The 556,959-nt window shown below is 38.5% G+C and overlaps 19 protein-coding genes and 2 long non-coding RNA genes across 33 annotated transcripts in view; 7 read left to right on the top strand and 14 right to left on the bottom strand.

Moving 5' to 3' along the window:
- The window catches only part of plxna1a (plexin A1a), a 223,005-nt gene extending 84,511 nt beyond the window's left edge, over positions 1 to 138,494 (bottom strand). Inside the window, exons 1-9 of the mRNA XM_056257929.1 lie at positions 138,327 to 138,494; positions 113,867 to 115,254; positions 96,493 to 96,675; positions 35,641 to 35,772; positions 20,458 to 20,558; positions 20,016 to 20,139; positions 18,647 to 18,800; positions 18,466 to 18,565; positions 8,873 to 8,987 (exon numbers count right to left, since the gene is read on the bottom strand). Coding sequence (XP_056113904.1) covers positions 8,873 to 8,987; positions 18,466 to 18,565; positions 18,647 to 18,800; positions 20,016 to 20,139; positions 20,458 to 20,558; positions 35,641 to 35,772; positions 96,493 to 96,675; positions 113,867 to 115,054 — 2,097 coding nt within the window. The 5' untranslated portion in view covers positions 115,055 to 115,254; positions 138,327 to 138,494. The remainder of the gene's footprint in view (positions 1 to 8,872; positions 8,988 to 18,465; positions 18,566 to 18,646; positions 18,801 to 20,015; positions 20,140 to 20,457; positions 20,559 to 35,640; positions 35,773 to 96,492; positions 96,676 to 113,866; positions 115,255 to 138,326) is intronic.
- Positions 138,495 to 173,906: 35,412 nt separating this feature from the next.
- LOC130090522 (uncharacterized) lies at positions 173,907 to 187,762 on the bottom strand. 2 transcript variants are annotated; one of them, XR_008807705.1, is made up of 5 exons: positions 187,722 to 187,762; positions 185,228 to 185,400; positions 176,047 to 176,079; positions 175,786 to 175,933; positions 173,907 to 174,075 (listed from the first exon to the last, which is right to left on the bottom strand). It is a non-coding gene; the product is annotated as an uncharacterized LOC130090522 (long non-coding RNA). The 2 variants fall into 2 exon arrangements; XR_008807704.1 differs by lacking the exon at positions 176,047 to 176,079.
- Positions 187,763 to 201,619: 13,857 nt separating this feature from the next.
- LOC130090485 (uncharacterized) lies at positions 201,620 to 203,167 on the bottom strand. Its single transcript, XR_008807702.1, has 3 exons — positions 202,107 to 203,167; positions 201,762 to 201,967; positions 201,620 to 201,662 (listed from the first exon to the last, which is right to left on the bottom strand). It is a non-coding gene; the product is annotated as an uncharacterized LOC130090485 (long non-coding RNA).
- Positions 203,168 to 210,416: 7,249 nt separating this feature from the next.
- On the bottom strand, positions 210,417 to 279,588 carry chchd6a (coiled-coil-helix-coiled-coil-helix domain containing 6a). 2 transcript variants are annotated; one of them, XM_056257927.1, is made up of 10 exons: positions 279,489 to 279,588; positions 279,283 to 279,394; positions 278,363 to 278,441; positions 278,130 to 278,226; positions 273,985 to 274,129; positions 256,805 to 256,828; positions 254,463 to 254,546; positions 242,627 to 242,697; positions 227,486 to 227,621; positions 210,417 to 210,772 (listed from the first exon to the last, which is right to left on the bottom strand). In XM_056257927.1, exons 1-10 carry the CDS (start codon positions 279,545 to 279,547, stop codon positions 210,749 to 210,751), a joined length of 831 nt encoding a protein of 276 aa, XP_056113902.1. In that variant the 5' UTR covers positions 279,548 to 279,588; the 3' UTR covers positions 210,417 to 210,748. The 2 variants fall into 2 exon arrangements, with proteins under 2 accessions (XP_056113902.1, XP_056113903.1); XM_056257928.1 differs by lacking the exon at positions 256,805 to 256,828 and having other exon boundaries at positions 279,489 to 279,587.
- A 1,290-nt stretch (positions 279,589 to 280,878) lies between these two features.
- Positions 280,879 to 294,337, bottom strand: sars1 (seryl-tRNA synthetase 1). The gene is made up of 11 exons (XM_056257926.1): positions 294,139 to 294,337; positions 290,559 to 290,629; positions 290,387 to 290,467; positions 286,792 to 286,950; positions 284,711 to 284,854; positions 284,329 to 284,484; positions 282,788 to 283,009; positions 282,452 to 282,581; positions 282,154 to 282,311; positions 281,926 to 282,055; positions 280,879 to 281,262 (listed from the first exon to the last, which is right to left on the bottom strand). The coding sequence occupies exons 1-11, from the start codon at positions 294,272 to 294,274 to the stop codon at positions 281,105 to 281,107; spliced, it is 1,545 nt and encodes a 514-aa protein (XP_056113901.1). The 5' UTR covers positions 294,275 to 294,337; the 3' UTR covers positions 280,879 to 281,104.
- Positions 294,338 to 296,824: 2,487 nt separating this feature from the next.
- si:ch211-207e14.4 (interleukin-17 receptor D) lies at positions 296,825 to 310,243 on the bottom strand. The gene is made up of 12 exons (XM_056257925.1): positions 309,922 to 310,243; positions 305,555 to 305,639; positions 303,687 to 303,845; positions 301,934 to 302,052; positions 301,585 to 301,708; positions 301,401 to 301,439; positions 301,158 to 301,303; positions 300,874 to 300,948; positions 300,583 to 300,649; positions 298,974 to 299,123; positions 298,119 to 298,291; positions 296,825 to 297,352 (listed from the first exon to the last, which is right to left on the bottom strand). Exons 1-12 carry the CDS (start codon positions 310,036 to 310,038, stop codon positions 296,837 to 296,839), a joined length of 1,770 nt encoding a protein of 589 aa, XP_056113900.1. The 5' UTR covers positions 310,039 to 310,243; the 3' UTR covers positions 296,825 to 296,836.
- A 414-nt stretch (positions 310,244 to 310,657) lies between these two features.
- Positions 310,658 to 318,780, bottom strand: fam50a (family with sequence similarity 50 member A). The gene is made up of 13 exons (XM_056257923.1): positions 318,521 to 318,780; positions 317,513 to 317,597; positions 317,154 to 317,253; positions 316,792 to 316,937; positions 316,432 to 316,508; positions 313,233 to 313,299; positions 312,971 to 313,032; positions 312,757 to 312,833; positions 312,384 to 312,438; positions 312,050 to 312,098; positions 311,788 to 311,858; positions 311,335 to 311,445; positions 310,658 to 311,014 (listed from the first exon to the last, which is right to left on the bottom strand). Exons 1-13 carry the CDS (start codon positions 318,629 to 318,631, stop codon positions 311,006 to 311,008), a joined length of 1,020 nt encoding a protein of 339 aa, XP_056113898.1. The 5' UTR covers positions 318,632 to 318,780; the 3' UTR covers positions 310,658 to 311,005.
- Positions 318,781 to 319,222: 442 nt separating this feature from the next.
- Positions 319,223 to 324,447, top strand: tmed4 (transmembrane p24 trafficking protein 4). Its single transcript, XM_056257924.1, has 5 exons — positions 319,223 to 319,414; positions 319,914 to 320,014; positions 320,144 to 320,269; positions 321,256 to 321,402; positions 323,895 to 324,447. The coding sequence occupies exons 1-5, from the start codon at positions 319,270 to 319,272 to the stop codon at positions 324,042 to 324,044; spliced, it is 669 nt and encodes a 222-aa protein (XP_056113899.1). The 5' UTR covers positions 319,223 to 319,269; the 3' UTR covers positions 324,045 to 324,447.
- A 1,299-nt stretch (positions 324,448 to 325,746) lies between these two features.
- Positions 325,747 to 331,220, bottom strand: plpbp (pyridoxal phosphate binding protein). Its single transcript, XM_056257916.1, has 8 exons — positions 331,074 to 331,220; positions 329,957 to 330,064; positions 329,846 to 329,881; positions 329,694 to 329,769; positions 329,380 to 329,520; positions 328,682 to 328,824; positions 327,859 to 327,957; positions 325,747 to 326,910 (listed from the first exon to the last, which is right to left on the bottom strand). Exons 1-8 carry the CDS (start codon positions 331,185 to 331,187, stop codon positions 326,755 to 326,757), a joined length of 873 nt encoding a protein of 290 aa, XP_056113891.1. The 5' UTR covers positions 331,188 to 331,220; the 3' UTR covers positions 325,747 to 326,754.
- Positions 331,221 to 331,735: 515 nt separating this feature from the next.
- snrpg (small nuclear ribonucleoprotein polypeptide G) lies at positions 331,736 to 338,889 on the bottom strand. The gene is made up of 4 exons (XM_056257921.1): positions 338,734 to 338,889; positions 338,474 to 338,496; positions 338,182 to 338,306; positions 331,736 to 332,039 (listed from the first exon to the last, which is right to left on the bottom strand). The coding sequence occupies exons 1-4, from the start codon at positions 338,763 to 338,765 to the stop codon at positions 331,989 to 331,991; spliced, it is 231 nt and encodes a 76-aa protein (XP_056113896.1). The 5' UTR covers positions 338,766 to 338,889; the 3' UTR covers positions 331,736 to 331,988.
- Positions 338,890 to 340,842: 1,953 nt separating this feature from the next.
- On the bottom strand, positions 340,843 to 343,255 carry si:ch211-148l7.4 (uncharacterized protein LOC563603 homolog). Its single transcript, XM_056257922.1, has 3 exons — positions 343,073 to 343,255; positions 341,665 to 342,324; positions 340,843 to 341,604 (listed from the first exon to the last, which is right to left on the bottom strand). Exons 1-3 carry the CDS (start codon positions 343,150 to 343,152, stop codon positions 340,866 to 340,868), a joined length of 1,479 nt encoding a protein of 492 aa, XP_056113897.1. The 5' UTR covers positions 343,153 to 343,255; the 3' UTR covers positions 340,843 to 340,865.
- A 901-nt stretch (positions 343,256 to 344,156) lies between these two features.
- coq10a (coenzyme Q10A) lies at positions 344,157 to 351,726 on the top strand. The gene is made up of 5 exons (XM_056257918.1): positions 344,157 to 344,612; positions 347,455 to 347,601; positions 348,053 to 348,245; positions 348,326 to 348,427; positions 350,555 to 351,726. The coding sequence occupies exons 1-5, from the start codon at positions 344,473 to 344,475 to the stop codon at positions 350,720 to 350,722; spliced, it is 750 nt and encodes a 249-aa protein (XP_056113893.1). The 5' UTR covers positions 344,157 to 344,472; the 3' UTR covers positions 350,723 to 351,726.
- Positions 351,727 to 355,303: 3,577 nt separating this feature from the next.
- Positions 355,304 to 376,559, bottom strand: cs (citrate synthase). The gene is made up of 11 exons (XM_056257911.1): positions 376,400 to 376,559; positions 366,056 to 366,103; positions 365,693 to 365,800; positions 363,785 to 363,850; positions 363,089 to 363,220; positions 361,728 to 361,916; positions 361,374 to 361,573; positions 357,233 to 357,362; positions 357,043 to 357,144; positions 356,683 to 356,892; positions 355,304 to 355,973 (listed from the first exon to the last, which is right to left on the bottom strand). Exons 1-11 carry the CDS (start codon positions 376,448 to 376,450, stop codon positions 355,803 to 355,805), a joined length of 1,407 nt encoding a protein of 468 aa, XP_056113886.1. The 5' UTR covers positions 376,451 to 376,559; the 3' UTR covers positions 355,304 to 355,802.
- Positions 376,560 to 379,048: 2,489 nt separating this feature from the next.
- Positions 379,049 to 434,405, bottom strand: LOC130090503 (inactive dipeptidyl peptidase 10). 4 transcript variants are annotated; one of them, XM_056257899.1, is made up of 25 exons: positions 434,225 to 434,405; positions 413,819 to 413,933; positions 412,148 to 412,243; positions 411,119 to 411,213; positions 409,689 to 409,760; positions 402,757 to 402,809; positions 402,127 to 402,208; positions 397,882 to 398,002; positions 397,445 to 397,599; positions 397,185 to 397,282; positions 394,870 to 394,993; positions 393,252 to 393,296; positions 392,880 to 392,984; positions 390,632 to 390,723; positions 390,012 to 390,059; positions 388,161 to 388,279; positions 388,032 to 388,079; positions 384,134 to 384,232; positions 383,626 to 383,692; positions 381,722 to 381,916; positions 381,378 to 381,432; positions 380,787 to 380,886; positions 380,480 to 380,538; positions 379,776 to 379,848; positions 379,049 to 379,690 (listed from the first exon to the last, which is right to left on the bottom strand). In XM_056257899.1, exons 1-25 carry the CDS (start codon positions 434,261 to 434,263, stop codon positions 379,467 to 379,469), a joined length of 2,379 nt encoding a protein of 792 aa, XP_056113874.1. In that variant the 5' UTR covers positions 434,264 to 434,405; the 3' UTR covers positions 379,049 to 379,466. The 4 variants fall into 4 exon arrangements, with proteins under 4 accessions (XP_056113874.1, XP_056113873.1, XP_056113877.1 ...); XM_056257898.1 differs by having other exon boundaries at positions 413,819 to 413,936; positions 434,225 to 434,404; XM_056257902.1 differs by lacking the exons at positions 402,757 to 402,809; positions 411,119 to 411,213; positions 412,148 to 412,243; positions 413,819 to 413,933; positions 434,225 to 434,405 and having other exon boundaries at positions 409,689 to 409,756.
- A 6,262-nt stretch (positions 434,406 to 440,667) lies between these two features.
- racgap1 (Rac GTPase activating protein 1) lies at positions 440,668 to 455,089 on the top strand. 2 transcript variants are annotated; one of them, XM_056257904.1, is made up of 17 exons: positions 440,668 to 440,801; positions 441,335 to 441,425; positions 441,535 to 441,737; positions 441,820 to 441,962; positions 443,352 to 443,421; positions 443,568 to 443,621; positions 443,706 to 443,783; positions 445,332 to 445,449; positions 445,888 to 446,039; positions 448,626 to 448,790; positions 448,923 to 449,018; positions 449,103 to 449,301; positions 452,229 to 452,334; positions 453,158 to 453,290; positions 453,402 to 453,528; positions 453,625 to 453,736; positions 453,830 to 455,089. In XM_056257904.1, exons 2-17 carry the CDS (start codon positions 441,341 to 441,343, stop codon positions 453,903 to 453,905), a joined length of 1,917 nt encoding a protein of 638 aa, XP_056113879.1. In that variant the 5' UTR covers positions 440,668 to 440,801; positions 441,335 to 441,340; the 3' UTR covers positions 453,906 to 455,089. The 2 variants fall into 2 exon arrangements, with proteins under 2 accessions (XP_056113879.1, XP_056113878.1); XM_056257903.1 differs by having other exon boundaries at positions 440,674 to 440,805.
- Positions 455,090 to 455,337: 248 nt separating this feature from the next.
- On the bottom strand, positions 455,338 to 461,486 carry si:ch211-210c8.6 (uncharacterized). The gene is made up of 5 exons (XM_056257917.1): positions 461,262 to 461,486; positions 460,024 to 460,129; positions 459,769 to 459,875; positions 459,143 to 459,315; positions 455,338 to 455,700 (listed from the first exon to the last, which is right to left on the bottom strand). Exons 1-5 carry the CDS (start codon positions 461,419 to 461,421, stop codon positions 455,413 to 455,415), a joined length of 834 nt encoding a protein of 277 aa, XP_056113892.1. The 5' UTR covers positions 461,422 to 461,486; the 3' UTR covers positions 455,338 to 455,412.
- Positions 460,272 to 466,980, top strand: bin2a (bridging integrator 2a). Of its 3 annotated transcripts, none has more exons than XM_056257915.1 (14): positions 460,272 to 460,426; positions 462,323 to 462,478; positions 462,988 to 463,068; positions 463,158 to 463,212; positions 463,297 to 463,391; positions 463,786 to 463,881; positions 463,997 to 464,104; positions 464,288 to 464,373; positions 464,771 to 464,846; positions 464,942 to 465,024; positions 465,156 to 465,260; positions 465,842 to 466,268; positions 466,407 to 466,473; positions 466,591 to 466,980. In XM_056257915.1, the coding sequence occupies exons 2-13, from the start codon at positions 462,386 to 462,388 to the stop codon at positions 466,461 to 466,463; spliced, it is 1,362 nt and encodes a 453-aa protein (XP_056113890.1). In that variant the 5' UTR covers positions 460,272 to 460,426; positions 462,323 to 462,385; the 3' UTR covers positions 466,464 to 466,473; positions 466,591 to 466,980. The 3 variants fall into 3 exon arrangements, with proteins under 3 accessions (XP_056113890.1, XP_056113889.1, XP_056113887.1); XM_056257914.1 differs by having other exon boundaries at positions 460,273 to 460,426; positions 462,366 to 462,478; positions 466,395 to 466,473; XM_056257912.1 differs by having other exon boundaries at positions 460,274 to 460,426; positions 466,395 to 466,473.
- Positions 466,981 to 473,597: 6,617 nt separating this feature from the next.
- dazap2 (DAZ associated protein 2) lies at positions 473,598 to 479,437 on the bottom strand. The gene is made up of 4 exons (XM_056257919.1): positions 479,264 to 479,437; positions 477,924 to 478,042; positions 475,963 to 476,214; positions 473,598 to 475,347 (listed from the first exon to the last, which is right to left on the bottom strand). The coding sequence occupies exons 1-4, from the start codon at positions 479,274 to 479,276 to the stop codon at positions 475,219 to 475,221; spliced, it is 513 nt and encodes a 170-aa protein (XP_056113894.1). The 5' UTR covers positions 479,277 to 479,437; the 3' UTR covers positions 473,598 to 475,218.
- A 4,599-nt stretch (positions 479,438 to 484,036) lies between these two features.
- Positions 484,037 to 498,471, top strand: pou6f1 (POU class 6 homeobox 1). Of its 3 annotated transcripts, XM_056257905.1 has the most exons (12): positions 484,037 to 484,394; positions 485,958 to 486,088; positions 486,431 to 486,475; positions 490,150 to 490,333; positions 492,533 to 492,648; positions 492,985 to 493,210; positions 493,470 to 493,684; positions 495,516 to 495,644; positions 495,745 to 495,981; positions 496,807 to 496,942; positions 497,169 to 497,337; positions 497,758 to 498,471. In XM_056257905.1, the coding sequence occupies exons 2-12, from the start codon at positions 486,035 to 486,037 to the stop codon at positions 498,101 to 498,103; spliced, it is 1,857 nt and encodes a 618-aa protein (XP_056113880.1). In that variant the 5' UTR covers positions 484,037 to 484,394; positions 485,958 to 486,034; the 3' UTR covers positions 498,104 to 498,471. The 3 variants fall into 3 exon arrangements, with proteins under 3 accessions (XP_056113880.1, XP_056113881.1, XP_056113882.1); XM_056257906.1 differs by lacking the exon at positions 486,431 to 486,475; XM_056257907.1 differs by lacking the exon at positions 484,037 to 484,394 and having other exon boundaries at positions 485,959 to 486,088; positions 486,396 to 486,475.
- Positions 498,472 to 500,474: 2,003 nt separating this feature from the next.
- tfcp2 (transcription factor CP2) lies at positions 500,475 to 517,975 on the top strand. Of its 3 annotated transcripts, XM_056257908.1 has the most exons (17): positions 500,475 to 500,767; positions 501,142 to 501,357; positions 502,082 to 502,233; positions 502,767 to 502,843; positions 503,071 to 503,176; positions 503,364 to 503,470; positions 503,921 to 504,073; positions 504,206 to 504,316; positions 510,891 to 510,979; positions 511,249 to 511,297; positions 513,034 to 513,075; positions 513,352 to 513,445; positions 513,705 to 513,795; positions 514,808 to 514,914; positions 515,317 to 515,459; positions 516,529 to 516,580; positions 516,688 to 517,975. In XM_056257908.1, exons 2-17 carry the CDS (start codon positions 501,236 to 501,238, stop codon positions 516,723 to 516,725), a joined length of 1,533 nt encoding a protein of 510 aa, XP_056113883.1. In that variant the 5' UTR covers positions 500,475 to 500,767; positions 501,142 to 501,235; the 3' UTR covers positions 516,726 to 517,975. The 3 variants fall into 3 exon arrangements, with proteins under 3 accessions (XP_056113883.1, XP_056113884.1, XP_056113885.1); XM_056257909.1 differs by lacking the exon at positions 513,034 to 513,075; XM_056257910.1 differs by lacking the exons at positions 516,529 to 516,580; positions 516,688 to 517,975 and having other exon boundaries at positions 515,273 to 515,382.
- Positions 517,976 to 518,687: 712 nt separating this feature from the next.
- Positions 518,688 to 530,253, top strand: csrnp2 (cysteine-serine-rich nuclear protein 2). The gene is made up of 5 exons (XM_056257897.1): positions 518,688 to 519,334; positions 524,710 to 524,879; positions 526,803 to 527,065; positions 527,175 to 527,471; positions 527,799 to 530,253. The coding sequence occupies exons 2-5, from the start codon at positions 524,723 to 524,725 to the stop codon at positions 528,648 to 528,650; spliced, it is 1,569 nt and encodes a 522-aa protein (XP_056113872.1). The 5' UTR covers positions 518,688 to 519,334; positions 524,710 to 524,722; the 3' UTR covers positions 528,651 to 530,253.
- The last annotated feature ends 26,706 nt before the right edge of the window (positions 530,254 to 556,959 follow it).

Genomic DNA, 556,959 nt, shown 5'->3' with positions numbered 1-556,959 from the left:
TTACTCAGCACATCGTGTAATTTGTGTAACATTTCAAATGGACCCGCAGCTGAGGTATGAAATGGACATGGAAACGCAGAGAGATGCAGTAGAGTATTGTTGGGCAGCCGTGCTGAGGGAAAGAAGAGGGCTGTTTTTTGGCTCTGGGATCTGGCAGCACTGCTCTGCTAGTCTGCTGTTTGTTTTGCTCAACTGCTGCCTCTAGCAATGCTCCTGCAAGCAAAACATGATATCTGCTGCTCTTTTCTTCCTCGTTCTCGCACATTCTCTACTTCTCTCTCTCAGCCTGAAAGAACCTGTGGGGCGATGCAGAGACGCTGCTCGTGGAGCGCTAAGCAAAGCAAAGCCCACACTGCAAACACAGCCCACTTCTGTGGACCATCCACATTCCCTCGCTTCAGAGTTGAGAATGGATTTAAATTGCATAGGAACAAATTTTGTGGTTGAAATATTAAAGACCAATGTTCTACACATCCACAAAAACAAAAAAAACAAAAAAACATGATAATACTATGGTATTCTATGAAATATCTAGAGGTAACCTGGTAAATATAACATGGTATGTGAATATGAGAATCACTTCATACTTCTTTGTAAGTGCACAGTACAAACATACTAAAAAAGCACTTATTTTTAGACACGGTACCATAGTACCACCATAGTATTCTTGGAGTACCATCTCTTAATTAATTATGTTTTGAATAATTAATTAAAATTAATCAAACATATCTCAATATTTGATAAGAAAAGCCTCAAAATTAAGACATTTTAAAATGCTACATGAATTTCGTTCAGAGCCGACTAAAGTGGTGCTATTGTTCATGCCATCCTAAAAGTTTAGTTCTGAGGTTCATTACAGTTAGGATAGTAGAAACAACAGCACTGCTTTAGCCGGTAGTTTACGCAGTATCACTATTGACTGAGCTGCTAAACGACTTTGGCAAGCCTGTTATTATGTCTAACCAATTACTATCAACAATTTAAGGGCAGCATCACCAAAAAAAAAAATTTAAATCCTAGTAGCATTTTAATTACATATTTTGGCAAGTCTCTTCAGAGTAACAGATGAGGAACTAGGCTGTCATCTAATTGGGCAGTCTGGAGCTTGTTGACTAGTAAGGGCCAAACGGTGAGGGGGAAACAACTCATGGATCCATCCACTCTAAGAGGAGCCTGTTGTCGAATGAAAGGGACTTTGAAGTCTAAAAGGGCTTTAGAGTGTCCGCCCACATGGGGCTGGAAAATAGAGCGCCACTCAAAACTTAGCAAGATGTGGCATAATACAAACTAAAACTGGAGACCTGTTACTCATAGTGATATACTTTATAATAGAAATTTCCAAATGGCTACTAGGGAAGCGTCGATTTTAAAATTGACTAGTCAGTTAGTGGGTGTTTTGAAATACTAATCAGTCTAAAGGAATAGGCTAGATTTGCGTTCACCTGCTTTGGACTGAATGCTTTTCTTTGCAATTTTTAGGAAAATATTCAACTTGGCCTGCTGCCTTGAAATCATAATGCTTGTGGTTATGCTAAAAAACACAGAGCAAGAGATGACATGCACGTCCATCTCTTACATGATTTTGCAATGCGAGCATGCTAACAGCTAAAGCACAACACGCTTTCAGCAAACTACTGTAAATAAAACGGCACCACAAAAAAATTTTAAATAAAAAAAAATTATCAGCAAAAATCTATAAGGTTGGTTGTTGGATCACTAGTAAACAAGTTGAACCCTGTGACCCATTCTAGTAGCTAATTGCTATTAGTAATTGAAAAAAGGCAATTAATGTAAAGACGCAACTTATCTAAGATGATTTGGCTATGCAAACATGCTAACAGCTAAAGCACTCTTTTAAACACACGAGCAGCAGTTAAAGAAGTCATATGACGCTATTTTAAAAATTCATTATTTTGTTTATTGGTGTAATAGAATAGGTTAATATGTATAAAAAATAAAAACATCTTTCACATGCTCTACACTATTGCAGCACCTCTATACCCAGTCTGTCTGAAACGTGCTAAATTCTACAAAGCCCCTCCTTCCGAAAAGCTCAGAGTGCTCTGATTGGCCAGCAGACCCAGTGAATTGTGATTGGCCAAACACCTCAAGCACGTGTCGGAAATGTAACATCCCATAGCATAACCGCACGCTTCAGCTTCCAAGGCTTCTAAAGCATAACACACAGTTAATAATAATGTTGTCGGTTTTAGCGTGTCAGTTCGAGTCGGAGTTTCACAGTGGAAAGTAGTCTTTGTATAGAGCCGGCGTTGTCTCTCCCTGGCAGAGGTGGAAAGTAACTAATAATACTTTCGTTACAGTACTTGATTTTTAAAATTCAAGTACTGTATAATTAAATTGTGGCACTTTTACTTTTACTTGAGTAGAATAAAATTAAAGTATTTTTATTCTACCGACGGAGCAACAGGGCGAGCAGACACTTTTCAAACTACTGCGTGCGGTGGAGCCCTACGCTTCAGCCAATAACAGACAGGTCTGACTCGGGTGCAAAACCAATCAAAACTTCCAGTTCGGCTGGGGGGGCGGGGACTTCAAACCGCGCTTTGACATTCAATCACTGGCGCTCGTGTTTTGAACCAGTATCGCTAACGTTTCAATATTTTAGTGGTTTAATTCAAAATCAATGCACTTTTTGGACATTTTTTTAATATAACTCGTGATGATGATTGTATTCGTCTGAAAGAAGAATGTCATATACACCTAGGATGGCTTGAGGGTGAGTAAATCATGGGCTAATTGTCCTTTTTGGGTGAACTATCCCTTTAAAGACATACATCATTCTTATGAAAATACCTGAGCTAGCTTGATGAACACATATATTATCGCTATCATGTGTTTGTCTTGATGTTTCATCAGTCAAAACGTCTCTATTTGCATGTTATTATACCCATATAAGGCATTTCCTGAAACGTCATGAGATTAATACTTCTATGAATCTCACTTGTGGACTTTCTGCGCGAGGTGTGAATCAGTACTGGGCTTACAGTATGAATGAAACAGATATGACATGAGAGTGTTTAGCGCTCCATATCGCTATCATCTCCCCATTTTGGGTAAAAATTGAAAAATAATACTAAAGTACTTTGTAACGTAGCTGCTTGAGTAGTTTTTAAGCAAACTACTTATTTACTCTTACTTGAGTCATATTATTTTTCAGTGCTTCTACTTGTACTCAAGTAAATTATGACTTAAGTAGCAATACTTTTACTTAAGTACATTTTTTTTAGTACTCTTTCCACCACTGCTCCCCGGTCCAGGAAGCTGTCCTGTGTAAAATGCGCTGTGCACAAGCAAACTTTTTGGTTGCACTATTCAGGAATACCTTTATAAATAACTCTTAACCTCTGATTAACCTCTGAATGCAAAATCAGTTTTGCTTTCGCATCCAAACACACAGCGTCTCTGCGACATGACAACACAACAATTCACTGAAACCTCGTCTTCCATCCTTAAAAGGGTTTTATATTCTGAGGAAATACAGTAAAATAATACAGTAAAAAATCCTTTAAGAACCCAGTAGCACTGGACTGAGTTAAAACAGCATGAGAAACCTGGTCCTGGCCCCGTATCCTTGGGCACCACCCAAGACTTCGCGAGTGCTAGCGCCATCTCCTTGACTCCTGAATGTAAAATTCATCTTCGGTCTCCATTAGGCAGACAGACGCTGAGGCATCTGGAAATTAAGATTTAATACACTTTGAATAATTAAAGCCACAGATCAGTGGCAGCCTTAGATCCCTCCGAGAGGCCCAGTGCCAGAGAGAACGGGAACCGTGGGGCTTTGAGCTCTACTTGCAACACAGCGGGATGGACCGGCATCAAACAACAAAGGTGAGGGTGCATGGCAGGGTCCCCGTTTCTGCTAATTGCCTTTCTGATTAATTGATTAATTACAGTGAACCCTCATCGTTGTTATCCCGAGAGGATGAGGCGTTGGGTAGGATGAAGGTGGCATTTGATATGGAGTAGCTCAAGGAACTGAAATGACACGAGGTGAGGCATGCGCTCTTGGCACGGCCACTGGAATACTGATCCAGAGACTGGCTTCTCAAAGCTCCATCCTCGGCTGTTTGTAGTGCAGTGCTGTCAGCGCCAGTGCCCGGGATCAGAGGCACGGGAGACGGGAATTTGCAGAGTATTTGAGGGAGCTGGGCAGAGATTTGAGTGAGAGAGCGAGAGAGAGAGAGAGAGAGAAGGATGAAGAAACACCTGACAGCCAAACGGGACAGACGGTAAATCAGAGCTGGGTGGAATTTGGATGCTAGAAGTGGATGCTGCTCTCCACATGCAATAAGAAACAAAGGCCAGATCGAACAAGTGCAATTCAGTTTAGAGCCAAAGGTGGCTAAGGAATATATGGCTGGCACTGTAAGAAGGTCATTTATGAATACGATGTTTGTGTGTTTTATTTAAATTATTCAAGTTCTATAAAAGACAGGCATACAGACTGAAGGTTAAAATAAGATTTGGCACAAAAGCACCACGTCCTACATAATGGAATACTAACACGCTGCAAAATGGAACATGGCTCTATGTTTAGACATGTAGAAAATTTAGACTGTGAGATAAGACATCTCCAGGTCACATATACATATAGCCTATATACAGTATATATATAGCTTATTTAAGGACTGTTATTTTATTGTACGGATATTTTCATGACAATTAGTCGCATTTATCCTTAAATAATCTTCATTTTTTTATTATCATTATTCTTAATGGTGATTTTGATTAGATTCTCATTAATGTTAACCTGCATAAATCTGCATAAATATCATTATTTTGTGTTACAATAATGAGAATGGGGTTATTTGTTTTTGCATTACCGTAATATGAAATGTGCATAATTGTCATGGAAAAATGCCAAAATCTTGAAATACTTTTTCTGCATGAATATACAGTATATATATATATATATATATATATATATATATATATATATATATATATATATATATATATATTTATATTAGAAATATAGAAATGGGGTAAAAGATTTTTAGTCAACCACTTACTTTTACAAACTTTCACAAAGAAATAACTTTTCAGTGTACACTGTTCAGACACAGTTTATATTGTTTTAACAGTTTGAAATCCCTTTCAAGCTTTATGAACCAATCACAGACATTATGAATGATCTAAAAAAGTAATTATGGGCTCTCGTGACAAACTGAAGTGAAATCTAAATGTATTCTCATTTTTAATTAAGTCCCTCAAAGCGAAAAGGAAGAAAGTATAAACACGACGGAAGTCCTGATAAAAAATTCTCTGATCAGCTCAGCTGTGCAGTTTCCCTATTTGGCAGCAGTATATTAGTTATACTGATTAGAATTGAGGCTGTAAAAGCCTGAGAATATACCTTTCTTTCAAGAAGACAAAAGAACTCCTTTGTTTTTGGTGTCTGTGTAGGCTTTCTTTGAATTATCACCCTGCAGACAACTATATTACAAGTCTTATGTACTCACACCACCCAGAAAAGCTTTTGAAACACTAAGAATAAAATATTTGCAGAAAGCCGAGTTATTTTATTACCAAAAAGCAATGTAGGTACAATAGCTTTGAGCAGAAAGCTTTTAATGCTAACAGCTCTGTATGAATTATGAGAGCTATATACAAGTTTTAAAATCACATATACACCCGGGCTGATGACAAACACCCCCACAATCCTCTGCTTTTCCTGCTATTATCATGGGTGACATGTCTTTGTTTATAAGAGCAAACACAAGGCAGAGCATTACTGAATCACACAGTTCCCGCGGGAGCATCGAGGAGTTCCTTGGTGATATACCACCCCATGACTTATTTATCAAAACCCCCATTTGTCTCATCGGAGACGCACACTAATGAGTCTCAAATGAGGGAGAGAACGCAGCCGTAACACCAGTTTCATCATCCTTAAAACAAACTCCATTCATTACGCTTATGGACTGGGCGGCTCTGTCTCAATAGAGTTGGATAAAAAGAGACGGAGGAGAAAACCAAAAGATACTACGGCAATGTTGAGTTCCCAGGGTGGGTCAGCAGCTTTCATTCAGTCTCTCTGGTCCATTTACGGACAATCAATGTTGGTACACTATGAGCTTGTCAGCGTGACAACAAATGCTATATAGGCTGGAAACAGAGAACAGCGTGGTATACACCCACCCCACCATTATTCCAAAAACGATCCTGAAACGCACTCAACACAACCTTCTGTGCGGGTCTGTCAAATGCACTTTTGGCACTAGCAAAGGGCAAAACCGCTGTCCAAGTGTGACTAAATGAGCTACTGGTCGACAGCTGGGTTCACAAATAACGAATGCTGGAACAAGTGTGTTAGCAGTGCTATTTGTGTGTTTGTTTGTTTATATATATGTTTGTTTATTTCTCCTTGTGGATTCCTCAAGTGTGGCTTACTGAAGCAATTTTCCGCCTGGTCAGATTTAATGTGTTCCACTGTTTATCCGCTGTCAGGCAAATGTTGATTTATATACATTTGATTTGCAAATGTGACTCATTACGATTGGTGGCTGAACGGTTTATCTTTCATGTCTCGGAGAGCATGTTTGGCTACTTTTTAAGGTATGGTTGTTCACAGACTAAGCAGTAATAACGACAGAGATAAAGACATTTGGAAAGGGATTGTGGGAACTGTATTTGCAGTCTTATTTGTGGGAACTGTATTTGGATGGATGGATGGATGGATGGATGGATGGATGGATGGATGGATGGATGGATGGATGGATGGATGGATGGATGGATGGATGGATGGATGGATGGATGGATGGATTATTTGTGGGAACTGTATTTGCAGTCGTATTTGGATGGATGGATGGATGGATGGATGGATGGATTATTTGAGGGAACTGTATTAGCAGTCGTGGATGGATGGATGGATGGATGGATGGATGGATTATTTGTGGGAACTGTATTTGCAGTCGTATTTGGATGAATGGATGGATGGATGGATTATTTGTGGGAAGTTGGAACTGTATTTGCAGTCGTATTTGGATGGATAGATGGATGGATGGATGGATGGATGGATGGAATGATAGATAGATAGATTATTATTAAGGTTGGTGATTGATTGATTGGTTGATTGGACCAGTAAATAAGTTAAATTAGAACTAAGGAATGACTACAGGCTTATGTTAACCTTATGTTTATGTTTGTAGTCATCACAAGAATGCCCCCATGATTCCCAGAAATGCTGTCTAGGTAGGCACATCACTCGCTTTTGAGACCCCACTGCCGAGAATAATGAAAAGCAATCTCCGAAATCTCACTTCAACCACTAGTTATTAACCGGCGCTACCTGAAGATACCAGATGTGAAACACCAATCCTTCACTCCCTGCCTCAATTCCACACCTTCACCCACAAAACTCTGCCACTATCTCACCTTCATCCTCAACCCAATAAATACCAAATACCACCAACCTCCATGTCAAGAAGCATCTCTTCCAGTGTTTATAAGTCTTTACACACGACTGAAGCTGTTTAGGCTACTGAATCAACAGGAAATCTGAATTCAGGTTATGATGTAATGACATCTAGCTAATGTCCAAATCAATCATGCAGCAGCACATCTAGACAAAATATTAACTGTCAAAGAAAGAATTTTCTAGAAGAAGGATGATACTTAATGGATTTACATTTACATTTGTTCATTTAGCAGACGCTTTTAACCAGAGCGACTTAAACAATGAATTTGCTTAATAAAATCATTTTTTTATGGAAATATTGTGTCCATGACTTGTATTATGCAGTAACCATTTTACAAAATCAATAAAGCTATCGAGGCCATTACACATGATGAATACAGTCAAGGATAAAGGGGTTAAAGACATTTTGCAGCACATTGCGATGAGAAATCATCTTTAATGTAGAATCTATTCACAATCCACGCAAACATCAACATAAATATAAAGTAAACGATACATGAATCCTATAAAAGGAACATGAATGTAATGTAAAATTTCTCGCTCCTTCAGAAATTTTTTTTTTTATAAAAGATCCTACTGTCAATATAAAGGTAGACCTACAGTATCACACATTTGAAGAATTTTTATACATTTTTTAAAATAAATGACATCATAAGAATAAAATGATAATAATAATAGTAGGTGTACAAAATAAGACTTAAATTAAACAACTTGTGCACAATACAAATGAATGCATGGGCTCTGCATTGAGCTGTAATCCTCAAGATCAACTAATATTGAGGAAGTGGATACTGCAGCACACTAGTGAAGGTGTTTGGGAGTGAACACCGATAAGGCTGTGTGTAAAATTGTAAACATTTGTGTACATTACACCCAAATGCCCCTCTCAACGGCAAAAGCGCTGCTTAACAGCTGCAGAGTGCATGAACAGCCCCCTGGTCGACTCGAAACGGTTTGAGATACAAATACTCCCCTGAGACGACTTCGGCAGTCGAGAACGGGCATGTGGAGGATTGATGCGTGTGCGTGTCAGTAATCATAACCCACTGTACACGCGTAATGCTGCCTCTCGCACTTCCAGCGCTCATAAGAAAAGGAGGGAGAGATGTGATTGATATTGGTTTTTATGCAAATGTAGCATTTGTAAATGTACAACACGATACAATTTGCATAGTCATTCAGTCAGTGCCGTTTATAAGTGCATTAATCCAGCGCCGCTCTCCTTAGAACAGCTGCTTACACACAAAGCCAGCGCGAAAAGAACAACGCTTTGCAAATGGGACATGACTGCCCATGTGTGCATCTTCACCCCTGTATTTTTTGGTGATGGGTCGCAAACATGAAAAGCAATTTTCTATGAAATGAAAGGGAGCTGTGCACTGAAAGGGAGTTGCATGTAAATGTATGCATTGTATTAGGCAGACTGACCTCAGACATGTTGACGCGGCCCTCTTGGAAGGAGCAGTCGTTGGCATTGTGGGTGCACATGTGTCGGTATTTGCACCAGTGGCATGGAAAGGAGCCGTTCACACAGGAGAGACACCTATCAAGAGGAGACAGCAAGAGAAAAAGAGTATTATTTCATTATTATTTGCAAAATTACTCATTCTATTATAAGCATTCTATTTTAAAACATAACATTTCCACACAACATACTCATGTTTCTCTTTCATCAGCATTGGAATTTGGGACTTAGCACAATTATAATGCAGTTTTGTGGTTTAATTCATATTTGCATAATATAAAACAACGTGTTGTCCTAAATGGGAATAAATCAGATTTTCTGATTCAACAAAGAGGTGTGCCTCAAGGCTCAATACTGGGTCCACTTTAATCCAAAACTTGTTCTTGTGTTTTATCATGTAAAGTACTCCTTTGCATAAAGTTGATACTATTACATCTTGTATGGCTTGATTTTGAACTTCCTTTTAAATCACATATTAATCATGTTTTACACAGTCAACTTTGGAATTAGTATTTTACATCGATCTCAAAATTGTTTTTCATACAGTGTTTGTAAGAAACTTGTTTCCTAACTAATATTTCCGACCCTTGATTATTGTGATGATGTTTATCAAACGACATCAAAATTAGATCTTGCTTCGTTTAATACAGCGTATAATAGACTTTGCAGATTTGTTTTGGGATGTTCTTTTTTTTACTCATCACTGTACAATGTATGATGCACTCCTCCAATGGTCATCCCTGCATGCAAGAAGACATATTCATTGTCATCAATTTATTTAATTAATTCAACTTATTTTAATTATCCCAATACTTTGTAACTTTTTACCATTGACATTGGGAAAAGAGTGGTGCTTTGTGGTGTAATATTTTCTTTTTTTTTTTTTTTTTTTTTTTATTATGTTACATTGTATGTTAGGACCCCCTCGAAAACGAGATGGTGCATCTCCAGGGGTTAATCCTAATAAATAAACTTATTGTTCAATATCATTTCAGCATTAACAAAGATCCTACGCAGTGTGTATGAAACTGAACTGAACAACTAGTTGTTTGTTAATGACGTATTTAAATGCATATCCGAGGTGTTTCATGCCCTGGTAACCGTCCATTAAACCCTATTACCAAGATGGTTTTTCAAACAAATCTACCTCTTTTATGTCTTCTCTTTCCATCTTTCAAGCAGAGGTGACAAAGAGCGGGTGATGTGAGATGGACAGAGATTGAGACAGATCAAAGACATGTCGGAAAGATAGAGTGAACTAACGCTCTCATCAAACAGCAAAGAAAAAGAAACCAAAAGATAAGATGCAAACACACAAACACAATCCATTCATTCAGGTATCACACAAAGTAAATGACCAAAGCTTCACATTCAACAGTTTAAAGTGACATTTACATCAACAACACTGATGATTTGTTCGTTTAAGACGTTTAACAACTGAGCCCACATTTGACAGAGTTGGCACCTCAAGGTGAAGAAAATAAGAATGCCAGACACGTCACAAACAACACTGATCTGTCAACTTTCCACACATCGCACTGAGACAAAGGTGTAGGTTGGCTTTGTTGCTATGGATACAGAGGAAGATTGTGTTGCCGTTTGGCAGAGGAGGACAAGGACGCTGGTCTGTACTCTAGTCTCAGAGACCCGTCTCAAAAAGTCATAACAGAAGAGTTGCATGGGAGCAGTTTCTTATCACGCATTCGGCATGAACTTCAGAATGAACTGAGCTTGACATAAGAGGTGGAAACAGATTTGTGCAGTACTTCTAAACCATTACACAACTGTACAGGTGAAGTGAGTAAGTTCTGCGCCACTATATATATATATATATATATATATATATATATATATATATATATGGACACTTTTTCACTCAATGGCAAAAAATTTTTTATATACATACTGTAAATACTGCTTTTGGGGTCAGTAAATTTTTAAAAATGTTATTAAACAGTCTCTTATGCTTACCGAGGCTGCATTTATTTGATCCAAAATACAGTAAAAATTGTAATATTGTGAAATATTATTAAAATTTAAAATAACTGTTTGAATATTCTATTTGAATATATTTTAAACGTAATTTATTCCTGTGATGGCAAAGGTCAATTTTCAGCATCATTCTCCAGTCTTTAGTGTCACACGATCCTTCAGAAATCATTCTAATATGCTGATTTGCTGCTCAAGAAACATTTTTCATTATTGTCAATGCTGTCAAATGCTGTTCTTTTTATCTTTATAGTCATCAAAGAATCCTGAGAAAATGGTACACAACTGTTTTCAACATTGATAATAATCAGAAACGTTTCTTGAGCAGAAAATCAGCATATTAGCTTTGCCAACACATAAATAAATTACATTTAAAATATATTCAAACTATTACAGATTGCAATAATATTTCAAAATATTACAGTTTTTATAGCCTGGGAAAACCCAGACAACTTCCGGCAAATTTAGATTTGCTCTGAAAGTTAGTCTGGCAAAGAGCTCATTCAAGCTCATTTCCAATCCGCCGAAATCGAGGCACCAATCAGAAACGTTTGGGCAGGCTTTACACGATGACGACAGCGCTGGGATTTTGAAGCAGATTTTGTAGCCTACATTACAAAGATGGATGCCGCCGTCGAACATCACTCGTTCGAATCAGCTATCGCGTCTGTTTTAAGCGATTTGAACGTTTCCTTTTTGTTAAAAACCGAGCAAAGAACAACACTCGGAGATGTTTCTCCCCCGCTCTGCATACGTCATCTCCTTCATCGCTCTGATTGGTTTTAGGTCTATCCGCGACGTCCGTTGGTGACGCCCCTCTGGAAATGATTTGTCTATGACGCTTTGCCAGACCATGGCTGTGTCCGAAATCTCCACTCAAACCACTACTGCCTAACCCCTATGTAGGGGGTAGGGAGTAGAGCACTATATAGTGAGCTCACCAGCATAATAGAAACACCACTTTCGGACACTACTCGATCGTCTCTCGGCGCCGTTGATTAAACGTGCCATCATCTGTCAGCTGGTGCCGCCAGCTCTGGGCTAAATAGATTTTTTTATATATATATAAATACATTACATTATATTGAGCTTATTTCTCCAAAATTGTCAAATTAAAAGTCATTTCTGGCCGTTTCTGTTATAATGCGTTACTCTACACATGATTATAACTTAAACATAAATAAAATTAATACACATATTTCATATATTTTCATTTTCGCGCCACACCGTTTTCTCTTGCCTGACATTAGGAAAAAAAACAGATCTACGTTATCAAATATCTTGCTCATAATAAAACAGCTTTTAGACTCTGTGGAGATGCCACTCAATATTTATCTTTTTTGTTTGTTTGTTCTCGTGATTCAGAAGATTTTGCGGATTAGCAAAAGAAACAGGATTTCTAGACACAGAAAACGACGTGCTGTTCTTGCTACGCTAGCGAGACGTCGTCAAATTGTAAGTTAAAGATGAAGATGATGCTGATAGGTCTTTTACGATCAGCGCAATGCATGATGGTATGTAGGGCTTGGGTTAGTGACCATCGGTTGTACACTACTTTTCAAAATGCATTCTGGGATAGATTGAGTGGACTACATAGGGTATAATAATCATCACTATACATTCGGACAGCACTACAAAATGGCGAGCTCACTATATAGTCCACTATATAGTGAGTAGTGGGAGATTTCGGACACAGCCCATAACTCAGTTACAACTGAGAATGGTCTGGTTTTAACCAGGCTACAGTTTATTTGATTAAAATACTGTATTTTTGATTAAATAAATGCAGCCTGGGTGAGCGTAAGAGACTTCTTTTAAAAACATTTAAAAACATTACCGATCCCAAACTTTTGAATGGTATAATAGGAAATAAAATACACAGGGACTTGGACTACTTTTGAAGAGGGGGGGTATGGGCGTCCAACTCTACAACTCAATGGGCGTCCAAGCTCTACAACTCAAATGTGGAAGTACAGTCCACACAGAGTGCCACTTCCTCAGTATTTTAAGACACACTCCGCACTCCATGTAGCTCAGCGCTCCCGAATTCTCCCCAGACGGGCCGTGCTTTTCTCATATCATGAAAAGGCTTCTGCGGTCAGTGAAAGCATCACAAAGAGGCGAGAAGTGCGCTCTACGCCTCTTCCCCTGTCTGTGCCAAATGTTCAAAGGCTTATGATCACGTCCGCTGCTGGTGCATGATAAAGCTTTCTCCTCACTCTGCTCCGACTACATGAGACACAAGAGCCGCTGAATTAACGGACCAGCTGAACCTGACGCACACAAATACAGAGATTCTAAGGCAGTGGAAAGAAAGCGAGGGTGAGAAAAGGAGAAAAACGAGGATGAAACAACAAAAAGGAACAGAAAGAGAAAGAAAGGGAGGAGAGGAGAGCAGAGAGAGAGAGAGAGGGGGGAAAAGAGAGAGGCGTAGGGAAGCATCCACTAATGAATGTCACATTGGCACACTTTGATCTTGTATTATTCAGATCTTACTTCCTGAAGAGGCACCTAGATTACAACCATCACTGCTGACACACACCTCAACAGCCTCATGTCATCCTCCTTACTGCCAAACAATTCTTTCAAACTATTTCAATTGTCAACAAACCATTTTTTGACAAAATTGACTTTCTAAATTTCCCCTTGAAATCCATTTACAATGCTCATAAAGTTCTTGCAACATAATTAAAAATAAAATGATGTAATAAATAAATAGATGGATGTGAGATATATTATGGCACAATTAAATAATTAAAATGAAATTATTATTATGCAACAATTTAAAGGTGCGAAATGTAACTTTTCTTCTAAAATGAATCCTTTTTTTATTGCCTGTGTGTGAAGGGGTTGTAATCACACATTACAATGATCCCTTGTCGGGTTTTGCTATTACCTCTGAAGGCCAATATTCATATTTATATGTGAAGTCTCCGGGTCGGATTTTCTGCGAAATCCATCGGATGTGACGTGCATGCGCGCTCCCGAGCCTCTCTCCTTTTTATATACAGTCTATGCGACGACATGGGGTCTGATAACACCAAAAAACGACCTGCCTCCAGCACAACACACACTCCAAGACAAACTCCACATATATAAAAAACAAAACAAAAATGTATCTGCTGAAGCTCGTCAGGCCAAACGTGAATCGGATCGACTTAGGACGAAAACACACGGATCAACATCGGCAAAGCGTTTGAATTATGGAGAGACCTCCGCTATTTTTATTGTGATAAATTACAAGTTTTCAGATATGCTGAAATAAATAATGGTAAACTGTAATGAAATGGTAAGGTAAACTACAACATACATGAGACATGAAATGAATACAAAAGACTGTTCCAGGATAACAAAAAGTAGGTGCTTTAGGATCTAACTTTTATTTTATGTACTAGATCTACTGTCTAATGTCACTCATCCCACTCATAGACTGTAAAAAATATGGACAAAGCGTCTGTGACGTCACCCATAGACTCTCTGAAGAACGGTTTTGAAGCCGTTTATGGGGGGTATGGGCGGCGCCATCTTGGAAAATCTTGTGAAATCCTAACCCCGCCCACCTTCTGGCCAATCCATATATGGGTAAAAGGGCGGGCTTTGTGTGAGACAGAGCCGGCCGGTGGACCCGCCTCTTCAGCGCCTCTTCAGTCTTCAGCCGAGCCAAGCAGCCTCAGCTATCTGATCGACTGGCAGACTAAGCTACTTTTTATCATAGACTGTAAAAGCTTTTTATATTCACTGCGAAGCTGCTGAAGAGTACAATCAACTCATCTGAATTTGCTGGTAAGTTGTAACGTGAACAGTTAACAATAGCGAATACCAATAAGAAAACCGGTGAAAACAGACATTTTAACATGTGGGTCTATGGATATTTGCTCCCTTTTGGGACCTCCCCCTAGCGGATTTTCGATGTATTGCAGTTTTTCGCACTTCCGGGTAGGCTTCATTTTTCAGATTGGAATGTTGCCGCTTGATCCCACTTACTATCATATTGTTTATACACATTTCCAGACACGTTCAGTACAGTAATGTTACTTCCTACGATCTTACTGTTACACTGAAATTGTTCAGTCTAGTTCACTAACCGTTTTCGTTATCATATTATACATTCACCTATGTTGACATTGCTGATTGCGAAAGATACACGAATAGTTAGAAATGCCTTATTATGCTAACACCACATGTCGGCTAAATGTAGTCAGTGTAACGTTATCATGGTTAGGGATGGGAATTGATAAGATTTTATCAATATCAATGCCACTAACGATTCTGCTTATCGATCCGATTCTTTAACGATTCTATTATCGATTCCTGATAGCACTGTGTGGAAAAAAGTAGTCATATGCTTTTTCGGGCAAAAAAACCCAAGTGGTTTTATTTGTTTTAAAGCTTACACTTGAGTAAGCAAACTGTACAAAAAAAGTTTTTTATGTAATTTATGTAATAAATGGAACCTTATTGTAAAGTGTTCCCGATTAGTTATACACCGATTAAACGTCCCATGAGTTCAGTGTTAGAAAGATCAGTTGTTTTAACCATTCATTAAAACGAATCAGTTCAAATGAGTCATTAGTTCGCGAATTGGACGTGTCATTATCGGACGTGTGCGCGTTGTGTGATTATCCCGGCGGTTAGGACATCCCACAAGATGTGTCATCACAGAAAACATTTCATCACTGGATAGTTTTTTTCGTTTATTTAAAGTGTGGTTTATGTCAGCTGAATGTGCGGAATGCTTTTCAGAGAAGATAAGGCAACGTATTTTAGCACAATTCACAACCAGCGGTAATTCATGAAAAACAAATCTCCGAATGATCCACATGAAACTTTAGTCTCCCGACCTTACCATCGTGTCGTTTATTTTGATTAATATGTGCGAGGGAGAGAGAGCAAGACAGCGCTTAGTTTTGAGACGGTGTAGCCGCCTTGCTCCGAAGAGAGAGAGTGTGCGCGCGCGACTGGGTCTCTCTCTCTCTCTCTGATCGTTCAGTTAAACATGCGCCCTGTCACAAGCGCAGCACTTCATCTACATTACTCACCGATCAAATAAGACTTTGGCACATGGAAATCAGATGTCACAATAACGTGGTGCCAATCCAAAATAAATAAATAAATATGCGACATAACTTTGGTATAAAAATTATGGTGCAATAAATGAATGAGTGTGTGTGTTCAAATGTACCAAAAAAATAAACTGTTAGTGTTAACCTCCACATTACATATTCGAAATATGCAAGTCTAATGCTGAGCAAACAATGATAATGAATGATGAGGCTCACAGGACAGGAAATCAGAATTACATGGTGCAAACCCTGAGGCTCTAACACACGCCCGCGCACGCGCAAAAGACAGAGGGCAGTCTATTCACCAGTGTGTGTCTCCTGTGCCACATGCATGGGCTCTTTTCATATTAAAATGCACGAGCTACAGCTAACCTTTCAGCCTCGCGAGTGCTTTATCGCTTCAACAAAAGCCACCATCTCTCCGTCTTTTTCTGATTTTCCCTCCTTATTCACTCCGTGCTCCTCTTGTTAAAAATGCATCGGGTCCCTCACATGCTCGATTAAGCCGTTCCCTCCCCCTGTCTCATGCTAAACTCTAATATTGTTACGCTGCATGTAAATAGCTAGCAGGGTAATTTGCCGTGCCAAGCAAGAGCCCCTCTGCCACACACACACATAATACACACATCCAGTGATCACTAGGGCCAAATAGTGTGCCTTAGTCACACTTAGATACACACGCGCGTGCGTGGAGCACCAGGTGAGCACTTCATCGCGTCCAGTTTTAGATGAAGTGGCTGTGTTGCTAATGGGTCGGTGCCATGCTTATGCAAAGCACGCTGAGCTAGCGAAGGGCACACAGCCTGACTTAATGAACGAGAGCGAGAGAGGACGAGAGACACTGGAGCTCAAAACATCTGGAGTCGCTCCTGCCTGGAGCACAACCTGTTGTCTATCCGGAGAGGGATGGGAATGTGAGGAGGAGGAGGAGGAGGAAGAAGAGGAGGAGACAGTAAGAACCATGGGACTGAGAGAGAGGCTGAAAATAGGGTCAAGAGAACGAAGCAATGCTAGTGCCATGGTTTATGGAAAGGCTCAATCAAATTAATATGCAATTATTAATTGATTCAAAAATATATTAAAAAATGTTTTTTCAATTCAATTTCCGACTTAAAAATAATAATTTCACTATTGTTTGTAAATGTCAAAGTGGCTTTAAAATTAAATAAACATAGCCTACTGTCTGTAAAAAAAAGTTAAATATTATTTAAATACCTTTGTACACCAAATTAGTGTTATTTTAGTATCATTGAGATAGTTTTATAGTTTTTATTAATATTTTGAGGGGTTTTTTTGAGTTTCATTTTAATTTTAGTTAGTTTTAATAATTATGAGTTGTGGTTTTGTTTCTAAGTTTTTCTAAGTTTTTTTTACATTTTATTTTACTTCAGTTCAATTTATTTTTCATGCAATGGAAGTATGGTTTTAGTTTTAGTTAACTATAATACCATGTGCAAAATAAAAGCTAGTGTGGCACAACCAACGTGCACAAAGCCATGTTGTAGTCATTTGTCTACAAATCATAGACCAGGAAATAACAGTATGTCAAGGTCAGTAAGCCTCTTAAAAATATGATATAAAGGACCTTTTTATGACATGGCAAAGTTAGTTTGTGTTGTCAAATGTAACAATCCCCCCCAAAAAGTTATGATATTCATGATATTGTCACAAGATGAAGACGGAGGTAGACAGGATCTATTACGGAGTGATTTTTATATTACAACAAACACAGGAATAGACAGAAGGTTTAGCACGTAAATATGGGGTAAACACACACACAACGTGCAAACATCGACCGACAACCAAAGACTGAAAACAGAGGAACTAAATACACAGAGATAATGAAATAACAAACAGGTTTGATGATTAGATGAGTGTCCATGACAACTGTTTACTGGCGGGAAAATCAAACAACAGAACACATGTGACTGATGAAAACAAACTAAAAGTCCATGAAAACAAACTAACTGAACATAACTGTGACAGATATTTAATTTGTCATACTAATACCTTTAAAAATGTAAAGAGCTATTAAACAAAATAAGAATGTTTACATTTTATGAACGTTTGGAAAAGAAGGAAACCAAAACAAATGCATTTCAGACTGGCTTTTTTTTTTTGTTGCCTTTTCAACATTGCGGACATCTTTATTTGTCATTGATCTGAGAACAGAGAACGGTTGGATTTCAGCAAAGGAATGGGAGCAAGAGAGAGCGAGTGATGTAAGAACTGCGGGAATATAACTCATGAGCAGTAAAGCTGGACGGCTGAAGTCAGGGATGCTCATGAGTCGTTAATGAAATGACATTAAAAGTCTGATCTCATCCCTGATATCAGCGAAAAACTGCTAACACCACACAAAAATAACATCCCTCTATCACTCAGAAGCAGTAAACACACACACACAACCCATACAAATAAACGTGTCTTAGTTTTAACGAAAGAACGACAGGGAGAGTTAGACGACAGGAGGCTGCCTTCTCTCTTTCCCGTGTGAGACTTACGACTGATGGACACTGCAGTTGTAGAAGACAAAATCCACGCTGGCAAACTTCTTCCCCGTCTCCTTGGATTTCAGATAGAGCTTCACCACCCTCTTGTCACCTGCCAGCAGAAAAACAGTGAGCTTCAGCGCTTTCTAACAAGCGGATGGAGGCTTTTAAAAGAGTGTGCGCGTCACCTTACCCTGGTTGCGTGTGATGGGAGCGATCTCCCGTGCGGAGGGGGACAGGCAGTAGATGCGTCCCCCCATGATGTGTCCCTCCGTCTCAGTGTAGTCCTCAAACGAACAGTTGACGCCAGCAGCCAGACTGGGGACGTTCTGAGCCTGAAGAACCAGCTGTAGGACCGAACACAGATCAGGAGACAAGAACAGATTTTCAATTTGAATGTGCTTTATTGGCATGACACACACTGAACATTTGTACAAAAGACACCTGGACTTTCATTTCCAGTTACTATCTGGATATTTTTAGCCGTAATGCGTCTCAGTTGCAGTCAGATCACAATTTACTGCGCAAAATGCAAATCCATATTACATGAAAGCTTACATTGCTGAAACATTTCTTTCATTTATCGACATTTATTGAGAGATGATTCAAAATGTTACTTTTTGCATTTCGTTTCTTTCATTTCTTATCTTGTTAATAGGGATTAGAAGAGAAGAAAAGGGGAGAAAGAGAAATTCGAGATTCCAAGTGTAATCCAGTGAAAATGTGAAGATATCACTAAAATCAATCATATTGATAAATAATTTTAAAATAAATTAAAATATTTTATAATTATTTCTTTTATTTTTGGTTGAAAAGCTAAATCATCTAAATCAATAAAAAAAATGTTTTTATATTTTTTAAAAAGGTTGATTTATATAGAAGCTTGTTTCCGCCACAGAATAAAACATTTTAAAATATAATTGCGACTTTTTATCTCACAATTACGAGTTTAAATATCGCAATTCTGACTATTTCTCAGAATAGCGTGATATAAAGTCAGAATTGCGTGATATAAAGTCAGAATTGCGTGATATGAAGTCAGAATTGCGAGAAATAAACTAGAAAATGCGAGAGAAAAAAGTCCAATTCTAAGGAAAAAAGACTGACTTTTTTCCTCAGAATTGGGAGTTTATCTCTCACAATTCTGACTATAACACGCAATTGCGACTTTATATCACGCAATTCTTACTTTATAACACAATTGCGACTATATTATGCAATTCTGAAAAAAAAAGTCAGAATTGCGAGATTTCAATTGTGAGAAAAAAGTCAGAATTGTGAGATAAAAAAAGTCGCAATTACCTTTTTTATTTTTTATTCTGTGGCGGAAACAAGCTTCCTTAGATTCAATTAGGTGAGCAAAAACCAAGAGCAAATTGTCTGTTGTCTTTTTTTATGTTGTGAAAGGACAATAAAACAAACAAGGTAAGAAAAAAAGCCTTATTAATATTACGTACGTAGCTGAATGTGCATAATCTAAACCACCAACGGGTTTTCAATTATCCAAATAATAATCTGATCACATTAAAAGAGATTTCATTCACAAACAAACACACACTTGCCTGAACTTCAGACATGGTGACTGAAATATTGCTGGGCTGGACCGTGAGTCGGACGCACTGCTCCAGTCTGGAGGCGAAGCGCTGAGGCTCATCAGCTCTCTCACAGCGGTCCTTACGTGAACATCTAAACACAAATATTACTCAGCAGGAGGGACAATGCCATTACTATCAATTTCTGAGAATAATCAATCAGGGAGATCAAATGCATAGTTTATTAGTAAGCTGATTAGATTCGGAAAGTAACACTGTGTTGTGTGATGAGGAATGACACCCGCCATCTTGTGGCATCTATGTATTTATGACGTCACGCATAGTGTCAACAAAGCAATTAGCTTTATATTAAAACTAAACAGTCTACAGTATGTCCCCATTCATATAGCCATGTAAATGTGTGTGTATGTGTGTGCGAGCAGCTGTGGAGTCAGGAGGTGAAGATACTCACACACTGTGCAGGACACACCAGCCGCAGTGGGGATCACCAGAAGCCAGACACTCGCTACAGCTGCTGTACTGCTCACAGCTCTCCACCGGCACACGGCTCACCTACAGACACACAAGCCTCGGAATTATTCTCAAAATCCCACTAGTATTTAACACTATGTATTTTTATTTCCAGTTGCAGTTAGAAAATAGTTCCACCTAAAAAAATAATCACTTTCCCCACACAGTATCAGTTAGCTGTGTAATGAGCCGTTAGCTTAGCTATATGCTAACGCCAGATTCTGACTGGAATCAGCTCTAAGTGTCCTGTGATAAATGTTCAAGTTAAGCTCATTTGACAGCATTTGTTGTATTATGTTATATACCACAGAAATTCTTTGACAAATTTCATCCCCCATTTTTAAAAACAGTAAAAAAGGGAAAGAGCAATGGAAGCAAATAGCATTAGCGTCTAGAGCAATTAAAGTTTTTCGTCCGTATATTAGTGCACATTTATAGATGCAGTTTAGTTTTGGTTGTAGGAAACTACTTTTGTTTTTGGCAGACGCTTTTATCCAAAGTGGCTTACTTTGAATTCAAGGTAGGCTATACATTTTATCATGTTCATGCAGGATCGAACCCACAGTTACGGCATTGCTATGACAAGACAGACAGATGGAAAAATCTAATGATCAACCTGCTTGATGCTTTCAGAGTGCTTTGTGAAATCTGAGCACTGCGGCCCAAAACAGAGGTTGCCACATTCACCATCACTGTCAGCAGTTCAACAAACACACACTTACTCATTCACACAGGCATCTTGCATATTACAAACGTCCAACATGGATAACAGCTTGCTGAAACTCGCAGAGAAATATTGAGAGCCACCTACACGTCTACTTTCATATAGTTTCATTCAGCCATCATAATGTCTGACTGGCAATCGATCGGCTCTCAGGAGACTGGCTCTATTCCAAATCCAGACAGCTCCCTACCTAGACAGCATTTTTATTTATATAGGCATCATAGGATGCTTGCATCAAGCTCAAATAAAGTCCAAAGTGGTGGACAAAGTTGTGAGAATATTTTAAGTGCAAAATACTGGGTTTACGTTGTGATTTTTGAAGTTGTAGGCCTAATACAAAAGGACAAAAGGATTAAAAGGAGAAAAAAAGACAAAGAAAATGGCAGACGACAGAGTACTAATGCAACAGTTTGACATATTAAATACAAAGTGTTGTGGTTCTGGTTTTTTGGGCCTGCCATAAAAGAATGAGAGATTGCAGTTCTTTGTGGTAGGGAGTGTTCGGCGTCTGGAACATTTCAATTAAGCCGATTTTCCAATCGGAGAGTTGAGTATTGTGTCCTACCTATGCTCTTTGTTTAAACGTCAGGGCTGGAGACTATTATACAGCAGCCATTCATACGAAAGAGAGAGAGAGAGCTCTCATCCCTCTCTATTTAAACGGCTGAAAGAGAAACCATTCATCTCTCTACAAGAGGAGGAGGAGGAGAAGCAAGGGGTGTATTAAATATAAATAACATCTGCAAAACGAGGCACGAGGCATTTGGGTCACAATGGAAAATTATCTCAATCAGAGAGCGTAGCAACATTCAGTTGTGTTCCAACTCAGTGGGTCTGAGATTAGCCTGGACCCCCCATAAGTTGAATTATTGCCATGACATAATATGTTTGTTTTTCAATAAAATAAAGTACAAATATATAAACTATGATTAATATAATAAATATAAAACAAAGTGTTTCATAAATATTGAACTACTAGATCAAATAAAATACATAATATATAACAAAACATTTGACTAAATATAAAATAATGTAAAAAGAAGAAAATAAAACAAAATAAAAGTTTGATTGAATATAAAATAAATATCACAGTATAGAAATCAAAACATAAAAATGAAGAGTGCCACTACTGATCGCTGACACTTATGCAATTCCTCACGCCTCGTTCCTGATGCCTGTCAGAATTCGAACGCTGTGCACATATAATTGAGGATGGTGTGTTTTCTTTATTCTGTGTGAGGTTTGGACGAACCCACCGCATGTAATTGCGCCATCTGTGCAATTTGGGCCAAAAATTGGTCATGCTCTAAAGGTGGCTGTGATGATCGATGGCTTATTTTTTCATCCCCAAAACACACACACACCTGAGAGAGCAAGTGCACATTTTCCATGAACACGCAGTCCAAATGAATAGGTCAATCCTTTGCCCCTCCCCCCTTAAAATGACACTAATTTAGAAAGAGCAAACTTTCTAGACTTGGAGGCCTTTTCTTTCTTTTAACGCCCCCCTTCCAAGCCCTCCCTGTGCATCTATCTTCAATTTGGCCTTGCACAAAAGAAGAAATGGCAGATGAAACCATAGATCATGGCCAGGAAGCCAGACACAGCCCAGAGGGAGAGGATGAATGGGGGGAAAAAAGAAAGAGAATGAGAAAAGAGAGAGATTCCATGCGGCCAAAACCATTTGCAGGTTGTCTCTTGGTACACGGTGACAGTACTTGTTGCTCCAGATCCACATTAAGCCCAGCTGCAGAAGTGAAGTTCTGCTAATATAGGTTCCATTTCTTAAAGAATATCTCCCACACCAAACATAAATTATGTATCGCCATCAAACCGATGAAAGCCCTGTGGGGTAAATGTCCATGGTTAATCTGAGTCAGGGTGATAAGGTCCCAACACTGTTTCGATAATAAACAGCACCCTGGGATGCAACATCTGCGGTCATATAACTGACGGGACACACCTGTAACACCGACTTTGAAATTATAGTACATCTGTAAAGCCCAAACTTTCAAAATATTCACACCTGCGACTATAAATCAACTGAAACCTTAGTAATATGCCAAGTTGCTGCTTGGCAGCTGTAAACATTCTACAGTTTGACTGATAAATATACTTAATATTTAATTATATATTGAATATTGACGTCTTTAATCATATCGGTGTAAGACTGGAAAAACTGGAAGAACTGGAAGAGAGGAAAACTCTCTGAGAGAACAAAGGAAATGAACATTTGAACTCACTCACAATCTCATCTGAAATGTCTCAGTGCGACTGGTACAAAGGTCTCATTCCCAAAGAAGTAAAACAAAAGGTAATAAAGTTTTTAAGAGTTTAGAGGTAACTTGCACACGGGGGTGTGTGTCTTCCAGACAAATGGCCTCCTGCTCTCAAAAGGTGTAACCTCTGAATGCAGATTCGCATTGTTAGCAGATGTTTCCATGTGAAAGAGGTTTCTGTCTATATAATGAAATGCAGCGAGAGGCTCGGCACGATTCTGTAACCCGGACCAGCCCGTGATGTGGACCGTAAGCAAAACACTTCGCATCATGTATTTCATAATGTCAAGGCTTGCATCTTTTCCAGAGCATTTGATGTTTTGTATCTATTATCTTTGAACTGATTATGAAATTGGCATGATACATTTACCTGACATAATCAATTGTAAACATTTGATTTTATTCTTACTGACTTTTAGCCTGGTTAAAACCAGACCATTCTCAGTTGTAACTGAGTTATGGTCTGGCAAAGCGTCATAGACAAATCATTTCCAAAGGGGCGTCACCAACGGACGTCGCGGATAGACCTAAAACCAGTCAGAGTGATGAAGGAGATGACGTATGCAGAGCGGGGGAGAAACATCTCCGAGTGTTGTTTTTTGCTCGGTTTTTAACAAAAGGGAAACGTTCAAATGGCTTAAAACAGACGCGATAGCTGATTCGAACGAGTGATGTTCGACGGCGGCATCCATCTTTGTAATGTAGGCTACAAAATCTGCTTCACAATCCCAGCGCTGTCGTCTTCGTGTAAAGCCCGCCCCAACGTTTCTGATTGGTGCCTCGATTTCGGCGGATTGGAAATGAGCTTGAATGAGCTCTTTGCCAGACTAACTTTCAGAGCAAATCTAAATTTGCCGGAAGTTGTCTGGGTTTTCCCAGGCTAACTGACTTTGACATTATTTTCAATAAAGAGTTCAAAAGAATAGTCAAATATTCGCACATTTAATGATGCACAGATATCATTAAAACCTTTTCATTTATGGGGTCAGATGAAATAACGAGTTAATACATGAAAAAAATTATTTGATTTAATCAAATTATATTTCAAAATATAATAGAAGACAACTTGAGGCTGCACGTTACAGTGATTTTACCACAGTTGGGGGTTAATTTAACCATGGTAAAACATTTTGTAGCTTATTGCTTTTAAAGCAGGTAAAACCATAATGCATTTTATTCTTAGATCAACAGAATGCTCAAAACAACAGCATTTGTTTAAAATTAAAGTATTTATAAAAGTATTCATTTCTTTAAAAAATATGTTAAATGGTAGAGTACCTTTTCTAGTATCAGGCAAAATTATAAATTGAGTTATAAATTATAATAATATTAAATCAAAACTTTACAATTATAAATAACACCCTGTTGTTTCGCTTCGCTTCCTTTTCACTGATCAGGGTTAACGTCAAGTTTTCATTTGAAACATTATATTTTGAGGTGTGAAACAATATCTTGATGCTTTTTTAAGGGACACGAACTAGCGGTTACTAGAGAAATTGAGACGTGGGTGTTTAAATCTGTCCATTTCTCTCTCTCTGATGATTTCTTGTTCTCTTTTTACTCTCTTCATCAATAGAGTGGCAAAAGACCAACAAAAGAACTGTTTTATTATATCAGACATACTTTCCAAAGCACTAACTTGACAGTATAATCAACAGTTTGTCTAATTAGCGCAGTATGCTGACATTCAGACTCCGCCCCCTCTGGAGGAACCACACGTCACTGCCGCTGAAGACCTGTCATCATATTTGTCCCCGACTTAAACAGATATAATCTACAGCTCCTACTTTAAGCTCAATTTTGATTACATGCTTAAATGACTCTATATTTAGTTTTAAATGGTAGCTTTTGACTGGGTTATATAAAGCAACCTCCCTGTTAACATGATAAACAAGAAATAAAACACAATTAATGTTCAGTATTTGAGTCACTTCATTTTCCAATCTCTTTATTTTACCTCCTATAAATGTCTGTCAAATGCTAAAGCAAACTCGAAATTCCACCCATGTTTCTCACAGGGCAAATATGCGAGAAGAAACGGCCTTCACGGTGCAGAGTGTTATTGAACGCAAGCGCTCACTGCTACACGTCGGTAGAGTCTCCAGCTACGAGCTCAATAAACCTCCTGCTTTATCAATACCAGCACACATTCAAGGATTTGTGTGTGTGTGCAATGTGCATGGTTTATGGATATCACCATGGCAACATCTGGCATCTGGAATGGCTCACTTGGTCACTATGTCACGTCTGGACGATCTCCTCAGTAAGATCACGGTGAGAAGGGAAAAAAGAACAAATTAAGTGTCGCAAAATGACGGAATGGGCAAAAAAAGAGGCTAGCAGAGAAGAAAAGCTAGCAAAAGAATGAAAATTATGAGTGTGAATGCCATAAATAGCTTCATCCAGCTGTGAGGTGAACTGTGATTTGGTTTTAATTGCTGTAAGTGTCTTTCCCTGTGTGGTTGTGTTTACACTACCAGTCAAAATCTGGACACACTTCAAATTCAAAGGGCCCACCACTTCTCGCGGCACAATATGTATAATAATAAATAAGTGTATGTGTGTGTATGTACAGTACCGGTCAAAGGTTTGGACACATTACTATTTTTTATGTTTTTGAAAGAAGTCTCTTATGCTCATCAAGGCTTCATTTATTCGTAATATTGTAAAATATTATTACAATTTAAAATAATTGGTTTCTATTTTTATTTCTGTGATGAAAAGCTGAATTTTCAGCATCATTACTACAGTCTTCAGTGTCACATGATCATTCAGAAATCATTTATATGCTGATTTATTATCATTGTTGAAATGGTTGTGTTGCTGAACATTTTTTTTTGGAACCTGTGATACTTTTTCAGGATTCATTGATAAATAAAACGTTAAAAAGTAAGTCTATATACTATCACTTTTTAGCAGTTTATTACATCCTTGCTGAATAATAGTATTAATTTCATTAAAAAAAAGAAAAGAAAAGAAAAAAATGACAGACCCCAAACGTTTGAAAGGTAGTGTACAAAAGATATGCTGTTCTTTTTTCTTTTTTTTTTACTAATATCACAAGTTATAAAAAAATATTAAGCAACGCAACTGTTTCCAACATTGATAATAAATCAGCTTATTAGAATGAATTTCTGAAGGATCATGTGACACTGAAGACTGGAGTAATGGCTGATGAAAATTCAGCTTTGCCATCACAGAAATAAAATATATTTTAAAGTATTTTAAAATAGAAAATTATTTTAAATTGTAATAATATTTCACAATATTACTGTTTTTTCCCCCTCTATTTTTGATCAAATAAATGCAGGCTTGATGAGCATAAGAGACTAACAAATTACAAAAAGTAATGTGTCCAAACCTTTTTGGAAAGTTATAAGATTTAAAACGAAGTGTCTCTAAACTTGTGACTGATAGCATACTGTAACTGTACTTTTACTTGAACACACACACACACACACACACACACACACACACACACACACACATAGAGTGAACTGAAGAGCTGGCAGTTTCTCCTTCCATCTTGTCACATTGCCTATATTAAGACGTCCGCCACACAAATCAGATTACAGCCAGCTGATACTTCCTCTCGGCCCTCTGATAGAGGAGTACAGAAGAACACTGACCTTCAGAGAGAGAGAGTCGTGTCGAGTTTCCTCACTGTACTGTGTTACACAGAAGCCATGAGGTGCAGCTATGTGAGGAAACAATACAAGCACTGTCGTTCTGATCAAAAGCTTCTATCAGAGGGAGTGATACGCATGTACAAATATACACATGCTTTCAAGCCCACATATGCTCCCACAGCGGACACACACTGGGCATTATACTTGGTGATGGAGCCAAATGCCGATGTTGAAAGTCGGTCAGTCTCACAGAAACATCCAGGTCATATTTCACACCAAAATAAAGAAAGACATCAATAAATAAATATTTGAAATACAATTGTAGTTAAAAAATAAATATAGTACTGTTTCCACTGTGACATTTTCATGGCAATTGAGCACATTTAAGCATAAAATGAAAGGTAGTTTATTACTACAACTAGTGTTGTCAAATTTATCGATATGTGGATATGTATCGATAGCTCTTAAAGTGACAGCAGTCTAATAAACCTGCTGCTGTCTGTCATGTAAATCAAAGAGCAAAAAAACTAAATCACTCGCTGCTCTTGACTGAATAACTTTTGTAACTTTACTTGTAAGCATTAATCTTCATTTTTACAATAAAATAACACTGGATAGTCTTCACACATTTGATTACTTGTCTTTTCTTTTTTGTAATTTTAGTTCAACAATTCAAATAAAGCCTTCCTGTTCTGTGTGTAAGCTATTACACCCAAATTTCCAAAATTATAAAAAAAAAAAAAAAGATATCAAATTATCTGTATGGAGGTATACATGTCAGTTTTCCCTGTGGTATCGAAAATGTTACAGAATATTGATATTTTCCAAAGCATCGCATCGAAGTTGGACATTTCCTGTATTGAGACAACATTAACTACAACTATTATAATAATACAATTACTGTTTATATATATATATATATATATATAAAGAGAGAGTGAGAGAGGGAGAGAGAGAGAGATTATAGTAATTATTGTGTTATAGTAGCCTATATATTCTTATATATTACAGTGATTATAGTAAATATTCTTCCTCATTACAGTAATGAGAATGAGATTTTTTGCATTACAAAGGTGAGATTTTTGAGGTTGAATGCGCTTCAAAAATAAAAAAATAAAAATATTGTCAAAATGCAAAAAAGAAACTAAACCAAATCATTTTCTTGAAGTCCAAAAATAATTTCATATTTCTTTCTTTTCAATTTGATATGATATATGAGGTGGTCACGTTCTTGACAGGTTTCATGAGTCACCCAAAAAGCATAAACAATATCTCCCCAAACTACATGAGCAATATACCAAACTGACAAATCCATTGATGGGCTTTTTCTTTTTTTCAGTAATTCCTCCAAGCCTCAGATAAACATTGTAAAGTTTATCGTCCGAACGGCAGCGAGCGCTGTTTAAATCAAGCTAACGCTAATCGAAGTTTCTTCTCGCTTAGTATGGGACAGCTTTATGTCTTCCCGCGGACCCCAGAGCGGAGGAAAGAGATGCAGGGCTATCAGCAACTTTTAATTAAGTGGGTGTGAATATGGGAAATGGAAAATTGTTCTGTCAACCCGACGAAATGGAGTTTTTGATGTTTGAGGCACAACATGCGCCTCCGCCTGTCGTTTCTATTATCCAATGAAGAGATACAAATGGAGAAAGAGAAAAAAATGTAAGGAGCAAAGGGGGAGGCGGACGTGAACAACATACGGCACATCTCCAGATCAGCGAGAAAATGGGGAAAGAAACAGCAATATCAGTGAACATTGGTCCCTTTTCTAATGCTGTGTGATATCTCTGTAAGCCTGAGGTACGGAAGTCAACATATTAAAATGTGGGGCGGATCGGAACGCCGGATTACGGTGTGATTGCGTTGACGTAAAGTTTCTGTTCGCTAAATTCAAAGGGGAACAATAACATCTCTGGCTTTCACGAAAGAACACCGCTCGCCGTTCGTCCACCTCCTCAAACATAATAAAACCTGGAGGAAGAAATACGTGACTCAGGCTAGAGACGCGACGGAGGCTTGTTAGCCGCTGCTGTTTACAAGAGAGATGGCGAGATGCCTCAGATTACGATAAACAGGGAGAGAAGTGAATGTGGGGAGAGAAAAATTAATGAAAGATGGCTTCAAGGAAGCCGGAGTGATCCAATCACAATCTATCTCCCACGACCGCTGTCAGTTCTCAAAGAGGCGGCAATATCTCAGCGAGACGGAGCGAGGGAGAGAGAGAGAGAGAGGACCCGCTATTTGAAAGAAAATGACCCCTGGGGCATCTCTCCCATTGACTCCTTCCTCCATAGGAGGAGGGCCACTTAAAAGAGAGGGGAGAAAGAAAAGAAAAAAGATAGATGAAGGAAAGAAGACAGAACAAATTGCTTCAAACCAATTAATTTCCACTTCTCTCTTTTGCTCGGTCCTCTGGGTCTTGGTGTGCAGCGGCTACAGACTAAGAGAGAGAGAGAGAGAGAGAGAGAGAGAGAGAGAGAGAGAGAGAGAGAGAGAGAGAGAGAGAGAGAGAGAGAGAGAGAGAGAGCGGCCTGCGTGTGAAACTCATTCACCTCATCCTGTACGTCCAAACCCCACTCCTGCAGGTGGACACAATAAACCAGCAACACATTTGTGGCTAAACTTTACAGATGCACTTAAAGATAATAAATGCAAATGACAACTGTGACAAAATATAGTAAGTAAGAAACAATGCAGGATAGGGCTTGATTTTATCCATTAGGCTTTGATTGTGAAAAGTGGACCATGAAATTGTTTATTTAGGAATAAAACCCTTAAGCTAGGTGAAAAAAAAAAGTTGCATTTGTTTTGAAGTATAAAATTATAGTATTATACTTTAAAGCTATGTACATGTATATAGCTCTATATGATCCATATACATGAAGGATACTTCACAGCATGTACTTTGTTGAGGAGAGGTGTGCTACTACTTTCAAAGAAGTAAATACAAGAGATAAAAACAATCAGACTTACACTAGATATGGCTCGGTTCATATCAGATCTGAATATAAAATAAAACATCTTATTGGTGGGCTCTTCTGACATACAGTAGAAACCATTTTAGTATTATTTATTATATTTTATTTTATGGCAGCTTTATTTCAATTACATTATTTAAAAAACAAATTTTAATAGTGCTCTTTTTAGTTTTAGTTAAAGGAGAACTCCGGCGCAAAATGAACCTTTGGTCTAATAAAACATTGGTACCTAGTCAACCGTTCTCTGAGATTTGTTTTTATGATAATCGAATGTAAAGAGTTTTATCTCTAAAAACTGTTTAGCGTATAACGCTAGTAATGGGGGCATTTAATAAGTAAAAAGAAATCGCTAGTTAATACCACTAACAAGGCTCAAAATAGCCCCACACTAACACAGTAACATAATGAGGGCCCCTACATGCAAAACGAAGCATTGAGAACTTTGTAAGTGTACAGACCGTTTAATAAGAAGATAAAGATAAAGACAGTCCACCTCGTGTATACAGACAGGAGCCATCTTTGGAAAACAGTCTCGACTAATCAAACCACGAACGCCATTCATACAGTTCAGAAGTTCACTGAACTTCATATAGTTCAGCTCACTTAGCACGTCGTTCGTGGTTTGATTGTTTTGACAGTTTTTAGAGATAAAACTCTTTACATTCGATTGTCATGAAAACAAATCTCAGAGAACGGTTTACTAGGTACCAATGTTTTATTAGACCAAAGGTTCATTTTGCGCCGGAGTTCTCCTTTAAGAATAGCATCACTGCTATCTATATGTTAAATATATTCAAAACATTTTAGGGTTTCATTTTAATTTTATTTTTTGCCATTTTCATACAGAAATTGTTAGTAAATTTTAAATATATATATAATATATATATATATAAGAAACGCAAGTAACATACTGAATTAAACATTATATTTTGAAGTACAAAGACTAAAATAGTATTTTAGTAATAGTATAATAGTATAATATAGTAACTATAGTATAATAGTCAATCAAAGCCTGTCTGTATGCTTTCCTTCCATAGCAATGATCTGACCCTAAGGGTTTTACATTCTCACCCGCACGCTGACCACAGCAACACCGCTCTCATCTCCATTACAATGGCTCTCAACCTCCAGAGCGGCAGTTCATCACCCTGTGTGGCCACCGCTAGTGTTATGTGCACAACTTCCTGTAAGAGAAGCACTTCCTCCCCCTCGTTTGTATAATAGTTCAAATATTCTTTCTCCATAAAACCTTCTTTCACAACAAGGCCATTTACAGCTGCACTTAAATCAATATCAGTCCGAGCGCAGAGCGAATGCACACAGCTCCATTTAAAGAACGTTAGCCTAACGCTCCTCGCGCTAAGTTAATGTGTTGAAGGGTTATCAAGCCCGCCCTCTCAACATGCAATCTACACGCCGTCCGTATCAGAGGCACTCATACAGAAACCATCTATACCAATTACAGAACCTTTTCCATCTGAAGACATGGATACATTAAAAACAATTATCGCCAAGCGCTGAGGGATCGCAGTGTTGGAGCAGCTAACGTGTTTTTGTATGTCTAGGCTGTAGGTGTGTGTGTGTGTTGGGAACCATTACGGTAAATACATTCAAAACATTGTCAGTCTAGTTCTTTCTTTTAGAGTCTAAATCTCTCCTTCCCGAACTCTGCTGTCAGCGACTGTACTAGTAAAAGACTCTGGATCTTAAACCTATGGGTCTCGATGAGGTTAAAGGTCAGCAGTTGGGCTTGGTTTGTAAATTACAGAGCGATACAAGGTCAGATCCCATATGACCGGACATTTTCTCCCTGTCTGTTATTTCTGGTCTACATTTGAATGTGGCCCTCGGCCTAGCAAGATCTTGTTCACCAAAAATGAGTTATTGGGAAATGAATATTAACACTTTCTATAAAGTCTGTGTATATAATGCATTGTAAATGTATTCTTAATGCATCCATAATACCCTTAGAATCAGTTGCATGTTCTTGTAAATAATTAAAAGCAGTTATTATACATTATAACACTTACCTATTCATGGAGCCATCTAGAGCGTAATGTACGATCAACAATCATGTTTTATAATGCATTAGACTCTTTAAAGGTGTAGCCATGAATAGGTAAGTATTTTAAACTGTAGCTTCAATTATTTATGACAAAATATGATTACAAAATGTATTATAAAGTGAATCTCACAAGAGCACAGTGACCTATTTAACCCCACAAATAAACAAGAAAGCATTTTTTGCAAAAAAAAAAAAAAAGTCTATTTTAAGACCAATACTTCATTGATCTGTTTACATTTTTTTGACATGACATCAGTTTCAATGCAATTAATAGCAAGTATGCAAGAAATCTCATCCAGTCCGGACAGGATTTATTTTATAAACTGAAATCAGCATAAAGGAAGGACAAACAAATACTACCATGATGTATATTTTTAAGTAATAAAACAATTATCGTAATATTTGAATAATTTATCTAATAAACTAGTATGCTTTTTTTTCAAACTAGTAGTAATAACGACTTTTTTGCAATTTGATAATGTAAATACAGTATTTGTGGCACTACAGTACTGCAAATGTATTATTTTATTTGAGTTTTTATTTTTTTTTGCATTGCAGTAATGATTGACAATTAAATAATACAATTTTTTGCCATTTTGCCGAAATCTCATGTTATTAAAGACAATGTGCTATGCAAAGGGTATTTAAGACAGTATTGGCTATGACTCAACGACAAATGCTAGACTGACAAATGCGAAGACACTCTTCTCAGTGTTAAATAGTATAGTGTTTCTTGAGTAAAGAAAATGAAGTACTTATTCAAACAAGCAGTTCATTATTTACCCTTGAATTGCAAACAAGCAGAGATATACAAGGTCTTGACAAGCTTTGCGACATCAAATCAAATTGCTTTATAATGCATTCAAATATCTTTCTAACGCACAACACAGGTTTCATAGAAAGTGTTGTGAGGGTGCTTCCGGTTCTCTCTCATCTAGTTTACCATGAATACCTGCGGGTTTTTGGTGCAGAGAGGAACAACTTAGCAAGAGCCATCTTCATGCCATCAACATGAACTTCCGTGAAGGTTTCTTACCATCTGTTTCCATTCTAAAAGCTCTCTTACATTTTTCTCAGCATGAACATGTGAATAACGTGTTACATTATTGAAATGCTTGCAATGATTCTGTCACATGTATTTCCTCTTAATCTCTGACATTAAATGGTAGAATAAATGCTTTCATGCCTGGATTTGATCAGGTTTTAAGGACTTTTTGAGGCTGGGGCTGTGCTCTAATCAGAGGCGGTGTGGGCCAGCGGAGTGTGAATGGGGTTACGGTGATGAAGGAAATGCCCTTTAATGAGAGGAAGACAGGAAGCACTCCAATCAGCCCTTAGTGAGGAGAACATGAAAGCACAAAGAAAGAGGCGAGAGGAAAACAAAGGAAGGAGCGAGACGGAAGGAGAAAAAGAGGAGAGAGAGAGAATTCTCCAGCCTTCGGTCTGAGTGAAAAAGGGGGGACGGTGGGGGTGACGGAGGGTTTGGACGCTTTCTTTTCCATCAAAAAAGATCAGAGAAGCCCTTCCTCAATTTTCTCTGATAAGTGGTGAATTACCAGAGGCGCTGCCGCGTGTGTGTGTGTGTGTGGAAAAGTGGGAAGGGGGCCGACACAGTGTCGAATATCACGTGCAGACAATCAGGAGACGTTCCGGGTCTTTCTTTTTCACACATGCTCACACACATACACAGTCTAACGAATTCACCATGTGAATCTGTGCAGAATAAAAAAACAGCACATTGAATAATACACATACTGAACAGTTTTTGTTTGTTTTTTTTGTTTTTGTTTTAATACAGCATCTTCAAAATTCATACATTCATGAAATTGAAGTCCAACCCAGCTATTGTATACACTTATCAATCAAAGTTTGGACACATTTGAATTCTTTTGTGGTTCTTATTATTTGAAAAAAACCTTTCTGATGTAAAGGCTTAAAGTCAGGATGAAATCAAAATTGACCCCATTTACTTTGTTAGCGCACATTTCTAGTCTTGTGGAAAAATTAATCGGTGCAAATTAATTCACACACACAAAAAAAAATTTATATTCGTAATTTAATCAAAATCTGAAAATGTAATTCCCCTCTGGAATGGCCATCCTTCCCTGATGACGTCAGTTTGAAGGCTTAGGTAGACAGTGAGCTGAATGGAACGCCTCCTTTTCTAGATCCAATCAATAGGCTATATGCACGCATAACTTCCGCCTTTGACGCAAGGCTGCTCTTCAGTTTCCGGTTGGGGAGATTTAAAGCGGAGGAAAACGGGATTATGGCAGAGTCTTCAAAATTTCCTGTCCTCCCGTCTTTGAAACCAAACTTTCATACGTTTAGATGTCATTTTATATATATATATATATATATATAGTTATGTTTATTTAATATAATAAAGCAAATAAGCATAAACAAAATGAGGGGTGGCTGTTTTGTCTGTTTTTGTAACTAACGTTCCTTTAGTATAGCCAAAGAGTATAGAAGCCAATATAAATTCTCGGTATTCGGCGGAAGTAATACAGCATTCTTAGACCTTCACCAGAAATACGTCATGCACCGCCGTGCATAGAGCCTATTCCCAGAGGGAAAAACCAAGCCACGCCCTATATTTTTCTCATTCAATATTCCGTTTCACTCGTCACAATACTGAGGTAAAGTCTGCCGCAACGTCCGGTTCACACAGACTTTAAATGCTTGGAATTAGTTAGAAGATAAATAAATTGTGCCTGCATATACATTTCTTTACAAAAAAATTATTAAAATACATTTCTTTTAATGTATGTAGACAAATGTCTCAACATAATCATAATTATAAAAAAAAAAACAAATAATAATAACAAAGGTTGTAAAAATAGGCTATACGTTCTGTTAAAATTCATGTTGGACAAAATACATACTAAAGCTAATTTTAGTGTAAAAAAGCCTATATTGTTTCAAAATAAACTACTTTTACAAGCATTAGTTTTCCCCCCATAAAAACTAACTCGATTTAAAATTCAAATTAAAAAAAGGATAGGTTGAACCAGATGACAATGGAAAGGCCACCAACAAGTGCTCTTGTGCAGTAAACATTTCCAGGATCTCAAAAAGACAAAAGACATGGGTTTGATTCCCAGGAAATGCAGGAACTGATAGAATGTAAGCCTTAAAATGCAACATACAGTGAGTCACTTTGGATAAAAGCGTCAGTCAAATGCATAAATGTAAAAATCAAGGCGAACAATGGGCTACACTGAACTTAAGAATCTAAATCCTCATACGTCCATTCGTGTTATATCAACCAAGTGTTTGGAAAACGTGTCTCTTCATTTTCATTCTCTGTGTGTTTTCCTTTTCTCTTTGGGGACTCATGTGCGTGACCAAACCACACAGCTTGTCCGTTGGGCTCCTCAGAACATTCTAGCCAGCCAAATAAAACACGTCGACCATCACAAACAGCACACTCCCTGAAGTCTTACCTCTTTCTCTGTGAGCGTGTAGATGTATTGATGGTCAGGGCTGAACAGCATGTCCCTCAAAATTGGCTTCCCTTCGCTCACCACTACGTTCTCATACAGCAGTGCAGGCTGGGTAATGGAGTTCACCAAGATCTGAAAGAAACAAAGAAGATATACGTTGAATATTAAAGATCAAATATACTTTGGATTTGTGCAATTTGGCTGTGTTCTGATTTGCTGTTCACTTTGTGCAGCATTCTGGCTTTTAGAAGGTCGAAAAAAAATGGATTTATAATGAAAATTGAATGAATTTGGTGTCTCTCTAAGCTGCATAATATATCCATTAACTCCGCTGCCTTCACATCAATGCTTAAAAGGGAGTAACAGCGGCCTCGGCCGATGATAAACAAATGCATCTTGGTCAATAATAAACGCAGCATCTCTTTTTGTTTGGCCCACCATAGCATCAGCCAGAACTATACCCTGGCCTTATTGATGCAGGGTCAGGGGAGCGTGACCTCAGCATCCCGTGGTGTTTCAGGGCCTAATGATGTGCTCGTCTCCGGTGCCGTGTCCCGCTGATTAATGACCGTCCCCTTCGCCGAGCGCCATGGGAGCGCATTACCTGGGCCCTCTGACACCACCCCATTGCTAATGAAGAGAGCGCCTGCAGCACCGGAGTACACTAGAGCACCGTCCGACCCACTTACAAAAACACAAAAGCTGGTAAAGCAGTTCGGTTTTCCTCAGAAAGGTCCACAGCACAGAGGGAGTGTTCAGCCGCCCACACCTGGGAGTCAGTGTGGCCTATCTGGGTCGAACCCTGCAGCTGGTTCAAGAGAACTAAAATTACATCTACAAACATCTGAAAATAGAGTGAACTTAATCAGCAGTTCTGTTCTTTAACTAAAACCCAAAGCTGTGCAACGTGGCCTCATGTAAACTGCCACATTTATAGAACAACATTTTATATGGGCAAAACAAATCAATTTATATAAGTGTTGGGGGTAAGTTACGTACTCAGATTACTTTGTATAAGTAACTAGTAAAGTAATAGATTACTTTTAAATTTACAACAAAATATCTGAGTTACTTTTTCAAATAAGTAGTGCATGTTACTTTGTTTTCCCATTTATTGACTGACAGCTCTCTTTTCCCCATGCTGAGAGAAATTATGAGTGCGTTGTGTACGCTGCGAAAACATGACGGTTATTGTAGTTGTAGACTAAATGTGAACATGCATTTACTAATCTCACTTGCACAACAACAGATATAGTAGCCTATTCCTCAACATGAATAACAACAGTGTGATGCAAACTCAGAATATTATGCAAACCTGCAATAATTCAATGTTTAATATCACAAATGTATTTAATCTCACTTTATTAACCAATGTCTTTGCTGCTGACCTTCGATGACCCAATTCAATCATACTAAAAAGCAAAAAATGACTTTAGATCACATCACATTTGTGTTCTTCTCCAAAGCTGAAAGATTTGTTTAAGCTGCTCCCTCTCTATACAGGCGTGAATTTGCATTTCCTTCAGCCTGGGGCTTGTTCATTTTACTGAAAGGGCCTTTACATTTTACAGTCAATTTTTTGGGGGGTAATTAAAAAACAAGCAAGCAAGCCCAGCCAAAATGAGAAAGAGTAACATAACGCATTTAGTAACGCAATTAGTTCCTTTTTTAGGGAGTAACACAATATTGTAATGCATTACTTTTAAAAGTCATTCCTGAACAAAATATTTATTAAACCAAAACACAAATAGTGAAGAATGTTTAAGTAGTGAATAACAAATGACAACTAATATGATTTAAAATACGCAGATACATTAGATTTTAAAGCTGGTATGTACAAATGAAATATATATAAAAAAATAAAAGGAGGAAAAAATAAATAAATACATCGGATATTTCCATTAATACTTTTGGGATTCAATTTCAGTTTTTAATTTCCAGCTTTAACTTCAGGCCTGGAAATATTTACACAGATTTTAATGCAAGATTTTCCATGATTGTGGGAACCCTGTATATTGTTGCTCAGTGAGTGATGGAGGCTCAAATAACAGCAAAGCAGTCTGGGATATGGAGTCTGTTGCCCATATTCCCCCCTCCATCACTTCATTGAGCATTACTCCCGCGGGACGCAGTTCATTATGAAGCAGTGGCAGATAACAGCTCAAGGACATCTCATCCTCTCTCTCAGCCAATCCTTCTGGAACTCTTGCCAAGCAATGCTGAAGTTCCTGCAGTGGGACCGAGCTGGAAGAGAGAGAGTAAGGATCTTCCCCTGTGTCCGAGCAGGAGAATGCACGACATGGAGAATGCTTTAGCCGCATGGAACAGGAATACTAATCTAGAAATACTGGCCACTGCTATGCGATTTTTGGACATGCCTAAAACTTGCAGGACAATGCAACTAACAAACTCTCCTGCAAGTTTCCCTACCATATGAAACTGATTAAATGGGATAAACATATATAATTGTTCTTCAAGGGTGAGCAAGAATTGCCATCTGCATTTCCCCGCCCTTTTTTAGAGTCGTGCAGATTGACGTAATTGTGCAATGACTCTTCTAATTGCAGATTCTTGGCAGATGGCCCATCTTCTCCTTAACAGAAAGAAGCAGGAAGAGCTGGAGAACTCTCTGTCTCACACTGCCTTAATAAAGGTGTCAGGAGACATGAAGTTGGAAGGTGAAAAAAACAAAAACAAATCCAGTTCTCCCTACTGACTGCTGAATCCCAATGCACCTTATAGTCTGGAGTATTACTGCTACTATCTCTGCTTTAGATATTATTTTCAGTCACTTCCTGGGTAAGAGAACAAGACTTAACCTTTTGACATATAAAGTGACATTTCTGAAGGTTATAATGACTTGCAAAGACATATTACATACACTGTAAAAAAAATCCCGTTGTTTTTACGGAAAAAAAACTGGCAGCATGTGGTTACCAGAACTTTACTGTCAAAAATACGGTATCAACGTTTTTAGTTTTACAGACTTAACTTAAAATTTACAGTAATAAACCGTAATTCATTATCTGATATAATGATAATTTACCAACCTATTGAAGTATTAATATCTGTTTTGTACCATTGTAATACACTGACAACCAACAATCATCACACATATTATATAGAAGCTGCACAGTGTCATTCGCACAAACATTAAACACCATCATGGTAACACACATGAAATTTAAAAAATGCAATAAACATTCATTTAACAACATTAAATGTAACATAAAACCCTATTGTACATAACTGATTAGAAAAGAACTAAGACAACTAAGAAGAAACAGTTATTTCAACAAAAATAAATCAAATGTGAAGTGTCATGCAGGGAATTGTGGGAATGTCAATTTACGGTTTTTCACTGTAAATTATAAAATGAGTTGTTCTTTTCACTTTCAAAAACTGTAAATTTAACGGTATTTTACAGTAAAATTACATTAAATGTACCGTTAGATCTATCACAGTTATTTACCGTATACAGTAAGGAAACTTTCTTTTAACCAATTAACAGTTTTGCACTGTAGCATTTTTACAGTCTTTTACCGTTAAAATCACGATCATTTTTTACAGTGATAATATATATAATACATACAACTTAATCATTATTTAATTGATTGATGTATTTTTAATAAAAATAAAAAAATACTAAAATGTATGAATTTTAAATAAAACTATAGTTCTATTTAAAATATAGAATTAAAATGTTGTATTTCAATATTACATATCAAACAATCAGATTTATCTACGTAGAAAATCAATGCCAAAGTACAGCTGAACAAATAATAATAATAATAATAATAATAACTTAACAAGTAACTTGCAATTCTATGTTTCAACCAAAGAGGTCAATAGAGAACACATCATTTTGTAATGTACCTTTTAAATGACGCTTCACCTTTAAACTAAAAAACGCCGAATGTCCTTGGGGACGACTTCTCTATGTGCCGCACTCAAATCATTCATACCAAAACAAATATCGAATTCACACCATCTCATTAGATGAATATGTTCCATGATTGCTACTTGCATTATCTTCTCATGTTTATGGTCCCATTACGGTAAGTCATGGCAGAATCATTTCAGGACAGAAGCAAACCCTTCTAGCCTCTTGCTGCAGACTGCACATAATGAGCGCATTGGGTAATAACCTAAAACATGAAACCTATAAATTAAGAAACAGAGCCCTGCAGTCTTCCTTAATGCTGGTCTATGGATGAACAATAATTAAGGTGGACCAGGGTTCAATGAAGGGTCACTCTTGACGGCTTCAGAGCAAATTGAAACAGGTCTGGCCTTTTCAATCTTGTCAACGTCTCCGGTAAAGCACGTATGAATGTGTATGTGACCTTATGACATCAGCGAGGTCAACAGTCAATATAATGATAAACTGTCGTAGACATAAAAAAGCTTGTAGCTATGTCTTATGTAATCCTTCAAATGGGGAAAAAAAGAAAAGAAAAAAGAAGGTTGTCCCACCCTGACAGGCAGCTCTAAATTTCAGTACTGAAATACCGTCAGAGCTTTGTCGGAGAGAATGGTTGACAGGAGTTTTGTCACGAAACCCAGGCATTTCTCTGCCGGAGACTGTGGCGACCCATCAACTCTCCGTTGTTGAAAATCATTTTACTCCAGCCTGGATGGGGAACGGAGACATTTGGCTAATTAAATCAAACAGGAGGGCACTTTCCAGATGAGCCTGAATCCAATTTCATTAGTGCCCTCTCAGCCACGGATAATGTGCGGACCATGAGGTCGCTCTCGGACGTTTCGTGTCTTGACATCAACGCACTGGAGTATGATCAATAAAGGATGCTGACTTGAAATGTAGGATTGAAAGCATGCTGGGTTTTCCACAGGCTCTTTTTTCCCTTGACTTCAATGTTTCTTTTTTTCCACATCATTCTAAATTGGTTGTTCAGGTGAAATTATTACAAGTGCTGTGCAACTGGTATATACTGAATTGAAATACACAGTATTTTAAATTCCAATTCAATTCTGAAATTTTAATTTAGGTAAGACATGGGATACATAATTGCAGTTTGAATTATGCAAGTAGAATTAAAAATAATTTAAAAAAGTAATACAAAAAACAGTTATACTGTATGTCAGCGTCAATAGCCTCCTGGGCAGTGCGCCGATATATAGCACAGTTGCGCTTCGGGTGTCCCGAGTTCGAGTCCTGGCTCGTGGACCTTTAGTGGTATTTTTTACTGTTTTACTATATATATATATATAGACAAAAGGCCTATTGAAAATAATATAAATAAAACATTTTAAAAAGCCTTAAAGCTTTAGAAAGCTGCTAACTCATGAAAAGGGAGCCAATTATACAATATCGAATGTTGCAATATACAGTACAATATTGCTGTACCCTCCGAAGGCCTTGGAAACAGGAAGAGTCGCTTAGTGCGAGCGTCTCCAGCCTCTTTGACCCTTTTCTGGAGGGCATCCAAGACTTCCCATGGCACCTGCTGACTTCACAGTCTGCATCTTACCGGCAGGAACAGAACCTGGTACACACAAACTCATTGAGCTTGATCAGCGTGACAGATTACTCTGTGAAATTAATCATCTTTCTCTGCCATGCTGCTGCTCTCTCTATAGGACGCCGGCCAAAAAGCAGCCGTGGACAGACAGTCCCAGTGGGCACAATGATGGCACGCCACTGAGCGGCTCCCGGGGACCCAATGCCCACTCCCTGGTGAGTTTCATCATTAATAAGACAAGGAAACAGGAGCAGGTTTGTCTTTGAATGCTTGACTGGCTTGAATAAACCAGGGGTATAATCCAGCTGGAGACGCAGAAGATCAATGTCGCATCTGTTCAGTCTTTGTGTTGTCGTGTGCGGCATCATGGTGACTAAATGATAAGGGGGAAAGACGGCGCGAGCGAGCGAGCGAGAGAAGAGGGGGAAATAATAAAGGAAGAAGGGGAGTCGATGCTTGGTCCCCGGAGAGCGACAGGCATGTCTCAGCCTCCACCCTTTTTAATCTTTCAGGCACTCCATGGGTACAGCATCTCCTCCGCCACTCACCCCCACCGCTGCTACAAGCTCCACTCGCATGCTCTTGACATAACTAGGTCTCCCTGTGAATAATAAACCAGCCGCCAGATTCCTGCCTTTGATATGCAGCCCTTGAAGTAATGATCTGCATCTGATTGAGAGCAATCACTGGCTAATTAATGAGACGGAAGGCCCGTACTCGGCCCACGCTGGCCCAAACACGCTGCCACCACTGTCCGTCCCGGTTCGTTCCCCTGAGAAGAAGCCAGCCGAGCCTGGAGGAAAAGACCCGGGGAGCACCCCTGGGACAGGCACACGCGGCTTACGCAACGAAGAGGGCGAACAGGCTCAGCGCTGTAGATAACAAGAGGTAAAAATAGGATCTTTCAGCTATAGGTTAGATTCGAAATGGAGAGAGATGTATGTACCAACACTGTTGCTAACAACTTTGTAGGGTGAATTTGGGTTATTTGTCCCAGAGATACATGATATATCTGAATCGATAATACAATCAGTCGATATTGGATGTATTGAACTGTCCGACACAGTATATGTTATCATATCCGATATATTGTGCATCCCTAGGCCAAATAAACACGCCTTTTAGATTACTGTTGCCATCATGTGACACTCACTTCAAGTAATCTTTAATACACTCATTTAATAACAATCTAATCGTTATCGAATCTGAAATGTCAAAAATGAATATCCATTTTTTAAACTGAATTTTAATGTTGTGAGGCTTAAATTTATTTGTAGCATTTAAAACCGATTTTAGTTCTTAGCGTTTTATATTTTAAATTTATTTAGACAAAACAGTATGACATTTAATATAACAAAAATATTCAAGGGGCACATTTTTAAGAGGCAACCCTACATGTAAAATACATTTAGAGCATTATAGATATATTTATACACTGTTAAATGTAATCTTTATCAAATATCAAACTTTTTTTTTATTGTTTCAAGAGGAAAGAAACTAATATATATATATATATATATATATATATATATATATATATGTGTGTGTGTGTGTGTGTGCTGTGTATGTGTATATACACACATTTTGGACAATACACTGTAAATATATTTAAAATATTGGCCGTATGGGACGCGTCAGATTTGCTAATGCTAACCATTAGCCCAAGTCTATATCTTCTGTCCAATGACTTTTTTGTTTAGTATCCTCATACCTTGTGTACTTAACTAAACCATTTTTACCCACCAGATGCTTCTATAGAGCAGGACTTAGACATGCTAATTAAACACAGCTCAACTGTCCCGCTATTCTAATCTTCTTCCTGGAGATGCAAAAACAACTTGTGTATTGGAGGCAGCAGGTCAAAACCCAAAAGCCACAAAGAATCTTCACCGAGGGAGAACTTTGTTGTGCCGTACAGACAAAATATACTCATCGGCCCAGCTGGGTTTTACGGGGAAAACAAGTGCACCTCGTGGGCATTGGGAACTAGGCAGTCTGAGGAACCCGGGCAAAGGGAGAAGGGGCTAATCATAGAGGTCTCTAGATGGTTTTCTAACCCCAGCCGTAAACGTTTCATTATGACAGTCTGTGCAACAGATAGCAGCTCAAGCTCATTCGACCTCGTTCCACTTCCCTTGCAATATCTGATTTGGCCCCGGGTTCGAAGGCTCCTCGGAGCATTGAGAGGAATTTCATTTCTATTTTCCTACTTGTCGTCATTCCGCCATCCGCTTTCTCCCGCTCTCTATCTTCCTCTCTCAGACCTCCCCCCTTCAGGTCCTCTTGACACAACAGACGCACACCGGCAGTCAAGCAAGACAGACTGTGCGGTTAAAACTAGGTGGAAAAAATGGGAGTTTGCCCTGCAGTGAGTATGAAAGCAACTCCTAAGTCATCTCCATTTGTCACAAACTGCACGCTGGAACTGCCAGGCCACTTCTCATACACTCAAACCTCTGACAAGAGCGAGCTGCGGACGAAAATACAGAATAAATGGGATGCTATGGAGCTCAGCATAACACTGCAATACCAATAGTCATTAGGGAAGCCTCCGGCGAAGATTTCTTTAACTACAGATTGTGCCTGCCTATACATCATCTCCCAATGCTAAATGGAGATCCAAACAGCTCGTTTGTGCCTGCAAATGCCACAACTTCATCAACTTGTGACTGCATTACCACAAAATGATGGGGTTCTCTCAAGGTATTTTCCTCAATAGTTAAGTCTCCATCCAAATTTGAACCTATATGTCGCCCATATGAGCTCCAAGATTCTCAGCCACATCTTTACCGTACACATCTTCTATATGTGACACACTGAATCATTTTGAGTTGGAAGTCACAATGAGATTAAAAATCTTTGTTAGAAAAATCTCTGCTTTAAATTATAACAACCAACATGTCACCTGATGTAATATTTTTCTCAGGTAAATTTCGTTATTCAAGTAAAATTGTAAATTTACTATAAATGCAATATATTTTACTTCATAATTAATTGATGTCCTAATTATATAACTGTGAATCTGAATAAATCTCCTAATAGTATAAAAATGTGGGTGGGTGGGTGGGTGGAAGGATGGATGGATGGATAGATGGGCGGACGGACGGATGGAAATATATTTTTAATATATTATTAATAAGTTTACTTAAATTTAATATTTTGCCATTTTTATATATTTCCCATGTAAAAAAATCACAATATAAAGTATATCATAATATATATATGACAATATAACATATAACCATTTTAGCCAAAATGCATTGTAAGATTGGGAATCTCCAAGTTAATTTCCCATGTCTGATCCCCATGACATTTTGACATTTGATCCCCACTGATCAAATGACAATATTTGTCATTTGAAGGTGTAAAGGAAATCGTTTAAAATGTGAAAAATATGTTTTCTTAAGCCATGCTGTTTACAGCATATATTTTGCACATAATCTACATATGTTGTGGCCAGATGTTTTGCCATATTGGAAAAAATTAATTGTTAGGGTTAAAACAACTCGTAATAATTCAGGTCGCATGTATTTATTTGCCACGAACAGATGCTTGACTATAGATGAACACCCCCGCTATTGCAAGCTCAACAAAAACGCTTTAAAGACAAAATATGGGTCAGCGTCGCAAACAGAGCATAACAAGCTACATTTTTAGGGTACTAACGGTGCAATCAGGTGGTTCTAAAAATATTTGCCCAAACCTTGTGTCAAATTTGAGGGTCTACACAACAAGCTACGCTGTTTGACAAGGGTATGTAATCCTCAATGGCGGCTCTCAGCGAGTGTCACAGATATGACATCTGCAACAATGGAGTGAGGCAATAATACTGACAAAGCCAAACAAAAACTCTCTCATAAGGATGTGAACGTACTTGACACATCAAAGCGAAGAGAGAGAGTGTGGCATTTTCCCAATCTCACCTCTGCAAGACAATCTGACATACCTGAGCACACAGAAAACGCTGCGTTTGAGCTCTGAGGAAAAGGATCACTTGAGGACGGGCTCCACCGGGACAAACTACCTGCCGGTGCTTGAAAACCAAAGAGAGAGAGATGCAAGATACAATCTGCAGAGGGGTGAGCAGGTCAAAATAATCCCAGTGAAGCCTTCTCCATGGAAGAGCTCACTCTGTGAAGCAAAGCAGTGCCTTCAGCCAGTGCTGAAACTGATAGCACAATAAAACACTGATGGAAATGGTAAACATTATCATCACACAGGGTGCATGGACACATTGGCTACTTTTTTGGGTGTGGAAAATAATTATGAACCTGGAGAAAGGTGCGTTTCATTGGCTATTTACTTCTGGGCCGAAATCATATAAAGCTGTTTATGAAAAATCGTATAAAATCCGACACAAAACAGGATCGATTTGAGTCTTTAAGGTTTATGAAAGAGTAAAAGCACTTTATTTGAAAGCGAACTGGCTGTAAAAAGCACCATGACTTCCATTTGGAAATAAGGTCTTGAATTTTTCCTTCGAGTAAAAAAAAGTGTCACAGACGATGGATATGTCTGAAGATTAATTATGCTTATACATTAATATACATCTCTGCAAGTCATTCTTAGACACGAGTGTTCATCTACAGATCCGAAGTGGGTTATTCAATCATCTGTTTGGATCATAAATTTCACAGACGGATTGAAATTAAATTTGAGAATGTTTATGTGAGTGTGTGCGGAGGTGGCTAAGTGTGTGTTGCCAATTAAGTTGCACGTCTACAGTAAATGTCAATGCGCATCGAGACACTTAAACTTCCATACAGACCCTTGGAGGAAAGGAGCACATTTCAAAGATGCTTATCCGTTTACAGCATTCCACTCGGCAGCACATATTTCTCACAGAAACATCATCAACATCGACATTCTGCGGCGCTGACCAACGCCAAATGGAATCCTGCGGACCCGAGAGAACATTCTATGCAGTGTGAAACGCCAGAGGGGCGTAAACAAGCGTGTAGCACTACAAAGAGCCGTCTCTGAAGAAATGGCTAAACGATGTTAATGGTAGATGCTGTGGATGTGCCTCCATTTACAAGAGGGAACCGCAGGACAAATTGAACATGAATGGACATGTTTCCTTTCCAATTACGCCTATAGATTAGTTGTGCAGGTAACATGTGGTCATTCTTTCCTGTTAGCTGTTCATTACGTGTCCCTGTTTGGAAGCCTAAATCAGAAAGGGAGAGAGAGCTTGTTGTTCATTGAAAAAAACCTCTGCTAACTAACAATTTGCCCACGCAAAACTCCATCAATGGCCATGTCTGTGCTCTGGTGTAGATATATGGGATTGTCACTGTAGTACTCCTACATTTTGCTAAGAACCAATCGCATGTCAGAGACAACGTATGCTTGTTCCTATTGACTATAGGAACAGTCAGTATATTTGATGCAAATTAGCCCTAGAAGGTTTCATTGTGTACTTGTTGCTGAAGAGTTAGCACTCATGGGCATCTGAAAAGGTTTAATAAATCTTCATGCTAAAGTGAATTCTGTTCTTATGTTATGCTAATAGCATGCTAGCATTCCAGGCTTTGTTGTATTAACATTATTTAGACAAAGGCTAACTTTCTAGATGTAGTTATGCTAGCAGTAGTCAGAGGAAGGCTAGCTTAGATGTTTTTACGCTAACGCGCCGTTTTGTTCAGTATACATGTAATACACATGTAAACGAATATGAGAATCAGACTGCAAATCTGATTGGATTCATTCAGATTGACAAACATTAGTGCATGTAAGCAGACTTATTTTGTTTTAATTCTCAGATTTGTATGAGCACAATGAGGTAGCAATATCTTAAAGGTTTACAACTTTACAGTTCCAAGCACTGAAACATGACATGGTCAATGTCACACATAAGATGTATAAAAAAAAAGGACTGCATTAAGAAAAATGCACTGCAAACTGAAATGATTCACAAACTCGCTGCTTGTGTACACGCACACTTGAGTAGTATGCACTGTCAGCATCCTCAAAGCACACAGGCACACAGACACACATGAACGGATAGCCCTGATACACAGCAGAAACTCATGATCACAGGCATATATCACTGGCACTGACAAAAAAACACACACACAAGATAAAACATGCGACACACTGTCTCCTATGGGCATCAGCAAACTGTAGCTCGGCATATTGTTACACGACCTAGATTCAAGTTTGCTCATAGATTCACACACACACACATAGATGAGAGTATGCTAATGAGAGTGAAACTCCAGGTTCCCTTTCTGCAGGAAAGTGTTGGGTGACACGAGAATATCACCCAGTGTAGAAAAATTCCTTGCCACATAAATCATGAATTGTGTATGCATGTGTGTGTACTTTAAGAGAACAGTTGTATAGAGAGAGCCAGAACAGTGGGATGTTTTTAGCGGGTGATCTAGGAAGGTCTAAGAAGAGAACGCTATGTGTCTCAACACCACCTGCAGCAAATTAAGAAGAAAAAAAGCCTGTTAGATGAAACGAGACAAGTGAGAAGCAAATAAGACCAAAAAAATCATCAGTATAAAACAATTGTTCTCAAGCATGAATAAATCTTACAGAAATATCTGCTTCGGAACAAGCAGAAGCGTGAGGGAATGTGCTCCATAGATTTTTGAGCCTAGTGGATTTAATGCAACAACAAATAAAAAAGGTTGCATGCCTATTGAAGGGTTTTCTATATGTTAGGCTATATATTCAATTATGTAGATCAAAACATTTTTAAGGGTAGAAATACAGTATATGTACACTATATTCAAAAGTTTGATTATATTTATCAAAAGTGACAGTAAGGACTTTTATCATGTTACAAAATATTTCTATTTCAAATCAAACAACATTGATAATAATCAGAAATGTTTCTTGAGCAGCAAATCAGCATATTAGAATGATTTCTGAAGGATCATGTGACACTGAAGACTGGAGTAAAGGAACATTCAGCTTTGCCATCAGAAGAATAAATTACATTTCAAAATATGTTAAAATAGGGAAAAAAAAATATTTTAATTAGTATTAATTTGATAAAATTACCAGTTTTACTGTATTTGTGATCAAATATATGCAGCCTTGGTAAGCACAAAAGACTTACCGACCCTAAACTTATGAATGATAGTGGTAAAATTGATTATATAATAAAAAGCTGGTATTGCAGCTTGTGTGACATCATACTAATCTATATTTTTCATGGGGTCAGAAAAATATCGGCAAAAACAGGTGTCGGTTAAGCTAGTTAAGAAATGGGAAAATCAGCCAACCAGAATCGCAAGTTGGGGATTATTATTCACAACATTTTACATTTCTGTTTCAAATCCTAGAGAGAGTCACTTCTCTATCTACATAGGCAACTACCTTATGAGTGTAAACTAAAATGGAACCTGAAAACTGATTGAACTGAAAAGCTCCATATAGGCAACAACTACAGTATGTTATCTCCACACAAAAATCACACAAGTGACTGACAATTGGTTTAACCCTCTGCGGACTGAGGTGTTTTCTGGGCCCATGCCCTGACATTTGTGCTTATTTCAGTTACTTATAACATTGTCATGGTTACTTTCAAGTCTGATTACACTGTATTCAACACAAACTCTGCTACAACAATATGTGAGCAGCGTGTATGTAAAAGTTTGTAGTTTTGAGAAAATGACGTTTATGCGTTTTTAATGAAAAAACTATTTTTAAGTCACTGAAATAAGGCCATAAAACACATAGTGAACATTCGTTCACAAGACTTTTGAGAACTTGATTTTGGCATTGTGGCTAATGACACAAACTATGAGCCCACAGCAGGGATAATAGTAAGTAAGCTAGAAAAAGGAGCATTTTGCTCAACACAGCTCTATTTTTAAGGACTGTGGTGCTAGATGCCCATCTGAGCTGCTGTATTCCCCGTAACCCTCAGTGACACTCCGCGCCACACGGGACACAAAGGGTCACTAATGCAGCGTCACACTAAACACTTAGTGAGGAGGCGCAGCAGGTCAGGCAGGGTCAGTGATGATTACCTCAACATACTGTATTTGTGCCGTCCTCCTGACCACACTAACACACACACACACACACATACAGCTTTAATGACAAGAGATGCTGCTCTCAGCCTTTAGCACGTAGCTGCTGTCATGAGATTTAATATATATTTGCGGAGACAAATATTAAAGCTTAAAATAACCAAAGGGGTAGAGAAGTATGGCAGTGTGAATAAACTCAACAAACATTTACTCTGGTAACCACTGTTTCTGCCAAAATACCATTTTCACAGAGATTGGGTTATTTATGCTAGCATAACAAAACTAGTAGCATGTTTACTTTTGTAAGGATTGAGGAGCCTAACTTTTAGCTCTTGACACATTGGCTCATGAAGATACATTCATAAATACACTACAAGACACCAATACTCAATACTATTTTTGTGACCAACCATTTAAAGACAAAAAAAAAAACTGTCTAGGACTGCACCTTGGTCTATAAGCTATAAGTTGACCTTTCAAGCCGATAATAAAACCATCTCTAGGATCGTAAAACATCTTATTACATTAAGCAGCTTTCAATCTCATGCACAGGGCCAATTTCGGGGGTGTTTAACTGGGTTTAGTTGCAGTGACGCCTCCTGCCAGTAGAGGGAGTGAAAGTAAATGGAGTCTCTGAGCATCTGCGTCTCTCCCACTCTGGTCACAGGCCAGCAAATTAAAACAATCCATCAACATTATGGCTTTTAATCCACACATTCCCCGTAAACACCTATTTCTTTACCCTCTCTTTTTCTCCTATATCCTCTCTCTCTCTCTCTTCCTTTACTCCAGGCCTTCATTCTGTATTACAATAGACACTAAATCATTAACCTACTGCAGCATGTAAAGGGGCTCCTGCATGACTGAAGACACCACAAATGAGCAATCTCAGCAGGCAGGGAGAGAAGTGCTTCTAAGGGTACCAGTTCAAATAAAGGTAAAAAAGGTAGAACATAAAGGGGAGAAAACACTACATACCGATATACTACATCCTTTATGCTGACACTGAGGCTAGAACAAGGTCATAGGTCAAAGTTCAAAGGATCATAACCCCTGAGGTTAAAAGATACACTACTAAACTAAGGCCCTGTGTCCACCAAACCATTTTTACGCGGCTGGCGTATTTTTCCAATTGTTTTCAATGGGACCGCCACGTTTTTTAAAACGCCAGGAGCGTAACGAGGCGCTGAGAGTCTTTTGCACAAGACGAGAGTTGAAGAATGTTCAACTATAGGTAAAACGCAGCGCTCATCACTATCACTTTTTACACAGCCGTCCAATCACAGTGGAGGAGGGGCGGGATAAATACCACACCGACCAACCATCACATTCTGCTTGTACAACGTCAACAGATGACAACAACAAACATAATAATGGAACAAAATTATTTAAAACAAGAGCCAGAGCAAATACTTTACATTGTATAAACTTTTTTTTTAGAAACATCACAGAAACAAACGATCTGTGAAATGAGATACTAATAACACTTCCGTGGATATTCCATACCATAGCAAGCTAGGCGTCTCAACTGAAAAAAGGCTGCGCTGCCAAAACGCTCTCAAGCGCCCACAGCTAGGCGTTTTTAGCAGAGCGCCTAGCGTTTTCACCTGACTAAAAACGCTTTGGTGGACACACAGCCTAAGACATGGGAAATCAACCAAATGATGATTGCTTATAGTTGTCTTGGCATATCAATTTACGAAAAACATTCCACACTGCAGAATTTCCACCACAAACAACAGATAAAATGTGAAAAAAACTCACATTCCACCATTAAAGGATGCATTTCTTAACATTTCAACACATCTGGCCTCTAAAATGCATAAAACTGCTAAATTAATACCCCAGCAGTGCCATAAACTGACACTTTGAAGGGCAAAAGTCGTATCTCTAACCCGAGAGCACTGCCGTTAACGCTATCGCCCCCGCCGCAGACGATTCTAACCCCTGCCTTATTCCTCCCCCTCCTCTTCAATAACCTTTGTCATGGTCGCACAGTGCAGGGCAGCAATAAGCCTGGCTCCGCACGGCCAGTGCGTCGACATGCGATAAGAGAGGCCTGCCGCATGCATGCACACCGCTGTATTCAGATGTGTAATTACAAAGGAAACGATAAGCCCGCTCCAGAGGGACCGCACCACTAATTACAGAGCCACCAGAGCTTCAAATTGCCATTTAAAGCAGCCATACACAATTACACAATGCCACATTCCTGGTGTCGTCTGCACTTCGATGGCAAAGCGGGGCGAGAAAAAGGGCCCGGGCCAGCCGAACTCTGAGTTACGGCTGTTTACGATAGGCCTGACAGGCGTAGCGGAGCGGGGGGAAGGGTTTGGTGCAAGACGCCTCTGAGACTGAAACTGGAAGGATAAAACGCTCCCAAACTCAAACCTATCTCCAAATGAATGTTTATATATGACAAACAAAACATTCCCACACAGATGTTGCGACATCAGGCATGTAACTCCGCCCATGTCCCGCCTTCGCCATCTGAGTGGGGCCAGAATCACTGGGAGAACATGAGCCACACAAACAGAGAGTGGGAAAAAAGAGAGTGAAGCAGGAAAGTTAGTCATATTGTGGTTGCGAGAAGAATGTCCTAACAGACGTGAGCCTGCCAGAAAAAACCAAGCATTTCCCCCCAACCCCCTTTTCTCGCCTTCAAACACACACACAGGCAAATACACACTACCCACAAGTACTTTTTGAAACATCCAGCACGAGGATAAAAGGGTTTTGGCGCAACTTTTCACCAACCCTCTCATCCTCTCATGTATCAAGATGGCAAAAACACCCACCCAGACCTTCAAAGGCCTAAAACGTATTGTCCAAGTGTAAAGAAAGCAGCCTGGTAATCTGATAGACCACTAATGATGTGTCTCATTCATTCACAGGTCGTTTACAGATGGATTAAATCAAATGCATTATGGGCTTTCTGGTCTTTGGGGGCTTGTCCACAGGGAATGATGAGATCATAATGGTCCCATACAATGAAGTATAAGAGAAAGAGGGAACGCTTGTGTGTGTGTGAAACCACAGCGGCTTCTGCTGACTCTCATCTCATCCTCCAATTCATTTAGCGTATGCTACACAGTAACAAACGAGCCTGAATCAATCTATCCATCAATTACAGGAAGCGCGGGAATTAATCTAATCTGAGGCCGAACCTGATCCTGGTCTCCGGTAGCGAGGGGAAACCGCAGAACTCAACCTCCCTGCCAAGAGTCTCGCGTCCTCTTCATCTCTCTTGCTCTCCGACACGAGGGTTCACCCACAATGAATGTCTTCAGAAGTCCACCGCACCAATAAAACAGAGGGATTGATGGTCATTCGTAAAAGCGGAGTTGTTAAAAATATGACTACACCGCAGAGGAGACCTGTGTGATATAAAGGGATAGTTTGCAAAAAATGGAAATCCTCACACTCATGCTGTTCAAAACCTGTTTGCTCCAGCTTTGAGAAGCAAATGTTTAGCAGGATGTTCAAACTGCTCTTTATTTGTATAATTAAAGTTATACACAACGAAAGTGAATGGAGCATAAGCTGTCGATGTCCAAAAACTAACATTTCTAAATAATAACAAACTAAACTAAAATGCCTTTTCATGACTTTTTCTCTCTTTTCTCTGAAGTTTTTGATTCTTGGTATAAAACTAAAAACACAACTAACATTGATAGAGTGAAAAGCAAAAAACAAACTAAATTGAAAATACAAACTGAAATTCCAAGCTATAACAACCCTGTCTCATGACCAGTGAGAAAACATTTTGTTATCTTCAAATCACACAAATTAAATCTGAGAGTTATGGAGAAGGGGAGAATTTTAATTTCGTGTCTGTTTCTCACACAAAGCTATCGCATGGTTTGAGAAAACTTGAAATATAACGCATAAGTCATACAGTCAGGGGCGTAATTTGTGGGGGGGATGGGGGGGATATAACCCCCCCAATATTTAAATCTATGCATTACGACCCCCCCCCCATTATTTATACCATGATCACAATATCAGGAGGCATACCCAAACTTCAACCCCCCCAATGTTCAAACCAAATCTACGCCCTTGCATACAGTACATGATGTTTTTATAGTGTTTTGTCATTTTTGGAGCTTGACAACCACTGGAGCTTGAAGCTACAAACTTCCAATGTAGGGAAAGAAAAGAAAATGATATGAGTTTGGTACACATGAGAGTGATTCAATAAATGACTGTTTTTGAGTTTACTATCCCTTTAAAACTAGATGAAGAGAACAAAATATATAGACAAAGATTGTAATACAAAATGGTTTTGTGAGCACAAACAAATGTGTGAGAGCCTTTGGTTTGTTTTCTTTGTTCTCCTTGAACGGCTGCCATGTTTGGCATGTCGTCTCAGGATCTCAGTGTATGTGTGTTCCGCTACAATAACTTGCCAGTCGCACATGGCAGTGTATGTGTGTGTGTGTGTGTGCGTGCATGTGTCAATCCGGCTTCGCTCCCGTGCTGCCACACGCAGGTTGTAAATGAATATGAATGGCCATGAGAAGTCCTGAGAGGAGGCCGCCCGAGGCTACGCGCACTGGGCTTCTATTAATCTTCGAGAAACTGACACATGGGAATAACCAACTGCTCTCAAACAAGCCAGTCGGGCCAAAAACGCACCCCAACTCACAGCTAAACCACAGCTGCATAACGTTGAGGGCTAACTTTCTTAGAATATACAGCATGCTATATCATCTTAGAATGGATATTGTACAATGCACTTAAAGTGCCTCTATTACGCTTTTTCGAAAATGACATTTCATGCAGTGTGTAATATAGCTGTTTGTGAATCTAAAACGTTTTAAATGATCAAAGTGCTCAACAAATAAAGTTATTGTCTCCTAAAAAAAAGAATAAAGTCGTCAGCAAATCCAATCTCACTTCCATGTAACAATGTAATACATTAGCACAATGTCAGCCGATAGTCTTCATTGGGTGCCTGTGCGAATGATGTCGACATGTTTTCATTGCTGTGAATCCACTTTGCATGCACTTCAAAAAGACTTGCGCTGGATTTGATATGGAAAAACCAATGGCATCATTCATCACTGTGCATTGGTAGACCAATTACAACAAACTGGGCCATCTGACCAATCAGAGCAGAGAATGCTCGCAAAAATGAGGGGTTTAGAGAGACGGACTCTTTGAAAAATGACAAATAAAAAAAAATGTATTTCTAAAATATAAATAAAATAAACAAAATCCTTAAAAAAACAACAATCTGACTCATTTTAATATGAAATAAATAATAAACAGATTTTTTTTGTTTTTTTGTAGGAAATTCTTACCTGCAGCGTTAAAATATCTCAGAGCCAATGCAACGGCACAAGGATCGAGGTCACGAGACGACAAGCCGTGCCTTTGCTTCAGTCAATTGAGATACAGCACAGCCCATTAGCCACGCGGTACGGAAGGCTTTTTGTTTGTGGTCATGGTAGACAGACATTGTTCCTCATGTTTGGCATTCCACGTTTCCCTCTTCATCAGCTCCCTCGTTCTCAGGGGGACAAATGAAAGGAGGGGAACGAAAAGAGAGGCACTTGATCTTCCCAGTCACAGCACAGACTATCTCTCTTAACGCAATGATTTTGATGTAAGTCACATATCCTCATCAAAAGATCAATGACTGATGTCAAGAGAGGTATTTTATGACATTTCGATTTGAGGTGATGTTTATCCTCTGTCGAATGTGACAGATCCAATGATTTAACATTTAGGATACAAGACAAACGATGGAGAATTTTAACTTAAGCAGCATTATAACAAAAGGGTTATGACTTCCAGGTCTGTTTACTACTATTACTATAGCTCTTAAATGGATAGTTACCCTAAAATGAAAATTCTGTCATTATTTACTTACCCTCATATCGTTCAAAACACACATGACTTACTTTCATCTGCGGAACTGGGTTGGGATCCAAACAAATTGGAATCCACTGACTTCCATTGTGTGAAAAAAAACAGACATTTCTCGAAATATCTTCTTTCGTGTTCCACAGAAGAAGAATAAAAGTCACACAGAGTTGGAACGACATGAGAGACCCAACTCTTTTGACTTGAACCACATAGCTAAAGTAACTTACAAAACCGGTAACACTTTACAATAAGGTTATACAATGATTTTTTTAGTTGAATTTGGACCTTCTTTCAACTAATGACTAATTTGGAGCAAGTAGAAACCAGTTACCATAACTCAAAATACAGCTAAAGCTGAATCTTAAGCACTTTAGCAACACGGTAGAGGCTTTTGTAACGCTAAACACAATTGTTCTTCAAAATATATATAACAAACATACAAACTGAGTTCTACCTACAACTTAACCTCAAAGCCACCAGAAGTGCCACCTGAATACCAAAGCAGAGATATTAAAGTGATAGCATTTTAGAACATACCTCAGATTTGCGATGAATTTCTTCAATGTTTGGTATTCAGAAAGGATCTGAGCATCATTACCTATTGAGTTGGGCACACACACAAAGACGGGCACGTACGCATGCGACCCGCAGCTACAGGATAAACACAGCGGGGTGAGGTTACGCACTACAGCCTCAGAATATTGAAGGAGTCGATGCAATGCTGTGACCCAGCAGACGGGCTTCTTATGTATGAATCGATGATATTCCTCAAATATCATTTGGGGGGGGGGGGGTATGTATGTATGTATGCGTGTCTGCATTTGCATGTGTCAACTGAGCGAATTCTCCATCCTCAATTCTCCATCTCCAATACCCCGGATTCGCAGGCTTAAAGGGATACTCCACTTTTTTTGGAAATAGGCTCATTTTACAACTCCCCCCAGAGTTAAACTGTTGAGTTTTACCGTTTTTGAATCCATTCAGCCGATCTCCGGTTCTGGCGGTACCACTTTTAGCATTGCTTAGCATACATCATTGAAGTGGACAAGACCATTAACATTTCTAAAAAAAAAAAAATGACCAAAGAGTTTCGATATTTTTCCTATTTAAAACTTGACTCTTCTGTAGTTACATCGTGCACTAAGACCGACGGAAATGATATGACGTAATGATATGACGCAGCGCCTGAAAATAGGCCACCTTCCGTCAACACAACGGAACTATTTTCAGGCGCTGCGCCATATCATTACGCCTGCTGCACTCATGGTACGGCAGTAAAGTTTCTTGATTATTACGCAGGAATGAGAGTATAGTTCCTAGCTATATCAGCCTAGAAAATCGCAACTTTACATTTTCCGTCGGTCTTAGTGCACGATGTTACTACAGAAGAGTCAAGTTTTAAATAGGAAAAATATCGAAACTCTTTGGTTATTTTTTTTTTAGAAATGCTAATGGTCTTGTCCACTTCAATGATGTATGCTAAGCAATGCTAAAAGTGGTACCGCCAGAACCGGAGATCGGCTGAATGGATTCAAAAACGGTAAAACTCAACAGTTTACCTCTGGGGGAGTTGTAAAATGAGCCTATTTCCAAAAAAAGTGGAGTATCCCTTCAAGCAATAACCAACAGGCTTAATCGCACTAGAGGTAATAAATGTGAATGTTTACTTTCTGTCTGCTGTAGTATCCCTACAATCCCAGCACTCCTTTCTACTGTGGGAACACAACAGGTCTTCATTAAAAGAATGACTGTGGCGGACACTGACACACAAACATACATTTTGCCTTGAGCAGGACACAAACAGCGCTTTCCTCCACGTCGCTGCGCCATATGATGGCTTGACGGCTGCAATCGCGCTGCTTGAAGAGTCTGTGACACCAGTGCTGATTTTACCACCATCACTATTCAGGAAACAGAACCCGTGTGCTCGGCACAGTCTGACTGGGCCTAATGATGCCGCAGGATCTGTGTGACTGACACGAGCACTTCAGCGTCCTGTCATGTGTTTATTAAAGCATGATGAGGGTCGCTGGGGACGTCATCTTTAAAGGGGATACTATGGGGGAAAAAAGCTCTTTAAAAAAATTAAGAGTTTGTGAATATACACACTAAGGTTCAGAAATCTCTCTCCCTGCCATAAATGAATGCTGTTTTCAAGTCCTCCTGGGAAGGTCTTTTTTTACGAATTTGTAATTACGATGTGATGTGCATTCGAGTGAATTTGGTTGGAATAAAGTGGACTCGCAGGGCAATTAGATATTTGTCCTTCTCTTTCCCACTTCTTGACAGAGACAGGAAGCTTTTTAGCACCAGCAAAATAAAACAAAAAGCAAAGGATGTGCATTAGGTGTGTAATTGATGCTTTATGTTGTCTTTCATTCTCGTGCCGGGAATTATGGGTAATGAAGTTTTGTTGCGCATGCCTGTTGCCTCATAAAGCAGCTAAATTAGTAGTATTTGTCGTTCTTCACTGATTCCTCAGTATAATTATAATCAATTAGCTCCTGCCACATCCATTTAACTGACAAGCCTCCATCTCGAAATGTGAAGGCTCAAAGAAATTATCAGGGTTTTCCACCAAATCTGCATTTAGATGGTTTTACTTTCATAAATATTCAATAATCTTCAAGACTATGACATCAAAAACATTAGAATAGTCACATGACCACACAAGTTTACATGTTAATACCTATTCAGCATTTTGCCCCGCCTACTGTTTGTGAAATACAGAAGTTAGTCAAACATAACAGAGATCATTTACATACTTTATGGAAATTTTAAAGGTACAGTGGCAAAAAAAAAAAGAGAAAACTTTTATAATTGTAAGATTCAGAAAAATCTTATATTAATAGTAATTATTTAGTTATGGTGAAATATATATTAAGATCTTTTGTAACTATTATATTTGACTTTGAATGTTAATTACTTATCTCCATATTTTATCCACACAAACAAAAACATGTATGTATATATATTCTTAGCTTTCCAAACATAGTGTTACTTTTTCCTAAAAAAAGTTTTTTTTCTACTTGCAGTTGAATACAGACTCTCACTTTTGATAAAACCCCACTGGAACATTATGAAACAAGGAAGAGTAGAATGGAGATAGATGGATAGAGATATGAGTAGGAGTGTTTGAGAGAAAGAGGTAGTTAAATGAGTGACTGGGGTGCTGAAAGACGGTACACAGCCGCAGGGAGGAACATTAAATGTGTAGTTCACCCAGAGGTTGAACACCTCATAGCTGAATGAGACCAAACAGAGCCCAGCGAGAGTAAATGCTGCTGGCAGAGACAGTGAGAGGCCCATCGATGAACTAATTCTGAGAGACACTCATAAACAGACGCTTTCACGTTCTGCTAATATTAAAAGACACAAGAATTACTAATACTAGCATTGGTCTGAAGGTCGCCCCTGGCAGTTTAGGTCCTCCCTGACAGGTCCAGTGACAATCCCAGACAGTTTCAAGTGCTAAAACATAAAAAAAAATAAAAAAAAAAAAATTTCAAGCTGCTGTCCTAAGTTTGATGAATGATTCCTTTGAGAGTTCACCCCCCTAACTGGACTAACTTTGAACCTACACTCTCTCACCTGGGGCTTAAAACTAATCCAAACTTAAGCCCTCTGGATGTCTCGATGGCCCCCACAGAAGAGTGCTTTGAGGAGGATTGCATTCAAAGTGCGCTCAGTTCATTCCACACTTCACTCAAGACTCTCAACAGCACATAGACCTTCACAGTTGGACCGAGAGAGCAGGAAGAGGAGGAGGAGGACGAGGAGGTGGGAGTTGTTTGCTAGCACTCTCCTAGCAGCACAAGCCACAATCACTCCAAAAACTCTCAAAGCAGCCCTCGATGGGCAGCCCGAACACAATTCTCATGCCAGTGAGTGGCTGCCAAAATGCCTGAGCCTTGAGCCTGTGCCATTTCAGTAAATAGATGGCACAGTTCATGAAGCGCTCTCACAGGTAAAGGGCGCTGGGCAAGAAATACGTGGCATGGCACAGAAGGTCACTGTCCAGATGGGGAGTTATTTTCAAACATTTAATAAAGACGGATTTGTTGTAGAGGGAAATTAATGATTCAGCCTCCTCGTGTTAAGACCGACTCGGGTAAAGACCTGCGACTCTACCTGCGCGACTCCACCGAGCAAGGACACCTGCAAGGCACTTAAAGTATCTTCTTCACCCTTTCCTTTCCTACCTTTATCTTATTTCCCATTATCATTATGTGCTTTGAACACATTCCTGTTGTCTCTCGACAACGCTCTCTCACCACGCACAGAAGGCAGCGCAATACTGCTTATCTGCGCCCGTTTCTCTCATCCTCACACTCACCTCTCACTCTTTCTATGGGTCTATGGAATTGTCAATCAGCAGTCAATAAAGCTGACTTCATTCCAGCCTTTGCATCTCATTCTACTCTTAATATCTTGGGCTTGACTGAGACCTGGATCCGTCCAGAAGACTCAGCAACCCCTGCTGCTCTCTCTAACAACTTCTCTTTCTCTCACACACCTCGCCAGTCCGGGAGGGGTGGGGGCACTGGTCTTCTCATTTCTAACAATTGGAAATATTCACCTCTCTCTTCTCTATGCAATAACAAGTCATTTGAATATCATGCTATTACACTTACAACTCCCATGAAGATCCATATTGTAGTTATTTATCGCCCCCCAGGTCAACTGGGAAGCTTTGCAGAAGAGCTGGATGTGTTGCTGTCCTCTTTCCCTCAGGATGGCATCCCACTTGTAGTCTTTGGCGATTTCAACATTCACCTAGCGAAGCCGTATGCAACAGACTTCATCTCTCTCCTAGCCTCTTTCGATCTCAAACGGCTCATCACCACCGGTACTCACAAGTCAGGCAACCAACTGGACCTGGTTTACACACGCAACTGTATCACAGACAACATTTTGGTGAAACCTCTCCAAGTTTCAGATCATTTCCTCATTACTTTCAATCTACAACTCACTACCCATGCTCCACCAACCTCCCCACCATTTACTTTCAGACGAAACCTGCGCTCACTTTCTCCATCCCATCTTTCCTCTGCTGTGTCATCTTCTCTTCCCTCACCCTCACAATTCTCATCTCTAGATGTGAATACTGCAACGGATACTTTATGCTCCATCCTAACCTCTTCTTTAGACAATATCTGCCCTCTCTCCTCTAGGCCAGCACGCGCTACTCCCTCTAACCCCTGGTTATCTGAGGTTCTTCGTGAACACCGGACCAAGCTCAGGGCAGCGGAGAGGAAATGGCGCAAATCAAAAGACACATCTGACCTCAGTAGGTATCAATCTCTGCTCTCTGCCTTCTCTGTTGATGTTCACGCCGCAAAATCTTCATATTTCCACAACAAGATCAACAGCGCCTCTAACACACGTTCACTGTTCAAGACATTCAATTCTCTCCTCTTTCCACCTCCACCACCACCCACCTCCTCTTTAACTGCTGATGATTTTGCTAACTTCTTCACTAACAAAACTACCACTATCAGCAGTCAGTTCTCAGCACAGGAACCCAGACTAACCTCTCCCACAGCCAATAACCTTCTCTCCTCCTTCACTCCACTAACCGAGGAAGAAGTATCTAAACTTCTCCTCTCCAGTCATCCTACCACCTGCCCTCTAGACCCCATCCCCTCACACCTTCTACAAGCCATCTCTCCCACACTTCTACCAGCTCTCACACACATTATCAACTCATCCCTCCACACTGGCATTTTCCCTACAGCATTTAAGCAGGCTCGGGTAACCCCTCTGCTTAAAAAATCAACATTAAACACATCACTTCTAGAGAACTACAGACCTGTCTCTCTCCTACCATTCATTGCGAAAACACTTGAACGAGTTGCTTTTAACCAAGTATCATCCTTCCTGTCTCTTAACAACCAGCTGGATGTCAACCAATCTGGCTTCAAGAAAGGACATTCAACTGAGACTGCATTGCTGTCAGTCACGGAAGCCCTGCGGGTCGCAAAAGCTGCTTCCAAATCATCAGTTCTCATTCTGCTGGACCTGTCTGCTGCCTTCGACACTGTGAATCATCAGATCCTCTTGTCCGCCCTCTCATCACTGGGCATCACTGGAACCTCCCTCAACTGGTTTGAGTCCTATCTCACAGGTAGGTCTTTCAAGGTCACATGGAGAGGTGAGGTATCCAAAGCACATCATCTGACCACAGGCGTTCCTCAGGGTTCAGTTCTCGGACCGCTCCTCTTCTCCATTTACACCACATCACTGGGACCCATCATACAGGCACATGGTTTCTCTTACCATTGCTATGCTGATGACACCCAGCTCTACCTCTCATTTCAACCAGATGATCCCACAGTAGCTGTACGGATCTCAAGCTGTCTGGTGGACATCTCGGCATGGATGAAGGAACATCACCTGCAGCTCAACCTGGCAAAGACTGAGCTTCTCGTCCTCCCTGCCAATCCGTCTCTTCAGCACGACCTCACTATCCAGGTAGATTCATCCTCAATCACCCCATCAAGGTCGGTCAGAAATCTTGGAGTAATCTTTGATGATCAGCTGACCTTCACAGACCACATTACAAAGACAGCTCGATCATGCAGGTTTGCTATGCACAACATCAGGAAGATCAGGCCTTTCCTAACTGAGCATGCAACACAACTTCTCGTCCAGGCCCTGGTCATTTCTAGGCTTGATTACTGCAATGCTCTTCTGGCTGGACTTCCATCATGTGCAACTAAACCTCTACAAATGATCCAGAATGCTGCAGCTCGTCTGGTCTTCAACGAGCCCAAAAGGGCCCACGTCACTCCTCTGCTCATCTCTCTGCACTGGCTACCACTCGCTGCTCGCATCAAGTTCAAGGCTTTGACGCTTGCTTACAGATTGACCACAGGTTCAGCTCCCTCCTACTTCCACTCACTACTACAAGTCTACATCCCTACCAGAAGCCTACGATCGGTCAATGAGCGACGGCTCGTGGTACCATCACAGCGGGGCACAAAATCACTCTCCAGAACATTCTCATTCACGGTTCCATGCTGGTGGAATGATCTCCCCACCCTCATCCGGAATGCAGAATCCCTGACAACATTCAAAAGACAACTGAAAACTCATCTCTTCCGGGAGCACTTAACTTAAAAAAAAAAAAAAAAAAAAAAAAATTCTTTCCTCTAAATCCTCGCTTGCCTGCCTTATGCTACTCCGAGCTATGGCTGAACTTTGTATTTTGAGCACTTCTTGCGTTGCTTTTGCCTCTTCACGATGACTCGCTTGGTTTAGTCCTCAGTTGTAAGTCGCTTTGGATAAAAGCGTCTGCAAAATGACTAAATGTAAATGTAAATGTAAATGTAAATGTAATGAGCGAATGTGTTAAAGGCAGGTGAAACTCTCAGTTTATGTGTCGAGTATGACAACTAATATTGCTCATACTAAGAATTAAACTTTGGCACGTAACCCATCCATACTGTTTTGTACTTTGGACATGAATGCTATCCCCAAGACAAGCCATATCTTAAAAACAAAATAGCTTATCTTATAGATTTTGGGGATCTAGCAACTACCCGGAATATTCCACCAATTACCTACACTAACAAGTGAAAACAGCCAATAATATTAAACTTACGTGGACCACAATTTTGGACCAATGGGATTTTACTGTGGGCAGGGCTGCTCAACGAACTCTATTATAAAAGAGAAAACTTTTATCACTTGCCATTTTTATCATGTCATGCCTGGTTAGGACAGTGTTACATGGAATACTGTAGCACTAAACCCTCAATTTCCTCAGTTCTCATTAGAAATAAAAAAAATAACATCAATCCAACTTTATCTTTCAGTGTTTCCATTGAGAACCTCTTACACCATGGGTGTTGGAGTTTACAGTGCCTATTTGAGCAGCTACAATCACAAGACATTGCAGTTCAGCTTTGGAAACATTTGGGGATCCCTACATCGCCTGTGGAGTTAAAGAAATGCTGAACTCTCCCCTATATCCTAATGTTGTCCAAGGCCCTGCTTACACCTGGTATGAAGTTTCACAACTGGACGACGCTAAATACAGGTGTGCACACGGGGTCTAACCGCTTTGAGCTTGTTTCGACAACTTCCAGATGTAGTTAAAAACGCATTAGACTGGATTGCTTTCATAGTGTAAACGCTCATGTGTTCGAACAGCCACAAAAGACAGCCTAATCTCCACCTACTGGCCTAATGCATAAACATCATCTCTGGGCGCGTTCATGTGTAAATTGCACGAGCTTATTTGGTCCATTAGATTGAAAGATCTAAATTTTTAGAAAAAAAAAAACATACATTTACCAAACCATAGACCCTCCCCTCAAAGAAATCAGGACAGAAGTGGTTGAAAGTGGACAAAAGAGACGTATTAATACACCAGGTGTAAACGGGAATGTCTTGGTCGAATGTTCCAATCGACCAAAACGCATCTTAATACAAGGTGTAAAACAGGGCCCAAGTGAGAGAGAAGAGACAAACCAGAAGACACTAAATTACCAAAAGAAAAGAGAAGTCACAAGTGAGATCTCAATTGTCTCCCCTAAACACCAATGAGATGAAACGGAGAACAAATGCTTACGTATCCAGCTTTTCTCCTGAGAGAAAATCTCACATGTGGCTTCTCTAGAGCTTCAGAAGAGATCTAAAACTGTGCTCAGATGCCAAAAGTCTGCAATCAAAAGTCAGATTTCAATATGAACTCAAACATTTATCAATTCCCTGAGCTATGCTAGATAAATTAATGTCATAATATAACCATTTTTTATTCCTCCATTTCTCCTTAAATACCATTTTAAGAGAAACATCTCATACTTAATTGAAACATAAATGAGAACTTCAACTTGTTGAACACTCAAACATGACTTTAAAGTGTCCAGTCAACAAGTGCTGCTGGTTTACCTTCTTTACTAGTGGTATAACACTGCACCAGAAATCTGCAATCTGCATCAGAAAACTACATGAATATATGAGGAGATGAGATGAGAAGAATACATTAAGCCAAACCACGTCCTGGAGTCAACAGGCCTGTGCCGCGCTGGTATTTCCTGCTGTAGCTCAAAGACGCCAGACAACTGGGACCAGCATGATGGGGAACAGCAGGACTGGGATAAAGAGGATCGGGAATATCACAACATATTCAAACACACACAGTGCGCATGCGGATTGACCTTTAAGGCAACATCTGGGCCGTGCTGTTTATTGGCCTGACATTGTTTTTCCCACATGGATTGCAAGCTAATCTGCTTGGTAAACTCCACCGTGATCCGTCAATACTCTCAAAGATCAGAACCCGCTCCTGGTGCCTGACCCGGGATCAGTGCTCGTAATAGAAGAGACATCCTGTCTGTGCTCCTTTGTATTAATACAGACTGATCTCTGACCAGTGTTAGTTCCCTCCTTTTTATTGCTTGAACTAACGTGAACTAAACCCCAGAATATTGACAGCAAACTTTTTCTTTTGTTTTTAAGAACCGCAGACTCGGAAATGTCAAGACTTCGAATACTCTCACATTTATTGCAAACTAATCTGCAGGAGTTGATCCCATCGCATCTGATCATGTGCTTGTCTTGAAAGCACTTTCCATTTCCTGTTTAATCTTGCATGTGGCAAAACTCTATAAAATTAAAAAGAGCTGTGGGTTAGCATTTCGCAACATACTGAGCTGTGGAGTCCACATGGGAGATGTGGGTTCACGTCTGGCTCAAGTCATTTCTCAATACTGTTTCCCCCACTTTTAACTAACATTTCTTGTCCTTTTGTTACACTCCTGTTAATTATATATAAAGGCCGTGCTGCCACTTAAACAGGTCCACACGGAGTCTACATGCTTTTTTGAACTAATTTAGGGAGAAAATCTATGTAATTCTGTAGAATGGATTAAAACAAAGAGTTAAACTGAACTAAGAAAAAAAAAACGGTAGCACTTTATTTTACAGTCCTGTTCCCCATGTTCATACTAGTACTTACAATGGGTACTAACCCTGAACCTACACCTAAACATAACCTTAACCTCTGTAGTTATCTTATATTACCCAGTATTTTCCTAGGCAAGTACACTGTTAGTACATATACTGTAAAATAAAGTGCAACCAAAAAACCTATTGCTAACTGAAAATATTACCAATAAAAAACAACAAATAAACATGAAATGTGCAGAACTTTGTGAATGACAGCCAATTCTGCAGAAATGCACAGATTTATGAGGCTGCAGGTTCTCACCTATGAGTTTCTTTTCTCACTATTAAACATTAAAGAACCTCCACTACACACATGTGCATCCTTACACGTGTATAAATCCAGAGCCAGAGTGCAGCATACAGCCAGAGTCATCATAAAAGCGCCTATCAGGACCACTCAGCTGCCACAGTTCTCCAGGAGGGGACATTGTGTCCAGGCACATCAGCATTTTCTTAAATGCTGGAATGACGGGGGACCAATGAAACCAGAAAAACACTGTACATGAAAGCAAACAGAAGAAAGTCAGAGTTTATATATCTTAATGCAATTTTTAGCATGCTGCTTACCAGTGTTTGGGAAAGTTACTTACATTGCATTAAGTAGAAACTAATTACATTACTTTTGCATAATGTTTTTCATTCAATTTCTTTTAAAAACACATTCATAATCTGACCACAATATTTCCTGACCCCTAGAACCATGTATGCCATACAAACACTATGGGTTATATATTACCTACTATGCAACACTTTTTGTTGAAAGTTGAAAGTAACTTGTTTTATTACTTTTTGTTTGTTCACGCACACACATAAGTGCACGTCTAAGTGACTACTACAGAGATGAGAATTTCAATTCAGTCTTTAAAAAAAAAAATGTTTAAGCAAATTAAACTGAAAAGTAACGTGAATTACCTTTTTTTTAAATAACCTCTTGGTTACATTTGTACCCCTCGTTCCCTGAAGGAGGGAACAGAGACGTACTGTACGTCGAACGTGACCGACTGAAAGGCAACTCAAATATTAATGTGTAAATTTATAACGTAAAGCGTAACATCAAAAAAGTAATTGATTACATAATGCACGTTAAAGGAGCTGTATGTAAGATTGTGGCCAAAACCGGTACTGCAATCACTTTAAAATTACTGTAGAGCGGTGTATCCCCTCCCCCCTGACTCGAGGTTGCCAGATCGGCTGCATTTTTTTATCCGACAGTGTGTAGCTGCAGCTGTGGTAACTAGAGCAGAGCTGGCAACCCGGATGGCGCAACACTACTGACTTCGTGAATGGTCGATAGGTGGAGGGTGGAGCATCAGACCAAAACACAACATGACAACATCAACATCAGTTGAGGGCTGCAACTTCACTTTTTAAATGACAATATCCTGGCCGGACTACTGTTGTCAGTGATATAAGTATTTGAAATGAACATGATTTCTCAATGTCTAGTGACATATCAGGGCCATTTTATGATTAATTCAAATACATTTCTTACATACAGCTCCTTTAAATATAAAGCATTACCCCAACACCACTCCTTGATGTAGTGACCCATTTCATATTTCCGGGTTTGTAAAAAGCTGGGTAAACTTCTAGTAACTAAACTTCTATAGCAGTGAATTAGAGACTGCATTAAATATATTTTTGTGTGTTCCCATTTGCTCAAATAGCAAAAGAAAAACTCCACAACAGTGTCTTCACAACTTTCAAAAAGAGTTAAATTTTTTTTTTTTTTTTTTGCTATTTGATTTGTAAGATAATACTAAGTATAGTGTTATAAATGTACATAATTTTTTTTTAAAATGAAAATATAAAAAAAAAAACTTTGCAGGATTTACGATGCTGATGACTGTTAAAACACATCATTACAGTCTGTGAAAAGGGTCCATTATAAAAGTTTGAAGATTTCACAAATAAGCTGTTTGCTAGTTGCTTTAAGTGTGACAGCATCTTGTTATGCATAAAAGAGGAAGCAGTGCTTGGGATTTAAATCCAGGCACTAGTTTGATTTAGCTAACACTTTTCCTTTTGTCAGTATCACTTTTGTTTAGGTCAGGATGCCATGAATATTATTTAGGTTAGAAGAACAGATTCCCCTTGAGTTCAAAACACTGACAAACAGGAAGTGAAACGCATGACCTGAACTTACTCTCACCCCTTAATGACTAAACAAGAACCAGCTGGTCTTAATACAACTAATCTGGATGTAATACCATTATCTGAGGTAATAAAAAACAATAGAGGAAAAAAAAAAAACGTTCATAACCATGAATAATGCAATAAACCTCTCAGTGGTTCTCTGGGGTATAAGCACAGTTATAATAGCGGCGTTTGATGTGCCTGGCAGTACCAGTATGGGGGAGGCTGGTGGTTAATTAGTGCCAGGCGCAGTCCTCTTATCCAGGTTAGCGACTCAGACTAATCCGCGAACACTAGCACCACCATGCCCTACATTCCAGCGCTCGGCCTCCCCTCCGCACGGGCCGATACCACCCAGCGAGACGTCTAACCCCCCCTACTGACATTTCTACTGGAGCCACTGAAGTTTAAGAGCGGCCCACAGATGTCAGCCATTTCACTGAAGCGGGAGTGAAAAGAGGTCATGCACATGGATGATGTTAACCAAACCACAAAGCGCATTAAAACGGCACTTTGGTTTGAAGCGATGAGGTTGGTTTGCCATTGAAAACATGTTGATGAGTAAACCAACAGTTTAATCTACACTGTGTGAAATGCTTGATGTTGCTTATCAATCAAAATTGTCAGTCGATTTCAATTAAATTTGACTTGATTTAATTATGTGATATGTTGATTAATTAATCCAATGAATCACATACATCAATATTTGCTGTGGAAAGGCCCCAAATTAAGATAATTCAAAGACAATAAAAATATCAATAGTAAGATTCACTACTGTTTAAAAGTTCTGGGTAAGTAAGATATTTTATAAGAAAATAATCATCTTACTCAGCTAGGATGCATTCATTTGATCAAAAGTGACAGTAAAGCATTTATGTTACAAAAAAATATTATATTTCAAATAAAGGCTGTTCTTTTGAACTTTATTCATCAAAGAATAATTTTTAAAAAATATATAAAAATATAAAATATTGTAATTAATTATATTGCACAATATTACTGTGTTTATGGTTTATTTTATCAAATAAATGCAATTTTGGTGAGCATAAGAGACTTTTTCCATGGATGGATGGATGGATGAACAGACAGATTGAAAAGACAGACAGACTGTCTGTCTGTCTGTCTGTCTGGATGGATGGATGGATGGATGGATGGATGGATGGATGGATGGATGGATGGATGGATGGATGGATGGATGGATGGATGGATGGATGGATGGATGGATGGATGGATGGATGGATGGATGGATGGATGGATGGATGGATGGATGGATGGATGGATGGATGGATGGATGGATGGATGGATGGATAGATGGATGGATGGATGGATGGATAGATGGATAGATGGATAGATGATAGATAGATAGATAGATAGATAGATAGATAGATAGATAGATAGATAGATAGATAGATAGATGGATAGATGGACAGATAGATAGAGCCTATTAATTATAGTTAGTATAGAATTCGGAATAGTGGGCTTTAAAACATATAAATTTGTATTTAAACATTTAAAAATTCTAAATATATCATTGATATTTTAAACAATGAATTTAGTTTATGTATCATGTCCCAATGTCAAACCTCTTTTCCTCTCGTTATTCGACCTATTTTCAATAAAAGCGGCAAAAATTCCCCTCAAAATAAACACATGAAAACATACCACGTCTACACTGGGGGACTCTTCTGTCACTCTCAATTGGCCCCTCTCACCAAAGACAAGGCAGAGGAAGTTGTCGCTCAGGAAACAGGAAGTTGATTAGGTCAGAGGGTCAAAGGGTGATGTCTGATGGCTTTAGAGGAAGCAGTGTGGAAATGTCAGAGGAATGAATAACAGACGGCACATTCGTACAGGCGTTTATGAGCCCTGGACACTCTCGTCATCTTACAAACGCTGGCGCAACCCCAGTCATCTCGTCGCACCCTCAGAGAACAATACACGTCGTCTCCTGTCAGAGTGGCATCTCAGAAATGCTAATGAAACTCTGACAAACAGCAGACAAAAGAGAGAGAGGCGATCCCACTGACAAAGCAATCACATTCAATAAAACCTCCTTTTTAGTCTGTCATTTCTTGCCTGGTTTCTTTATGAATACTCAAACAGAATGAATTGATGTTATGCATACACGGAACGACAAGTGCTTGAAGGAAAGGAAGAAAAGCAGGAGAGAGATGACGGGGGAAAAAAACCTACATCATCTTTCTTCCCTCAACTCTTTGGAGCTTCTACAAGGGGCGGATGAAAAGAGACGCAAAACGATTTAGCCATAGTGTAAAAACAAGCTCCAATTAGCTAATTAAACCTGACAATTAGCCAGTGCGTGATTCAGCTGCCAACAAAACAATGCAGAACGCAAACACCTGAGGCTGGCACAAACAAAAGATGTTCGATTTCTCCCATTTTGTCATCTTTTTTTTCTATCCTCCTCCACCCATTTTACGATTTTGTTGTATCCGTCTCAGTCACCAGCACAAGCTCTCCTTTCATCACTATTTCAAGAGTCAAAACAATAGATAAAAAAAAGAAAAAGAAAAAAAAAAACGTGTTCTCCAACAGTAAAGTAATAAAATGCAAAACGTTTATTAAATTACTATGATTTTGTTTACATGATACCATAGTAATACCATTGTTTCGATTCTAATATGATGATGAATATGGATTTCTTTGGATTTAAAAAAAAAAAATCAAAATGGGGTCTGCAAAAAACTAATTAAATAAAATTAATTATATGTAAATACCATATATATATATATAAATAATTTTACTCATAATATTAATACAATTAATAATTATGAAATGAATTAGATTAATCACATTTATTTTATTCTATTGACAGACAGTTTTATTTTTTCATTTAAGTTTACATCTAAGATTATTCTAAATATATTTATTTGTCAGTTATAAATGGGTCCTTTACACACAAAAATTCATAGCCTTTAACCACATAAATGCCATAACATTTAAATACGGTACAGATATTATTACAAAGCAGCTGGTTAGCAGGTGTTTTGCGTCAGACGTTACTATACCACGTATTTGAGCATAACTGGAACACTACTAAACAATCCGAATCCAAGCCTGAAAATATTTGTTTTTAACAAAGTACAATGGCATTTCTGACCAGAGAATGCATGCAAGCGTCACTTTTGGCGTAAATCGCTGTCACTCACATACCATCCGATAGCATCACTATCATGAAACAAGTTTTTTGCTTTTTCTAAGAGAAAATTACAGCAGCTAACACACTGAAGATTGATATAAAACACCAGCGAGTCAGTAGACTCATCCAGATTTGATTTGACGGAGGTCACCACGGAAACACAGCATGCTCAGTCATTCGAGCTTCATTCCCAAACACCTAAAAGCCGCTAGGACAAAAATCCACCCTGGAAGTCTGAGAGTACCTCATATTCCCATAACTCAACTACAGTGGGGTCGGGCTCATTAAAAAGACCTAGGAGTCCATTTAAAGAGTGACAGGGTGAATGGAGCGAGTCTCATGACTTTTTCGACGGTGGCCTTAATTTCTTGCATCGGCGTTCTAGAGCTTTCCATTATTCCTGCCTGACGGGGGATAACGGCAGGCACTCCACTCCGTAACAAGACTCTTGACCTTTCCCTAGCAGGGATGGAATATTCCGTCCAACTAACGGCTCCGTACAACCGATCGCTTGCTGAGACCCGCTGTAATAATATTTGGCTTGATATGTGGGAAGGTGAGAAGAAAGCTAACATTGTCTTAGCAGCATTCAATTTAGTTCAGCTTATACCACAAGACTATGAGGCAACAAAGGAGCAGTTTACTCATTTTAAAATGATTTTCTCACCCTTTCAAAGCTTCCATGACTTTATTTCTTCTGTGAAACAAGAAGATATTTAGAGCAGATTGTCCAATCAGCTCTTTTCTCAACAATGAAAGAGAACGGTGACCACAGCCGTCAAGCTAGATTTATATAAAGTCTTTAGAAGACTTTAAACATAGAGCACAAGTCATTTGACTACTTTTATGAATCTTTTATGGTGTGTTTTTAGAGTTTAATAGCCCTTGGTCACCATCTTTATTTGGAATAGAACAGCGTAAACATTCATCAAAGCGTCTCCTTTTGCATTTCATGGAAGAAAGAAAGTCAAAAAGATTTGGAACGACAAAAGAATGAGTAAATTATTATTTTTTTCACTTTTCGACTAACTATCACTTTAAGTCAGCTGATACAAAAAAAAATTGTTAAAGTATTAATACGTATGAAGATAAAACGTTGAGATTCACACCATTAATTGTACTTCCAGAAACAACTCGTGGACCATCTACTTCTGCATTATCAGGGCCCAAAATTAACACTCGGCAAGTGCCAAATGAGAGTAAAAAAATGTGGCTTTGGCGGGGACTTTAAACTGAGCAACTCGCCAATTGGCTGGCAACTTAATTACAAGCTTCAAAATAACGCCAGATTTAAGTCAAACTGTAAGAATGATAGTCTGACCACTCACTGATGTAAATGTGTCCGATTCAAATCAAATACCAAAAATGTCTTCTACAAAACATATGGTGTGAATAGTCTTCTAATGACTTTTACCTTTTGGAAAAAAACAGCATCAGAAGTTTATCTAGGACGTCAAAACTTTTTTCTTTTTCTTTTTTCAGAACTCCATGTGATGCCACATATGTGGAATGTTCCTCGCATTACCAAAATTAAAATATGTGGAACAAAATCATAAGATGTCTTCATGTTTTGAGACAGGTGCAGCTTTATTGATAGATGAACACTGGCCTATTGTATATAATGTCACAAAAACTGTGCCGTTTGTCACTAATATGCAAGGAGGAAATAATAATGTTGTTGTTGTTAAATGTATTTTATATATTTTTTTATTATTATTATTAGTTTAGTTTTTGTTATTAAAGTATAGTGTTTTGTTGTTATTATTAAAATTACAGTCACTGCTGATAAGAATATTTATGGTCAATATTTTTTACTCACTCACCTTTGGATCTTCTGACCATGCAGCGTTACAGTACGACAAAAGTACATAATAAAGAAACAAAACAACAATACTAGCATTTGTTTCCCAGGTTTTCAATTGCCAACTCATAAAATTTACTATGTTTTACACACCTGTCTCAGTAAACATTTGCAAAACAGGTTGTGTTATCATGTAATGAAGAACAATTTGATTTTTGCCAGCGGCAGCCAAAAAAGTCACTCAGTGGCAGAAATCTCTAGATTTGCAACAGTGTAATTAACAGCGAAAGATGACAAATAATCCAATCAAAGTCTCCCATTGGTTTCCAATAAGCCACTCAGACCTCTTTGTATAAATTGCATGGGAGTGAATGAGTGTCTGGATCATGTCAGACAATCAATCATGTTACCTCTAGCAAAGCCAGATAAGGGAGTTACACAAAGAGAATCTATCTGACACCACACAAAACAAGACCTGATGCTATCAAATCTAATCTAACATTTGTTGTCACAAACACAAATATTTGATCATAAGTACTTCAAAATAACGTCCTGAAGAACCAAAAGAGACGCTATAAGAGTAGAACTTTGCTGTTTCCTGAAAAACAACATGGCGCCAAGACTAAATGATGTAGCAGCAAGCAAAGCATCACTTCTGATGCAGTGGTTGAAGATGACAAATCTCAAAAGCCCAAAGTCTCCAAGGAAAACAAAATATTATCTGAAGTGTATTTAAGACTGAGCCAACAGCCACAATCACTCCGCCTACCCACTTCACGACACAAACAAAACAGCTCGGCTGATCTGAAATGGATGCATAAATGCATTACGGACACACAACAGGACTGTGCAATGACAGCTAACAGAAATATAAGGTCAGAAGACACGGCAAGATTTAAATGAGTGTGTCTACAGGTTCTTTGTCCAATGTCCATAATTATATCAGTGTTGGGGAAGATACTTAAAAACTATAGCTTACTAAGCTACAAGCTAAAGTATTTTTCTACACTACAAGCTAATAAAAGTACGTAAACATCACTAAAGCTATTTAAGAGGATAATTATCTTATAATATATATAACCTATATATATGTATATTAAATATACAATTTGAATAAATCTTGAATTAGGCGACATCGTTAAACTTGAACAGATATATTTTTGCTAAATACATCTAAAAGCTAAAATATATCAGAGTTAAAACAGTTATGACCAGCAGTGTTATTTGATCTACTTATTTTTAGGTTCATATCCGAACAAACCGATTCATTGAAACAAATCAGATGTTTCAAAGCTACATGATACAATCTACATGGTACAATCTGGAGCCTGTTCTGTTAAAGATGCATTACTGCAGCACATGTAATTGTGACGCAACCACCAGTAAACTGTGACACTGCATGCACAGACGCAAAAGCATTCTTGAAAAAGAAAAAGCATCAATTAACACTGAGATTGATTATTACGTCTATTGATTGACTACCCGTTGGAGATTGATGAATTCATCAAGGCCACATTGATCATCAACTGCCTCTGACCTTACGGATACAGCAAACCACAGGAGGGCAAAACAAGCACCTCATAAGTTACTGTGCATAAAACCAGTTCAGTTAATATTACCCATAAACCCTTGCAGAACTGAAGAGCAGTGCAGAAGTCCAGAAGAATGAACCAAAAAGATTTCTAAAAAGAGCCCTTGCTAATTAATTAGGATAAATTATAATCTGGATAACACTTGCTATAAAGCAAACAGTCCACATCAAGGTCCCAATACTGGTGTCAAAAGTGTTGGGGGGGGGGAAAACAGAAAAGAACAGAACAAAAAAAGACCAAAACAAAGAAAACTGACCAGACCAGAACAAAACAAAAAAACTGAACAAAACAAAACAGAACAAAACAAAACAAAACACAGAACTAAACAACACAAAACAAAACAAAACACAGAACTAAACAAAACAAAACAAAACACAGAACTAAACAAAACAAAACAAAACAAAACACAGAACTAAACAAAACAAAACACAGAACAAAACAAAACAAAACACAGAACTAAACAAAACAAAACAAAACACAGAACAAAACAAAACAAAACAAAACACAGAACTAAACAAAACAGAACAAAACAAAACAAAACAAAACAAAACAAAAAACAGAACAAAACAAAACAAAACAAAAAACAGAACAAAACAGAACAGAACCGAACAGAACAAAACAAAAAACAGAACTAAACTAAACATAACAAAAACACTAAAAATCTGCATTAAAATGCAATTAAAATGAATAGAATTAAAACTAAATTTCACAATTTAAATGTAATTTTACTGATATTTTGTCATATTGGTAATTCAAAGCTTGACACACGTTTACAAACAAAAAGGTTTCCGTCTTTCTCCATTTAAGCATATAGGAGCTGTACTTTAATGACAAGAAAATAGCTGCCAGGGGTGTTGGCAAAATGGCCGCTGAGTCACTTGCCTTAAAATGGAATTTGTACGAAATTGAACCATCCCGTTCAATAGCTTGAGAATTGCAAAACAGTATTTACATGCTCAAATAATCTGAAGTTCTGTCGGCGGGCTGTGGACACAAGTGACATCGGGTCATATTGAGACTTCAGCTTGAATGTTTTATGTGCTTGTTGGGGCCAAAGTGACTGTCAGTCCATGTTACATTTGTGCTGAGGCAGCGATGTATCTCGAGGATATTTTTCTTTGCAGTGTGTGGGAATGTAAACGGACAGTAGTACGACCCTGTTTAAACAATTCTCCCGCAGGCCGTTATATGTCTAGATCTTTGGCAGCATGAGTGTACGTGTGCAACTGAGTAAAGAATATGAAAGAGAATACATATTAAATGCATTAATGAGTCCGTGTGTGTGCATGGCCATGTGTCTCTCTCTGCAGGCCATCTTAGCTATCCGGGGCTGCGAAAATGACCTCATTAAATATCATTGCATTAAGCCAATTTTATGAATTTAGCATAGTCCCTGGACCATTGTTTGCCTGCAAATTAGATTAAAGCAACATTCTCTTTTCTGTTTGGGGTCTTTCAATTATTTTTGGAGGGCATTGCAAGCAGGGAACCTAATGAGCTGAGACAGCTTTCCTCCTTTTCACTGTGTCTACAAAAGGTCTGAGCCAATTAACAAACAGCTCCTCCCCATCAAGACAACACGACTTCCAGGGACAGCGGCTGTTAACATAGCGGTTCTCTCAGGCTAGATTACCACCGGAGGACATTTGGATGGTCTAACACCATGATCAAAGGAGATCAGCGTAGGTTTTTCTGTAACAGCTGTGGTGTTAAGGAAGCTACTTTGAAGCTTCCCAAGTTACAAGCTTCTCATAATTCCAGTTAGTTAAACTACGGTAAAGTGGAAAATTTACACCACGAATAAAATTGTCATCATTTACTCACCCTTAGGTCCTGTTTACACCTGGTATTAAGATGCGTTTTGGTCGATCGGATCACAAGTAGACGAGGTAGACACATTCCCATTTACACCTGGTGTTTTAATCTGTATCTTTTGTCCACTTTCGACCACTTCTGTAATGATTTCTTAGAGAAGAGGGTCTATGGGCAGGGTAAATGTAGGGGCTTTTTCAGATCTTGGTTGAATGGATGAAATAAGCTGGTGCAATTTACATATGAATGCGAAAGAAGACGACGGGAAAACATACAGAGAGCAGCAGCTTTCGTTTCTGCTCTGACAGCCGCAAGACCAGCCGAATGTGGTGAGTGCGTGTTAGAAATCAGGAATGGTGAGAGAACATTGTGCTTGATACGTTTTTCATCTTCAAACCAAACTTGGGTCTCAAGCCGAAAAAGTTGAAGTCAGGTAAACAGCTAGGTTAGCCGATTACCTTAAAAGTCCATAGATATCAGTCAGTTCGTACTGCTGTTAACACTTTCTCAGAGAAGCGGATGCAACGAGACCCGTTTTCCTGTTTGTTCATGTGACGTTCGGCATAAAGCCTATTTGAACCATCCAAATATACAGATTCACACACACACACCAAAAAAAATTTATTTCAACCATCCAAACAAACAAATTTACTAAAATTAAACCTTTTAACCATCCAAGTGCAAATTCATTCAAATTAATGAGATTTCTAAATGCTACATAAGAGAAAGAGCAAAGTTGAGTAAAGCCTGTTTAATTACTATCTCGCCCAATTCAATAGAGCTGTGTAAGTAGAATGTTCCAACATACAATGTACTCATAGTTAGTTACTCCCAACAGTTGATTTTGAGAGAGTACATGCCTCTAAATCGAGCTAGTTTGCAAAGTGTATGTGTTATGTTTGTGTTTCCACAGTCCTTCAACAGTACATATGTGTATAACATGTGAATGAATGCATGCTTGAAACTACCTGTGTGTGCACATGCATGTACAAGTGACCGCAGGGACTGGGACCGGAATGTCATTTTAATGAATGCAAGGGTTGGGTAAGGTTGAGTTAGACGCACACTGAGGCCCTTGAGGCTTCAGGAGAACGCAGAGACACAGTCAAGACGACAGGAAATGCAAAACAGCCAAACTCAGGGGGATAATAAAGAGAAGCAGGCCTGTTACCGTATTTTCACCACATTTTTTTTCCCACAGACTTCCCTCCGGCCCTGCCCAGTAAGCACATATGTCGCCAATATGTATGCTGTTCTAATGTTCCAGCAGGACAAGTTGGAATATGGGCAAACACTCTAAATATGATATCATATGTTAATGTACACATCAAATAGCATGGCTGTGGTCATGCATTCAATCATATACAATTACATAGTGATTCCATTTCTAACAATTTTTAATCAAAACTTCAGATCCTTCAGTATGAAGATGAATATTTACTATTTAAATGTACTCATATTGTATAATTTTGTAGATAAAGAATCATATATTATTTTGCCCTTTTATTAAAATGAAACAGAACATTATACAACAATTAGAACAACCATGACCAATAATGTTATAGTCATGTGTCACATATTGAATTGTGATGTATTAACCACGTTTATCACATTTTGAGTCAGCGATATACCATCCTAGCGAATTGATATCTCAGTGATGTATGTCTGCTATCAGGGTGGGAAAGAAAACGGACCTTGTTTCACCATCCCAAAGGATTGAGCCACACAGTTTCATTTACTGGTGGTTATCAAAGGTCTAACTGGTTGACCGGAAGTGAATCCATAGAGCAAAAAGAGTTTTCCATATAGTTTTCAAATAATTCATTTCTAAACTGCTCACGTAACACTCTTCACATCGATGCTTGTATGTGTGTATCTGTGTGTTGGTTGCAGGTCTCAAGGTTTGTTGAATAAGCTTAAAAAAGGCGCTGGCTGAACAAAAGTCAAGCATCTTGTGTCATTTAAGGCTCTACTGGACTTCCCTTCACAGTACTATAATCATAAACGTTACCCAAAAAAAAAAAAAAAAGGAAAAAAATAACAGCACAATAGCCCACAAGCAAGCTGTAGGTCAGTCAGCATAAAACCAAAGTCCAGCCAAATGGCCCACGCTAAGTAAAAATCACACCAGGAGGGATTCATCCAAGAACAAAATCTCCACGTCTCCTCATGGTGCAAACACGGAGCTGGCCAGACAAGGCCAGAAAAGAAGAGAACAATAGAGAACAAAGATAGGAAGATAAGGAGAGGAGAGGAGAGGAGAGGAGAGGAGAGGAGAGGAGAGGAGAGGAGAAGAGAAGAGAAGAGAAGAGAAGAGAAGAGAAGAGAAGAGAAGAGAAGAGAAGAGAAGAGAAGAGAAGAGGAGAAAGAGAAGAGAAGAAGAGAGGAGAGGAGAGGAGAGGAGAGAAGAGAAGAGAAGAGAAGAGAAGAGAAGAGAAGAGAAGAGAAGAGAAGAGAAGAGAAGAGAAGAGAAGAGAAGAGAAGAGGAGAAAGAGAAGAGAAGAGAAGAGAAGAGAAGAGAAGAGAAGAGAAGAGAAGAGGAGAAAGAGAAGAGAAGAGACGAGAAGAGAAGAGAAGAGAAGAGGAGAAAGAGAAGAGGAGAAAGAGAAGAGAAGAGAAGAGAAGAGAAGAGAAGAGAAGACGAGACGAGAAGAGAAGAGAAGAGAAGAGAAGAGAAGAGAAGAGAAGAGAAGAGAAGAGAAGAGAAGAGACGAGAAGAGAAGAGAAGAGAAGAGAAGAGAAGAGAAGAGAAGAGGAGAAAGAGAAGAGAAGAGAAGAGAAGAGAAGAGAAGAGAAGAGAAGAGAAGAGAAGAGAAGAGAAGAGAAGAGAAGAAAGAGAATAGAAGAGGAGAAGAGATGAGGAGACGAGGAGAGGAGAGGAGAGGAGAGGAGAGGAGAGGAGAGGAGAGGAGAGGAGAGGAGAGGAGAGGAGAGGAGAGGAGAGGAGAGGAGAGGAGAGGAGAGGAGAGGAGAGAAGAGAAGAGAAGAGAAGAGAAGAGAAGAGAAGAGAAGAGAAGAGAAGAGAAGAGAAGAGAAGAGAAGAGAAGAGAAGAGAAGAGAAAAAGGGAATAAATAAAGAGAAAATAAAAAAGCACAGGTGAAGAGAAGAGACAGAATGTGAAGAAAAGGAAAAAAAGGTAGATGACAAATGAAGAGAAGAGATGAATGAAGAGGAGAGATGAGGCATGAGAATATAGGAAAAGACAGGACAATTAAATAAAAGTAGGAAAGTGGAGAACAGTAGAGAAAAGAAGAAAAGAGGACAGAAGAGAGCAGACGAGACATGGCGTCTAATGTTCGGAACTGTTATATCTCAGCGTTGACATCACTGATGGGTGTTGCACATGACATTCCAGCAATTAAAGCAGCAGTAAACTGACGTCATGGAGATCCGGTGCCACGTGACATCAGCAGTGGAGACCATCCAAGACACGCCAAGACATTCAGGGCTGGGCACAGAATGACATCAGCGCCAAGTTTGGGACCTGCACATTATGTCACAAACACGGGCCATACATCAGCTGCGAAGAGAGCCCGGGTGTGATCGATATTTTCCGGGGCGTCTGCAAAAGGAATGAAAACTAACCCACCCATCCATCCCCCACCAACCCTCCTCAGCACACTGTAGACATAAATATAATTTCCTTTCACTTCTGTCAAGGTCAATTCTCCCTACGTTTGAAATCAACACCATCCAGGGAGGGGAGGAAATACTCAGCGGCCTGTTTAAATCGAACGCCAGATCATGATAACAATATGGACCGAGAGGAGATGCAATATGGGTTTCTGCACCATCAGCAGAAAACAAAACACTTCCGCCTCAACCGGATCCTTCGCTTGCCCTCACGTGCTAGACCTTTTTGCAGAGATTCCTGCTTACAGTTAAGTACTCATTTTGATTGTGAAGTTATAGCTTTACCATTCCGTACCATTCTACTAAATGCTGACAGTCGGTAAATGACACTTCTTGTGCTGCTGAACTCAATATTTTGAACCAAATTCAAATTAATGGGTTCCTGTAACAATGTTTCCTTGATCACTTTTCACATCCAGTACTTGGTGAACAGTAGTTAGATTTAAAAACAAATGCCTCTTATGAACCAGTTATTTGTAATGAATCAAATGAATCAAAAACGTATAGTGACCATTGTAGATTCACAAACAACTGACTAGTATGAAGCGTTTCTTCTAAGTGAATGAACAATTCATGAACAAATGATTCTTATGAACCAGTTCTTTTTAGCGAATTCAACATATACACCAGGACCAATGTAGCCTGAATCACAAACAATTGATTCTTATGAAGCGATTCTTCTTAGTTAATAAAAACAGAGTAACCAGAGTACTCTGATTCATGAACACATGACTCTGAGAACCAGTTCTTTTCGGTCAATCAAAAACATAGAGTCGTCTGATTCTGATTCTCGAAACAAATGACTCCTATTAGCCAGTTCTTGTTAGTTTTGAAAAAAGTTAATGGTTTAAAACACTGTCCTGCATTATTTACAGCATTAGCAGAGAAGCATAGCCAGCTGCACAACATTCAGCTCTGTAAAATTAATGTAAACTTGGGCCAGATTTGAGAGAGAATGCAGATCCCCCAGCATTAGAACAGCACCATTTTAGTGAACAAGATGTATCTACAGAGCAATAGTACAACAGAAACCGATCGACTGCTAATGCGGCGAGGAGACAATCAAGAGGGAGCAAGCATCGTCCGAACTTCCTGAGGGGATCGCCAACATGGCCTCAGTGAAGATAACGTGCGATCTTTATCAGGTCTACGGAGAGATGGACAGAAAAAGAAGAAGGGGACAGACAGAGAGGACTCGTGTATGAGAGTTTGACTGGGTCATGCTAGAGGCCCTTAACAGATGTGAAGAGGACTGAGGTATCTGATTAAAGTAATCTGACAGGACAGGCCTCACTTGCCCCGTCGGCAGCTCATGGGAAAAAAAGACCTCCGGCCTTCTGTTGCACAAGCGTGTGTGTTTGTGTTTACATGAACGTGCGTGTTTCCCACCTTTGCATCAGCCATCGAGGCAACAGTAACGTGCTTATGAGTCATATGCCACTGGGATCCTGACCCTCAGAGGACCATCGGCCTTAGTGAGTGTAACAATCGAAGGAGGACAGGGAGTGTGTGTGTGTGTGTGTGGAAGGATGTGTGTTCAGGTGAAACGAAATCGAAAATAAAAACCAGAATACCTTATTTGGTATGCCAATCTTTTACTCTCAAGCTAATATGAACAATACAAATAAATTAGCTTATAAAATGTCTATGGAAACAAAATCTTGCAGAAAAATGTAGTAGATTTTAATCATAACGAGCACACACAAAGAAATTATTGATTCATCTCTATTATCGGTGAATCCTTGATCCTGAAATATTATTATTATTATTACAGTAAATTAAATGAATATTAAGTATTAATATACAATCAAATTAATTATGTACAGATTGCGATATTAAATATACAGTGTATACTGTAAATATGCATGTGCAGTAACACAAGCAATACAAATGTGGAAGTTTGTAATGCAGATGTACGAACACGCCCACATGCACACATACACACACACTAGATACATAAACTACAAGCAGATACTTTGTATTTTATGGAGCTTGGCTGAACAAACAAATCTCCACCTGCGCGACTGTTTTGTGAGATGTCCTATTTTCCTCCAGCCACTATTAAAATGCCTCGGGGTCCTGCGACTGAACCTGGCAAAGAAGAGAGATGCACTTTGAGGACAAAGAAAATCGTTATTGTGCAGGTCGATACATCGGTGGAACGGCTCGTGAAGAGAAACTACCTCAGAGAAACCACAGCACCGTTTCACAGCACCGCTGCTACATTCCCCTCAATAATGGAGGAGAAAGAAAAGGTGCCTAATCAAGCAGGTAAATAAGCTTTTAGTCTGTAAGACTCTCGGAGCTTAAACTCAACACCCGCTCTGAGCACAAAGCATCAGCGCTGGAGTATCTCTCTCTAAAGACTGCAATTAACAATAATATATCACACAGTAATTTCTGCTAAAGACATTATGAGATAGACTGATAGCATAGAAATACAGTTAGATGAAAGGACAGAATGATAGAAATACAGCGTCAGACACACGGAAAGAACGATAGATGGAACGAACAATACACAGACAGACAGATAGAACAATATACGGATGGATGGATGGATGGATGGATGGATGGATGGATGGATGGATGGATGGATGGATGGATGGATGGATGGATGGATGGATGGATGGATGGATGGATGGATGGATGGATGGATATACAGACAGACACAACGATAGAACGAAGGATGGATGGATGGATGAATGGATGGAGACAGAACGATAGAACGATGGATGGATGGATGGATGGATGGATATACAGACAGACACAACGATAGAACGAAGGATGGATGGATGGAGACAGAACGATAGAACGAAGGATGGATGGATGGAGACAGAACGATAGAACGATGGATGGATGGATGGATGGATGGATGGATGGATGGATGGATGGATGGATGGATATACAGACAGACACAACGATAGAACGAAGGATGGATGGATGGATGGATGGAGACAGAACGATAGAACGAAGGATGGATGGATGGATGGATGGATGGATGGATATACAGACAGAATGAACAATATACAGTCAGACAGACATATAACAAAAGATAGATGGAACAAACAATATACCGACAGACAACAACATAGGCAATGAAATTGACTGAATGAAAGAAACAAAGAACAGACTGTGGGCGTCAAAACAAGTATGCTCTGCATTCGCTCTGAGTGTGATCTGAATCAGGTCTAAGTTACTGTGGATAAAAACATCAGCTAAATGACTCCTTACTAAGATAACTCCCTCTTATAGAAGTACACTGATGTAAACACAATACTGTACACGCTCAAAGAAAGACAGGGATGTTTCAAGCAACAGATACACAAACAAAAAAGACAAAGCAAAAGATAGAAAGGACCAAACAAAACGAACTAAAGAAAGAATGTCTCCGCTGGTGACATTCAATCAACACGACATTATGCAAATATGCACAGTCGTAGTGTGCTGCGAATAATTTGGCAGCATTGTAAACAATAATCACATTTAAGAATGAGCGAAAAATAAAATAACAGTATTTATATCAGAGTGATGCCTAATCCGATAAGCCCTCTTCATTTACTCAGTCAGAGCACTAAACATGTTTTCCAAAGAACACAAAGGAGACGTTAACACGCCGCTTCTATTTCCGTGACGCTAAGATGGAGATAAAGAGACATTTATCACTTTTATTGTGCCTGTCTGCTCGCTACAATTAATAGCAGACGATAATTTGATCTTTTTTTGCCTTTTCATTTCTTCTCCTGACAGCTTTCGGCGCAGAGTAAAACTGAGATGAGGAATCTGTACCTTAGAGGCATACCGCAAGGTGTGTACGAAGTGAGTGTGTAAGAGCGCAAGTGTGTGTGTTAAACGCACAAGACAACAAGCACCTCAGTCCAAACTGAACTCCAAGGATTTATGCTGTCAACGCATCTGTCACAGAAATTAATAACAAAGAAAAATGCACTGTACATACAGAATTACAGAGAGCGAGAGAGGCAGAACAGACCAGGACGATCTTTAATGCTACCCGGGAAAAGTGATTAGCACTAGCATCAACAACCAAAAGCATCCCTTTAATATCCCATGTTAATTTCCTCTGCTGGTGCCTGTCAAATCAGTAGTAGTCTTTACATTAAACGGGGGGTAAAAACATTTTTACAAAAAAGCAGGAATGAATAATACTTTTGACAATGATTTAAAATGATATGCATTTACATAAGATAAAGACCTATGTAAGTTCAATGTTTTATCTGGGTGGTCTCCACTTCTAGTGGCCAACATGTTGAGATACAGTAGCAGTAGTAGATACCAATAAAATAAAATAGCTGTATCTGTCAAAAATACTATTCACTACTTTAAGTAGGAAAAAAGTATGACTAGGCAAATAATACTATCAAATATGCTAGCAATTTGCGTATTTCTACAATAGCACTATTAACCAAATACTTCTGGATTTGCATAAAGCTACATCCATATCCATAGGAGTCAATGTAAACTCCAAGCCCATTTTTAGTTATTTAGGAGGACAAATAAGAGCTAGCAAACCTTTCTTCCACATACCATCGAAAAAAGAACAAACCACAGTTCATTCAAAACATTCAATATGGCTTCTATACGAGGAAAGTGAAGGATGGTGAGATGAATCGGGGAGTGAGTAAGATGGAGATGGTGATCTGACTGGTTGTAGCATCGTAAGAGTTGATGCCAGGTCCAACAGACACAGAGAGGTTTAGTGTCAGATGTGACAATCTACACTGAGTGAGCCTTCTCAAACTGTCAGCTAGGACTTGATCCAATTAAGAGGTTAAACAGAGGCCACACACATGAAGCTTGTGGCTTTTTCAGACAAAGAGGGAAAGAGAAAGAAAAGGGTATCTGCCAAAATGACCAGCTAAAACTTCTGGTCTGGATCTGGTGAAAAATTTGTAAAGTCAGTCAACAAAGGTAGTTGAAGTTAGTTACCCCCAAGTTGGTAAATTTTGATGGTACCATTTCAAAAAAAAAATTAAGGTACCAATGAAGAAACAACCTTCCTTGCTGACCATGTTCCTCCTGAGTTCTACTCCACAGATCTCAAAACTCGGACAGAAACAAATATTAGTAGATCTATGTTATATGTTTTCATGCTCGGGTGCCCCTGCATTGCTAAGATGCACGACTCTTGGCATCTATTTTGGAGATTGTACAGGACTTGGCTGGAAAACTAATATAGCCATCAGTATGAACACTGTTAGACACATTTGGGATACATATCCGTCGTGCAGGGTGGAAGGGCTGGTGGAAGAGAGCGTGCCAAGAGACTGCTGGGGTCTCAATTAGGGAGGTGAGGGTTAGAAAGGTGGAAATGCCATGGGTCCTGGCAGGATCAGCCGCAGCGGGCCAAAAGGTGACGGGCACCTGCTGCTACGGCAGCCGCTGTCATCCTGTCAGGACGTTCCTGCCTACTCATCCAGAAGCACCTATTTGCCCCCGTCACTCTGTGTATAATGCCTTCCCGCTCGTTGGAGGAGATCTACAGAGGTGCTAGTTGGCGGGCAGACAAGGAAAGAATAGAGTCACGCAGTTAAGACCTACAAAGGTTAAGGTATGGCAGTTAGGTACCGGGATTTTGGTCCAAGCCAACTCCGAGAGTTGTGTTGCTGAGCCCAGCCAGATGGCCTTGGGGGGAAGGGAGGCCCAGGTTACCTTGCTCATCCTTCGCACTGCCTCACTCTCAATTATACAAGCCAAAAACAAGAGCTATTGACACAGCTCACATCAGTCTTTGTGGTGCATTCTTGGCATGGGTTCCCAACGTGAATTTTGTTGTGTGAATGCAAGGCAGACACACTGAGGAAAAGATTCGGTAATCTACAGTCGAGACCATTTTGTTCTTGTCATCTTTCTCCACCCTCTTCGTCTGAAAGGAGAGGGCACAGCGCAGAGGTCAATAGAGCCAAATAAATTAATGGCTTGTAATGAAGTGAGAGGAGAAAAAGAGGGAGAGGTGGAGGAGGAGAATGAGAAATGACAGGAGCGAGTGTGCAAGAGCAAACAATATACAGTAGGTATACCTGAACAAGTGTACAATAAAGTGTGGGGGAAAGTTATTTGGTGATAAAAATGTGACGTTCCGGCCTTGTTCCAAATGCTGCCCTCAGCCTTTGCAATCCTCTATCGAGTCCACTTTTTTTTTTACGTAATACCTCACAGACTGTTGGGTAGAAGTCCTCAAACTCCACAACTGGTATAGGTTTTTCAAAAGGGCACAGCATGGGACAGATCACGAGTCTGAATAAAAAAAATGATAAAATGGGACACCCTACAGTCTTGTTAATATTAAAGATATGTGAAAGCGAAGGCTATTAGACTGCAAGTACACATAAAGTGCACCATTTGGCATTTGGAACAGGGCCGAAATTTCACGTTAGGCTCTTTGGATGGGCAGATCTTTAACATATCCCAAAAGGTTTGTTTGACTGACTAAGTGGCTTGGATCAGTGAGTCAAATCCAATCCTGGCACAATAGACTGCTGGTCAATAACTCCAATCAAAAAAAAAAAAAAAAACAATGGAGAAAAAAAAATTAGCACACAGGACAGAGAGTAATTTAGTGATTCATCCCAATTGTGCTAACAAATGGAGGGATAAATATGTTATTGGGAAACAATTAACCTCCCGTTGTATCTCATAGACTTTAAACGAAGCATTTAATCCCTCTTTTCAAATGTATCAAAGCTCAAACTGTTATCTATTCATTTCCAGTGCAAGGCAATCTGCTTTAATCTGCTGGATTAACCCCTCTGAGCTATTTTCATCAAAGGAAAACTAATGCTAGATGGCTCCCTGAGTGCACTATGAACAATCGAGTCTTCAAAGAGGAAGTAGAGGAAGGATAAAAAAGGAAGTGTCAATGTCAGAGAAACCTCAGAGCTGCCTCCTGATTTTTGATAAAGCAAGATGCAAGATGCATAGCCTTATTGGGCAGCTGCAGATTTAACGCCTGTGAAATCAAACGAGCATAGGCAGAAATGCAAATATCAGAATAGATTTGTAAAAAAATAACCCACTCTTTTTAACTTTTATAGCTTAAGTATCGCAATAAGTCCTTATCAAGTGCATTACGTGACCACTAGTCCTGTGGATAAGCTCAATTATCATCAAGGAAAACACAGAGAGCCAGGGTCACGACCACCGGGGGTCAAAAAGTCAACACATTACAAGAGAATCACCCACCTCTTAAGACAACTGAGCACTAGCATTACACCGGATGAAACCGAGCGCAGGCCTAAGCTCGCTCAGGGGCTGGAAATAAACTAAAGTGATTAACTCAGTGGCATGAGGTTACGTAAAGATGACATTTAATGTAATGAAACTTCATCGCACTCAGTCACGCCCTGCCCTTGTGCACGTTTGTGTATGTGTGTGTGCGCGTGGTGGTCGCTGCATAACTCCTGTCATCTGAGATGTCCGGAGCTCAGCGCTCACAATATTCACTTTGTTGTGATGAATGTTCTGTAATCCGTATTGGAACTGAGTGAAGGAGTTTAAAGATCCAATGTTCTCCAAGAGCCAGCCAACCCCCCCTTCCCCCCAAACCAAACCCTGAGGGCTGATTAATGGAAATACTGCATGACTCTCTGTGATTGGAATGAAGATGGAGGGGATATTGTTTATGATCATGTTAGGAAAGAGACTAAACTGATCCCTGATCGTCTGCAGAGGGGCCTGTGGAAAAAGGAGAGAAGGGTCTTCACCGTTTACGGGGAGGGATGTGATCTAAGTGTAGCATATTATAATTTCACATGATCTCACACACACACACAGTCATCTTTGGCCTGCTTTTGACCTCGCTCATTTTAGAACACAAAGGGCCACTGTGTGATATCAAAGGCGAAACATCTCACGCTCTGCTCAGATGGTCACTAACACAGACTAGGGCCCCTTTATTTTAAAACAGCTCAACAGCCCACAGACAGACCTTAACCAACCCCTAACCTCAGTATAAACACATGCTCGCATATAAACAGAAATAAAGAGATAGTCACTGTAATGGCTGTCAATGAAAATCCAACATGCCTCTTCAACACAAATGGATATGCTTACTGTGGCAACACCATGGACTGCATCAGATGGTACTATGAAACCGATGTATATCACAATATTACTAAAAATATCAAATGTATAATATGAATGTACCGTATAACATTTATAGTTTAATTTATCAAAATAATTTATTAATATTAACTAATATTTTTTAATTGGAAATTTCAAAAAAAAATTCAAAATAGGAAAAATAAATGTGATTTTTTTTTATACATTCATTTGTATATTTGTTTCTATACATTTTCATATTTGTATTAATTTTTTTATAGATAGATAAATGTATGAAATATAAAATGTCAAACTTTTACAAATTATTACAAGAATATATCATATTAGAATATATAGAAGTACCGGTATGCCTGAGATTATTTAGTAACCATATCCCAAAAAAAAAAAAGAAGAAGAGAAAAAATGATCAGTTATTTTTCTACTTTTTTACTTTTCATGCAACAAAAGCACAAAAGGCCCCCAAAAATATGACTGTTCATGACCACCAGTTGGGTTGGTAAATTACAAGTTATCTACATGTGTGTGGTAGGGAGGGAAAACTTCATTGATTTCACATCATTACTGTCTGTAGTGGTTTAGTGGTTTAAAAAGTGAAATGGGAGGACATGTGTCTTTGTTCTAGCCAATGAGGATCTCTCAGAAAGTGTGCTCTTCCTTTTTTTTCTATCAATCCCTTTTGCTTCACACATATGCAAGGCCACAGAGGGCTAATGTGGGCCCCAGACACGCTTCCTCCAGGGCTTGGAGCCAGAGAGCTAGTCATACAAACACAGCAGCCTGCCACAGAAGATCAGGGTGGCCCACATAGGAGGGAGCCGAGTGGAGGACGGTGGAGGATAAAGTGGATGAGCCACACACACACACACACGCACACTGAAATACAAACACACAGCACTGAAGCCTGTCAGGACGCATGCCAAGTTGGTATACTTTAATTACGGGAACGTTTGACCATGAAAGAGCAGGGCATGTGCGGCGCACACATGGAGATTACACTCCAGTTGCATGGCTTTCCACAGCCGGGATCGTTCCTCAACAATGGGCTGAAAGGGTTGGAGAAAGACATGGGGCTTGTGCAGAGGGTGCAGGAGGCTGTCGTCCAACCCATTGAGATGCTGAGAGGAACATCCTGATATCATGCACGGTAATCTTGCACCAATGAAGACATAATGAATCTTGGCACGGGGAGGGTCTACAGATGGAGCGGTCCCTCTTTTCCCCCTCTCTTTGTCCTTCCCTCTCAAATCTCTCTGCTTTTTTGCACTCTATCGCACTCTCTCGTCGTTTTTAAATCACTCAGCGGAAGAAAAATTCAAATGAAAGACTGGTTCGCTTTACAGATGTGGCCTCAATATCCCCGGGCTTCCTTTTATGACAGACTTACAATTCTGTTGAAACCGAATGTAAGTGTGTGTGTGTGTCCACTGCCACTTCACCCCTCTGACTTTGAAACTTAAATGGAAAGGCTCACTCTTACACGCCAAGAGCTCCTAATTCAAGATTGTGAGTGGCTAGCGAGCATGCATATGAGTCCGGGCAGCAGGTGTGTTGTGCGTGTAAGCAAGCCTATGAGTGTCTATGGGTTCGTGTCAGAGGGCCTCTCCGTCCTGATTGCAAGGTCCTCTCAAGGGACTTGATGCCTACTTGATAATCACTATGCCTGGAAGTGCTGAGGCCCCCAATAGCCTGCTGAGGCCAGAATGGCCCCCTCTCCTTTACAGTGCAGTGATTAGCATCTCAAGGGCTTCAAGAGAAACCAAGCCATTGGAGGTCACAAGAGACTGAGGTCTTTGATATGATAAACTCAACTCAAAAGCATCATGCAATTCAAGAGGCTTAAACTTGAAACGCAGGAGCCCAACCCGATTTCATGAGGAAAAAGTAACTATTTTATGAGCTGGCGACTTCATGTAAATTTGTACAATATAATGTGTATGAAAACATTTGATTGAAGGTCCACCCTTAAGCCTAACGCTCATTGAGTCGTAAGTAGATCATACCGAAATGAACAAATGAGATACAAATTCTTATATATTCACCACAAATTCGGCAAAATGTAAAATAGTTGCGAGTTGCCATGAAAGCATGTTGCAGGAACCTCCATTTTAAGTGCAGAAATCTCATAACCGTGTCCGTTTAGTCGACAGGTTTGGTGCAAAACATCTCGAGTGAATGGTTTGAATATGTGCATTACATTTATTTTTGTTGATTTCAGAGCTTTTAGCGAGAATAACAATACATTTTCTTTGGATGAAAAAGAACTGCTTGAAGTTTTCAAAATTAGGGATGCATAAAATTCTGGTTGATACCAAAATTATTTTCATGTTTTTGTCGATAACCAATATAAGGTCATCTAAATAATCAATCAATCAATCAATAAATAAATCTAATATCGGCAAATATATTGTGCATCACCATTACAGCAAATAATTGACTGCATTTATTTCAAAAGGAACGGGTTGCTACAGGGTGGCTAACTAATGGCTGTCCTCCTCTCCAAATCTTTAACTTAATGAAGCTTCAAAGGCTCTAATCTCATACCAGAAGCTACAGATTAGCCACCATTGGCCTTGTGACACAACGGTGGCCACTTAAAAGAAGAATAAACCTGCCGAGACAGACTCCCATTCACAATATCGTGCCTGGCCAGCAGTCACGGGAAAGCCACTATCCGGTGTCTCCTGATTCTGTTGTTTTTCTTGGGTGGACAGATTTCCTCCCGTGGAAACGATGGGGGATAAAGACGCTGTGTTCTTTCTTGCCTTCAGGCATACATTCAGGGTCTATATGGTGTTATCTTCCACAAATACGCTAGTGCGGTAGGTTGAGGGATGAAAGGATTTCGGTTTGATTCTGCTTGAGAGAAAAAAAACAATGCAACCATCAACATGCATATATAATGTGACATTGTAATCTTTAGGCATTGAACGATGTAAGGATCTACAATGAGCTTCACAAAAGGCGGCAGACAAGATCACTGTTCTCTACCATGCTCACTTGCAGCAGGTCTGTAGAGAAAATAAGGGTCTGGCAGCATTAAGAAGCCATTATCTTTAAAGTTACAAGGAAGAACTTTCCTACCAAGTGTCATCTCCGAGACAGGGCTTGAAAGGAGGTCCCGGAGGGGCCAAACGTATCGCCTCTGATCATGAAACGTAACAAACAGGGGAGCGCATTAGAATTCAGAAGGGCTGGCAGGACACTTGCGTGAGGTGCTTCCATAAACGGAGAGAGAGAGAGACGATAGAGATGGCAGACACCCCACATATGCAGATGAGATGCATGACACACTCAGTTTCCACAACAACGGTGCCCAAGGGAGAGCTGCCCTGGTGACAGAGGCTTTGGCAGCCAGAACACCAAGACCTCCTCGCAGACAGCGCTTCATCCAGTCATTCTGTGATCTGGGCTTCAAGAACGTGCCGGGATAAGCACAGAGTCTGTACAGACTCACTGCTGATACACTAACGTAATGGCAAACACAATTTTCATATAACCCTTATTGGGAACACTTCACTTGAAGGTTATAAACAAGATGCAATGTAATGCATTATAATATACTGTACCTTACAATCAGTTGCATGTTCTTGTAAATAGTTATAATACATCTCAGTCTTACCTTACATGGTTAAGGCTTTAAGAGTATAATGCATTAAATCTCATTAAACCAAGCCATGCAGTAAAATGTCATGTATTGTGTTTGAATCCATTATGCTATTTAAAGATGTAACTATGAATAGGTATTATAATGCATTGTAATAATGGCTACAATTAATTATGCATGACAAAGTGCATTATTTATATTAATACCAATATTAACTTAATCATTAACAATATATAAACATAAATAATATTATGTTTGATATATTTTAATTAGTATTATTAATATTATTTAATAACATTATTACAGCTATTATTGCTTTGCAATATGGTTAAAATCATTAACATTTCAACATTCATAATATTTCAACAATTACATTTGCATTAATATTACTTGATATGTTTTAAATATATTAGTAGTATTATATTAATATTAATACAATAATTATTGCTTTGCAATAAGGTTCAATTAACTGACATTGCAATTAGATTTGCATTTATTTATACATTTATTAACTAATTAATACATGCAATTTATTTATTTTTTTAATTTGTAAATATATTACTAATTGTTAACGTTGGCTATCAATCAATATATATTAAAATGACAGTTTTTTTTAATATGAAGTTCATTAAAATAAAATAAAAATTTAAACGTGAACGGTGATTACCTGTACGAAATAGTTATGCTAATAGTACCATATCAAACAACACTAATAATTATTAATTCAAGTAAAGTTTTAAAAATCTTAAAATGTGTCCGCATAATATCTGTACAATCCTCATCTTTTTATCCATCCCTTGTCCAACTAGAACCATCTTAGATGTTCAGCGTGATTGATGGACGCTCTGCTAAATGTTCTGGCGGGACACTCTGGGTGTACGTCCCCTACAAGTGTGGCATACGCACGAGGGCAAACTGCAGGGATCGAGAGTTCAATGCGTGTGACTGACCACAGAGAGTGCCGTGTCTGTTGTGACGAACGGACAGATGGCGCCAATGAGAGGAATGGAAGCGAGCAGCAGCAGCTGTTTTGGCCCTTTGCTGCGGGTGGAGGATGGAGGTGTGTCCGCAGTTGTCGGACAACGGGGATGACGTCAGGGGTGGCCGCAGATGCCGTTGGGCGGGCAGCTGTCCTGCCCTGGCATCAGGTGAGGTTGTGCGCAGTTGCGCTGGACACAGCTGTGGCAAAAGCTGGCAAGCAGCATCCTAGGAATGTAGCTGGTCACATCCTCTGTTGGCATCTGGTAACAATCGTACACACACACACACACACACACAGTCTATAGCTTTGCTGGAGAGCACAAGCGGCCGGCACACATCAGTGACCCTCTGTTCCACTTGACAGTGTCCATTGCTGCGGGATGGAGTCATGTCTGCATGCTGGATATCCACAGCTGTCAAAGAAACACAGGCCACCTCAAAGCAGCATTAAACAAATGAGGCAGAAAATGAGAGAATACCCGACATTACCGTCATTCGGTTTACGAAGACATAAAGCACATAAACACAAGCTGTTTGGAGGGTGTATAAACTTTTATGCTAACACAGCGTCCTTCGCTCGTATGATGATTACTTATTGGCATTTGTTTTGTTTCGCAATACCCCGAATAGGTTTATATACAATCGCCATCCATTACAGGCTAATTTTAGACCCTCATGGGTACAGATTTTCCCCCCAGACTCATAGGTTAAGTGCTACTCAAGGGCACTTCTGAGCAAAGTCAGGACTTTGAGTGGGAAAAAAAAACCTGCAAGCACCTGGTTGAAAGTGTGCTTTCCTCACAGATGTCCAATGAGCTTCATAGCCAGGGGCTCTTTCAATCAAACCCATCTGCCAGTGCTTTATATGGCCAGATAGAGCCAGGGTACACATACGTGAATATTGCTTAGCAAGCTGCCTTGCTATATTCTCCCTAGATATGCAGCTACCTTCTAAGGAGACATATGCTACAGAATTTGAACCAATATTCAAACTCCACATGCAACACAAATAACCCTTCTCACTTAAAGCGCACTGGATGCTTGACTTGACTCTGTTTGAGTCTTACATTAGCATGTTGCTAAGCTAATAACAACACTCTGACAAGCATGAAAATACCTAGCACACAAAAATGAGTGAAAATAGTCATTTCTTTTAATTAGACTTTTTTCAGCACTGAAAGACAACCGCAAGACAAATATTTAAACTTGCACATCTGCTAAAAATGAATTACATGGAAGTTTACATGGAAAACATTACATGTTTTGAACTTACAGCTTCTTTAAAATGCGATTCAAGTAGGCATTCGATTTTAAGATTTAGAACCAAGCTAGAGTAGATAATTAGACAATTAAATACAAATAGAATATAAGAAATAAACATGAACATTAAATATATAAAATATTAATATTACATTTTTATAAATATCAAATTCATATTAGGAAGGTTTTAGGATTCAGTCAGGACACAGAGGCAGAAACTGACAGTATAACAAAATGATAAAGATGATATTTTACTTGTTCAAGGAGAAGAACAATGAACAGACACAGATTGAGACAGAAACACGGGCACAGTGCCCGCTATAAGAGAGGAGTTGGATGTGACATTTTTTTCGTCTGTGTGAGAGAAAGAGAGTAAAGTGAACAGCTATCTGTACTGGCAGATTCAACTTCAATTTGACAATGAGAATATTAGGTTTTTGCTAAGAAAAAGAAAAATCACAGTTACGACATGCTGCAGTCAGTCTTCCTCTTATTTGTCCCTCACAGGTGTGACGCTTCATAATGCCACCCGGAGCGACTGACCATGCAACGAACTTCTGAGGATTCGTTCCGTTTTTTTAAAGCACGCTCTCTAATCACTGCCACCAATCACAACTTCCGACATTCCCGCCAAGGACTACAAGATGTTGTCAATCATTAATCGTTCTCAATCAGGCGAGATTTCCACAAGGAGAAATCACTTCCTGCCGCGACAACGCAACCACCCTCACCCCACAAGCCTTCCTTCGTGCTCATAGCTTCCAAATGTTATCTGTAATTACCATTCGCTCGGCAAATTAGCTCAAATCAGATCATGCTTCTTAATTAAAGTGACATTTCAGCAGTGGAGGGGGTACACGTGTGGCTGCGCTAACATGCTAATTAGCCACGCTAACGTGCTAAATGATAAGTAACCTGTAGCCCTCCACTAGTATTTAGCTTCACCAAGGGAGATCTTCCCTAGGACCTGTGGATCAGACCTGCAGAGGAGGGTAGGTGGACATGACATGAACGTGAATGACTATAGTTATTCACAAGCACCTTAATTTCCAGCCGCCCCAATTTGCAAGCTCAGGGCTGAAAAGACACATTAGGGAATCACTACATGACGGTTAGCGCATGAACTCTGCCGTCGCATACAGATATATAGAGTTCTGATTCAAATAGTTATGACACAGGTTGCGAACAAATAGTCTCATCCCATGCATTTTCAAGCCGCTTTATTAGCTGTTGTCTTCAATTTAGAGTCAGACAAGCTGATGCTTGAGGTTGGAGGGTACAGCTGACGCCGAGGAGGCAGACATATTTATGCATAGAGGATTTTTTATGGATATTTTCACTCCTGTGAACCCCAGTAGTGGATTCTATAAAATGACTGACATTGACCGCCTGTGTGCATTGGCCCCACAGGGGCCACATTTCATAGCAGGGTCACACAATACATCTCATAAACACATACATACATGCATAACTCTCACCGCCTTCTCATTCTACATAACCCACCTGCATAATATATGTGTGTATATATAATTATCAAAAAAAATTATTATCTTACAACATTACAAAATAAAAGGAACATTAATTTAAGATGTGTAATAAAAAAAAAAGACAAAATTACAAAAATAAGTACGGTAATTACCAAATAGAAATTGCCATAACATTATTTTATATACATTTTAATAATATGAATATATGATTTAATGCAACTTTGAACATTACAGAGAAACGGTGCTTTAACGGGATCGACACCACGAAAATAGACACTGCATGTAGGCTGATTCTGTCATGTGCCATCACATTTATTTGTGGTAAAAGCCCTTTTTCTTGATTTTTTGCGACATTTGAAGTATGGATATAGAATTTTTGTGCTAAAGTTAAACAAAAAAGTGTGTCTACATTTGAGAAATTGTATCAATAAATCAGCTATTTCAGTAACCATTTTGATTGCGCAAGATAGATAGATAGATAGATAGATAGATAGATAGATAGATAGATAGATAGATAGATAGATAGATAGATAGATAGATAGATAGATAGATAGATAGATAGATAGATAGATAGATAGATAGATAGATAGATAGATAGAATTAAGTGATTGAGAACATAGAGGAAAAAATTTAAATCGCTACAACTGAACCAAACAATCTTCCATGTCGCAGTCTAACAGCCCATCATGGGTCTTTGCTTCACAAACATTAACACTCACACACACTCGTACAGCTTTCTGCAGCCACTAAGATTTAGGCCCCTGATTATATATTCATACAGATGAATCAATAAGGCCTCGCAGCAACTGAAAGACTAGAGGAATTACAATGAGCCCACGTCAATAGACTACAGCTTTACATTTCATTAGGGCCAGACCCACACTTTAGCACTAAATGAATAGCAATAAAACAGCACCGCCGGCACAAACACACATCCAAGATCCAGAGCTGGTCCATCTCTTACAGCTCGGCTCTTGAGAGCTCAGACATATTTGGCTAAGGCTCTGCAAAGGAACTAGATTGACTGACGTGGTCGAGCAATGAAAGGAGCAGGAACAAGATTGGTACTCAATTAACTGACACGTGCCATCACCATATGTACATACACCTTTCTAGCTTTCACCTCATTTGGAACCTAGACACACACAGTGTATGTGCACACGGGCCATTGATTTCTGTATAATGACACAGGCGGTGCTGTCCAACTTGGGGCCGCTACAGGAAGAGCAAGGTGGAGGAGAAATGTGATTCCGATCATGGGATATCACTCGACATCCGCTGATCCCCCCCTCACCACCCCCGCGCACAACCTATATCCAGCCAGCGGTTTAGACATCACACCGGGGTCATATACAAGGACTGAGACAGGATTACTGCATACTTCAGCACAAGCACGTTTGTGTAGAAGTGTGTGTGCATGTGGCTGGTTTTCATATTCTTGAGAGCAAATGTGCCTGACTTTTAGTAGTCTAATACAAATAATAAAACAGTACTGTGGCGGTACCAAGATTCACTGATGGTATCAGATGGTATTACCTTGGTACTTTAAAACCATGGTACAGAATGATTTCCACATCTCATAATGGTATTTACATAGCACTGTGAAATATTTCAAAGAATACAAATGTTATTACAATCATTTGTATTAGTGTTCAAAACCAAGGTATATTCTTTTCCAGGGTAATCATGTAAATCACTAACAAAAAAAATATACTGTACCACTTAATTTTGAAGTACCTTGGGATACCATGTAAACACTATAAATACAGAAATCACTGAGTCCTATGATGAAAATATATTATGATATATATATATATATATACACTCAAAGAATCATTCTACTCTATCCTCCTCTATTGTCCCTTTCAACCACAACATTATTTCTGTCCGAACGACGAAGACACCATACTAAAACCTTTACGAACATTAGCATCCGACCTCAAATTAACATGTACAATCGCATTACCTCCAAAACCAAAAATTAAGCATGCGACTCACCTTTTTCATCCTGCCGCTACGGGTGCCGGTGAAGGCTACGGTGTGCCCGCGATAATCATACGCCGCCACTGACGTCATCCCATCGTCTTTGTCCAGGAACAAAGGGACCCCCTCGATCGTAGTGGTGCCCCCTAGAGGCTGGTTGAAGTCCTGGCCACAAAAGTTGTCATCTATCTGCAGAGGCTGTGGGGAGAGATAAGAAAAAGGCAGAGTTGTTAAAGTAGTTAGAGAGTGGGAGTTGGGAGCGATGGTGGCTGGTTTGGCATTTTCACTCGTCTTAATCTTCTGCAATACCAATCCATTTCTTTATATTCCTTTGGGTCATTAAAGGCCATATACTGTATTTTCTGTGCTAATGAATCAGCCAGAGGCCCACACTCATGCAGATATATCGCAGGATGAGTCCTTGTGCTTGTGCTGCTAGAAGAACGACGGAAAATATAGAGGACCTGAGGGAAAATCATTCTCAGCTCTTAACTCCTTTGTACGGAAAAACTGCTAACACGGACATGGCCAACATCAAATGTCGCACACAATGCCTTGCAATTCAATGGCTTATGCACAAACAATCCCTAATAGTCCCACACAAAGACGACCACACAATGCACAAAGTGTCCCGGGAGACGTCCTCCCTTTTCTGGACGACAGACTGGACTCATTAGTGGAGACAAAAGTGGCCATGACCCATACTGCCCCGCATTGCTGCCCAACGGTGCCCCTCATCCTTCATCCAGCGAGGGGTGCCACTGCTGCCAAGGATGACCCGTTCCAGGCAGCGGGAAGGATATTCAGGCTCCCGAACACTGTAGTGGACCAGCGCTGTGCCCTACAACACAAGAGAGCATGTTCTTCCCTAACCCCATGGGAGATGCCGAGATTTGCTCTGTAAATAGAACGAACAGAAGGGGATTGGACAAACAGACCAAGTGCATCCCTAAGGTTAGCGACCGTCTGGGTCACACCGACCATCCTGCACCTACTGTAATTACAATCGGCCTGCACTCAGGTTCTCCTGAGAGAAAACGTTTGTTGCTCACCATTCGCAGTTATTGCCGCTAGGTGTTATTCTCAGTTAGATGAGGAAACATTATGTTGGCAGAGTTAATGATGCTGGTAATGGCGGTTAATGCAAGCCAACCAATGATGCTGGAAATACCACTTGCGTTAGCAAAGCTTGAAAAGTGCTGGCAAAGACAAGGTCGTGGGGACAAGCTAAGACTAATGGCACTGAGTGGATGAGTCCTACCTGGATAATGGCATTGCCCCAGTGCATCAGGGTGTGCAAAATTCAGATTTAAAGAATTTAAATATCACAGGAAGTTGATCTGGAATAACAGGAAGGTGAATGTACTAAATTGCAATTCAACACAGCGTTCTGGGAAAGGAAGTGTTCTTCTGATTTATTTCGAGTCTTCTTCCTTACATAAAAAATTCAAATGTTGGCTACCTCAAATTACATTTAGGAGTTGAAATTGTATAAAGCAATCTCAATTCAATTCTTAATTAATTTAAAGGGGTTACTTCATGAGAAAATGCTACATATGTATACAGCTACACCACTAAACAAGCACATTTAAACGCACAGTCGACTCAGAAATGACGTACACTGCTGAAATGTATTGCTTTTACCTCCTATTCAGCACCCCATTTAAAAACTGCAGAAATAACAGTGCAGTCACCCATAGCCAGTGACCGCGAGTGGCAGCGATGCATATCTATCAGAGATTCTCCACTATGCCTCATGTAGATTTCTTCTTTTTACCCTTCTTGAACTCAAATTACAGCCTCATTTTGGGGCAAATGGAGAGGGTGAGATGACTAAACAATGTGGACTACAGAAGGGAGGAATGAGGAGAAGAAGGGAGGCGACCCAAAAAGGAATCTCTTCTCTCCCACAAATTTCTAATTCAAAGCAGGGCGTTAAGAGACATGGGCATGTTAACAAGTTAAAGACAGACACCATGCGACCACAGTTTTTTGGGCTGGACTGAGACTGTCATCTTCAATATCCGTGGAATGTGAGGGGGATGACAGCTGAGATGGAAGGGGGCCGAAATGCCTCTGACAGGCTGGACAGGAAGGAGATGTCTCAGAATTCAGTCAGAGAGCATGAACAAGAAAAACTTAAAAGAACCCATCTGTGCTGCTGCCATTGAAGATCAAAACAGACTCTACATGATGATATTTTCCCCAACAACTGTTCTCATGTCAACAACAAATCTAAAACTTACTAAATTCCAAATGTATTATTTACTCATTTCGGAATTCAGAAGGATGTTTCAAGCTGACCTTAAAGACATCGTTTACACAAAAATAAAACAAATTCTGTTATCATGCTGTTCCAAAGCTGTATGACTATTTTTCTGGAAAACAAAACATGATTTTTTGCGAACTAGTGCTGTCAAGCTCCAAAAAGCACCATAAAAGTATTATAAAAGGGATTCATACAGCTTGTGCATTATATTCCGAGTTTGCTGAAGTCATAGAATAGTTTTTATGAGGAACAGACAGAAATTATTGCTAGCGACTGATAAAACTCCCCTCAGGGGAGAGGTTGATTGCTCCAACTGAATCGCTGAGTCAGCGGGTTGAACTATCATCTGATTTGCCGTAAAGATCTGATTCTAAGAGACAATTGATTCACTAATCAGACATGATTACTTTTCTTATGCTAAGGAGAGCTAGAGCACATCGCTTCAGTAAATAATGACTTAGACTTTCGGCCTGTTCCACATCAAAAAACTATCACATGATTTAAAAAGACTTTGAATATAGCACACGAGTCATTTAAGTTGTAAATAATGGTGCTTTTATGGTAATTTTTTGGTAATTTTGGAGCTTAACAGAATCAGTCCTCAGTCACTTGCATTACACGGAAAAGGCCCATATTCACCTAAACAAAAATCTTCCACAAAAAAAGTAAGTCCTACAGGTTTGGAACGACATGAGGGTGAGTAAATAACAACAGAATGTTCCGTTTCGGTTAACTATCCCTTTAAGTTGCAGTAAATCTGTCTAAAGTCTAAAAATACCCATCAACAGCATGGAAGGTATAAGACAAGGAAGCTGTTGTGTAAATGTATTATCTAATAAAACAATGCCCTCTTATGTGAAGCACAAATATTACCCAACATTCTGAGTAATGCCTGGTTGATTCAGTTTAGCTGATGAGTAAGCACCTGATTTCAAGTGACCCAATGCAGACCAGTGGGAAAGAGGAATGTGATGCCAACCCACCTCTGCTTACACACACACACACACACACGCACACACACACACCTCAGAGAGCAGCTGTAATCCTGATGTCTTATCGTTACACCATCTGATCGATCTCAAAGCAGACACGATCCAACTCTATCCTCTATCAGTCCATCTCTTTCTTTTCCTGCCTCTCTCTCCATCCGTCCAATGATAGCCTTAGGGATCGATGAGGGAGGCAGGATTTGACAGAGGGGGATGTGATGGACACGTCTCAAAGGGTTAATCTGGCAGCATGTTTCTGAGATGCCGCAGGCCTGATCCAGAGAGACAGACACCTGATAGACCAGGTATTTTGGGAGAACATACACAAGAGAGATCAAAGTATGGTCTGAGACATATATATATATATATATATATATATATATATATATATATATATATATATATATATATATATATATATATATATATGCAAATAAATCCAGCCTTGGGGACATACATACACACACACACATATATAATTAATAAATACAAATAAATAAACACATTCACAAACTTTTGTCATGTATATATATATATATATATATATATATATATATATATATATATATACAGTATATACAGTACATGACAAAAGTTTGGAAACATTAACAATTTTTATGTTATTGTCTCTTATGCTCACCGAGGCTGCATTTATTTAACCTGGCCCTAGCCAGATGAATTTCGCTCCGCCTAGCTTCACTCACATTACATGTGAGTGAAGCTAGGCGGAGCGAAATTCATCTGGCTAGGGCCAGGTTAGCATTTATTAGCTTTTATTACATTTATTAAAGCATTAATTAAATACAAATATTGTGTTACACTTTAAATATCTTCACTGTCACTTTTGATCAATTTAATGCATCCTTGGTGTGTTTGTGTCACAAAAAATATAATAAAATAACAATATTGTGTCTGTCTTCTTAAGACTCACTGCTGTTGAGTGTCTATAAAGCACGGCACGCTCATTTGTGTTCAACATGAATCCTTATTTACACTCAGGTATGCACCAAGGTGGGCAGCCATGTGCGAGTGTGTTTGTTTTACGCGTGTGCATGTGCTCGATTGTCCTTAAACGTGTTTCTGTTGATGAGTGTCTATGTGTGTGCTTGTCCTTAAATGTGTTTGTAGTTGGTGGAACGCATAAATGAAGATAAAGAGAGGCTGCCAAAATCTTTGGACGCATGGCCTAAGAGAAAGAGAGAGAGTGAGAGATGAGTGGAGGGATGGCAGGCTGCCAGCCTCCTGTTTTGATTGGTGATGGTGGAAATGCAGCGGCTCAGCCGTTTGCCCTTTGTTTCTTTCAAACAGCCAATGGAGGCTCTCTAATTGGGTCTTAATGGTGCTCGCGCTAAAGCGAGCCAGAATTCAGGCACTCTCTCTGCTGCTCTCTCTGGCATTAACAGCATTAGACAGGAGAACATCACAGATTCCCAAAGCATCTGAGGCTTATCTAAAAATACACGTCATATTAGCATGGCCATCATGAGCTGTCGTTCAGCTTTATATAATGGTGTTATTTATAAAGCTGCTTCCACTAAGCAATCCTATTGACCCTAAGTCCTTTAGTAGGACGTAATGTATTTAGGTTGTCTGTCCCGTCATTTGATTAAGGAAAATGCTATGACTTTCATGTAGCTCAACTGGTAGAGCAACACTGGAGGTCTCGGGTCTTAGCTAGACGCTAATGTTCATTCTGTGAAAAATCAAAACGCACATGTGTAGTTGACATAACATGTCTATTGGCGTTTTAATTTACTCACCATTTACTCTAAGTTTTTCCCCATTTTTAAATATTTAAAAATCTTTTTTTATATATTTTCGTCTCTAATTCATTGTAAATGGTCAACTGTTTTAAAAGTTTTGTTAATCTCTCAATTAACATTAGGTCATAAAGAACCACATGTACACTACCATTCAAAAAATTTAAATATAGTAAAAACAGTAATATTATTACAATTTAAATAACTGTATTTTTATATATTTTGCGATCAAATTTTTCCTGTGATCAAAGCTGAATTTTCCGCATCATTACTCCAGTCTTCAGTGTCACATGATGATTTGCTGCTCAAGAAACATTTCTTATTATTATCAATGTTAAAAACAGTTGTGCTGCTTTTTTTTTTCAGGAGTATTTGATGAATAGAAGGTTCAAAAGAATAGCATTTATTTGAAATAGAAATCTTTTGTAACAATATAAATGTCTTTAATGTCACTTTTGATCAATTTAATACATTATCAATTTTAAAGGAGTTCAATTGAATAAAGGTATTAATTTTTTTTTTTTTTTTTTTATATTATTATATAGTAATAATATTGAACGGTAGTGTATGATTCTACATTCTGTCGGACTGCTTCCAGTTTCTGCAGTCCTGAAGCCTGTTCCTGCCTGTCGTCCTGTAAATATTTAAGCACATGCTTCACACAACTGACAAACAAAGTTTCTTTTCCACATTTCATGACTTACAGTAAGGTTAAGTCATTGACAGGCTGTAAGATGACAAATGGTGGTTTATACAGACAGATGTATAATCAAACACACATTCACACCCATAATACACTCTCACAATCGCCTGCACTGTGGTTCTGCTGTTTACCCAATACCCATGGCATGGCTGTAAGTCAGAGCGATTTATCAGTCTACGCTTTCACCTTTAATCACCTGTGGACTCTCTCTCTCAGTCTCCATTCCCCTTTCACTCCAGCCCATCGTCTGGCATTAAAAAAGGCACTAGATCTTTATTGTTTGACTTTATAACGTCTGCATGAGACTGCCGTGGAGTGAGAGCAGGTGTTCATTGTGGGGAGGCACTGGAAAGAGTGGAGAAGTGTGCACCGCTGATCTTCTGGACTGATTTTGAATTAAATCTGTATATTTAAAAAAATACCCCTCAAAATGATGATATTAAAATGGTGATTTATAGACTTAAGAGAGAGTGAGTCACTGAACAGGAGAGAGAAATTGCAGAATTCCACACTGCAATTTACTCTGGCCAAGTATTGTAATGCAATCTTACGGGACAGTTAAATCTGTCATAATGACCATTTGATAGCAAAACCTAAAAAATAAATGCGTTTAAGAATCGTTTTAAATGAGGTTGTTTCAAAACTATAATAACATGCCCAGACCACAATCTCAAAAAAAACGGACGGACGGAACAATATACAGACAGACAGAACGATTGGATATGTATGTATGTATGTATGTATGTATGTATGTATGGATGGATGGATGGATGGATGGATGGATGGATGGATGGATGGATGGATGGATGGATGGATGGATGGATGGATGGATGGATGGATGGATGGATGGATGGATGGATGGATGGATGGATGGATGGATGGATGGATGGATGGATGGATGGACGGACGGACGGACGGACGGACGGACGGACGGACGGACGGACGGACGGACGGACGGACGGACGGACGGACGGACGGACGGACGGACGGACGGACGGACGGACGGACGGACGGACGGACGGAGGGACGGACGGACCGACGGACGGACGGACGGACGGACGGACGGACGGAACAATATACAGAAAGACAGAACGATTGAATGGATGGATGGACGGACGGATGGACGGAACAATATACAGACAGACAGAACGATTGGATGGATGGATGGACGGACGGAACAATATACAGACAGACAGAACGATTGGATGGATGGATGGATGGATGGATGGATGGATGGATGGATGGATGGACGGACGGACGGATGGACGGAACAATATACAGACAGACAGAACGATTGGAGGGATGGATGGATGGATGGATGGATGGAGGGATGGACGGACGGACGGACGGAACAATATACAGACAGACAGAACGATTGGATGGATGGATGGATGGATGGATGGATGGATGGACGGATGGATGGATGGACGGATGGACGGACGGATGGATGGATGGATGGATGGATGGATGGATGGATGGATGGATGGACGGACGGATGGATGGATGGACGGATGGACGGACGGATGGATGGATGGATGGATGGATGGATGGATGGATGCCCATGAACGCTGCTTGGGCGTACATGCCTTCTAAAGCAGAGACTATGTATAATATCAAAAGGCTGACTGAAGGAGGCAAGTGCAACTCTGAGCCGCACACATGTGCTAATGTGTAACGTGTGCGCTTGTGTCATTTAACTAGCAGCAGGCAAAAGCTGTGGGACAGATGTTCATATCTCCTCACCACTGACCTGACACCGCACACGCACCCCAGACACAGCCTGTTCACACTCGCACATACAGATTCCTCAGACCAGCGCCTCACATCGCAAACACATTTCCAAGCAGAGCACAGAGGCCTGATTATGAGACTGCCCATGACCTGCTCTCGGCCCCATGGCATCTGGCACACACAGAACACACATGCACAACACTTGTGCTCTCTCGGTTTCACGGTCTCTCTCTCTCTCTCTAACACGGAGCCGGAGGTTAAGCGATTATGCATTTCACTGATCTATAAATCAACATAAACTGAATAGGAGAGCAAAGGTACAAAAATGCTTCCATATGAAAGCAGAAACAGTTTTTTTGTTAGTTGGGTAAATCTCATAAAACCTGGCAAGAACTTTCCCACGTCATATTTTAGCAATTATAATTGGGGAATAAAAAGCCTATTGGAGTAGCATTGATTTATTTTGCATTGTGGCATCATTTAAAGGGATAGTTCCCCCAAAAATGTCATCATTTACTCACCCTCAAGTTGTTCCAAACATGTATGAATTTCTTTCTTCTGCTGAACACAAAAGAAGATATTTTGAAGAATATGGTTAACCAAACAGTTGATGGACCCCATTGCCTTCCATGGTATGAGGGAAAAAATATTATGGAAGTCAATGAGGACCAGCAACTGTTTGGTTTCCAGCAACTGTTTGTCAGTTAATTTGATATCTTCTTTGTGTTCAGCAACAAATCATGCAAAATCATTTTGTGTTCAAATATGGCCCAGAATCCCACACATATATTTTTGCTGAGATTTTCCCAGTTTGTCAGTATATTTGAGAGCAGTGTGATCTACAGTCCTCATACGGTTCAGATTAGGATAACAGAACAAATAGTTTGGCACGGCATCCCCAAATCTGCACTGCCTCTCATGAGAAACAACCTGTAGAGGCTGAATGATTTGCACGATCACACGTATGTTTGGCACGCTCAGACGTCAGGCCTTTCAGAGCTTCCATTGAAAGCAGCTGGTCCTATTCTTAATATGCTGGGTAGGAAATGCAATTTAGGCCAATTTCTCAACATTACTGACCCACTTCCTGCCTGATCGTTTCCCATTAAGATTCCAGTGGACCTAAACGTGTGCCGAAACACACTCTGTGAATGTATGTACCCGTGCATGTGTGTAATTATTTGGATCTCGGGTTGTCCGAGTGATGTTAGGATTTAAATACAAATAAAGCATCTGCTTAACTGACCAAAAAACAATGTCATATATTAAACCTAAAAAGTTTTTCATTATAATCTATGTCAATCTAAATTTGCATCATATTATATCTAATAGGTTAATAAAAGAATGAAACAATTTTAAAGTTACATAAAACTAATTCTTATACAACATACATACCTGCAAAACATTTTCACAAATAACAGTAAGAATTATTTTACATAGATTTCCTATAATGTCTTACTCAACATCTTTTTGCATTTACGTGTTTTTGATTGTTTAATGTGTTTTCATTACACATGCAACTATTATATTTAGTCTGAATAACAAGCTCTTGACTGTTAACCAAATGCTGTGAGTCATACGCGCAAGCCTGTGTGCGTCTGATCTCTAAACTCACGAAGCTGATCTGAGGCTTTTAACATTGTTGTCCCAGCAAAATCATCAGATTATAATCTACATAATCTAAAATTTAGCATCCCATAAACACTAATCCAATTACAGCGCAGACACAGACTTTCTCCCAAGAGCGTGCTGCATTTCCGGCTGGAATCATCTGTATTCAAGAGCTCCGCTAAGCTACGTTCACATACAGCTACAGAGTAATGAGATCTGAGATACATCTCTGTTGTGCGCGAGTACATGAGAAAGCAATGAGCGATTTCATTAGTTTCCATTCAGTGGCTCTATGGTAGCCATTGGAGGCCCCGCTGGGCGCGTTCTCTTCGACAACAAGGCCATAAGAGGGACATAACATTGAGAGAATGTGAGTCTGCCGTTTGACGCCCGCTCAAGAAGAAAAACTGGAAACGGCACTTCAAGACTCAGCATGGTGAGCCTGCGAGCTTCCACCAGCACTATGCTAAAGAGCCCTGATCAAGCTAACATAATGTTTAGCATGCTGTGAAATTGCCTGATGCCAATTTATATGCATTCTTAGTCCACGCAAGAAAAATTGCCTCTGGTGACCCCTGCAAAAGATAAATTAATTCATGACCAGACAGGAAAACAATGAATTGGCACCAAAAAGCATTTTGACACTTATCTGACTTGTGTAATTGTCATTGTATTACATAAAATCAAATCAAGCAGCATCTGTAAACAAATGATGCTAGAGATTTTCTCAATATCAGTGTGTGTGCATGCATGTATTATGGCTGTCAAAAATAACATATTCATTTCTGCAATTAATATGTTAAAACTATTTTGATGTGATTAAGGCAGCATCCGTTTTATTTTCCTGGCAAACAGAAAATTGCCACTTCAGAAAATTCATTTATTTTTGACACTGCTAATATACACACACCATTTGCCATTGGTTTGATATTTTATCACATACTTTAAAAACATTAATTCATTTGTATGTCTGGCTTAAATTTGGGGGTTTAAACAGGTCTTGTGATCCTCATTAGCCTGGTTAAAACCAGACCATTCTCAGTTGTAACTGAGTTATGGTCTGGCAAAGCGTCATAGACAAATCATTTCCAGAGGGGCGTCACCAACGGACGTCGCGGATAGACCTAAAACCAATCAGAGCGATGAAGGAGATGACGTATGCAGAGCGGCGGAGAAACATCTCTGAGTGTTGTTCTTTGCTCGGTTTTTAACAAAAAGGAAACGTTCAAATCGCTTAAAACAGACGCGATAGCTGATTCGAACGAGTGATGTTCGACGGCGGCATCCATCTTTGTAATGTAGGCTACAAAATCTGCTTCACAATCCCAGCGCTGTCGTCATCGTGTAAAGCCCGCCCCAACGTTTCTGATTGGTGCCTCGATTTCGAAGGATTGGAAATGGGCTTGAATGAGCTCTTTGCCAGACTAACTTTCAGAGCAAATCTAAATTTGCCGGAAGTTGTCTGGGTTTTCCCAGGCTAGATCCTCATAGTGGGACTATGAAAATTTGAGAGGGAAAAAAATTACAAAAATATATACATGACTGTTACATATTTAAAACACTTAAGTATAATATGTTAATATTATTTAGATTAATATTTTAAACTTCAGTACAGTGAACATTTTTTAATTTAGCATAATATGATACTTATGATATTTTAAATAGGGTTTCCAACCTAGTACACAGAAGTGGTCCTTGACATCAAAAAGTTTGAAAAACTCTGGCTTTAGTGTCCCAATATGTTTTGGGGTCACTGCTGTTGCGGGTCAGATCTAGCAGACATCTAGCTGATCAGATCTAGCTTTTGTTGAAAAAAAAAAAAAAAAAAATCTGTTTGGTAGAAAATATCAATTGCATCTACAGGCTCATTTGCTAAATGTACTGTATCATGGTTATCTGCAAATGTCTCCCAGGAGCAATATCAGGGCTTTAAATGTCCAACATCAGATGAAGGTACTTGACTCACAAACATTGTCTATTCAAACCCACAATCAGCAAAGCCTTTAGAGCACATTGTAATAAAATAAAAATTGTGTTTTTCCCACTCACTTGAACAAAGAGCACAGTCATTTTGGCATTTGAAGCTGTAACTGTTGGTTTCCATTAGCTATTAGAATTTTTCTGTCTAAATACACTGGACCCACCCCCTAAAAACACAAGTTGCAAGGTTGTGATGGCACCCAAAAGGGACATCCAACCCTCATTATGCATCCAAAACAATTTATGTTTTCCTGGAATCTCTGACCTCAGCGTCCAGTAATGCTCCATCATCCAATCATACACCCCCTCATTACATGTGGACTCTAGAGAGCCTGCTAGAAACATTTCAGACAACAGCTAGCTTGAAGAGGGGGGAAAAAACCAAACATAATAATAAAGTTCTAAAAGCCACCGTGACCTCTTCGGAGTGTCACAAAACTCCCAAAGGATCTCCAGCTTGGGTCGAGGTGCCAGGAATGAGGAATGGTTTTGTCCTTTCAAAAGTGGTTCACCATCTTTCTTTCCAGGTCATGCTAGTTATGCTTCGAAATTTGCTTACCAAAAGTGGCTGGCCATTACTCACAATGATTTAGCAAGTATTCATAGAAATCACAAGATTATTGCTGAGCTTTTCCTGCATAATCTCGAGCCGGATATTAGTTCTCCAACCCCGCTTAAAGACCTGTGAACATGTTGTTGCCAAGTACTGTGTGCAATGTTCCTGGAACAACATTCTAGTCAAATAGTCTCAACTCTAATCTTAACCTACCCCTTAAATCATAGGGCAAAGCTAAATTATTAATAAGAATGTTGTTTAAGCTTAAAACCAAACCCCAGCATTAACCCGAAAATCTCACTGGTTGACAGGAATGTTTTCACACAACCAACAAGACGCTGATCCAAGAACATATTATACTTGGTGAAAGCACTAGTGTTCAGCCTTCTTAAATAGCTTAATCAGCTAAATTTGTGATTGTGGTTCACCGACGATCCAAAGACCTGTAAATGTGATGTCAAGTACGAACCATTCCTAGATCAATATCAAATGCCATCCTCCTAACCCTAACTTAAAACTAAAATCAAAGGGCAATGACTATCTGATAAGTTGTTCAACCCCTAAACCAAAGGTTAACAATAAAATATGTTTGGTTGATAGGAATGTTGCTCCAGGACAAACAAGGTTGATCATAGTTAATTTCGACAATAAAATTACTGAGAATGAAAATGAGTCAATGAGACAATAATTAAAACATACTGCTGACAAAAAAATAGATAAAATTTGACAATTTTAATAAAATTGCCTTTTACTAACTGAATATGACATGATGAAATATTGACAAAATTTAAAAGATATTTATTTGAATTAAAAAAATATGACTTTAACACTAATATTTATGGAAAGTGCCCCCACTTGCCGCCTTAGCTAACCATTGGAAAAAGTGATGGCTGACCAGCTCAACAGAACCAAACCAAAAACTAACTAGCCTGCAAATGCATGCTGGTTAAATCTAAGCAGGTCTTTTCAGCAGGGAAGGTGTAACTGGCTTTTCCCAGCTTGTGTATGCGGATGTTTTTTAAGCCTTTGTGGAATATGAAATAGACTGATGTTCTTTGGATCCATCCCATTGCCCACCACCACAGGAAACAACAAATACAGCTGCATGCGCAGCCTGGCAAATAGCGCCGCACACAAGCGCACACCCACAAACACACACTGTGCTCTTGATCACAACCACCTACCATCCCACACACACTCCATACGCGGCTCCCACACAAACACACATCAATAAATAATTACACCGACAATTAGATGGGGAGCACTCCAAGCATGACCTGTTAAGAGATTTGCAACCTACACACATAGTCGCCATGTGAAAGGGGGGGGATTAGTCATTTTTCTTACTACCCAGTTAACTGGCTGACTTATTGATTTAAAATTACCATCACAGAGAACTCATACAGTTGTCTGCACTTTATTTGGCCGCTCACAAGGCCTCGTTTGATCTGAATAGCTTATGTTAAGGCTACAAAGAAAGCAGGGAATGCAAATTTTGCCCCATTACGAGCACATTCACAATGGGAACATCCACACAGGGACGCAGTGATACGATACTACTATCGGATACAGAGATCATGTTCTTGTATAACCCTAGTTTCGGTTCCACCACTTTCTCCCTGTAATTTCTGGTTGGTTCTCCACAATATCAACAACTACCAAATACTGTAGAAAGTATCTGTACTCATTCTTGGTCTCTGAAAAGGTATTGGTGCACCCATTTGGAATGAATAGAAATGTACAGTCCATTTTCCTTCATTGTTTCCCCTTTAAAAAAGAAAAATCGACAAAAGATTCCCTTAATCTCAAACCTGTGTTCCGAAGCACAATAAATAAGACTATGGAAAAACGATTAGCCCCGAGGCTATGAGGTGGATATAGTTTCATCTATATGATTTTTCAATATCCAGTCATCTCTGATCAATACCCTACAGGGAAGGAGGCACAGATGGGAAGCCATTAAAGCGTAATCCAGTACAATATCTTTTTTTTGCCTGTCCGTGAAAAGGTCCCGCGTGGACTTGTTCTCTCATTTCCTTGAGCAGTTCCTCAGGGAGTCAGAAAGAACTGAAGTGAACACCAACAGCAAGCAAATGATATTCAATGTCATGATTAAAATCACAAAGTCTTTCATCTGGGAAGTTTTCAATAGCATCTGAGATTAAAAGACAAGACAGAAAATCTTTCAGCCTTCAGTCTGAGGGAAAAACAGAACTGAACACTAGAAGGATAACTGCTAGCAATCAAAATCACCAGCCAAGTGATCAACCGAGATAAGTGATAATGTAATTATGCAAAGAAGCAAAGGGTAAGGAGTCGGTCCTGGTGTATTTTCGTTCATCAGTTAAACAACAATTTGTCTCAGTGCACACAGAATCAGCTAAAAGTCGTTCAATAATGATGAGATGTTCTCCCGAGAAGGCGATTCACACTGTTTTCAAGTACGGAAATGTATTGTTTGTTATTGTGTGTCGTTGTTGTGCTCATTAATATCATCTGTGGACACACAAAAAAACTCATTAGCAATGCTAATACGTTTTTGTTTTGCCACCCCCCACCCCCTTTTTTTTCTCTTTTTTTTTTACGGGCACAATTCAGATGGTTGGAAACCAGCTTGCATCTGGCACAGAAGGTGACCTGGAACTTTTAAAAGTTCCTCGGTTGTTAAAGCCACCATAAAATCGAAACATTTGAGGGAGAGTCTGCCGCGCAAGTCGCATGGAAATAGACGGAAAGACGCAATCCAGCAGAATAATCTCAATTTCCTGCAGATCAATAGGTTTGAAAATATAAGACTCCCATCAGCATCTGAATAGACCACTTTGGCAGCAAAGTACAAATTCAGTCGTCTTCTTCCAAATGCATGGTGCCTCAAAATGCTGCATCATAATGTTTTATTGAATCATTTTAGAAGCCCTTGCTGTGTATGAACAAAAGTGTCCATTATAAACGTCAGTTATTTTTTAAAGAAAAGACCAAAGAATTGAATTACAGTGGAAAAAGTTCCACTGCCAGCCTTGATAAAAAGCAGAATAGAGAAGAGAATAGGTGAGTAGTTATTATTTGACTCTGCTGACGTATCCTTGATGGATTGCAACACAGTATAGCAGATGGTAATCAAGCACCATCATGTACGGTTTCTCATTTCCATATATGCATTTTTACCATGAGCAATGTGGGACAGGTGGGCAGAAGAAAGACGTCAAAAGCGCTTACTGTCTGTCTGTCTGATTGCACGCATCTCTCGTCGTCTCGGCTTTCTGTCTGCCTGCGTGTGTATCTCCCCTAAAGCCTTCTGAATTATGAAAGTGTGCTTTGTGATTGGAAAATGACAACATTAATTGCTTGTAAGCAGAGCGCGGAGGCAGAGGGATTTTTGATCATGCGCTGATTGTGATGGGCTATAAATGAATAACACAAGGTGAGTGAGGGTGAATTATTCATAAGCTGGAAGCTCCTTGCCGGTGGAGGACCCTCAGAGCGTTATCTTTTCATCCAATTCAGCCAGCCGTGCCGCCATCATTACCAAGGCAGATTGCTCCAGGCCCGTTATTATAATGGCAGCAGTTATTATCGTTAATGCCACTGTCAGTTATTCGTCGACGGAGTCTACCACTGTGGCCATTCCACCCTCAAATTCTGCATTAGAGGTTAGAGCATATGGTTTACACTACCCACAATGTACTATAAAAGCAACTGTTAAGTCTATGCAGGAGGCAAAGTAAGGCCCAAAAACACATTACACAAGTACATGAACACAAATGTAATTTCCAAAATGTGTCAGAAGCCAATTCAAAGCGTAGCACAAATAAGCATTGCACTGCAACAGCAGGCATTACATTAAAAGTAGTCTTTCAGATTATTTTCATGACAGAGCAACAGAGGATAGTTCACCCTCAAAAAAAAAGTCATTTTCAAACATGTACACATTTCTTTCTTCTGTAGGACACAAAAGATATTTTGAAAACGGTCTCTTTACAAAATAAAAGTCCCAAAATGTGGCCCAATGTTGTTTGGATCCCAACATTTTTCAAAATATCTTCTTGTGTTCCGCAAAAAAAGAGAAAAATGCAGGTGAACTATCCCTTTAACATGGACACAGCAGAAATAGGACCATCTTCTTAAACAACTAATGCAACAGCATTAGTCTCCCTGTTTTCTTTAATTTTCTGCCAATTTTCTTTTAAAAAGCACAGCTTTGTTTTAATGAACAACATTTATTAACAATGTCAAGTATATAAAATAATAAAATTAAATTAAAAAAGGTCTCAACCAAACCTGCTTTTGAAAGAGAGACTATGACAGCTGAATAACAGCAGGTCTCTTTAACTGTGATATGTAGTCTGATAGTGATTACTATTCAGCATTTGATGGATGGTAAAATAAATTACTGCCTAGTTTGAATTTTAGAGCTTTGATGTATGTGCTACTAAACGTTTGATCAGAGCAGATATTGCCGTTATAAACTGAAGCAAATATTACGTTTTCTCATTTGGGGCATTTAATAAAAGTTGTCGTTGAAATGTAATAATTCATAACCCACTAGTGTTATGACAAAATACTGTAGATGAGGTGTCATGGCATGAGAATTGTGAAACAATAACTACATCACTGAGACTGCATCATTATATATCATAATACTACTACATGAGAAGTCAGCACACTTTCTCGATCCTTATCTGCCTACCTCCCCTTCATCTTCCTTTATTTCATAATAACCATCTCCATCCTTCTATTTTTTATTACTCTCACAAGTCTCTGACTCGCTCCATCAGCCAAAATGTGTTTCCTCTTGTATGTCTGAGTAAAGTCGAATCACCCAGGAACATGCTGCACATAAAATAGAAGGGAGGATTTGGACTGTTCTCTGGGAATAATCCCCTCATTCTGTGCTAGAGCATTGTGTTCTGTGTCCAGCATGGCTTTTTCCTATGAGGGCCTATGTAGAGAGTGGAGCTAAGAGTCCTGTTGATTAGCAAGTAAGCTATGCGCCTGCATGCTAACCTCTCTGTGGCTCTCCACATTGTTCTGACACTCGAACAAAGGTCCCAAGAGGAATTGGACAACAAAGACAGGACAACTTTAAGAGTTTAAATCAATTAGCACTTGAGGAAATGGACACATGTGGCAAGAGAGTGACAGGGTGCTAATCCTATAGACTGAGCTAATGATGTGGCTAGGCTAGTTAATCTGAGGGTTTCCCTGTTAAGCAACATTGAGATTCTCTGGGCCTGCATCCATGAACACGGACAAGACATTCCCAACTGCTTTACCACACCAATGATTTGGAAATAACATGTGTACTATAATGAATGTATTGATTGCTACAACACCCATCAGCACTGGGACCGCGTTGGGGGACTTAAGTTACTTCAATTCATTTGCAAACAAGTCGGGACTAAAATCAACAGAGCACCTGGCATCTTGCTCGTTAATTTAACAGTATGGTAACACTTTATTTCGACTGTCCACTTAAGACATTCTACTAACTATCAGTAACTTTGCAACTACATGTCAACTAACAGTCATTAGAGTATTAGTAGACTGTCTTCTTAATATCTGCATGTACACTTTATTTTGATGGTAACTTTGCAAGTACATGTTGACTAATTCTACCAACCATAACCCTACCTGTCTACTAATACTGTTGAGAGTTAGTTGAGATGTAGTTGCAAATTAATAAGAGTTAGGTGACATGTATTTGCATAGTTACTAATAGTAAGTAAAATGTCTAAAGTGGACTGTTGAAATAAAGTGTAACAAACAATATAGTTAGTAAGTGTGACTTACTGAGTTGATGCAGTTCAGTTCCTTGTTGAGGAGCCAGGGCAGGGACAGTTTACCTTCACCCCGGTAGCAGGATTGGATCCTCTCCTTAATCTTTTCCTTGATTTTACGTAGTGTAAACAGGCACAGGGCGGATTCTTTCGGTGGCTTCGACCGGTTTTTTTGGCCCTGAGCAAAAACAATAAACAGCACCTCTTCCTGTTCAGAAATGCCCAACGACCGTGCCAGCTTGGCACCAGGCCGACTGAGGTAGGCGTCTTGAACCAATCGATATTCCACACCATCCTTGGTACAGCCAATAGGAAACTCCACGTAGGAGTAGAACTTGGGGTCATCCACACAGAGGCGGACAATCTTGGAGGTGAAGAATTGTTCACCACTGGCATCCGGCGAGGTGAGTTGGGTGTCCAGTTGGAGAGTTAAGTAGTAGATGAACTGCTCACTGCTGAAGCCATAGACGTAGTAGATATCAAAGGTAGGGAACTTGGAAAGGGTGTCGGATGGAATCTTGAGCTGTGAGGAGACAAACTCATCCTGGTAGACAAAGCTGAACATTTCAGCATTCTCCTCATTAGCCATCAGCTTACGACTGGAGAGAGTCGGGAAGTACTCTGATTTTCCTTCGATGGGTGTACCTACAAACAGTTTTCCGCTGTCTTCACCTTGGGTTCCACTAATAACCACTCCTGACATAGTGCCAGCCTCGGACACACTGGAAAGGTAGTGCTCCTTGCGGTGATGCGGCTCACCCAGTTTGAAGAGGTCATCCAGTCTGAGGAACTGGCATATACCCTGCGAGGTGCTTCCACATGCAATGAGCCTGTTCTGCCCTGAATCCAGAAGCAATAGCTTGTTGACATTGCTAGTCTGTGATAGCTCGTGAGGGCAAGACTGAACACCAGGTGGTGGGTAACATTTCTCATTATCCACCACAGGGCCGGTAACATGGCTTCGGAGCTTGGTCAGGTTGCTGGACAGCTTGTAGATCCAATTGACAGCACCGACGTAGACTTCACCCGTTTTGTTATGGACAACCAAATGCGTAAGCCCTCCCTCTGGTGGGATGAAGTTTCGGAAGGAAGAGAGGTTAACCTCGAGCCCCCCATTTTGAGGGAGGAACGAAAGGAAGAAAAGGAGGAGGAAAGCCTCACAAATAGAGGCGGGAAGGGGCCTCCTCCCATACGGCAGCATTTTTAATATCTTTCTGAGAGGAAGCTGTAGGCCAGGTGATCCGTTCACCTTTCTGATCCTGGGCCTGGAAAAAATCTGGACAGCGTCTGTCAGTCTACGTTGAGGAGAGCAACTTATTGACCCAGTGTCCTCTCTGCTCTCTCTCTCTCGGCACGGAGCTGTCGTCTACACCATCATCTGCAGCGCCATGGCCGCTAGCCCTGCAAGGGTAGAAAAACACATCATGAGTGCTGAAAAAAAAAACAGAATAGAACATTGTCTATTGATTTGACTAGAGTTTAAAAGTTCTGCCTGCCCAAAAGAAAAAATAACCCATAATACATAAACATAAATATCTTACAGTGGGGCCCTGGGTGGAATCCTATACAACATTTAATGAGTGTGTCAAGCTTGCAGACAGCAGTGCACTCCACAAACTCCACACTGAGAAATCGTCTGATAGACCTGCTGTGCCCCTAAATATTTCACACAGTCTGTGCCAACTCAGCTGGCACAAAAGGAAAGCAAAGGAGCGAGAATAGAGTAGGAGAGAGTAGAGGTGAGGAATGAGGAACGAGTAAGTGATGCCATAACTGTAGACTAGTTTACCAATTCACCTTGAAGAACACCATAAGCTCAGAAGCATCAGCAATAAACACTCATTTCCTCACGCTTGCACAGAGAAGCCATTCAAGTTGACCCCACATAAAATAAAAGTACTTTCCTTGAACTGCGGGAAAGCGTTCTGATTTTAAAATACCACAGTACAGACAACACACCCTCTTGGCTCGACCACAGGGCTGCGGAAAGAGAGACAATCCATCAAATTTGTTCTAATTGAAAGTCTAATGACATTCATGTGATCATGGGTGATGAAGAGGAGCTCTGGGTGTCCAGCTACATCCTCAGAGTGCAAAACCACTTAAACAAGGGCAATCTCAGGCCTCTCATCAAGCCAGCAGCAGGGACTGTCTGCTGCTGTGACCTTCTCCAGTGTTCAAAACAGAAGCATCATTGTATCTCAGATGAAATTTATCTCACTTCACAAGACTATTGAGCGAGGAGACTGCCTCTGGGTCTCATTCACCGCTCAATGCTGTGAGCCATACTGTGGGCTGACTGTCATGCGCAAGGCTACGAAACAACTGTGCAAGAAAGCAGATACACATGCTGGCAAAAACTCATACATCAGTACACATCATATACTGTAGGACAGGGCTCTTCAGCTCTAGTCCATGAGTGCCAGTGTCCTGCAGGCTTTAGTATCAATCCCAATGTAACTCACCTGTCTGTGATTTGCAAGTAATTATGAAAACCTTGATTCAGGTATGTTTTGTTTAGGGTTAGAGCTAAACTCATCAGGACACTGGTCCTCCAGCACTGGAGTTAAAGAGCTCTGCTGTAGGACAATCTGATACACATCACAATTTGCAGTATGGGGGGACAACTTATTCAATTTTTTTTTTTTTGTAATTTTAGTTGATAATTTGGAAAAAGACAAAAAGGTAACAGTTTATCAATTATTGTAATGAGGCATCAGAGAACATTTTAGCAGTTTTGTTGATATCAACACTGCTTGTCAAAATACTGTATTGATATTCTCAAAAGTATCAATATTTTGAGTGATTTTTTTTGTTTGTTTTTTTACATTTATACAGTTGGCAGATGCATTTAGCCAAACAACTTCCTGGGAATCAAATCCATGTCCTTTGCGTTTTGCCAGCACCATGTCCTACTCTTTGAGCTACAGGAATGCACAAGACTTTTTACTTTGAAATTGTTGGTAAAAAAAAAAGAGAGAGAGAGAGATTCAGAGTAAGTCTGCAGGAAGACAGAGTTTAAAGTATCAATAGATTTCGCAAGTGCATGCAATATTGGAATAAAAAAAAAATCAGCACAACCCTTAGGCACTGAAACAATTCCAAAAAAAGAAGAATAAAATATGATAAATAAAAACAGCGTAATTGGAGGCACTCAGAAAGAATGTCTTCTAAACAAGTCAGATTTTCAACCTATTTTTAGTTTATACCGTTTCACTGTATTTGCTGTGTAATGTAGTGTGCTGACAGGGGTCCAAATTTCTCTCCGTTGTATTGATCATCACAGCTGAGCTCTTCTCAGCTCAACTGACTCAGAGTCAGCACTCCTAGGTGCTTTTTGGCTCTGTGATACAGGGATACTGTCAAAGCTAATTCCCAGCAGTAAAAACACAGAAAAATTGCCTATAAATAACCAAGTAACTAACTAAATAACTCCACAACACACTTAAAATTGAATTTAGCAGTGCTGCACCTGACCCATTATCAACTATAAAAAACAAAGCCGTCAGAGTTTTGACTTATCTGGGACAAAGATATGCTAATGAGATGGCAGAAACTGCGTAAACGCAGATCCAAGTGTCCACTTATTTTAACTCAGAAAATGAAAAGAAAAATAAGAGAGAGAGAGAGAGAGAGAGACTATAATAAACTGAAAATTCAGCAAAATATATACATGTGCTGCAATTTATAATACTGCACAGCAATGCTATTTGCGTGGGATAGAGCAATTAGGATATCCCACCCACTTGCTCCAAAAAGGCCCACACCAAGGATAAAGGTGAAATTGGATGAATCAATTAGAGGAGGTATGGGAGTTGCATGGCACCTTCAGGATAGCAAAACCTGCCTGGCTAGGAAAATGGCTGGCAGGACCAAGGTATCTACGATGATTTATTGCTTGTGGCACATAAATTACAGCACAAGCCATGAAAACGGCACCTCATACTTAAGCAAATTTATACAGAGCGCCTCTTTAACATGGAGGTCACATCGCTGAGCATTGTGGGGTAGAAAGCATGCAGGACTGTGATGGCCACAACTAAACCACCCAGAGAGGCTCTGCATAGCAGAATCTGCTTTCTATTACAAGCACGCAGACACACTCACATACATCAATACATAGAGGCCTTAATCCACAAACACACACAAGCTGGGCTTTCTTTATTATTCTGCTTCTGTCTTTATGTCTGTCTGTCTTGAAATCTTTATTCGGTCTGTCTTTCATTATTTCTGTTTGTCATTCATTAATTCTGCCTGTCTGTATATCATTTTTGTCCATCCATTCTCTCTTTCAGTCCTCCCGCCTACCTACAATTAATTACCACCACTATTATCAGGTGTCTAAACATGAAAACAGAATCTGGACTGCATAATAAAAGGAAATCCGCAATAAATACAATTTATGTAATCAAATTAAGATTTCAGATTAGTGTGATAAAATTAATGCACAAAACGAAAATGTGTACAGAACAAATATTTGAATATTATTACTGTTAAGCCATGCAGGCATATCAAAAACCAAACCACTGGAAGACTCTACTGATAAGAAACAACAACAAGAAAAAAAAAGAAAAAAAACATTTGCATGTGCACCAGAAAAAACAACTGGTATGCTTTGATATAAGTCAAGATATTAAAGCCAGAGAGCCTCGATTTAGCCTACAATTTAAAATAGCAATAATAAACTCAATCCAGCTAGATATTTTAACAAAGCTACACTGACTGTGATCGCAGGGGATGATAGAGGAAACAATGACTTGTTGACAGCAGAAAATGATTCGCAAAACAGTCTTGGAACAACATGTCATCTCATTCAGCTAAAAAGATGATATAGCAACGCAAGTTTGTTTCAGTCTAGGTGGCCAATTTTCAGTGTAAATGCTGCAATGCTAAATCACAGACTGTGCGAATGTTATGAGGACGACGATTTAAAGGGATGCAGCAGGCCTGGCTGTGGAAATAACTCCATGCCAGAGAGGAGAAATAAAAAAGCTGACGGCAACAATGGTGGTTAAAAGGCGACAATGACTGCAATTTCTGCCGTTCCTTAGCTTAGCCTAATGTACACATATTTTAAAAGGCAAAAACAGCCCAATAGTAACTTTTCCCGTGAGAGTTGATGACAAGAAACTGCATATGCAACAGATTTAACAAGTGAGGCAGAATATTTAGCATAAGAGAATGTAGGAAAGAAGCTGAGAATAAAATTATTCTTAACGGCTATTTTCTTAAGAATAAAATGAAGAAAATGTTGTATTATCAAAAACTTTTCTTTAGAATAATTGTAAGAAATAAATTAGAAGATTTAAAAGAGACTAAAAGAATAAAAGACTAAACTTGAAGGGATAGTTCACCCAAAATTGAAAACGTCTGCTCTCGCATCATCAAAACACGCATGTGTGATGGTGCTCTCGTGAACGCGTGTTGGAGATTAACATGTTGTAAATATTTTTTTCTCAAACAAAGCACTCGAAACCTTTATAAAATTGTTAAAAGTTTACCTTTATAAAAGTTAAACCACTGGAGAGTCATATGGATTACTTTTATGTCTTTACTACCTTTCTAGGCCTTGAAAGTGGTAATTGAGGCTGTCAATGGAGGGACAAAAAGCACATTTTTAATTTCATTAAAAATAACTTTTTTTACGGGTTTGGAACGACATGAGGGTGAGTAATTAATGACACAATTTTCGTTTTTGGGTGAACTATCCCTTTAAGAAGAGTTTAAATTCCTCATAAGAATGTTTAACCTCCAACTTGTCTTAAATCCACAAAGGTGTGAATTAATGTATTGGGTTTTTTCTTTAAGTATTAAGTATTACAACATAACACTAACTATACATGTTTCATATTACTATTACTAGGGATGTGCACAAGTACTCTGAAGTGACACCAATGACAATAAACTTAATACAACAAGACGAAGGCGTCAGCTAACAAGACATTAAAAAGTTACCATACTATAAAACCTGTTATATTGAGTATATAAAACACAAACCAACACATTCTCACATGTGAAAGATTATCCCATTTCTTTGGGAATTTAAATCTCAGTGGTTTCACAACCTGAAGCTGCGCAATGTTGTGACATCATTGATTCTTACTGTGAGTGACGACACACTGACCGTTCCAAGATGGCAGGTGTGTGACCGACGTGTCTGGAGCGGTCGAATGTGGCATACTACTAAACGGATATTAAAATTGGCAGTTAAATTTCTGTTCTCTGAAGAACAGACCATATCCATTTGTTATATCCACTTCCGCATGAGACCACGTGAGGTGCTTCCTCTGGCAGGATAATCTTAATAATACCTTGTAGTGTGTGATGCGCCACAAGTGTCAAATCTTGTGCACGTTCTGAGAGAAGACAATCTGTAAAGATTCTCCTTATGAGCGTGATGCATGCAACCAGATTTCATAATCTGTTGGGATAAAAAAAATCCTGAAGTCTGAGCCCGGCTTAAAGAATGTTTTGTGAGTCTGGCCTCTGGGGCCGACTACATAAACTGCTAAGACTAATCTTACAAGTTAGTCATCAAATTGTTTTCTTTAAGACTGTTGTTCATAACATTTTTGAGTCAGTTACATTTCAAAATGTAAATTTGATTTCAAAAAGTAAGATTGACTTCCCCTTGGCTAAATGCTAGTGGGTCATGTATTTTTTTGAAAAAAGGAACAAAGTTTCAGTACTTTTATTAAATATAAAAGTTATATTATTTATACTTTTAATAATGTATAATGCTGTTGTTATTTAATAAAAGATTATGAATCAGCTAATGAACCATGAGGAATAAGACGAAACCGATGTGGGATGGCTTATGCACAGCATAGAACACAAAACAAAACATTTGCTCTGCTTCTCACTGATTGCTAATTACTAATCTAATACTGCCAGACTAGTCCTGCCCTGTTTAAATGACCACAGAAAGTTGCACTCCGCCTCCATTCAGGCCTTTTGACTCTACACCACTCTCTCTCGTGCTGAGGGTGGGTATTGTTTGGGTTTGACTAATGGCCGTGCAGCGGGGAGGGCCCGGTGTCTGCAGGAGTAGAGGACACTGAGGAGGTGATTGTGCAGCAGGCCTGTTGCACTGTGGATGTGCCAAAATCAGAGAACACTGTCCTCCTTTTATAGCGTCACTCCTTAGCGTGTGACCCACTGACACCATGACAGCTGCCCCCTCCCTCGCCCACCCAAACCACCAACAACTTCGCACAGCGGGTTCAACAGCACCCTAATATAAACAAGTGCATTTTTGGGAAGAAAAAAAATGGTGCCAGATTTGCATGGAACAATATATCAATGGTTTACAGGTGATTTTACTTATGGACCCAGATATTTACAGCCCAACACAGTAGCAAATTGTTTATAAAAAAAAAAAAAAAAAAAAATCCTTATTCAAACATTGAAATGTATTTAGCACATTTCGACAGTTTTAGGTTTTTGGTTGCAAAAACACATTGTGGTCGGCACAAATCATGTTTGTCCTTGTTGCCAAAGTGCATTATGGGTTACATTTGCTTTGTTCATGGTTTGAACGTGGGGCATCTCACAAATACATATTCTTTCTGGCAGCTGACTAATTTGGCCATTTTCTACTAAATGACAATCAAATTTGTGCCAAAATACTGTAGATTTTGATTGGACGCATGGATTTGGGAGGTCAACAGCTGAAGAAGTGGGAAGTGTTTTCACCTTTTTTTACTGTCCACCAGTTAAAATCAAACTTAACATGCCACACCATGTCAGAAATGAATCATGTCCTTAGAATAAACAGTGTGGGATTAGTTATGAGTTTAAAACTTAGGTTTAAAAAATGAAGTTTGAGTAATAATAATGGCCTTAGCAAGCACCACGAACTCTAAAGACACACAATGTACAATGATGTGCATCTAAATGCTTCCTAAGATCAAAAACTGCTGTGTTATTATATGGACTAAAGACAGAGCAGAAGAAATCCAGGCTCATAAGGTCAAAGTGGGCATAAATTGTGAGCTATGGGAAAAGACACGACACTTCAAGGGAAAAGCCATCAAGTCTAATCACTGGATCTTTTCACGTTGCAGAATGTTGCTACTGCAGCAGTCCGCTTATGTTATCGCTTATGTTATCCCTACCCCAGATGACACAACTATGACCAACCTTATGCAAACTCACACTTCAAGACAGCTAGTCATGACACACATGCCTGTAATGATGCAAATATTAATGTCAGAAAACATATGGCCAGTATGACTGTGGCGAAGTCATCCATATTTAATATTTACGCAAAAATGCTTCATACGATACAACCATGGATCCTGCACTTTGGTACCAAGTTGATGATATTAAAAATAAAATGAAATAAAAACATAAAACAAACAAAATAAAAAATAAGTAAAATAAAACCAAAGGTATAAATAAAGTCAAATAAAACTAATAAAATAAAAAGCACTGTCTGAGTATGTATCAATACCAATATGTATCAAAAATCAGCTGATATATACACAAAATGACTGATACCATAGTGTATTGTGTGAAAGTGTACAATATTTGATATTAATGCCAATAATTTTATACTGACTAATAAATTATATCAAAACAAATGGTATTTCTTACTATATTAATATTTAACTTTTTAAATGACTGCTCAACAGAGTAGTTTCTGCTGTGATATTAAAAACCAGTTATTGTGACCACATTAGCATATTTTCACATAGAGGTGTGTAAATGCGCAAATGAATGAATACACTTGTAAGAAACTGTACAATGCTGAATACACAATCAGTGTTTGCAACACCCACAAACAACAAACACAGATCAAAACAGACGCATCCCATTCCATCTCTGGTTGTGTTAATAGATCCACGTCCATTACCACACCTCAGTGTCTGGGCTATAGCTCCCACAGAGCCAATAAAAGAATGCAAACACTGCTGACTCAAAGTTCAGCCATCAATAAAAAGCTTTCTCCCTCCTGGGAAGCGTTTGGTTATTTCCTTCTGCAGCCCATTGCAGAAGTACGTCCACCACATCTTTTCCTCTTTCATTAGCTCGCTCTCATCTGTTGTGCAATCGACTTCATTGTGATAAACATGACTGCAAATCAAAGTGTTTTTCCGTAAATTCCACAATTACGATTTACGATGTCATTTCTAAACCAGCTACAATTATCCGTGGCAAATGCCTTGCCAAGCTAAACCTCGTGCCAGGATCAGAATGTGAAACGCTCCACTGATTCCGGCTGTGCGATGCTTTAAACTACAGGGGGAAAGGGGGCATAAAGACTTCAAATCCCATAACGGTAGCTCCCGAGCTCATGGTGTTTCATGTTCCGCAGGCCTCGCTAGCGCACATTCCATCAGGATCGCATCATTGGGCAACGGCCATTCTCTGGCCCGCTTCCCTCCGCACACTGCAAGCATGCACTGAAATACGTGAGTTTGTGTGCTGAGCTTAACACTTTTGCTAACTTCACTCATTACTATGCCCTCACCTACACATGCATGCACGCATACAAACAAACATCTTTAGCAGTGCTTTCATCTTAAAAGACTTATCAAGAGATATAGTCATAAAGTCAAGCATGAGATGAAATGGAGTGTGATTTCGTGCGTGCGTATGCGCCTTCAGTGTGTCATCTGTGTGACCTTTCTAGTCAGATATGTGCGTTCCCGGTGAACGCATTTGTGCTAACACAATTACACTCGGCTAATGAACAGAGTGGTGAGATAAAGCTGTCTGAATGCTAGCCTCATCCCAGCATCTCAATCTCCTTTAAAGGCTACATTTGCATCTTTAATAGAAATGAAATTCCTCATTAAACCTGCAAGCAGCTGGTGGCTCGTGGAGAAAGAAAGAGACCGAAAAGAGCAAAGAACAGATGTAAATCAAACTATTTGCACACTCTTGCCCATAGGCTAACTGCGGTGGTCTCATGCTAACAGATTAGAATGGCAATTGATTCCAATTCTACTTAACGATTCAGGGTTTGTTAATTCCATTAACTTTTTATTGCTGAAGAAGAATAGTCCTAACTACATAATTAAATATACTAAAAACTAAAGTAACACAATATTATATTTATTCATATTAAATACCATTACAATAAATTCATTGCAAAGGACCAATTATGTCCCTTTTCCACCAGAATGGTTCACATTCTGGAGCCAGAGGCTGTTCTCGGCCAGGTAAACTGAAGCCTGTTGCGAACTTGCCGCTTGTTTTCACAGATTTGAGGAATGAACTGTGACATAACACCTGACTATGACCAGTCTAAAAAAAACATTGCTCGTTCCGGGGGTTTCGTGCAAGAGTAACGGAGGCAAGCTAGTAAGAGTGACCGGTTTGAATGAGGTTACATTTGGTGCCATGACCCGGATGGGAGTGAGGCTATGAGGAGTGAGTGTAACGGAGGCAAAGTTAGTAAGAGCTGTGCGTGTAAACTTCACTCCCCTGGCCTCAAGAGATGCACTGGCGACTGAAGCTGCTAGAGAATGCAGTCTTTAGCGTCCTTGTTAGTGTGCCCGCCTCCCATGCCAGAGACGCCGGTCAGAGCGGGTCAAGTAGGACCTTTCTGTTTTGCTGCTCACAGTACCAAGAGTGATTCTATTGAATCAGCAGCAGCTTGCATAAACTGCCTACACTCATCTGTCCTTTTCAGAGATCAATTGAGACTGAAACTGTTGATTCACTCGCTCTCTTTCACCCTGGGTCTCTCTTTATATTTCTCCACCCCCCGCTCCATTTAAAACCAGCAAGTTTTTAAGGGCCAAAGTTGAAACATTCTTTCTAGCCTGGAAGCCCCTTTTCTGCAGTGGAAATGCGCGGAACGGTTCTAGAAACGGACTTGAATGTGTACGATGTGATTTGAAAAGTGGAGCGTAAAGCAACTCGTACGAAAATGTACAAATTGCTAACTAAAATGTAAAATAGATACAAATTCCCATGAGTGTGTTTTAGATATGTTGTCTATTTATTATCAATGAGCACACATTCAATTCAGAAAGCTCATAACTCATTTATAGCAATTTGGTTTGCCATAACACTAGATTCAGTAGCAGAAAACACTATCAGAGTATTTAAGTACAGTTCAAAAACAGCTCTGAATGTCATGAAAATCAGAGTCAAAAAAACCAAACCTACTCAGTTTTCAAACCTACTACAGCTATGAAAGAGCACCGCAAAGATTAAGCAGGGTGAAAGATGTCCCTTAGAGCTTATTATAGATCTTCCACATGAGAGAGAGTCTGTGGTTTATAATGCTTATAAATTTGGCCTGGAGAACTAGAAACTTGATCCTAAGTCAGCAATTAGGGCACCTTGTCCCGGGAGTGTCTGAGCCCTACAAAAGAGTTGATCAGTCAGAGTGTGACAATTATGATGAATAGCCTCAGTACGCCAGCTGTCCGACTGCTCCTTTGGCCATTAATATTACTCGCGGCTCTACTGCAGCAAAAAGCCACTGAAGCTTTCGCTCACCCCTTTCTAGCTCTTTCAATTCAGGAATGTGTTGCCATGACAGTGACCGATGGCTCGGCAGCAGACGGGGAGCCCGCTCATCCCAGCCAAGGGTTGAGGTTGGTGTGAGAACGTGTCAGGGCCCCGCGGGCGAAGGATCAGAGACCGATCCACTGGAAAACTGGAAGCGTCTGTAGATATGGTACTGATTAGTGGCGGGTGCGGGGGAGAGCTGCAGGTATTTCAGCTATGCTCTGCGTTTACCACAGGGGAATCCGGCTAGCGAGACCTACAAGCAAAATTGGGCTATATGGGAGCGGGGAAAACCAGAGATGTCAAATGTGTGATTTCTAAAGTGTGAGACCTTCCTTTCTGGTTTAGCGTGAGCTGTAATTGCAAACACGTTTAGCCCTTGCGGTGCAACAGAACGCGCTTAAGACAACAAGGCCTGCCAAAGGGGTGTCTGTTCGTGGTAGGTGCCCCGTTTTGAGCCTGAAAGGCTGATGAGGCTCAAAAAGGGGGATGCCTTACGTATGTCTATGGTTTGATCAGGAAGTCGGGAAGAAAAACATCTATCGTGTCGAGGTTTACTTTTCATGACAAAATTTGGTCAAACAAAAACAACTTACTTCTGGAATCACTTAAAGCAGTTATGTGGATATGTGAAGGTCGGGATCTTCAACAAATGAAACGAACAAAGAAGACTTTGCCAAAGCTTCACTTACGTCAAATTTACAACCATCAAATTCACTAACAATGGCTTGAAGAAATTCATTTTAGGATAAATCGAAACTGTTGTATCATTCCCCATTTAAAAGTATAGGAGAGCAAAGCATCTGCAGAAGCATAAAAGCAAAGTCCTATGCCAGATGATAAAGTGAAAAAGGAATAAAAGAATAAATGACTCACTATACAGTGCAACCACAAATGACCACGAACAAACAAAATATCAGCAACATCTGTGTGCAACGTTCATTACGAATGAGTCACTGCTCTTATCAGTAAATCACTCCACATCATGAGTTCATAATATTCTTTTATAATAATGAGGGTTTAATGTAAGAAGAGGAACGTTTTTATAATTTATTTAAAAACAACAGCAATATTAAATCAGGGTTCCCAGCCTTTTTTGTCAAACCACTAATATTTGCATGAAGTACCACCCAAAAATTCCAAGTAATATATAGATTATGATTAAATAAACTATTATAATATTTTCATATAATTATTTAATAAATAGATTTAATAATTTGCTAAATGGTCAAATGTAGTTATTAAAATGAATTCACATATTTAATGCAATATTAAATAAAATGTCAAATTAAATTTTAAATTGTAATTTAATATTTAATTACATGATATTTAAACCATTATATTTATAAATATTGGATTTTAAATATCAAAATACAATTAAATTAAAATAATTTGTAATAAATAACTATTGTAATCATTTTTCCTTGCTATATATACGTTTTTTGGATTAATTTGTAATCAAAAAATCATTTTAATTCAGCATTGGAATTTTTATTTACATTTTTTGAAAAAATAATAATAAATGGATCCTCTTGACTAGATTTAGAGTCCACAGGGCGTTAACACTGTCAGTTTGTTTGAGTGTTTATTAGAGAGCTCTAGTGTATTTTCCCCTGAGGAGAGTTTGGACACTACCCCAGTCTGGTGGCCTATATACCAGAACAAGGGCCAGGCCATTGTTTCGTCCCTGTTTGCATTTCCCCCACCGCCAGTGCGACCGGCTCATCTGGACACGATTGAGAACTCAACAGGAAACGGGAAAGAATGGCACTGGAGTCTATAAAACTTTAAGAACTGTCTAAGGATGGCCAGTCTGCAAACACACGTGCACAAACACACACACACACACACACGTGTGCCTGGCAAACAAACCTGTCCTGAAGTCAATCAAATGAGTAAACAAGAGAGTGCTATCATTGAGGTAACACACACTGATATCAGTGGCAGACGACTGCTGAGCAGCCCTTATGTTAAAACGCTTGCACACAAACTCACATCCGGTTTAATGCCAGCGGCACAGCTGAGGGTCGCCCGGCTCTGCTGATGGTCATTAAGGCACTGCACCGCCATCACTCACAGGGTCACATGAGCATGAGAATCGAGCTGGAAACAGCTATGTAGCAAGAGGCTAAAACAGACTAGTCTTATCTGAGCCAAGAGTGTGTGCGCAAGAGTGTGAAAGGGACAGTATCGTCGGCCGCTGTAAATACCAAACTCAAGAGGATCACACTCTCAATTATACAGCGACCCGGTGGCAGCCACAAAAGCAAGCCTGACGAAGACCACTGCTGGATTTTCATCGTCACACACACAAAAATACAGCTGCCAAGGACGAGGAAGTAAAGCTAGCTATTAACCTACTCTTCCTTCCTCTTGCCCTTCAATAAACAGCGCCACGTATGCCCTTTCAGACTCTTGTGTGTTAAAATTCAAACCCACGTTCGTTTTATGCACATAAGAAATGAAGGTTTGGGATAGAAGCACATTTATAAGCAAAGAAATGGAGAAATATCTATATTGCATCGGGCCGCTCGCCAGCTTTTAGCACAACTCATTCTTCTCGCGATCATCTGGAGCGTTCTGCCGAGCCTTTATACCAAACAGCATCTGCTGCATCTCACAAAAGCCCTCATCCACTGAGAGATTTCGAGTCCTAACAGCTGCGGATGGGAAGAAAGATGTGCTTATGTCTCTGTCCTTCTGAATATTTAAAAACAGAGGTGTTTCAGTTTAAGCCTATGGGCATGGTCACATTGACTTCACCTCGTTCTGGAGTCAAATACATAAGGGAAGGGTGTGGAAAACTAAACTAAGGAATAAATAGTAGGGCTTGTATCAATATTATAACTGTTCATATTTAGGGTTAGGGGTTTTTATTTTAGTTTAATGTTGTACAATTTGTGCTACAGATGACATGAATTATACCTCAAAAGCTAGCCTATTACTAGTGATCAGAGTACAGTTTGACCTGGTGGACAAAAAAAATACAGTAGACTTACAATGAAAGACCCAATTTGTTTCATCCTTTACACCCTCAAGTTGTTCCACCTGTATGAATTTCTTTCTTCTGCTAAACACAAAAGAAGATATTTTGAAGAATGTCTGTAACCAAAGAGTTGATGGGCCCCATTGTCTTCCATAATATTGTATTCATACAAGTCATTGGGGCAACTGCTGATTTCCCATATTATGTTCAGCAGGAAACTTTGGGGAAAATTTGAAATGACATACTGTACAATATTCTAGTATTCGTGTTTCAAAAGACAATAGAACTAATTTGATATTTGATTTATGTGCTATTAAAATCTGGGGACATACTAAGGAAAGCTTTTTCCATATCTCCCACATAACTGCATGATGAAAGTAAGACATATTGAAAAATATTTTAAAAAATATATTTTTCTTCAACATGAAATTCCAGATTCTTAATCTTTTAATATCTTATTCATGAAGCAACAGCAAAAAAAAAAAAAAAAACACCACACTGCCCATTTAAAAAGTGGAAATTACATATAGCATAAAATAACCCACTTCTACTGAGCACCATATTGTGCATTCATCATGCGTTCACAGTCTCACTAAAGACACAGTTGAGTGCTTTATGGTGCCTAATCAGTCTAGAGACAAGTATTTCTCTGCATAAATAAGTATACTTTTATAAACCTGTTTTCCAGCTAAAATCCGAATTTACTGGCAATAGGCTGTCAGAAAAGTTGGATCCATTGAAAAGCTCCTTTGGGAAGCAACAAGAGGTGGCGAAGAAAACATCTTACAAACAGTGAATCGCACACCGCTCTAAACACACGTTAAATGCAGGTTGTCAGGAGAGGTGTAAAGGCGCACACCCCAACACCCCATGTGGCTGAATGCCTACTAGTCATTCCATCAGAGTGACACTTTCAAATACGCACACTCACACACATGATGTCATCTTCTCCCTCGCTCATTCAAATAGACGCACACCTTCCATGAGCACCATAACACATTATCTCTCTCCTAACAGAGTCTCAAAGGAGATTTAGTGGTGCATCCTGCACACAAGACACTCACACTGACCCACTAAGGCACGATGACACGCGTACAGTCCGTCCCCCACGACACCTCCGGGCTCTGCAGTGAAGCATGTCAAGAGAATTCCATCTGGGGAGAGGAATTTGACCTCCGACCTCTGTTTATGACCCATCAAAGGGAAGCCTGCTCATTGGTCTGGCAGAGTAATCATTTCCAGATCGGGCCACTCAAAGAGAGTGTGTTCGAGAGGGAGAGAGAGGAGATTTTCCAGGGAGACAGAATGCCTGCAGCCGGCTATGTTAAAGGAATCAGGCTGCTGATGTTCAACAGAGCTCTACAGACAGGCCCATGTTCAAAATGCAACTTAACCAACCTCTCAGAGAGAAAAGATTAAGGTAGGAAAGAAAGAAAGAAAGAAAGAAAGAAAGAAAGAAAGAAAGAAAGAAAGAAAGAAAGAAAGAAAGAAAGAAAGAAAGAAAGAAAGAAAGAAAGAAAGAAAGAAAGAAAGAAAGAAAGAAAGAAAGAAAGAAAGAAAGAAAGAAAGAAAGAACACTTATGACAATTGATAATCCATGCAAAAGAGTAAGGAATAGTATAAAAAAGGTAAAAATTCTAAAAGTTTTATTTTTTTCATATTGCATTCATGATTTGGTTTAGAGGTTTGACTTTATGGTAGGTAAACTTTTGTGATTTATTACAATTTAGCCATCTCATAAAAATGATTACCAATTCTCATGGAATGAAATTCATTCCGATTGATGAATCCGTAGGGGTGTAACAATATATCGTGCCACAATATATATCGCAATACAAAAATGCAACAATACGTATCGTGGATAGTGACAATATGTATCGTGGATCGTTCCCTCAAAATAAAAATTACTGTGTGAGAAAAAAATACAATTTTTTCAGAGTTTTAGTGTCAGTACTACATTAAACTACTATAAATAATGTTGATTATAATGTATAATAATGCAATGGGGGAATATTTGTGTGTCCTGATAATGCCAAATGTCTTATGTTACCAGTAAAAAGTGTCCTACATTATTTTAAATATATCTAGTCAGTGACAGAGTGCAAGCATATTCGTCTAAAATAATTCTGTATTTTCAGCTTCAGAATCATGAATATTTTTATTTTGGTGTCACCATTGTCCTGTGTATTGGGTTACAAGCACCAAGTCCAAACCTATTCATTTAAACCCACAATGTAATATCTAAGTTAGCATTTTAATCAACAGTACATTTTTTGTTAACCTTTTATCATATGTCTTGGAGTATCGCAATAATATCGTATCGTGAGTTCAGTATCGTGATATGTATCGAATCGTGACATGAGGGTATCGTTACACCCCTAAAACGTAGTGTTTACATGAACGATAAATAAAGTGATCGGGCTAATGTATGCGTTTATACGTCACAAGCTTCTAATCAGAATTGATTTTGACATGCGAACACAGCACGAATATACAGTTTCCCACTGTTTGTGTGCATATTATTCTCTACTTATTTTCTTTGTTTTAAAGAGCAGAGTTAATATTTATCAATTTCGGGTCCTAATTAGGTGACGACAAGCACATAAACTGTTATGCCATGCTACTATTTATCAAACAGTAAAAACGCCCATTTCCACACCCAAAATAAAGTTTCTGTGGATGATAGTATGAAGAGAGGACTGATGGGACGTTGTTCTACTCCACTTCACAGACGATGAGCGGTAGGAGAATTTTAATATAACACGAGTCATTTTTGACATTTTATTAAAAAAAACAACTGCAGCTCGTTCCGCGCGTCGTTCGTCATAATGCCATTTCTACGTCATTGCACATGCACAGTCCTTTCCAGTTTCGGTTTTCAATCCAAACAAGTGTTTACATGTTCTCTCGATCGGATTAGAAAAGGAATAAACCACCCCTTTCAATTAAATCGAGCTCAATCGGATCGATTAAGGTGTTTACATAAAGGCTTTTCATTCCGATTAAGCCATCAGTCCAATTACTATGATTGCATGTAAACGTAGCATTGTTGTTTTAAATGGGGCCAATATCAGATTCCAGGGTGAACCTATCATGGTCCTGAACTGACCCGCATGTGCAAAAGAACGACAAGACGCAGCACGCCGTCACACGGAAGTAAACACGGAGGACATTAAAGTAAGTGATTACGTGTTTATTCAGAGGCTGCATCCTTCGAAGGGCGCGACGAAGGCTGTCCCAATTGGACGGCTCTTCAAATGTGGCCACCAAATGCATCCTTCGTTTCCCGTGAAATGAAGGATATAACAGACGGATCCTTCACGGCCTTGCTCACCCAAGAATTCATTGCGTGCCAGTGACGACAGGATTTTTTTTTTTAAATTGCCGAATTACACTTAACGCAAGTATTGGGTTTCAACTTACTCAAATATCTAATGATACAAATGTAAAAATAAAAATATTAAAGCGGTTCAAATGTTGACATATCTTATGATACAAATGTAAAAATAAAATATTAAAGCGGTTTAAATGTTGACATATCTTACTAAGATGCAATTCTATATAGTTTATACTCTTTATTATATACAGAGATGACCATGGTGAACATTTTTGGACTTTGTGAACTGGTTTTGTTTTGTTTTCAGACAGTTTAATATAACTTTCAAAAAAGTCAGCGGCGTGGCCTTTGAAGGCCCGAGTCCTTCGAAGGATGCAACCTTAGAATTTGGAGACAGCCATAGTAAAGTGTGAGCTGCTGCAGAAGCCAGCTAATTTATACACAGGCAAAATATAAAAAAACGAAGACGACGATGCGAAAAAAGAGCATAGTTTTTAAACACTTATTATACGATTTACATAGAGCTGTCATGTCACTGTAATCCTTATGAGCTCTGACACATCACTGTCCCTCACTGACTACCTTTTGCAACTGTCTTGATAACTTTGGGTATGGAAAATCTTTGAAGTGACTACCATGAGCTGCATGAAATTCACATGAATTCCGGTCAGAAAACATCTGACCTGTTTTGGATTTAGAACCACATATGGAAGTGGCACAAATCGGAATTGAAAAGATCAGATTCCATGCGTTTATGCTGTTCACACTTCATGAGAAAAACAGATCTGAGTCACATGTGAGCAAAACAAAATCAGATCTGAGTCACATGTGAGCAAAACAAAATCAGATCTTTTGACCAGAGTTTGTCAGTTTATGCAAATGAGCAGGGACATAATCTGCCATCTGGAGTGCAGATAAGCTTAAATGTAAAAACATTTACTACCAATTGACTTTGCAACACTAACCATTGTAAACAGACCTTGAGAGAGTAACAAAAATGGCTGTCAAATACTAATATGGGAATACATTCTATTTCATTTCAAACCCATCTCATTTTCCCTTGCATCCATGAGGAGTTTTTAAAGTTCACTCATTTGGTGCTGTTGTTGGCATAATCGCCTTCTTAAAAAGGAGCAGTCCGTTCCTTGACTTGCTCGCTCTCAAACTGCTGGAAAAACATGATTAGCTGTTGGAAACATGATTAATGATTTCTGTTTCCCGAGCTGCTCCTCTGTCAGAAAGCATCATGGAATGAGAAGTTTAGTGGGCTCCCAAGAAGTCTGCAGTGACAAGGAGGTCCCCCGTCAAAGACCCCCCGTGAGGTTAGAGGTCAAGGGGCAGCACGGATTAGGGCGACACGTCACCTCGCTTTGGGATTTCAATTAACCCTTTCACAGTCCTCTGTAACTCTGGCAACGGATAAGCCTGACACGACAGATCCAATGCGCTGGTTTCTCTCACCCGGATTAGACCTAATCCTGAATGAAAACCAACTCACAAAGCGGGCTCCAAATCAAACCCGCCTTTAGCCCAAAACCAGCCAAGCAAAGATCACCAGCAGCCAAAATTACAAAGCAAAGGTCCTGATCTATAATGCCAGAATGAACCACAAGCGAAAACAGTTGAGATTATGAGGTCAACTATCTAAATCCATTCTGGCAGTATTAAAGGTTGAACATTACCCAGAGAGATCAATACACGCCGTCTTTTAATGAGATATTAATTAAGAGGCGACTGAACACCAGGACCTTGACTTAACAAGCTCAACGCTCTTATTAAAACCAATTCAATATCATGAAATATTACATCTATCAATCTATCAAGAGCTAGCTCTATCCATTTATTGATTTGCTGAAACAACTCCACAGAGCACCGTATAAACTACACCGTATCCTGCACATACTATCCAGTTTCTTACACGTTGAAAACGCACCTATATGGCTACTGTTGACCTCTTGAAAGGACTTTTAGAGCATCTGTGGTCCTCGGAGAGGGACGTCCCCTTGGGCCCCATCACTTTTAGTCTTACTTACATGGCCAGTCTAGAGATCGTGCATTATTTAACTGGCTTTCAGTACACAAACTACAACTGCCTGAGGAAGTGCTTCAGCGGCAGTATCCAAGGAAAGACGACGGCCAAATGAAATGAACCAGACAGTAAATAGTCTATTATTGAGTTCACACTGCTTATACCATAAGGAGGCATCACAAAAAGCAAACCTGCTCAGACCACAATGAACAGAAAGGTGGGAAACGGATTTTGCACATACAGCCCAAATTTACTTAAATATAGGCTACACATGCAAACCCTTATAAACACACGTGGCTATTCTTATTACTAACTTCACATTGCCTACAGCGAAGCTTTCAGAGTCACTTTCATCAGAAGGGGTAAATAAACACACGATTCAAACCAGACCTGAAGGGATACGTTGTGAGGGACGCCTTTGAATAAAGCAAAAAGAAATTTGGCTCCAAGATGCTGCCAGTCTGTGACTTCCATTATAAGAGCCCTAAAGCCCTTCTCGATACAAAACAGGCGAGCGAAAAGGAAAAACACAACGGCACCAGTTAATAATACCCTTAACAGCTGGTTTGGCATCAGTGAAAGCTACCCTATGCTTAACATAATACATTGTGAGTGTCGTAAAAATGCTGTCCAGGATCAGTTGTAAGGGCCATAGAAAACTCCACAGAGGGTGGTGGTAAAGCTGTAGTCTGCAAGCAGATGGCAGATAGCATTGATCGGATCCAAGCCCCGATAAGGCTGAGGGATAGATGCGCTGTCCTGGAAACTACAAAGGAGATGTGAGTGGAAAGGTCCCCCCCACCCTGTCCCAAAAGAGAAATCCACACCACTGACTGGTATTGACGTACATTAACGGTCCCAGACGTTGTAATTTAAATCAAACAGCATGTATCACTAATAACGCTAACTGATGTAATGTTCAATATGCATACGGGGGTCAGGGGCCAACCCAAGATGGGTGAAGGCTGCAAAAGCTCATTCGAGGGCCCTTGACACTTTCATTCACAATGGTATGTGGCCTGACAATGATGTCAAAGGTCACACTTGGTATTTCAAGCGCTAGTCGAATAGTTGGACTCCAGGAACTGGTCAAGACACAGCTGGTTAGTTCGACAGTGGAAAATAGTTCATCCCAAATGCATACGGATTGTGCTCTCTCCATCACAAACACATGACTTATCTATTCCTAGAATATGGTGCCAGCATCTTATATCATTGAATTATAAACTGTTGAATCATGTTTTCTGGAATGAGATACTCCTGGTCATGGTCAAGCTTCATTGGTCACCCCAGGAAAGCTTCTAATCTCACTAACGGCCTCATACTTTGCCAGCAAAACAAGAAATACAGCAGCTCAAAACAAAGGTAGGGATGGAATTTTTTTCCCTCCTAAACCAGTTGTTAGTTCTTTTATTTTGATGGGCGGTTGAAAAAAAAAGAGGGCTGGAAAAACACAAGAAGAATGAGAGCTCATCATTGCTGTCCTGACATCATGAGTGGCACTGATCCTACACTGAGGTTCCCAGCTGAGACCTCTAGTCTGTTGAGGGAGCGGGAAAAGCTGCATCTCCTCTGGACGACAGCCATGACAAACAAAACATGGCCTGACCCTTCAATCTCCAAACACTGCTCAAGCCAAAAAACTATTTATACACACACAATAACTCAGAAAAGGGAAATGATACTTAATTTGATGCAACAGCGCTCTTTGCATTAGTAAAATACAACAGAGTATGCTGCTAATAAGACTGATCAAATATAAAATGGTAGCCTAATCTCTATTCCTGTCATATTCCTATGGCATGAAGTATCTAAATATCACACGCTTTCTCAGAGGGATAACCATCTGTCAGCCTTTGGCGCACACTTATATAAACGTACATACTAGAAGAAAAGTGAAGGGAGAAACAATTTTATTATCTCTTCCTCTGATCTGATACAGTCGGCTTCAAAACACTTCAGGCCTGACTGCCTTTATTGTGTTAGTTTGACGTCTCCACAGATTTGAGGTGCAGAAAGAGCTGATAATGGATTGGAAGAGTAAATTAAATAACTTGTGTTTTATGATAAACTCAATCAAAAAGATATCATTGTCTGTCCTAGAAAGTGATACTGAAGGAAACTAAAAAGACAAGCAAGCAGCTAATGAGAATCTAAGAGTCCTCTATTCAAGAAAAGGAAAAATGAAACCGATATATGGCAGGTTTATAAATATGAAGGAGAGATGCTTGCAGGGCAAAATTATTCATTTATTATTTAATCAATGTATAGGTGGTTGAGGCTAGTTGTCACAAGGGTAGGCCTATAAAGATTCAAACGTCAAGGGTTTTGTATTTACTTTAAAAAACCTACTTCAAAACCAAATAAAATATAACCATTTTTATTAATTATCTCCTCCAAAGTACAATTCCTATATTTTTGTTCTAAAACTGTTGGGTAAACACAATTGGGGAACGTTGTCACACGAGGTGTGTTCAACAGCACATTTTCTATACATCCCTAAGACTTTAAGACATTTGCACACACAGAAATTGACTATCCAAAATAAACCTACCCTAGGTAATAGGCTATTCACTGTAATAAAAAGTGTGACAACTAGCCTCGGTCACTGTAAATGCAATAGTGACTTGTAATTGTGACGTAGTACTATAACGCTGCAGACGTTATTTAGTGCGGGGAAAGGCGCCAAAACGGTCTCTGTCTGCACGCAGCGCCTCATTTCATGTAGAGTGGGTACGGAGGTTTAATGCAGCCCACAGCCCACTCTACACCGGTAGAGAGACTCGGGAGGAGGCTGGCACTGACAAGCTCGAAGGTGAGGATGTCAGGGATATTTAAAACATCCGTCAATCACGGCAAAGGGCGACTGCGCGGAATTTAACGACTCATAACGATATTAATTCTGACATGGCGCACTTTGTTTCTCACAGATGTCACAGAGGCGAACCGCTTTGACATAAAGTTGGACATTTTACGCCTATCTATTACGTTGAGACTGATGCTCTAACATCACTTCATAACACAAACTCCATCAAACTACCAGTGACTCTTACTAGTGGATTGTTCTTAGTGAATCAAAAACAAAACGTGACGTAGTCACTTTTCCAAAAGACTCATGCTTTTTAAATCAAATACGCACGTTTTGTTGTAAACAATTCTTGTTCAGTAGCTAGCTAATGTTAATGAATAGCTAGCCTAAGTGTTAGGCTACATCTTAACACATTTTTGTTCGCTTAGCTATTTAATAGGCTGAGTAGGCTACACCATATAGTGGAATATATGGAATAATTTCCATCATTACTAATAAACCATGTCATACTCGGCGCTACTTCAAGAATGGAACTGAAATGGCATCACTGTGATCCATCCGTTGTGCCCAAAAGGTAGCCGAAGAGTTGCCACTCTCAATAAACGCGGAATATGAGTTTATATAAAACACGTAACTTTTGGACAGTCTGCTTATTTCCCCACAATAAAATCTTTCAGCCCGGTTATGAGTGATTATGCTGACTGAGACATTGAAGTCTTAAGTTTAAACGACCAGATTTCAATAGGCTGAATGTGTGTAGCCTATAGCCTAATGATTATTTACCGAGCTTTCCATACATACAACAATTTAAATAAATAAACAATTAACAATTTAAAATAAACTCTTCTCAGTCATATGAAAACCAAAGCCATATCGAACACTGGAAGGACAAAGAGCAAGATCAAAACATTGGCAAAAACGTAATAGGCTAATAGTATATTTTTCTCTTAAAATCATTAATAACCGCATCATGTTATAATAAAAAGGAATGAACTAGATCATATTCATTCACAACATACAAACACCAACCTTCGACTGTCAAACAGTTGCCCGCCAACCAAAAAATAATGTCTGCTCCGCAAAATAGTTAATTTAACCGTAATAAAGCTATATAATCTGATAGATCTTTATATGTGAAGGCTATGCTGATAGTAGGCTACATGCGTGAAATTACAATTAGAAAATTGTCTAATCTTATATTTCTGCCTTTCTCGTGCAGCATAACTGTTGTAAACCTACATCCAATGTTCCCGAATCCCAGCTGAATCAGTCTTGGTGAGATTTTACAGACAGCCAACCCACATACTGTCACATTGATGCTGACAACCCAATAGCCAAATAACTGAACAATTAAGAGGCGTTGGGCAGAGCCTGGTTTATATATTCAAACATATAAAACATCCCTCGCTATGCAGTTAATATTATCCCTAAAAGTGTGATATGCCGTGGTAAACTGCGCTATCCAACAAATGCATCGTTCACATTCTGCATATTCTCAGAGAACGCCCCTGTACCCAAATAACCTGCTTGTTACTTATTTCAGTAAAGCAATTAAACCGCAGGGAATCTGACCAAGTTAGTCCTCCACTACTGCTGTTCAATGCAAATATCAGCTTGTTTTATGCGTCAGTTAATAGACACTGAGGTGTCAAACCGCATATAAAACGTCCACATCGCCCTCCTCGGTTGTTTCGACGCAATCATGTATCGATACATTCACAGTGAACGCCGAAGAAAACAGCGCGCGACACGCATCTGATCTAAAAAAAAAACTGCATTTCCCCCCAAACAAACTGCATTGAAAAGTCTCGCCTGTGCGTAAAGAACCGAGGTTACTTACTTGTGCTCTTGATACCTTGGTTTATTATCCTCGCCATGCTTAAAATCTCAAACTTGAGTCCATTTTCTCGGCAGCAGTGTGTAAAGCTCCGCGTGCACTTTCCGAGTGTGAAGTCTCAGCACGGCATGAATGAGGAGGAATGCAGTCCGCGCGCCCTGATCGAGACGCAGCCTCGTTTTGAGTCTCAGGGAACGCGCTGCCAGATACATATATCTCGCGTCGCGGCCAGGCGGCGACATTGAGCGCGCTGGAGCTGGTATTGGCGAAACCTACAGTCTAGTCTTGAATACCAGTCCGTTGCACCACCTGTCGATGCATCTAGGCACATTTATTACAATCACAGAGACGATGGTTTGTTTGTCGTTTGTGTATGCCAGCCAAGCATACAATAGCTGAAGATATTAATAAAACAGCATTAGAGGAGTATTGTGAGACCAGTTAAACCAATTTGAAATTAGCTAAAATAGTTAAATGTTCCCTATATATTTATCTTATTTATTTTAAATAAAAATGATTAAAATAAATGGAGGCTGGCATAATCATTATTTTGAACAAGCATAAGTTTCAACAGTTTTTTTTTTTTTTGGACCACATTTACGAAATAGACATTCATTATAGTGCTTTATTTCTAATTTGTTGCAGACAAATATGTGTATTTTTTTTTATTAAAGTTATAGAAATTACAAGCTGTACCCTGAAAAAAATGTTACTTACACTCCCAGTCTACCCAACATTTTTAGATTTCTACCCATGTATTTTCAGAGAAACATGTGCATGCAATAGAAAGTGACATTTTGTGCAGACTGACATAAAATACAGAATATAGAAGAATAAATACAGAAAATATGCTATTTATTTTCAAACAGAAAACAATTGTCTGAATTTTGAAAATACTCAATTGATAACTTTGTTGCTTTAACCTTGATCACAAATAGGGACTTATCGTTTACATTCAAGGATGTAATCGCATCATACATTCACATCGCTTAATCACGCTCAATGTGAAAGGCCCTTAAGACATAATAAACAATCATTAAAAACAATACCTACATATACTTGTATAGTATTATAAATCCTTAGATTACAATGAGGTTAGGTTCTTGTTTGACCAGTGGTAGACAAAGACCATCTCATGTTAGAATGTATTTGAACACCCGCTGAGCTTTACAATCCCATCATCCTACTGCACACATATATCCTCACAAAGAAACCAAAGCTTCTCTGATAAACACTGTGGATTTATGATCAAACTTGCACACACACTGACAAATCCAGAGCTAGACTGAAGACGGCGCCTGAATGCACAAACAAGGCTGTCAGAACAGTCAAAACTTCAACTTAAACTTCAGCTGAAATTCTACTCTACCTTTATAACATTTCGTTGCATTGTTTTTTTTTTATGTAGATACAGTTCTTCAGTGATGTGAGGCACATTCCGGTATTGTCACTGGATGTATGCTTCAATCTATTTACCACAAATAAGAATGTCTACCCTTATTTTGTCCTTAAGATGCTGTTTGACCAAAAAGTGATGAGTTTACAAAAAATCTATATACAGTATATTGTGTTTGTGACAATACAATGGGCCAGTGACCATTTCATAAATGAACAGCATTATGAATGTTTTAGGCAAACACGTTTTTCATGTCAGCAAAACAAAGCACAGCGGAATCTGATGGGGTAAGAAAAATGACAGAATCCGTGAGCATCAGGCTGAGGTGCTTTGAGTCTCACCTGACCATTTATCTGCTACAGGTAAGGGAACTTTGAGGACTAAATGCAAATTTGCTGCTGTTTTCTGGTGGAAAATGTATCGACTGATGGTCTTCCCATAAGAAAAAGTTTTGCTAGTAGATGTAAGATGAGAATGTTCATGTTGAGCTGGAATTCAAAGTTTGTTTCTGTCATTGAAATTCAACTACGTTAATTTTAATAAATTTTCATTCATTCTTTACTAGAAAACCTTACATGGTGGCTTGCCAAAGTCTTGTTTGAAAGTTCTGAGATTTGGAAGTTTGAAGGTTTATAGGCCATAGCTAGCATCTTCAATGAATTTCACCAAATCAAACTGTATATTCCAACTTGTTTGCAATATGTTGTTTTCATGAAATAGTCAGCACTTTAAAGGGTTAGTTCGCCCATTTAAGACATGAAGTTGTATGCAATCCTTACCAGCACTATAGTGCATACACACTGACCCACTCTGTTGTCACCTCCCTGGTCAGAGTTCTGGCCGCTGGAAGTTTTTCAATAAAGTACTCCCGGTTATTTTCCGGGGTCGCAAAACTGTGCGTTTTTACGTGAAAAAATTATTTGCGTTTCAAAGCTTGATTAATTTGCCACACAAAAAACACGCCGGTCAAAATTCATACCTCAGTTTTAATCGGCACTATTTTCTATCCATTTCTATCATTCCGCGCTGCTGTTAACGTTAATAGTGCGCACGTTCCGATCAGCTGTTGATAGCGCGACTCGCTGACAACATGTCTGACTGCGAAACTTCTGATGATGAAACCAATTTTAGCACAATGTCAGACAGATCAGATGATGAAAGTAATTTTAGCACAACGACAATGTTATTGATTGCAACACAAAACCTCAATTGTGTGTGTGTTCAATCAAATAGTTTTCTCAGCAAATTGTACCAATATCTCTATATACTGTTTTTATATTAGACATCTTTTCACATGTTTTATAATGGAGTCTAAACATCAGCTTGTTTACCGTACAGTTTAGACATGGGATCATAAAGTTAGTAAATAGAGCTTACCCGTGGTACTGGTACAGCAAAACTCTTTAATTTTCCTTTTCCTCCTTGGTTGGGGATGTAATCGTCTTCGCTGAAGTGAGCACTACACACACGAAAATCCTTTATTCTGGATATTTTAGCTCCCGCAGAGTAGCCGATGGCAACCAGCCAAAGCTGTCTCATAGTTATATTCGAAACAGGAAAACGATGGAATCTGAACTTTGATCCCGGCACATCCTTGTGGTCACAGCCTGGGAATTTACAAGTTCGCACCATTGTTAATATAATACTTTTTACGTCGTTGTCAATCGTTTGTTTAAACACTATGGAACAGCTGATCGGAACGTGCGCACTGTTGACATTGACAGCAGCGCGGATTGATAGAAATGGATAGAAAATAGTGCCGATTAAAACTTGAGGTATGAATTTTGTGTGGTAAATTAATCAAGCTTTGAAACGCAAATCTATTTTTCACGTAAAAAAAACGCACAGTTTTGTGGCCCCGGAAAATAACCGGGAGTACTTTATTGAAAAACTTCCAGCGGCCAGAACTCTGACCAGGGAGGTGACAACAGAGTGGGTCAGTGTGTATGCACTATAGTGCTGGTAAGGATTGCATACAACTTCATGTCTTAAATGGGCGAACTAACCCTTTAACTTTTAGGTAGAAGGAAATTGTGACAACAATGTTTTTTTTTTTTATAATTTCTTTAGGATTATCTGTACAACCTTTCATAGATGCTGTTTGTTGCATGCTGGCCTGGTCTAATTGTGAATAGCATTGATTTTAGTTGTACCTGCCACTATACATCAGAAAAGAACAAATGTTCTTGTCAATTTTTAGTCAAACAACTGCTAAATTGACAATCTTGGCCAGAATAAGCTACTGTATGCATCAGACTTTAAACCAATAGTCAAACGTTTGGCTTGCACGACTAATACCACCACAAAATGTACATCATCGAGTCGTGCTGCTCAAAACTGTCTAGAAATCATTGACTAATTCACAAGATCATACTGAGAGAATGAGATAAATTGAAGGGCTTCAACTTACAGACTGTCAAGAGTTACAGAGTTCAACAGGCAGTAATTTGTACATGAGAAAGAGAGAACAGAGAGCTCCTACAGGTGATGGTCTGGAGTGAATGTGATTTCACCTAGTCCAACATGTTCCTGGATCTTTGTTGATCCTGGAACAACATTCCAATCAACCAATCAGATCTGATTTGACTAGTTTATAGTTTATTTCAGGTTTAGGCTTACAACTAGGTGCTTCTACATCAATGTTATTCCCTTTGATTTTAGGGATAAGTTTTCGGACAGGAATGTTGATCCAGGAACATGTCTTACTTGGCAAAATCACAGTGAACGTTGTTCAGGTGTCAGGTGCTTCTAGAGCCAGGTGTAGTGGGATGACTCAGGTCATTCAGTAGTTGGCCTTGCATCTTAAAAAGAAAGTGCTCTGAATTTAAGTGTGCCGCTCATCCCTGGGGATGTTTGCAAGGTCACTGTCATTAGGAAAGTCTGACTTAGATTGATTAGGTCTAAAACTTTTCTCTCTAACTTCTGGAGTTTTGGTAAAGCACGTGGTGAGTGCAGGGATATTAGTCTTTTTCTCTTTTGTGTATCCCTAACACATTCCCCTGCAAATGAATACAAGAATGCTCCCACTTCCCAGCCGTATCCATACATGTCCAGTATGTGGGCTGTAACAGAGCCTTCCCAGTCACCTATTCGAAACCTTTTAGAGAAACATGACTTCGGAGGCCTGCTGCGATGGCTGTTGCTTTTGCAAACACACAGCTGTAAGTTGCCCCCTGCTCTCTGCCTCCAGTTTCACGTCCTGCGGTTCACGGTCGCAAATTTCTTCACAGGACATTGTTCCACCAAGAAGCAAAGACTTCCGTACAATACGAGACTGCTTGCCGGGCTCATGGCGTATCTCTCCTGGCCAGTGCCGCCTTGATGTCAGCCATGCATTTCTTTCACATCCACCGCAACACCCAATCATAATTAAAATCTTGTGTGGAAGCGGGAACAGGGGAAGCTAATTAGGGACAAACACTTTCTTTTTCTCCAGCACAAATCAAAAAGAAGAGAAAGGACCGGCTGCTTCTGCACCCCTGTGATGTGCGGCTGGGGCAAGTAGGAGGATCCGGCGGAAAACGAGTGAATTTTTTCCTCTATTCTTTAACGCTTTTTTTTTTGATCATGTGGAGCATCACAGACACACTTTTCCTTCTTTGCTCACACTGCAGTTCTGTATGTATTAGGTCTGTCTAACTCACTAAATGATTGGTGCGAGGACAGTAACGAGCAGAGAGCAAAGGAGCGTGGGCGTGGGGACACTGTCTGGTGTCTGCATCCAGAAATAAGCTTCATTTTATTCCTCCCTGGCTGGGTAATTAAACGTTAGACTAAGTGTGTGTTTGTCTAATGGATGTATGTTACAGGATGTAATGATGTCCGTCTTTACATGTCTTGTATATAGCGGGAACATTAAGTCATATGTAAGAGATATATTTCTTATATAAATAGCTGATTTTATATATTTTTTATGTTTCCTGCTCATCACATAAAAATCAATAATTTTGATACGGAAGCCTGGAATAAAGCAGGATATGCAACTTGAAGACATGCTGATGATGTTACAATAATATTTGAAGATAAGTCTCAAATTTGAATTGGTCAGCATGACCTCGCAATATGATCACACAGAGATCGCGCACACTGTGAATACACAGTGGCTGCATTCATACAGTCAGAGTTTGGGACTGACAACTGTTACTAAGTTTACTGTTTACTAAGGCTACATTCACACTGTCAGTTTTTGGAATTGACAACTGCATTTACGTACAGCTGTGAGTCTCGAAATGTCCCGTTCAAACAGCAACTTCTCTGAGTCGAGCTGTGAGTTCATCCGTCAAATCTTCATTAACCGACAACAGCTTTTTTTATCTGGTGGAGAGCAGAGCATTTGATTCGTGCATATAACACAAAACTGATGGAAGCAGCTCCGGTATAGAACAGTGATTGGATCTAATGTAAAACCTTTAGATGGCACACAGCTTATATCTCAGTCGCTCGCTGTAAGTTACTGAAAGCGAAACCACACATGAAAACCCACAACACACAGTGCTTTTGTGCAGCGCAGAGTTGCTCTCTTTTACTGTATGATGTGACAGACAACTAGTTGTCCAGTCCATTCTATTCACACAGTGCGTTTTCCCAGAATGCGGTTGTGAGTCCTGAAAATTAAGGGGTGTGAGTTATGTTATAGAATGAGGTTTTCATTCCTGTAAATAACTGAACTGTGTGTCAAGTCAAGTCACCTTTATTTATATAGCGCTTTTTACAATACAGACTGTATCAAAGCAGCTTCACAGTGATAACATGAAAATTATACAACAAGTTTGTTTCTAGAAGAAAATTGCGTCATCGTCCACCTGAAGTAAGGCAGATCAATAATATTGTTGAATATTAAATGTCCCCAACTAAGCAAGCCAAAAGCCAAGGCAACAGTGGCAAGGAACTAAAACTCCATCAGGTGACAGAATGGAGAAAAAAAAACCTGAGAGAACCCAGGCTCAGTCGGGGGCCAGTTCTCCTCTGGCCAACGAACGAACAATGTATGATTATGATTCAGGCAACATTACAGGTCAGAAGTCAGATTGGATCAGAACATTCACAATTTTTATCCACAATTCACAATTTATCCATTTTATTCACAATTCACAAATTAACCAGTTCCATCTGGTTGGAGGTCGGAGTCACCACGCCGGTATGGAGACGAGTTTGTTGAGGTGTCCATGAGGCCTTCACAGGGCTGATTAGGCTGGCACTTCAGGGATGCATTCACTCTCTGATCTGGATACGGCCCGGATCTGGCTGACTTCAGTAAACCTCGGAATAAATGGAAAGACTGACCTTATCTATGCAGCCTAATAATCATTTAACTGATTTGAATAATAGAAATGCATGATGTTCTATGTGAATGCCAGGTAAAAGAGATGTGTTTTTAGTCTAGATTTAAACTGACAGAATGTGTCTGCTTCCCGAACAATGCTAGGGAGACTGTTCCAAAGTTTAGGTGCTAAATAGGAAAATGATCTACCGCCAGCAGTTGATTTTGATATTCTAGGTATTATCAACTGGCCAGAATTTTGAGATCGCAATAGACGTGAAGGACTATAATGTGTTAAGAGCTCGCTCAAGTACTGGAGAGCTAAACCATTTAGTGCAGGTAGTCATCAGCAATATTTTAAAATTTATACGATGTTTAATAGGGAGCCAATGCAGTGTTAACAGAACCGGGATAATATGGTCATACTTCCTGGTTAGTGAGAACTCTAGCTGCTGCGTTTTGGACCAGCTGTAGTTTGTTTATTAAGCATGCAGTGCAACCACCTAATAGAGCATTACAATAATCTAGAACGCATTAACTAACTGTTCCACATTTTTCATTGAAAGCATATGTCGTAATTTAGATATATTTTTAAGATGGAAGAATGCGGTTTTACAGATGCTAGAAACGTGACTTTCATATGAAAGATTGGTATCAAAGAGCACACCCAGGTTCCTAACCGACGGCGAAGATTTGACAGAGCAGCCATCAATTGTTAGACAGTATTCTAGGAAGTTTTTTGGCCAATAATTAGAATCTCTTTTTTTTCCAGAGTTAAGTAGTAGGAAATTACTAGTCATCCAAATTTTTATATCAGCTATGCATTCCGTTAATTTTGTGAATTGGTGCGTTTCGTCGAGCGCAAAGAAATATAGAGCTGAGTATCATCAGCATAACATTGAAAACTAATGCCATTCTTCCTAATGATATCTCCCAAGGGTAGCATGTACAGAGTGAACAGCAATGGTCCTAGTACTGAGCCTTGTGGTACGCCATACTGAACTTTTGATCGATAAGACATCTCTTCGTTTACTGCTACAAACTTATAACATTCAGATAAGTATGATTTGAACCATGCTAATGCAATTCCACTAATGCCAACATAATTTTCAAGTCTATTTAAAAGAATGTTGTGGTCGATGGTATCAAATGCAGCTCTAAGATTGAGTAACACTAATAGAGAGATACAACCACGATTGGATGATAAAACCAAATCATTTGTAACTCTAATGAGAGCAATCTCAGTACTATGGTACGGTCTAAATCCTAACTGGAAATCCTCGCAAATACCATTTCTTTCTAAAAAGGAACATAGTTGTGAGGATACTGCCTTTTCTAGTAATTTTGATAGAAAAGGTAGATTTGAGATCGGCCTGTAATTGACTAATTCTTTAGGATCAAGTTGCGTTTTTTAATAAGAGGTTTAATAACAGCCAGCTTAAAAGTTTTTGCTACATATCCTATTGACAAAGATGAATTAATGATATTAAGAAGAGGATCTATGACCTCTGGAAGCATCTCTTTCAATAGCTTAGTCGGTATAGGGTCTAACATACATGTTGTTGATTTAGATGATTTAATGAGTTTAGACAATTCTTCCTCTCCTATAGCAATGAATGAATGGAATTTTTCCTCAGGGAGACTACAACGCACTTGTCTGATCTACTGTAGTAAACGGTTGCATAGTTATAATTTTCTCTCTAATATTATCTATCTTGTAAGTAAAGAAGTTCATAAAGTCATTACTGCTGTGCTGTTTGAAAACGTCCGGTGTTGAAGTTTTATTTTTCGTTAATTTAGCTACTATTTCGAATAAATACCTAGGGTTGAGTTTGTTTTCTGGGTGCTCTCTTAAGGGCCCGAGTGTGCTTGTTGTACCACTGCGTTGGACTATTTTCTTTAATCTTCTTTAAGCGCAAAGGAGCAACTGTGTCTAAAGTGCTGGAAAAGAGAGAGTCAATCATTTCTGTTGCAACATCAAGTTCTTCTAAGCTATCTGGGATGCTGACAAGATGGCATCAACATTTATTCCATGTGACAATATTAGATCTAAAGTATGATTACGACAGTGATAGGATATTAAAATCACCAACAATTAGGACTTTATCTGCAGCCAGTACTAACTCCAGTACTACTAGCAAATTCTTTGATAAAATTTGAATTGTGCCCTGGTGGCCTGTATACAGTAGCCAGCACAAAAGTCGAACGGGATTTATCACTTACACTACATAACGTTATAGAAAGCACCATAACTTCAAATTAATTATATTTGAAACTAGATTTCTGAGTAATACTGAAGATATTGCTATAAATTACAGCAATACCTCCCCCTTTTCCTTTTAAACAAGCCTCGTGTTTATAGTAGTAATCTTGCAGGGTGGACTCATTTAAAGTAATGTAATTGTCTGGTTTTACCCAAGTTTCTGTCAAACACAGCACATCTAGGTTATGGTCTGTAATCATATCATTAACAAAAAGTGCTTTTGAAGAAAGAGATTGAATATTCAGCAACCCGAGCTTTATCATTTGTTCATCTGCATTATATTTGTTTTTTATTTGTTGAACATCAATCAAATTTTTCACTTTGGGAGTTTTTTGTATTTCCTAGTTCGGGGAACAGACACAGTCTCTATATGATGATATCTAGGTGAAAGAGTCTCTATGTGATGGGATTTATCTGTCCTCAGTGATGTGAGACAGCTAGCAGACGGTCGGTTTTGCCAGTCTGTCTTCCTGACCTGAGCCCCAGATTGTCTAAAACTATGTGCTATATTACTAGAAAGAAGAGCAGCACCATCCCACCATCTTTTCAACAGGTCAGGTCTGCCCCAAAAACTTTTCCAATTGTCTATGAATTCTATATTATTTTGCGGACACCACTTAGACAGCCAACCATTGAGTGAGCACAGTCTACTAACTATCTCATCACTCCTTCGAACAGATAGGAGGCCAGAGCCAATTACAGTGCCTGACATCATCCTTGCAAGTTCACACACCTCTTTAATGTTAATTTTAGTGATCTCCGACTGGCGGAGTCGAACATCATTAGTGCCGACGTGATTAATAATCTTAGAGAATTTACGATTAGCATTAGCCAGCACTTTTAAATTTGCTTTGATGTCAGGCGCTCTGGCTCCCGGCAAACATGTGACTATGGTGGCTGGTGTCTCTATTTTCACGTTCCGTGTAATAGAATCGCCAATAACTAGGGCACATACAGAGTTCACTAAGCTAGTCGCATCCAAAGCAGTATCTAAAGCCCTTGCACTCTTACAATTAACCTCAATTCAAGTTTGGATGCATGTCGCGTTAACAGGCTAGCGAGTTACTAGCGTGTTGTGCAGGCTAGCGAAATTACTAGCGTGTTGTGCTAGTTATAAAGATTTAGATAGAAGCTGTCAGATTAATGTGTGGTAATGTGTGGTGATGAGTAAGATATAATTACCAATATAAACAACACAGAATGATAGTAAATAAAGATTCAAAACAGAAAGCAATACGGAGCTAACAGACGCAAACCACTCAGAAGCAGGCAGACAGGAGCAATCGATCTTGTATGATGAACGTAACCGTATTAATGACTCAAATACAGGATGGACAACCATATTCTGCTGCTGTGTGAACATGGCCTAACAGGTGTGAATCTCAAATTGTCTTGTCTTGTCAATTTTAGGTGAACAATCCCTTTCAAGGAATAGTTCACCCAAAAATGAAAGTTATCCCATAATTTATTCACCCTCAAGCCATCCTATGACTTACTTCTTTCCGCAGAACACAATCGGACATATATTAAATAATATCCTGGCATTGCCAGCTTTGTAATGGCATTGAATAGTGTCCGTGTTTTTGAAGCTCAAAAAAGCACATCCATCTATCATTATAGTAATCCAAAAGACTCCAGTGGGTTAATAGATTCCAAGACAAATATCCATATTTCTAAACTATAATAACTGGCAACGGCAGTAAGCAAGTTCATGAGAAAGTAGAGTTCCGGCGAAAAGACAACCTTGGACCGACGTATGAAGTAGGAGAGAACTGAAAGACACGGAAGCACAGAGGATTTTAAAAGTCTAAACCGAGAAGTTTTAAAGAAAAATGTCGGAGGATTTAGATTTAAGTGAAGAGGAGATCCGTCCTACATCGGGTCAGAGGTCACCCTTCCGCCAGAACTCGACTCTCTTGTGAACATGCGTACAGCGGTTGCCGGAAGCCAGTGATTCTAGTTTATAAAGTCTTGACATTTATTACCCCACTGAAGTCATATGGATTACTTTTATGATGGATGGATGTGCTTTTTGGAGCTTTAAAAACTCGGACACTATTCAATGCCATTACAAAGCTGGGAAGAGCCAGGATATTATTTAATAAAAACTCTGATTGTATTTGGCTGAAAGAAGAAAATCATATACATCTAGTATGGCCTGAGGGTGAGTAAACTAAATGATAATTTTAATTTTGGGGTGAATTATTCTTTTAAGGGAGTCTAAACTGAACTGTGTGAACATAATTGCCAACTGACTCTAAGCTCGACAACCATATTAACCTCTGCACTTGGATATGATAACAAAGTCAGCAACCTCAGATATTAGTTCATGACTTTTCATATTTGCCTAGAAAACACAAGCGAATTCATAATCAAACTTAAGCAGAGAATAAGACTACATATGCTTCTGCCAAAATGGTTGTAATTGCTTGCCCAGTCCTGCCCCCGTAATTGGGCAGTGCATCACCCAAATGTCACTCCCTTAGTTTTAATTGCCTTTCACGGTATGCGTGCATCGCCTCCCTGACTAAATATTGCACCCTATACTGGTCCATTATGGCTGCCTTTTATGTTATGTATAAGACATTGTTGTCTAACATCCCTAGACACCAATTACTTGCCCATATCAGAGCGATCATTAGTCCCGACTGAAGTCAAAGACTGAGGCCTGACACGGGTAGTGTAAAGGGAGTCTCTCTCTCTTTGTGTCTCTCTCTTTCCCCCTCCTTACCTCCTCCCAATCACTTTCATGTGGCAGACCCTGATCTTCTATTTGCGATTCATCACCGGGCCATGAAGCGTTCCATGTCTGCAGGAGCTGGCCATCGCTTCCCGTTTCTCTCGGCCATCTATCGACGTAATGCATTGCTTCTTACTGTCACCACGGCAGCACTTACCAACACCCGTCCACTCAGCAACAACCTGGTATTGGTTTCTGACAAACGGAAATGAATTATTGAGTTGTGACAGAGACATTGTTATGCTACAAATACAGAGAGAAGAGGGCTGGATACATGAAGATTAATAACAGTTTAAGATGCACACATACTCAGCAACACATCATCAATCAAATCATCATCCCAGTGGCTGTCAAACATTCGGCTCTATTAAATTATAGATTCGGGATTGAACCGTGGTGTTTTTATATTTTAGTTTAGATCAACTGAGAACCACTGAATCTTCTATATTGTACTAAATCTTTTTCCTAGCGAGGTGCCGGAACTTTCAACTTCCTGGCAACGCATACAGACCTGTGACATCCCTTTGCTCCTCGCTCGTTCAGTAACAAAGGACTCCTACTCATAGGACTACTGTAAGACAAGATAAGAGAAGGTGTCCATGTTATCAATCCCAACATGCATCAGTGCAGTGGTGTAAATGAATGAGGAGAAAGGAGGGCTGGCAAAGCCCTGGGGGAGCAGCCATCCTTGAAAGCAAGTGCGAGAGGAAGAGACAGGAACAGAAAGAAAGGGGGGTAAGAGGAAGCGAGAGAGTCCCATTCCCTGTCAGATCTCACAACTTTCTTTGTCCTTGCAGTAGTATGTTGTTATTTCTAGAACCTTTTTAAATAAGAATTTTTGACGTGGAGGAGTGAAACTTTAGCCAAAGTGAAACTGCACTAGCCAACGAAATAAAGTGACATGGAGTACTCAGGTGATTATAAAATAACATGTTTAATGTTGGAGAGATGCTGACTGAGTGTAAGTGTGAGAGGATTTGACTGGTCATTCATTAGTAAAGCTAAAGTGGCTCACCTCATTCTTCAGCTGTGTTGAGGGTCCACGTCTAGTAGACTTCATCACAAATGAGATCTCAATTAATTTTCCTAGACAGAAATAAGAATAAGTGGAAGGAAATTTTAAATGTTTGGTTAGTCTCCTGTTCCTCAGACTGGTTTCCTGAGAACAAAGACCATGGTAAACTCACATTTCAGAATTTTCAGTGATGTCTCAAACTCTGCCAAGACAGATTTCAATAATAATGTTTCTCATCATTGCTTCTCAGATATTTCCCCTGAAAAAAGACTCCTTTAATCTCACACGTGTCCCCTATAGAGGTTCAGAAAAGATCTTAATAATTCCTGAAACTGTACTGAACCGAAACATTTCTGATCATTCTCCTGAGAAAAAAAGACCCAAGAAATCTCTCATATGTGTCTCTCATAGAGTTTCAGAAGATATGTCAAACTGTGCACAGATTTACCAAGATGGATTTCAATATTTACTTTTCTCATCTAATTATCCCAAGTCTAAATGATCTATGCTATCCATATTCATTTTATTTATCATTTTCTCATTTTTATCTTTTCTCTTTTTTTATCTTATCTCACTTTTTAACGAATTAGGAGAACCCTCTCATGCAATGTTGGTATTTAAATGAAACATTCTATTACGTTTCCTGAGCTATGAAAGAGCAACTCAATTTTCACCATACATGAACGCATAACAGCAGATCGCAAGATGATGTGAATTTCCTGTCTGCATGTGCATGACTGCAATCTCTGCCTTAACTTACTGGCCTATCCATATCTCATATGTGTGCGTCTAATAGAGAAACTGAGGAGTGGATCTACAGTAGATGCTGATTTGATGGAGGGCTTCAGTCAGGTGGCGACCCCCCCCCCCCTCCTCCCTCCCTCTTCTCAGCTGGGGAGACTGACGTTGATGTGCACGGCCTGATTTACTAGGTGTGCTGGCAGTTATCTAAATGCAAAGTGATGGCGTAATGGCAGTCACACTCTGTGTAAACGGCCGGAGAGGGCCCCGCTCCTCTCTCAGCCCCCACATGAGACCCCGCAGCGGGGCATTAGCCCAGCCAAATGTAGCAGAAGTGATATGATCAGACAAAATATGGGATTATAGCCTGTCAAGGTTGAGGGAGGGAGAGAGGTGGGGTGACAGACAGTGTGGGATGATGGGAAAAAAATGGACGGCTGATAATGTATCTGCTGATAAGAATAGGACAGTTGGGAAAGAAGCAATTGAGGTGTTTTTTGTTGACACTGTGAGAAACTGAGTGGACAAAAACAAACTCGGATGCATGTTGTGAAAAAGTAAGTCATCAATTTAGAAGACAATTGTATTCTTACATTACAAGGACAATCCCCTTAAAGCAATCTGGGATTTTAAAAATATTAGTTTAAAAATCTGTATTTTTGTCTTGTCATGTTTCTTCCTTAAAAATAAGATACCTTTACTTAAGATATCAAATTTTTTTAGATAATATAGCTTGAATTATCCTTATTTTTCTTCAATGGCAATTTTTTGCTTTGTTTTTTACTAAAAGAAAAATCTAACCAAATTTAGTCATGTTTATGAGCCAATATTAAGATTTAAGTTTTTTAATAATTTTTTTTTGTTTTTGTTTACAGAAGCAGTTCACCAGAAATTTCAGACATTAAACTCTCCAAACACCATGGCATGTACTTCCAATTTCAGGATTAAATTTTCAAATGTAATCTTCTGGTTTATACAGCTAATTTACAAAAATGATTTAATTATCATTTTCATATAAAGCTTATTGTGCTGTAATACATTATGGGATGTCAGAGATATGCAGGACATTTGGTCTTTTCTGACAGACGATTAATTAATTCATAGCTAGAGCCACAGATCATTCTCAATGTGACAGCATAGTTCTCTCGTTCACTGTGTGAAGTTCGGCATGTTGCCTCGGTACAACATGTCTTGAGGTTGTTTTTGAGCAGTGAAAGGAACAGCTGCTTGAGATACTTAAATCAAATGATCAGTGAGCATTAGAGGTATTTCAGACATGAGAGTCCATAGAGGACATCAAATCGGGCAGATTTGAGACTGACACTATTTGCACATCCTGATTTTGTATAGTTAGAGTTCATATTGTATAGAATATGTTCCTGGCTCAACATATTTTGTTGGTCCTGGAATAACATTCCTGTCCGAAAACGTAATCCTTACCATATACCAACCCCTAAACCTAACCCTACCCATAAGTTATCCCTATAATCAGAGGGAAATTATGTGAATTACACTGATGTAGAGGCACCTAACCCCGGATGTAAGCCTAAACTTGACATAAACTGTAAACTTGTCCCTCAAATCTGATTGGTTGACTGTAATGTTTTACTTGTGAAATCAGGTTCTGCTCACTATTTCCCTGTCCAAGATGTTCTATGTAAGTAACAGATAAAACAATAAGTAAAAGTGGATTGGGAAAAGTGGGTGTCTCAATTACTATTTGGCAATATATTTAACATTATTTTGCCTGCCCAGTGCCCACCTAGCCTAAGTGATGCAAATTGATGTTATGATGTATATATATTATATAACTATATAACTGGTTCTCAACTGGTTTTGCTTCAGGACCTAGATTTTACTTTGGACATTGTTTATGAAGAAAAACAAACACAAAAGTCCTTAAAATCAAACACTTAAATGAGGGCATGTCAAGCAACCTGTCCATGTTTGCATTTGCCTAATTCGAGGTTCAACTAATTCAGATGTTCATTTTGAATGGACGGACATCCTTTGATATGTTTTCGACTCCCTTTTGAAATTAGATTTAAAAATCCTTTTTAAAGTTACCCGTTTATTTTGCTGTACTAAATGTCCTAAAAAAAAGTTGATTTAAATTTAGCATGGTTACTTCCTACAGTTTTGTTCTGATAGGGTTATGAACTGCGACCCAATTTCCGTTGTTTTGGAAAGAGCTCAATAATCTATACTTACCTGTGTACTTGAATGTTTCATTGTTTGTCATGTCTTTTTAACTACCGCCTGAATGACTCAGCAGAGATCAGGCAGCCTCACTCATGTTGTGTTGTCTTTCTCTCTTTCTCTCTCTTTCTCTCTGTTCTGTTCCCATGGCCTGTGAAGCATTTCAGTTCGTAGAAAGCCACATAAGGCTTCTTATTAACACCCATCCTCCGCTCCTCCGCTTCCCGACACATCAGCTCCTAAACGAGCCGCGCCATCGTGCACATTCCTGTAATTCATCTTCCCTTATTCGGCAGACCTTCTCTCTCACATTTTGTCTCTTCTATTTGCACGTTCAACACATCATTCTTGCACCTTCCTTGAACAGGGTACAAAATTGGGCCTGAAAAATACTTACAATACCTACAAAAATTCTTTCTCAAGAACATAATCCAAATATTAAATTAACTTTTATTTTATATTCAAAGAAAAATCATGATTGTTTTTAGAACCTTGCCACCAAACTTTTAAACTCTGTAATTTGTGGCTTTTTTTTTTTTTTTTTTGGCAATAAACATTAAATAAAATTCTTAAAGCTACAGTAGTTTTTCCTCTTTGTCGCCATCTCTGTTCAAAATCTGCAATTGCAGTTATTCGCGGAATTATCAACTTTATGAGGTTGTGCCTCGGCACGGCACAGCGCGGATGAATCCAATGTTTTGAGGAGAATGTGTGGCTGTCAGTCACCGCGCGGTGTGGATACTGTCATTCAGAATCATAGACTACGTTTACATGCAGCCAATAACCCGTTCAAAACCGGGATATTAGCAATAACCCGGTCGCGAACGGCCATGTAAACACCGGCAAAAACCCGAATATGCTCATATCCCGGATTTTAAAAACCGGGATATTATACCTGGGGTACCCCTTTTCTAACCCGAATTTTTGGTCATGTAAACGCGCATCGGCATATCCCCATAGTGATGTGTGTTCTGCGCATGTTCTATTCGCAAGGAATCTTGGTCTTTTGAGTAGAGAAACTTCTCGGCGCATACAAAAACCCGCGTGCAGTATACCGGAAGTAAACATGGCGAGACGCAGCACAGCATACTTTTGGAGCGAGGTCAGTAACGTTACCAGCACCAAAGCGCAAACAAAGGCGATCGCTATCTGCCCCGAACTATTCATTATTCGCGTGCTGCTGTTGTTGTTGTCTTTGGATACAGGAAGAAGAATCGGAAATGACGCATATTGCGTCTTAAGGTTGTCCGTACGTCCAGACGCTAACCGCGCGTCGCGTTTACATCGGGATATTGCAATTCCATGTATACAGGAGAAACTCTCTCTGCTCGCGCATGTAAACGGGTTATTCCTAATGTTTCAGAAACCCAAATAGTGACCTTAACCCGACCATAACCCGAAAAATGGCTGCATGTAAACGTAGTCACTGATTCTACTTTTTGGAAGTATGACCAACATAAGAATTTTCACCGGAAAATGTCATCTGAACGAGTAAGTAACATCCACTTTTGTTCTGACCAACTAAGGGAAAAAAAGCATTGCAGTAAATCGCGCTAATTAAATCAAACGATCGCTTATCATATCTCGTCAAACTGTGCAAATTATACTTTGTTCTCATATTGTTAATGTTAACATCAGCATTGCGTGACTACATGTAATGCCCTTCCGATATTATCCTTGTTTTCGCATGGGTCCGGTTGCAGTCTCTTTTTTTCTGTAGCCACTCCGAAGTCCGAACGAAGTCTTTTGCATTTTACAACGGGTGAATCTCGTTTGAACCTTTCTGGATCCGCCATCAAATTGATAAGTTTAATTATATCAAGTGCTGTGAGAAAGAGACTGCAGCTTTAAATACAATAAAACTCAATAGGGGCTAGGTATTGAACCAAATATTTGCTTGTAATTAAAAAATAAAATGTAGAATTTTTATTCTTCCAAAGCCTTTGGTAACTTTACTAAATAGCTTGACAAATGCAGTAAAATATTTGTAAAAATTAAGAAAAATGGGATGAGATCACTTACTTGCCTTCCCATCATGCTGTAGAAAGAGTCCAAATGATGAAGATTCCTTACACTTCCTGTATTCACGATTTTAAGTAATTTTACAATTACTTAACAAGGTGGTGCACATAATGTAGGACATATAGAAATTGTTTTGGACAAATAAATTAATTGTTGATTTGATAAACAATGATTTGAGCCTTAAATGTTTGAAAAACATAATGAGACCGAATAATACTGAATTCATGAAAAGTGCTCCTTGCCTTTTCCTTGTCACACTGCATCTCTTCCTGTTCCTCCCCCTTCCGCTCTCTTCATCTTTTCCATCTTTTTACTGGTAATCTGGCGTGCACTTTATTTAATATCGGCTGGTCATTAACCGCTTCCTCTCATCTTTTATTTTATTTTATAGTGCACACTCTTCACGCCCACTTTCATTTTACTCTCTCTCTTTGACATCCTCCCACGCAACACCTTTCATTTTCTTCTCTTTTCTTCCATTGTACAGCGACAGAGCAGGAGCAAGGTTACAGCGACAAAGCCCGTAAAGGTTTGTGCTCTGTGTTCACAATGACTAACATGAGCGTATGCCCACACAGAATCGGCGTGGATGAGAGTGTTTCAGTTTGGTAGTGATGGGGGATGCAATGGTGTCTGTGTAGGGTTATAGAGAGTTGTCCTGCCAGAGGGGAAGAGCAGTGGCCTGTGTCTGTTAGCATTTCGCTTCACTTCTCCTCGTGTTAGCCTCACTCGACCTTCTCAAGCTGCCTTCACCTCCTCTCGAACCCATCACAGTGAAGAGAGGAAATATTGAGAAAAATAATGCTGAAAACAAAGGACTTTTCCATTAGAAGCGTCAATGTACAACAAATAACACTCAAGCTTCTGCTGCCTGCAACCCATCTAGCAGAAATATGTTTGAAGAATGTTTCGCTAATAAGTTATGAAAGCATTATTTCTGAATGTTCTCTGAACATTCAAAACGTCCAGTTTTTGTAATTCTTTAAAAACGTGTTTTTCTGGGTTATTCGAACGTTAAGGGAGCGTTACTTTTTTTTTCAGCAAACATTATGGAAATGGTCTTGAATGTTCTCTCAACGGTCTGAAACAAGTAGTAACATTTAAAAAAAACATCCAACTAAACGGTTTTATAAAAATAATTCCATAAACGATCTATAAATAATAAAAAAATAAGTTTTTTTGCTAACGTTTTGAGAACATTTTTATAAAACGGTAAGTTCCAGTCCTTGATTCTGATTGGACAATAGCTGTGTTTTATTCACGTTCAAACACGGCTATGACTGCTTCACCCAACACCCTTAGCAACGTGAACATATTTTCTCATTGATATTGTTCATTGAAGCTTAAAGTATTGTGAGAGATCGAGTAGCTTAAGCGAGTGTACCTCTATTTACAGTAGATTTAGCATTTTCCTTCAAGTTAGTCCTATATTCGTAATAAAAAATAAGTTTGAATGTCCGCTGAGATATCTTGTCCTTTTACAGGTATGGGGTTTTCCGTGCCCAGTCCTTTCAATATAAAAGTCTTCTCTTCTGACTGAATCACTCATTTAGACAGTTGTTGTCGCCATCTAATGGCGTAACAATGTAAATTCTGCTGCTGTTAACGGTCAGGGACTATTTTTTCCAGCAGAAGGACGGCTTTTATTGATTTTACTTCATGAAAGTTGCATTGATACATATTTTTTGGCTTTAATATTTGTATTGTGTGGTAGCCGTTTTATAAAAGCAATAAGGTACTCGAGGCTAGTGCTGAATCGTGAATAAGTCACGGCTGAAGGGGTTGCAGGTAACAATGACCTTCAGCTGTGACTTATTCACGATACAGCACTAGCCTCGCGTACCTTTTTGCTTATTTAAAGACCAGGGTAGGGTTGCACCAGCAAGTAAGGTGACGGTCTTTCTTAAATTGGCACGTAAAGTCCACACTAGAGCCTTAGTAACTACTAGCTAGTTTGTAACTAACTCTGTACTTCCGTTGCACCATTTGTTCGTAAGGCAGAACGTAGCTAGTAGGTCGTAAGCTCTCCGCAAAAGTAATGCCTAGTCGCATAATATGACGTTTAGCCTCAATGATCCAAGAGCAGCCTTCAAATACGTGAGCAGAAGTTGTTTAAATGCTGTGAATTTCAGTTTATCCTTCATTCTAACTTCTTTTGCCTCACTTAAAGCTGCAGCAGGGAGTTTTGAGAAAACGTTGACTTTGCCTGAAAATTTGAACAAGCACAACTTACAGGTCCCACCCCCTTGCTCTCTGCTGCGCTACAGCCCTCCCTCCACAGCTCGTCCTCCACAGCGGAGCCTGTCGTGAACGCGCAGGCTAGTAAACAGGGCCACTCATAACGGCGGATAAAAAGTTATATGGCACATTCACTAATAGGGACTAAACGTCAATAATATGCTTTACATTGACTATGGCCTGCCCATACTTTGACTACAAACTTGGTCCTCAAATCATTATGTATTTTGCAATAGCCTACATGTAACTTTATAACGTTGCACTCTTTCTATAAGTTATAAATAGCTAGTAAGATAACGTTAATATAACGGTAACTAACGTTACAGTATGTAAGTAATTATTCTAGCGATATATAATGCTAGATAAGGTGTGCTAGTACATTATTTCAGCAACATGACAAGTCAGTGAATTAGCAGGTTTCAATTGTTGCTTAGCAGAGTGCGTGACATTTTATCTACATGTTATGCGGCTAGAGTTTTGACACCGAGTCAATGGGCTCTGTGTAATTCTTTCTTTTTCGCTTGTTTATCGTCATCAGTCTTTTTCCTTTTACCTCTTTGTTTTATGAGCAGGTGTCACTCGAGAATTGGCAGTTTAGGTTGTTTCTCCGTCATAAGCACAGCTGCAGCACAACGGCAATCTTGAGTTTGAACGACGGCTCGCGCTCCGGCGCTCGCGCTGTGGAAGAGAGGGGTGTGATCAGCGCGTACACGAGTGTGATTGACACTGCTAAGACATTCCTCCTGGCTCTGATTGGTTGTTTCTGACCGGGAGCGTGTATTTCTTGCAAATGGCAATAGGACCACTAGGAGGAGCCAGAGGAGCTTGATTTTTACACAGATTATCTGTCTCATATTCTACTGTCAGGGCATAATGACAGTTTTAGCAAATACATGTTTTCAAAAGTTACCTACAGGAGCTTTAACTAACAGTAAAAATACGTTTCCATTAAATACGACACTTAATCATGAATAACAAGTGTTTTTATATGTAACTAACATTCAGAAACTGTATTTGAAACGAATTAATAAGGATAAATAAATAAGTAATGATACAAAAAAACATAAGAAATAACATTTGATTATGACTGATTTTATTTGACATGCACAACACGGACCGATGGGACAAATGCACACATGCAGCGGCGCGTTGTAGGATGGGTGCGTGTTGATGAGCCGCTAACAAAGTAAACTATTCAAATCATGTTCTGTTCTCTTAAAATGTAAGCGAGTTTAAATGTCAGCATTATCATATGTCTAAAGAATTGCAGTCTGTCAGGTAAAAGAAGAGCTTATTGATGCAGTTCAGTCCGCCTGCTATTTTAGTCCAACCGCTACTCCTGATCGGAGGCTTCCATAAATATTTAGTTTATAGAGTTACGCTTCTATTAAGTTTAGTAGTGTGTAAGTTGTATCTTAGTGCCCATTTACATCAAAACTAGGCTAAGTTGTAACTTACACACAGCTGGTGCAACCGGCCAGATAGATTTGAACAGACATTGTATTAATGTTGCTGGTAGAACATTTTCTTATAACTGTGAGAGAACCTTGCCAGAATATTAGCCAAAGTTCTGTGAATGTTCCCTGTTAGCTAAGAATACAATTCCCATCGACATTAGGCAAAGTATATACTTCAAAAATAACAAAAAAATGGGTTAGAATGAGTTTATTATATATGTGTAAGTTAGTTTATTTCCCTGTTGTTGTAGTTTTAAATGGATGAAAAAAATCAAGCAATCAATGGCATCTATGCAGATTTGAAGAGCACAAAATATAGTTCATTTGAGACATTGACAACCATAGAATTCTTCCTGGATGGTGAGTGACAAGGCAATCATATGCATTTCTCATTCGCAAGCAATGCCTCGCTGTGTGTTATTAATTGAAATGCAATGGAGAGAAAATGAGTCGGAAAGAGAGAACTGCTCCTATCAAGTCCACATCACATCATACCAAAAGACTGATACAAACAATGGCTCGCCTCCAAAAAGAAAGACTTTAGACGCACAGAGCACAAATTTGAATGAATGAGCGTAGAGGAGTGATTCATTTGAGCTTTGATTCCACGGCTGCGCTGGGAAACGGCTCCGAGTTCTGAACTGTGCAATCATGAACTGTGATTTCACAATTGTTGGCTCTCGCCACGGCGCAGGTTTATGTACTCCCAGAGTTCCCCAAGAGAGACAGAGATGGAGAGAGATAGAACGAGCTGAAACAACACTGCCACAGTTCATTAGCAGACACTTTTCTTGGTACAAAAAAAATAAGGCCTGAAACTTAAATACGAACTGATTTTTTCTTTTCGAACAAATGGTCAGTACAAGGAGGCGTTTAACCTTCAGAAAAAGCACATTTGTTAAAAGCTCAAGACGTCAAACTAAGTATTATATGAGCTGTTTTATGTTTGCAATTGTTGGATCTCTGTTATAGATTGGAACAGGCCTCAAAACAGTTTAACCCTTAAATGCATGAATGCTACAATCAATATTACATTCTGGTCTTTAGCGACCCGGATCTATATCAAACACAGATGGCTCCCTAACTACTGTAATAGTATAAACCTCTCTTTATATTTTAATAATAATTACAAAAGAATAAAATAAAGCATATTTCATTACCTTTTGAAAAATTTGGAAGGGTTCAATTTGAGCAGATGCTTTTTACTATCATCACGGTCTTCGTCAGAGCACATTTCCCAGTACATTTAGCATCTTACTCATATTTCAACCATATTCTCAAAACTATTGTTTTTAATGTCTTCAAAATCAATGTTGATCTCTGACAGCTTCTTCACCAGATCCACCATCAAGTGACAGTAACACTGATATTTGTTTGCGTTCAGTACTTGCTCTGCAGTAAGTCACTGAGCCATTTCAAGTTTTGCTGATGATACTTCCTATTATTTTCTTTTATGCCTGTGGAAAATATGAGCGAGGCATCTCGTCATCATTGTGAATCAGACATTGCCACCTTAAGGGAATAAAGGTGGACCCATTCATTTGTTTTACACAAATGAATTTGAAAACATATATTCTTTTATAATTTTTTTGTATATTGTTTATAATGAATAGATTGAGGAGTACTATGGAGGTTGATGTTTAACCTTTAAAAAATGAATGAGGGGGAGGCTAGTAAATTATGTTATGGGTCGCTAAAGACCCGATGTGTGCGTTTAAGGGTTAAAATCTTGATTTCTATTCCAATAAAATAAAATATTGGACCAAGCACTCAATTAAAATACCCTTAACACCACCCAGGCAAACGTCTGTTTGATATTTATTACATTTGTTTTGGAACTTTATTCATCATCTTTGTGCCTTCTTCTTCAACACACTGTGACATTATTAAAGAAAAGGTCCAAATATTACTTCTTGAGTGTCACAATTTTTTATGCAATCACATTGGTTACATCTAAAAATTACGTATTTGGTATTAAAAAAAAAACGTAGTTGAGATTTTTAAGCTAGGTTGATTCAATGTTAGATAATAGTAGACAACAAAATACAGTTTTAAGTTTGAAATAAAAGTCTTGGGACTCCAACTTATACAGTATTTTGGGAAAAGGGCCAGCACTCTGACTGGCAGCAACCATAGCGTCCAAAAATGTGCCGTCCACTCCACATGTCAAGGGTCTTTCTGCCGGCTACGAGCAGAGACACGTCCCCCTTCAGAAAGCAAGTCTGCACCCATCACCGCACGGTTCATCTGAGACTAGAAAAAATCCCCAACAATCCACACATGCATAATGCATAGTGACTGCAGCACAATCTTGCAACGACTCAAAGGAGACTTCTGCCATTCACGCAGGAGGTCAGGTAATTCAGGGTTGCCGCGTCTATGGAAACATATTGCTGTTTTGTGTTTGTGAGTCTCTGGAGATTGCAGATTTCTTGAATCAAAGTTAGTGTAAGTAGCGCTGGCTTTGATTGCCTCATCTGAGGTCTTTTCACTCTTCTGCATGTTTGTGCTGCATAAGCCACAATGATTTGAGATTTCACAAGGGCAATACGATTTCACAGATAAACCTATTTACAAACGTACTTATGATGCAAATGCACGAGATTAGTTCAGACTGCGGTTCTCCTGAAAGACGTTGCCTCGCCACTCTTCTCAGTCAATCCTTATTATACATCTATATTTACAGAGGCATTCAGCCACTGTTGAGTTTTCATTTGCTCAGTCGTTTTATTTGTTCATTCAAATACCGTTACATCTTGTGACGCTCCAAAGGCCCGATTCCATTACAGATAGCGTTTCACAACTATACAGTCCTACAAATGGAGGTTATTGCAGCATTTCCGCTTCAGAAAAAAATCAAGGACCGCTTTCACGTTGAGTTAGCAGTATTTTGCTCATAGGAGCGCAGGTTCGAGTCCAGCCCGCGTCATCTTTTGATCCTGTTTAGCTGTTTTCCAGATATAATTGCCAAAGAAAGAAAAAAAAAAAGATCATGTGATGAAAAAGTATGTGCTATAAGCATTTGTTATTACTATCAATAGATATGTTTTCAAGTTGCGAATTTAACTTTCTAAATTTCGCATAAAACATTTGCGAATAAAGCAGCGTTTCCATCCCATGTGATCAAGAGAACAAATCCGTCACTTCCTGGGAAACTGGCGCAAAATACCTGTAATAAAATTGGAAATTGCTGCAATTGGTGAAGCCACTATGCGCATCTTGGCATTCCCGTCCAGGGTTTTTAATGTGATATCCCAAAATTCGGTGGATGGAAACATGGCTAATGTTGAAAACGGTTGTAAACGGGTGAACAGAAATCTTTTGTAACATTTTAAATGTCTTTAACATCAATTAAATGCATTCTTGCTGAATAAAAGGAAAATTTCTGACCCCAAGCTTTGAAACGGTAATATATATGAGATGAAAAACTAATGTATGCAAGACTTCCAGCCTATAAATAAAACAATATAATCACAGAAGTAAGTAGAGTCCATCCTGAGCAGCAGAAGCCTATACTCTTCAGAACGAGTGGTTGTTCTTTATTAAGAAGAAACATGTAGTGTCTGGGCACCCATGTGTGAAATTCAATTCTTATCCTGAAATGGTGTTTTTATTAGAGCAGCACTATCACACAGGAATCAGCTCGGCTTTGCTCAGCAGAGAAGCACAGAGCGCTCAGAGAGCCATTGGACTGTTCCTGTCGGTGCTTTAAACCATTCCGAGTCAAATCATACTAATAAGTATGCAGCTGTACAAGCAATGGTTCAATTCAGATTTGCAAAGGCACCTGTGCTTTCAGGGTAATTCAGGTACAGCATTAAAGGGATAGTTCACCCAAAAATGAAAATGATGTCATCATTTATTCACCCTCATGTTGTTCCAAACCTGTATGAATTTATTTCTTCGGGTAAACACAAAAGAAGATATTTAAAAAAAAAAATGTTAATCAAACAATTGACGGTAGCCATTGACTTCCATTATAATACTATGAAAGTCAATGGCTACTGTCAATTTTTATTTTAAAATCCATTCAAGCATTCAGATTAATTGCTGACCCTACAACCATCAAAGTATGAGGTAAATATTTGTTTAATATTTTAAATTATTTGCCAAAAAAAAAGGCAACTACTACAGGTTTTATCGTACTATCCACAAAAAAATGCAAAGAAAAACAAAAAGCTCACAGGACACAGCATAAATGGACTACAACAATAATCAGTTATTAATATTTAGTTGGTTCTCTCTTGTTTTGCATGTGTACATAATTTCTTTGTATAACAGCCTGGGCAAAAATTATGTCTGCACAATTTGGCATTTCATTACGTTATCACAAATAAAACAATTTACTCCAAGTACAACTACGCAATATAATTACAACCTTATATAATAATAATAATAATTGTATTATTATTAATTTATATATATATATATATATATCATTAATTATTATTATTATTATATAAGATTAATTGTCTGTAAGATTTGACATATAATATATATATATATATATATATATATATATATATTATATGTCAAATCTTGCAGACAATTAATTACAACATTAACATAATTGTAATTGTTTGGCAACAATGGTTTGATATTCTGTCCATGAACTTACATTACAACTTACTTACAACTTGCACTGTGACAAAATGCCCCAAGACCAGGTCAACATGTGTTCATTGAACTGTATATTCATTCCTCTGGGATAATGGTGGACATGTTCTATAGCTTGTTTGAAATTAATATGTTTGGAAAGTAAAATAGGCAGCGATTTTATTTGTCAGCTCAATTATCTGATAAAACATAAGCTTTTATCATCCCAAAATACTGCAGACTGACAATGTCATACTGTTCATGTGAGCATGGTCTGTTTCCTCTGGCTGGGAGAAAGAAAAGAAAGGGGGAAAACGTCTGTTCTAGACTCCTCTGACAACTCTGCCCTTTTTCCACTGGAGGAGGAAGAGGAGGAGTAGGAGGACAGCAAACAGAAGATGACAGGAATCTGAAAGGCCTGTATTTATTATTTATTATCTGTATCTGCTCATGTGGGTCAAGGCTAGCCAGAGAGAAAAAGAGAAAAAAAAAAACTGAAAGAAAGACAGAGAAAAATGCTATAGATCCAAAGGATAAGGTGGTCAAATGTTGTTGTTTTTTATTTATGGGTCAACTGGACATTTTATATTTCTACAATATTGTTCACCAATCATGAAATGTTATTTTTTTATGACACTGCATATAAAAGAAAGTGTTATTTTAGCATCATTGAGATATATTATAGTTTTTTATATATATATATATATATATATAATTTTAAATTAAAGCTTAGTCATTTTTGTGTGTTTTGCCACTTTTTATTAGTTGCTGTTTTTTTCTACATATGCCTATATAGTTTTTATTAATTAGTTTTAGTTATTTTAGTACATCAAGTTAAACTAAATGAAAATGAGAAATGTTGCTTTAGCAACTAGTTGAAATAAAAAGTCAAATAAAAGTTTTTTTCATATTCCATACTTGTTATTCCAAATATATTTTTGCTATATTTGTTGTGTGCGGAGATAAATGTGGTCACTCACATAATATATTAATAGTGTCTTTGTGATGCATTGCGGGGGCGTACGCAAGCAAACCGAAGCTTAGCTTGATCAAGTTCACCCTGAAATGAGAGGAACAGTAAGTGACCAAGGATTTAAGGACACCATCTGTGTGGAGCGAGCCCATCTTTAATACGCTGAAAGTGCTGATGGCGCAGCGCGAGAGGAAGAGAGACACTGATCAATAGGACAGATAGAGCCGGGCAGCTAATAAACAGTGAAGCCCAGGAGAATGAGGGCACGTAGAAAAGATCATTTGATTTGGCTGAAGGAAACCTTCATTTAAAGTTCCCATGAAACCAAAATTATAATTTTTTGGGGCTTTAAGTATGAATATGTTAGCCTTACTATCTATAAGCTAGTGTGCTCCAAAACAATGACAACATTTGCATTAGAAGATAAAAGCTTTCAAAACTTACAGCCCATCACTTCCGCCAATATGGATCAACAATTTTGATGACTTCACGCTGCACTTCAGCTTCTCATACGTTTCCCTGTCCAATCAAATGCTCTCTAGAATCTAAAGTGTCCTGCCCCCTACATTATAAATAGACGCTGAAGCTGCAGCTAACATCGGTCACTTATTCACACAATTACTATTTTCTACATGGTGCACTATTTAGGGGATAGGGAACGGTTCAGGCCAGTGTAAATATGTTTTCCATTGGGGCGAATGAAGTCTGGTTTCACGTTCAGGTCCAGAGACACTATAGCACAGAACGGATCATATGCGCAAGTCAGTGCAGACCAAAAAACATATCGGACCCATGAATTCTGCACAGGATGCTATATTTTAAAGCGATATGGAGGAGACTATGAGGAGAAATGGTTAGAGATTAAACTGCAGCTTTACGGAGCTCAACGGCTCTGGCTGAGTTGTGATATATACTAAACGCTATTGGCTATTTTAAAAAAGGGGTGGAGCTGTTCGATATGTCCTGCTGCCCTGTCTTCTTGTTTCAGTGGTAATCACGTCAACACATTGAATAATGCTGCGCGTTTCAAAACACTTCAGTGGGCCTTTAAATGAGACCCAACTGTGGCTTTGCTATAAATGTATGTTATGCTTGAAGGGGACAAACAGTGTTGTGATAATTGCAGTATTGAAGCAACAAGCAATAAAAGTGCTCGGTTAGGACTCGGGGTGTAACGGTTCACGGTTCGATTTGTATCAAGGTAAAGATCACATCAAACGCATCACTCATGCTACCGGTCAAAGATGTCTGTAAGCATTTGTAGACCTACAATTACATACAAACATACACTCACCGGCCACTTTATTAGGTACACCTGTCCAACTGCTCGTTAACACTTAATTTCTAAGCAGCCAATCACATGGCGGCAACTCAGTGCATTTAGGCATGTAGACATGGTCAAGACAATCTCCTGCAGTTCAAACCAAGCATCAGTATGGGGAAGAAAGTTGATTTGAGTGACTTTGAACGTGGCATGATTGTTGGTGCCAGAAGGGCTGGTCTGAGTATTTCAGAAACTGCTAATCTACTGGGATTTTCACGCACAACCATCTCTAGGGTTTACAGAGAATGGTCCGAAAAAGAAAAAACATCCAGTGAGCGGCAGTTCTGTGGGCGGAAATGCCTTGTTGATGCCAGAGGTCAGAGGACAATGGCCAGACTGGTTCGAGCTGATAGAAGGGCAACAGTGACTGAAATAACCACTCGTTACAACCGAGGTATGCAGCAAAGCATTTGTGAAGCCACAACACGCACAACCTTGAGGCGGATGGGCTACAACAGCAGAAGATTCCACCGGGTACCACTCATCTCCACTACAAATAGGAAAAAGAGGCTACAATTTGCAAGAGCTCACCAAAATTGAACAGTTGAAGACTGGAAAAATGTTGCCTGGTCTGATGAGTCTCGATTTCTGTTGAGACATTCAGATGTTAGAGTCAGAATTTGGCGTAAACAGAATGAGAACATGGAACCATCATGCCTTGTTACCACTGTGCAGGCTGGTGGTGGTGGTGTAATGGTGTGGGGGATGTTTTCCTGGCACACTTTAGGCCCCTTAGTGCCAATTGGGCATCGTTTAAATGCCACGGCCTACCTGAGCATTGTTTCTGACCATGTCCATCCCTTTATGGCCACCATGTACCCATCCTCTGATGGCTACTTCCACCATGTCACAAAGCTCTAATCATTTCAAATTGGTTTCTTGAACATGACAATGAGTTCACTGTACTAAAATGGCCTCCACAGTCACCAGATCTCAACCCAATAGAGCATCTTTGGGATGTGGTGGAACGGGAGATTCGCATCATGGATGTGCAGCCGACAAATCTGCGGCAACTGTGTGATGCCATCATGTCAATATGGACCAAACTCCCTGAGGAATGCTTCCAGCACCTTGTTGAATCTATGCCACGAAGAATTGAGGCAGTTCTGAAGGCAAAAGGGGGTCCAACCCGTTACTAGCATGGGGTACCTAATAAAGTGGCCGGTGAGTGTATATGACAAAATATTTATAGTATACATTTATTGCACTAAACTATCATAGTCCACCAAAAACTGAGACAAAATCAAGAAAGAGACCAACTAACGATGTGAAAAAGTGTATGAAATCACTATATGAAATCACTGTTTGTTTGATTAATTAAGTTGCTGCCATATAGTATTGGACAACAAATGAACAAGACACGACTGGGCATGACAACAACATAATGGTGTTTGGCTGCTACAGTATCCTAAAATTTGAGATGGTGGGGAAAAAAGTCTAGAGTCTGGAGATGTGGCCAGGGGAGCGTTGCTAAAAGCTCTTGCTTTTCAGGGCTTGTCAAACCTTTTCAGAATGGCAAAGATGGAAATACACATCCTGATGGAAAGCCACCGCCTCACATCACTCAGCTCCTCTGCAGAGTTCCTGCCACAACCTGGTGTGAACTCATTTCAGATGAGGTGGAGGATTAAGGCTGGTGATTTCCCTGCTGGAGGATTGAGGATAGCGTAGCTTCAGCCTGCCTGATTATGTGATTGGATGAGCTGAGGGTTAATCTTAGCTGATTGGTTGAAGCCGGGGATTTGGTGTCACAATGGAGGGATGAATCTGAGCCTGGCTATAGACTCTCAAGTGTGTCACCAGAACAAGTCAGAGTGACATGAGACCGATAATGATGGATAAATAGCATAACCAACGCTATACTGAAAAAGATAAAAGGCTAGGGGATTTGTGCACATTTACACTGTGTGCTAACTATGATAGATCATCAAGTGTTAAAAGCTAGTCTGAGTAAACAAATCTATATTGTTGTAGAAACGTTATGTGCCACAGGATATTTTTCTGGTTACTTAGTCTTTCTTTCTGCAGTGTCCCAGGGGGGTTGCCCTCTGTAAAATAATGTTTTTTGACTATTTCTAAGTGAACAACCAGGCAGAACACCATAGCAACCGCCAAATAGCATAGCAACTGCCTAGCAACCACCTAAAACACCATGGCAACCACCTCAAATATAAAAGTGACCCCCTTGCAACTACCAGAAGACCTTTAAGCAACCACTCAGAACACCCTTATGACCACCTGAAAAGCCAACCAAAACCATGCAGAACATCACAATGAACTCTAGCAACTACCCCGATGACTCTATAACAACCACTAAACAAACCCTAATAACCACCCAAAAAGTCTAGCGACTGCGACTGTGTAACACAAATACTCTAGTAGCCTCCTTAGCAACCATGAAAGAACACCCTAGCAACTACCACATATAAATGAGTGACTCCCCAGCAACCATATTGAACACCCTACCAACTGCCCTGAATACTCTAGCAGCTCCATAGCAATCACACAGAACATCCTAGTGGCCATCACAAAACACCCCAGCGACTCCCTAGCAACCACCCAGAACACCTTATCTGGCAACCACCCCGAATACACAATACCCTAGCATCTCTCTAGCAACCACCCAGAACACCTTATCTGGCAAACACCCTGAATACACAATTACCTTGCAACTCCCAAACAACCACCCAGAACACCTTATCTGTCAACCACCCTGAATTCACAATATCCTAGCAACTCCCTAGCAATCACCCAGAACACCTTATCTGGCAAACACCCAGAATACACAATACCCTAGCAACTCTCTAGCAACCACCCAGAACACCATCTGAGGCAAACACTCCGAATGCACAACACCCTAGCAACCACCCAGAACACCTTATCTGGCAAACACCCTGAATACACAATACCTTAGCAACTCCCTAGCAACCACCCAGAACACCTTATCTGGCAACCACCCCGAATACACAATACCCTAGCATCTCTCTAGCAACCACCCAGAACACCTTATCTGGCAAACACCCTGAATACACAATTACCTTGCAACTCCCTAACAACCACCCAGAACACCTTATCTGTCAACCACCCTGAATTCACAACTCCCTAGCAATCACCCAGAACACCTTATCTGGCAAACACCCAGAATACATAATACCCTAGCAACTCTCTAGCAACCACCCAGAACACCATATCAGGCAAACACTCCGAATGCACAACACCCTAGCAACCACCCAGAACACCTTATCTGGCAAACACCCTGAATACACAATACCATAGCAACTCCCTAGCAACCACCCAGAACACCTTATCTAGCAACCACCCTGAATACATAATACCCTAGCAACTCCCTAGAAACCACCCAGAAAACCCTAGAAATCGCAAAGAAACCCCTTATCATTGTCACGACTTTTGCACTACTAACGTTTTCATAATAAATTGTAAACATTTAGTCTAGTCTGTAATTTGTAAAGCAGCTGTTGAACAGCCCTTATTGAAGTAATGAGCTGTGCCTCTATTTGCTGCTTCATCTGAGAGCAGTTAAAAAATGAACAGGTTCTTTTAACAGCTTGGCAACGGTTTGCACTTAAATACCAGAGCGCACAAATACACAAATGAATCGAGGAACTCAGAATGTGGAAAGGAACGAATCCACCAAAGAGCCAGGGACACCAGGCCAATGAAATCATTGCTGTCTGCTGTTATGTCCTGGCTGTCATGTCAAACTGTCATACTGATGATTTAACTCATCTACTTCTCGCGGATGTGTGCGAGTGTGGGTGTGCGCACGAACATCCCTGCTATTCCCCACAGTGGTGCCTGAAAACTCGCCGCCTGCCTGTCAAACCAAATCCAATCTCAGCATTCCAGACTGGTAGAGTTGGGGTATGGAAAAAACACTTAATCCATTTACTGCAGTGTAACAGCATCTCATCCATCAGCTCCTAGCTGCCAATGGGAAGACTGCACCAATCCCAAGCCAGATTGAGGGAAAAAAGGAGAGAGAGAGAGAGAGAGAGAGAGAGAGAGAGAGAGAGAGAGAGAGAGAGAGAGAGAGAGAGAGAGAGAGAGAGAGAGAGAGAGAGAGAGAGAGAGAGAGAGAGAGAGAGAGATCCATCTTGAGTAGTGTAAGAACAGCCTGCAGTTCTCAGGACACACCTGTACACACACTTGTACATCGATGTGATCGATGGCTGTTGTGGTCCCGGCAAATTTTACCGTTCATCATACAAGGGGGACACGCTAGCACTAAGGCATTCACATCGAGTCGCCTTCGAACAATAATGGACACGCTTAATTACCTCATAGAGTCACATCAGAGAGCCTGCATATGTGCTAATTTATGCTCCAGTCCAATGTGGCTGACATCTACAATTCATTAAGGGCTATATTTACGAGGTCACCACTTCATGTAAGTCATCAAAAAATATGCGCAGGATCAGAGATGTGGCATGGTGGGTAGTGCACATGCTCAGACACGATTAGGCTCTTGATCTCCATTGTTTTCTGTGTCCTCTACTAATATCTTTAAAGAAACAGTTAAAGAAACAAAAATGAAAACTTTGTCGTCATTTACTCACCCTCAACCCCCGAAATGCACTCTAATGTCCAGGGATTGGTTTTGCAAAACAAAGTCTAATTATCCCACATGTATCCAAGTCATTCTGAGGTGAAGTCTAGAGATCAAAATACCTACAGTATATACATGCACCCTACTGGACAAATGTTTGAAATAATTGTGATTTTTCTTTTTAAATGTTTTTGAAAGAAGTCTCTTATGCTCACCAAGGCTGCATTTATTAAATCAAAAATATGGCAATATTGTAAAATACGACTACAATTTAAAATAGTTGTTTTCTATTTTAAAATGTAATTTATTCCTGTGAAGGCAAAGCTGAATTTTCAGCATCCTTACTCCAGTCTTCAGTGTCACATGATCCTTCAGAAATCATTCTAATACGCTGATTTGTTGCTAAAGAAACATTGTTTGTTGTCCGTCCCCATTGGAGAGCAGAGCAGCATGAACATTCGGCCAAACATCTAACATGTTCCAAAGAAAAAAGAAAATCTTACAAGTTTGGAACAACATGAGGATTAATACATGACAGAATGTTCCTTTTTCAGAGAACAATCCTTGTAAAATGTAAAAGTGCATGTACTTTTACTTATGTACTTTACCGGGCAAAGTGGTGCATGGAAAACCAAACTCCACCTTTGATAATTCAGCTGGTGAGATGCAGCCATGCCTCTCTGCCAGAGGGGAATGCTAACAATTAGCCCCAGAGCTTGGCATGGATGTCTGGGGAGAGCGCCAGCAATTAGACCCAGGGAGAGGCATCTCAGCCAGGGGAGAGATCCAGTGATGAGGCCATGAGTTTGGCAAATGCATGGGAGAGAGTGCTACATTACTGCTTGATGTCACACGGTGGCTCTGGCCAGAGGGGCGGATACTGGCACATACTTTTATGCACTCGCACACACACCCAAACAGCACAAATTCCAAACAGAAAAGCTAATTCACAGGTCAGAGCAGGACATCAGGGATGTGAATGTGTGTGCAAGAGATGGAGGTTAATAGAAAAGATTCGAATGTGGATTTTAGGCATTCACCAAGTTTATTCAAGTGTCCTATTAGTATACTTCTTTTAAACTAAAAATAAGAAAGTATACTTTTAGTCTACTTTCTAAGAAAAATACTTTATGTAGGCCTACTTCTCAGAAAAATACTTAAAATTGCACTTAAGTACAGTATACTTGACTTATTCTGACAGAAAGGTCTAAGTTTATTTGGCCTATATATTGTACTCGTTATTTTGATCGAGACATACATAAAGTATAATTAAGTAATCTACGTATACTTGGCGTGTAGTTGTGTTCAGAACTGATAAGAATTTAAATGTGTAGCCTACCTTGAAATGTAATGTAAGTCGCTTTGGATAAAAGTGTCTGACGAATGCATAAATGAAAATGTTTACTCATTTTAATAAGAGCAGCCTACATAGCGATTTACTTCAAATCTGACGCCAAAAGAACTAGCGCTGATGAAAGCCGACTTTGTTGTCGCCTCGCGTCGCCTGCGTCGGGGGAAAAAGCTGCACTTGAACACACCGAGAGAGCTACTACAGGAGACTGTCAGCTAGAATGCACTTTGTGCGCCTACGTGTAAATGAGACCACTGTCTATTTCTGCAGATATATTCATCTATATACGTCATTCAAAAAGGGAAACCGACGCTGCAGGCTGCAGATACACATGCCGTAAACAAAGCACTGCGTGCTTACCGTTTTGATTATCAATCCTGCTAAACACTTTCTCCACTCCGCTCATGTTAATATTGAAATATTCGCCAAGGAACACTCAGGTAAGATTACGTAACATTAGAACAGCCTATATGTAGGCTACCGTTTTGACTTCTTTGCTCGCTGTTTTGCTATTATTCTCATGCACTGACTCGTTCACTAAGCTGAACAGCCAATCAGAGTTCCCTCTTTCATCCCAAAAAAACCCGGAAAACTACGTCGGCCGACGCTCAAAAACGGCTTGGTGTACCCCGTGCTTTATACCGTAGGGGGCGCTATGACACATCTTCTGAAAGTGTACAGAATCTCTGTATCAAAACACAGGTGAAAAAGAAGCAGAAACAAGGGATAGAAGATTGCTCACGCAAATGTAAAATAATACAATGATCATCAAACATTAAACAGCATATAGGTTCAAAACTGCCTAACGTTATCGTATGAAATGTCGACCCAGAAAGGGTTAGCGACTGTGAAGCTTTGGGGGTGTTGGTGGACTCGATCTACTCCATCTGTAGGCCTATTTTGATCATCATTCTGAATCCGTTCCGGACAAAAATAGCAACATATTAGTATACTTAAAGTGCAAAAATAATATATAAATAGTAAGTAGGATGTTATGTTCACTTAAAGAAAACTTACTAGTATACTTGCAGTAGCCTATAAAACTACAAAACTAGTAGTTTACTGAGAGTAGGCCTATACTTCAAAGTGTACATTCATAATGTGCTGCAAGTATTTGGCTAGTAAACTATCATTAACTTGTATAGATGCAGTATACTACAAATGAAAAACAGCTAGTTATAAACTAGTTGTGTACTTAAAGTTTACTACTTAAAAGTATACTTCTAAACACTAAAAAGTGGGCCAATTTAGTCCTGAAACAGTACACTTACAAGTATACCCTATAGTAGCCTACATTGATATTAGTATACTGATATAAAGTATAGTTAAAATATACTTGAACTTTACTTAAGTAAACTTAAAGTACTAAACTTAAGTACTTAATCAAATGAACTTGAAGTATACTTATTTTTTTGTAAGGGTTAGTACACCTGGGAGCTCTCCTGCCTCGGGAAAATGCTATGACAAACCTTTCAGCATGAGTGCATATGATGCCATCAGTGTCAACGTACTTGGCCGATCTCTCTCTCTCTCTCTCTCTCTCTCTCTCTCTCTCTCTCTCTCTCTCTCTCTCTCTCTCTCTCTCTCTCTCTCTCTCTGTCCCAGACTCTCTGAAAGCATAAAAAAACGGAAGGGAGAGTTACTCAAAGTGACATGTCTGTCATTAATGTAAATTTTTCTCATCAGTGGCCGTAACTAACACAGACCATTGCACAAGGTCAGATTAAAAAGACAGCCCCTCCATTTGGGTGAAATATTACAACAACAGCGAAAGAGACAGTGCAGGGCTCCCGGCATCCATCCCGAACCATTTTCATATTTCAGTCGATTCTCATTACGTGACATTTGTCCCAAAACTTCAGAAACATCCATGCTTCTTGAGCATCCCAACTGGAATATGAGACAATTTGAGGACCTGCCAATCGGAGCCCGGTTCTGCTTCCTGCCTCCTGCTTCCTGCATACGCTTAAAGTCAGCCTGAAAAACTCATACAAGGGTACATACTGGTGGCATCTATTTCGCCAGAGACATCCAAGTCGAGTGTGACTCATCTGTCTCTGTCAAAATGACAACAGAGGACCCGAAACTATATGCAAAAAATCCCAAACAGCAGCGCTGTGGAAGCTACTTTGAAACTGTAGCTTGTCAACAAGATAGGCATGATTTAAAGTAGTTCAACTACAGTCAAGTTGCTCTTTTGAAAAAGTAGTGTTTGCTACTCAACCAGCTAGAACAAAAAGTTGCCACAACACTGATTTGAAATACATTTTATTTAGTAAAAATCATTGTACTATTTTGTATATTGCTACAAAACTCAAAACTATAAAGTGCCGCATTAATATCTGTGCAGAAATGAATCTGTGAATCATATTATTGAATCTGTGCATGAGCAAACTGATTGATTAAAACTTCTCCAATACTTGATATAAATGAGTGGATAATTGAAAGTTCAATAGCACATAAAGATTTCATTATGATAATAATGTATAATATCTATAAATAATAATTATATATCTAATCCCCACAAAAAAAAATATAAAAAATAATTTTAATTAAGGCATTGAAAATTAAAATTGTTTAGCTTAAAAATTAAATATAAAAAATGTATGATAAAAATTAAGTCATTCTCTGTATGAATATGAAAAACATACTAGTTCTGGTCCAAAAAAAGTGACAGTTGCATCACTGACACTTACAGTAGGTGACCACATTGTATTAGTACCTCAGTTCGCTTGGCTGTAAACCAGCATGTGCAATACTACATCATAACAAAATATAGTAATGCAAATATAGCAATTGTATCACATTTCACGGCCACCTACTGAAAAAAAAATCGATAGTCGTGTCACTGTTTTATTTAGTCACTCACCAAAACATATTGTTGAAACCAAGCAAACAGCCAAGAGACTCTTTTTCTTTTCCCGAGCAGCTGTTCAAGTCAATCGGTGCTTGGGAGTTGACTTAGTGAAAAAGTAACTGTGCGTTGGTTAATAAGCTTAATGGCTGAGCGTGTCACATCCTGACCAGCTCATGTGCGGAAGAGTGTGAGAGCACAAGCTACTTTATAACTGTAAGCCTTTTAATGCCACTTCACCACAATGGCTTCCTTTAGCGACCAGGATAAAAGCCAGCACGCTGTGTGAATGAGTAAACAGCTGAATATATCAAGATATGGACAGCCCCACTGTGGCATGTGTCTTTGTGCTGTTAGCAGCAGGGGACACGCGGGATGGATGTTTGGCTACCATGAGCTGAGACAAACGCATAACAAATGGGTGATGGGAAGAGAGAAAGTAAGAGAGAGACAGAGCAGAACTTACTTTGTTTTCTAACCGTGCACATGGGTTTAACGGAAGCTTCACGCTGCGAGACGCTTTCACGTCAGGACATCAGCACACCATGCTCGGTTTCAACGCCACTTTGACCTCCGATTTTAGGAGGATGCTAGACTGCAAGAAAGCAGGAAGTCTGCACAGTAAATGATAAAAAAAAAAATGTATGGTTATCATCGGCTGTTCTTCGAAAGGTCAGAAGCAGTAGATATTGTTAGAACTTTTGAGCTTTGCATTACAACAGTTGACCTGCAAGTTAGCCGCTTCGCTCCATAGAGCTCACTGGGGGGGGGGGGAAAGAAGAAAAAAAAGTATTTCTATCTATTTGTCCAGTAAAAATATCAACAAAAATGTTTTAGGCCTACTTGAAAGACTGCATTAAATATTAAGACTAGTCTTCAGAGAATGCATACTACTGTTCAAAAGTTTGGGGTCAGTACGAGTTTTTTTGTTAATGTTTTTGAACATTAACACAATCAAAAATACCATAAAAACATTAAGATTATGAAATATTAATACCATTCAAAATAGCTGTTTTATATTTTAATATATTGAAAAATGTCCTTTTTTCCTGTGATGGCAAATCAGATTTTTCAGCATCATTACATAGACAGTAAAAGAAATGGACAGAGCCATCTCATTGGAACTCAGTTGAGACAGTTGAAGCCCACTTTTAGCGATTTTTGAGCACTTCCGTTCCTGACGCGCAGACTCAGACCGACTCAAACTAAGCTTGATGACGTGAGCAACCTGTCTGACAGACGTTAATCTTCTAGTAGCTGTGCGTGAAAACTGCCAACGTTAATCTTGCAGAGACGGGGAACTTGAGCAAAGAGTTCTTTGGCGTGAGTGAGCAGGAGTAAGTATTCCGTTGCTTTTATGGACTCATTATCTATGGGCTTCTCCCTTGACGGGACGTCCCCCCGATTGCCTGCGAGCTTCTCCTCCTGTCTGTACGGTAACTTCTGTACAGCGGGACAGAGAGTCGAGTGGTTATGACGCAATCGTTAGCCTATTTTTACTAAATCTGTTTCTACGGGGCCATAGTGTAACATAGAAGGTAATGGAGCCCTTTATACATTGTCGTGTTTCTTTAGAAATAAATAATGGACAAATGGAGTCTTTAAACGCCTCAGATGTAAAGTTATTCGCTGTCAAAGTGAGGCAAAAATGAATGGGAGTCAATGGAAATGCTAACGCAAGTGAAGTTCTGCTACAAGATGGCGGCACCCGGCCGGCTTCAACTTCCGGTCGATGGATTACCCCCTTGGCATCATTAGGCTACTCCAGTCTTCAGTGTCACATGATCCTTCAGAAATCATTCTAATACGCTGATTTCACGCAGCCGGCATTTTGAAACATAGACATAATAAATACATAGACGCCCTATTGGCCGCTTTGGAACGTTGCTGCGATACGTCAACGGGTCCGCCATTTTGCGGAGGGCAAGACTGCGCTATAATCAAATGTAAGTAAACGGGTGAGCTGCGTTTTTCTGGATAAAAACAAACTGTTTTTACATTTATCAACCGATTTCAGTGGTTTGTATGTGGTGTACAAAAAGTTCCATCTCTAGTTATTTAAAATCTCGATAGTTAGACTTGTAAAAAAAAATTTTTTAATAAAGAATGGTCAAAGCTCAGGCTTGTCATGTATTTGGCTTTTTATTCTTGGATAAGCCCCCATACTGAGATATAAGTTTTCTTATTGTGGAAAAAGTGGGATTTTCTGTGATTGACCAGATTTTAGCAATAACAAAGATAACTGATGGATCCTTTATGATAATACATATGTTATGGTACAACTATAGTGCAATGCAAATAGTAAATATAACATAAAGTGAGAAGTAATAGTAAATAGTCAATAAAATAAAATAAACAAATAGTATACAGCAAATAAAATAGTAATGAATAGTATAATTATATAATATCATAAGTACAATAATACAATCATAAAAATATTGATAATAGCATATAGTTTATTAATAATACTATAGCAATAGAATAAGAAATATCAATTACAGAATATACACAATAAAAAAATAAGTTAAATAGTGACTTTTGACTAAATTTCAGTTTTATTGATCAGTAATAGCCATTATAACGTCTCCGGTTACTATCGTAACCTCGGTTCCCTGAGAGGCGGGAACGAGACATTACGTCATACTGACGTATATGGGAACTCCTCCCTTCTCCATTTTCACTGAAATCTTATAGGATAACGCCAGCTGGAGACAGCTGGCCAATTGACGCAAAACATGCAAATGCTGACCGGACCGCGGGCAGTATAAAATAGCATGGGCGCGACAATTACGTCAGAATCAAGACTGAACGCTAGCACAGCTGATCAAACGGCGAGCACGGCGGTTGACGTAATGTCTCGTTCCCGCCTCTCAGGGAACCGAGGTTACGATAGTAACCGGAGACGTTCCCTTTCAAGGCGGTCACTTCGACATTACGTCATACTGACGTATATGGGAACTGTATAGAATCCCGCCGTGAGCGCAGTGAAGATAAGCCCTGAACGGGGTCAAGCTACACTCCCACAGGAACAACAGTTCTAAGCCAGCAGCGCCGCTAGGAGCACTCAAAACTGATAGGCGAAACTAGACCAACGTCTGCTCCGGCTTACCAAGTTGCGCATCCACTGCAATGAGGCGAAGGCTGCACTGGACAGGGCAGCAGAATACCATAAGCACTCGAGCACAAGAGCTAACACAGTGTCGACGGCATAGCGGTGACAGCTGCATAACCTTAAGCCACACACAGAGTTAACAGTACATTGGAACTACTGCGTAATGTGGAAACAGCTATGTAACCTTATAGTCATAACACAGAGTTAGCAGCAATGGTAACTCTGCAATACAGACTACTGCACAGCTGGTGGTAACAGTTTCATGAGTACATTGATAAAACTCACCGAACCCACGACGCTAAGGTGGTGCATCAAACTTGGAACCCTGGCGAATGTGTTCTGAGAAGACAGCCAGCATACCTAAATCCCGTAGGCATTAAGCAACCATTTAAAGCATCGAATTCAGAGAGAAGTCTCTGTATAAAACAGCACGTCCCTAGTACCATCCACCAAGCACACAACAGCTGGTAGACTGCTGCCAAGTGATCCACGTACATCCACAAATCCCTTACAGGGCCAACATCACTCTGAGCATCGGCATCATGCGAGGCTGAAACTCGGCAGATAAGGCGGGCAGGGATCAACCTGTGCTCTGAACGGTGTAAGCGACTTCGGAACGTAGCTTGGTATCGGACTGGGAGTGACGCTGCAGTCATCAGGTCCGAGACAATGCGACAACATTCACTAGAATGAGCGTAAGTCTCCAAGTGCTTCGCTGGGGCGAGAGCCGGTGGTAAGGCCATCTTAGGGAGAGCTCCGTTTCTCAGCACTTGTCAGTGTGAAGTGTCTTGCTCAACTAAGGACCCAGCAGCGGACACACAAGAAGGTTCCACAGCTTGGGGCTGGGGTGCCACCTTGTAGAACATAGCCGATGTTCTATAGCCAATGTACAGAAGTGCAAATCAACACATAACTGAATGTACATAAACACAGTGCCAGTGGCCGTAGCGACGACAACTGTGCATATACGCAGTTAGAAAATAGCCCCATAATAGCATAGCACCTCAGTAAGCAAACAAACAGTCATAACTGTAGCTACAACTGTGAATATATGAGTTTGCACAGAATAACCAGTTGCCCTGATAGGAACGGGGCAATATAACAGCGTAGCACATGCACGTACAGCATTTTTCAGAAACTAAGATGCATAGTTAGATTAGGATGGCTAGCAGCACTGAAGGAAACAGGGCAGCATTACAGCATAACACATCCGTTTACGTACATACCTCCAGAACTGTGAATATGCACGGTTAGATTAGGATAGCTAGTTTTGCACTGAAGGAAACAGGGCAGCAAAATAGCAAAAACACGTCCTTGTACGTGCCGTGTAGTCACCATAGCGACAGAACTGAATATGCAGTTAGATAGGATAGCTGGATGTTGCACTGAAGGATAGAGGGCAACATAACAGCATTACCCATCAGTGTGCACATATCAAACATCTGAGTGTATAATGCGGTGCAAGTCGATGAAGCGACCGAGACTGCATGAATATGCACAGTTCACATAATGGTCAGTTACGTTAGCAACATAACTGCATAATCGCTTCAGTGTGGACACAGATGCAGCGCAAGTCGCCGTAGCGACACACTGTGACTATGCACAGTTAGATAGGATAGCTAGGTGCACTGAAGGATACAGGGCAACGCGATAGCATAGTCACATTAGTGTGTACAAAAACACAGCGTCAGAGGCATCGCGACATCGACTGTGAATCCATAGTAAGTCAGAATAGCCGGTTGCACTGATGATACAGGGCAATATTTAGCAGCGTAAACATAGCACACCAGTGCGTAGCGTGTACACAGCGTCAGTTGCACCGCACAACAACTGTGTACGTAATCAGAATAGCCATTTGCACTGAAGGATACAGGGCAATGTACAACGGCATAAGCATAACACATACAGTGTGTAGAGTGTACATAGACACGGCGTCAGTTGCATCACAAGACAACTGTGAATATGCACTGCGTAGTAATCAGAATAGCCATTTGCACTGAAAGAAACAGGGCAATATATAATGGCATAAATCATACACATAACAGTGAGTTGTATGTACGTAACACAGTGTCAGTTGCATCGCACCACACTGTGAATACGTAGTAATCAGAATAGTTACTTGCACTGAAGGATACAGGGCAAAATACAAAGGCAAAATTCATAACACATAGTGTGTAGTGTGTACATAAACACAGCGTCAGTTGCATCGCACAACAACTGTGAATACGTACTGCATAGTAATCAGAATAGCCATTTGCACTGAAAATTACAGGGCAACATATAATGGCATAAATCCCCACACATAACGCTGTGTAGTGTGTACGTAACACAGCGTCAGATGCATCGCACAACAACTGTGAATACGTACTGCATAGTAATCAGAATAGCCATTTGCACTGAAAATTACAGGGCAACATATAATGGCATAAATCCCAACACATAACGCTGTGTAGTGTGTACGTAACACAGCGTCAGTTGCATCGCACAACAACTGTGAATACGTAGTAATCAGAATAGCCATTTGCACTGAAGGATACAGGGCAACAACGGCAAAATTCATAACGCAGTGTACGGTGTGTACGTAACACAGCGTCAGTTGCATCGCAAGACTGTGAATACGTAGTAATCGGAATAGCCATTTGCACTGAAGGATAAGGAACAGGGCAATATATAATGGCGTAAATCATACACATAACAGTGCGTAGTGTGTACGTAACACAGCGTCAGTTGCATCGCAAGACTGTGAATACGTAGTAATCAGAATAGCCAGTTGCACTGAAGGGTACAGGGCAATATCGTGGCATAAGCATAACACACACATATCAGTGTACATAAACACAGCGTCAGTGGCATCGCACAACTGTGAATCAGAATAGCCAGTTGCACTGAAGGATACAGGGCAATTTATAGCGGCATGAATCATGAACACATATCAGTGTGTAGAGTGCACGTAAACACAGCGTCATTTCATCGCACAACAACTGTGAATACGTGGTAATCAGAATAGCCATTTGCACTGAAGAAACAGGGCAGCATATAACGGCGCAAATCTTAGCACATATCAGTGTGCAGTGTGTACATAAACACAGCGTCAGTGGCGTAGCGACAACAACTGTGATTACGTGGTTAATAGAATAGCCAGTTGCACTGAGGGATACAGGGCAATATATAAGGATATAACAGTTAAACCATAGCACATATCAGTGTGCAGTGTGTACATAAACACAGCGTCAGTGGCGTAGCGACAACAACTGTGATTACGTGGTTAATAGAATAGCCAGTTGCACTGAGGGATACAGGGCAATATATAAGGGCATAACAGTTAAATCATAGCACAAATCAGTGTGCAGTGTGTACATAAACACAGCGTCAGTGGCGTAGCGACAACAACTGTGATTACGTGGTTAAATCAGAATAGCCAGTTGCACTGAGGGATACAGTGCAATATATAAGGATATAACAGTTAAACCATAGCACATATCAGTGTGCAGTGTGTACATAAACACAGCGTCAGTGGCATAGCGACAACAACTGTGGATACGTGGTAATCAGAATAGCCATTCGCACTGAAAGAAACAGGGCAATATATGACGGCACAAATCATAGCACATATCAGTGTGTAGTCTGAACATAAACACAGCGTCAGTGGCGTAGCGACAACAACTGTGGATACGTGGTTAAATCAGAATGGCCAGTTGCACTGAAGGATACAGGGCAGTCTGACGACATAAACTGTAAGCTGTGCACCTCCATTACCAGAGCGGGGCGTCCTGACGCGGCGCTCTCCGTGGCCTGTGTCGCCACATTCCCGGTCCCGCCCTCTGCCAACGGTGAAGATCCGGTTTGTTACGGGTTCGAACCGTTTTGGCGGCTGTAGCCGAATTAGGCGGGACGAGGTGCCGACGAAGAGAGACATCGAGGAAGGCTGGACGTATAGAGATCAAAAGTTTCGGTTTAATGTCTGGCCGCGGCGCGACTAAATTTTATCTGCTGTGAGAGCTGGGATCGAACACGGGTCTCCCGTGCGACGGCTTTGGGGTTCGCCACTGAGCCACAGGGGGAAACAACCACTTTTGCGCCTTTAGACACAGAGCCATCGCCTTGCCTCGTCTCTCTGGATGCGTCTTCGCATGACTTACCATAGGACGTCGTGAAGACGGAATCTTTCTTGAAGTAGCCTGGCTGTTAGATACCGGGCTAAGTAAAATAATAAAAGTATCCTTTCCGACGAAGCCTATCGCGTCGAGTCCGTCTAGCGAGCCCGCGAAAAGGACCGGAGAGGCGACGGGCAGGTTTAAAATGTATCTGCTGCGAGAGCCGGGATCGAACACGGGTCTCTCGCGCGAAGGGCTTCAGGTTCCGCCACTGGGCCTGGGGAGAACGACTGTCAACTCTTCTTTGGGCGTGAGAGGGCCCACCAGCCGCCGCTGGCGGCAGTGGGCCTCATCCCTGCTGATGCCCGGAGTTTATGAGGGCGCGCACTGGTAGACCAGCACGTATGCCAGTCGTCCGTGAGTGCGGCCTCGGTAGATCCTTGTTTGGGTAGAGCGAGTCAATACCGCACATATCTGGCATGTAGCAGCCATCGGATGCGGGGAGGAAACATGGTGAGTAACCTCTATTGCAACTTCCACGATGACTTCAGATAAGACTTCTAGCGTGAAGAAAGAGATTCTGACGTAATTGTCGCGCCCATGCTATTTTATAGGTCCCGCAGTCCGGTCAGCATTTGCATGTTTTGCGTCAATTGGCCAGCTGTCTCCAGCTGGCGTTATCCTATAAGATTTCAGTGAAAATGGAGAAGGGAGGAGTTCCCATATACGTCAGTATGACGTAATGTCGAAGTGACCGCCTTGAAAGGGAACAGAAGTAGCTTCAGTCAAACATACAGCTGCAGGATACAACGTTAAAATAGCCTAAATATAAAGTTATGAAACTTCACTTTGCCCTCAGCCAAAACGATTTACCAGGGAACCATTTATAGATTAATGAGACCAAAGATCGCCCGTTAGATATACACAAGACGAATTATATCTCATGTTTAACCACTACTAGACTAACGTTACAGACATCCGAGTCAGCGGCAAAACTTCAGAAGCACTGGCCGAGGGCTGTTCCAGGCGGGGTAGACGAGCGCTGAGCCCCGGTGATAGCATCTTACAACTCCGAAAGCGTCAGATCAAATTTTTAAATAGGCGCTATCTTTATAAACAAACCACATATTTGAGCTTTAAACAACTACATTGTCGACTGAAAAACTACTAAAACTACATTTCGTGACACAATAACAGTAGTATTTTTAAATGTATCCTCTGAACGTTACTATTACTTATTAAATCATGACCAAATACAACCAAAAACAAACGCTCAGTCTTGCTTGTGAAAGGTAATTCCTCGAAAGCTGTTTTCAATTGTGTGGCGATGTGTACAGCCCCAAACAGCGCACAAAACAGGCATTTTTCTCAATTCCCGGTATGAGAGGTATGGGAAAGTTGCCATCCTCAATATGGCGGCGCCGTTGACGTACGCTGCAGCGGCCAATAGGGCGTCTATGTATTTATACTAGGTGTGTTCGACATCGGTTGTGGCTGGATGTAACCGATCGGCGAGAGTAGCCGCGTGCAGGCGGGGAGGAGCTGCAAATGGAGACGTGAAGTCGGACACTTTCTGGTTCCCGTAGTGACAGCTCACGTGGTGTTTGTATACTTTACCACAGCTGAAGTGAAATAAATTCAATATTTGCCAAATGCACAGATGTTTCAGACACATTTTCATTCATTACTTTATGTACTGCTTCATACTGCATCTGTTTGAACAAGAATAAAGTTAAAAATAGCCACTATCAATGAAGTGCAGTCGACGTTTTTAATCACTTTTATTTTGATAAACATAACACAATATAGCTAACATCACGACTACATGAAAAGAGTGTTTACTGTTATAAAAAACTGATTTGTGAGCTTTAGTGGAACTAAAGGTGTGAGAATAAACACGAAACGCACGTGATCGTTGTCATGCGGTGAATCCGGCCAATCGTGGAACAGCTGTGTCGTCATCAGAGCTTGTGCAGCCCCGAGCAGCCGCTCTTCAGAATATGCGCTGGCTGAGTTCTCCGGCTGCTCTCGAATCGCTCTCGCGGTATTTTGATGGCATACGTCACAGTCACGTGGCGTCGGCGCTGTATCAAGTCGGACAACATTTCTAACCGGCATGCACTGCTTCAAGTCAGCCGCCGATCGGTCTGCGCAGAGCTGCATGAAGTCGAACAAGCCTTATGTCTATGTTTTGAAATCGAAAGCGAGGCTCCGGTGGGAAGAACCCCGGAAGTACAGATAAACAACAATGCCTTGGACTACCAACGTGAAGCTGCTGCCGCGATTTACACTATTGAATGTTAATATCCAATATAGGATATAGTTCGGTTATGCTTCTTTTTTTACGTTCTGAATAAAAAAAAGTATTTTATTTATAAATTAATTTCACTGTATATAGTCTAAAGTATGAAAGAAATGTACATTTTTAGAATTACTAATTTCTACTTAAACACAACAATACGCCATCGCATTCGCGACTGTCCTATGTTTAAAGGTGACACTTCCGGTTTTCTTCCCACCGGAGCCATTTCAAAATGGCGGCTGCGTGAAATCAGCGTATATCAAGAAACATTGATGTATATCGGGGGAAGGGGTGTGTGCTTGTTTGTGTGGGAATCTGCTGTACAGTAGGGAACGCTAAGCTGAAAGAACGTGGCTAAAAGACTCCAACACCGATCAGTATGAGGGGGGGAATTACTCACAGATGCCAGACTGGGAGTGCAGTTCTGCCCTTCTGGTAACCCCACGACTCTGCCAAGAGCAGCTATAGGTCACCGTGTTCCAGCCAGAGACCTGGACTCAGGGGGAGAGAGACGCCGAGACACTGCAGTCCCCTACTCACCCGTTTAACTACCTGCCAACTCCAACACAGCTGCTGCATGACCAAACAAGAACTCACATTATTAGGTTCTTCAAAGAAAGCATCAACAGGGCCTGAAGGCAATAACAACACATGCATCACCATTTTGCTTTCGATAAACCTTCCTCCCCGCTGTTCTCCTCCGTGGGCTACCTTTGAGGAGCAAACTCAATGACGTGTGACCGGAGATGATGTGAGACAGTTTCTACAGTCAGCCCTCGGACATGGAGTGGGATTGTACCTACGGATTTGATATTTTTCCTGGAGGAAAATTGTATTGCAATGCAAAAAATAAATAAATAAAATAATTCAAAAATAATTTTCTTAATCAGTATTTTGTTTTCCAGTTAAAACATCTAGGCTATTAGATTTTAATAAATCATTAAGGCATGTTTTCAGAAAATACATCTGTAATAGATGTATTTTCATAATGATTCATTTTGTCTTTTTTTCCAGTTAAAGTATATAAACGTTTTAAAATTGAATAAGACAAATTAAGACTTGTTTTCTGAGAATATAACTTAAATTGAGTTTACTTTTCGTTTCTATTTTTTTTATTTCTTATTTTAAGCATAAATCTAAAAAGTTTACACATACAAAAGTAATAATTAAATTCTCTGAAAACAAGTCTTATTAACGACAAGCTTGCAGATCAATTTAATTTATCTTGGTTTAAGGGGGTTTTAGTGGAATTGAAGACGATTGAGAAAAGTTTTTTTTTTCAGAAGCTCAAAGGTTGTACTTTCATACTGGTGCTCAGGAGAGGTAACTGAGTTCATTGAGTTCATTGTCTCAGATGTTGCTCCAGGAGAGCATACAGTAGCTTAGATCATATGGTTTTGGAAGTTTCTTATGATAAATGTTTGAGTTCATACTGAAACATGTAACTTTTAATTGCATTCTAGGCATGTATCAATGCGAATCCGATCACAATTTGGGAATTTAAAGGAGTCACATGATAATAATAGGTGCACACAAACAGAAATTTATATAATACATTACGTAATATAATATGTCATATAATGTAATATATGTCATACAGTATATGTCATTATATAATATAATATAGGCGAATATAATAAATCAATATAATATAATACAATATAATATAAAATAGGCTAATATAATAAATTAATACAATACAATATAATATAAAACAATATAATATAATAAATTAATATAATACAATATAATAATTTGTAAGTCGCTTTGGATAATAGCTTCTGCAAAATGAATAAATGTAATAAAATGTATTACATTTCAAAATACATTTATAAACCATCTGCATGCAAACCATGCCTGGAATTGATTGAGTTTGATTCTTTTGTTTCTCTGTAGTTAAACTACATGTGCATTCCATTGTTCTTGAAACCCAGATCTAACCTGTCCACCATGTGAAGACGCACATTGAGACGAGACCTGAATCATGTGATCGCCCCAGCATGTTGGGCATCCCCAGAGCCTTTGATTATAGCGCGCGGAGAGACAGACAGGACTAATTGCTGCATATCCAGCCCCCTGTGCTGCGCTCGTGCTGAGCTGTTCAATGCCACCCTGCACTGGTGCATTTCGGGATATCATTTCCACTGACTCCTACCCCTCCCTAATCCCATGACCGGAGGGTGATTTTAATAATACAACACAGACTGGTCAAACAGATCCAAAATCTCAACAAGGGTGGACAGCTGCCATACCGCACATCCTACTACTACATCTCAGACACCGTCCTCGTTCGCCCCGCCTACTCCAGTGCCACGATTGTCATGGAAATGATCCAGATGCGACCCTCACACCCTCGTCACGGCCATTAGCCGGTCGCGGGCCCTCGGAGAAGGAACCCTGGTGATTTGAGCGCCATTAAACTTGAACCAAAGCCATTGAACTTTGACCACCCATCGTCCTGGTCCCATCACAAGTCATTTGTATGTAATTAGTAGCAAAGGATGGTTGTGTTTGTCCAGGCTGTTCTGCACCACTAACTATTGGATTCCCATTTAGTATCACATACAGTATATATAAGACTTTGACTTCAGAAACAGACAAAATTGAAAGGGAGAGTTCATGTACTTAGGTACTCACCCTCATGTGCTTCCAAACCAGTGACTTTTTTTCTCTGCAGAGCAAAAAGAACATATTTCAAGAACCTATCAGCTGTTTTTGTCTATAGAAAGAGTCCAAAACAACACTGGACCAACATTGACAAAAGAACACTAAGAGATTTTTCAAAATGTCTTCTTTTGTGTATCTCAGAAGAATGAATGTCATACAGGTTTGGAACGACGTGAGATAAATTGGGACTATAGACTGTTTTAGCTGTCTGCTTTTAGCTGGCTAACCAATAACGCTGTATCTGATTAGCCGAATGAGATCTGACGGCCTTTGCAAAACCGAAGGCAGTATTTCTCGTGGTGTAATGTTCTCTTCTCTTCACTTCAGATGATTAATGCACTGACTTGTTTAGCCTGGCCGCAGTCTCATGCTGAAAGGAACATCAATAAACATTTCCAGTGATCGATTGGCAGCATTTTCATGCAGATTACACAGTGAAATGTTAATCCATGTGTGTTGTGTATGATTGATCTCTAACGGAGGCATGACACCCACCTTTCATCTCTGAAGGCCTAAAATGCCCAATTTTGGACAGGTATTTATGTCACTGGTTTGATGCTAGTCAAGTTGGTGGACCTGCTCAGCATGGCAAACCATGAACAAGGCCTCGATATCTCTCTTTCGGCTTTTTACTGGCTTTTTCTTTCGCACTCCCCCTCCCTCCTGATATTCTCCTGGTGAGAGAAGTACTGTGAAGCAGTTGTGCTCGTCACAGGCGAGTGGCTGCATTGTCTCTTCCTCTATTACCATTCATCTCACTGCAATCCTCTCTGCTCAGCCCAAAACACAGCTTAGTGCTGTCCCCTCCACCACGGCAGGGGGGCTACGCAAAGTGAGTCTCAGCCTCTTGAGCCTCGTCGAGCTTGAATAAGCATGGATAAGCCGAAGAGGCAGGCCGTGGACCACCTGGAGCAGCGCGCTGCGCATACACTCGGTGATGGAGACTGGCTGGGAAAGGTGGATACGGTGTGTGGCTTACATGACAGCGTCAGACCAAGTTTATACTCTGAACCTTGGTGGACAGGCACCTCAGAGGACAACCAGCCCTTCAGAATGGCCAGATGGACACTTTTGTCGGGCCAGATTGGGTATTTTCTGCACGAGTTTCTGGTCTTCTTGTGAATATGATTCATCGTTGCAAAAGAAAAAAATGCCTTATTAATCTTTAGTAATGGCCACTTTTCATGATCCAGTTGATTCCTGAAGGATTAAATCAAAACACATGCATTCTACATTCATTCAGGTGCAAAATTTGAATATTCATATACAATTACAGACAGATAGACAGATAGACCAACAAATATATTTGTAGTATATATAAATATACATATATATTAAATAATATAAATTTTATATATAATATATATATATTAAACTATACATATTTTATAGTGTACATATACACTCACCGGCCACTTTATTAGGTACACCTGTCCAACTGCTCGTTAACACTTAATTTCTAAGCAGCCAATCACATGGCGGCAACTCAGTGCATTTAGGCATGTAGACATGGTCAAGACAATCTCCTGCAGTTCAAACCGAGCATCAGTATGGGGAAGAAAGTTGATTTGAGTGACTTTGAACGTGGCATGATTGTTGGTGCCAGAAGGGCTGGTCTGAGTATTTCAGAAACTGCTAATCTACTGGGATTTTCACGCACAACCATCTCTAGGGTTTACAGAGAATGGTCCGAAAAAGAAAAAACATCCAGTGAGCGGCAGTTCTGTGGGCGGAAATGCCTTGTTGATGCCAGAGGTCAGAGGAGAATGGCCAGACTGGTTCGAGCTGATAGAAGGGCAACAGTGACTGAAATAACCACTCGTTACAACCGAGGTATGCAGCAAAGCATTTGTGAAGCCACAACACGCACAACCTTGAGGCGGATGGGCTACAACAGCAGAAGACTCCACCGGGTACCACTCATCTCCACTACAAATAGGAAAAAGAGGCTACAATTTGCAAGAGCTCACCAAAATTGAACAGTTGAAGACTGGAAAAATGTTGCCTGGTCTGATGAGTCTCGATTTCTGTTGAGACATTCAGATGTTAGAGTCAGAATTTGGCGTAAACAGAATGAGAACATGGAACCATCATGCCTTGTTACCACTGTGCAGGCTGGTGGTGGTGGTGTAATGGTGTGGGGGATGTTTTCCTGGCACACTTTAGGCCCCTTAGTGCCAATTGGGCATCGCTTAAATGCCACGGCCTACCTGAGCATTGTTTCTGACCATGTCCATCCCTTTATGGCCACCATGTACCCATCCTCTGATGGCTACTTCCACCATGTCACAAAGCTCTAATCATTTCAAATTGGTTTCTTGAACATGACAATGAGTTCACTGTACTAAAATGGCCTCCACAGTCACCAGATCTCAACCCAATAGAGCATCTTTGGGATGTGGTGGAACGGGAGATTCGCATCATGGATGTGCAGCCGACAAATCTGCGGCAACTGTGTGATGCCATCATGTCAATATGGACCAAACTCCCTGAGGAATGCTTCCAGCACCTTGTTGAATCTATGCCACGAAGAATTGAGGCAGTTCTGAAGGCAAAAGGGGGTCCAACCCGTTACTAGCATGGGGTACCTAATAAAGTGGCCGGTGAGTGTATATATATATATATCATTATAAAATGCCATATTATATATTTGTATTATATGTAAATATAATTTTACATTTATACTTCATAATACTGATAAAGAAAATTATCTTTTGGGGCTTTTTTTTGTGTGGACAATGACAAAAAAGAATACCAGGTGAATCATTGCAAACCCACAATCCTCTTCCACTGACCTATAGTCTCATTCTCAAAAGCCTGCAAGTGAGGTTAAACATCATGAAATGGGTTAGCAGAACAACGCAGCCCCGGTCAGTGTGAAAATAGATAAACAGTGTATTCAGATCAGCGACCAGTAGCATTGGTACCCCATAAATCCAGAATGTGTCTTGCTGGGCAAATGCATTGGGAGTGATGAGCTGTATGATTTAGTGCCGCCCGCTCTGCTCTCTCTGTCTGTCTGAGCAGCGCACACAGACGCAGAGCTCTTTTCATAAGCCCGGCCGGATGACATGATTCATGGCTCTAGTCCCAGCTGTTCCAGGAGCAGCACAGACCAGCCACTGCTGGGTTTGCTGGTTTATTCATGCTGTCTGGCGTAGTAATGACAACCTGCAAACACCAAAACACTAGATCAAAACCTTCCTGACTGAATGTACATTTTAACAGTTTACAGATTGATAGGGTTCGACATGGAATTGAATTAGGACCTATCTGTTCGGAAAGCCCTGCATGACTAATCGCTTGTCGTGAGGCCAGGTTTTAAATGTAATGAATCCACACCTGTGGCATACAAGTATTCACTGGTTTAGTTGGTATAGTGTGTCACATGATGATGGCTGAGCATATTGTGTAAAAAATACCAGTTTGACCAAGGATGATACCACCATACAAGCATCCAAAACAACATATGTGCTGGTTATTTCAACAGAGATGTTGGGTGGTTGTGTAGTGGTTGAAATCAAATGAGCCTACAGCCAAAAGATATTCTGATCCCATTAGTCAATGGCTTTTGATTCATAGTCTATGGGACTTTTCAACCTGATCTCACGGTATACGGTATGTTACGAGGTGTCAATTTCGTATGAATTTACACAATGTGAATTGTACAAAAAGCATGATTGTTCGAAAAAAAGCAAGCATGAAGGTCTGCCCATTAACATACCAGTCACTGGGGTGTAAGCAGAATGTACGAAAACGTTCCAATGAGATCATACAATTTAGCCACAAAACGTAAAATGGTTACAAATCGGCATGAGATTGTGTTGGACTTTCACCTGTTTTATAATCCATCAGATGAAAATCACAATACTGACCACTACTGACTGAGTAATAATACACATTTCCTCAACAAAGTGCACAATATGAGGTATTATTATTTAAGTCTGTAATGTAAATGGTTTAATAATTGATTTAAAGTATGAGCTAGTAATGAGCAAACGGTACTAATAGAGTTTTTTTTTTTTTTTTTTTTGTGGATTACAATAATATCATTTCAATATACACTTTAACACTATGTAACTCCCTTTCTGTGGATCTACTACCATAACAGATGAATAATTTCTCAAGAGTGGATCTCTAAGGCTCAGAGCTGTGAGAACCCTTTGTTAACCTCTTGGTATCTTGTCTACATAATTCACCATTCCATTGGGTTTCGTCTGTAAGTAGAAAACTGTGTCAACTGTGTCAAGACCGACAAAGCAAGGGGGAAGATCGTTTTATTAGCCTATAAGACTTCCTAACCTCATTTAAAGGTCTCCTGAGACATGCAAGTCCAACCGAGCCCCTAAAAACTCTCTCAGTGTATGTTCACAGAAAAATAAAGGAACAAAATTTAAAGCAACAGTTCGCTCAAAAATTGCAATTCTGTCATCATTTACTCACATTCATGTTGTTCCAAATCAGTTTGATTTCCTTCTGTAGAGCACAAAACAAGAAACTCTAAATAATGTACAGTACTGCTCGCTTTTTCCCCAATGCAGTTAAAGTGAGTGGGAATTTACAGTAATGACGCAAAAGCATCACAAAATGGTCCATATGACTTGTGCACTATATTTCAAGTTGATAGAATTGCAGGACACAATTCCTGAACAAATCAGAGAGACCCATTTTGTGAATTGATCAATCTGAATCATAAGAATGAATTGTATAAAGATCAGACATACCTTTCTCACTATCACTCATAGATGCGTCTAGGAGACTTAAGGAAAGTTTTAAGATTAGTGAATAACAACCAAAATTGTGTTTAATTTTCTCACAAAAAAGGTATCACATGACTTGGAATATAGTGCACGAGTCATAAATATCCCTTTTATAGTGCTTTTGCATCCTTTTGGAACCTTAAAAGTGCCAATTCATTGTAACTGCATGGGAAAGAGTCTGTTTTCATCATGTTCTGCAAAGGGGAAAAACAAGTTTCAAATGACATTAAATGAGCTTAACTTAACGTTTATATTATAAACATCTTTCTATTTCCTGTCAAAACGAACGCATTTCTTGAAAAAACATACAAAAATATTGAAAAGATGCTCGTTGCACGGGCTGTTGTCTTCAGCTGAGTCACAGGAGAGTTTCAAAGACATTGATTGGTTGCTTGATCTCCATTGCTCCTTTGTTTAATAAAAGGATCACGTCACTTTTGTTCCTAAGAGGTTGAAGTAACACAGAGGTCATAATCAGGGTTGGCGGTCCGCAATGAAGCTCCCCATAAAAATATTCATATTCACAGCTTTATGTTACTCATTAGCTCTTGCCAGCAGTCAAGGGTAACTACTCGCCGCTATATAAAACCTGCCTCTCCCAATCCTGGCATGCCTACAACAAACAAACAATAGAAAAAAAAAGTGACTCCATCCATAAATTAAAACAACAACAATACCGAATGCCTGCTGGGATGCAAAGAAATGATTGGCACACACTTAGGTAATTTTGTATTAGAGTTCTCCATTTACATAGCGCCAAGCAGTTGCATATTAATGTCAATTAATTATAAAGCTGTGATTTGCACTACATTAATATAAACCACACGTTTAATAGCTTGAAAATGTATCGCTATTTAGAGTCAGAGCTGGAATAGGTCATCTCAAACATATATGACATTCCTTTACCACGGTTTGAATATTGATATATTCCTCTATCTATCTAGCTATCTATCTATCTATCTATCTATCTATCTATCTATCTATCTATCTATCTATCTATCTATCTATCTATCTATCTATCTATCTATCTGTCTATCTTACCTATTTAAGTGCCTGCCCATCCATCCATCCATGAATCCATCAACTTACCTAACTGTCTGCCTATCTATCTATCATCCATCCATCCATGAATCCATCAACTTACCTAACTGTCTGCCTATCTATCTATCATCCATCCATCCATCTTACCCATTTAAGTGCCTGCCCATCCATCCATCCATCCATCCATCCATCCATCCATCTTACCTATTCAAGTGCCTGCCCATCCATCCATCCATCCATCCATCCATCCATCCATGTGCCTAACTGTCTGCCTATCTATCTATTCCTCCATCCTTCCATCCATCTATCTATCTCATCCATCCATCTTACCTATTTAAGTGCCTGCCCATCCATCCATCCATCCATCCATCCATCCATTAACTTACCTAACTGTCTGCCTATCTATCTATTCCTCCATCCATCCATCCATCCTTCCAGGCTTTTAAAAACTTTTTTCAACTTTTATTCAAGGTTTTGACAACATCAAAGCTTGTCTCCCTGAACTGTCCTTTTCTACTTGAATTCTGAACGAGTTTTGAATTTGTGTCTTTAGCTATCAAAAAGAGTTGAGTCCTGTAAGCTCAGTTTAACACGTGTACCTCATTTAAATCTTTCAAAAAGTATTCCACAGATTTTTACCCAGAAAGTCTGCAGATTCTGTATGGCTCTACTGCTGCAGTCACCATAGGTCATGGTTTTTAAATATTTTTTTTTACTCTAACACTCCAAAAGGAAATATGTGTTTTATGCAAATGACATATTATAAAAGAGACAAAACCTTTGCATTTTCAATGCTTTAAAAATACACAGTGTCTTTTATGCTGGAAAGGTATTCTGTGGTCTGAAAAACCCACAGGGGCCGCATTTACACAACCCCGCTCTTCAATACGGTGACCTCTCTCACTATTGTCTGTGAGAACAAACAAAAGGCCTGGAGTCCCCTGCACACACTACCCATAAATCACTGAAACACTGAACACAGACTGAGCCTGAGAGCCAGACGGAGCCAAAGAACTATGGATACAAGACTGCCATCTATTGTTAGAGAGGAGAACATTGGCTGAAACTAGGTATGAAGGTTACTTTTCAATTGCTAAGAAAATGTGCATGAGTCTGCACTTCTACAGTAAATTCTACAGGCCTTTATTTTCCAGCTCCACTGAAGCCAAAGAAGTTTCAGTAATATTGTCAGAGCAAAGCACAGCCAAAACTCACAGCAGAACCAGTTATAATACAAAACCAGTAATATAATAGAGCAGGAGGTCTGCGGAAGTATACAAGAGTGTTGCATTTAACACTGTCACACCTAAACACATGCTTGCAAACATCAGGCTGACTGTTTACAAAGCTTTGTGAGGTTTCTGATACTTATTTTTTGGCCTTTTACCGCTTATATGTGAAGGAAAGTATAGAGAGGTCAGAAAAAGATAAAGAGAGAAAAAGGGATTGTGAAATGTTATGAGCTGGATTCTTGCATTGACCACAGAAGTGTCCTAGCACAATATTTCAGAGCACGTGTTTGTATCCATAAAAACACTGCATACTTACCTTGATCATTTATACTTCAATGTAAATGATTCCAAAAATAGAAAATTAATTAAAAAAAAAAAAATAACAGTCCCAACCTGTCAATGTTTGTGTCATATTTTATCCAAAAACCAAAAGAAAAAAAAGCAGACCATTCAAATTTTTGCATTGTGATATTTTTATGCAAATTATGTAGTTCTCCCCCAAAATCCCATTCGATTTGGGCATTACAGCAGTGATAATTAATTTTTCACAATACAGAAATGAAAACTTTGGGGGGAAATGTTAATAATTGACTTTTTATCCTCTTCATTTTGTGCTGAAATGTTCTTTCTTGACAGGTCTCAACAGTTAATGTTCTAGTATATGGGGCGACACACTGAAAAGCATGAGCTCAGAAAGCAAATATGCTCTAACTTTCTTTAACATAGATCAACTCGCTTATTTTAGAGAGAGGAAAAGATACCAAAATAAGGAAACAGAATAGAGTAAGGTACGTTGTTGCTCGAATCGGGAAGGGCTGGGCCGTGCTGGCAAGTTGAACAAAGATTATTGTTTTTATGTAAATATTTCCCATTTGTAAGAGAGCTCTAATTCAAGTTGTTCAGAGCATGACATAATAAAACAAAACAAACCATGAATTATTTGTGACTGTGCGCCTGTGTGGGCGAAAAAAAGAAATGATGTAACAAACAATGGAGCTCCTGAAAGCTTTTATTTGGGAGGGATGAATCCCTGTCAGCTGTGACAGTATGGAGGAGTGAATCTGTCATTCACCTCAATGACAGCGTTCCCCAGACAGCGGCTTTCATCTGTGACGGCGTCACGGTTCGAGCTTTCCTTCAGGTCTGCCGCGCTAAACAAGTAAACAGAGCGCATGACCAGGCGACAGGGAATGATCTAGAAAACCAGGGTGCATGTTACCTGTTGCCTTCCACGGAACAAAGAAAGTCGTGCGGGTTTTGCACGACATGAGGGTGAGCAAATGAAGGATAAACATGGGATTCTGGGGGAGAACAGCAACAGAATGAGAGCGGTCTGTGCATGCACCAGCTCATTGTGAGGAACAGATCCGAGACATATTTGATAGGGGCCTGAATCACTGGGCCCCCCACTGGTCGTACAGGAAGTGGTATGATAAAAATAAAGAGTCTGGAAGCTGCTAGCAGGGATAATTACGCGGCAAAGAAAGGGAGATGACAATGCAGCTCGCCGCATTAAAGCCGCGATAAGAGGACGGCCTAATCCACAGGACTATGGAGGGATTAAGGTTGTGAGCTCCCCGTCTGGTCTCGAGATGAGAAGGTTAACCGGCCTGTCCTTTTTCACAGTCTTCTCTCTTCTCTGTCTCAATGTTCTCCAGCTCTGTAATTCCATTAGAAGGAGGGCAATCTCTTTATCCCGGGGAGCAATGGAGAAGGGGAATGCCACGCGGCTTACGAAGAGTTTCCACGGACGTCGCTTTCGCCGAGTAATCTGATGAAAGAGGTGATAAAACACATTTGAACAGCCGATCGATTTCTCGCAGTCCACCCTGGCTAATGCATGTCAGCAACGGCTGTCCATGCATACAAATTGGATATTCATTATATTAATTACATATTCAAGAAGACAGAAAGACATGAATCTATGACATGCAGTGGCCAAAAAGAACATGCTTGATATCACCAACTTCTGCCCCATGTAACTGACTAAGCAAAATGGCTACCGTTAGCATTGCAGTTGTTGCAGGATGAACGATGCTATGTAGTGTCAGCATTAGTTTTGTCTCTGCAATCCTTTGCTAAACATCATGTATGAACTAATGCATTTTGTTTAATTAATAAATGAGTTGTATTATTAATGTTGAAAACGGCTGCTTGCTATTTTTGTGGAAACCGTGATACATTTTTTCAATAGAAAAAGTTCAAAAGAACAGCATTTATTTGAAATAGTAAGCTTTTGTAACATTATCAATGTATTTACCATCACTTTTGATCATTTGAACGCATCATTACTGAATAAAAGTATTAATTTCTTTCAAATAAATAAAAACATCTTAATGACCCCACACTTTTGAACCATGGTCTATGCAAATGTGCATGCTGTGCATTTTATCTGTTTACAGTTGTTCTACATGGCTCATACGATTTTTTTTCCCAGATCACTTCTGAAATCTGAGACATATTTGAGCACATCTTGTTTCAATGTTTAGACGTAGACAAGCAAACTCAACAGCCTCTCCCCTCCACTTGAAACACATTCAAAATTGAAATCTATCACACATGGACACATTGCCTTGTCTCTCATGACTGAAATAGCTCTTCATATGAAATCCTCAGTGAAATGTTTTCCATTAGCTAATTTAATAAGGTCCCTTTGGAGTGTAAAGTACTCTCAACGAAACCATGATAGTTTTGGAAATATTAGGCATTCATAATCAGACATTTCACACTGTTAATGTATAAAGTATATTTTGAATAAACAAGGATTTCTGATAATGAAACAAAAAAGTTAGTGCTGCTACTAAAATCCCCTTAGAATAGTACAGTAAAATAATACAATTTCACCATTTAAGCTCCAAAAAGCAGTATAAATGTATACATGTATTTTTAAGATTTGTTATAGAGGAATGAAAGTCATACTGGTTTGTAACGAGTATATATGAGTAAATGATGATGACAGAGCTTTCATTTTTGGATGTAATATTCCTTTAGGGGCTCAAACGTATAAGATTGAGGTGCTTTATCATGGGGCGGCTTCATGGTTTGGATGACAGCCTTTTAATTTGCACCGCCTGTAATCATAACTGGCTTGAGTTTATCATGATGTAATGACCTACACGATGGCCTTGATAGATAATGTGATTCATTCATTCTCTGCTTCCATCCTCTACTACAGATTAACACAGAGAAAAGGCACAGAGGAGATGAGAGTATGATGAATAGATGAGATGAGAAAGACAGAATTTGATGGGGTCCTCAGTCCACCGAGAGTAGGTGTGACTAGGAATAAGCATAGCCCAGACTCAGGCAGTGGGCCGGACACACATACACACACACAGATGAACGACAGAGGTACTTCACATGAGAGCCTACTGCTGTTGAAGTACCAGGTGAAGCATGTGTAACTGAGCTGTACGCCAGCACCCAGAAACAGACTGAATAAAGGTATGAAGAGAAAGGATGAGGTATATGAAATATCACGGACTGAACAAATCAGAAGATGAGAATGTGTAAACTACCATGATGAAAAAACGTGTGTAGCAGCAAATTTTATATATATATATATATATATATATATATACACACACACACTCCGGGTGCTGCCAAAACAGGTCCGACTCGCCAAGGAATGGACTCTACAAGACCCCTGAAGGTGTCCTGTGGGACATAACATCAAGACATTAGCAGCAGATCCTTCAAGTCCTGTAGGATATGAGGTGGAACCACCGTGGATCGAACTTGTTGGTCCACCACATCCCACAGATGTTCAACTGGATTGAGATCAGGGGAATTTGGAGGCCAGGGCAACATCTTCATGTTCCTCAAACCATTCCTGAACATTGTGTGCAGTGTGTGGTGTGCATTATCCTGCTAAAAGAGGCCACTTCCACCAGGAAACACCATTGTCATGAAGGGGTGTACCTGATCTCAAATTTCCATCCACATGAATGGCTTGACCCAGGGTTTCCCAGCAGAACATTGCCCAGAGCATCACAATCCCTCCACCGGCTTGTCGTCGTCCCACAGTGCATCCTGGTTCCATCACTTCCCCAGGTAAACGGCGCTCATGTACACGGCCATCCAAGAAAATGGGACTCATCGGACCAGGCGACCTTCTTCCACTGTTCCATGGTCCAGTTCCATTGTAGGTGCTTCCACCAGTGGACAGGGGTAATATGAAAGCTTATATTTTACTGTAATTAATTAACTGAATTGTTGCATAAACAACAGACAGAGAAATTCAAGTCATCTAGATGACATCTGCGGCTTACAGACACTTCATATTGTTTGTTAGCATAAGCATGTCTGTGCGTGAAAGTATACCTGAAATCAAATTTCCAAATTATTAGAGGCAGTTAACCAATCAAACAGCAGCTGTCTGGAAACTGATCTGCCCTTACACATCTCCTCACTGACCTGCACACAGCAACGAGCGACCTGTGAGAACATTGCTAATCATTCTGCTCCATTTAACCAGAATATTTGACCCTGAACTAACAGTCCACAGTCCTCTGATTGGGCATGATGTTATTAAAAATGTCCAGGAAATGAAATCAGTGAGCCGTACATGTCGAACCAATAGATAGGTCACATGTTGTCACAAGTTTCAGTCTCTCGAGATATGGCAATGTTTAGTTTATTATACATTTAAAATAAGACAATGAGGTCACACTCATCACCTGTATGGTCTGACAACTTGAGTTGTTGTACAAGTTTGAGTCTGGCTTGCAACATATTCTGTTCTCCCTCTAATCTCCTGTCCTCTCGCTGCTCTTCACTGTACTAAAAGTAGCAAAAATGTTGCTACTGTACACTAATATAGGGAAACGTAACTAAGAACGATTATATACAAATTCATTTTAAAAAATGTAAAAGAAAAAAACTAAAAAAAAATTCAAAATAAGGAATAATTGAAAAAAATAAAATTTGCATTAGAATTAAATGAATAAGCTCAGTTATCCTCGACTTGTCTGCTATCTTTAATTCATTTTTACTTGTCTAAGTTAATGCCGAAATGCTAAAACTTCTGCTTTGCCATCACAGGAAAAAATGATTTCAAAATATATTAAAATAGAAAAGTTATTTTAAATTGTAATAATCTTTCACAATACTTTTTTTTTATCAAATAAATGCAGCCTTAAAGAACAAAAGAAACTTAATTCAAAAAACATTAAAAAAAAGATTGATTCAGAAGGCAACATGATTTTTTTTCTGCGTACCTTTTAGAATAGCTTCCACATCATAGCTTTCACTTTGCTATGATACTGTCCGTAGGCAGCTCACTAGGTTATGGAAAACTTATGAGTATCTTCCAAAAGATGATTATCTACCCTAGGAAAGATACATATTGACTAGAGTCTTCAAAGGTATCAAACGAGGGTTGCCACAGGTTCAACATTTCTGTGCATTCATTACTCAAGTGATGTTGGAAGTAAACTACATCTGTGGAACAGCACGTTGATGCTGGTTGTCTAGATATCTAGCCTCAAGGCCTTTAGAAAAACCCTACGGGCGATTTTCTGTCTCTGCACAGCAAGAAGGCTCTGACAGATGTTTTCATTCATGTGAAGAGTTACCAGGATGTGTCGGGTCATTTTTTTCAGCAACTCTCGAGTGTTTGAAATGAGCTTTCCCAGTGCATGGATACACAGCCTCAAGCTGTTATAATACCAGTGCAAGGAACACTGGATTTCTAGTTGTCCTGCAGTGACTTTCAAGACAAATTCAGCCTTACATGTAAAAAATGAACTCTTGAGTCAGTATAAACCAAGCTGTGCTAATATCTCTTTGAGTTTAACAAGTGCAGTGTTTATTTACCTTCGATTAGTTCTACCGGATTGCAGAAACAAATTCGTCATTGACAAAAGATAATAACAGTAATAAAAAAAATATCGACTAACAAAGTCTTCCATTGTGTCTAATTACTAAGCTTTTGATGGTTTCCTCCGAGTTTTGACAGTTTTATTAACAATGTCTGTCTTAAATTTTCAATAGACATAGACCAGCTAGAAACACATTTCTAGTTACCTCACCTGCTCTTTAAAAACAGTGTTTCCACACTCACATGCCGTTCCAAACCTGTGATTTTTCTTCTGTGCAAAACAAATTCTTCAGTTAACTTTTGATTTTAATAATGTATTAGTAAATGTTCAAATTAATTTTAGATTAATAAATGCTGTAGAAGTATCATGTTAACTAGTTAACTAATGTTAACTAACGAAACCTTATTTATAAAGTGTTACGAATAATATATTAATGATTTTAAATAAATATGTCCCCACTTTTGTAGACATTTAAAGCACAACCAGAACACTGCCCATGAGCAGGTAGCCATTTCATCACATGACTTTTGGTCTGTTTCCCAGGTGCTCCACTTAGCAGCGCTTAATATGTGGGGGAGTGGTGTCCACCGGGAAAAGTTCAGGTGCTCCCGACGGCCACGTCAATCTACTCCAAAGACAAATACGGGCCCCTTGGCCCCTTCCTTGCTCGGGCCCTGAGGCTTCAGCCCCACCTAGCCCTATTGTTAATGCAGCCCAGCCCAGTCACCACCATAGCCAACACAGCTGCTAGAATTACTCCCAGGTTTGAAGTGGTCACGGAAGTGTCCATTGGGTAATATCCCTGGATTGGACATTTGGACAACAGGCTTAGATATTTTATGTGGTCTGGCTGTGAGCCTGTGATTTCCACATTATGCGGTGGGTTTTATGTCTGACCAAACCAACCAAGGTGGTTTTGTGGGTTGGTAGTGAGCTGTGGCCCATCTGTCAGACTATTTTGTGAAGTACTTATAAGGGCTTCAGCGGAGCTTTGGTAATGGTCTAGCTGGCATTCCTCCCACTCTTTTCATTAAGGATAAGATGTTTGTTTTGCCCAGTTTGATTACAAACTGAGTTTCCAAATCCAGCTGCTTGTTTTGCTTATGAAATATGGTCTGACAAAATCAATAGATGTCGTGTGATGGAAATTCAATCTTTTTTCCCCCAGTTATCAAGAATTGTTTTAATGCATTTGACTCACAGAAACACAAACTGATAACAGAAGTGTTGGAAAGCCAGGGATGGAATGTGGACCGGGCTAGTGGATCCCGTTTCAGAATGCCACGGGCCTCCAATGGAATCTGACCACCACTCTAAATTGCAAATACTGAATTAAATAAATTGCATAGAAGAAACTGTGAGCTGTAACTGTATGAAAGGAAAACACAAAAGAAACTATTCGAGAGACCCACCAGGTCGCGTTGACTTCCTGTCATCCGAGGTCTTCCATTAAGCCTTCACGGTTCCACTTGAAATTAGTGGAGTGAGGTGGGTGTGGATGGCACAGGAAGGGAGGCCCAGTTTAAACGGGACGCAGTGGAGAAGAATGGGCTCTGTCAGCCCACAGCACGCTTTAATTAGGGTCTATTGTCGGCCGTGTTCCCCCGGTGAGGAGACTCTGAAACGAAACAAGCAGAAAATGGGTTCAGGCAGTTGAAAGAGGCTGAGTAAAAGAGGAGCTGACTGTGTGGTGCTCAAACGGATCTCTTCGCCGCGCTAGGGCTAAGTACACATTTCAGGCGGAATCAAGCACCTACCTGAGATTTCATGGGTTGTTTCCGTCAGGTCGAATCGCTCGTGGCGTGTAAGCGCTTAACGTGAGGCCAGAGTTTGTGAGTGTATCAAACATGTTCTGTAGAGCACTTCAAATGCTGACAGACTGCTCCTAGAAACAAGTGCAGCAGTGGGACAAGACAGTCAACATAAGAGTGAAAGATTGCACTAAAACCTCAGGAGAAAATCTGGTATATATTTTGTCTTCTCTCAGAAGAAAAGAAAATATTGATTCCTCTCAAACTGTGATTATAAATATCAGACCAGGCATAAAACATGAATAAATAACCCTCAAAGTGTTGAACTAGGATGAAGAATCAGATCTAGAGGGAGTATTGATCAGTTCCTTGTCATAATGAAAGATAAATACGTTGTATAATTAAAGATTACAGAGAGATTTCTCAGTTTTAAATGCTGCCAATCATACCGCCACTCTCAACGCATCCGAATTCAAAGCGGAAATCGACGTCGCTGCGTTTTTTCGCTAAGATAAACACGAGAAGTGTATGGAAAGGTGGTAAAGAAAGGGGGATGGGGCAGGTGTTCATTAAAACCACTTCCTGAGCCATCTGAGAAGAAGTGCGACAGCGTGTGTTCGTTTAAGAGGCGCTCTTGTGCTGAATAGCACGCGCCTGTACGACAGCACGCGCTGTAATTGGGTATGACACGGGATCAATGCGGACACGTCAGGATGCAAAGATGTCATTTTCTAACCTGATGCTTTCAAGCACGTCTCCGCCGTTACTCAGGTGCCAGTTGCTGTGGAAACACAGTTCTTCTTCTCTTTTTTTATATATATTTTTATTAAGATGCAGCAGAGAACATTGAAGCTTTTTCCCCTCACAGCAGCGGCGGATTTCTTATTAAAAGATACAAGACGTGCAGTCACGCTAATTGAAACCTGCCTGTCAAACGTCCTATTACTTCGGGTGCCATAGGATGTCAACGTGGGACTGAATTCATTGCTTTCATAAAGTTCAGAATAAAGTTTCTAAGTTTAGTTCTGTAGTTCTATAAGCTGTATAAACTAGCAAATATCTCAATCAATGTATAGTCTTATTTTATATTCTTTATCTTTATCTCGCCTTTAGGACTAATCCTCTACACTTGTTATGGCAAATTTATATATAGTTTCTCTTCACTGACCCTCCACACATTTGTATGGCAAATGTATATATATATAGCCATCTAGAATGTTTTGTTAGGATATAGCCTAAACGAACTACACATGACTTCAACATCACCACCACCATTATGCTTCTGACATTATGCTAAATCTTCAAGTTGGAAAGTTTGAGTTATATAGTCTGCAAGAGCTGATGTTTAATGTCCCAGACAACCTCTGTAGTCTCATTTAGCAAGCATTGTTGAGCTGAATCTAAAAAATGATTCTCAAAGAACTACATTTCCCAAAGTGCACCAGCAGTACCAATCCGGGTGCTTGATTAAGATCAAAACAGTTACCATTGGTAAGGGTGAACTTCACTGAGCTTCCACATTCTGATCCTCAAACGTGGGAGCCGGTGACCCCATTCCTGGTATGGAAAGCTTACTTTTCACCATCCAAAGAATTCCAGATAAAACTTCCAAATATTCTGTTTCCCTCATAAATGTCACATTCCAAACATAAAATGGGATGTAAACGCCATGTAAGTTTCTTGATCATGGTCATAATGCTGACAAATTAAGGACTTAAGGGTTTGAATCCACAACCGTTCAGCTGCCAATGCACTATAGGCTCTTCTAAATGATTACAAGCCACCACAATGTATGACCATTGACTTACCTGAGCTCTTACCCAACAGCACATGGTTGAAAATCCTCCACACCTGAGAACTGGAGAACCTTGAATGGTCACAGCAGTTAATAATCAATTCCACTAGCATTAAAAGGCCATGAGGAAGTTTAGCAGAGCAAATAAAGCCACTGTAGCATGGTGATGAAGGCAATAAGAGGGGCATTACAAGCAAAGCCCACTTAACAGGCCCATCTGACGGAACCACTCGGATTTCATTGGAACAGGCAGGCACTGAAACTACCAACCTGTGACTTATTGCTTTGGGAACTAAAATGAGGCTCTTAGAGATGTAATCCAAACATATGAGTATCTAAATGCTAAGTTAATTTAGAATGAGAGCTGCAGTTGTCAGCAATGCTTTATGGGGTGCTAGTGCCTTTATGGTGAATTAACAACAACTGAGCTTGATTTTTAACAGCAAAATACCATCTTAACAATCAGTACCACATATCAAATATTATTCTAGAGCAGTATTTACACTGCAACGTTTGAATGTTATAGCTTCTGCAAAAGCCACCTTCTTGACACCTAATTGACAGCTGACAAAAAAAAATGAGTTTCTCATAACAACAGCAACATTTCATGCGGCTTTAATTTGGCATTTCATTTACCAAAGTCGCATCCGAACTGCTGATACTATAGTATAGTATAGGGCTGGAAGTGGGGCAGAGCCGGTATTAGTACTGCTCATACTCTGTATTGCATCTTTACAGAAATGTTGGTGGTGGCACAGAGTTTCTGTTTAAACTAAGCAGCAAACTATGTATCTCAGAAAGATTTTTTTCCCCTTAAGCACATTACGTATAGAATTGACTACATTATGAATATGACTACATTATATACAGAGAGGTTTTCACATTTATATTTATCACTAAACTTACTAAATACTGAATAAACAGGAAACTAATGCATTTTAATTTAAAAAGTCAGTGTAACCTCATAAAGTTATTTAACACTTTACTACTTGAAAACAAAACAAAATGTTGCTTATTACTTTTTACTACCAAAACTGCAGGCAATTATATAAAAAAAAATGATAAAAAGTCTCTGAGGTCATGATAAAGAAAACAGTAAATGCATTGCCTTAGTGCAAATACTAATAGTTCAAGTCTGAGGCCACCATTGAAAATGCTTTTATTTTTCATTTTAATTTAAAACTTTTCACCAGCATAACTATTTGAATTAAAATAGAAAAACAGACATGAAACCATGAAAATCAGAATGCCTTAGTTTTAATGTCAAAGATGACCACACACTAAAATGAAAGTTTTCACATCTAATTCTTCACCTTAATTCTTTTGCAGTTAACATGCATCTTTTCTTCTCAACCTGTTTTTTGTGACCCTGCTGACCCAATGAGCATTTCTTGGTCAATGGTCATGCCTTAAATGCAATTTCTATAGTATTCCATCTTTCTCATAGGCATTTACAGGTGCAGTTAGTGAGTTCTGACAAACGCTGTTGATATATGAAATCACCAAAACAAACACGTACCTACCCAAATAGATCACACCCCTATCTTGATAGCTTCGCCCCCAAACCAACACAGCACAGGCATGAGTGGCATCATTTCTTAGAAATCGCTTACTGCACCTTTAATAATTTCTGACTTTTCAGTGTGGATTGAATCCCATTTTCGTTGTAAAAGAAAACCTGCTTAATAATATGAATTTTAGACATTTTTCACTTCCAGCTCTCATTAACAATTATCATTTATAAATGAGAAAATACAAAATTAATAGTTATTAAGATTGATATGGCTTGGAATTGGTTAAATGTGCTTGGAAAAACACCAGAATATTGACTTGCATAATAATTATGCACAGACTGTATGTGGGTGTGTGTATATATGTATGTGTGTGTGTATATATATATATATATATATATATATATATATATAGCCTGTATGTATGTATATATACATATATATATATATATATAGTCAGGGATATTGTATTGTTTTTGAGTATCGATGATATACACACACACACACACACACACACACACACACATATATATATATATATAGCCTGTATGTATGTATATATACATATATATATATATATATATATATATATATGTGTGTGTGTGTGTGTGTGTGTGTGTATATCATCGATACTCAAAAACAATACAATATCCCTGACTAGCAAATATATATATATATATACACTCACCGGCCACTTTATTAGGTACCCCATGCTAGTAACGGGTTGGACCCCCTTTTGCCTTCAGAACTGCCTCAATTCTTCGTGGCATAGATTCAACAAGGTGCTGGAAGCATTCCTCAGGGAGTTTGGTCCATATTGACATGATGGCATCACACAGTTGCCGCAGATTTGTCGGCTGCACATCCATGATGCGAATCTCCCGTTCCACCACATCCCAAAGATGCTCTTTTGGGTTGAGATCTGGTGACTGTGGAGGCCATTTTAGTACAGTGAACTCATTGTCATGTTCAAGAAACCAATTTGAAATGATTAGAGCTTTGTGACATGGTGGAAGTAGCCATCAGAGGATGGGTACATGGTGGCCATAAAGGGATGGACATGGTCAGAAACAATGCTCAGGTAGGCCGTGGCATTTAAACGATGCCCAATTGGCACTAAGGGGCCTAAAGTGTGCCAGGAAAACATCCCCCACACCATTACACCACCACCACCAGCCTGCACAGTGGTAACAAGGCATGATGGTTCCATGTTCTCATTCTGTTTACGCCAAATTCTGACTCTAACATCTGAATGTCTCAACAGAAATCGAGACTCATCAGACCAGGCAACATTTTTCCAGTCTTCAACTGTTCAATTTTGGTGAGCTCTTGCAAATTGTAGCCTCTTTTTCCTATTTGTAGTGGAGATGAGTGGTACCCGGTGGAGTCTTCTGCTGTTGTAGCCCATCCGCCTCAAGGTTGTGCGTGTTGTGGCTTCACAAATGCTTTGCTGCATACCTCGGTTGTAACGAGTGGTTATTTCAGTCACTGTTGCCCTTCTATCAGCTCGAACCAGTCTGGCCATTCTCCTCTGACCTCTGGCATCAACAAGGCATTTCCGCCCACAGAACTGCCGCTCACTGGATGTTTTTTCTTTTTCGGACCATTCTCTGTAAACCCTAGAGATGGTTGTGCGTGAAAATCCCAGTAGATTAGCAGTTTCTGAAATACTCAGACCAGCCCTTCTGGCACCAACAATCATGCCACGTTCAAAGTCACTCAAATCAACTTTCTTCCCCATACTGATGCTCGGTTTGAACTGCAGGAGATTGTCTTGACCATGTCTACATGCCTGAATGCACTGAGTTGCCGCCATGTGATTGGCTGCTTAGAAATTAAGTGTTAACGAGCAGTTGGACAGGTGTACCTAATAAAGTGGCCGGTGAGTGTATAATATATAAATACATATATTTGAGTGCAAACACCTACCTTCGATATAAAACATTTCTTATTTTTAGATTTAAATTTGATTTTGAATCCCACTTTCAATGTGGTCTCAGACTTCTGGACCATCCTGCAAGTAATAAGAGGAAATCCAGCAACAAAAGTCCAAGAATCTCTAGCTAGTCCTGAATAAGAGTCGTGTCAAAAGTTGCCCTTCAATTCGGTTGAAAAACTAAAAGCCTGGCAACTGTAACCGGTTGACAGTGTGAGACCCGTCCCCCCACTTCCAAAACAGCACAGCCTCAGCAGGGCTCCTGTGGGGGTATATTACGCCATTGTATGCCACAGGATCTCTCACTCTCACAGAAAGGAGACGAGTGAAAAGCAATAAAAAGGGACGGAAGAGAGCGAGGGCTGTTCCTCTCTAATTACTCTCATCTTTGCACAGTGAGGGGATCTAATAAAAGAGGAAGGGTGTCATGGTATTTGAAGATAAATGTCAGCTGTGAGTGCGTGTGCGAGTGTGAGAGTGTATGGTAATGTAATGTCAGCTAGGTGTGTTTATATATTTCTCTAAATCCGTGTTGTGCTGCGGCTCCAGTGCAGGGAGCCCATGTGCGTCAGTGCAGGTCGAGCCCTGGAGGAGGGAGAGCGGCACGGCAACGGCGCGCACAACATGATGGTAATAACAGCACGCTCGAAAACCTCAGCCAGGCGCTGTTTGCCCAAAGGGGGCGGCTGTTAGCACAATTCAAATGTCAGGGGCGCATGCTCGGGAAGGACAGAGATTGAGCTGGGAGAGAGAGTGGATCAACAGAGACTGTGGGATGGACACTGAGGGAGATCCGAGGATAAAAATGGTATTCTTTCAGCTAGCACCGACAAAGGCTGCGTGTTCACTTGGTGATTAAATATGCTCAGTGCTGTTGCATATTTCAATGCAGATTCTATTTTGGCTGATTTCAGAAAAATGTTCTGAATGATCGGAATTTCAAAAGGGCAGCAGCACAACTATATATCTCACAAAAATACTTTTTTTACTCTAATGCATATAGATATATAAATACACTTACCTACAATGGTGTTAATAATGGCTTGAAAGTTGATTGCAGTTTCATTCACAGCAGATAAAAATATATATATATATATATACAATAAAAAAAAAAAATCACTGGTGCTAAACAAGAATACAAAATCCACTACAACCAAAAATAAAATATCTTAAAATAAAAAACCTAAAAATATTAAACAATTATATAAAAAAATATATATAATTGATGCTCAAAAACAATACAATATCCCCTACAAGTAAAATATAATTAATGAGAAGCCAACTCTTTTTGTTCTTTAAAAGAGGATTTGCATACATCAAAACAGAATATAAATTTTTAAACAATATATACATAGCCTATATATAGAGAGAGAGGTTAATTCTATTCTACTTACAGGTCTAGTTACAACCAATTTCTGCAAACTTACACCGACATATGGAAAGTACCATGTTTCCCCATGGTATGTATTCATTAGTTTTTGTTTGTATTTTTTAGTGCTGTTCAGTGCATATGTGTGTCACTGTGTATAAGATTAGAAATCCTCTTTCTCTTTAATGTGAGCTGTGTATGGTGAGCTGTCAGACCTCATTGGTGTATGATGGAGCACTTATGATGTTAACCTTTGGCCCTTCCCTCGCTCCTGCTATCGCCTGCCATCTTGTCCTCGGCACACTTCTGCCGAGTGTGTGTTCGCTGTCTGAAGAGCCTGTGCTAGAGGTTTCTAGAGGACGCACATTCGTACATGTTAGAACCCTGTCTTATTACATGCAGTTTATTTTTCTAAAGCATAACTCTATGTCAAAGTATTTCTGTTGTGTATTGTATGTGTATTGGACTGGCTGTAAGAAGCACAGAACGGCCAGTTGTCATAAGCAATTTATTTCAAGATTTGAAGGAAAAAAAATAAGTTTCAACACCCTCCTTTTACAGTTAAGAAAAGGTGAGTTTTGATTCAAACATTAGTTTTCCCAAAGCAACGTATCCCCATTTGCCCTCCACACCAGCCACACATACTGTACACACACGCAGCAAAGGCAACCCGCCTCGGCTCGGCTGTATCCTTAACAAGGTAATTCCCAAGTCAATCCTGCTAGCATGGATTGAGAACCTTATTAGGCTTGACAGAGAGGTGTGTATATTCTGACACGGTGTGTGTGCGCGCATCTGAACCGATGTCGAGATGCAGTGTGTGTCAGCCGGATAATTGAGGGTTGTGTGTGTGTGTTGCCATCTCACCATAATTGCCTGAGCTCACATGGGAGACCCGGCCATGTCAAAAGCAACAAATTGAGCTAGATTGTCTATGTGTGTGTATGACATAGAAACCGTGTCACTACTCGCAGATCAATCACATCTTCATCTCTCTTCCTTATGCGAATCATTTCAACCTATTTCAAAAATAGGTTGCATTCAATCAGACAACAATATTTTATGCATTTTCAATTAAATTCTACTGAAGGCATAGTTCACCCAGAAATTAATATTCAATAATTATTTCTTTGTATATTATATAATATAACTTTAGTATTTGAAATGTGTTATATTAAATAATACTAATCAGTTATTGTTCAAATTATTATTATATTATACTGTTATCATTATATTTCATAAATTGAATTAATATTAATCACAATACGTAATTCAAAAAATAATAACAAATAATCATCATCAATATTATTGTGAACTTCCACTATAGTTCGTTTTTCTGTAACTGTCCCTATAGTTTATTGATATTTATAATTGTTACTATTATTATTACATTTAATATAAATGTTATTGTACTTGTTTGTCTTTTTAGAAGCTTTACAACAGTAATGTTCAGAAAAGAGATGCATAAAAACTCTTTTAATTGTCCTTTTGTGTCCAAAAAAAACAGGACAGGTTTGGAATGACACAAGGATGAATAAAAATGACCCTGTTCATTTTTTTGATGAACTATGCTTTTAACGGCTAATGTCAGGATTATTTTTATGAGGAACAAACCAGAAATGAATTCACTAACAAATTGATTTAGTTTCAGACACTGATCTCAAGTTGGCCATATTTGAAGGACAATAAAAGACAGAGACAGGACCAGCTTTAGGCAGTTATCCATTTATGAAGATATGCTTTTGCCGAAATACAATGCATAAATAAAATCCTGACAAATAAAAGCATCAGGATTTCCTGAGTGTACTCTTATAAAAATCAAGCCTTGCATTTTGGTGATTCCATTCTCTGCGCTGTTACAGATAATGGAATACTCATAGTGGCCTGCTTGTTCAGTACACTGGAGTGCGACTCCGAGCCCTGGGATCAGATGGTAATTGGATGGATGGCTTAAGAAGAAGCGTCCCGTGAAACCCAACATACAGATGAATGGGAGAGACGGGTAAAGGTGGCGCTGCTGCCGAGGTGAATGACTCTCTATCCGTGATTCACCAACAGATTCTGTTCAGAAAGGGTGGGAGTGACAAAAAAAAAAGGGAGGGAGACAATAAAGATCTTTAATAATCAACATCAAGACTTTAGATTAGAATTTATATGAATATTAAAAAATTTGTATCTAGTCTGTCAATAAATACAATGCATTAGGGCTGCCCCCTAATAGTCAGCCAGACTTGATTTGAAACGTAAATGGTAGCCTAACGTTTGCCAATTTACACGGCCGCTCGCTCTCTAACGATAACCTGGATAAAGCACTCACACGGAAAGCCAAAGTCAGTGTGAATACTAAATTGAGTTCACTTTCAAGTCTTCTTACGCTAATTCAACGGACTAATTCACAGTCTTGGCGAGTATCTTAGCATACATTGTAGGTTATGTCTTAAGTGAACAGTCAAGAAAGAAAACGCATGTCTATCAGTATATTGGATCCGTGCATTATGTATTAACGTGACAGAAGCTTAAAATTCCTGCCGCTGACGTCTGTTTTTAATGTTAATCAAACAACAAAAGACGAGATAACTCTTGTAACTTTAATAAGGATCAATCTTTAATTCATACAGTATAAAGATTATATGCAGTGTTATTTGACACTTGATTATTATTCAATTTCTTTACCTGAAAATACCTACCTTAAAAAAATGGAAAAGCACTGTTTCTTTTATTTGTATCTTTGTTCTACTATATTTGTTCTACTATATTACTACACACACACACACATTTTTTAAATATAATATAAATGTTATATTATATTGATATATACACATACAAAAGGACATTTTATATTTTTATTGATTTATTTTGGTGCAGGAATGAGACAGAAATATACACCAGAATATTAAGGTTTGGCACAATTTAAATTGGAAAAATTGTATAATAGAATAGAAAGCTTCGAAATCAACATATCTTAAGTAAAAGGCTAAAAATCACAAAGCAGCCTTCACTGTTCAATAAATACAAATGCAAAACCACAAGGTGATGCTCCCGCAGGGCTGAAACAAACCCTGGCCAAAAAACTATATTTTAGAGTTTACTGTAAAAAAAAAAAAAAAAAAAAATCAGTAGTCACTGCCATCACTGCCTGTGGGATTCAGGCCCACACGAGCGAGGGGGTGGACTACATTGCATGGGTAATCATCACCCACTAAAGGTCAGGGCCCTTAATTCCAGTCATTCGGAGGTGCTCCATACATTACAGCGGGTGTGTGCCAGAGAGGAGGGCAGCAGGAGATGGAGGGAGGACAGGGCATGAGAAGAGGAGGGAGATGAAGAGAAAAACAAAGAGAAACTGGCAAAAGGGCGGACGTTGCAATGACATCACTCAGATTCAAAGCAACCCACATAACTATTATTTCTGAATGCTGGCCTTGACCTCTGAAGCCTCTAAGCATACATGTAGGCAAAACGAAGATGCAGCAAATGAAGAGGGTGCGAGTTAATTAACGCAACCTGTCAGCAGCATCAAGGGCCAGTTGAACCTCAGAGGATTTGCGCCTTTCAACCCAGAGGTACAAATCACCCTGGGTCAGGGAATCTGCAACATTGACACCAATTATTGTGCATGGCCCTCAAAAGACTTAAACATTAAATTGGCTTTCTGTGAGGGGTTAAGGGTTTTTAGTAAAAGAAGAGATTGTGGAAAAAGATCCTTGAATAAGTTTCTTCAACTATGGTAACTTTTGGCCCTGTGGACTTTTAGAAAGTAAACTCACTTTTTACACTCTCACAAGCTTAATCTCCAACACTAGGCACACAAGCATCTTTCATTGCAATTTCATGAACATTTTCACCACAACGGCATTTACATTACACTTGGAATTATGGATGCAGGCATTCTGAGAAACACTTTTGGAAATAAAATGGCAACTTCCTTGGTTAATGTCATAGCTAATTTCTTATATGCCCTAAATACACCAAATTAAATATTTTCACATGCATAATATAATTAAATTAAAACTGAAGTAAAACATTGTTTACAAATGTATAATTACCTTGATTATTGACAAAAAAGAAATGTATTTATTGTAATTTATTGAAATAAGGGGAAGGAAAAAATCAGTTCAACCCCTGAGACATAAAAACATGCATATACAGGCTACACAAAGGAAGATAGATATGTTTAATTCACTAAAGCACACTCTCTATAAATAACACAACCTAGTATCACAAAGAAACTGCACAGCGGTCGCCTTCCACAGCTTTTGCACACGGCCACTGTCAGCTCAGCAGGCTTGTATATGTTTCAGTCCCATATCGATTGGACCGTCTTCCCCTGTGGTCGAAAGCAGCCAAACCCAGTGTTTGTGCAGAGAATCAAATTCTGATAACCCTCTTGAGGACCTCCTGGATCAAAACAGGGAACTAACTGGTGGTGGAGGGGAGGTAGAACTAAGAGTGTGGGATCTAGAGATAATTAAAATGGGCCCAACACTGAGACCTGAGGAACGCCGACCGCGCCAGTGTGGTGTATTGACCTGTGGTTGATAGCGGTGTGGTGAGGAGTGGGTGTCATAAGTGTGTGAACCTTTTCACAGCTGAGAAACGTATAACACAGATAAGAAAGCTGATAGATCAATATCACAGCTCTGATGGATTTCTTACAATGCATGGACAAATACTGCCAAGAAAGAAAGAGTGTGCGAGTATAAATGAGTCAAGAGTGACAAATCGAGATAGATTTTATTTGTGAGAAAAAAATAAAAAAAATAGTAGTATGATCCCACAAAGGAACATTGTATAAAAGTCATAACAAAATCAAAGTATACTATATAGAGAGAGATTAATTAAAGCATAATATAAATGTACAAATCATATAGTAAAATGAATTATTATTATTATTAAATACAAAACTCAAAAGCAGAAAGTAGTTGTTGTTTGTTGGGGCATTGTGAACCTTTACAAACCTAAATGGCAAATCGGTTGTCTAACAAAGGAAGTGATGTAACCTACAGAAACAGCTGGGCTGATGTTAGCTGCTAGTTTCTCATTTTCCTCTCTGAGGCCTTGTCTAAACTCCCCTCACCATTAAGGGCAGGGAGAGACAGCTGCTGTCGCTACGACAGCAAACAAGAGACAAGCAGATGAAGAAGAACGATCAAACAAGACAAACAAACAAGGCCGAGAGGGAGCTTGACTCTGAACTCTGCATTGAGCAGAGTACAGGAGGGAGAAAAAAGGAAAAAAATCGCCAGCAGCGACAGCGAGTTCTGCTGATTTTAACTTCACCAACTTCTGATGTACTGCTCTCTGATCCGTCTGATCCTTTCATTTCGGCGTCAGATAAATCACAGTCACAGGCAATCAAATATGCGAGAGGAAGTACTCCACAACACATCTGGCATAAAGCACGTCCTGAATAAGGCATTTAATGAGCCTGATAAGAGCTGATCTACCTCTTTTTCACTTCACCTTTCATTAGGCAGGAAGTTTCATTGAGGTATGTAAATTTCTTTCTCCAAAAGAGTCAACCTGGACAAAATACTTTAAAGGCCTATTCAAACCGAATGTGAAACTAAAATGCAAAACAAATCACCAACAAAAAGGTCACACCAAGAGCAAAACGAATATTCATCAGTCTACATTAAAACCATTGCTTTAGCAAAGTATGTCAAATGAACTAAAATCGAAAGCGCAATATGGCTTTGTGCCCTTATCAAATCGTAATAGACTGCTATTTGATTAAATAAGTATGTAGTCTGTTTGTGCTGCATGTTATAAAGCGAAGTGCGCACTTTTCTCACGCGATCAGCTCGTGACCCAGTGTTTTCCGTGTCGCAGAACGGCTCAGTTAACAGTGAATGAATGTAGTGAACTCCATCTTTGCTTGAGCTGCGAGTTTAGTGTGCATTTAGGAACGTAGTGGGCACCAGAGTTACACATTTGCATAATTTCCAACAATTTGTGGGCAAATGATTACAGTTATTCACAAAATTTGTAACGAGAAGCGTTTGGAAACCTGTTTATACATAAACTGTAGTTTTACGCCAAAATAAAAGCCCAACTGCAGTTTCCATCAAGATAAGTGAAGTGAAGAAATTAGGACAAAAAAGTATTGTAAATTTCCTTATGCCCAAGATTTCTGTTCTAAATCCTGTTCACAATGAACATTTGTTCCATACTCGGTGTGAATGGGCCTAAATGGTTGTTCATACAACTAAAGCTGATGCAGAAACAGATTGCAATCCTCAGAACATGTGGAAGTTGGAAACGTACACTTTGTCTTTCAAACACAAGCACAATGTCAGTTACTTTCTTTCTCAAAGGTCAGGGGGTTTTGTGATCCCAAGCTCTCTGGCCACTACATCATGTCTAGTGTGACAGGACATTGTGAGGAGGAACCAAAATATGCATGACCTCTGCCCTTTTCATCTCTGGACATAAAAGCTAGAAATGCCCTTTGCTCTAATAACATCATCATCCAAAAAAAAAAAAAAAAACAGCCAATCTAAACAGAACAGAAAACCCACTTTCAAAATCTCCAAAAAATACATTGAGTTTATGACATAACTAGGTGGAAGAGGAAACTCAATATTAAATGTTTTGCCTCCTGCACTTATCCAATATCAATTCATTCAATACGCAATATCTATGGCACAAGAACTATATGAGTATATATAAATGAATTATTTTTAGACAAGTCAAATCCTACTTTATTGAATATCCATATTTAGGCGTTTCTTGAACTATGAACACTTTTGGCCTTCTGAACATTTAGAAGGTAAACTCTTAAAATAAACTTTTCACATGCTCAGTAATTTAATTGCATTTCCAATAATTTCAAACAGTGGACATTCACGAATCAAATGAGTTCAGCCATTTTTGTTATATTTTACTATTTGACCACTTTCACCAGTGTAATTTCACAGTGTTTAATAGCATTCTGTGGTGCATTACATGTTAAACATTTCTGGAATAAATTGACTGACTCCTTTGTCTTGCTAAGGCATATTATATATCCTAAATCTACTAAATTAAACAATGTTTTCAATTTTGCATCATTTTAACAGTAACAACTTGATGGAAAATACTAAATAATAAAAATATATTCTGTTCACATGTGATTTATCTAGATATTCTCAAGCATGCTCTTTACTGAAACATTTGAAAATAAGCTAAACTAAATGATGAGGGAATGTTAAAAAAAAGTTTTAAAGTGAGATGTAACAAAAACTAAAAAACTGAAATCTGTTAGATTATAAAACCCTTAGGGCATAAAAAAGAAACACCTACAGTTGCAAAGTTCTAAATAAATAAATATAGTTTTGGTAATTTGTATCATTACAATTTAAAGTAAAATACATTTTATTACGAGAACACGAAAAGTGTAGTATAGATTTCAGCTTCCCCATCTGCATTTGGTCTGGGTTGAATTGGAGATCCATCATATCAGACGCTTGACAGGCAATCTTTGGAACTCAAAGAACAAACTTCCTACCCGCCTGCTGTAGAAAGGAGGGGTGAAACAAGGGATACAAAATATCCCTGTACTAGTTGGATGATGGGATCGTTCACTTTTCACAAAATGTTTTTTCAAACGAGAAGCCATTTCTTCCGTACGAATAGTCTGGAATACAATGAGCCTTTTCTGAAAAACAAAAAAGCAAACAAAAACCTATTTGTTGTACGTAAAGGAACCCACAATTTGGTTGCTCTCCTTATGATGTCTGATGACAACCGTGAAAAAAATAGATGTCTTTGAAGCTAGTCCGTGGAGGTACTTCAAACCTGCCTTTGTGGATGGAGTGATGGCCGGTCCAAACAGTATTTGCCGCTCCTCCTAACAGCTTCAATAGAATAAAATAGAGGAAAGAGCTTTTGGAGACCAGACAGACAAAGTGAACCGCCTTGTTCCGATGCCAAATGGGAAACAGCACGCAGATGCTTTCGGGGTAACAAAGCAAGAAAGCCAGTCCTAATGCACTTTTATCACACCTGGAGTGTGTTGGGGGGGGGGAAGAGTCGACTGCAGTGTTGAGAAAAAACTAGAGATTCTATTGTTAAGTTGTCGAAGTTTTGAAGCTGCTTTTTAGCAGAACAATGTCTGTCCGGTGGATTATCAGTTATCAGAATGAATGCACGGGGGCGCAACTGCGGCTCCGCTACGGAAAGGTCACATCAGCCATTGTGTTTCTGGCTCTTGGCCTCAGGTTCCCCGCTGACTGTGGCTTCAAGGGCTTTGTGGGGATCTTCATAGGCCATGTGGCATGCCTGAGACAAAATAAAGCCTTAAGAATAGGTCTGATATGCCGTCTGATAGTGCAAAGTGCAGACGATAGAAATGGCACGATTGGAGAGGGAAGCACAGAACCAAGACACAAGAGAAGTAGTACAGATTGAAAGATGAAAGGAGAATTACGGCTACAAAGAGCGGTGAGCCAAGCACGTAGTCAGCCTTTTTTTTTTTTTTTTTTTTTGATTTGATCTTTTTGTATTACGAGCACCGTGTATTTCACATTTGGTTGTAATATCCTTCTACCGCAAAAGGCAGCTCCTGTAGGTGCAAATTGAATCTATTTTCGCAACAAAAGCCAAACACCACACAAACTGCTGTGAAGATTTAACACTAAGATAAAAACCATATCAAAGATTTTGATTTATGCAATGACACTGAATGGGGTCTGAAGCTTTCAAACTTCAAAAAAGACCAGTAAGTACCAGAAAAGTATCATAAAAGTGCTCCATAGAACTCCATTCATGCTATTTACAAAGTCTTCTGGAGTCTTACAATAGCTTTTTGTGAGGAACAGACTGAAATTTGGGTAGTTACCCATTGAAAATATTTCTTTCACCCTTAACACGTTCATGGGATTTGTAAGAATTGTTCTTTTGAGTTTTTTTTTTTTTCAATGAATCATTTGATCCAGGTCTGAATGATTGGTTCACAAATCAGACTGAATCGGTTCTTAAACTCAACTCAATGGCCTGGTCACAGTGGTTAACCGATCATAGAATGAGAAGTTTAATCAGTAAAACTACTTACTTTTCAGTCTGTTTCACACCCAAATCTACCGTATGTCTTCAGAAGACTTGGGAAATAGTGATAAATATCTTTATGATGCTTTTGTGTCCATTTTCAAGCTTAAAGGGATAGTTCACACAGAAATGAAAATTTTGTCATCAATTGCTCCATTTGATTCATATGGATTTCTTTTATGGGGTGGTTACGAACTTTCTAAAAAAATCTAAGTTTTGGTATAATGGACTTTTTAGTGGACGGACAGAAACCTCTCAGGTATCATTAAATATATACTGTATATATTTGTGTTTCGAAGATGAGGGTAATTGATGCCATAATTTTCATCGTTTGGGGGAACTAACCCTTTAAAAGCTACAAATCCCCATTCATTATTGCATGGAAAAAAAACTGCATGTTGTACAAAAATAATTCACAGGTTTGGAATAACATGACTGCATTGATGACTTTTCATTTTTGAGGGAACTATTCCTTTAAGTGTTTTTGATGACGTCAGCCTAAATTAAAATTCATTTCAGAATTAAAGAAGCCACTACAATTTCGTGAAAAATAACCAAGATTTTTTTTTGCTCTGACAAATCATTCACAATAAGACCAAGAATATGTATTAAATAAGAAAATTCACCCAAAAATGAAAAATATGTTCTAAATCAGTATAACTTTCTATGGACCCTATTGACTTTCATTAAAAGGACCAAAACATTTTCAAAATATCTTCATTGTGTTCCACAGAAGAAAGAAAGTTACATAGTAAATGATGACAGAATAAAAATTTTTGGGTGAACTATACCTTTATGAAGTACACAGGATCAAATTTGATGTCATGTTGACATTTACCCATTGAAAGCACAGAGAACGTCCACACTTCGGGTACTATGATAGAAAGAAATGGTAAAACAGAGAGTGAAATAAACCTTTTTGCTTTTGTGTATCCACGATCATCAGGGGGAAGAAACAGAAATGTAGTCCTAATCCTTTTAGCTAACAGACAGCAGCCAGTAAAGCACAGCAGCTTCTAAAAGCCATTTGAGTGTTTCTTCAGCCTAGACCCACATGTTCAGCTAATCAACAACACAGCCACTTATCTTAGTTTCCCCAAGAGACGAAAGATTACATTGAATTTTAATGTACTCCTTCCTACAGCTTTGATAAAGGCGGATGCCTTAAATGAACGAGAGTCGTAACTCCACGTATCTATGTTGCATCTCCAAGGACAAAAACAGGTGTAATTGGGTCCCCACAGTACTGCACTTTTTGATGTAAAGGCTTTCAGAAATCGCAAGGCAACAGTCTCTGTCGCATGTAGGTGCAAATCAGTGTTTTCTAGTTCACCCAACCCCCACACACACACATTTCTATAGATGTGCAATAAAAATTAAATAAAGAAAAAAGCCCCTCCATCCATTTCCCTCAAGGTCTTTCTCAGTGTGTCTGCGTGAAGCTTTTCGGGCTATTACCACAAACAAGATAATCCTCGCCATCTATTATATTGTGTAAATGTGCTGCTGGAACAATAAGTTTGTTCTGAACTCAAACCACTTTAGCGTGGCACTTTCGGAAAACTTTTCAAATCTGTGCCGCCAACAAACTCGCCATTATACTTGATGTTGTTTGCCAATGCGAGCTCTATTATTTCAGGACACAAAAGGAGGAGAGAAAGAGAAGCGGCTGCAAAAAAGAAAGATAATGGTGTTCGCTTTGATTGGTTCCTTCTAACACAGGCGGACCGAGGATCAATTCACTTTTTGAAAAGAGGGGAAGGTTGTTTACAACGGAGGACCTGCAGCAATATGAAAATGAAATCAATAATCCCACTGTGAAGAATGGATGGATGGAGGCTCGAGGCGTCTGGTCTTACAAGAAAGAGAAAAAAAAGAAAAAATTGAAAAGCAGAGATTGGGAATGATAAGCCTCGTGTCTGCCGTTGAGCACAGTCTGATATTTTTATTAGAAATGTAGAAGTTCATGCATGCGATTTGTTAAACAGGTTTATCTTAATTAATTATTCCATTTCTAATTATTTATGAATCAAACCCAGGCAGGTAACAAAAGTAAACTCATTTGAATTCTTGAATGATGAAATTTAATAAATAAAAAGAATTAAATTAAAATTAAAGAAACATGCTTCAACTATGGAAAAATTTACTAATCGCTCTAATATACTAATCATATTTATATTACTAATTATTTAGGCAAAATGTAAATGTACAAATATTATTTCCAATAATAATTCCAGAAATTTCCAATTGAACTAAAATGAGCAAATGAATTCAACACCGAACTTGATTTTCACCATTTCTACACCAATTGTTATATATTTGGCGCAGACTCGTTGTGTAACGCACACAAAAGGGAAAACTACCAGTCAAAGCTTAAGATGGTCACAATGAAGCTGCCTGCCTTTAGCTTGAGGGATTTGAATAAGGCTATGAGGAATTCTTGCTTCAACAAGCCACGGCAGAGTTATGACGGGTGATTCAAAGGTGGCTGTGCACAGATTCTCACGTTCAGCAAGGCTTTTGAGGAAGAAAAGGTCCAGAGGGATCTGACAAAACAACATCAAAACTGATGCTATATACTTCCTTAATTAATGTACCTGGTCTTTTTGTGTATGATCCATCAGTGAAAATAATTCATGACATGTCATGGGCAACAACACAATTGTCATTGGGTGAACTATCTCTTTAACCCTTTCGGAAATGAAGATGCGTCATAGCGCCCCCTACCGTATAACAGTAAAAACATGGAAAGACGGAAATTTCCGTCAATGGCGGGGAAAGAGTTAAGAAAGAGGTAATGCACATTTTTAGTTCATTATGACATTAAGAGTCTCTCACAAGCAACATACAATGTTCAATTATTCCTTCACCATGAAAATAGTTCTGAACAAAGTCAAATCAGAATTAACCATTGCACATCTCCAAGCAACACAGTGGTGTTGAATTACTGAATGAATGAATCTGATGAGTAAATAGCTTAATGATTCACTCATAAATCCGCATAATGATGTAACCTGCAGAAAAAGAAGCTTTAACTTTTGTTTCTCACACACACACATGCGCGACAGTATATTAGCTCTTGGAACGCTGCTCAGCAAGTTAAATATAAAGACTGGAACTATCAGTTGTATAATTAGAATTTTAATCAGTCCCAACATTAAGAATGTAAATTATTCTCTGCAGTTCTCTGAGTCAGTGTACTTAGAAGTACAAACATGTATCTAGGGTGTTTTTCAGGGTTGATGACATTGGATAGTTCAATGATACAACTTCACTATCCTGACAAAACACTATTCTCATCTAAGTAGAAAGATGTTCAAAGCAGCTGCCCACCTACCTTGACCCAGTCTCTCTACTTTACTTCTCAAGCTTTCCATTTACCTCATTCCATTTTCAGGTTGGTTTCATTGAAAGAGCTCACACAGATCACGCACACAATAGAAACATCTCATTTTATTTGAAATGTCTGATGCAGACCATTTTAACCCACCATTTATTTCAATGGTGGTGCTCGTATTGATGATTTGTTTGTGGACCCTAGAGTCAACGTCAGTTGTTGGATATCTTGCTACAACCAAATAAATAAGCTGTCAAGCAATATTCCAGCAGTACTTGATATGATAACTCACGCTAACACACACCCAGCTCTGGGTTGGCACAGCGGGGGTCGGGAGAAGGCCTCGGAGCACCTGGCAGCCGGTTCCTTTTAGTCAATCGAATGAAAAGAGGTTCCATCTCTGAGCCTCACTGGAGAAAAGCAGCAATACATTCTGTGATCTGACTCGTGTGTGTGGTGATGGACGCTCAAGACAGGATGGGGCTGAAAGTGTGTTTGTGATTTTTTTTTTAGCTATACCTTTAGGGAAAAATCTGCTTAAAAATGCTCCCTGAAGTTAGCCAAAACTGATAAGAGTCTGCTTTTGAGCAAAAATCTTAAAGCAAGAAGCTACAAGACAGTTACACAAGACAGGGTGCTGTACAACGCAAAAGCAATAAGATTAAACAAACCAATGTTTAAATAATAAATGCATTATTATTATTATTATTAAAACATTTAATTATTTACATTACAATTAATTGTTATTTAAACATTGGTGTTTTTATGCATTTTATATATAAATGTATTATATTATTTTTATTACTAATAACTAAATAATTAGACATTTATATTTCAATAATAATATTACATTTCATTGTTTCTATTTAATTTATTATATTTATTATTAATAACACATTATTTATATAATAATAATAATAATAATTATTATTATTATTACATTTAATTACTTAAAATGTAGTGTTTTAAATGACTATTATTATTAAACATAATTTGGATTTAAACAACAACAACAATAATAACTGTGATCCTTATTTAAACATTGATGTTCTAACATTTATTATACTATTTATTATTACTATTAAATATAAAGATTTCTATTTTAATAATAATAGTGATAATACATTGAAATAAACATAATTGTTTAAACATTAGTGGTTTATATTTTATTTATTTATTATAGTCATTATTATTAAAAATAAGTAATAATCTTCAAAGTTGAATTATGGTTCGGGTTAGAAGTCTAGGGTAGAAGTCTGAAACAATAAGTCTCAGTCCTGATTAGGACAGACGTGTAAACCTGACATGTATGAATTTCTTTAACTTGCAGTAAAAAATAATTTCATATGAAACTCATTTAAACTGTTGCAACAGCAACGGTTATTGAGTAGAGCACAACGCAAACTCTCCCACTCTCCTTATACATTCACATTATTTATAGCATCTCAGAGCTCATATGAGTGCTGATGTATTTCTAGATGTGGACAGGCATTCTGAAACATCTGTTACAAGAGCACGCATTGGCCTGAACTGTCACACACACATCAACACACACACACACGGGGCATTAGCCCTTGAGCCTGCGGTAATGCTGATGGCAGAGCTGGGGCTTCGGGGGCAAATTTTACTCTGAGAAAAACAGCATTAAAAGTTTAAGGCAGCCTCTCAAAAAGTTCAGCCTTGACACAACAGCCCCTGCTGCCCCACAGCATCAATCCGCCGTCTGACACGGAGGGCTAACTAGCCTACTCCCTTTCTCTTCCCCTCCATTTTTGTGTTTTTTTAACTCCTTACTCCTCCCCTCCAATCTCTCCTTCAGCTATTGCCCACGAGCCCCTCTCTCTTTTTCCTCTGTGTTAAATGCAAGGGAGCTCAAAACATCAATCACCATCAAAGTCGGTGCATCTGGCCCTGGCCGTAAATGAGTGGAAGATCCCGGTGCAGGGTGGAGCGTGCAGGATGGAGGAACAGGCCAATCTCGGAGTCATTATCCCAGACAATGCCCAGAGAAGCGTGGGTGCCCCCTCAGATGGAGAGACTGGGTTCGCTCCCGCTTCTTCTCGCCGTCTCCCTTCATTCCAGGGCATGCAGCCTTCCCAAAGTGAAGTGTGTCAAGAGCAAGAGAGGGTTTCTCTAATAAGGGCTTCTATAGCTTCTAACTGCTATGATGAGAAGACTGGGCTTAAAATAGGAATGTGCAAAACTACATTTACAATTACAACATTGACTAGCTGGTGGGTTGTCTGGATAACTAGTCGATAGTTAATGTAGCAGTGTAAAATATTGCAAAAATAAATAATAATATATTTTAAAATGTGACTTATTCCTGAGACGGCAAAGCTGAATTTTGTCATATGATCCTTCAGAAAACATTCTTTAGGGATTCTAAATAGAAAGTTCAAAAGAACAGCATTTATTTGAAAATGAAACATTTTTGTAAATGATAAATGTCTTTACTGTAACTTTTGATGCATCCCTGGTGAATAATACTCCTAAATGGAAAGTAAAAGTGATTTATATAGATCTATTTAATATAGTCTAATTAAATGCAGCCTGATTATAACAAGGTTGACTGCGTTATATTTCACACCTCTAGCAAGCAACGTCTGTTCTGACGGGTAACACAAGCCTTGTGCAAAGAACAATATTATCTAGAGGTGACTCCCCTAGGCAAGTGTTACTTATAATGTAAACTGACATGTCTAAAGGAATAATTCATGCAAAATAAAAAAATCCTCTGTCATTCTTTAATCACCCTATTATACCTGTTTTTTATTTCTCTGTAAACATAAAAGGATATTTTTTGTGTTTTTTTCCATGGATTATACATAGATTATAATCACATGATACCGAAGCTTTCCGTGAGGAAAAGACTGAATTGAAGTCATTAATCACTGAACTGAACACAAACGTGAATGATATTTGAGAGCTGTGGCGGAAGGGAACATTTTCATTGAGCAACAACTTAAATTTAGCTTTTTTATGATAAAGAACGACATTCTGCTAAACTACTTTTGCGTTCATCAAAAAAAAAAAAAGTCATACAGGTTTGGAACAACATAAACGTGAGTACATTTTCAATTTTGGTTGAACTATGCCTTTGGTCAACATGAAACACAGATTACAACTCACTTTTCTTCCTTAACCTGACACATTTCTTACGGTCAATGTTGTTTTAATGTTCACCTCCCTCAGTGCGTAAAAAAGGGAAAGCCACATTAAAAGCCAATCTCTCTTTCCAGCAGGTAGACATACTGTACAGTCTCGCCCCTGGCCCACAAAGTGAACAAATATCCCGAGGCTTTGTGCGCACTGAGAGCGATGTTCGATCCATTGATCTGGATTTTGTGTTTACCACCTCCTGCTTTTGTAGCAATAATGCTTATGCGAAAAGTTGGACAAAGACACAGCATGCAACTGAGTGTCTGCACACTCACAAAATTGCTTCATCAAACTGCATTGAAAACCCCTTTTCTTTAAAATACTCAATTCAGAAACACTCAAGAAAAAAAAAAAAACACCTGGCCAAACAACAAGGACATTTTCAAACTCGTATTGAGTAGTTGTTCTGCAAAGTAATAGCAATTAAAAAAAGAAAATCAACAGTCGACGTTCGCATTCAACAGTTACAATATATCACGGATGAGTGGAGGTGAGGGGAATGAGGAAGTGAGAGCGATAAGCCACCGGCAGCGGCATGAGAACCAGATCCACATCCTGGAACTGGGAGCCGTTGCCATAGCAGTGATTATCAAACACTCCCTGAGTGCAGTGTGTACTAGTGAGCCAGCAACCCATCCACACGCACACTCTCTCTCGTTGCGACCGAGGGTGTGATGGAGTGGAGCAATTACTCCACTGTTGCCTGGCTACAACTGAACATTAAAAGTAAAACTCCTGGAGAATTAACACCTTGAAAAGTACACCTTTACTGACAGCGCTGCAGCGAGGGACCAACACAACACGCTTAAACGATTGTAACGTCTGAGAAAAGGCCGGCGACTGGAACGCAGCATGTCATGGTTTATTCACCCTGATGTTCTTCCAAATCTGTAGGATTTTCCTTCTTATGTAGAACTGAACACAAACGAAGTATGTGAAAATGAAGCTATTTTGAAGAACGTTTGGGTTGTTGTATGGAGTTGGGGGGAAAAAAACAGGCATTTTTCAAAATATCTTCTTTGTTGTTTCACAGAAGAAAGGAAGTCTTTCAGCTTTGGACCATCATGAGGGTGAAAATTTTCATTTTAGGTTGAACTATACTTAAACTAAGACCACATATTTTGTTTATCAAGGTTTCTAGCACCAATAACAATCAAAATTGATTTTCACGTTACCATTTTTCACTCCTATTTAAGGGACATTCCCACTGGCAGCAAATGATATCAACAAAATGACTAGAAAGTGACTCTTTCAATGAGTTTTGATGATTTGAGGTGATTTGAGGTAACGAGCTACAGAGATGTTTGATGAGAGTTCAACTATGCAAATGTGCTGCAATGCAATGTGGATGCCAATGGGAATTTACATTTATATTTATGCATTTGGCAGAAAGAGACTCGCAGTGCATTCAAGGGATAAATTTCATCGGTTTTTGTGTCCCCAATCAATTAAATCTATAGATCTTGGCATTTCTAGGGCCATGCTCTACCAACAAAGCTACAGGAATGCCTACTAGCAATGGAAGCAGGAGCGAAGTTCACATATCCCTCTGCTTGAAGTCAAGTAGGACAGCTGCTAGCAACCAACAGTACAGCAACTTGGTAACCTCAGCATGAACATCCCTTTAGTACCAAACAGGCTTTTAGTGTCACTGTACATTTTAAGACCAATTCACACTGCATTAACAGAAGCCAACCAACATGGACAGATTATCCACGACTCAACAAATGCCAAACTAACATTTGAAGAGTTTGGTTCCAAAACGCGATAAACGCCATTTAAAAAAAAAAATTGTTACTGCAAAAATCAGTATTGTATCTGGTTGGTATTGAAAAGTCAATGTTTAATTTTAAGTAAAATGCGATATCCGCCGTGTTATTCTGTCATGTTTTCTCCCTTTCTTTCCAAACCGCGACAAACGCCAGTCTCCCTTCTCTGCAGAATGCGATATATCCGCTCTCAACCAATCACAAAGCACCATTCCACGCAATGTAAACAGTAACGGCAGCGCCTTAAATACACCCGGCTTCCTAGTTCTTCTTATCTATTTTGTACTTTTCGATCAACAAACAAACAAAAAAATGAATAATTTTGACGGCATTGATGAACCTGTGGTTGTTTCTGCGGTGGGTAAGAAACGTAAGCCATCGAAATCGAATCATTTATGTGAGGAGATTAAGAAGATGAGGCACTCGGGATGAGGAAAAATGTTTTCAATCTTCTTTACAGTTCTTAATAAAAATATTATACTAATAAACTTACGTTGTTGTGTATTTTCAACAGTTTGAATGTGAAAAAAAAACTTTTATATTGATTCAATGGATTAATTGCATTTTGATTAAAAAAAAAAATGGATTTATTGCATTTTGGGGAAAAAAATAATCCGTTTTTATAATAAATCTTTGAAAATCAAAACCTGGATTTTTTTGTTTTGTTATTATGACCTACAAATGCTATGTGAAAGTTTGAAACAGAAAATAGTGGTGTTCATCTTTCCACTTTCTTGGTAAAGAAAACACATTTTTACTCAAATTAATCTAAATGGATTTATTGCGTTTTGGAACCAAACTCTTCATTTTCAAACGGCAAAAACAAGCGGAGACCAACGCCAAAAGATGCCGACAGGGTAGCGTACGGATATTATAAAACCCGGTGAAGCGTCTGTCGGTGGAGTGTGAATTGGCCAATTGGAGTGGGTTTCTACATGTCCTCCTATAAGTGAATCGTACATCATAAAACGTATTTAACATTCATTAACAATATTCAAAGCCTTCACATTCGTAGGACTTGTAAATTACAGAACAGAAACTCTAAATACATGTGAGCTAGTTTGTGTATATTGCTAGTAGTTCATAATACTTAACAGAACATTAGTTAAAAGGCATTCAAAAATGTATAAATATCACGTACATTCATATTTCAATAAACTATTGATCTGTTAAGAATTATATTAACATTAACATATAAATATATCACTAGCACTTTATAATAACTTTGATTTAAACGTGTAATATACTTTATGAATATATTGCTATTTAGTTTTATTCAGATATGTATACAAGATTGTTTTATATTGATTAATTTTAGTTTTTCAATGCATGCTTGAAAAGTATATGCTTGTTGGACTGTGATATTTTAACGTTACAGTAAAAACTTCAACTGTGCCCATCAGAGTTGAACTGAGGTCACAAATGCTTCTAAACAAAAACTTTACCATTCAGTCCAGCTAAATCTTTATGGTTTCTTACCTTCTTAGCCGCATTGATGCACTGCATGTACTCTTTGGCCAGGTCAGAACACTGAAGCGTCTGCTCACGGTTTTCTCTATAGCAGTTCAGGATCTGTGATTGCAGGTTCGAACACACTGGCTCCACATTACGCGGCCTGGGGAAAAGGAATGAGAAGGAATCATGAGGGCAAAAGTGTCTAACTTGTGCAAAGGCAGAGGGATATTGTTCTACACATCCTGGCAGGATTGTGCATGCAGTGAGAGTAAATATTTTATATGAAGCGCAACCAAAAAACGAACTCAGCGGTAAAATACAGTCGCATGACTCACTCATTTCCTCCCACCCCTTCCTCAATTTCGCTCTTCCTGTGGATGGTTTAGTAGAATGAATGAATGCAGGGAGACAGGTTAAACTGAATTACCGGCAGAGTGGATATTCATTAATAACACCAGTGTCAAGAGTGGCAGTGACTAGAACAACTATGATAAATAACCCAGCGAGCGGGAAGGAGGTGGAGGCAGGGAACAGACCCGACAAACTCCCCGGTACATCTGTACAGTAGACCCTGAAGGCAAAAAAAAAAAGAGAAAAGACCAGCAAATAACCTGTCATTTATCCTCACTTCAGACAAGCACCTTCACTCAAATTAATAACGCGAATCTGAACTGCCATTGTTGAAATGACGGCTAAATGACGGTTATTGACTCAAATAATGTATGCGGTGAGATCTGTGCAAGTATCGTTGCTAAAAAGCATAGGAAATTTGTGCTAAAAGCACAAAATCTAATACAATACAACTGAAGCCAACTTAGAGTTTATCAGGCTAATTGTCCTCAATGCCAATCTGAAAGCCAGGCAAGCTATTGTTAAATTGAATTCAATTAAAATGTTGGATTTGGATAATGTACGTGGTGTTTAAAACAAATTCCACACTAAGAAAATAAAACAGCAACCACAAAAGGTTTTTATAAAGATAATCAAGCTAATCAATCTGTCTGTCAAATTAACAAAAGATAGAGTAGCTAGTACCCAATAAAAGTACAAATAAAAAAGTAAAAAACTTAGATTTATATAATCAGATAAACAGCCAAACTGGCAATAGCTCAGCTATCTTATAGCAAACTAATAGCACACAATCAGGCAGCTATAGTAAAAATATTAAAATGATTGACTCTGATAATGTATGTGATGTTCAAAACATACTCTAAAACAATAAAATAAAACTGCATCCAAAGGAATAAAGATTTTTGCAAGTATCTTTGCTAAAAAGCATAATCTAAAGCAACAAAATTTAAGCTAAGAAATCATACAAAAGGTCAGTTAACTTTAATAATGTATGTGGCATTTAATATAAACTTAATCTAAAGCAAAACCATCAAATTTACAGTGATCTACCAAGGTGTTACACCACAAAAATTATTGATGGGCTTGACTGATAAAATGGATAATGCACATGGAAAAGTTTAAGTATCTTTGTTCAAAGCATATCCTAAACCAACAAAACAGGGATTTATAGTGTAGTTTATCCACTCAAGCTAATAACTCTTGCCGTCAAGTTGACGAAAGCTCAGCTAGCCAGGTGTCATGTCGAATATCACTAGACTGATTAAGCAAAGTGAAGCCTTGCATCCACCTCCAGCTTCACCCTGACTGCGGCTTTCAGACGATCGACTGACATCCTGCTTAATTGAAAGGCGATTTAAAGCCTCAATCTAGCTTAGGTTTCACTTGCAACTTCAATTAAATCCATCAACGATTGCCATCATACTGATGCAGGGTAGAGATACGCCAATCCATTGATCCCTTCTCAAGCAGGGTTGTACGTCTTATGGTCATTCGGGGTAACCAGATGTGGCCGAATAGAGAAGGGCGAAGGAAATCAACTTACATCAATGGAACATCTGCGCAACGTTAGAGGGCCACCACGTATCAGATCCCATATTTTTATCAGCCGCCGAAAGCGGGTTTTTGTTTTAATTACCCTGCGAAAGGAAGAACGACTACTGTAGTCACATTCTTTGCGCTGGCAGATAAGAAACTCTCCTTTAATTTAAAATAAACTGCCTTCATCAGGAACGACAGAGGCTTCTGATAGAGCAGAGGGTTTATTAAAGCAGTCTGAAGCAGAAAATTGGCTTGCTCAAACCCAGGCTGAACTGAATTGAACCAAATTGAAGGTGAGGTCTTTAATAAAAATATTAGCTGAGCTGCTTACTAACTGCTCTGCTTTGAAGAGCAGAAGCCGTGCCTGTTTAAGGGACACTCGTTTCCTCATTTCACATCTGTAAATAAATAAAACAGCGTTTAAAGATTAAATGTTAATTACCAGAATTTCGTCTATTATTTGTAATCTCCTTAACGGAGCAGAGTGCTACAGAACAAAGCGCGACTTCAGAAACCTTTCCGAGAAGGAAACGCACAAAGCGTAATTCAAAAATATGGAAATGAAATGCAAAGAAAAAAAAAAAGCAACTACAAAAGATTAAATTAGCTTAAAACACATTCTGTGTGTAGGAGCATGTGCTTGTAACTTGGAGAGACAAGCTCATTATTCTGATGCTAAGGAGCCGTGCGCTAGCTGAAAATTGGTAGATACCAAAGACCGCGCAGAGGTTTAGCTTCCGCTCGCTCGTTAATTATTTCCAATCAGCTCTTGTTGATAAGAGAAAACAAGACTTTGGAATTACCGCACTACGGAAATCTCCGCGACTCCAACTCGGATTAGCGTCTGAATGCTTGAGAAACTGAGATAAACAAATAATAGCGAGAGGAGAACATAAAAAAAAAAAAACACAAAATCAAACTTGATGTAACACGTAGGCCACGAGGTTTTATCAGCCCGGAGTTCAGCTCGACATGTTTTCAGAATCGCGGGTCTAAAATTAACTAGATTAAAGGCGCCAATGCCTTGACCTCGCTCGAGCTCAGCTGGCAGATGAGAACCTCGTCTTATCTTGTCGACTCTCCTTCCAGGGGCTCGCTCGCACTCTGACAGCTTTTCAATTGACTGAACACGGGCTTCCTCCCCTCTCCTCCTAGACCGACCCCCATCCCCCCCCGTCCAATCTCACCTGTAGGGGCCGGTGTTTTATCGCAGCGATGGGCCCCACTTAAACCTGACAGGGTGAGAGGAGGATGGGAGGAAGAAAGAGATAAAGAGAGAGAGAGAAAAGAGGAGAGAAGAGCTCGGAGGGATCTGACAAAGCTGATAATTACTTCTGTAGGCAGGGTCCGCATTTGCTAGACCGGCGGGCCAGAGTTCTGCACCTCTCTCCAGGGTAGCGGCCTCTGAAGTGCTGAGGAGTCACTTCTCTCGTCTCTAGTCAATCACCGGGCGGAGCTCAACAGTCACGCACACTTCCGTAACCTTCGGCCCGCCGCATGGAGACAGGTATAGAGAGGAGATGTTACTCTGGTGTGACAAGGTGAGGGGTTGTTGGGGTGCGGGAGCTGTCTGACATGTCCTCAAGACAGGAGGTCACAAAGCAGCAGTGTAGAGCTCTCTTCCTAAAAATCACATTTCTACTTGAATTCAACTTTCAGCACACCTGGGTTCTTTAAAAATGCATGTGTATTAGGGATGTGCATCTCCATAGCTGAGGCCGATGCGATACACTTCTCGATGCATAGCCAACGATACGATACATTAAAGATACATATAAGCAGCTACCGATGCGATGCAATACGATACACTACTATTACGATGCGGTGCGATCCGATTTCGATTCGATTCAACGCGATGCGATTCAATGTAATACGATGCAATGGAGAAAAATATGATGCTATGCAATTCAATATTATATAGATAGTTAACATTTATTTTATTTGTTCAGGCATACAGCAGATCATAAAGTAGCTTAAGTGCCATCTGACTTTTAATGCATGGCTCTTTCACAAAACCAAAAGATTAGGCTAAATAAAAACAGACATTCTTTTCCTGTCCTGTCTCCAGTTACATTTTTAACAGCTCACACATTTAACAGTGAAACAATCTAAGGATGCTCAGGGATAAACAATAAAGAAATGTTCTGTAACTTGCCAGCAGGTGTATGTGAATCATATATTATACAGTGACCAGAAAGCAGGAGCTGTTTTAACATAAACAATAATACAAATAAAATAAAAAAAACTTTCACAAACAGGTCTTTCATAACTGTATTCAAATGTAAAAAAATATATATATGAAAAACTCTTATTTGCAGTCACAGGCTTCTGTAAACCAGACTAACTTAAATGTCCTACTTTAGGGTTTAAAGGTGACTCTCAGGACACGCTTTGCACTCCGTAGTGATGTGATACATCATATTCCCGTAGCAGCTGCAGCAGTTGTGATGAGAGAACGCGCTTGAGCAACAGTTCAGAAAGGAGAAATCAATCTAGTCGAACTGGACGCGCGAATGAGGCGAAATCGCGCCGCAGGACCTCCAGACCCGCGTCAACACGTCTTTAAATTGACTTAACATGGACATCACCCGCTACAGGCGCTCTATCCGCGTTCGGTGTGAACGCAGCAGTTACATAATAAAATATTGGTCACAAATGATTGGTCACTTTCTAAATAGTAAAAGTATAACGCATCTACTAATACCGGTAATTATATATGAATAAATCGTTTTTTTACCGATGCAGATATGTTAGAAACGATGCATCGCGATACAAATGCCAACTTGTATCGATGCACACTTATTTAAATCGATGCATCGCATCGTTAGCTTTTATGCCGATGCACCGATGCGAATCGGTGAATCTTACCATCCCTAATGTCTATGTATGTGTAAAACTGTCAAATAATGACAATTCTTTAATTGACTTCACTGCATGACATGCCAATCAAATAATTAATTGTATTACATGAATAAATATTTGGTGACAAAAGCTACCAAATGAAGTTCAAGAGACGTTACATTAATGCAGGGGTTCTCAAATGTTTTTGTCAGCCCAACACCCAAGATGTTGTACTTGAAGTACCCTCTGAGATTTTAAGTTAATATTTCTATAATATAATGGAAAATTTGCATGTTCACATTTATCTGATGCAATTATTATTATTAGTAGTAGTACTGTAAAAAATAAAAATAAAAAATTAATAATTATAATGAAAGAAATGCGCTGGATGCTTTAGCTTTTCATCTCACCAACCCCTGTTTGGTGAACCCTGGATTAATGACTGATGAGAAATAAAAAATATTTGATTCATTTTTTTTATGATAAACAGACATTATAAACAGGCTATTTTTGTTGCATTATTAAATTTTAATATTAACATTGACATTATTATTAATATTAATGAAGAGTGCATAATGCTAACAGTCATATATACATTTTTTATATAAATATTAATATAAAAAATGCTAATGTTTATATTGACATTAAAATGGTAGAAAAATAATATTAATGCTGCTAGCTTAAAGAAATGTCATGAAAACAATATCAAAATGCAGACAAAATAAAGAGACGGTGACTCATCATGGTCAAATAAAGTTCTTCATTCATCTTAAATGAAGCGAAGATAGCAAGGTGAGAAAAGAAGGCCAAGAGATAAGTATCATCAGAATTCAAACCAGAAACCTCTGGCATGTGTGAAAAAAGTATTTTTTGTGAGAGAAAAAAAAAGTCACTGTGGTTTTTAATTTTATTTGGGTTGCACAAGATTTCTGATTATGTGCTTTACACTGTGGCTGTGCTAAAGCACGACTCATGACCCACAGTCTAGTCGTCCTACACTTCCACCCACCCTTCCAGCCAAGAGCTCCTCTAATGAGAGCCTTTCCTCTGAGAGACCGCAAACATCGCCCATAGCAAAAAACAACAACAAATGCCTGGCTAAGGCTATATAATTGGCTGCCACAGAGCAAGAAAGTTTACTGGGAAGGTAGACCAAGCACGACCAGATGCATTTCTTACTATTCTTGTTTGCTTCTTTTTCTTTGCTTTATTCTCTTAAAGAGATAGTTCACCCAAAAATAAACACTATTTACTCTGACTATTTACTCAACTTCATGTTGTTCCAAAACTATATGCTATTTTTTCTATGGAACGCAAAAATAAGTTGAGAGAACTTCCTGAATGAATCCATGTTTTTGAATGAAACAGTTTAATGAGTCATGCAATGACACACACACGCACACACACACTTATTGTGTTAAAACTTAGATGTTTTTGCATCTGAAGTTATTATACAGGTCCTTCTCAAAAAATTAGCGTATTGTGATAAAGTTCATTATTTTCCATAATGTAATGATAAAAATTTAACTTTCATATATTTTAGATTCATTGCACACCAACTGAAATATTTCAGGTCTTTTATTGGTTTAATACTGATGATTTTGGCATACAGCTCATTAAAACCCAAAATTCCTGTCTCAAAAAATTAGCATATCATGAAAAGGGTCTCTAAACGAGCTATAAACCTAATCATCTGAATCAACTAATTAACTCTAAACACCTGCAAAAGATTCCTGAGGCTTTTAAAAACTCCCAGCCTGTTTCATTACTCAAAACCGCAATCATGGGTAAGACTGCCGACATGACTGCTGTCCAGAAGGCCATCATTGACACCCTCAAGCAAGAGGGTAAGACAGAAAGAAATTTCTGAACAAATAGGCTGTTCCCAGAGTGCTGTATCAAGGCACCTCAGTGGGAAGTCTGTGGGAAGGAAAAAGTGTGGCAAAAAACGCTGCACAACGAGAAGAGTTGACCGGAGCCTGAGGAAGATTGTGGAGAAGGACCGATTCCAGACCTTGGGGGACCTGCGGAAGCAGTGGACTGAGTCTGGAGTAGAAACATCCAGAGCCACCGTGCACAGGCGTGTGCAGGAAATGGGCTACAGGTGCCGCATTCCCCAGGTCAAGCCACTTTTGAACCAGAAACAGCGGCAGAAGCGCCTGACCTGGGCTACAGAGAAGCAGCACTGGACTGTTGGCTCAGTTTTGCATGTAATTCGAAATCAAGGTGCCAGAGTCTGGAGGAAGACTGGGGAGAAGGAAATGCCAAAATGCCTGAAGTCCAGTGTCAAGTACCCACAGTCAGTGATGGTCTGGGGTGCCATGTCAGCTGCTGGTGTTGGTTCACTGTGTTTTATCAAGGGCAGGGTCAATGCAGCTAGCTATCAGGAGATTTTGGAGCACTTCATGCTTCCATCTGCTGAAAAGCTTTATGGAGATGAAGATTTCATTTTTCAGCACGACCTGGCACCTGCTCACAGTGCCAAAACCACTGGTAAATGGTTTACTGACCATGGTATTACTGTGCTCAATTGGCCTGCCAGCTCTCCTGACCTGAACCCCATAGAGAATCTGTGGGATATTGTGAAGAGAAAGTTGAGAGACGCAAGACCCAACACTCTGGATGAGCTTAAGGCCGCTATCGAAGCATCCTGGGCCTCCATAACACCTCAGCAGTGCCACAGGCTGATTGCCTCCATGCCACGTCGCATTGAAGCAGTCATTTCTGCAAAAGGATTCCCGACCAAGTATTGACTATTGAGTGCATAAGTGAACATAATTATTTGAAGGTTGACTCTTTTTTTTGTATTAAAAACACTTCTTTTATTGGTCGGATGAAATATGCAAATTTTTTGAGACAGGAATTTTGGGTTTTCATGAGCTGTATGCCAAAATCATCAGTATTAAAACAATAAAAGACCTGAAATATTTCAGTTGGTGTGCAATGAATCTAAAATATATGAAAGTTTAATTTTTATCATTACATTATGGAAAATAATGAACTTTATCACAATACGCTAATTTTTTGAGAAGGACCTGTATATATATAAAATGACTTCAGATGGAAAAACATCTAAGCCCGTCTGACATTTTTATCAGGCTCCATATGTTTAGGTTCAGTAATTTCACTTTAACGGCAATGAAAAGGTTGTTAGTCGGTGTGGCGAGCAGGACGAGGCCGAGTGACGTGAGATCGGCGCGAGGCCGGTGGCGTGAGTGGTAATGAGCGACACCTGTGAGACGCACCGGTCTCGCATCTCTCACGGAGGAGCGGAGGCATAAAGGAGGAGCGACGACGGTGAAGATAGAGAGAGGAACAGGCCTTATTTTATGTTGTGTGAGAGGAACAGGCCTTATTTTATGTTGTGTCTTGTTTCTGTGGCCAGCAGTCGTCCGTGAGGGGCTGCTGGTTTTACTTTCATTTTGTATTTGTTTATTTATTAAAATTATTGAACGTTCGCCGGTTCCCGCCTCCTTCTTCCCATAACAACGAACCCCGTTACATTGGTGCCGAAACCCGGGAGGAAGGAGGGACACGCTGTCGGAGAGCCCTCGCTGCTGAGGGGGATCGCGGTGCTGAGGAGGTCGGGTAGCACGAGGGAGCCATGGCCGCCGATTGTTGCCCGAGGCGATGGTGCTGGAGCGATGTAATAGCAGGTGGGACAGGGACCTCGCTGCCGTGCTCCTGGGTCGAGGAGGGGTGCCTGCTGTCCGAGAGGGAGCGGAGGAGTCGCTCCCGTTCGCCGTGGGCCGGAGCCTGTTGCCGTCGGCCTTGATGGGGGCGGAGCAGGGAACGGAGGACTCGCTGCCGGCTGCCCTCGACCGGAGGAGCCATCGCCGTCCGCCAGGAGGCGGAGGAGTGTCGAACCTTTCCCCAACGGATGTCCAGTACCATCGCATGGCACCGCGAGTGAGTCTCTCAGCTGGCTGACGACCGAGCGGCAGTGTGTCCGGGAACCGGACCATGATTTTTTTTTTTTTTTTCTCCTCTCTCCCCTCTCTCGTATCTGTCGCTCCTCATGCTTCCGTCTCCTGTTCTCTCGCCTCGTCTATCCATACCCCCAGGTGCCGCGGCCACCGTGATCGGTTCCCCCGGAGGGGGGGCGGAGTAGAGCGCAGTCTCGTGGGTACCCCCCCGGCCTGCGAGGGGCGATGGGGGTATGTGGCGAGCAGGACGAGGCCGAGTGACGTGAGAGCGGCGCGAGGCCGGTGGTGTGAGTGGTAATGAGCGACACCTGTGAGACGCACCGGTCTCGCATCTCTCACGGAGGAGCGGAGGCATAAAGGAGGAGCGACGACGGTGAAGATAGAGAGAGGAACAGGCCTTATTTTATGTTGTGTTTTGTTTCTGTGGCCAGCAGTCGTCCGTGAGGGGCTGCTGGTTTTACTTTCATTTTGTATTTGTTTATTTATTAAAATTATTGAACGTTCGCCGGTTCCCGCCTCCTTCTTCCCATAACAACGAACCCCGTTACAGTCGGTTATTGAAATGCCTTATTTTCAAAAATGTCACTTTAGTCCATTCATTGGTATTTAACAAATTTTAGTGTCTTTTGCTGCAAAACTTTTTTAAGTCCATCTTGTTCACTTTGTCGTGGGTGGAATACAGCTGTTCTTTAATGTATGGTCTGTTTCTGTCAGTTACAGCTGCATATGAAACAGTGTTGTGTTTACATGCTACTCGCAAAATCCTGTCATTGCCACTGTAACGATTTTCTTTAGCATTAGAATGGGCAGAATTATGAGGTTGACGAAGTTTCCTTTTGCCAGTAACTGAAACTACCACAGGTTCATCAATTTCATCATACTCCTCCATCTTGTTTAGGATGGATAAAAACAGGATAAAAACTTGCAGCTCGACAATTGAAGGCCAGCTCAAACGCAAGCCATAGAAATCTTATGATTCGATTTGCGTCTTCTGATTGGTTCTGTGAACTTTTGCTGGCAAAGGGAAGTGGCATTTAGAGGTTTCTACTAACGAACCGGTATTTCTGAATGGGCTGAGGCTGGGATTTAGCAGGTTTGAAGCGAAAGTATTTGATGAACCTATACTATGTGTGGAGAGTATTGTTTGACGGATGTGGCGTTTAGCGGCTTTTGCATCTGAAGTCTTCAAAAACATACACATACACAGACATACATCACATGTATTGTGAAAAAAAATATATATATATATATTATTCACATTTGTAAATGTTTCAGGGTAGTATTTACAGTACATAAATAGATAAATAAATAAATAAATAAATACATATATTTTGAGAATAAGATTTTTTTTCTCCAATACTGAAATTAGAATTGGAGAAAAAAAATGTATATAGAAAATAACATTCATTGTGCAAAATATAATTAAAATGATTTCTTTTGATCTTGGTGTGCAAAATGACCAGGATATTTCTGTGTAGGAGGATTCATTAACTTACAATAACCAACAACTACACGCAGTAAGCCTCAGCATTAGCAAACGCGTTCAAACACAATCCACCCCTCTGCACCGCTAGTCTATATCCCTGACTGACAGGTCCAGCAGTTTCTTAACTGCCCTGTAGGTTCGGTAGTTCGCCTTGGCTGGATCGCAGTTCCTCAGCAGGCGTTTTCAATTTAAGATATCAGATCCACTGCACTCCTCGCTTGGGAACAAGGCAGGATGGCCGCGGGGCCGTGGCTGTCTCAGAACTCCATGTGTTGGAAAGGCAAATGACAGAGGGACCCTGAACCGCTCGAGGCTTGAGAGGCGCGTGAGGATTAAACGGCGGCCTTGTCATGCTCCAGAAGTCGGGGGTCTGGAGGCTGCTGTACCCTCAGGGATTAAAACCAGGATTAAAACATCAGCTCCACGCAGGAAGAACAGCAAAAATGCTTGCTAAAGCTCTATGAAATATAACTGCCAACAAGTGGATTGAACAGACTGAACAAATTGTACCAAAGCTGGCGCAGAATCTAGGAAAGAACAGATTTGCAATTTCTAATCTTTCAAATTCTAACTCAACGTGGATATTAAAATTAATCTAATTTTTACTTTGTTAACGCACATTCTTGGTCTTTTTGTGTGCAATTCATCAGTGCATGTTTAAAATTAAAGGGGACCTATTATGCCCTTTGTCAAAAAAAAAATTCTCCAGGGTGTTCTAGAATAGGTTTTCATCCTTGAATGTTCAAAAAACATATTTTACATTGTTGCAACACCTCTCTTCTCAAGTCTATCTGTAACGCTCTATTTAATTCTGGTATATATGAAGCTCCTCCTTCTGATAAGCACAATGTGCTCTGATTGGTCGGCTGGACCAGTGTGTTGTGATTGGTCAACCGCTTTGTGCGTGTTTTAGAAATGTCCCGCCCCTTACCATAACTGTGAGTTTAAACACATTACTAACTACAACCAGGCCTCACCCCCTTTTTTGTGTATGCCTTAGGCGGAAATTATTATTTAAATGAGGAATATTGTGAGGTGTACATTCCTGGAAGAAAAACTACAATCAAGGCATCAAGGCATCAAACAGTGCGCACTGATATAGAGAATAACTCCCTTTGGAGTGACTTTGTGCTTTATAACTTTGCAGACATTTTTCATGCTCAAACATCAACATTACACACTAAAGTAGTGTTTGTCAGTACTGGAATTTCCAACTTCGATACGATACCTTGAAAAATATCTATATTCCATACCATTTTTTGAGATACCACGGGAAAAACTGCCATATATACCGCCATACAGATAATTTGTTCATTTAAATTTATTATTCATTAATTTGGCTTTATGTGAATGCCACTTATATAGATCAGCAGTGCGCACACTTTTGGTGTGAGCCCAAAACCTGCGAGATTGAGTAAAATCATGCGCAATACTCATTCACTACGGTTAAATAATGTTTGTAAGTCAGTGAGAGGAGGCCAGTGTGTATCAATTCGCCGTCAGAGAGAAGAGAGTGAGAACACGCAGCTAGTATTGGTGTATTGATACTGCAAAAAAGGAGAATTGGAACCGTTTCAGATATTTCACTATCGATACATATCGAAATTTGTGACAAAACTACACTAAAGAAAGATGAAAATGTAAAAAAGCATAATAGGACCCCTTTTAAAATTGTGAACCTCTGAATTTCTCAAAGAAAAAAAAACTGCAACAACTATCCATTGGACATAAACAAACTTCTTTGTGTTAACCTTTCAATTCCAGACATCTGGCTCTATTCTGTCACGAAACGTCCACTTTTTTCCTCTCGTTTCACCATCTCATTACAAAAGTAAAAAGGGTTCCGAACACCATTTCATGTCGACTTTAAAGAGATGCCTCAGTCTGCTTTCAGCTCGGCTGTTTTAGTAAAAGAACAAGGTCATACACTACCAACAAAGACACAAAAACTGAAGTAGTCATGTACAGATGTTCTTCTGTGCTCTGATTGGCAGATGAGACGTCCCCAGGGGGAAGCTCATTACCCAGGTGCCAACATCGTTTGTATAACCTCAAAGCACTCGCCTCTTTGCCATCTTTGCACCTAAGACTGGCACTCACCGACAGCTGGTACAAAACCTGTGAGACTCAAGAGGGACAGGAGAGGAAACAAGCTAACACAAACACTTACACACGTAAATCACGTACACTCGATCTGACGAACTGAGCTCAATGGCGTGTTGCCATGCTACACGATACCTCGCGCACTGGGACGGCCTTGCGAGATTATCGTTTCAAATCCCTCTTTAAATCTAGCACAAAGCATGCTGGGAGAGAATTAGTCACAAGCCATCTGCAGGTTTAACGGTCAAATGTGTTATTTTTGTATTATCAAACAAAGTCAAGTTTAAAAGTCGTCTGGTGAATTCAGGATTTTAATGTTTTGAGTGATTGCCCTCCTTTCCTTAAAATTAGCTAAGGCACAAAAGATCCCACAGTGCTTTGTTCTGTGGGGGGTTCGGCTGAACAGCCATACATAACAGAAGGGATCCAAAAGAAAAATTGCTTTCAAAAATATCCATAGAGCAAATTATTTTTATGTACAATCCATTTCAAAATAACCACATGCTCTGAAAAGGGTAAAAAACAGTATATAAAAAGTGGATTCTCTGTCAAGACATCCACCAATCAGTCACTGCTGTTATCATGGAATCAGAAATCAAAAAAAAAAAAACTGCTAGCTAACCCGTCGCTAGTTAACAATGCTTTTTTTTTAGCAAATTTGTTGCCTAGGAAATGACAAAACAATAAAAGGACTATTAAACTATAATAGTTTCAGCTAGGCTATAGAAAAAAAAAGCCGCCAATATTTTTCGGAAATTTAAACATGTAAACTGTTGATGAATAATATATTGAAAGGTAAAATATATCTTTCTTTTTTTTTTTTTTATCACAAAGCACATTAATAAAGAACATCTACCCTTGCTTGAGCAGAGGTAGTTTACATTTGCTGTGGACTTAGAAGCACTTAAGCAGGGCAAACGTGATTATATTAGTCATTTGTGCAATATTTGAACGTTTTTGGAGCATAGATGTTACGATAGTAAAGCTACCTGAAAAAAGAAAGCTATTATTAATAATATTTTAAATAACAAATCTAAATGAAAGATTATACACTACCGTTCAAAAGTTTGGGATTGGTACGATTTCTTTCTTCTTTTTAAAATTATCTTATGCTCACAAATTCTGCATTTATTTGATGAAAAATACAATAAAGTAATATTATCAAATATTTTCGTTTAAATTTAAAATAACAATAATATGCACTTTATTCATGTGATGGCAAAGCTGGGATTTCAGCATCATTACTCCAGTCTTCAGTGTCACATGATCCTTTCAGAAATCATTCTAATATGCTGATTTGCTGCTCAAGAAATATTTCGCTAACACTTTCTATGAAGACCATGCTTACAATGAATTATAGCTCCAAGCACATGAATGGCTTGACCCAGGGTTTCCCAGCTGAACATTGCCCAAAGCATCACATTCCCTCCACCGGCTTGTTGTCATCCCACAGTGCATCCCGGTGCCATCACTTTCCAAGGTAAACATATAGACAGCTAGTTTTTGATGTAAAAGAAAATGGGACTAGGACCAGGCGACCTTCTTCCGCTTCTCCAATGTCCAAGGCCTTGTTAGGAGATGATCAACAATATTCTTTTCACCTGTGACTGGTCATAACACGTTTGCTCGTCAGTGTCCACCACTGTAAGTACATTTTTTTTTTTTTAGCCTTTATTTAACCAGGAGATAACCTCACTGAGATTAAAATCCCTTTTACAGGAGTGTCCTCCTGGCCAAGATAGGCTAAGGATGCAGTGTGAAACCTTTGTCAGTTTTTAACCATTACATTTTTTGTCCCCCCCCCCCAAATGTGGTAATGATCTGATTTATCTTGGAGCTGGTAAGATTCGTTCAATGAATCTTCTGAAATGCCTATAGAGAAAACTAATGAGGAAAATACATTTAGAGATAGAGAGAATGGCTGGAGACAGAAGAAAAGTAGAAGGAAGGAAAGAGAGAGAGACGAGAAAAATTGTCAGCCTCAGTGAATGGCGAGCAGCTCTGGGCGGCGGTGGGGTCATGGTGAGCTACAAACAATCTGCATTAATTACAGCAGCTGGAGATTCACTCGAACCAAGAGAGAACAAAATGCTTGTGTCTCCTGCATAGGAGGAAAGAAATTGGCTTTAATGAATCGCAAGTGCAATTCAACTTCGCCAATTCCACACCCGGCTTCAGAGAGGTGAGAGAAAGACAGATAGCGACCACAACATGAAGTTGATAGCAAAGAATAATAATCGATGTTTGGGGGGAGGGGGGCTCTTCGGATGTTGCGTTTACGTTAATGAGAATCTGGCATATTCTGTTCCTTCCACATGCACTTGCTTTCATTCTACTTGCCGAGAAGGGACAGAAATGACCTATCTCCATAGAAACCAGGCCATATTCCTTTGAAAGCACTGGAGCAAGGCTACGACGGTGCCTTGCTTTTGACCCTATCATCAATTATAGAGTATTTCAGGAAGTAAACTAGAGGACCGCAGAAAGGCTTACCTTGCCGGCAACATGATCATTAATTTAATGAAACATCTTCAAGGCACTAAAAAAAAATCTCTTCTCTATTCAGGAAAGTCAAGGTTATTATGAGGCTGTTATCAACCGGAACAAAATAACCTTTTTTTTTCTCAGGCGTGTTTGTTTAGTAAATGTCTGCATCAAATTTTTAAACTCGCAACCTTTAAACTAGGTTCTCTTTTACGGCTACTTAACTAATAAAAAAAAAAATCTCTTTGAAGTCTTCTAATTTGGGTGACCAATTTTTCTAGCTAATCAAATAAAAAAACAAATAGTTGCAAGAAACTTGAGATTGTTCCTTAACGCTAAATCCTGCCCTGAACACAAGCAGATGTTGCTAACGCTCATTTTAATCTTAAAATATTTGCATTATAATTAAGTGACAATTTTGTAATCTCTTCTTACTTTATATTGGCTTCACTCCTTGTTGCAGCAGTGTGAAACTGTTCAGCGGACAACTTGAAGCGTTCCTTATTCTGCAACACAAACAATGAAGACACTGATTATGAGATGAACCTTTATCTGAATATCTCAATCAACTGACTGCTAGAATGCAAGTGGGGGATTATACAATGAACAAAGCTGACAGAATAGTATAGAATAGAACAGTTTTTTTTTTAGTTTTTTTTTATGATTGGTGATATTTGGTGTCCAAAAACTACAAATTCATTCAAAAATATAAACATTTCATATTGATTCCAAACTTTTGCAGTGCAAATATTCTTAAAAAAGCCATTGGGAGAGAAAATGCATCTTGGTAAGACAATTATGGAACTTAAAGTGAGTCACATCGAGACACTGAACACTCTTTTGTATGTTTCTGATTTTCCCTTCTGCAAGGCAAAAAACAAAACGAAAAAGAGCCAAATGATGAGTGTATGAAGCTCCACTCATCCCAAAATCTAAAGTATATAAACTTATTGGAACCTCTAAATCCTGAATTATTTCAATTAAAGGGGTGGTGTACTGCTTTTTTTCTTTGCATGATTGTGTTTATGGGGTGCAATGTAACATGTATTCGTGGTTTTTCTTTTTTTTTAAAGTCTTATTTTTCATAAATTTCACCTTTATTGTAAGCCTCTTTCTCCTCTGTCATTTGAACGACCGGTTGACTTGCTGATTCTATGAAACCACTCCCTCAGAAACAGGCAGTGGGCTCAGATTGGTTAGTTTGGGCTGGTGTGTTGTAATTGGCTAAACTGCGTAGCGCACGTTATCCGGAACCGTCACGCCCCTTACCTTTACGGGCGTGAGTTTCATGTGCTCCGGTTAATGTAAATAATGGTGTCGATACTGCCGTATCAGTTTGAGCCCGAATCAGACCCAGAAAGCGGCGATGAAGAGTCAAACAGAACCTCCCCAAACACGGCTGTTACAAAACGTTTCTGAATGGTACGTTTTTGAATTATTATTATTCTATTCTTCTATTATTACATAAGAAGTTTGATACCCTGTTATACTTGAAAATGCTACTGCTGCTTGTTAGCTTTTTGAGATACGTTTTTATCTTGATTAAACATTTAATACAAATGATTACGAGTAATACAGTTTTTAGCAACAGTTTTTTTGTGGAATCCGGCATTGAATTGTTGGAGATTCTGGAAGCTGTCTTCAGTGAAATGTGCCGCACAAAGAGCTAAATTACGATTGTAATTGTCAGAAACATTATCAAACATAAATTGTAGCCATTGTTGACGAACTACAGCATCCGTAGGAAGCCCGAACACAGAAGACCTGACAGCTGGATGAAAATAACACACTTTCGACGGCATGGCTAGCTCTCTTCCTCTTCGGCAAAGCCGCAGAAATATGGCCATGCCCTTTTTTGCGTATTCCGGAGGGAGGGTTGATGCAAATGTATGGGTTAGTGACGTCTAAAACCCAGCTGTAGTCCCAATCGAGTCGTTTTTGTAGGCATTTACACTTCCTGATTTTTAAAAGACGATATCTCTGCTTACATTGAACTTTCAGCCCTGCAACTCTGCAGATACTGTTCATGCACCAACAGCAACATTACACACTATTTAAAATGAAAAAAGTGAAATCGCAATCAACCACCCCTTTAATAGTTTAATAGTTTTCAGCTTTCTAATTCTACCTCTACCTCTTGCAGTAGAAGAATGTTTGGCTGTTTAAGCACTTACACTTAAAATGTTAAGGGCTTTAATGAGGTGTTAGGCACCAGTTACACACAGGAAAAGTGGGGACACCTTTATCAGATTGTGATGCTATAAAAATACAAAGCCATTTACAGAACCTGCAAGAAACCAAACAAATGTTATTTATTGTGCTCATCATTTTATTTTTCCCCTGATGTTCACTTATGTAACAAGGTTTTGTGCACCAAAAAAAAAAAAATCATTATTTAGTTACCTATGACCATTTTCCACGCTCTCTCTGTCTCTCTGATCCTTAGAATGAAACACTTCTTTTTTAATGCTGTGCCACTGAAGTCAGCAGGAAATCAAAATGAACTATTCTTGTTTTTTTCATGGAATATTGCAGCATTTATTATAAGTGATTTATCCGAGCACATCATTTTTATTTAAATTAATGTACCCTTGTTACCTTTAATCAAAATAACCATTGACATTTCTTCTCTTCTCTGATGACATGTTTACTGGCAAGAGGGCGGGACAACCTGTCACTCACATGAGATCGACCAATAGCAAATCATAGCCATCCAATGATCCAATCAATTCCCGATGGACAAAATCAAGTCCCGCCCCTTTTTTTTCTCGTTTGAGAAGCCGCTTCACTTGGAATTGCATCACAATAGGGAAGAAAAGTCTTCCGCAACTTCAGTTTCATGCCGAATTCAATATTATGTAAACGGTATATCTTCACACACATTATCAAATGAGACGTATAGAAATTCAATTTACAGGCTTTCTCTAACAGTAAATCACATGAAGCAAAAATATTGCTTCCTGCACTATAGAGATTTTTCCAAATCAAATACTGGCTATTTTTTAAGAAATAAAAAAATATATATACATGTCCTTCCAAGACTTCCTGTTTCAAAAGAAAATACAAAAGCCTCCAACTCACAATGGGCGGGCCACATTTCTGAACACCGTATAGGCATTGTTGACGTGTAAATGTGGGCGGTCATGCGGTAATGTATTCATAAAAATGCTCTCCATCACCAGCAACATTATTGACTCAAACTCATTCTACGGCTTGAAGCTGTAGAAAGTGTTAAATAGCATGTGGGCGGATCCTTTATCGTATGCAAAATAAAGAGTGAAAACTATTGAGTATGATGCAGTCTAGCAGGATTACTGACACACTGACCCAAATACATTTCCTGAATCCCTTTATCCTTTCAGGGAGCAATCCCTGACAGATCTTCAATTCAGGGTCATTTTCATGCCAGCAGGAAACACTTAATGCTGTAAAACAAAACTAATCCTCAATAACAAGAGCTTTCCTGCCAGGGCCAGTGAGCTTAGGACCCTAATTCTGTAAATGAAAAACACTTGCGTATAGATCTGAAGCAATTGTTGAGATTTACATGGGGCCTTTGGATACTTGCAAAGCCTTTGACATTTTCCATGTCTTCATTGCAAGATAATGATATCGGACCATCATCACAGCTGCAATACAGCAGTTGACACTGGATGGATTGATGTTAGAAATGAACAAGTGACTAAATGAGAACACGGGGAGGAAAGATCAGGGTTACCGAAATGAAAAGCCCCTCTCGCATCCTCGCATGCATTAGCAGAGAGCGTCCCTTCCTGTAGCATCTCAGCAGGAAGGGATTTGTGCGTTATAATCACGCAGCTGGCACCTGCTTTGTCATTCTCCTCTTTGCCTGGCACTACCCGTCAGTGACACCCTTGCCTTTCAGTCACAGCCGCTGCATTTCTAATCCAATCAGCATTTTAATCTGTATCGGGCAGCTATGCTTCACTGCAGGGTGCATTTGCTGCAAGACTTCCTCCTAAGGACGAGCACTTCCTGTGACAGACAGGGATCAGCACTGGGAAATATATGGACCCGAAACATTAACCATCCATTATGACAGTAAACCATGTTAGTGTACTATCAAAAAGAACCCTCAATTTCAGAACCGTGGCATAGTTGTTAGCGCACTTTTTCAAGACTCTCTGGCTATGTATATACTGCAAAGATTGTGGAGGGTTTAGGTTTGAATCCTAAAAGCAAAAAGAGTCAAAGTAAAAAAAATGAGATAAAACATATTGGTTGAACGGTTACATTTTGTGGCACTTACACAGAATAAAGTACTAGGACCAGGCATTGCATCTGGGGCGTATTGCACCAGTCATACATAAGGTACAACCTATCCTAGTAGGGCATAAATGGGTAAGATACAATTAAGGCTACAGATTATTAAATATTGGAGTGCTGCACCGCTAAACTTATTTAAAGCGTAATCCAGTGCATTAAATAAGTATTTACATAATCATCAGGGGCAATGCATGGAATAAAACGGCAGACCAATTGGATTACATCAATGAACTCATGTTTTACCTGACAGAGTTCAATTCTTTACACTTTAGACAAACAGAATATGATAATCTTGTACACTCATATACAGTTACAAAAATATATATTATGTATTAGAGATGCAACGATGTATTGGCCAACAATCGGTATCGGCCGATAAAAGCTATTATTTTCACTATCGGCCATCCATAAACAAAAACGAAAATACGAAAACAAATACTCTGATTATGTAATCCATATGGCGAGTCAGCATCGTCAACTTCATCTTTGCATCCTACACTGACTCGGAAAATAGTAGTTTATTAATAAAAATTAAAATCTCCTTGCTATTTTTTCCTGACACATTCATAATCATTACTTTTGCCGGTGCTTTGCGGCAATCTTTATGTGTGCGCTTGAGTGAGGAATAGGCTTACGCCTATGTATTAAAAGGCTCATTATGTTTTAGTAATTAGTAAATCAAATTAATATAAACGTGAGATTAGTCGACTAATGGCTTGAATGAACGACTACTAGTCGAATAGAATAATCTTTAGTCAGGCCAGGGGCAGCCCTATTTTTTTTATACAGTTACAATTTAATATACTAAGCAAGACAACTGTTTTCAACATTGAAAATAAGAAATGTTTCGTGAGGTTTCTCTGAAAGATCATGTGACACTTAAGACTGGAGTAATGACTGCTGAAAATTAAAATATACTAAAAAAGAAAATGTGGAGATTTACATTTACAACATTTGAATACTTTCAAAGCCTTTACGACATTTTCAAAGCCTTTATGACATTTTCCATGCCCTCATTTCAAGATAATGATATCTGACCATCACTATAGGTTTATGCTAGAAATGAACAAATGACTATTTTTCACAATATTTCTGTTTTAATGTATTATTGATCAAATAAATGCAACCTTGAAGAGCATACAAGACTTCTTTCAAAAAAGATTGTGGGTAACACATTATTATTCAAACTAATAAAAACAATGCAGGTCAGGATCTGTTTGACTTCAACCACCTGCAAATATGTGGGAGATAGTCTTCACTTAGAACAGCAAAAACGGATATTATGTCAGAAAGGCCTTGTTTACATCTTAAAAGCCATGTCCAGATTTACTTGTGGACGATTATATAATTGAATCAAGCAAGATACATACGGAAATGTAATAAGGCTGAATAAGCAGATACAACATACCCCAACGTTTTGTCAAACCCTCAGCGTTTACTTTTTGCATTACCATACTGAGATGCAACACAGCAAAAACTTATGCAAAAAGTCCTCTTCTTGATTGTAATGCTGCTCCACCTCCCTGCTTCTCACCATTACAGAGTCAACGAGCTATTACACCCCTGCAGCCCCTGACATCAGCGTACACTCAACACAGCATGAAAAATGGAATTATGTATAATTCTGCCTAAGAATTATAAAACGGAAATTTTAAATACTTTGAAGTAAATTAATTTAGGATTTGGCAGTGCTGGTGCCCCAGGCCAAAGAGAGCCAGATATCTGTCGCTCTCGTCTCCGTCCAGGTGAAGCCTGCCGCGGTCGGTTAGGGAATTTCTAGAACGAGGGCTCGCGTTGACAGCACGTCAGCCCAGCTGCCAGTTTTTCAGGAGGATTATTATCTCGTACCCACACTCAAGTGCTTTGCAACTAGTGACAAGGGAGAAAGAGTGTGTGGGGTGGGGGGGGGGGGGGATGGGTAGGCTAAAACGGCAGGGCAATAAAAAAGAAAAATCTTGTCTCGAGAGTGCGAAGCAGCTAAGAGCGGGACGCAGACATGAGTAGAGAAGCTTTAGCGGGATTAGGGAGCGCCAGCGCTAATTCAAAATGGTGTCGGAATGCTGCTGTTTACAGCTTTCGCTTTCAGCGGTGCTAACTCACCGTCTTTGGCAGAATTTATGGATGTTAGGCGATTATGCGTGCCACCTTCAAAAAGAAGTGTGGGGGGGGGGGGGGGATTGCCACGTTTGCTGCGATAAAAGGCATTCGCCACTTGCGGCGTGGAGAACGTTCCTGCGGTGGCTCGCCTGCGCTGCAGAGATAGACTTCTTCAGCCGCACCTGCCATCGACGGGAAACGGGTGAAGCGGGATGGATACACCACACCTCTCAGAGGTCTGTCATGAAGATACCCCCCCCCCAAAAAAAACCTCCTGCTGGGGTAACAGCAGTCTGAGCAGACATGCCAACTGCCTGCATTATCCCTCTCCCGTGGTCTGACTGTGTCACACGGCAAGTAAAGCCTGACTGCAAACACTCTGTGCGCCTTTTATTGCCAGCTTCTGATCCCTTTGGCAAACGGCGCTTCCTTGTAATGAGGTAAATATAAATACTGGGGCATCTGACACACTGGGTTGATCCTATTTGCTATTAGACAGAAGATAGCTCGTCTGTAACCTCAATGTGTGCGAGATAGCGAGTGTGTATGTGTGTGTGCACGTGTGTGTATAGATGGGAGGGGAGCTCCCAATGTAGAATGTTTATTTATGATGATCGCACAGTAATTAGCACTGGGTCGCCATTAATCCTCACAGCCTGCGTCTGCCCTTAGCCAGCGACGGAGATTGACACAACGCGGACCACCCCCTCATGCCTTGACGGAATAATTGTGGCATAAAATTAGTTAACCGCTTCCCTACCACCCATCTAAGAGACTAGGGTTGGGTACCGAAACCGGGCACCGATATGGAACCGGTACCCAAGTAACCGGTATGTAACCGGACCAAATCAAAACGCAGATTTCGGTGCCACTTAAATGCCTCAGCTGTCGGCCAGAGAAGGCAAAAAATGTGAAAAGGATTGCTTAAATTTAAAGCTGGTTTGTAGCATACCAAGAATACAGACTACTTTGCTGTTATTAGTAATATAGTGTTATTTAGTGTTAAATTATTGTATTTGGGTTAGGTGGCTAAGGTTTTATTGTGAATTTGTTATGTAAATTTGTTGTGTTTTGTATTTAGACTACTTATATTTATATATTTACCGGTACTCTAAAATTTTTATGTATTTATTTATTTTTTTCAATTAAAAAACTTTAATGTCATTCACCATCGTTTTGAGGCTTTTTTTTTTTTTTTTAAGTATCGGTTCAGGCACCGGTACCATTTTAAAAGTATCGATTTGGCACCGGTATCAAAAAAAAAAAAATAATTCAGATTTGAATTGAGAATGCCTTTTACATTCAGTTTCTGAATTTGAATTGGATTTGAAATTATGTACAGAATTGGAATGTACGGAAGTGGAGTTCAAATGAACTGAAATGCAAAGAAATGTATAACTCATTTTTAAGTAAGAAAAATAACTACAATCTAGACGGACAGACAGTCAGACAGACCAATAGATAGATATAGACAGACAGACCAATAGATAGACAGATAGACAGAAAGACAGACAGGCAGACGAATAGATAGACAGACAAACCAACAGAGAGATAGAAAACTAGACAGACCGAAAGATAGACAGACAAACCAACAGAGAGATAGACAGATAGACCAATATACCTTATTCAGAGTAGCACAATGACAGGTATGAAAGCAAGGCTGTGAGGGATAGACTTACCATATTTTCAATGTCATCTGCTATAAAAAGCTCTTAGTTCGCTTATAATTTTCCACAGCTCTTGTTGTCTGGAGTTTTTTGTCTACTGAAATTTCTTGGAACGATATTTTTGCAGGGTTTCGTCAGCAGAACAACACAGAAAATACATAAATAACAGTACAACCCACTGAAGAGATGTACGTCTATCCCTCACAGCCTCGCTTTCATTCACGTTAAAAATCAAAGATGGCGCTGCTGTGAATAAGGTCTATAGAAAGACATACAGACAGATAGAGTGGTGATGGATATAACAAGAGTCAGACAGATATCTATACAGACCAACAGATAGATAGACAGAAAGACAGACTGCAGTGGTTGAGTCACTATTTCCCAGAATGCATAGCAATATTTGAAATAAAATAAACTTTTTGTGGACCAGGGTGGAAAAACGCTTCACTTCCCAGAATGCATTACCTGAGCATGTGCTCTAACTGCTATGCCAAAGCTCCATATTCAATCAAAATCAACAGTATTCACTTTATACCTTCCCATACAAGGACTAATGTCCAGTGAAATATTCGAAACGTAGATTTAATAGAAACGGACAAAATGGAAACCGGTGCTTGGAAGTGTATTATAAATCTGTCTCCGGCTCAAAATGAAACATGAATTAAGTCTGAAAGACAGTGGAGTGTAAATCTGCTGCGTGCGAACAACGTTAACTGTACACCGTGGAACAAATCCCCTCTTTTCAGAGACACAAGCGTTAAATTATCAGCCCGGCAAAGCCACCATGGATGCCGTCCCAGTGTTAATATTTCCCTTTGCAATCCTTTGTTTTCGCATCATAATGGAGCATGTACCAAAAACATTCATCTCCATCTCCTTCCCCTGAATCACTGGACCCAAAGTGAATAAACAAAAAGGCAATTCTTCAAGCCAGTGAGTGAGCAACCCTCTTAGTACAGCTTATATGAACAAAGCAAGAAGAGAAGAGAAGCTGAACAAAGTGAGGGAGTCAAATAGAGAGGAATTATCTCTCTAAAGCTGTCAAGGTGGCTGGGTTATTCTCTTGTTCTGAATACAGCGTATGACAGAGAGAATACAAATATTGCATTTAATGGCATATTCTTTAGTCACTGAATTTAAAACGACACCACATATTATTATTAATGGAGGAACGGTCTTGCAATATGTTTTGTTCCAAACACCGTATTCAAACAAATTTGTTTGACGTTAATATGCAACAACATTATGTTTTTTTTATTGCATTCCAAGAAATAAGGTGACTCAACCATAGAAATCAACCAAATTCATTTACTGTTAATATGCAACTAGGTTAGAAAGGTTTCCTTGAGAGTCATTGTTTAAATACTGCTGTGCATTCAAATGTAAGGCTTTTTAAGACCTGCACAAATAGAATTAATACTGTAAGTCCATTCAGAACAAACCAAAAGAGTTCAATATGTATTAAAAATGGTTTATGTACCAATACATATGAATAAGAGATTGAGCGATATTATATTTTGACAATACAATAAAAATGCGTTTAAAGAAAGAGAGATGCAATGTGCATTCTGGGGAAAAAAGGTGACTCAACCACAGTAGACCAACCCTCTATGGACTCAGTGAAGCTTGGGTCGCCATTGGCGAGTAAATTAATTATTTTATTCGCCAGACTTTTTACATAGAATGCATACACAATGCAAATGGGAATTTTTTTGTATAAATATAATATAAAATATAAATTTCAAACATTATTAAAGACAAGTCTGTAATAAAATAAGAACAAACAGTCAAACTATAAGCAAAACCACAAATTAAAGCAATAGAACAAACAAAGATACAAATAGAATAAACAGTGATTTTCCGTTTTTTCAGGTAGTAGTTAGATACAGATTAGGTACAGAAATGTAATTAAGTAATCTAATGTAAAATAACACTTCATAAGATTCATCTATATTTAATTTATACAGTGAAGATTAAGTAACAAAAGTAACTCAGTCAAGAGCAGTAAGTGAGTTTTTTGATGTTTGATTAACATTAAAAACAGACAGCAGCAGGAATATTAGGCTGTTGTCACTTAAAGGCGTAATGCACAGATCCTATACTGATACTGTAACACATGCTTTGTCTTTCTTGACTGTTTACGTGAATGTCTATGTTTGCTAGGATACTCGCCAAGACGGGCATTTTGACATAACTTTGTGAGAAATTGTCCGTTCAAGCGCAAGACATGAAAGAGAACTCCATTCAGTATACAGACAGTATTGAATCAGTATTGATGCTTGAAGGATGTGCTTCTGCTGTGGTTAAAGTTTTCTATGCGCGATTTGATTTGACGGGAGTCACAAGACCGATTACTTTCTCCCGATCCAATCAAGTTGATGGATAAAATTAAAACAAGCATGAAACGACCACAAACGGAGGGAAAATAGCGGAGTAAAGATACATCACTTACGCCGCCTTCACACCGCCTTCACACTGGCAGTTGAAATCAGCTCCGATCTGGCTCCGAAACGACCGGAAGTCATTCATTTCCTATGGAGATTCGCAGACCGCATGCGAATGGGTCCGACCGAGTGCGGTGCGAAGAAAATCGTGTCCGTTGGTCATCCGGATGCGTTCAAAAAATTGAACTCTTGCGAAAAGCTACGGACGGTTCCTATCCGACAATTCCAGCGGAAGTTAGCGTTGCTATGATACTGATAAACAAACCTGAATTCTTATCGTTATAAAATCATTATTTATTTTATTAAAAGTTAAGTTGTTGTCATGTCATTTTTTTATTTTCATGATTTGCTAACATTATTAGGGCAGTTAACATAATTAAATTGTAGGCAGACATCGAACTAAATGTGATATAGTGGTATAAATTATACCACTATATCACATTTTTTAGCCGACCTGACATGTCAACGTCCTGAGCAACTTTCCTCACGCAGCAGCCTTCCTATTAATATCTCTATAACCCTCATCAGAGAGATCATACAGAACTGACAGAATCAACCTTTCTAATCTCTCCACCATTTTTGTTCTACCCGCTTCCGACGCTTTTCACTGTGTAGTACGACGTCCGTTGGAGGCGTATTGCGTATTACGGAGCTGATTTCAACTGCCAGTGTGAAGGCGACGTTACAGTTAACTTAAGTACACAATTTTTAAACTGCTACAAGTACAATTTCTGATAAAAACGACTTAATTACAGTAACGTGAGTTTTTGTAATTCGTTAGTTCACACCTCTGTAAATAAAGTAACTCAACAATGTGAAAAAATGCCTTTTTTAACGGACAACCACTTCCATACAGCACGGCCACAGTTACACGATGGGCCATTTTCCTACGGCATGTTGGTAAAGAGGGGAAAGAAGCAAATCTCACTTTTTGCCTGCTGCATGCAGTCGATAAGACCTCAGAGAGAGCGTAGGAAAAAAATGGGGGAGGGAGTGCAAGAGAGAGAAAACGAATGAGGGGGGACTGAGGAAAATCACAAATCTTGGAGAGCGACTCTGACTTCATTTGCCAATAGCTGAATGGTTTTGAGGCTTTGGCTAAAGCACTTTCTGCACCATTGCCCCTTGCCGCGCCGAGCAAGCCCTTTCCATTTAACGTAACTTTATTCGTTTTTTTACACCAATGGGGGTTAATCAAGGTGTGAACTCAGCGGATAAAGGCAGTTGGTGTTGCTGCCCATCCAAATGGAGCCAATGCACTTCAGATTCCCACTTCAGTGCTGTTTGAACCATTATGATCTCTGTCCAGTCATTTACAAAGGATAGATGGCTGAAGGTAGGGCAGTGGAAAATGGTCCTGCTTGGGCATTATCTCTCTCTGAAAGTGACTGAACGTGGCAGTAGAGGATAACCTGTGCTTTCATCCTCAAATATTATGGCGTAACTAGAATTGTGTACAAACAGACGCGTCTCATCTTCGACGACTATAGCCATGCGTGAAGCGGAAAAACTGAAAACAGCGTGCAAACAAGTTCTTAACCACCCACTGATCCTGAGTCTGCTTAAGCATACCTTTCCTTGAGGCTCCGCATCATAACTTTTACTTCTTGAAAATGTCAGAGATCAACTGTGAAAATTATATGGGAAGACCGAACTTAAAAGCCAGACATTTCAAAGCTTTTCCGAGAAATGGAATGGATGCCGTAGCATGGTATTTGATAATTTACACACTGAAACCATTAGTAAATTTAGTGAAACTGACAGGAAGACACCAACCTTCTTCTCTAGTTGTGTGATCTGTTCCTTGTAGAAAGCATCCAGCGCCTTCAGCTCCGCCTCCTTATTCTCCAGCTGTTTCCCCTGCAATGAAGTAAATGAGTTTTGTGTCATTCAATTGCTCATCTTGACCAATTCCAGCACTGTTGCAAAATTTCTTGTTTTGTAAAGAAAAGAAAGAAAAAAATTACATGTAACTTTTTTTAAATACCGGTAAATAAATATTTCGTCAACAAAAAATGTAATATAAAGCATTAAAAAGTTAATGCTTTATCAAATATAAAAAAAAAACTGCTTATAAAAATACAAAATTATTTTTAGGTTGCTCATTTTGACCAATTGCAAAAATTAAGAAGCTTATTGCAAATTTGTATTTGAATTATAAGAATTAAAAAAATAAATAATATATATATATATATTAGGGCTGTCAAATGATTAATCACGATTAATCACATCCAAAATAAAAGTTTTTTTTACATAATATATGTGGGTGCACTGTGTATAATTATTTTGTATATATATAAATACACACACATGCATGTATATTTAAGAAAAAAATATTATTTATACATAAAATATTTATATATAATATAAATTATATATAAATCTATATACAGTATATACATGAAAATATTTCTTAAATATATACAAGCATGTGTGTGTATTTATATATATAAAATAATTATACACAGTGCACCCACATTTATTATGTAAAAAAAACTTTTATTTTGGATGTGATTAATCACGATTAATCATTTGACAGCCCTAATATATATATATATATATATATATATATATATATATATATATATATATATATATATATATATATATATATATATAAAATAATAATAATAATAGAGAAAAAGCATTTAAAAATGGGCCAATGAATTTTACAATTTCTTTCAAATAATAAATAAAACACTGCTGAAAAAATATAAAAATTATTTTGGTGAAGTCTGTTAAAATGTTGGTAACTACTGGCTTGACTGAGCTAGCAAGTGGGAAAACATTATTGTTGAGCCTAGAATGCATTGATGAACTTCTTCCTTAGAAATTAATGTGAGGCCAAACAAAAAGTGACACACTCAGGGCTCAGGCCCTGTGATCTAGTTGGTGATATTAATTTACAACAAAAACATTTTAAACCATAAGGCTTTTAAGCTCAGGACATTGAAAGTACAACCGTCATCATTGGAATTTCACTATTTGTTGGCATTTCTAGAAGATTCGTCAAGGTTTTCAGATTTCTGGGCACCGGCTTAGCAAATGCTTTCGGCAACATATGTCCCGGCTGGTACAAAACTGTTGACCAAACTCAAGAGAGACCGGACGTAGGACATCGCCACAGCGCAGCTTCGCTCAAACAGCATGGAGCAAAAGCTCTTAAAACCGTTCTGCCGACTCTGCCAGAGACTTTAGGAAATGGACAGCTGGTGTAAGATTTTCAGCCCTCGAAAAAATCTTTGAGGAGGATTTACAACACGGAGGGATTCCAAAAATAAACAGAGAAAGTGAGGACGCAAGAGAACGACACACACAATTTAAAGGTGATTTCGTCTATGCTTGTGACGCTCAAACAGGTGTGCAATAACTGAATGTGATCGGTGAGGTTGGCACGGATTATGCATGCACAAAGCAGGCGGGGAGGGGGGGGATTGCCTGAGATGATATGGACCATTTATGAGCATGCAAACATCTGTGCTTTTGAAAAGCAATAGGAGTGATAACCTTACACAACATTGAGGGATGTACAAGCACAAGCATACCAAAATGAGTTCAAAGCTGCAAAAAGAACAAGTATTCTAACAATATTCGACAAGGGAGCGCAGAAAGCGACATGCTCGCACACATACGCTCATCTCCCCTGTAATTAGCATCTCTCTCATTCCGTAACTATGTACGAGGCACGGATACATTAAGCCCAGCGGGATACGGCACTCACACTGTCGTGCTTCCTCACATAGACGCACGTGCACGAGAGACGCCCCGTGGTGCTGACCGGGAGAGAGGCGCATCTACGGTAGGAGCCAGACAACAGTGCACAACAAAGCACAACCCCAAATTACGGGCACACATAATCACCCCCTTCCCTCTGTCTCCTGTCTCGAGCGAGCAGTAAATCACCTCCATCAGCATGAGCATCATATGCAATTTTCTAGCTGGGTAGCTCCGAAAACCGCCACGGCGGCCGACACGGTTTGCATGCTCACAATCAGGGCTTAATGCATGAAAACCAAAACACCATGTTTAAATGAGGAGGGAACAAGACGTGGAGAGATAGGAAGAAAGAAAGAGAATGAGAGAAATGTAACAACGACTGTGGAATAGGCCGTGCTTACCCAGGCATCCAGTTCAGAGGCAGGCTTGAGAAAGAGAGAATGAGAGAGGAGGAAGAAGAAGAAGAAAACATCACTTAACACATAGCTAAAGAAAAACACTTAAGCCAGAGATAGCTCCTTAACATATCGACGACGTGTTTGAGAATGTACATCCATCTGTTAATTATTAGGTTTGAAGAAGGCATGAAATGACATTTGTGGGGCATTTAAATCTCGTAAACGCATACTTCACTAATATATGGTAGGTGAAAAACAGTATGTGACAAAAGAATAATGTCCAAATTCACAGTATTTAGAAAGAAGTAGTCAAAAAGTATCCAGATTCTGAAGTGTGTGTATGATGGACACACTTTACTATCCCATGACGCTTACACTCATTCTACACACACTCATACTATTATAGAGAACATACTTTTTTAGCAGTCGTGAAGTAATTACTTATTCAAAACAAGTTCCTACTCAAGAGCGTGTGCGATTTCGGACGCAGCCTTAGGACTGGGTTGACAATTTCGATTAATCAATATTCATTTTAATGAACTGATATCAATTCTTATATGCCAATTATAAATCTTTAGTCTATGCAGTTTTCTGTTGATGCGTGAACAAAACTTCACTATTATTTGTAGCTTTTGTGCGTTGTTACTTTTGGTATGAAAAAGTCTCAGTTTTCAAATTCTGTCACTGAAATTCAAACAATAAGGCCCTGGTATTAAGATGTGTTTTGGTCGATGGGATAAGTAGACGAGGGAGACACATTCCCGACCAGTTTACACCCGGGCTGTGCTCCAGTCCAAAATTGTCATGCCCTTCACTCGCTAACTTCCCTCCGTCTCGTTCACTCGGATGTACGTCATTGCTTACATTGCATGAGTGCCCACTACTGGCGGAACCTTTGCAATAGGCTGAATTGGAACGAAGCCCTTGATCACTAGAATCCACTATGGGGTTGATTTATTTTTTTCCTCACAAAATTGTTTAATGCAGCATTCTATATACATAGGTGTGATTGAGTTGTTTAAAAATTTTTTTTTAAATAATTAATATATCATAGAGTTGTTTGTGGTGGGGTAAATTAAACGCAATATGCGTTGACGTCACAATCGTGTTGCATTGTGGTATATGGAGCTGCCTGAAGTGTGCATATGAAGTAGACTCGCTACCTGTCGATTTTGACCGAGGGAGCGAGGGTCTGTCTATATAAACTTCCCTCGTCCACTTCACGAAGTGGAACGCACTTCAAAATGGCGGCACGGATTCCCCCGAGGGGAAGTGCTTAGGGAAGTTCGCAAGTGTGTGTCTAAAAGTGGACTGGAACGCAGCCCTAGTCTATTAATCTGACTCTTTTGTCCGCTTTCAACCACTTCTGTCCTGATTTCTTCGAGGGGAGGATCTATGGGCGGGAAAATGTGTGGACTTTTTCAAATCTTTCGAACTAACGGACGAAATAAGCTCACGCAATTCACATATGAACGCATCGAAGACGACGGAAAAACACACGGAGAGCATCAGCTTTCCTTTCTGCTCTGACAGGACAATACAAAATCTAATACATTTACGATGAAAGAGGGACACGAGCAACAGATATTTGGGGAATCCTTTGGTGAAGAAAATACCTAGTAACTGCATCACAACACCCTAGCAAACACTTAAAACATCTTAGCAACTGCATAGCAAAATGCCCTAGAGAACACCCACAGCATCCTAGCATCATTTTAGTTTTACCTGCACTTTACATTCTTCATCATAAAATGTAAAAATCTAGTCAACAACTTTAATTATTTCCCCCACTCACATGGCCTTGGTTAAATCAGCATAAAAGAAAAGACATTTCTAGGCAATGAAAGATCATGAAAACACTTAGAACAACACGCAATGATGAATCATGCACAATATGCCCAAGGACATAAATTAAGAAAGTAAATGGGTCGATTTTGATTTTAATGTCGACTTTAAGCAATGTTTTTTGCTTTTATGGACAGAATCCTCTCTGAGCACTGCATCTTCTACATCTTATGTCCACTTTTTGTACTTGACCAGTGAAATATCAAACATGAAATGGAGACTGTAAATGGCCAAGCATGAATCTCCTAGGGCTCGTAATTGCAACTGTAAATTGGGTGCTAACAAATGTATAATGTAGTATGGAATCACTCCTCATTATAGGAGCAGCAGCAGGGCGTTTCACACGTATTTAATGAACAGGAAGGAGAGGGTAATCTGGTCTGCTTGCTGAAGCCAAGTGCTCAACACTGCCAGAGCTCACATGGATCTTGAGAAGGCCGACTTAAAACCAAGAGCTGAGCATCAGAGACCACCTAGAAATATGGTTCATTCAGCTCATGTTGTTAACAGAAATTCATTATTTAATAATCATTGATTTTCTATTTTTCCTTAGTTGTTTTTGCATTCATGAGAATAAGTGTTGTTAACTAAAACTATTCAAAATCCTTAACCTTAAATCGGAATAAAATAAAAATATTAAATGCAAAACTTAAACATTTCTGGTAGTTGCCAAAGCAACATTTCTAATATTTGTTTAAGTTGGATTACTACAATTACTAATATTATGACTGAAATAAATATAAATCAAAGCTAAATAAAATTTTAATAAAAATGACAAAAGCACATTAAAAAACTATTACAAATAAAATTAAAACGAAAACTGAAAATATAAAAACTAATTCAAAATATTCATGAATACTATAAAAGTATAGAAATAATACTAATAATGATGAGAATTAATAGCATCTTTATTGAGCCAATCTCTATCAACTATATTCTATCAAACTAATCTAAGAGGCTATTTACACAACATTGTTTTCAACTAAAAACGGAAAACTTTTTAAAACCCTTTGGCTGTTTATTTAAACGGCAATAGCGTTTGTGGGGCCTGAAAACACAAAACGGGATTCAAAGTGCACGTTTTTGAAAATGGTAGCATTATAGTCTCTGTAAACTACAAAAACGCGAATTTGACAAACCGGTGACATGTGCTTGGCAGCATAATACAGTGTTTTTAGTCGTTTTCGCCGATCCGTGTGAACGGGGATCGTTTCGACAGTGTTGTCGTCTGTATCTGAAAAACACAAAGGAAAGTATTTTCCATTTTTAACACATCGTTGTTGTGCAAACGTACCCTAAGGTTGATGCACTCAGTCAAGGGTAATTTCCATTTCCATACGATTTTTGGTCTATAATGTGCCATTACATTTGGAATATTTACATATAAAGCATTTGTTCATCTGCAAAATATTGCTAAAAATGTTATCAAGATGTTTTTACTACATATTATACAAAAAAACATTTACAGCTTTTCTAAAATGGCAAAACAGCAATATGATAAAACACACCATTGTTTAATAAATAATTAAATGTATTAATAACAATAAACACTTCTTCTGCCAAGTAATAGTTTGTCAGCCTATCTGTTGGCTATTAATATAAATTGGCACATTAATATAGATTTCAACTGATGTGCGGTCAGAGGCATGAATATATTGGCTATCTTTAAACATCTTTGATTGCAGCTTATCCAATAAGATTTTAGTGTAGGTCCTATAGCTTTTAATAAAAAATAAAAAAGATAATTTATAAGTAGATTTTTATATAAAATGGCATTTACAAAGCTACTAAAGTTGTCACCATGATGCCAACAGACTAGACAGCCTAAAATAGCCGCTTGAGGACCTAAAAGTGACTCAACGACAACTCTTAGCTGAAGAATCAAGAGTTTGCTCCCTGCTGGTCTGATGATGGCAAACTCATCACTCAGTCTCAAAGAACTCGCAAAGCCTGTTGAGAGACACACACACACACACACACACACACAGCTCCTGACTGCACACAAGCCTTGTCATTTCTTTATTTATCCTCTTTAAATTCTCTGTGGTGACAAAGCCAATCTGATGGGCGTGCTGCACTCATGTAACGCTCTGTTTGGGATCTGGAGCGGGCTGATAATACTCAGGCAAGCATGAATTACACTGATAAGTCTAGAAATGAGCCCTGCTCGGAGTTGGGTTTACCGTAAACAATGGTGCATGCGTGTGCGTTAGGCTGGAACACAGCACCCAGGCCAGGATAGATGCAAAGTGACAGGCCGTACGCTCAAGAAGAAGTGAAGAGACTGGAGGAATGATGAACTGAAGGCTGCTGAACACATTACATTATGCATTTATTATTCTCGATCACACCTAAAGTTTCCTCGTGAAGTTTGGATAGAGTTGCTCTCTGGATCAAATAAGAGGTGTTATGGATTTAAAAAAAAACATATTTGAGTAAACAATGAGACAGATTGCTTAAAAAAAAAAAAAATTATATATCTATTTCATCTGGTAGAAAGGGAGTAAGAAAAAACTTTACATCACAAAAAAATCGTAGTGAGTCAAAAAGGTTGAGAACCACTGCAATACAGAATCTTAGAGCAGGGTTCACAATTATAGTCAAAGTTTCAACATTTGGTGTTTCCCATATATTAATAAATACAGTATTATAATAGTATAAATATTAACACTGGCTTGATGAAGGTGCAATAATTCTCATCAATCTCAATCATCGATATTATCAAACCAATCCAAGGCTGATGCAATTCAAGTCATGGATAACTGCTGTTTGCATCCCATTTTAGGTCTGTAATATATGTTTACGATTTGTTTAAAGCATTTGATCATCTTCAAAACGTTGCTAAGATGTTTCTGCTACGTTAACGATTTGTGTGTGAATCCAATCTTTACAAGATGATTATCAGGTACAATGCCTCAAATAGAATATACTGCTTTCCTAAAACAGTTATAATATCAATATACTATATTGATTATGAGTATTTTATACTTCGATTATTGTTGTGGAGTCAGAAAAGTTGAGAACCAGTGCATTTTATAGCATCTTATAGCAGAGTTCTCAATAATATTGAAAGTTTTAGCATTAGGTGTTTCCAGTCAAAAACTAAAATGAGACTTAGAAGTTAAAATGCTTCAGTCTCACACCATGCTCGAAAACATAATTAAAACTGCTCATTTCTATTTATTACCACCTCTGGTAATGATAATCCGCAATTAAATGCTCTCCCCGTATGAAACGTCCAGATATCGGTCTTGCCATACGGCTATTGATTAACCTGTGTCATATGAAAAACTGATTCAGGTTAATTTAATTTAATTTCAAGTTTTGGAGGCTATGTGATTGAAACTCGGTTGTCACGTACTCTCAGATTCGTCTCTTGCACACACACACACACACACACACACACACACACACACACACACACACACACACACACACACACACTCGCAGTGCATCTGTTGTGTCCTGCGGTGTGTGTTTATACGCCGTCATCCCCTCTAGGTTGGATGTGCTGCGTTGCCATCTGATATCTGGGCACAGCTTCCCTCCCGCTTTCCTCGTCTATTTACTCGTCTGCGTTTATTTAACACGTAGCTCCCGGCTAGGCAATAAATTAGCACTTAATATTCAAACTGACTACTCAGAGTGCATGCCGCTGTGGTCGTCTGGGGAGGAGAAGGAAGGGCCACTTGCTTCTCTCGTGCCATTGCAATGAATAATTTCTCTGCCGACGTTACGGCTCTTATCTGAGCCCGATCCGACCACCGTGCCAGCGAGAGCCAATGTCATTTTCGAGCAGGGTCTTGAACGTGATATTGATGACATGAGGGAAAAGAGATTAGAGCAACAAGACAAATCCAGAAGAACTATTTGACAGGGGGTCGGGATTCGTTTGGCACCAGAGGGAGAGACACAGGAATCAGCCCAGAACGGTCAAGTGCTCACAAGGTATAAAACATTTATATGCTCATCTTCCTTTACTGAATCATGGCGGGTAAAGCGTTCAGCTAGCAATCATAATCCTGATCGCCTTCAGGGGTCCCCTGCCCCTAAATGATATCGTTCCCCATCATGTTTCATTGTTGCACTTTTTTTTTTTCTTAAAATGCTCAAGGACATCTTTAAAAAGTTGTTGCCTAGCAATTAGCACGTTCATATGGGAAATGTGGGTTTGAGTCTAGTCCCAATTCTATCTTCTCTCTCTCCCAAAATAATTTGCTGTCCCCTTTCAAATTTTGAGGTCAAAAAAATTACCAAAATAAGAGATCTCAAAATAACCGTAAAATAAAGCCAGAGATGTGGGCTAGCGCATGCGGTGCAAAGTTTTTTGGGAGTACCAAAAAGGGGAAGTACAAAAACAAACTTTCTCTTTCAAACAAAATTGTTTAGTTGTATTAAAAGGCAGCCAGGGGGAAAAAAAGGAGTTGTGGCCTAGTGGCTTACACATGTTTCAGACATGTTGAGCCTTGGTGCTCATACAGGAAACACAGGTTCGAATGTAGCCAAAATGAATCTCTTGCCAGATTATTCCAAAACAGCCAGTAATTAAAAAAGGCCAAAAACAGGCAAAATCCCATTTACAATTTTGAGGTCAATAAAAGTGCCAAAAAATTATAAACTAAACTTTTCAATTAAAATGTTCAATAAAAAACGTTTAAAAGTCAGATGTGAGCTAGAGGTTAGCACGTGTAGCGCAAACACATTTAGGTGCTCATATGGGAAATTAAGGTTTAAATCCAGTTCAATCCTATTTCTCCTTTAAATCTTGCATTCAATAAGACTAAGTTCAGACTGCATGCAAAAGTGATGCAAATCTAAAAAAAAAATTGGCTCATATGTGACACAGATCGGTTTTTCTCATGACAGTGTGAACAGCACAAACCACATGGAATCTGATGTTTTTGATTCTGATTTGGGCCACTTCCATATGTGGTACTAAATCAGATACAGGTCGGATGTTTTGCAATACAACCTCAGTCTGAACAGTCATCGGAATTCATGCGACTTTTAGCGTTACTCTAGATCAACATTTGTCACAATTATGTGCACATACCAGTAGTTCTTTGGTCACTCGGTTAATATGGAAGAAAGCCTTGACGGTAGTCAGTGGAGGGACAGTGAGGTCTAAGTATCACAGTGACCGCTCTATACAAGCAAAACTTGAGGGAAAAATACTAAGCTTTTCCCTCATCTTCATCCTCCTCATCGCACAAATTCACGGCTTCTGCGGCACATCAGCCATGTTTACGTCCGTATGAAGCGTGCTGCGCACAGTCTTGTTATTGTTCTTTTGCGCATAAGGGTCAGTTCAGGAACATGATCAGTTCACACTCAAATCTGATACTGGCAACATTTAAAAAACGTGTGTACAGCCAAGCAAAAAAAAAGAAAAAAAAAAGAATCTGAGCAATGAATAAGAATTGAGCACTAAGGCTTCCAGTGTGAACGTGGCCTTAAAGTAAAAAAAAAAAAAAGTCCAAAAACAGAAACTTTCTCTTTAAATCAAATTTTCTAGTTCTATTTTGCTAGCCTTAAAAAAAAAAAAAAAAAGGTTGTAGCCTAATGGCTAGCACATTTTTCAGATATGTTGAGCCTTGGGGATCACGCAGGAAACACTGGTGAATGCAGCCAAAATGATTTGTCTCTTCCGGTCTCCTATTTATTTCATTGACAATAAAGTCTAAAAACAGAAAAACTTCTATTAAACTGCTCATGTTCATGTTAAACCTAGGTGCTCGCACAGAAAATACTGGTTTGAATCCAGTCTTTGTTTTGTTCCAATTCAAATCTGCCTCTTAATAATTAATCCATTTTGTAAATCACAAAAAGTGAAAAAAAAGTTTCAAATAAATTCTTCATACGGTTCTCATAAACACTGCCGTTTTGAGGTTGACATGGAAACAAGGAAATCATTCTCAACTGACACAAAGACGCTTACCAGAAAAACCTGTGACACACTCAAAAAAAAAAAAGCCCTTCCGACAGAGTGATAAGTAAACACTTACAAACACAGAGACAACACAAGACCTAATCCTGCACCTAATTCCCTCTTATCCCAGACTCCTGCTCGAACAGCGACGCAAGAACGGAAGAAACTGCGAAGGGAGCATGGGATAAAATCTATCCACTCCACCTGCCTGCCGCGGGCCCCGCTGGCAATTACCTGAGCTCTGGCCTGGCTTGAGCTCAGAGAGCGCGGGAGTCTTAATGGCTTTGCATGCAGGAAGATGTCAGGCCTGAGATTACAATTACTGATAGGACTTTGCTACCAGAACGGCTCTCTTCTCTCTCTCCCGCCGCACCGGATTACTCACACTGAGCTTCTCTGATAAACTACACAGCAAGGGGAGATGAAAAGTAGGTAAATAAATAAACGAAGGAATGAATTGTTCACAAGGTGCGGCGTGTGCTTATTGTTATCTTGGGTTTGGGGGGAAATGTTGATGTCTGTGATGAGGTATGTTATGAGGCTGGAGTTTATACACACATACAGTATATAATTTCAGCATATACACACACACACATATATACTGTTTATATATATATATATATATATATATATATAAAAACTCACACATAAACAGTATATATATATATATATATATATATATATATACACTCACCGGCCACTTTATTAGGTACACCTGTCCAACTGCTCGTTAACACTTAATTTCTAAGCAGCCAATCACATGGCGGCAACTCAGTGCATTTAGGCATGTAGACATGGTCAAGACAATCTCCTGCAGTTCAAACCGAGCATCAGTATGGGGAAGAAAGTTGATTTGAGTGACTTTGAACGTGGCATGATTGTTGGTGCCAGAAGGGCTGGTCTGAGTATTTCAGAAACTGCTAATCTACTGGGATTTTCACACACAACCATCTCTAGGGTTTACAGAGAATGGTCCGAAAAAGAAAAAACATCCAGTGAGCGGCAGTTCTGTGGGCGGAAATGCCTTGTTGATGCCAGAGGTCAGAGGAGAATGGCCAGACTGGTTCGAGCTGATAGAAGGGCAACAGTGACTGAAATAACCACTCGTTACAACCGAGGTATGCAGCAAAGCATTTGTGAAGCCACAACACGCACAACCTTGAGGCGGATGGGCTACAACAGCAGAAGACTCCACCGGGTACCACTCATCTCCACTACAAATAGGAAAAAGAGGCTACAATTTGCAAGAGCTCACCAAAATTGAACAGTTGAAGACTGGAAAAATGTTGCCTGGTCTGATGAGTCTCGATTTCTGTTGAGACATTCAGATGTTAGAGTCAGAATTTGGCGTAAACAGAATGAGAACATGGAACCATCATGCCTTGTTACCACTGTGCAGGCTGGTGGTGGTGGTGTAATGGTGTGGGGGATGTTTTCCTGGCACACTTTAGGCCCCTTAGTGCCAATTGGGCATCGTTTAAATGCCACGGCCTACCTGAGCATTGTTTCTGACCATGTCCATCCCTTTATGGCCACCATGTACCCATCCTCTGATGGCTACTTCCACCATGTCACAAAGCTCTAATCATTTCAAATTGGTTTCTTGAACATGACAATGAGTTCACTGTACTAAAATGGCCTCCACAGTCACCAGATCTCAACCCAATAGAGTATCTTTGGAATGTGGTGGAACGGGAGATTCGCATCATGGATGTGCAGCCGACAAATCTGCGGCAACTGTGTGATGCCATCATGTCAATATGGACCAAACTCCCTGAGGAATGCTTCCAGCACCTTGTTGAATCTATGCCACGAAGAATTGAGGCAGTTCTGAAGGCAAAAGGGGGTCCAACCCGTTACTAGCATGGGGTACCTAATAAAGTGGCCGGTGAGTGTATATATATATTACATTTCAGAAATAATAATTTTCAATATAATACCATATTTTCCGGACTAGAAGTCCCTTTTTTTATCATCTGAAACATGCTGCGACATACTATAATGCTATTAATGTCAAACACATAAAATAGTGGACACATACACACACACACAAATGCGTGCGAAAATCAAATCCGTTCTAGCATTGCTAATCTGATATCATGCCTCCTCATCATAACACTAAAATATAGTTAACAAAAAAAAAAAAAAAAAAGTTACATCGTTTAGTTTAAACTTAATGTAAACATTATGCACAGGAAAACTTCAATCGTGCAGCAGAAACATTTTGGTAAGAAACTGGTGAGAGACTGGCGAAAATGTGAAACGTTGCTCAATGAAATAAAGACCAAACCAGCTAATTGTGGACACAAAACCCGTTGGCCTGAGCTGGAGGAGAAAGTTTACAGATGGGTTCTTAAACTGTGCGCTGCTGGCAGAGGTCTGCATGCACAGTCACTTCACTATACACATGTTTGGAACATATGCACTTACTGCTAGATCATGGCTCTGATGCTGTTCATTTTAATTTCAGAGATAAATATGACTCTACACTGCACACACATACATAATGAAGCTACTCATAATAGTCTCATGTCCATCAAATCAATCAACACCTGTCAGCTCTAAATCGGTCCAGCTTCCATTAGAACCACACCATGTTTTCTCATTTTAGGAGACAAGAACACTGACTGCTATTCCACATTTAAATACTGTAATGGTGTAGCTGAAACACATTTTACAATAGCAATTAGCACTGAAGACCTCTTGGGCGTTGTATTGAGATTTGGCAGAAATGAAGACAAAGGCATTGTGTTGAAGAGTTATTCCGCCATCTAGTGTCTAACAACTGAATTTACACCATTTTACTATAAGCACTGCATTATCTTCAAAGAAAAGAAACCACTATGTAAAGATGCCAAGAAACACTGGTCAGGGGAATGTATAAATGTATAGATTATGGTGATATCATTCCATAAATGGACTGAATCAAATCACTGCGCAACCTGATGATTATAGTGAGCAACAGGAAGTGAGCCCCCACAGCCTCCATTCACACGCAAGTGTGAAGCTTTGTGCGATGATGTCATACCATCGGCAGGTACACTCAAAAAACAGATTTAAAAAACATCTGACGCAAAATCAGATACGAGAGGTTGGAAAAGGATCAGAGTCCTTATCACAAAGAGATAAGCCAGGCATAGAAGCACTCCGATTATTTTAGCATCTCTCATGCATAAGTAACAACTGAGCTAGAGGAGCAGGCGGGCAGCGTGAAGCGGTGTTAATGAGACCAGCTTTTTAATGGAACTGTGGAAAGAGAGTGCCAAATGCAAATGCAACTTATCACCTCTCCCCGCCAACAGGCCAGGGAAAGGCATTAATGCGTTTAAGAGCAGAGAAATTACCCACAATCCTCCCCACTCTCTCTCCCTTTAACCACCTCGCTCTACGTTATTTCTGATTAATCTTGTAAAGGCTTGTCATGTACGGTGAGAGCTCATGGAGGGCATCTCCACAGACCCTGGCAGATGGATGGAGGAAGTCAGGCAAAGGATGAACAGACCGTGAATAGTGCATTTCACAGAGAGAGTGTTACTGTAGTCTGAGTGAGAGTGCAGGGGTGGAGGTGACATTTTATTATATTTGTGCCACCCTCTTTCTGTAAGACAATGTGCAACGAAAGCACTATAAGTGGAAGCTTATAGGTATATTTTACAAAGTGAAAACGAAAAGGCAAAACATCACAGATGCAAAGATATTCACACTGTGAGCGGGAAAAGAAACATAAATATAAAAAGGTGAGTAAAGACAGTCAAAAGTAGGGCTGGAACTAACGTTTCTTTTTATTTTTCAATCGAGTAATCTAGATTATTTTTCCGATTATTGGAATAATCTAACAATTACGCCAATCATCGGGGATGAACAAACAGCGCGACGAACTTAAAGGTATTCACACAGAGAACAAAAATTAAGAGTAATGAAAAGGCAAAACGATGAGGCAAATGTAAAGCTATACTTACTCAGCCATGGCAATACGTATTACAAACGGAAGAGTATTCACATCAGTGAGACGAAAAAAAGACAACAAAAAATATAAACAGGCAAAACGTATCACAAATGCAACGCTATTTAAATCAAATAAATGCTGGGCTGAGCATGAACAAAATTAGGATAAAAAAAAAAAAACGTATCATCAATGTGAATGATTCCATAGGAATGTTGCGATATAAATCTTGTGAGAGCAAGCTTTATCTTCTCTAAACGCAAAGCTATTATCATCAAGAGCACAACAAGCCTGCCATAAGGAATATGTTTATTGGAATACGATACTTTGTTTTAATTTTTAAGGCAATGTCGAATGTAAATGTTTACACTCTGTGTAAATAGTGCTCATTTTCAATTGGTCACAGCCTGGGGATATTACACTGTGACTCTGTTAACTAAACCGCTTCAAATTTGTACACTACACAGGCTCAAATAAGCCAGAACAACAGCTGCAACTTCACCAATATCTCACATGAAAAATCGCATTGAAATGCCTGGTGTTGATCAATCATATCCTATAACAACTGACAACACTGCCTGCCATCACTCCTGCCACTCATTTCAACTTTCCAATAGACACCAAATCATGGTGTATTTATCACACACTTCTAATATTTATTACGATAATACTGTCATTTCAATATTTTAACATCCTTTTGCAAGAAACAGATAACAAAGGATCAATTCCTCCTCAGATGGCTGAGCTGATATCTCACCATGACTCATGCCGTGTTTAACAAGAGAGGTCTCCAGCGATCAGGACATTATTGATAATCATGAATATTTAGAGGCGCAGACCTTGATGTTGCGCTCTGAAACGCACCAGCAGAACAGAGAGGAGTCGCCATGTCAGAGCTTCATTCTGATTAATGATAAGACTTCCCATTACATCTACATCACACAGAGCCGCTGCGTTCTCAGCTGATGGGTCGCAGGTTTGTTCTTTTAGGGCTATAAACCCGCAGAGAAAAGAAACAGTGCTAAATGGAAATAATAAAATGCCACTAACCGTAAAATAGTGCATTAGTAGAAACGTGAAATAAATGGGCTTTTCTGCTTTCACATGGCAGGAGAAAACCTGAAATACCCTTTTGTTCCTGAATATTTGTTTGTTAAATAAAAATCCAGTCAAACTCTACTCATGTCACATAGTAATATAGGGCTGGGCGATATGGGCAAAAAAAATTATCACGATAATTTTTTTATATCAGTCGATATCGATAATTATCACGATAAATGTCAAATCTTTATTTCTTTCAAGTTTAAAGGCATATTTTTGCTCCTAAGTGAAAGTTGTAGAAACCAGAGCGTTAATTGTGGTTTTAAACTACTCACAAATCTGAGGCAGAACATTCAAACATTTGTCATTGTTCCTTAACAAAATAAATATCTGAATAGAAAAATATATTTCTTAGTTTCTGCATGTGCTAATGGGGGATATTGTTTCAAGTCTTGTATCTTGTTTCAAGGCACGTATCTTCAGCAGTTTGCATTGCAGGCTGCAATATTAATATTACAGTTTTTGTCTCGAAACGCATATTTAACAGTGAGTTGACAGTAAATCTGCATCCTAACTCAAGCTAATACTACTATGTTAAATTTATGTTCATTAACAAAAACAGTAACATCTGTTAAAAAAAAATTTAACGACCCCATTTTTATTTGGTAAAATGTAATATTCTGACTGTTTGAGTTTTATTAAAATTAAGCATTGGTCATCCAATATCATGCATGTAGATCATGATAACCACAGATAAAACCAGGCATAGCCTACAGCAAAAAAAATACACTTAATATGGGTTTGGTGCGCACAGGGATAAAAAAAGTGCCCCATGTGTAAAATGAAATACTCTGCTATATCTTTAATGCTGTGGGCCTAATTTTCTGCCAGGGGTCCTGGACATCTTGTTCAGATACATGGCATCATGGATTCCATCAAATACCAACAGATAAAAAATCAAAACCTGACAGCCTGTGCTAGAAATCTTATAACGGGCCATGTTTGGATCTTCCAACAGGACAGTGATCCAAAAACAAACATCAAAATCAAAACAAAAATGGGTCACTGAGCACAAAACCAAAAGCATCTGCATTGGCCATCCCAGTCACAGACCTGAACCCTATGGAAAATGAGTGGGCTGAACTAAAGAGAAGAAGCGCCAACATGGATCTGGAGAGATTCTGTGTGGAGGAATGAATGGCCTCTGATCTCTTGTCGGGTGTTCTCCAAACTCATCAGGCATTAGAGGAGAAAACTCAGAGCTGTTGTCTTGGCAAAAGGAGGTTGCAAAAAGTATTTAATAAAAGGGGGCAAATAATTCTTCCCAGTCTGTTTTGGAGAAAAATATTTACTTCATAATGTGATTCCTCCCCCCTCCCACCCCCAACCCCTCCCTCCCCCCCTCCCCCCTCCCCCCCCCCCCTCCCTATCTTCTACTTCAATAAAAGGTTAGATTTTTTTTTTTTTTTTTTTTTAATAAAATATCAAAAGGATAAACAATGCAGATTTATTTTTTACAGCCATCTTTGATCATATTTACCAAGGGGGCAAATAATTCTGACCAGCACTGTAGATAATAAATCAAATAGCAGTGTCGTGGAGCAAAACCCGTTTAGAACCACTGGTTTAAAAAAAGAACAGATTCATACTGAACTCCACACAAACATTAGAATCTCATCTGAGGGTTGGGGTGACATCTGGGCATGTTCACACATCTGCTAATAAGACACTGTGGTTCTGAGAGAGAGAGAGAGAGAGAGAGAGAGAGAGAGAGAGAGAGAGAGAGAGAGAGAGAGAGAGAGAGAGAGAGAGAGAGAGAGAGAGAGAGAGAGAGAGAGAGAGAGAGAGAGAGAGAGAGAGAGAGAGAGAGAGAGAGAGAGAGGAGAGAGAGAGAGAGAGAGAGAGAGAGAGATGAGAGAGAGAGAGAGAGAGAGAGAGAGAGAGAGAGAGAGAGAGATGTTCAGGGATGAATAGGGGGATTGAGCTATAATTACCTTCAAAACCTACATCCACACACACACACACACACACACACACACACACACACACACGTCTACTCTTCAAAGCTTGAGCCCAGGGAAGCTTTTCTATTAAGTGTCCAGAACATGTCAGAGCTCAGATAAGACACACCAACAAGACACGTACCACAGGATCCTCGGGTATGGGCTGACATGTATAACATCACACACACACACAGTTTTTCAGTCCAATGTCTGCTAGAACACGACACGTGGGATGCGTAACTCTGATAGACTTGATAAGGTGGCCCCTCCAGGGACCTAAGAATGAGGGACACAATCCCTAAAGGACGTGAATAAGTGGAAGAGAATAAGTGGAAGATGGGACAAAGGAAAAAAAACTGAGTGGAATTCAAAGAAGCCAATTTCACCCGTGTCAAGAGAGCAGCAGTGTGTTTCTCAGACCGGGACTTGACCAGGTTAATATTCCTCGCCTGCAGGACTTTATTTAAAAGAAAAACTTTCAAACTGGAAAATGAAGGGAGATAAGAATACAAGTAATTAATTTCCCCATTTTTTTAAACTATATTTATTTACTGTGGAACTCTGAACTAGTTTGGCAATTTGAACGCAGATAAATGTTTGATAAAGCTAAGAAAGCAATCAGCCAAATAAGCTACATGTTAAAAGTGATGTTCAAATGACAGAGATTGTAAAAATCTAGAGTTAAGTTGCGTTTGGCCTTTATAAAAACAGCTGCAACAGCAAATTAAATAATTAATATATTCAGAGTTTTATTATATTTATTAATATAGATATATTTATTTAAAATAAAATGGCTGTTGCACTCTCAGATGTCCTTTTTTTGTCATTCATTTGGTTTCAAATGAGGGTTATCCAATCAGAATTTAGCGTCTGTTTTAAAATGAGTGTTATTGAATGCTAAGAAAAGAAAAAAAAACATATTATACCACAATACTTGAGTGATGGCAAACAAATTGTTAAATCAGAGTTTTGATATGATTCATTCAAACGAACCATTTAAACTGATGCAACTAATCAAACATACAAAATCTACAGCTGTTGCTATTTAGTTTAAATGAGCTGTTAAAACATACAGTCAAGGAAGGATTGTGAAAACTAAACTGATTACAGTCTTTAGAAATCTTAATGAATAGATAAAAAGTATACTGAAATTAATGCATATGCACGATATGGTTTAATTTTGAAAAACACTGTTTTTCAACAAAACAAAACGTCTTAGCATCAACTATACAGGTCAAAAGTTTGTGATTTTTAATCTTTTTTTTTTTAAGTCTCACCAAAGACTGCATTTATTTGATTAAAAAAATACAGTAAAAACAGAAATATTGTGAAATATTATTAAAATTCAAAATAACTGTTTTGTATAATATATTTAAAAATGTAATTTATTCCTGTGTTGTCAAAGCAGAATTTTCATCATTACTCCAGTCTTCGGTGTCACGTGATCCTTCAGAAATCATTCTAATGTGCTGATTTACTGCTCAAGATTTTTTATTATTATTATTATCAATGTTGAAAACAATATTTTTTGTAGAAACTGACTTTTTTCAGGAATTTTGTTTCAAAAGAAAAGCATCTTTTATAACATTATAAGTGTCTTTTCTGGTCACTTTTGACCAATATAATGCATCCTTGCTGAATTAAAGTATTCATTTTAGGGCTGTCAAATGATTAATCGCGATTAATCGCATCCAAAATAAAAGTTTGTGTTTACATAATATATGTGGGTGCACTGTGTATAATTATTTTGTATATATATAAATACACACACATGCATGTATATTTAAGAAAAAAATTTATTTATATATAAAATATTTATATTTATATATAATAAAAATTATATATAAATCTATATACAGTATATACATGAAAATATTTCTTAAATATATACAAGAATGTGTGTGTATTTATATATATAAAATAATTATACACAGAGCACCCACATATATTATGTAAACACAAACTTTTATTTTGGATGCGATTAATCGCGATTAATCATTTGACAGCCCTAATTCATTTCATTCAAATTTTTTAGTTTTAGTAGAATCAATAGTTGAACAGTAAAGCAGCTAATTTTACTAATACTAATTTTTTACTAGTACTAATTTTGAAAAGTATTATTATTTATAAAAACATGGCATTACCATGGTACATGTACAAAAAGATATCACCATGGTGCCATGTCTAAAAACCACAGAAATATGATACAAAAGACCATTTTACGATAATATGTTTGTGACCGAAATGCCCTGAAATTCAACTCTACACACTACATCGTACGATGACTGAAAGAAAAATCCAACATTCTGTACAGTAGTTACATTGCCTGTCTCTGAGTGCAGTGGAGTCAGAGTGTGTTTGCATGCGCAGTTATACTTCTGTCCTGAAGTATTGTGCTGAAGTGTTTGTAGAAGAGTCTCACCAGCTGTTTGGCTTTCTCAGTCTCCTGCCGCGTCTGTACTCGCTCTCTCTGCACCGCTCGAGTGATGTCCTGCCGCGCTGCCTCTCTCTCTTTGCGTGCGATCCGAGCCAACTCCTCCTGTATAATGGCCTGCTGCTGCTCATACCTGTGCAAGCACACACAGCTTTATTTACATGCCTGTTGCCAAGCCATGATTCACTCACTGCTGTTCTTAAACCTACCACTGAGTTTCAGTGTTTTGCTCTTTGTTCTTGTGCTCGTTTCAACTATGACTCACACTTGGAGAAAAATCCAGGAAAAAAATGAGTCCCATTCAAATTCACGGTCTTATCCTTTGTGGGAACTACAGTATTTAGTACTCATATTTATGAGCAATTCTTTAGACATCCACAGTCAATACATGTATATTGTCAGATTAGAAGCATAATAAGTGACAAATGAATACATTTATAAATAAATCATAGATTTGTGTTTTAAAATGTCAGCTTCACACATGCAACAGATTTGCATGAAGTAATTCAGGAACAGTTCAGAAAGGCTCTTTAGAGCTAGAATTAAAGATTTGTCATCTGGATCTGTGTTTAGCAATAATATTGCTGTATCAAATGACTTGAGCCACCTCAAAATGACACTGTTCTGAGAAGTTGATATATTGTTTATATATTTATCTTTTTTTTTTTAGTCCAAAATCCTGTCTTGGTGTGCAATGCCAAAAAAATAGACAAGTGATATTTCTCTGTTTGGTTGTGAAACGTAGTAGTTTTACACGTGGTTTGCGGACCAGACAGAAGTTGTCGGCGATTCTTGCATTAGTATACGCGGTTCTATGAATATGCTAATTAGCCCCGCCTCCACTCACTCACACCAGCTCAGAGATCCACTCGTTGACGATCACACATTGACGTGATTGGTTACAGGGTAGTTTGTGACGTCATAAACACCAGCGATTTCAAACTGCGTTTTTTAAACTGTCTTTGGGTCACTGCAGTTTTTAAGGAGAAAATACTCAGCAATGGTGTTGACTTATGAATTTGCACATGGTTTGTCTTAAAGCATATTAAAACCACATAGGCATATAAACATAAAAAACTTGATTGATGCCACACTTTTTCATGCCAGACAGACAACCAAACATGATCCTCATAAAATTTAAAAGCTAGCAATATATTTCCATGTAAAAAGAGACTCATTTAAATTGATACATTATACCAATTTTAAAATGTTATTTGGAAAATATTTAGCTTAGTCAAGTTTTAAAGTCCCTGTAAAGCCAAAATTAAGTAGGCCTATGTGTTCTGAGTTTGTCACACCACAGAAAAATGAGTTATTAGCCAACCAGACAAATTTGAATGATAAAAAAGCCGCCAAGTAAATAAAATAAGCTATCAAAATCTTGAAAAAATTAGCAGTATTCTGCTCTCAAACGCTGGCTGCGCTGAAACCCCGCCCACTCGCGGGAAAGCTGCCGCCGCCTAACTCAACCGTCACCGCTACAGCCGGAATGGATGCTCCTAGCAGCTTAATTGAATTTACAAAGCCATACATGTTTAAGCCTGCAGAGCCAGAATAAAAAAAAAAAAAGTTTATAAAACTATCCTGTGTAAAATGATCACTACAGAGGCGGGTTTTGGCGGTGATCCTCAGCTCTCCATCAAGGTGGATCTTCACAAAATTAATCCACCTCTTCTTGATATGATCGTTTTTCGGAAATTTAAATAAGGACACCGATCTGTTTTGTAAGTGATGGCATCCAGGTAATACGCATTTCCGTGACGAAGGCATAGCTAGCTAGCAAACTGTAGGCTGTAGTAACTAACAGTACTACTGACTAGGGCTGTCAATCTTCCTCTATAATACTATTCGAATTCCATTCCTTATTTTATTTAATATTCGAATAATATTCGAATATTAAATGCTCAAATTCATCCTATTATTAATATTTACGACATTACTCAGGCTTATGGATCGCCAATGCCACTATAGCATGTGGTTGTTGTTACACGTTCTGTCCAATAGAGGGATATCTAACATTACAATAAACATTTTATTCGTGCTGAATATGGTTGAAGCGCTACCGATGGTTTTCGGCTAATATCTCCGCTAAAACACCACCAAAAATTCTGAAACTTATATCGTTCTTTTCAGTTCGACTAGACGTTCCAGCGAGTTTGGTGCTCGCCGAATCCGTTGAGTTTTCACCAAGATATTTGCGCTTCACGGGCGTTTTTTTAAGTTGTTAAACATTTACCATTTTTGACAGTATTGTTATGATGATACAGCGTGGATAACGTGCACAATTGTGTTACGATTCAAAAACGTTATTGTTCATCAGACGAAACAAAAGCATTTCATTTTCACATGTGTGTAAGTCAAGGTGGCGAGAAAGGCAAGATTCCATATAAAAAAAATTAATGAATGGGAATAGGAGCAGGCTTCACTCAATGATAAAACTTAAACTTTAAGAATGCTGGCCTGATGATTAGAATATATAACGTTAAACAGGAAAGAGGCCGCACTATGCATTAATTGTTTTATTTGCACAAACGCGTTTCGGCGCGTGCCTTCTTGAAGCGCGTTTGTGCAAATAAAACAATTTATGCATAGTGCGGCCTCTTTCCTGTTTATATATATAAAAAAATTAAAATATACATAAAAAAACAATATTCGAATAGTAACTTCAGCATTCGAATAGTATTGATTTTTTTAATATTCGAATTATATTCGAATTTCGGAATTCATTCCAACAGCCCTAGACGATTGAGCGGTGAACTGATGCAAATGTGCTCTAGTTATTTTGTTAGGGGAGAGGCCAGCCTCAATGGCTCCAGTGCGTCATCGACACAGAAAAAATCCTGAACACAGCAATGGTGAAAAACTGTTTAATGTTCCAACCTCACAATTCAGTACTTCACAGTTCACAGTCTTTGTAATGTGTTTTAGCAATACATTTCTAACATTTATAATGCGTTTAGATTTTTTTTTTTTTTTTTGAATTGCCTTTACAGGGAATTTTAAACAGATTAGTGCCCGATTTCACAAGCAAGGCTGCAACCTTCAACAGCAAAAGGTTGCATGCTTGTTTTATCTTAAAATATATCACTGCCATTGTTTGGTCTCAAGATGCACACCAGTAATGGTGATTTAAAGGGATACTCCACTTTTTTTGGAAATAGGCTCATTTTACAACTCCCCCAGAGTTAAACTGTTGAGTTTTACCGTTTTTGAATCCATTCAGCCGATCTCCGGTTCTGGCGGTACCACTTTTAGCATAGTTTAGCATACATCATTGAAGTGGACAAGACCATTAGCATTTCTAAAAAAAAAAAAATGACCAAAGAGTTTAGATATTTTTCCTATTTAAAACTTGACTCTTCTGTAGTAACATCGTGCACTAAGACCGACGGAAAATGTAAAGTTGCGATTTTCTAGGCTGATATGGCTAGGAACTATACTCTCATTCCTGCGTAATAATCAAGAAACTTTACTGCCGTACCATGAGTGCAGCAGGCGTAATGATATGACGCAGCGCCTGAAAATAGGCCACCTTCCGTCAACACAACGGAACTATTTTCAGGCGCTGCGTCATATCATTACGCCTGCTGCACTCAAGCCTGCCTGCTGCACCGGAGATCGGCTGAATGGATTCAAAAACGGTAAAACTCAACAGTTTAACTCTGAAGGAGTTGTAAAATGAGCCAATTTCCAAAAAAAGTGGAGTATCCCTTTAAGGCACATTTATAACAGCTACTTCATTTTCTAAATTAAACAGCTTTCAAATTTAACTAAGGCCTAATCCTGGCTTATTCTTCTAAGCCCTGTCTGTGAAACCAGGCCTAAGGGATTTTAAACTTTAAACTTATTAACAAGTTAAGCTTGTAAAAACATTAAGTTAAACACATTAAACTTGTTTTTTCTAGCCACAAAATTATACAATGAGATGTATTGGTTTTTTTTATATATACATTTTTTTTACTTTATTTTTTTTTGATATTATTTATTTAATTATTTTAATATAATTGTTATTTATTTATTTTAATCTTTTTATTATTCATTCATTTTTAAGTTTTTCTCTTAACTTTTCAAAGGACACCCTAGCACTCTCTTGGGGGTCCCTGGACCACTATTTGAAAAAACCCTTAGATTACCTCTTCCTGAGCTCCTCTTTCGTATCAGGAAAAGTCGTCTTGGCCTGTGTTTTTGGAGGTTGTGAGTCAGATGTGCTGGACGTTCGATCCTGCTGACCTGCAAAGTTATAGAAAAACTAAAATAATAATCGCTGACATGCATTACAAATTTAATATCTCATTTATTGCATCTCGTAAGCACACAGGCATATAAACTGCCAAAATTTATGAACATGGAAAATATTATGTCATACCTAGGTTCTCTTTATTGTTGACAGGTGGTCTTGGATCAGCACTGACATTCCTCATGCGCTGTAGGACGTCTTCAGACAGCTAAGAACATACATGTATAAAAATGACTGATGAACACACAAGTAAAATTAAGCATTGGTGTCACTGAGAACTTATAATTTAGGCTATTATCGTTCTGTTTTTTATCTATAGATTGACTTTAAGTAATGCACAGCAGTTGACAAACTGCAAGGGGAAAAACATAGATCTACTTTTTGTAATTTGTTGCTTATAAAGCTTAATCATTAGTTATTGGGTATCCTTTTGTAAACACACACACATTAATACAGAATAATAACTCTCCAAACTTGTTTTCATCTACTGTCCTAATCATGCAACCAACCACTCATATCATATATGATCTATTAAAGATCTATAGTGATCGAACTCAAAAGATTTCAGTCACTTGGAAGAATGACACTTTCCAGAGCAAGCAAATATGTGGTCAATTCTAACGTTATTGGAGAAGTATTAAAAGATTAACCGCGCTTAACGTCCAGACAGTAACTTAACGTTACCATACATACACCTGCCCTTAGTTTCAATTACACTTCTGCACACCTGAGGACACACTAGGTCATTAAGATATCAGTCCAACACAACTTCACAACACAAGCAGGAAACAGTTTCTCGGTTTAAGACTCAGTTGTCATTAGCCAGAGCTGACAATCATATGCGAACTGCAATTCACGTAACTTATCTATTTGTGAAATGACAGACATCCGAAACAACACTGTGGCCTGTTTTCCTAAACGTGTCCCGTCCATTGAAGGACGTTCGGTTAACCCTGTTGCAAATTCACGCTACAAAGTCCCGCACTACCTACCATAATCGTACATAACCCGAATGACTTGAAGGTAATAGATATCTGATATTGGATTACCTTCACTCCACGCAGAATCCTCACCCTGTCATCCTCATCTAGGCCGAAAGAAACTCTCCTTGACGTGCTTTCTCCGGATCCCATCGCTTTATGTACAGCTTCGTTAATGGATCTTTAATAAAAGATAAACAATTTTATTCTTTAACTGAAATGAACTCAAATTATTTAGTAAATACGCCGATATGTTTGACAGACTCACATCTTACCGTTTTTGAAGTGGCAGTTTGTAAAGGCAGTATTCTGAAACACGATTGGCGAATGACATTGCAATGAGCCAATGGAATCTCAGGATATATCCGCGACTGGAGAAAGGGCTTCTGGGAGTTGCAGTCCATCAGACTCACTCAGTCCTTATTTACTTAAAAAAAACATTAGAGGGGTTTGATGCGTTAGTGTACTTATTTCACAAGTGTACTTAACAAAAAACATAAATTGTGAAAACAAGAAACCTACAGTTATCCATTATAAACACTGAGTTAAATGCTTGAAACTGTGCTCCAGTTGAATCAAATTACTTCCAAAAGTCCCAGGACTGAGTGGTTTCTTGCATGAGGTTAAAAGTTTTAAATTAGTATATTGCTTTTTTATTACCTCCAACTGTTTACAGTGACCATTTAGTGGGTAAGATTTTCCAGAAACCCTTCATAAACAATATTTGGATTAACACAAAATAAAAGTTTTCTCTTTTTATTCATATAATTTTGGCAAAAAAAAAAACAACGAACTCCATGATCTAATGTGTTTGGCTAAATTATACATTTGATAGCAACTATGCAGTCTTTCCTCACAACTCTATATAGGTGAAAATGCATTATTTTTATTACAATGTAAACCAGTCTATTTTTTTAGGCATATGAAATTGCCTTTTATGTGCTTTCTAAAAACACCCACATAAGATGACTAATATGGCTAGGCTACTTGTACTCTGAGTTAAATTGTAAATTAAATTGATGATTTAGTTTTCTTAAATTGTATGTTGCTTCAGATAAAAGTGTGCAATTAGATAATAATAGCCTCTTACATTTAACACCCTTAACATAATATTCATGCATTCAGAAAAAGCATAACACGAAACATAATTCAGAGACAATGTTTTCTTTCAGGTATTGATTTATCCTCAAATGCCATCATACTCCTCACACAAGGCATCTTAAGCAAGTACTGTACATATAATAACATTCCCTGTTTAACAGACAAATCACAAGAGGAAATGTTTCTATGAAGCAAAAGACAGACGTAAATGACAGAAAGCTGCTCGCTTTAACTTTTGTGACAATGTGAACAGTAAGTGCACAGTAATCAATTCCCTTAACTTTAATTATAGAGCAAATATTAATTGTAAGACAGGATATTGAAAGAGGTCTGTCCGTTATCCAGAACCGATTTTCATTAAGAATTTCCTAAAACTCCCACCTTGAATGTGGCACTGATGCAGAATAATCCCAGTACTAATTGTAATGACCATGCATGTTCCCTTTAATTCAACAGCAGAATTATAATACAATGCCTTAGGTAATTACAGTTCCATCAAGGCATTTCGGTCTAATGGCTAAATGTCTGTCACAACATCATGCATTTAATTAAAGATTTCAAAGAAAATGATTTGAGAATAATTTAAAATATGATTATTAAACATGACACCATCATCACCATTAGACAGACAGCGCCACAGTAGGACTGTCCCAGAGAAAGTAAAGTGAGGCAGGGGCATGACAGGGATGAAACCATGTGACAGCTTCAGTGGACAATGTTTGTGAATGGGGAACAGAAAATGGAGGTCTTGTGAACCATTATGATTGGCTGGGATTGCAAGGGGGCGCGTCTAAGAGTCATTGACTGACATGCTCTCCACTTTGTTCTCTATATCAGCGTCACCGCCCTGTTTCTTCTTCTTCCCTCCTTCCTGCTGCTTCTTCTGCTTCTTGGTTGCCTCCAGTTCAATAGGGGCTGGCTTCACAAACTTGATCATTTCTGTTAAACCTGAGTAAAGAAACCATAATATTAAGATTGATTGGAGACACAATTGGTGACAACTTCTTATCAGAGGAAACGTAACCTACACACATTAAACAGCTATCTAAAGGTCCACTTATAGCTCACATATCCGGTTCTTTTGATTGAAAAACAGATGACAGCGTGCAATAGAGTTCTCTTTCGCCTCTTCTAGCGCTTGAATGGTTTAAAATCGCTTGAATGTGTAAATTGTCAAGAATAAACAAGTGCAAATTATATACTTTCACTCTATAATGGTCAAACTAAGCAATTCATCCGTGAATCACATGCGTGCTGAACCGTGTGTCCTGGTCCATACGGATCAACTACGATCCATTGCACTCCTACTTGTGAATCTGTTATTTTTTTGGAAAACAAAACATTCAATGCAACCAGTATTATCCGATTCCCAAAAAATGACTTGGTTCCTTGTAGTGAATTGCTTCTTTATAGTGAATCAAATGCAGTGTCACCAGTGGAACCAGTATCAGATCCAGAATCTGAAAAAATTCCATACGATTTCCAGCCTAATCTTTAACGACTAGTTTATGGCATCCCAAAACAAGTCTTTTCCATGCATGTAGAATAAGATTGAGGCAAACTTTTCTATAACCTATCCAGGTAAACAGATCCATACTCAGCAGTGCTCACCTGGAGGCATGAATGCCTTGAGAGGTTCTGGAACAATAATGCCTTCCTCTGTCTGGAAGTTCTCCAGGATAGCACACATAACGCGAGTGGTCGCGCACATGGTGGCATTTAGCATATGCACAAACTCAGCCTTTAAGACAACAGACACAACGGTCAATCAAACCAACCTCAAATGGTAAAAACAGATAACCCAGCATCATTCTTCAGAACAGTGGAGTAGAACTGTACCTTGTCCATCATTTTCTTAGTCTGACCGTAGCGAATACGCAAGCGGCGAGCCTGGTAATCTGTGCAGTTTGAGCATGACACAAGCTCTCTAAAAGCCTGGGAGCCGGGGAACCAAGCCTCTAAATCCAGCTTTTTACTAGCAGCGTGGTTCAAAGCACCTGTGAAACAAAAGCAAACAATTCATTTGAAGATTTTTTTTTACAGGAAGCTGATAAAAACTTTCAAGATTTTCCAACAAATAGTGGCTTATTAGTTCCATTGGTGCTTTCAATGGAAAAACTGGACAATGGGAACTAACCCGACACAATGTTGACGATGCGGTAGGGGATTCCTAACGACTTATAAAATTCTTCAGCTGTTCCAATCATCTCATCAAACATCTCCCAGGACTTGCCGTCATGAGGAGAGGCGTACACAAACTGCTCGATCTGGAAACCATTGGAAAGAGTTTGTATTCAGAGCGGTTGTGATTTCATACTTAAACAAGATTCTTTTAAATAATACCAGAATTTTCTTCAAGATCTTTACTTACTGCAAAATTTGATAGAGGTCTATTCCTTAATATGAAATAATAGTCATCTAAAATTAATATTCCACTGTTCACACATTATTTTCATGATAGAATTGCCCGGACCTTCTCAAACTGATGGACCCTGAAGATCCCGCGCGTGTCTCTGCCGTGAGAGCCCACTTCCTGTCTGAAGCAGGTGGAGAAGCCGGCATAGCGGATGGGGAGATCCTCTGGCTTCAGCCATTCATCTCTCAGGAAAGCTGCTATTGGCTGCTCCGATGTGGCAATCAAATACTTTTCGTCTACTGAACTGTCGTCAGACTTCTCGCTCCCCTTCCCGATCACCTAAACAAACACATTACATTAAATGCGTTATTTCTGTAATTCAGCTAATTGAACCTGATTCTAAGCTACAGATTATGTGTTGCAGTATTGTTGTCAAGGAATGTCAATTTAAGATCACACCCAGTATAAAGTAGGCAGTGCAGGGCAATCACACATCCAACACACCCAAACACACACATACGCCACTTTAAAGTAAATGGCTACTTACAAAGGAGGAAAGGAAGAGGAGAAGAGGTGGATGAAAAAAAGGAGAGCAGGAAGTGGTATAGGGGAGGTAGATGAAAACAGAGGGGGAGGAGGGCCCCTGGTTTCCCGTATTTTTTTTTTTTTTTGATAGTTGGAAACGGTGTAATTTATAATAGTTGGAAACGGTGTGTGTGCAATATGTTTATTATAGTTTGCTTTACAGTAAGTTCAATACTCTAATAAAAAGGAGTAGTTTTAGTAGTAGTTCAAAGAGCACATCTGTTCAATAATCACAATGCACACATATTTTTTGTCAACACCGTTAGTTTTTCATCAAGACCGTCAGATCTTCATCAAGACCGTCAGATCTTCATCAAGACCGTCAGATCTTCATCAACACCGTCAGATCTTCATCAACAGCGTTGGATGTATGTTTTTTTTTTTTTTTTTGGGGGGGGGGGGAAATGTTCTTCCTTTAGTTTATGTTGTTTTTGTAATAAGGGACCATCTGATCTACATCTTCTCATGTTTTATTTATTTAAGGAATTTGTTTTTACAATATTGAAATTAAAATCAAAGTTTGAAAATGCAAATATTTAGAAATCTGAGTTTTCAGAATAGTGTGAAATCACAACTTAAATTTATATATTGTATTTTTTTTAAATATCAGAGTAACTAAACACTATTACAATATACTTTAGAAATTTAGATTCTTGCTGGATTGGAAGAATTAAAATTGTATACTTTTTAGTGTGTCTGACGGAGTTGACACAAATCCAGTTCTAAAGGGAAACATATTTATTTGTTAAAAATGTGTTTTTATTTAGAACCTGTTCCTTTACATGGTTAAATAGCTAAGACCTTTCTTTGCAGAAACAAACAACTCTAATTGATATAGTGTGTATTTTTTTTAAAGTTTTTTAAAACGTGTTTTGTCCCGACTCTCAAGAATCAGTGATATATATATATATATATATTTATTTATTTATTTATATTACACACACATTAGTATATACATATATATATAATATATAATAATATATATTATAATATACAAATATACACATTAGTATATACATTTTAATACATCAAAAGGTTCAAATAAAGTATTAAGCAATAGATATAGGACAAACCTTATAGAGCTCATCATCAAACTGGCTGAGCTGAGCGACCTCCTGCATGACTTCTTTCCTCATGAAGAAGGGTGTGTACAGCAGGTTGTAGTTCTTGCTGTACAGGATCCGCAGTGCATAGTTAATTAAAGCCTGCTCCAAGAAAACTAAAGGCCCCTGAAATACAATACACCATACAATTTTAAAGTGCTTTTTGGCATGTTTCTTTTGAAGAACTGACATGAGAACGGGGGTAAATATTGTGCAACAAGGCAAAATGGTTACCACATCCTCAGTACTGAAATGTTCAGAAGTGGTTTACACAAAAACAATGCCGTTGTCCTTCAGTTCCCTTCCTTGCACAGTTTGACAATAAATAATTTTAGGTTAAAGGGCAACCAACCTTTAGGAAGTATCCTCTGCTTCCAGCCACGATGGCTCCTTTTTCCCCTTCGTATCCATCCACCATGACAACCAGGTCCACGTGAGAGTACTTCTTCTGCACTGTGCAGTCACCCCAGGTGCGTTCCACCTTATTATCAGCATCCTGAGAAAGAGAAACAACATTTTACCTTAGTCTCCAGTTGAATAAGTTAAGCAACAACATATGCTACATTATACACTGCCTGGCCAATAAACAAGTGACCACCTGGATTTAACCAAGCAAATAGAAAAGAGCCTTCCATAGGATAATTACTGCAATGATCAATTTGCTTCAGCTGGTAACAAGTTATTTAATCCTAACTGATGCAGTGAGCAGCTTCTCATTTAAAAAAAAAAAAAAAAAATCAAGCATAAAGCAAAGAAAACTACTAAGGAGATTTCGGTAACTACTAAAATTGGGTTAAGAACTGTCCAGCACATTATTAGAACCTGGGAGGACAGTGGTGAACCATCATCTTTGAGGAAGAAATATGGTTGGACTTTTTTTAAATGATCATTATCAGAGATCACTTAAACGTTAGGTGAAATCAAATCGTAAAAAATCATCAGTAGAACACAGTCATGTTTAATAGTGAAACTAAGAGCATTTAAACACACACAATGTGGGACTAAACAGCTGTGTAGCCTTAAGAAAACCACTTATTAGTGAGGCGAATTGGGAAAAAAGCTTCAATTTGATAGGGAGCATAAAGATTGGACTATGGAACAATGGAAAAAGGTCAAATGGTCTGATGAGTCCAGATTTACCCTGTTCCAGAGTGATGGGCACATCGGGGTAAGAAGAGAGGTGGATGAAGATGCACCCATCACGCCTAATGCCTACCGTACAAGCCACTGGGGGCAGCGTTATGATCCGGGGTTGCTTCAGTTGGTCGGTCTAGGTTCAGCAACGTTATGTGCCCAAAAGATAAGGCCAGCTGACTATATGAACATACTGAATGACCAGGTTTTTCCATCAATGGATTTTTTGAATATGCATGGGCATATTCATCGGGATCAAATTGTGAAAGAGTGGTTCAGGGAGCATGAGACACACATTCACACATGAATTGGCTAGTAGAGTCCAGACCTTAAAGGGTTCATTGGATGCCCATTTTCCACAGGTTGGTATGATTCTTTAGGGTGTTCATGTAAAGTTCGTAATATACTTTGGTTAAAATTCCTCAATGTTTGTGTAAAACAACACCCTTTTTACCTCCTCAAAAACAGCTTTGTTCACCGTGACCTGTTTCAGTGCATGTCTCTTTAAATGATAATGAGCAACTGCTCACCCCACACCTCTCTTCCATGGGGGGTGTCGAATGGCTGAGGGCAGAAATATGCTAATACGGGACAGTCCGTCAGTGGTCGTGGGCGGAGCATGAGCATTATGACATCATAGTGCTCAGAAAATCCAAACGGCTTGATTATTGAGTGTTTAGACCAGGGTTCCTCAAACTCGGTCCTGGAGGGCCACTGTCCTGCAGAGTTTAGCTCCAACCCTGATCAAACACACCTGAGCAAGCTAACCAAGGTCTTCAGGATCACTAGAAACTCACAGGTAGGTGTGTTTGATCAGGGTTGGAGCTAAACTCTGCAGGACAGTGGCCCTCCAGGACAGAGTTTGAAGAACCCTGGTTTAGACTTTTTGAGGATTAAAAAAAAAAGGAGTGAATGGATTTTTTTGTATGGTGGTTGTGTCCACACTCTACACACTGCAAAGACACATTTATATGCAAACACCATATAAAAGTGAATTTTGCATCCGGTGCCCCCTTTAACCCCACTGAGAATCTTTGGGATGTGCTGGAGAAGATATAACGCTGCGAAGCGACAAGATGTAGGCGAGAAATGAATGCAACTTTGGATGGAAATAAATGTTTTTTCATTGCATGAGTTTATAGAAATGATGCCATGATGAATGCGTGCCGTAATTAAAGCAAAAAGCAGTCCAGCAAAATATTAGAGTGTGATTTTTATTTATTTTTTTGGCTAGGCAATGTATTTGGTTTGCAGGACCTGCCTAGTGTACTGTGTATATAAAAACACCCTGAAACTCACCTCATCGTTGCTGATGGGCACAGAGGGATGCAGGAGGTTTCCGATCTCTCTCAGGAACTCAAAGCGCTCCGCCTCCAGCTTTAGACGATCACTGTCTGTCTTCTGCACAGCCTCGTCCACCAGTAATCGCACCTTCTTAATCTGAGTCACCGTGAGGGGCTGCCAGAGACAGAATGCAGAATTAATGCTCACAGATGGGTTGTGGATCATTGTTTAATGGGTATATATATATTATGGGTATGTATATATAATATATATATATATATATATATATTAGGGTTGGGTACCATTCACATTTTGACCGGTACCTGAAATTCGGTGCTGGTACCCAATGGTACCTTTTTTCGGTAATTTAGTCTGTGGCATTCATTCACACAGAGACACAAAGAACATGCAGGATTCGTATTTAAATAGTCTTACTCTCGCGCCCAGATGCGTTCTCAGGTACTGAAATTTGGCACCAACTACTTTAATGGGAATCGGTACTCGGTAGTACTGACGTAATTCGGTCTGTGCCATTAAAAGTACTGAGTTCGGAACCCAACTCTAATATATGTCAACACTTCAGTCAAAATAAAATCTACAACAAATATTAGGCAGCAAAATATGTTGCCAACACAGGAATAATTTACAATTTAAATAAATACAAAATACATTCATATAGTATACAAAATATATATTAATACATGAATATTGTAATAATATTTCACAATATTACTGTTTTTATCGTAATTTTGTTGAAATCAATTCAACCTTGGTGAGCATAAGAGAATTCTTTCAAAAACTTTAAAAACTTGTGACTGATAGTGTATAATATATATTTTATACACTATATAAAATATATACACTACCGTTCAAAAGTTTTAGATCGATAAGATTTTCTCATGTTTTAAAAAGAAGTCTCTTCTGCTCACCAAGGCTGCATTTATTTGATATTAAATATTTTGATTTAATAATTATTTGATATAAATATTTTTTTTAAAAGTTAAAATATATTCTATTTGAATATATTTTCAAATGTAATTTATTCCTGTGATCAAAGCTGAATTTTCAGCATCATTACTCCAGTCTTCAGTGTCACATGATCCTTCAGAATTTGCTGCTCAAGAAAAATTCTTATTATTATCAATGACTACGTTTACAAGTAGCCAATAACCAGTTCAAAACCGTAATATTAGCAATAACCCGGTTGGGCACGGGCATGTAAACACCGGCAAAAACCACGAATATGCTCATTTTCCGGTTTGTAAAAACCCGAATATGATCCCTGGGTTACCCCTTTTCTAACCCGAATATTTGGTCATGTAAACGCGTATCGGCATATCCCCATCAAAAGGAACATTGATTTGTGTTCTGCGCATGTTCTATTCGCAAGGAATCTTGGTCTTTTGAGTAGAGGAACTTCTTGTATGCGCCGTCTGGCTCTCTCTGCTCACTCATGTAAACGGCTTATTCCGAATGTTTCAGAAACCCGAATAGTGACCTTAACCCGACCATAACCCGAATATTGACAGCTTGTAAACGTAGTCAATGTTGAGAACAGTTGTGTACAATTTGTTTTCAGGATTCTTTGATGAACAAAGTTCAGAAGGACAGGATTTATCTGAAATAGAAATCTTTTGTAACATTATAAATGTCTTTAATGTAACTTTTGATCAATTTCATGCATCTTTGCTGAATAAAAGTATTAATTTCTTTGATTTCTTTAAAAAACAAATCTCACTGACCCCAAACTTCTGAACGGTAGTGAATAATGTTACAAAAGCTTTCTATTTCAGATAAATGCTGTTCTTTTTAACTTTCTGTTCATCAAAGAATCCTGAAAAAAAAAATTCAACACTGAATGATTTCTTGAATAATAATAAATGTTTCTTGAGCAGCAAATCAGCATATTAGAATGATTTCACAAAGGATAATGAGACACTGAAGACTAGAGTTATGATGCTGAAAATTCAGCATTTCAAATATATTCAAAAACTTTTAAATTGTAAAAAATTTTTTTACAATATTACAGTTTTTACTGTTTTTTGGATCAAATAAATGCAACCTTGGTGAGCAGAAGAGACTGCTTTTGAAAACATGAAAAAATCTTACTGATCTAAAACTTTTGAACAGTAGTGTATATTCACTTAGGCCATCCTTAAAAATATTTTGGTTTGCAGTAACAGCAAAAAAAAAAAAAAAAAAAAAAAGGGTCTGTATAGGTCTATATTTTTTTTTTCAAGATTCAATGTAAAAAAAAAAGGATAATTTTGGTCATGGTGATTACGTCAGTATGAATTTAAACAAATTTGCATATCGTGACGTCACTGACGGGGTCTTCAACCCGTGCCTTCGGGCGCACCATTGCGAACCTCATTCTGATACAGGTTATAGACCACAAACAATTTGAAATCTTTGTAAAAAAAAACATATTTATTGCATTAATTCCAGCTGCATTCATTTGGGAAAAAAAAAGGCAAAAAAAAAAAAAAAAAAAAAAAAAGGAGCCACTAGATTTCAATGAAAGTGGATTTTCAGAGGGAAACAAATAAATTAAAATGACTAATCTCACCAGCGCCGCGCCGACCAATAAAACAGCGCGTTTGGCACCATTCGTTTACATTTGACCCATACTGTTACAAGCCCCCTTTCTGGTCTAGGGGCAGGAAAGGAGGGTAACAAAAAGTTGCAGGGAGAGAGTGAGAGATTTGACCCATAAACATCTGCTATTATTAACGGAAATCAGTGAGGTCAAATGGCTAGGCGCATTGTAGGAAACTATAGGCCGATTGAGTTGTCCTAACATATCATGGAATGGTCGATTTTCTTTTGTGCAATTTAGTACATTTCGGTATGGGATGTGCTGTTTTATTGGTCAGCGCGGTGCTGGTGAGATTAGTTTGCGCCGCTCTGACCATTGGCTGGCGCAAGCAAACACTTCTCCTGCGCTGTCGAGTCTGTCGCGACTCGCGCGGCTCGGTCCATTGAGCCACGCAGATTACAAGTCAGCGCAGCGCGAACTCTGTAACACACCGCGCCGTTTCATCCCCCTTTCCGTGTGTTTGGCTTCCCACACTTATGTGTGTTTGTTTGTCAGAGCCTGCAGTTGCTGTATGACGAGCGTTCACGGTGGGCATATCGTGACGAGCTGGACGCGCTCCAAGAAAAGGCCGTTAACATCGATTCCCTATTCCCTATTTGACCATTAAGAATTTCGAACAATGAGCGACTAAATGTAGGCTCATACAGACGTATTTCACAAGCAGCCGCGCCGCAGCCATCATCACCGAGCGCGAACCATTGACAGTGAATGAAATCATAATAGATGACGCCACGGGTTTTTATTTAAAAGAAAGAACGTAGCCTACGCAATTTATATTCACAATACTTACTATAATAAATTTATATTATTTTATTGCATTTGTATTAGTTGTTTGAAGAGTAAAAAAAAATCGGTCGGTCTTAATGCAAGTTTACAACCGGCAAGTCAGTCGGACTAAAAGAAAAAAAAAAAAAAAAATTGGGTCGGTCGGGTTACGGCAAACAAGAATATTTTTAAGGATGGCCTTATTATACAATAATTATGTGAATTAAACATTATAGCTTGACTCACTGATAATGTTTCTCCAGCGAGGGCTTCCAGATTCTGAGCCTCTTCTGGAAGAGTGTCATCGTCACCAACTGGCTCTTTCTTCTGCAAAAACATCATACGACCAGCAAGCAGAATATAATTATTACTCAATGATAACAGATCAAAACAAATATATGACAGCTGCTTTACGTACCTTCATCTTTTCACCGATGGCTTTGCTGCACAGATTCTTGGCCTTGTTTAGGTTATCCGCCGTGAAGCGACCTGGAGGCATAAAAAAAGAAATATTTCTAACACAAATGCATATACCTGATATACTGGCAAGTGGTATCATCCTGTTTTATAAATGATGCTAAAATCTGAAATCACCGGGAGAAGAAAATATATATCTTTGGATGAGGAATTAGAACTAAGGAAATGTGTACTGCATTCAAGCAAGAAAGTAAATGTGAAATTAAGCTACAAGCAATGACAACTGAATTGAATTTTATCTTTTCAGTAGTTGTATTTCTCGTAATATTATGAATCCGGCACCAACTAATAAAAATCACACTTTTACAATTACAATACATTGTATCAGCATATTTTCACAGTACTAGAATAAGGAATACAATCCAATATATTGCAATAAAGTAATTTTATTTAATCCAACAAGATGAAACTTAAATGAATATTAGAAATGTTGCCTTGACAACTAACTGAAATAAAATAATTTTAAAAAGAAAATGTTAATATAAAAGCTAATTCAAAATATTAAAGATACTATAATAATATAAAAACAATATAAAAATAACACCAAATGCAGCATAAATTAAAGATGATGGTGATTTCATATTTTGCGAATAAAAATATTTTAAAATAGAAAAATTATTTCTTTATTTTACAATAATGAGTATTTGAAAGGGGGGGGTTGAGTTATTAACTCAACATCAAGCCATCCTAGGTGTATGACTTTCTTCTTTCAGCTGAACACAATCAGAGTTTTTATTAAAGTGTAAATTGCAGGTAAAATTTTTCACGAAGATAAAACAATGTGCTTCCTAAACATAAAGATAAAATCCGTCCACCATTGTTTTTTATGTTTTTTATACCGAAATGGTGAATATAATATGAAAAGTTGGTACGTTTTACAGTGGTTTTAAGCACGCCCCCTCCCTTCCACTAGGCTGGGCGTGACGTCATAACAGGTACTCCAAGCTTTTACTGTCTATGCTCCAAGCTAGAGTTACGTTATATTGGAGACCTAGCTAGCAAAAAATGGTTAACTATTGTGTTTGTGCAGGATGTACGAATACATCAAAACCGGGGGAGAGGCTCCACAAGTTCCCCAAGGACAAACGGCTGATTCGTGCCTGTAAGTGTTAGCATAACTTACCCGAGGTAGAGCTTAGATCGGGGCAAAAAAAATAAAGGAAGACCCTACCCGAGCCCGCTGTGTCCGAGCCCCGGCCCGGCCCATTAACTGTAATTATGAGCCCGAGCCCGGTTTAAACCCCACTATTTTTTAATACGTGGGTCGTTATAACTGACGTTCTCAACTACTTTCTATAATACTTTCTGCCGCCCGCAACATGTATGTTTTGTCCTGCTCCTGCCCGCAAAAAGACTTTTTTCTGTACCTCAAAATACTTTCAAGTTAGCCTACGTGTCGCCACCATACACATCAGAATAAATGCTCCTGATAAATTATTTGTTATAAAGCATTAACACACAAACCACTGTTATAACATAAAAACAAGCAGCTACTGCGTGCATGGTTTGGCATGCCTGATGCACGCTCACATAATAATTCCTAAAAAGCTGACATCAGTTCATTGCGATCTCACACATCTGTTATTGTCAATGAAGCTTTCATAATATATACACTATGTTTGTTATAATTAGAGGATTTGCCAGCATACAGAATTCAGCACTGAACAAAAAGTCAGTTTTGGGCGGTGAGGGGAGTCTATTGTAAATGCTTCTGATTGGCCGTTATTGCGTTCAAGAAATCAACACATATGTCTGTGATTGGCTACAACGCTCAACGCTGCAGACATGTTAGAAATAGAAACTCTGCCTGTAAATCGTTTCTATTTTGTTTCAGTTGTTATTGTTGCTTTTCTGCAACAGATGAATAAAAGTGTATTAGTTTTTATGTTTTATTCATAGATATGTCTAGTTTGCGGGAGTCCCGCGAATCGTTTTATTCTCCCTCAACTGGCACACACAGAGTGAGTGCATTACCGCCCGCGCTCCCTCTTATGACGTCATCACCCAGTTACTGTAGAAAACATGCTACCTTTGAAGAAACCCCAATAAATTTTATTTTAACGCATTTTAAGACAGAAATTTTTAAATGTATACATATTAAGCACTTTAATTTACACATTAATTGGTTGTGGTGGTTAACCTGCAATTTACACTTTAATTAATATCCTGGCTCTTCTCAGATTTTTAATGGCATTGAATATTGAGTTTTTGAAGCTCCAAAAAGCGCATCCATCCATCATAAAAGTAATCCATACGACTACAGTGGGTTAAAAATGCCTTATGAAGCAATCCGTTTTTGTAAGAAAAATATCCATATTTATAACTTTATAAATTATATATCACTGGCTTTCGGCAACGGCCGTACGCATGTACACAAAAACCCATTGATTCGCTTCAAAAGGCATTTATTACCCCACTGGAGTCATATGGTTCACTTTTATGATGGATGGATGCATTTTTTGGAGCTAATTTACGGGATAATTTTCATTTTTGGGTGAACTATCCCTTTAAGTCGGCATGAGACTGAAGTTTCGATAGTATTTTCTTCCCTACTGTGACGTATGTACGAGTGAAACGGCTTCTTGACAAGAGAAAATGTAGGGTTGATTTGGGGTTTTTTATGTACTTGATTTTGTTCATCGGGAATTGATTGAATCCTTGGATGGTTGTGGGTTGCTATTGGTCAATCTCATGTGAGTGACAGGTTGTCCCGCCCTCACGCCAGTAAACGCATCATCAGAGAAGAGAAGGGATGTCGCTGCAAGTGGGAGGGGAATTTATTTTGATTAAAGATTAGGAGAGAGCAGATTAATTTTGAAACAATAATGTGCACGGATAAATAATTTGTAATAAATACTGCAATAAAGAAAATAAGAATTGTCCATTTTTATTTCATGGTGACTTTAAAACAACCTTTAAAGACTTTAAAGTCTTTAGTCCTGATTCATATGGTGAACACACCAAGCTTAAATATATTAATAGTGAGACTTTTGGATGGATTTAAAGGAAGAGGGAATTAAATTGCCAAACTGTTATTCCTAATATTTTCACTCCATGATGAAAGAACAGTCTGGCACACAACATCACTGACAGTCAGCAGCTCCTCCTCTGTATTCACTCTGACAGAGATTGCATCAGATACAGCCGGGTGATGCTGCGACAGGTTTAACCAATGTATACTCATACCTCTCATCCCCGAATAACACCTGATATAAACGTATATTCGGCTAAATAACAGAAACAAGTTTTATTAACTGAAGTAAACAATGTTAATCACACTATGACAGGCGGGTTAAGTATTAGCGTCAATGCTACATGCTACTCCAGTAAACCGGTATTGCGGGTTCTGCACGTTTCCACGCATTTTATATTAACTTTATTATGTGGTATAGCACAGTCAGTGTGTGTTTCCTATCTTAAAGTCTTAAAGTTGATTTACACATCTGTAATACGTGTCACAAACTGTTCTCATTCACAGGCTGCCATGTGTTTCGTTAGCTGTAGCGTTAGCCGATACTCACATTTCCTCCATTCTGTATCCGTCTCGACCAGTTTATCCACCAGAGACACATCCTTGAACCGTTTCCTCTGGGTTTCCCGCACGATTTCAGGATCGCCGCCTTTGTCGGTGCGAAACAGGTCTAAATCGAGCACCATGATGCCTGTGGACGCGGTGTGCAGTGCGGATGAATGAGGGAAAGGAATATGGAGAAATATGGAGGGGAGGCGCTAGAGAGCCTGCTGCTATGCATATTCATTACTCATACTCAGCTCTGGCGAAGTACAGAATCATACTATTACTTTAAATCGACGGAGTCACGCGTAAGCTAAGTCATATTCATGAGCCAACCTTCGTGAATTCGGCTGCTGCGCGGTCAGTTTACTGCCTTTATTAATATGATATAACCTTTCTAAGTCATTATTAATATTTTATAATATGGTCCAGGCCAGGAGACCAGATAAGACCAGCAAACCATCTTAGACTGTTTTAAACTGTCTTTATATATCAGTTTAAACTGTTCCAACTCTGCAGTTGTCCTTAGAATATTCTTGTAATAATTTGATTATTGTTCCAATGGGATATTATGCCCATTTACTCTTTACTTGTAGTAGGCCTATAGCTTAGTAGAAATAATTTGCTACAAAAAATTGCAGCCCAAAGTAAATTATTTCATTTTAAATGGCCCATAAATATTACTCCACAATTCAATGTTAAAAAATAGCATCAGTTTTCTGTGTGTAACTCTGAAACGTCTTTGTTGGCGTTGCCAATTTTCTGAACAGCTTTGGCAAGATGTTACAAGATTTATTGGCGATGAAATTTATGATTATTTACTTTATTGTGGAAAATGTTGTGTATGAATTCCTTAACAATGATTTAAATGCAAGAAAATCAATTGTATGTAATAAGTTTGATGTTGTTGCCAATGCTTAAGTTTTATATTCGTAAAACAAAGCTTTCTAACAGGGTCAGATTGTACACCAAAGCAAAAAAAGATATATCAGTCGAATAAATTAGTCCTAGCTATTTACAAAAGCAATGAAAGTTTATTTGTAAAACATCATGCATTCATACATTTTCATAAACATTTTATGTAAGAGTTTATAGCTTATATTCTAAAAACAGAGATGTGTTACACATCTCACTGAGACATATGTGTTTTTTTCTCCTGAATTTCCTTGCATTATAATAATATAAAGATTATGCATTATTAAAATATATATTTAAAAAAAAGCCTTGCATTAATATAATGTAAGACCAAGCAGACATTTAGGCAGTTTGGCAAAATAAAATAGTAATTTCCCTTCATGTTAGACAAACACAGATTGTTGCAACAATAACAGATAAAAAAAAAAATTGGCCTAGCAAAAAATATAATAAAGGTAATTAAAAATAACACTTCATGTAAACAAATTACACAATTTAAGGTCATTCACTACAATAAATCAAAAGTGTCCTTGAACATTTTCCATATTTTTTTAGAAAGACTACTGGGATTGCATGCAAATGAATATTCACTGTCACATGATGTTTATCATTCATGAACATAAGCAGGAAATACACAAATAAGGGAAAAATTAATACACATTTACATGAAAAAATCATTCACAGCATTGGGCAACCTCACTGTACTTCAGGTTCCCTCTCATTTGTTTTTCACAACAATCTAAAAAGACGCCCATGCAATTTAGATAAAGTTGATTGTGCATGTCTATGCAAAACTCCTGTGGGTGCTGTAGGACAGGTGGATGCTATGTGGTAGCTACGGTGTTCTGAATGTTGTTATGTGGTTTCTAGGGTATTCTGGGTACCTAATGATTATCAGGTCTTCAAATATGGCTCAGATCCCGTACGTTGTTTTTATTGTTACATTATTATTACACTGACCCCCATAGCACTCTCTTCCAGACCACAGTTTGAAAACCCCATGCGCTAGGAAATACGTAAATCGTGTGCAAGGCGAATTTCATACAATGTACGTTTAATTTTGTAGCTCACACACACGCTTTATGTTAGGCTGCATCCGAAATCGCATACTTCCCAACTATATAACAGTAACAGTATGTGACAAAAGAAGTATGTTTGAATTGACAGAACTGATAAAAGAAGGGAAAAAGTACCCGGATGACCTACTACTGGCGAGATTCTGAAGTGTGCATACGATGGACACTTTACAATCCCATGAGGTCACAATAGGAGAGCATTTGTGAATGGCAGTGAAGCGAAGCAATTGAACTTGGTAGGTCACATGATAATGACAACATGGCGAATGCAGTAAATCCGGATTACATTCATACTACACCCATTCATACTATATAGAACATACTTTTTTAGCGGCCCGTGAAGTAATTACTTGTTCAAAAAAGTACCTACTCGAGAGAGTATGCGATTTCGGATGCAGGCTTATTAATTTTTTTTTTGTTGCACTAATTAGTTTGCCCACAAGATGGCAACACTGGCCTGGACCATTGTTTCACAGTCAGAAAAGAAACAAAAACAGAACAAACAAAAAAAATTCGACATCCACACGTGTTGACGTGTGATTGTGTGAGGGGAATAAAGTTGCATCCCAAATGATGCAGTACACACTATGCACTATGTACCCACCCATGTAGTGTATGAATTTATACTTTGAAAGGCTATGTATGACTGTGAAAAAAAAATTTAAGTATACTTTGGGGTGTGAGTGCATTTATCAATGCAGTTCTAGAGATCCTTTATGAAATGATTGGAATTCCTACATGTTCCTCTTCAGTCGGCTCCTCAGAAAACTGTGCCTTGGCCTCCTGTATGGCCAGCTGTAGTGCAGCCCCAGCTGGGAGTTTACAGTACCCGCTTTCTAAAATATCCTCCACCTGTAGGTAAACTCCAGGCTTCTGCAAAGCCACTCCGTGAAGATGGGAGAAGAGCAAAGGTAAGTCTTTAGTCAGGGTGTATCTTGAAGCGAGACCTAGTGACGCTGGGATATCAGACTCTTGTGAGTACTCAAATATGGCCACCATGAATTTGGAGAGGTCTTGACCCAACGCTTTGGCACGACACAGCTCCTCTCCGATCATGGAAACAGTAACTAAGGTGGTGTTCTCCAGCGGTTCCTCGTCCTCAGACTGGTTCTGATGGAGACCTCGGGAGCAAATGATCAGCACAAAGTCACAATCCTTCATTCTCTTGCAGTGCCACCCCATACTGCCCTCCTCCATAATGTGCAAGGCCTCCCACAAGTCTAAATGCACCTAAACAGAAAAAGGAGAATTAACAATAGAGATAATTAAGAGATCAAGAGTTGAAATAACCATGTATAGACATTTCTTTTGAATCATTAAAAATACATTTTTAAATGTAGTTTATTTTATCTATTTAAATACATAGACATCTTTTAATTATTTTATTCATTTTTATTTATATTATTTGATACTTTTTTTTTACAGAGATACTGATGGCCAATGTGGAGAATCTAATGACTCTTATCCATGGATTTGTACCAGTCGCGCTAATACTTTGTTTTTAGAACTGAAAGGACCAGTGTTGTTATTGTTAACTAAACCTAAAAAAAAAATGTTCCCGTTAGATGAAATAAAATATAAATATTACCTGAAAAACTTAAACTTAGAAAAAGTTGATGTAAACTAAAAAACTAATTAGTTATTTAGAAATATAAAAAAAAAACTATGAGAAAATGACAAAAACTTGATATGAAATATATGAAATATGAAATATATACAAATAAAAGCAAATTCAAAATATTAATAAATACTATAAGAGTGCATAAACAATAGTAAAATAACACTGGAAAGAGTGTTTCATTATTCATTATTCAAAATAATGAGTTAATTTGAATTTTTTTCAATAATATACTACATTCCAATTAATTCATGAAATGTCTAATAATCTCAAACAAAATGTTTCATGTTTCCTTTAAAGATGGATGAGGAAACAAAGTCTTAAAATAATACAAATATTCTCAGCGTGCTTTGTCTGATTTAATCCTAATACACTTACTTGAGTCGCCATGTGCTTTTGCAAAAAAGCAGCCAGTTGCAACACGACTCTGACGTGGGCAGGACCATCATTACTTGAGTAGCAAATCAGTAGACGAGGGGGGCGGGTGGTTTTGTCCAGCAAAACACACTGTCCTTCACCCAGTTTTTTGTCATAGTACTGTTCGATGATTTCTGACAAATAGGAAATAACAACACAATTGCCCATTAGTACAAAACAACACATCTTAAGCTGGGTTCGCACTGTACGATTTTGGCCGTCTGAGACAAACATTTTTTTGAATCCTAAACGATTACTCAGATCCTCGGGCAAAATTTGAAGTCTTTGATCACTAGTTTGACATCTTTGCAGACAGCCGATTAATGACCTTTCCCTCAGGCAAAATTCTGCTAAGTCTCAGAAGATTTGATGCACAGTCCTGTAATGCGACTCCTCCCACGTCACTGAACGTGAATCGCTAAAAGTGGGCTTCAACTGTCTCAACTGAGTTCCAATGAGATCGCTCTGTCCATTTCTTTTACTGTCTATGGTCTTGACTGCAGTACTACAGTCTGACAACTGATATCCTACAGTGTGTGACATGGCTTAAACGGGGATCATGTTTGTACAATCTGACAAGCAACAGTCGTGAAGGACTATTATAAATCATACAGTGTGCACCCAGCTTTCGTTGGCACTCTCAAAAACACCTTTTAAACTTCCCAAATTAATTTATAGCCCTGCTTTGTAAACAAAATATTCAACATGGATAAATAAAGAGCAGAAGAACACAATGTGTCGCTTAGCAGTTTTATCACTGACCAGTATGTTAATGAAGTACAATCACTTTATTCTAATTGGTTATAAAACTCGAACCTGGTCTCATTTTGGTCTGGACTTTTTTCTTCTTCAGTCTTTTCTTGTAGACAACGATGAAGGTGAGCACTGCGGTAGCCGCAAGCAGGATTCCCACGGACAAGAGCACCATCAGTGAAGGGCTTTCTGTGAAGTGAGAGGTCGATGGCTCTGATCGTCAGAGGGGAAAAATACCAAACCGATTATGACATTGAAGTCTTTGATAACGTAATTGTTTCAATGGGTGTTGCCTCTTTAAAGTCCCCGTAAAGTCAAAATTAAGTATGTGTTCTGAGTTTGTCACACCACAGAAAAATGTGTTATTAGCCACCCAGCCAAATTTGAATGATAAAAAAAGCCGGCAAGTACATAAAATAAGCTATCAAAATCTTGAAAAAATGAGCAGTTTTCTCTGCTCTCAAACGCTGGGGGCGTGTCCGCTGGCTGCGCTGAAACCACGCCCACTCGCGGGAAAGCTGCACTCGACGGGACCCGCTACAGCCGAAATGGATGCTCCTAGCAGCTTATTAGGTTATACCAAGCCATATTTGTTTGAGCCTCCAGAGCCTGAATCCGATTCAGAAGACATTGACCAAGGAAGTCAACATCGTCCCCCTCGCTCTGCAACAGAATGGTAAATTTTTTCTCTCCCTTTTATGCAAGTTAGCTAAGTTATATGTAAGTAAACGTTAACTAGCTTAACCTAACTTAGACAAATAAATACTATAATTATAACAAGCACACAAGGCAACTTACACTCATTGGTGGGCACGCATTGCCGATGATGGCGCCAGTTGTCGGCGGGACGGGAGGATGAAGGCCGAGGCGAGAGATAGTCGGTGCGGCACCTTTCACCAGTAACAACGGATTATCTGTGAATCCCAGTTGTCTCCGACGAAAGTTTATAAAACTATCACGAGTAAAATGATCACTACAGAGGCGGGTTTGGCTGGTGATCCTCAGCTCTCCATCAAGGTGGCTCTTCACAAAATTAATCCACCTCTTCTTGATGTCGTCGTTTTTAGGAAATTTAAACAAGGACACCGATCTGTTTTGCAAATGATTGCATCCAAGTAGTACGCATTTCCGTGACGAAGGCATGGCTAGATAGCAAACTGTAGGCTGTAGTAACTGATAATAGTACTGACAGTAACTCGCAAATGAGCGCCAAACTGATGCGAATGTGCTCTATTTATATTGTTAGAGGGATCAGTATCAGTGCGTCATCGAGTAGGGGCGTGTCCAAGAGCTCCAGTGCGTCATCGAGCCCTGTTTTAGACCCGCCCAAAAAATCCGTGAAATTGCCAGGGTGAAAAACTGTTTAACGGTCTAACTCCACAATTCAGTACTTCACTGTTCACAGTCTTTGTAATATGTTTTAGCAATACATTTCTAACCTTTAGAATGTGTTTAGAATGTTTTGTTAAAATTGCCTTTACAGGGACTTTAAAAGCTGCCTGGCATGTTGCTCCACATGCAGTTTCTGTACACGCTGAAGACTAAGCATTGTGCACATAACAAAAAAATTGTTTTGCCTTCAGTGTGTACAATAATCTCTAACATGTCCATAGAGTTCAAATCAGTTTTTGCTGAACGTGTGTTCTTTTTTGATTTGACAGTTCAACTTTACCTTCAGAGCTATGTTTAACAACAAAAACGAATGTTTTCCTGACTGCATCCACGACATCAGCAGCAATCTGCAGGGAAGAAAAATATAAAAACTACTGAACATGTGATGAGAAAAAAAACATCTGGGAATTATATATCTAGAAAGTTACAGCGAATATTTATAGAAGTTTATTGGCACAGACTTTTTAATGTGTCTGAACAGTTGTGTGCCTGACATAATTTGATCTCTCATTCAATATTACAGAAAGCTAAACAAACACACACCCATTTAATCTGAAGAATGAAGACTCACCTGACAGGTGTAGTTTGTACCTGCTTGGAGATTCTGCAAACGGTATGTGTGATGTGTCTTGTTGAGACTAAAATCCTAGACATCAGCAAACATTCTGATTTAATAGTTATCAGGTGAACGTTTGAGAAATTGTATTTATTTCATATTTATTTAAATGATCCTTAAATAACACTGATTCATATTACACTTGATTAAATAACAACAATATCTGTATTCTTAAGTCTGTATTATAGACATTGTTATTAATGTTTTATTTAAAATATGTTTTGTTTTTTTAAACCCACCGGTTTGATGCTTGTGTAATTTCGTAGCCCACCTCCGAAACATGATGAAAAATACTGACGGACTTCAAAGTTCTCAGGTGCAAGGTTAAAGGTCACATAAATATCCTGGTTCTCCTGGTGGACCTCGACGTATCTGGGATACCAGTCTATAATGAATGACATGACATGTGAACGAACACATCTGAGGACCATGAGCCATGATCAACAGGAACACAGAAGACATGTGATGTCTACAACACTCACCTTTCTCACACTCTTCAAGACCATTTTTTTCAGGACATGCTGAAAACACACATTGTCAAGTTTATTACAACTTAAGCATTTGTCGACTGATTCTCTTAATGTGCAGTGGTGCAAGTTATCAACATTGTTAATGACTATCAAACTAATTACATGGTTTGTTTTTAATCAAAAGGGAAGCGCTTACTGCGTGTGAAAAACATTTTCTTCTCATAGGACTGCTCCCACTGCTCAGGGACGGGCAGTACCATGACAGTCACAACATACTCCCTATCCAAAGACAGATTTGTGAAGGGATCTGAGTGATAGACCTGTGAAAACCATCAAGAAAATACATTACTTGATCTCATGACTTAGGAACAAGTACATGGTAACTCAAAGTTATATAAATACGGAAACAGTAAGCTCTTAAAAAGATTCTAAAAGCCCTGTTTTTTTTTATTTTTTTTTTTTATAGTTTGAAAATATATTAGAGTAATATATTATAGAATAAAATGACATTGGATGCTACCTAAGTTGTAGGTTTTTTTACATACCCGATGGGCATGTGCAGCGGTGAGGGACAGATTGCTACCCAGGAGAAAGAGCTGACATGATAACTGAGATCCACCAAGAGCCTGAAGAGTTACTTGAAATCCACGTAAGAATGCAATACCTGTGTACATTAATCAAATAATTAGACCGATACAGAGGGGACGATAGATATATTGAATGACATAGAGAGATAGATAGAGAGATAGAGAGATAGAGAGATAGAGAGAGAGATAGATAGATAGATAGATAGATAGATAGATAGATAGATAGATAGATAGATAGATAGATAGATAGATAGATAGATAGATAGATAGATAGATAGATAGATAGATAGATAGATAGACATATGGACAGATAGATAGACATATACACTCACCTAAAGGATTATTAGGAACACCTGTTCAATTTCTCATTAATGCAATTATCTAATCAACCAATCACATGGCAGTTGCTTCAATGCATTTAGGGGTGTGGTCCTGGTCAAGACAATCACCTGAACTCCAAACTGAATGTCAGAATGGGAAAGAAAGGTGATTTAAGCAATTTTGAGTGTGGCATGGTTGTTGGTGCCAGATGGGCCGGTCTGAGTATTTCACAATCTGCTCAGTTACTGGGATTTTCACGCACAAAATCTGCGTTTCTAGGGTTTACAAAGAATGGTGTGTAAAGGGAAAAACATCCAGTATGCAGCAGTCCTGTGGGCCAAAATGCCTTGTTGATGCTAGAGGTCAGAGGAGAATGGGCCGACTGATTCAAGCTGATAGAAGAGCAACTTTGACTGAAATAACCACTCGTTACAACCGAGGTATGCAGCAAAGCATTTGTAAAGCCACAACACGCACAACCTTGAGGCGGATGGGCTACAACAGCAGAAGACCCCACCGGATACCACTCATTTGAGACTACAATTTGCAAGAGCTCACCAAAATTGGACAGTTGAAGACTGGAAAAATGTTGCCTGGTCTGATGAGTCTCGATTTCTGAAAATCTGTCGATTTTCCGTAAACAGAATGAGAACATGGATCCATCATGCCTTGTTACCACTGTGCAGGCTGGTGGTGGTGGTGTAATGGTGTGGGGGATGTTTTCTTGGCACACTTTAGGCCCCTTAGTGCCAATTGGGCATCGTTTAAATGCCACGGCCTACCTGCTTATTGTTTCTGACCATGTCCATCCCTTTATGGCCACCATGTACCCATCCTCTGATGGCTACTTCCAGCAGGATAATGCACCATGTCACAAAGCTCGAATCATTTCAAATTGGTTTCTTGAACATGACAATGAGTTCACTGTACTAAAATGGCCCCCACAGTCACCAGATCTCAACCCAATAGAGCATCTTTGGGATGTGGTGGAACGGGAGCTTGGTGCCCTGGATGTGCATCCCACAAATCTACATCAACTGCAAGATACTATCCTATCAATATGGGCCAACATTTCTAAAGAATGCTTTCAGCACCTTGTTGAATCAATGCCACGTAGAATTAAGGCAGTTCTGAAGGCGAAAGGGGGTCAAACACAGTATTAGTATGGTGTTCCTAATAATCCTTTAGGTGAGTGGAGACAGATAGACAGACATTGATAGAATTACAGACAGATGGATAGAACAACAGACAGATAGATAGAACGAATGACAGACAGATAGAACGACAGACGGATGGATAGATGGATGATAGATAGAACTACAGACAGATGGATGAATGGCTAGGACAGATGGAACATAAAACAACAGACAGACAGACTGTCGATCATTACCATATTGGCTTGGGTTCCATGATACAGTAATGGTATCATATGTTGGATCTTTATTGGCTTCAAACTCGATGTGAATATTTTGTGGTGGGTGAACATAATGCTGGCAGACCTCTGGGGTTTCCTGGCCTAGAAAAGATTGACAAGGCCAAGGTACACAACCTAGCCGAGGAGAGGAGTTACCACACAGTTACACTAAATGAGCTATTTGTACCTGACCTGATTCTTAAAATGGTTTTCATTACACATGACATGAGGTACACTGTCAAAAGCTACTTTGAGATGACAAAGTTAAAGGGATAGTTCGGCCAAAAATGATATTTAAACCATGCATTACTCACCCTCAAGCCGTTCGAGATGCATATGTCAATCTTGTTTCAGACGAACACATTTTCAGTTATTTTAGAAAATGTCTTAGACCCTTCAGTGGATATAATGTGAAGCAATGGGGTCCACCTCCTTCAAGTCCCAAAATGTGCATATATCCTTCACAAAAGTAATCCATCCGGCTCCAGGGGTATAAACGTGGGCCTTATGAGGGTAATCCGTGCGGTTTTGTCGTAAATATATACATATTTAAAACTTTATAAATGAAAATATCTGACTTCCTGCAACGATCGACGCGCGTCCACGGGTGATGGAAGTCGGCGTACGAGGTAGGACGTAGCGTCGTGACGTAGAACGAACGCGCCCGCGCAGCCAGAGAGCAGAGCAAAACATCACCCGTGAACGCGCGTCGATCGTTGCCGGAAGTCAGATATTTTCATTAAAGTTTTAAATATGTATATTTTTACGACAAAACCGCACGGATTACCCTCATAAGGCCTTCGTTTATCCCCCTGGAGCCGGATGGATTACTTCTGTGAAGGATATATGCACATTTTGGGACTTGAAGGAGGTGGACCCCATTGCTTCACATTATATCCACTGAAGGGTCTAAGACATTTTCTAAAATAACTGAAAATGTGTTCGTCTGAAACAAGATTGACATATGCATCTCGAACGGCTTGAGGGTGAGTAATGCATGGTTTAAATATTATTTTTGGCCGAACTATCCCTTTAAAAACATCCGAGAACAAGAGAAAGGCATTTTGATTTACATAAGACAATAAGATAGATAAGATAAAATCCTAACATGCTAGTCTTTGAAAGCAGCTGAAAATGGAAATTCATACATATACAGATTACATTTTGGTTCAAAGAAAGCCAAATATAAGTGATTCCTGGAACTGCTGCAAACAATTATAGTGCAAAACAGCTTGTCTTGTTTAGTGAAATTACCAGAACAACTTAATCCAACAAAACAAGAGAGAGTAATTATCGTACATCACGCAACCTGAATGAACAATTAAAGATGTCCGTCATACTTTTAGAATGTCAACACTGATCACTGTGAAAGGCAATTTCAAACACATTTCACATGTTATCATTTAGTGATGCAGTGGATGGATTACAAAATGTACTTTTACTGGCCGCATAAAGCATGCAAAGTCAATCAATGCCAGATTGTTTGACTATTTTTTAATGAGCTTTTTCTCATTAAGCCTATCATCCTGAGAAATGTAAAACTTCAAACTCATCAGCAGTTGAGTTCGCAATTGAGTTGTTTATACACTGATCATTATCTATGTTCACAGTCACGTTTGTCCATTTTAAGCAGTGGTTCATCTACAAGTTTACATTAAAATGAATTTCACTGGCTGAAAGTGATCCCTTTACTCCTACTTAGTGATCAAAAGCTATGATAAAAGCTTTTTTCATTAACTCCTTGAACCTTTACAACGACCATTGGGTTTTGGCAGAGCTGGATTATGTTGTGTCATTAAAGGTCTATAGGGGGGTGCTGGACATATACAATAAAATTTACTTACTTCCAAACGGGCTGGAAGAGGGAATACTGGGAGATATTTGCACATCGTCTGCTGTGATTCTGCAGTATTCACATCTTGGGTCTCCCTGAAAATACACATTGTCCACTTTATTAAAAATAGGGAATTTAATCTGAAATAGGGAAAAAATAGTGAAAAAATGAAATATTAGAGATTATGCACCATTTCTAGGCCACTAATCAAATGTCTAACACTGACCTTGTTAGTTCCATTGTACAAAAGGCCAGATTTCTTGCCTCTAATTTTTCACTTAGAAATAATATAATTTGCTATTTAAAACACAGAGTGGACTTGCATGGCTTTGTGCTCTTTCAGAACTAGAGACACGCATCCAAACTTTAATCGAGGATAGTAAGAATGCAAAGGCTTTAGATACTGCTTTGGATGTGACTGGCTTAGTAAACTCTGTACATTGTTCGGTTCCGGCTGTAGAGCCCGTGCAGCAGGGCAACTGGGTGACCGTGAGACGCTGTAGTCGCGGGACAAAACCCCGTTCTTCCGTTCCGATTACCATAACAAATATATTCTCCCCACTCAGTGAAACACCCACTGAGAATCCTGTTGAAAGTGCCCTAGTTATTGGCGATTCTATTACACGGAACGTGAAAATAGAGACACCAGCCACCATAGTCACATGTTTGCCGGGAGCCAGAGCGCTTGACATCAAAGCAAATTTAAAAGTGCTGGCTAATGCTAATCGTAAATTCTCTAAGATTGTTATTCACGTCGGCACTAATGATGTTCGACATCACCAGTCGGAGATCACTAAAATTAACGTTAAAGAGGTGTGTGAACTCCTGGTTCACAAGTACGATGTCAGCCACTGTAATTTGCTCTGGCCCCCTTCCGGTTCACCGGAGTCAGTGATGAGACACTTAGTAGACTGTCCTCACTCAATGGCTGGCTGTCTAAGTGGTGTCCGGAAAATAATATAGGGTTCATAGAAAAGTTTTTGGGGCAGACCTGACCTGTTGAAAAGAGATGGCATTCATCCCTCCTGGGATGGTACCGATCTTCTCTCTAGTAATATGGCACAAAGTCTTAGAGCTCAAACATGACGATTTGGGGTTCAGAAACACAACCCTAACAAACTTAGTGCTGCATTTGATACCATCGACCACAACATTCTTTTAAATACACTCGAAAATTAAGTTGGCATAAGTGGAATTGCATTAGCATGGTTTAAATCATACTTATCTGACCGTTATCAGTTTGTAGCAGTAAACGAAGAGATGTTTTATCGATCACAAGTTCAGTATGGAGTACCACAAGGCTATGTACTAGGACCGTTGCTGTTCACTCTGTACATGCTACCCTTGGGAGATATCATTAGGAAGCATGGGATTTGTTTTCACTGTTATGCCGATGATACTCAGCTGTATATCTCTTTGTGCCACGACGGAACTTGCCAACTCAAGAAATTAACGGAATGCACAGCTGATATAAAAATTGGGATGACTAGTAATTTCCTATTACTTAATTCTGAAAAAACAGAGTTTTTAATGATTGGACCAAAAACCTCCGCACGTACTAACCTAGAATACTGTCCTTCACGTCTATTGCGATCTTAAAATTCTGGCCAGTTGATAATACCTAGAATATCAAAATCGACTGCTGGCGGTAGATCCTTTTCCTATTTAGCACCTAAACTCTGGAACAGTCTCCCTAACATTGTCCGGGAAGCAGACACACTCTTGTCAGTTTAAATCTAGACTAAAAACACATCTCTTTAACCTGGCATCCACAGAAAAAATTATACATTTATCATATAAAAATCAGTTAAATGATTATTAGGCTGCATAAATTAGGTCAGCCGCAACTGGGAACACTTCCTATAACACCCGATGTACTCGTTACATCATAAGAAGAATGGCATCTATGCTAATGTTAGTGTTTCTGCTTATTTCCCGAGGTTTACTGTAATCAGCCATCAGTATTCAGATCAGATGGTGGACCTGCGCCTAGACATGACCACAACGCATGATGTAGTCAGCCGGATTATGGTTCCTTGCCAGTCGCCTTTTTCCCCTTTGTTGCCATTGGCTTTTGGCTTGCTAAGTTGGGGACATTAAATTTAACATTTAATTTAATATTCAACAATAATATTGATCTGCCTGCATTGACATCATTAAATGAGAACTGAACTTAGCTGGACGATGACATCACGGTTTTCTACAGAGTGGCTACCGTAATTCCTCAAATAAAGACCGGTATTCAAATAAACGCCGGGCCTCTGATAGTGGCCGGGGGCGTGGTCAACGCGGACAAATAAAGGCCGGTCTCAAATTAAGGCCGGGGAAAAATTAGTGTGAATAGGTACACTTTAAATGAGTGTACACTCAAAGACGGACGCGCTCAGCGCTTGTCATATATCACAACTATTCAGTGTTTTTAACCACATGTTTATTTTAGGTTTCAGACATTTAAATAGATATGATTTATAGCAAAACAATAAATTTATAGTTTGTAAAATACACAATGGTGTCTATGGAAGCAGCAATAACAATCCATTCAAATATATTTGGCGACGTGTTTTATTCATATCAGATACACAGTGTGTAAGTAACTATAAAGTTTACTCTATTCTTCTCCCAGTTCACCGGCCACTTACTTTCATGTATTTCGGGAGAAACTGAAGAATTCACGCGCTGTAACTTAACAAATACAACAGGAATCTCCGAACTGCGGTGCCCATCTCACGTTACAGATCAAGATCATTTATAAAGGGTTTTAAACGACAAAACAAACTCACTTACACGGATTTGAGAGTCAGAATAGAAGATAGATGATGACATGGTAAGCAAGTTTGTTAATATTTAGAAATAAAAGCGCTACATCTGTCATACAGCGCTATTTTGGCTGTGGTGAACACGTGCCAAGCATGACGCGTCACCATGGAAACTTGGCTGGCGGGCGGGCGGGGATCGCGAATTAGAAATAAAGGCCTGCCTCTAATAAAAGCCTGCTTCAAATAAAAGCCGGCTACCATCTGCAGTTCAGGTAAATAAAGGCCCCGGCCTTTATTTGAGGAATTACGGTATATATATAAATTAACTAAATTAATAACTTGTTTACAACAAAAATAAAACATCACTGAACTTACTTAAGATGGACTGTGATGCTATTTTCTTCTGGAAACAAACTTTGTTGCATTATTTTCCTGTTATCTCCGTTAAGCTGCTTTGAAACAATCTGTATTGTAAAAGCTCTATATAAATAAATGTGATGATTTAGAAGTACAAATACCATGATTCATGCTATAATCAAACTATAAAGCAGAGAGATACTGCAAAAAACAAAACAACTCAAATGATCTTCATGTACCTGACCTGAAGCAACCAGAAAAAAAACAGATTTAAGCCCCTTTCACACAGAGATTCCGGAAAATACACGGATAAAGCGACCCGGGATTTGACCCGGGTTCGTTTGATTTTGCTTCATTCACACTGCCAGTGATTTGCCGGAATCAGAGAGTGCGTTCACACACAACCCATGTATGTTCCGGAAAGACACGTGACATCGATGTGACATGTAATGTCTCAGCAACGTGTATAGTTTGCTTATGAGCTGCGATTTCTCTCCGGAGAAACCACGCTTGTGCATTTTTTCTCTGATTCGATCATAAACTAGCGCATTACGTACCGTTTCACTAGCCTGCTTTCACTTCACTTCAGCGTCATCATTACGACACGGCATTGGTTACGGCTTTTGTTCACACAGCGCGCGTTCCGGGTCTGAACACGGCAATGTTACTAGGTCCCCAACCCGGCATCGATCCCGGCATCAGTCCCGGGTCGTGTTTGCGTTCACACAGAAGGCACTCTGGGAATTTGCCGGCAATTTGCCGGGTTCAAAGCGCTGTGTGAAAGGGGCTATAGTGAAAAGGCAAACAATCTTGAAGCACGAGAGAGAACCAAAGGAGCAAAAAGAAAAGACACAGATTAAGATCAGTCCGTGAGAATGAGTGTGAGGGGTGAAAGCAAATCCCTCGATGAACACACACAGGCACACTTTGCCACAATCCAGCATACTTATATGAATTTCAGTAATGACAATATTGGCAAAAAACAACAACATTTAATGAATTTGCTTAATTTGATGAGTGACCTAGAAATCGTACACTTTTTACCTTTCATGAAAAAAAAACCCAAACTAAACCCTTATTTCCAGGTGCAAATTAGATTTTGAAATCCAGATTTTCAGTTGGGTCTCATTGGAGAATTTTGAGTTTCAAGTTCTATTTATTTACATAATAATGAATTTAATCCATTGCGAAATTAATAAAAACAGTACCGCTTATTCCTTAAATGTTGATACAGCCAGCTGGAAGTCAAAGTATGAAATCTTACCCAGCGGATGCATTCAAGCGTGCAACTCTGAGGTCTGTAAGATGTTCGTTCACCATGGGTGCCGAGGGACAAACTGACCAGCAGGAGCAGATCCAGGGTCAGTGTGGGTGGCCACATCCCGCTCCCTTTACCTGCCTGAAGGACACTGAAAACTGTCTTCAAACCCCAACACGGCTATGTCCTCAAAGCAGATATGCCAGGTTTCTTGAAGAACTAAAGATCAGTTGAGTGAAAGCAGAGGGGGTGGAACGGCAGGGGAAGGGAGGAGGTAGGCAAAGGTTTGGGAATGAAAACAACAGCAGTTGAGGGAGTGGTGGCCTGGGGGGAAATTCTTTGACAAGAGGCTGTCAAAATCCATCTGCTGTGCCCACAGGTATGCTTAACCTGATTTACTGTTTGAAGCTGCCCTTTCGGCTTAAATGTGCAAATGGAATAATGACCTTAACTCACACCACCACATATTCCTGCAGGACTAACTAGCCGATGTCCAAAAATAACATTCTGCATCTGTGAAAATAGATTTTGTTCCCCTAAATGCCGTTCCAGGAAACACACCATGAGAGATTTATAGCCTGTGGTTTTTACGTGACTTTGCTACCTTGCGTTTGATTTTCAACGGGTTTGTTTCTTCCCAGGAGACTACAAATCTGTCAAAACTTGAACAATAACAATCTTTAAAAAAGTGCCTGGAATAGCGATGGAGCAATCATAAAATGATTCAACAGGAAAACATACAAAAGGTACATAAACGGGGAGTTTATTTTTAAATATGATTCAAGAGATGATTGAAACACTCAACTGACTCTATTTACAATCAAGAAGGCAAACAACAGATGCGTTAACAAAAAGATGTGTCAGGTTAGTTGTGTGCAAGATCCGACTATGAGCTTTTGACAAAGAATGTTCACGATCGGCCTCGGTTTAGACCTCATGTTCACCTATATACAATGAAAACGTGGTTGCAAACAGTTATAGGTATTCAGAAATGCTACGCAAGATAAAGCATTTTGCTGCCTGATGTCAATAAAACCAACAAAACAGTAAGATGGTTCAGGAACGCTGTACGTCTCATGGATGTGGCATCTCACCGAATCTGAAAAGCAATGCAAAACAGTCTGTAAACATGCTATGAATCCATCCAAAAGCATATTTTTCACCCCAGTAGATCCACAACATTTTCATGATTTATTTGTCCTGACATCTTGTTTTCATCTATAGAAAGCCTGTTTAGCTATTCCTGGAACACATTAGTTTTTGGTTTTGGTTAGGACCGTGACATGATCAAATACGTCAAGATCACAGACCTTCTTTGATATGGTTCTACTACTAAACATTTTAGAGACTTTCACTCAACTCTGACGATTTCAGTGTCAGGACTTTCAATTTAAGGTCTTTAGTGGAAGATATACTCACTGTGTATTTGTCCCATTTTTTTTCGGGGTCATAAGGCTCCCAGCGGCTGGCAGGGAAGATGTGTTTGTTTTTTTCATACCAGCTCCTCAGCACCACTTTTCCTGCATGAGACTGGACAAAGAACCATAAAGAGCTTTGAATTTAGCCGAAGCTTTATCAAAGCTCACTGGCTTCCATGCGGTTTAGTTTATACAATAGTTTTACAAGTTTCCATGTTGCTACAACTAAGACAAATTTGTCACTGGTTGTTCAAGGTTTGTGGCAAGACACTTAATAATCTGTAAAAGAAACATATCCTTATCCTGGAGCACATATGCTAATTTGCTTTCATTTACGAGAATCATATCTAATTTCACATTCACCTGCCCCAAAACATCACATTTACATGCAGGTCTCTTCCTTTAAACTTGCGTGGCCCAGAATATAGACCAGACATTATGCTGACATTATTACCTCATCTTTCTCAACTGTGGCATCGTTCACCAGCCGAATGTCCTCGTGCACATCAAAATTGAAAAGGGGCCCTGAAGAAAAAGAGGAAAGTCTCAATTCAGCACCAAAAACAAAGATACAACACGAAAATAACAGGCTAATGCTAAAATATAATCAGTTTTATCTTTATATTATAAAATATCAGAGGACAGTCATGTGTGAAATACAGAAGCCACATGGAAACCTGTTGAACTAAATGTGGTAGAGGAAGTAAGAAACTTACCACTTTTGCCTCTTGCCTTTGTCACGATGAAATCATAGAAACTGTGGTGCTGAAAGAAAAGCAGATAACTATAAAAACTGTGATTTATTACCACCTGTCTTTGCAATCAGGTAAACACTTCCTAAAATGCCCTTCAAACATTGTAAAGCAGTTTACGTTGTAAAACTTGTACATGTTCCTGTCACAAAACATGTACATTCTTGTACAGAATAAAAGTGCATTGTAAACAATGACAAATCTTGTAATGATTTAAAACAGACCTAATTGGTCTTACAAATGAGGTGCTTTATAAGTATTACCATTTACAGTTTTGTTTGGGGGAAACTTTACTCACATGTGGGATTATCAAATCCTCTTTAATGTACATTAGATGCTCCACTCCTGCTGATCTGAAGGACACAAACAGGGTTTAATAATATCTCACTTAAGACAAAAAGCCCTCACTGTTTTGATTTTGTCCATTGAGGTTTCATTTAATACCAACACACTTGAAATTTATATTCATCACTGATATTCTGAGGAAAACCTGAACTCAATTCTGAAGAAAACTAACATGTTTTTGAAAATGTGTGTGTATGCACAGTACACACACACACACATATATAGATTTAAAGAAACTCTAAATGTGTTAACTGACTCTAACTTCACTCTCTAGTAAATCTAAGAATGTTTTTTTTATAGCAGGTGACAATGAAGAATGCATTTACCTCAGCTCACTAAAGTCTTTTCTCAAAACTTCCAGGGCCCTTTGGAGAAACTGCTGCATTGTGTTGCCTTTCTTCATCTACATGGGCACATACACAAATATTACAGTATATTAAACTGAGTTGAGCATATTTTTACAATACAGAACATGTAACAATGTAACATCTTGGGCATGTAGTTTTCTCAAATTAGAAAATCTGATAACCTGTTCTGTACCTTGACAGTTTTTCGATGCCCTGAGCCATCCCAGTAGCTGAAAGTAATTTCAATTTCTTCACCTAAAAAAAAAAAAAAAAAAAAAAAAAAAAAAGACCGGTTGAAGAACAGGTTTGTAATATCAAAAGATCAAAATATGACTAGACGAGTTGAAATGAATAAAGGAATAAGTAAACAGCTTCAACTGCACTCTTGGCCAGGTTCAGAGATAGCAAACAAAAGGTAATCTCCATAACAGTACATGGTGATCTTAATATCTTACTTTTGATCTTCTCTTGTTTTCTTTCCCACTCCTGCCGGAGTTCCTCTCTTAAACGATTCTCTTCTTCCTGAAACACACATTTTACTCACAATTACACATACAAAACATTGTATTCACAAGCTTTCTAGTACATTGTTCCGAAATAAACAGTTTTTTTTCAACTACATACAGACACCGACTACAAGCCACACAATTTGTGGAGTCTTTAAAACTGTTCTTTAAAAAAATGGACAGCATTATGTGATTGCAAAATAAAAATGATTTCAACATTTTTATTTTTAAGGGCATATCAAAGAAGCTCATATATACTGAAGATAAAGCTTATATATTATACACACACATACATACATAGAGTGCTAATTCCTCTCAAGGATCATCTAGTCACTTATTTCACAATCTCTTAATTCTGGTTTTAATTTCTGAAAACAAGCCAAAGCTTTTCAATAAAACAGTTGATGCATATATATGACATATATTAGTTCATATATTCACAGGATAAATGCAAACAAGACCTTCGTGACAAAGTACATGTTATCTGTCAGATCTAAGGATCTTAACAGGCGACACGCCTCATTGGAAACTGACTGGTAATGAGCCAAAGTAGAAAAAACAGTCACAACAAAACCATAATTCTTGTGGCAGTTGACAAATTTGGTATGCAGCTTTGTGATAAAGCTCAGGCTGATGTCTCAATGTGCAAAACACTGCCCAGAGGAGGCTTGTGTTAAAGATGCAGTTGAAAAGTGGATCGGACCGAGCACCAAAACACACTTGTAGCCAATAAGCAGTAAGGGGCGCATACACTCAGAGATGGCAGAGAATATATGGCCAGTGGAATATAACTTTAAAAAGAAGGGTTACGATCAGGAACCGCGTTAATATCGGAGAAGCTTTCCAGCGCTGCAGAGACCTTAAGGAGCTGGAAGTCCTGAAAACGGACACCGAGGTTGCTTTATTTCTTCTCGATACATGAATAACGTTGCTTTTGCTTTGTTTCACAGAACTAACATACGCTGTCCTCTGCTTAAATATACTTGTGTTTCATCGTTTGTTTATTTGCAGTATTTAGCAGTTGCTTGTAACGCAGTCACTCCTACTAGCCACTTGGGGGGGGGTTGAATTTTTACATATATATTGTAGTGTTTTTAAAAATCCATCTGAAATAATAAACTAAAGCCCTATTCGCACGGGATTAGTACTATCTGGGGACCTCGTGTGATTTAGAAATCCCCCCCCCCCCCCCCACCTGAATTTCGTGTGGCGCATTCGCACGGGATTACCTAAGCCTGTGATTTTACTCAAATTTACTGACTTATCTCCCGGATATGATGTCAATAGGCTATTGCTTGGAAATGTCTTGTCGTTATAGGTCTAGCTGTATGATATATCATCACATAAACAGAATAATGTTCCTTACCGCATGCTGCTATACATTCATCTCCATCTAATCATTCTTTTTGTTTTTGCTCTTTTGATGATTTTCAGCTTTCTCTTTCTGCAAATTGTGTAGTTGTATGGTGTATAGCGATATGACCCAGCACCCAAAATACTATCAAAACACTCCACAGCCTCCATTCTTCGCGAAAGATGGATAAAAAGGCGCACATGAAACAAAAACCTTGAAAAAATTATATACGATCCCACCAAATCACAGATGCCGATTCGCACGGGACTAATATTATAACAGGACCTGTTTTGTTGGGGAATTAAGCATCAAGATAAGGGTATGATCCTTTTGGGTAGGGCTGTGTTTGTTTTGGTGATATCAAATGTGCTGAGCGGTTGCGGTTATATTTCCTCGCTCATTCCGCTCAGCACCGCTCGCTCAACCCAGAATGCACTTTGGTGATTTGCTAGTTCGAGACAGTTTGTAAAATAGCTAAGCACGAGTGGAGCAATAGGTCATGGAGTTCAAATATTGTTTTAGTGAAGTTGCAAGCCTTATACATAAAGTGTGGAGAGACAGTGCGAGTTAGCAAAGATTCATATTGGAATCTAAAGCAGGCAGATTACACAAGGCAGAAAGCACAATGATGTGCTACGCAAACATAGTGCAGCAAAAGGTGAGCAACAGGCCTATGATAATAAATGAGATAAATAGCTAAGGTAGCTATTGTGTTGTACCCCGCTCTTTATACGCGAAAATGAGTTTTTACGTGCATATGATACAGGCCTACGCATTTTTAGCGTGTATATGATACGCACTTTATTGCGTGTACACACGCCTTCCACAACAATAATCCTACCCAAACGTATAATACATACGTACTCCACACCACTACTAAACCTACCCATGCGTATCATATGCACGTAAAAACACATTTTTGAGTATAAATTGCACGATAAACACAATGCGTGCTACAGAGACGCATTTAGTGTGACCGGGTTGAACCACGAATTAAGATTTCCTTCTCATTAATTTAATTAATTTTTATTACAATGTGGCCATGCACGGGTTAAACCAGGTAGGCTAATGAATTATTATATAGTGTGTTCGCTTTAATTAAAATGAGGAAACTAATTATTAAAACATGGTGGGTAAGAGTAATGAATTGTTCATTCGTTATGCAATCATCATATCAGTGCAACTAAAACATACCCAACACACAAATATTATGTTCACGGAAATAAAATAACGAAAATCTAATGTACTTTTTCAGTTATTGCATTTTACAGGCAAGTTTGCTAAAGGGCAATCTCATGTTTTTTAATTTATAAAGTAAATTGAATGCATTTAAATTAATAAAAAGTACAGACTGTCACAGAATGTCATATCATAACTGCTATTTATAATCCTACTATTGATACATTATTTCAAGAAACCTAATACAAACAGAAATCAATTAGCCTACTAGAGAAATGTAATGTCGGAGCGGGATCTGAGCGGGATTTGTTTTACCGGTGAGGGTTTTCGTTTTGTGAGTGGAGCGTTTGCTTGGGCCGTGAGCGTCTGAGCGTTGCGCAAGCGCATAGAGCGGAATATTGAGCGGAGCGTCACACCGATCCGCTCACATGCTCTGAATCAGATTCCTAAAAAGAGGCCGTTGGGACAGACACTCCACACTCTTTGACACACTGAATGCAAAAGCAACTATTTTATGCAAAAGATGTTTCTCTCAGCTGTTAGTTGAATATAAAGCTGTGCATGTGTTAACAGAGCATCAAGAGAATTAAAAATCTTTTTTTTTTTTTTAAATACCTCTCTGTCCCTATCTGGCAGGAAACTGGTGTCCACATCTGGGTTTTTCCCTAGTTTTTTCTTTTTTACAGGTATGCCTGTTAAAGACAATGACAAAAAAAAAAATCCACATTTTATTAGTGTTTAAATAAATAATAAATTTTAAAAAATGTATCAAAAAAAAAAAACTAAATGAATGAAATAAATCTATTAAACTTAAACTGAATCACTATCAAATGACCTTTTACTTAGTAGTACAACTTTAAAATGCTGGTTAGAAATTAAGTATATCATTATTCTGTGCTGATTTTAATCTATGCAGTAATGTTGTGTAGAACTTTGCTCCACTTCTGTGGAAAAGTGCCAAGTAAAATGCCATACATATCTCCTCCTCAATTTCCTCTTCCTCCTCTTCCTCCTCTTCTTCCTCCTCCTCCTCCTCTCCTTCTTCCGGATTGAAGGATAAACTGGCAATCTTCCTTTTCTGCTCTTCCTTTCTTTTCTTCTCCTTCTGCTTCTCCAGTTTCCTACAAGAAGAGACCAAACATGAAGCTCACACAGAATTTAAGAGAAAAAAGAAACAAAGAAAAGCAGGATGCCTGGATGGCGCAATGCAAAGATCTACAAAAACTTAGCCTTAAAATCTTAAAAGATGGTTAAAATATTATTTCATTCATTCATATTGAGAAAAAGACACCAAGCAGGAGAGAAGCAAAGTTCAAATAACTAAAAAAAGGCCTTACAGCTGTAGCTCTTTTGACTGCTCCTTCTTGGCAAGCTGTTTCTCTCGTTCTTTGACCAGAGCTTCCTGCTTCGCTTTCATGTCATTAAGAGTCACCAGACCTGCAGAGAACAACATTCTTCACTCACAAAGTGATTTAATACACAGATTAAGCCTGTATGCTTAAATTAAATAATTCCAAAGGAGGTTGTACATTATGGATAAGGTTGCCAAAGTCTTATGACATTCTAATGATAATCAAATGACAGCCCTAGTCATAACACAAATCTCTAACCCTTTCTGAATAACTACAAGAAAAAAAAACATTACAGAAGTATTTCAGAACCATAACAAGTCCTTTCATTTTTAATGCTCACTTACCAACTGTGCTGGACTTAAGCTCTTGCTCCACAGCGTCATAATGAGCGGAGAACTTTTTATCAATGTTGGATTTCACCATGTTGTCCTAGAAAGGAGAAGGTGAAGTTCAGTTAGGGGAGATGTTTTTTACATAAAGTATGAGCAGTGTAGGTTTATTTGAGCTGCATATAAAGATTGATGTAATGATCGTGTATATAACAATATTCTACAATCATTATAGTTATACGATGCTTAAAGATCAGTAGATTAAATACTGTGGTCCCCAAATAGTATGTTTTATCATGTAAACCTTGCTTAAAATTGTGTCTTTAAAATAAATTATATTTTGCTTGCTATACAATGGTATTGTCATACTTTTTAATCATAGGATTTAAAATAAAAAAGTGTGGAAAAAGTGTCCAAAGGGTGTCCAAGTGGCACAATATATACAACAATGTGAACACATATGAATATAATTTTACACGCACGTGATTTTAGTAAACAAGTGAATTTTTTTTGTGTTGACGTACCTACTACACAAGTACTAGGCTACTATTTAATGGTCCGTATATACATGTATATGTATATATGTGTGTGTGTATATATATATACACAGAGTATGAATCTTCATAAATTTAATCAAAATTCACTAGTTTATTAAAATCATGTGTGTGTACACACACACACACACACACCATGAAATAGTAGCCTATACCTAATTAGTGTGGTGTATATATATATATATATATATACACCACACTAATTATTTTACATAAACTGTCATCACATCATAAAGCCTTCTCGTGTGACTGTATACTGTCTAAAAGGGTCAATAAGCATAACCATGATGTTCTGGGTTAAACCAGATGTAACGTTAATATCCTTTATAACTAACTGGATAGATACTATATACATTCCACACACTTTTGAGCTTGCATCTATTTATTGGAGGCATATAGTGAGGACAGGTTGAATGGCAAGTGTGTTTATATGTTTGTTTGTTTGATATTCGGTTTCGGGCTCACTTGCCTCTGCTATCTTCTGCTTCAGCTGCTCGAGCTGTTCTCGCTCTCTTTCTCTCTTCTTCATGAGCTGCATCGCTCTCCCCGCTTCACTTGCCGCTCCTTTATACTGCGCCATTGCGACTCTTTCACAAGATACTCAGAAAAAGAAATGAAAACACTGAAAAAGCGAGACAACTACTGAATTCAGTGAATAAACAAACGAGAAACTTCTCGACTAAAACACAAGCGGTTGTGGGTAATTTAACGAAGGACTGCTTCCGGTTGATGCTCGAATTAACTGCATTCCAAAGTAAAAGTCTAAACATCCTTGCCTAAAAACGTTCATAAAATACATTTATTATTATCAATGCATTATTATTATTATTATTGCTGTTGATGATAACAATTATAGTCGTATTATATGTTATGCATGATTTTATGTTCATACTAAAAGATTTTCTTTTTTTTTATGTACAAATTACTTTTCAAATAGTATTTTACATAGAAATTCAACAATAAGTATGCAAACAAATGAGGTTGATTTAAATATTCCCAAAAAAAATCTATTATGTCATTGGTAATTATTTAGATTTTTTTTTATTAAATTACTTATTAAATTAAGATTTTTAGTTTCTGTCTTCAGATAAACCTTTATGCAAATCGCGAACATGGGCGGACACTTTAATAAACAAAAGCCATGACAAAAGCCCGTGTTGAGAATCAAGTGATTCTGCAATCGATTCTCAGCCCTGGATGTAGTGAGTGGTGATTTGGATGGAGATGAAGGCGGTGGTGTCCTGTGCCGGGCTTTTGCTTCTATTTGCGTGGCTTTCTCCAAGCCAAGCCCTTTATTTCCACATCGGAGAGACGGAGAAGAAATGTTTTATAGAAGAAATACCCGATGAAACCATGGTGATCGGTACGTCCATTGTCAAATCGGCTCTCTGTGATCGTTTAGCTTTGTCGGCTAGCTGATTCATCCATCTGGATTTATCAGTAGAAACATTCACTTTTTGTCTCATTTAACACACTCAACCTGAAGACATCTGATATGAAATCAGATTTTAGGTATGGATGTGATTATCTGCATACATCTGTCCAAATGAAACAGGGCTTTGGTTAGATCAGCATGATCAAGGATGTGGCAGGTGCAGGATCCTGCTTGGGTACCTGAGATACAGGTGCAACCAGTTCCTTTCTGCCAGGAGCTACAGCCTGGATTTATCGCTTGTTTACAGTAATCAGAAATAACAGTTATAATGACAGGAGACAATGCATGTATATTTGATCTATAATATCCATACTGCATAATGAATAATACTAATAAGATCCTGTTCCTCTAATAATTATGTTTATCAGGGTTTTTTTTGTGACGCAAATGAACATACTGTGTTGGGTTTTATTTGTGTTTTTTCCAGGAAGATACAGAACACAGCTGTGGGACAAACAGGCTGGCTCTTTTCTCCCGTCCACCCCTGGATTAGGCATGCATGTGGAAATCAAGGATCCTGAGACCAATGTAGCCTGTCTTTGTTTATACTCTACATTTCAAACATGTCTGCTATATAACAATAAATAGGGTTATATTTGGCGACTTTACACAAATGCAGATGCCAGTATACCAGTATGCTCTCATTGTTTGTTTCAGATCATTCTGTCCCGTCAGTATGGATCAGATGGACGTTTCACCTTCACGTCCCACACACCAGGCGAGCATCAGATCTGCCTTCACTCCAACTCCACCAAGATGGCACTGTTTGCTGGAGGAAAACTGGTACGACTGTTAAAAACTGATGGAGCAGCAGATAAATATAGAGATCAGTTTAAATGTTGTACACAAAAGAAGATATTTTTGAAGAATGTCGGTAACCAAACAGTAGATGGACCCCATTGCCTTCCATAGTTTTTTTTTTCTTCATCCTATGGAAGTCAATGGGGTCCATCTACTGTTTGGTTACCGACATTCTTCAAAAATATCTTCTTTTGTGTTCAGCAGAAGAAAGAAATGCTTACAGGCTTGGAACAACTTTAGGGTGAAATAAACTATATTTATTAATATTTTGTCATTTTACTTATTCATTTTGAGTAATAAGCTGTCCAATATGCAATCTCTATATTTAATACTTTACACCTAGTAATATTTATGTCAAATAAATTGTTATTTTAGTATTATTTATACTAAAATAGTATTTATTCATATTTTGACTTTTTAATTAATATTTAGTAATAAGCTGCCCAAGATGCAGTTTCTATATTTAATAAATTACATCCGGTAATACTTGTCAAATACAGCGTTATTTTAGTTATATCTATATACTATTATAGTATTATTCATATTTTGAAATCTTAATTAATGGTTTTGAGTAATGAGCTGTCCAATGTGCAGTCTCTATATTTAATAAATTACATCTGTTAATATTTATATGACAAATGCAGTGTTATTTTAGTATTATTTATATACTATGCGTCTTTTTTTATTACTATGGTATATTATATTATAGTTGTTTTTTAAATATTTCTATTTAGCTTTAATTTTTTTTATTTCTGTTTTAGTCATTTTATTTGATTTCAGCTTTGGTTCAGTTAAGAAACTGATTTTGAATAGTTTTACTTAACAATAACAACACTGGTCAAATGCAATATAAATATGGATCATTTTCAAGTTTTGAGATTACTTCTAGATATGCGAAAGTTATTAATTTCAATATAATACAGTATAAGTTACTGAACATTAACATGTGAAACCATGCTGTCTTACAGAGAGTCCACTTGGAGATTCAGGTTGGTGAGCACACCAACAACTACCCCGAGATCGCAGCCAAAGACAAACTGAGCGAGCTGCAGCTGAGGGTCCGACAGCTCCTGGACCAGGTGGAACAGATCCAGAAAGAGCAGAACTACCAGCGGGTGAGTTTCAGCTGCAGAAACTAGTTTTGGTTTATGTTACAGTAGGATTCTGTGGGCTGACTGGCCAATTAAACTTAGATTTTCACAATCGCTGGAAGCAGATTTAAGATGTTTAATATTATTTTGGGCATCTGTCTTGTTGATTTTAGTATTGTATCTAAGGCTGCGTTTACACTTGGCATTAACATGCGATCACCGTGATCCGATGAAGCAGATCGGATCATTAGCCAATCAGGACATGGTGTGTTTATATTTGTTCACATTAAGCATTCTCTGTATCTGGATAACCGATCGGATTTCTGTTTCCCGCATATTTAAATCAGGTCTGTGGCACGACACCTGATTAATAGTAAAGATGATACAAATTAAACAACGTCCCAATTGCTTTCACTCACTCACTTTACTTTCATATGCAATCTCCATTAATTAGATCAAATTATATTTTTTGAAAGAAGGAATACTTCCAGAGTTGATCTTACAAAAATAACTGGGTTGATCATGTTAAACAAGTCACATCATCGATCATCTGGGTTTAAGGTTGCGTGCAATGACTATATTGACAGAAATGGGAGATTGATAAACATGCTAAAACAATAAAAACATTCAACATTTAAAACATAAAAAAATTCCTATTCCGATTATTCCTCTGGCAAGTGCAGCTCTTCATTAAGATCATGACTGACTGTGAGTGAACAGGCGATCGCCTCGTTCAGATAATGTTGCACAATTAAAATAAAAAATGACACACATAAATAAAATGTTTTAAAGATTGACGTTTATTGTTCAAATAAGTTTAATTTCGTGTCTAAACTGCGTCTGGCCATTACTTTCTCTGACAGTCACGCGGGGAGACTGGGCGGGGATTTAAATTACGTTCACCTGTGAATGCAGACACGTTGGCTGGATTGCGTTTACATTACACTGAGATCCGATCACAATGCGTCCTCGACTACCTCCGAACCGGGACACGCTGATCGGATAACATTCCGATCAGAAGTGCGTTTACACTTGTCTTTTCAATGTGTATGTGGACAACATCCAGATACAGGTTGCATGTTAATGCCAAGTGTAAACACAGCCTAAGGCTGTTTACACCTGGTATTAAGATGCGTTTTGGTCAATCGTATCAAAAGTAGACGAGGTAGACACATTCCTATTTACACCTGGTGTTTAAGGGCCCTTTCACACCTACCTTGTTTGGTCCGGACTTTTCAGTTTGGTCCGAATCAAAATTACAGGTGTGAAACCTACCCCGGACCATGGTCCGGACCAAACAGATGAAATTTGGTCCGACGAAAAGAGGTAGTCTCGGTCCGGATGATCAAATTGAACAAAGGTTTGGTTCGTTTCTAGTGTGAAAGCACTTTCTGTATGGTTCGGACTTTCAGACCTTGTACAGGAAGTTCCTGTGGTTCCCGCATAGCCGGAATAGTTCACCTTGGTCTCTTCCCAAATGGAGGTGCCAGAGCTCGCATGATTGCTTGCAGTCTTCTGCTCCTTTCCTGCCGGCGACGATAAAATGTTCTCACGACGAGGACGTTCATTTGGTGAATTTGAACTAGCCTTGTGTATAGTTGGTGCTGCAGGTAATTATGCCATAAAAATAACAATATAGTTGCAACGATATGTGTCTGTTCATTCATGTTGTCAAAGTTACCCACCGAATTGACAACACGCTGACGTCAGACACACGTCCATTTACAAACCAATCAATGTCAAGATGCAGCCCACATAGATGATGACGACATGACGCAAGTGTGTCACGTAAATTTATTTAGTGCGCTCGCATAATTGCAGTGTGAAACCCAACCAAAACTTTCTGAAAGTATCAAATGTATCAAAAAGTGAACTTTGGTTCGGACCTTGGTCCGGACTTTCAGGTGTGAAAACGCCCTTAATCTGTATCTTTTGTCCACTTTCAACCACTTCTGTACTGATTTATTCAAGGTAAGGGTCTATGTATGGGCTTTTTCAGATCTTTCGATCTAACGGACAAAATAAGCTATTTAAATATAACGCGATCATTTCCGACTACGCAAAAAAAGCGGGTGAGGCCTGGTTGTGTTGCTTTAGTAGTGTGTTGAATCTCACAGTTATGGTAAGGGGTGTAACATTTCTGAAACACGCGCAAAGCGGTTGACCAATCACAACGCACTGGTCCGGCCGACCAATCCGAGCACACTTTTCAGAAGGAGGGGCTTCACAGAGAGACCGGAACTAAACAGAGCGTTACAGAAAGGCTGAGAAGAGAGGTGCTGCAACAATGTCAAATATGTGAAAATTGTGTTTTTTGAACATTCGAGCATGAAAACCTTCTAGTAGACCCCAAAAACAAAATCAAGACTTTGTCAAAGTGCATAATATGACCTCTAATAAAAACTATAATAGTATCTCAATTATACCAAAATAACACTGGTATCTAGTTGTCGATGTTAAATCATACAGTATCTATATAGGTTGTATTGCACTCACAAGAAGTTGTGTTTCCATAGTATCGTGAGGAGCGTTTCCGTATGACAAGCGAGAGCACAAACCAGCGCGTTCTGTGGTGGTCTATCACTCAGACCATCATCCTCATCATCACTGGCATCTGGCAAATGAGACATCTCAAGAGCTTCTTCGAGGCCAAAAAGCTGGTGTGAAAAGCAGAAAGCATTTCAAAGACACTAACCCATTCATTGCCGTTGGGTTTCTCAAGCATGGAAATACTCAGTGCTTCATTTCAATGTTTTCTTTTTAAACTCAGTTCGGTTCAACATTATCTTCGGCAGAGCTTTGAATTAAGTCTTAAACATGCAGAATATTAACAACCCTTAATTCTGCTCTATACCCGATACCCATTTATCATTAATCATAAATGTCTAGAATGGTGTTCAAATTACTAAAGAGTGTGATATGAAAATGTTAAAGTGATGATCATTATGGGTGCATGGAAACTACTGTTGACTATAAGGTTGCATTACTGATAAATGTGAAGAATCAAGCCAGCTAATCATTTAAGCATTTCTAAACATTTTTAATATGTATATATTGAGGTCTATTGAAGATTTGTGGCTTTATTTTCATGTTCTATCTGCTCTAAACACACTCAAACTGGTTTTATGTTCATGATCTTGAGGGGAAATGATTCAAACAAATTGATTGTATCATATTTCCATATTTTCCATATAATCCATATTTTAGGGATTTTCTTTCTTTTAGAGAATTACAAAATGTGTTTGTTGTTGTTCTAAGTCTTCTGTTCCATGCTTTATTTATTTACTGCATTGACCAATATATTGATAAATATAATTCATGTAGCTACAATGAGCAGGAATGTCTGTAATTTAATGAAAACTTTTGGTTTTCTGGGTTCTTATTCGATTTCAAGACTATGTTGTTTATAGGGTATTTGGACATTTTTGTACTGGCTTCTTACAAGTACCAATTTATAAAAACGCTGGTTTGCATGACACACAATGGCAAAATCCTCCATGTAATGTGAAAAGTTGAAGGTTATTTAACGCAGTCATGTGTCATTCAAGCTTTGTAATAAACTATATATCTGTGCACACAGTGTGCATGCACATACTTAACTATATGCTTGGTACTCAGTTAAAAACCATTGTTTACATGCATTCATAAACCTTGTCTTTGTTTGTATTTTAGTTGGGTTTTAAATGTTTTTTGAATTAAAGGTTTTAAATTGACAATTATTTTTGGTCTTCATGAGTGAGTGGCATAATGTATTTCACTTATGATAGGGTAAAAAATTGTTCTATATATAAATATACATACACTACCATTTAAAATGTATGTGTCAGTAAGAGTTTTTTAAACTAAATAAATATTTTATTCAGCAAGGATGCATAAATTTGATCAAACATGACAGCAAATGCATTTGTAATGTTACAAAAGATCTCCGTTTCAAAATAAATGCTGTTCATTTTAATTTTCTTTATATCAAAGAATCACGACCATTCTTGTTTATCACGGTTTGTACAAAAGTATTAAGCAGCACCACCGTTTTCAACATTGATAATAAGAAAATATTTCTTGAGCAGCATATCAGCATATGAGAATGATTTCTGAAGGATCATGATGCGAGTAATGTTAAAAATTCAGCTTTGCCATCATAGGGATAAATGTCATTAATATATTAAAATAGAAAATGGTTATAAAGTGTAACAATATTTCACAATATTAGTTTTTACTGTATTTTTGATCAAATAAATGCAGCCTCGGTGAGTGACTTTTCAAAAACATTTGAAAAAATGTTTGATTTTTACACTACACTACGCACACACAATACATAAAATAACAAAAAAAAAATACTTAAGTTATCTATATATGCCAAACAAACCATTTAATTTTCTCTTATTTTATTGCTCAACTCACCTAAATCAATGAAATATCTACAATTCAACTATCTATTGACAAGATACAAGATGTTATTTGTCACACTTATCAGAAAAAAAAGGATGCTATAATTTCTGTTTTGGCTTTTCACAACTGACCACAAACAGTAAACCCATTAGTTTGACACACCGCATTAATCCAAAATTTCAAAATAAAAAATGATGTGATTATCCTCTATACAAGCATCTAAGAATCAGAACAATCTCTCTCTTGCATAGTAAATTGCCTCAGACCCTCAGCGTCTTCAAAACTCCATAAAACAGTCCGTCTCTGCACCGATCTCATTGCACATTCCTATGTTCTGTACTGAAACCAATCTGGCTGTTGATCAGTGCTAAATTCAACACCAGTGTTTAGGGTGACATGAATTACTACATGAATAACATAACACTACGCACGCACACACACACGGCAGTCCCGACACATCTCATTGACAGCTTTCACAGCAACAAGTGGATAAAGAAGCAATACCATAAATGTGCTATTCATATCATTTACATTTATGATTTCGAACAAAAGACACACTATAAAATATACCTACACACTTCTAGGAACAAAAATATATCCTATTGTTTTAATTGGATGTTAAAATGAGTTACAACTGATAACGTCTAATCTGACTGAAATGTCAGAAATAATACTTCACATCTACAATTGGCACACAACAAAACTGAGCATGTGCTGACCCTGTATCTGCTAAAAATAATCGCAAAACCAAGGCTAAGAATTTGACAAAGGGGTGGAGGACACTTCTAGAGATCTTTAGATAATAAAAACACCTTCAGGAAGTAAATTTAGTATTCCAGTTATTAAATTGCACCTCTTTTGCCACAGAAGACCAGGTCAGCAGCATTAGTTAAGACATATTAAAGGCCCTTGACTGGTGAATGGTGAGCCCAGTCATTGGGGAAAAAGCCCAAGAGGTCCCACATTTAGTTCAATGGTCCACATCATTCAATGGTCCGTGACGGTGAGCCGGTCCATTTTCTTGGCTGCTTCCTCACATACGACCTTTGGCTTTTTCTCTGGACTGGGGCTCGGGGTGTTGGGGTATTCTCTAGTGCCGAAAATAGTGCTGCCGACACGTATGTTGGTGGAGCCGACCTCGATCTAAATGGAGAAACATTTCAAATGGATATTAAATTGATCAAAAACAATTGCAATAAAGTTATGTGCCCCATTATGCTATTTTAAAGGATCATAATTTTGTTTTGGAAGTCTCCTACAGTAAGTTTACATCCATTCAAGTAAAAAAACTTGAATGCACACCACCTCATTTCTCACAGTGTCTGAAACAGTTCAATAAAGTTCTTCAACCCTGCTCCTGGAGACCCACTGCTCTGGTTTAGGTGTGTTTTATTAGGGTTGGAGATAAACTTTGCAGGACAGTGGGTCCCCAGGAGCAGGGTTGAAGACATCTGCTCTAAACCCCTCCTTTCCAAGAGCCTACTCTGCTCTGATTGGTCAGATGGGCCAGTCTGTTGTGATCGGTTTAATGTTTGCAGAGCATGTCAGAAATGAAACTACCATTACCATATCGGAATTTCAGCTCTGGATCTTCCTCAACACTTGATAACGAACACGAACAGTAACGATCGCGTAAGTTTTACTGTATCACTTCCAGTTGAGTCCTCGTCCTTTGGAAGTGCATGCAAAGTGGATTTGCAGCGCTGAAAACAGCATCTTCTCGTCATGTCGACACCATGAACCAAACTCTTCCAGCCTCATCTACAACTGCTCTTTTCGGGTCAAAGTTGACCTTGTTCGCGGGCAGCCAATAAAGACCATAGGCTGGCTTTATGCGAATTTATTACAAACCTACGTCATTTCGAGCAAGAATTAAGACTGGAATTACTGATGACGCATTTCAGGCAGTTAAACTCGGTTCTTTCTTTTTGGGAGACTAACTCTATTTATCATGCACTTTGATCTTTGAAACTCTGCAGACCTTTCACATTCACTAACAGCTACATTACTATATCCTGAGAAGCATAATAGGGGTACTTTAACACCGAGCACATACAACTGAAGAGTATTTTGAAAGAAAGCAACACCTACCGCATGTTCAAAGTCATTAGACATGCCCATACTGAGTTCAATCTGCTCTACTGGGATCTTCAGACCCTCACAAACGTCAGCACGATGTTTCAACAGCATCTACATTCAACATACACATTCATTTACATTTTGCATACTATGTTGTAACATTCTTTTAGCATGCTGCTAAATTGTTTTTCGTAATCAAGTTGATTTTGCTGATAAACTTCATACGCCACAATTTTTTTGCAAAGAAATTAATACTTTCATTCAATGATAGTAAAGGGACAGTAAAGACGTTTACAATGTTGCAAAAATATCAATTTCAAATATATGTGGTTCTTTTTATTCAGCTTTCTATTCATCAAAGAATTAATATTTTCAACATTGATGACAAAAAAATATATATTTTTTGAGCACCAAATCAGCATATTAGAATGATTTCTGAAGCAAAATGTGACACTGGACCTGGGGGAATAATGCTAAAAATTCAGCTTTGCCATCACAGAAATAAGTTTTAAACAGATTTTTAAAATATAATAATATTTCACAATATTACTGTTTTTTTTTTTTTTTTACTGTTTTTTTTATCAAATAAATGCAGCCTTGCTGAGCAGAAGAGACTTAAAAAAAAACTTTTGAATGGTACACTCTTAAAAATAAAGTTTACAAAAGGTGTTTTTTGCAGCAATGCCATTAAATAACCATTTTTAGGTTTCCTAAAGAAACTTGTGCAATGCAAAGGTTCTTCATGGAACCACCGATTCCAATAAAGAACCTTTGTTTTTAAGAGTGTAGTGCGTGTTAAAAGTATGTGAGATCTGACCCAGCTGATCTGACGCACCTGGAAGTCGGGGTTGGGGCCTTCGCTGAGGTCGTAACCGTAACGGCCGATCGTCATGAGCCCGGCGAAGTCAAGAGCAGAACACTGAGATACGGCATGTTTTACCATGTTTACAGTCTCATCAGGTGGCAGGCCATGTTTACCTGATAAAACACGTCCAAGAGACACTATCATGCTGAGGTTTCAGAAAAACAGTTATCTGATACACTGAGAAAGGATTGCATAATAATTAAGTGTTTTTGTTAGACATGCGCCCACTGTGACACTGCAACTATCATCCTGTCCGAAAGTGAATTATCAAACAACCTCTGATGTCGGCTTTTTTGACAACATCTCATAACAAATCTGGATCCCACTATGATGCTCCCAACTGTGAATCTCTAAATTTGACAAACAAAGAGCATCTAATAAAATACAAAGCATCTCAAGACGTGACTTCATGACATATAAACACATTTACTAGTGTATTTTAATAATGAACATGAAAGTTGCTTGAGTGACATTTAAAAAAAAATGTCTTAAGCAATAATGGAAGATGAAAATGTATGAGATCTGACACTCAAAATCGCACAAAATTCTTGATTAAATCATTATAAATAGGCTAAATACTGCATGCAGATTTCTATAATAGAGTTTTTAACATTTTCAGAGCTGATGTTAATAGGAAACAAACAATTATTTGGGTGCAGAACACTCACTTTCCTCTCCGCTGGTGTTGATCTGAACCATAATCTTTAACCTCTGTGTATTGGCAGATCTCATTTTTTGCCACGAGCTGTTGACTTTTTCAGCCAGCTTAACAGAGTCGATCGTCTCTACCATATACAGGTTTGGGACTCCTGTGATTGAATTCAATGAATGTGGGTTACATCATAATCAAAAACAAATAACCTATAAATGTAAATGCAATCACTACGGATTAACTGTAAATCTAGGCTGTAAATGATACTCATATTTTTAAGTCAAGCTAAATGGAAATTAAAGTTGACTTTAGTAGAGTTGCTTTGCTCACCCAGGAGTTTGTTGACATTATTCTTTTGCAGATGACCGATGAAATGCCATTTTATTTCAGGACATGACAAGACAACCTACAAAGAAGTTTTAGATTGATCAAAACATATGATCAAAAACAACAAATACATTCAAATTTGCCTGACTACATACCTGGGGATGGGAAGCTTTCTCAACAAGTTCATTTACCTGCAGAAAAGGGGATATTTCATATGAAAAAATAGGCAATTGCAGTCTTGCATGCATACTTAATTATTTACTCACATAATTCTCTCCAAAGTTTCGTTGTCCATGTTTGTAAGCCTCCACCACCATCTCCGGTGGTTTAGTCTTACTAACTGCAACTAGCCGAGGGGCTATACATGGTAACGTCTGGAATAGAAACGTAAAATACTGTCACTTGTTTATAATAGAGCAGTGTCGGAAATAACGTTTTTGTATTTAGGGACAATATTTGCCCCACTAGAATTACATTTTTGGTGCAATTTTGGCTTTAACCATATAAAAGCAAAGTATGCTGCCCATCTATGTCAAATGCTTTAAATTAATAAATAGTTACAATCTGAAAAATAAATGCTCTGCTAAAAATGGCATTACATATTTAAATAATTAGATAGGTCTACAGCATTATAAAATTGAATATATTAAATGTTAATTAAAGATGATAATATATTTTTTTAAATATATACAAAAATAGATTTCAGCAGTACTATTGTAAAATGTTAAAAAAGTTCATTAATTATTATTAGTAATATACATATATAGATTATATACAGAATTATAGACTCAAAAATACAGAATTTGCTTAAATTAATACAATAATCTACAACTTTCACTCAACTGTTCATCATAATGATTTTGATCCTAATTTAACCATCAACCACCACCATCCGACTTAAAATTGGCATGTGTCAATGTATTTGCTCCTTGTGTATGCAGTGACATTTTTGATGTAAGAACGTAATATAATGTTATACACATTAAAGTGCATGTAATTGACGCGTATCATACAGATTTCATTTGCTGGAGCGTGACTGCTTCAGGAATTTCATGCAACAACATGCATTCATTCTTACACACACACACAAAATGTCCTTCTCCTTGGGAAGAAGTTACACGCTAGTCGAATGTTAAACTGTCATTCTGAACACTCTGCAATATATTTACATTTATTGGGTCAAAAAAATAAATTATTCCCTACATAATTAGCTGTCAATCATTCCTCGTTACTATATGGAGCTCGAGTGTGTAAAGGTTGAACAGATTACATAACCACCATAACAACACGAGGAGCACGAGTAGATAATATGATTTTATGGTTTTGCAAAAGGATATTGTTGTTGTTTCATGTCTTGCTCAAAAGAAACCGATGAAAACTGACCTTCGGGCGACGGGAAACCGCTTGATTCACCCGGTCCACCACCGCCTGCAATTTCTTCCCAACCTCCTCCGACATCACTACTCTCCACATAGCCTCAATGCGCTTACATACCATACATCAGCCACGTGACGTCACGGACTATTCCGGTCAACATTCTTACAAAATAAAAGTCCTGCTTCTGAGGCTTTGTAAATAAATAAAAAGTCACAGGTCTGAAAAGGTATTGAGAGAGCATAGAAAATGATAGTAGATGATATATATGTTAGAGTCTAACGTGTACTACATTTGCACAATCATATGCAAAGCAGCTCATTTTTAAACAATATTTCTTCTCATTTATTCGGCTGTATAGTATATTTTTAGACAGCATTTATTTTCTTGATCCAAGACAAGTTTAAATTTTTTAAACTGATTTACTTATTTCTATCCTATCCTGTCCTATGATGGTCAACAAAAATATAGCGCTAGATTAGACAAAGGAATCATTTAAACTAATTTATTTAAGTAAAGTTCTCAGTTTGACACATTTTTATACCATTTGAACTCACAAATCAAGATTATTGAATGGCTTCAAAACCATAAAGTTACTGAGACGGTGAAAAAAAGTTGACACTGAAAAACACTGTTGAATATTACACCAATCAAATATAAATACAAAGGGATAATCAAATTGTAGTCCATTTATTCACAAAAAATGTTTTATGAATTGTGTACACACATTTCTACAGACACAAGGCAATTTATAAAAACAAAAAAAGGATGTTTATATAAAACAGAATTTTAACAACCAAGGATTTCTGCATTATTAATCAGTCTTTGTTGTAAACCGACATGAGAAACCCATTTTGATATTTGCTGGCTGGATGAAAAAAAAAAAAAAAAATACAGAGAAGCAGGGAAAAGCTGTCTTCTTCCTCATACTCGTTCAAGAGCCTCCAACATGATTATACTGTTTCCTCTGATTACCTAAAGAAACACCAAAACAGAAACAGGAGATCATTCATCACTGCACAGATAAGAACACTCTTAAGCTGAAGCTACTGGAAGAAAGAAAGAAATCTGAAATCCAGCTGTGTGATACATTTAAAATCCATAATGTAAATGTAACAATAGGACTAAAACCTAAACATTAGAGCAGTGGAACATAAATGTTTTTATGATGCACCATGTATGCTGATGTAACTGGTTCTACTCAACACACTCCGAGCGGGATTCGAACCATAGTCTCCAGCATTGGAGGCGGGTGCTCTAACAAGGAGGCTAAAGACCGCAACCCCTAGCGTTACTCGCTAGAGCGCCTCTGAGATCAGGAGAGTGAGGTTTACATGCGCAGCTCTTACTAGCCTACGACAGTTACACTGACGTGACCCGATTCTGCATTGATGCATACATTTTTGTAATGTAATTAAATAGGCCTATCGTGCATATTAGTGTACTGTTTTACTGTAAATAAAGTACTCTCATTATATATTAATAAAAGGTTGCACAAAGGTCCTTCTGAAGCAAAGCACTTGTATCTGATTTTCGTAGTTAATGCGTCTAACTTTTTGAAAGCAGATATTCAGGCACAATCCAGTAGGGGTGGTTAATCTGTCTGATTTCCCGATTCGATTCGATTACGATTATTGAAGTCCCGATTCGATTACAGTCGATTTTCGATTATTAACGATTCTCGATTAGCGATTATTGATTTTCCATTTCACAACAGTAAACGAAAATACACCACAAAGTGTTTGCAGTATTAAAAAAATCAGCTGCTGAATTACTTAACTCTTTTATTGAGTAACAACAACTCAAAGCACTTTCTGTGTCGTGTAGTTATACACGACACACTGGCTGCGTGGCGTGAGCGTGGCGTTTCTGTTGCGTGTCAGCTGCGTCGCATTTTCTGTGTCTTTGCACACCAGAAACGTGTCTGACGCGGCGCCGCTGCTGCTAGGTGACATAGAGGGACAGTCTACATTTGGGTTAGCGGTGTGTTAATCCTTACTACAACAATTTCAACTCTTGCCTCTTGCCTTTACGACAACAATTTCAACTGTTATCACACATCTTCCAAAATCCGAAAAATAGGGAAGTGGGCTGTCTGTTTATTTCAATAACATTTACAAATTTTGTGTAGCTTTAAAGAGCCTATATTTAGCCTGATGGTGGACCGTCACTCAGAAGACACACTATGTTGTTATTGTAGCCTATTATCTTTATATCCTCCTGAGGCCCAGAACGTTTTTTTCAAAAGTTTTTTTTCTTCTTCATGTAATAACATTGTTAAGAGCATAAGAAACAAATGAAAAAAAAAAAGAGATATTTTATTCATATGTTATGCTATGACCTCTGTAGTGAACACCAGGACTCGATTGTTTAAAAAATAAAAATGACAAATTTGTATATAGGCAAAAATAATGGCAATATTTGAAAATCGATAATTATTATTATTATTTGTTTAAATTACATTGATATCTGAATTTATATCAAAACCTAGACTTTCAAACATCAAAATGTAATTTATTAATATGTATTCGTGTACAAAATGACATATAAACATCGTTTCCTATTCTATTTTGCCTGGAAACGCTTCCAACACGCTTGCGTGTCGCGTGAAAAATAGGCGTCGGTTCTATTTCTATTTCTTTTCCGCACGGCTCATGCAGGCAGTGTGCACTGTGCAAGCTCTAACCTGTTAACATGGGAGCCGAAATAAAAACGGACACACCACGCAGCTGAGACGCCGCCACGCAGCCAGTGTGTCTCCGGCACACCTGCTCTCACTCGCTCTGGCTGCCGTTACACGCGCTTGCTAACTGGAACTGGGCGCGTTCGTGACGTTCAACTTCCGGTATTAAATTTTTTACAAAATAAAATAATGCAATTTTTATTTATTTTTTATAATAAAAAATCGATTTTTGAAAATGTAATAATCGATTCATACTCGTCCATAACATACTCGCGATTAATCAATAATCGATTTTTTTCACCACCCCTACAATCCAGTTTTTACACAAAAGAGCATGAATGAATGAGAAAATAAAGTGCAGGAGATGCTTGCTTTTAAAAAGTGATTAAAGATCACCGTATATGCGCACAAATTTCATTAGTGATGCACCGATGTGAAAATTGTGGCCGATACCGATAACAATATTGCTGTTATGGCCGATACCGATATTTACCGATGTCTGTATAGAAAACACATAGCGAGGATTAGGGCTGCAAGATATTGGTAAAAAATGACATTGCGGTATTTTATTTTTCTGCGATATATATTGCCATATAAAAAACAATTTCACCAGATGACTTCAATAGTCCTATTTGGAAAGAATGAATCATTCTAGAACAGGGGTCTCCAACCTTTTTTCATTTGAGAGCTACTTTTTAAAAATGAAAGTGGCCGAGAGCTACTCATGTAATACAATACTTAAATCTCTGAAATAATGTCTCATAACTTGCATATTAACAACTATCTAAACTATTTTATACCTAAAAGGGTTTTTGTATGCCTATGTCACCCTTAAATGTCAGAGAAAAGAACAGAATCAGAGATTATTTTTTTTATAGAAAATTGTACTTTGCATATTATATTGTAAAAACACATAATTATAGTTGATTTTATAGTTCATCATGACTAGATATGAAATGGCATGATAATTTAATTTCATTAGTGACCAAAATGATCACGGTAATCACAGAATCCTGTTCAAAAAGTACTAATACTACACAATGAAATCAATTCACTAAGTTGTATGTCGAAAACCAGCAAATAACAAATAAATCCGCATCAATATGCACTTTTTGTTTACATAAACATTAAAATAATAACATTAAAAATTATGGCTAGATTTTAAAGGAGTGTCTTGCAACATGTTATCTAGCCTACTGTACAAGTATGTACAAGTTCAAATAAGTTTTGACAAAAAATGTTTTATAAAAATATAAACCTCACATATTTCAGCCTTTAAATCATTTTTATAAAAAGAATGAGCCAAAAAAGATAAATTACTGACTTTTACAATGCACATTAGCTTATCTTTTATTATTAAGAGTAAAATTCGATCTGATTTTCCCGTGGCGTCTGTCGTTGCTATGCAACCATGCACTGCGCTCTCCACAATGACAAAGAAGTTTTAGTAGCTAATAGATTTCACCACCGAAAAACACTTGCTGTAGCTCTGCTACAAGATTTATTTACGGAGAAGAGAAAAACACCCGTAGTAGTTTGGGTGCACCCCCATCCTTCATGTTGACTGAGCTTTCAATGTTGTTATGGAAAGGGTGAAGCTGATGGTTGACCTGCGGTACGTTTGCGGCCATACTGAATAGTTGCATTTTTTTCATCTCGCTGCACCTGGAAAAAAATAGCGCGTCGCTTTAATTATGAGCGCGCTTGCCTCGCACCTACATTTGAAATAACGAACTGAGTGAGGACGCAAAAGACTCGATATGTGAACGGCTCCTTGACGAGCAACCTCCAATCAGGCCACGAGCTAACGTTACTGGTAGCTCGCGAGCGACGTTTGGACCCCTGAACTAGAGTAAGTCAGAGTTCACCTAAACTTATCTAAACTCATGTATAATGAACAGAAGATATTGTCATTTTTAAATATAAATATATAAATATATGCTATATAAATGCAACAGGTGTGATTGAAAAGAATATCAACAGAATACAATTACATTTCAGACGCAGCTCACTACTGAGTTGTGCTATTTTTAGACCAGGCCTGCGGGCGACTCATGTGGTCCCTGGGGGCGACCTGGTGCCCGCGGGCACCGTGTTGGTGACCCCTGTTCTAGAATGACTGGGGCGGTTTTGTCATGGAGTAAATCCGCATAGAAACTAATATTAATAGAATGTTAACTAATGTAGTTAACTACACTTTAATAAATGGAACCTTATTGTAAAGTGTTTCCGATTTATGTCTCTTGACTTCAGTGTTGGACAGATCAGTTGTTTTAACCATTCATTAAAGTGAATCGGTTCAAAGGAGTCATTAGTTCGCGAATCGGACGTGTCATTAACGGACCACGGCACACACGTTGTGTGATTATCCGGCAGTTTAGGACATCGCACAAGATTTGTCTCAACACAGAAAACATTTCATCACTAGATAGTTTATTGAAAGTGTGGTTTGTCATCTGAATGTGTGGAAAGCTTTTCAGAGAAGATAAGGCAACGTTATTTTAGCACAATTCACAACCAGTGGTAGTTCAGAAAAAAAAAAAAAAAAAACGGTCTTCCGACCTTTTACCATCGTTGCATTCTCAAAGATATTCAGTCAACTCAATTCATTAATATGAGAGAGAGAGAGAGAGAGAGAGGAGAGAGAGAGAGAGAGAGAGAGAGAGAGAGAGAGAGAGAGAGAGGAGAGAGAGAGAGAGAGAGAGATGAGAGAGAGAGAGACGAGAGAGAGAGAGAGAGAGAGAGAGAGAGAGAGAGAGAGTAGAGAGAGAGGAGAGAGATGAGAGAGAGAGAGATGAGAGAGAGAGAGAGAGAGAGAGAGAGAGAGAGAGAGAGAGATGAGAGAGAGAGAGAGAGAGAGAGAGAGAGAGAGAGAGGAGAGAGCGCGGGACCGGGCTTTCACTCTCTCTGCTCGTTCTCTCAGTTAAACAAGCCGCAGCAGTCAGTCATCTACATCACTCACCGGTCAAATAAGGCTTTGGCGGTACAAAACTACGCCTTAGTAAGGCTGACAGAAAACAGCGCGCAAGTTCCAGTCTTCTTGCGCTTGATGTTTAAACTGACAGGACTTGCGCTCGTACATGCGCTCATCGCAAAAACAAACATCCCCCGCCCCCGCACTCACATCCACACACACGTCAAATAGACAGGACATGATTATCGGCCTGTTCACATCTGCCCTATTTTAACATCGGAACGATACCGATGTGTAAAAAATTGACCATATCGGCCGATATTATATCGGCGGCCGATATATCGTGCACCACTAAATTTCATCATGTCTTAAAATGAAATAAATGTGTGCAAATAAGGACAGTGATACGTCTGGTTATGAACGGGATGACAGGGTGATGAATTATTCTGATACACAGTAGTAGATGCACAGAAGTAGACTGAAAATTCAAATAAGAATGGACAAAAAAGTACCTATGCCTTTATTCTTTCTGCATTAAACTGAGCTGTGTCATTTGTTCAGGGATTGAAGTGCTTCGTAAACGTAATGAAAATATTATTAGACCTTATTTCTTCCCCATTTTTCATATGGACCGTCAGCTCTGCAAAGCTATAATATTTAATACTGATTTGTTGATATTTCTAAGAATAATTTATCAAAACATATTTGATTTGTTCATGATAGTTGTTAAAAGTCTCTAATATTAAGCTTTTTGTGAGTTTGGTGTCATGTTTTTTTTTTTAAATACTTTTAATACTCCACCCATATTTTAATATTCATTTGCCTGTATAATGAGTGTTGTAGGTCTGTTTTATTGGTTGTTGTCTGCCTTCTTCCCACCCTCTACATTCCCATTTTTCCAGCTTTGCGCATCCTTTTGTTGAGTCTTTTTCAAATCTGAAGTGTGAACGACCAGTGCTGAAACAATAAGCGCAAGCTGACTAACACACACACACACAAAATGTGCACACAGAATGATGCCTCTCTCTTAAGCAGTGTTTTGCGCTTAAACAGTTAAATGGCAGATGCACACAAATATTTCAAAATATCTGTCTGTAATGTATTCACGTAAACAGTCAGTTATGTCTTAAGCAAATGGAAAATCTGATTCAAACAACAAAAGAGGGAATCACTCAACGCCTTTGACTGAATAACTTTTGTAGCTTTAATAATCCATTTTTACTTTATACACTTAAGACTATGCAGTGATTCTTTTTACTAACAAAAGATAAAAGAACCATATTGTGATATTTAATATATTAATTAATATTACTAAAAGAATTGGAGGAAAAGATGCATTGTGGTGCACCTAGAATCATTTTAGAATCAAATCTTTACCCTCTAAATCATAATCACATCGAATTATGAGGCAAGGGAATATTCACACCTCTACTAAACATGGTGCATTATTTCTATACTTATGTCAGCAAGTTATGTTTCCAAAATGAGTTCTGTAATAGATTGTGGTATTGAGTACGTACCACCATCCCAATGGTGTTCATTTGTCCTCCTGTAGCCATTTCTATAGTGTCATCAACGACCAGATTCATGAAGGGATCAAATCCACGCAAGATGCCCTGAACATGACGACCACCGTTGAGCTTCACTGGAAGTGTACACAAACACATCATCACCACATAAGAAATGCACATTTGAATAAAAGCCATTAGACAGTGATTCTGAACACAGATATTGTGTAGTTTAATACATAGATGATCATGTAATGTACATGGATAATAATTTGTGAGGGGAAAAAACAAGCATTATACTCACGCGAAAGCTTCTTGTCCATAAATCTTAAAAGGAAAGAACAAAACAAGTATTGTATTTAAACCATAATACAAAACTACAGATACAATGCCAATACACTACAGATACTGGACAATATATCTGTGCATTAAATGAGAATAATGCTGTTTTCGAAAATAACTGCAGACACACTGGCTAAAACAGTAGAATAACGCAGTGCTAAAATCTATCGTGCTTTCTAAGACGCTTATGATTCCATTCACACAAAGGCTTGAAATACTTACTTCTTCAGCTCAGGTGGATGTGCTTTGCTCATGTTTATTTAGTTAGATCTAATACTTTTGTGAAACAAAAACGTTTGAAACACGTTTCATTCAGCGGATAAAAGAATGCCTGAAGTGCAGGAAGTGTCGTACGAGGTCGCGGGATTTTCTAGACCAGTCACCGTGTGCGATTTCGCCCCCTACTGTAGCGGAGGACGAACTTCAATAACATTATTTTTAATGCTGTCTTTCGTTTGTACTATTTGTCATGTTTTAAAAGCGACAAAAATAACAACAACAACTACCAAACGTTTTAAAAAAATTTATTCAAAAACAATTTCAATGTGATGAGGTACATTTTCTGAAAATTAAACCCTCACACATCTTGGCTTGGGACAAAGCAGGTGATACTGGAGGTAGCTGCTAGTAAACACACACAGAGATTAATGTAGAGAACTAAATTCAAAATGCCTCCAGTCTATATTTATAATTAAAGATTTGAAGGAAAATATATATATATTTGCACTCATCATGTACAATGTGAGCCATAAAGTGGACTTGATACAGTGTTTAAAGACAAAAAACAACAACAATGGTCTGTGCAAAAAAAAAAAAAGCTTGACAAAAAACACTGCGGCCCATTTGCTGTCAGGAAGAAAAATTTTTAGAAGTGTTACATAAAACAAATGAAGATTAAGACCCCCTGATAAAGAAATTAAACAAAACTGCAGTAAAATTAGCTTTTTCCTTAGCATTATTCATCTAATGAGACAGAAAGAAAGTAATTAAGTTATAGGCTACTTGCAATATTTGGCCTGATAGCATAAAATATCATGTATGTAAAACAGGTTAATATCTTTAATGTAATTCTACACCTTAACATGTTAGACTATGCACAACGTTCAGCAGCAAACCTCTGACTTTGAAATACAAATTCTCAGACTGTGATATATTTTGACTATAAAATGTTATAAGAATAAAGCTTACTTTGCTTCCTTGACTAAATACAAACAGAAATTTCACAATGCTTGAGTAGAATGCAATATAACAAAACAGGCCGCAAAACTTCAGTAGACAAATCTCACAGATATTATGTCCCCCAACTTGACAGAACACAACAAGGACATTCATTTAGCTGATTTTATGTTTCAGCAAAGGCACTGGCCATTTAGAAAACAGAAGTGCTGTATGCGTAAAAAAAAAAATCAAATCCCCATATTCTCACAGTAACATAATGGATATATGTCTTCAAGGTATGTGTGAAAGTATGGGAAAAAAATGTATCCTAGAGCAGAATCCTATCCTATGCTGCGAGTAGAAGTGGTTTTAATTGAGTACCCGTATCTGACAAAATAATATAGGCTTGTCATTATTATCGAAGGCCTCTGTTATTTGTCAGGCAGTTTGGCTCAATGTAGCGGGAGTGCGTTATCCTGTTACAACATTATACCTCACGAACTACAGAAATCAAAATCTGTACAATACTGATAATATTTACCCAAATCAAAAATGCCTGATGAATGTAATTCCTGATAGAAGTCTGCAGAAGAGATTTCCCTGCCCTTAAAGAGACAGTACACCCAAAAATGACAATTCTGTCATCAATTACTCAACCACATGTCTTTCCAAACATATTTTGAAGAATGTTGGTGAATAAACAACTTTGGTTCCCACTGACTTCTACTGTATACACAAAAAAAAACAATGGAGGTCGATGGGAAACCAAAACTGTCTGGTTATCAACATTCTGCTAAACATCTTTTTTTGTGTTAAGCAGCAGAAAGAAAGTCATACAGGTTTCGATCAACATGAGGGTGAGTAAATGATGACAGAATTTTCATCATTAGGTCGACTATCTCTTTAAAGGATCAGCTCACCCAAGAATTAAAAATGTGTAATTATTTATTCACCTTCATCTCATAAAAACCCATATTCTTTTAGCTTTTTATTTGAAATGCACACACATGCAAAAAAACAACAACACTTATTTTCAATAGTTTTTGGAGCACTTTAATAGTGCTTTTATCTAACTTTATGTAGTGGTTTAAAAAAAAAAAAGTTATGTGAGAAAAAAATGAAGGTGAGAAAATATGTCTTGTTTTTTGAGTGAACAATTCCTTTTTTTTTTCTTTTTTTTTTTTAAGGAAGCTCTTTCAGTCATCACTGAATTCATCTTGATTCTCACGTATCAGATGTTTCTGGCAGTGCTCTAGAAAAGTGTCCAGGGCTATGAAGGCCTCGGCACATGGCACACAGTGATAGACTTTCTTTTCACAATCTTCTGGAATCTGCGAGAGGGGAATCCCACCTGCGCACACACTACAACACCTGCACGTGTCGGCTGGTTGATGAACTCCTTCAGGCACTTCCTCGTGGACTTCCTCATGCGCATGCAGCGCAGCTTTAGAGCTAAAGACCTGATCGCAAGACGTACAAGGATACTCGCCATCCTCGTCTTCATCCTGCTCATTCCTTTCCACTTCTTCCTCTTGCTTGGTTTCCGTCAGATTTTTGGTCCTCGGCCTACCTCTCCTTGGTCGATTTTCTTGGGAAGGTCTGAGATCCTTTGCACCCTTCGGGTCACACCGAGCTGCGTCAGCACGGGGAGAGGCGCAGTGTTTGAAATGCGCCCAGCGCGTCAGATGGTGCAGGAACTCTTTCCCGCAGCCAAGGCACGGATACGTCTCACCTTTCCGCCTTCGCCTGGGAGCTTTCTCAGAGTTCTCCTTCCTCAGAGCTTTCTCCTTTATTTCACGACGGTGTTCCTCTTTCCTGTGCCGGTGGAGCAGTGATGTCTTAGGAAAGGATTTGTCACAGGAACGGCATGGAAACAACTTACTTGAGAGAACTTTCTTCTTCTTCTTCTTCCTGCTGCGAAGGTGTTCCTCTTTCCTGTGTTGGAGGAGCAGTGATGTTTTAGGAAACGATTTGTCACAGGTGCGGCATGGGAACGTCGTCTTCACGCTGCTTTTCGTATGTGCGGGGGAAAAGCGCATGTGGCAGGCGAGTCCAGCAGAAGAACGGAACGTTCTGGAACACACAGTGCAAGCAGAAAGAGACGCGCTGGCGCTCGGAGACGGTGGCAAGGGCGGTTTGAGAGTTTTTGCGGGCTGACAGCCTCCGGCCTGCTGGTGGTGCAGCAGCTCTTGCTTGTGGCTGAAGGCTTGTCCGCATGGGGCGCACGCGTAGGGGCTGTTGTCTTGACTGAAGGGATCTTCCGGGCGATGTGGGCCTGAAGGTTCGCTCCCGCAGGAAGGGCACGAAGAACTCCTTGTAGGTTTCCCTCTGCACGTCTGGCACATAGATGAGGAACCAGGGCACTTGTGTAGCTGCAAACTAGAGAGCAAAGCAAACTTTTGGCCACACCGTTGACAGCAATGGAGCTTTTGTAGGGCAAGCTCTTTTTCCTGGTGATGCACAAGGTCGTTCAGTTCCGAGAATTCGTGGCCGCAGTCCTTGCGGATGGAGGAAGACGTCTGAGGTTTTGGTTTATACTCCATGCAAGTGATCAATTGAGCCAGTTTGGATAAAGTGTCTGACATGGGTTTGGACCTAGTGGATATCTGGTCCCCTTTTGCCCCATTCCAGTTGCAGCGTACAGAATCCATATTCCTGTATGAAAATACCACACAAAAAAAATAAATTGAATTAATGGCATTCAGTCACAAATCATTTAATTTCCATTTGAATTTTTTAGTGTTTTTGTAAGAAGGCTCACCAAGGCTGTATTTATTTAATCAAAAATAAAGTAAAAATAGTAATATTGTGAAATATTACCACAATTTAAAATAACTGTTTAGTGACACTATCATTCAAAAGTTTGAAGATTAAAAAAAACAAAACATAATTTTATTCAGCAAAGACATAATATATGAATTAAAATAAACCGTCATGTATAAAGGATCATCCAATTTATATTTCAAATTAATTCTGTTCAATGAACTTCCTATTCATCAGAGAATCCTGAAAAAATATATCAGTTTCCACCAAAATATCAATTAGCAAAATCTATATTCAACAGTGATAATAATACGAACCATTATTAATAATTGAGCACCAATAATAATTGATAATAACTGAGGACCAAATCAGCATATTAGAATGATTTCTGAAGGATCATGTGACACTGAAGACTGGAGTAATGGTTGCTGGAATAAATTAGTATACAAGTTTTTAAATTGCATTGCAAGAACAGGTTTACATACTTGACTAGGAAAAAACGATCAAAAATAGTGAAACAAACGGATATGCTTAGCTATATAATGTAGACACTTAGGTAAACTACATGGAGCATTAAAGCAACACTGACACAGGAAGAGTTTACTAGCTGTCTTGCTACGCTGCTGACATTCAAACTCACCCACTCGAGGACTTTGTATCACTCAAAATGTTTTTCTCGCCCCTCTGTGTGGACATTACAGCAGAGGTTTTTGCGTTCATGAACGCCAAATGCACGAAGTTTTGAGGTTAGACCCAAACGGACTTTCAGATCAACTACCATGCACTTCTACCGAACTAGTTCGGGCAGTTTTAAGAACTACAACTCCCATCATCCCAAATGAACGAGTTTCACATGCGCTACTCCGATTTATTATCACAGTTTTAATAAAATAAATTCAATATGACCCAAGAAATGACTTTCTTATAACAATTTAGAAATGGCTTACACGTTTGATTATAAATTATTATAAGTGCATTTATCAAGTGCTCAACAGTGCTGTTATTACCTAAAATTATAAAAATCGTTTTTGTTCATTTAATTATAATATAAATATAAATACAAATGCAAGTATTAGTTTAAAAACATAAACTACTAAAACTGAAATAAAAAAAGTGCCAAAAAGCACATAACAAAATGACTAAAACAGAAACTTATATTAAAATAAAACATACAAATACAAAACTAATTCAAAAATCAATAAACACTATAATAGTTTATATTTATAAGTTTTAAGGAGTAACATTTCTATTTTTTTATTTTTATAAATCAAATAAGAACGCAAGTGGCAGACTTTTATTATGAAATAACATCGTCCCCTAGTGAGTTGGAATGAAATGACATGACACCCCTTTTTATTACGATTATTAATATCAGTTCGTTAATGTCATGGGTTTTTATCTACATATATCATTAATAATCCCTATAACAGTCTATAATTTTAAGTTTTTAAACAGTAACATTTATATTTGTATGAATGTGAAGAGAACGCAAGTAGCAGACTTTTATTATGAAATGTGTTCAAACCGCACAACATCGTCCCCTGGTGAGTTGGAATGAAACTACTACACCCCCTTGTTTATTACGATTATTAATATCTGTTCGTCAATGTCATGGGTTTTTATATACATATATAATTTAATAATATGATTTAAACAGAGTTTAGAATTGAAATTATAATATTTTTGTTTTTATGTGACATTCTGTCCTCCTCCGGTCCAGTTGGCGGCAGCTGCACCTGTCCGCACGGTCATACATCAGAACAGTGTGTTCCACACACCGGCAGCTTATGAAGGCTTCACCGGTTTAACCTCAATCGGTTTCGGAGGAATCGTAGGATAAAGGACTATTGTTTCAGTAGATGATTATCTTGAAGTCGAAATATGATACTTGCAACCAGCGCTCAGCGGGGATTTGGTCACTAAAAAAGCCAACTCAACTAGAGATGACAGCGCCCGTTTGTTTATTACTGTGTTAATCGTGTTATTCAAGATTAGTCGGCATAATTTTACACTAATTTGAAAGGTCACGCTATTTTATTGATGGCCGTGTCAGGAGGCGCCCGGCGGATCCCGATGGGTGTTCGGACATTCAGTGAGTTTCTGGAAATAGCGACTGTCGGTCCGTGTCGCTCCAGCAGCCCGTTTAGATGCAGAGAGAGAATACAGCACTGGTCCATAAGGTAAAATACCGCACGCACTTTTCATCAGTCCGGTTTAAATTATAGAATATATGTTATAAACATACAAATATTATATACACACCACAAAAGAGGCTTTTATTGAACCATTGGTGTGTCACATCGCTGAACAAAACGAGATGGGAAACACCTCCCCCACAAAATTACCATGGTAAAATTTCCGATAAAACACTATTAGAATTGTTAGTTGTTGCCGCAGAATCGTAATTATGTTGGGATGTCAGTATAAAAAGCTTTGTTATTTATTTTTATGGTGAACATTTTACCCCTATTTTACACTACTGTATGTGTGGCCTGTGTGTACCATAGTTTTCAGAACCTTAATAATTAGGCACTAAAGTTAAGAAAAACACAGTGAGAACTTATTTGCCATGATTATTAAAACAATAAAGAATAAATAAAATGACAAAGATTCTTAAAGAAATGTATTCTTATACTTGTAATCTTACCATGGTTGGGGGAATGCTCTTATATTGTGTAATGTGACTGACTGCAAATAAAAATTTTTGAAGCATGGTTTGTAGACATGTGTCATCATGGTAGTTCCATGAATATACTAATCATAATACTATAACCAAGGCTTGACGTTAACTTTTATGCTCAGCAGCCACTGTGGCTAGTGGTTTTCCAAAGTTACTAGCCACTCAGCATTTTCACTGGCCACAATTTTGACATCGATACCATGGGGGAAAACTGCCATATAGAATTTTTTTTAATTATTTTATAGTTTGGCAGCAGGTATATTAGGCTGCTGTCACTTTAAGACCTGACACACAGAGCCATTATACTGTTACACGGTTTATTTCTCAACTGTTTACGTTCACTTAAAACAAGGCCTGCATTTTGAAATTATTTTGTGTGTGTATTGGACTGTTTAAGCGCAATAAGCAGTGAAAAAGAACAAATTTTAGTACTGAGAGGCGGCTTTATCTGCGCGCACTTTGGGTGTGAGCAGAGCCATAGAGAGAGAGAGTTGCGACACTCCCATAGACCGCCATAGGAACTTTGGAATGCGGAAGTAACGCGTGTCGTGGAGCAGCCGATAGTTCCAAACACTGATAGTTCCCCCATTGAACCCCATTCATTTTCAGTGCTTCAGAAGTACGTTCGCTGGTAAATGAATGAAATTACTGTATTTTTTTTTACTTTTACGCACATTAGCCGACCTCTCGTGAATCTAGTCTGTAGTTATATTTTATGTAGCCAGTTTTAGTAAATGTTTATTGGAAGATAATAGGTTAATTGCAGCGATAGCTTACGTGACCAACACTTCACTAACGTTAGCTAACTGGTAACCTGATGTATATAATATATAATATTTTTAATAATATTTTATATGTGTGTGTGTATATATATATATATATATATATATATATATATATATATATATATAGCCTATATATAATATTACACACACACACACACACACACACAATTCATTTATTTAAATGGGTTAGGGCTATGCATGTGCTTATATGTATTTAGGAACATAGTTAATTCACTCATTAACTATCTCTCCGGTTTAATTTTATGAAGAATATTTTTCGGTTGAATATTTACCGAACATTGCTGTATATAGTCGTTGCTTTCTACGTTATGGGAGCAGTCTATTCCCTCCTAAATCATTCATTTGTACATGCACAGCGTAATTATTTATATTTTATGTTGGTTGGAATTCTGAACGCACCGCAGACCTCTTTGCGTGATCACGAAGTGGAATTTATAAGCAAGATCACGGGAATCAATAGCCTAATACAGCCCAGTTGTGCTAAAATAAATATCATGAGACGTCCATCATCAGATGAATGACATGGAAAAGTTAAGTTAGAGCCGCTAAAGCCAGTGCTATTACTACCCATGCGAACATGAACACTAGCGTTTCCCTCCAAAAATAAAGCCTAAAACTTATCTAAGTTGTCACCCTGCCACTCCAAATGCAAAACTGACATTAACAAAACGCAATAACAGCTTAAAAAGTACTTGGGTGTGTGTTTTATTTTATATTTACCGTTTAATAATGCAATCGCTGCTGTCTGTCCATAGAAGAACATGACAGCCCGCGTACGTTTTGGAACTAAATGGGGCTTACATGAACCACGTGACAGCCGTCGCGGCGACATCAAAGAGTGTCGCAACTCTTTCTCTCTGGCTCTGGGTGTGAGCACAAAATCTGTGGGAAATTTGTAAAATTATGCGCAATCCCACTCCGAAATTGGCTTTATGCACAGCTGCACTACTTCCTGAACTTCAGCCAGCCCCTTTGTTTCCTGTCTGCCATTATTGGACAAACTGATTAATCCAGGTGTGCCTGGCCTCAGTAACAATAATCAGGCACACCTGGATTAATCAGTTTGTCCAATAATGGCAGACAGGAAACAAAGGAGCTGGCTGAAGTACAGGAAGTAGTGAAGCTGTGCATAAAGCCTATTCAAGCCCTGTAACGCCAACAATATTCATCTGGAGCAAAAGAAACGAGTGAGTGAGGTGAGGCGGTTTGTGTGTCACTCGCTGTCGGAGAGATGAGAGAGAGAGAAAGCGCAACTGGTATCTTGCCTCTATTCTGCGGAAAATGAGTATTGGAAGCGTTTCAGAATATTTTTGACAACACTACATTGCACTCAGTTTATTTTTTCAGATGCCTTTTTAAAAGATTATAATTGAAAAATGTATTTATTATATAAAATTCAACCCTCCAAAGTGGCCAGTAGCAGTGAAGTCCACCCGCATTTGGCGGGTTGGCCGGTGTTAATGTCAAGCCCTGGGTATAAGCCCAGCATGCACTATATTTAACACAATCTTGTGTCTCATTTGTCCTCTTTGTCAGACACCTGTCCTCCTGCGGGATCCTGATGACTCGCTACCCTCGCACACTCTGTCTCTCTGAAGTGGATTTGACTCCTACTCCTCACAGGAGATCTTTCATCAGCCTCACCAAAAAGAGAAAAGAGTATTCAGAGAGGAGAATACTAGGGTAAGTTGACTTCTACCCTTCCCTAACTAGGTCCAGTGTCTGATCCTGAACAACAACCCCTTCTTCTTTTTTATGGAGGATGAAGGCAAGCTTTTGTGGTGTTATATTGATCTAGTGGAGGCAGGGCAGCTGTAAACATAGATCTAATACAGTCAGGGACATAAATATACAGAAAGAAAATATGACTGAATAAAATAAGTAGTTCTACCAATAAGAATAAATTACAATACAAACATACTATAAAAACAATACACATTTATATAATTTTCATCTGTGTTTATTTTGTGTGTTTATTTGCAGTATTATTTTAGTGTTATTTACAGCATTTTTAATGTTTTAAATGAGTTTTATTTTAAAATTTTCAGTTTTAGTGATTGTGTAGATTTTTATAGATTTTGACTATCCCTTTAATTTTGAAATTGGAAAGATTTACCTGTGTTTTGGTCTTTAGGTTCTCGATGCAAGAAATGTATGACGTGGTAGCCAATGTGGATGACTACAAACACTTTGTACCATGGTGTAAAAAGTCCCAAACCATCATGAAAAGGGCCGGTCACGCCAAAGCCCAGCTGGAAGTGGGCTTCCCTCCGGTTGTTGAACGATACACTTCTATGATAAGCCACGTCCGTCCACATCTCGTCAAAGTAAGTCATCGTGTGTGTGCTTTACATCACTGAAACACAAAGTAAGAATTCATGACTGATTACATTTCATCCCATTTCAGGCGGTGTGTTCGGATGGTAAACTCTTCAATCACTTAGAGACAATATGGCGGTTTAGTCCTGGTATTCCTGGCTATCCTCGCACATGTACTGTAGACTTCTCTGTAAGTACCAATTACAAACGTTTGCATCCAGGTCACCCATCGCTAAGCTCCACCCTAGATATCCACCATACTAAGCTTATTGTTACTAGGTCTGACAAGCTTGTCAAAAAAAGTTGCGTTTGTAGTTGTCGTCGGCATGTCTTGTTTTTTCCAGCCCGGATCGAACACGGTTATGGTAATGGGGCGTGACATTTTCAAAACACGCTTGAAGCAGTCGACCAATTACAACACACTCGACCAATCAGAGCACATTGTGCTTTTCAGAAGGAGGAGCTTCATAGAGACCGGAACTAAACAGAGCGTTACTGACAGACTTGGAACAGTGTCAAATATGTGAAAAATAATAGTTTTTTTTTAACATTCAAGCGTGAAAACCTATTCTAGTAGACCCCCAAAAACAATATTAAGACTTTGTGAAAGGGCATATGGCACTGGGCAGAAGTGTTATTTTAGTATCATTAATATAGTACTATACTATTTATTAGGGGTGTGACGAGACACTTAGCTCACTAAACGAGACACGTGATTGGGTTTACAAGAACAAACCGAGATGAGATTTTTTACAGTATTTTTAAGAAATCTTCAATGTCAAAATTCATGCCTGGGAAAATAGTCTGCAGGTGCATTTTGAAATGTTTTAACTAGGGCTGTCAGTTAAACGCGTTATTAACGGCGTTAACGCAAACCCGTTTTAACGTGATTCATTTTTTTTTAATCGCGCGATTAACGGGTCTTTTTGGCCTAGCAAACTTTGTAGTTTTTTCACATGCTTTTGCAACAGGACGCGGCGCTGCGCCATTCATTTGAATGGCTTGTGCCGTGCGAGGACGTTTTGTTGCTTCGTCGACCAAGAGCAGCGGCACGTACACCGCGGTCAAAGTTCAAAATAGTTTTGCCGCTGCGACGATTACCAGCGCGGCCAATAGAAACGTTTTGGCATCCAAAAAGTTTTGAAAACTGGCGTAGCGCCGCGCATTCCGCGTGCTGTCTGAAAGCACCGGATCTAGCTAGACCGGAAACACACTTGTTGCGATCCGGCCAAATAGTTGGTTAACGTTACGTTTTGAGTGGATGACGAGCGCGATGCGCCGAAATGGATGCCAATAAGATTCTGAATTGAAAGTTTACTTTTAAAAAGTTGCCAAATGGTCAATGGTGTGTTTTGTCGTTGTGAACTGAGCTATCATCATCGCAGCACGTCCAGTCTGAAATACCACTTGATGATGGCCAAGCACACACACACACAGCTGATGCGAATTCTCCGCCCCCTCGTCAATATCAGGACCTCTTCAGTATTTCTTTCACCCTTTTATTGATGGACAGTGTTACGTTGTGTGAGAGATCATTTGCTCCAAGTGAGAATGTTAGTGTGAAATTGAACACAGTATATGTCAATGTTGTTTTTAATAAAAAACATTTGCACAAAGCAAGCCGATCCACTTTTCCATGTTGATAAGAGCATTAAAATTAGAAAAAATAATGGGACAAAAAGAAATCAAGAGACATTTAGAATAGATAAAAATGTGCGATTAATTGCAATTAATCGCGAGCTAACTATGACATTAATGCGATTAATCGCGATTAAATATTTTAATCGTTTGACAGCACTAGTTTTAATTAATCGGCTTGAATGAATGAATGTCATTTCAGTTATGCATAGAAAAGACAACAAAATACAAGAACTGTAAAAGTTTTTGCCACAAACTCAACTGACTGGCTTCAGTTTTCACCTCGACGAGAAATCTCGTCACATTTTAATATTGCATCACACCCCTAGTATTTATTAATATTTCTAATTAGTTATTATATTTTAAGTCCTTGTTAGTTTTAGTAATTTAGTTTTTTTGGTCCGTTTTATTTTTTTGTAGTGTTTTTAGTTTTAGTAATTCTCATACTTTAAACTAAAATGGAAAATCTTTATAAATGCAGTTAAAATACGTTTTTTTTAATGTTTATTTCAATGTAGTTGTTCTTTATTTCTACATTAGTTTTAGTTAACAATAACACTGGTGGACGGCAGCAGTTTCTAGGGTGGGACTGCTCAGTGATGTTTGTTAGGATGTAAAGTTAAACCTACCATGTGTGTAAATGTTTCTCTTTCTCTGGATGTCGTTGGCTTCCCCCCAGATCTCGTTCGAGTTCCGTTCACTGCTGCATTCGCAGTTAGCTACGGTGTTTTTCGACGAGGTGGTGAAGCAGATGGTGGCCGCGTTCGAGCGGAGAGCGTGTAAACTGTACGGGCCCGAGACGAGGATACCCCGTGAGCTCATGTTTCACGAGATCCATCAAACGTGAGGTGCATCATCACACAGGACTCGTCTGCACCCGGAACTCGCAAAACTCTTTAGACGGTTATCGCATGACAAATCACATCACTAGATTACATTGGGATGGTACGATGGATACCATTTACTTATAGATGATATTTCAGTTCATTTGAGGCATTGCACCTCAAACATTGCTTTTTGACTGTGAATGAAGGTTAATTGATTGCTGCAGCTCTGAATGGTAAGATTTAAAAGTTGAGGAGCAAACACTCGAACGTTTTATTAGGGTTTCATCTCGTTTACATATTTTTTCCTGCTATGGGTTTGTTGGGGCCAAATCTGAAGAACTTATGACTGAAACTGAAAGGGATATTTTAGGTGAAATCTGTCGCACGCTGACTGACTGTTGATTACCACAGAACATAATTTCGGTTTGCTCCTCCGTTTTTAAAAACAAACAATAAAACACAGCACAACCATTGTTTACTTGCCTCACTGCAAATGCGCAGCTTTGACGCATTTTATGCTTTTAAGTCAATATTATTTTCTGTGGTAATCGAGAGCATGCGAAAAGCACGGATTAACCGGGAATATTCCTTCATACAGCTAGATATGAATATAGTGAGAATTCAAAATGCTTGCAATGAGTTACTTGACTTTCACACTGCACTGAATTTATAATATTCATCTCAAGAAGTCGCACTCGAGGTTTGAGACTTGAATCACAACTGTAAATATAACGAACATAAATTATACAGTTAGAGTGACGTCAAATATTTCTCCCAGCTAAATATTTCTCCTTATAGAGAACAGAAAAACTTGTTTATAGACGTAGTGTATTTGTAATGAAGGTGAATTTAGAATTATATTTAGCATGCTAACTCAGGGCTTTGGAGAAATCCAAATGAAAGAAATGGAAGAAGACAGCCTTTTGTTCCCTAATAGTGATCCCAGTTTGTGCCTGTTCATGTAGACTGTGCCATTTTTTGTTTTGTTGCTACATTAATGTCTGTTTAAACACTACTTTCTTCATTTATTGTGATTTCTTCGAAAAGCTACAGTATGAGCTGGCAAGTAAACTTTTTTTTTTGAACGGTAATTTTATCAGATTTTATTTTGAGCCATTTCAATGCCTTATCTAAGTGTTCATGGCATTTATAAATGACTTCAAATAACGTTGTCGAGATGTCGATTGAGTATCAAACACCCGTCTAAGAGTCTTCCATGGAAATAACGTCACCATCAGTAGATTCCTTGGGTGTCATAAAAAAAAAAAGACCTTGTTAAATGTCTGTTAAGTGAGAATGTTTGGTTGAACAACTGTGAATAACAACCAAAGAGATTATCAGTGCTTCATTAGAGCGAGAAGAGCACAGTTTTAGGAACAAATTCTCTATGAAATGAATGTTATCTGTTCAGTGAACCTTAATTGTTGTCAGTGTTATAATCTTGCACAAGCTTTTATTTTAATTTTGAGAATCTATAAATTTATTTCAAAACCTATAATTTGTGTGTGTTTTAATTGAACTGCTTGAAAACAGATTCATTTGAAAGCATATGCATTGACCCTTTTGTTTTCTTTCTTGCCTCTTAAGTTGTAGCACATTGCTAGCTCACCTTTAAGGACAACGGTCTCAGCGCTGAGGAGATACAGGAGTACTAGTGAAAACATGACAGTGGTGAACACCAGGGAACCAAGAATCCAGCGTGAAGCTGGCAGTGGAGGTTGAGGCAATCTGAGTAAGGTGGTGGTATCTGGGTCATGTATTTATAACAGCGTGAGAGACTAGTGGAGTTTCTTATTCATGCTGCCTTGACCTGAAGATCGTTACACAGAATTCACCATTAAAACTGAACTTGAATTAACCAATCCACTAACTCTTTCCCCGTCAGCGATATATCAAAAGCAAAACAGTTTTGAGGTTAATTGATGTAATTTTTTTTTTGTCTCTGGAAATTAGTGATCTAATCTTGATATCTTCAATTCAATAAGTAAATATCCATATAAGCCTGTATACAAGTCATTGAATAATTTTTCTTTCAGATAAAACTCTTACTGGGATTCTGCTTTATCTGTCATCGGTTATTCAACTAAATTGTCAAAATAAAAATTGAAATAGAAGTTGATTTAGTATTTTACATTAATTCCACTTTAATAAATATATAAATAAGAATTAATTCAAAAGTAATTTATACATTCTGTACATGTTTATATCTTTTAATATTTGACATTTTGTGTTATAACAACTTTTTTTATATATATATATACAAAAGTTTTTCTATTTATTTCCTATAACAACACATCAACCAGCACATGCAAACTTTTATCTAAATATGTTAGTTTTAGAAGTAAATCCACATTGATCTCAAGGGGAGCATTTCCCCATGTAACCCTAATGACTCCTAGTTGACAAGTAGTTATTTATTGTTAGTAGAATGTCTAGTGGACCATTAAAATAAAGTGCTACCATATTTTGAATTAGCTTTTTTTTTTTTTTTTTTTATACTTTTAGTAATTTTGTTAGTTGTTTTTGTGAAATAAAGTCAAAATTAAACTTCGGTAAGTTGCAAAGGCAACATTTCTAACTGTCATTTAAGTGTTTCATATATTTATATTTTATTTCTTCTTTATTTCAATTACTGACATTAAGTTTTAGTTACCGATAACAAAACTACTCCAATGTTTTGTTCCCAATGTTCTTCAAAATATGTGTTCCGCAGAAGAAAGCAAGTCTTAGAGGTTTGGAGTGACGAGGGGTGAGTAAATGACAAGAGTTTTCATTTTTGGGTGCTCTCTATCCCTTATATTTTGGTTAATCCTTTATTCATAAAAAAAAAAAAAAAAAGTAGTTTAGATGTTCCAAAGCTATCGAAATATGGCATTTCTCCGACTAATTTGAACATGTGCAAAGTAATAAACATGTGAAGTAATAAATGAATATTACTTTAGAGTGGACATTCCAAATATATGAGAATTATAAAGCAATATACCAGCTCACTCTTAAAAATTAAGGTTACATCAAGGGGTTTTCACAGCAAGGACACGAGGTTCCACTAAGAACATTTCAGTGAACAGTTCTTGACCCAATTTTATAATCAAAAAACTTCGATTTCGTGCGATGGCAAAAGCTTCATGGAAACACTAAAGAACCTTTATTTTTAAGAGTATCTCTTATTTGGGTGTCTAGTAACCAGAATATTGGATTGGGTTATTGCGTTTACATTGCCAATTACATTATGGACAGCTGAATGGTAGAATCTGATCAAATTTGATTAATATCAGAATCTTGAGCATATAAAAGACATTGAAAGTGAAAGTGTTTCATGTTGAAAAGAAGAAAAAAAATCCTCAAAGGCTTTGTTAAAAACATTTATTGGTTTTCCTTTTTTTTGTCAAGTTTTCCCAATTTTTTTTTCTTTTGTTCACCTAAGCTTCTTTTTCCCAATCAATCCAGACTCATTTGAACCCCATTCTCTTGTTCCCCTCCCCATTTTTCCCCGGTGGATCCGACTTCAACCAATTCTCTCCATATTCACATACCTCATTATTTAAATTAACCAGACGGAGAATAACCCAATCACGTACATCATGATGAAAACAGTCACACTGGAACAGGGCACGGCAAACCAGACAAATATTTTCACGCTATTAGATGAGTGGGGTTATCCGCACAGAAAATGATGATGGGGGAGGGGAAAGTGCCATTGGAGTGCTTATGGACAGACTAGCCTAAATAGCTGCTAGATTATCCAAAAACAACCTGAGAGCAAGCGTGCAAGAGAGCGCCACAGCAGAGGTCAGATCAGATGTACAAGTCATGTTTTAAATTGTATTAAAGGTATAGTTTATTTAAAATAAAGGGTTAAGTGAGTCATTAGAGATGGTTATAAGGGATGGTGAGACTTTTGATATGCAGTTCATTCAATCAAACTATATTTACATGAATAAATAAAACCACAAATTATGTATACCTACACAAAATGACAGCTTTTCTCTTTATACAAGACATCGTTCTTCAAAACACTGAAAAAAAAGGGAAACTAAAACTCTAAACAGGTAAAAAGGTAGCAGACTTTTTAACGCTTTTGGATGAACGTAAAAATGAATGCCACAAATTCGACTTGCTCTCAAGTTGGTACACGAATCACCTGCGACTACAATAACTTGTGTAAAAGACACAAATCAAAGCCAATATGTCCACTGATTAAATAAAGGGGAGGGGCGAGGGGGGTATTGGAAGGACTGGTTAGTTTAAATAAAAAGGGCACCACATGTGCTTCCAAAAAACATACAGGAAGATGAAGATGATTGGTTGAAGTCAGAGCAATATGAGAGAAAACTTAAAGGGGCAGTACCCTTTTAAACAAATTTACAAGCTTCCCAAGTTGAACTGAACTCATAGAATCAATTCTATTGAGAGAGGACCGTTTTGCCGCCATGGAGTGCTCTTACAAGGAGAAACGTGATGTTAGCTATATAAACGCATTGTCAAACTTCATCGAATTATCGGACAGGCTCAGAGCAGGGCTTTGACGATTTGTTTCCTCATACAAACAGAGGCTCAAGTGATCTCGGGGAGAATAAAAATACAAGACTAAAACTAAATAGTTGGTGTGACAGCTGAGGATATAGGGTTTATTTACATACCATGTGAACGAACTCTTCTTAACTAGTAATTAATAGTCATTCTTTAATTTAAATAGGAGAGTGATTTCTGGGAAGATATCTTACTCTCGGCTGTGTTTTTGGATAATAACACGGCCCACCCCACTACATCCATAGCTGCGTCATTCAAGCTGGTCATACGGTCTGGAAAATCGGCATTAAACGCGGGAAAACTGAAGAGGAGTGACCACAAGCGATGACTGTGTAATGAGTCTACACATTTCCTGTGAAAATGTAGCTGTAAATGTGGTTTTGGGAATGAAAGACTAATAAGAGTGTAAATGGGACGTGTCATCTTGACGTTATATATTAATAAAGGCCCTTTTTAGATGAAATTTAAAAGTGTACTGTCTCTTTGAATCCCTTAGCCCGGAGGCTTGTTTCTAATAGTTTAAGCTCCTCCCCTTCCTGTTCTCACTCCGCTGGCATGGTCTCTCCCTCTCTAGCCTGATTTGGCCCCAACTAGAGTAATGAGTCCATCCGTGCTCATGGACTTGGGGCGCTCCAGAGGGAAGCCAAGCGCTCTGCTCCACACCAGCTGGGCGAGGACGCCCAAAGCCCGGGATACGCCGAACAACACAGTGTAATAGTTCATCTCAGTCATGCCATAATACTGCAAAACACAAGAGTACAAATATGAGAGGATTTCAGAGCAAACAGAAAAATAGATGTAAACTGTAGAAATAGAAAAGGGCAACAAAAAAACAAAAAGATTAATATAAATTATTTGTTTAAAGTGTATACAAAAATGTAATGCATTTAATAGATTACATATATATATATATACATATATATATATATATATATATATATATATATTATACGTATCCTCATTTATATATTACATCTTTTTTTTTTTTGTTATACGTGACAAAACTACTACATTAAAGCAATTGGCCAGTGGAAATGTTTACAGCGGTCATTATAAAAACATTTTTAAGTGCAAAATGTCATGCTTGATTATTCAGAATCTAGTATTCAAAACAACTGTGTAATAGGACCAGGTATATTTATGAACAACAAATTGGGTTAATTTCGATTTCAAATATATTAATTACTTCTGACATATATATATATATATATATATGTGGTTATTGTATGCCATTTTCACCACAAAAATAGGGTAAAATGATAAATTAATAACATTCAAATTAATAACCAAAAAATAATACATAATTTACATACAGAAAGCCAAGGTAAGATAGATATACAAGATAATTTAGGGGCACTTGACAAAAATGATACAGACCTGTACTAAAATGCCACGGATCATCTTTTAAATAACATTTATATGTATTATCGGCTGATTTCTTGTGTCTTACTTGCAACAGGACTCCGCTGTGAGCATCTACATTGGGCCAGGGGTTCTTGGCCTTGCCCTGCTCCAGAAGCACATTGGGTACGATCTTGTAGAGTTGAGCTACCAGCTTGAACATGGGGTCATTGGGAAGGTGCTTGAGGGCAAACTCACGTTGACAGGCGTAGCGGGGATCTGTCTTCCTCAGCACAGCGTGGCCATAGCCAGGGACCACCTGAATAATGACATGAGCAAGAGAACAATCAGTGTGAATAATCATCCATTATACTTTGATCCATCTGCATTGAGTTTCACAACCCCATCTTTTGTATGTTCATGCATTCCCTATTGAAACAGTAAGTTGGAACATATCAAAGGCACTCACTCTGCCTGATTTGAGAGTGTTCCAAATGTAATCTCTCATTTTCTCATCCGACACCTCACCCCCGAGCTCCTTCTGCAGGGCTGTCAGCCACACCAGTACCTCCTACAGGACAGAGGAGGAAATGCATGAATGAAATGCAAAGCTGGTTAGTATTTTATAACCGCAACACGATGCACATTAAGGCTCAAACCTGATTGGCCAGTCCGTGCAGGGGTCCAGCCAGGCCATTCATAGCAGCACTGAAGGAGAGGTAGGGGTCAGATAGGGCACTGCCGACCAGGTGACTAGTGTGTGCGCTGACGTTTCCACCCTCATGGTCACTGGAGAGAAACAGAAGCACACAAGGTTAAGGACACTAAACTAGATTGTAGACTGGCAAACTAACACAACCACATGGCCCCAGGTTTTGGAACAAATTGCTGTCATCTATCAAAACAGCGTCCACAGTGTCTGAGTTTAGAAGTCTTTTAAAAACCTATTTGTGCTCTTGCGCTTTTAATGTTTTGTGAATGTTTATTTTAATTTTGGGGATGGACCTAGATATTTCTGGTGCAGCACTTTGGTCAACCAAAGTTGTTTTAAATGTGCTTTATCAATGAATTAAACTTGAAACTTAAACATGAGGGCAGACTTGATTCATTTGAATATTCTATACAGAAGTCATTCCCATCTTGCTACCCCCTTCTTTCCTAATAAGTACACTAGTAAGTTGGATGTTTCCTTGCTGACTGAACAATGCGTGTACAGTCTAAAGTCACTGGCCAGTGGGAGATAAAGTTAGATCAATAAACTTTTTATTGATCTTTTTTTTTAAACACCACACAATCATTTTTCAAAAAGTAAAGTTCATGAGGTGTGTCAGTTTAATGCCATTAACGGTTATTAGATCATTTAACAGATGTTTTAGGGATTTTATTGGATTTCAAATACAATATTTATTAGTAGATTTTGTTTAATATTAATTCAAATAGTTTATTACCTAAGGCTTCTTATGTACTTCATTTGCATCCATTTATTCAGCAATAAAAGTGACAACTGCTTTTGCTAGCGTAGACTGCATGTCTCACCGGTCTTAAATCCCATTCAAAACTCCTGTGTGTTAAACATCTTATCTTGATTAATCTGTCAGTTATTTATTCGGCCACTAATCAGATAGCTAAATCCACATCTTGATCAATGATCGTTGCTGCCCTAGAAAAAAACATTACTTGACGCTGTTGAGCATGTTCCTGCAGAGGAAGGTAGAGCAAATTGTTTGCTTTTAATATTACACCACTGCTCTTCACGTCATTTTCAGTGTCAGATTGTGGATGTTTTTCCTTTTAAGAGCCAATTTACAGTATTGTACTTGTGCTATTGATGTTTAATGGCATGAATGATCCAGTCTGGTAATAGACATCAGGTGCATTCAGGTCTCCACTGGAAATACAAGTGTTTCTCAAAAAGCTTGATGACAGAGAGAGAACACACGAGAGCTTTTCTGAGGGCAATCACAAAGGTTAAAAGTCCAAGCTGACCTCATTCCTTATGACTCCCTAGAACCTAGGGCTGGGCGATATGGCCCAAAAAATGTATCACGATATTTTTTTTTATATCAGTCGATATCGATAATTATCACGTTAACGGTCAAATCTTTATTTCTTTCAAGTTTAAAGGCAGATTTTTGCTCCTAAGTGAAAGTTGTATAAATCAGAGCGTTGTGGTTTTAAAAATCTGAGGTAGAACATTCAAACATTTGTCATTTTTCCTTAACAAAATAAATATCTGAAAAGAAAAATATTTCTTCAGCACAGTTTGCAGAGCAGGCTGCAATATTCAAATTACATGTTTTGTCTCGAAATGGATATTTGACAGTGAGTTGACAGTAAATCTACATCTAACTCAAGCTAATGCTACTATGTTAAATTTATGTTCATTAAAAAAAACAGTAACATCTGTTTTTTTTTATTTAAGGACCACATTTTTATTTGGTAAAATGTAATATTCTGACTGTTTGAGTTTTATTAAAATTAACCATTGGTCATCCAGTATCATGCATTTAGATCATGATAACCACAGATAAAACCAGGCATAACCTATAGCACCTCACTATCATGGCAAAATGTAACTTTATTGTTTCTATGGTATTAGGTATTTGTATGAAAAACAGTAGCCTAACAGTTAAATACATTATTAAATACTGTAATTATATTCCATTAGTCATTTAATACATTGTCTACATTAATAATATTATACAATTCAATATGTATATCCCACATTTCATGGTGCAGTTAATATTACTAGGTTAATATTACTTGGTAGTTTTCCAAACTCCCTGAAAACTGCAGTTGTCAAGCCCCTCCTGAAAAAAAGCAATCTGGATAAGACTATATTAAGCAACTATAGACCGATCTCAAATCTTCCTTTTATAGGCAAGATCATTGAAAAAGTTGTCTTCAATCAGCTGAACAAATTCTTAACCTCGAATCTATACTTTGACAATTTTCAATCTGGTTTCCGATCGCATCACAGCACAGAGACAGCTCTCATAAAGATAATAAACGATATTCGCTTAAATACTGATACAGGGAAATTATCAGTGCTGGTACTACTCGACCTCAGTGCTGCATTTGACACTGTCGATCACGACATACTTCTTGACAGGCTGGAAAACTGGGTGGGGCTTTCTGGGATAGTCCTAAAATGGTTCAGGTCATACTTAGAAGGGAGAGGTTATTATGTGAGTATAGGAGACCATAAGTCTGAGTGGACATCCATGACATGCGGAGTCCCTCAAGGCTCAATTCTTGCACCACTCCTATTCAACCTGTATATGCTCCCAATGAGCCAAATAATGAGAAAGAACCGAATCTCTTACCACAGCTATGCAGACGACACACAGCTCTACTTAGCCCTATCGCCTAACGATTACAGCCCCATTGACTCCCTGTGCCAATGCATTGATGAAGTCAACAGTTGGATGTGCCAAAACTTTCTTCAGTTAAACAAAGACAAAACTGAAGTCATTGCGTTTGGAAACAAAGATGAAGTTCTCAAGGTGAACGCATACCTTGACGCTAAGGGTCTAACAACTAAAAATCAAGTCAGGAATCTTGGTGTGTCTCTAGAGTCAGACCTTAGTTTCAGTAGTCATGTCAAAGCAATAACTAAATCAGCATACTATCATCTGAAAAATATTGCAAGAATTAGATGCTTTGTTTCCAATCAAGACTTAGAGAAACTTGTGCATGCTTTTATCACCAGCAGGGTGGACTATTGTAATGGACTCCTCACTGGCCTTCCCAGAAAGACCATAAGACAGTTGCAGCTCATACAGAACGCTGCTGCCAGGATCCTGAGCAGAACCAGAAAATATGAACACATCACACCAGTCCTCAGGTCTCTACACTGGCTCCCAGTTACATTTAGGATTGACTTTAAAGTATTATTACTGGTATATAAATCTTTTAATGGGCTAGGACCTCAATATATTGCAGATATGCTCACTGAATATAAACCTAACAGATCACTCAGATCATTAGGATCACATCAGCTAGAAATACCAAGGGTTCACTCTAAGCAAGGTGAGTCTGCTTTTAGCTATTATGCCAGCCGCAGCTGGAACCAGCTTCCAGAAGAGATCAGATGTGCTCCTACAGTAGTCACATTCAAATCCAGACTCAAAACACATCTGTTTAGCTATGCATTTACTGAATGAGCACTGTGCCACTGTTCGTCCGACTTTACTGTACTTTATTTTTTATTCTAAACTGTTTTAATTATTCTTATTTGTTTTGATTATTTTAATTTCTTCTATGTAAAGCACTTTGAATTACCATTGTGTATGAAATGTGCTATATAAATAAACTTGCCTTGCCTTGCCTAGGCTAACGTTACAGTAAATCCAAGGTAGGCTAAACATATTCAGTATCAATTTAGATTCTGACTGTGTCGTTGCGTACAGTGTTTCTCCTGTTTGTCAGCGGTGTTTCATCTTCCTTTAAACTGATTTAAACTGGACATTTGTGTTCTTCGCTGAACTTAAGCGCTTCTCACTGGATCTCGTGAGCGAGACGATCAGAGTAAACGCGCCTGCTCTAGTGAGCTCGCGCTGCCATTTGGACTTTGAGCCGAGCGGATAAACGGTCTGTGTGGCGTGCGGTTCAAATGAGTTTCGTTCCGCTTTTGGCGCATACACATTATCGAACATTTATCGACCTCTTGATATCGTTTTATCGAGAAAAATTATATCGCGATAATTATCATTATCGTTTTATCGCCCAGCCCTACTAGAACCTAACAGTGGCGGAGGAGTTTATGACGAATGAGTCAGTGAGTTTGCAGGTCATCACCTGTGAATGGTGAGGTACAGCCTCATGAGTTCTGTGAACTGTGGCTCGGTGTAGCCCAGCATGTTGGTGAAGTTGTGTGACCAGTCCAGGTTGGAGTCGATGGCGCCGATGCTGCTGCCTTCACGGTACAAGTTGCGGTAGATCTTGGCCGCCACGCAGGGGAGCTTGGCGATCAAGTCCATTGAGTCTTCGTACACGAACTACACAGAAGTGGCGTGAATTTTTGTGAATGTATCATTTGCATTAGATAGCAAATAAATATCTTAGTCAAAAGTCATTTTAGTCTTATCATCAGGTTTATCTTTACACACTTCACCAATAAAGTTTCTAGAACAAATATTTCCAACGACTCACCTCCCAGTACTTGGCCTTGTTAACTCCCTCAGAGTAAGCCCGGGCAAAACTGCTCTCACTGTTCAGAGCCGTGATGGCGGCGCTGAACTGAGACATTGGGTGCAGGTTGGTGGGGAAGTTGTCGAGCATGGTAACCACATGAGAGGGAAGGGCCGCGCGCTTAGCCCACTCCTTGGACAACCAACTCACCTGAGGAAACAGAGTTAAATGAGAGGAAAAAGATTTGAGGCAAGTTACTACATGGAGATACACACATATACACATCTAGAAGCTCAAGAAAATAAAAATAATCACTTACAAAACCAAAGAAGCAAGTTGAAACTAGTTTTAAAAAGAATCTCAAATAAGTGTTTTATCAACAAAATAATTTTGGTAAGCAATCATGTAAGACTACTAAGAGGGATAATTTGTGTTTTGTCTCAAATCCTAAACACCTTACTCGGGTTTATTTTATGATAAATACAGACCGACTGTACATTTTCTTTTACGTTAATATTAGGGGCTTTCGCACCAGGTTTTTCTAGGAACTTGGTTATAGCATCTAGCCACTAGGGTGGTTCCCCAATAATTAAATGTTCCCCTAGGGCCATTTTCCTGGTTGCATTCGCACTGCCAGTAGGAACTCTGAAGTGACGTAAGCCGCACTTGTTGTGGTGACTTATTTCGACTGCGCTGAGAACGGCAGAGCCTGAGCACACAGCGATCCCATTCTCCGTTTTCATTAGTTAACAGTTTGTTTGTTTAACAGTCTTGTCTAATGCGTTATTAGATAGAACTGTTATACAAAGAAAGTAGACAGTATGTGAAAAAGTATTAACGTTTGCTGTGCAGTTAATGCCCAATGTCGCTAGCTGGGCAGAAATACATAATCATATTTCACTTGGTCCGCCCAAAGTTGCATTGGATTTTCTCCTTAGCGTAAAGGTTGAGAGGTCCTTCTAAATCACTGTTTTCCATGTTCATAGAGTTAGTTTATGGAGTAAATATATAGGCTATAAACTGTTTACACAGCTTTTTTTTTTTTTTAATGGTGCATTCAGCCAATCAGCATACACTTACGTCACTGGTAGTTTATTGCACTGGGTTAGACCCTACTCTGAAGTAGGAGCTAATTAAGTTTCCCCAAAAGGAGCTCCTACTAAAATCGTTCCTAGCCAAAAACCAGGTACTTCTGTCATTAATTCTAGGAACTACGATGTGGTTTCTCCGGTGCAAAAGCCCCTATTAAGATCTACACAAAGAGAGCTGGAACAAAACTCTTTGTTTCTCAATAGATTTTTCCTCTATTGCACTATTGCACCCTGTATCTCTTTAACGGGTAACACTGCAGTGAATATGAAAATGAATGAATTCCTCCTCACCTGCTCCTCAGTGGGCACCTGTCCTGTGATCAGCAGCCAGAACAGACCCTCTGGCAGCGGCTCCTCTCCGCCGGAAGCTTTGGGCAACAGCTGCTGACATTCTGGAATGCTGTAACCACGGAAACGGATGCCCTAAAGACGCGATCGATAAACACAGGGAGGGCATCAGTACATTCGACTGAATAAAGTAAACAAGGAGAACTGGCGCTTCAAACTCTGACAGGGGTCAGGGGTTAGTAGGATAAATACTACTAACCAAATGTATATTTATTCAAGGCACCGTGGTGCAGCTATCTATTTTTAGCATACAGCAGCACAGCTGTACTATGTGCAAATAATGAGCTTCTATGACATCACTCATGGTACATTTTCAAAATCTGAAATGCCTATTGTACGTGTCAAGGACAAATGCATATTGACGGCTAAATTTTATGGGAAACAGGAGTTTTGAATAATAATACTAAAATATTAAGTATAACTGAACAATACAATTATATTCTAATAAAAATAAAATATATGAATAGTAATAAATGCTATTGTATTACTACTAAGACTTTAATATTATAATTTCATAACACAAAAAAGGCATTACATTTATTTATAATTAACAAATGTTTAAATAAATATAACCTGGTTTAAGCTACATTTTAGCAACACCGGGTTGACAACACATGACTCGTGTGTGTGTGTGCTCACCTCATCAGGGTCGAGCACAGAGGTCTCGTACACTAAACCCTTCATGCCTCTCATTCCTCCATAAACCTGTTGAACAGAAAAACAGCACTTAAACATTACTGAGATACTTCTATCATCACCCTTTAGTGATGCTTTCCAGTCCACCATCTCACTTCTCTGCCCTATATTTGCCCTCTGTCATATTTTTGAGTAATTATACCCCTTGGATGCAGTTTAGTCTGCAATGTAGAATAACTGGCAGTGAGACAAAGACCACATGACTCAGCTGAAAGAACAGCCATGAGAGCAGCAGCACTCACACCATAGCCTGAAGGTCCTTGAGACAACAGTCGTCCAATCAGAGGGCAAGAAACTATTACTGTGTTTGTGGGGGTGTGCAGCACCACATCATGTGAGAGAACTGGTCAGGCATGTTAGGCAACACTTGCTCGTGTCATCAGTCAGACGAAACAGAACCTGGCTGGGGTAATAAGGGGTAATATATCCTAAATTTAAGCCAATGACTCCTAACCAGTTACTCAAAAAGAAAGAATACAATATTAGTAATTGTATTAATAATAATTGATTTACTTCACTAATAAAATTACCATCTTCAAAATTATTAATGATAATCCTCAATGATATCCAGTAAAATACGAGTAAACAGGAAACATTTCTGATTCGTGTTGATAAAGGGGTATTTGAGTCTTAAAGGGATAGTTCGGCCAAAAATGATATTTAAACCATGCATTACTCACCCTCAAGCCGTTCGAGATGCATATGTCAATCTTGTTTCAGACGAACACATTTTCAGTTATTTTAGAAAATGTCTTAGACCCTTCAGTGGATATAATGTGAAGCAATGGGGTCCACCTCCTTCAAGTCCCAAAATGTGCATATATCCTTCACAGAAGTAATCCATCCGGCTCCAGGGGGATAAACGAAGGCCTTATGAGGGTAATCCGTGCGGTTTTGTCGTAAAAATATACATATTTAAAACTTTATAAATGAAAATATCTGACTTCCGGCAACGATCGACGCGCGTCCACGGGTGATGGAAGTCGGCGTACGAGGTAGGACGTAGCGTCGTGACGTAGAACGAACGCGCCCGCGCAGCCAGAGAGCAGAGCAAAACATCACCCGTGAACGTGCGTCGATCGTTGCCGGAAGTCAGATATTTTCATTTATAAAGTTTTAAATATGTATATTTTTACGACAAAACTGCACGGATTACCCTCATAAGGCCTTCGTTTATCCCCCTGGAGCCGGATGGATTACTTCTGTGAAGGATATATGCACATTTTGGGACTTGAAGGAGGTGGACCCCATTGCTTCACATTATATCCACTGAAGGGTCTAAGACATTTTCTAAAATAACTGAAAATGTGTTCGTCTGAAACAAGATTGACATATGCATCTCGAACGGCTTGAGGGTGAGTAATGCATGGTTTAAATATCATTTTTGGCCGAACTATCCCTTTAATGGGGCCAATAGGTTAGAAAATATTCATTTAAGCAATAAGGTACTCTAAATATTATCACGATTAAAGTGTTATGTTTACAATACAGCACAGCCTTATTGCTTTTTACACTACGGTATTTTTTTTTAAACTATTCTAAGCATAAAGAACAATCCTTCTGCTAAAAGTGAATCTCTGATATGTAAACAAAGTGTGAGTGGTGTTGAAGTGAATTACTGTCTCAGTGTTGTGATTGTTAACAAAAACAAACTACTAAAAATTGTTTGTTAAAATTGACATGACAAAAAAATAAATATTAGAGACTATAATTTTTTTTTATGTTGAACATTGAACAATGTTGCCTTGGCAAGTAACTGAAATAAAATGAGTTTAAGTACTAAAACGACTAGCCTAAGCACTAAAAAAACCTTACAGACAGTAATGGTGAGTGCAGTGATGTTTCTCTCACCATGTCCACCGTTATCTGACCGATTGAAGTTTTGCCATGCTGCTGTTTGAAGTTTTTGATCCTGCTCTGTTCTTTAGGGATGAGGTCTGCCAAGACATCTTTTAAATTCTGCATAAGTTCAAGGGGAAAAAGTCAGTGTTTGGTTAGTGAATCTGGCACAAACAGATTGAATAACTGTCTAACATGCATTATAAAGGACAAAGTGCTTTTTGAGGTTCAAAAAAAGTATACACCGACATTTGATAGTGACTCAACCTTTCAAAAGCAAGGCTGTGATCTAATCTCAGTAAGTGTAATTAACATCTGAAGTCTGGTTCTGGCTGTGATCAGAGATCCAGCATCTGAAATTATGCAGATACATACCGTGGATGCGCTGACATTTCTGGCAGCCACAACAACGCATGCTGCATTCTGGAAGAGAAAAGAAAATACAGACTTTGATGAAAGATGCAAAGCAGGGTAAGGTCATCATTATCCAGAGTTTACAGAGAGATTTATATTATATTATTATATTATATTACAACCAGGGTTAACAGAGAGATTTCACTGCAGAAGGTCTGCTGACAGCTGCAAGGCAGGTGACTTTAGTTACACAATGCAAAACGTGTCAGTTGCCAAGGCAATGCTTTTTCTTTGGACTCAAATTACAAAGCTTCTTATTATCCAAGCTAATTTTATTACAGAATTCCTTCAGAAAGAATGATGAGTTTTTCCTGTATGGCCCATCCCTTTCCTACATCAAGATACATCCTTAATTTCTATATATAGGTCTAGATTAAGAGCCCTGTCTGATCGACACACAGCAGGACTAGAGATAAACTGCCACTGTTGCAGAATGACTCAAGCACGGACATAAAGCCAGGTCAGATTGGCAAGGCATGTGGGGAGATGATTCTCCTAACAGAATATAGTCACTGGACTGGAGTCATCATTATTTCTCTACACACACAGGCAGCTTTTACAGCATTTAGCTGTGGGATGTGAAATTGAAAAGATGTTTAACTTAAAAAAAAAAAGAAGGTAATTTACCACTGATTTTTAGCTAATATTAAGAAATCACCTCACAACCAAATACAACATGTCAGCGAGTATTACACAGAGAAGCAGTGCTCACATTTTCTTTAGCAAATTTAAAAATAGTGATGCACCGATAAAATTCTGGCAGATACTGATAAGCCAATAATTATTTTGATGGTATGGGCGAAAACTGATCAATTTACATTTAGTCATTTAAAAAGTAATCCAAAGCGACTTACAAATTAGGACTAAATTAATAAATGGATATAAAAATGTTATACTAGTATTTTGTCAAAATAAATTCAAAATAAAACACTAAAAACAAAAAATCTATCATTTTAAATGCTACAAGTGACAATGTACAGTATGAAAAAATGGATGTTCCTTCTAAGATTTGCAAAAGATTACATTTAATGGTGTTATTGACTAGGATTTGCATTTTTAATGATTAAAGCATTAGAAAGCACCAATCAATTTAAAGTCCCTGTAAAGGCAATTTCAAAAAAAAATTCTAAACACATTATAAATGTTAGAAATGTATTGCTAAAACATATTACAAAGACTGTGAACTGTGAAGTACTGAATTGTGGAGTTAGACCGTTAAACAGTTTTTCACCATTGATATTTTACGGATTTTCTGGGCGGGGCTAAAACAGGGCTCGATGACGCACTGGAGCCCTTGAGCTCCTGGACACGCCCCTACTTGATGACGCACTGAGGCTGGCCGCTCCTAACAATATTATATAGAGCACATTCACATCAGTTTGCCGCTCAATCGCGAGTTACTGTCAGTACTATTATTAGTAACACAGCCTACAGATTGCTAGCTACTAGCTATGCCTTCGTCACGGAAATGCGTACTACCTGGATGCGATCGCCGGATCACGTACAAAACAGATCGGTGTCCTTGTTTAAATTTCCGAAAAACGATTACATCAAGAAGAAGTGGATTCATTTTGTGAAGAGCCACCTTGATGGAGAGCTGAGGATCACCGCCAAAACCCGCCTCTGTAAGTGATCATTTTACACTGGATAGTTTTATAAACTTTCGTCGGAGATAACTGTCTGGGATTCACTGATAATCCGCTGTTACTGGTGAATGGGGCCGAACCGACTCCCGCCTCGGCCTTCATCCTCCCGTCGCGCCGACAACTGGTGCCATTCGGCAGTGCGTGCCCACCGTGCGAGCATCCATTCCGGCTGTAGAGTTGAGTGAGGCAAGTCGACGACGGCAGCTTTCCTGCGAGTGGGCGTGGTTTCAGCGCAGCCAGTGGACACGCCCCCAGCGTTTGAGAGCAGAGATTACTGCTCATTTTTTCAAGATTTTGATAGCTTATTTTATGTACTTGCTGGCTTTTTTTATCATTCAAATTTGGCTGGGTGACTAATAACACATTTTTCTGTGGTGTGACAAACTCAAAACACATACTTAATTTTGACTTTACAGGGACTTTAAATGTAAAAAGAGTAAATGAGCATGCACAATCAAATAACTAATATTGACATACACGCAAACTCTCTAACATTGCCCTTGAATGTATTATTGATATATTATCGATGTGCATAAAAATGCTGTGAAAAAAGCTTAAGTTAATTTTCAGTCTTCTATCATCACTTCTTACAGGGCTGCAGTGCACTGCACATACTGGTTTGCTTTGCTTTCACCTGAAGGGTCAGATTAAGACTGAGTGATTGAGCTGGATTATACAGGGAATGACTGCAAAGCCAATACTTCCTACACCGTGAGTCTCCTGATTGCCATGCAAGTCAGTGCACCGACATCAGACACCCGTCACTCTGTCTGCACTATAGCTAAAGATTTCTCTTCTTCAGCCTGACACACCTTGCATGACATACAGTAGCTGTGTGACCAGAAAAACATTCAAATCAGGTTCTGAACTCATTTATGGGTTGGCCTTTATTGTTGTTGATAAGAAACTGCTTGTCTCTGACCTTCCTTAAAGTCTATGGCCGTGTAATCTGTGGGAAAGGTGAAGCTACTGGCAGCTGTTAGTTTGACCCCAGTGCAACGAAGAGGAGGGCGATTACATAAGCCTCTGTAGTCTGTACTGTAGTAGCGGAATTCCTAAATGAAAATCATTCTGCTGTCTATTAAATATTTGACGAGTACGATCACAGTGGAACATTCAAATTCGCATTGCGTTGCCACTGACCCAGAGAGAGCTAGCTGACATTAGGTATGAAACAGCTTCACAAACAGTATTTAACCACACAATATCATTATTTATGTTAGAAACATTCAAATTATCACAGAGGCACTGGTATTAAAGTTTATAGTTCGGATATAAACACCATCTACGCTAGGGAATCTAGTCATTAAAATAGAGTAAATCACCTTTTGAAAGGAACTCGATGCTTCAAATAACAACTGAATAGCCTATATTACATTGTGACACCAGAAGGTGGCGACAAGTGATTTAAAACATTTATTTGCCATTGAATCATTCATTCAAGAGATTTGTAAAAAAAAAAAAACTCAGATAAAGCAGTAATTAAATAAGTGAAGTCTTTAGGAGGGAGTCATTGAATCATTCATTCAATCCGTTCATCATTCATTCAATTTAAAAAAAATATTTTAAATTAAATATATTTTTAAATAGACTGCAGCAATTAACATTGTCAGAACCTCTAGTAAGTAAATTACACGTTATTTTGTTTAGTTGTCTATTCAGAATCGTGGGATAATGGTGATCTCTATTTGAAACAAAAAAATGTGATTCTCAATTTATCCACAACCGTGCAGCTCTAAGTGAATGAAAACATTAAATAGCTAATACAATGTAATGAGCCAACACAATATTCAATAGGGTTTCCTATTAATTACCCAGACTTGCATAATTTCTAACATTTCTATGGAAGTTTACAACATTACACTAGATTTGTAATGAGAATGTCACAAAAACGTAAAAGGTCTCTCTGCAGTTTTCCACAAATAAAAGCTAAAGGGTTTAACACTTGCAAGTGAAGAAAATGAGACAATAATGTTGTAATTTTACAAAAGTAAAATAACTATTATACTATGAAAAATATCCATTTTTTATTTTACAGTGTAGTTTTAAAACAATGTAATATGCATTTAATTAATTCAGCTTTTAATTATGCATTTTAAAGGTACAATATGTAAGATTTTTGTAATAAAATATAAAAAAATAACTTGCACAGTGTGATATACATTTCCTGCAGTTGTGTACTTAAATATCCCAAAAGTTAGATTTTTAATTTCAGAGAAATTCCCATTTTAATAGAGATGCACCGATTGATCGGCTGGTGACCGGAATCGACCGATTTTCACGTGATCGGCCATGATCGGCGACCGGCCGGTCAGTCTGACATGCCGATGTTATGCCGGTCAAATGCACTCGGGCGCCGCATGATTAACATCGCGCAACATCAGCATCACACGTGCACACGGAACACACATGTAGGAAACCTCGTGAATTACGACCGTTTCACACCGCAAGCGTGAGCAGCGGGGGTTTTTTTTCTTCGGCGTGCATGTTAATCAATGAGTGCATTCACACCGGGAGCCGGAGCAGCGCGTGAGCGTCAAGCAGGAGCGTCGCGTGAGCAACAGTGAAGCGCGGGTTTCAGCGCCGAGTCTATTCTGCTCGCGCTCAATTAAAGTGAAAGCATACTTTTGATGGACAAAATAAATATGATTTCACCCCAAAAGTGCCCAAAATGCACAGAATTTGCACGTCTGGTGTGTTTTAACAAGAACTGAAGTAGCCAGGCTATGTCAGAAAAGAAAATTAAGACTCAAAAATATTTATAGAAAATAACTTGTTTTTATTCCCAATCGTTTCCCTGCACATGCTCCACTTGTCCTGTTTAGCCTGGCTGGACCTGTGTCAGAGAGAAAAACTGTTTGAGAAATATAACTTGCCATTGATGTACAAGTGATTGCAATAGGCCTGTGTGTGTGTGTGTGTGTGTGTGTGTGTGTGTGTGTGTGTGTGTGTGTGTGTGTGTGTGTGTGTGTGTGTGTGTGTGTGTGTGTGTGTGTGTGTGTGTGTGTGTGTGTGTGTGTGTGTGTGTGTGTTAGGGCTGCAACGATTAGTCGACGTTGTCGACAACGTCGACAATAAATATTTGTCGACAAATATCTTTGTTGTCGAGTAGTCGTTTGATCTCACGTGGCCTAATGTAAGGGCCTGCAATCCCGCGATTTGACCGCTACGGCGCTGTAGCGCTAGAGTGTAGTGCAGCCCTTACAAATGCTATTGCGGTAGAAGAAAACACAGCGCGAATTATGACAGTGCAAACGAATCCGAACTAGCAAGGTTTAGGTTTGGGAAAGTTTCACAAAACTTCAAATCAAGAATGCTGTCGTGTGCAATACATGCAAGGCGGAACTTGCTTTTCACGGGAGCACAACATGCATGTGTGCAAGAGGAAACATCCCGGCACAAGAGGAGCCGGTGAGAAGTGAGTGTTCTCCAGCTGGAGCTTACTAACCAGCGGTAAATTTCTCTTTATTAGAGAATGCAATACTACTAATAATAGTAATAATATTATCAATAGTAATATAATTACAGTATTTTGCATAGAATAAAGCTTGATCGAGCTTAGGAGTCAGGGCTGTTTTTATTATTGTAACACTATTAGTATATTAGGTATTATTATAGTCTTTTCACTTGCCTGTATTTTGTTCAATAATCATGAAGACTTGCAAAACGAGATGTTATATCCTTCCTATGATATAGGAAGAATATCATGGCAGTTACTTTATCATACTATATATTAAAAGGTGAATGAGAACGTCTCTGTCAGCTCAATTGTCATGTAAAAAAAGATTGTAATTTTATACTTATAATAATTGTTTGCAGATTAATATTTTACCATTCTTTGTGTCCTGAAGTAAATGTCCCTTTTTCTGTTTCAGTTCTAAGAAAAGCAGTGGGCCCATTAAACAATGCTTAGAGAGCATTTGTGTGTGATTTGAGTTGGACTGAAATCTGAAAACTTAAAGAGAATGAGCTGTTTAGTTGGCTCAAAGTTCATTAAAACAACTATTTCAAAAGCTGAAGTGATTTTCTTTTTTATATTATAGTTAGAATATGTATAACTCAATGTTTTAACTAATTGGAAAAGCTGAATAATCGTTCCAAACTTACTGATTAGTCTGCGGAATAATCGACGATTAGTCGATTAATCGTTCTATTAATCGTTAGATTAATCGATTATCAAAATAATCGTTTGTTGCAGCCCTAGTGTGTGTGTGTGTGTGTGTGTGTGTGTGTGTGTGTTGAGAAATATATACTGCGAGGGTAGGCTATATTTATTTTATTTTTATTTGTTAGTTATATATTATTTTATTGCCATTACCTGTTTTCATACAAAAATTTAGTTTGCTAAATATATCAATTTTTTATAGTTGGATATTGGATGTGAAAAGGAAATGGTTCTTCCATAACACTGCACATTAGATGTGTGTGAATTTCCCACACCAGGAGTAATTTATATAGTCCTATTTTATAGCGATTATCTGTTAAAAAAATGTTCTATGCAAAATGTTCTATTAAAGAGAAGATAGAAAATAAATATTTGTGTGTGCTGTAAAGTGGTTTAAAAAAAGGAAATCGGAATCGGCTAAAATCGGAATCGGCCTTGAAAATTGTAATCGGTGCATCTCTACATTTTAAATAATGGCTCGTCCCTTGTCATTGTCGCCTGTCAATGACGTAATATCCGCGTTATCCCTGGTTTCCGCTTGTACTGCCATAATAACCATGGCGACAGACGTGGACAACTGCGTTACGTCTAGCGGCACGCTCACGCTGTTGTTGTTTTGTTCAAACATTATGGACCATGGCAAGCAGACTTTGGGACAAAAGGAGAACTAAAACGAGGATCAATATCGGCATGGCGTTATCGAGAGCTTCACGTCAGTGACAAACTTCGACTTGACAGAGGCGCCGCTCTTGCATGTACTTTATTAGACAGGTGAGCAAATGTACATAAAACTAATCAATGTTATATAGCTCAACATGATGAAATGTAAGAATATGATCAGTATGTTATTCTAATGTTGATCTAGCTCACTGCTAGTCACATATAGCCAACAAACATACACATAGAATAACATTATAACTTTTAACTCACTCAAATGCTGTTTAGTGTGATAGTGTAGACCAAGTGAAACAGATCTGTGTTACCTCAAGTTTAATTCGTCAAATAAACTGACCTGTGTGAGTACTAGTAATTCAGCACTTGTGGGAAGTTAAGTAGAATGAAATGTCCTTATTCCTTTATATCCACGGGACTCACATGTGGCACTGATATCTGTCTCTTATTACAATCGCGACCTGCTTCATACCACAGTCATGTTAAAAAACAATGTATTCACTCATCCATAAACATTATTAGATCCATCAGCATGACGACAAGTTCCATAATTCCGCTTATGCGTCATCAATCTACGCCTTTGTTATTGTAAGAGTTTAGCGACCCCTAGCGGCAAAAAAATTATATATTTAGCTTTAATAATAAAAATGCTACATTACATTTTTGGAGGAAAATGTGACTGTTCTTCTACAAGGACAACTCAAACATGTAAAATTAAATGCACAACTACAAATCCTATGGTGCAATGTATGCTATATAACAATAACCTTGGCAACAGCATCAAGGTAAGGAGGACCACGTCACAAATGCTGCAGAGAATAGGCCTAGTGCATGTGCAAAGGATACTGGCCAGCTGGCAATCTTAGACATCTCTTTGACTTCTGACTCATTTCCTATTGTGACTACTGCAGCACAGACTATTCTACGGAGCCAGCCTATATGCAGAACAGACACAAGGCGTGTTAGCAGGGATCACTAATACCATATGGTGTAAATCCTGCACAGACAAAGGACTCTTTGTGAGTTTTCTTTAGGAAGGGAAAATGTATAAAAGATTGACAGGTAATGCTCTATTGACTTCCAAAACCCCTCTGTGCTTTGTTTAGATGAAAACACCTTGTTTTTCTATACTCAAAGCAGATGACAGGTGGACAGAGCTGTGTCAGACGGGTCAGACGTGCTGAAGTAGTTGTCCACCATCTGAATGCTTTATCAGGAACAGCTCTTTATGGTACCACTGCATAAAAATCCATTCACATAGCTAAGCAAATCTCCCAGCAGTGTCATTTAAGTCTACTTACTTCAAGTGTTTACAAAGCAGACTACTAGGTCTGAACAAGGTCCAACACATTACCAATAAAAAAGGATAATTATGTAAGTACAGTACAGAAATGCACCTTGGTCACTCCTATGAACTGACAATCAGCAGATTACATAAATGTAATACACTGCAGAAGAGAAGGCAGATAAACTATTCATGGTGTACACAGGTCATCTAGGGGTGTGAACGGAGGGTTAACCCTGAATGACAAGAGCACAGTGACCTATATTACCATAAAGTCATTCCGACACAACTGAGACAGTATATGGATAAGTGCAGGTTTCTTTAGGTATATATATATTAGGGGTGTAACGGTACATGTATTCGTATTGAACCGTTTCGGTTCGAGGCTTTCGGTTCGGTACGCATACAAACCGAACGATTCCTTGGACCATTTTTCCTGCCGACAAAATTCGCGCTGGCGCGATCACCACAACGTTGCGCAACATCAAATGGCAAGCGTAATGAAAGCGGAACGAAACTGCGCTATTGTGCTTCACGGATCGTTTATCAGTTCGGACCAGCAGCATCTGTGCAGCGGGAGCCGATCTCGATCAAGCGACACTGTTACAACCGTTACAACACAGCGCTAAGATCCAGTGAAGAAAACATTTGAATTCGCCACTGAAGTAATAACATCGCTGCGAGATCTAGTGAGAAGCATTCACATTTCTCCGTTATTAACCGTAGATCTCTATTAGATCAAACAGCGCTGACGTGGACACCAGGAGAAACATTGTGCCGTGAATGAACTAGTAATACTTAACGTCCACAGACCAGCAACATTCACCATGGATTTAATATAGTAACACTAACTGTAACCAGTTTGGCTGGAATAGTGAACTGCTTTCAAGTACTTCACACATCTTTTTCCAGCACTTCAAAACTCAAATATTATATAAATAAATAGCCTATATGAAGAGTTCAGATGCAAAAGCCTCTATAAGTGCCATTTGAAATTTTCTTCTAGAATGATCATTTTTATGAAGCTTGTACATTTAAGTTCAGTAATTTCACTCAAATGACAATTAATAGGCAATCTTCATTGAAATTACTGAACTTAAATATACAAGCTTGATAAAAATGATCATTCTAAAAGAAAATTTCAAATGGCTTTTGCATCTAAACTCTTCATATATTTAAATGTTATTTTTAATGTGATGACCAAAACATTATTTGTTCATCCTTCAAAGATGACCCCCATTTATAAACCTGAAAGTTTCAAGATGTAGGAAAACTCACTTATTTAAAAAATATTTTTTCTTTTAACAAATAGGAAATTTCTCTGGCATTTCTTACTTTTTGCTGTATCGAAAACGTACCGAACCGTGACTTTAAAACCGAGGTACGTACCGAACCGTGATTTTTGTGTACCGTTACACCCCTAATATATATATATATAAGTGACACTTTTTCCACTCATTTTTTCTCATCACAATCTAGATGTGACGTGTTTAACATCACCAGTCACACATATCATTCAAGACATTTCAGATCAAGGAGAACATAACTATATTGAGGAATAAAATATGTATGGCTTGTGACTTTGGAAATCACAGAACTTGAAAGAATGGCAACAAAAGCCTAAACAGGTCATCATTCAGGAAACTACTCATGCTCATTTTTCACATTATGCAAATTCCATAATGTCGCAAGGTTTTAGAAACTAGATCATGGGTTTTCAAACTGGGGTATGTGTATATATGTATATTATAGTACTGCACTAGTGAGTGAGTAGGTGAAACCTTGATACAAAGTAGACAATGCACAAACCCTATATAAACTCTTAATAACCCTATTATGGTGCAATTATAATGATCTAGCAACTCCGCAAACTATTGAAACTATTAAAATATTAATAAATGAATGACAATTCTGAAGGTCAAGTCAGCCACAGAGAAAAACAAGAAGACTGACCTGTCTCAGACTACGGCTAAACAGGTGCAGATCGAAGATGTCAAAGTGACTGTTCAATTTTAGTTACATTAGATCAACTGAAACTGGTTAAAGTGTTTAATTTCATGTGAAAGGACGTCAACTAACGTACACAACTGGGCTTCAGAATCGCGTGAATATCAGAAACACCTCAGTCAACCAAATATAACGGGTTTATTTGTCATGTATCTTTATATAGCTAAATGAAACCATTCTTAAAACACAACTTTATATTGGCTGTGCCTCAATTTTGACAGCTTGCTTGAAGTGCGCTTTTAAAGTTCAAACACAATTTTGAACGTCTGATAACATTTTTGAAAGCCTAGCCTATGTAGTCAAGCACAATTGGTATTGAAAGACAGACACTTATTTAAATATAGAGTTATATGAGGGGGAAACAAAAACAGAATATGTCACTTTCATGCATAAATGACCTAAAGTAGATGATCGATATGGTTTATTATTACTGGCTATCTGTCACTACGGTAATCTATGCTAAGCTAAGCTAACCTAACCAGGTAGCAGCCAGTGTTTCCCTCACTTAAGTTAAAATAAAACTTTCCTACCTTTGAACTGAGGAGCCTTGGGGCTAGTCTGCTGATAGAGAGGAAGGACATTGTTCTTTTATGTGTGTATAAATATTATAAGTGGTTCTTTATCGACCCCTGCTTGAAGGTGCCCCTCTCGCTACCGTGCTCGCAGTGAAGGTTGAAAAAGGAACTCGAGGGCCTGTTGTAGGCGCGGTTTGAGTCAGCTAGGTCCTGGTGAGGATGGAACTGCGAGACGTGTTCTGATTGGTTGAAAAGGAGAAAAATAATTTTGATTGGCGACAAGTCTCATCGCTTTTTCATTTGATTGGCTCAAGGATAGAACGTTCATTAATTATTCAGACGTATTCGTTCAGCTGTAGGTTGTTCTTTAAACTGCCTGTCTAGAAATAGAATGACAGATATGCTCATGTAAAGTCATGTGTAGTTTTTTTTTAATAGTTTCTTTGTTAATTTTGTAAATGTAAGGGCACCGTGACCTACACAAATATAGAACGTATCTCCAAAATTACGTGTCTTTAAAATGAACAATATTCAATAAAGGTTTGAATTATGTCAATATCAGCTGCCAGTCTGATGTGAATTCCATTCCTTTGGCTGCTTAGATATGTGCATCGTCCTGCAATGACTTGAAACTGCATGTACACAAAGATTTCAGACTTTATTGGAAAAGGGTCATTAGATACAAATATATAGATACAGAGGCTCAAGGACGTTCATTTCAGACTTCATGCTGCCTGTAACATTGTCATTGCTCTGGTAGGAAGGATTTTCTTGGACCTACAACACAACAGAACATTCTGAGATATGTAACTTGCTTAGTTGCATCACAATGTCAACACACAGAACTTACAAGGTTTCTACATATACATTTCAGCAATACATGAAGGTCACAAAAAATAGGTTTAATAAAATAATTTTTTGATTGGTGAATGAGAAGGTTGATGACTGATGTCTTGTGTTCTATGACTAGAAACTTTAAAATACTTAAAATAGTTTTTTTTTTTTTTGCCAAACTGTTTTCTCATAATCATTATCATCATTAGTTTATGGTGTTTAAAAAAATAGTATGTCACTGTGCTATGAGCTGGTGAACTTCTGGATTCTCAAACCTGCATATATCGATAAAGACTACTGTTCAAAAGTTTAGGGTCAGTACGATTTTTTTATATTTAAAAAAGTGTAATATGCTGATTTGCTGCGCAAGGAACATTTCTAATTATTGTAGTAATTCAGTATGGTGCTTAATATTTTTGTGGAAACCATGATAATTTGTTTTCATAATTCTTTGATGAATAAAGAAAGTTCAAAAGAACCGTATTTATTTGAAACAGATGCATCCTTGCTGAATAAAAGTATTAATTTCTTTAATAATACCTTACTGACCCCAAAGCTTTGAACGGTAGTGCATATAAAAGCATGTATGCAAATACATGCTTTTACGGACATAATTCAGTACCATGGTGTATATAAAAGTACTCTGTTATTACCAACCAATAACTTTACCATGGTACCACCACAGGACATTTTTGTCACAAATATAAATTAATGAAACGCTGCACACATTTTTTTTTTTAAAGAAACAAAAAATGTTTTTACTAAATGCACAAACTGCCACATTCAAAACTGTAACATAAGTCAGTACCAAAAGGTTTGGTCACAGAGTATTTGGCACATTTGATCTGTAAACATAAAATCTGCATATGCATGACAATGGCAGCGGAAGTTGTGTTTGCTAAAATATAGTAAACCTACTCTCGGAGTGAAACTGCACACAGTAGGGCTTGACGTTTATGAAGAGATATGATGTATGCTGGAGAGAGCTTATGAGGCTTCTGTAAACAGCAGCATGCAGTGTGATTCATTGATTTTGTACCCTTACAGCAAGGACAGCCTGTGTACTTATACCACAATGCTTTGGAGATGTTTAAAACTCGCTGTCTGTGCACACTGTGCGCTTTGGTTTAGCACACTGTATGCAATTTCTACATTTTTATCATCAATTTCTTTTGCGTTTGGCACAGATATTATGAAAGAGTCAGAGTATACAGCACCATGCAGCCGATTTGTCATGCATATAAAGAACCAGGTTCAAATAACATGTTGCAGTTTACATTCAATCAAATCTTCCACAGTATAGGGTAGACCAAAACACTGGCCATTTACAGCCAATAACAATGTCTGTTTGGCTGATTAACAGATGTTCGCTTTGGTCAATGAATTGGAAACTACTTCTGATTTTTTTTTTGTGAATTTTAAATAAATATTGTTTAAAACGGGCAATAATTTCATGTCAGCAATCTCATTTGCAGTCATTATTGTAGTACCTATCAGCATTATCATCCACTCTTCTTTTATAGATTATACTATTATAGTATTTAATATTTTGTATTTGGTTTTATTTTTATGTTCAGCTTTAATTTTAGTTTAAGTTTTAGTAATTTTATCATTTTTAAATATATCTATCTAGCTTTAATTTATAACTATTTAAATGTTTTAGTACTTCAGTACAACTTACTATACTAAGTTGCCAAAACAACATTTCTAATTTTCTTTTTAAGTTCTACTATTCATATTGTATTGATTTCAGCTATAGCTTAACTTTAGCTTTCAATTAACAAAATGACTTTTAATAGTATTAGTAAAACAATAACAACACTGTACTAGTATTTCCAACTTCACTTTCCATGCTGGACAAAACATTAGTTCTCTCTCAACACAAGGTGTCGCTACAACATCAAGGCTGATCAACATGCCTATGCAGCATCTTTTACCCATTTTATACATAAACTGACTAAATATGTTGATTGTCCTTAGACATTATACTGTGTGTGATTTACTTGAAAACTGTTTGAACCAGAGCAGTTGTGTTTCATCTTCCTGGACACACAGGAGACATTTACGGTTGCAGTCTAAAAAAAAACAAAAAAACAAAAAAACATCCCAAAGTTGAGTTTGTGGTGAATAGCTGCTGGATTTGGTCCTCTTGATCTCCATTTTGATCCCTTTTCCTTTGGTGAAAAAATGCAACCTGAAGTTAGTCACCGTAATGGGCACCTTTGAGGACCGAGAGAGGACACAGAGATCACTCTTCCTCCTCGTCCTCCTCCTCTTCCTCCTCTGTGATGAGGAAGGGGTCGTATTTGAGGCAGTTGTGGAGGTACTGAAGGAGGGAGCGGTGCAGGTGTTGATTGCTCCGCTCTTCTCTTAAGGTGTGGCCTTCATCTGGGTACAGCTGAAGGGTGTAGTTGGCCTCTACCTTCACCAGACGACTCAACAACTCAGCGCTGTGTTGGAAATGCACCCGCGCTAAACACACACAAACAAGTCAAATATTACTTAAAATCCACAAATGATGTATCTGATTTTAAATTTCATTATTTTGTAAGCTAACCATCTGCAGTCCCATGTATGAGGAGGAAGTTTTCGTCTTTAAGCGTATTGATGTTGTCCAACAAAGACGCAGTCTGCAAAGACACAACAGAAACGCGTGACTTTAGATTTTATATTGGTATCTCAATCACTATATAAAAAGGTAATTGTAGTTTTATTTTTCCCAAATGTGACTTTATATCCAATTTTGGGTATAAAAAACTGTGATTTTATATTACAAAGTGACTTTAAATCTCAAAATTGTGATTTTTGTTTTTGCTCTCAATTACCTGCCAATGTGACCTTAAATCTCACAATTGTGACTTTATAATGTATATAATGTGAGTTACAATGTAACTTTTTGTCACAATGAAAGCTATTGTAACTAACTTTGTCACAATTTGACTTTAAATCTCACAACTGTGACTTTGTTTTTCATAACTGTAACTGTGTATGTTTCAATTGTGTATTTGTTTCTTGTAACAACTGTCACAATTGTGACTTTGATACTAGTAACCGTAACTGTCACAATGAGACTTTTTTTCTTGTAACTGTAACACTATGCCACAATTGTGACTTTGTTTCTTTTAACTGTAACTTTGTCACAATGCAACTTGTCTTATTTTACACTTAATCTCACAATTACCTTTTTTATTATTATTTTTTACTCTGGAGCGCAAATAAGCATCATAATGAATAAAAAAGTTATTGATGCGAAAAGCCCACCGTGTATGAGTGCTCGTCTTTAGTTGGAAGGCCTAGATATCTCTCTGAGAAGGCAGCACCTAAAAAAAAAGGTTGAATCCAATTTCACACATAAATCTGAAATTAAACTGTTAGCACACTACAGATTATACCATTTCTTAAATGTAAAAAAGTAGTACTAGGACACTTTGATATATACCATGGGACTGAATGATTACCATATCACATACCATGGTATTTTGAAGTACTCCAAGGCACTTCAAAGAATGTCCAGAAATACTGTTCTTCCATAGTGCTGTTTTTGCTAGTGTATGGAGCTGGAACTCACTATAGAGCTTGAAGTCTGTGATGGGAGCCATGACAGCGGCACATTTGAACATCTGATCGGTTGCAGTCAACATCTTCAAACCTAAATAGCCACCGAATCCCTGTGAGGACAAATCAAGGCTGATGTCAGAGCTCTGCAACTGAAGACTGAATTCAAAGTACATATCCTAAGTGAGAATATGATGCAAGTCTACAAAGGGATTCAATTGCTTAGAAGATGTGTATTAAAGCAATAGGCCTTGAGAGGCCTTTAGATTGGTTTGACCACTTTTAAGTGCTGCTATTTGGAGATATGCAACACCAAAACACCATTAACCACAAAAAAAATCACTGTAATGCTGTTTATCTGGTTTTTAAACACGGGTTTTAAAATATGGGTGGAGCTTGCAGTACTAGAATGTCAGGGGTGTTTGCCAGGGCATTGCTATGCAGTTGCTAAGGTGTTTTGAGTGTTTTTAATACATTGCTAAGGTGCTATATAGCTCATAGGCTGTTTGCAGTTGCCAACATGCAAAAAACAGCTATTTATTCAAATCCTCATCCAATCAGATGTTAGAGCTTGCACTCTAAATTTGCACAACATATATTTTACCTTTCCATAAACAGCAATTCTTCTCCCATCAATGTACGGCAGCTGCATTAACCATCTGTTATGAAACATGCAAATTTTAGGAGCCATTAAGCAGTTATGATAAATGGCTGGTCTTTTAAAAGCAGCCAATGTATTAACTCTGCTAAGACATACACATCGCCTTGAGCAAGAAGTAGGTTCAATTAAATTAGCCAAGCAAGCGTTCAACAAAATATGGAAGAAAACCCAGCCTCTGCTTTAGAGCATAAAGCTTTTCCTAATCAGATATTTTGTGGCGTAATGTGCAAAATGACTTTTCTATTACAGGTATTATTCTTAATAACCGATAAGAGAGAATGACTCACTCCACGACTCCAAGCTTGTCTTTAATGCGGAGGGAGCCCAGTTTACGAGGGTCCAGGATGCTGCTTTTCTGTCCCTGTGAGGCCCGGCTTTTGCCGTCGATCCAGGCCAGCGCCACTCCATGCAGGCTGGACAAAACCTCCGGCCAGCCCAGGGTAAACTCCTCTGTTACCGACTCCCCGCCAGGAATACTGTCACTAGAGGTGCAGAGAACAATGGATGGATGGAGGTGTTGACACAGTGTCACATTGTAGATTAAAAAGACATTAACACTTGCTGAACACTTCTTGCATCTCAATCAAGCATGTGCATATTGCTTATTAATAACGCAGCATTCATAAATCATGTAGCCTAACCAACTACGGTGAGGGAGAGTCTTAACTAGATTTGCATTTCCACAAGGAGATATAGCTGCTTGCAAGGCAGCAAAAGAAGTTCTATATGCTGAAAATTAGAGCTGCTTTGTCACTGTCAAGTATCTTGTTTTCTGAATGCAACACTGGCTTATTATTACTTAGTAGTATATGGTACAGTATAAAAAATTGCAAGTAAAACAGTAAGCATTAGCTCAGCATGGTCGTTTTAAAAAGTAGCATGCTACATTCTTGTCCCTTCTAACGTTGCAATTTTAACTACTATTATTTAAAATTATTTAAAAAATTTAAAAAACTAGCATTACTTCTGGTTCATCCATCACACTAGAAATGGAAGGTCAAGTCGAGTGCATTGCATTGTGGGATGCAGTATTTAAGTTTAATATATGCCAAGAAGACTAAATACAATTCAGTATGCAAATATATTTTATTAAGAGGAGCTTAATTATGATTATTATGCTTTTGAAAAAAACTGAATGTTTGTTAATTGTAATTACTATGGAAGTTCGTACCTCAAAATAATAATAAAAAAAGGTTCTATGACTTAACTTCTCAAAATTGTGACTTCATATCTCACAAATCTCACATTTTTCTCCTAGTTGCAAATGTATTTGTCATGTTTATTACTTTTTATCTCAAATTAAATTAAGTTAAAATTGTTTTTTTTTTAACAGAAACGTTTACTTTTGTTCAGCAAGGAGATATTAAATTGAAGTTGACAGTAAAAACATTTCTAATGTTCTAAAAAATTATATTTCATGAAAAAGAATCCAGAAAAAAATACATCACAGTTTCCACAAAAATATTAAAGGGATAGTTCACCCAAAAATTTGAATTCTGTTATAATTTACTCACCCTCAAGTTGTTTCAAACCTGTATGAGTTTCCTTCTTCCGTTGAACACAAAAGAAGAAGATTGTGAAGAATGTTGGGAACCAGACAGTTGATGGTAGCCATTGACTTCCATAGCAGGAAAAAAAATACTATGGAAGTCAATGGCTGCCATCAACTGTCTGGTTCCCAACATTCTTCAAAATATCTACTTTTGTGTTCAACAGAAGGAAGAAACTCGTACAGGTTTGGAACAACATAAGTAAATGATGCTACAATCCCTTTAAGCAGCACGACTGTTTTCAAAATTGATAATAATAAGAAATGTTTCTTGAGCAGGAAATCAACATAGAACGATTTCTGAAGGATCATGTGACACTGAAGACTGGAGTAATGATGCTGAAAATTCAGCTTAGCCATCACAGGAATAAATTACATTTTAAAATATATTCAAATAGAAAAGAGTTATTTTAAATTGTAATAATATTTCACACTATTTCTGTTTTTACTGTATTTGTGATCAAATAAATACAGCCTTGGTAAGCATAAGAGAGTCTACTTTCAAAAACATTTAAAATCTTATATACCTTTTATATAAGGTCTTACATTTTATTTTAAAGCATAAATGGGCTTCCATACTTAATAAAGCAGCCTTACTAACAATATCATGCAGGCGCTGGTGAAGTGCGGGGAGACACTTACATGATAATAAGGAGAGGGTGCAGGTTTCCCTCGTACCCAGGGGGCAGGGACATCTTCAGATCTAGATCTGTAATTATTAGCAAAGGCAGTTAAAACAGAACAAATGGCCGTTTCTACTGTACCATACTGCAAGAAAGTCTTGGTCCCGGCTCATCAATATTCTAACTACTGGCAAATAAGCTCCCATGAGCCTGTTGGTTTTAACAGACTCTCAGTAACACACACACATGTGCGCAAACAAACACAGTCGGGGGACCTGATGCAAAAAGCATGTGCAATTTATATACAGAGATGTGTACATGTGCAAACCCCATCATACAAGCAAAAACACACACGCAAACAAGCCACAATGGGCTTCCCCTAAAGGCAGGTACCGCTGTGAGGATCCAATTAGCAAAACCAGAACAATTACCTGATTGATTCTTAAATCTAGTTGGCTTTGTAAAAGGTTGAGATCAATTTATGCTGAAAGGAGGAATGTAATCAGTTACTTAAGAAATCTTTTTACCGCTGTTGTCGGAGGAAAGCGTCTGGAAAACGGTCTCAGAGAGCCTCTTGGTTTCAAGAGACATAGCGAGGAGGCTGTTGTCTTCCACCAGCATGTAACCTGTAAATGCAGCACACAGACTGAATATATTTTTGGCATAAAACCAGAACGATCCACCACCATGGAGTATTTAAATGTTAAGACTATGAAATAAAGGATGAAGCCAGATAATAAAATGTAAAAGATATCATGCAGCCCTTTTAGATGTTTTAGTGAACTCTCTCACTACAACAAACTCTAAAAATACTCAGTGGGGTGCTTTCACACTAAAACAATCTATTTTCTTGAAAGAATCATTTTCTAAAGCAAATGTGAGTGGCTGAGTGGGTGTTGCTTTGGCCTTGGCCTCTGTCCATCATGGCCTAATCATCCCCATATACTGATTGGCTTCATCACTGTCTCCTCTCCACCAGTAAGCTGGTGTGTGGTGGGCGTTCTGGAGCAATATGGCTGCCGTTGCATCATCCAGGTGGATGCTGTATAGTGGTGGTGGTTGAGGAGATTCCCCCTTCCATGTAAAGCGCTTTGAGTACCCAGAAAAGCACTATATAAATGTAACAAATTATTTATTAATTATAAAGCTGAATTTTCTGCATCATTACTCCAGTCTTCAGTGTCACATAGTGGGCAACCACTCACCTATCATGATCGACAATGAGCAAATGAGAAAGGTTTCTTCGTATAAGCAAGGTTTATTAATTGATTATAACCTATATATTGATATAACGTGTCATTAGGTGCAACAAAAATGTACTTCCTTTGGAAGCTTAGGGAGGCATTCATCTTCGGAACACAATAAAGATCTTTTTAATGAAATCTGAAAGCTTTCTTTCCCTCCATTGACAGCTACGCAACAACCACTTTGACACTTCAAAAAGTTCATAAAGAGATCGTAAAACAAATCCATATTAATTGAGCGGTTTATTTTCTGAAATTTTCTGAAGAGACTTGATTACTTTTTATGATGAAAAAATTGAATTTAGTCTTTTACCCTGATTGGTACTCATTGGTCCTTGCTTAAGCTCAAACGTGCTGCGTAACATGAGAATGAACCTCATTGGTTCTTGTTGAAGCTCAAAACTGCTGTGTAACACACGAGAATGAACCTCATTGGTTCTTGCTGAAGCTCAAAACTACTGCGTAACACACGAGAATGAAACTCATTGGTTCTTTTGCTGAAGCTCAAACTACTGCGTAACACGAGAATGAACCTCATTGGTTCTTGCTGAAGCTCAAAACTACTGCGTAACACACGAGAATGAACCTCATTGGTTCTTGCTGAAGCTCAAAACTACTGCGTAACACACGAGAATGAACCTCATTGGTTCTTTTGCTGAAGCTCAAACTACTGCGTAACACGAGAATGAACCTCATTGGTTCTTTTGCTGAAGCTCAAACTACTGCGTAACACGAGAATGAACCTCATTGGTTCTTGCTGAAGCTCAAAACTACTGCGTAACACGAGAATGAACCTCATTGGTTCTTGCTGAAGCTCAAACTACTGCGTAACACGAGAATGAACCTCATTGGTTCTTGCTGAAGCTCAAAACTACTGCGTAACACGAGAATGAACCTCATTGGTTCTTGCTGAAGCTCAAAACTACTGCGTAACACGAGATTGAACCTCATTGGTTCTTGCTGAAGCTCAAAACTACTGCGTAACACGAGAATGAACCTCATTGGTTCTTGCTGAAGCTCAAACTACTGCGTAACACGAGAATGAACCTCATTGGTTCTTTTGCTGAAGCTCAAACTACTGCGTAACACGAGAATGAACCTCATTGGTTCTTGCTGAAGCTCAAAACTACTGCGTAACACACGAGAATGGACCTCATTGGTTCTTTTGCTGAAGCTCAAACTACTGCGTAACACGAGAATGAACCTCATTGGTTCTTGCTGAAGCTCAAACTACTGCGTAGCACGAGAATGAACCTCATTGGTTCTTTTGCTGAAGCTCAAACTACTGCGTAACACGAGAATGAACCTCATTGGTTCTTGCTGAAGCTCAAACTACTGCGTAACACGAGAATGAACCTCATTGGTTCTTTTGCTGAAGCTCAAACTACTGCGTAACACGAGAATGAACCTCATTGGTTCTTGCTGAAGCTCAAAACTACTGCGTAACACGAGAATGAACCTCATTGGTTCTTGCTGAAGCTCAAAACTGCTGCGTAACACACGAGAATGAACCTCATTGGTTCTTGCTGAAGCTCAAACTACTGCGTAACACGAGAATGAACCTCATTGGTTCTTGCTGAAGCTCAAAACTACTGCGTAACACGAGAATGAACCTCATTGGTTCTTGCTGAAGCTCAAAACTACTGCGTAACACGAGAATGAACCTCATTGGTTCTTGCTGAAGCTCAAAACTACTGCGTAACACGAGAATGAACCTCATTGGTTCTTGCTGAAGCTCAAAACTACTGTGTAACACGAGAATGAACCTCATTGGTTCTTGCTGAAGCTCAAAACTGCTGCTTAACACGAGAATGAACCTCATTGGTTCTTGCTGAAGCTCAAACTACTGCGTAACACGAGAATGAACCTCATTGGTTCTTGCTGAAGCTCAAAACTACTGCGTAACACGAGAATGAACCTCATTGGTTCTTGCTGAAGCTCAAAACTACTGTGTAACAAGAGAATGAACCTCATTGGTTCTTGCTGAAGCTCAAAACTGCTGCGTAACACACGCGAATGAACCTTATTGGTTCTTGCTGAAGCTCAAAACTACTGCGTAACACGAGAATGAACCTCATTGGTCCTTGTGTAAGCTCAAAATTGCTGCTTAACACGAGAATTAACCTCATTGGTCCTTGTGTAAGCTCAAAATTGCTGCTTAACACGAGAATTAACCTCATTGGTCCTTGTGTAAGCTCAAAACTGCTGCGTAACACACGAGAATGAACCTCATTGGTCCTTGTGTAAGCTCAAAATTGCTGCTTAACACGAGAATTAACCTCATTGGTCCTTGTGTAAGCTCAAAACTGCTGCGTAACACACGAGAATGAACCTCATTGGTCCTTGTGTAAGCTCAAAATTGCTGCTTAACACGAGAATTAACCTCATTGGTCCTTGTGTAAGCTCAAAACTGCTGCGTAACACACGAGAATTAACCTCATTGGTCCTTGTGGAAGCTCAAACGTGCTGCGTAACACACGAGAATGAACCTAATTGGTCCTTGTGGAAGCTCAAAACTGCTGCGTAACACAAGAATGATCCTCATTGGTCCTTGTGGAAGCTCAAAAAACAAGCTTGAGCTTCCATTTACCACAACTGATGTGTGAGTTGATGAATGTTTATATGTAAATAAGCCTAAATTCAATCTGTTCCATCATATAAAGCGATCAAGTCTCTTCATAAAATTTGGACTAAACCGCTTAATTCATATGGATTAGATTTACGATCTCTTTATGAATTTTTTTAAGCATCAAAGTAGTAGTTGCATCAGCTGTCTATGGAGGGACATGTTCTGAAGATTAACAAAAATAGTATGGGTTTGGAACGACATGAGGGTGAGTAATTAATGACATCATTTACATTTTTGGGTGAACTAACCCTTTAAGAAGTCAATTACAATTGAATTTAACATTTATGTTCATAGTAAAACAACATCCTAGATGAATTACGCATTTTTACGTAGGATTGTGGGTTTATTTGAGTTCCTAACCCTAAGTATGAACAATAATAAAAGTAATACTTGCCTTAGAAGCGGAAAAATGTTCACTAGGGTGCATTTATAAAAAATATTTGTCTACTTTTTTGACACAATTTTATTAGTAATCAAAATCTTTCTTTCCTACAGCCACACATGGCTGACTAAATAACAGCTTGTAATGAGGAAAGTATTAATTCTACTCACTGGATGGATCACTTGTGCTGTGAATGGTCACCTTTGGGACACCTGGGCCTGTAAAAGTATGACAGAGATGAGACGTGCATCTTTATTCATCCACCTAAATGTAATATTTGAGAGAGTCAGTGACCTTACCCAAGCAATAGAGGGTAAAGTATGTCTGATTGTGGCTGAAGTCCGCTTTGAAGAAGCTGCATCGCTCAAACAGGTTGCATGTCAGACACTGGCGATGAAACACTCCTCCAAGCTCCACACTAGTCAACAAGCATGCATTTCATTATTTTAAAACCCATCATCTTAATGCCATCAACCTCTGCTAAAAGTGTTTGTACAGCGATTAGAATATACAACTTACAAAATGTTTATCATAAACTAGCGCCAGACCCAGAATCTGCCTAAATTTACGGTCAGGAGCCGCTACTACCATCAATGACAATCACACTTTAAATGCCGTTTTCTTCAGTACAAAAATAAACACAGTCATAATTTACTCCACCTCATGTCTTTATAAACCTGTCTGGCCTTCTTCTGTGAAACCAAAATGAAACATTTTTAACCCTCTGGTTGTGCTCTGGTCATTTTGATTTGGAGTGTATTTTATTTCCCCCAAAAATGCTAGTCATTTTTAACACATTGGACTAAAACTTACTGAATTTGCTCACACAGGGTATATCAACTTCTCAAAAATAATTTGATCATTTGTGTGCATGTTTTCCCTACCTTCTTCCTTACACTTGTGGTATTACCAGTCAAAAATGTCGACCTACAAATAATACTTAAATATTTTGCTATGCTATGTTATTGCCAAAAAATGGATACAATCTTTTTATCAGCTTGTTTTCTTTCAATTGGGGGAGGTTTTGCATTTCTCCGTTTTTTTGAGGTGAATAAGGCCTACGATCAATCAGTTCCAAAAAGAATACAAAACCTGTTCTAATTAAAAGAAAACAAGAATATTTGATCATAAAATAGCATAATGGGACATTTAAAAGGGCAGTATTTTTGACTGGGAACACCAAATTAGGTAAAGGATTTTCAACAGAGCACAAGAGTTAATGATGTTCATGCTGCTCTTTTCCATAAAATGAAAGCATATATTGACCAGGATTGCCAAATTCAGGAAGCATAAAATGAACACTAAACTTTTTAGTGTTAACTTTTTTCAACTTTAAATGTCTTTACTGTCCCTTTTTGATAAATTGAATGCATCCTTGATAAAATAAATCTTAAAGACCTTTGAATGAAAACGATAACATTTTTGGCTTAACTATCCCTATAACTTCCAGTATGTGAAACACACACGCTGAGCTAGTTTTCCATTATCCACTTGCTTTAAGCCCAATGCTGGACCTTTGCACTTTCGCCATATATTGCTCGGATGGTCGCAATAAAAAATCTATGAGAAATTGTGGCCCATGGAGAGCAAGTGAGAGGCTTAAAGCATTAATCAAAGGTTAGAGAACACCATTTAAATCTTTGTAAGGCGCAGCACCTCCCCCTCTGCCCGTCTCCTTTTCAACCTTCTCCATCTCTCTCTCCCTCTTGCTCTCGCTCTCTAAGCTGCCGTTTCTGTTAAATGAATTAGCTGGGCTTCTTGCCTGGAGCTCACTAGGGGTAAAAAAAAAAAAAAACCCTATTGGATTTTCACGAATGTCCCCGAAAATCCATCTCAGATACATTTCGATGTAAACTGGAAGGTTTTAATTGATTACAGCACAAGTCATCGATGAACATACATACTGAGAAACTGGAGCGTCAATACGCATAAAGAATATCAACATGTAATGATGATATGGACGTCCAAAACCCACAAACATATTGAGGAAATTAAATATCTCACAACACAACAGGGTGTGCAAATGCTTGCTGTCAGACTGATTTAGATGCAAATGCGCAGCACAGCATGAGAGGTCCAGAATTCCTAGACAGTGATGATAAAATACTCAATTACAGCTTAAAAGACATATCGCTTGGGACAGAACCCACCTGTATAAGTGTCTACTCTGCTGCGACTCCTCCGTGCTCAGAAAATAGCTACAGGGGAAAAACACATTAAGGAAATCTCAAAAGGTTTTTTGAGTTACTATGTAGTCAGTCATTTATCCTTTAATAATAGAGTCTACTTCCACATATTGCCTATCTGTTACACATGCAAAGTAGGGAAGACTGTGACATGCATTCATTTCTGTCAGTACCAGATTAATTGTAAGTCATTGATTTACGGGCCTAAACTTTGATTTGAGCTATAGATCTGACTATTTATAAATATTCATGCATTGAAAAGATAAAAAAGAATTTTTTTTTCTGAAAAAGCCATCACTTCTGGGATGGTTTTTTCAAGAGAGTTTGTTTTATGTGGCTGCAATTAGAGAACAAAGCCGGGAGAAAATGACAGAGTCATTACAGTCAATTCAACATTCAATTACTGTATTAATTTTAATTAAGTGCCATCTATGCTGATTCAGTGGGATAAATGGGATTGCTAGACGTAAATAATTCTATAATTACTCGTATTAGGTAGTTTGTTTGACTATGAGATGTTTTACGACACAGTCTTGAGGCTTTTGAGTCAAAATGGTTTGCTCATAAAATTCGATCTGTCATACATTTTATCGTTCTCCTCATCAAGAGCGCACAGCGAGGTTACATCCCAGTTTCCTGACGTTAGAAAGCGAGGAGATACAGAAGGAGTGGAAGCCTGAAGAAAAAGAAAGAGAAGGAGATATAGATAAAGCTTATACGAGGTCTAAAGAGAAGACGGGTTATAATGGAAAGCAGTGGACAGGAAGACGAGGAAACATTAGACAATGTGAAATATTCAATCTAAAAAAAATGACAGAAAAAAATTATATAATAATGTACTGTATATGTTCACTTATTTATTTATTATCAGATTTTATATACACCACTGAGCCAAAACACCTGCCTAATATGCTGTTGGTCCTCCACGTGCTGCCAAAACAGCGCTGACTGGTCAAGACATGAACTCTACAAGACCTCTGAAGGTGTCCTGTGGGATCTGACATAAAGACATTACCAGCAGATCCTTCAAGTCCTGTAGGATATGAGGTGGAGCCACTGTGGATCGAACTTGTTGGTCCAGCACATCCCACAGATGCTCAATTGGTTTGAGATCTGGGGAATTTGGAGGCCAGTGATGCATGTGACCAGACCTTCAACTCTTCATCATGTTTCTCAAACCATTCCTGAACAATGTGTGCAGTATCCTGCTGAAAGAGGCCACTTCCACCAGGAAACACCATTGTAATGAAAGGGTGTACCTGGTCTCAATGTTTAGGTAGGTGGCACGTGAGAAATTTTCATCCACATGAATGGCTTGACCCAGGGTTTCCCAGAAGAACATTGCCCAGAGCATCACACTCCCTCCACCGGCTTGTCGTCATCCCACAGTACATCCTGGTTCCATCACTTCCCCAGGTAAACGACGCTCATGTACACGGCCCTTTCACGTGATGTAAAAGAAAACAGGACTAGAACTAAGACGGACCAGATGACCTTCTTCCACTGTTCCATGGTCCAGTTCCGACACTCACATGCCCATTGTAGGCGCTTTCGGCAGTGGACAGGGGTCATCATAGGCACTATGAGCTACTACTACTCTATGCAGCCACATATGCAGCAGAGTGCAATGCACTGTATGTTGTGACATTCCTCCCATAACATCATTAAAATTTTGAGTGACTTGTGCCACAGTAGACCTTCTAGACAGGCTGGCCTTCGTTGCCCTTGTGCATCAGTTAGCCTTGGGCATTCAACACCCAGTAGCCAGTTTCTGGTTTGTCTTTCCACGGACCACTGTTGGTAAATTCTCTCCACTGACCGGGAGAAACTCGCAAGCCTTACTGTTTCAGAGATACTCTGACCCAGACGCCTTGCCATAACAATTTGGCTCTTGTCCAAGTCCCTCAGATCTTAATTCCTGCCCATTTCTTCTGCATCCAACACGTTGATTACAAGAACTGATTGTTTGCGTACAATCCAATCTACCCAGACCTTAATATGTGGCCTTGTTAGGAGATGATCAACAGAATTTGCATCACCTGTGACTGGTCATAATGTTTTGGCTCATCAGTATATTATATGTATAGATGAAGCTTATATTAGGTTTAAAGAGAAGGCAGGGAATAATGGAAAGCAGTGGACAGGAAGATAAAGAATATATATATATATATATATATATATATATATATACACTGTATATACCAACGCATATAGGTGACGCCATATGACATTTCGTCGAAATCTTACGCACATGGCATCCTTTAGCGTCAATATAACATGCACTGTTATGGGTAGGTTTAGGTCTGGGGTAGGGTTACGGTTATGACGCCTTGGGATCTGCGTCTCATATTGACGCTAAAGGATGCCATGTGCGTAAGATTTCAACGAAATGTCAAAAGCGTCACATGTATGACGCCTTGGGATGAGAACAGGCTGTATATACTGTATACACACACACATATATATATATATATATATATATAAATAAACCAATGTATTTGTTTAGTTTTATATTTTAATTTTAATATATGCAATGTTTTTATATAGGAATATAAGAACAAATTTGGTCTGTGTAACTCATGATATAAATTTGTAAATGACTTCAAATAAAGAATTACAAAAATCTAAATTAACATAACTATTTATTCAAATGAAAGTCTAACAGTTAAAATGAGAGAAAGACTTTACAATACACAGGGGTTCAGCATCGCTCCCACTTGCCATAAAAAGTCACATACACGTTTGGTACTTCAGGTTTCTAATCACGAAGTTTATAACTGCATCTAATTTCATTGTGCATAGCATGAGTATGAAATTATTCCACACACAGACCTGAGCGGGGAGACTGGCGATGTGGAGGAACTCCCCACGGGCCCCTTGCTTGGCAGGCAGAATGAGGTAAAACAGGGAACCATCTGCCGTGAACAATGGCTCCTCCTGTAGGACAAGCCACCATCAATATACATTCCTCCAACAGATCAATGAGAGACAACACCATTTCGATGCAATTCATTTCTTGCCAAGGTGGATGCAGCTTTTAGGAACCAAAGAACGGAACCTGAGAACTGGAGAGAGTAAGAGAGAGAGAGAGAGAGAGAGAGAGAGAGAGAGAGAGAGAGAGAGAGAGAGAGAGAGAGAGAGAGAGAGAGAGAGAGAGAGAGAGAGAGAGAGAGAGAGAGAGAGAGAGAGAGAGGCTGAACTCACCTGCCGCTGGTTGTTGTGCCAAAAGTCCATCGCCATTTGGTGCTTCTAAAGATTAAAGATGTTTTAAAAGGATTAGACATGTTATATATTAGAAGTAACATATGTTTTTTAAATCATTTGTTCTCTTCTGCCTGCCAAGGAGAGTTGTACATCATAACAAACTCCACCGCTAACGCAGAGTTTCAGTCAATCCATTATTTTCACTGGCATCACATTAAGGAAGTGCATGTTTCATTTTTATCTGCAGTTTAGATGTGCTGTCTGCAACAACTAGAGTTCCACATCAATTCCATTAGGCTGTTCTAAATTTGAACTTTTTTTAAGAATTAAGGTACATACTCATTTCCTCTATTTTACATTTAGGTTGCTGTTATCTAACACTTAAAGTTAATCTTAAAAACAGATTAACTGTTTAAAGGGAGTGGAGTATGACTTGTTTTCATGAATTTGTATTTTTACACTATCATTAAAAAGTTTGGGTTCAGTCAAATTTTTATTTATTTTTTAAAAGAAAAGAAAGGAATACTTTTATTCAGCAAGGGCGCATTAATTTGATCAAAAGTGACAGTAAAACCACTTACAATGTTACAAAAGATTAATATTTCATATAAATGCTGTTCTTTTGAACTTTCTGTTCATTAAAGAATCCTGAAAAAAAATGCACATGGTTTCCACAAAAAATATTTAACAGTAACTGTTTCCAACATTAATAATAATAAAAATAAATGTTTAATGAGCAAATCAGCATATTAGAATGATTTCTGAAGGATCATGTGACACTGAAGACTGGAGTAATGATGCTGAAAATCCACCATTGACATCACAGGTAATTACATTTTAAAATATATTAAAACATAAACAAAACAGCTGTAATAATATTTCACAATATTACTGTTTTTACTGCATAAATGCAGCCCTTTCAAAAACATATTTTTTGAATGGCAGTGTATATTTTTTTGTATGACTATAACAATGTTTATATATAAGATTCGCTTGCTTAAATATTTGTATACATTTGAATATTAAGTAGTTTGCATGGAGATTAATTTAAGCTAAAATCACTTAATAAAAGAATTGTGGCTTGTGCAGAAATCATCGATCACCGCTCAACATCCTCAGAGCTCATGGTATTGAGACGTTAATACACATTACTGTTAAAAATCTATTTCTCTATGGAGATAATAAATGGGATTTTTACTTCCAGAGCCAAACAGTTTAACTTTAACAGTAGTAATTGTTATGCATTACAACACAGCTCTCAATGCCTCCAATTATAAAACTCTGTTGACGGATTTATCAACACAGAACACACAGGGTGTAGAAATCAAACATCCCTGTCAGACGCAGACACTCCTGTGCGCATGCATTCAATCACTCGGACATAAAAAGGGAATGACCTTTAGGCATTAAGACAGGCTGCGCATTAAAATTCAGGCTTAAAAGTAAAGCTGAGTTAGTCTTTCACGCCTCCAGAAGGAAATTAGGCTGAGCTGGCAGAAGAGAAGCAAGCGATTCTCTGTACGTTCTGAGCAGAATAAAGAATGAGAGCAAGATCGATGGATACTTTAAGAGTAAAGATACCCAGTGGGGAGCAGTGGATGAGCTGGAAACCCCTCACCTCTGAGCAGGCTCCTGTCGTGGCCTCACACACACACAGCACGGACTGGTTCTGGACACGGTTCAACCAGCGCACAGTCAGACGGGTGCTGCTTATCCAGCTCACCATAGAGATGTAGCTATCTCTAGAGAAAGAGAGAGAGAGAGAGAGTAGAGTGCATTCAGAATCACCACTTTATCCATTATGTCGGTGACACTTTAAAATAAGGTCTCATTTCTTAACATCAGTTAGTGCATTAACTAATGTTAACAGATACGACTTTGATTCTAAAAATGTAATTGTGGAAATTAAATTGAACTAACAGTTCTTGAACAGTACTTTTACAGCATTTATTAATCTTAATGTTAACTAATGCTAATAAACGGATCATAATTGTTTTACTATTCTTTTTTATGCTAATCACTTGCAAATTAAAGTTTAAATAGGATAAATGTATCTTCTCCCATAGAGGTAACTTTCCATGCATTGCTAAAATGACAATATCATGTAAATTAATTATAAATTACAAAATATTGAAGTGAATACAATATTATGGAGCCCGGGCCCCTAAACGGACATGGTGATGGAAAAAAATATGAGATGGGAGGAACAAATATATTTCAATGCTTTTGTGTTCCCCCGACAAACTTTGCGTTCACTCGCAAAGAACTCAAAAGTTTTGTGAGCTTAAAAGTTTTTTGGGGGAACGTAATAGCATTGACCTTTCATTTTTCCTTCCAATTAATATTTTTTTCCTTCACTATGTCCCTTTAGGGGCTCCATACAGTATTTTGAATTATAAAAAAGTTCAGTCTAACTAAAATTTGATTATTTTATGTGTGCTATACAGTAGCCAATGTTTTTTTGTTTTTTAAGGGATAGTATGTGAATATTACATTAGTGAATACATGATAACAGAATTTAAATTTTTGGGTGAACTATGCCTTTTAAAGTCCCTTTGCCATCTTTTGATAATCTTCATCATTGATCACCAAAATTACATTTTTAAATGTTTTTTCCTTGAAAATTCTTCATGACTTAAAATAGCTTGAATGTAACTCTACACCCTTGCCTCATTTAGTATACACAGTTCTATGAATATGCTAATTAGACCCACCCCCACTCACTCACACCAGCTCAGAGATCAACTCATTAATGATCACACGTTGACATGATTGTTTACAAGGTAGTTTGTGACGTCAGAAACAGCGATTTCAAACCGCCATTTTGAGACTGTCTTTGGGTCACTGCAGTTTTAAGGAGAAAATACTCAGCAATGGCGCTGACTTATTTGCACATGGTTTGTCTTAAAGCATTTTAAAAGATAGATATAGACATATAAACAACATTAAAAGCTTGATTTTCACCAAAGCCTTATGTATAGAGTGAAGATTCATTTTTCAGCAGGACAAAGACTCAAAGAAAGCACACAGCAAAAACGATGAAGAATGGCTTAAATACAGAAGGTTGGTATTCTGGAGCGGCACAGCCCGAGCCAAGGCTTGAATCCAATTGAAAATCAGCAGTAAGACCTGAAATTGCTGTCCACCGGCATTCTCCATCTAATCTGGCAGAGCAGGAGCATATTTGCTCTGAGGAATGGCCAATAATTCCACAATCTAAATGCGGAAAGCTCACACTTACAAACCCAGGATGATGGAGGCTGTACTTTTTGGACAATAGGGGTTGGGGAAAACAACAAAAAAATATTCATAAAAAAGTAACTTACTAAAGACAACAAGTTATCACTACAAATATAATAAAGTCTTCAATGAGTAACATCAAACCACTCTTACTAATCCATTGCACAATGTTGCCACAGGGCAACAACCCCTTTTTCTTTGGTTTGCAGTAAAGTAATTCCTTCATTATTAACACTTTTATTGCCATTTTAAATGCATTATGCATTTAAAATGGCAATAAAAGTGTTAATAATGAAGGAATTACTTTGAATAAACTACTAAAAACACATCCATTTTCAAGTCTTATTCTGGCAGTATGCACAGTGTGAAGGACAATTGATCATAATGTTCACCCATTAAAAAACATTTACATTTGTTAGAGAGTAAACTTTACATTTTAAACTTCATCATGAAGAACTTCTTAAATGTGTTTGTTGCCTAAGCAACACTGTGCGACAGAAACAGATTAAACTCATTTGCGATGTTTTAACATCATGCATAAAAGATTTACTTTAATAAATAGACAGTTAAGACACATTTTTCTATGCGTTTAAAAGGATATAAAAAATTAACAGCTCTGTATCCACACCCTGTGCACTGCATATGTCGCATGTTCGCAATTATGGACACATGTTAATGAAAGATAAAGTTCACCTGCTGTTCTGGGAGTCTGGAGGAATCATCTCTAATGTGTGAGCTGGACCGTATAAATTCACCACAAACAGACTGGCTGATGGGATTCTGGAACCTGCCTGTACAGAGCAATACTTTTAACATTAGCAAATTAAAGACAAAATGCTCTTGCAAATAGTGCAAATGCTTGCATTCATTATTCGATATAGACTTTTATTGTGATATCTGATTCATTTTGTCATATAAAAGAAATTAGTATGCTGCATGTCAACTGTTTTTACCTTTGGATATGGGTAGAGGACGTTAGAAGGGTAGACCCCACCCAGGAAGTGATGTATCTCCATAAAAGGAGTGGCTGAGTTGTTAATGGACAGATACGCCAGGCGTGCACCGTCTTTGGCCCACCAGAACGCAGGATATTTCAGCAATATCTCCTCTAAAGTTGAATAAGGTAAGGGAGAGAAATTAAATTTTGATGAGGCTAATTAACCCACACACACATATCATCATAGACCTACGCTTATGATCATAAATCTCATTTACCTATCTCATTGTGTATTTATAAGGCCAAATGAGATAATAATCTCTTCATGAATATTGGAATGTCTTCAAGGGATTGTCAGAATTGTCTCAAAGCACACACAGAATTAAGGTGATTCATTATAGTGATGGACTGAAAGAGAGTATTGAGGGGGACGACTCATCCAAAATCACTGACCCTCATAAGTCCAATCAGACAGCCCATTAACCACCATTCCATTTCTGCCCGTGGCTGTTAGACGCATCGCCTTGCTAGACACATCTGGCTTGTAGTAGATGTCATTCTCAAAGATATAGACCTGTGATCAACAAAGAGACACAACCAGCATTAATAGATGAAGTCATAATCCAACACTCTTAAAAATAAGGTTCCAAAGGGGTTTTTTTTTTTCACAGTGATGCCATAGAAGAACCATTTTGGGTTCCACAAAGAACCTTTCAGTGAACCATTCTTATTTCTTAGAGTGAAGAACATTTTAATAATCTAAATAACCTTTTTCCACTATAAAGAACCAATGGAAAGTTTCCATGGATGTTAGAGGTTCTTCATGGAAGAGTGAAGATTATTACAAGGATAATTAAAAATTAAGAGGGCAGAGTGCACATTAACAGCTGAAAATGTTATAGCCAGTGCTAAAATATTACTATTATGTCTCTACATATAAAAAATATAAAAAAAATAAAGCATGTCTATAATCGACTTTAAACTTTAACATTTAATTTTAATGATAAAATAATCTAAAAATTGCAAAACATTTAATTAATATCATGACAATTAATATCAACTGATGACTTTTTTCCCCTTGACTAGTCATTTGATTAGACAAATTGTAAATAACCTTTTAAATATAATAAAACAGCATAAAAATAATAAAATAAAAATCACAAAAATAACCTTTTTATTTAAGATGACTTAAAGCTGCAGTAGGGAGTTTTGAGAAAACGTTGACTTAGCCTGAAAATTTGAACAAGCACAACTTACAGGTCCCACCCCCTTGCTCTCTGCTGCGCTACAGTCCTCCCTCCACAGCTCGTCCTCCACAGCGGAGCCTGTCGTGAACGCGCAGGCTAGTAAACAGGGCCACCGATAACGGCGGATAAAAAGTTATATGGCACATTCACTAATAGGGACTAAACGTCAACAATATACTTTACATTGACTATGGCATGCCCATACTTTGACTACAAACTTGGTCCTCAAATCATTATGTATTTTGCAATAGCCTACATGTAACTTTATAACGTTGCACTCTTTCTATAAGTTATAAATAGCTAGTAAGATAACGTTAATATAACGGTAACTAACGTTAAAGTATGTAAGTAATTATTCTAGCGATATATGATGCTAGATAAGGTGTGCTAGTACATTATTTCAGCAACATGACAAGCCAGTGAATTAGCAGGTTTCAATTGTTGCTTAGCAGAGTGCGTGACATTTTATCTACATGTTATGCGACTAGAGTTTTGACACCGAGTCAATGGGCTCTGTGTAATTCTTTCTTTTTCGCTTGTTTATCGTCATCTGTCTTTTTCCTTTTACCTCTTTGTTTTATGAGCAGGTGTCACTCGAGAATTGGCAGTTTAGGTTGTTTCTCCGTCATAAGCACAGCTGCAGCACGCCGGCAATCTTGAGTTTGAACGACGGCTCGCGCTGTGCAAGAGAGGGGTGTGATCAGCGCGTACACGAGCGTGATTGACACTGCTAAGACATTCCTCCTGGCTCTGATTGGTTGTTTCTGACCGGGAGCGTGTATTTCTGCGAATGGCAATAGGACCACTGGGAGGAGCCAGAAGAGCTTGATTTTCTTCACAGATTATCTGTCTCATATTCTACTGTCAGGACATATTGACAGTTTTAACAAATATGTAAAAAATATTTTTTACAAAAGTTACCTACAGCAGCTTTAACTCTCTGAATTAAAGGAGTTCTATCATGACAACTCTCTGAGAGACTGGCATGGTAATAGAGTTTGTCAAGGTAATGCATATGGCAATGTTAATGTATTTGGTCTTGGTGGTGTAACGATGAGGCAAGGACGAAGCGGAGAGAGAATCCACATGCAAGCACTACTTTAATAAAACAAACAGGTAATCCAAGGCAAACAACAGAACACGGAACTCAGGTCAGGAACATAGGAAACAGCTACAAGCTACAAGCTACAAGCAAACAACGACCGACAAACAACAACTGAAGCACAGAGGTTTAAATACACAGGCAAACAAGCTAAACAAGATAACAAGGAGGCAGGGCTAATAGGCTCTATGCACGATCGCTTCCGTGTTTTGTCTCAGCCCGCCCAGTTACATCCGGTGATGCGTCGGAAGCCGTTTTTACATTAGGTGGAGATAATGGCAAATTACACTCACTGTTTACAAGAACTTCCAGCGGTTAACGTGAATGATGTTAACAATATTGTGAGGCAGTTAGCTGTCACACATAAGAGTAAGAAAGAGAAGGGCATTAAAGGTGCTCTACGTAACTTTTAGCGGCCTCTAGTGGTGATGTTTCAGATTGCAACCAAATTTTACAAGAGCGCTCGTGCTCGAACTCATAGACAATACCGTCTATTACGCAAATATCTCGGCGAATACTTGACGGATTCGGCGAGCACCGAGCTCGTTGGGACCATCTAGTCGAGCTGAAAAGAACCATTTAAGTTCCATAGTTTTTGGTGGTGTTTTCGCGGAGATATTAGCAGAAAACCATCGGGCGCGCTGCAAAATTGCGGATGCTGGTGACGTCACGATCTCAGAAGAAAATCGCTCGTATCTCTGGAACGCAAAGACCCAGAGAGCTTAAATTCGGGGGAGGAGGTCCCAGGGGAACCCTTGCCCGAACGCTAGAGTGGCGGGCCTCGGGGATGCCCCCTACCGGATCGCCGTTCGCTGGGACCCCCGATTTCGAACGGCTATAACTCGGGGAGCCGGGCGAGTTGGACCTCGGGGGTGGGCTCGTTCGAAAGGCCCCGTCCAGCACTACGAACGATTAGAGTCTTGGGAATATTGATCAAAGATTGACTGAGATATAAGCCGAAAAACGTGCGCCTTTAACCGGACGTAACTCCCTGACCGTCTACAATAGACTGTATATAAGGAGAGAGGCTCGGGAGCGCGCATGCACGTCACATCCGTTGGATTTCGCGGTAAATCTGACCCGGAGACTTCACATAGAAATAGGAATACTGGCCTTCAGAGGTAATAGCAAAACTCGACAAGTGGATCATTTTAATGTGTGATTACAACCCCTTCACACACAGGCAATACAAAAAGGATTCATTTTAGTAGAAAAGTTACATAGAGCACCTTTAAATTATATATTTCGAGCTACAGCTACACCCTCATTTGAGGGTGAGTAATCTCTCATAACATGCGAAATCCGACTAGCGAATCAGTTTCTAAAATCGTTGTCTCATTTCTGAGAAAATGAATTTTATTAAAGTTTGGCCTCTAGTACACTTCGCTATAGAACACGCTATGCGGAGGTAAAGACACTGGCTGAGATTCTACCGGAAATACATCAGCAGCGTTCGTGCATAGAGCCTATTAGAAACACCTGGAGAGACTAATAAACAAGAAAAACTACAAAGGACTACAAAACATGGCAGAGAACAGTAAATAACAAAAGTCCACACAAGACAGGAATCATGACAGGTGGAATAGATCTGCTACATGAATTAACCCCCATAGCAGATCTATACAGGTGGAGCTGGGGAAGGTGGAGGGTTTCTGAAAGCACGCTGCAGACTGCTAACAGCAACACTACCGGTATTTGAATGTTGAGTCGCAGCTCATTGGCCGCTGATGCAACAGCAACCAATCAGCTGCGCTATGTAGATGTTGATGTGATCGCTTACAACTGAGTTAAAGACCTATCAGCCTGAGCCTAACATTAATTGGTATTAATGTTTTACGGTCATGTGACAAACGTAGTGACCGTAACTCCGTTTGTCTGATGACAGTCAGAATGACAGTGGACAAGTCAACACAATAACTTCTTGTTACGGCGAACGCAATGGATATGTTCACCTCAGAGAAGTAGGTACATGGATTGTATTTCGTGTCACATTTTTGTTAATCTTGATTTCTCACAACTTGTGTGCTTTTTCTGGGCGAGTCGGTGTGCTAACAGAATTGCACGAATGAGAACGTTGTTTCCTTAAAAAAATACATTACATTTCATATCGTATACCCCCAGAAGACATTGGATCATTCTGTGATACTTTTGCACATTTTTAAAAAAGCTTTATGCTGGTCACTATTCACTGCCATTATATGGACAAGCGCAAGTGAGAAATTTAAAAAAAAAAAAATAATAATAACACCAGGGTGAGTAATTCATGACTTAAATTTAATTTTGGGTGAAAAGGGTGAACTATCCCTTTAAAGAAGCTCGCTATAGTACAATAGAAACAAAGATCCTCACCAACTGGTTCCCTTGAGGTCCCCACGCTGCATACTGAAGTACTGACGTATCCTCCTCTGATGGGGTGAGGTCCATAATCTCCCTAAAATATGCAGACAAAAACACACACACATAGATTGAACTATTACATCACAGACATTTGAAGCACTACATAGCAAAAATTAATCCGGTTCTGGGTCATTTTTAGAGTGCTTGAAAGGGCTCGTAAAAACAGCACGATGCAGATGCAGAGTTAATACGAAATGAAAGTGAAGTATACAGAGAGGCAGGGGTCTGGACATGCAATGAAACCACAGCTAAGGCTAAATGATCGGTGAATTCTGCCAAAACAAGCAAATGGGCTTCAAGACATTCTTTTAAGTTTCACTGCTCTTTCACAACCACAAGCAAGAATCTCAGGCTTTTATCAACAAACAGAACATAGCAAATCCCTGTCAGGGCATTCAGTAAATTGCAGGTTAGTGAAAAAAACAATTCATCCAGCAGAGACCTGTCAACATCAGAACAAATAGTACCTTTTCCATACTTTTATGTAATCAATGCCAAACGCAGAGGGACCTGTGGACTGGTTTTTGGTTGTGCACATGCCCAGTACAGGCCATGCAGTGAGGAACCTCTGTCTCTACCTACCCGCTGGCCACTGTGTAGATTGCAAAGGATGCTGTGAAGGACTGTGAGAATACCTGGAAAGGGGCAGAGGACATGGTGGATCCCTAAATTGTACACACAAACTATGTACGGAATAGCATACTACCACACTATTTCTGCAGTGTTTATGTGTATGTGACTGTATTATAATTTTCGGTATGCATGAATTTTCAGGATTATATGACCTTATGCTGCCAAAATGTGCAGTATAAGAACTATAAAACAAAAAATATGCAATGCACTCAACTAGATTGTCAATTTCCAGTGTGATGAGTAAACCAAAAGTAATATTAATCGCAATATTTAAATTTTTAAACTTTAAACTTTTTTAAGTTTGTGGGCAGTAAGACTTTAATGCTTTTTAAGTCTTTTATGCTCACCATGGCTGCATTTCTTTTATAGGGTGGAAAACAGTAAAAACAGTAATATTGTAAAATATTATTGCAATTTCAAAAAACTGTAATTTGACTATATTTTAAAATGTAATGTATTCCTTTGATGAATTGGTCAAACATGAACACTGGTCACATTTGATCGTCCTTGCGGATTATAAAATGGGTAGTTCTGGTCCTTGATGCTGATTGGTCAATAGCTATGTTTTATTTACGATAAAGGTATGGCCTGAAGGGATTGACTATATTCACAATACAGCACAGCCTCTCGTACCTTATTGCTTAGATAGAAGTATTCATTTCTTACAAAAAAATCTTATTGACCTCAAACTTTCGAAAGATAGATAGTACAATAGATACATTATTTATATAGCCTATATACACTCACCGGCCACTTTATTAGGTACCCCATGCTAGTAACGGGTTGGACCCCCTTTTGCCTTCAGAACTGCCTCAATTCTTCGTGGCATAGATTCAACAAGGTGCTGGAAGCATTCCTCAGGGAGTTTGGTCCATATTGACATGATGGCATCACACAGTTGCCGCAGATTTGTCGGCTGCACATCCATGATGCGAATCTCCCGTTCCACCACATCCCAAAGATGCTCTATTGGGTTGAGATCTGGTGACTGTGGAGGCCATTTTAGTACAGTGAACTCATTGTCATGTTCAAGAAACCAATTTGAAATGATTAGAGCTTTGTGACATGGTGGAAGTAGCCATCAGAGGATGGGTACATGGTGGCCATAAAGGGATGGACATGGTCAGAAACAATGCTCAGGTAGGCCGTGGCATTTAAACGATGCCCAATTGGCACTAAGGGGCCTAAAGTGTGCCAGGAAAACATCCCCCACACCATTACACCACCACCACCAGCCTGCACAGTGGTAACAAGGCATGATGGTTCCATGTTCTCATTCTGTTTACGCCAAATTCTGACTCTAACATCTGAATGTCTCAACAGAAATCGAGACTCATCAGACCAGGCAACATTTTTCCAGTCTTCAACTGTTCAATTTTGGTGAGCTCTTGCAAATTGTAGCCTCTTTTTCCTATTTGTAGTGGAGATGAGTGGTACCCGGTGGAGTCTTCTGCTGTTGTAGCCCATCCGCCTCAAGGTTGTGCGTGTTGTGGCTTCACAAATGCTTTGCTGCATACCTCGGTTGTAACGAGTGGTTATTTCAGTCACTGTTGCCCTTCTATCAGCTCGAACCAGTCTGGCCATTCTCCTCTGACCTCTGGCATCAACAAGGCATTTCCGCCCACAGAACTGCCGCTCACTGGATGTTTTTTCTTTTTCGGACCATTCTCTGTAAACCCTAGAGATGGTTGTGCGTGAAAATCCCAGTAGATTAGCAGTTTCTGAAATACTCAGACCAGCCCTTCTGGCACCAACAATCATGCCACGTTCAAAGTCACTCAAATCACCTTTCTTCCCCATACTGATGCTCGGTTTGAACTGCAGGAGATTGTCTTGACCATGTCTACATGCCTAAATGCACTGAGTTGCCGCCATGTGATTGGCTGCTTAGAAATTAAGTGTTAACGAGCAGTTGGACAGGTGTACCTAATAAAGTGGCCGGTGAGTGTATACAGTATGCTAGTATCCCATTCTGAGCATAGCACATGCTTGTGCACACGCTTCTTGTGCAGTTCTTACAGCTCATAATATCTTTCATTCTCTCACTGCATGACAGCACAACTATGGGTGGTTTATGAATCATTTAAATTCATTTCAATTTCAAGCTTCATTCAGCGGATTCAATTGAGGAGCATCATGAGCAAAAGAAGCAATTCTTTAGAAAACAATTTATTTTATTTCACAATCAGTGTCCGGAAGGGATACAGGCCCCCAAATTGGTTTGACTCTTATGAGAACGGTACATCACATGTATGGGGTCATATGACAGAATGATAGCGGCACACGCCCCATCTCTATCAATGTGATCATTGAGGTCAATATCCCTCCAAAAAAAAAAAAAAGGATCCACTTGCGTAACAAATTCACAGCTTGAAACTCACTGCATTGGATTAGCATGTCAAAGATGACCTAAATCAATAGATGTTTCCTTTGGGCTTTTGTCAGGACAGCAGGACGGTTTATTGCAATGCATTTGGCTATATGAAGATAAGTATATTGATCAGTTAGGTCTGTAATGATTCGTGTAAAATTAGATGTATCGATTGCTGGCAGCATCAGTACAGAACGCAGTCTGGCGACAAGCTTCAAACTGCACTCGTTTCCCAAAAGCCTAATAGGATTAAAAGTCATGCCCTGCACCGCAAGCTAAAAACAGATCAGCCGACTGTTGCACTGTCTGGCACTGGATAGAAGTGATGTTAAACAATTATTTCATTAAAAAATTAATGTTTGAGGTCAGTAAGATAAATATTTCTTTTGAAAGACATTAAGGTGTTTATTTAGCAAGGACACATTCAATTGATCAAATATGGCAGTTAAGACATTTAAGATATTATTTTAAAAAAGTTATATTTCAAATAAATGCTTTACTGTTTAACTTATATTCATCAACGAATCCTGAATAAAAATGTATCACTGTTTCCACAAAAATATTAAGCAGCACAACTGTTTGCAACATTGATAATAAGAAGAAATGTTTCTTGAGCAGCAAATCAGCATATTTAAATGATTTCTGAAGGATCATGTGACACTGAAGACTGGAGTAATGATGCTGAAAATTCAGCTTTGCATCACAGGAATAAATGAAAAAATATATTATATAACATAAACAACAGTTATTTTAAATTGTAATAATATTTCCCAATATTGATGTTTTACATTTTTGATCAAATAAAATCAGCCTTATTGGTAAGTAGAAGAGACTTATTTCTGAAACATTAAAAAAAAAAAATCTTGCTGCCCCCAAACTTTTGAACAGTGCTGTATCTCAATATTAAAAAGACAGACACAAGTGTTTCTGTGCATGAGTACAATCTCAAAGTGTCTAGTGTAAGTTTGAGCACATTTTCTCTGAGTGTAAGCTGTGTGTGTGTGTGCTTTGATTATAGGAAAAGAGTTTGTGGATTCCCGCTGAGTCATAAATTCTCTTTTTGCAAGGAATCGCAAGATGTATATCCACACGGCAAACAGTGGAAGAAATATTGCTAATGTGGGAATTTGTATGGTTGTGTCATTGGCATAGTAATTGCACAAATTTGCTCAATAATACTGAATGCGGTACTGAAGCCCACACAATTCTCAGTGCCAAAAGTGCAAGATCTGCCCTAGTTTGCCTTCCCGCCTGCCTTTTTTCATTATGTTCTCTTCTCTCTGTAGTGTTGATTCGCACTGTAAAATCTTTGAATTCATGTTCATCACAACATGTCCTCCTCAGGGCTTTAAGTCTGAGGTTGCTCTGGTTCTCATAATACGTGCCTCTTTATTTCTGAATCCCTGTAGACATTTGAGCTTTTTTCCACTAACTCTGACTTCCTAGCACTGTGCCTTAAAAGGGATAGTCCACAATCACATATAAACAACCGTGCAACTGAGATTTGTTATAGAGAGTATATTGATTCAGGTGAGTATACTGTTTGTACACAGATAAAGTATTCAACTTTTAATATATCACTAGGCAAAAAAAAGAAGCAAATCATGTACAACTTAAGAGAAGTTTTTTGAAGTCCAAGCTTTGTGTGAGAAACAAACCAAAATGTATGATGTTATTTACTGATAATTTCCCCCTCCAGTGAGCTGTTAACTACTGTGACTGGATCACTGAATCAGTGAGTACAGATTAACTTGAGAATCAAATCAGTCTGATTGATTGAACGAATCATTCAGGGCTGAATTTCCCAAAAGCATCACAAACCCAAGTAGATCTTAGAGTCTATCGGAGCCAATAGTTTCTATTACTATCTACAAGCTTACAATGCTTTTGGAAAACAGTTTTGTGAACCATCAACTAATGCATTGAAAAGATCTGACTCAAGAGTTTGTTAAAGATGTAGCAAATATCTGGTTTTTCCTTTTATGAAAGTGCTAAGGATGTGTATCAATTTGTTTAGTGAATAATGACATACATTTTGGTCTGTTCCACACACAAAGCTATGACTTTCTGTGACTTGTGTATGAGACATATGAACTACTTCTGTGATGCTTTTGTGTCATTTTAGGAGTTCAAAAGCCTTCTTTTGTGTTCTACAGAAGAAAAAGTTAAACAGGTTTGGATTTGGAATGACATGAAGGTGAGTAAATGACAGATATCTTGATTTTTGGATGAATTATCCCTTTACATTTGACATCCTTTTACCACCCTCAGCATTCTCTTTAACTCTGTGTCTGTGTCTTTTGATTCGGCTCATCCCTCATGCTGTCTTTCTCAGTTTCAATTTCACTCTCTCAATATACATTTCGCTTGCACCCTCATTTTCTTTGTGGCACTCGCCTTCCTTCCCTTCTGCTTTTTCCCTTTTCCATTTTCTTCCTTCCCTTGCAATTTCACCTCACTATTCTGGTGTCCCCTTTTATATTTTCGTATCTCTCTCTTTCCCTTATCTCCCAGTTTCCAATCTCTCTGCACACATTCACACATCCAATTCATTCCGTCTCTATGATTGATTTCGATTGGACAGCGTGATCTAAGGGCGACTGCAGATCACATCGTTTTTATCCTCTTCTTCTTCAGTCACCGAATCCCCCCCCCCCCCCTCCCTCCCTCAGTTTAGTTGCTTGAGCCGTAAACTGCCTCAGTCAGCACATAATCTCTAGAGATAGAGGGAAAAGGGGGGGAGAGAGAGATCAAGGAAGAGAGATAGCAATTGTGACTAGAGGAGGTGGAGAACTAACAGAGAAATCCCTTGTTTCCCTGCAGATGTGACCACACAGATTGGCTTTATTTATCCTGTGAGACAGGAATGTGTCCAATATCAGAGAAAAGAAAGAAATGTAACAAAATACTTTAAGATTTTTTTGCATTGAGACAATTTTCTCATGATAATTTTAGTTTTAGTCCAAATGAAGTGCTTGCAAATGTACAGACTGTCTTTACACTGGCAGCAACACACATACATAACATAACATAACATAACATACGTACATACAGTCATTAAATATAATCTCAATGCAAACCATAATAATAGTGCTAAAATAGGCTACTTAATATTTTATTTATGCAGAAATAATTTCTTATTTTGGGGTGAAATGCGATGTGGACATGATTGACCACATCCACCACTTGTCACATATTTGAGACAAATGCACGATACAGAACACATTTAAATGAGCAACAAAAAACAATATTCACAAGAGACGTTGAGAGAGAGAGAGAGAGAGAGAGAGAGAGAGAGAGAGAGAGAGAGAGAGAGAGAGAGAGAGAGAGAGAGAGAGAGAGAGAGAGAGAGAGAGAGAGAGAGAGAGAGAGAGAGAGAGAGAGAGAGAATGAGTGCAACTCACGAGAGAGTAAGTACTGTCCGTGTTTTCACTCATTGCCTGTTTTTTCCCATTTTTCTTCTTCTCTATTACTCATGTCTATACCCCGCTTAGTCGTTCTCTTTTGAGAAGAGAGAACGCTACTGCAGAAATGATTATTTTCTGAAGTGGAGGTTCGGCAGGGGGATAAGAACTACAGATTGCTGTGGTTGCTCAGACAAATAGCCTACAAGTTGTTTATTCTCAGCCTGTTTCTAAAACCTGCTGCAATCACAAAGGCTTGCCCCAGTGTGATGCTCATTACAATTCAGTGCCAAACAGCTCCTCTCCTCTGTTTCCATCTCTCCCTCTGCCTGTCAGAATCCCTTCTTCTTTCTTTCTTTACACCCGAGCTCCTCTGTGTTTGAATATTCTATTCCGTCCACGTTTGCTGTTGATCGTAGCAGTGTTCATTGTTGAACATGCTGCAGAAATTATGGACGAAGTAAGTGGGCTAAAAGAGTTTCCTCAATAGATAAAAGATGAAGTTAACTTAATTACCTAACACTGACAGTGCACAAAAATGCTTGTACCATCAATACATGCATGGCTTATAAATCCAAGCTTTTTATTTTAGGGCTAGGGTTAGTCTGTTTGTAATGCTTTTTAAAAACACAAAAGATTATTGAGATATCTTCTTCAAAGTAATCACAATATAATTATTGTTTCATAGCAGTTTATGTAATCTCAATAAAAAAAGATAGCTTCTGGTATTATATGTGACATTTGAAGGACATTATTTGTCATATTTACATCCAATAGGCAACATCACATACATCATAAAGCGATTTTGCCAATAGAATTGCTTTGTGGTCCAACTGGGATATGATTTTGTGTGGGATAAACAGCAAGACAACAGCTGTCTAATTCAGTGGCTAAGTTGGCTGGATGGTTAAAATTGCTTGTACAGCACATTTATTAAAAACAATAGACACAGAGAGGCCTCAACTATGATATAAAACCTTGTGTGTTGTAATGGCACAAAAACAAGATAATCTGTGGAAGCAATAAAAAAATCCTTTTCTCTTACACACAGGTAATGTGGAAATGGGACCACTGCTTCTTGGTGTTTTTCTGCTCATATTACTCACATGGTGGATATTATAAGCCATCAGGATGAACCTCTTATCAGCTGAAACCTGGAACTTCATGGACTTCAGGTCCTAAAACGGAAACCCAGAAATAACTTTAATGACCTTAAAACAATATTTTGGATTAAAAACAAATTAAGCTGTAACATACACATCTATAGCATGCAAGTCTTTTACCACAAACACAATTTTTGTTTATTTTTAAAAACGTTTATTATATTTAAAAAAAGTATTAAAAAAACATTATCTGAGGCTTATATTTTTTTATCTTTTATGTTTATGTTTTTATGTTATTTTTATGTATATTTATGTTATTTTTATGTATTTTTATGTATTTTTATGTTATTTTTATGTATTTTAATGTTTATTTTGTCGCAATGCCTGCTTGTTGACTTTGACTTGTTGCCTCGCTAACTTATCAGGCAATGACTTTGTAGGCAGCATTTGCGCACCAAGGTACCTCACGAAACTGATTTCGGACAGACTTGTGAGGCAGCGGTAACAGTTTAATGTTACAGCAAAAGAGAGCGAGCTTTGGTGAAAACTAAGCAAATTTTTAATGACTTTTTCTAATAAGTTTGGTTTTAGTATGTTTTTTTGAGGCAGGAGTGGGAGTATGGGCGGCTCCACCTCAGGATCACTACTGCGCAGACTCAGGCTCCAAATGACGTAATCTGTAATGACCGTTTCTGGGATATTTTGACTTTGACACGTCCTTCATCTTTTTTTACAGTCTATGGTGGAAACCAACAAAATGGCACGGAGAAAACTTGAATTCGTCACTTTAAACCACTCATAATCTGCAAACCATGAATGCAGAAAGTGTATCGTGGCTAAGAAATGTTGTTGGGGCATAAAGCCAATGTGACGTGTGTAACGGCGTTGACAGTGTGGGTAGAGGCTTTAGAGGAGAAGTATCTGCCATCTCAACAACATTCCATTGAGCGTCTAAGGCAATGACCCATATATGATTCTCAGTGTAACCCAGCTGCAGCGTTCAAAGGGTGGCCCTGCTGAAACAGTCTCTTTGATGACACATGCTGCGAGATCAACTGAGGAGAAGTGCAGAAAGGGGGAATAAAAGACAAAGCATTAACTATTAGAGCTTTGGAAGCCGAAACACTATTTGCTCTCTCTCTTTGCTCATTTTTTGGCATTCTGATTCTTTCTTCAAAGACATTCAGCTACCAGCCTATACACTCTCGCTATGAAGTGACCCATTTGTCAGGTTCCATAAGAATGGAGCTAATGGAGTTGTACGTCTTGTCCTGCTCACATGCCTCAAGGGGGTTGTAGTTCTCCAGAGAGCTGCTTTACGCTGGTGGTTTGGGACGAGGACAGGGCTGTGTGAGTATGTGTCTTTGCATGGCCTTTATGTGCTATGCTGCTCTCTTCTATGTGAATGCATGCGTGTGTAACTATACACTCACCAGGGTGCTATTGTCCAATAGCGTGGTGGTTAGATTTGTGCTGAGATTGTGGATTAAAACATGACCCTCCTGGGTGCAAAATGACACCTCGTTCTCTGTAAAACATGAAAATTAACATTCAATAGCTGAGCTCAAGACTGGCCTGCACCCTAATAAGAACATGTGCTTCTCTGGTGATGGGAAAGTTTACTATCATACCATTCATATTTTTATCCAGAAAGGATGCACTGAAATGACTAAAAGTGAGAATAATGACATATAATATAATAAATATATATATATATATATATATACAGACAGTATATGTATACAGTCAGTATATACAATTTTGATAATTATTAGAAATGTTTCTTGACCACCAGATCAGCATTGATGATTGAGGAATGATTTCTGAAGGATCATGTGACACTGAAGACTGGAGTAATGATGCTGAAAATTCAGCTTTGCCGTCACAGAATAAACAATAAAAATCGTATTAATCTTATTAAGACTGTTTGAACTGTAGTGTACATACTTTTGAGAATCCCAGTTTTTTTTGAGGAACTCAACCTATAAGTAACTTTCTTATAATAAGTCAAACAGCATATCAAAATGGGGTAGGAGTATTGTAAAATCCAAATATTACACACGTCAAGTTGAACTTTTAGATTCATATAGAGTTAACTTCTGCAACTCACATTCCTTATGTTACTACAAAAATGTGAAAGTTTCAATGTGTCTGGGCCAATATTAGCCCTACAGACACCTTTATAATACTATTTTCAATGTATTATGATTTGGGATGCTCTCATATTAATTGTGCATGCTATATAATGAAGAGTGAATAGAAATGCAGCCTGATGAATGCCACTTTTATTGAAAAGTAAATCGAACATTTTAACTATTAGCAGAAAAACACATCCAGTCTCCCATTACATTTCAAGACAATGAATTGTTGCACTCCAGGAGCTCTAAATGTCCACATAGATCAAATAAATGAACCTAAAACATTCCCTAAACACTGTTTGTGAAATATAATGACGTTTTTACCATTTAGCCACGTCACACATGGGTCGTGGACTCTGAAATCCTCGCTCTCTAGGTTCTCCAGAGTGAGACGAGACAGCAGCAGGAGGTGAGACTCGTCTGAAATACAAGATCAGGCAGTCAGTTAAGAACAACCACAACTCCTGAGGACAAATCATGTCTATTAGAAAAATCTACAGGAATGTCTAATAAAATCACATTTTGATGCTACATTTACATTTACATTTAGTCATTTAGCAGACGCTTTTATCCAAAGCGACTTACAACTGAGGACTAAACCAAGCGAGTCATCGTGAAGAGGCAAAAGCAATGCAAGAAGTGCTCAAAATACAAAGTTCAGACATAGCTCGGAGTAGCATAAGCCAGGCAAGCGAGGATTTAGAGGAAAGGATTTTTTTTTTCTTCTTTTTTTTATTTTTTTTTATTATTTTTTTTATGTTAAGTGCTCCCGGAAGAGATGAGTTTTCAGTTGTCTTTTGAATGTTGTCAGGAATTCTGCATTCCGGATGAGGGTGGGGAGATCATTCCACCAGCATGGAACCTACTTATGCAAATGCAGTAGGCTGTAAGAAAAAAAAATGTTAAAAATAAATAAACAATTAAATGCCGGAATGTGGTTCCACACATTGAAAAATGTGCACTCAGTATTTTTTTTTTCTTAATAAAAAATTTTCACAAAAAAATATTGCATGTAAACCATAAACCCCCGGTTTCACAGGCAAGGCTTAAGCCTAGTCCTAGACTAAAATGCATGTTTGAGCAGTTCTAACTGAAAGCAACTTGCACTTATATTTCTTAAAATGTGTCAGTGCAATTGTTTTGTCTCAAGATGCACACCAGTTATGTAATGTTTTTTTCTAAGGCATGTTTATAAAAGCTTCTTAAATCTCCTAATTGAACCGAAGCCTAATCTAAGCCCTGTCTGTGAAACCAGGCCATATTGTTTTAGTTCAAAATTAAGTTACCATCCAATTGGTTTTATTTACCGAATATGACTTTTTAAAAAAGCATATTGTTTAATATTCAGTTATGCTGTGATTTAGAAGAACATGTTGTGTGTCGCTTCCAAAATGAACGCGCCAAGCACCAAAAGTGGGTAAAACTTGGATTTGGCCATTTGGACCCAGCTGACAATATAACTGAAACTCTTCTATAACCCATAGCAGATCATTGAACATAACTCTCCCTTTTCTCATCTTCCTCAAAAACAAATAAAATAATTACACTTAATTTCAACATTTATTCTCCCTATCCCGTCTTCCGCAAAGCATGCTGGTAAAATAAAAAGCTCAATGAATGCAAACAAAGAAAAATCTTGTAGGTGCTGTAGTGGCAATGCACACGGATTAAGCAAAGTTCTATTATAGAAATGTATGTTATTTTGCACCCAAACAAAAATACTTCTGTTGCACAACCACATTTTAAGAGCTAACCTGAGGATGCAGCAAAAATCTATTCTGAGTGTTGCTTGCTTTGTTTCCGCTTGTCTTTTCGTATTTTTATTTGTGAATGGATGTCTTATATATGAGCTCGCTCACAAAAACCCTCTATAATCTTCTGTTGTGTTTCCCATCTCTCTTTCTTCCCTTAGCTGATCTCACATCTCTCTTCTTTATCCTTGGTTCACCAGCTCATTCAATTTATATTCATTTACTCCTTTGGTCTCCAACTTACCGGGGGTGAGGAGAAAAATTGAGAGGGTGACCAGAGACATGACCCCCAGGATGACCACCATGGCGATACCAATTCCCTTCCAATTTCGAGGAGGTCCTCCCGAGCTGCCATGGTCCTGCTCCAAAAACAAAATAAAAGTAACTGCATTAACTTTCCTCCCCTCATACACATAGTCTCCCCACCGCTGAGGGAGAATGTATTAGTGCTGCCTCATTTGCACTGCCTCAGAGCAGGGATTTCATGTGAGACGTGTGTATCAGTGCAGCAACCCTCGGGGGGAGAACGAAAGGACTTCTCTCTGACAGAAATCTGTGTCATTTAGAACAATCCTTCATAAAGCCGGCTAGGAAAGAATTCCTCGAGTGAAAAATGAGAAGCTAATTGAGTCTCAGATTTCTGTTGTGTCTTAATTTCCACCGAATGGTGCCTCATTTCACTTTTTTAATGGGGCTTATGTATCATAAAGTGTGTGTGGGGGTGTCATTTTACACTATGAGGGGTGCGATTTCAGCATTTCGGGGTTTGGAAGCTTGCAGAGATGCGTTCTCGACTGTTTTTCGAAGCTGAATCTACAGCAACAAAGCAATGCGGATGAGACGAGCCAGAGTTCTGTTAAGAAACAGTATATTAGATGTATTTTCAGCTCCCAGAATGCCTCTGTGACAGCCAAGGCTGAAGCAAAAAGCTTTAGAGGTGTATCTGACGGGCAGGTTGGGACGATTACGGGACCATCAGTCATGATCAGGAACAATAAACAGCCACTTCAAGGCTAGTGGAAAATCACTGCTGGTGGCAAAGAGGGGAGGACCGCAGAGTAAGTGTTTACTCATTGACTGTCCATAAAACTTAGTCTTCATTGTCTCTGTGTCTTATGTTTGTGGTTTCAGAGGGAGAAGTGAAGTCACCTCTTCTCACCTTCCCTCGGGGGTAGAGGTGAATGAGAGATTGTGTTAGTAGAGAGGGGGGTAAACTCATATCTTCACCAGCTGGCATCCTGGCAGACTCTAACCTCAGCTGTCTCAGGACAAAAAGAGCAGCACAAGAGCCGACTGCCTGCTATAACTCACCTAAACACTTTCTGACTGCCTGGTAGTGCTGTTTGCACCATCTCAGTAAGCTGATGTGAAGGTTTTTGTTGTTGATGTTGTCAAGTCCTGACAATAAAATTGATCAAATTGGATTAAAACTGCAAAATAAATATTTATTTTCCAAGATGATAACTAATAATATTAAATAATATATATTAAAGACATTAAATCATAGTCTGGATTTTTTTTTTTTATTATTATTGATGAGTTTATTGAACCTTTAGACAAAATCTGTTTTTGTTGAGAATCATATTTGATACATTAGGCTTTTATGGTTCATAACAGTATGCTGTAGTGAGAATATGGAGCTCATACTTAAGGTGGAAAAAACATTATTTTGTTATATGCACACATAGGCAATTTGGTGCAGATGGTGTTATGTATAAGGCCAAAATGTATGAAATTCTGATAATGCAAGCAGACTACTAACATAAAATGCATATAAATAGCAGTTTTCAATTTTCAATAGTTTGTCTTAATATGCTATTTGTGTCATGTGTTAGTTTTATGATCAAAGCTTTAATTGTGGGGGCAAAACATAAAAAAATTCAATACAATGATGATTGAGATATTTACAAATAAACGTTCCTCAAAAGCCTGATACTGACATTTTAAAATGATGGATAATCAAATCCAAATTCAGTCCAGTGAGTGTTCATCTTGAAATATTACTAACAATATAAAAGTCATTCTTACGTTTACTTTATAAAAATCAGTAAAGACTTCACAACTAAAAGACACGTGTACCACAACCTGAAGGGGGACATTTTTTGTATAATACTATGTAATGGGGGACAGCTCTAAGAGCTGTGCGAGTAAACCTCACTCCCCTGACCTCAAGAGGCTCACTAGCGACTGGCCCTAGTGGCTGCCGTCTTTAATGTCCATGTTAGCGTTCAGTATTTGCATATACGGTGTGGAGTATTAAAGTAGATATTCCAAAGTCAGTCAATGCATATCTGTTTTTTATTTTTTTTTATTAGTAGACGGTATTTAGTGTACACTGTGCAGTATGCACTAAGCAGCATGTATGTCTGGAAACTATTTTATTTGCAATTCTGATGGAGACAAAAATACAGCTTCCGCCAACTTTAATAAGAAAGTGCAGACAATCGTAAATATTTCCAAACATACACACATGGAAATTAGCGGTTATATTTCTGTGGCCTAAATTTAATTAGAGCCTCAGAGTTCTTGGATACTGTTCATTGTTGTTAAACAAAAAGATAACTTCAAAAGCTTCAGAGGTTGCCAGCATGGATTCTAGCCAGCGGCTCATTATTAATAGATCTTACTGAAGCTTCACACAATTAAAACAGCTGCTGATAGTGTCTGATAAATCTATCTGCACTCAGCAACAGGGAGAATAAAACAGAATCATAACACAATTGGCTCTCTTTTCAGATTCTACAGATATATAACACTTGCACTTCAAAAGGTAATTTCCTTACATCAAGCTCATTCAGAATCAGTTCAAGCCCCCTGAACTTCATTATCATGAGACACAATACTATCAGATCAGAATAAATGATACTGTCTGCTGCACTGAAATAATCATTTTATAAATAATTTTTAAATGGTTTCCATAAAAACTTTAGGGTTAGTAAGATTTTTTTTTTAAGAAATTGATTATTTTATTAATCAAGGATGCATTTCTGTAAAAAAAAAAAAAAAAAAAAAAAAATGCTGAAAAAAACATCACAGTTTCCACAAAAATATTAAGCAGCACAACTGTTTTCAACATTGATCATAATAAGAATGTTTCTTGAGCAACAAATCCGCATATTATAACTAACAGAAGACACAAATGTAAAAAGTGATTAATTAGACAGTTGCAAATGTTGTACAAAATAGGCCTACAAATACCATACTCATCTTTGCACCAATAAAATTTGCAACATTTTGTTTTTACTACCAAATTATATGTATAATTAATTTAAATTAAAGTGGAATGTTTTCCTCGACATCTCGCCATTTCGGGGCACATGAGCTCCTGAACATAATGCATGATGAGATAGACTTAGCCTTGAATACCGCTCCGAAGCGTTATTCGAGATAGTGTGAGTTTAGTGTGCATTAAGGGCACTGCACTTTGCCTTTTTTAAGACATGGCTATTTTCTTGCGCACTTCCTGTCGCGTGCACGCGCTCTTAAGTGGACAAGACCGCAAGTGTGGGTATTTGGACAAGGCATGACTTTGGTTCACTGCAGTTTTAAGGAGAAAATACTCAACAATGGTGTTGACATGAATTTACACATGGTTTGTCTTAGTTGAAAATATTAGTAAATCTGGCCCTACATCTTTCATTCTATTTAAATATATACATTTTATTCTATATATTTTAATCAGCACCGTTTTTGAAGAGTGTGCATGTGCTTAAAATGCAAAAGGGAACTCCGGATTATGACGTATGAGGGAACCCACGATGAATCAAACATCAAATAATGCAAAATGGCATGGAAAACAAAAACAGTGGAGTAGTCATTAGGTGACATGTTCGTTACAGCAGCATCTCGGAGATCTCGAATAGATTGATTAACAGAAGTTATTACTCCTCCACCTGTGAGCGACGTCATATTGTTGAAACAATGTGGTGCGATCGACAGAGGTGTGACCACTTTAGTTTCGCAAAACAGTCGTGACTAGTTGGTTACTTTCATGAACGATGCATCGTATATGGTAGTTAATCAGCGAGTTACATTGGTGTATGGGAAACGCAACTCAGATCAAGAGATTTAACGATTCTGATAGCCGTTGTGAAAAGAGAGGTGACAAATAGAGCCATGGAGTAAAAGTGAAAGCAGCTGGCCTGCAAAAACCTTGGCACGGTTGTCAAAGTGACACATTTTCAGCCGGGCAGAGTCCCAAGTAGACAGATTTCTCATTGTATTCCACTCAAGCGCTCAGTTCACAGAGCAGCTCCTCTACAAAGCTGTCAGTCACAAATATTGTGCCACTCCTGCAATGCAGAAACCAAGGCTCCGCGTGGGCGAAAAATCTCATTAACGATGCTCCTGTGCTATAGGAGGAAGAGAAACATGTTTAGAGGTTTGATAAATGTACATCACATTTGGAAAGATCTACCTAACCTCAGAGCAAGCAGAGGAGATCGATACAAAGGGAAGTGAGGGGAACTCCAGCGGGAAATAATTAATATGAGAGCGGGGAGCTAATGTGAGTGTTCTGAGAGACATACAAAAACCTGTGCCGAGCCGTGAACTGTGATCCTTTGGGATTACATTGTGGGCCAATATGGGTTAATGGGGGATGCTGATATAGAGACCAAAGCGGCTGGCTACCTACACAATGCTGCTATAGCTATGCAAAATATAATTTAATAACAGCAAATGAGATGTACACCAAATTGCTTAAATGAAATGAATGCTTATTTGACTTACTATATACTCAATTTAAAGAAAACACCTTTTAGTATCCATTATAATACCTTGAGAAAGCTATATCATTCCCAGTCTCAATCAATAGCAGTAGGTCCACTGGAACATGTCCTCTGGAAGTACGCAGTTTTAATATTGAAATTGATTATGGGGAAAATTGTGTCCTGATTGCAACAAATTTCATGCTTTTAAAATCCCTCCAAAAAAAATCTTGTTTTGTTATAATAAAACACTTGCGATTCATTTGTTGCTTTCAAAAAATGGCCATAGCTAGGTATTACAAATGGATCTGTTACAAATTCAGTGACAGGGAAGAGGAGAGGCGAGGATCTAAGTTCAGCCGTTTTTATTAAGAAAACAATGAAAAGCAGGTATGCAGATGCCAAAAATCCAAACAGAAGAAGCAGAAAGAAACTGAAAGAAACATACATCACAACAAGGCTGAAGATAATCCAAGCAAAACACAAATCCAAAAAGAAATGCAATAGTCTTACCAGGGGAATGTAAAGACACAAACTAACTCAAAATATCAGAGAAACACAGAACATCAGGAGCAAAACTGGAAACACAGAGCAATGAATAACAAAAATGAGTGCATCAACAAAACAGCAATCACTGGACAAGACAATCAACACAGGAAACACTGGGGTAGCCCTCACGGTGTCTTGGGGGAGTGAGGTGCTGCAACATCTAGCAACTGAAGTGCCTCAGGGCTCAGTGCTTGGACCACTTCTCTTCTCCATCTACATGACATAGTATCTGTCATTCAGAAACATGGCTTTCCTATCACTGCTATGCTGATGACACACAACTATACCTCTCATTCCAACCAGATGATCCGACGGTAGCTTCTCGCATCTCAGCCTGCCTGACAAACATTTCGGACTGTATGAAGGACCACCACCTTCAACTCATCCTTGAAAAGACAGAACTGCTTCTGATCTCGGCCAACCCAACACTTCCTCACAACTTCTCCATTCAGCTAGGTTCGTCATACATAATTCATTTTAGGACAGCCAGGAACCTCAGAATTGTGATTGACAATCAGCTAAACTTCACAGACAGCATTGCTAGAACGGCCCTGTCCTGCAGATTTGCCTTATTAAACATTAGGAAGATCAGGCCCTTCCTATTAGAGCGTGCTACACAACTCCTTGTCCAAGCTCTTGTTCAATCCAGACTGGACTAATGCTCTCTTGGGGGCATATATGGTCAAACCGCTGCAACTGATCTAGAATGCAGCAGTGACAGTGGTCTTTAACGAGCCGAAGAGAGCCCATGTCACACCTCTCTCTCTTCATCAATTTGCAGTGGTTGCCAATAGCACCTCGCATCAAATTCTAGGCACTGATGTTTGCCTAAAGAATGACCACTGGCTCTGCACCCCCATACCTAAACTCACTATTTCAGACTTATGTGGTTTCCAGAAGCTTGCGTTCTGCAAGTGAACGGCACCATGTGATACCATCCCAAAGTCAAAATCACTTTCACTGATCTTTACTTGGGACTGTTCCCAGCTGGTGGAATGACCTGCCTAACTCAACCCGAGCAGCTTTTTCATCAACACCTGACCTGTTAATACTATCACTATATTTATTTTATTTTATAAAAAAATAAAAAAATTCTACGTGTACTGTGCTACGCAAACTTGGACTTGTCACAGCAATACACCTTACTGATATCTGAGTAGCTCAATTTACTGATGGTTGCCATTCTGTAAAACATTAAATGAAGCAACAGCACAATTTTTCACTTAGCTCTCTTGGGATTCTGCACGCATCTGTGGGGACCAAGTAATTTATAAATGAGACTCATGGGAACTTCTGAACTGCAGTGTTTGGCCATGATGAAAAATCACGGTTGTATTTTATTCCACAGTATGTGCACTAACTGCACTTAGGTGTACTTACCTAAGAAAGTACTGGGTAATATAACTACATGGGTTAAGGTAAGTTCAGGGTTAGTACCTTATTACCCAGTTATTGCAATTACTATAATAAGTATATAGTTTGTACACGGGGAACAGGACTGTAAAATAAAGTGCTACCAAAATCACTTTGAGCCAAAGTGCTGTTAAGCAAACTTTAAGGCAGTCTTTCAAACCCCTGACAAATGATTAAAACAAATGATCTGCAATCCAGTAATATCAGCTATGGTTGGTAAATAGATGCATAAGAAATTAATATTGACAAATTCATTATACTGAACTGAAGCCACACCATGTCTAATTGCGATGACTGATGCTGACTAAATAGATGGAGCCAAAACTGATTATGAGCCATAAAATGAGCCCCTAAATTGTTATTTTGTTAATGTGTTAGCTATTGTCCAGCTGGTCTTGTCAGACCCAAGGGTGTATAGTGTATTGCATTGTATTGTATTTATTTGTGTCATATGTCTGATGTCCTGTCATGAAGTGCCTTGCGACTGCGCCACAAACCCAATTGCCCCACGGGGACAATAAAGTTATCTACTACTACTATTGATAAACGAGGAGCGTTAAATTGCTAAAGGTGTTTAAAAGTAGTTTGACAGACACATTAATGTAGTCATTTTGAATGATAGCATGCATTGAACACAAATGGTTTGATTTGGTGTATAAGACTGTTTCAATTAGAAAACCTCTCCAGGGGTGAACGATAAAAAGTCCATCCACATTACTGATAGCAACCTTTTCTTTTCTTTTTTTGGAAGTTTTTTTCAAGCTACCCACATTAAAACATAATTTAATCAACTACAGCTCCGCACTGATTTCTGCCAGGAAATAATTGCTGTTGTTTTGCCAATCATCACACACTGAATTAAAAAAAAACACCTTCCAAGAAGGTTAGATAGATGGATGGATGGATGGATCAGTGAGGTGCGTACGAGAAAACTAGATATTCATAACAGCCAGTGAGCATGTGAAAGTTTTCAGTTCCACAATTAAGCAGACGTTTCTCAGATTTTTCCCGTTTGCAAGCAGCTTTCACGTCATGTTCACACAGGAGCAGAATACAAAATTACACCCGTAAATTTTCAGGATTCACAACTGCATTCTTGGAAAGCCCTTGCTGTGTGAACGGAACCGGACTGGACAACTATAGTTGTATGTCATACAGTATGAGAGAGCTGTTCTGGTTTCGGTAACGTATAACGACAGAGATTTGAGCTGTGTCATCTAAAGGTTTTAGATCTAGTCACTGTTCTCCACCAGAGCTGCTCTCATCAGTTTTGTGTTCTTGCTGCATTCACACTGTACAGCGAGACAAAGCGACATAATTCAATTAATTTCAATGGAGGGCAGGTAATTTCCTGCGACACAAGCGACAGTGACTTTTGGTGACAGGATGTAGGCGTGTTCAGCAATGCGATAAATTTGTAATATGTTGAACTTTATGCATATTAAAGGTGCAATGTGTAAATATTTTGAGTATCTATTAACAGAAATGCAATATGACATCCATAACTGTTTTCAGTGCTGTATAAAGAACTTACTTAATAATCCGTAATGTTTTTATTACCTTTGAATGAGACATTTATATCTACATAACCGCGGGCACCCCCTTCTATGAAGGTCGACATATTGTGACGTCATGTTTCTACTGTAGCCGACAGCGAACAAACAGCGCTACAGAGCGCGTTTCGTCACTACCTTGAAAGAGAAGCCGCAGAAAGCTAGAAGCCATAAACACCAGACTTTTTCCTTGTCAGTGGTGTAAAATATGTCGTTGGATTGTTTCATGTAACTTAGTTCTTCTCCCTCGCTGTGTTATGGCTTTGCTATGTGGGGATAAATGTGCTGGTTACGTTCGTGAGACAGCTGATTAGTAGGCTACTCTTGCATTGACCGTAAAAACAGTATGTTACAGGAATCACCAACCCGTCGATCGCGGTCGACAAGTCGATCTTGGAAGCATTTTAAGTCGATCGCGAAGAGTTTTCAAAATCAGAGAAAAAAAGCCTATTGTGTGTAGTAAATGGTGTCTAGGGGATGCGGAGGCGCGCGCGCTGTTACAATCATGTCATTTTTGCCGCGCGCACCTTTGGGCTCATGCGGACGCGTCGAGTATAAACAAGGCTTTACCAGCTCAGCCACAGTAACAGCTCATATTTAGCCAGCTAAACATTTACTACCCTGTTAGAAAAAATATATAGTTGCATAGTTTCATGTGGTTCTTCTCCCTCGCTGTATTATGGGTTTGCTATGTGGGGAGAAAATGCTGGTTACGTTTGTGAGACAATCAGCTGATTACTATTATTATATAATATATTAAGACCCTTGATCCTCACCTGACTATGGCTTTGTAAACTTTATCCATGATGTGGTTTATAATGGACTGTGGTACAGAAACAGTGACAATGTTACACACTCCTGGCTTACTCTGGCTATTCTCTGCTGTCTCAGACAACGATTTGTCCCGTTTTAGCCACCGTAGCTTCTTCGAAAGGGAGGGGTGAGCAGTGGGCTGAGCCCTTAGTGCAACTCGCAACCGAACCGCTAGATGTCGCTAAAAATCACACACTGCACCTCTAATGTCAAGCTCCGCCCATTGGCTCTGCAGTTAACAGCCACTCTATATTCTTATAATTTAGGATACGTCTCGGTGTACTGTGGTACTCGCCATGCGGACTAACGGTGCATTCACACGGGACGTCAGCGTTAACGTTTCACATTTACTTTGAATGGGTGACTTCATCATGCTTTACCTGTATTGAATTGTGGGTTCCCTTGAGTCACATCCATAGACTGTAAAAGGCCACGTCACTGCCGTTTCTTCTGGCAAAATTTGAAAAATGTTCAACTATCAAGCGCCAGCGCAGCCGTCAGCCAATCAGATCGACGCCTTCATGCAAATACCAGCGCGCTGCAGTCCAAGCTGGAAGCAATGTGATAGTCACTAAAGATCAAAACAGCACCAAGCTTCAGACACGTCCTCCGTCAAGCATCGACGCCTCGTGTGAATGCAGTGTAAATGGTTTTGTGAACCCAGATAGACCACCGCTTGCGTTTTCGCTGCAGATAAATAGCCGCAATGGCAAAGAGCAATTTGGTGTTTCTTGTTAATCTTTAAAGGGATACTCCACTTTTTTTGGAAATAGGCTCATTTTACAACTTGAGTTTTACCATTTTTGAATCCATTCAGCCGATCTCCGGTTCTGGCGGTACCACTTTTAGCATAGCTTAGCATACATCATTGAAGTGGACAAGACCATTAGCATTTCTAAAAAAAAAATGACCAAAGAGTTTCGATATTTTTCCTATTTAAAACTTGACTCTTCTGTAGTTACATCGTGAGACCGACGGAAAATGTAAAGTTGCGATTTTCGTAATGATATGACGCAGCGCCTGAAAATAGTTCCGTTGTGTTGACGGAAGGTAGCCTATTTTCAGGCGCTGCGTCATATCATTACGCCTGCTGCACTCATGGTACGGCATAAAGTTTCTTGATTATTACACAGGAATGAGAGTATAGTTCCTAGCCATATCAGCCTAGAAAATCGCAACTTTACATTTTCCGTCGGTCTTAGTGCACGATGTAACTACACAAGAGTCAAGTTTTACAAAAGGAAAAATATCGAAACTCTTTGGTCATTTTTTTTTTGAGAAATGCTAATGGTCTTGTCCACTTCAATGATGTATGCTAAGCAATGCTAAAAGTGGTACCGCCAGAACCGGAGATCGGCTGAATGGATTCAAAAACGGTAAAACTCAACAGTTTGACTCTGGGGGAGTTGTAAAATGAGCCTATTTCCAAAAAAAGTGGAGTATCCCTTTAATATTAAGCATTTTATGTACTGATTCCATTTATATTTAGCCTAGTGTCTTCCTTACAAAATGTTTGTTTTTAGAGGCAAGAAAACTACATAAATACATGACACTAATGGTCAGTGTCTTGTTGTGATAGCACCAAAGAGCCACATAGTTTAGACTGCTCTGGAGAATCAACTATAGTTGCCTGTGCACATTTACTGAGATAGGTGTTTTAACAGAAAAATAACACTTTTAACAGCATTCAAGATTAAACTGAAACATTCTGACATAGTGTATGCTAACCAACAAAACAGATCAGCTGTAAATTCATAATGACCTGCTCTTGATGTGAGTTCAACACATTGGTGCCAAACATATGGTGAACTCCATATGCTCCGCTTCCGTGACATTATCCAAACTGCGAGCACTATTCCAGGACAGCCTACATACTGTAACCCCCTGAGTGCAACTTCGTGACACCAGCAAATGTAGCGTAACATGATTTCTCCTCTAAATTTCATCATTTGAATATTGAATTCTTTCACTTTTTCATAGTTTTAATGCCTGTTGTTGATATCGAGTTACAGCATGTTGCTGTATTGCTCTTGCAGAAGCTGTCACGGGCCGTATGGGAAGGATATCATAACACGAGGAGGTGGAGAGAAGGCACCTGCAGACCTTTTATTATCCATCCACAGTGTAGCTCTGCATTCAGAGTCATGACATTGTTGGTAGTGCCTCCTCTGTGTGCTCCCTTAGCCGTCAGAAAGTCTTACCACCCTCCTTCATTTTTCAAACAGCCCACAGGTTCTCAGCTTCACAAAGGACACCGTGGATGGAGCGCGACAGCCCCCGCAAAACTGTCTCCCTCATTCTAGCTACAGACAGGAAAACAACTCAGAGATGGTTTTCATGCCACTGAGTGAATCATACATGTCAAATGTAAGCAAGGATGACAGATTTATGTGATGTGGACTCTCTGAAAAAGTTTGTATTACAGTGTCAAGGTTACACATCATCAATGCATCAATGATATTGTACAAATAATAATTCGCTACATTTATATAGCGCTTTTCTGGGTACTCAAAGCGCTTTACATAGAAGGGGGGAATCTCCTCAACCACCACCAATGTGCAGCATCCACCTGGATGATGCGACGGCAGCCATATTGCGCCAGAACACCCACCACACACCAGCTTACTGGTGAAGAGGAGACGAATGTGATGCAGCCAATCAGTCTATATGGAGATGATTAGGAGGGCATGATGGACAGAGGCCAATGGGAAAATTTGGCCAGGATGCCGGGGTTAAACCCCTATTTTAATCTCAAATACTGTTTAGGATGATAGTATGGACATTGAGACGCAGGGTATGTAAACATATATATATATATGATGACATAATGTGGGGCTGGCTTGATTTTATACACAAGAAGTGGATTGGATGGTGAAAATTGGTGTTACCTAGCAGATCTGAGCAAATGTTGCTAAAATAATAACTAAACATTATCTATATATTACGCTGAAAAAGGAGAAAGTATTTTAACATTGAAAGAAAATGACACACTTCACCTTTAAGCTACTTTAATTCATTTAACTCAGTACTTGCTTATATGATTACATTTTCAGCCCTATAATGTGAAGTGTGACCCAATCCTCATTATAGACAATTAAATGAGTTAGAGAAGTCATCACAGAATACAAGTGAGTGTTGTACTAGTACTCGGTGACAGGGCTCTATATTATGCTTTTACTGTGGTAATGAGGGGAAGCTAATTCCCACAATTCATTTTGAAAGATTTCACTGCATGCAAATTGTCTGACTAATTACTGCAATTTAAGCACCAACCTCAGAATACAAATATAAATGGGCATGAGATGTTTTCTAATATAGTCATTTGTTGATCGACTTTAAGAGTGGATTAGTATGCGACGGTTTGCAATATATACATTAGCTCTTAGGAGTGTTTTTCTCATTCCCTGGGTTGTCTTTTTTCATTTCATCATTTTTACCACTTTCCCTTCCCCCTTTTTCCTTGGTCTCTACCTTTTTTATCTTCTTAGTGCACAATAGATGCTCAGGTCCATATTCATATCCTTAACGAATAAAGCCACAGTGGCACAACTGCAGATTGTGAGCAACACTGACTGTAATGTGTATTTTTGTGTATATTACAAAAATATTATATTTGTGTAATGTGTATATTTATTAATATATACAGTATATGCGTGTATATACATATATCCACACATTTGTATGGTGTATAGGGTATAAATACCCTCTATTTTAGATATCAGCATCAGCATTGGTCATTAAAAAACAATAAAAAAGAGGAGGAAGCGAAATAGAAGAATATGGAAGTGGTCAGGGCTAGGGAAAAAGAGGCAAAGTTGGCATGTCAATTTTGATAATTGAGCTTGAGGTAATAAGAAGTTTTAAGTTTTATCACCAAGTCGTGTTGATCAATACAGCATTTCATGTTGAATTTTTATCAGCTAGTCAGTAGATGTAGGTCGTAGCACCAAACACACTGTGAAATGATTTTGTAAATTTCAGACACTGTCACAAAACTATTGCAGGCTATCTTTGGTCGCAAGACCGTGACAACGGTCGTCTTTGAACTTCTCTCACTGTATGACGTAAGACCACCATTTAGGAGCCACAAAAATCGTCACGATTGGACATCTTTCGTCTGGGACAGCCCAAAATCGTACAATGTATACTATACATTAGTAGTACGTCACCCCTACAGGAAGTCGGCTATTATGGGTAGTTTGAAAAACGCATGCTCTGGATTTTGATATACTCCTCCAAGTGGATTCATGCGATTGCCACCAAACTCGGTCACCATGAAGCAGAGACAAAGATGATGCTAAATTACGAGCGGATTTGTGATATCTCGAATGGTTTGGCTGTGGTGAGGCAACAAATTTATGGCAAAAAAGGGAAACAGGAAGTGTGTTATAACTTCTGCATACTTACATACAGATTGACAACTGTATCTTCTTTTAAGGAGGCTGATCACAAAGTTATAGCACCAACTGGCAGCAGGAAATTTGTCATTTTCAAAATGCTATGAAATCGGCCACTTATTTTTACCCGATTTACTTTAAACATCATCAGAATAATGCCAAGACTGGCGGAGTAGAGAGGCCAAAGGACCAGGGCAATTTCGATGGCCTAGAAGCCTGAGGCTGACGGAGGTGGCGACGGGGGAATGGCGTGGAGGTCGGAGAAAGGTAGGAGCCTGATGACGCCATAGGGGTGGAGGGTGTATGCACCGCCAGATTCCCGGAAGTCCGTGGCGGAAGCTGAGCGACGACCACTGGAGGCCGACCTGAAGAGACGAGTGAGTCCAGCAGAGTCTCAGGGCAGACGGGAAGATCTCTGAACGGGACCGCAGCAAGCAAAAAGCAAATATACGGACGGGCCAGCGAAGAAGGTGAGGATTTGAGGGTTGGGATCTGGGTGGGAACTGGATACGCGGACCAAGGATCTATTAGGTTCAGGAACGCCCCTGCGGCTCCAGGGCTTTGATGGTATCTGGCTCTGGTTCCTGGACTAGATTCGTGGGTGGCTCGGGCTCGCTGGCTGTTAGGGAGAGGCCACAATCCTGGAGCATCCAGCCCAAATACCCCAGCAACCTTTGTTTCTCGGGGAGGAGGAGGAGACGCAACGCTGGTTAGTCCATAGATTTTTAATTACTTGTTTTAGAGGGTTAGTTATTCTGTTACAGATTGGTGGTTGTAGAAAGCGCATGACGAAGGAGAGGATTAGAAATACAAAGTCTTTAATCAAATAGCAAATTTAAAAGAATCACGACCACATTCAAAACAAACAATAACCGACAAAGGACTGAACAGAACAGGTATATATAGTATATATTACTATGAGTATATATACACATAGTAAATGAGGAAACTAAACAGGAACAGCTGAACAAGGATAAACTAATCAGTAACCACCATAGAAACTAATGATAACACGAGAGGAATTAACTAAACAAAACATAATTGTGACACTATGACATGAAATTAATCTGAATTTAAATGATCTCATAGATGTGGCTGTTGTGGTTTGAGGTCATAGTGGCTCCAGTTGCTGCAGTAAATGTGGCATATTTAAACAACTTTGATGCAATCCTTTTATATTTACCCACATTAAATGCATATTGCTACCGGGGTGGAGGGGTCCCAGAGGCTTGGGCCCGGCATCGCTGCTTGCAGCTATATTTGACGGATTTGGTTTTCTAAACTATTTGATTTGTTTTGAAATGTAGATCATAATAATCATATACATTTAGTGGTAACTTCTAGGAAAATTAATTGAATATGCTTTTGAGTAATTACTTTTTAAATAAAATCTATTCAATAACAAATAACAACATATTAATTCTCAAGTAAAATGTGTAGCTTAAAGGCACACTATGCAAGAATTGTACCTTAATATAACAGCTTCAAAGTCATTTCGGTGGTAAACAAACTCATAGTAGGGCGAATGATCCTGGTAGTAAAGCTTGGGGGGTTGCCGCTGGAAAAACCAGCAATGCAAGTTTGAGAGGAGCGCCCCCGACAAATTTCGGAGAATCACGACATGCTTTACGGCAACGACGGGACACAAAACAACCACAACATGAAGCACGAAGACACTTGCGCGCATTTCAGACGTGATACTCGACGATGAAAAAAGCAAAGAAAACGCGGTCGGAAGAGACTAGAAAAAGAGCCTCTCAACCCGTAAATAAATGCATCGATCCGCAAGTTTTGTTTGAGTTCTTTAATGGTCTAGTGGTATCTTTTGCCAAGCGTGTCAGAGGTTAACTTACAGGTTCTAAGTTTTTTCTCTCTCATCAAAACTGAATATGTTCATCAGTGGTTACAGTCTATATCAAGCAGGGACACGTTTTTGTGCATTTTATTTTGTGATTTCACCGGAATGAATAGAGAGTCTCCGCAACTGCGATAGATTGAAGAGCGCGTCCGAGTGAAGACTGCGCGCGCGCCGCCACAAGAGACACTATGATCTCCATGACACAGATAGCAGCGGACACGAGCGCTCAGCTTGAGTTCAAAAACACATTAAGCGCTAGATCTCTTATTTAATGCAAAAAATACACACTATGCAAGATTTGTACCTTAATATAACAGCTTCAAAGGGGTATCAGAATGTGAGTGCAGAGACCAGTCTATGGCAGAGACGCTCTGCGTGAGTGGTATTTACGACAGTAACATTAAATACAAGTACTCCGCAGCGACTCTATGGTTCGCTGTTTGACAAAAACGGAATTCCTGCATAGTGTGCCTTTAACAATTAGAGATAGAAAATGAAAATGGCAATACCTTAGCTTAAATAATAATAATAATAATAGAAATACAACTAATAATATTTTTTTTATTTTATGTCGGAAAACAGAAATAAAAATTGTATTATTTTAATTAATATTATTAATAACATAATAATATATAATACATATTTATGATTTAAATATAATATATAAAATAAAGAATAAAATAATACTATATCATTAAAATAATAATATAAAAGTATATCATTTTGTTAATATAATAACAATATTATTATAAAAATAAAACTATAAAAATGAACAATACAAAGTACTGACATCAGCAACATGAATCATTTACAGCTGTCAGGCAATACTGTCTAAGAAATATGACTCGCATTTAATTGGCATCTGGTTAATGAGAAGACACTAAGCCTTAGATATTAGACACAGAATGCTTTATTAATGATCTTTCAAGCAAACAGGAAGCCCACTCAATCATGATCAGTCTAGGGGTAACTGTCAGGATGTGTTTAGAGTATCTGCCTAAAGCGGATAGCACAAAGTCAGCGCAAATCATGGTTTTCCTGCGGCGGTAATGAGATGCATTGGTTCTACTGAGGTTTAGGATATGAAATATTACCATCAGAAAGCAAATCTGCATTCTGAATAAATAACATCTAACTGGAGGTGTTTGCAGTCATATACTTTCACAGATATACGCTACCTATGAGGATTCTTGTCTATATTAATTTTCTGAAGACTGCTAAAGCCTCCTAAATAGTGGGACCAGAAAAAGAGCAAGGACCAAATTATGGCTGCATTAGAAAATCCAAAAGCCACCGCACTAATCTCCAGCCAACTCTGGCTGTTTGATCCAAAACCTCCTGAATACTGAACACTTGCTGTGAAACAGCTCCTAGTGAATAGAGAAAAAGCAAAGGAAAATGCTTGAAAGGTTGTTAGGTTGTTATGCAGTTCAAATCAATGATACAAAGTACTGTTACATAATTAATAAGCTTCCTGCACAGACTCATTCACGTTAACATTTCAAGCAGGTGAGAAAGTGGTCACTGTCTCAGGAGACCTTCCTCCTGTCAATGATCTAAGAGGAAAAAAGATCGAATTCTAAATATCATTTCCTCATCTCAAAATGGATTATAGGATTTTCTGATGGATAACACTTTCTAAATGGATCAATGGATTTTGCTATACATAATATTTTAATACGTATTATTTGATGGACTAGATTCAGTGTTATTTTAGTTTCATTGAGATACTATTATAGGTTTTCATTAATATTTTGAATTATAGATTGTATTTTCCGCTTTTTAATTATTGTTAAAGGTTTAGTCGTTTAGTTGTGTTTTTGACATTTTTATTATTTTATTTTTCATTTTATTTTTTTATTATGTACTATATTTTAAGCTATAGCCTACGGAATAATACTATATCGTGTTTATTAATTTTAGTTTTAGTACATTAAGTTAAATTAAATGAAAATAATAATTTTTCCCTTGGTTTTTGCATATTTTATTTTATTTCAGTTAACGTTCATTTTATTTCAAGTAACTAAAACTTTTTTTATGGTTTTGGTTTTAGTTTATATATTAACAATAATAATAATAATAATAATAACCCTGACTAGATTTGTACAACTTTTCTTTCTTTTTTTGCCACCACAATACTAGGGTGTTGCTATTTGGTTGCTAAAGATTGCTTTCTTGACAACATACTACCTTTGAATTATATTATATTATATTATATTATAAATATTTGGGACAAAACACAACTTATTTCCAAGCTACATTGCAAAATGTAGCCTGTAATGTTCATTCCAGTGCACTGGATGAGACAGATCTTTTCTTGCTTAGGTCAGCAAGCATATGTTGATCTGACATGAGGGGAGAGTCAACTCAAACCTTCCTGTCATGTCGATAGAATCATTTCCTGTCACTCATCATTTAGATGACAAACCATCATTTTAAAGGTGTACTCAAGGTCATTTTGAACTTCAATAACCTGAGTAGTACTTTTGTAAATATGTCTGAAATCATATCACTGACCTTATTAAATCTTTGTTTGTCTTTTGTTGTTTGATTGATTAACATTAATGACACAGACAGCAACATGTATAGACTGCTGTCACTATAGGAGCTGCACGGATCAAATATACTGTTACACACGCATTTTCTTTTTTAACTGTGTACGTTCACTTAATACATAACCAACTGTTTACATGAATAATAACCAAGACAAGCGTTTTGTGTGTATTTGGCCATATAAGCTGCGGAAGAGAATATTCAGGAGCGGAAGATTCAGGATCGCTCGATGTTCGAGAGGTGCGTGCAAGTACCGAATTGAGTTCTTTTCTGCGGCACTTAGCTCTTTTGACCATGTTTGGGGCAAATATGGACAAACCCAACCGTTGGGTTTAACATTTTTATTTCAAAATTTAAACCAACGGTTGGGTTTTTCCATATTCGATCCAAACAGGGATGAAACAACCCAGCATTTTTTAGTGTGTTGCAATATTTCGATAATTTTGATATATTGTGCGGCCCTGCTAATTGCACATTGAATTTCATCAGTGCCGTAGTTACAGGAATGGTGCAGAATATTAGTTTTCAGATGTGAAGGGGGAAATACAATGCAAAAGAAACTAATTACTCTGGGTGTCTTATCGGCTGGAAACAGAGCAGTATGCGGAGTCCCACTCACTCTAGATCCGTAGTAATAAAATGTATTATGGAGACATAATAGATTAATATAGAAACTGCACATTGCATGTTATATGACATCTCTTATCTTGCATTTGGCATAAGAGTATTGACAGCCGTCGTGCACCTAGACCTTGTTGTTTTTCTACCCCTTTTTATTCTCAAACACAAATGCAGAAACAACCATAACATTTTGTCACAGTGACACTTCTGACATGTCAGCAGTTCTCTGGCCGTTTACCGCCAATCTTTCTACACATGCTTAATGGTCAAGGCACCAGGCAGAAGATATGCAAATGAGGTGGAGACTACAAAGTTGTCTTATGTTTCAGTTAAAGATGCATCATATGAGTCATCTGCAACCATCGATGAGAAACACTGCTCCTTCACACTCTCACACTTACAACCTTCCAGGCTCTTACACAAACATTGCGCCATTTGCTAGATAACAAAGGTGATCATCTTTATCAGTTAAGCACGAATTACTATGCAAACACTGACTAGGCAAGGAGATACAAATCTGTATTTGAAAGGGATGTGAAAATAATATTTATATGGGTGAAACCTGTCAAGAACATTTCCAAGTCATATTTCACCCCAAAGTCAAAGGAAACCGAAGAAAATTAAACCTGTTTAGGACCTTTTGCATTGACATTTCACAACAATTAAAGTCGGCATGAAACGATAGTTGTAATAGTCTTTTCTTGTGACGTATATACGAATGAAAAAATGTAGGGTGGGACTAGATTTTTTGTCTATCGAGAGTTGATTGGATCGTTGTGGTTTGCTATTGCTGGAATCTCATGAGAGTGACAGGTATTTTTATATTGAATTCAAGAACAGTTTGTTGTTATCTGATGTTGAAAATGGGTATTTGTTATCATATTATTTTTTATTTATTATCGTAATCATTAGGACACTGCTTTGTATTATATACAAATATTTTACTGTTTACTGCACTTTGTTGCATAGAAGCTCCTGAATCGGAGGTCTCGCACATGATTCACAGGAACCAGCTTACTTCTGGATTTAAAAATAAGGCGGATATCAATATTTGTCATGTGCTAACTTTGATTTACAGTGATATTTTGTGCTTAATTTTGCTTAACAATGCAAAACAACCCATACAGTAATAAAGAGGTCATCTCTGTTTTGATGTTTTCTCATTCACATGACATCAAAATGGCGTTTTGCAAACACTTTACTTTGGCAGACTAAGTTTTTAAAATATTTCATATTAAAATAAATTATATTTTACAAGATATTTGCTTCACTGCTTATGTTTAATTAATAGGCTATATAGGCCTATATATATTAGTAATATATAATATAGCTACCTATATTATTATTATTGCTATATTAATTCCTATTGCCAAACTACCATTTCCTTACTTTTTAAGCTGTTTAAGACTTGCGACCGCAGCCATATAGCAAAAACTTACAAATAATAACCTTACAAATAATATTAAAATGACTTTTAAACGTTTTGTCATAGTGTATTCCAGTCATTTTTGTATGCACGTAATAGCAATGTTCGTCAATGAACCATATTTAGATATTTGTGTAGGCTATGATTGATAACTTGTCTCATTTCGGTTTCTTAGAAAAGATCGGCTCTGAGGTAAACGTCCAGCAGCTCTTGCCATCTTCACAGCGAATTTACACCAGTTCAAGCCTATCTGATTCGTTTGCGCTACTAAACAACACACATTTCGAACTCAAATATTAAAATCTTAACGTAGAAGTTAAAACGGCAGCCTGAAGCTCTGTCGGAAAAGCCCTACTTCTATTAATCAATGAGTCACAGGAAAGCACTGCAGTAGTAACTGGTGTGACGGACCGAAACCGACAGAGGGATACGGACAGACAGTTTCTCTGAAAGTATGAATGAAAACCGAGTCGAATCAATGTGACCAACGCCTGTGCTGAGCAAGCATGTGTTTAATGTACTTTGACGGATAAATGAGTTGAAACAAGCTTAGATACAGTTTATAAACAGGATATGAAAGGGTCGTGTGCATAGATTTGTATTCTCTCGCACGTGCACGCGCTGCCTCGCTGCGGCTCTAGTTCACACAGATGTGTAAAAAAAAAAAAAAAAAAAACACCGGCATCAAAACGCATTTTATCGTCATCTGCATTTAGTCTTTGCTCATGCAAAAGATAAAACATGCTGTTTAGCTTTACCAGCTCTGTTGTCATGTTCTGCTGTGTGGTGGCAATCATGTTTGCAGGATTCAGCACCGATCTCCTGATGCAGTTCACTGCTCTTCCAGCACTTGAAAGCCTTGTTTGAGTTGGTGTTGCTGCAAGTTGCACTGCACACCCCACTAGCGGATCTGTTTGATATGATGGTGTAAAGTTGGTCATCCCTCTCTCTCTCTCTCTCTCTCTCTCTCTCTCTCTCTCTCTCTCTCTCTCTCTCTCTCTCTCTCTCTCTCTCTCTCTCTCTCTCTCTCTCTCTCTCTCTCTCTCTCTCTCTCTCTCTCTCTCTCTCTTTTCCACAGTTACAGTAGGATATTAATCAAGACAACACGTTGCTTTTTCTGGCTTCAGCCCCTTTTTCGACTTGAGCGATCAGTCACACTGCACACTTGATGAACATAGATAGATAGATAGATAGATAGATAGATAGATAGATAGATAGATAGATAGATAGATAGATAGATAGGGTGCATGGATGATAGGCTACATCATCCTATTAATAAGGAGAGAGAGCAGGTAGAAAAATGGAGTCACCATACTATTTATAGGGAATAGGCATAGATAATAAAATATGTATGCATCAACAGAAAGGAAATATTAATTAATTAATTTATCTAATTAATTTATGTATGGCCTACTTAAATTACCAGCATGAAAAACAGCCCAGGACAGGGGTTTTCAATATTTTATGCCACGAACCCCCAAATATGATCATCCTCATGCAAGGGACCACCATCCTAAAAATTTAAAAGGCAGCTTGTATGTATTATGACCCGATTTACACTGTTAAGATTAACCCATTTAATCCCAAATTTTTCCCAGACACAAAAATATCCAAATCATGTGTCATTAGTATCCCTTTGTAACAATCAATCATATTTTTTTTTAATTTTCATGGAAAAGTGTGTGAAAAAGTTAGTTTTATGATCGGTCACAATTGTGACCGGTGGGATACTGTGTTGTATCAACCATTGGACAGACTGAATATAGGTCTATTTGACCTGTGCAGTGTGTGTGTGTGTGTATGTGTGCGCGTGTGTTTGTGTGTGCGTGTGTGTATGTGTCTGTGTGGGGTTTGCGTGTGGGGTGTGTGGTATGTGTGTGCGTGTGTGTGTGGTTGGGATGTGTGGTGTGCATGTGTGTGGGGTGGGGGGTGTGCGGTGTGCGTGTGTGTGGGGTCTGTGTGGGATGTGCGTGCGTGTGGGGTGTGCGTGTGTGTGGCTTGCGTGTGTGTGTGGTGTGTGTGGGGTGTGCGTGCGTGTGGGGTGTGCGTGTGTGGTATGCGTGCGTGTGGTGTGTGTGGTGTGCGTGGTGGTGTGCGTGCATGTGGGGTGTGTGGTGTGCGTGTGGGGTGTATGGTGTGGGGTGTGTGGTGTGCGTGTGGGGTGTGCGTGTGTGCGGGGTGTATGGCGTGCGTGCGTGTGGGGTGTGCGTGGTGGGGTGTGTGGTGTTGGGTGTGTGTGTGGAATGCGTGGAGTGTGTGGTGTTGGGTGTGCATGTGGGCTGAGTGTGGTGTGGGGTGTGTGGGGCTTGTGGGGTGTGCGTGCGTGCGTGTGAGGTGTGTTGCGGGGTGTGTGGTGTGCGTGTGGGGTGTGTGGTGTGTGTGCGTGTGGGTGTGCATGTGGGGTATGTGGGGTGTGTGATGTGAGTGGGGCGTGTGGGGTGTGTGGTGTTTTGTGTGTGTGTGTGGTGTGTGGTGTGCGGGTGTGTGATGTGCGTGTGTGTGGTGTGATGTGCGTGTGTGTGGGGTGTGCGTGGAGTGTGTGGCGTGCGTGGAGTGTGTGGCGTGCATAGAGTGTGTGGCGTGCGTGGAGTGTGTGGCGTGGTGTGTGTGGCGTGCGTGGTGTGTGTGTGTGTTTCTGTGTATGTGTCTGTGTGTAAAATTCAGAAGTTCAAAGTTAACTTTAGCTGGAAGTAACATTATTCAAGAACCGCTATAACGCCAAAACAATCTGTTACCTTAAATTATATGTTTATCTCTGTAAAGCTGCTTTGAAACAATCCATTGTTAAAAGCGCTATATAAATGAAGATGACTTGACTTGACTAAAATTAGGTAGTAAGTTAGGTAGCAGCAGAAAGTAAGGTAGAACAGTTAGCCTATGTGTAGTAGCATATAGATCCAATGGGTTATCCCACCGGACACTATTGTTGCCGTTGACATGTTTGTGAGTTCTATGAACACATTAAAGGTGCACTATGCAGGAATTCTGTTTTTGTCAAACAGCGACCCCTAGAGTTGCTGCGGAGTACTTGTACTGTCATAAATAGCACTCACGCAGAGATGGCTCTGCACTCACGGCCTGATCCCCTCCCCCTGTACACCGGTACCAAGGGGGTAATCCATCGACCGGAAGTTGAAGCCGGCCGGGTGCCGCCATCTTGTAGCAGAACTTCACTTGCGTTAGCATTTCCATTGACTCCCATTCATTTTGACGTCACTTTGACAGCGAATAACTTTACATCTGAGGCGTTTAAAGACTCCATTTGTCCATTATTTATTTCTAAAGAAACACGACAATGTATAAAAGGCTCCATTACTTTGTATCTTACGTTATGACCCCGTAGAAGCCGTTTTTGTAAAAATAGGCTAACGATTGCGTCATAACACGCGACTCTCTGGCGCACACTAGAGAAAATTACCGTATAGACAGAAGTAGAAACTCGCGCGCAATCGGGGGGACGTGGAGGCATAAAGTCAGAGGAGAAGCCCATAGAGAGTTGTAAAGTTGCTCCTGCTGCGAGCTCATGGACAGCTAATACCCACGATCTCCGGCTCTGCAAGTTTCGGAAGGGAATGATTCAGATTCCTCTTGGCACAGCTACTAGAAGATTTGCGTCTGTCAGACAGGTTGCTCACGTCATCAAGCTTAGTTTGAGTCGGTTTGAGTCTGCGCGTCAGGAACGGAAGTGCTCAAAAATCGCTAAAAATGGGCTTCAACTGTCTCAACTGAGTTCCAATGAGATGGCTCTGTCCACTTCTTATACTGTCTATGACCGGTACCTGTTCAGTAGGATGGAAGCTGTAACGAGTTGAAATAAGGTGTGGCCCCTTTAAGAGCTGCGCGCGCCCTGTTTAACTGTCGGTGCGCCTCAAACACCACATGGGATGTAGTGGAGGCACGTAAACGCCGTTTACGCACCTCCCGATATTCGGAAATAGCGTTTACCCACCTCTAAATAGCGTTTATCCACCTCTAAATAGCGTTTATCCACCTCTAAATAGCGTTTATCCACCTCTAAATAGCCCGTAGTTCCTAAGACATTTTAAATTAAGCTTATGTCGTTTTAGTTTCATATTGTTCATTATTAGTTTCATAGGTTGTTAAAACTAAGACGAACTCTTTCATATTGCGCTGCATTACTGTCAGTGTTGTTGACTTTTACTGACGGACGGTAAGGTTGCGCTGTTGACGCTCGCGCAGCCTCTCGAGGAGAAATCTACACAAATGAGCGCACACACACACACTCAGTTAACCAGTTAACAACATACTGCCTATAAAAAATCTAAATGTGGAGTTTTTATATTTTTAACATATGTTAAGCAACCTCAATTATTTTTCCTGAACACCATCACGATTGAAAATGTGACATTTCCTACAACAGTTCAATAAACAGTTAAAATTAAGTCACTTACATTTTAGATGCAATATTGGCTGTTTTTGTTCTGTTTCAACAGCGAAAATAGTTCCAAACAAAAATCACAGCAGAACCACGGCGCATCTCACAGGAACACTCAACCTGTTTTCATTACTGAATGATTCAGCATTTTGAACGAATCGATTGAGTCAAAGATTCAATGACCCATTCATAAACATCTGTCTCATTCTTGAATGAATCAGCCGTTTGAACGAATCGTTTGTTTGTTTGAATGAATGAATCAATGACTCACTCATTAAGACGGTCGCCTGCCGCCACCAACTGGCGGTTTAGTGTTATGTTTAAAGGGATACTCCACTTGAGAGCAGCAGGCGTAATGATATGACGCAGCGCCTGAAAATAGGCCACCTTCCTTCAACACAACGGAACTAATTTCAGGCGCTGCGTCATATCATTACGCCTGCTGCACTCATGGTACGGCAGTGAAGTTTCTTGATTATTACGCAGGAATGAGAGTATAGTTCCTAGCCATATCAGCCTAGAAAATCGCAACTTTACATTTTCTGTCGGTCTTAGTGCACGATGTAACTACAGAAGAGTCAAGTTTTAAATAGGAAAAATATAAAAACTCTTTGGTCATTTTTTTTTTTTTAGAAATGCTAATGGTCTTGTCCACTTCAATGACGTATGCTAAGCTATGCTAAAAGTGGTACCGCCAGAACCGGAGATCGGCTGAATGGATTCAAAAACGGTAAAACTCAACAGTTTAACTCTGGGGGAGTTGTAAAATGAGCCTATTTCCAAAAAAAGTGGAGTATCCCTTTAAAAGTAGTATCATTCTTTCCAATGTTTCTTATATGTAAATTTAAATAAATTTCATAACATTATTTTACACAATTGTAATTTTTCAGTGTAAATTAGTGAATTTGATCAGCCCCTAGGGACGGGTAACAGCCCTATAGTGTCTTATTAACCTAAATAATTGAATTTATTGACCAAATTTATGAATTTAAAATGAAAGATGAAGCATACATTTAATAATATTGGGGGAGGGGATGCCCTTTAAAGGTGCAGATATTACAATATGCCGATTTAAATATCAAAGCTGATTGAACACTGATGAGAATAATCAGAATAAATGAGAATATTGTTTCAGAATAAATTAACACACACACCAAAAAAAAAAAATCCTGACGAGCAATTTTTTTACTCAGACAAGTGAATGACAGATTTTTTTGTCCGAAGGACAAGTGAAAAGGCTTAATGTCGAGCAATGTTAGCAATGTCATCAGGTAGGCAGTGGCCCACCTTACCGGGTGACCACGTCGTGGTCCACCAGAATTTATAGTTTACCCACCTCTTTTTTTACCACTACACCTCTGTGTATACGGCGCCGGGTTATTTCTGTTTGATGCTTATTTTATCCGAATTTTATCCGATCTTTTTTTGCCGTAAAGCAATTCGTTACATCGCGAGACCTGATATCACGCGACACTTCCTGATGCTGCGGCCGGCGGCCCGTCGGCTCAAAGTTGCAAGTTTGTTTTTTCCGCTCACATGCGAAACGACCACCATTCAACCCGAAAAGAGTAATATAACCATTCCAATGACTCCGAAGCTGTTCGGTTGAGGTAAAAAACCTGCATAGTTCACCTTTAAACAAAGTTGAGTAATTGCAAATGGATATATCAATACTAGACACCTTAAACATGATGTGCACCAAAAATCTATGTCCTATCTTTATGTTAACATACTTTACTAATCTTTTCTTTGTGAGCTTTCATGCTGCCATCCTCTTCTCTTGGCACAAAAAGGAAATAAACAGCTCTGGTCATGTGACAATTTACAGTAAACATGCGACACTGCACATATTTCATTGAGACCCTTTATTATTTCAATATCTGCTGGAAATGCATTGATGCATTCAGTAACATTTTTATAGCCTTAGAAATGAAAAAAATGTTTACGGTCACTATTGTGACCGTTGGGATTAAATGGCTTAAACCTCTTTTTATTATATTGTAAATATGTGTAATATTATTTGAAATATAATTTTAGTTTTGATTGTAACATCATTACAGTTCTTTTTCCACTCAGTATAATGGGTACTGTATTGTTTGTTTGTTTTTTATTTATTTAAAACAAATTTGTTTGTTTATCAATTTAATTATTTTTGTTTATTTTAACTTAATTTATTTGGTTAGTTAGTAAGTTTACTTTGTTTTTAATTAGGCTATTATTTAGGCTATTTTAAATTTTATACACTAGCTTTCTCTGAACTTTTCCACAAAGACCTAATTGCTACTCCTGGGCGGTGAAGTCATTCACCCATATTTCATACTTGCACCAACACTGATATTTTCTGAAATCTGGTCTTATTATTTTACTTCTGTTGTAGCCGATATTATTAAACATTTTTGCTAGGTTTAAATAACAGAGCCAAACAAGATACTCAGCGAAGAGGGAGTTTTATCAGTTTTATAATTCGATTTTATTATTATTGTAGTTTATCAAGTGAAAGAGATTGCATGTCCAATAAAGCAATTCTAGGCCTACATATTTAAATTATTATAGTTTGTTGGTGGAGACCTGATTTTCACGACACCAACAGTACAGCCATAGGGTACAGCCATAGACAGTAAAAGAAGGTAAAAGGTACAGCAGACCAACAAAAAAACAAACAAACATGGTAACTTACAGCCTTTTTTTACAGTCTGTTTTAAAGCAGACGCACTGCATGTACGTACTGCGTCAACGCGCTTACGTCAGCACGCCCGAGCGGCGATGATTGGCTGGCGGGTAAATTTGAAACGCAACTCCTTTAGACGAACGTTAACAACACATCCGGGTAAACTTGTTGGACAAACCGGTGCTCTGCTGTTGTGCCTGGAAAACATATATATGTTCAAGTTATAATCTTACGTTACATCGTTTACACACAAGGCTGGGCGTCTACAACAGTACGTAAGTTATATTATTACATGGCAAACCAATGTTTGTTTGTTACTAATGACGAGCCGCTTAGAAAACACATGCTAGTGTTTTACTGTAACGTCTATTGTTCACCATTGAACATATTGTGATTTAAACGTGTTTGGACTGTCGTTACGGTTGCACTTTCATAATCCTAGCAAAAACAAGTTTTATACTATTTTATTAATATTGTTTTAGTGTAGTACACTTATGTATTTTTAAAAGTAAGTTATTACTAACGTTACTTTGTCACTTTCACTGTTTTAGATTGAAACTACTTCTTTTATTCTATTATTGCGTATCTTATGCAGATACATAATATCAATATTCCTCATTGGCCACGCCTATAATATTTTGAATGACCGAAAAGCCACAGATGACCAAACTGTGGAATGTGTGATCTCGAGATATTAACAATAATCTTATATCAACTTATTCTAGACTTATTCTCAATTAAATCTAGCAAGTTGTCTGAACTGGTGCACACTGCACACAATTAAAATATTTTTCTGCAATGCAGGAGGACATGGAGACTGCTGTAATCAATCTTCACAGTGTTTTTGAAAGCCTGCGGGCACAAGCTGATGTTCTCAATGAAAGCATTGAGCCCCGTAAGTACTGGCTGTGTTGGATATTTGAAATAAAATGCATGCATGCTGTAGTACACTGTCTCAATCTCTCCCACTAAATATTCACTGCAATTCTTTGTCTCATTGTCAGAGTTCATTCAGATGGCCCTGAACTTTGAGGACAGTCGTCGTAAATGGCTGAGACTCGAGCATGAGCTAAATGCATGTAAGGAGGTGCTCACCAAGGCCGAGACAGAGCGAGGAGCATTGGAGGTCAAACTCAAACATGCCCGCAACCAAGTGGATGTGGAGATCCGTCGGAGACAGAAAGCTGAGGCCGACTGTGCAAAACTGGTTTGTAGGCCTCTTTTTGGATGGTACTTGGGCTGTAGACATGTTCTCTGAATTTAGGCTCAAACCAGACATTCCTCTCCAGGACCGTCAGATCCAGCTCATCCGGGAGCTGCTGGTGACTGAAGGCTCCAGTAACAGCATCCAGTTAAATGAGGAGCAGCGCTCAGCTCTGGCCTTTCTAAATGCCCGTTCCCAGAATCCCACAAACCTCAACACTAGTCGACGGTAAGAGAAAAAGCAACCCATTTTACTTCTGTAATATGATGCTTTTCTGAGTTTTCATTCCATTACTTTTGTAATATTGTATTATGTATTGAGGCATGCCTTTCAATTAACTTTTCAGTTAAACTGCATCGAGATTGGCAGTATAACCTAAATCTTAAACCCTGTCATTTGTATGTGTCATTTAAAGTCAGCATTAAATGAAAATAAACCCTCTCTATTTACTAAATTTATGACTACTGTGTCTTTTGAGGCAGTGGCAGAAACATAGGATGCTTGCTGGTATGCTTGGCTTTATTCCGTGCTCTTGTCTCTGCTGGTTTCAAAACGTGTCTCTGTTATATTATAATTTTCTGCTCATCCGACACTTTGCAACAACACAACCTTGTTTCTGCAGCGACTTTTTAGCATTTTTCCTATAGCAACGTCTGACTTTTATGTAGTCTGAGAAAGTCTCACAAACCATGTGAAATCCAAACAAAGCAGTTGGATTGAAACGGATTTGTACACAAAACACATATGTACAGTATGTAGCTCGAAACAGATTTGTAAAAATCATATTTCATGTGTTTCTTTGCTAAATCTGATCAGATTTCAGTCAGGTATGCACTAAAATCAGATTTGGACTGACAGTCTGACCTACAAAAGACCCGATAATCCATTATATTCGGCTTTGTCACAATACGGAATAAATAATCTGTCGCTACTTCAGTGTCATCGCAACTTTAACATCATGAATTTGCTACTTTGAAGCAATGTGTAAAGTGCTATATAAATACCTGGGTTCGTACAATGTGCTTTTTTTGACTTTGCTCTTTTATGCAATGAAGATTCTAGTGCTTTAATGTTCCCATACTGAAAGTTGCCACAGTCATTGCATATTTTGCTTGTGCTGCACTTAATTTGTACCATTTTGTTTTAGCTATTAGTATACTTTTATTTATGTGTACCTTTTTTAGGGCTCCCACTCCCATTGGCGCTTTTTTGGATTTGTGCTCTCACGCTAATTTGCCCTGTTTACTAAATCTGGCCCTTAGAATTGGAAAGATAATAAAGATATTGATTAAGTGAGATCTCTGATTATACTCTTTGAAAAGCGGTGCTTAAAGTCCTTGAAAGCCCTGGAATTTAATTTTACAATATCTGAACGAACCCTAAAATAAGATAATTTGAAGCTGGATATTACAGAAATCTGTCAGGCAGGATATAATTGAATCATAAAAAGTTGTATTATTTTTTTCAGCTTGAGTGACTGAAAAGGTATTTATAAAGCATTTTTAATGTACTGTATCTTCAAGGATTTAAGGAAATGTCATAAAAGACAGAAGAATTGGTTCGGTTTTTATGCTTGAATTGTTTCTTACTGCTGTAACCTTCATTTGTCTCTTCTAGACTGACCACCATTGATGAATCGGCGTCTATCTTGTCTGACATCAGCTATGATAAAACTGATGATTCTTTGGTATGTCATTTTCTTGAATATTAAAAATATTAAGTTTATATGTATTCCTGTCTCAAACTTGACACAGAGAAAGAAAGTGAATCTTTGAAATTTTGTTAGACCGACTCATCCTTTATTGATTTAATTTGACTTTTCTTTAAATGAAGGACTGGGACTCCTCTGCAGTCAGGACCGTTCGTCTCAAGAAACGACAAAAGAGAGTAAGCTTCCAAATAAATTCACATTTAATCCAAACACTTCCAAATTTCAAGCAATATCTTATTATTTAATCTGTCTCAATGCAGCGCTCCTCCCGAAACCACACAGAAGGCCCTCCTGCTGGTCCCAAGAGGTCCCGTTCCACCGGCCGCACCTCTGAGAAAGTAAGAGCTGGTTACATGAGCGCATGACTGACTGTTTAATATTGGAGAAAGACTCTTTAGTATAAAAGCTCCCTGCTGGGCTTTGCTTTAGTCATTAGAGGTTTAATGTTTCCACGGTTCTCCTCAGTCCCTACAACCCATTGAAGTATGACTATTGGAAGATTTTATCTTCTTTTGACTAGGCCTGTCACGATAACAAATTTTGCTGGACGATAAATTGTCCAGGACATTATTGCGATAAACGATAATATTGTCGTTCTGAGACCATTTACATCTAAAATAATGATAATGGCATAATAATGGAGGAACACCTTTTCAAAGATCAATAAACTTTTATTTCTAAAGACACTGAAAATGGAAAACATTTTAAATATCCAGAATAAATGAACAAAACAACCAAAAACAATAAAAGCAATGGACTCTCAGTCTCTGTTAACAAAAAAATGCACTTGAATAAATACCAAAAACAATAAATAAAATGGATGTAAACAAAACCCGGCCCTACCCTATGATAAATTATTTGTTATTAAAGCATTAACACACAAACCACTGCTAATTTAACATAAAAGCAAGCAGGCTACTGCGTGCATGGTTTGGCATGACTGAATGCGCGCAAAGTGCGCTCCCTTAATAATTCCTAAAAAGCTGACAGTTCATCGCGATCTCACATATCTCTGTTATTATCAATGAAGCTGACTGCACAATGAATCTTTCATAATATCCACACTTTGTTTGTTGTAATTAGAGGATTTGCCAGCATACAGAATTCAGCACTGAACAAAAAGTCTTTTAAGCGGTGAGGGGAGTCTATTTTAAATGCTTCTGATTGGCCATTGCGTTCAAGAAATCAACTCACGTCTGTGATTGGCTACATCACTCAACCCTGCAAACATGTTATGAATAGAAACTCTGGCCTGTAAATCGTTTCTATTTTGTTTCAGTTGTTGTTGTTGCTTTTCTGCAACAGTTGAATAAAAATCTATTGGTTTTTAAATGTTTTATTCATAGATATTTCTAGTTTGCAGGAGTCCCGCGAATCGTTGTATTCTCCCGCAACCCGCACACACAAAGTGAGTGCATTACCGCCCGGTGCCCGCACTCACACTCGGCCATCAAATCTAGTGCGCACCGCACTCTATTGCGTTGGGAGTGCACGCCTCTAGATCAAGGGCCCGGCCCGAGGATAGTGTCGGGAAATATCGGTCAAGTTTGGGCTCGGGAAGAGAATCTAAGCTCTAGTTCACGCTAAGGAACCAAGAGTTGTCATCCAGTCTCTTTGGTAGAGAGAGAGAGACGAGGAAAACAAACAAGCATGCAAATGGAAATTATCGCGGCCGGAAAAATTATCGAGCTCATTTTTTTTTATCGTGCGATTAATTGATTTATTGACTATCGCGACAGGCCTACTCTTGACATTGTAAAAGCCAAGTTAACAAGCTATTCCCGGGTTGATGTTAATGTCCAGTTTATACTGGCCCTATTTTAGGTGAATGTGTAGTAAGTTAGAAATTGTTTGACAATTAATTAATTTGAGTTCTGTTTTATCAGGGTAATGAGTCTCTGGTGGCTAAGACCACCGTGACGGTGCCCGCTGATGGCGGACCCATTGAGGCGGTCACCACAGTGGAGGCTGTTCCGTACTGGACCAGGAGCCGCAGAAAGACTGGTAAGCTCACTTCACTAAGTTTATTATTGTCATTCGTGAGAGTGCAAGTGCAGAGCAAGAGAATATTTGCATGAGTCATTGATTATATGATTCTTGCTATTGATTGAATAATAATGTGCAGCCTGCTGTATTATAAATAAGATCCGCAGTGAGTCAGGATGTGTGGTTGCCGTATCATAAATATGCGTTGTTTTATTGAACAGGGTCAAAGATTAATTTAAATAATTCATTATGTGGTTTGCAGGACTCTGGGGCATTTTAAATTGACCCCTTGTTGAGTCTTCAGCCTGGTACTCTTATTTATTTATATTTGTTTTTTCATGAGGTCTATTTCGTATGGGCTTTTTCCCTGGTCATTTCTCACACCCCAAGCCTTTGCATTTCTGTTTAAGTATTCTGCCGTAGTTAGCAGGGCTTCTCTCTGCTTTTGTTCTTCAGCTGTTCAGGAGTGGGACACTGCTGACACCGACTCTGTTCAGTCTATGGATGTGTTCAAGCATCCCAGTCAGCCCAATGGAGAGAGCAGAGCAGAGCCCAGCACTCCCCAGGGCAACGGAGGTGTCCGTCTGCATGAGTTTGTCTCCAAAACGGTAGGATATAAATCTTTCTAAGATGCGAAGATGCACTTGATGCATTGCTCTTGAGTCCCAACCATAGATGGTTGTTTACTTTTTAGATCATATCTTAAATTATTCATCCATGTATGCGTTTTAAATTTGACTTTGTAAATTAATCAAAATGATAACTGGACCGTCCCAGTGAAAAGACTTCTCTCTAGTGATGTATGCTGGACTTTTCCATTCGTTCAGGCCTCTTAAGCGCCAACGCTCTTATAATCAACTCCAAGCTTGCATTCAGCTCTGCCTTCATCCAATCAACAATTAATGGATAGAACCAAGACCCCACCCAACTTCTTTCCCATCTTTCTTCCGACCATCTGTTTTACTATGTTTAGAAAAGATCTATCACAACTTTCATTATATCGTGACTAAAGGTGATGATACACGGGGCCACTTTTTTGAGCAATGTTGCCGGGCAATGTTGCTTGGGTGCTTTCCCATTGAGAATGGGCAAAAAATTTCTATCTGGATACTTTAGATCGGCCGTGGGCCCTGTGTCTCACCTGGTTGCCTGTTGATGGCAACATGGCTCAAAGTTACCCCGTGTATCTTCACCTTAAGAGTGTACTTACACTAGGTGATCTGAACCGTGCCGGCGCACGTTTGACCCCCAAAGTCTGGTTCGTTTGACTTTTGCCATTATCATAGTAAAAAGCGAGATATCTGGCTGTATTTTATCTAAAATGTCCACCCAAAAAAAAAAATGCTCTGCAGTATTTAAAACTGACACAAAACAATGTAATTTCCCATTATAATCAGTGAAGTTGTCTAGAACAGGGTTTCCCAAACTTTTCCATTCCAGGACCCACGTAGACAAGAATAATCTATCTCAAGACCCACCAAAATAATTTTAAAGCATGAATATGGGATGGGAGGCGTTAGTTCTCTTTAGAGCAGTTTTGTTCCTTGTCATAGTATGACATATAAGTTTAATTGCAATACAAACTTATGGTACATTATCAAAAAGTTTGAGAATTAAAATAGTAGTGGCAACTATATAATACTAATGGCTGTTGAAATAATGTGAAGAATACTGAGTAGTTTTTGTCTGCTGCCCTGAACTGATTTACCCAAACATGGCAAAACAAATTTAAAGAAATGAAAAGGATTAAGTAAGCTTAATCTTAACCAAAGGTTTGATATGACAAAAAATCAGAATATAAAAAAAAGAATAGACTTATAATCTTGTTTGACAGTATGCCCAGGACCTAGAATTTCAATACTAATATTTATGCTGCGAGTGTTGTTAAACTCATTGCGTTGTTCAGTGCAGAAAACGCTTTCGTGCTCATATACATTTTAAATACTTTTTACATATTTTCCTTATGCGTTGGTAGGTATCAAAATGCATGCGAGGGAACACAAAACAATGCACTCTTATGACGACCATATCTCTGAAAGACAACAGCGCTGTGTTGAACAGACGACAGAGATTAATGCGTTTCCCAAAAGCATCGTATAAGTAGATTGTAGAACCATTGCCACCAATGGTCTCTACAATCAACTAGCTCACGATGCTTTTGGGAAACGCAGCCCAGACCTGAATCAGCCTTTCGTGACATTTGAATTCTCCGGTGTAATGCGATCTCATGCAGAATGCAGTGCAGTGATTGGAGTAAACGAGTTTCTTCTCGTTAATAATGCGCACCAAACTGCTTAAAGACCCACTCCGATGAAAATAATGTTTTTCTAGGTGTTAACATGTTCTTGTGGCATTTTTCTGATGTTAGAGGACATACCTTGAGAAAAATAAGCTCAAAGTTGTATTTCTGAGTATTTCTACATTCAAATGGCTGTGAATCAGTAGCAGACGCTAAAATGCCGGCCTAAAATAGACTGGAGTTGTGACGTAGTAACTCCACTGGGCGTCTCCACACGCGACGTCTTGAAGTGAAATAATGATCGGTGATAACTTTGATTAACTTCGGATAATAATAATTAACGTGTATATAATACTGTTGCCCCACCGGTATTGGGGATGTAAGCTAGCGGGAGAGACAGAGCTCTCAGCAACGGGCAGGGGGAGGGTCGTCTCCATGCCAACGGCTCCGCCCACAACGCAGAGGCGAATTGCTAATGAGCTACTGCCGCTCTGCTGAAGCGAAGTCCCAGAAAACGGCACAGGTTTTGTGATTTTGGCTAAAAATGGCATAATCATAATTTAAAGACCACTGGCAATGTTTAAAAATAGCTCAAAATATGATCGTAGTGGGACTTTAATGAACCGAAGCCACTCTGAGACGGTGAAAATTGTTATCACAACAAGTCGCACGCGCGTGCTTCATGAAACACAATACTGACATATTTATTTAACTTTAAATCGCTCTAAGCAATATATCGATTTCTATTTAACGTTGGTTCATCGTGCAACCTGTTTGTATGTGTCACTCATGAAATGTAAATTCAGCTGCAGCCAATATAGTGATTGCGCGACCCACCTCTTCCCAATCTGCGACCCACAGTTTGAAAAACCCTGGTCTAGATAGGTTAGCAGTGGCCTGTGTTTATAGTCCTCACAGCTCATATCTGCCTGGCTTTTTTTTTATTTTTTTTTAGGTGATCAAACCAGAGTCTTGTGTGCCATGTGGTAAGAGGATCAAATTTGGGAAAATCTCTCTGAAGTGCAGGGACTGCCGTGTTGTGTCCCACCCCGAATGCCGCGAGCGCTGCCCTCTGCCCTGCATTCCAAACATGACTGGAACTCCAGTCAAAAGTGGAGAGGTGACAAATCTATATGAAGCTTTATCATCCAACTCGAATATTTTCTCCCTCTTTTCCATGCTGATAAGTTTAAACTAAGTGGCTGTGTTGTACTCTTCATTAAACATATCAACCTGGTGTGATTTTCGATAGGGCACCCTTGCAAGCTACGTGTCCTCCACCTCTCCCATGATTCCTTCACTAGTGGTGCACTGCGTTAATGAGATTGAGCAGAGAGGCCTACATGAGGTAAATTGATAAAGATGCTGGATTCAGTCTAGAACACAGGACAACAAGAACTATGTTCTGAAAACCTGCGTATCTCTTCGGCAGACTGGTCTTTACCGGGTGTCTGGCTCCGATCGTGTGGTCAAGGACCTGAAAGAGAAGTTCCATCGTGGGAAAAACGTTCCCCTGCTCAGCAAGGTGGACGATATCCATGTCATCACAGGCCTCCTTAAGGACTTCCTGAGGAACCTCAAAGAACCCCTGCTAACCTTCCGCCTCAACCGTGCCTTCATGGATGCTGCTGGTTAGTGTTGATGTATGAATGTACACACTACCGTTCAAAAGTTTAGGGTAAACAATAAATCCATTTAGATTAATTTGAGTAAAAATGTGTTTTCTTTACCAAGAAAGTGGAAAGATGAAAACCATTTTCTATTTCAAACTTTTACATAGCATTTGTAGGTCATAATAACAAAAAATTAAAATCCAGGTTTTGATTTTCAAAGATTTATTATAAAAACGGATTATTTTTTCCCCCAAAATGCAATAAATCCATTTTTAAAAAAAAATCAAAATGCAATTAATCCATTGAATCAATATAAAAGTTTTTTTTTTTCATATTGAAACTGTTTGAAAATACACAACAACATAAGTTTATTAGTATAATATTTTTATTGAGAACTGTAAAGAAGATTGAAAACATTTTTCCTCCTCCCTAGTGCCTCATCTTCTTAAAGCTCCAGTCCGTAACTTTTCCTCTTTGTCGCCATCTGTCTGTTCGAAATCTGTAACTGCAGTGATTCGCGGAATTATCATCTTTACGTGGGTTGTAAATCGGCATGAAACAGCGCGGATGAACACAGTGTTTTGAGGCGAGTGGTGCTGTCAGTCACCGCGCTGTGTGGATATTGTCATACAGAATCACAGATTCACTTTTTGAAAGTTTGACCAACATAAGAATTTTCATAAGAAAATGTCTTCTGAACAAGTAACATCCATTTTTGTTCTGACCAACTAAGGGGGAAAAAGCATTCGACATGATAAGCTTCGTTAGATTTAATCAACGCGATTTACAGCAACTGTGCAAATTATAGCCTACTTTGTTCTCAAATTGTTCATGTTAACAACATCACATCAGCATTGCGTGACTAATGTTAAATTTAATGTGTTTTATGGTTACCTGTGTAGTTCAGAATTCATATTCTCCATAATAGCAAAACGAGAAAGGCACAACAGAGGAAACTCCATAACTGTGTGAATTAAGAAAACGTACTGTTACACGATTGAACTATTGAAATGTCTTAACTTACTTGTTCAGCAGAAAAAAAGCCGTCTCTTCTTCCGTTTTGAACCCCTTCAAAACACGGAGTTCACGCAGTTTTCAAAAGCCCCGCCGATGTTTAAATCCTTGTGTTCGCATGAGACGGTTTCTTTCTCTTTCTCTAGCCACCTTAAATCCGAAGTACGAAGTCTTTTGGGTTTTATAACTGCTGAATCTCCAGTTGACACTGATGATTGTTGTTTGGATCTTTCTGGATGCCATAAGTTTAATTATGTAAAGTGCTGCGAGAAAAGCCTATACATCTAAACATCTCGTCACGCGCAGTATAGCCGGCTAGCCGAAACTCCTTCTTTATGTGTATGGGTGTGACGTAATGACGCAAAGACATGCTCGAATTTCCCGCGGAAACCCACCAGTACCACTGGAATTAAAATCATTGTTACAAGCTAACCGGTTTGAATCTAGCTATGGCAAGCAGATAGTTTTGACCACTGGCAGAATAAGTTTTTTTTTTAATATAATTATTTTGGATTATTTTTAACTTAAAAAAGTTACGGACTGGAGCTTTAATCTTCTCACGAAAATGATTCGATTTCGATGCCTTACGTTTCTTACCCACCGCAGAAACAACCACAGGTTCATCAATGCCGTCAAAATTATTCATTTTTTTGTTTGTTTGTTGATCGAAAAGTACAAAATAGATAAGAAATACTAGAAAGCCGGGTGTATTTAAGGCGCTGCCGTTACTGTTTACATTGCGTGGAATGGTGCGTTGTGATTATTTCGCATTCTGCAGAGAAGGGAGACTGGCGTTTGTCGCGGTTTGGAAAGAAAGGGAGAAAACATGACAGAATAACACGGCGGATATCGCATTTTACTTAAAATTAAACATTGACTTTTCAATACCAACCAGATACAATACTGATTTTATACTGATTTTTGCAGTAACTAATTTAAAAAAAAAATGGCGTTTATCGCGTTTTGAAACCAAACTCTTCATATATTCTCAAAAGCCACAAACCCGATTTTTTTTTTTTCTCATATATTTATTTCCGCAAACATTGAACATATCTGATTAACATCAATCTTATTTCTAGTCTTCTTGTTAATCAAACTACAAAAGATGGAAAATCACTCCCTGCTCTTCATTGAATAACTTTTTTGTTTCTTTAATTTTGTTTATTTAATTTGTACTGTGAAGATTATATGCAGTGTTATTTTACATTAGATTATTTCGTTCAATTTCTGTACCTGGAAAACTACTGTTAGACAAACCTGAAAAACTTTGAAAGCACTGGTTATTTCATTTGTGTCTTTGTTCGATTGCATTTATTTATTTGTGCCATTTGCTTGTTGTTTAATTATTTAGTTTTATTATTTATAATTATCAAAAACAATAACTAGGCCCATTTTATTCAGTTATTACTACTTTTTTTGCGGTGGGGCCAGTGAAAATTGTATTCAATTGAGAATCGAATTAAGATCTTGTGAATCAAAATCTAACCGGGACATCTGAATTGATACTGAGCCCTAGTCGGTACGATTTTTAAAAAGTCTCATGCTCACCAAGACTGCATTTATTTGATCAAAAAACAGTAACATTGTGGAAGAAATACTATTTAAAATAACTTAATCTTATTTTAATACTAAGTGACATGTATTCCTGTGATGGCTAAGCTGAACTTTCAGCATCGTTACTCCAGTCTTCAGTATCACATGATCCTTCAGAAATCATTCAAATATGCTGATTCGCTTCTAAAACATTTCTTTTTTCTTTATATAGAAAGTATTTGATCAATTGAATGTGTCCTTGCTGAATAATAGAATGAATTACTTATCTTATAAATCTTATCTCACTGACCCCAAAATGTTGATCCGTGGTGTACTTGGGAAGATGGATGTGTTAATATTAGTACACTCAATAGTAACCATTCACTCTGTTCTCATAGAGCTGTCTGATGATGACAACAGCATTGCCTTAATATATCAGAACATCAGTGATCTTCCACAGCCCAACAGAGACACTCTGGCCTTCCTCATCATTCATTTGCAGAGGTAAACATCATACACCATTTCTGATTCTACTGTCTGGTTTATTGCCTGTACCATTTGCAAATACTATTTAATTATTAAAGTCAACACTTACATTAACATTTGTAACTTTAAAGGAATAATTCAGGTTCAAAGCAATTTGATCAGTTTGTTAAAAACTGGGGCATTTAGGGGCAATTACCCTGGTGTAAAAGCAGAAATATGAAGCCTGTATTTAACCATTACCTTAAACTTTGCTTTTAGTGTGATGGTCATACTCCTGACATAGTGTTGCAATTTTAATTTATTTATGCTGCTGTAAATGCTCTATCTAGCAGTTATAAGTGTTGGGGGGGAAAAAAAGGTTTAATCTGGAAGTTTAATTTTCTTTTTTTAAACAACATAAAAGCATTCGATTACCTTGATAGGCATTGTTTTTACAATAACACAACATATTTGTATTATTGTGTTTACAAAATTGTTACCAGATATTATGGCATCAATTCTGGAAACACTTTTTTGTAGTTTCCCTGTTTTTTAACAGCAAATGCGTACAATGTAACATGGAGCTAAATAAGGAACTACCTTGCAGTCCATTTACAGTTCAATAAAAGTGTCATTGTATGGTTTTGATGTATTCACTCCATTTACACCAAATTAAAAAGCTATTACATATCTTTTTTTATATTTTATTATAATTTGTATGTTAAGTACCGCTATCAATCCAGCTTAGTTTAGAGCAACACATTCTTGTATACGATATTAAAACCCAGCACTTCTCTCGGAAGGCAGTTTTTAGGCTGTGAGACTTCATATTAAACTTGGGTATTATTTCTGTCATCATTAGAGTGGCCCAGAGCACAGATACAAAGATGGATGGCACTAATCTGGCTCGTGTATTTGGACCTACAATTGTGGGTCATGGCGTGCCTGACCCAGAGCCAATGACCATCCTGCAAGACACAAAACGACAGCCAAAAGTAAGTGCTCATGGCTAAAGGTCCCCACTTTTCTTTTCCCCCATTGGGTCTAGTTTGTAAATGTATGGTGTTTTGGACCAGTTTTTCCACCAAGCTCTTTCTCTCTCTCAGGTGGTTGAGCGTCTCCTCGGTCTGCCTGTGGAGTACTGGAGTCAGTTTATGATCGGCAACAACGACCAAGCTCACAATCACATGATCATTGAGAACGCCAATGTCCACGCAACTCCTGATCAGAAAAGTATGAATTTCACATACAAACATTTAACAAAACTCTTAGCTATTTCCAAAGTCTGATAGTGATATTCTATAACAACATCCTTTCTTTGTACTCTAGCAAGTATGTTTGGGCCCGTGACGACTCCTGACCAGCAGATGAGCAAGACCCCTTCGTCCAGCTCTCTCTCCCAACGCATGAAGAACGCAACTCTCAACGCAATCACTCCAAAGTATGTTTGAACCTTAGCGGGTTTTATAGTAGTATGACACAGCTGTTTGAGTATTTGTGAGCTAACCATTATGAACATCCGTTCTGTTTTCAGGTTTGCTAGCAGGAGCAGAGCTCCAGTCAGCGTCTCTCGCCAGGGGAACTTCTTCGCCTCGCCTCTCCTGAAGTAGCCCTGAAGCAGTTCAGCTCTTCATGGCTAAGAGTTTTTCTTTTCTTTGGGAAACAGCTGCAATATATTACATTGTCCTACTAGCGTATTGTATGTCTGGTTTGTCCATCAATTCAAACCATTTTAACGCTACTCTTTTTATCTTACCTCTTTTTAGTTTTCTTGTAACATTTGTATTTTAGTCACTTTTAAATGTACTATTAACATCCTCACAACCAAAGCGATGGGCTGATATAAGCACTTCCATCAGTCACTGAATCCTCATAGAATAACAGAATCTGCATCAGTTTGGGAGTTCTTTATGAAGAAACCTGAACTTGATTGTTGCATCTAGAACAAAAAGGTTATGCTTTATGCAGGATTTGTATAGCATAATCTGCGACTGTAACTTTGTATATTCTAATTTTATGCTTTACATTGAACGACTATGCTTTACCTTAAATCTCAATCTCTTGGAGGGTTCAATGATGTAGTGACAGATTTTTCTATATAGTGTAAACTGTGTTTTTAAACATAGTCCAGCTTAAATTTCACAGCCAGTAGGTATAATACATAATTTGTGTTAAAATGATGCTCCTGATGATGTTTTGAATTTGTTTAAATTATCCATTTGTGGTGTTTGAAATGCATTGAACCCTCTGAGAGTTGTTTATAGAGGGATTCAGGACAGCAAGAAAAATGTAAGATAATTGAATGCTATTTGCATGCAAAAACATTATTGGTTGTTGTGGTGGGCATTTTAGCTTTCATAAACGAACATGGCCAGAATTATTTCAGATTTTCTCAATGGCATTGATTTGTCTATATGCAGTTCTGTCTCCGTTTATTTAATTGTATACCGTATTTAAAGTATAAGCAAAAAAGGTGCCCTCTGGGAGAATTGACTGATTTTGAAGCATCTAATGTACCTATAGTATAAAGACTTGGACTGATTAGATGCTTTTCACTGTATGCAATTGATCATTTCTTTCAGTGGTGCAGTGTTTCTGGAGCAGTAGTTGTGTGCATTGCTGATTTGTCCATTTTTCATTGTTTTCAAAGAGCAACTGTTTATTATGTTGAACATTGGAGTCGATTTATCAATTCTAGTTGCTTTTCAATTTGAGTGGTGTGACATTTTGTAAGACTTGTGCTGTTTGTAAAATACATTCATTTATTGCCAGTCCATAAGTCAATTGTGTTTTTTTTTTTCTTTAAAAAAACATTTCATTGGGGTTTAGAGTTAAAAGTGGTGGGATGTAAATGTTCACATTTAAAATACATACAAAAACAAAAGTGTGCCAGAATGTTAGAAGACTGGGTAGTTGAATCAATGGAGAAATAAGTATTGGTGGATTTCTTGAAGAAAGGATTACAAAGTAATTAGGTGTACTGTAACTGTTATAATTAAGAAACTTGATCTAGGAATGAGGACATAGTTTATTTTTACTCTCACTTAGGTGTCTATATCAGACATTCACATAAGCTTTCATTGTTCATTTGTCACAAGCAAGTGCTGAAAATATGCTTTATTCTCCTTTAAACTTGGGGAAGGGCCATAGGAGGGGAGTGTTCTTGATGTAGTTCTGGAAAGCCGGGTCTGATCCCCATTTCTTCATAGCTTGCTTCTCAAGGATGGGGATCCCACTAACATGTCTCAGTAAGAACCAGACGAAGAGCGGAGAAACCGCACTGAGGTATTGAGGTCCACTCATGACGGAGGAAGCGGACAGGAACAGCCCTGACCATTGCAGGATCTCCCCCAAGTAGTTTGGATGTCTGCTGTATGCCCACAGTCCATGACGAATAAACTTTCCCTGCAAATACATGCAAGCTTATAAGATTAATGCCTTTGCCCCATGACATTAATTAAAATGTCACTCGCAAATAATAAGCAGGATTTCTTGTAGTGAGTGTAATTTTTGCATTACTCCCCCTGTCAGCCATTACTGCCCCAAATGCACACAGTTGGTTATGCCAATAGAGCTGTTGCAGGCTGACTCCCCCTGTCTGCCATTGTTTGGACAAACATCCCCACCCCAAATGCACATGGTTGGTAAAGCCAATATAGGAGTGCGTCTCTTAATAAGCTCCCGAGCTCATTAATCAGTATATTGTGTTCACAAATTCGGGCACTGGTAAGACAGAAAAGGATGCTGACTCACTACACAATGGGACACTGATGACTATTTCTGGCGACAAGACAACGTCCTCATTGTACAACACAACTGGTATTTATGAACAACAGCAAAGATTTATTTCTGAAATTCATTGTAATGTTATTTAAAGTATTATGAGAAATATTTTGCTTGTTACATATACGTGCAACATTTCAGCCGTGAATAAATTGTAAATGTTAGCTAGGTTATGTTCATTATCTGTCTAGCGATGTATGTTTATGATGAAATATAATTAAATAATGGTTTGTATTTTAAAAAACATCTATCGCATGTAGTTGTGAGTTGGCTCACATGATTTAATTTCGTGTTTCAGAACTTCCGTTAAGGGAACATAGTAAGCTTCGATGCTCCCTGGTTTTTACAGTGTATTGTGGGACTTTTTAGGGAGTGAAAGTTTCAGTGCCCTGAAAGGATTCTGCGATTGAGACAGCCCTTAAAATGGCCGACTGCCTGGCCAGTGCCCTGACTACTGAACTAGGGAGCTGATTAAAACGTACCCTGGCTGTTTCATCCTGCCCTTGTCTGCCCTTGGTTGGACAAACAGATAGCCCTGTTATGCCAATTTAGATGTTACAGGCTGTTTCTTTTTTTAAAGAGCACACAAATGGTTCACATTTAGTTGTTTTTTGTAAATTTAGCCCATATAAAAAATATGCCATTCTTCTCTAACCCTCTGGTTTTCCTCACTTAGGGCTCACATTTCCTCAATGGTTAAAACAGACTGAAGACAATAAACGTAAAAAATTCTAATGAAATTTTTACGATATTTTGTTTCAATAATATTTATTATTTTATATTTCATGGCACTAGACAATATTCACCTCAAAATTAGGCAGCATGTACAGGTCCTTCTAAAAAAAATTAGCATATTGTGATAAAGTTCATTATTTTCCATAATGTAATGATAAAAATTAAACTTTCATATATTTTAGATTCATTGCACACCAACTGAAATATTTTAGGTCTTTTGTTGTTTTAATACTGATGATTTTGGCATACAGCTCATGAAAACCCCAAATTCCTGTCTCAAAAAATTTGCATATCATGAAAAGGGTCTCTAAACGAGCTATTAACCTAATCATCTGAATCAACTAATTAACTCTAAACACCTGCAAAAGATTCCTGAGGCTTTTAAAAACTCCCAGCCTGTTTCATTACTCAAAACCGCAATCATGGGTAAGACTGCCGACCTGACTGCTGTCCAGAAGGCCATCATTGACACCCTCAAGCACGAGGGTAAGACAGAAAGAAATTTCTGAACAAATAGGCTGTTCCCAGAGTGCTGTATCAAGGCACCTCAGTGGGAAGTCTGTGGGAAGGAAAAAGTGTGGCAAAAAACGCTGCACAACGAGAAGAGGTGACCGGACCCTGAGGAAGATTGTGGAGAAGGACCGATTCCAGACCTTGGGGGACCTGCGGAAGCAGTGGACTGAGTCTGGAGTAGAAACATCCAGAGCCACCGTGCACAGGCGTGTGCAGGAAATGGGCTACAGGTGCCGCATTCCCCAGGTCAAGCCACTTTTGAACCAGAAACAGCGGCAGAAGCGCCTGACCTGGGCTACAGAGAAGCAGCACTGGACTGTTGCTCAGTTTTGCATGTCATTCGGAAATCAAGGTGCCAGAGTCTGGAGGAAGACTGGGGAGAAGGAAATGCCAAAATGCCTGAAGTCCAGTGTAAAGTTCCCACAGTCAGTGATGGTCTGGGGTGCCATGTCAGCTGCTGGTGTTGGTGCACTGTGTTTTGTCAAGGGCAGGGTCAATGCAGCTAGCTATCAGGAGATTTTGGAGCACTTCATGCTTCCATCTGCTGAAAAGCTTTATGGAGATGAAGATTTCATTTTTCAGCACGACCTGGCACCTGCTCACAGTGCCAAAACCACTGGTAAATGGTTTACTGACCATGGTATTACTGTGCTCAATTGGCCTGCCAGCTCTCCTGACCTGAACCCCATAGAGAATCTGTGGGATATTGTGAAGAGAAAGTTGAGAGACGCAAGACCCAACACTCTGGATGAGCTTAAGGCCGCTATCGAAGCATCCTGGGCCTCCATAACACCTCAGCAGTGCCACAGGCTGATTGCCTCCATGCCACGCCGCATTGAAGCAGTCATTTCTGCAAAAGGATTCCCGACCAAGTATTGACTATTGAGTGCATAACTGAACATAATTATTTGAAGGTTGACTTTTTTTTTTTGTATTAAAAACACTTCTTTTTATTGGTCGGATGAAATATGCTAATTTTTTTAGACAGGAATTTTGGGTTTTAATGAGCTGTATGCCAAAATCATCAGTATTAAAACAATAATAGACCTGAAATATTTCAGTTGGTGTGCAATGAATCTAAAATATATGAAAGTTTAATTTTTATCATTACATTATGGAAAATAATGAACTTTATCACAATATGCTAATTTTTTAGAAGGACCTGTATGTCTATATATATTAAAACAAATACAAGAAGTTTTTTTATAGAATTATTATATTATTTTCAATTAATACAGTATTTAAGTAAAAATATAGCAACGGTATTAGAAAAAAGGCAGATTAGTGCCATCTGCTGGAAGAAATAAATAAAATCATATGTAATACCATTGTGTAACCACTAGATGCCTGTATAGCCAATATATAGGGCTGTGCTTTTCCCAGTTGCTAATAAGAATAATTTCAGACATAATTACATTATTTTATTATGTTTGCATTTGGATATATATTTAGACATTCTCAAAGACTATTTTGTTGCTGATGTGTAGATTGCACCCCAAAAAATTGTTCATGTTTACATTTTTTTGTGTATTCTCATGGCAAGTGCCACAAAAGTCACCAAGATTTGTATAATTCCGATAATGTAAAATTTTTTCAAAAACTATTTTCTTTTGGTTCATTATGACCAAAGACAACCAGAGGGTTAAGAACAACCAGTTTGATCCAGTTTGTAATCTGTCAAGAGTGCAGGTCTCATAAAACTGTAGTTATGTTAAAATATATTTTTATGATATGAATTATATGATTTACATGTCATTAGCTTTCACAACTGAGTAGTCTTATCAGCCTATTATTATCAGTGCAAGTTATTACTCACAGCATTATCTGGATCACTCTTAAAATTCCACTTCTGCTGGTCGGCAATGGCCTCTGTAGCAAAACCCAGCCCCCATATTCCCCAACCGATGTAGTCACGTGGGCCAAGGGGCTGGTCTCTTCTCTCACTGTTTAGAATTAGGGTGGGCAAGAGGGTAACAAATACCCACAGAGCTGGAAAGAAGGAGAAAAAACAAGTTTCAATCTATTACTCAGTCTATTACGCTTCTGGGTTTAGTAGAATTTCTTTTTAGAGTTACTTTCCTAGTTCTTTTTTTTTGTGACATTATTTTAGTGTGATGTTTAAAGATTAGACAAGTATGGCCTACTATGCAAATAATAAATAATGTAATAGAATAGATGCACAATAATTTACATCCACTTATTTGATTCAAAATAGAATAGAATAGAGATATAGGATGGAATAGATTGAATGATTGATCATCATTATGTGATATAAAACAGAACAGTATAGAATAGGTGCAAAACTTCTCCTTATGTGATTCATAATATAATTACTTTCCTAGTTGTCTCTTTTTGTTTTGATAAGGATTGGACACGTATGGCCAACTTCAGCCATCAATTAGCAGTAACTATGCAAATAATCAATAGCCTTAGTTGAAATACCTTGCATGGTCCAGTACACAAAGAATGTCCCAGGGCTGTCTCTGACATTGTTAAACCTCCGGTCTTGTCCTTCCTTTAAGATTCTAAGAAAGAGAAATGTCCCAAGTCTGCAGGACAAGGCCCAATCTGTTACTTATTGACTTATTAACCAGACCTTAATATATACTTTAATACAACATGAAGCTGGACTGACTTCCCTTTTATTAACGCTGTTAAAGCAACCAGACTCCAATCCAATCTATCCATCTATCTTACCTCAGTCCCCAGGCAGTAACAAGTCCAGTTTGTACGTTCTGTCTAAGGTGTCCATTTCCGCCCCATACACGACTCAGATGAGCCAGCAATATATAGGTACCAGATCCTACAAAACAACAAAATGAATTTGTGGTTAAACTGATAAGGCATTCAATATCCCTCCAGATATGGGCAGAGCAGCCAGTCACCTGTGTCCGTCCATTTTAAAAGTGAGGCGTGTTCACTGAATATTTTACCAATGAACATAGAGACAATTGGTAGCAAAGTTCAAGGATTCTCAAGAGCACACTTCTCAAAGAGAAAGAAAGAGGGAATAGCACTCAGGAACCTGGGTTTGAAAGACTGAAATGGTTGGATAATTTTTGTACTCCATTAAAAAGAAATGCATATTGAATGCTGACAGGTAAGTAGAAGCTATTGTTTTGTTTTTGTTTTATGTAGAAAATAAGAATTTGCATTACTACATGGATAATCATATCCTAATGTTCTCAAGATATGATCACTTTCTATATGCAATGAATACAATTATAATCAGTATAACTGTCAAAATTCTTAATATATGCTGTATAAAACATTACTGTTGTGTTGAAAATTATGATAGTTTGTGTGATAATGTATTTTAAAATCTATACAGAAGTTTAAAATGTATTTTTCCACTGTTAATATAACTGATTTTCGAGGTCTATGCATACGTTTTAATTTAAAAAAAAATTAAAATAGCATAATTATATTATTGCACATGAAGTTATTTATATAAAAGATCACATATCCGAGTTAACGTCGTTATTTTTTCCCCATCCGTTTTTGACAAGTCCCGCCTCTAGCTGAATGATTGACAGTGACGTATCCATAGTTTGGCCAATCAAGCGACGACTACTCTGTAGAGTAATTTGTCTGATTGGTTAAAAGGACGGCTTGTCGAAATACGGGAGGGGGAAATCATGCGCTTTCATTAAGCTGGTTTAAGATCGTGTCTTGTGGGTGGAGACGTATTTATGGTGGTTTCACAACACCTAATTGTAGTTTAGATAACCACCGTCTCATAATACATTTTGATAACAACCTATTTTTCATAATAAACAAGTAAAAACAAGTTGCGACCCAACGAAACACATGATACAACACACATACGAAATACCATATAGGCGTGTGCAATCTAATGCATAAACATTAAGCAGCAAATATTATATTACTATATCAAGATCGTGATTACTACGCCTTTTGGATAAATCATTTACCTGCCAAGTCGTAAAACTTTTCAGTTTTGAGAGTAGACGCTAGTGCCCATCCGACCCACTGAACGGCCAGGTCGATGGCTGCACATTTGGCCAACGTGCTTCCCATGATCATCTCCAGCTGGTTCAGAAGCAGCAATGTTGCGAACTTGAGCTCAAACATACAACCCTATAGAAAAAAATACGGCAGAGCAAAGTTCATAACATACACACTTGGAAGAGGAGGAGTGGCCAATGCTGATTCTGTGCGTATGGTGGCTTATGGGAACTGTAGTTTGAGAATATCTACAATGCTTTTTATGTATTAGGTACTGCTTGAATAGAATAGAATAGAATATAATAGAATATAATAGAATAGAATAGAATAGAATAGAATAGAAATACCCATAATGGACCCATAATAGAATAGTAGCCTAGAACAGAACACAATATAAAACAATAGACATGCAAAATTTTACTTCCACTTATTTGATTCAGAATAGAATAGAACAAGTTGAATGTTTGATCTTCATTATGTTATATGAAATACAATAGAATAGTATAAAATAGGTGCAAATGTGACAAACTTCTACATATCTCTTTTATACAGTTAGCACTTTTTACAATATAGATTGTTTCTAAGCAGCTTCAAAGTAATAAACAGGAAAATAATGGTGTTAATGCTGCAAAATTCATTCATTTTGAAACAACTTCAATTTTAGCTGTGAAGCAGCTCTAAAGAAGATAATAGTGTCATTATTCAGCTCAGTTCAATATAATATAATATAATATAATACAATATAATATAATATAATATAATATAATATAATATAATATAATATAATATAATATAATTTCAATGTTCTGACTCCACTAGTGGGCCCTTACATCAAATACCCATTCACATGAAATATGACTCAGGGGCCTCCAAAGTGCTCAAGTCACAACCTGAAAGATAAGAAATTTATGACTTATGACTGTAAAAAAACAAAACAAGAGAAGGTGTGTTTAGGCTCAGACAGAATACAGGCGAAGGACACCAAGTCAACTGTCTTTTGCTCTAAAAAGTTCATTTTATTCTCCAGGGTTGGCCATTTAATTTGAAGGGCTATTGAAACATTATTCCAGATTGAATACAAGTGAAGAACATGGCAGAAAGCAAGGCCAGCATCAGCTCAAAAGGAGGGGCCAATGTGCTTGCTAAACAGGTGCAGAAAAAATTCAGCCGGGCACAGGAGAAGGTACGTGGCTGGAATCATAAAACACAGTAGAGTTAAGAGAGCCGGTGTGCTTTCCAATGCTGTCAGTCTTCCTGTTTGAGAGCGCAGAAACTTTAGTGTTATCTTGATCCAGTAATCGATTCAGTCACATGACATGGGAGTAGCTGGCACAAGTTGCTTTATCTACTCCATCAATAAGAACCAATACAAACATGCAGCTTCCTTCTCTGCTTATTCCCAGAATTGTTTTAATTTGTCTGCCTGACCAAGTCACCATTTACTTTTCTGTTTTCACCTGTTAAACCCTTCATATCTTGTCATCTCAAAACTGATTGTTGGTGAAGTCAGATGAATAGGTCTTAGGATCTAAAACTCTAAGGAAGCTTTTTTTTCTTTGTCAGTGTGAGCTTATCAATATTTTAAGGATCAGGTGTAACATCCATTGCATAGCTGGCAGTATACTTGGAGAATACCCTTGTCAAGGCTGTCAGGTGTTTGTAGGCACGTTGTAATATGTGATCCCTTTGCAGGTTTTGCAGAGACTTGGCAAATCTGAGGAGACCAAAGATGAGCACTTTGAGCAGTGTGTGATGAACCTCCAATTTCAACAGGTATAGGCTACATTACATCTACTGTATCCAAAGTAACAGCTTTGAAGATCAAAAGTTGACCTCATTTTTCCTTGTGGTTTCTATTGCAGAGCGACGGATACAGAATATACAAGGACCTTAAAGCGTACCTCAACGCTGTCACAGGTTGGCTCTTTACTGTGAGACTCGTGCAGGAGATAAGCTTAAACAGGAATACTGACATGTTTTATTGTGCTTGATGTTTAACAGTAATGAAGGATGCTTCAGGTCGACTGTTTCAGTCCTTGTTTGATGCCTATGACGATAAATGGGATGGTGTAGAAGATCTTGGGGAAGTTGTGGAGGTAAGTCTCAGAGACCACACTGTAAGAAAAAAATTCTGTAGAAAAACTGATATGGCTGGTATAGGCTACATTTCTGCCAGGACATTGTCAGTTAAAGGGATAATTAACCCCAAAATGAAAATTCTGTTATTAATTACTCACCCTCATGTCGTTCCAAACCCGTTATACTTTCGTTCATCTTTGGAACACAAACAAAGATCTTTTTGATCGTTTCCATTGGCAGCTACGCAACTGACACTTTGGCGCTTCAAAACGTTCATTAAAAGATCGTAAAACGAATATGAATATGAGCGGCCGGTTTAGTCCAAATTTTCTGAAGAGACGTGATCGCTTTATATGATGAACAGATTGCATTTATGCTTTTATTACAAATGTGGCTCTCTGTGTTCCAAAGGGAGAAGAGCTTCTGTGGAAAGATTATGAGTCCAAGCTGCATGATCAGGCATTAATCACTATGGAGTCTTACATGAGCCAGTTTCCAGATGTCAGGGTAAAAACGGCTGCCTGACATATTGGCGCATACATCTCACACAAAGCTCTCAATATTTTCTTTTTCTTTTTAAATGAGCAGTTTCGTCTGTCAACTATTTTTCTTCATGATTCAGGAAAGAGTGGCCAAGCGAAACAGGAAACTCGTAGACTATGATTCTGCTCGTCATCACCTGACAGGGATGCAGAATGCTAAAAAGAAGGATGATATCAAAATTGGAAAGGTAAGCCTATTTTATGACCGACATTGAGCAACAGTCACTCAGTAAGTTTGTTTGTAACCTTACAGATAAGCTCTAACCTTCCAATCATGTTCTTTACTTCCAAACATGACATAACTAGCATCATACTGACATGATTTATGAAGACCAGATGTATGGGACTTTCCTTTGTGCTGTTGTTTTAAGGCAGAGGACGAGATGAATGCAGCCAAGGTGATATTTGAGGACATGAACAGGGAGCTGAAGATGGAACTGCCTATTCTATCTGACACGTGAGTTTTGGAGTTGTTTTTATAGTGCACAGATGGAACTTGTTCAAATGTTAATTCATTAAACAAATGAAATATCATAAAGATTTTGAATGGCTATAAATTATATGGTTTCGCTTTATTTTACAGTACATGCACTTACTGTACGTCTACTTACCAAAGAAAGTACTTGTTAATAAATTCAGGGTTAGTTTTTATTACCCAGTTATTGTAATTACTACAATACATAATATGTACACGGGGAACAGGACTGTAATATAAAGTGTTACCGCCTGCTCAATTTATGGTCAGTATAGCCTATATATAGATATATTAATTCATTTTAGATGAGAAAAATGAATTCATTTTTTTTTTTACATCTACAAACTGAAACTTGGCCAATTTGTTCTGCATTCTATAGTCGTATTGGTTGCTATGTCACAGTCTTCCAAGCCATTTGCAACCTCAGAGACATCTTCTACAAGGAAATTACCAAGGTAAACCAAAAGTAAAAAAATACAGCTTGAATCAATGAACAGTGATTCCTCATGATCTGCAACTACTTTTTGTTTTGTTTTGTTTCTTGCCCTAGAACAACGAGGTTCTACAGACTGTGATGAAAGAGCTGAGCATCCAACATCCAGACAAGAGCTTTGTCGTGAAGAATTTGAACCGGTATAAGGCTTTATAGGCTGTTCTTCAATACATATTTTTTAAATAAACAAGTTAAATATCAGTAAGACTTTTTGCAGTAAGACTTTAGCTGGCAAATCTAGTACAAATGACTCTCTTTGTTTCATTTTAAGCTCAGGTTCCTTGAAAAGAAGGTCCTTTAGAGACACGTTGTCTCCCAGATCACTTAAAAGCTTTTATGATATGCACAAGGGTTACAGCCCCAGGGACTCTCTCAGGTAAAATCATCATTTCAATTTCTCTTTGCCTTGCAGATTTAAAAAGTTGGGAACTAATGCCATCTGCTGGTGAATGTGCATGATTAGTTATATAAAAGAAGAGTTACAACATTTATTTTTAAATCAAAAGTCAAATTACACAAATACTTGTTTACTAGCAGTGGTTTTGTTTGTTTATTTGTTTGATACAATATCACTTGTCCAAAATAATAATTTAGTATATTTTTTAACCTTTCCCATTATTGCAGAATGAATGTTTTGTGGCTCATAATAGTTTTACTATTTGAGTTTAGCTATATATACATTTAAACAGCCTATATTCAGGTATTTATTAGTTCCCTATGTGACAACTTAACCCATTTAACTTGGCATGTTTACACCAAAAAAAAAAGTTTGTATCTTTTTAACTGGGCAATAACAATGTAAATGATTTAAAATCTGTTGCCAAAACTTTATATTGACTTATGACAACTAGCCCCGGTCTACCTGTATATACATTACTGCACGCATAACATAAATGAATAGGATATCTGTTTTCAAGATGCAAACCAACATAATTCTCCATACATTTGCTATTACAGGAGAGGCAACTCATCCAGTTTTAGGTCTGACAGACCAGCATATGGGTCATACAGCCCCAGCCCTCTACCCCTTTATGAGAACGTCTCTGGTGCAAAAGGCGGCCCTATAAGATTAGACGATACAGAGGACGAGCCACAGGTGGATGACACCAGCACCTCTGAAGATAAACCAGTGTTAGAAGACAAGAAAGCCGAAAAGAAAGAGTCCTCGCAAGCCTCAAGTCAAGATGGACGGGGGGATACGCCAAATGAGGAGGAGTCTTCTGAGGAGGACAGTGATGAGAGCAACTCGAGTCCCGCCGAATGCTCCAAGATCAAAGATCAAAAATCATCTGAGAAGGTGGAGAATGATGGGCCTTCTGGTGTGGAGAATGGAATAGCTCGTGACCCTAAATCAGATGTGAAAGAAACTGATGCTTCAAGCTATGTGAGTTCTGTAACCCTAAACATACATTCCATTCTGAATGTATAGCTGTTATATTCATTCCTCAAAGAAACATAACAATGTAAATCAAAAAGAGGTGTGATTTTTATTTATCTGACCTGTTTCAAGGCTGTAAACAAGGGTGACCATCCGTCAGGAGAGGTGAAGGAAGGAACGAAAACAGAAGCCCCTAAATAGCAGACAAAAGGTCAGTAAAATGTGAGAGCACTTACATCTCACACTCATGTTGTGATTATGTGTTTCATTTAATCCATATGAGCAAATGGCTTAATGTGTATTTCATTTCAAATTCATATGTTTACAGAAAAGACGCGTTGTTTGTTGGAAATACACTGGAATTGGACAGCAAATTCACAACATAAGAGAGGATTTCCAAATGCTGTACTGACTTGGATAAAAAAAAAAATTCCATCCCTGATCTTTTGAGATATGTTTTTTCAGAGAAATGTTTAAATTCTGGGTTTTAATTCAAGTACAGTTTCTTTTAGAATATAATAACTTTCCTGTTTTGTCTTTTATCCTTCACATGTGGTGTTCCTTCTTATGGATTTTAATGTTTTTAGATATAGCTATTACTCTTTATATGACATCCATTTATCTAATCGACAAATGATCACAGGAAACAATGGAAATGTTTATAATGTACTACTTGACAATCAACCCAAAACTATTACTAAAAATTAACTTACCACTCGCCTATTGTTTTTTTTTTTCATTGTTTTTTTTTCATTACACACTCAAGCAATTAAACTAATGATCCAAATCCCCGTTCTTTATTTTTCAGAGGTTAGTCTAGCATGCTGGTGTGGTTGCTGGTTAATATTAGTCATTTCGTGGAATGCGACCATTGTTTGATTCTTCACGGGAGCGGGCAGGAGGAAACGCTTGTGAACGCGCACAAGCTCATCTCGTTTCCGCGAATCGGCTCTTTTGAACTATTTGTTTCAAAGAACCTGTTTATAAACGAGTCAACGGTTCTTTTACTTCGTGACGCAATTACGTCACCTGGTGGCATGTTACGCACTCAAACGTCCCAATAAAAGTATACTATGTAGTTTATTGGTTTTTTTTTTATATTACATTTTATTAGTGAGGTTTTTAAATCCACTTTCACGAGTCTCAGCTATGATAGGCTATTAGAAAACGGCATATTTCATTTTAGAAACTGAACATATTTTTCATTTACATTCGGCCTATTAAAACTACTAAAATTCATTTAGTCACAAAAATGTTTCTGCATGTTTTAATAAATAATAAAACTAAACAAAAAGCAATCAGTCCCGACGTTACGGACATTTTACAGTCTATGGTTCGAATTCGGTTAAATGAGTCAGGTATGGTTATTGACTCGAGACAAGCTCAGAAAAGATTCGACTCAAAAGAATGATTCATGCAAAATCGGGCATCGCTCAGTGAGCGTGTGTGGTGGCTTTACGCTGTTCTACTTTGAAAAGAACGCAGTCTACTTTTCATTATTTATCAGTCTGAAGTTTAACTTTTATCACCGTGATCGCCATCTTTAACTGAAAAGTAGTTCATCCGCGACTTTGACACTCAAGCACTCAGGTAAGTTTTATTTTGTTCCTGTTGGGCTGAAAGTAGATCTGACGGTCTCAAATGGCTGAACAGCTGTTCAATTATTTTTAAGAGTTTTGCAGCTTTTTAAAGTGATCGTTCACAGTGTGAGAGGGGTTTTCCGACTACCATCGATAAAATAACATAATTAGTTTTAGGTTGTCTCTACAAACACACTGTTCCTTTGAGTATTTGGCGACCCCAGTAACGTTACCTCTAGCTTTGTGTTTACTGTGCCTAAGTTACATCACGACGAGATCCTTTTAAAAATAAGCGTCGTGTGTTTCGGAACCCTACAAGATTTGTAACAAGGAAAGTTAAATTTAAATTAAATTTAGGAAGTGAGACTTGTGACTGCTGCTACAGCATTTATTTATAACAGAAGGGCGGTTCCATAAAATGGGTGATATTGTGTACATTATATATGTGTGTATAAATATAAGATAAATAATGAAGAGCTAATTCAGGTAATTCAACCTTTAATGTTTGTTTATATTAGGCCTAGACATTTTCCTAACTACATCTAAAAATGATTTTTTGACTTTCCTCATTGTCTCCAGCCTTGTGTTTCCAACTTTTACTCACACACACTCACACGTTGTTTTCAAGTTTTATAGGGACTTTCCATATTGATTTTTATACTGTATAAACTATCTCCTTACACTAATCCGACTCCTAAACCTACCCATCACAGAAAACTGAATAAAAAATATCACTTATATGATTTATAAGTCCTCATGGGGACCAAAAAATGTCCCCGCAAGGATTTCAGATATTACCATCTTTATGGGGATATTTTGCCCCCACAATGTAGGGTTTACCAGGCCACAGACACCGGTTTCATTATGGTGACATTACAAAGATGTAATGATCTTTATACTGTATACACACACACACCATGTTTTATGGGGCTTTCTTTGTGCAGTTTTACATTTTCAAAAACATCATTTAGTATGATGACTTATAAGCTGTATTCCTCATAGGGACCAAAAAAAGTAAAGAATACAGCTATGGTGCGCACTCAAAATTCAAAATCCTTTTAGTCACTTTATTTCACTTTTTTTAAAGGGGGAATACACACTGAAGAAGGCCTGCAAGCTGAAACGAAAAATGTGAAATAAAGTGACTAAAAGGATTTCAAATTTTTAGTGTGTATCATAGCTGTATTCTTGAAGTAATTAAATAGATTTACGACACCAAAACAGGATACAATGTATGAGACGAGAGAGCACGGTGTAAACGACTCTGGACCAAAAAAATGTCCCCAAGGATTTCAGGTATTGCCATCATTGTGGCGACATTTTGTCCCCATAACATAAGGGGATATATGAACCACACACACATACACAGTCATTGTATCTCTGTATATTTTAGTTGACAGTGTATTCTTGAAGTTGGATTTTTTCATCAATGTTTTGAAAGTAATCGACTATTCAATAAATAAAACACCTTGTCATAATGACATTGTCATCCTTTTAACAAGTGAACTTCCAAGGACGATGTATCCTCTTTATCAATTAATTTAAACATTTCGTGTAGTGAAACGGCGTTGGCATTTGAGAAGTCAAAATGTGTTTTTGAACAACATTTGCAATGTCGGTTTCATCTTTCATTTAAAAAAAGACATAATTTTGGTCCAACATAAACAATGTACCTGAAAAATCACTATCAAACTAGAAAAGGCACCTGTTCTGTGGAACGTCCCTGAACCTGTGATGTATAGTTGTAGAATTATTTTGAAAAATGGGTTGACGCAAGTCTTTGAAAAGTACTTTGACCCAAGAAGTCCAAATGTAGAAAGATCAAGTCCCCAAACTCTTATGGGTCAGCGTCCCTCACTTCAGTCAGTGTCAGTAGACCTTAATGTACTTACTGTACAGGTTGTTGAGTGATGCGTCTGTCTCACAACCCAGTGATGTTTGTCCACATTTAATAGTTATTGTATAAATGAGGTTTACTCAATAAGTCATATGACTGTTTCACAGTCACAGGCGATACTAAAAGTGTAATTGTTGACACAAGTCTTTATTTTGCTCCACACAGGTGTCCGTTCCGATACAAGTATGACTTTCACCACGGCTAGCATTGTACCTAGTGGTAAGTTGGGCACCATGTCTTCTAATATAAAGAGCACACTATAATAAGTTTCCCTCACAGGCTTTGGGTGTGTCACTCATATCAAACAATGTATCAAACAGTTTACTAGCCTAGTCTAGTGCAACATAATCTGTCTTGGTACGAACACAATTTATTTAACATATACGTAATACATGTACACATTTCAATCCTGGCCTCATTTGGTGTAGTGAAGCATTAAATAAAATCTACGCACAGTTAAAGCCTAACATCGTGCCATGATTTTTTTTTCTCTCCTAATCTGATTACTCCTCAACAATGCTTATCATGTTCTCCAGCTGAAATGGTTGTAATTCCACATTTTAGTGCATTTAATCTTGACATACAGGTTTTGTGTCGTCTTCAGTGTTTTTGTTTTTTTCACAGTGACAGATGTTGCAGCAAATACTACAGCTGCTACTGCTACACCACAAACAGACTCGACTGTAATAGGAGGTAAATGTCTGCCAGTCTATCAGTCTAGTTTATACTATAGGACACGTCAGTGCAGATCATGATATTAGACTAAAGCCACTGAATCATATTGTGTTGGACACTCCTAGAAAGCTTTTGTGGGGACGGTTTCAGATTTGTAAGGTATTGTTCAATGAGGCTACATATTATATATATATATATATATTATGAATGCTATGAGACTATTATTATTGTAATATATTTTTAAATGTAATTTATTCCTGTGATGAAAAAGCTGAATTTACAGCATCATTACTCCAGTCTTCAGTGTCACATGATCCTTCAGAAATCATTCTAATATGCTGATTTGCTGCTTAAGAAACATTTCATATTATTATGCTGCTTAATATTATTGTGGAAACCGTGACACTTTTTCTCAGGATTCTTTGCTGAACAAAGTAAAACAAAACAAAAAACAGCATTCATTTGAAATATAAAAGTTTTGTAACATTATAAATGACTTTACTGTCACTTTTGATCAATTGAATGCGTCCTTGTGAAATAAAAGGGTAAAAAAAAAAACTGACCCCAAACTGTGTGTGTTTACATTCAATAACTGAATTTTGTTTATTTTGAAAGTTTGAAGTTTGATTTCCAAATTCGGGAAAAATTATCTTTATGCCTTTTAGATAATAATAAAAAAACCATTAAAAACACTTTCAAAATATCTTGTTTTTGATTATTTTGGGCTTTTTCTTTTCTCACTTTATTATTTTTGAGAGTAATATATCTTCATTTGTTCTATTGTCCACTTTTCTTCTAGTGGTAATTGCCCTGATCCTGGTGACCCTCGCTCTCTGTGGATTCCTGTTGTACCGATACCTGTGCCACAGTAAGGGTGTTTACAGAACCGCAGGTGAGCCGGCACCAGGAGTAGACCCAGAACAGGTCTACAACGACACCGTCACAGACAACAAGAAGGAATACTTCATCTGAACTGCTTAGCATCAGAGGGATTCAACCAATGATCTGGCTAAAAATGCATGGATTGCTCCAGACATCTAAATAGTCAATGTAGAGAGGTTTATATGCAAGGACATATGGGACATAAGCCACTAGTCTGTGCTGTGAGGAAGAATGTTTAGTTGAACGGATACTGTTTGAGTTTGAGTTCAGTTTGAGCCAGAAGTAAAACGAGCCGTTTATTCATGATGTCAATAAGCTCACCATCGATTTTGGTATGGTAAAGTTACTCTCAGTTACTGGGACAATCTTTTTTTTTTTTTTTCTGTAAAATTGTTATGCCTGTATATAGTTTATAGTCCAATCCAAACTGTGTATTCGCTACTTCAGCAGAAATTACACAAAAGTTACATATGCATGAGTTATAATTGGAATTATTTATCAGGTATTATTAGAACTCTGCTTACATAAGTGGTAAATGCTAAACATTAGAGGCACCATACAAACTTGATTTTGAGTCACAAGTCACTTAGTGTTCATTTGTGGCTTTTCAAAGTTCCTTTTTCCCTTTTACCATTTAGCCTGGCTTTTTATTATTTATTAATGGCGGCATTTTTAGATGGAGTTTTTTTAAATTTATGTTTTATAATTCAAGTTGTGTTTTTGTTACAAAGCCATGCTGTAACGGTGCCAAATATAATTATCTCTTTCATTATTTGTAAAACAGACAGATGCTGATCATAATGTCAAACACATGATACTGTATATTTTTTTGTGCAGGGTTACAGTTGTATCTTAAGAAAATGAATGTAATTTATATTGGATTCTGAGTCATCTTTTTTTTTTATTGCACTATCAATACGTTACTGTGGTTATTGATGATAACACCATGTCAAATACAAGTGGCATGTTAGTTCAAATTTGCTAGTACAATAAGATTTCATTTGTCTACAAGAAATCAATTTCCATGCAACTATTTTCTACAATATTTAAGCCTCTGGATTGTAATTTACAACAATAATCAATTTCCAAGATCTATATCCGGTCTTGCTTTGGACTAAATGTGAATTTCAAGAGATTGAACATTTAGTCAAACATTTGTTGTAATCAATCTGGAGATAAACCTCCACATAAACCAGTCAGCAGGCAAAAATTTCAACACCAAACGGTGAAAGACATATTACAACACAGATGGTCAAAATTCAAAATAGCTTTTATTCTAAATTTTGTTTTATACTTAAGGTTTAGTATAAAAAAAGTTAAGTGCACCACATTTTTCACTGGAGATCATTTTGTCATGTAGCAAACTAGGAAGGACCTCGGTTCCTTGATGCTGCAGTATGCATCCATTATAACCCATCACAATTGTTTTATATTATATATATAAAAAAAAAAAAAAAATGAAAAGGGTTCCCTGAACTGTAGTGCCCACAAAGACGTATACCATCCGTGACTGTCATGGTATTGAGGCTCAAGATAAGCAGTGTATCCGCTACATTGCATACACAAACACACGGTGGCACATGCCAAGATAAAATGCTGCGCTAAAATTGAAACAGATAAGAGTTCTAAAGACTTTGCCCTCGTGTTTTTTTTTTTTTGCCTTATGTTATTTTCATAGCAAAGTAAAAAATAAATGAAATGGGATTTGAATAAGTAATAAAAAGTCAGGTTAGGAATAACCAGGTCAGAAGTTTCAAACTAAAATAACCTACATGAGAAGTCACAGAAAATTATACGGTGCTAAGGCGATGTTTTTTTAAAAGTCATCAGATTTTTTTTTTCTATATTTGCAGATAGAAAATCTACCTGAATGTTTTTTTGTTTTTTTTATTCAGATGGGCAAAGCCTTTAGAACTGTAGTGTCGGATACCCAGTGATGCACCTGATACACGTAAAGCCTAAAAAGTTGCCCCATTTGCCAAACTAGCATGAAATTCCCTTTTTTTTTTTTATCAATCAGAAAATATATATGGTATAATGACAAAAAATAATGGGATACCAGTGAATGTATGGAGAATAAACTCAAGTGAGCATTTGTAAGCATTTCACCTCCATTATCTAGCAAAAAAAAAAAAGCAGCCTTTTAAATTACAGTCACATATAATACAGGTAACTGCTACAGAACTTATAAGTTGTAGTGTCAAGCAGACTTTTGAAGGGCATTCCAGCACTGCTGGGAGTAGAAATGAAGATTTAGCAATTAAATAAATTATAAGAGCAAAAAGTGGTGGAGACAACTGCTGGTGTAACTCAGTGAGGTTTTCCTTTTATATCGGGTATTTTGAAAAACATTTTAAGTCACGTTACAGATGTGAGGAAAACTGTAATCCCTTGTGAAACATTAACAAATCAACACTACAATTTCTCAGCCGAACATAAGCCGTTGTATATGCTACTACGTATTACCGTGCTGCTTTGAAAAATCACCAATGCAGCAACAAGTATAACTGATGCTTTTTTTCGTATTCAAAAGCATATGTACAAAAGAAATCGGCAAAAACATTTCAGAATTGGTTGACAGTGCACATAAATTAATCTTGTAGTACTTCTAAAAAATTGTAACAATGATAACTTTTTATTAAGAACAAAATGACTGAAAAGTGCATGCAGAAACATCAAGATGCAACTAGGAAACATTTATATATTTTTCAACACAACCCCCTACAAAATGCAGTCACAGCAGTGGTGTGCTCTACCTGGTGCGTGACACCTGCAAAGCAATCACCATCATCTAAATATGATATGTTTACTTATTTCAGTATGAATCTGAGTGCAGATGTACTTTGACAGAAGACTTACAAAAAGCAAAAAGCTTTAAGTGCATTCTAGTCCAGATCTTTGGTACAAGCAGCTCCCCACAAACAAACAAAATGCTTGATGTGCCAAACAATTTTAAATACTGAAAATAAATCGTTTCTTGATTAAGCCCTGACCATTGTAAACAACTTTACCTTTGTGGAAAATGCTAAAGAGGTTTGTGAAGAAGCACATAGAGCTGGAACACACAAAACACACTCTAAACGGCTATATGTACAGCTCTGGGTATCCGACATAGGAGGGAAAATATTGAGAAAGAAAGAAAGAAAGAAAAAAAAAGTCCAACTTTTGTTTGTCTTGTTCGCTCTCTCTTTTACTGCATTTAGGTTCATTCTTATGTAAATTCCTTTGCTTTTAAATAATGGTGCAGTTTTGGCACCTGATAATATTTATATACGCTTGCCCAAAGGTACAATACGCCACCGCTGTTTGAATTTGTAAACACGTCTTTCTCTTTAATTTAGAGCGCCTACATCCACATTTGACAAATCTGACAAGACCTTAATGATAGGAATGAAAGGCTTAGTTAAGCGTACTGTTCAAAGAGAACGTTTCAAGTGCATAGCTACTTTACACAGATGATCAAACTGGCTTGGTAGTTCTCTTGGCATGATCTCCGGCTCAAGAAAACAACCAAAAACTAGAAAATGTACTATAAAATGAAGCCAAATGAAGTTGTAAGAGGTACGCCAGTGGCAATAAAGGTAAAAATGACCTGGTTTTCACCTTAAAAGTTGTCTTAGCCAACCAATAATTATGATAGATGACATATATGATCACAAGAAGTTCAATCCTACAAATATCATGCACTTTTGAAAGCGGTTTTAATCGTGAATACGCAGTAACTGCGTTTTTACACAATTATATCAACAGCGGAGTATTGTACCTTGAGTAAGGGGCTCTAAAATATTACATTCCATTAGATTAAATCAGTATTGTAGCTTAGCCAAGCAGCCCCAAGGGAGGCAGGCGTGGGAGAACAGGTAAAGGGAACCAGGGAGAGGGAAAGGAGGGCTTCGGTCCAGGCCCAGGGTGATGTTTATTGTTACCAGATGGTGTAACCGCCGCTGGAGCCGCCCATGAAAAAGTTGCCCTTGCGTTGTGTCATCACAACATTTGCACCTTGCATGGCCGCCATCTGAGCAGCGTTAGGGAGGTGACCAGGAGGTGGAGGCTTAAATATAGAGACAAATATGTTAACTAAATACATTTTCAGCCACAAGCACATTTAGTAAGTTGTAACTTATAGGATCTGAGAAAAGACTGAACCTACAGGGAATTTCAAATCGACTTCCTTGAACTAAATGGTTCTCTCGAGTACTGGCTACAGAAGTGCAAAAAAGTCAGGAGGGAATAAACTGAAAGAAACTGGCGTTCTGTCAGTTCCGCCCAACCTCCCAAATCAAAACGCTGTTGTGTACAGGTAAGAAAGCTGTTGCCATAGTGTTTCGTTTTTACCATAATGCTGTTTAAAGTGTGGACATAGTATGATACGGTTTTCAGTGATAAATACTCTTGCAAATCTACTGTTCTGTTAATAACCCTCTGCCGATCCGACTGTCCGTGGGCGGGGAAACAAAAACTCAGAAGTATAATCTGCAGTTTTCACGAAAGCCCTGGAGCTGTCAAAACTTTTGCTGGACATTTGCTGACAAATAAACGTGAATTTCTCGGTCCACGTAACATGGAGAACGAATAACCATTGTTAATTTACATATAAATATATTATATATAAATGGATATTATTTCCTGGCTAAGATAATACAAGAGGTTTACTGTGAATACTCACAGGAATGGAAGCACTGGTGCCAGGCCCGAAGCGAGCTCCAGCATCAAATCCACCATCCATCATGACGGTAGAGCCAGGAGGGTACATGGGTCCCATTTGATAATAAGCCATTGGGACACCGGAGGCCATGGCTCCCATTGGCACAGTCTGAGCATGCATGGGCATGTACATCTGAGTACCAGGGTATGCTGAGGTCATTTGGGCCATCTGTCCATGGGCTGGGGGAGGAGCCATATACCTGGGTTGATAAACCTGCGAAATGCAAAGACCCTAAAATGTTATTTTAATCATTTTTGTATGGGATGACACAGAATTTATAAAAAAAAGATTTTAAAAATGTGCCACACTTGAAGCCATTTTAAAATGCAGATAAACACTAATCTGTTACCGCATAGCTAGTCCATAAATAAAAAGTATGATTAATAAAATGACCATAATGACTATTTAATTGAACATTGGTTTCTTTTATTATTTCACTTTTGATGCAGTTTTGTAAAAAAGAAAAAGAAAAAAAAAGGCTTTTTATTAAGGTCAAACTCATAATCAATTCACTGAAATTAATGGCTTCTTTTGGCTTATTGCTTCATTTTTCTCAACGTCAAGTTATTTGTTATAAACCTAGCATACTGGCTAGAATATCTCTTTCCTTTGGGACTATATTAGCGATCACACCAATGCACAATGTCGTTCTGTTTATTATAAGCACACGCTGCAGTTCGGTCATCTGCCGCTTTAAATGCCTGAGGTCTTTAAAGCAAGATGGATTCTGATTGGTTCTTGTCAATGTTTTTATCATTCATCAGCTGGAAAAAATAGTTGTGAAAGTAATTTCTATGTGCCGTTAACGCTTTAGTAGTGGTGTGGACTCAACTATTCTTTTACATTTAGAATGATTTTTAACACTATATCTTTATCATTATAGTTATCATCCTTGGTGTGAACGGGCCTTAATTCATCGCTTAAATTGCATTGTCTGTCCGAGTGGTGGCACTTGCATCACAACAGATGATTCATCAAAAGCAATTTCCAGAAATTATGCATTTTCCTAGAAAAGGAAGGAATCTTTAGCATGCAGTTTTGAGTAAGAGAATGTGGATTCTTGAGTGTTAAAGGCAGGGTAGGCGATTTGTTCCAGAATTTTATTCGTTATGCTGGTTTAAAGTCTCTGACTCTCTTCACATCCTGATAGCAAGTTAAATGGTCTAAATACATTTATTTATATATATATATATATATATATATATACCATCTGTGGAAAGCGTAGGACCTTAAAATGTTCGTCCAATCATTGCATTCAGTCCGCATGCAATGGTACGATGTCCTACCGGCCTGACAACGCATGTATTTCCATACCTCCGTCATCACACGTCATCAGCGTGTTTCATGCTATGCAGAGTAGTAGACAGACAGTCACAGAGCGCCAAAAACAAACAGCAGCCGCCTTTAACAGTTCCTCCTAAACCAAAACAACCAGCTTATGATGGGTTCACGCCATAACTACTGTAATTTGGAAGAGATTGAAACCTGTGACATTGTACTCTGAGAGGTTTGTGACTTGAATTTATGTGTTTCAATGGCAACACTATCAACACCGAAATTAATCTGCAGCAGTCAGGTGATGCAGGTGAGTGCTCTTTATGTTGTTCATGTTCATTATTATTGTAATGTTATGTGCTTTGAGACATGAGGTTGTGCCATCTCTCGTCTCGTGATGCTTTGCAAACTCTGCTGTGTGCGTTTGCGATGTGTTTTGGAGGGTGGGATCTCATGCTTTCAAAGCTAATTTGCTATTGCTAGCCGTTCCGAAAATTGCCTACCCTACCTTTAAACTCATTTAAAAACATGTTGCCATCTACTTGATTAGTGCACATTGTTCTAAAGGGCATTTCCTACTCCTTTTATACTATAATGAGATATTGCACATTCACATGACCAGACAGAGAGTAACTAGTACTGGTAACCTCAGAGTATGGGGGAGGGGCATCTGGATATGGAGACACCTGAGCAGGGACTTGCATAGCAGGCGGGTAAACGGATGCTGTGCTCTGCTGAGGGTAAACAGCTTGTTGTGGATATGAACCTGCATGGACACAAAGCAGAAAAACAGTCAAATCAATAACACGACAGAATCCTATGTTAATTTACTGCAAAGAGAGTAATATTAGGGTTATGAACTAAAGATATTGACCAAAAGAAACCAGTCAGCGGTTTTCTTTAAAGTCACTCGTGCTATTTCAAGGAATATTGCAATATTTATTATAAATGATTTATCAATGCACATCATCATATTTTTATTCATGTGCCCTCATAATCTTTAATCAAAATAACATCTCTGCAACAACATCTCTTCTCTGATGATGCGTTTACTGGCGTGAGGGCAGGACAACCTGTCACTCACATGAGATCGACCAATAGCAATAGCAAAGATCGACCAACGTTCCAACGATCCAATCAATTCCCGATGGACAAAATCAAGTCCCGTCCTCAATTTTTCTTGTTCGAGAAGCTGTTTCACTTGGATATGTGTCACAATAGGGAAGAAAAAACTATTGCAACTTCTGTTTCATGCCGATTTTAAACCAGAATAGATGATCATGAAATGTGGATTAATAATTAATAAATTAATTTAAAAACAATACATTATCATTTTTTTAAATAAAATAAATTACAATTTTTGTATTGTACACAAAATAGCACATTGAAATATAATACAATATTTATACCTAAAAATGAAAACAAGAATAGAATAATAAGAGGCACATAGGCCAGTCTTAACTGACTGCTAAATTACAATAGGCCTATATAATAAGACAATATACACATCTAAAAATGAAAACGAGAATAGAAAAATAAGAGGCAAATAGGCCCGTCTTAACTGACAGCTAAATTACGATACAAAACATAAGGCAAACTGGTCTTAATACCACAGTATATTAATGAAGCACATATACATTTTATTACTTAATGATTAAACGGAGGCTGTGAGCGTCTCGTTCTCTTAATGAGGTCACCTTTCCAATCACGTCATCGCGCTGTAGCAGCGAAGCTAGTTAACGTTACCCTTTAGCCGTTTTCATTTCAAAACATTAGCCAGTCCGCTGAAATCTGACATTCTCACGTAAAATATTACAGTTTCCGTCATGAGGTAGTCAATGATAGATGTTTTTGGCGCATAATCCATAAGAGTTCAGTATGTAAAGCCGTTTGTTATGTAAGTCGGTTATGAAGGCTAACTCCATTGGTAGTTGCTAGGAAGCGGCTAAGCAAAATAGCAGAAGAGCGGAGTTGATCGCGTATTTACCTTTGTTGTTCATTGTTCTTCACTGTAGATAAAATATTCTAGGGGACGAGAATTTCAACAGACCAAATTCTGCGTTTATTTGACAATAAATATAAGGGTTACTCAAAGTTCCTCGTCTTTCTTGCTCGTTACTTCCTTGTTTTCGTCGGGCTTTCCTTTGAGTATATTTGTGTTGGGAGGGGCTACGTCACGCCAGCGTCAGTTTTTGGACGCCACTCCCTGTTAAAGAGAAATACATGACTCACATTATGTCGAAAATGAAAGTGTCTGTAAGCCCCGCTTTATACTATAAAAATAAATGTAATAGTAAGTTATATATTCATTATAAATTATATAATATGTTATGTAAAATAGTTGCATAAGTAGGGCAGCAGTTATCTCAAAGGGAAGTTGTCACAATGGCGATATCTCAGTAATTATTGGTGTTTGAGTGAAAAGTCCAGTTATTTGTTTTCTAGCAGTGGTTTTATGTTTTCAAATTCAAAGGCATAGTTCAAATGGCTCTTAAATTAAAAAATATATTGTAATAGCTGTTGGGTAAAACAAGTAAACATATCTACACTAGCATATTCAGTCAAGAGTCAATGATATTATGAAGACAGATTTTAACTGAAAGGTTGGACTGTGATTTCAGGTTAAGGGTATTATTCATAAATGTAAAGCAAGGGCAAGTTTTGTGTAATTTATTCATTACAGTTTTTGTTTTCCATTAACACTTTTCTGAAAAGCCAATAATACATCCTTAAAAATAAAGGTTCTTTATTGGCATTTATGGTTCCATGAAGTTGCTTTGACATCCCTGGAACCTTTTCATTGCACAAAAGCTTCTTTATAGTGGAAAGGGGTTCTTTAGATTACCAAAAAGCTGTGAAAGCGGCTAAATATACTTTTCAGACATCATTGTCATAGATATAAATTCTGTTATAAATCCCTCTGTTGATTTTCACTTTGATGAGCCAGTTATAGTTTGTGAACATTTTCTCAGCTACTTAACAAATAAAATAAGTGATATCAGACAGATTGTCCCCTCAGATTGAGATCCCTCTATCCCTCCTGTCTGTACTTAATTTTTTAAAGAATTTGAGCCAATTTCTAAACTCTCTTCAAGAACTTAAGCAATTAAAACCTACTATGTCATTAACTGATATTATTCCAATGCGCTTACTCATTCAGGTTTTTGATGCCATTGGGCCATGCATTTTATCTATAATAAACAAGAGTCCCTCTGAAGGGACCGTTCCGAAATATTTTAAGCATGCAACTGTCATACCCATGTTGAAAAAGCAAAATCTTTATATGACCGTTTTATCTCATTTTAGGCCTATTTCTTTTAACTCTTTAAAGTTTTAGAGAAAATCGTTTCTGCTCAAATTCCAATTTTTTAGAGTGGTGTGTTTGAAACCTTCCAGGTTAACCTGCACCACATTATCTGTTGATTCTGAACTTTTTTTTAGGCCTAAAGGTACAGCATTTGACATTGTAGACCACTTATTTCCTTCCTGCCTTGCACACTGTGTGGGTATTAACGGTTGTGCCCTAAATTGATTCAAATCCTATTTGAATACTAGAACTTTCTCAGTCTGTGTGGATGGGTGTTCATCCTCCAAATCAGTTTTGACCAGTGGGGTTCCCTAAGGAACTATCATTGTACCCATTTTGTTTTCTATATTTATGCTCCCTCTGGGTTTGATTTTTAATAAACACCTTTCGTCTCATTGTTATGACTCTCAAATCTATGTGCCTTTTAAGTAAAATGACAAAAAATAGTTTGAGCACTTTAATCTCTTGTGTGTCAGAAAGTAAAGCATGGATGTCCCTACATTTCTTATAGTAAATCTCAACGAGAGTAAGATTGTGGCAATTGTGTTCGAACCTCTAGCTGTTTCTGGCAGCTCAAATAAAGTGATGGGTATTGCCTCATATGTTAAGCCCTCTGTTAAAAATGTGGGTGTTGTTTTTGATTCTGCTTTGAAATTTGATAAGCAAGTATAAATGCAGTAGTTAAATCCATTATCTTTCAGTTAAGACTCCTTGCCAAGGTTAAGAGTTTTTTTAACGTTTGCTGAGTTCGAGAGAGTAATATATGCCTTTAACTCATCTTGACTACTGCAACTCAATTAGGCCAGGGGTATCCAAACCTGCTCCTGGGCTGCGTTCCAGTCCACTTTTAGACACACACTTGCGAACTTCACTAAGCACTTCTCCTCGGGGGAATCCCCGTCGCCATTTTGAAGTGCGTTCCACTTCGTGAAGTGGACGAGGGAAGTTTATTTGGACAGAACCTCGCTCCCTCGGTTTTGACACGGGGAGCGAGTCTACTTCATGTACACTTCAGGCAGCTCCATATACCACAATGCAACACGATTGTGACGTCAACGCATATTGCGTTTAATTTACCCCACCACAAACAACTCTATGATATATTAATTATTTTAAAAAAAATTTAACAACTCAAACACACCTATACATATAGAATGCTGTATTAAACAATTTCGTAAGGGAAAAAAATTAATAATAAATCAACCCCATAGTGGATTCTAGTGATCAAGAGCTTAGCACGTTCCAATTCAGCCTATTGCAAAGGTTCCGCCAGTAGTGGGCACTCATGCAATGTAAGCAATGACGTACATCCGAGTGAACGAGACGGAGGGAAGTTAGCGAGTGAAGGGCATGACAATTTTGGACTGGAACGCAGCCCTGGAGGGCCACAGTGACTGTCCTGCAGAGTTTAGCTCCACCTTGCCCCAACACACTTGCCTGGAAGTTGCCTAATAAGACCTTGATTAGCTGGTGCAGGTGTGTTTAATTGGGGTTAAAGCTGAACTCTGCAGGACAGTGGCCCTCCAGGAGCAGGATTGGACACCCCAGGTATAAGCCAATCCTATATGAATCGCTTACAAACAGGCCAAAAAGCAGCTGATAGACTTCTGAGGGGCACTCGCAAATATGAACTTGAGTCACCCCTGTCTTACTCTCTTTGCACTGGCTGCCAGTCTGTTTTAAATAGAGTTTTAAAAAATGATCTTTAAGGTTTTAAATGGATTGACACCTTCTTATCTTTTTGACCCTTTGAGTAAACACACCAGCTAGATGTAATTTAATCAGAAACTCTTCCGGTTCCCTATCTAGTCTAAAGAAAAGAGGTGACCAGGCTTTTTCCATTACCGGTCCTAAATTGTGGAATAGCCTACCGCTTTCTATTAGAATAATCTTGATAGAATCACTTTTTAAATCAAAACTTAAAACCTATCTCTTTGAGAAGGCTTATAATCTCTGAGTCAAATGGGGCTAGTCTAAGCTTCAATTATGTGTTTATGTTGTGTTTTACTGTCATACTGTTGTACATATTCTAGCTTTTTTAATTGATATTGTTCAGTAATGGTCATCTACTTTTGTTTTATTGTACCTTATATAAATAAATTAAGATTGAGTTTACAATCCCAGTAACATTGTCAACATATAATATGAATTCCTGTACCCATATAGGGTTAGTTAGTTAATATGGAATGATTCTGCACACTTTAACCTAATATTGCATAAACAAAATTGCCCTGGGAAGTATGCCAAGCAGAGCAGAGGTTTCATTAAGATCTTTTAATTTAATTGCAATATTCAACCCAATAAGTTACATATTAGACTTTGAATATAGGAATGGTAATCCAAATTTAGTTTTGCACCTGTGTTATTAAATTAAATGCATTTTTATAGGTGGGTCCACAGCCCTAGTATAATCTAAATATACATTTATACACCCCTTGTCAGACCTGCATATGCAGAAATAAAACAGGGCAGGGCTTTGTTAAGGACTGTTTGATTATCACTTTCGATTGCCTTTTAACTGCAATGTATAATTTTTTTTTATATTAGATTTATATCTGCTCTCTAATAGTTGGGGCCTGTATTGGATGTGAACCTAATTACAGATTTGTCTGTATTCAGCAATCCCAGTTCCCCTTTGAGCTCCATGGCAATATGCTGCTAATGCATGCAAATGGAAGAGTTTGCCAGCTGGCTTGGCAACGGAGGAAAGACACGGAGTGTGTGCAGAGACACGGTGTCTCTTTAAGCTTGTTCATTACAAAAAATAAAAAGGAATGGGCCTAAATCAATAAGAATCAGTATGATTTAGATTTTTTGGGATAAAAAAAAAGAGAAGCCCATTAAAGTGCAACGTTTCAACTTGAATGTAGCCTATCTAGTGGTTTGCATAAAGCTTTCTCACAGATTCATGTACTAGATGCACTGCTTGCAATTCCCTGAAATCTTCTTGGGTTGTAGCCAAACTCTTTTTCTTTAGCATTCTATTTCTTTATTCAGTTGTGTTGTATTCCTCATTTGAAAGTCACTTTGGATAAAAGCATCGGCTAAAGGAATAAAACATTTTTGTAAGTACAGAGAAACCAGAGCAAGTTTGAATAATTGTAAATAACAATTTAATTGTCTGTTTATTTATTTAGCATGAAATCATGATTTCCTTTAAAGCATTAAAAAAGCTAAAAACTGCACAGATGTAGAATGACATGAATATTAATATAAGCCTGATAAAGTGATTATTATTGTCGTTATTATCATTATAAACAATAGTAATTAATAATATTAAATTGATCCCGTTATTATTAGCAATACTATTATTAAAAAGTAGTAGTAATTTTACCATTAGAGCATAACCTCACAATATAGCAATATTATAATTTTTGAATCGTGCAGTGAACTGCACAGTAACACGGTGTACTGTCCCTTTAAGACGGCCATCACTCCAGTTCTGTCGAGCCAGCGCCATTTTTTCAATGCAAGACTCGGCCTGCATAAATTATGTTCATGACGTAGTGCAAAAGAGCAAATTTGTGTTAATTTTTAGGCACTTTTCTGCAGATAAGGGGTTACCTTGGCTATTAAGGTGCACTTGCTTCACCGGCACGACAGTTAACGCAAAGACGTCATTAAATATTTAGTTAAAAAGAGGACCAGCGTTTTCCCGAGCCTCCTTATCAATGCAAATAGCTCTTTTGTGTGCATTCGTAGCGCGCGTCGGAAGCTGTGAGATGAATTTTTAATTATGCATATTTAAAAGAAACTGTGGCAAAGCTTGCCGAAGGAGGAGAAATAAAGGAAATATCCCACCTTTCAGCGGGTAAGTCGTGAATTTGATCACAGCTTGCACGTATTTTCGCACAACGCTATACCAACTCGCGGATTCGAAATGAGTTTTTGGTTAATATGCAATGGTCTTAATTAGCATAATTTATATATTTATGATAAAGAGAAAGGAAATACATCAAATGCCGTCCCGAGTCATGGCATATTGGCATGTGAGGAGTGTGATCAGTAGATGAAGTGTGTGTCCCATAGGGAGAGTTTTATTATTGCATTGCATTGTGAATGTGTTGGGAAGGCTGCACTAGTACCTCACACACAGGCCTGCTTGATGTGTAAATGCGCAATACTTACATAATGCTCTATTGTTTTTAGGATAATTACATGCGTAAAATTATAATCCAAGACATCTTACAATGCACTTGCACAGTGATGGCATTGGAACATGCTCAGTCGTTTTTTGTTCATTGAAATAATGTACAATTTTTCAAAAAACTGTTACATTTTACTATAAGGTGCCTTGGTTCTAAAATTTTAAGTTGATAACCTTGAGAGCGCGCGTCATAGACGTGACGTTACTCACATGACTACGTCATGATTATCTGGTCAATGCCTTGCAAAGTTTTACCATGGTAATCGTAGTTCCCGCCAAAATAGTTGCTATATTTATTGTGATTACTTTAACATTCATAATATCTCATGTAAATGAAACCATGAAGTGTCATTTTGATGGCTAATCAACTTATTAGTAACAACTATAGCTGAAACTTTACCAAAGTATTTTTTTTTGTAGGGTGTGCTGATGGTCACCATCATATTTTAAACTTAAAATATAAATAACCTAGTAGTTTTGAGGCAACTAAAAATAAACAGCCATATTGTAATGTTGTATATTTAGAAAAGAATAAATTATATTTATATATTATATTAGAAAAGTATTATATTTATATCATATAAATGGGACACTTTATTGTAAATTATTTGTCATTTTAGTTGCTCAGCACCTTCTGTAACTTAATTGAATCAACATTTTTCTTCCATATTGTGAATGAAGTGTTTCTGATTGAAATGTGATATTTGTCAGATTTAGTTGTACTAAGTCACATTTTTTGTACCTCTATAACTTAATATTTAAAATCCAAATGTTCTTAATTTATAATGTAAAGTATTTCTGATTGAAATGTGATATTTGTCAGATTTAGTTGTACTAAGTCAAATTTTTGTTCTTTTATAACGTAATATTTCAAATCATATTTTTTCTTCCATAATTTGAAGTATTTCTGATTGAAATTGGGTGTTCAGTTGCCAAAAAAATGTAGGACAGGACTTGATTTTATCCAGAAATTCCCTGAATCATAAAAAATTGGTCTCTGACAAATGGTTTCTAGGGGAGGTTTTGATGAAAAAGGAAATTAGTTTTGGTGACAGAGCAAAGTTATTACATTTTGGAATAACATGATGAATCATTCGCAATAAGACCAGGAATGTGTATTGAGAAGGAAAATGGGGTCAGTTGTTATGCCATTGTGACTTTAATCTTTGATAGTCTGCATCTAGTGCTGTCAAGCATCCTTTAGTGACTAGTATTTCTTGTCTCCAGGTGCGACTGCGGAGCTGGTAACATCCCCTTCAACCACTATGCAGAATCATTGATCTCCTCAGAACTTCGACGTCATCATGGAAACTGAGGATCTCCCTGAAAACAATGCGCCTCTCACTGTTAATGAACAGGTATTCTTGAGTCAAGTCATAAATTACTCATACGTTTCTCACATGTTTCTTACATGAGTGTTACCAAAACACAGATGTACCCTAACATTTCATCACATGTCCAGCCTTAAGTCCCATGCGTGTGAGTGTTCAGTCTACGTTCACAGCGCAAGCAATTCTCTTCTGGTGGTGAGGCATTTGCAGAAAGCATTGCTTATGCTAGTTTTTGGGTAGATGCTCTTGCTTGTTTGCTGTACTCATGTCACTGTTGTCCTTGTTGGGTTGGTTGTTTGTCCTAATGTGTGCTTGGCATCTCTGTTCTCTTTAGCCATTCACTGTCTGACCGCAGAAGTGTTTTCTCAGCTTTTAGGTTCCTGCACTTTGAAATTCCCAGCACAAGACGACCAGGTACGCACCCTCTCCTGCCTCTGTACTGCTCTCTGCGTGGCACTGTCCTGAGCTGAGCTGAGCTTCCCTCCCTGCGTTTGCTCCTGTGATGTTTCTCTGATCTCGACTGAAACATGATCGTGAAATATTTCAAAACAATTAAGCTGAGCAAAAGCTTGAAAATTTCTTCATGCTATTTTATGTTATTATCATACACTACCGTTTAAAAGTTTGGAGTCGGGACGTTTTCCAGAGAAGTCTCTTAAGGCTCTGACGCACCATGCCGCCAGTCGGCCGTCCCAGTTTTGTCTCTACTTGGACATCGTCGCCGCACCATCAGTGTGAGAGAAAACTCTGATTGACTGTTCAGTTTAGTGAACGAGTGCATGAGAATAAAACCGAAAGAGATGAAAGCGAGAGAATTCTGTTATAATTTTACGTCGTCTTTCCTCAGCATTCCAATGTGCAAATATTTTCAGAACGACATCATGATTAATATTCAAAATGTTAAGTAAGCTCTGCTTTGTTTACAGTTTGTATATCTGCAGTCCTAGTTTCGGTTTCCCTTTTTGAATGCCGAATATAGACTATTGATGCCTGCATATATAGACAGTTATTTCCTTACCAGAAGGCGCAGAACGCATGTGCTATGTGACAGTCGCCTTTAGTCTTAGTGGTGTGTTCAAGCGCAAATTTTTGGCTGACGCGAGGCAACACAGTCAGTTCAGTTTTTTAAATTTCCTTCAAACAAACAAACAAAAAATGTACTGCCTCCAACCTTTTGAACAGTAGTCAAAGACAGCAGAATTCACTTGGATTTCAAAGGCTCATGTTGACATTAGGGTTCACGTGTTTCATGGGCACCTGTTAACATATTAAAACATCCTCTGCTGCTTTCTTTCCCAATTAGCTTTTTTTTCAAGCTATTGAGGTTCTTCTATAGCTGTTAAATGCTTATGAAGTAGGGACGGGCGATATTGCACAAAATTACATGTTTTACATGCCTTTATTCATAAATCAACCCAATAATGACATTTAATGATGTATTCATTTAACACTGCATTTTAAAGAAAAGTAATAGTTACATGTAGCCTGACTTCGTCATACTCATATTCTAGTCAGAATGTGAGTCTGATACTGCTCCATAGGGCTTTGATTATGAGGCGTGTCTTAACCGAACCAGGAAAAAACAACAACTCTGCACTCAATTGGATAGACCTACAACCAATGAGAGCAACGCAGTAAGTCAACTACTTTGCATAGCACAGTTGTCAACTACAGAACTCAAATGCACGCACGCTGGAAGAAGTAAAATAACGAGTGTTGCTTCTTTTACTTGGTCCTCTATGAGTGCGACCAAAGGAGAAACCACAACGACCACAGGGTTTTCATTGCGTCCCATCTTCTTAGTGACCATCGGAGCCAGCTGATAAATTAAACTTTTGCCGAATCCCGTAGGAAGGACGGCAAACACATCTTTCCGATCGACAAATGCCTTGATTGCAGTTCTCTGTTCGTCTATTAAAATGAATGCGCTGTCGATTTCTTTTACAACAGACGCGATAGCGGAATCTCTACATCTCAGTTCTCCAGCGGCAGTCATCTCTGAGGGAAACCAGTTAAGCGCTCTTTGATAACGTGATGATTACGTCCCTGCAGATCATCTCTCCATCATCGTATAAAGCCCGCCCTGGCAATTTGATTGGCCCGAACATTTTTTGACTGATCATAATTACTCCTCAATGGAGCGAGTCCAGACCGAACTTCCCGACCAAAAAATGTTGTGGGCAGGGTTCGGGCTGGCATCCAGGCTAAGTTACATGTATTTTTTAGCAAAATACTTTAATATATGAAAAATGTTAGGCCATGTACGTTTTTGAGTAATGCTGCAAACTAATCTTTAATCAAATCTTCGATTCATTGAAATGGACAATTTGAACTGACTCACAATCATTAATTAAATTGTTGTCTAGGACTAATAGTGATACCTAGTGGCATGAACTAAAAGTTTTCACTTACCAATTGCAAATGGTCCATTAAAGGGTTATTTCACCCAAAAATGTAAATTCTGTCATTATTTCCTCACTCTCATTGTCGTTTCAAACCTGTAAGTCTTTCATTTCGGAACACAATTGAAGATCTTTTTAACGAAATTTGAGAGCTTTCTGTCCCTCTGTTAACAGCCTACGCAACTACCACTTTCAAGCCCGAGAAAGGTAGTAAAGTAATCCATGAGACTTTAGTAATTTACCACTGTTTACAAAATATTAATCTCCAACGCGCGTTCATACAACAACGTCTGCTCTTGTGTCAACACAACATGCATACATAGAGGTGCTCTAGTGAATGCGTGTTGGAGATTAATATTTTGTAAATAAAATGGTAAATTAATGTTTTTTTGCACAAACAAGGGACTCCTGTCGCTTCAAAAAATTGAGGTTAAACCACTGTCACATGGATTACTTTAATGATGTCTTTACTGCCTTTCTGGGCCTTGAAAGTGGTACTTGCGTCAGCTGTCAATGGAGGGACAGAAAGCTCTCAGATTTCATTAAAAAGAAGATAAACGAAAGTCTTACTTGTTTGGAACGACATGAGGGTGATTCATTAATGACAGAATTTACATTATTGGGTGAACTATCCCTTTAACAATCAGCCATAATTTGTTTATTCCTTGAGCGATAGTGTCCAGTAACAGGAGGGTTGTATTTGACATTCTTCTTTCAGACGAATACAATCGGAGTTATATTAAAAAATGTCCAAGACATTTTTTAAAATAACTCCAATTGTATTTGTCTAAAAGAAGAATGTCATATACACCTAGGATGACACCTAGTAAATCATGGGCTAATTTTCATTTTTGGGTGAACTATCTCTTTAAGTAAATGAATAGTATTCTACTGGTCATGTGATCTCAACATGGAGTGGATTATCCTATAGGGGCAAACATGTCTGATAAAACGGCTTTTATTATGCTACTGGATTTAAGTGAGTTTATGGGATTTTAAATTATTATTATTAGGGCTATCAAACGATTAATCACGATTAATCGCATCCAAAATAAAAGTTTGTGTTTACATAATATGTGTGTGTACTCTGTATAATTATTTTGTATATAAATGCACACATGTATATATTTAAGAAAAATGTTATTTATATATAAAATGTTTATATTTATATAACATACATTATATTTAGGCTACATTCAGTCTATATACAGGATATACATGCAAATATGTCTTAAATACACATGCATGTGTGGGTATTTATGTATTAAAAATAATTATACACAGTACACACACATATATTATGTAAACACAAACTTTTATTTTGGATGCGATTAATCGTTTGACAGCCCTAATTATTATAAAATAGTACTTTGCAAAAGTATTTAATTTCTTTAATTAAAAAAAGTGCACCTTAATGAACAAATAATAAAATAAAATAATGAAAAAAGCACAAATAAAACCATTGCAAATATTCAATATATCGCCCAGCTCTAGTTTCAACAGTTTCATGCTCTTTTGCTCAGCAAACCTTGTCAGTATTTTAATAAAATGTCTGTGAGATCAGAATACACACACACAGGTGTAAACTCATCCATAACAGACCATGGCGCATTTTCATCTTGTCACCACTGCCCCCATTACCCCGGAAAGGAGAGCATTTATAACCTCTTAAACCCCTTCCTCTAGGTCATTGTCATGTCAGGTCAGGAGACCATCCGTGTGTTGGAGGTGGAAGTGGATACAGCCTTGTCTTCCTCAGGGGCTGATGGGAAGTTGGAGTCAGGGGGCGAGGAGGGCGCTGGTCAGACCCTGGATGCAGCCGAGGAGGGTCCGTTGGACAGTCCAGTTACCACAAGCGCAACTACAGCTGGTGAGGCTGATAAAATTGACTGATATAAATAGCCACACTAGTTTGGTATCACAGCAACCAGGTAATTCAAAGCCACCACCATCAAAGAAGCATATAGGGCCAGATTTACTTAACAGGGCAAATTAGTGTGAGAGCGCAATTCCAAAAAGCACAGATGGGAGTGGAAAGTTCTTCGCATGATCTACTGCCGGATAATTTCCTTAAAGACCAACGCAATCTATAAGAGCAGCACAAATTTGGCCCTGTGTACACCTATTAAGATGCTTTCTGGTGGATCTGATCACAAGTGGATGTGATGATGCTAAATACTGGTGTAAATCGGGTCTAAGATGTTTTGAGCTTGACACTTTTGACCACTTCCAGAGGTAGTCAAAAACGTATTGAAACGGATTGCTTTCGTAGTATAAACGTTCATGTGGTCGAATGGATTTAAACAGCCACAAAAGGCCGCCTACTCTCCGCCTGCTGACTTAATTCGTTAATGTAATGGGAAGCGCGCTAGCCAGACGGGATTTAAACTATAGCTGGAGGCCCAAGTTTAGTTTGAAGATGAAAAATGTACCAAGCACAATGTTCTCTCACCATTCCTGATCTAACACACACTCACCAAGTTCAATGTGGTCATGCTCTGCTGTCAGAGCATGCTTTTCTGTTTTCTCCGGTTGTGTTCATATGTAAATTGTGTGAGCTTATTTCGTCCATTAGATGAAAAGATCTAAAAAAAAGTCCATACATTTACCCGCCCATAGACGCTCCCCTTGAAGAAATCAGGACAAAAGTGATTGAAAGAGACGGATTAAAACACCAGGTGTAAACGGGGATGTGTCTCCCTCGTCTACTTGTGATCCGATCGACCAAAACGCATCTTAATACCAGGTGTAAACAGAGCCTTAGCGTCTGGTTTAAGACATGCTTTTAAGACTAAATTGACTTGTGCAAACCTTAGTAAATCACCTTGCATGATTCATTTAAAGGACAACTCCGGTGCAAAATGAACCTCGGGTGTAATAACACATTGGTACAGACTAAATCGTTCCCTGAGATTTGTTTTCATGATAATCGAATGTAAAGAGTTTTATCTCTAAAAACAGTTTAGCTTATAACGCTAGTATATTGGGCATCGAGTAAGCAAAAAGAGATCGCTAGTTAATACCATTAACAAGGCTCAAATTAGCCCCACACTAACACGGCAGCATAATGAGTGTCCTTACATGCAAACCGAAGCATTGAGAACTTTGTAAGTGTATAGACAGTTTAATAAGAAGATACTTTACACAGACAGTACAGCTAGCGCATACAGACAGCAGCCATCTTGGAAAACAGCCTCGATCAGTCAAACTACGAACACGGTGATACGTGAGCTGAACTGTGACTTGGAATCTCATATGGTCCGTTGTTTCCGGAAGAAAGCACTGAGCGCATAAGAGAAGCACTGAACGCAACAGAGAAAATAAAAAAATAAATATAATTTATCTTATCTTCAATATCTACACGTACTGTTCGCTAACCTTCGTGGTTCGATTGATCGAGGCTGTTTTCCAAGATGGCTGCTGTCTGTATGCGCTAACTGTACTGTCTGTGTAAAGTATCTTCTTATTAAACTGTCTATACACTTACAAAGTTCTCAATGCTTCGGTTTGCATGTAAGGACACTCATTATGCTGCCGTGTTAGTGTGGGGCTAATTTGGGCCTTGTTAATGGTATTAACTAGTGATCTCTTTTTGCTTACTCGATGCCCAATATACTAGCGTTATAAGCTAAACTGTTTTTAGAGATAAAACTCTTTATATTCGATTATCATGAAAACAAATCTCAGGGAACGATTTAGTCTGTACCAATGTGTTATTACACCCGAGGTTCATTTTGCACCGGAGTTGTCCTTTAAATCCTCTCCTCCCATAAATATTGCTTCTGAAAGGCAAAATCCTACAAATGCAGATACAGTAAGGTCAGCCGCAACAATAACCCTGTCCACGCCTTATCAATGCAAATTTTTCAACAATAAATCCTGACAGGTGTTTTTTTTATGCCAAAAACGGTTTTGCGCTCGTGCAAGCTGTTAGTACATCTGGCCCTAAGAGTCATAATAGTAATAATTGCATGGTTTGAAAAAGACACCACCATTCATTGTTTCCTATGCATGGAAAAATCATTCTAAAATAAAAGATTTCAGCAAATCTGACTCTGTTTGCATGTAGTGTCTGTGGAGGTCTCAGCACCTGCAGTCCAGACCGTGGTCTCCACAGCCCCCATCAGTTTGTCTCAGGCCCAGCCGCAGACCAGCATACCCATCACTGTCCAGGCCTGCCCACAGGTGAACTCCATTTTCCTTTTTAAAAAGAGGATATTTTTGCCACTTTCAATGTCAGTTTTGCTCCAAGCCCTTGATCATTTCTGACTCGTGGATGTTCATATCATGACATTTCTAACTATTTTAATGAACATTTCCAAGTGATCCGAGGCAAGGCAACAATTCCAATTTTCTTTAAAGTTGTTTTTAGATAAGTTTTTCCATTTGATATAATTCCCCAGATTTATTTGAATAAACACAACTGATTTTTAATAGTTTTTAAAAGCGCAAATGTCTGTAAATGTCAAAACATTTGAAAATCCTGAGAATAAGTAAATCTGTTTGCCATTACCCTCCCAGGTCCTGACTCAGGATGGCTTGGCCTCTCTGATGACGGGCATGTTTGCCCAGCAGGGTTCTCTGGGTCAGCCCCTGCTCATTCCTTTAAGTATGGCGGGGTCTGTGGGTGGTCAGGGTGGTCTGGCAGTGCTCACCTTACCCACCGCCACTGTCGCCACCATCCCTGGTCTCACAGCAGTCAGCCCTGCCGGAGGACTGCTGAAGCTGCCGTTTGCTGGACTGCAAGGTATGGTGCTGCTCACACATATTTTGCATACTCATCATGTGCAAAGCATCATAGAAAAAGTGCATATTTTACATTCTGTTGGCATGAGATTCAGTTTACAATGCACGATATTGTGTTTATATGAAATGGTGTTTTTGTCCTGACCAGTCAACAGTTCAGAATAATGACAATTTTAATGGTACAAGGTGTTTTACTGAGCAAACAAACTCTTCTTTTTAAATAGATTTGATTGTTACAACAGCCTGTTTTCTTTTTCCAGCTGCTACTATGTTGAACTCTGTCCAGACGCAGCTGCAGTCACCTGCGCAGGCGGTCCTGCACCCCCAGGTGTCTGCTCTGCAGTCCATGCAAGCGGCCCTGCAGCCAACGCAGACCACGCCAGCCACCACCGCATCTGTTGTGCAGAAGGTGTCAGAGCCTAGTGTCTCTGTCGCAACACTTCAAACTGCAGGCCTGTCCATCAACCCTGCTATTGTGAGTAGGGAAATCCTTTGGGTAGACAGTGAATCGATTCGATTCACAATTCATAGGTTTTCTATTCGATTCAAGAACGATTTTTGCAAATTCAGAACGATTCGATTCAAGACAATTCACATTAAAATTCTATGCGATTCGATTAGATTCTGCTTTTTTTTAAATATGAATTCATAGGATTATTGAAATGCTTCCCCCAATGTGTCTAAAGGTGATGATACACAGGGCAACTTTTTGAGCAATGTTGCTGAGCAATCTTGGCGAGCGATGTTGCTTGGGCACTTTCCCATTAAAAAAGGGCAATACATTTTTATCTGGATAATTTAGATCGGTCGTGGGCCCTGTGTCTCATCTGGTTGCCCATTGACGGCAACATTGCCCAGCAACATTGCTCAAAAAGTTGCCCTGTGTATCATCACCTTTAGTCAGGGTGTGAGTTACACAGCGGCCTTCGGGGGGTCAGAGAGTGGGGACAAAAAACAACAACATTTTGTCCATTGTTAATGTTAGTTCATTTTAGTTTTTAATGATGCTATTATTATTAACTTTATTTTAATTTTTGTAAGCACAATGTTGATTTGTGTATACCGGTAACCAAGGAAACTGTGCTGTTCCATAAGCGCCACCTACTGTCGGAGAGTGAATTTGCATTTTTATTCAGTCTGCTGTTTTTGTTTTGTGCAGGTGTGTCTTATGTGGCGTAATTCCACAAATCTGAAGTCTGACCATTCAGTTTTTGCTAACAACTACTAATGTTACATGTGCGTAACATCTTTGTTTGGATCATGATTAAATTCAGTGGTTGCCTTATATTTTATTATATATATATATGTATATATATATATATATATATATATATATATATATATATATATATATATATATATATATATATATATGTAATTATATTTTTGTTTAAGGCCAGTTTGCCTGTTATAGAGCAAATAAACATAATTTTTCCAATGAAAAATCATGATGGGTGCATCACTGGTGCTTTCTTATCAACAATTTAACTAGTTTTCCATATTTCATACTGTATTGAAGTCTTAAGCATCACACCATTGGTTTAACATTGATAGAAAGTTTTAGACGTTTTTTTTTGGTCAAATGTAAAGCACTTGTATTCCAGGGCTTGAAGGCTTGATTACTTAAACTGAAAATATTTTGAATAGTTCTTATTTCCATAGAGACTGACTTTATATTTTATAGACCTTAATAATAATAAGTTAACACTTTACAACAAGGTTCTGTTAGTTAATGCCTTAAACAAATATTTGTTACACATAGAATTTGTTAATCTTTGTTCATGTTTATTAATAAAAATTCAACTGTTCTTTGTTTGTTCATGTTAGCTCAGATGCAACTTTTGATTTGAAATGTATTACTAAATGTTGAAATTAACATTTTAAGTATTCTTAATTGTTAGTTCATGTTAACTAATGTACTTAACTAATGTTAATCAATGGATATTTTTCAATCAATATAAAAAAAAAATATTGATTTAAATTTTTTTTTAAAGATTGTATATAATAATAATAATAATAACTATCGTTGTTGTTGTTATTTATGTATTATTTTATAGAATGCATGTAGTAATAATAAAATAATAATTGTGTAAATATTTCATAAATTATAAGCAAACTAGATGGAATGTTTTTGTAAAAAATAAAATAAAATCTTAAACCTATGCTCACTTAAAACATTCTTCTTTTGCTTCTTTACAAGTACGGGTAGTTCCTTTCAGGAAACTAATCTAGCCTTCAATTACTAAAGATAATTCGTAATGAATTTTTATATAAATCTAATCAGGAGTTGTTTTGTTTTTTTCCAGATTAGCGCAGCCTCTCTGGGAGCTCAGCCTCAGTTCATCAGCTCTCTTACTACAACTCCCATCTTCACCAGCGCCATGTCTAATGTGGCAGGACTCACAAGTCAACTCATTACCAACGCACAGGGCCAGGTTAGTGCTACATTTAAATGCTCAGTATAATTCACAGTATACTCTTACACAATGAACATTTTTACATACCAGTCTCATTAGTTTCATACCTGTGTTTTAGGTGATAGGAACACTTCCTCTGCTGGTCAACCCTGCATCACTGGCTGGAGCTGCGGCAGCCTCTGCGTTACCCGCTCAAGGCCTGCAGGTCCAGACCATGTCCCCACAGCTGATTTTGAACTCCCAGGGCCAGATCATTGCTACGATAGGGAACAGTCCAACAGCGGTTGCCCCATCTGCAGCCTCCGTCCTCCCCAAATCCACTGTGCCCTTGACACTTACCAAAACTACCACGCAGGTACTATAGTGCCAGCCACAATGGCTTTTCATTGGTCTATAAATGATAATAAACATTTTGTGTAGTGTGTGTTCCAATTTTGTACTTTCTAAGCATTAGTATATCTTTTTTTTGTTTAATTGGATGAGTAAGAAACCACTCAGAATACCCTAGTGATTCCCTAGCATGCCAAGGCTCATTGGAACACGTGCCTCTACCTGCATATTTGGAAAACGTACCTATATATACAGTTCTGTGCAGTGTCCAGCTGAAATGAACACTAGTGGCAGTAAAACACCAAAAACTTTTATTCCGGTTCACAAAAATTAAGAATAAGAGCAAATTATATATTAATAGAGACTTATTTTCGCACGGTTCATTGCACAATACTATGAGCTCAAAATACTTTTACCTTAGCACATGATTTGTAAACTCTCAGACATGAGTCCCTTGAGTCACTTTTAAAGAACTCAAAGACTTGTAGAAGCATATTAAAATAGCATGGTTGCTTCAGCAAATGCGTTTTTATCTCAAGTTTGCTTTTATTAGCAATATCGATTAGGTTTAGTTTAGGTGGTACGTTGTTTTCATACGCAATGGAGCAAACTGTACACGCTTTTAGTGCCAGTTTGAAAGTGTCACAAAACAAGCAAGAAGCAACGTAATATCTTTTTGCAGAACTTTCGCCACAGAAACGCTTTTCCAATGAGCTGATTGCCCTAGCATCCATTTAGCAATGCCTTCCACCCAGAGCACTCTACAAATTAATAGCAATGAACTCAGATCATGTGAAATATTTGTAAAATGATTGTCATATTTGTTGATTGGCTGTAATTTATTCTCTAGGGTCCTATTGGAAAAGTGGCCCCATCTAAAGTCATCATTGCTCCCCAGCCACAAGTGGTTAAATCAGTCACATCCCTCACCTCTACCGGTGCCATCGCCTGTGGAGACATGCCTACCGTGGGGCAGCTTGTCAGCAGTAGGTTTATATTTTACTAGTAGTATATCTTTACCGTTTATGTTTGCAATATTGCATTTACAACCTTCTTCAGTCACATAATTGAATAGGAGCAATTCTTTAAGGTTGTTTAGATCAGATTTCAGTTTTGAAAAATGATGTTTCAGTGACTCATGGGTAAATTACTCATGTTGTTTATGATCTGGACAGCATCCAGAAGTCCTAATTCAATTTTTCTTTTCGTTAGAGCCACAGTCTGCTGTGAATGAAGAAGAGGCCATTAATCTGGAGGAGATTCGGGAGTTTGCCAAGAATTTTAAGATTCGACGGCTCTCTCTGGGGTTGACACAGACTCAAGTTGGCCAGGCTCTCACTGCTACAGAGGGTCCTGCCTACAGTCAGTCAGCCATCTGCAGGTTATTCTCTTTTATATCTTCTCTTTGTTTCTTTACGTGTCTTTAGAAGTCGGCATAGAAATGATTGAACTACTCCTGATCTGTTTGTTGTGTAAATAGTGCCATAACAAAAGAGGGGAAAAAACAGTGAAATACTGCTGGGTTCTTCCTTATATTTACACTTATATACATGTATAAAATTATATAATATTTTGTATAATGTTTTGCAGTCAACTTTAAGCTATGTAATTGTTTATCTCCTGAGACAAATAATTGGTATTTCGTTATATACAATTATTTTGTATTGTATTTGTAAGTTTCATTCATATAAATTACTTTTTACATTCTACATAAAGTCTGTAATAATCAAATATAAGTGCCGGAAAGATTCACTTTTCACTCCAGTGTCTTGTGTGTTGACGCATTGCCTCTTGTTTAAAGATTTGAGAAGCTTGACATCACTCCTAAAAGTGCCCAGAAGCTGAAGCCTGTGCTGGAGCGCTGGCTGGCAGAGGCTGAACTCTGGAATCAGAAAGGTCAGCAGAACTTAATGGAGTTTGTGGGCGGAGAACCCTCCAAGAAGCGCAAACGGAGAACGAGCTTCACGCCGCAGGCCATTGAGGTCCTCAACACTTACTTTGAGAAAAACTCCCTTCCGACTGGCCAAGAGATTACAGAGATCGCAAAGGAGCTGAATTACGACCGAGAGGTGGTTCGGGTCTGGTTTTGTAACCGTCGACAGACTCTTAAAAATACAAGCAAGATCAACGTGTTTCAGGCCCAGTAGGACAATGACGTATCTCTTAAAGAGCAACATATGAACTTTTTGGACGTTGATGTATTGGTGCTAGTTGCAAAATGACTGAAACAACTGATTTGCTGTTGCGATGAAGCCAGCGGCACGCGAATTGTGTGCGGTCTTAGAATAGTATCAAACATACTCTTTCTGTTGTTTTTTTGTTTCCGTTATACTGCATGCAGAGTGACCTTTTGCCATGCCATCACACTTTTCAGTGCTAAATGGCTTTTGAACTATTTAAAATATGGACGAAGCTACAAGATCCTGTAGTTGCTGTTTTTAAAAATAAGCACTTCATTAATACATAATAGAGAAAGCTTGCAAAATATGCTTTCATTTAGTTTTTTTTTTTGTTCTGTTTTTTCCCCCATTTTTTTCAGAAACTAACAATATTTTTGACCGTTAAAATTCTTTTTCGCTGTAGCAATATGGCTTTTGACTACATATAGTACATTTAAGAGGCTATTTAATAATTTGACTGATATTTTATTATTATTCATGTGTTCTTGTAGTTTTGCTGTAAGCTGTGTGATTGTACAATGCCTGAGACAGATAATTGTTTTTTGGTTATCTTAAACCTTCCAAAAAGTCCATCTAAGAGGGTGTATTCAGGTCTTTATTTCAGTTTTCATGAGTACAGTGATTACCCTGTCTTTGTGCTTAAATACTGTAGATGTGGTTCAGTCAAGTGGACAATCATAGTTCTCTGAATCAGAAAGCATGCCCTGCATTTATGTGGCTAAATCCAATTTTTCCATTTCAGCTATCATTGTAATTTCATATGCCAGAGAATTGTATGATTTCAACTGTTTTAAATAGAAAACCAACTATATCAAAGATTACAATGACTGATTTACTAGAACATGTCCTATGGATTTTACTGTTTTTGTCATAACCAGAAGGCAAATCTTAATATTAGGAGGTGATATTGAAGATAAACTTTCATCTATACCTATATGAGGCACTTAAGAAACAACTGAAACGCTGAAGTTTTTTTTTTTTATTGTTGATCGATGAGCCATTAAAAAAAGTTACAAAATATTATTATCACAAATGCAATTAATCATTAATGAATTTGAATTGTGCTCTCATTTGTACTCCCATATTCACAGGTGATATGAATATTTTCCCATTTAGTAAAACAGCCCAGACAGAAGTGTGTTGTAACATGTTTCACATGTTTGTTCTAAGCATAAAGCTATATTGTTCTTATGGACCTTCAATATTTATCTAATGGATTCTTATCTTGATTGGTACAATACCATACATTTACATTTTAATGTTGTGAAGAAGGAATGGTATTAGACAATGTTTTAACAAATGCTATAAACATAGACTAAACATGTAAAAAGGCAGTATCTGTTCAGCATTTGAATCTGTGCAGAACTTACCGTTTTTAAAATGATGCCTAAATGCATTTACAGATTATAAACAATGGTATGGTACTCCATTAACTATATTTATTTTGTATCAATTGTAATGTTTGGTATTAACTTGTTATTTGAATAAATTAACGCTAAACAGATTTGTTGTATTTGATTTTGATATCTTGGTAAATGCCTTTTGACATTTTGCCAGTCACTCAGACTACAAAGTTCCAAAATTATTTCTCAGAACATATAATAGACATTATTTATTATAATTATTTTACAAATAACATTGATAGAAAGCATGATAATAATGCAGCAAAACATGGTATTATTTATGGTCTGTGGCCTTAAAATAGCATGGTTATTTGTTACTAAGTAAAAAAAAAAAAATTTGCCATTGCCATGGTAACCATATTTTCTACCAAAATATCATCAATGCTTATTATCCTTCTCTAAAGTCGTAGTAAGTGTGGTATCTTCAAAAAAGTGTATGAAGCTTTCCGAATGATTTGGGTTTTTTTATTGATTGATTGATTGATGGATGGATGTAACAACTGCTGTATTTTGAGGCAAAACATTTAGGTACTTTTTTGTTTATAGCTACTTTTAATAGACCGTATTTATTGCAGCACAGGTGTGAAAGCGAGGCTGTGAGGGATAGACCGTGTTTTCAATGGCATCTGCTGTATATAAAGCTCATATCACTTATTATTTCTACTTATTAGTCCACAGGGTTCCTTCCTAGCCTAATGTTTTATCACTATAAAGTGTCTTATCTTATCTATTGTATTACTTACTTTTTAAATATTACTTTATTAAATGTTTTGTTTCGTGTTTGCACTATATTCCTTCATTATAAATTTCGATTAGAAAAACACGCGTAGAAAGCATAGACAGGTAGAAACATGGGTAGAAAGGCCATAGTATACTATGTTGCAATGCACCTCCAGGGCGATTGAGGCCGCTAATGCTCTTGAGCCGTTCGATGTTCCAGCCGTTAGTGAGGGAGAGTACTGCGGATATTACGGCAATTTCTACAGAGTAGAAGAGATAAACAAACATGTTATATTATACATAAGACATTTATTCAAACAAAACTCAACCTGATAAATTATCTTCGAATTGTTTGCAGCGTCGTCACTTTTTAGAGCGACCGGTGAAGGAAATTAATCTGTCTTCTTTCGAGCAAAACGAAGTTGTCTTGCCAAAAGAAGGACGATGGGTGGGAAAATGGCGTGAAACGATGAGCTTTACTACATTCTTTATCTGACTGCTGTCAGAGGTAATTTACACGCTTACAATGCCATATATGATACAGCAAACATTTTATTATTTACGATATCTTTATACGATACGTTTTTCCCGCCAACTGACTTGTTTAATGTAATAACGTTATGTGTTCGTCATGTGTAGGGTTTGTTAGTAACTTAACGTTACTTCTGAATTTAACGTTAGTCATTTTGGGGATTTGTGATGCAATGTTCTGTCTTAAGCGTTATATTTGATCTAGTAATAATAAATAATACTTAAAAGATTTTTCTTGAACTTGTAAACAACTTATTTTTCAGGTCAGAATGATTTTTTTTTTTTTTTTTACCATATAATACAACTTAATATATGACCCACGTAATCCATTTGCCCCCTTTGTTTCTTTAGACAGGCGTCTGTGATCATCCCTAAACCTAAAGGGAGACTGTCAGGACTGTGATTCATTTGTTCCTTAGTTCACTTGAATTGGAGGTCTAAAGTCATGGCTTGGGCTCTAAAACTACCTCTGGCCGATGAGGTGATTGAGTCTGGTCTGGTCCAGGACTTTGATGCCAGTCTGTCAGGGATCGGGCAAGAACTTGGAGCTGGTGCATACAGCATGAGGTGAGTTTGTTTAGGGATGCTTAGATTGTTTTTGGTGTGTCCTCCTGAGACCTGTATGGTTTGATAAATGTAATTTTTGTTGAATTGAAGCTCTTTAAAATACTGTATATTCAGCTGTTATGTGTTTTTATCTTATTCAGAGTGTTGTTTAATCTATTTTACTTGCCTACTATGTCTATTCCAACAACTTCTACTGTTCACATGTCACTCCAGGCTGTTTAAAATGTCATGATGAATGCATCTGACCTTCTATAAAGGTCTATAAATATCTTGTGTTCTCTTACATGACTTATGTGCAGAAAATTAACCATTTAGAAAACTACAGGTCTATTTGTGGCGAGGTTATCGTGTGTATGCTTTGATGAGGTGTTTTATCCCACATTTGGGGTTTCAAGTGTTTTTTTTTACCATGGAGAGACAAACTGACAAATCACATGTAAAATAAAAGTACAATTTTTTCTTTGATTTAAATGGTTAAAGTAAAATGGATTGCCCTGTTGTGAGGTAGAAAGATGCACTGTCTAGCGGCTAGCCTCATGATCTGGTCTCCAGGTAACGAAGTAGCGGTCTGCTATAAACCACATGTTCCAGTCCTGCTCTGCCATCTGTGATGATTTGCTCTCAGATGTTTAAATAGCATTAGAAATGTGCTTCTTGGGCTTGTCTGAAATGTCCAAATCTATAAATTTGTCAATTTTTTCCCCCTTTTCTTGCTGTTTTTTAGTGATGTGCTAGCTCTCCCCATCTTTAAGCAGGAGGAGTCAAATTTACCTCCAGAAAGCGACAATAAGATCCTTCCCTTCCAGTACGTTCTGTGTGCCGCCACCTCTCCTGCTGTCAAGCTACACGATGAGACACTCACCTACCTCAATCAAGGTCTGTTCAGCAACACTTGCTGAAGATTGTCAGAACTTTCCTTCAATTCTGATATGTTTGAAATAGCTTTAGGTTGTCAATATAAATCTGTTAATACACAGAACTTATACAATTCTAAAATTCTTAATAGTTTATTAAAACAAACAAATTAAAAGATTAAAGAGCTAGTTCCTCTGGAGACTTGGAAAATACATTACTGTTGAAAAATTTGGGGTCAGTAAGATTTTTTTTGGTTACACTTTACAGTAAGGTCAATTAGTTAATGTTAGTTAAAGCATTAACTAACAGTGAGTGATACATACATTTGTTACAGAATTGATTAATCTTTGGTTAAACTGTTCTGTTTAAGTCAAATTATTTATTTGTTATTTCTTTCATGCATGATATGTAAGAGCTTCCAACCTTAAATTATGATCCAATGTTTCCATAAACTATTCAATTCTTTATACAGAGGGAAGCATAAAAAGCAGAGTAACAAGAGATGTAAACTGGTTTTACTGGTATTGCTATAAACTTTTTCCCACCGGCTGCAGGACAGTCTTATGAGATTCGAATGCTGGACAATCGGAAAATTGGAGAGCTTCCTGAGATAAATGGGAAAATGGTAAAGGTGAGGATTTGCTGTCTGTTCTTTCTTATCCCCCATAATTCATGCTTCCCACATACAGGATTATACTCGCATCAAGGCTGGATCTCATTAGCTGTTGAAAATCCTTTAAGTGTTCAGGTTAATCTCACTGTATTATATCAGAAGAGGACCTGATGAATCATATGTGTTTCTTGTGACTATCTGTGGTTGATCTCAACTGTTATTTTCCGTGTGGTTACTCCCTGCAGAGTATTATCCGCGTCGTGTTTCACGACCGCCGGCTTCAGTACACTGAACACCAGCAGCTAGAGGGCTGGCGCTGGAATAGACCGGGAGACAGAATCCTTGATTTAGGTAAATACTGTAACCGATGACTTCACAGAAAGTGAAAGATAAGATTATAACCACTTCCCAGTAAGATAATAATAAACAGATTGTGAGTAATTGTCACTCAAATATAAATTAACTACCAATATATCAATGTTGTGGATATGTAGGAATTTATTATACATTAATAACATGCTTGCACTGAAATCTACAGATATCCCAATGTCGGTAGGGGTGGTCGATCCCAGGGCAAACCCTACACAGCTCAACACTGTGGAGTTCCTCTGGGACCCCTCGAAAAGGACCTCTGTGTTTATTCAGGTATCATAGACTGCTTTTGCTGACCTCAAGAACAACTCTCCCAGACACTGTCAGTGGAGCCTTAAAAATCCAAAGATGAGGTTTGATCTGTGTCTTTTTTATTTTATTTAGCCATCCATACACAATCTATGTACTTTAACCAATTGAACTTAGACTTCCTTATTAGGATGGATTTTAACCATCTTAAGGGATAGTTCACTTAAAAAAATTAAAATTCTGTCATCATTTACTCACCCTCATGACATTCCAAACCTGCATGACTTACTTTCTTTCTGTAGAACTTTTCAGCAGTTTATAAACATACAATGGGAGTTTGTATGGTCCAAAGCAACACTGCATCCCATTGACTTTAATTGTATGCTGTGGACAATTTATTTTATTTTTTGACAATTTTCAAAAATGTTTTTTAAATATTATTCACTGTTACTCATTATTTTCCTGCTTGTTTAGGTCCATTGTATCAGCACAGAGTTCACCATGCGTAAGCATGGAGGAGAGAAGGGAGTGCCGTTCCGTGTTCAAATCGACACTTTCAAGGAGAACGAGGCCGGGGAGTACACTGAGCACCAGCACTCCGCCAGCTGCCAAATCAAAGTTTTTAAGGTGGGCTGAGGCCTGCGCTGATAAACAATTACAATGTGACACCAGTGCAGCATCATTTTTGTGTAACCTTACTACGGAAACAGGATCTTCCTAAAAAAATCAATGGAAATACTTGGTATTTTTTGTGTTTAGCCTAAAGGTGCTGACAGAAAGCAGAAAACAGACCGAGAAAAAATGGAGAAACGAGCACCGCAGGAAAAGGAGAAATACCAGCCTTCATATGAAACCACAATTCTCACTGAGGTGTGTATCTGCTGCCTTGGAAAGCATAGGTTTTCATGAATATTTAAATTTAAATAAATTTGTCTCTCTAATATTACAGATTTTAATTTAATAATATTATAATGATTGTTTAATTATAATATGTATTAATGAAATTATTGAATTTGTCTCTAATAGCTAGAGATAAATTAATACACTCACCAGCAATTTTATTAGCTACACCTATTCGACTGTTCGTTAATGCAAATATATAATCAGCCAATCAATCGCATGAAAATGACTTGTTTATGCCAGAGGTTGGAGGAGAATGGCCAGACTAGTTCGTACTGTTTTTGTGAAGAAAAAGTACTTTTGAGTGTGTAGCAGAAGAGTAGGCAAGCTTTGGGACACAATACTTCGTCATTATTGCGTCTTTAACGGACAGCTCTGACGCTGAGTTGCATGCATCCTGTCACTGTTTAAAGCCCCAGTCCGTAACTTTTTTGGGTTAAAAATTATCCAAAATAAATTTGAGCAAGTACATAACCAGCCAGTGTTCAAAACTATCTGCTTGCCTTAGCTCGATTCAAAACGGTAAGCTTATAATAATGTTTTTAATTTTAGTGGTACTGGTGGATTTCCGCGGGAAATTCCAGCATGTCTTTGCGTCATGACGTCACATCTGTACACATAAAGAAGGAGTCTCGGCTAGTAGGCTATATTGCGTCATGACGTCACATCTGTACACATAAAGAAGGAGTCTCGGCTAGTAGGCTATATTGAGTCATGACGTCACATCTGTACACATAAAGAAGGAGTCTCGGCTAGTAGGCTATATTGCGTCATGACGTCACATCTGTACACATAAAGAAGGAGTCTCGGCTAGTAGGCTATATTGAGTCATGACGTCACATCTGTACACATAAAGAAGGAGTCTCGGCTAGTAGGCTATATTGAGTCATGACGTCACATCTGTACACATAAAGAAGGAGTCTCGGCTAGTAGACTATATTGAGTCATGACGTCACATCTGTACACATAAAGAAGGAGTCTCGGCTAGTAGGCTATATTGAGTCATGACGTCACATCTGTACACATAAAGAAGGAGTCTCGGCTAGTAGACTATATTGAGTCATGACGTCACATCTGTACACATAAAGAAGGAGTCTCGGCTAGTAGACTATATTGAGTCATGACGTCACATCTGCACACATAAAGAAGGAGTCTCGGCTAGTAGGCTATATTGAGTCATGACGTCACATCTGCACACATAAAGAAGGAGTCTCGGCTAGTAGGCTATATTGAGTCATGACGTCACATCTGCACACATAAAGAAGGAGTCTCGGCTAGTAGGCTATATTGAGTCATGACGTCACATCTGTACACATAAAGAAGGAGTCTCGGCTAGTAGACTATATTGAGTCATGACGTCACATCTGTACACATAAAGAAGGAGTCTCGGCTAGTAGGCTATATTGAGTCATGACGTCACATCTGTACACATAAAGGAGGAGTCTCGGCTAGTAGGCTATATTGAGTCATGACGTCACATCTGTACACATAAAGGAGGAGTCTCGGCTAGTAGGCTATATTGAGTCATGACGTCACATCTGTACACATAAAGAAGGAGTCTCGGCTAGTAGGCTATATTGAGTCATGACGTCACATCTGTACACATAAAGGAGGAGTCTCGGCTAGTAGGCTATATTGAGTCATGACGTCACATCTGCACACATAAAGGAGGAGTCTCGGCTAGTAGGCTATATTGAGTCATGACGTCACATCTGCACACATAAAGAAGGAGTCTCGGCTAGTAGGCTATATTGAGTCATGACGTCACATCTGTACACATAAAGGAGGAGTCTCGGCTAGTAGGCTATATTGAGTCATGACGTCACATCTGTACACATAAAGGAGGAGTCTCGGCTAGTAGGCTATATTGAGTCATGACGTCACATCTGCACACATAAAGGAGGAGTCTCGGCTAGTAGGCTATATTGAGTCATGACGTCACATCTGCACACATAAAGAAGGAGTCTCGGCTAGTAGGCTATATTGAGTCATGACGTCACATCTGTACACATAAAGAAGGAGTCTCGGCTAGTAGACTATATTGAGTCATGACGTCACATCTGTACACATAAAGAAGGAGTCTCGGCTAGTAGGCTATATTGAGTCATGACGTCACATCTGTACACATAAAGGAGGAGTCTCGGCTAGTAGGCTATATTGAGTCATGACGTCACATCTGTACACATAAAGGAGGAGTCTCGGCTAGTAGGCTATATTGAGTCATGACGTCACATCTGTACACATAAAGGAGTCTCGGCTAGTAGGCTAAATTGAGTCATGACGTCACATCTGTACACATAAAGGAGGAGTCTCGGCTAGTAGGCTATATTGAGTCATGACGTCACATCTGTACACATAAAGAAGGAGTCTCGGCTAGTAGGCTATATTGAGTCATGACGTCACATCTGTACACATAAAGAAGGAGTCTCGGCTAGTAGACTATATTGAGTCATTACGTCACATCTGTACACATAAAGAAGGAGTCTCGGCTAGTAGGCTATATTGAGTCATGACGTCACATCTGTACACATAAAGAAGGAGTCTCGGCTAGTAGGCTATATTGAGTCATGACGTCACATCTGCACACATAAAGAAGGAGTCTCGGCTAGTAGGCTATATTGAGTCATGACGTCACATCTGTACACATAAAGAAGGAGTCTCGGCTAGTAGGCTATATTGAGTCATGACGTCACATCTGTACACATAAAGAAGGAGTCTCGGCTAGTAGGCTATATTGAGTCATGACGTCACATCTGTACACATAAAGGAGGAGTCTCGGCTAGTAGACTATATTGAGTCATGACGTCACATCTGCACACATAAAGAAGGAGTCTCGGCTAGTAGGCTATATTGAGTCATGACGTCACATCTGTACCCATAAAGGAGGAGTCTCGGCTAGTAGGCTATATTGAGTCATGACGTCACATCTGCACACATAAAGAAGGAGTCTCGGCTAGTAGGCTATATTGAGTCATGACGTCACATCTGTACACATAAAGAAGGAGTCTCGGCTAGTAGACTATATTGAGTCATGACGTCACATCTGTACACATAAAGAAGGAGTCTCGGCTAGTAGGCTATATTGAGTCATGACGTCACATCTGTACACATAAAGGAGGAGTCTCGGCTAGTAGGCTATATTGAGTCATGACGTCACATCTGTACACATAAAGGAGGAGTCTCGGCTAGTAGGCTATATTGAGTCATGACGTCACATCTGTACACATAAAGGAGGAGTCTCGGCTAGTAGGCTATATTGAGTCATGACGTCACATCTGTACACATAAAGGAGGAGTCTCGGCTAGTAGGCTATATTGAGTCATGACGTCACATCTGTACACATAAAGGAGGAGTCTCGGCTAGTAGGCTATATTGAGTCATGACGTCACATCTGCACACATAAAGGAGGAGTCTCGGCTAGTAGGCTATATTGAGTCATGACGTCACATCTGCACACATAAAGAAGGAGTCTCGGCTAGTAGGCTATATTGAGTCATGACGTCACATCTGTACACATAAAGAAGGAGTCTCGGCTAGTAGACTATATTGAGTCATGACGTCACATCTGTACACATAAAGAAGGAGTCTCGGCTAGTAGGCTATATTGAGTCATGACGTCACATCTGTACACATAAAGGAGGAGTCTCGGCTAGTAGGCTATATTGAGTCATGACGTCACATCTGTACACATAAAGGAGGAGTCTCGGCTAGTAGGCTATATTGAGTCATGACGTCACATCTGTACACATAAAGGAGTCTCGGCTAGTAGGCTAAATTGAGTCATGACGTCACATCTGTACACATAAAGGAGGAGTCTCGGCTAGTAGGCTATATTGAGTCATGACGTCACATCTGTACACATAAAGAAGGAGTCTCGGCTAGTAGACTATATTGAGTCATTACGTCACATCTGTACACATAAAGAAGGAGTCTCGGCTAGTAGGCTATATTGAGTCATGACGTCACATCTGTACACATAAAGAAGGAGTCTCGGCTAGTAGGCTATATTGAGTCATGACGTCACATCTGTACACATAAAGAAGGAGTCTCGGCTAGTAGGCTATATTGAGTCATTACGTCACATCTGTACACATAAAGAAGGAGTCTCGGCTAGTAGGCTATATTGCGAGTGAGGATGCTGGAGGTGGAGATTTATAGCCTTTTCTCACAGCACTTGATATAATTAAACTTATTAATTTGATGGCGGATCCAGAAAGTTTCAAACGACAATCACCAGTGACAACTAGAGATTCACCCGTTGTAAAATGCAAAAGACTTTGGACTGAGAGTTTGGAAAAAGAGACGGCAACCGGGCATGCGAAAACAAGGATAAATATCTGAAGGGCTGTAAATGTAGTCACGCAATGCTGATGTTAACAAATTAGAAAAGTGGATGTTTCTTACTTGTTCAGATGGCATTTTAGGGTGAAAATTCTTATGTTGGTCATACTTCCAAAAAGTAGAATCTGTGATTGCGAATGACAGTATCCACACCGCACGGTGATTGACAGCCGCACATTCTCCTCAAAACATTGGATTCCTCTGCGCTGGGCCGTGCCGAGGTACAACTCACGTAAAGTTGATAATTCCGTGAATTACTGATATTGCAGATTTTGAACAGAGATGGCGACAAAGAGGAAAAACTGCGGACTGCAGCTGTAAACTGCCCTGTCAATCATCTTGTCACACTTAAAATCCTCCACATTCAATTTAATTTCCTACAGTTTCGGAGAGAAATGTAGTAGCACGTTGATCTGTCAGTCATGGTTCTTTCATGCGGAGACTGTCCTCATGTGTTTGCAATTTACATAATGATGCATTTAAAAGTTAATAACCAAACATATATTTACAAAAGTTCAAGATGCTGTTGCTGATGAAATATAATGTGGATAACATTGAATATATTCAATGTTAACAATAACAATATATTTTCATCAGGTTAGATAGATACTGATTGTTAATCACTCAAACCCCTTTATCTAAACCTCTCTACTTAACCATCGGGCTCACACATTTGCCATGTTTGTGTTTTTTTTAAAACACTTTTTATTTGTGTTTGTAGTTCTAATCGAAACCTTGCCCAAAGTGCAATGTGTTGTGGGCAATATAAGACATTAGAGTGTGCTTGGATTGTATTCTAAACCGGAAAAAGTAGACCATCAGGGTCTCTTTGGAAAACTCATTTCAACATACTACGATTTTGGGACACACAAATTCTAATTTCAAATACTATTTAGGATGAATAGTATGCGAATTGCAACGCATCAAGTAACTCAGATATCCACTCGTTACAATCGAGGTGGACAGAAGAGCCTCTCTGAACACACAACACGTCGAACCTTGAAGCAGATGAGCTACAGCAGCAGAAGACACACTGGTGCCACTCCTGTCAGATAAGAACAGCAAACTGAGGCCACAATTCGCACGGGCTCACCAAAATTGGACAATAGAAGATTGGAAATATATTGCCTGGTCTGATGAGTCTCAATTTCTAATGCGACATTCAGATGGTAGAGTCAGAATTTGGTGTAAACACCAAAAGCATGGATTTATCCTGCCTTGTATCAAGGGTTCAGGCTGCTGGTGGTGTAATGGTTTGGGGGATATTTTCTTGAGTATTGTTGCTGGCCATGTCCATCCCTTTATGACCATATGACCACAGAAAGTAGCCATCCTTCTGATGGCTACTTTCAGCAGGATAACGCGCTGTAACGAAGTATGTTGTTATGGGAAGGAGGAGGCGAGAACCGGTGAACATTTAACAAACTTTAATAATCATAAAATAAACAAACAACAAAATGGAAGTAAAGGCGCCACACACACATAAACAAAACATAACATAAAAGTCCAGGCCTGGTCCTCTGTCATCCTTCACTGTCGTCGCTCCTCCTTTTATGCTTTCGTAGCTCCTCTGTAAGAGAAATGTGACCTGTGCAGCGTGCAGGTGTCACTTATCAAACACGCCACCGGCCTCGCACCATTCTCTCACGGCCCTCGGCCCCACCCTGCTCGCAACACATGCCATATCACAAAACTCAAATCATCTCAAACTGGTTTCTTAAACATAACGAATTTCACTATAAGTTCACTATACAGTATACTCAAATGGCCTCCACAATCACCAGATCTCAATCCAACAAAGCAACTTTGGGATGTGGTGGAACGGGACAAATTTGCAGCAACTACGTGATTCTATCATGTCAATATGGGCCAAAATCTCCGAGGAATGTTTCCAGCAACTTGTCGAATTTTTGCCACGAAGAATTAAGGCAGTTCTGAAGGGGGGTGGGAATCACCAAAGACCTCCACAATACAATATTATTGCAGTTTTTTAACATTTTGCGATTTGCTGACTATTGCAATAACTTATTGAAATTCATTACCTTTTTCCAACTGCAAATGTCTCCAAAGAAAAAATGTCCACATGTTATTATATAATAAGATAAAGTTATTAATCTGTTAATTTTACATCTTTATACCCATTTCCTTCATCCCTTTCTCGTTCAATATTTTCATGATATTGTTTTTTTGTGTGTATATCCAGTGCTCTCCATGGCCTGAGGCTACATATGTCAACAACTCCCCATCACCAGGTTTCAATAGCTCCCACAACAGCTTTTCTGTGAATGAAGGGTAGGAAACATTGATCGTCTTTTTGTGAGCTTTATAGTCAATCCTTAGTCAATTTAGACAAAACTTGCATAGAAAATGCATTGCTAATAAACCATTTTACTTCAGTAATATGACATATAACTGAGCAAAAAAGGATACTGAATAAAAAAAAAGAACAATTTATTATATATTGTTATATTGGCCAAGGAGACATTTGTCTTCCTTGGAATAACATGCATTGATTTACTTTCATGTGTGGCCATCTAATGGCTTATGGTTTTGTCTTGCAGAAATGGTTCACCCAATCACCAGCCAGAGCCTGTCGTACAGTTAGCAGATGTGAGTGTGTATCTGTTCTCTTCACCCATCTTCTCTCATATGTGAGATCCACTGCTCTCAATGGCATAATGTAACATTCATTAAACGTTTCTAGTGACATTCTGTCCATATGTTCATTGAGATATGATAAGCAAACTGCGTAGCACTTTGACTGAGACTTAGTCTTTGATTGATTCATCCCAGTGTTCTCTTGTGTGTTTCTTCTCTTACAACATTTCTGCATACTACATGCTCTCATTTGAATGATATATTATGATTGAACAAGCATTAATTCATAACTGATCATACCATCTTTACTAGTCAAGTAGTTGAGCTGTTTTGGGAATGGAATGGTCAATAGCTTATCTTCAGTATAGTGTGTGTGTGGCATGCTCCATGCTTCCATGTACATTTAAGAGTGTCAGGAGAACTGCAATAGTGCATCAAAAACCCTTTGTTTTCATTCATATTGTTGCAGCTGCTATTATCATTCCTGTAAAATGCTTTTTTGTGTTGCTTTTGCATGTTCATTAGCACATTTCATAGGCTGTATTGGCCCTTGTAGCTTTTTTTTTGTTGAACTATATAATACAGCATAGGGGTGGGCAGCATGACCAAAATGTTACATCTAGTTTTTCTGCTGGAAATTTGATATTTTTTTAAATATATTTTGTATTTGTTTATAAATATACTTTATATATATATACACAAGTAAAATACTTTTTAATCCAGTAGATTAAATACTAATGTACTTTTTTTCCATTTTATTTTTATTTTTTAGTTGTGGGGAATTTAAGCTTTCCACATATGAACCATGACATGACATTATTTAACCATTGCACAGTATATATGTCATATTGCCCAGCCCCTATGTATATATATATATATATATATATATATATATATATATATATATATATATATATATATATATATATATATATATATATATATATTATTTTTTTATATATATAAATAATATATGCACTGCTGTTTGGTTTGGGCTTAGTAGGATTTTCTTTTTTAAAGAAATGAATACATTTATTCATCAAGGATGCCTTACATTGATCAAAAGTGCTGGTAAATACATTTATAATGTTACGAAGGATTTGTATATCTTTCTTTTCATCAAAGAATCTTGACAAAAAAGTATTATGGTTTCCACAAAATATTTAAGCAGCACAAGTGTTTTCAACATTGATCATTATAATAAATGTTTCTTGAGCAGCAAATCAGCGTATTATAATGTTTTCTGAAGGATCATGTGACACTGAAGACTGGAGCAATTATGCTGAAAATTCAGCTTTGCATCACAGGAATAAATAATTTTAAAATATATTAAAATAGAAATTATTATTATAACTTCTACTGTATTTTTGATGAAATAAATGCATTCTTGGTGAACATAAGAGACTTCTTTAAAAAAAAAATCTTGCCTATCCCAAATTTTTGAACAGTAGTGTATATACAGACACCAAATTGGATGTAAACGTACTTGTACGGGTTGATCTGTACAATCAATAATTGATTGGTTTGATTTGATTGATTGTTGTAACTAATAGACTTTTAAAATGACTCATTACATAATTTTTGCATTCGTTTATAGGCTGATGTTATGTGAGGTTTTAGCCCATTGTTTTTTTGTTTCGTACGTAACATATAAGCCCCGTTAGTCAACACATAGTTCCTCATAACAAGATAATAACACTCCAGACAAATCTGAGATTTTAAAACTGAGAGACCGTTCTGCCTTACAGTTGTCGTGCCACCTACTTACAAGAGACAGTGAAAGCAATCAGGTACATGAATTTATTTGCTTATATGAATATGTTGAAATGTTTATTTGCCAAAGGGAAAACATGGTTGTGTACAAAGGATTTTAAGTTACTAAATCTGTTGATGAACTCGTATAGAAGAACATTTGAAGTGGGTTCAACTAAGGCCAGACAGTTTAAGGGGGTGTGTCTGACTTCAGTGGAGAGATTGTTCAATGGAAAAACAGACAAATTATGATCAGATTATGGTCAGTGTGCTAAGGCCTATTTTGTCCTTTCTCTTTGCCCCCGAACAAACAGAATCTGTTGCCCACGGCAACGCCACAGGAAGCACAGCAGTGGCTCCATAGAAACCGTTTTTCGCCATTCTGCCGTCTCTTCTCAAACTTCTCGGGTAAAGGGACGATCGGGCTTACATAAGTGTGCATCACATTCCATACAGCTCTCACATCAGGCTTTGCTCACTCAGCAACCATACAGTGCCACACCGGTCTTTACATCACTCTCATTCAGATAACACATGCTCTCCAATCTCATTCTCTCATCATAATGTGTTCAGAAAGATGCAATATGCCTCTTTATTCCATATTACCTTTAGTATAGTATGAAAAATCCTAGTGTGAATGTGTCAACTGTCCTTTGACATTCCTCAGGTGCCGATCTGCTAAAACTGACCCGAGAGGATGTCATCCAGATCTGTGGACCTGCTGATGGCATTCGACTATTTAACGCACTTAAAGGGCGGTAAGTGTCTGTTATCTGTGTACATCTATATGTACACTACACTCTTTTTGGCATTTGCTATGTGAACACACACACAAAAAAATCATTGACATGATTCAAAAAAAGTTAAATGATCCTGGAAAAAAAGTTACATTTGTACTCCTCTGGGTGGGAAAGTAATTTTATCTAGTGGGAACGTTTGGTACTGCGCCCATATGAAATCTTACTAAAAGCTCATTTTAAGTCAAATTTGGAACACAACTTCTTTAGATTTATGGCTTTGATTTTCTTGAAGTTTTAGAGTAAAACGTGTTTTGGAAAATATTTATTTCATATACAAATGTAAAATAGTATTTTTGTGCTTTTTTTTATTTATTTTTTAAACAAACTTAAACTTTCATAACTTTAAGTTCACTTTTTTTTTTTTTTTTTTTTTTACTTTAGCAATAATCTGCCAGGTGTCTTCTTTAAAAAGAGACCAAACTTTAGTCTGTGCTCCAAAACATTCATTATTTATGACAGTTTAAATTGTAAATTTCATTTTCAGGTCTATGCTCAAAAAGTGGTTAACAGATAAAAAATGTATTATATCTACTGCATAAATATCATTTGATATCATAAAATCCTCAAAAAATATAAAATATGAATTAAAAAACATTATTGAACTACAATATAGTACATTCATTTTATTGAAAATAAATGCTTAATATTTTTGTAAAAACCGTAATAAAAAAGAATTCTGGATTCTTTGATGACCAGAATGCATTTATTAGAACTAGAACATTTCCCGTAACAATGTAAAAGCCTTTACTGTCACTTTTAATAAATTTAATAATTTTTTTGCTGAATAAAAACATTAATCTCTCTCTCTCTCTCTTTTTTTTTTTTTTTTTTAAGTACTACAAACTTTTGAACAGTACTCTATTTCTGCGTTCAGTTTCCATGTTTTGCTTTTTCCTGGGCTGTTGATATTTACATATTATTGTGAACTAACAATTATATATTAACCGTGTATGTATATGTTCTTGTACAGGGTAGTCCGTCCACGGCTCACCATCTATGTGTGCCAGGAGTCCCAACAGGGTCGTGAACAGCATCAGAAACATGAGAATGGAGACGGGACTAGTAACACTTTTTTCGGTGAGTTTGACATCAACTAGATCAACAAAAAAAAAGATTAAACGAAATATAATTACATTATATCAAGTTATTGTTGGAATGAAATGTTAGGTAATATTTTTTTCCTTACCTGCATGGTCTGGTTATGTCAGCAAAATAGAAAGCTTTTTAGAGGCGGCAATGCTTTTTTACTTTAGAATAATGTACACTTATGCGCAATATGACCTGGGACATAGTAAATGAGGTCAAATAACCAGAGAAAATATATAGGGTCAGTATTGATTTCATGTTGTCAGGTGTTTTAAAATTTTCCATATTTTTGATAGCTTGTTATCCCATCTTATTTGAATGTTTTTGCTTTTCTTTTTTTTCTATGCAGCGATTTGTTGATTAGGGTCTCATGTTTCTTTACCCCCATCTTAGTGTATCATGCTATCTATCTGGAGGAGTTAACAGCTGTGGAACTGACAGAGAAGTTGGCTCAGCTCTTCAGCATCTCTCCACGCCAGATCAGTCAGATCTTCAAGCAGGGACCCACTGGTATCCATGTGTTAGTCAGTGATGAGGTAGTAAGGGCCTCTACAGGCTTTCTTTTTCTTCACTTTTGTTTAGTTTTCCTTGCACCAACCTGCGCTCAATATAGAAACATTCCCTTCACTTTAGAAGCATGGCATTGATCACTTTTCTGTTGACATTAACCCTATTGCTACTTAATAGAGGGCAAGCTTAAAGCTGTTTTCACGCTTTGTTTCGATTGTTTGGTCCGAAGATGCATTGCATGAGCTGCTCGCCAAAGGCCATTTCTGCAGAGCTTGCAAATCTGCTGCTGTGCTTGCAGTGCATCAGTCGTCATCAATCCATCATCGATAGCAGTTCATTTCCACAAATAAGAGCAGATTGCTTTCACACCAATTGTGTGCCACACTGGAGTGCTCATGTACCGTATGCACCCAAATTTGCAAAAATGTTCATGCTGACCAGTATGTTCAAGCTCTAGTATGAAAATGGCCTTACTGCAACCCACTTTACTGCTGTAATGTGACATATTTCCAAATTATATTCAGAATTTAACAAGAAAAAGGATCCAGGACTTGATTTAAATTGTATTATTAATTTAAAAAGTGGGTGTTACATACCAGAATTGAGCCTGAAGTTTGGATGATGGGGTTGAAAAAAAGAAGACATGGTGGTTTAAAAAATGAAAACCAGTTCAATATTGTTGTAACATGCACAATAAGACCAAGAACGTGTTTTAAAGTAAATGAGGTCTGTTTTGTAAAGGCATGTTATAGATCTCGTTATGAACATTCATCCATCCATGTTTCTTTTTTTGAGCTCATAATGTTTAATCAAAATGTCAATCTTAGAGTTGAAAACAACAGACTTCTCTCTCTCTTAAACCCCACCCCTCTTCAAATGACTGCAAGCCTACATTCATTCTTGAGTGCCACGCCCACAACTCAAAATCCAATCAACAACCGCTGCATAGAATCAACATTCTTTCTTTTCCGATAATCCGTACACACTCAGATGTACGTCACAATATGGCGCTACTTCTGTTTCATCGCAACTTTAATTACGCAAGATCTCTTATTCTCTCTTTTTCTGACTTAATCTTTGTTCTCATTCAAACAGATGATTCAGAACTTTCAAGATGAGATGTGTTTTGTCCTGGACACAATGAAAGGTATGAGCGAGCCAGTTTCTTTTTAAGTACTGAGAAGTTTTAACCAACATATCTTTGTTTCCAGGTAACCTGTTTTATAACTTTCACTCTTTCAATTCAATTTTCAGCTGAAACAAACGATGGCTATCACATCATTTTGAAGTGAAAACAAAGGATAAAGGGGGGGAGTGAAGAGTCCCCTTATGTTTTTCTTAAGATTCAGCCCACAGCCCATTCCCTGCACACTTCCTGGACCTTACTGAAGATCGCTTTGCTTGGAATAGTAATGGAGACGATCATGGGAAAAGGGAAAAAAGGCACCTGACCCATTTTGAAACCCTCACTGTTGTTGTCTATGGAGTGCGTGCTGACTTTTTCAAACTCTTCCCATTTACAAAAAATGAAATTTCGCAAAGAACATATCATAGAATTTCTATTTTATTACCTTTCTTTGCATCAGTTTGTTTTGTTGCTTTTTTTAAAGGCAGAAAAAAATAGGTTTTGTCTAATGTAATTATGTACTAAGGCCGTACCGGCTCAAACAGAGAGTGGCTGGCGTTAAATACAGTGTTATTTGGTGTTGACTGCCTGGATGTCATTCTATGAGTATTTTAGGTGCATATGCTAGAACTCCATGTGAAGTGCAGTCCATACACGTTTTATAAACAACACTGTAAAAAGTGCAAAGTTATGTCATAGACGGAGACTGAGACTCCAAGGACGCTTATGAAATTGCATCCATTCATGATGAACGTTGTCGTCAGTACTGTCACCTGTGGAAAAATGGTTTAGCGTATGATCTTGACACGATCGCAGAATGAAATTCGATCGATAATGCCACCCTACCTTTAATTGACTGAAGCAGTGCTGCACAAATCGCTGATGTTCCTCAAGTTAATTGTTGATTTTTTTTTTTTAAGGCTTGTTCAGGTGACTCTTTATGACTGTTGGGCATGATATTAGGTTCTGTAGCTTTGATCCCTGATGATTCTTCAGTTGATGCTGCGTGTGCACGTTATTTTACAGACAGGAGATGAACGGCAGCAGTGGGCATTATATACGTGCGTCTTATTTTATTTTTTTAACATTGTGCTTAACACCCCTCTCCACTTTTGTTTTTTCATTCTTGTTACATATACTAGAATAGATTTTTTACAAATTTCCAACTTGCCAGAGAATTATTTTACAGTATAAAAAGAGAGATCATGTTTTACTTTCTTTTTGTTTCCTTTTGGATATGACCACTGATTTACTAATCTTGCAGGGGGGGTAAAGGGGAGAAATATTGCACTGCATGAGAAAAGGTAGCCATGGTTAGTGCTAGACGCAAGCCAGACCAATATGGTAAAAAGATGCGAGGTATTGTCTGTGACCCTTTACCATGTCATTGCAATGATTAAAATTACATTGAATCAAGCGGTTTGGTTTTGTATCCTCCATTAACTTTTTATCATAAAGAAAATTGAATTAAAAAAAATTATTCAATTATTTTTTGACAGTAAAAAAGACAAAATAACTCATAAAATACAGTATTATGTAAAAAACAAATATTACTGTGGTTTACAAATAATTATTATTTAAATGTTTTTTTTTTTTTTTCTCTTTTTTGCTTAATTGTCAAAATGTCCCTCAAAATATTAAAACCAGTGATTTTCTTTAAGCTAAATGATTTTCTTTTTTTTCTTTTCTTTTGAGTTTGTGGCTGAAATATGAACACGGTTTGTTCTAAACACACTGAGATTCACCCACCTATATTCATACATTTTTCAGTATCAGTCTCTTGCTAATAGTGCTTGACTAGTTGAGAACGACCCCACTTAGTTTCCATGGAAACCGAACTGTCAAAAAAAAAAAAAAAAAAACGAAGCGAGGACTACAAATAGGCCCAGCTGGACTAGCGTAACTGTCACAGACGAGACGTTTGTTTGAGACAAAATATCCCTTTATTGTTTTACACGCCTTGTATCCAAATAAACCCGCCCAGAGAAACAATATCCGTTTTCTTGTCGAGGAAGACAACGGACATTCCAAAGCTAACAATAGGCTCTTTAGAACTACGTTTCCCGACAGCCTCTACGCCGGCACGTTGTTGACGTCACAATAAGTATATATGGGTCCCGTGCGGCATTCCTTACTCTATTGTTACATTGTAACAAACCGGGGCAGAAGAGAGGCCCACAGGGTCCTCGGGCCGACAGACACTACACATCATTTTTTGTTTTTTTCTTTCCTTCGAGGTGGAAATATAACGTTGCGATTTGTCTAAACATAGCGCAGAACACAACCACCTATCCGGAGGGGGAAAAAAACCGAAGCTCGGCTCTATTTGGTCTTTTTGAATGCAGGCATTTTAAAGGATCACCTAGAGATTTTATCTGCATGTATTGGATGCATCTACGTCGGAATTTTAAATTTTTAGTGAATGAGGTTCTTGTCTGTCTTCGTCTGCCCCGTTTTTAATCTATACAGAGCTTGATTGCAACGTTAAATGTTCGCATAGGCTTCTTGATACACAGACCCCCATTTATAGACCATGTCAAGACTAATGTCCATTGTTTACGATGCTTAATTTTTCGTGAATAAACTGCTATTTCCTCATTGGTCTGGCCATTTCGATGGGCTGAAGTCGCCGTTGTCTGTCATTTTGTAACCTTGTGGAAGTCTAAAGCTGAAATAGGCTCTAAATCCCCCCCAAAAAAGAGAACCATCCAAATAAAGGAAGCACGGAACGAGCGACAGCTTCGCCGGTTTAAAGGCTCTCTATTTCTGCCCAAGGTAAGTCTATGAGAGAGGTTTTGTGTTTCACTTTTCCCTTGCAGCCAAGCCTACAAAGAAAAACGAGGAAAATGGGTTGATCATTGGACCGGTTGCAACACAGCATGCCATTTTCTGCTCTGTCATAATACCTTCTGTCTGTCTTTCCCAGTAAAAAATAAAAAATCATGGGACAGATAATTATGTGACGTGTCATCTCAATCTATTGGGTATCACTATGGCAAGTTGTTTTAATATTTAGGCCTATTCCTTTAAACTAACTGTCTATGTTTTACTAGCACTTAATAGATACTAGTAGTATTTACTAGTACTGTTTCATACTATTTATCTACCACTAGCATTAATACAGGTCTGGTAACAATTTTTCCCATTGCGTTCCATAGAAAATGTGGTTCAGATGTTAACTATTTACCCCAGACTAGTGATCTAATAGATTTGTTGCTGGTACCTATTAATTCGGTACTACTTTCTAAATTACTAGTATATGTACCAGATTTACTAGTAGGCTACTTATTTGTTTGATATGCTAGTACCTATCCCAATTGTTACAAGTGACATTTCTTATCTGACACTAGTTACAATTGCTTTTTGGCTAGTCAATTTCTAAGATGCAGAACTAGTAGGATGCAGCTAGAATTAATTGTAATACACACTACATGTCTAATAAATAGGTTCTACATGGAATGGATGCTAACTATGTGGTTATGTGCTAGTTAACATATAAACTATATACTTTACTACCACAGCCTGGTGCAGTCACATTTTACAATACAGTGTTCATATTGCTGGACGTTTACATGTTTTGTAATATACAGTTTTGTAATATACAGTAATATGTTTTGTTACTACAGTTAATTACTAAAATAATTAACTGTAACATGGACAATGTAGTGTAAAGTGTCATTTAATAAATCTTCCACTTTATGTACTGGTAGACCTCTTTAAAAAACCCAGCTGCTGTGTGTGCATAGAAGTGGTGCATGGAGGCATTCACAGAATGGGAATAATGTTTGCATTTTAAGAAACTGCAATGTCACCTGCAGAGTTTGTAAGACGTGACGTTTATGTGTCATATGTCTAGGATGGGCTATTTTAGTGCAGAACAGTCAAACAGATTGGTGTGTAGTCAGTACTGGGTGATTATTATTCATGCTTTCTGTCCACCTCAAATAGGCCACAGGATGTGTGTTTGGAGCTCTGCAAACATATGTCAGCTTTGCAGTTGCATCCCTTCTTTTAAACGACCTGTGCTGCATTCAGAAACTAGTTAGTTTGCCTAAACCTGCCTTTCCTTCAGTTATTGGTATCATACTCCAATGGTATTGGAGATTCATTTTCTTTTCTGCTATTTTTCCAGAGATGGAGGTATGGCATAGAAATTATTACCGCATATCTCCCTGCGGACATCTCTGGGATATGCAAACTATGCATGCCTGTGCATGATGTCCGTTTGTCACTTCTTCGATGTGCAATGGGTTACATACAGTTGCTGGATGTCTAGTGCTCCCATTTTTCTCCATGGTACAGTGGAGTGCTTTTAAAAGCCTCTTTCTGCTTGCCAATGATCATAACTCTCAAATTGAGAACTAATTACTCCTTTACATCGAAAACTATGCACCGATATGAACATTTTGAACGATACCGATAATTCTTTATATTTGAAAGCCAATAACCCATATATTGGCCGATAAATCTAAATCCAAATTTTTATATCATTTGTGAGCCTGATTTCAAAAACAAAAGTCTTACCATTAAAAGCCATGTCCCAAGCACACAATTATAATGTTCTCATTATCTTATGCAGCCTATATGACAGACTTGTTGCACTTAACTGTATTTTCCTTTTTTGAAGTGATTTCAATCATATTTCATGCCATTAAAAAAAAACATGGTGAACAGTGCACATCTGAAGCGTCTCAGCTGAAGGAAATCCATTATTCATCGCTTTGATACATCGGTCAAATTTTATTATCGGGCCGATAACGATAACATAAAAAATGAACATATCGGCCAGTACCGATATGGAGGCCGATATATCATGCACCCCTATCTAAAACTGTGTTTTACAGTGATGTAACCTGGGTTTAGTGCCCATTTGTTCCAGTTTGTTGCATATCTGACTAGTTTTAATACCTGATGCAGAATAAATAGTAAGTCTCAGGTTGCAAGATTAATGCTTTTCAAATGAATATTATTGGATTATTATTGCCATCATTGTACCATCCAGCTGTTTCTTTATTCATTTAGGGTTTAAATGCATATAATTTAGTAACATCTCAAGCAATTTGTGAATCAGGCAAATGGTGATGAATGACTCTTCTATGCACGTTTGGTGCCATTGCAAAGCTTTCCTTTGTCACTGCCTGCCTCCATATGGTTATAATGCTTTACCCAATGTATAAGTTAAAACATATGCTTTTAAGACACTGAGTGTACACGGTGGTGTCTTAGTGGTGTATGTGTGACTAAGTTTGGCTTTGAGTCTGAAGAGAAATCTTGGCATGCTTCATTGAATACACAATAATTGGCAGACGTACTGCATTATTTGCTAGCAGCTTACTTGTAGATCACCACAGATTTTCTGTGCATTTTACTGCATCACCACGGTAGCATTAATTATAAAAGCAACACATGAAAGGGAGGAAACAAGAAATGCTAAACGAGCAAAAAATGGACTCGTTTAGCATTTCTTGTTTCTATGGATACGGTTCATTCATGAGCAGCGCACTGTGTCTCTAACACTGATGCATAAAGCAGCATATTTTCAATCCTGTTGTTTGTTGCAGCTGTTTTTGATGTTTCAAGGTTATTACCAGCGATAAGGTGGCAGATGTTGGCACGTACTTGATCTTGTATGTGAATTCAAGGCTACCAGGCCTGATTATTAAATTACATTATCAAAATGAATAAGACATTCATATGCCCAAGCTGAGTCAGGCTAATGTTATTTCCTTCATAATCAGAATTAATAAAACTAATCCAGTTTTTATGGATTTCACAAATCTGTGTGGGATTAAATCCATTAGGTTGTGAGTTTAATTGTCAGTCATAACTCTTAAGTCACCTTTTTTCCCCCCCTTCACATGGAAAAAGCCGACCTTCCTTCAAAGCCACCGCCAAACTATTCTCATTTAACCCAGTAAAAAGCCACCGACTGTTTAAAAATAGTGTTTAATCATGAAGAAAATCAAGCATGGAGCCGCTCAAAGCAGTTGTATTACACAGCTCCCTCGGGCTAAGGAGGTGGTCTGATCAAACGTCCCGACTCAGCCTTGTGTGACCTCACTGGTTTGACTGAACTGGTTTTGTTATCCGCTTGCAAAGGCTTGTTGTTTGTAAGATTCTATCGGTTTTAATGGAAGTGAAAAGACCCAAAACTTGGATGCAGTTTTTCCATGGCTATTGCTTTAAACCAGTTACCATGGTGATGTTTGCTGGCTTCATGATTTTTAAGCAGGACTCTCATACTGGATGGAGAAAGAGAAAGCCAAGGATTAGGTAGCAAAAGAGGTGATGTTGCATAAGCTACTAGATTGTTGTATGCGGCCTTTTTTGGTTGCATTGTATTTTACTTGAAAACAGGGAACAATTGGCATCATAATGCCAAATCACAGTACATTTCCAACATCGAAATATACAATATCACACTTTCCTCAATGGTGTATGTGCATAACCTATTTTCCCCAATACTTTTTTTCTAAATGAAGCCTTAAAATAAATGTCTCTCTTCATACAATATATTTAATTTACAATTCCTAGCCCCTGGTCCCTTGTTGGAGGGTCTACCTGCAACCATATTCGTTTTCTGCTGTTTGCTAAAAGTATTGTTAAAGGGTTTGTTCACCCAAAAAAGAAATTTCTGTCTATAATTACTCACCCTCATGTCGTTCCAAACCCGGGAGACTTTCACTCATCTTCGGAACACAAATGAAGATCTTTGTAGGGAGTTTGGATGGAAGTGTGAACGCGTGTTGGAGATTAGTATTTTGCGCAAACAAAGCACTCGTAAAATTGAGGTAAAACCACTGGAGTCACATGGATTACTTTAATGAGGTCTTTACTACATTTCTGCGGCTTGAAAGTGGTTGTGTTTCTGTCAATGGAGGGACAGAAAGCTCTCAGATTTCATTAAAAAGATTTTCCTTTGTGTTCCGAAGATGAACGAAAGTCTTACTGGTTTTGAACGATTAATGAACGATTCATGAGATAATTTACATTTGTGGGTGAACTAACAATTTTTTAAGTATTTATCCTTGTCCAAAACAGCTTCTGGTATTTTCCCTAGATATAATGTAATGAATGAATAGTCAAACTCCATTATCCTTTTCAATTTCTGCCGCTACTTCTTGCCAAATTGTGCCAAATGTATTTTGGGCAGTCCCAAAAAAAATATTAAAATAATGATTAGCCATTGACGTTAACACTTGGTTTGGGAGTTATTAAGAATCGTACTAAATTAGGAATTAAACTAAATTACGTAAACCTAAAAATAGGATTTGCCTGTATCACACATAAATCTGTCCAGTTTTCCTCTGTTATTTGAGAGTCAGAATCTTTTCCCCATTTTTGTTTAATGCATTTTGATCAATGGTTCTTGTATACATCCATAGACGCTTGTATACATCCATATAATCTCGAAACCAGCTTTTTGTTATCTTCTAATGAATATGCATTTGAAAATGTAAAATTATAATATAATTATTATACTTTTAACTTTTTTGTTAAAATAATCTCTAACTTGCAGGTATCTATAGAAATCCTGCTTTTCTAGTCCAAATGTGTCTAAAATGACCTGATAATCTGTTGTTTTCCATTGGAGATGACCTAACAGTAAGATAAAGTGCCTCTCCAAACTCACTGTTTAAATCTTTTGTTGCAATTTTATGTTATATTTGGCCGCTTTTTATTTTTATTCAGCATTGCAGCTGTTGATTAATCTGTTACTGGCCACGTTTCACATCGTTTTTAGTTATTTTAATAATTTTTTTTATTTAGTAAACTTTTTGAAGAATTACAGTTTTGCTTTAAAAATTAAAAGTTATTACAATTATGAAAAATGTTTATATATATTATTTATAATATATTTCTTTTTATTACAATATTAGCTTTTAAGATATTCACCAAATTGATTCACAGAAAGTTCCTTGACTAGACTATGTAGATTTTCAAACAGAAATTAGATGAAATGACAAAAGTACAATATATATAATCCATCCAGTATTTTAGAATTTATATGAGGATAAAGTGCATTCAAAAGTTAGAAATGCTGCTCTTGCTTTTAAACATATCCTACTCTTTTGTCATGTTTGAATTTTGCTAGCAATAGTCTTGTCAGTCTGTCTGACAAAGCTTGTACCTTTCTGCAATGCCTCCAGACGCAGTGTTTCCATGGAGACAGTGTCATCTCGCGGCCTGAAGCGCAGATTTGAGGAGGTGGACAGCGGCTCGCCGTGTTCCACACCCAAAGATTCAGATGATGACATCTCCAGCAGTGACAGCGCTGATAGCTGCGACAGTCTCAATGCTCCCTCCAGCTCTCTAACACGTAAGAACACACAAGTTAGTCTTATGACTTCATTATTATTATAGCAACATCCTGGCTATAAGTTATGAACTCAGCTCAAACAATTTCCATGTGTTTTGTTTTGTTCTTCACCCCTGAGCTTCTTTCAGACACCATTTGCACTATTGCAGTATTTGCAAATCAGAATCATTTCAGTGTAAAAGCTTTTGCATTTACTTTGTTTAACACATAGGGACTCTTTTCAGAAATATACCTTTAAAAGGGTCAAGAACGACTTTTTTTTTTTTTTTTTAAATATAACATTTTAAATGATTTTTACATTTTAAAAAAATCCTAATTTAGTAGTAATATACTATTTTCTATGCTGTTTTTGGCCCTCTCTTTGAAACACTCAGGTAAGAAAGGCATGCCATATTCGAGACTTGGAAGTAAACGCTCACTGCTATGATTGGGTAACTGTTTAATTGGGTAAAAGTTTAATTAATTTATTAAAATAATTCTCAATGTAATTCTCATTACATGTGGGGAAGTGTTTTCCAATGTTGTAAAATATCTTGTTACATAATTACCAACAATGAACATTTATGCGTATTACATGTGCTTTATAAGTTGTGGCAAATAAAGTTCAAGTACATGGAGGTACAAGAGTTATAATTGGCAAATGATAGCTTACAGTTTTTCGTCTAAATGGAATTATGAATGAATGTACCATAGTTTGTCACACCTTCATTCTTATAGTCTATTCATCGTCCATCCGTTTTGATATAGGGAAAAACGTATAAATTGTCATTTGCAGTGTCATGTTTTAATAATATGAAACGTGTTGTAATGTCTTACTGATGAGAAAACAGAAGATGCTGCACAGCTTTTATTCAGGATTACAGCAAATGGCTTTGATCAAAATAATAACAAAAGCAGCGTTCTCTACGTGCTTTCTTCCTTATCCGATAATCCAACACATGAACCCCATAAATGCCGAAGCAAAGGAAAGGACAGCAAATCACAACTATTCACAGTTTGACTGCGGCGCCACAGTATAAATACTCAGTACATATCATATCATGGTAAAAACATTGTTACAAACACTTGTGTGTTGCGACATTGCCGTCCTATCCAATCCAATATAGTTGGCACTGCATTATCTTTTATGTTTAATCTCTCTGAAAAGTCTGCGCCGAACAGTCTTGTTTAAAAACAAATTTGAAGTAAAATTAAGCGAACAAATGAACATTGTCTTACTGACACAATCTGGAACTTCGTTAAAAATAAAGTCCATCCACGCTTTCTTAATGTAACTGAGCAATGCAAAGACTGTTTTCCCACTAATATATTTCCCACTTCAAAACGTCTTGTAATCCTCAGAAGCATATCTATCGTTTTGTTGCTGTTTGCGTCTCTCATATTAACTAGGCCTACTACATGTTATATCAGTTGGTGGCAATAATGTTTACAGTAGGGTGTACAATAGTACATGAAAGCACTATATAAATGCCTCATTCATTCATTCATTCATATAAATAGGCGTTGATCTTCTTCTGCAGAGGTTGTCTTTTATTGCACTATGACGTAATAATGTGATAAAATCTGTCATTTTGGCAGCTTGGTTTCAATAAAAACTGTTTTGGACTAACAAGGAAGTTTTGAGTTCTGACACTTACAGGATATTTTTATAGTATAAAGACCTCTTAAATGTCAAAAGTATTAATGTAATTCATGACCCTTTTAAGGCCACCTTTGGACTCCGATACATCCTCTATAGTCCGTTTCAGGAGTATGTCCTACTTAAAATAAATAACATTGTTCCTAAAGCAGCAAGCCTTGAGATGAAAAGTTGTTGAACACCATTTTGGCATTAAACACAATATTGTCATTTAAGGAGGCATAGGTTGAGCACCAAAGCTATATATAGACCGTAACATTATTGTTTACATTTTGTTTCTGTAGCTCCCTCCATTCTCAGAAGACACAAAGTGTCTTTAGGTCGTAAGCAGGTACGCTTTGATGCGGTGACGGTCTACTACTTCTCCAGAAGGCAGGGCTTCACCAGTGTGCCCAGTCAGGGTGGCAGCTCCCTGGGCATGGCGCGCCATCACTGCGCTATACGACATTACACCCTTGGCGAGTTTGCACGAGAACAAGAGAGCGGCCACAAGCATGTGCTGCGTCAACACTTACGCCAAGAAAAGCTCAATGCTCGCAAGTTAAAGGTTAGTTGTGTGTGGTTGTTGCTCCTGTTGCTCATACACGATTCTGCTTTTGCAGTAGGGCAGCTAATTTGTTTTGATTTTAAGAACTCTCTTACCTGACTTTTCCCAGCTGACACGGAATGGAACTGTAGATTGTCCTGAAGCGGAGTTGCTTACCCTGGACGACATATCCGATGAGGATCTGGACGTTGAGAGTGTGGAGGTGGACGATTGCTTCTTCCTGCAGCCTCTTCCTACCAAGCGGCGCCGGGCACTATTGAGGGCCTCAGGTATTGCCCGTATAGATGCCAGAGAAAAGGCTGATCTGCGTGCCATACGTTTGTCCCGGGAGGAGTGCGGTTGTGACTGCCGCTTCTACTGTGACCCTCGGCACTGCGGCTGCAGCCAGGCTGGAATTAAGTGCCAGGTAGGGCACTTGGTAGTCTCGAAAGTACTTTTTACTATTAAGTAGTGTCCACTTAGCCCAAGGGTGTCCCTTCCTGCTCCTGGAGGGCCACCCACTGCAGAATTTAGCTCCAGTACACCTGCCTGAAAGTTTCTAGTGAGCTTTAGGACCTTGTTTAACTGGTTCAGGTGTGTTTAATTGGGGCTGGAGCTAAACTCTGCTGGAAGGTGCCCCATTTGGAATTGGATTGGAAACCCCTGATTTGGACTATTAGCCTATTCAAATAAAAGGCTATCATTTAATATCAGGAAAAAAATCATGCTCTTTCTCCTGTACTTTGTTCCAAAGGTGGATCGGATGTCCTTCCCATGTGGCTGCACCCGTGATGGTTGTGGTAACACCGCCGGCCGCATTGAGTTCAACCCTCTTCGTGTGCGTACCCATTATCTCCACACTGTCATGAAACTCGACCTGGAAAAGAGAATCCTGTTGGGTGTTAGGTCTGGAGAGGACTGTGGGGAAGAGACAGAGTTAGTCTCCTCGCCCTCTCTGTCTCTTTCTCCCTTGGACTCGGATGTGGAAAGCCAAAGTGTTCAGGAGCTGCAAGAGGAGCAGTGCGACAGCCTGGAGCGTGAGAACGAAACGGCCGTGCTTCACCTACAAAGTGCAGAGGAACGAGAAAGGAGACTGGAACAAGAGGAGCAGCAGGTCGAGGAAGAGCAGAACGCCGACCCAACCCTTTGCCTCCTGCAGGGTGCCCTGTCCAGCCAGGCTGGGATGGAGGGCATGGAAGGTGTTGAGGGAGTCCTTCTAGAGGGGCCTTTTCCTGAAGGTGCCACCCTGCTGTGTATTACAGAAAACCATCCAGATGAACAGACCCAGCAGAGGCTGCTCAAAGACCCTTCTTCTGTCCTCTACTATCAGGTAGGCCACGTAGAGACGGCAGCCTTTGAGACGCTCCCAGCAAAAGTAGAAGAGGCGGTGAGGGAAGGTGATGATCCAGAGACGAAGAGCGTTCGGCAAAAACAAGAAACCTGCGGGCAGGATTCGGCCAAGAGCTTGTCTGTCGAAGTACCTCCACCTTTCGAGGATGGTGGCGAAGAACATCTTTGTCCAGAACAGGCCTCAAATGACGGGGAATGCCTCGAGACGTGCCTGGCACTGGATGAAAAGGCAGTACAACTTCCTCCAGAAGTGTAGAGCCCATCAACTCTGCAGATGTTTTGCACAAGTTAGTCATTAAATTCAAAGAGAGCCTACTCCACACAGTGCGATATCTTACAATTCTGCATAATGTTATTCAATGTTAATGAAACATGTTACCTTCATGGGTTTGTATCCATTTTAGCTGGAGATAAGCATGTACTGTGTTTGAAGTAGGTTGTCTGTGGTAAAAATGAGTAATTAAAAAGAAAAAAATAGAATAATTTATTTAAGAAAAAATGAAAAAAAGAAACTCAAGAAGAGCAGAGATCCTGATCTGACAAGTGTTGTTTTTTCCAATATGGTATCGGTTCATTACTTGATACTGGTGGGGAAATGTGGCCTTTATGTCGAGGAGCAAGCATTTTCAGGATTATCCAGCGGCTTCTTATGGCCTTCTAGTTTGTATAGTTTCCAATAGCGCACCCCGACAACTAATTGGCACTGACCAGAGGGTATATACTAACGTTAAGTTCACGTTTCGTCGGAATTACTGCAGTTATGAGATGACAACTCTGAGCTGTTCATATACTCTGACTCAGTTCTATAGCAATGCTCATAACGCCAAAATGTATCCATGCGCAGCTTTGTTGCTTATGACAGAAAAATCTCTTCATTAACTTGGAATGGAATGTACTTGGAAGAGTTTTAATCAAATTCAGAGGTTCCAACCTTAGAATTACACAAGTTCCCAAAGTTCCTCATTAAAACAATGGGTTTTAATCCTCAGAATTCTGTAATTATGGTAATTCTGCCAGGGCGTGAATGCAACATTAGTAGTATGCATATGGCTAATGCTAACGCAGTGCTAATGCTAAGAGAAGGGGTTGCTAATTTTTGATGAGGCTGCTGTTTGTAGCATCCTTCCTGTGAATAGACCCAACAATCCTGGAAATACTTGGTTTTCATGTACTGTACAAGTGTTTTGCTAAGAGCTAGCATGAAGATGAGTGAAAAAGCTGCTTGTTCTCTGTATGCACGTTGAAAACTTGATTCGTTTGAACTTGCTGACGGGGATCAGGAGGATAAATGAATGTGCAAGCCATTTGCATAGCAGTTCTTTACTGATTTATCGTAGTCTTGACCTTACACCGTTTGAAGCTGTAGCCTAACGTCCCAGTTCGTGGACATTTATTTATTTACCACCGCTTTGTATTGTGAGGGCGAGGACAATGTGTTTAATGTTTGAGTACTGTCACCTACAATCAAATGTTTTTTTTTTTTTTTCAGGAGTGAATGAGTTCGTACACATTTATTGCACATCAAGCCTTTAAAGATTACAGAAGAGATTCTAGCTGTAATTTTACTTCAGGTAGAAAGTAAAAATATTGAGTTCTATGTATGGGTGAATATCATAAAACCATGTCCAGGTCACATTTTACTCGAAAATCTAAATAATAAATAAAAACAAGACATTTTACATAACTAAAATAAAGCCTTTTTTAGAACCATAAAGATTTTTTTGTGACTGTTCCACAACAGTTCAGCACATTTTACCTGCAAATCCCATTACTGTAGTGCATCCACGTTTTATTTTTATTTTGTACATTTTATTACTCTCAAATGGCGAATCTCATATTTTAATATAGTAATCTAATTACTTTACTTTACAGTAATGAGAAGTTTGGGTGCAAATGTCATAAATTGACAATGACACAATGCCAAAAAATCTTAATGGTCTTAAAATTGGCTTTACATTCTATTTTAAAAATGTAATTAAAAGAATCTTATTTTCTTTTGTGCTGAAATATGACTCATGACATGATGTGTTCAACCTTTAAACTAAGTACTTAAAATCTAAGATCATCTTATACATCATGTAAACCTTTATGTACTGTATGACAAGTCAAGGAAGACTTTGAGGTCTATACTGTAATGTTGACTCAGTTTGTCACACTAGGCCACAGTTTTATATAGTCCTGGTATTTAAGGAACATTACAAGTTAGACTGATTATAATATTCTGTCAACAGTGCACATCATTTTAAACGTCCAAACCCTCATTTTAACCCTGTGAAGACCATCCTCCTCGTCCTTTTTACCCTTGCTGTTCTTCCCTTTTGCATTTTTAGTGTCCGTCCCTCCCACATACCTCTTGTTTTAGAATATGAATAATGTTGATGAAGATTTTTCCTAGATGCTTTCTGTTATAGTTGTTTTAGTTCACTCCTGTTTAATGATAGTTAAAAACAAAGTAATAATTTGAATGGTTATATGAAAAGAAAAAATGGTGTCTTCAAATAGTATAATGAGTTCTGTGATGTTGCTAAATTATTTAAAGAAACCCAAGAAAATGGTCATTTTGCCGTGTGTATGTGCGTGTATGTGTTTGTATGTGTGCCAGAAAGATTCTTGCTGATTTGAGTGATGAACCAATGTTTGTGAGTGCAGTATGGGTTCTTCATATTTCAAAAGGTGCTCTTATGTTAGTTCTCTCACATTCATATTAACACTAGCCTATATGTAGAGAGAGAAAAAAAGAAATGTTAAAAATCCACACATTGTTGGTTGTAAATGCAAATGTTGCCGTTATCTCTCTGCTTCTGATTTACTCACCCTTACATGTCATGGGTAAAGGAGGATGCTTTATTATGTGATTACATTAGCTAAAATTGAGCATGTGAGGCTAATAATGAAATTGTTAGCATGGTTGCTCCCTCATATGACTTAGCATTGTAAAGCTCCAAGCATTAAGCTTGATTCAAACCTAAACCTGCAATAATTATGAGTTTTGCAAATGACCAATCAAACAAGAAGGATTTTTGTTTTGTTTTATACTGTTGCTGTTTATAAAATGTTTTTTTCTTACTTTGTTTTTGCCTTGTTGTATGTTAGCATGTATTTTCGTCTCAGTTTACTGAATTAGCTTAATGTACTGGCTCTCTGTGTTTGCCAACACACATTCCTGCACTCAAATGAGTTTTATCTGTAGTGTCTGAACTAGAAACTGACGTATCCTTAAAAATGGTGGCATAAGGGCCTGCTATTGACCAAAACATGGTAGATGGAAGTCAGTCTTCTTTTTTGTTAATGTTTTTGACATATGAACATCTGCCAGTCCAGTGGTCTAAAACCTAATGGCTTTAAAAAGGAGGTTTGAACGTTGCACATGCTAATGTACCTGTAACTAAAATGCTAAGCATCTTTTTTTTTTGTCAGATATATTTTTGTTTTCCTCCTTTTTTAAGTACTCAGATTAGAGACCACTATAGTAACTGAAAACTAACTTACATTATGATTGTGTGTATGTGTGTGTTAGAGGTGCTTTATTAATAAGGCTGAATGGATTTGAATTCTACACTGTAAGAGTGACTTACGCTAACTGTTGCCTACAGAGGAGACAAAACATACAAAGTTTTATATGAAAATGTGAGTGAAATAAAATCTAAAATGAAGAAAACAACTGTGGTCCATCTTCAATGTGAGAGCTTAAGTTGCTTGAAATCTAAATGATAAGTTATTATGAGGGTATCACATAGCCTATCTTGCAGTCTTTACAAGAATGCAGTATCAATACAAACTGATATTACTGACATGTGCCCCAGTTTGGGTTTCACATTCACCACAGTACGGTCGGTAGGCTATATGATTTTTATATTTGAGGCTATTAAACTTAAAATATTAGTGAAAACAATATTCAACATATTTTGATCGCAAATCTGAGTCAAGTCCTAGTACTTACACATGTTGAGAGACAATGATTTGAGGGAACGAGTTTCTTCAGATGTTGTTGGGGAATTCAATTTGCATTTAGCACAAAGCTTTCCGTTCCACTAGAGGGCGACACTGTCCCATGAATGGAGCAAAGCTAAGCAAGATCCAGGCAAATGTTTAGTTAGCGGGCTTCCATCCAGGGAAAACCTGCCGTTTTTTTTCTCTCTTTCTCAGACATAAACCTTATGCTGCATGAGGGGATGAAATTTTCTGTCTTGTTCACTGTTTGCCCTTGTTCTTTGCTACTGAACCAAAAATAATCCGCAGTAGATATGGAAAATCTATTTGCAGATCAACTGCAGACTAGTTAAAAAGTTAATTTATTTCAGTAATTCAACTTAAAAGGTGAAACTAATATATAGACACACTACATGCAAAGTGAGATATTTCATGCCTTTATTTGTCATCATTTTGATGATTATGGCTTACAGTTTATGAAAACCCCAAATTCAAAATTAGAATATTGTGAAATGTTTTCATAGCTGTAAGCCATAATATATCTCACTTTGCATGTAATGAGTCTAATATATTAGTTTCACCTTTTAAGTTGAATTACTGAAATAAATTAACTTTTGCACAATATTCAAATTTTTCGAGTTTCACCTGTATTTTATATGCTGTAGGCCTAGGGGTGAATTTACTTTTTCCTGTCATCTCAAATGCAAAAACTGCATTTGTTTATATATATATATATATATATATAATTTGTCCCCAGCCTTTAAATTATAAATATGAGACAAACACCTTATTGTTTGCAGTCGTCTTCAGTTTATTCACACATGCCGACTGCCTAACCAGCCCGTCTTTCAGTTCAGTTTTCTTACTTTCAGTCGTTTATCACGTTAACGTTCACACAAAACTGTTTTTGGTTAGAGAATGTGAGTAACGATGATAACATCACCGACATGCTGTGAAACCATACAGGGCTTTCAATAAACACATGAACGTCTCCAATGTTCCACACAGTCATTCAGAATGAAAGAGGAAGGGATGGCCTGAGGAAAGTTCCTGACATCCTGTTGAAGAATTGCATCTGGGGAAAGACTAGGGCTGCATATACCAAAAGCATTGTAGCCTAAGCCTAAGTAGATCGTAGAATCATCACCATCAATGGCCTCTACGATCAACTTAGCTCACGGTGCTTTTGAGAAATGAAGCCCAGGGTTATGTTCAACGTGCCTTGTTACACAATGTGCACTTTTAATTTTATCATTTAATTTTAGCAAAGGGATTCATTAAGCCAGTGTCCTTTAATCATACAAATATAATTTATGTCTGTATTTTATCTGCTTTGAGAACCGCTAATACAATTGCAACCATCTTTTCAACATCACTTCATCATGCCTTGCCTAGAGAACAATGCAATTTTCCTGTATCCCCTGAATGGGAGGAAACAGCTTGGTGGGTACAGTGACCAAATGCCTCTTTGTCTGCATTCTCTTCCTGTATGCTTTAGCAGTGGAAAACATTGCCGCACAAAGCCTAAAATGTTGTATGTGTCCCCAGCTACTGATAGGCCTGTTTGCTTTTCACTTATGATTTTGTTGGATTTTGTCAAAACATCTGTATTTGAATGACACATAGGCTACATCTATATATTAAACGCTGACTCAATTGTGCTCTTTCTTGCAAAAAAAATAATAGCTATGAAAATTTTCAGTCAGGATTCAGGCCCTATCATAGCACAGAAAGTGTGCTCGTTAAATTTACAAATGACTTCTAGCTTCTGTCCAAGGCTGTATCTCAATACTAGTTTTTCTTGATCTTAGTGCTGCGTTCGTCACTATAGATTGCGACATACTATTAGATCGATTGCAAAATTACACTGGTATTTAGGGACAGGCATTAAGGTGGTTTAGATTGTCTCCGTTACCATTTTGTTTATTTAAACGGGGAATTATCCAAGTTAGTCAGTAAAAATAAACATCAGTAAATTATGGAGTGCCACAGGGGTCTGTTTTAGGCCCTCTGCTATTTTCAACACAATCACTTTTTTTTTTAAATAGACACACATGCTGGTAATATTATTAGAAAAGATGGAATTACTTTCCACTGATATGCTGATGATACTCAGTTATATATTTCATCACGACCAGATGAAAACTCCAAATTATCCAAGTTGACAGAATGTGCTAAAGATATAAAATATTGGATGACCAGTAATTTTCTTCTATTAAATTCGGATAAGACTGAGGTATTACTTATTGGAACAAAAAAACTGTACACGTAATCTCTTTGAATATAATTTGTATTTAAAAGGATGTACTGTTACTTCATCCTCTACAGTTATAGGTGTTAAACAGCAACCTGTCATTCGAAAATCATATTTCATGTTACAAAAACAGCCTTCTTCCACCTCCGAAACATTGCTAAGCTATGGAACATGACATCGGTTTCTGATGCAGAAAAGTTCATGCATTCGTGACCTCTATTGGATTACTGTAATGCATTAGGTGGTTGCCCTGCATCCTCAATACACATGTAGTCCAAAATGTTGCTGCTCTAATCAAGAAAATATGATCATATAACCCCAATTTTATCATCTCTACACTGGTGACCTATTAAGTTCTGTATTGATAACAAAGTATCGCTACTAACCTATAAGGCCCTAAATGGTTCAGCTCCTTCAGCATCTTTATCCCCCTACAATCCATCAAGCTCTTTAGGTTACAAAACTCTGGACATTTGGTAGTACTGTATTGTCTTAGAAGAACTATACATTTATGACATATGGACAATACTTTGACACAGTCACCTCTGATAATAGATTACTCTAAATTGTAAAGTAGAAACATGCATTTTCTATAACTTGCTTTGAAATTATATGTACAGTAAAAGGCGCTATACAAATAAATGTGAATTGAATTGAGTTTCATTCTGAAGGAATACAAGGAAATTCTTGTCCATGCTTTTTGAAGCTTTTTTCTATCAATTTAAGTTATAAAATATACATATTTTGCTGCATGCATGACACATGTCAGCATTACAGGATCTGAGCAATAATCAGAACACATTAAGGGAGATTTGTCAGTCATCCATCACTTCCTGTCTCGGCTTCGCCATTGTGTCGTGCTTCCAAAAGCCGGAAGAGCCAAAGGAATGCAGATAGTGTAAGAACCAATGACTTTGCAATACAATGTAATGGTAAGGAAATGCCAAAGTGTTGACATGTATTTGCTGAATAACAAGACAGTCCTTGTCTGATCACATTTACAGGAAAAAAGAAGGATTTGACTGTGATCCTTGACATTTTTGAGTTCCTTTTGCTATTTTTTATTATTAATATAATTCGATTTTTTATGGTTTTGTTGTCTGTGACATTACTGTTCGTCTTTTTCTGCCTTTTAAACAGAGTCATTTTCTATTTTTCTTGGTTAAAAAGATTACTAAAAAAAAACTCTTACCACAAGTTTCCAGTCACAGTTAATTTGTCTGTCCACACTGAAAGAGAAAATACAACGCAAACTGAAACAAAATCGGCCAATCAGAAGATTTTTGTGGAACATTTTGAACCTATGAGATTTCACTGTGGGCGGGGCATCCCAGCGCAACGCCATAGAAAGTGTTTGACAAACTGTCATTCAAGTGACTGACTAAAATGATCTTTTAGGCGCAAATCTTATCACACATTTGGAGTGAGCCAGGCCCTATAGCAACAAATTGCCGAGAAGGACAAAGTCAGATGACGAGTCAAAAGAAGCACAGACTGATGAAACCCTTTCCACCTCATAACGCTTTGGTGACCACTGAACTTGTGATCGATAATTCATTTTTATCTTGTCAAGTCACTCTAATTGCAGATATACACTGAAAGCATCTTCAAAGAACAAGTCCAAATGGTTAGAGACGACCAACTGTAAAACTTAAAGCTTCCTAAGAACAGCCATGCAACAGCAATGCATGTATGTCCAAAAAAGACCATCCAATAATTCAAAACCATGCTCTCTGCTGATCAGTCAGCTCTCATTAGAGCTTCAGAAAGTCTGATGATCCACAATGATTTCCTTCATAACTGCAGCAATCCGAGGGAATTTTGTACCTCTTACAAAGGGAATGATACAACATCTCCCATTGACTCCAGTCAGTGCACTCCAACATCCACGTTCAACACCTCCCTCTGGAACACAGTGAATGGAGGAAAACTTACGTGAGGAGAGAAGTAAAGCTGTAAAAATGTGACTCAAGAATGATGGAAAGGTACTTTTTGGCATTTTATGCACTTGTAAAATGAATGAGCAAATTGAGAACTTGGCAGAAAGAGGCTGGCTGACAAATGGAAAGTTTCTTGCAGAAAAATACTTAGTGATTTTCCTGTTTAGTTTTAAACTTCTCTAGTGTTAAGAATTTGTCCTTATTTCAATGACGAGAAATGGTTTTTAATAGCTTCATTCATTTTTATTTTTATGGCAACACTGGCTAAAGCAAGAATCATTGTTACAATTGCTCATACTTTGCATAGTAAACATACCGTAGTAAACTTCATCATGTGTCGCACTGTAAGTGCTTCAGATGTGAATGATAACTCAAATCATGCCATGTATTGAGAAGAAGTGATCAGACTTTTATTTACCTGTTGGACAAAAAATCCAGACATGCGTTAAAGGAGGCTCTTAAGCCATATTTTGAGACAAGAATATTATAGACTTAGGTACTGGTTCTTTAACCTGTCAATAACCACCTAGTAACCATCCAGAAATCCCTAGCAACCACATAGCAACACACTATCAACCCACATAGAGATCCCTGAAAACCACCTACAACAGCCTATAGCTTCTTAGCAGAGTTTGCACACACATTATCACTCAGAAATTTTACAAATCTAGTTTAGCTGTGTCATGATTTAAGTTTGCAGTCACATCAAGCGCCTTCTTATGTCACACTATTGTTTTAATCTCTGACAACATTCCTAAAACTGACTAAATAAACAGATTTTAAGCCTCAAGATTAATTTGGCTAAATAACTTGATAAGATGCATGCCTTTTTCCATTCAATGTTTTCTTGAGGAACTCAGAAAGTTTCATTCACAGGCAACGGAAACAACGTCATGTTCTTGTTCCAGTGAAGTAACGCGTAAGGACCAACAGAGGAAAAAACACAAAGGCTACCATGACAGCTGAAAAAATATCGGTGAGTGGAGAGATTCGTGCTGTACGTAGGCTATTTTGCACTGAACTGTGCTATAGTGACTCATTTTATAAACAGTTTAGCTGCTAACAACCACTTGTTGCTTTGTCGGTATACTTGTGGTTATAACAACATATTAACTGCTGTATGGCACATTATAGTAAATTAAAAATTGCTGAATGGATGTTAGAACTTAGTTCCTCTCAGTTTCTTAAATAGACAATTAAATCTGTAATTAAATCCCACCTAGCCTCTAACTAAATCATGTTGTATTATTGTACTGAAATATTGCCTCAGCAACTTAAGGCAGCTGTGAACGGAAGTTGTGGTAAGTCACATTTCCCTTTCTAAAGAAGATTTTATTTCTGTCGGAGCAACAGCAGATATTGTCCTGCTGTACTTCCTCATTTTGTAGGCAGGGGGAGATCTATGAATCACACGATGACGATCCACCCATATGATGTAAATTATGGGTGACTTGGAGCGCTGAACTCTCAGAATGCCATGTCACAGAATGAGTTTCTGTCATATTATTGACAAACATATGCACATCAAATCCCAACATACAATTGTTTGATGACAACTGATGTTACAGTACATATTAACATTTTCTGTGCCTTATGATATGTTTGTAAGTTTCAGCAACAGAGGTAATAAAACCATACGAAATCAATTATGTAATATATTTGCAGGCGCATGGCCATCGTGCAGGAAAATAAGAAAGGAACTTAACAAGAGCAGAACATGACAACATAGCCAATCTTTTCCAAGAGGATCCAGAAAACAGCTGCACATCAGCTGAAGAAAAGTTTCAAACTTTAAAAAGTTTTTAAAATGAAGCACATTTTCTTCCAAATACAAATGATTGTAATGCAACAAAAAAAAAACATATTATAATTTGAAGAATATAATAACATTGAATTTTTTTTTAAAATGAAAACATAATTGCATTATTAAATCCTCATATTATTTGTTTTAGCTACTGCATTTATGCTGATGTAAAAATAAAAGGTGGATTTTTTTTTTACTGTAGGCCTCATACATTGAGAATACAAGAACATTTTGCTTGTCATAAAAAAGGAATAAATTCCTTAATGCACAATATAATACATTTTTCTTTGGATGAAATGTGATCTGGTTTAATCAAATCTCGCAGACAATAGAGTGCAAAGTTGGGTTCCTGAAGTAAAAACTGCATTAATTTTCTCCATAGGGAAATGATAAGCTACAAACCTTTAAAGCTGTGAGCTAAGAGGTTATTAATCAATTATATTTGCTTCTGTTGAACCCGTCAGCCCACGTTATTTGAATTTTTTTTGAACAGTGGAATTCGTGGTGAAAAACTACATTACCCATGATGCTGTGTAAAAATTACACCAATCAGAGTCGGAAAAAAGCTAAAGTGCCAAAAGAGCTCTTTAGCTCCGCCTACTCGCATTGTGAAAAGCAATGTGAAAAATGTAATATGTTGATATATAATTGTTAGGTTTAGGGGCGGGGTCAGGGGTAGGTCATCCGTACGAATTCATACGAATTGGACAACTCGTAAAATATGTACGATCTAGCAAAAATCGAGTGAGGTCGTATGAATTTGTACGAATTAGCCACCAGTGTAAATTCTTGTGTCAATTATACCTTGCTGGGAAGAGGCCTTCTTTCGAATCCATTTCTCACTGGTAGGAAAAAAAAATGTTGCCTCACATATCCATTTTCATCTTTATTCCCTGCCATCTCGTTCTTTGTAGTTTTTCACAAGTCTCAGTGCCCCCCATTGTTCTGACAACACTGATGTGTAAACACTCGTGGCGATGGAGTGCCTTTTGAAAACAATACGGCTGTAATCTCTTCCAAATAGTTTTTACATTACCTAACAAATGACATCTTCACTTCCAAAGGAAAACAAAGAAGGTTGCACATTAAATTACATGTTAAAGGAAAATCTAACTCGCCTACACACATTTTTCATGAAAAGCGAATTATTTTATACATAAACCCCTTTTAAAGTGGCTCTCATGAGACATATCAGGGTCAACTCACTCTAATGTAGATCCCAAAAAACACAGGAGGGGTGTGCTGACATCATGCAGATGAATGATGAGAGAGGTATGTAATTAGCTGCAGTCTTTATGGTGCGAGGGAGACCTCAGGAGACACCATCAGACCCTCCCTAGCTGTGACTTGAAATCAAACTTTACCTTATTTACTTCTTAATGCAAGTTCCTTGTCTTAATGTGCAGTTTGTCATCATGTTGTCATCTCTTGAGCTGACCTCACCAGAAATAATGATAAAGTTGAAATGTTACGACAATAATATCAAATCTATAGCGATGAATTAGAGAAAAAAAAGGTCTTGATGGTCTTGAGGGTGATCTTTCACCAAAACTAGTAGGAAAAGCCTCCTCAAAAGTGGGTGTTTGAGATGTTTCACACTGGGGGGAAAAAAGGATTTATTTGAGGGGAAAAAAGAAGAAGCTAGGAAACAGTTTTGACTCAGAAATTGATAGTAAATTTAACAGAATATTTTCGAGCACAATTCTTGGTGGCCATAATTAGAAATTCCCAAGTTATGTTTACTCACTCTTTGTTTGTAAAATTTGAATGCTTATAAAAAATGCTATAATTTTAATGCTGATACTTATCTTTGTTTACTTCACTGTAAAAAAACATATGCTGTCTTAAATTTTTACGTAATACAATCAACTTGGTTGTTTAAGTAATTTCAACTTAAATTACATTAAATTGACTTAAAAAGGAGTTTAATCTTGTATATAAAAAAATTGCTTAACTTATTTTGATAAGTTAAAGCAATGTAAAAACATATTGTCATAACTTATTGATCATATAATTTCTTACAGTGTTTATGTTTTTTTTAGCATTACTAGAATTATTTGTGAAGCATTAATAATGCGTTTATAATATCTTAATCACTATAATCATCTGAATTTGATAATATAATGTTTTCTGCTTTGATTCGCTAAGGTGACCCTGCGATGCAAAGCTCTTCATGCACTGAAATGACTTCATGGCCAAAGAAAAACAACAACATTTTTAGATATTGTCAAACTTCCATACTATACGTACAAATATGTAAGAATAAATAAATGAATACAAATACTAATAAGATGAGTTCTGAAACTTTTCTGGTACCACACACTTTTCATCGTCCAATCTGTATATAATAAAATACCTTCCAACACACAAAAATATGTCAATTAAGGAAAATGGATTTTGAATGCCACTTCTTGTTGACTTTAAAAACATTTAAGGTTACGACTCATTAGCTAAAGGCAAAGAATTGCGATTAACTTTTGGCAGCAATGTCAAAGAAACTCACTGAACTCTTTTCCTGTGCTGATCTCCCAGCGTTCCTCTGCTATCCGAGACGTGTCCTGCCGCAGGTGTGACCCTGTTTTCGGCAGAAACGTTTTGCATCATTGTCATGAGAGTACATCTGTTGCCTCTTCAGTGTACACATCAAATTAGCTCAACACTCTTCTATTTACAGGACCTGAGTGCATCTGTGCTCAGGGGCCTCGCCCGACATGAATTTTGCACGGTGATGTCAGCGGAAAAACCGTGGTGTTGCTGAAAGGAGGTTTTGGGGGGTGAAGTGACATCATCTCATTAATGCTTTGGCCATGAAATCATTTCAGTGCATGAAGAGCTTTGCATCGTGGGGTCACATAGAAAGGGAGTGCTGAGAATTTGTCCATTGGAGGGAGAGATATGGGTAAAGGGAATGCTGGGATGGAGACTGCGGTGCCTGTTGATCCGTTAATCTCGTCTTTAAACGTCTGATGTCGGTCTATCATGCCTTGATCATCCTGTAAGGGAGAAGACAAATTAGGAGTGAGAGTTTGTGGGAGGAAGGACGTGTTCATGAGAAGACGTTATCGTGAGAAAGTAAGGGCTTTTATTTTAGATTAAGGGCAGATTTGATTTTCTCAGGGTTGCTAAAGGCCTTCACAATATCAGGGTGAGCGTGGCCAGTTTGGGTGTAAAGGGTAGATGACTGCAGCTTGTCATTTCTGACTTTCTTGTCTGACCACATGAGCTAGTTTATCTGACATGTGATACATTCTAGATTAGAAGAGGGATTCTAAGTCGCTGAAGGGTTGCTAGATACCGTTATTGAGTGATTTAAGATGTTAATGGTTTCAAATCAACATCTAAAGGGGGTGAAGATGGACAGACAAAGATACAAACAGGGCAAGAGGTCACCACCGAGTCACACAGGAGCTGCTCAGTGAGGCAATACACAAATGCTTCCTTTAAACTAGATAGCAGATCAGAGAAAAAATAAAAAAATACTTTTTTTTAGACAAAAAACATGTTTACACTAGATACATCTTGGGTGAACTGATCACAAGTGGACAGCAAAAGGTGTAAAATCCAAAATATCCGTGATGCGATCACTCAAACCAAATTTGGAGGTAGTAAGAAATGGATGACCTGAAAGACCATAATACATAATCCCTCCACCAATATAAATTTCAAACTGGTTGAGTACGGCTTTAAAAGAAAATGAGAAATGAAAAAATGTGGACAAGTGCATATACAATACTTCTGACATTTTGATACCACAGATCCCCTTGCAAGAGTCTCCTCCTTAATTTAGATGGCAATTTATTTTCAACCATGGAGACTAATTTATACTAAGAAAAATAAAAAGTCCTTAGTAAACCCCTTGTAGAACAGACTCCAGATTGAAAACCCCTATAGATCACGTAAAGCATGCACATTCAAAGTTAAGTTAATACAGATAGTCGACTAAAATAAAACTAAAGCATTCCATCCAAAACGTCCCATTTGTGAAGAGATAAAAATTGAATTGCATATTTGTAAAGAACGGCTCTCTTTCTATGTTTTATTTTTTAGAGCTTCAGAAGCCTCCCACTTGACGAAATCTGATCATGTCATCACAGGAGACACAAGATGCCTGTTAATACCAGGTGTAAACAGCAATTTGACTCTCCTGACAACTACTGATCGAATTACCTGTGACGGATGTTTAGACCCAGGGTAAAATATCAACAGTGTAAGTTGCAGAGATAGAGAACGAGTTTGGGAGAGAGATGAGGAATAATTTACTACTAAATGACTCCTCAAGAGGCCCATTCACACAAGTCACATGAAATCATTGGAAACAGAGCAGGATCATGCTGAGGGATGGGATATATAGAAGGGTAATTCAGGGTGAAAGGACTGTTTCCTGTGTGCCTCAGAGAGAGAAATCAAGTCCTCGGGTCAAGAGAAACAAGAGGCTCAAGTAAGAGAAGGAAAACACACGTTTTTGTTGGGGGGTAATGAGGAAGTGGTTTCTGTAGGATCGGAGATACAGAGGATGCACATTTCCTCTCTTTCAACGTTTCTCTTCATGGCAACTGTGTTTCCTGGAATAAAAGAAAAAAAAATTCCAACAATTGGATATATTTGTTTTCCTTGCTAAGAATTTGTGCATAAAGTAAGAGCACAAAAAAGCATCAAACATATTTTTATGTCTTATAGCTCTTACGTTTATCGGGTATTTTTGATGGTTCATCTCTGTTAAATCTAGTGCCATTGTTTTCTTGAGTGCACACTTGATTTTCACACTCTCAAAAAGAAGCTCGTAAATTTAGCACCCTGGGTGACAACAGGCCTTTGTTGGTTTTCTCACAAGGACACCTGTTGTGTTTAGTTTGGCAGTGTTATCCGGGGGTGTTGATTCTGCTGTGGGGTTCCTGTTTCCGAGTGAATGGATTGGGAAGGGAAAGGCGGAGCTTAATTGGCAGAGGGGGGTTTGTGATTGTAATACTATTGCCAGAAAATAGGTATAGTTTACTATATTTCCAACTGAGAATGTCATAGTTTGTGAATTGTTTGCTTAGTAGTACCATAAAACTGGTAACTAAAAAAACATCAAATTATATCATGTATATTTACTAAATTTACACTGCTCAGCCAAAAAAAAAAAAATTCACTGTTTAGATTTAAACAGGCAAATGCGTAAGAGTCTATGATTGGATCATTATTGCAGTGATTATTATGTTTCTAGCATGTTCTATGTTTGGCAACAGTTCTTCTAACCCTAATTGATGGAGTGTGTGTAGCTTTTCATTTCTTAAACAACCTTGTGGGAACACGCATCATGGCCACATTGCATGATGACAAAGCCAAGATTCATCTGGCTCAAATTGTGAAAGAATAGTTGGGAGGGAGCATGAAGAATGATTTTTTTTACAAATGAATTTGCACCTCTGAGTCCAGACTTTAAATTCATTGAAAGGGCTGGAGGAGACTTTACAGAGTGCTGGACTCTTGCATTGTCAATACAAGATCTTGACCAGAAAATGATGCACCTAGCTCTTGATGGAAATAACATCACAATTTATTTTCATACAAAGTAAAAAATGCTACTATCGTAAAGAAAAAAACTATCATGGAAGATGTCATTTTCATACAGGCTGTGTTTTTCTATTCCATATTTCGCCCCCAAGTATGAAAATTCAGAACGGCTTGTAGCTGTTGAAAAGTATGATATGTAATTTACAGCATAATGCAAATAATCTCAGAACAGAAAGAAGTGCACCGACCATAAGACCAGCATGCTTTCCTAGTTTATGTATCTTTAATTGAATTCAGAGTAGAGGAAGTGTCGTGTTAAACGCATTCAGATGTGAACAGATTTACTGCTAAAGTCTGTACAACATCCAGAGAGAGAGAGAGAGAAAAAAAGACACTAGCAGGACAGCCACTGTTTCCGGTCTCTAATGTGTTGATTTGTACAGTACCTCTCTGGTTCCACAGTGGACGTTACATCCCAGCAGGAGATACTAACCAGGTTACCGATGGGAAAACAAGCCCAGCATGGGCCCGACAGGTGACCGTTGGTCCTGAGGGAAGACGGGGTGTCATAATACCCCATAGCTTCACTTACAGGGAACCCCTGCCTGTAATTAATTAGCATTTGCGATGAGCTCATAATGTTATTTATAGGGTCTCCCCCGGGACAGGGGGCTTGCAGAGGGGGATCATGTTATGTTCTTTGAGAATAAAGGACATCTGGGCTGTATGCCTTGAGAGTGTGCTGTGAAACATAATTTCACCACAACTATGATGAATGTTTGTAGTCATGGGAATGCAAATGGACTCTATTCCGAGCCGAAGCATAGATGTGGACTGTATGTTTGTGCAAAAGGCACGCCAGTGTCCTTGGCTAACTTTTATAAACCAATGAGGCCATCCATCCTTCAATCTACTGTAAATAACATTCCTCAAATCCTCTAGAATTAAAACGCTCTGGTAATTACCGAAGAATCCACTCCGCTTTACGATCGTGGATAACCTCCCTTCATCGCTGCACATAAATCAGAGGACACAGAAATCCCCATATCAGCAAATGTTCTGCATGAGTGAGACCTCATCAGGATCGGTTCTTTATTTCATCATGGACTGTTATTTGTCTTGTAATGCTGTCCTGGTGTAGTCGTAAAACTTAGACGGGTACAGAGTAGGAGATTCCGACAGGCACGGCTGGAATTTGGGGTCAGTGCACCGCCGGTCACCGTGACCGTGATTTACTGCCATCTTGGAAGGGGAGATTTAGGATAAAGCACCACCAGCCCCCCAAACTCATTTCTCTCCTTTGCACTGCATCACCCGTCATCTGTGCCCACCTGGCCGGATGGTCAAACGTTGACCCTCATGCCTTTCTGAGAGACGTATCTCTCCCTGCGCTTCCTCTCAACAGTGGGATTTCACGGTGCTAGGCTGCCCAGGGTACTAATTTATCTCGCTCTCCCAAACTGGGCCTGACAAAACGAATTCCCGAGGACATCAGAGGAAAGGGTTGAATCGCTGCAGATTTACGCTATACTCCCATGCTGGCTGGCTTCCAGAGGAACTGATAAAACAATTTCAATGGCAACCCAATCTCGCCTACACAGGATCCAGCTCAGAGGGATGGACAGGAACTGCTTTTAGCCACCATAAATTCTCAGTCGGTAATTCGAGCTGACTTGAGATTTTAGGGTTTGTTCCTGATTAGTTAGTGGCCTTCCACAGTAGTACAGTATGCATCCAGACCATCCAAAGCACATGTTCTTCTCCATCTAAATAAAGGAAACTCAACTCCAAGGGAAAGGGGTGGGTTCCTGGCACGCATCGAAGCCTATTTAGATTTCTAGAGAAATGCCTTTAAAACTGTGAGACTTGTCATGCATGGTGTTAAACTGAAAACGAAAGATAAGGCACATACAAGATTAACTTGACTTTTTACTATTTAAAAAAAAAAGATTACAATAAAATATCATAATATCAATTTCCCCATAAGTAATTGACGCTTAAAAAGTAGAAAAAAATAATCAAAACTGTACTAAATCCGGTTATCATATCTGCACTTAATAATTCAGAAGTGTTAATAGAAGACCCGTGTGGTGTGTGTTATGGCTGGGAAGTAGATGGTCTTTCTCGTTTCCTTCCCACCCGTCTCCATCAACAGCTGAGGTGGCACAAAGCCTGAATAGTTCACACTTAGTCTATGGATCCTCAATTTACAAGTTTTAATAGGAGAAGCGGTGTTCTCACACAGCCAATGATGGCAGGTGGACACCCGAACTATGTCAAATTAATTTCCGGTATGAATTCGTTAGCTGCGTGAGAAGATGGAAATAAGCGAGTAAGTTGTAAAGAAAATGTTGGCAATGTTTAGTCTTCATGAGCAATCACATCTTATGATATTTGCTATGGTCAACATAATTGGTTATGGTTATTGTAGATGAGATGAAATGACGATATGCACAGTATAAATCTGTGTAAGATGAGCACAACACACACACACACACACATCAAAAAAGCACTCTAATTCCATCTTACAGAGCTTGAATGAAGGCATGTAGGGTTCGTTTAATTAATCATTCCCTCAGGGTTACTTCCAGTGTCTGCCCTTCATGATGAGGGGTTTCCTGGGGAGTGAGAGGCCATAGGTTTCTCTTTAATGTCTAGTCCCACTCATTTCTGTCAACAGGTAAATCAACGATCTGGGGTGCGTTTCCCGAAAGCATCGTTAGCCAACTATGGTCGCAAGTTCCGTCGTTACCAATAGAGTTCAATGGGATTTGCGACCAACTTGCGACCATAGTTGGCTAACGATGCTTTCGGGAAACGCACCCCTGCTTTGTAAAAGGTCTGAAATGTGCCAGTGAAAAAAAGTTGAAATACAACCATAGATTTACTTTGTTTTAGGCAGGGTAATAAATTGGGGATACTAAGCAAAAATGTCACTAAAAGTACTGAAATGGCCCAGACAATTAAAATATTTAACAATTAAAATGCCTTCATTCATGCTCTGTAGGATGGAATTAGAGTGCTTTTTTTTGGTGTGTGTGTGTTCAACACATCGTCTAGCATTTCATTTAATCTCATCTACTTTAATTGATATGTTCTGTGGTAAAAAACAATTTCCACATTTGATAAGATAAAAAAGTTAGTACCTGGGTTCAAAAGTAACAATTCAGGCAACTCACGCTTCCATTCGTTATCGAGGACTTCTCTTTTTTAAGCATTTTTAAAAATAGAAAAAAGAAAAAAAATAGTGAATGAATTGACAAAGAACCATTATTGTCATTTAGACATAGCAGGCACCGAGTTTTAATGGCTCCAGAAACTCATGCTGGGATAATGAGGGTGGATTGGCTCGCTGTCTCTACTCAGCATGGATGCTCTCTGGCTGGAAGATGTGTGGAAATCACTGGTGCTGGAGGAGCCCATGTCTTAAACAAAAAAATGAGGAATTTCAATAATAAAATGTAATTAAATATTAATTCTAAACAGCCACAAGAAAAGACTTTAAAGTCCATGGTGGCATTTGAGGAATGTTGATTAAAATGTTCACAGCACTAAATTCAGTCATACCGCTGGGAATAACAAGAACAGATTTGTAATGCATATTCTGGCTTTTAAGTGAAACAGTTTTTGCAACCTTAGATTTCCAAACTTCATGGGAAATCTAAGGTCATGACTCTGACTATTTAAAACAAATCCCAAACAAGGAGTTCCAGGATTTGTGTTATGTCAGCCTGATTATTGTTTCCTAACTAATAACAGTACTGTTTGCATTAAGATGTTTTTCAAAAAAAAATTTTTTTTTATTAAAATGGAAGCAGACCTTCCCTACTGAGCTCCAATGAACTGCGAAGTCTCCATTGTGTAACCTTGGTCACCCAGATGTGTTGAATGGCCCTTCAGGATAAGATAAGCCCGAAAAGCATGTGTTCAGCCATTTATCTTTGGCAAGTGTCAGCTACGTTGACTATGTATCCACTTCACTTAATCTAGAGCACATTCTTTAAGGCTCTTTCAAACTGTAGTTTAGTCTTCTTGAGGTCATCAGGCTTATGAACTTCTCTTCAGGGTCAAAACAGGTCAAAATGTCATCATCCTGCTCATTTTTGCATGTTTCGATTTGATGACATTACACAATACCATGTTAAAAACTGATGCTTGAACACTGTAAAATCTAACAGTTGTTTTTACTAAGACTTTAACTTTACATAATGTTACATAAACTTTACAAATTTACTTAAAACAATTTAGTAATCTGTACTCTTTGCATGCTATGCCTTCGTTATTCAGAAAACCCAAGTAAAGATTACTTGACTGGTTTGAGTACCATTTTGCCAAAGCAAAAAAAAAAAAAAAAAAAAGCAGGCGGGGCAAATAGTTTTTGAGGCGGGGCAATTCTTAATAGACTTTCTTCCATTTCTGGAGTCATCATTCTTCTTAGTTGCATTTGCTCATTTTCCAGTCATCTTGAAAGTTATTGTCAATACAATTAAAATTTTTGGGAGAACATCACATAAGTTGACTTCATAAATTCATGTTGATTTCCAAAAATTCTGGAAAATGTCCTACATTTCACCATTATTGTGATTAGTGTTCCCTTTGGTTGGGCACATGGAACTTCATTTATATTATTTTAATCCTTTTCCAATTGATGCAGTGATGCAACATGAAATCACAGTTATTTAATTTCAAAGGAAGTGAAGTAATAAATATTATTTATATTTATACATAAATTATTTTCATGTATGAATGAATGTATTAATGATATATAACATAACTATATTTCATGTATAATAATGATCTATAAACATTTTATTGCTAATACTTATGGCATATATTTTTAATTGGGTTGATATAACCCCTCTATATTTGTGACAATATCTTGCAAATTTGCTTGAGTCACACACAGACTTCAACATTCAGCATGCAAACCACAACAGTGGTAACACGTTTTTTTTTAAATTAATTTAATTAATTAGACCATTACAATTTTATGGGCTGTCTCTTGTCAGTATAACCCTAATAAGGATAGCAAATAAAAATGTAATGGTAAAATAAAGCCAAAAATAGTAAAACAAAGCAATGATAAATGGACTGCATTTATATAGCGCTTTCACAGACCCAATGGCCACCAAAGCGCTTTACATTTTGCCTCACATTCACCCATTCACTCCCTCATTCATACACCGATGGCGGTGTCAGCCATGCAGCTCGTCGGGAGCAGCTGGGGTTAGGTGTCTTGCTCATGGACACCTCGACACTTGGTCACGTGGAACCGGGGTTTGAACCACCAATCTTCTGGTTTGTAGACAACCTACATGAACCACTGAGCCACTGCCGCCAAAACTGCTGCAAAGCAATACATTTATTCATGCCGCAATGCACTCTGGGAGTACACTTCCTCAGATCACAGATAGAATTAAATTGACAAAACTTAAATGGATTAAGTAAGAAGAACTTGATGCAATTAAGTTATACCTACTTAATTAAATTAAGGCAACGAGTTTGCACAATTGAATTACCGGTAAGTAAACTTGAACAAATTTGTTTTTACGGTGAAGGTCACTTTCTGTAGGGATGGATAATACCACTCATTTTCTTTTTGGCCCGATGCCAAGAAATATCAAGGACACTATTACATTTTTATTTCTGAGAATATCATTATATTTTTATGCTTTAAGACATGGTATTAATTAAGTTTGGACTATTATGTAAGATCTCAAGATTTAACATAAAGATTCTAAAGTTGAATTGACTTCTGGGTCAATCAGCTGTCCTAATGTTTCATATGGTGCTCTGATGGATTTAAATCATGCCTAATGTCTAGACTCTGTAATGGGATGTTAGTTTGCAAAAGCTATGAGGGTGAAGACAGATATTGTAACTGTCTAGTACCTATGTTTATCTAACAGTTTTTCACAAAACATTCCACTATGACTCCAGACATTAGAGAGAAAACAGAAAGAAAACATACTTCCTCTTCTCCTGCACTTTTTCATCCAAGTCTAGCACGTCAGTTTGCATGTTTTTGTGTGAGAAGACAGATACATATGTGACATGCTCAAGCATGTGACCTTACCAGAGCACAGATGCAGATAACATCTAGGCCTATTCCCAACGTAGTGCTTTGACCTTGCGCCGTCTTCAGCACACAAACAAGTTGTGGTGCACCATGACCTGCACACATATAAAACACAATAAATTACCACAGAGTTCCGAAGAGTTCTAGGAACTCCTTTTGGAGGAACTAATTTAGCTCCTACTATAGGGTCTAAACCAGCACTATAGGAACTACCAGTGACGTTAGTATGCACTGATTGGGCGAACGCACGCAAAACACCAGCACCCACCAGTGTAAACACACAGATTATAGCCTATATATGTACTCGACAAACTAACTCTACAAACATGGAAAACAGTGATAGATGGGCCTCTCAACCTTTACGCTAAGGAGAAAATCCAATGCAACTTTGATCAGACCAAGCGAAACATCATGTATTTCTGCTCAGCTAGCGACACTGGACATCAACCACACGGCATACGCTAATACGCTAATATACTTTCTAAGTATTATAGTTCTATCTAATAACATATTAAGCCGCGTTTCCACCGCAATTACCAGGAACTTTTTGTCCCAGGAACTTTTTTCATAGGAACTTTTTTTGCCCCAGAACGGTTGCTCACTGCGTTTACACCGTGGACTAAAGTACCGGGAAGATTAGTCTGGTGACGTTGAACTGCGTGCGACTGCTCCTCCCAGTCTGCGCGTACTTGTTTTGAGTTTTAAGTATTGAGGAGATTCAAGCTGTGCTGCTTTTGTGTGCGATCTATTGGTTTACTAACGAGGTAATTAACAAAACGGCAGAAAAGAGACGAACACTAATACCAAAGCGTATTAATTTCAGAAAGCTCGTAATGCTAGATAGACAACGTTTGTTATCAGCTATAGCGGACATGACCATGAGATGGATGGGATGAACGCGCGCCATCCGGCAGAGAGAACAAGGTAAAAGAACCAGACAGTGGAAAAGAACCAATCAGCATGTTCAGCGCACAAGTCCCACCCCGAAAGTTCCTGAACTCTGAAAAAGTACTACCTCGCCAGCAGGGACTTTCTGGGGGGGGGGAATTTTTACCCGGAACTTCATTTAGACCCTGGTTCCTGCGGTGTAAACACACGGAGTACCACCCCAAAGTTCCTAGTTCCTGGGGAAAGTTCCTGCGGTGGAAACGCGGCTTTAGACAGGACTGTTAGACAGATCGTAAACTAATGAACACGGATAATGCAAGCACTGTGTGCTCTGGCTGGCGTTCTAAGCGCCATCAAAATAAAGGTCCGCTGCGTTGTCAAAATAAAAGTTACAACAACGGTTGCGAATCCAACCAGGGGAATCATCCTGGTGGCTAGTTCCTAGAACTAAGTTTCTAGAGCCGCGTTTCCACCGCAATTGCCCGGAACAATTTGTCCCAGGAACTTTTTTCCCAGGAACTTTTTTTGCCCCATACCGGTAGCTTTCTGCGTTTACATCGCGGTCTAAAGTACTGGGTAAACTGCGCGCGACTGCTCATTGCTTGCTTGTGACGGACAGTACGTTAGACTGTAAAAGACAGTAATCAGTTTTGAGCGCCACATTTATAATAAATATGGAAGAGATTCACACTGTGCTGCAGTTGTTTGAGATGTATTGGTTTACTAACCAGGTAAATAAAAAAAACGGCAGAAAAGAGACGAGCACTGATACTAAAGCGTGTTCAGAAAGCTCGTAATGCTAACGTTAGATCTAAAATTAGACAGCGTATGTTATCAGCTATTGCGGACATTGACCGTGAGAAGGCTGGGACGAACGCGCAGAAAATTTCTCTTCCGCAAATACGCTTAATAAAGCCTGAATCTCGTCGTCGGTCCAGCTGCCTTTTTTTATTTTTATCAAATTCCATATTTGCAGACAGACAACTCTTACTGCATGGAACTTCATTACTGCATGAAGCCACGAACTCCAATAGATTCTAAAAATCCCGGTTAAAATAAAATGCTACGCGGAGTTATTCAATCATTATGCGGCGTGAACACAACCAATCAGCATGTTTAGCGCACAAGCCCCACCCGCGAAAGTTCCTGAACTTTGAAAAAGTACTACCTCGCGAGCAGGGACTTTCGGAGGGGGAAATATCTACCCGGAACTTCATTTAGACCCTGGTTCCTGCGGTGTAAACACACCGAGTACCAGCCCAAAGTTCCTAGTTCCTGGGTAAAGTTCCTGCGGTGGAAACGCGGCTTAGAACTACCTGGTGCGAAAGCCCCTTTTGTGAATGACGGCATTTTTCTTCCATAACCTTTCTGCGGAGTTCTTTGTACTACATAGATTCCATGTGAGCCTGATCACTGCTGGCCTAAATGCCTTTGCATAATGAATAATGGAGGTAAAACTGATATAATATAATTACTTCTAGACTAAAGAAATAAGTATAAAAAATGTAAAAGAACTCAGGTTTTTTGTGCTTTCAACAGGTGGTCTGTTTGGAATTTAGTTAACTTGCGGGGGAGAATTATAGCAAGGGAGGAGAACTTATTTCTTAATTTTACAGACATAAATTTTGTCATAATGTAAGTGTCTGTTCTCCAACAGTTTTCCAAGGCACTGCCATGACTGAAGAGAATTTCCCAGAGAGTTAAGTCTCACTGCACAGAAATGCAAGGCCTCATTATATTAGACCTGGACATCCTCCAAGGGATGTGAGCATTTAAGCTGACATTCACACCCTCCCTGAATTTGTGAAAGAGACTGTGGCATTCACATGCTCTCACGTAAGAAAACATTGTTTGTTTTTTTCATTCACATAGACATTGCACAGATTGACTTGGTCAGTGCTTCCTCATTATCATATGACCTCAGCAGACATACTCAGACAGACAGCAAGCAGATCCTATCTCTTCCAGACACATACACACTTTGTCAGCCTCGTTTTTCTCAACACTCATTCCCAGGAGCAATGTCTCACAGTCGTTTCTGTAGGAGACCCATCACCAGCATGAACATGTGGACACTGCATTATTCTGAGCGTGTGTGTGTGTGTGTGTGTGTGTGAGAGAGAGAGAGAGAGAGAGAGAGAGAGAGAGAGAGAGAGAGAGAGAGAGAGAGAGAGAGAGAGAGAGAGAGAGAGAGAGAGAGAGAGAAACTAACCAGTTTCCTCCATCAATAGGAGTCTGTCTCCAGCATGGGGAGGTGGTGATGGCTTGGGCAGTGGGGTTGTAGCGTCACTCACCAGAAAGATTCTGGGAACTCTTTTTTTCTTTTTCCCTACAGTTGAGTCGCTCATTGTAAAGCAAGCTAAATCAGGTCTCGTGCCGACTCCCCAGGTAAGGGTCTCATTAACTCAGCTGGAAACTCGAGAACTAGACTCGAGAATTACTCAAGAACAAAATGACTTTGCTCAGGTTTACACAATGGAAAAGACATACCCACCCCTAACCAGTCAGGTCAGGGTTATGCTCCCTCCCCAAAGGAGGTTAAACAGTGGTTCTTCTTACATGCTCTTGCTCAATGTTTAGCAGTGGGACAGAGCTTTAACAACTTAATGGCATGCAGGGACCTCTTAATGGGGTAATTTAAGGATAATGTAGCAATCGGACTATTTCAGCCATGCAGCCACTGTTCCTCTACTCACCTATCCTTATGTCACCCCTCCTTAATTCATATCAAAGAAACATGTGTTCAGGACACACCTGGAGAACAGTAGGGCTTAGATAAAGCACACCTGTGGAATTCAACATCTTCACCTGCTGGGAGAGACTCAGGATCAGCTACCTTCCAATTCCCCTTTCTTTCGATCGGTCCTGATACAAAAAAGAAAGAAAGAGAGCATTCATACAACTCAGTGTGTTTTCTATATAAAAAAGAGTTTATAATAAAGAACTATTGCTGGTGGTGTGGGTGGAAATCATCTGGGTTTAAGGGTGTCATTGTTATGTAAACATTCTCCATAGCAATGAAAGCAGCAACTTAAGTTCAACGAGATTCAGCGTAGAGTACTAAGAGCTTCTTATCAAACGAGTGGGGACATCTCGATATTCGAGTGAGTGGTTTCGCAAACCCATGCGCAATGTGTTTTCAATCAAAAGCTCCTATTTCCCGTTCTCCTATTCAGCAAGTCGCTGAAGTAGAAGTGAGAATCTGTCTCCGTCTTGTATGGTTTTTGTTTCATTTGTCTTATTTTTTCTTGCCTATCTTAAGATTTGGCTCATGTTGCATTCCTTAAGTTTTTGGGACTCTACCCACATTTAGTTCTTAAGATGTGAACGAGTCCTGCATACACTTTCTTAGCTCCTCTAGGCAGTGACTACATTCAAAGGTGTAGGATCCAATGCAAATAATAAGAAATAACAACTAGGTGACCTAATCCTCCCCACCGTTGCGTTCTCCAGCCTTCCCTGCGTTAATTCTGTAGCAGTCAGCACTGAGTGCACCACAACTGAGAGAGATGGAAGCAATTAGGGCCATAGGAAATCACGGAACATTTTAAAAGACTGAGCTCTCAAACGGTGGGATCAAAGCAACTCCGTCTTGTGCCTGCCAAACCATTGATCAACCGTTTGAGACTCTGTGACACATGTGAGATGGGAGGTGATGCGAACTTGAGCATGGATGAGAGGATAGATTGCTTTACTGTGGTGTGATCTGCTGTTTGGGTGGGGAACCATAAATGCCAGATGATATTACAGATGATGGAAGAACCTAAAAGACATGAATTCGAAGACTTAATGTAGATGTTATTGGAGCACAAACTCTACTCTGAGCTGAACAGGACAAAGGCGTACCTAGTTCTTGTGGTTGCCTGTAGTGACATCAGTAAACCTGGCTGGCCACCAGGTTTATAAACTCCCTGATTCAGATCTCCCCAAGTCCCTGAGTTATTGTTGCAATGAGCTTTACATCATGCATCATGCATCATATCACTCTCTGTAAAATTCTTCCCTGAGTTGGCCCTATCTTTTACAGTCTCCAATACTGTTCACATCATAAATGAGTACTCTGGGCCTTCCCAAAATCCCCAGCCTCAGCTCAGGGTCTACAGCCAGAACATGGACAGGATGGGTTAGCCAAGAGTGTGTGAACGTGTACTCACACCTCAAAGATTCCAGCTTAGCAACCAGCTTGCTTACACACCAAACTTCCAGCTCACTCACACGTTCCGAGCTCCGGCCAAGAGTCTAAATATTCTGTTGGGAAAAAAGGGAGGGTGGTGTGTGTAACTGTAGGGGGCTGGGAGGCTTCAATTGGTGGATGAGACAGAAACAGGCGGGTCTAAGCAATGACGGATCTCGTGGCAGTGTGAACCGCCCCAAGGGGCGCTATGCCAAATCGTTAATGTAAGCCAGACCTCTGGCAAATGGGGGAGCATGACTTTTCACAGCAGAGGAAAAGAAATGAAGGATATACATAGAGGAGAGGGGAATAGTAATATGGGGTTCCTCATGCTTGCTGTTTGCCATTTCTGAGTGCAAATCACATGCTCTAAAAGGTCATGTGGCAAGAGATCTTTACCCTAAAGTTTATTTCTCTACCTAATCCAAAGTTTTTCCAGACAATGTCACAGTCTCCCGGCTTACCCACTCTTTCATGTCAGGAACAGTTGAACCTTTGGAAGGGAAATATGAGGTTGGTGGGATGTAGATAGGATGGCAGCCAAGTCTCTCATGAAGTGGGACCTTACATGATGTTATGCTGTCAGGCTCAGACATTTCCCAGTTTGAGAGCTATTTAAATCTTATCTGCCAACGTGCAGAGGTGACTGTGTGAAAGTTGAAATGAAGGGAAGTGGGTTCACAGTATACTGGCCGTATAGTCATACTCAGGACAAGGAACGGAAAGACATAGCATGTGAGAGGCAAGCAGTGGGTGTGTAAATATTTCAAGCCGTAAATCATATGATTCATAATCATTTGTTTGTGACTCATATTTCCCAAGACGTTTCAGGGGATAGTACCCCTCTCACTCCGAACTACCCTGAACTATTATAGTCAGCTGTCATACGAGATAAAGCACAGCATTCAACTTCCAAACAACTTCATGTGATCCTGTCTGAATGGCTCCAGTTACCCAGGCCTGTTATCAGCAGATCTGGGATTGCTTTCCTTTTCTGCTATTGAGATCATGTCAGAACAGACCCCACATCACCTTCTCTGGTAACCTTTATATTAGCTCTTTTGTGTTGATGGGGGGGATGATGCTACCACAGGATCACTTGATACTAGCGGTCAGGAATTATATAGATAAGCTGAGAACCATGTCTGTGTTCTGTTTAAACCTCACACTCATTGCGGTCATCATTAAGTGCACTTGAATCACCAGTCTAATAGCCACAGGCCTCTGGGTATTCAGCCTAGTGTTTCAGCCTAGAGAACCCAGATGGCCATACAAGGTGTTGTCTTGGTCGGTTTAGCGTAAACCGTCAGATGTTAGTGTGTTTCCCTGATGAAGGACGACGAGCTGATTCACTCGTAAGAATAGATGTCTCACATCCCGTACTCAAAAGCGAAGAGCTTATCTGTTTGCACGAGACTTTTCATATAAAGGTTATGTTTGGCAATAAAATGATACAATAATGATCCTTCAAATGGATTACACATACAGCATGTAGTGAGTTTACAATAATTTAAAAACAAACACTCACAAAACTGCGCATGTAAACAGTCGTAAAGCATACAAACCTCTTTTATAGTCTCTCAAGGTTAAAGGAAAAATGCAATATCTAATACAAAAACAGCTCTCTCACCTAAGCAAATAATCTTAAAATATCTTTCGTACTGCATTAAAAAGTGCTCTTGTTCTTACTCAGTTTACATTAGCTGCCAATGGAACCCCTGTTACACATAGGCCTTTGTTAGGCCTAAATATACTGAGAAAGTCTACTACTTGTTCTTTGTTCATGGTTTGTGCTGTTACAATTCTCCATACAAGGAATTAAGGTACAAAGATTTTAGAAGTTGTCATCTTTTCTGCTATGATTTTATGTACTGGTGGATGTCTTCAGGTTTATTTGTCTTCTATTAAGGTGTCATTATCTCTAAAGTAACTGTGATGTATTCTCACTGGCTACCAGCTGGTCTTGTTTATTCTAAATCTCAATATGTCAAATAAACTTA

The sequence above is a fragment of the Rhinichthys klamathensis genome, unplaced genomic scaffold, assembly GCF_029890125.1.
Source record: "Rhinichthys klamathensis goyatoka isolate OS25496 unplaced genomic scaffold, OSU_Roscu_1.1 h1tg000147l_1, whole genome shotgun sequence".
Classification (NCBI taxonomy): Eukaryota; Metazoa; Chordata; class Actinopteri; order Cypriniformes; family Leuciscidae; genus Rhinichthys; species Rhinichthys klamathensis.
This window is presented reverse-complemented; position numbering and strand designations above follow the sequence as displayed.

What these genes read in the sequence shown, in the direction of transcription:
- tmed4 (XM_056257924.1), top strand. Translation starts at nt 319,270, where the DNA reads ATGGAGATGAAGGCGGTGGTGTCCTGTGCCGGGCTTTTGCTTCTATTT. An exon ending in TCAAGGATCCTGAGACCAAT is followed by an intron (nt 320,015 to 320,143) that starts GTAGCCTGTCTT and finishes TGTTTGTTTCAG; the next exon opens with ATCATTCTGTCCCGTCAGTA. An exon ending in AAGAGCAGAACTACCAGCGG is followed by an intron (nt 321,403 to 323,894) that starts GTGAGTTTCAGC and finishes GTGTTTCCATAG; the next exon opens with TATCGTGAGGAGCGTTTCCG.
- bin2a (XM_056257914.1), top strand. Translation starts at nt 462,386, where the DNA reads ATGGCAGAAAGCAAGGCCAGCATCAGCTCAAAAGGAGGGGCCAATGTG. An exon ending in GCCAGTTTCCAGATGTCAGG is followed by an intron (nt 463,882 to 463,996) that starts GTAAAAACGGCT and finishes TTCATGATTCAG; the next exon opens with GAAAGAGTGGCCAAGCGAAA. An exon ending in CTGCCTATTCTATCTGACAC is followed by an intron (nt 464,374 to 464,770) that starts GTGAGTTTTGGA and finishes TGCATTCTATAG; the next exon opens with TCGTATTGGTTGCTATGTCA.
- snrpg (XM_056257921.1), bottom strand. Translation starts at nt 338,765, where the DNA reads ATGAGCAAAGCACATCCACCTGAGCTGAAGAA. An exon ending in CATCCACCTGAGCTGAAGAA is followed by an intron (nt 338,497 to 338,733) that starts GTAAGTATTTCA and finishes TTTCCTTTTAAG; the next exon opens with ATTTATGGACAAGAAGCTTT. An exon ending in TATGGACAAGAAGCTTTCGC is followed by an intron (nt 338,307 to 338,473) that starts GTGAGTATAATG and finishes GTACACTTCCAG; the next exon opens with TGAAGCTCAACGGTGGTCGT.
- si:ch211-148l7.4 (XM_056257922.1), bottom strand. Translation starts at nt 343,152, where the DNA reads ATGAACGCAAAAACCTCTGCTGTAATGTCCACACAGAGGGGCGAGAAA. An exon ending in GATACAAAGTCCTCGAGTGG is followed by an intron (nt 342,325 to 343,072) that starts GTGAGTTTGAAT and finishes ATTTTCATACAG; the next exon opens with GAATATGGATTCTGTACGCT. An exon ending in AAAAGCAGCGTGAAGACGAC is followed by an intron (nt 341,605 to 341,664) that starts GTTCCCATGCCG and finishes CCTCCAACACAG; the next exon opens with GAAAGAGGAACACCTTCGCA.
- sars1 (XM_056257926.1), bottom strand. Translation starts at nt 294,274, where the DNA reads ATGGTGCTCGATTTAGACCTGTTTCGCACCGACAAAGGCGGCGATCCT. An exon ending in GGATACAGAATGGAGGAAAT is followed by an intron (nt 290,630 to 294,138) that starts GTGAGTATCGGC and finishes TTATGCCTCCAG; the next exon opens with GTCGCTTCACGGCGGATAAC. An exon ending in TTGATGATGAGCTCTATAAG is followed by an intron (nt 283,010 to 284,328) that starts GTTTGTCCTATA and finishes GTGTTTGTTTAG; the next exon opens with GTGATCGGGAAGGGGAGCGA.
- csrnp2 (XM_056257897.1), top strand. Translation starts at nt 524,723, where the DNA reads ATGGAGACAGTGTCATCTCGCGGCCTGAAGCGCAGATTTGAGGAGGTG. An exon ending in TCCCTCCAGCTCTCTAACAC is followed by an intron (nt 524,880 to 526,802) that starts GTAAGAACACAC and finishes TTGTTTCTGTAG; the next exon opens with CTCCCTCCATTCTCAGAAGA. An exon ending in TCAATGCTCGCAAGTTAAAG is followed by an intron (nt 527,066 to 527,174) that starts GTTAGTTGTGTG and finishes GACTTTTCCCAG; the next exon opens with CTGACACGGAATGGAACTGT.
- racgap1 (XM_056257904.1), top strand. Translation starts at nt 441,341, where the DNA reads ATGGAGACTGCTGTAATCAATCTTCACAGTGTTTTTGAAAGCCTGCGG. An exon ending in CAGGAGCCGCAGAAAGACTG is followed by an intron (nt 445,450 to 445,887) that starts GTAAGCTCACTT and finishes TTTGTTCTTCAG; the next exon opens with CTGTTCAGGAGTGGGACACT. An exon ending in ACACAAAACGACAGCCAAAA is followed by an intron (nt 453,291 to 453,401) that starts GTAAGTGCTCAT and finishes TCTCTCTCTCAG; the next exon opens with GTGGTTGAGCGTCTCCTCGG.
- chchd6a (XM_056257927.1), bottom strand. Translation starts at nt 279,547, where the DNA reads ATGTCATTCGCCAATCGTGTTTCAGAATACTGCCTTTACAAACTGCCA. An exon ending in TCACACAACTAGAGAAGAAG is followed by an intron (nt 242,698 to 254,462) that starts GTTGGTGTCTTC and finishes TTTGTGTTGCAG; the next exon opens with AATAAGGAACGCTTCAAGTT. An exon ending in GCATCAATGCGGCTAAGAAG is followed by an intron (nt 210,773 to 227,485) that starts GTAAGAAACCAT and finishes CTTTCTGAACAG; the next exon opens with AATCTGTTGGTGAATCACGG.
- si:ch211-210c8.6 (XM_056257917.1), bottom strand. Translation starts at nt 461,421, where the DNA reads ATGTTTGAGCTCAAGTTCGCAACATTGCTGCTTCTGAACCAGCTGGAG. An exon ending in TGTGTACTGGACCATGCAAG is followed by an intron (nt 459,316 to 459,768) that starts GTATTTCAACTA and finishes CCTTCTTTCCAG; the next exon opens with CTCTGTGGGTATTTGTTACC. An exon ending in AGAGTGATCCAGATAATGCT is followed by an intron (nt 455,701 to 459,142) that starts GTGAGTAATAAC and finishes ATGTATTTGCAG; the next exon opens with GGAAAGTTTATTCGTCATGG.
- coq10a (XM_056257918.1), top strand. Translation starts at nt 344,473, where the DNA reads ATGGCCGTGTCAGGAGGCGCCCGGCGGATCCCGATGGGTGTTCGGACA. An exon ending in TCAGAGAGGAGAATACTAGG is followed by an intron (nt 347,602 to 348,052) that starts GTAAGTTGACTT and finishes TTTGGTCTTTAG; the next exon opens with GTTCTCGATGCAAGAAATGT. An exon ending in TCCGTCCACATCTCGTCAAA is followed by an intron (nt 348,246 to 348,325) that starts GTAAGTCATCGT and finishes ATCCCATTTCAG; the next exon opens with GCGGTGTGTTCGGATGGTAA.
- cs (XM_056257911.1), bottom strand. Translation starts at nt 376,450, where the DNA reads ATGTCCTTCCTCTCTATCAGCAGACTAGCCCCAAGGCTCCTCAGTTCA. An exon ending in CTGTACCTCACCATTCACAG is followed by an intron (nt 357,363 to 361,373) that starts GTGATGACCTGC and finishes GTTTCTCTCCAG; the next exon opens with TGACCATGAGGGTGGAAACG. An exon ending in ACACTCTCAAATCAGGCAGA is followed by an intron (nt 356,893 to 357,042) that starts GTGAGTGCCTTT and finishes GTCATTATTCAG; the next exon opens with GTGGTCCCTGGCTATGGCCA.
- fam50a (XM_056257923.1), bottom strand. Translation starts at nt 318,631, where the DNA reads ATGGCGCAGTATAAAGGAGCGGCAAGTGAAGCGGGGAGAGCGATGCAG. An exon ending in GGAAATTGAGGAGGAGATAT is followed by an intron (nt 316,509 to 316,791) that starts GTATGGCATTTT and finishes TGTCTTTAACAG; the next exon opens with GCATACCTGTAAAAAAGAAA. An exon ending in CCACAGTTGAGAAAGATGAG is followed by an intron (nt 311,446 to 311,787) that starts GTAATAATGTCA and finishes TTCTTTGTCCAG; the next exon opens with TCTCATGCAGGAAAAGTGGT.
- tfcp2 (XM_056257908.1), top strand. Translation starts at nt 501,236, where the DNA reads ATGGCTTGGGCTCTAAAACTACCTCTGGCCGATGAGGTGATTGAGTCT. An exon ending in AGACAGAATCCTTGATTTAG is followed by an intron (nt 503,177 to 503,363) that starts GTAAATACTGTA and finishes TGAAATCTACAG; the next exon opens with ATATCCCAATGTCGGTAGGG. An exon ending in TCTCTTCTCAAACTTCTCGG is followed by an intron (nt 513,446 to 513,704) that starts GTAAAGGGACGA and finishes GACATTCCTCAG; the next exon opens with GTGCCGATCTGCTAAAACTG.
- dazap2 (XM_056257919.1), bottom strand. An exon ending in CCCCTCCCCCATACTCTGAG is followed by an intron (nt 476,215 to 477,923) that starts GTTACCAGTACT and finishes TGCATTTCGCAG; the next exon opens with GTTTATCAACCCAGGTATAT. An exon ending in GCACCAGTGCTTCCATTCCT is followed by an intron (nt 475,348 to 475,962) that starts GTGAGTATTCAC and finishes TCTATATTTAAG; the next exon opens with CCTCCACCTCCTGGTCACCT.
- LOC130090503 (XM_056257898.1), bottom strand. Translation starts at nt 434,263, where the DNA reads ATGATTGCCACCACACAGCAGAACATGACAACAGAGCTG. An exon ending in AGAACATGACAACAGAGCTG is followed by an intron (nt 413,937 to 434,224) that starts GTAAAGCTAAAC and finishes TTGTTTTTGGAG; the next exon opens with CAGGACCATGGCAGCTCGGG. An exon ending in CTTTACCCTCTATTGCTTGG is followed by an intron (nt 388,080 to 388,160) that starts GTAAGGTCACTG and finishes ATACTTTTACAG; the next exon opens with GCCCAGGTGTCCCAAAGGTG.
- plpbp (XM_056257916.1), bottom strand. Translation starts at nt 331,187, where the DNA reads ATGGTATGTAAGCGCATTGAGGCTATGTGGAGAGTAGTGATGTCGGAG. An exon ending in GAAACTTTGGAGAGAATTAT is followed by an intron (nt 329,882 to 329,956) that starts GTGAGTAAATAA and finishes CCTTTTCTGCAG; the next exon opens with GTAAATGAACTTGTTGAGAA. An exon ending in CAACACCAGCGGAGAGGAAA is followed by an intron (nt 328,825 to 329,379) that starts GTGAGTGTTCTG and finishes GTGTTTTATCAG; the next exon opens with GTAAACATGGCCTGCCACCT.
- pou6f1 (XM_056257905.1), top strand. Translation starts at nt 486,035, where the DNA reads ATGGAAACTGAGGATCTCCCTGAAAACAATGCGCCTCTCACTGTTAAT. An exon ending in CTCTCACTGTTAATGAACAG is followed by an intron (nt 486,089 to 486,430) that starts GTATTCTTGAGT and finishes GTGTTTTCTCAG; the next exon opens with CTTTTAGGTTCCTGCACTTT. An exon ending in TTACCAACGCACAGGGCCAG is followed by an intron (nt 495,645 to 495,744) that starts GTTAGTGCTACA and finishes CCTGTGTTTTAG; the next exon opens with GTGATAGGAACACTTCCTCT.
- si:ch211-207e14.4 (XM_056257925.1), bottom strand. Translation starts at nt 310,038, where the DNA reads ATGTGGCCACCCACACTGACCCTGGATCTGCTCCTGCTGGTCAGTTTG. An exon ending in ATTACACAAGCATCAAACCG is followed by an intron (nt 300,949 to 301,157) that starts GTGGGTTTAAAA and finishes GCTGATGTCTAG; the next exon opens with GATTTTAGTCTCAACAAGAC. An exon ending in TGTTAAACATAGCTCTGAAG is followed by an intron (nt 299,124 to 300,582) that starts GTAAAGTTGAAC and finishes TCTGACGATCAG; the next exon opens with AGCCATCGACCTCTCACTTC.